Source organism: Ambystoma mexicanum, chromosome 8 (assembly GCF_040938575.1).
Source record: "Ambystoma mexicanum isolate Mex_15411 chromosome 8, UKY_AmexF1_1, whole genome shotgun sequence".
In the NCBI taxonomy this organism is placed as follows: domain Eukaryota; kingdom Metazoa; phylum Chordata; class Amphibia; order Caudata; family Ambystomatidae; genus Ambystoma; species Ambystoma mexicanum.
This window is the reverse complement of record NC_090929.1, coordinates 1,066,721,945-1,067,210,379: the sequence shown is the minus strand read 5'-3', so window position 1 is coordinate 1,067,210,379 and position 488,435 is coordinate 1,066,721,945. Positions and strand designations below refer to the sequence as shown.

Below are 488,435 nucleotides of genomic sequence, written 5' to 3'. Positions count from 1 at the left end.
AATCTATGGCGGCCAAGTTTACAGATGGAGGAAACAGGCCTTGTGTGTCAGAGACATTGGCCAAAATCGCCAACCCGCTCAACAGGGTCCCCACTCCCTTTCTGAACCCCGTTTGGAGGGGGCTGAATCTGCCAGTCTACTCTGCCCATGCCGCAAGGTCTCATAACACCAGTGTGTCAAGAATTGTGGATGAGCTGTCTATCAGTGAAATATGCCTGTAGCTCAGAGGATCGGCTCTGTCACCTTATGTAAATATGGGGACTAGGATTGCTTCTGACCAGGATCTAGGGCATGAGCCACCAGCAGCACTCTTTGTGAAGCGTCATGACAGAATATCAGCCCATAGTACTGGGTTATTTTTATAGACTCTGTTTCCAACCCCATCTGGCCCGCAAGCCAGGGAGTTCTTCAAATTGTTAATTACATGCTCAACATAAAACCTCTAAAAATTGACTGTGCAGGGTGTTGAGTTCCCCTTATCCACCTTCACGAAATCCCGGTCTTGTGCCATGGCAGGAGGGGAGAGCAGCGGCAAGCCATCTCCATCGGGAAGGGGGAAGAATCTCTCGTGGCTTGCCTGCGATGCTCATGATCGAAATAGCACTGGATTGTCAGATTGTCCCAAGTGCGCTCCTCTGGGACCTTTTGTGGCTGGTAACTCTCGTATTGCATGAGTAGAATGTCTGCTTGGTGAGCGCCCACAAGCCTCGCGAGTTTGTTTAGAATGGAAATGTACTGCGCTTTTCCCCATGTGACAATAGTCAAAGATGTGGACAAATTAGATATTTGAAGATGACACTGCCCTTAGTTCTGGGATTGGGCAAAGTATCTCCAGTGTTCGGGGTCTTTTTAATGGAATCTGCCTGTCTTTGTTGAATACAGATTTGAAGATTATGGTTGAGACATCTTCCCCTTTCCGGTCTAAGGTTGGGGCACCCCACTTGTTTGGAGATCTGCTAGTTTTCGGGTATCGCTTCTTCAGATTGTGGTCATGTCATTGTGATTTCCCGGACCTGCGTGACATTCTTCCCCCTGACCCCCGGGACCTGTCTGTTCTCCCATTTGCAGCAGCATTTATCTGCTGGATCTGACTTTTCGTTCGTATCCTTCAGCACTAAGTTCCTCCTGGGGAAGTCCGTGACTGGCAGCCTCATTAGAGGACTGGGTGTATTGTTCCCTGTTCCGTTCCTGTCTTCTAAGGGGATAGCTATAACACCGTCCCTTCGGGCTGGGGCCTGACTGTCATCAATTGGCTCAGTCCCCTCTCTCTTATTTGTGTCGGCTGCAGGGCAGATCTTGCTTGCCAATGCAGCATCCTACTTCGAAATCTTACTATCGTTCCCACATTTGCTCTGTTTAAAGATCTTAACAAAGGTTCTAAGGAATTTACGCAAACCTCCCTTCTTGAGTTTGGGGTCAGCTTTCTGTTTTTTAGTTTTTTTCCCCACCCCTTGCTCTTGGGGCATTATTGCAGACCTATTTTTCCTCCTGTCTCCCTTCTTCATGGGATCGGTGAGCATGGGCTCGACCCCCATGGTCTCTGAGGCTAGTGTTTCTGGGCTTGCTGCGCCACGTTCCTCGTACAATCCTTGGGTCCCCACCTCACTACTCCTGGATGTTGCTTCTGCTCTTTACCCAGAGGAATAAGGAGCCTGAGTTCATTCAGAGTTGCTGAATTGGCCCTTACTTCTCAGGCACCAGTGTAGTAAAGCCAACGAAGGACTGCTGTACCAGATTCAGAGCTGCCAGAGTACTGCTGTTCGGTTCAGCACCTTCTTCTTCTGCTGAAACATTCCCCTGAAATGGGAGATCAGATCTATCAATGGACCCCGGGGCTCCTGTAGCATCTCCATCTCGCTAGGCACTGTGTCTGGTAGCTGTTCGACATCCTCACTAAAGAGGGTCCTGAATATGTCTCGAGATATGCTTAGTCTTCCATTTGTGGCCTCTGTTGCGTGGATTTCATTTCATACGTAATGCACTCATTTAGTAGAGTCTTACTAGCGTAGTGCTCACCCCGAGGCAGGATCACGCTGGACATGTCGCAGTCTGAAGTGGTCTTCCCAGCCCCACCAGTCCGTAGGGTTCCTGGCTCAGGGTGGCCATGCAGGAGAGCTTGACTGTCAAGTTTTTCCTGCCTCACAGTGAAGAATTTGCTATTTTCTTCTTGCGTGATGCCGTTCTGCGATCTGCCCTGTGGGCTAGGTGCCCTCTCCGTTGCCTCCTCTGTCAGGATAGAGTCCACGCTTCTAAAATGGTATCTCTGTTTTTTCCTTTTCATTCCCGTAATGAGGCCAATGTAGCCCAGATGTCAACCGGTAATTAGAGGAAGTGCTAGGGTGGTCGTACTCCTTACCGGCAGGTATTAAGATGAGTTAATTTCTTAGGTTATGAGGGGTGTGTTGCGCAGATTGAGTGGCTCAAAGGGTTGCCCCCACAGTCACCACTTGCACAATATAATAATCAGTGTCACTGAGTTTCCTCCTTACTGTGTCTTCCTGGCTTACTCTCACCAGTCAGATTAGCCACGCTGATAGTGCACAATCTGTCACACTCTTCGCACTGTGTGCTGGCAGTGAAAGGATAGAAACCCTGTTGCTGACTCTTCTGTGTCCCTTCTGCTGCGCAGCAGTTCACTGACCACACCGTGTGAAGATTCAATCCCCTAGTAGCAGTGCGGTGCTCGAGTCACAGGAGGCACGGGAACGCGGCAACACACTCTGCCGCACTCTGCCACGTTCCACTAGGGTGCTGGTGTTTTGTAAAATATGGACAGCCTCCAGGAGTAGCAAGCAAGAAAAGACTCCTCTGCTAGCAAGACCACACATGGCAACACATTTTGCCGCACTCTGCCACGCTCTGCGAGGTTGCTGGTGTTTTGTAAAATATGGACCACTTCCAGGAATAGCAAGCAACAAAAGACTCCTCTGCCAGAAAGACCACACACAGCAATACACTCTGCCACACTCTGCCATGCTATGCTATGCTGCTTTTGTGTTGTAAAATATGGACTGCCTTCAGGAATATTGAGCAAGAAAAGACTCCTCTGCCAGCAAGACCACACACAGCAACTCATTTCACCGCACTTCGCCATGCTCCGCTAGGGTGCTGGTGTTTTGTAAAATATGGACTGCCTTCAGGAATATTGAGCAAGTAAAGACTCCTCTGCCAGCAAGACCCCCACACAGCCACACACTCTGCCACACTCTGCCACGCTCTGCTATGGTGCTGGTGTTTTGTAAAATATGGACTGCCTTCAGGAATATTGAGCAAGAAAAGACTCCTCTGCCAGCAAGACCCCCACACGGCCACACACTCTGCCACACTTCGCCTTGACTTGATTTGATCACTTCTCCACCATGGTGTATCTTTTAACATAAGGTGTTTTTTCATGCCAAAAAAAGGTAAAAGATCATTGGACTTTTCATTAAACATTAATGCATAACTCTATTTTCAAAGATATAAAATTGCAAAAGCATTGTAAGAAGGAATCACTGTGAACGAAGCATTAACTCTCAAGTCCACTTAGCGTTAGGATGGTAAGGGCCCTTCATGGCTGGCATTACCCTAGCTCACATGTAGGTGCAAAGGGTTTCATCACTTGCCGATGTGGCTGGTGGGCATGGGCAAAAGAGGAACAGCAAGCACTGAGGAAGAAAATCAGGTGCAGCATTGGCATGGTTGCACAGCACCATGCAGAGAAGAGTTTGCAGCAGTAATGCTGGCCTCGGAGCACAGGGGAAGATAGGAAGGGCAATTCGCCGGCGTTTGGTATGCATAGAGAAAGAAGGCTCGCAACAGGGTGATCAGGTTGCACTGCTGTGAATGAGGCAACAAGGACACAGACACTGGGGAGCTATGGCAGGGGACCAGAGGGTTGATTGACATGTGAGAGAGCTCCAGAGAACAGTGTGTCTAGCAAACCACAGGTAGATGAAAGTCAGGGTACTACAAGAGATAAATGTCAAGAATTCCAGGTTGCTGATTTGCTGGGTTTGGCCAAGGGTGTCCCGTCAAAATACAATAATTTCGAAACAAAAGCATCAAAAAAAAAAAAAAATTGAATGCATTTTTTTTTAATGTCATGTTTTTTTTTTGTTTCGTATAGTAACATTTGTGGTTTTTCCACCAAAAAATTGAGGTTTGGGGGGGAGTTTCGATGCTTTTGTGTCGAATCCTTTGTATTTCGACACTAGGACTGTTGAAAAAGTAACTATAAACATTGGCCAAGCATTCTACAATGTTGCACATAATAGATAGATTAAAATAGAAATACTGTGGGACTCACTTAAATAATTTCTTAGTCGGTCAGTGACTTCATTTGGGATACAGTGATAAAATAGGGGCCTTTCACAAAGAATAACTTTTTGGTGTAATTACTACAAGTGAGGTTCTCTCCTAAGTGTGGTCCCCATACTTCAGAATTGTACTCACAAAGAATCGGGTGTAACTTTCTATTGTGAGTAAACCGATGTAATGATCACTGGAGTCACAAAAGTCCACATCTCACACACATATACACATTTGGGCAACTTGCTTAAGAGCAATTTACTCTATGTCAGGCAGAAAAAAATATAAGATCTCTTTAAAAGAAAAGTTATAATATTTTTTTCCCACCAAAAAATATTTTTTATTCCGCACATCTCACACTGTGTGTACTGGTCAGAGGCAGGGACGTCATTTCACCAAAATATTAGGAGTAGCAGAAGTGACATCACACAACCCTTTACTCCTGATGACATCACAGGAATCAATGTCATTTGACCCCGACCCAAGTGACATCATGGGAAGTGATGGCAAACGACCTTCAGATTTTTCAGATGCTTCTAGCACCCGTTTTTCCAAGCTCTCATTTCAGTCAGATATAAGAACCGAGGCACAGAGGGAGGCGTGATTAGTCCACGATCACAAATTTGGGGAATGTCATTTTCCATATTTCACATAGGGTACATATGTAAAACATATATAGTGCAGTACTTGTAACAGGGTAACCGAAATCTCTAACACAGAGCACAGCTAGTGTATGAAACATCTATAGATCATTTGACACAGAAGTACTCGTTATCTATGGCATTGCTGTGTTAAACAAGCCAACAAAGCACTGACCTGGGGAGGCACGTGCTACTGTTTACCCAGGCGCAAAATGCTGCATGAGCAAGGCCTGAAAATGTAATAATTGACAAGTTTTAGTATCAACAAATTTCCTTGGTTATAAATGTATCTATAAGTCAACTACCACTGCCATAGAAGAAACCTATGAGACTGGTCTGCGTTCACAGAGGGGAGTGCACCTGATAATGTTATCCTTGCTGGAGTATAATTCATGGGAAAGGTTCTTTTGATATATCCAAGACAGCCCATTTTTATTATTTAAGGATAATACTGGGTGACAGAGGACTTAAAAATCACCCACCATTTAATTTAATATCATTGCTGTACAGATAAATATTTGGCACCACACAGTTATTTTAAATTGAAAACATCCACGAGTTGCTTCTCACCCAGGGACTCACTGGCAGACTTCAAGGCATGCAGTGCACACTACCCCGTTGTGAGACAATGGTGCAGCACAACAAGTACATTTTTTTTTAATCAAAGCTTAAATGTTTCACGTAGCGTAGAAAGAAGGGGGTGGTGCCTAGCCCACAAATATACCAGCCACCACTTGTGGCTGGTGATTTGTTTTCGTTGGAGGGTGTAAATATTTGCCACAAATATGTGATTGCGACGGAGCATAGCGAGGGAGCCCAAACTAACGAAAATGGGTTTGGGAGGGGTTCAGAGGGGATTCTTCCCCCTCCTGTGAGAACATGATTGAATAATGGGTTAAAATACTGCATTACGCAGCACACTTTCTGTGGAAATTTGAGTAAAAGGCCAACAATTGGGCTAAAAGGCCAACAAACAGAGTGTAGGGTAAATCATGAAAAAAGTATAATAGATGCAAGTTACCAAAAGTGCACAAGGCATTTCCCAATGCATTATCATATACGTCAGTATAAAAAACATTTTCATGCTGATTGCGCCCATACATTTCCATGCTGGCTCCACCAACATATGCTAGTATTCCCATATAAGACCATAGTCATGTTCACTTTAAGATTTTTTTTGTTATGGTATCATTACTGGCACTGGGCACAAAACTGCCTCTGCCAATATATCCCATTACTCTTATGTAAGAACATGCTCCTGTTGGTTTGGTCATTGAAAGTAACATGTCACAATATGAAAACCTGTCCAAACTAATTCCAATGTGAGCGAATCTAGACTATTTGAACACTTATCATGCTTGATTCATCATAGATCCTCAGTTAATAAAAGTCATGCTACAGTAAAAGATATACAGGCCGCTACACCAACATATCAGTCTAGCGAGGTAAAACTACTTATCATGCTTTTTTTTTTAAAGATGCTGAGTAATAAGTGTCATGCCACAGTCAGGAAAGGCTAGAATGACTGCACCAAAATGCCAGTCTAGCCAAATAATGACACACATTAAATCAGCTTTGCACAAAATACCAGTAAAACATGCAAATTGAATAAAGGATGTGTCAACAATGCTCTAGTGATCCCAGTCAGCCAGGGCACATGCACATACGGTTCCCCTTTCACCCACCGGACACTCACCCCTACATTCCTTCTCACATGCATTCACACTGCATTCACCACACAGGCACACACCAACCGACCCACCCACAACATTCAAACACACACTATCACATTCATATTAATTCACCCACCAGTCACTCACTCACACCTTCTCTTACACCCACTCATTACATTCTCTACACAGGCACACACCCACCCAGAACATTAAAAAACACACCATCACATTCAAACTCATTCACTTAGTAGTCACTCAATCACAACTTCTCTTAAATCCACTCATGGCATTCTCTACAGAGGCACACACCAACCCACCCAGAACATTTAAAAACACACATCACATTCATACTCAGTCACTCACTCATACACCTTTTCTTACCTGCACCTATAGCAACCTCCACACAGGCAAACACCAACCCACCGAGAATATTCAAAAACACACCATCACATTCATACTCATTCACTCACCAGTCACTCACACCTTCTCCTACATCCTATCATTGCATTCTCTACACAGGCACAACCCCACCCAGAACATTCAATAATACACCATCACATTCATATTCATTAACCCCCCCAGTCACTCATTTGTACACCTTATCTTACTTTCACTCATTGCATTCTCTACAGAGGCACACACCCATCCACTCAGAACATTCAAAAACACACCATCACATTCATGCTCATTCACCCACCAGTCACTTAATCATACACTTTGTTTTATCTCCGCTCATTGCATTCTCTACACAGGCACACACCCACCCACCCAGAAAATCCAAAAACACACCATCACATTTAAACTCATTCACCCACCAGTCACTCACTCACACATTCTCTTACACCCACTCATTACATTCTCTACACAGGCACACACCCACCCAGAACATTCAAATACACACCATCACATTCGTACTCATTCACCCACCAGTCATTCATACCTTCTCTTACATCCACTCATTGCATTCTCTACACAGGCACACACCCATCCACAACATTCAAAAACACACATCACATCACATTACTTCTCATTCACCCACTATTCACATACATACATCTGACACGCACTTCGCAAAAGCAAAATAAACATCATATATATTTTTTAAAGCCTTCTTACCTTTTTCTTGCAGCTTCGATCCGTCCTTCCAGGCCACCGTCGGCTCCTCCGTGCTGCTCACAAACAGAAACCAGGAAGCTGTGAGAGCTTCCTAGAGAGCTTCCTGGTTCCTGTGAGCGGCGAGAAAGTGGATGGAGATGGGGTTGGACCAGAACATGGAATGTGACATGTGCCACATGTCATGATCAGCTCCAACGCCAAGCCCTACTGAGTGCATCCCCAGGCCAGACTTCCACACCAGGCCAGGTGTGGTAGGGGCCCACACACCGCAGGAGCTGCGGGGGCCTGCACTACATCAGGAGGTTAATTTTTTTTATTTTTGCCAAACTGCTTGAATGAAAAGCCAAGGTGGGAGACAGGGTTAAATAATAGTAGTAGGTGTAATATCTGGGGAGTTGAAACTGGTGAGTCGAAAATAAAGTGGAGGAGTAGTAATGGGGAGGTGAAGTGAATAGAGCAGAGGAGAAAGGATGAGCCAGTGGAAAGAGGTTAGTGTAGGAGTGAAGGAGCAGAGAAAACAGGGTGCAGCAGGGAGAATGAGGAGTAGGCTGAGAGGCATTAGCAGAGGTTAAAGAGAGAGAAAAAAGGTAGGAGAAGGGGAATGAGGGAATACTGGAGTGGTAAAGCATGAGTGACAATGAGGAGGGGAGAAAGAAAGATGAAGGAGACAACTTTGTGGCGGAACAGTAAGAAGGCCACAAAGGATGTGAAAAAGCAAGTAGGCCAGAGGAAGGAGGGACAAACTGTCACAATCCAAGGTACTGGAGGTAGGTGGAAGGGGGACTGGATGTGCAGTGGCATACAATGTCCAGATGCACACTGAGCAGAAAGGCCTTAAGAGACAAAGCGATAAAGGGCCCTGGTAAATTCAGGATAAATATTCTTATGCTTCGGTCACAATTTCAAGATGGCCCACAGGTGAAACCTTTTTAGAATCATAGACAATCCTAAGAAGTTGCTTGGCAATATTCTTCAGTGGGTCTTTCCCTGTTCCCGTTCCAGTACTTTGAGAACGATTTTGCATGTTTCGTTGAATTCTTGATGTCGCTGTCTGATCCCCATTCACCCTTTCTGGGTCAAAGCCTTGCAAGGCTTCTATATATATATGTTTCCCGATTTCTTTTCCATGTTCCAATTTACCTCAGCACCACTCCCACCTTTTTATTTTGCTCCCTTCATTGATTCCTTATTCCCACCTCTGCTGCCTTCTGCCTACCATGGACTCACTCTGCTTCAATGTTCCTTTCCATGTCTTTTGCTGCACTGCCCGCATGGCACCCTCTGTTTGCTCTTATGCCACAGCATTACAGCTCCTCTGCAGGGTGTCTTCTAGTCCTGTGCAGCGGTGCCTCTAGAGTACCAGCATCCACTATCTGGCCTCTTTTACATGTGGTTTCTATCTGGAACTTCTATGTTCCTTCTGGAAAGATTCTGTATTATCCTGGCATTTCTTCCCATCACATCAGGGGTTTTTTCCTCTGGTTACATTTGGACTATGGGGGACAGGAAGGGAGGTCCTGGTTGGAGCATCTCTACTATACACCCTCTACCGGGTAAGTCCTCTAAACACCCACCTTGTACTTAAACTTTGTGTATAACTTTCTGACTGATGCTAGCAGCTAACTTGTTCTTTTGCACTTTATAGAAATCCTCGAAGAACCTACTTTTGACTTTCCCTTGGTTTGTCGCACCCTTCGCAATAGCAATGGAATACATGGGTGTGGTATTCATCCATGAACATTCGAGCCCAGTGGGAAAGAAGGGGCTTGGCATTTGAGTCTTCAAGTGCTCCTTTCAGGTTGTGACAAGAACCCAAGGAAGAATATGGAGAATAAAGTGGGGAAGATGGGAGTAGAGGAGAAAGACAGGTGGAGGGATAAATGTAATAAGGCATTGTGATAAAGAGGTCAGAGAGTGGAGAGCTATGAAGGACAGCAGAAGCATAGTGGTAACATAAAATGTGCAAAGACTTTAACTCTAACCATAGTTACCCAGTGGTTCAGGAGAGCATTGCAGAGACAGAAGGCCTGCCTAACTGCTCAGCTGAAACAGCAGATAAAGCTTGGTTTGTCCAGGAACCTACATCACTTTTTCATGTATCACTTAGAAGTACTTGTAGGAGTATAACTGGTTGCACTGGGCAGGGAAACCTCTGCACCTGGACACAGGTGTTACTTTAAGGATTGGTTCTTCAATAACCTAGGTCAGTGTACCAAAACTGGAAGAATAAGCAGAATGGGAGATTAGGAAACAGTAAAGGATTTTAGGTGTTTATGAAACATGTCAAGTGAATTCAGGGAGAGGAAGATTGTTCCACACCATGGGTCCATAAGTGAAAAGTGTCTATCGGCACTAGCAATACAGGCTATGGGGAACATGGAAGAGATGTGTGTAAAAGGAGTAGAGTGAACAAGCAGGTTGGTATTGTTGAATTTCTTAGGCCTGTGGAGTGGGGCAAGTCCATGGACACCTTTAAATATCAGACACAGGATCTTAATGGTGATACGAAGATGTTTTGTTCGCCAGTGTAAACTGATTCTGGCAGGGAATATTGGAGAGTCTTTAGCGAGTTTGAAAACAAGACAGACCGCTGCATTTTATGCAGTCTGAAGGCGATTAACTAAATATTTCAGGAATTCTGCATGAAGGGCATTCAAATAGTCAAGATTTGAGTATACCATGGCAGCGACTACTGATTAGTGATCAGCATATTGAAGGCATGGGAAAACACATTTAGGATTAAGATGTGGAAGAAAGAGCATTTGACAGATTAGTTTACTTGTTTAGATAAGGCCATTTTAGAGTCCCGATAATGACAAGATTTTTTTCCTTGTTGAGCTGGAGATAATTGGCAGCAAGGATTTGATCTGAGCGAGGAACAGCTGAAGTTGACTAAACAATTATTTAGGGTTTGGGACCTTCAAATACAATTGAATAACATCATTTTGAGATTGAAAATAAACATCAAATATTCAGATAACAGTCATTAGAGGTAGTACATAAATATTGAACAAAAAGGGGTGATGAAAAAAAACTCTGTGAAACACCACATGCGGTAGGCAAAACAAAAGGCCCAGATAGTACAGCTTGTTTCCTGCCTGAAAGAAAGCTGCAAAACCATTCTACTGCCACACCTTGAATTCCAACTAAGTTGGAAAGTGGAGACAGTAGGATGGAATTGTACCATGTCATGAATGCGGCAGACAGATCTAACAGGACCATCAAGTGCAAGTGACCTTGATCAGCATGGTGTAAGATGTCATTCCAGATGGCTGCCAAAACAGTTTCAGTCCCATGCTCGGGGTGGAAACAAGATTGAAGGGAGTCTGAGATATGGTTGCTTTCCATAAAGGTAAGTCTCAACATTCCCAATAATTATTGCCTTCCAAGGGAGACTAGAACTTGACAGATAGTTATTTAAAAATGCAGAAACAAGCAAAGGTTTTTTTTTTCTCAGAGAAGGTTTAAAATAGCCTTTTTGTCACCATATGGGAAAACCCCTGCTGAAAAGACAGATTGGTCATTTGAGTGAAACAATTAGTGTTTGAGCGCTTGCTTAAGCAACTAATTCTGGTTAGACATTGACACAAGAACAAGTGTACTTAAGTTTAGTAAGCTGAGGGAGAATATCTTCTGCAAAGACTTTGGTACAAATACATGAAAAGCTGTGTTGTGAAGTAATCAGGGTAGTCTGAGAGTCATTCAGATTTTCATGAATCTTGGCAATTTTGTTAAAGAAGAATTCATTAAATTCCCATACTAAGTCTTCAGTGAGTTCTATGATCTGACTAGTGCAGTGGGATTGGTGAACATACTCATAACGGAGAAAGGTTCAATGGTTCTGGTAATCAGCAAGTTGATAGGAGTGAGTAAAAAATAGTGTTAGCCTTCTTAATAGATTTCTTTGTATAAGAGAAGTGCTTCACATGTTTCTCTTAAGAGGTATATCTCCCTGGTTTTACACTATTGGTTTTCTTTATTCCTGCATGCATACTTAAGGATCTTATCTTAAGAAGAGTACCAAGGATTAGAAGTGTTTTTGTTGTTATTGTTGGTCGACAACAAGGGAAGAGGAAGCTTGTCAGTTAGGTTTGAAAAGAGGCTTGGCACTGATCCAAAAACATGTCAGTTGGAAAATTAGTAGAACATAGAGGGAGCGAGGAGGCAAGATAAGTGGAGCTGATCAAAATTAGATCAATGTTATTTAATATAGTACGCTGATAAAGAGGACATCTGGAGTTAGAGTGAAGAGTAGATTGTATTGTAAAGTGTCTAAAAAAGTGATCACTCCAGAAGATAGGAAATGTGCACTGAGAGAAACTTGAGGGTATTCTCACTCTTACTCCCCTTGGATCCTCTGCGCAGGTGGCCAGGGAGAGGCCATCACTCTTGAATCCTGAGCCTGGGGTGGAAAGGTAAGGCAGGATCACCAGGGTGGAGGGTCCGTGAGGATTGGGAGAGGGGAACCCTTGGGTGAGACATGGTACCCCTCTTTTTCTACTGATGACAAACCTAACCCTCCCACAACCTTTAAGGGCTATTATAAGCCAGCTTCCCTCATTTTTCCACATGAGCACATTTGACAATACTGGGATGAAGAAGAGATGACTGGGAGTTATGTACACCAACATGCAGCCACACCACTTTGGTACTGAGACAAGGATGAGGGCCTCAGAGGAGTACTGTTGTCTGGACCAGGCATGTCTTACTAATCAGTGTAACTATAGTCAGGCAATTAAGAGAAAGCACTCACACTTGCAATACTTTTACACAAGCCAGGTGTATAAAAGGGGTGTGGGCAGGAAGGTGAGGAGTGAGAGTTGACACACTGATGGGAGCCGCTGGGGTTTGAAAAATATTTAGACTATGTTAGACCCCCACTTGCGCATAGCTTTATTTAAGGTTCCGATTCTCCCAACTAAATTTGGCATGCCACACTTAAAAACGGGTGCCTGATGGAAATGAGATATGCCCAGTTTGTGGATCTGCCAGGACTATCGTGTAGCTCGATGTAAGTTTTTAGAAACCATATGCAACATGCATGGTATACGTCACATAAGTAATGCGCACCATCTTTTTAAAAGTTGCCACGATACAAAAAGTGGTTTATTTTGTAGCAAATTATCTTGACCAATCCTGGTGAATAAGGGCAAAAACTATAAAAGCCAGAAGCATGGAGTTCTGATACACAAGCACTTTGCTACCTATTAGCACTTTATGAGTCTGTTAAATTACATGTCAACATTGGAGCCATAATGAGGTGGATTGAATCGATCACCATGATTTTTTAAACACATCTATGGTTTTAATAATGATTTTTGTATTTTATCTTTTGTATTGGTTTTTAATAAACTATGTTCTTTGATCCATTGTGTTATTTCATGTTTCCTTAAAATTTGTGTTCATGCCAAATGACTGTATTGTCGAATAAAAGCCAATTGAGTTAAAATTAATTGAATTGAAATGGACTTCTAAGTGAGCCAGTGAGTTCCGCAGATACAGAAACCCGGTATTACTGTAACCGTGAGCCTCGTAAAGTGAACTCAGGGTTTGAAATTGAGTGGAGCTGGGAGCTATATACCTGCTGGTTGTTGCCTAGAAGGGTCTGGTTAGCTTGATACTAACATCTACCATGAGCTAGTTTTGGCTCCTCAGGCCGACTGATGCCAAAAAAATGTATCTATGTGAAATTAACTATGTGTTTGGGGCAATCTATAAATAAACATTAGGACACATATATACACCATTTAAGGCATAAGGGATCATAGATAATGGCAAAATGATATGTCTGCATCTTATATGCAAGATAGATATGCAGACTGCTATGTATATTCCCAATAGTAGCTGCTGGTCACCAGTTAATGCTGGAAACCCAGAAGCTACTTTTAGCTCCTACTTATCCAATCTTAATTTCGATCCCTGTTAACTGCTATTGTTAAATGAGAGCAGAGACTGGTACAATGTAGCAGAGTGTTTGTGTGCCTTTTTAACCAATATACATGTTGTTGAAGTGTTTGCGTGCCTTAGAAAGAACGCTATCAAGAGTCTTCAACCAAGGAATGAAAGTAAAACACGTAAAGCGTGTGAATTGTGAATTGAAAAAAAAGCCAATGCATATTGAATACCAAACCTAAGGGAAATTTACCATTGAAGTAAACCAGTGCAGAATATGTTGAATACTGAATTCCTGTTGCACCTCGAATGAACTCAAATCTTGAATCTGAATATAACTAAGCAACATAAGACTGCATTAAACTCTGAACTGCAATTGAATAAAACTGATACAATGAATGAACTGAGACTTTGAAGCTGAATACAATAAAGGCTGAATGAGAACCAAACAGCAAACCTTAATAAGTGAATGCAGTGTGACAAGGCTACCATTTAAAAAGAAAGGTGTGTGTGTAACATATGTTGGCAGAGCCATAGGGCAGCTAAGGAGGAACCAGGGGAGCCCAAGAGCACACCCTAAACACAGAAGCCAATAAAGCAAACCAAATTAAGGTAACTTGGTGCACAGGAGCAAGTACCAGGAATCTGTGTGAGGCACTGAAGTCTTGGGAAGGGAACTCTGAGATTTGTCAGGTCTATATGTGTTGTCTTGGGATTGGAGTCTCAAGATCCCCTTTTTTTTGGATTGCGAAAGTTGGCGAAGGGAATCCCATGGTTGGTTCTGAACTATATTGCCTTGAACTGGAGAAAGGTAAACCTCAAGACTCATGTTCATGGAAACACTGTTTCCTTTGACTTTGACATCCCTACACATTTGTTTGTTCTAGTTGTGAGGGCCAGAATAGGGTTTGGAAACAGACTATTAAGTTGAACTCTTTGACTTAGACTTTCCTTAGTTTCATGTAGATAGGGAAATCCCACCTTAGCATAGGGCAAGTTTAGCCGTCAACCATCCTGACATTTGATTGAATAAATATGTATTGTTTGAACTTTAAGTATGTTGCCTGTGTCTAGCTTCGTGATGCCTTCACAGCACATGAATACCAAATCCAGACTACCTGCAAAAATTACATCTAGGCAATGGCCTCTGACGTCAGAGCTGGAGTTGGCATACGATTTCAGTAAGTGACTGCCTGCCAGTTCCAACAGCGTGGCCGGGTCTTAAGTAGTAGGGCAATCCAGCCAGCTATTAAAGTCATAAGAAGGAGGATTTTTTGGTTTGAAGAAGGGATGCAAGATCATCCTCAAAGCCTAACAGAAAGCTGTTTGAGGAATCAGGTGGCTTATACCAAAATGTTACTTTGGTAGCCGATATCTGACAATCTTTATAAAAAGGATAGCAATTGAGATGAATCATCAAATTTCAATGATTCAAAAGCAGCTATGGATCAAATAGATTAAAAAAAATTATAGCTATGCCACTACCTCTCTGGTTTTCTCTATTGATCCACTTAATGACATATTTGACAGGAACTAGTGTATGAAGCATGTTGGAACAATCCTCAGAAAACCAGGTTTCAGTAGCAATAAACAAAGCTTGAGATATGAATTTGGTCAGCTGTGGCTAAAGCATAGCTAACTGATGATCAGGAATTTAGTAAGGCACGATTTAGTGATTTTGGTTGTTAAAGAGCTTTACAGGGCATGGGAGTTGAAGTATGAGGGCCTGCATAGTGGTCTCTATTTGTAGAGATGCTGTTAGCATGAATTTTTTAATGAGTTCTGAGAGGGATTGTTTACACCTCGATAGTTGAGAGAGAGCAGCACATCTCTGGGAACTGGTATTAGGTTGTACATTTTTATCATGGGTCACAGGGTAGGAAAGCTGGGGCCATAGGAGAGGTGGATTGAGAGAAAAAGTGGGGAAGAGGTATACTTCCCATGTTAAAAATGTCTGATGCCCAACCCTATCAAGTTGACCCATGGCGCCAGGGGTGGTGTTGCCAGGTATATCATCAAGTCCATTGGAACCAATATGGTATCCTGACAAGTCAAGAAAGACACAGCAAATTGCCAAGTGTGGGGTGATTGAAACCTCAGACTGTGAGTCAATGATTTGCCACCAGGAAGACAGACTTTATTTATGGAGTGAGGGAAGGACTGAGGACCACAGTCCCAAGAGAATCTTATTGTTGTGTTTTATATAATAAAGAACACATCATCTTGACTGTGGTTTGGAGTTGTCTGTCGACCCCTTGACTGTGACATATAACTGTGTCTGATTTGTAGCAAAATGGACAGGGGACAGTTGAGAGGGAAAGAAGGGTTGAATAAGGAAGAGAAGGGTACAGGGGTGACAGTTTCAAGCTCCTATGATAGCTTGTGGTGTAAAGCATTCCAATGGAGTGCATGATGGGTTGGCAGTGTTAAGGATCATCAAACACCAATTGCATGATTTGCAACCTGCGGTTCATTGGAAATGTTATGGCTGGGGAGATCCATTGTGTGTGGGTGGGGGCAGAGGTTTGAAGGAGCGGGCAGGCAAGTTGGCTATGAAGGGGTAGGTAGTGGAGAGTTCAGTTTGACAAAGGGGATTATAATGGAGTGACCATAACAGAAGCCATCAGGTCCCTGGCCACGTGCAAGGCGCCTGGCACGGACGGCCTGCCCTCGGAGTTCTACAAAGCATATGAGCCCTCCCTCACACCTCTGTTACATAAAGTGTACCAAGAGGCATATGAGAGGGGAGTGCTGCCCGAAAGCATGAGGGAAACATTGGTGGTCCCGATCCTTAAACCAAACAAACCGGCAGATCTGTGCGATTCCTACCGCCCGCTGGCAATGCTAAATTATGATGCGAAAATTTTAAGCGACTGTCCAGAATAATAGGGGACATAATACACATCGACCAGTGCGGCTTTATACCGGGCCAAAACACATCAATAAATCTGCGCAGGCTACAACACATCATAGCCCAAACTAATGAAGACAGGAGCTCATATGCATTAATGTCCCTAGATTCCATAAAGGCGTTTGCCTCTAACTATTGGGAGTGGCTGGTGGCCGTGCTCAAAGAATTCGGCTTCGGACCCGGGTTCATTAGATGGGTTCAGATATTGTACACCGGACCAAGAGCTAGAGTAAAGTCCGGGAAACATGTATCAGAAGCCTGGGATATACAAAGAGGGACCGGGCAGGGCTGTCCGCTATCCCCAATGTTGTACATACTTGGGCTGTAACCCATAGCGATCTATTTTAGGAAGCAGTTCTTCGATGCTGGCATAAGACTAGGAGGGGTAGACCACACCATTTCGCTTTACGCGGATGATGTCCTTATATATGTTAGAGACCCACACCTCAACGTGCCCATCATGCTGGAAGTCCTGCACAATTACTCCAGAGTATCTGGGATCCAATTCAGTAAGTCAAAATCCTGCATGTTCCCCCTGGCGGCTCTGAAACACGTAGAAATGGAGGCACTTCCGACGGTAGGGATAAAATGGCAAACCACCAAATTCAGATACCTAGGAATCCAGATAATGCATACCCCCACACTGATGCATGAACACAACACAAAGGCAGCACTTCCGACTCTACGCAGGTCCATGAACTTCTGGTCGCGACTCCCCCTGTCGATGATGGGAAAGGCTTCAACAGTTAAGATGATTGTTTTACTGCGATTTCTGTATGGGTTCCAAAACGTACACTATTATGTCAAAAAACCCTTTTTCCGACTACTGGAGTCACTAATAGAAGAGTTCATATGGGGAGAAAATAGGCACAAAATAGCACTGTCGACACTAACCCTGCCATACGCTCAGGGCGGCATTCAGCTTCCTAATTTAGAAAAATATTATCTAGCAGCCCAACTCAGCTTTATAACTAAATGGTTTTCTGACGAACCTAACGATGAAAATCCCCTACTACAGACTATGAGCCTCCCGCACCACCTGAAAGAACTGGTCTGGGTATCATCGAAGTTGCTGGGAGAAACACCTCACATAGTCACCCTGGGGAGGGACGTCTGGCGCAGAGCGAGAACACTCACTCACACGCAGAAGGCTTACTCACCAGAAGTCTCACTGATTGCAGATCTATACACAGCGGCCACTGACCTGAAACAAATCAGATCATGGGAAAGGGAAGGGGTCTATGCTTGGGGAGATCTCTACGAGGAAGGTACCTTTAAGGAGTTTGCCACGCTACAGGACAGAGAAGGCATACACCCAGGACAGTTCCTCTGGTACCAGAAGGTCCGCACCATGGCACAAAGCAAATGGGAAACATGTCCCGAAGAACCGGACACTGAACCACTACTAACGCTGCTATACAACATGGGGGAGGGATGCAGACCAATATCCCAAATATATAGGCAACTGAGCGATACACCTAACCCCCGAAGCATGGAAATGAAAAGTAAATGGGAAATAGATATAGGCAGGGAAATGACGGAGGGGGAGTGGAACAGAGCGCTTATATTCCCCAAGGAGGTGTTGAGAAACCACTGGTTCCGGCAAATACAGATGAATATACTGCATCGAACCTACCTAACCCCGAAACGGATAGCCAAATTTAGCAAGCAAATGCAGTCAAACTGCACCTGGTGCATGAAGGAGGAAGCAGACCTAATCCACATGATGTGGGAATGTCCCAAAACGAAGACACTCTGGGAAAAGGTGAAACAGACATGTGAGAAAGCAGGTATGACCAAATACAAATGGTCACCTGAGGAGTGCTTGCTAGGAACCTACCCCAGATTAGCCAAGATAAAGCACACAGTCAGACTTATGGACATAACGTACATATTAACCAAACGAACTATAGCCATGTCCTGAAAAAAAACAGCTGGACCACAATATAAAGCATGGCAAGGAGAAACTGAACAATGGCTTCTGGCTGAGACCAAGGCCTGGGAAGAAAGCGTGACCAGATCTACCGATGAGTCCAGCAGAGCCCTGGAGGCATGGAAAGAACTTACTAGGCATATGGTTCTCCCCTCCGACGACAAGCCCCCCTGAGCCAATGGCCTGGAACGAACATACCTGCAAGCAAGCAGGGAGACCCGATGAGAGCTAATAAGAGACACTACGGGCCCCTGGGAAGCATCCCCCCACACCGCACGAGTAACCCAATCGCCCTCTTCCACACACCCCTCCTCCCTGGGACGAGAGAAGCTGAAATATGTGAACATAGTAAGGAGACAGTTGTTATTGTTTGTTACAGTTAAAATTTAAATGTATTGTACTTGAACACGAATAAGGCACAACATGGAAATATGTAACCGATGTTATTGAAAATGCCAATAAACACATTTTAAAATAAAATAATGGAGTGACCAAGAACACGAGAGACAATTCAGAGGGAGATTTGACTTGGATGAGATAGAGAACCAGGGAGTATGGCTAAAAATGCATGTTTAGTGATAGATTAGGGATATAGGAATAAGAGTGCAGAGAATCAGAGATGATGAATTGAATGCTCAAGTGATCAGAGAGTGAGAGATTAAAAGTGAAATAAGAGGAGCCTAGAATCATTGAAAGGTGTTTCCTTGGAAATGGGTGGGAGAAGGCTTTGAAGGGTGGCTAGTGAGTGATCAAAGAAAGTGGAGTCCAGTTTTAGTACATGGGCCTGAGTCATGCTGGAGAGGTTACGTTCACTCATAATGACGGCAGGGACATCAGTTGGGAGAATTTCAAATAACAGATTGAGATGAGAGCAAAAGAGGTAGAGGTATCAGGTGGGCAGTTGATGATACGGAGAGTATAGATGGTGGCAGCAAGGAGTTGGGTGGAAACATGTTTGAAGGAGATGGGGTGAAGCCAGAATGTGAAATGTGGACTGATGATGTGTCCTTGCTGATCATAAGATCAAAACAATACCTTTTTTGGAGAAACAACCATAGTGAGAGAATGGAGCAAAGTTGAAGTGTAGGACTATCAAGATGCATGTGTCATGGTTTCAGAGATAGTCATCAAGGCAACATAGAGTAATAAGAAGCAAAGTGATTGGTGAGGAAGTCGTTTTTTTGCAATGGGTTTCAATATTCCAGAGGACTAGGGTGATTTCAGTAAGTAGGGCAGAGATTGAAGATCTTGATACGTTAACAGATAAAGGTAGACAATTAGGATTTTTGTGGTTGGATCAGATTGGGGGGTTTAGAGAGGAGCTGCTAGGGGGATGTTTGTCGTGAATGAAGGGACAGAGGAGAAACAATGGCAGGAGCATGATGATCCGAGGTCATTGGGAGAGAGTGGAGGAATCCTGAAAGAGCACAGAGGGTGGGGAATAGAATTGGTAGGTAGGTGGGGAAAGCAGTGGGGGTAAGGTTTGTGGTGCATGGCCTTTATGGCTCAAACTGTAACCAGGCAAGAGTAGCCCTGGGTATGCCCACTCACTAATGGGTGTGCAAAGCTAAGATAATGGAACAGTAGTGACCAGTCACACCAACATTAAAGTAAGCATCCAAGTATGACAATGATTTGCTGGGGACCAAATGCAATTCAATGCATGGTCTTAGGAAAACGAAAACAATCGGATACAGCTATGTCCTTTTTTTTCAAAGTGTGGAAAAATACCTTGTGAAAGTGAAGCAAAATTAAATTGTTCAATCAACCTTGGACAAACAATATCATCATATAATATTGAATTTACAGTATTATGTATGACCAAAGAGCAAAAGAATACATCAAATGCATCCCAAAAAGGGGTTACAAAGTGGAAAAGGGGACATTCCACTGTCCAATAACTTGGAATGATGTTCTGACTGCATTCTCAAGGGTCTTTTTAGTGAATAAAATACATTGATTGAGAAAAATATTTCAGGCAAATATTGTTCTGCAGACAAAGAAAGTGTATTACAAAAATATTTCATTGTTTAGAGTAAGGTAGGAGATGTGTTTAAGGAATCCATAATCCGATTTTGATAGAAATATAATTATGCTTGAAAAACTAAATCACAACATCCTTTTCAAGCTTCCTGAATTTAAAAAATAGGTCCTGTCGTTGTGTTTTTCTCCATGTTTTTTTTCTAGTTTCCATAACATGATGTTTCTTAGTAATGACTAATTCTTATGGATGCCACCCATTAATATGTTTGGGTATTAGGCATTTTTGTTGCATTGGAGCCGACAAGTCAAGCCAGACTTTAACCTATATTTGAAGATGTCTATAGGGTTTTCAACACCACCAATGTTCCCTTCTCTCGTAACTATGAAGGCGGTTGTATCTGATGAGTGTTCGTCTTAGGGAGTAGGAAAGTTACCTTTCCTCACAAACTGTGTCCATGGGGGACTGGGAACCAAAAGTGGCCCTGGAAATGAGGTGGCCCTATATTACACCTTCTAGCAAGCTCACCCACTTTAAGAAGGGTTTGGGGTGAAGGAGTGGTTCTTCCACTAGACATTTTGGAAACTCAATGGGTAACCACACAGGAGAGGCCCAGAGTGTGGAGGCCTACCAGTAAATCTCCAGAGTTCTCTGTAAAACAGTCCAATCCTGACTGTGTGAGAGGCATGACATTCCAAGGAAAAGGAACATGGTATGTGCAATCACGAAGAAGCAGAATGCCAGTGCTTACTTTTGCTGAAGAAGTAAACACATAATCAAGAATATTACCCTTTGGTTCAATGTGTCATGGCATGGATCAGGAGCAGGGACACTGAGTATTGTCACATATTGATGAGGTATATCATTACAAAAACTCAAGCATTCACTAAGAAAAAGTTAAACATGTTAAAATTCACTGAATGAAATGTGCGAGGGGGTGATATAGTTACAATGCAAAACATTTCGCTTTGGTTTTGAAATAGTTCTATAGTGCACCAAACAGAGTTAACTATATACGGGCGCAGAGGTTTACTTGTAAAGTTCCGAAGTATAGATTCATTGCATGCTCTGTGCGAAACAAAAAGGTCTTCAGATTCTTTCTGAAGAACCTTAAAACCACTGAAATGATCCAGTCGTGATTAGCAACTCAATCGAACCAAGCTCTCCGCCCTGCACTCATCATGGCTTCACACATGATCTCACAAATATGTGAAGCAACTGTCACGAAGTAGTCATGCAGCCCGAGTTAGGATATCATGTGTAGTTGAACATTACTGGTTGCAGCAATGGGCAGTGGCTGGCTCAATGCGGTTGGCCTTAGTGCTGGAGCAGTGGCAAGATTTGCAGATGTAATAATTCTCTTCATATGACTAAATTTGGCAACTTTCTGCAGTGACATAAACAGTGACACAGATCAGGTCATTGCGCTGGTTTTACCACTTGCACAACACCTGTTTTGCAGAAGTTGTCTTCCAGCAAAACCTCAGTTGCTGCATATTTAGAGCTCCCCCACTATGATGGCATTTTGCTGAGCTTAGCCTTGTGCAGTGACAACATTTGGACCAGTATGTGTACTGTATCTCAAAATGCACAAGTAAGGTCATTGCACCAGACCAAACACTCATACAAACTCTGTCATATGGCCATTAATAAAACCAAGCCCAAGTATGGTAAATGCACTGTGATACAACTGGCAATGCATGCCTGCCATACATGTATTCCCAAAGGCAAACATTCCACCGCCCCAGTATATTCTCAGTTTGCAGGGGCATAGTATATATAAGAATTACAATATCATTATACTTCTCTTTTATTAACCCAGTATGCTTCAGTGAGTTGACTCCAGAGTATTCGATTTCCACCTTTTCATTCCCAGTTTGACAATCCACGTCTACTCTCAGTTTTCAAATCACAGTGTATTCATAGTTTAGCATTCTCAGTTTGCTCGATCCTAGAATGTTCAGTCTGACCATACCTCTTTAGTTCCTGTTAATTCAACCCCAGTACATTCCCCTTTTGACAAACCCATTACACTCTCAGTTTAACATTCTCAATATATTCACAATCTGCTCCCCCTACCCAGCCGGGTGTAATTATTAAGGCCCACTTTGTAAACAACTTGCCCGTTCCCATGAGAACTATTGAAACAAATATGTCCTTACTGCAGAGGCCCACATAGCACTGATTGCAATGTCAACTACATTGTTATGTTATGTTATGTTATGTTATGTTATGTTATGTTATGTTAAGGGCACTTTTGTAGTGCGCTATCATGTGGCGGTATCCTGGCCTTCAGTTTGAGATGTTCCTGGCTCAGCAGTTTCTACTATGGTGCCCTGGCACAGAAGGTTGGAGATGGGCTGGAGATTCTGTTGGATCCCTCTTATACCACCTCCACGGTCGCAACAATCAGCAGGTGGCTACTCCCGGCTCAGAAACGACTCTCTAAGCATACCTATTAGTTTGACAATCTACCTATACACTATATCCAAATCCCTATATTGACAATCCCAGGTGACTACCAGTATACAAAATCTGGTACAGAGTTGGCAGTGATTAATGTCAGACATAATCTTCTCTTGCATAAGTATACACATTAGGATACCTTATCAGTTATGCTTGACCGCTTAGTGGCATTTGATACTCTAGACAACCAGATGGTTCTTGATAGAGGCCTCTTTGAAACCAGGGAATCACAGGGTACCCAATGCTGGTTTGCATCTTTTCTTTCTAATTGTAGTATTTAAATGTGGTGGAGAGATCTTAGTTAATTCATATTTTGTAACTTGCTAATTACCAGAGACAGTATCTAAGCACAAGACTAGGATTCAAATGTTTGTTACTACTACTGATAGAAGTCCAATAAAATGGCATGTCCTACAAGGATCCTCTCTTTCTCCCCTGTTATCTATTTTTATAAAAGTGAACATTTGTGGGTTTGCGATGGGATTTGTGTCGAAGTGTTGTTCCTTATACAATTCAACACCCTTTATCCAATCTGCAGCACACATTTCATAGTTACCTGTTAAGACTCTCAGGGCAATACTGGCTACATGACTTTTGGACACCACACCCTGTTCCCCGGATTTCAGCACAAGTCAATATTTGTTGGTGGGTTTGTGGCTTGGTGAAGCGTTGTTCCTTATACAATTCCATAGTGTTTCACCAATCTGCACCACATTTTTCATAGTTACCTTTTAGGAACCTGAGACTGTTACTGGCTACATGACATTTGGATACCCCACACCCTTCCCTGGATTTCAGCAAAAGTCAACATTTGTTTGTGGTTTTGTGGCAAGGCAAAGACTTGTTCCTTATACAACTCCACACTGTTTCACCAATCAAATTTTGCATAGTTGCCAATTAGGACCCTACAGACATTACTGGCTGCATGACATTTGGCCACCCCACCACTTTCCCTGGAATTCAGCACCTTCAAACATGAGACGATTGCCTGAAATCACCAAAACATCGATGTGGTCATAGAAGGACCAGTCTCGACACGGGGAACAAAATTGAGGTCCCTCTGGGACCTTGAAAACCATGTTTCAAGGCCTTAGGATTGACCGTTTCTGGGATATTTCCACTGCAACGTAAAGCAAAAAAACTGCACGATGCCGGGGTGAGGCGACAGATGGGGGAGAGAGCACAGAAGGTCCCAGTATGCAGCAGCACACCAACTCTTGCCTCCCACCAACATCTGCTCCAGGGTATGTCAGCCAGCTACACACGCCCATTCTCAGTGCAGCTTACTTCAGAGTGCCAAGCACATCAAGCGATAAGCAAATCAGAACAGCGACCTACTGGATCATTGATTTTCAACAATTGACGAGAGTGTTATCATGTCTATTTACAGAACCCGTTCAGAGAACGGGTACTTTTGCTAGTTTAACATATATCTAAAACTACTACATGGCCCCCTTATAGCAGGCCACGTAGGCAGTAACTGCATTGCTGATGAAGTACAACTTTAGACGTTCAAGATCATGATGAGACCATACTAGCGGAACTATTATCCATAAGTCCTCGATTTACTTAAACTGGCTCTTTTTAAGTAGCCCTAAAATGGTGCTAGCGGTGCTCTCCAATCCAAGCTAATGCCAGAAAGTGGGAAAACAAGCCTCGTGAAAACATTGGGCGTCGACTGTGACTCCCATTTGAGTAAGACTGCCCATGTGAACTACATCATTAGTACCATTACCAAATACTAAATCTGATTATTCAAGAAGAGCAACCCATTTCTTTTTTTTTTCTTGATGAACTGTACTTGTCATAGCAAGAGCAAAAATAGGCTCTAAAAGCAACTATTGTAATATCAGCTATATTGGCCATACGAAAATGTTATTTCAGTGCCCCATGTCCAACAAAATAAAATTTAAATAATAGTGGTTAATGCAATTCTTTCTTCTCATGCCACTATTGTCCTTCGGAAACGTACCTAGTTACTATATATGTTCATATTGGGGGTCATTCCGAGTTTAGAGGTAAGTAACGTCCCTTACCTGCACGGTGCAAATAGTGTGTCCGTGCTGGCACCAGTCCACTAATAAAGGACTACTACGACTTCGCGGGCATGAGCTTTGCGCCATGCCGGTAAGGTACCTTGCGCCATGCCGCAAAAGGCTCCCAAAAAGCCCTTACCGGCATCAAGCTAGGCGCAGATTACACTACTGACATAGTCCAATGCGCCATTAGTGGGGACCGTAAATAGCGGTGACAGTAATTAGCGGACACCACTATTTACGGTCACTGCTAAATAGCGGAACCGGAAATAGCATCATCGCACAGGAACGGGAAGGAGCGCAGCGGCCATCTTTAAAAACACAATCCATTGCCATCCTCAGCACACAGGACCCCTGGGATACTGCTGATCGACTGAAAAGTACCTCCTACAACACAAGAATGCCCAAAGCTCTGAAGAAGGGATCTGCCTGCCTCAGAAAGGAAAGATTTAATCAGGACGAGCTCCAGATGCTTGTGGACACTTTGCATGAGCATGCAGGCAGAGTCTTCAAGAGCAACATGAGGAGAGAGGCAGCAGTGCTGCGTAAAAAAGAGATCTGGGCACTTGTTGCCCAGAAGGTTAGTGCAGTGGGCAATACACCCCGCACAGTGAAAGACTGCCGAAAGCGGTGGGACGATCTGTGCCTAAGGGTGCGCAACATATTATCGGTCAATCGCACCCAGGCCATGGAAACTGGAGTAGGACCTAGTTCACCCATAAAGCTCACCCCGTGGGAGGACATATGTTCAAGCATGATCGGGTCGGAATCCATTGAAGGCGTAGGCGACATGGAGTGTGGCGCCACGACATCTGCTGATGGAGGTGAGTATCCAAAGTAAACACTGCTAAGCCAAATCTGATGAAAGTCAAAGCCAATGTCTGTCCAAAGAGTCACGCCATGGTTGGCCACACACACACTCCCTGTAAAGTAGGCCAAAGCAACTGAGACACATGCTGATGCCTGCTGCAAGGCTATATCGTACATGACACATACCACACAAAGTAGGAAATTCTACGAGGCACACAGCGTGCATGACCAAAATAGTGAGCATGTCAGACAGCACTGTTCCTGTCCAACATGAGTGATGCCGACATATGGCTGCATTTACCACCCATGTGTGAAATGACGTGCCCTTCCCAACACAAATGCCTATAACCCACAATTGTGTGGATGAGCAATTGTCCCAATGTATGTATGATGCCTATCCAAACATCACTCATGCCGTCCCTCTCTTCCATCCCCACAGGCAGTGAGCATGACAGCGAAGAGCAGGACACCACCTCTGCACAGGCCACACCCAGTAAGAGGTCCCAGGAGGACAGCAACCGTCTGTCAACCTCCAGGGGACAAGCCAGGGGGCGCCATGTCCCAGCAACCAAGCCACTGCAGGTGCACATTACACCTGAACCACCAAGGCCTGTGGAGGGCACAGCTCCACCACCCCCCCACCCACTGTTCTGCCTGGAGACACCTGTGAGACACCCCATTCGGAGGAGTCCAGTGTGGATGGGGAGGTGGCAGCCTCGGCACGCCTCACAGTGGATGACAGCCAGGAGGACATCTGGGGCACCATGGAGGATGATACAATGGATGTGGTCCATACCCCAACCCAAATTGCATCCCCACAGGTATCTACGAGCGATACCGTGAACACCAACACCCCAAAGCAGTTTGTCCATGACCACACCCAGGGACATCTCAGTCCAGTATTCAGAATTGGGGAGGATGAGCAGGCTGGGCATGCCAGCCAGATTCCCAGCACACCCACAGGTGCAGCCGCAGGGCCACAGCAGGCTGACATGCTCATTGCACTCATCCGAGAATTTGTACAGGACAACTGTCAGGCCAGAGAGGAGTGGCGTACAGAGTTGTCCGCACTGGGCTGGTCCTTTACGGACAACACCAACCGCCACTGCGAGGAGGTCTCGGCCCTCCGGCAGGTGCTAGGGTGCATCGCTGATGCCTTGGAGGCAGGTCATCCAGCCCCACAACCTCAGCAGGAGGCCACACCATGCTCCTGCAGTTCCACCCAAACCAGCCCGCTCCGCAGGTCGGTCTGTGCACTGCGCCAACGGGACATGCCACCCCCTGGCTCTGAGACTGCCGAGTGAATGTTATGGCAGCCTCATGTAGGCTTCGTGGACCCAATGGGACTTGTGTGGGGGAGTTGTGGGGGGACGGTGAGGGGGGTGAGGGTGTGTGGGGGAGTTGTGGGGGGAGGTGGAGGAGGGAGGGTATGTGGGGGAGTTATGGGGGAGGGGGAGTAGGGTGAGGGTGTGTGGGGGAGTTGTGGGGAAGGGGGAGGGGGTGAGGATATGTGGGGGAGTTGTGGGGGGAGGGGGTGAGGGTGTTGGAGGGTCTTGTCACTTACGTTCATATTGTTACATTCAATACATCGGTTGTTTGAAAAAGTAGACCTGAGTGGACATTCATCAATGTGCATGTGCCATTTATTCATATACAGTGCATAGTGTACATGTACTCCCACACCCAGTGCCCTCTGTCCAACTATCATGTCACCCTCTGCTGACATGTGTGTCAAAAATATTGTGCAATCACTGACTGGCGCACAGCACGTCCCTCCTGTGCATCGGCACAGTGATGATGTCCTGCCACATCTTCATCTTCCCCTTCATCTTCATCAGGTGGTAGCAGTTCAATGTCAGGGGCAGGGGCACGTTCCGACGGATGCACATATTGTGCAGCATTACACATGCCATGGTGATCTTGGCCACCTCTCATGCCTGTAGAGGAGTGCCCCACCCGACCGGCTGAGGCAGCGAAATCGTGCCTTCAACAGGCCAAAGGTCTGCTTGATGACCACACGTTTACGGGTATGGGAACGATTGTAGTCCTCCTCGTGCCTGTTCTGTGGGTTTCGGACAGGGCTGAGGAGCCACGGCTTCAAGGGATAGCCATTATCACCTGCATGAGAGGAAAATGAAGGTAAATGTCAGGAGAATCATGAAGGACAGCTGTACTAGTCACACATGCCTGCAGGTTATGGTTGCCCACATGCACATGTCCTTGGATGCATTGGTGCCATTTTCTGTTTCTCCATGTGTCCTGTGCCATGGTCTAATGGTGTGGGTTTCATCTTCAAGATGATTGTGTGCACTGACGTCTCGTTGCACATGCATGGTGTATGCATATAGCTGTGTTAGTGTCAAAATAGTGAGGTGTTGTGTCCTGTGAGATTTTGCAATATTGGGCAATCAGCACTGGCATTCCCATGGTGACATGCAGCACTCCTGTGATTGTGCCGGCCCTGTGCCGGACAGTGGATTCCCTAGTAGGTTCAGTATGATGCACTCCCAGGGATGCTTATCCTGGGTGGTGATATGCTGGAGACAGGACCATGGTGCATATGCACTGCATGGTGCAGGATGGCTTACGGAGGGTGAGGGTCGCCGATGGGTGGTGCATGTGTCGTGGGATGTGGGGTGGTTTCCTGTTAGTCATGTCATGATAGGTGTGGACCTTACTTCATTCACATGGGATTTGTGTGTCTTGTACGGTATGTGATGGTTTGGGGCATAATGTTTGGTGATGTGCACATCGTGCAGTCACATCAACATTGGCAACATAGTGGTGTGTGCATCTCTCCCCCCTTTCCAATGCCATGTGCCAGTCCTGTTACTTACCAAGCAGCCAGGCACGTCGTCCAGGATGTCGCGCCATGAAGCGTGGTAGCATGGAGTTCCGCAGGACCAAGGAGTCATGAGTTGATCTGGGATATTGGGCACAACAATGTGTGATGATCTTGCTGCCGTCGCATACCATCTGCACATTGATGGAGTGGTATTGCTTGCGGTTGTGGTACACCACCTCCATGGCATGCAGGACCACCAAATCCACGTGGGTGCAGTCGAGGGCACCTACACAATTTGGCATGCCTGCCAGTGCATGGAAGGCAACTTTTGTATCAAATATCTCCTGGGGCGTCCGTGGTAGGGATATGTAGTCCCCTGTGTGCTTGAGGAGGGCATCCAGCACTTGGTTCAGAATCCGGGAAAATAAGGGTGTGATATGCCATGCATGTGCCCCACTGTGTGCTGGTAGGTGCCTTGGCAAGCAAGTGGAGCACAGACACTACCTTCAGTCGAGGGGGGATGTTGGTGCGTATTTCAATGAGGCTCAATATGTCGTCGTGTATCAGGTCCACTATGATGGTGATGGTGTCCAGACGGTACAGGGTGTGGATCTGCTCAGGGGTTAGGTTAAAGGGAGTGGCTCTGATGCAAGGGATTGGGGGCTGCCGGCGTGGTAAGGGTGGCTGCACTGGTGGGGCATGCTGGGCTGTCTCACCCTCCTTCTCCTCCTGCGTCTCCTCTGTGGTGGCGGCTGTTGTTGTTGTTGTTGATGTTGTGGCAATGCAAGCAAGTCCTTCAGCTCCAGTAATGCTACTACTATTGGAATCATCTTGGTGTGGGAGGGGGTGTGGTGGGTGGGTGTGCTCCTTGTGTACTGGGCCTGACTCCATTGCCTCCACCTGTGCTGATTGTGTGCACCTGTGACAGTTGGGAACACTGCTCAGGGCTCTTTACGGCAGCTCGGAGATGCTGGTATTTACGGCAGGCCGGTAGGCACTTTTTCCGCCTTCATGAGGCCGTTATTTGCATGACCACTTCACTTGTAATCTACTCCGGTTTACGGCATGCCGCTAATGCCGGCATGGTGGGTCGTGTGCGCGTGCCCAGACCGCTATTAACGGCATCGTACTTTACGGTGCCGTTAATAGCCGTCTGGTTGGTCAGATTAGCCCGTAGCGGTAAGCGATGCCAGTAATCCTTTACTGGCATCGTTTTTCCCTTACCTCCAAACTCGGAATGAGGGCCACTGAGTTTAAACTATCTATATGAACACATTAAAGTCATTTTCAAAAGAATACAGCATATTTTCTTCGCAGATTTCCTTTTGCCAACTAAAGGGGGCTTTGGGATCTTTAAAGTAATGCCTTTTGGCCATTCCAAGGTTTGGCTTAAAAACTGCCGGCAGTAAAATGTTTTCAATTTAAGTGCTGTCCATTTGGAAGACTCTGCCCTCTATTTATTAGAGCACAAACTAGCTTTAAATTTAAACCAGATATATTTCTGACCTACTGAAGTTAATATATCTGATCTAAGTCTTCCATTTGGCACCTGACCATCCTTTTCGTGGGATTCTAAGCATTTGTACTACCTAGGTTCCTCAGCGCTATAAACATGAACATAAACGCTTGCACATACCCAGGTTACTTCCACTTGTCAAATGTAGTACACTCTCAATTTGACAACCCCAAACATTTCCAGTTTGCACAAGACCCGTATTATCAGCTTGACACTGAGTACACAGTTTTTCAAATGTGTCAAATGTTTTTATTTGTATAAGTGCCGTAAAAATAGCTTTCCACAAACACATTTACAAAAAGTCAACATCTATGAACAATACAATTCCTAGGCGCTAAGAAAAAAACTACATTACTATAGTGCATAAGGAAGAGGCTAATTTAAGCCCATTCTTTAGAGAAGTTGTCAATCAATACTTCATTTTCTTCATTGTTAAGATGCAAGAATGCAATTGTCCATTCGCAACCATGATACAACAGGTTGAAATATCTTTGCATCAGTTGATATTGTGCAAAGCTGTAGAGCCACCCTGATATTCCTAGTGCCATACTTTTTAAGTAGATGAATCAATTAGTAAGCTCTCAAATCCTTATATGAGAAGCAGAACAAGAAAAAATCGTAAAATGTCTCTGTAACACCAGGACAATTTGGACAACAACCATTGGCTGGACCCTACGATTTGCTCTGTACACAACGCAAACGCAAAACGCCTAGGGGTAATCTTATAAATAGCGACCTTGCATAATATGGGTAAATCAGGTGAAGGTAGTTCTCAAAGCCAATCTGCATTTTTAATGAAAAAAAATCTCTCGAAGGTCCTGATTGTTGGCAATCATTTGTAACGCATTAAAGGGCCTTTGCCATACACAAAGATTTGATCACATTTTTTGTCCTTCCATTGATGCTATCGGGCGTGTAGCACAGCTCAATTGGATCCGGTTTATTCAGGATATCCCAGATGTGCCTGCACCACGGCAGATATAAACCCCATCATGATCCAGCACATGGCTTCCCGATATTTAAATAAAGTCTGCGCAGACCAGATTCTAATCCAGTGTAATAATGGCCTATGGGCTAGATCACGCGTTACATCAGTCCAATCTAACTCCAGGTTCATCAATAGGATTGGCGGTATGTTTGGAGACACAGAGGTTTCCTTAAGAAGAGATTCTCTGTTAAAGATAATCTTTTGTTTTGAATGTTTGCCCACAATTCAGCACCAAACAGAGTCACCCTTTTTGCCCTTGATGTATCTACCTGCTTTGCGGGTCGTACTGCGCCATTGGCATGGACACTAGCACATTTTCCTCTAGCACTACTAGATTTCTCAAGTGTAGACGCTGATCTTTCTATTTTGCTATCAAAAATCAGGCCAAGATAGTTGTCATCTAGGACTTCCTTTAACAAAGTGTCCCCAATTACAATAAATAGTTTTGGTGCTCTCTTCCACAAAGGATGGATAGCCATAGTTTCTGTCATGGCCAGATTTATTTCCAGTCCATTTTCCTTGCAGAACTGATTGAATAATTCACACTGTTTGCAGAGACCTTATGGGGACATAGAAATAAGTACTGCGTCATCCGCAAAAAGTAATAGCAAGATTTTGTCAGCACCAAGAGATGGGGCATCAGTGGAAGTCCTTTTAAAAAATAACAAAGAGCAAGTTCATATACATGCAAAACAGGTTTGAGGCTAGGACAGACGCCTGTTGTACACCCTTCTGTATTGCGAAGAGATGTGTGAAATCGCCAGTCAGAGACCATCATACCGAGGCTTACTAGTTGCTATATTGAGGAATGATGGCTCTCACTGGTGTCAGTGGTGTGTCTGCTGTTACTAGTCTCCCTCATAATCTGCTGCGTGGTACGCCATCAAGGCTAATTTAAGATCCGCAAAACAAACCTAAAAATTGATCTTCCTCAGAGTGACATATTTTTATAAAAGTAATTGGAATCTAAAGACTTGATCAATGGTGCTCTGGCCACGCTGAATTTCTTCCTGGCTATATTCACTAGCATTCATTTCTTGGATCCAAGCTAGCAGTCATCCCAAGAGTACTCTTGCATGGATGTTGCCAAATGAATCTAGGAGGTAGATGGGCCTATAATTGTTTGCATCATTTCTCACACCCTCCTTGTATAAGGGAATTATTTCTGCCCCTGTCCATGAACCTGGGACTGTAGCAGATTCTGCTGATCCTTTGAATAGCTTTAACAAGTATAGGACTCATATAGCCATTTCACTTCTCTTTTTGTAAATGCCAACTGGAATTTTATCTGGCCCAGACACTTTAACATTCATTTGTATTTGAATAGCGCCCTGGATTTATTTTAGAGTGAACGTTAATGGAAATCAGATGTTACTTCTTGCATCATTTGATTATTATTATTGCTTATTTTATTGTTCTGTCACGCTCTTTGGTCTTCCCTGTTCATGCCTTGCTCCTCTTAAATCAATGTATCCCTCTTCTATTCACTTACTTTGTCTTCTTTCCTATCCAGATTCAATCTCTCCTTCTCTTGCCTCTCTTGGTTGGCTACCCTTCCATTCTCAACTTAAATTTCACTTTCTTTGTTTAGTTTTTAAATCTCTTTATGGGCTCGCCCCTGGCTGTTTTGCTTTTCTTCTCTCTTTCTATACTGCCTCTCGCGCTCTCCGTTCTTCCTGTCTTTTCAGGCTGAATGTTCCTCTGCCCCCTGTGCTCAATCCTGCTTTCGTTCTTTTCAACTCCTTGATCCTCTTCATTGGAACATGCTTCCCCTGTCTCTCCGTTCTATTACTTCGTACTCTCTGTTCCGTTGTTCCCTGAAAACTCACCTGCTTGATTGTCCTTGATTGCCTGTTACTGGAAGTGCCTGAATGTCAACATGCACTACTGATTCTTATGTACCGTTGTTTTCTTTTTGTGTAAAGCGCTTTGGACAATATGAAGCACAATAAAAATACAAATACAAAAATACAAATGATTATTACAAAGAAACAGGGGTCTATTTTCCTCATGCAGGGCACTAAAATGTCCAAACCCTTCATCTTCTGTAACACTAGTAGAAAGCACTGTTTCATTGCTCTATATCCACCTCGCATATTATATTTTCATGGATGCGGTTCCTGAGTGAAGGTCTATTGGTCTCAAAGAGCATATTTTTTGCCGCAGTGAGAACATCTATAATACAATATCTCCAAAGCTCAGCTCCGTGTTGTGCTGCCATGCACCCTTTCTCTTGATAACCTGATAGGGGTGCCCTAATAGAAACAGCACCCATTGTATTACCATATTAATGAATACTGCCCACTGCGTGTTTTAAGAAAACACATTTGTTCATCGGGGGTTCCAAGAGCAGAGATGGCAAATTGAATAGCGGTGTTATCTAGCAAACATGTTGATTCCACTGACTAATTATTCACAGGAATGTGCTGGAGTCACCCCAGTCCCCATTTCAATATCCTTGGCTTTGCACTTCTTTTTTCCAGCAGTCTGTAAACAGTAGCTCTCAAATCCCTTTAGCCCCATTATTATTGGGCTGTTTTTAGTCTGGGACTAACGGACCCCATCATCTACCCAGAGTAAAAGAAGGCCCCTTGCACTGCACATGTTGCAGCCATCTGCACCACCTTTTATAGCATGTTGTTCTTATCATTAAAAAGAAATGTTGAAAATCAGCATAAAATATGCACCTCATACACACCCACTTCTCAAATGGAAAAGCCGTGGTGAGGTCTACATATGGGCTGCATCTATCTTTGCCCCTGTGACCTTATGTAAGTTGAACAGCAAACTGTATTGTACTGTACGAGTCATTTATACAGTGCCTTTTACCATTATTATAGTCTCAATGTGCTGTTAGTGGGAACGCCCTTGGAGGACCAGAGTTCAGAGCTTTGGAGGTCATGGAGTAAGATTACGATGCGTGTGGGCAACCCATGCGGTCAGGCATGTGGATGGGTGCTGAGACGAGTCAGGAGATGGTGTGAGTGCTAGAGGCTTACTATGTGTTCAGCGTGCCCGAGTTTATCTTAGGTCTGCGCTGCATTCTGAAGTCAGAGGTGTTGAGGCATAGCCTGGTGTAAGTAGGCGGCAAATTATGTGAACCAAATGTTATCATAGTCCTTGCTGTATTCTGATGTGTGCGGCTAGCCGTGCCTGCGGCCAATGTCCACCGGAGTAGTGTGTTATACATACCTAGAAGAATTTGGTGGTGGTTTGTTGCTTGTGCGCCCGCTCAGGTAATTGGCTTCTTCTGTCGATTCTTGCGGATGTGTATGTTTATGATCCAACTATTTACAACATGAGGCGCACGTGTTGTAATTCCAAATGGGCAAATTGACCATCAAGTCAAGGAAGAAGACTGAATCCCCTCTCTGCAGACTGGAATATGAAGAAAGATGAGAACCCACTGTGCGCAACACTTGTGGAAGGAAGTGTGAGGCATCAGACTGCCCCCCCTGCTGCTTATTTCACACTAAGACAAGAGAAATCAGAGAAATGGGGCCTCTATTTTTACATATCCGCTGGGAGCTCCTAAAAGGGAGCAAAACGAGGGGTTTCCTTGGCTGCCAAACGTGCGTCACCTGCCAGTCCCTTTGCTGCATAATATAGAGACCATATCCACTTTGAAGAGTGTGGGGGGGAGAGAGATGGAGCAATATATAGTAAGAGAAAGGAGAGAACGAGTGACACTGTACATACACATGGACCCTTACTCCATACCTTCTTAAAAAACAGTGCTGCTCTTCACTATGACATGCTATACTATATTTTGTCATTCAATGTCAACAACTTTATGCAATGTTTTGTAATGCTTGCTATGTCAACACGTTAGTGATATGTGTGGCTTTAGCCCGCGCACTCTCACTAAACCCATGTGCCTTTACGCTACCATCCACCACACTCTCTTCATGGCACTGTACCCTTGAAATATTACAAGTCTCTAGGCACAACCTACTTGCTCGGTTTCTTTCTGGCTTTCACATAACATAGAGACCAACCTGACACATCCTACCCATGCACAACCAAGCAGGGTGCACTGACGTCTCCACACACACATTCCAGCATCAAATAACATGAGCTCTAGGGACATAACCCTGCAACACACACATCACCACAGAAATAGTAAAGAAGCAAAGCACAGTTTCTACAATCTGGTCCAATTGCCACTAAAAAACAACCTTGCTCTCAACCCATTATGCCACTAGCACTCCAACCAACCCAAATCTATTACAGGACCGTAAGTGCCAAGAGAGTATGCAAATGGCACACGTCATGCTATATAAGAGCCAATTAAAAACAAAAAGTCAACACTCTGCAAGCCGCAAAGCTATGTATTTGTTGGTGCTCTGGGAGCACGTGTTTCCTGTCGGGTGAGGTCTGAGATCTGTGTATCACATGGTTGTTAATACGGGTACTTTAAAGTTAATGTGTTGTGTGAGTATGCTATGCATCCTGCTGCTGGTGAGCTTTGTGCCTCATCGCGAGTGAATTGCTGCGGGTGTTCTCTTACTTGTCCTGTCTTATTTCTGTGAGACCTGCCTGAAGTGAGCTATTCTGCCTGTGTTTTCCATTGTTTTCATTGTCGTGTGCATAAAGCCGTAACTCTGAGGTGTGGCATAGGGCCAACAGAAACCGCGAGTCATAAATGAGGTTGAACACTTTCTTAATTAAGCATCACAGGTTGGTGGGGTCTTGTAACACATTTGGATACAAGAAAAATCACTCTATGAAGAATAATGGATGCTAAAAATAACATGCCAGGATGGTGTAAGACAAGGTGACTCAGTGACCTAAATATGGGAATGCTTAATTTTCCTGCAATTCCCTAATCTAACGTTCAGATTTTTTGATGCTGCATTTTTATAACCCACAAGATATAGGATATCCTCCTGGATCAGGGCATTTTATGTTCTCTCTCAGAATCCTTATAATGTCCTATATTGTCTGAGGTAAATCACTGCTTGGCTTTTGTCTTCATCTCCTTCTATGGGTCTGGGCTCAGCCAGTTTCTGAGAAATAGCCCTCTGTCGGCTCTTAGTGTTCTCTTCCCCTCTGGGTTTGGGCATTTGCCTGGATCTGAATTATAGCCCTCAGCCAAATATTAGTTTCTCTCCTCCTCTGCTTCCGTACTCTACTAGTGACTGAGGGAAATAACTCAGCAATCCTGTAATCATCTCTCCTCTGGCTCTGTCTTCTGCAATGTCTGAGATGTAATGAATATCAGTCTTTTGATTTTCTTTCATCCTCTCTGTCTGGCATCCATCATCTACTCAAAGAGAACCTGCAGCAAGCTATTGATCTTCTATCCTTCTTTGGGTCAGAATCTGAGATGTATCCCTCCACAGGCTCATACCTCCCTTTCTCATGTTTCTCTTTATTTTCTATCCAAGGATCTTTTTCTCTCTCAGAGGGCCTCCTTCTCTTCTCCGTTGGCCTTGAGAATGCTAACCTCACCTATGAAATTCCTGCAGGGCTATGTTCCCTTTTATAGGCTGGTTGATTTTCCTGATTGCACAATTTACTCTCTGTTGGGTCTTTCCCCCTGTTTTCTAAAACACTGCTGCCTAAATTAGTTATTCCCTATTACCAATATGGATTTGGCTGGTGTTTCCCTTTGGTATTATTTCTAGATTCCAGTTCATACTCAGGATCACTGAAAGACTCGTGCTACAGTAATTCAATTTGGGAGCTTGTTCCAACATTAGGAAATCAGGCAGAAGTGTATAGATCTATACATGCAGGACACTTGATGGTGTGTAAGGGTAGATTTGGTCGTGGGTTGGAGAATTTTGCTTCCACTTAGGAGTGTGAGAAAGAGACTGTGCAGTGTTTAATTTCTTGAGCATTTTCTGAGAACGCCATGATTGCTCCCTGAGAAGTTTGCCTTCATTGCCATGAGTGGAATCGAGCCAATAGTGCAGCAGCCTGGCTTGGTGGTCTGCAACCTTTGGGTGTCCAGATGTTTCAGACTATGGGCCTCATTTTGACCCTGGAGCTCCCGTAATGAACGGTGCCAGTACGGGACCGGCACCGTTCATTACGGGATGCCCTATTACGATGTCCCCTTGCGGGACCCGCTCAGAATGTCTGGTCAGACCAGACGTCCGTAGCGGGTCCCGAGAGGGAGCCAGGGAGCTAATAACGGGCCTGTTATTAGCTCCCTCCCCATTCCCATTGAGCCCTATGGGGGCTCAAATGTGAATGGGGATGGGTTTTTTCAATGAGGAATTACCGGGTCCTCCAAGGTTGGAATGGCCTGGTCATTCCTCATTGAAGGAACCCGTACCTGGAACCCGGTATGGAGGCAGCCATGGCTGCCTCCATACTCGTAATGAGGCCCCATGACGTGTTTCAGACCAAGCCATCATAGTCAATGCGAAAGGATCATGGGAGTTTTTGTCCAAATCATCTGGAGAGCAAAAGATTTCAGAGCTTTGCCCTAGACCCTAGTTGCTCATTATGTCGACCTCCAGATATTTTGTTGTACACGTCTCATTATCTTTTACCACTGACTGTGCTGGCTAGTAGTGATGGATATGATGTTCAAAACATCTGGAAGGCTGCGCCATGAGTTCCCATGCCATAGACATGCACCCACATCTAGATGCCAAGGGGAAAGCAACTGTGTGACAGATGACCTTTCTCTGGGAAAGGTTGATCTGGGGAACTAACGGTTATCCCTAATATTTCTTCTCTAATCCTGGCTGTGAAATAGAAGATGTTCAGTTCTAAGTCCAGACCTTAGCAATAGCAAGACCTGGAGCACATGGCGTGAATCCGGGAAATTCTCTGAGCAACTCCTCCAAGTAGCAGGTCACGTGGTTGTTGAGAATCCGTGGTTGTTGGGAATCCCTGGTCTATAAAGTCCATGGGAGTGCCAGCCAAAGGAGCATTTGTTTCCTCTATTCTCTCATAAGGTGGCAAGATAAGGAATTGCTAACGCTAATGTAGACTCATGAGACGTAACAATGCAGATAGTTCAGGTCGGTGGTAATTCATAGAAATTTAGCTTAATTAGGAGCACATATGTGGAATCATCCCCAAACTAACTGTGTTGGTATTTCCCTCCTTAACCGGAATTGCTAGAATGTAACCATCTGTACCTTCTCTTTCTATATCTCTCTAACTGTGCCCTTAGTATTTTATCCTCTTAATGGTTTCCATGTGATTGTTAATGTTGGGATGAATGTCCAACGCCCCAAACGTAAGAGAAAATACAAGCTAAGGAAGTTCCCATAAAACGAGGCAGGAACTACACAAAAGGCCAGACACACAGGCAATATGCATAACACGATTGACTGCCAATGCAATTGAGCGTCGCTCTAGCCAGCACATTTTCGGCAGAGCCGGCAATCTAACTACAGGTTGCCAACAGGACCACTGTAGTCTATATGGACACTAACATTCCACCATTATGGAGTTGACCTGTGACATCTCCATTTAAAGAACATCAAGTCACTGCCCTCTGTCAGTTTACTGGCAGGTTGTCTCCAGGCTTCATATTGGCTGAGCCAGAGTCCAGGCCTGCACCCATGAATTGCCGATGGTCAGTTTCGGTATATCCACTTAACCTTGAAATCAGTGGACTACAATAACAAGCAAATTTCCATTCATCTCCTGATGAAGACATGGACAAAACTAGTCTTTGACGTCGAAACCGGTTGAGAAATCTCAAAGGGGATGTGATCTGTTAGAATAATTGCATTTAGATCCACCCCTGCGATAGATCATATGAAATATTTATATTGCTGTGTTTTATACAAAAACAATGGGCTTCATTACGAGGTGGGCGGAATGGGTTTAACGGCGCCGGTATTGGTTCCGGTGCCGGTAAACCCATTCCGCCCTATTACGAGGTTCCCTTGCGAGACCCGCTCAGAACGTCTGGTCAGACCAGACGTCTTTTGCGGGTCCCGCAAGGGGACCAGGGAGCTAATAACGGGCCTGTTATTAACGAGCCCGTTATTAGCTCCCTCCCCATTCCCATTGAGCCCTATGGGGGCTGAGATTGGAATGGGGATGGATTCCTTCAATGAGGAATTACCGGGTCCTCCAAGGTTGGAATGGCCCGGAATTCCTCATTGAAGGAACCCAGACCTGGAACCCGGTATGGAGGCAGCCATGCCCTTATAAAGGACATGGCTGCCTCCATATTCGTAATGAGGCCCAATAAGTTTGTTCGTGGAGACAAGTTGTATGTGCCACATCTTAATGTTGTAGTTTGTTGGTATGTTTTTTAGTAATAATTGTTGATAAGTATAATTGACACTGAGTGTAGATAAAGGTTGAATGTTGCACTTTGAATGAAAACATTGGTATGTATTTTTTAGCTTTTATTAGGTAGTCCTATGCTTTCCTGCTAGGTTATATAAATATGAAGTGTTAGTAATATGATTAATTGACTTTTTGTAATTATGTATCATGCTAAATAAATGTTGATACAATGTTTGTAAAATAAATATGTCCTCTGGACAATTGTTTCAGTAGCTTATGTAGCTTATGTCATTTATTTCAGTAACCAATGACATATTAATGTGAAATTATGACAATTTAAAAGTCATGTTTGTGCCATTAAAATAAGACGTTGTAGGTTTTTCTAGCATGTTGGAGATGCAAACCCCAGGAAACTGTGAATTCTGGAGAAAAACTTACATGGTACAACTTTGAAAATGAATGAGAACATGACCAGTGATAATATGTATACATATATAAAATTGTAGAACTTTAGGTGAACTATTTTCCATGGAAATGACGAACAATTACCAGAATGACAATACAGCATAGTACCATCTTGGGATTTGGATAAGCATGTGTCTTGTAAAATGTGTAGTCGACACATTTAAGTTTCCTGATGACATTTGTAAATATGAGTGTTTTGTTCCATAACTGATTTTGGTAACCCGCGAAAAGTACAGCAAAGTACTGTTGGCTGTCTTGGCTGCACTGGACTCTCGTTTGAACATGGAGCCTTTCAATTGTAACTTTGCTCTCTCTGTGCTCAGAGCGGATCGGGTGCCTTTGCTGCCTTTTTGCACCAGAGGACGTCTTTAGCAGTGACTCCAGGCCTGCCTGGCCTCTGACAAAGGGAGAAGGAGGTGACTGTGTGCTCATTACACTACTGTGTGCTCCTTGCTGACTTTATAATACAAAGCGCTTTGCTCACAATTCCTTTTTTATTTTTTACTTAAGGTGTGTCTTGTATGGTGGACCTGCCACCCTGCCCTCTGACGCCTATCCGGCTCTTTAAAAGTCATTCAAGCTAGCGCACTTGCGCTGTGCATCCGCGAAAAGTACAGCAAAGTACTGTTGGCTGTTCACTGGTGAGGCTGGGTTGGCTGGGCTGCTCCAATTGTAATTTAAGGCTTTCAATGAAATCTTATTAGGTTGATATGAGCAAATAAGGAGTTACAGCACTCTGTACATTGAAGCTGTTGTGAATATTCAGCTTCACATTCGTTTTTTTTTTTTCTTTTTCTCCTTCTCTCTCTCTCCTTCTTGCTGTTACGTGACTTTTTGACCCTGTCACCCCCAGGCTGCCTGCTCTCAGCCACCCTTCATTAGGAGTGACACTTGTGTAAGGGCTTTCGAAAGGGCAGTCTTGGCTGTTAGAGCGGGCGAGTGGAGAGGAGTGAGGCAATCAATTAAGTGTTAATGTTAACTTGTTTGTTTACTAATTTACTGTATAAGTTGACAGTCTTGGTTGCTCAGATTGAAGTGGAAGTCGATTAAATGTTTACCCTATGCACAGGTATGCCACCTAAAGGCACTAGAAGTGATGATTTTGACACAGTAATGGTCACTCCCAAATGAGCTAACAGCATCTAGAGCGTTCCTCGTAGGAACGGATCACGCTCTAGATTGCTATCTAACATGACGGATATTCGGAAATTCTACCAAGAATGCTCGTCATTAAGTGTTACAACAAAGGTGGTCTCTAAGGATGGGCGGGAAGTTCAAAAGATAACTGATAAGGTGGAGGGAGAGGTAAACAACGCAATTGACTTATGCTCTCCCTCTGACTCCCTGATGATGGCCTTCACCCAGAAGTATCTACTGGGTGAATTTGTTGTGCCGGCAAAAACAGGGCTGGTCTCACCGCCCTTATCAAAAGAAGCAACCACTGTCCAGATACACTTACTGGTACTTGCCTGCCTTCAAGATGGTATTAAAGGGGCAGTGGGTGATCTTGTTGAGAATGAGGCGCAAGAGATTGGAAGTGGGGTTATGTGTGTAATTGAGGTTTATAGGCCTCTTGATTCGAATGAGAATAATCAGGATATGCAAGCAGGTGAAACGGATGAAGGAGAGCATATGTCACAATCCCCAGTGATGTTTCCTGATTCTCAACATGAGTCCTCAGTACTCTCATTTCTTTTACACATCCTACACCATGACAAGGTAGATCTAAAGCAATGGATATTAACGAAAGTGGAGGGCAAAACGTAACATTAGGGGCTGAAATTACATTGCAGGCTATGAATACTGCCCTTTTTACGCTGGCAAAGCTATATGAGTCTCTAGACTCCCGGCTCACTGATTAAAACATTTTATTGAAAGAATTGGTTGAATCAAGATTGGTAAATGACCATAGGGAGGTAATAAATGTGCCGCAGATACAAGGAGCCAATAAACAAAAAGAAATAATACAAACTCAAATAGAAGAGGTTGTGCGAGCGATAATGCATTCAGATAAGGAAGATCGAGCCAATGAAGTAAAGACAATAGTTACAAAACCAAAAAAGAATAAATGTAAAGAAAAAATAAATGGCTGTGCAATGCAACAAGAAAAGGGTGAAGAGATGTCTGAAATAAGTGATCAAAAGGAGCAAAATAAGACAAACATCAATGCCCCAGAGCATAAGGTGGTGACATTAGATACTCCGGTTTATAATATATTCTCTGCTCAGAATTTGCAGTTACATTCTAAAAAAGCTGACCAGAGGTCTAAACCATTAATTCAAAAGAAAGAAAAGAATCAGAAAATAACGAAGCTACAGAAAAGTAAAAATTCCAGGCAATTTATAAAATTATTAACCTTGCCAGACAAACGAGTGCAGGATAAAAGTTCTGCAATTGTGAGAAAATATGCTGCTGTAGCTAAAATAAAGGGTCAATCAACGCAACATAATCAGGTACTGATGGAAAAAAACAGCTACTTCGCAATCTGAATTAAAATATGCCCCGTTAGATAACTTGATCCTAGAAATGTGCAAAAAAGATGGGGAACAGGAGGTGGTTAAAAGAACCGCGGTTAGAACGGGGGAGGTTGAACAATCTCCAGGTGTCGGACTTCAAGAAGGGCCTAGTCAAGATAACTATCTGACATTAGAACAGCGCAGAGAAGAGATTGAAAAATCATTGCAGACATTTTTGGTACAACCGGTTGTGACCCCGAAACACATGGATGAAAATCCTCCAAAGTGGTTGAAGGAGGGCAGAAAGAATGAGCCTATGAAGGCACCATCGAGTCATGTGGATTTGAATAGGGGGGTTGATGGCAGGCATGTAGAGGCGAGGTTACCTCTCATTCCCTTTGCCCAGAACACTCCTGGCATTAACAGAACTTTTAACGGGAGGCACAGTGAAAAGAATGAGAGAATGAATGGTAGACACGATAACTGTAATGAGCTGACCCATGTAAGCTTGATAATGCAGTGCAGGGGGGGGTATGAGGTGTATGACCTAAATAGATCATCAGTTTTAAATATTCTGGGAAATGTCCAACGGCTACAAGGAGTGAAGTCATCTGATCTAGCGCAGATTGAATTCATTCATGAATATGATAGAATGGTGGTTAAGATCTGGATGACATAAAATATGGTAAAGGATGCAATCTGGCAGGAAAGAATGGAAATCTATCAGATGGGGTTTATGCTGCTAAATCTGACTGAGAATATGCAAAGAATTGAATTAACTCAATCGAAATCGTTTGGCATGCCTGATGGTAAACCTTGGAAGCAAAACCCTGTGTCAGTCTCGTACTCTACTATGCCCATCAAACAATCACGAGTTGTGACCTTTGCAGCTGATGGAGTAATACAGAGGAGGTGATAGCTAAACAACATCACAGAAAAACAACTTGTAAGGGCAGCATCGTGGAACACGAGAGGAAATGCTCATCGGTCCTCCTCTTCTTGGGTTCAGTTGGAGCAATATGATTTATTAATGCTGCAAGAGGTATGGCTGGACGCTGTGCCAGTCTAGGAAAATCACCAAATTGAATTGATACCAGCGACTAGCAAAAGTCGTGGCAGACCAAAGGGGGGTCTTATGGTGGTACTTAAGACTGGTATTGGATGGAAGTTAATGCCGTGGCAGTCCCCAAATAAGCATATTCAAGTTGTCAAAATTACTCATGGCAAGAAAAATATAGCCTGTGTGAATATCTACGGGAATCATCTGGATATTACAGATAGTACCTTTTACAAGATATGGGGGTCTGTTTAGATTTAATAGCAAGAGATGTCATGATAAATTTCACTTTTGTGGCGGGTGATTTGAATATGAATTGTTTGAAGAGTGTCAGTGGCAAACTATCGGCAACAGCTAGGCAATGGAATTTGCTGATGAGTGAAAGAGGTCTAAATATGGTGAATGGTGCAATATCTGAAGATATTCCCCCTAAGCATACTTGGCGTAGAGGCAAGTCAACGTCTCTAATCGATTATATCTTTGTAGATAACAATATGTTCAATATGTTAACTGAGCTCAAAGTTTTAGAGTGTAAACAGAGTGATCACAGCATATTGGCAATGAATTAGCAGTGGACTGTCGATGTGGTGGGCAAAGACAGGGAAATATATCACAACTCCTTATTGGTTTCTTCAAAGGGTAATCATTTTAGATGGACTCCACCTATGCTGTCAGACTTACTGAAAATTATCTCATACCCAAAAGATTTGCTGGAGCCAAACCTATTATATCAAGAGGGGAATTATAGACCGGCTTTGCATTTATTTAAAAAAAAAAGTGTTCATGGGGGGCAGAATATTCATAACTCTCGTAGACATGTGAGTGATAATGAGGTGTCCTCAAGAAAAACGCAACTCAGGAAGGAAATGCATAGTATCAAGACATAGGATCCTGTATTACGTAATGCAGCAACTTCTAAATTGAAGAACTCTTATAAAAATTGTCTGAAACAACACCGAGCCCAGTTGATTTCCCAAAATGCAAAAATCATGCTGTATTCACTGACATCTAAAAGCTCTGTTATGATTTGGGGATTGATAAAAAGTGTATATGTTCCTGTCCAATCTATTAGCCAAGTCACTGCGGTGCCAGAGGAAGTTTGGACTATTATTCATCACTATATGCGAGTAGTGTTTGGGCAAAACATCCACAAGGCCAGTCACCTAAGGGAATAGTACAACTAAAAATCTTGGAGGAAGATATATTATATTACATAAAGAAATTGAGCTCTTCAAGAGCCATTGGCCCGGATGGGCTCTCAAATTCCATGCTAAAAGACCATCCTGAAGCATAGGCTTCTATTCTGCTTGTAATATTTGACCAAGTAATATACACAAAAAAATTACCAGCCTCATGGCAGAAATCGATACTAATCCCTATTTATAAAAAAGGGGATAGATCTAACCCCAGAAATTATAGGTCAGTGGCATTATTGGATGCTTCTGGGAAGTTATTTGCTCGTTTTGTGTTGGAAGAATTTAACCAATGGACCATCAAAGCTGGAATTAACGATCCATTACAGATGGGCTTTCGTCTAGGGCTAGGAACAGCAGTTAATCTACAGGTCATTCATGCCATCAAAAAACACGAATTGCAGATGAATCAAAACTTATGCATGGCGTTCATAGGTTTTGAAACCGCCTTTGACTCTGTGTCTAGGCCTCACCTATTTGGGAAGTTAGAACTTAGGAGGTGCTCAGAACATGTGAAACATTGGATTAAGGAGTTTCACACGAATACCTCGATTCAAGTGAGAATTTCACTTGATGGCACTCTAACACGTTGCATCCTTACCTTTAGAGGTTTAAAGCAGGGGTGCCAAATGGCTTCCTCCTTGTTCAATTTCTACATAGCAGACATGGCAGAGGAATTTAAGAATGTGGTGTCGGACTCTCCACGGCTGGCTGTAGGGGTGATCCCCTGGCTGTTTTATGCGGATGATTTGGTTCTGCTGTCAAAAACAGCCAGGGGATTACAGAGGCTGTTGGATGTAGTAGGAACATTTGTCAAGCAGAATGAATTGAGTATAAATTTAGCAAAGTCAAAGACAATGGGATTGAAAAAAACCACAAAAGAAAGACCACTCATTTGTCCTTGCTTTTGCACGCTCAGCGGTTAGAAGATGTCAAGGAATATAAATATCTGGGCCTCAATGTGAATATAAATAAGGAATGTTTTCATGGAAACCTATTATCACAATTTACTGCCAGAAAGCTGTACCTACAGTGATCTATGGTGCTGAAACTAGATCTTGGAGAGATGATAGGTTCTGGTCAGTGTTAGAGGGTATCTATTGGAAAGCGCTGTTGAAACTTCCTAAATCGGTGTCAATATATTTCATTCGAAATGAGTTTGGGCTGACATCTCTTTACACAATGTATATGTGGAAACTGTGCTGCATTTATCACAAATGTCTTATCTCAACTGCAGAGAACTCAATTATGTACATCTTGTCAACATATATTCTAACTACAGAGCATCATGAAATGGAGTTGTGGAGGCGAATGGAGCGAAAAGTTTTGATTAAAACTGATGTGTCTGATAATATGTTTATTAATAATCCAGTGAAGGCAAAGACAAAAAATGTGTTATGGGATTGGTGTAACACCTATGATCAATGCATAAATAGTAAACATGGAAGTGTGTATAAGGTGGAGATAAAAAAGTTAACAACACCTGAATCATATTTAATAAAATTCCCTGGTGCAAAACATAGACATATATTCTTGAGATTTAGACTTAATATCTGGCACACAAGGGAGGTATTAGCCAAATGGAAACTAAACCCTGAAAAGCTGAGCTATTGTAGATTTTTCAAAATCACTGGAGTGAGGGAAACATTATACCATCTATTAGTTATTTGTCCCTCTCTAATTGAGAAAAGAACTGTGTTCTTTAGACCTCACTTTGAAGATTGCACTTTACTGTCGAAGGAATCACTGTGGTGGTATTTATATAATACCAGATTGACCAAAGTCAGAATTGCTATAATCAATTATCTATTGGCCTTGAAATTAACTAATGACAACAATTGATTCAATGTATGATGTTGATATCGGAGTATGATCCACAAGTAACATTGTGGTAAACCAATGCCTCGGTCTTGTTGAGGGTTTTTAACCTTGCTGCCGGATAAGGGCGTCGGCTGCTGAAGCAATGAAGAATAAATTGAATTATAAGGGAGGGGAAAGGAGGACGGAATTAATCATTCGGATTTTCTTTTCTTTTTTCCTTTTTTCTCTTTTCTCCGTTTCTTCTTGTTGGTTGTTTTATTGCACTTAGAGAGTCACATTTTTAGAAGTTATTGTTATTAAGGATTGTTGTTTTTGATGTGATTTAGGGGATGATTTTAGTAGTCGGCCTTGGCATTGGTTAAGGTTGTTCTTCCTTTTATAAGTTGTAATCTAGGTTGTCATGCTGTGAAGGCGGAATGTATTTGAACTGTAATGTTTTAATTTTGTATATTTTTTATTTTATATTGAAAAGTTGATTTATCAAATGTAACAATACATTTAAAAAAAAAATAATAACTTTGATAGAGCAAAGCACATTGTAAAAACACCCACCATAAAACTCAGTCACCTCCTTCAGTCCAATCTGCTTCCACAGAGGAGGCGACATACATAGGCTGACCTATCCGATGTTAAGAGGTGTGTCTAGCTTGAGTCAGCCCCATAGTAAAATCCTGTCATGTCATGCTCCTTATATAAAGGGAAGGCATGGGAAGCTCTGGACTCTCTTCTGACTTTTCCAGCTCCTGCACATCCAGAGATCCACACATTCCAGATTCACCCTGCAAGATTCCAGATTCCACTGCTAGGCCAGAGCTAGCTGACCCTATTCAGACAGAACCACTTATCTAGAAAAACCACACAAAAATCCCATTAATTCGGGGAGAAAGGGGGAAAAGCTATGGTACCCTTTTGGGAGTATCCTGTGACCAGACCAGCTTTTGCCCCACTACCTGTTTGCGCCGCTGATCCACCTCGCTGTCCAGTGACCAGACTATGCCCAGCCATTCCATTCTAGGAGAGCCTGCCGCTGTGTGCAGTGACCAGACCTTGCCTCGCTGTCCAGAAACCTGGTCCGCTGTCCAAGCTACTCCATTCAAGTGCTTGTTGTGAGTATTTCCCTTCCCCAGCAACCACAAACTGCATCCCTTGCTTTGTTACCATTGTTACCTTGTATTAGGTCCAATTCCATAGAGATACTATAACTGCCCTAGCAAAATCCTACAACTGTCAGAATCCTCTGTGTACTATGTTCTAAGGAAAATCTGTAGCACCATTCTTTAGTACTATTATGAATAAATTAATGAATTCCCCCCATAAAGAGGCACACGGAGTGATGGGGTTGAAACTGCAGCTTAAACCTTTTCACGGGCGGCGTCCCTCTTTTCTAGCCACTAAAATCTAGTCTCAGTAAAAAAACTTGTAATTTCCTTTCAAAACCGATTTTCCCTGTGTGACTGCTTTCATTAACAAAAAAAAAACGATTTTCCTTTCCCGTTAAGAACCTCTTATTGTCATCCCTCCAGAGTTACCCTTTCATTTATATTATACCTGTGATGTGCATTTTTCCCTGAGCATCAAAACCGCATTCCGATTTTTTGTATGTTTAACTCATTTTTCCAGCTCTTTTGTCATTTTAAACCCGTAAAAATAAGCAGATGCAATTTCTCCACGTGTGATTTGGCTGCACTGTGTTCTTCCTTCCAAAGTCGATTTTCTGAACTGTATGCCCGTTGTTAGTACATTGCCTTGTAGTTTGCTAGTGTTCTTATATCTCTGATACTGCTATACTAATTTCTACCTCATTCATTCAACTGTAAAATAAGTATTTAGCAATTCTGAGTACTATTTTGCTCAATTTTCAAAGGTTTTCAATCCGATTTTGCCTCCCATTCAGAGGGGGAATGTTGGATTTGTATTCTGTTTGTTGCTGAGTATCCTTGACTCCTTGCTACTCCTTTCTACCCACACAATATTCGATTACCAGGGGTTTGAGGAAGCGTTGCAGGGGGAAATACTAACTGTGGTGCTATCAGAAAACACCTCCCAAAAATAATCTTGCCTGTATTCACTTGTGCATGATATATCTGATGTTAGAAGATCAAACTAAGTGTGTTCTATCGTTGTACAGTGTAATTATCACAACGCTGGTGATTGCTGCCCCATATTAAATTTGTGTGATTTTCATTGAAATTTTAAAAATAAATAAATATTGTATTATTACACACCAGTCTGGTTCATGGTCCATTGTGACCCGGGGTGTTTGTAAAGGTGGGTGTGAGGTGTGAGACGGGTTGGGTGCCTTCTCAAATTGAATTCATAATCAATCAAATAAAAGTATTTTGATTTTGCGCTGCGTCCCCGGCCAGTAGCAAGAGTCCTGGTGTGGATTCTACCGTGCCTTTGAAATCCATAAAAAATCAGATGTTGCCATTTTGAGCAAACACCATGAGGAAAGAGGTAAATGCTGCACAGGGATTGTAGGAGCAGGGAATGCAGCAAGTTCCCAGGCATGAAAAAAGTGAAACATGTAACAAATAATGTGCCTACCCATTGCTTTAAAAACAAACAAGTGGAAGGCCACGGGTCAATGCGAATGAGGTAAGGAGCAGAAGGTGCACACAACCAAGTCAATCAGGGGAAACACACACTGCCCTATATAGTAACACATCTACCTAGGAGTGAGATCTCAAATACTGAGCAACATGAGCACTGCAACAAAGCAAAGGAAGAAATAGGTATTCATAATTATAGAAGAAATTAGTTTATCAAGTAATATAGTGAATACAATAAGGAGAACAATCAGCACATTGATTCCCATTTCAATTATATGTGTTCTTAAGTATTAGAACTACTCACGCTCACCCAACTATAAATACACAGTTAGAAGTGCACATGGTCCTGAAGGAAGAGGCCAAGAAGCATGCCCCAGGAGGTCATGCAGACACATCCTGTGAAAGGAAGGAGAAGGGTTGAGAAGGGCCACATGTTTCCAATGAGGCATTGCAATATTAACTCAGTTGAAGACATTAGCATAGTCACAAGGGATAGGTGTGATGAATCAACTTTCGGGGTACCAGTGGAACAGGGGTGAATATTGGTTTTAAATCATAAATCAGCCCCACACCTCTAATACACCAGAAGGGGTCCAAACAGATTGAAATAACAAGCAAATTATAAACCTCTTTGTCCAATTTAGATAACGTAAATGGAACGGCTGTGTATTATTGGTTAGTTGCAACACAGCAAAAATACTATTGTTACCCAATGATAAAAGGGACTGTCTAGTCAAGGTTGTATCAACAATATCTACTTTATTTATATAACAACAAACAGTCTAACAACAGCACAGAATACAACCCACCCTGCAAGGGAATGCAGAGAACAAACAGTTTAGAAGAAGGAAAAGGGATGCACTCTGGATAATGACAGGAGGGTAGTCAGTATGGTTAATACCCAAACCAGTTCAAGTTTATGTGGCTTCATCACAAAGGCAACAATGGGTCTTAATATGTCTCTAGGGACCTTCTGGGAAGGACCACGGGGGAAGAACTACAACATACCTTGTGCTGTAGGTGTTCTTAGTGCTAGACAGGGTTGAGTCAGTTTCAGGACACTTTGCATGCTTTTGTGACAGAGTTCGAGACTCGAGTCAGCTCCGGGTATCAGGTGGCAAGACGGTTCAGCAAGCAAAGCTGGATGAACAGCTGCAGGCGGGCCCACATGGTTGTTCTGGTCTGGAATCATTATCCCAGTGCTGATCAGTGGTTTTGAAGCACTGGTCGAGATGTTCGGATGTCTTTAAGAAACAGCGACTTGACAACAGTCAGTATTGCCGTCGGTTGTGGATCGAGGAACTTGACTGATTCAAAAATGTCCCTTTCTCATTGGGACTCCTGCCCCATCTTTCCTCCTACTCGATGGCCACCCTCCTTGGGACCCCTCCTCTCACCCTCATGTGAGCCAAAAATCCAGGGTGTCATCTTCAACTCCTCCCTCTCCTTCTCACCTCATATCGCTCACCTTGCCAAGAAGGCCCACTTTCAGCTTCACCTCCTCAGAGGCATTATTCCTTTCCTCATCTTCCACCAGAAACTCAATGTCTCTAGAGCTCTGGTTCTCTCCAGGCTGGACTACTGCAGCAGCCTCTTCCTCAATCTGCCTCTTTCCACCCTACGCCCTCTTCAACTAATCCAGAATAGGACTGCAAGACTTGTCCCATGGACAACATCTCTCCAGCCTAAAATCTCTCCACTGGCTCCCGGTGACTGCAAGGGTCAAATTTAAGACCCTCTGCATCATCCACAAGGCTTTTTGGGGCCTGAGACCTCGTTACATCCAGCTTTCTCTCCCTAAATACCTCCCTGCTAGAGTCCTTCTGTCCTCTAGACCAACTCTTTGCAGATCAGATGTTTTGCCAAGCAGAGAGTGGGGTTAGATCTTTTTCTTCAGCAGGAGCCTCCCTCTGGAATGGCCTCCCTGCCCCTCTCGTACTTCAGCCAGACCTCCTTACGTTTGGGAAGCTTCTCAAGACTTTCCTTTTCTCCACCTCCTTCCCTCTTCCCCTCCCTTGCTAATGCCCCCCTTTCTCTGTGACTGGTTTCCTGATCATTTTTGAGTATTACAGGGGCCAGGTCCCTCCTTGACCAGTCTCCACCAGCACCCGTATTATCAGCACTTGCCCTTGGGCACCCTTGCCTGACTAACCTCCTGAGTCTGGTCCACCCCATCCTCGCACTAGTTGACCCTCACCCCTGGTTTCCCCGGGTACTCACCCTCTTGGGCTCCCTTTAGCACTTGGCAAGTCCCTGGGGTTCACTTCCTTCTGCACTTCCCCCTCCCCCTTCCCTTATGCCCTCATTTCCCCCCTGACCTGCCTCCTCCGTCTGCACTTCCTGTTACTGCACTTGGATGATCGAAATGTCACAAGGCGTAGTAGGAATTTTTTTGTTGTTTTTCTCCTTTGCCCCCCACCCCCCCTGTCATGTATCACCTGGAAACACCTTTTGCTGTATAGGCGCCATACAAATGCTCATTAAATAAATAAAAACAGATGTTGGTAGATGCTCATCAAGGCACTTCTCCCAGCTTCTTCACTGGGTTTATGACGTCCTTTAAGGTGGACGGCCCTCAGCTGTGGAGTGTGCTGCAAGCAGCTGCATTAATAATTCGCATTTATGTAGCGCTACAAACCCTCAGGCATCTGAGCACTGCTTATTATAACCCACGGTGTGCGGTGCTCATTTATCGACCTCAGAAGGATGAAAGGCTGAGTTTGGCCCTGCCTGGATTTGAACCTGCGTCGGCAGGCTCTGCGAGGATGTCAAAGCGAGCACTCTACTGGCTATGCTATCTGACCGGCTGTCCTTGGTTCAAGGTTCAGAGACCTTCTGCCACTCCCTGTCCAGGGAGCTTTCTGCAGAGAATAGCAGGGCATGCTGTGTGCTGGCTGGGTATCGGTTCTGGAGCGGCTGGAGGGTTCTCTGGGTTCTGCATATCCCTCTGTTCCCCTGGAGAAGTTTAGGGGAAGGATCTTGCGTCCATCTTTGGATATCCTGGACATCCTTCACTGGCTGAAGATGTAGGTCAGATTGTACCTTCAGTACAAGTTCTTCTTACTAACTTCTTGTGAAGTGTTCAGGTGATCTGCCAAAAGAGGGGCTCAGCACTCTTTTAAATCCAAGTTGGCTACAGTGATTGGTGTAGGCTAAGCCTTCTAAAATGAACCAATTCTGAGGTCCCTACCAAAAATGTCTATATGTGTGAGGTAATAACCAGAGTGCTTTGCAACAGGAAAAGCAAAAGGGGTGAAAACAGAAAGTAGGAGTGTCCCAGAATGAATATGGCAGAATCCCTCTCTCAACATAAAGAGCTCTGGGCACACTCCCTTGTAAGTCCCACCCATAATCCTATCTGTTGTTAATCAAGGAGTCTCTCTGGTTAATGGATCTCTCTGTGGTTCTTGATTAAAGCGGCAGGTCTCCCTTGATGCTGCGGCCAGACCAGACTCTCAGGCTCCTGCAAACCACATGCTCATACCTTATGAATGGGGTCCCCCTAGTTGGGTGGCCTACTGTAAACAACAGTCCCAGACATAACAGTTCCCTGTCATAGATTCTGAGGGCTGGAGCTGGCTTCAGGTTGACACAGTTACACGTGAAAGGTTGTTGGGTTTCTTGTTTCCTTTGTTAACCCCTACAGCCAGGCCCCGTGTGGCCCTGCTTGAAGTACACTCTATTGTATGTTAATCGCTGCCGTCAGCTGCAGGGCCTAACAAAAGATTGGGGCAGATCCATGGAGCCTTTGTTAGTTAATCAAGCTGACCATGGAAGGGGGAAGGTTTGTCCTCCTTCTTACTGGAGATGCCATTGTGCATTCCTTGGTTGTTACATTCCCACTAAAGATGTATTTACTTATTTTTCGCTTGTTATGCAGGTTATGACAGGGCGTACTGTGCTGTAGGCTATGACCGTGACGGCATACACAAGTATATGCTTTTGTTGCCGTGTGGGCATAGGAAAATATGTGTGTATTTGTCCCACACATTTAACTAAAGTCGGTCTAACATCATTCTATTTATTTAAAAATGTCAAAAAGCCCAGGTACGCGCACACCCACCATGCAGATAGTCCAATCAGCGACTGTGAATTTATATGCATTTATAATGTATGAAAAGCAGTTCCACTCTTCACTATACGCACTGGCAGTTAAAGATGTAATCTTGAATGATCTGCGAATTGTGCCCGGCCGAGGCCGCATCTAATACACTTTTGTTTTCCATGCTTCTAATGCATTTTAATTGGCTCATTTGATTATTTTCAGGGTTTTGGGCCCATTTTAAACTTCTATCTCATTACTGTACCTATTCCAGTATATATTTGTACAGTGCTCTGTGGCTTCCAAGCAAGATATGCAGTATGTAGTTTTGAATACAGTTGATACACACAAATGCATACTCAAAGGAATTTCAGCCACAGGATCTTCTTGTGCGGTTGCACATATTTCATTAAACATAGTGAGACTCTAATCCATTGCTTGTATGAACCAGCATCCTGGTGCAACTCATCCTGGACAGTAGCTTTCACCACTTAACTTTATTTTAAGACTTGAATTCTTGCAAAAATAATTTTGCCAAAGAACTAACACGTGGCAGTTAGCAACAAAATACATTGATAACGTGCTGGGTCACAACAAAACCCTTTTTTTCGGTTCAGGTGAATGGGTGGTGCAAGCACGTAATTTGAAAAGTGGTAGGTTTTTAGGGACATAAGAAGATGGCTTGGAGATTAGGAGCTGGCACGTGGATGTACATAGAAGACGTTGAGTGCACTCCCACCTACTGCACATCCAAAACAAAGCCAATGGCTAGGACCATGGATTACCCCACCCATTAGCTCATACGCCCACCAGAACACCATAGGAGATCTCTTTGAAGACATGATATGAGGGCCGAGTGATAATGTGATACACAATTGAGCAATTAACCAAGAGATTGGCTGGGTCAGCAGGGGAAACAACATTTCTCAAGCAAATAAAGATCAGGTGGAATGCTTAGATAACATTTCTCAAGCACGTAAAGATCAGGTGGAATGCTTAGATAACATTTCTCAAGCACGTAAAGATCAGGTGGAATGCTTAGATAACAGTTCTCAAGCAGTGATTACATTTTTCTCTTTTACAAGCAGTTATTTTTTTCTATGAGCATTGTGTAAACCACTTTGAGAATGCTCACAAACTATTTATTTAGGTAATTAGATTGTGTGTGCCCCGTTCAATCCTGTAGGGCTAAGGTAATGCTTAACCATGGCATTTTGGAAGCACTTCGCTTGGTTAATAGTTGCTTAAAAAATTCCTTTCATTTTGACTAGGGAATTTTTGTTCTATTGCTGGGCATTCAGAAGATGAATTTGAAAGGTCGTATCAAAGCGGGTGATATTACCACCATGAGTTGAAAATGGAGGTGTGGGGTACTCCGAGGAAGGCTTACTGGGATTTTTATGGGAATCTGGGAGAAGAAGCCAGGGGCAGCTAGAACTGTAAAAAGGCAATCGTCACCACTTCACTCTCTTCACACTGCATTGCAGAAGGTTGAGGACCCTTCTAGGAGCACATGCTGTGTTTCCCAGAAGCAGAAAAAGGACGATAAGGGATGTCCAGATGTGTTCAGTGCTAGGGAGGCTGACAACCATGCAATAGGTATGCAGAGGGAGAGGTATTCATAGGGCAACCAGGGATTAGCTCTGTCAGAAAGAGTTAGGATCCTTTCTGCTTTGGACGGGGATTACATTTGTAACATGTTTTGTGAGTTTGTGCAATAGGTGTATAAGTACCAATTTGCCTCTCAGATCCCAGGATGGTCTCAGATGTCTGCTCACATTGCAGACGGTTCACCAAAGATGCTCAAGGAGTTTCTAGATCATTGTACGATCCAGTTTACTTTCCGGGTGTATCAGTTTCTCTCGATCGCTCAACGGTTGGATATATGGTTACCAACATGACTGAAAATGCCTTTGTCCGGGTGAGGCCATTGGTAACTACTGAGAATCCCGTGTTGGATAGTTATCATGCCTTCATTACTGCAATGAAAACAATGTTCGAACAACCAGAAACTGCTTACACTGCTTAGGAGAATCTGCTCGATTTCTCCCAAGGCATTCAAGGCATCAGGCCTCATTACACGTTAGGCAGTAAGGGAATAACGGTACCGGTAAGGGATTACCGGTATCGCTAAATTCCCTATCTAATAATGACCCGGACTGGCCAATATTAGCGGCACCGCTAAGAACGGTGCCACTAATAGCGGCCAGTCCGTGGGCGCGCGACCCCTCAGGTCGGAAATAGCGGCATGGCGCTAGTAGCATGCCATTACAAGGCATGCGGACATGCTAATAGCGGAATGGTATTGGACGAAGAAGCCCATACCGGCAGGGAGGAAATACCGGCATCGTGAACCACACGTTAAGAGAGCTGAGTAGTGTCCCCACCTGCCACAGGTGGCCACAACAGCACAGGTGGAGGCAATGGAGACTGGGGCAGCACAAAAGGAGCACACCACACCCCTTCCCACACCCCTTCCCACACCAAGATGGTTCCAATACTTGCAGCAGTACATGGGCTGGAGGACATGATTGCATTGCAGCACCAACAACAGGCAATACAGAGGAGACACAGGGGGAGGAGTATGGCGATACTGGCCCAGCAAGCCACACCAGTGCACCCAGTCATACCACAGAGGCAGCCAGCAATCCCCAGGATTCTAGCCATTCCACTCAACCTATCCCCTGAGCAGATACACACCCTGTGCCGCCTGGACCGGGATACCATCACCACCATGGTGGACATGAATCACAACGACATAGTGAGCCACATACACATCCGTACTGCCATCCCCCCTCTACTGAAGGTGGTAACTGTGCTCCACTACCTGGCCACAGGCACCTACCAGCATATGGTAGAGCAGATGCATGGCATTTCACAACCAGTATTCACATGCACGCTGACCCAGGTGCTCGATGCCCCCCTGAAGCACAGCAGTGAACACATATCCCTGCCACGGACAGCCCAGGAGATCTCCAACGACAAAGTTGGCATCTATTCACTGGCATGCATCCCAAGTAGCATCAGGGCAATCGACTGTACCCATGTGGAAATGGTGCCCCCACATCACAATGAGGCCGTCTACCGAAACAGAAAGCATTACCACTCCATCAATGTCCAAATGGTATGTGACTCAAAAAAGAGAACAACACATTGTCGTGACCGATACCCCTGATCAACCCATGAATCAATGGTCCTGCGGAACTCAATGATACCACGCAACATGGAGCGCCATGCTGGACAAAGTTTGTGGCTACTTGGTGAGGAGCAGGGCAGGCACATGGCAGTGTGATGTGGGGTGTGTTTGGGGGGGAGAGATGCATACTCCAACTGGTTGTGGACTGTCGTCCGTACAATAAAGGGACATACAGATGTACGCCAATGTCCACCAACGCAGCACACAATGGAGAGGACATGAAACCACATGCAAGTAGTAAACTGCACAACAAAGACATCAATCCATAACACAATACATGACACATCTATCCACATGCACACTGCACATCATACCATACCCTACATGACACAAAGCTGCTACATGCAGCCAATATGCATAATGTAAATGTGCGTTGAACAACATCACAACAGATATGCGCTCTTCAGTGCATGCAAAGGGATCAGCTGTAGCCATTGTACAGAACCACACCCATACACCACTACTGATGTGCCGCTTCACAGCATGAGGACATTGGAATCATAATGTCAGTACACTAGCAGTGTCGTACAAAGGTTGCCTGGGCCCAGGAACACCTAGGACCTATCCACACCCAGGACATTGGAAATACTGCCGGAGGCATGCATGGTGCATGTCCACTTGCAGGGACTAGCTTAACTTCTCACATTGCAGTTACACTGATCGTCTCCATGCATGCTGGGAATCGTGGATGCTAATCAGAATGCTAACAGAATTAGTGTGAAATGTCCAGGTTGCAATTGAGGTGACCAGTAACAAGGCCCCATTATTCCAACCATGCAGGTGATGCTGGCTATCCCCTGAAGAGTTGGCTCCTTACCCCTATACGGAACCCACAGAACAGGCACGAAGAGGAATAGAACCTTGCACAGAACCGTACCCGCGTCGTGATTGAGCAGGCATTTGGCCTTCTGAAGACACGGCTCCGGTGCCTAAGCTGCCGCGTGAGGCTCTCCTGTACGGCCATGACAAAGTGTCGAAGACAACCATGGCATGTGTCATGCAGCACAATATGTGTATCAGACGGAATGTGTCTATGCCCCCTGACATTGACATGCAACCACCTGATGAAGATGAAGATAATGTTGATGAGGATGAGGATGGGGGAAATGGGCCACCAGGACATGCAAGTGGCGATGACCAGGAGGGACACGATGTGCGTCAGCATCTGATTTATCAAATATTCTGAGAGATAAGGGTCAACTATTTTGGATGGAGTGTAAGAGGATTCAATTCAGCACTACAGCCAAGTTAACGCCTAGTCTAGAATACTGAATGAAAACCCTTATTGATATATCTTTAGGTCCAGTTCATGCGTTCTGGATGACTACCCTTGTATAACACCCCTCTCTTGGAATCCCCCTGACCCCACTGAGCCAAGAAGTAATTCTGTTTTGCAAGTTTAAAAGGTTTATTTGATAAATTAAAATATATATCACACTTTTTAATGAATTAATAATTGAATATCACACTTAATCTGATATGGTAAATATTAACAACGGAGAATCTGGCACTAGCACACTTCTTTAATCACTAATGAGTTGACATGAAATGGATAAGGTAGCACACTGGTAAATAGGAACAAAAGTATAATGTGGTAGAGGATGCTTTATGTAGGCTCAGGTGGATGCAATATTCAATGAATGCAGTACAGAAAATACGCAATATGATTTCAACCAAACAATGTAATCACTTTTCTCTGGCGACTCCCCTCCCCCCCTTGATGCAAGGCAAGGAAATGGAAGGAAAACACACAGTTCTCAGAAATGCAATCAACTGTAATTCAGTTCAATCCAGCAAGCTTAAACAGAAGTTTGAAAACACAGGCAAATGCTTTGATAGGTGCTAGCAATGAATGAGAAATATGCTGGAAACGCTCTTAATTCCCTTTTAGAGGTTCAGGATGAGTGGTATCTAGTTAATATTAGTCCAGGCTCACACTAGCAATGATGCAGGGATAGTTAACAGGTTAAACGAATTTCTGGCAAATGAAATCAGGCAGCAGCAGTTTTTTTACATGTGAAGAAATTGCAAATCGCGGCAAAATTCGCGGATGCGCCGAGCGCTATTACAAAGGAACCGCAAGGACTATCTCTACCGTTTTGGGGTCCTAGGAAAGCCTAGGATCTCAGGTTCCAAATGAAAGTTATTGCAAGTCTCTAGCCCAAACGGTTGCGGAGATATGAGTAATTTAGTAAAGGTCGTTTTTGGTTTTGTAAATTTTAAACGCACACTTTTTCAAAATGACAAATTTTACTAGAAATGACAGGTGACAGATAGGAGGCAGTTCTACTTAGGTTAAATAGATTGAATTAGATGAATTTAAACTAAGAGATGTGTTCTGAGTTTTGCTAAGTACTCACAAGAGATTTTGAACAGGAAAGCGACTTGGTCACGATCTTCAGTCTGGTCAGGTCTTTCCGGATTCTGCTCACAGCGCCTGGTCTCTGCTAGGCACAGCACTGCTTTCTCTCTGGTCTGGTCTCTGCTAGGCACAGCACTGCTTTCTCTCTGGTCTGGTCTCTGCTAGGCACTGCACTGCTTTCTCTCTGGTCTGGTCTCTGCTCTGGATAGATTGAAGTCTCTAGTTTGGCTTTCTGGAGTTTGATGGAGGTAAGTATGGATTTTTCCGGCAGGGCTTCCAGCGGCAGATGAAATTGAATGTCTCTATGTGTCCTGACTCTCTGCTTTTATCTGTTTCTTGAGAATGGGTGTGTATGTTGCATCACTAGACTTGCCCCTCTCATTCGTCATTGGTCAGGCTTCCATTCCTCCGCTTGATTGGCAAACTGAACTGTGAGTCAGATTGATGTCATTTTACAGCCTGCAGAAAGTCCACTCCTCCTGTCAACTTACACACAAATCTAGATTTGAAACAAATACATATTTGCAGAGGTACATATTGTTTTAAAATCATATGCACCCATCATGCATTACAGGATGTATCCCCTGTTCAAACTCTGCTCTTCCTGGGAGCTTGCATTCAGAACTGGCACATATTTCACTTTTTAACTGATTTTGCAATTTCTGACATGGACCCAACTTTACATACATGTGTGCAGGGGGTAGGGACATTAACTGATGAAGTTTCAGATTTTTAACATGCACACATTTAGAGTAATATCCACTTTTCCGCTAAAACCCCCCTGAACATACCACCGGTTCCTACCACGTCTTAAACTGTGGGCAGAAAAATCACAAGAATTATGGTATCATTTATAAAATTTTCACATGTCCGCACTATGAATTATCCCCCTTTTTATAAAACCATATCCTTGCTGCAGGGGTGTGTCTTTTCAGGTCACATGGTACAGAAACCAGTCTTTCCAGTTTCTGCCAAGCCAGCTTGCTTCTCACAGGCAGTGCTCCTCCCAGCTCCTGCCAAGAGGAAGCTACAATTTACGACTGCGGTAATAAAAACCTTTGCCTGAGTGAAGAGGGCTTTGTTCACTCTCTTGCAGAGCACAGATAATTCAATTATCAGATAGATGGCATATCCTTTGTGTGAGCAGCAAAAGGGCAGATGGCCTGGGAACACAGCTGTGACTCAAGTTTCCCTTCTGATGGGGGTAGTTGCCAGGCAGAATTCAGTTCCTTAAGCCAGGTTTCAGATAAAATGTCACTTTTTGTTCCCCAGTTCCTGCATTCAAATAAAACTAAACATTTTCACATATGCAGCTAGAAGGCTGATTCTAAGTTTAAAACTATGACATTTAAACAATTGCAACCTATGTGATACTCAAAAGTAGGTCACTCAGTCAATTTAAACATTTTAGATTTTAGTGTCTTTAAATCCAGTGCAACTTAAACTGCTGACTCCATAGCTCAGCCAGTTTTGTTATAAGCATTGTTCTGGGCTCTTCATTTCCCAGATTTTGTAGGCACACAACACTCCATTCTACCAAATGTCTGCTGGTGTCCAGTGAGTTTTTAGATGTGTTGCAATGTTTAAAATAGACAGTTTGAGCCTGCCTTCAGAGAAACACAGGGTGGTTTTAAACTGCCGGCTTTTGGATAGTGGTGAGTACTGGTACTGCACCCATTTTTGGGATTTTCTTGGATTAATGCATTCTAAACAGGAATGGTTCTTACATGGTAGTAAATCCTTGCTTAACATTGTTTTGATGGGGCTCCTTACAGTAAGATGGTTATGTGGAACCCCACAAAAAGGGTTGAATCTTTAAAGTGGTCCAATGAGTCACGATTTCAGCAACTTTTTGACATCAGTAAAAGTGGATTTTGTTAACAAAGACCTTTCTTTACCCTGGTGGGTGGCAAGTTAGGTAACCATTTTGGTGTGCGCACAACTGCGCAGCTTTCCTGGATTTCGGCGCACTTGTGGGTTTTCCGCCATCTTGAATTTCCTAAGCCCACAGCACCAAATGTTGTAGCAGGGTAGCTTAAACGTGGGTCAGGACACCCTACAAGCCCCCCCACGTGACTGCACTTTGAGTTTGGGTCGATGGGGAGTCGCGTGCCCAAGGGTTTTGACCCACGCACCGGTCTGTCCGCATAATCTTCTTCCTCTTCTGTAGATGGCACAGTTCAGCATCTTCTTCTCCATCCGGTCAGATCGATCAGTTCTCCTCGCCGGTCCTGATGGGAAGATTGGGCGGTACCCCGGGCCCGTTGTGTCTTTGCTCCCGGTCTCCGGATCGTCCTTCTTGGTCATCCTTCATGGTTTCATCTCTCCTAGGATGATAAAGGAAGAGCGGCAATATCTACTCATAGACGATTTTTTTTTTCCACCACTGTTGAGATAGTGGGGCAGCATATGCATTTCATCGTAACGAAATATTACATTCTTATTTTGAAAAAAAAAAACAGCATCACTAGAGACAGTTTCATGTAAATCACAATATTTTAGAGACTAGATGTGGTAGGTTTTATGATTGGAACTGAATTAGTCTGATACAGTACCCGCTAGGATTCCAGAGGATTCCTCCAGTTGTTGCAGAGTGTGCCTGGGATGGCAACATTTCAACTGGTTTATGTGGACCCACTTGTCTTCCCCCTCTGCCGAACCACCTTTGGGGATGCGGATCTTGTAGGCCACAGGGGAGATCTTATCGACGATCTCAAAGGGTCCTTTCCATGTAGGCAAAAATTTGCGCTGCTTGGCCTGGTTCCTTTGGAAGTTGTATAGATAGACCCGGTCTCCCACCTGATATTCCTTCCTGGAAGTTTTAAGGTCATAATGGGTCTTCATGCTATCAGTCGATCTTTCTAGATTCCGCTGAGCATAAGCAAAAGCATGTTGGAGGTGTTTCCTTAAATTCTCTACATACTCATGAGTAGTGGAGGCATTTATCAGTGTCTGCTCTTGGGTCCTGTAGAGCAAATGCTGCGGAAGCACCATCTTGCGCCCAGTCATCAACTCAAATGGTGACATTTTGGTTGCAGATGAAGGGGTAGATCTGATGGCCATTAGGACCAGAGGTAATCGGATATCCCAACTTGGCCCAGAATCTGCCACAAACTTCTTTAATATGCTCACAATTGTCCGGTTATATCTCTCTACTGCCCCAGAAGAAGCTGGTCTATAAGCAATATGCAGCTTTCTCTTGACCCCCAGTATCTCCCACATCTTTGTCATTACTTCACTGGTGAAGTGGCTACCTCTGTCTGACTCAATCCTTTGAGGTAGACCAAAACGGGAAAAGATGTGGTTAATCATCAAGGCAGCTGCCGTTTCTGCCTTGCAATTTGGGGCTGGGAGACATTCCACCCACTTGGTAAACAAGCATGTCACAGTCAACATGTACTTATTCCCCCTAGCCGAGCGAATCACAGGGCCTACAAAGTCGATTTGTAAATCTGACCATGGCAGTGTCATTCCCCTCTTTTGTAAAGGCGCCCGGTGTGTGAGGGATGATGGCTGAAATTGTGCACACACAAGGCAACCCTTCAGGTACTGGTCGAGGTCCTGCCCCATGTGTGGCCAGTATGCAACCTCTCTTAAGATTTCCAATGTTGTGTGAAACCCCCTATGACCGGCAGTGGCCGCATCATGGGCGTGACTTAACATCAGGCTTCGGAATGAGGTAGGAACCACCCACTGATCGTGGCCAGCTTTGGATTTCCTTACCAACAAACCGTCTTGGATCCGGAACATTTTGGGACATTTCATCAACACTCTTAGGTCCTCTTTCCCAATGTAATCGGTATCCGTCAGGGGAAAGTTCTCAGGGTCCTCAAGGTGCTGGTAAAATTTACCAATTATTGGATCCCCCTTCTGAGCAGTAATCAAATCAGCATCAGGGGTCTCCTTACTCCATTGTGCAATTGAGAGGTCGTTGTGAGCATTTGTCTGGGACCTAGTGATGGCAGTGACCTGGATTTCCCCCAACAGGGACTCAATCTCAATTAGATCCCCTTGGATGGCCCCGGTTTTGGCCAGCTGATCAGCTAAGTCATTTCCAGTTTTGTCTGGTCCCTCTACTTTGGAATGACCCTTGATCTTCTTCCAATAGATGGTCATCCCATTCGAGGTGACCAGATCATCAATGTTTTGGATCAACTTCCCATGTTTCAAGGGTTTGTTGTTAGCACATACCATGCCTCTGGTCTTCCAATTAACCAGGTGCTCCACGAACCCGTTCCGTACATAATCCGAATCTGTGATTATGACCAGTTCGTGGAGTTGATGCTGGACAGCAGTGAGGATGGCCTGATGCACAGCCATCAATTCTGCCACCTGACTACTTCGGGGACCAATTTTGTATCCAGCGGAGGGTTCTGGGGACTCATTCACCCATGCATTCCCTACGCCGGCCACCAGTTCTTTCTCCCCGTTGTTGTCGACATGGTAAGAGCATCCATCCACATACACAGTGGGCATTCCCTCACACTTGTCTTCTTCAAAGACTTTGTGGGGGGAATTAAGGTATGCCTCCATGTTGTCCTTTATTTTTAGACTTTCGTCCTCGAGACAGTTTTCTCTGGCACAATCATGCAAGTCAGCCAGACCTTGCGCGAGGGGACTCTTCTTGTTTTGGCCATATCTGACCTCCACAGGAAAGCCTTGCATTGACAGAATCCAGGAAGTAATTCGGGAATTACTCACATTTCCGGCCCGGATTCTGTCACTTTGGAGATATTGCAGAGGCTGGTGTGGAGTCTCCACTATGATGTGTTCCCCCTGGATAAACGGGCGGTAATTCTTCAATGCCCACACCGTTGCCAGGAGTGCCTTCTCACAATCGTTGAATTTTTCCTCCACAGAGGATAAAGTTTTGCTCGCATAGGAGATTACTCTATTGACCTTGTCATGCTTTTGATATAATACTGCCGTCAAGCACGTATTAGAGAACCCCGTCTCCAGGAAGAACTCCTTGTTTCTGACAGGGTAAGCTAGGCAAGGCGCTTGTGAGAGGCTTCTTTTGAGTTGTCTTACTGCCTCGGCTTGTTCTGGACCCCATTCCCACTTGACCCCCCCCTTCAGGAGATGAATCAGGGGTCTGGTGATCTCTGCGTAGCCCTCAATGAACTTTCTGCTGTAATTAGTCAGTCCAAGGAGGCTCCTTAGTTCCCGCAGAGTTGTGGGGTCTTTCAGTTTCTGAAGTGCTTCCACTTTCTTTTCCTGGGGACAGAGGCCCTGAGGAGTAATCTCATGCCCCAAGAAATTAACACGGGTTCTACACCACTGTGCTTTCTGAAAGGAAAGTTTTGGTCCGGCGGCCCTCAACTGTGTCAGAACATAACGGATCTCTGCTATGTGTTCCTCCACAGATGAACTTTTGATGAGGACATCATCTACATAAGCCAGGTTACCCCTCGTACCCAGGTCGGGCATGGCCTTATGTAGGAAAATATTGAACTCATTACCGGAGTTAAGGTATCCGAAGGGAGTCCGGGTCCATGTGTACTGCTGGCCCCCAAAGGTAAAAGCCAGCTTGTATTGGTCCTCCCTACTGACAGGCACGGTCCAGTATCCATTGGTCAGGTCTATTGCAGTGAATACCTGTGACCCCTGAATCTGGGCCAGCCCTTGGTCAATGTAGGGAAGAGGCCATCGGGAAGTGTGGACCCGTTTGTTGAGCTCCCTGAGGTCAGCGCAGAGTCTCCACTGGCCGTTTGGCTTCAATATTCCCAGCACCGGATTATTGAAGGTGCTGTGGACTGGACGGATTATTCCCCGGGACTCAAGGTTCTTAATTATTTCAGTAAGGGACTCCATTGATGCGAGAGGCAAGCGATATTGCTTCACAAACACTGGAGTCATGCCAGGGTCCGTGGGGATTGTTGTGGTGTGGATGTCGGTGCGACCACAGTCATATGAGTCTACCGCAAAGAGATCTTGGAAATCCAAGAAAACTTGTTTCAACTTTTGCTTTTGTTCCAGAGTCACACAGGCATCAGCTAGGTTGACTCTCTCTTCCACCATCTGCCTGAAGCCTGGAAAGACTTCTGGTTTGGCTATCTCCGCGGCCTCCTCCAGCTGGGTGGAGAAGTCCCTGGTCAGAGTGCTGATTTGGACCGGAGGCTTCAGGTGGGAAAGGCAGCCCTCATGGACCTGGAAAATCACCTCATCCCTCCTGAAGTCACAGGTCACATCTTCCTTACCATAGGGGCAGGAAGTGTACACCAGGAAGTTCCCCCCATGCCGGGTAAAAATCCTGTCTGGTGTTGCGTTGTCATCACTGTCACTGTCAAAACAGTCCTTGGGGATGGGTCCTAACAGTTCATTTACAAGATCAATGGAGAAATGTCGGTCATCAACCGCCATTCCAATAATGGTGCCTGCGGCTAGAGTAATACTCTTTAAGTCGCTGTTATCCACCTCTATTAGAATGGGGTCATGTTCTATGTTGACTAATGGAGTTGGGTTTACCCCCAACCCTTGCTGTTGGAGAGAAGCATTTAGATGTATGTAAGCATCAGGGTTTTTCAACTCTTGTCCCCTTTTAACTTTCACTTCCAGGGAGAATTGTCGGGTCCTTTCTGGGATGGTGACTTCCTCTTTAACCTGAATTTCAACTGCATAAGGTAGCAATTGAGCTGACCTAAATGCTTTTTCTGGATCATCAAAGCCCATGGGATTATCCGCTAATCGGGACCAAGCTTTGAAGTTTATTAGGTCCAAACTAATGGCAAAGCGATTGAGAATGTCACTGCCTAAGTAAAAGGCGGCAGTGACGTCTCGCACGACCCAACAATTATGGACTATGCTCTTGTTGCCAATGGAGATTTTGAGCATACACCTGCTTGGCAGGAGATGTTTGGAGTCAGGTGCTTCCAGGTCCATTTCCCATTTGTCTATCAGTTTGAAGGTGGGAATGGCTGGATCTTTTGGGAGTTGGCGGAACATGGCTTCGCTGATGAAGCTCTTACCGTTGTTCACACACACTCGAGCGAGAACAGAGTCCTTCCCATCATTTAACTGAACAGGGATGAACAACTGCTCTCCAATTTGCTGAATATCAGCCAGGCTTTGAGCTAATTTCACATCTTTCTGGACTATAGGAGTGGGGGTTTCTGATTGTGGATTAGTATAGAATTTCAGAGTGTTTCCTTCCAGCGTGGAATACCACTTTAGACTGGAAGGAAGGTTGATTTTCAGAAATAGAGAGGACCCCCCATCACCAGTCTGTTGTCCTACTGCTATTACCGTCACGTCTGGAATTTGGTTGTTCTGGAAGTGAAATTCCACTTGGTCAGATTTTTGTTCAACCATGTGGCATGTGCCGTTTAAACTAACATGGTTGACACTCTGTTTTAATTTTATGGGTCGGCTAGTCTGAGTCCAGAGGACCTTGTTTACGCAATCTATTAGGGGTGACAACCTTCTCAGGAGGTCATTCCCTAGTAAACAAGGGGTGCCCTCTGGGGTCACAACTATGACCGGGTGTTTCAACTTATGTCGCCCGATCTTAATGTCCAAGTCTGCCGTCCCCTCGACGGGAATTTCCTTCCCGTCAAAGTTCTGCAGTTGTCCAGGAAGAGAGGTGAGAGGAATTTGGTAATTCTCTCCCCTTCCTGCATTCAGTTCGTCAAAGGCCCTTCTGGACAGAAGGGTAGCTTGAGATCCAGTGTCCACCAGTGCTGAGATTGTACCCTGCCCCTGTACTTGTACCGGGGCATAATATCTTCCCTCCTTCTCCTCAAGGGGGCACAGATAATGTACATTTTTGGACAACTGGTGGGCTAATTTTCTGGTTTTGGACATCGCTAGCGAGGAGATTTGGGCAGAATTCTGTGGAGAGTCTTGGGAATCTGAAAGAAAAAATTTGCAACTGGAGATCAGAGCCATTGTGGGTTCCCCTGGCTCCGTTTCTGGGCCGCCCCCCCCTTTTTGGAGGCAGTCGCCAGGATGGGTTTGAACCAGGGGATTTTCTTGCTGTTGGTTCTGGGATGAGATGGTGGGCGGCGGTAGCTCAGTCTCCCCATCTCCCCAGTCTGGATTTGCATCCCTAGGGACCCATTTTTCTTTGGGAGGAGTTCCCCCCTCTCTGAAGGAGAAGATCCTTTTCCCAGGATCCTCTGAGGATCCCTCTCCCTCAAATTGGAAGATCTGTACCTCCTCCTCAAACTGAGTCTGTTTGGGTCTTTTGTTTCTCCTACCCCCCCTCTGCTCCTTAGGAGGCAGACTTTCAGGGGCAAGAGATTTTGTTTCCGGTTCCTGGGTTTCCAGGGGCTGTTTACAAGTGAGGAAGGAAGCTTCCTCCAAGGCTTTACACCCCCCTTCCCTTTGTGCCTCCTCCCTGGGAACCGGTGATTTATCGGGGTGCTGCCCCCGTCATTGTTCTGGAGCACCAGGTCCAGAGTTGGGTGCGTTCTGCGCCGGCATGCTGATCTGAGGGTTCTGCTGTGCCCTCAGTATATGACCCATATCCCGCGCCATGTTTTGAACCTGGCGCTCTAACTGGGAAACCCGCTCAGGCTGATACGGGGCCCTGTTTTCTCCCCTGGGCTGATCCCGGGAAGGGTAGCTGTCCCTCCTCTGGTAATACCCCGGGTTGGGAAGATTTGGGTACCCCTCCACCCTTGGCCTCCCCTCTCCCGGATTCAGTGGTCTGGGCTCAGGGAATTGAGGAAAGAAGGATGGATGATTTTGGGGTTGGAAGTCGGGTGGATATCTGGGGAAAAAGTTCTGCCCAGGGTTTGGTAAATTTCTGCCCTCCTGTGGGAAGTTTGGAGGGAAGTTCCCTGGGTTAGGTGCTTGGCTGGATCCCCCCCCTTGGGCTGGAGGAGTCCACACATAACCCAGGATGGGTCTGTTACCTTTGTAGCGAGGACTTACATAGTCAGGAGAGCGAGGGACCCCATTTGTGGGGCTGCCTCCCTGGCTCCCTGTCTGCGACTGGCCCGAGGACCTTCTGGGCCTAGCATTATTAGGTGCAGGTAGGTTTTTAGGCCCCCCCATCTCCAAATCCAAAACGGGGGTGACCTTTACCTCTGCCACCTTGGCAGCAGCAGGGGTGCTGTTGGCTTTGGGGTTTTTCTGGGCATTGCTTTTATTTTCTATGGGCTTCTGCACCTCATAGATGCGGGTAGCCTGTTCAATGACCCAGTCTAAAGATCTTTTCTCGTGAAAATCCCTCACGAGCTGGGTCATGATATATTTGGGCAAGGCATGGAAAAACGTGTTTATAAATTCACGGCTATCCGTGCGCACCCTTCTTGTGGTCTGTGCAAAAGCCCGCTTTAACTCCTGCACAAATTCTTGTGGGGCCTGATCCTCCACACATTGCAAATTGTAGGCTGCCTTGCGAGCCTCTTGAGGATTTCTGTGAACAGAAAAATGTTTCAGGATGGCCGCCTTATAGGTGGACCATCTTAAATGATTTTGGTCCTCCAGCCCAGCAAAGAAACTGGAGTATTCCGGGGAGAAGGTCCACTTTACATATTGAATGCAGCTTTGGCTGTCCTTCAAATGGAAAGTCTCCATCATTTGTTCAAACAACTCTAAGTGCCTCCAAACAGAATACTTAGCGTTCTTATGGTAAGGCGTGATGACGCTCCTGATCGCCTTAATATGCTTTAAGGGGTCCTTGAGCAAGGCCCTTTTTGCCTTATTGGCCTTTTTGGTTCGGGTAACCCTTGCCCATTCTTCGTCGGACTCAGAGGCACTGCTCCCAGAGGTTCCCGTCTGTTCTTCCAGGTTTTCCCGGATTCTGCGAGCCTGGGAATGGCTGGCAGAATGTGGGGACCTGGTCTCCTGTGTCCTGCGCAGTTCAGAGGAGTCTTCAGATTCCTCCTTGCTGTCAGGATTTGATGGGTACCCCCTCCACTGACCTAACTGGGCAGAGGTTTTCAGGATGCCCTTAATGGGCCTACTCTCCTGGGGTTCCCCATTGAACTGTACTGTACTTGGGTGCCCATACCCGGATGCCCACCCCTCCATTCCTGAGTGGTACTGGCCTATGAGCCCCATACTCTTAGCTGGATAGTAATCTGCCATCCCTGCGGCCCTGTGCTCATGTGCGCCAGGGGACATGGGGGTGGCAGAGTCCAGGGACTGAGAGGTATGAGGGCCTCTGGTACTAGGGCTCCTGAGGTTATGCTCCGGAGTTTCCATTTCCCAGCGAACCTCATCTCTATCCGCCCCTGCTCCCTGTTGCAATGCAAGAGCCTGCATTTGTGCCTTCAGTTCCTCAGTTAAGGCCTTACTCGACTCTATCAGTCTCTCCTGCATCGCTACCTGCTGTTGGAGCCTATCATTGTGTTGACAGAGGGCCTCATTTTCCCTCTGTGCTTCCTGGTTGGTCCTGGAGAACTGGGCCAGTCTTTGCTGCAGGAGGGTTACCTCCTGAGCTGTGTCCCTATTGGCCTGCTCCTTTCTTACTAGAGCATCCTCCACCCTCCTGGTGTGCTCTCGCAAGTTCTGGTTTTCTTTTTGGAGGTCACCCAGTCCCTGGTGGGCCAGGTGATTTTCTTCCATTTTCCTTTTTAAATGGCAGACTTCCTGGCCTAAGGCGTCTCTTTCCTGACTAAGAGCCTGCATTTGTGCCGCCAGGTCGTCCCTTTGCCTTTGGAAGGCACCAGCTTTCTGGCGCTCCTGATCAAACTCTGCCTGGGTATCCAGGTCTTTCAGGATCAGTTTATTGCTCTCCTCTTTCTCTCTGTCTAGTTGGATTTGCAGGGTGGCTACCTGCTCTGTGCATGCCCTGTTGAAATTGATCTGTTGCTCCAGCTTTTTCTGGCTCTGCAGTAAGGAGTCCAAACTGTCTTGGTGCTCCTTCTGCAGGGCCAGAAATCTAGTATCCTGTTCTGACTTTTCCTTTTGCAGCACATCCATATCCTCCTTTATTTTAGTAATGTACAGTCTGCTGTCATTTTCTGACTCCTGGCTCCTCTGCAGCCTCTGCTCAGAAGAGTCCAGATCAGATTGGACCTTCTGTAATGCCATCTGTTGCCTATTTGCCAGATTTTGGCTTTCAGCACATCTATCCTGCATGTCTCCCATATATAGGTACAGGTATGCTGCTATCCTGGCGATCTTATTGTGTTCCTCTTTGGCTTTAGGAGCCATATATAGTTCACTCAGGGCCACATGTAAGGGACCCTGATCTCTATATATATCTGACCCTGTTTCAGTGACCTGTTGTGTGATGGCCTGCAACCACACATCCTGGCCCTGTTCGGTCCATTCACCTCTCACAAATAGCTTATGCAAGAGGTGCTCTCTGGCTATTTTCATGTCTACTAAGGTCGTCATTCTAGAGATTGGTCTCTGTCCTGACTTACAGAAGTTAGTATTTTATTTTTGCAGAACAGAACTTTTCTTGGAGTGTCCCTTTTGAGGAATGCTTCACAGCGTAATGCAGCGTGGTGATCCGACCGGGTGTATGTATCCCGTCAGTTAGCACACTGTATTAAGCTGCACAACTGGTAAATCTAACCCAACGTCTCGGCTCGAGCCCCCACTTTGTAAGAGGATTCAATTCAGCACTACAGCCAAGTTAACGCCTAGTCTAGAATACTGAATGAAAACCCTTATTGATATATCTTTAGGTCCAGTTCATGCGTTCTGGATGACTACCCTTGTATAACACCCCTCTCTTGGAATCCCCCTGACCCCACTGAGCCAAGAAGTAATTCTGTTTTGCAAGTTTAAAAGGTTTATTTGATAAATTAAAATATATATCACACTTTTTAATGAATTAATAATTGAATATCACACTTAATCTGATATGGTAAATATTAACAACGGAGAATCTGGCACTAGCACACTTCTTTAATCACTAATGAGTTGACATGAAATGGATAAGGTAGCACACTGGTAAATAGGAACAAAAGTATAATGTGGTAGAGGATGCTTTATGTAGGCTCAGGTGGATGCAATATTCAATGAATGCAGTACAGAAAATACGCAATATGATTTCAACCAAACAATGTAATCACTTTTCTCTGGCGACTCCCCTCCCCCCCTTGATGCAAGGCAAGGAAATGGAAGGAAAACACACAGTTCTCAGAAATGCAATCAACTGTAATTCAGTTCAATCCAGCAAGCTTAAACAGAAGTTTGAAAACACAGGCAAATGCTTTGATAGGTGCTAGCAATGAATGAGAAATATGCTGGAAACGCTCTTAATTCCCTTTTAGAGGTTCAGGATGAGTGGTATCTAGTTAATATTAGTCCAGGCTCACACTAGCAATGATGCAGGGATAGTTAACAGGTTAAACGAATTTCTGGCAAATGAAATCAGGCAGCAGCAGTTTTTTTACATGTGAAGAAATTGCAAATCGCGGCAAAATTCGCGGATGCGCCGAGCGCTATTACAAAGGAACCGCAAGGACTATCTCTACCGTGTTGGGGTCCTAGGAAAGCCTAGGATCTCAGGTTCCAAATGAAAGTTATTGCAAGTCTCTAGCCCAAACGGTTGCGGAGATATGAGTAATTTAGTAAAGGTCGTTTTTGGTTTTGTAAATTTTAAACGCACACTTTTTCAAAATGACAAATTTTACTAGAAATGACAGGTGACAGATAGGAGGCAGTTCTACTTAGGTTAAATAGATTGAATTAGATTAATTTAAACTAAGAGATGTGTTCTGAGTTTTGCTAAGTACTCACAAGAGATTTTGAACAGGAAAGCGACTTGGTCACGATCTTCAGTCTGGTCAGGTCTTTCCGGATTCTGCTCACAGCGCCTGGTCTCTGCTAGGCACAGCACTGCCTTCTCTCTGGTCTGGTCTCTGCTAGGCACAGCACTGCTTTCTCTCTGGTCTGGTCTCTGCTAGGCACTGCACTGCTTTCTCTCTGGTCTGGTCTCTGCTCTGGATAGATTGAAGTCTCTAGTTTGGCTTTCTGGAGTTTGATGGAGGTAAGTATGGATTTTTCCGGCAGGGCTTCCAGCGGCAGATGAAATTGAATGTCTCTATGTGTCCTGACTCTCTGCTTTTATCTGTTTCTTGAGAATGGGTGTGTGTGTTGCATCACTAGACTTGCCCCTCTCATTCGTCATTGGTCAGGCTTCCATTCCTCCGCTTGATTGGCAAACTGAACTGTGAGTCAGATTGATGTCATTTTACAGCCTGCAGAAAGTCCACTCCTCCTGTCAACTTACACACAAATCTAGATTTGAAACAAATACATATTTGCAGAGGTACATATTGTTTTAAAATCATATGCACCCATCATGCATTACAGGATGTATCCCCTGTTCAAACTCTGCTCTTCCTGGGAGCTTGCATTCAGAACTGGCACATATTTCACTTTTTAACTGATTTTGCAATTTCTGACATGGACCCAACTTTACATACATGTGTGCAGGGGGTAGGGACATTAACTGATGAAGTTTCAGATTTTTAACATGCACACATTTAGAGTAATATCCACTTTTCCGCTAAAACCCCCCTGAACATACCACCGGTTCCTACCACGTCTTAAACTGTGGGCAGAAAAATCACAAGAATTATGGTATCATTTATAAAATTTTCACATGTCCGCACTATGAATTATCCCCCTTTTTATAAAACCATATCCTTGCTGCAGGGGTGTGTCTTTTCAGGTCACATGGTACAGAAACCAGTCTTTCCAGTTTCTGCCAAGCCAGCTTGCTTCTCACAGGCAGTGCTCCTCCCAGCTCCTGCCAAGAGGAAGCTACAATTTACGACTGCGGTAATAAAAACCTTTGCCTGAGTGAAGAGGGCTTTGTTCACTCTCTTGCAGAGCACAGATAATTCAATTATCAGATAGATGGCATATCCTTTGTGTGAGCAGCAAAAGGGCAGATGGCCTGGGAACACAGCTGTGACTCAAGTTTCCCTTCTGATGGGGGTAGTTGCCAGGCAGAATTCAGTTCCTTAAGCCAGGTTTCAGATAAAATGTCACTTTTTGTTCCCCAGTTCCTGCATTCAAATAAAACTAAACATTTTCACATATGCAGCTAGAAGGCTGATTCTAAGTTTAAAACTATGACATTTAAACAATTGCAACCTATGTGATACTCAAAAGTAGGTCACTCAGTCAATTTAAACATTTTCGATTTTAGTGTCTTTAAATCCAGTGCAACTTAAACTGCTGACTCCATAGCTCAGCCAGTTTTGTTATAAGCATTGTTCTGGGCTCTTCATTTCCCAGATTTTGTAGGCACACAACACTCCATTCTACCAAATGTCTGCTGGTGTCCAGTGAGTTTTTAGATGTGTTGCAATGTTTAAAATAGACAGTTTGAGCCTGCCTTCAGAGAAACACAGGGTGGTTTTAAACTGCAGGCTTTTGGATAGTGGTGAGTACTGGTACTGCACCCATTTTTGGGATTTTCTTGGATTAATGCATTCTAAACAGGAATGGTTCTTACATGGTAGTAAATCCTTGCTTAACATTGTTTTGATGGGGCTCCTTACAGTAAGATGGTTATGTGGAACCCCACAAAAAGGGTTGAATCTTTAAAGTGGTCCAATGAGTCACGATTTCAGCAACTTTTTGACATCAGTAAAAGTGGATTTTGTTAACAAAGACCTTTCTTTACCCTGGTGGGTGGCAAGTTAGGTAACCATTTTGGTGTGCGCACAACTGCGCAGCTTTCCTGGATTTCGGCGCACTTGTGGGTTTTCCGCCATCTTGAATTTCCTAAGCCCACAGCACCAAATGTTGTAGCAGGGTAGCTTAAACGTGGGTCAGGACACCCTACAGGAGATGGGTATTGTTGCCCTGCTGTATGTGGTGAGGCGCACAATGGACCCTGTCCCCAATAAAGTACACATACACAATGATGAAGACCAAGCCTGTGTCCCAACTTGTCAACAGTGTATTATGATTAATTTGTGAACAAAAAGTGCATGGCCCCAACTGTGCAAACACCCTTTCCCCCCTCCCCCCACAACACTCCCAAAAACACCCTTTCCACCCTCCCCCAACAACACTCCCAAAAACACCCTTTCCCCCCTCCCCCCACAACACTCCCAAAAACACCCTTTCCCCCCTCCACCCACAACACTCCCAAAAACACCCTTTCCCCCCTCCCCCCACAACACCCCCATGTGTGGCTTGTAGTGCGTAGGTGTCCTGCTGCACATGTGCCAGCTAGTTCTTGCTGGCCCTACTTCTCATGGCCTCCACCGCCATTGGGAGGTTGGGATGGCGAGCGCCTCATGGTGCGCAAGGAGCGGCGGCGGGGGCTTGTCTGACGTGAACTCGCAGAGGAGGAGGTGCCCGGTTGATCCTGTGGTGGGGGGGATATTGTCGATCCATAGCGTCCGCTATGCGTGTGAGGACCTGCCTCAGTTGGGCCATCTCCTCGCATAGCCTGTTTGTGCAGACCTCCATGCCCTCTCTTGTCTGGCTTGCATTCGACCTAACCTCCTCCCTCAGACGGGCTGCCTCATTTCCACCTGCCTCTGGCTGATGGCTGACAGGTCATGGCAACTGCGTCCAGCTCTTGGGGTGGCGGCTGCGTCCTGGTCCATGCCTCGGCCATCAGGTGAGGACACCTGAGGGCTCCAGTGCCCTTCCACGGTGTCGTTGCCAGATTGTCCATGGCTACTTGATTGCGATGGTGGCCGTAGGCTTGGCTCAATGGATTGCGGGGGACTGGGGGTTTGCCTTTGCGTTTCAAGGTGAATGGTGTCCTCAACGTCCGACAGTGGTGCAGTGGCTGCTGCCTCACCAGTGGAACTGGTGGCAGCAGAGAGCGGGCCCACCGTGCTTGTTTCCAATGACGGGGGGAACACTGCCGTGGGTGCAGCAATTGTAGCAGCCGTGGCTTCAGGCCGTGTTGAACTGGTGCTCTTGCTGTCTTTACCCCTCTGCTGGTGCTCACTCCTCCCTGTGCCCCTTGAGGTGGTGGCGGTGTCCCCTGTCTCCTGTGTCCTGGCCTTTTTCTTGGCTGGGGGAGCATGTGTCACAGTGCCCTGTTCATCACTGTCTGTCTGTGATCCTGTGGGGGACAAAAATAGGGAATATCATTGGTGATGGTTCTACGTGCCTTATGCAGAATGATTACATCATGCCGCTCTATGCTTTGGGACCTCTTTAGTTGGGAATCCGGTAATGGGGATGTCAGCAGGGTCATGCATGAATGGGTCTGTGTTGCACGTGTATTTGGTGATGCGTGCATGTGTGTGTGTTGGGGTGTGACACTCACATTGGCAGGGTTGTGTGCATGTATGTTTGTGACTGGATCCATGGGCTGTTTCTGGACTCAGATTTGGGGGGCCCCTCACCCTTCACAGTGCATTGTTTAATGTGTACACTCACCTCCATCTGATGAAGTGGGCGCACCACGCTCCATGTCTCCAATTCCCTCAATGGTTTCCATGCCAATAGTGCTGGCGCAGGTCTCCTCCCACTCCCGGAGTTTTATTGGTGAATCAGCGCCACCTCCAGTGGCCATAGCCAGGTTGCGATTCGCAGCCAGAATGCTGCAGACTCGGAGGCGTAGATCGTCCCACCGCTTTCTGCAGTCCTTGACAGTGCGGATGGTGGTGCCCACCGCACTGACTTTGTTGGCAACCTCAGCCCAGATGGCCTTCTTCTTCACGAGGGTCTCACGCCGCATGTCATTGGTGAATACAACATTGGCATTTGTGGCAAGAGTCTCGTTTAAGATGATCAGCTCCTCGCTGGTGAATTTTTCTTTGCGCTGCCGATCCGCGCCTTTCTTGATGGCCTTTGGCATCTTCAGGGTATCCGGGATGATTTGGTGTTGGAGTCGTGTGGAAACAGGTCCTGGCTGCAGAGGGTGGCAATGGATTGTGTTTTTAAAGATGGCCGCCGTGCTCTTTCCCGTTCCTGTGCGATGACGCTGTTTCCGGTTCCGCAATTTTACGGTCACCGCTAATAGCGGTGATCGCTGATAGCAGTCTCCGCTATTAGCGGTGATCGCTATTTGCATGTAGCGGGAGGTCGGAAGTGCTATCAGTGCTTTCGACAAAGCCGGTAAGGGACTTTTTGGGGTCATTTGCGGCATGGCGGTAGGGTCATTACCGGCATGGCGCTGTGCTTGTGTCCGCGTACTCGTAATGCCACGCTATTAGCGGCATCATGCAAAGCCGGACACGTTAATAGCGCCATGCCGGTAATGGCCGGATTTTACCGCATAACGTGTAATGAGGCCCATCCTATCTTATGCAACTAAGTTTCAGAAACTTGCAGATGAAACAGCATAACCCACTAAAACTCAATTCATCCTGTAAAGAAAGGGATTATCGGAGGAACTAAAAGGCAAGCTTGACTGTGTTCCTTGTCCTGCTTCTTTCTCTGAGTTGGTGACAGTAGTTCTACAACTTGATTACTTGATTACTTGATTACTTGATTACAGGAGCGGAAAACCGAATGTAGTCGACATCGACTTCCTAGACTGAACATTGAAACTACCTTGCCTCAACTACGTATTGAACCCAACCACTGAGAACTAATGCAAATTCAGGTAGCCATATTACCCCCTATGGAACATGAAAGAAAGAGACAGAGGTCCCTGAAGTTCTGTATGTATTGTGGGGGTAAGGACCATCTGGTAAAAGAGTGACCAGGAGCCGCTAGTCAGTGACCGGGAAACTCCATCTCCGGTTCCTGAATGGGGTCTTGGCTCTTGTATTGGTGGAAGGTCACACTTCATTGACACAACGTGCAGAAATAAATTACACGCTCTTGTGCTTAATGGTACACCATGTCATGCCTGATAACAAGACCTTTGTCCTTCCCGACCTAGTAGATTGCAGAGGAGCAGGTCTTTTTATGGATGTGTTGTGGGCAACATAGAATGGAGTAGCTAAGGTGTCCAAGGAAAGTGCCCAATCTGTTAAAGTGGTGGATGGTCTACCCTTAGGTTCTGAACTGGTTACAGAACAGGCCCTGACCTTTGAAATGAAGATTTGTCCAAATACTGAATGTTTAACATTTGATATCCGTACTAGACATTGTTGGGTGTCCTGACCCACGTGTGAGCTATCATGCTGCGACATTTGGTGCTGTAGGCTTAGAAAATCCAAGATGGCCAAAAAGCCCACATGTGCGCCAGAATCCAGGAGAACCACGCAGTTTGTGCGTACACCAAAATGGCTGCCTAACTTGCCACCCACCAGTGCGAGCATGATGGGCCAGGGTGCCATGAGTGGAATGGGTGCCAAAGGTAAAACAGCAGTGCCTGTTAGCTCAAAAATGCTTTAAAATTACCTTTGGTTTCTCTGAATGCCAGCTCAAAATGCCTATTTTCAAACATTGCAACACATCCAAAAATCTCACTGAACACCAGCGGACATCTGGCAGAATGAAGTATGTGTGCATACAAAATCTGGGAAGATGAAGAGCCCAAAACAATGTTCATAACAAAACTGGCTGAGCTATGCATGTCAGCAGCCTAACTGAAACTGGATTAAAACCACCAAAATCGAAATGTTTAAATTAACTGAGTGACATACTTTTGAGTGTCACATAGTTTGTAACTGTTAAAATGTCATAATTTTGAACTTAGAATCAGCATTCTAGCTGCATATGTAAAAATTGTATTGACTTAAACTGGGACCCCAAAATGACATGTAGCTAAAAACTGGCTTAAAGAGATTCCAATTCTGCCGGACATCTACCCCAGACAAGAGTGGGGGCTTGCCCAACAAATGCATTCCCAGGCCTGGCTGCATTCTGTTGCCCCTGCCAAAAGGAGGTCACACACTCTCTGATTGAATTACCAGGGGACTGCAAGAAACTAAACAAAGGGCCCAGGCAGATGGTTTATTGGGGGGATCGTAAATGGCTTCCTTTTGAACAAAGCCCTTCCTTGACTCAGGCAGATGTTATATTGGGGGCGTCGTAAAAGTGGCTTCCTCTTGGCAGAAACGGGGAGGGGCAGCCCCCTCTGAGGACAGGCTGAGCTTAAAGAAAGTGGATAGACTGGTTTCTCCACCATGTGACCTGGGAAGACACACCCCTGTTGGCCAGAATATGATTTTAAGAAAGATGTATAACTCATGGTGCGGACTTGTCAAAATTATCTAAATGATACCATAATTCTTGTGATTTTTCTGCCCACAGTTTAAGAGGTTTTAGGACCCGGTGGTATGATCTGGGGGTTTACGAGCGGAAAAGAGGTTGTTACTCTAAATGTATGCAGGTTAAAAATCTGACACTTCCTTATCTAAATGCCCACATGCCTTGCACACAATTGCATAAATTTGTAGAAAAATCCGATATGGGGAAAGCTACTAAAAAGCGCAAAAAGTTACCATTTCTTTACCCAAGCTCCTAGAAACGCCAGGGTCGGAACAGTGCCTCCCATCAGTAATGCATGATGTGTGTATGCAATGACAAACAACTGTATATCTGTGGAATATGTATTTGGGTCAAATATAGATTTATGTGCAATTTGACAGGGGAGTGTCCTTTCTGCAGGCCATAAAACAGCATCACCATGATTCACATTTCCTTTCCCCTATCAAGGAAGAGAGAAGAGCTTGACCAATGATCAGTTGAGAGAGGGGCTGGCTAAGTGATGCTGCGCACACACCCACTTTCAAAAGACATAAAAAGAGCCACTGGAAGCTAGAGAGGACATTCAAATCCAGTTGCTGCGGAGCGTTTTGCCGGACCACACAACATCCAGAGGATACCAGTTCTAGACTGACTCCAGCTACATACTCCAGAACCTAGAACTTATACTTTAGAACCTAAATCAGAGGCCTAAAACCGCAAGCTGAGTTCTCTGCAGGAGGCCTCAAATCACTGCAAGCTACTCACAGCCGGGTGAGCTGCTTGAATCCCTTGCCAAGAACTTTTGCCAGGACCAGTGCAGAGATCCAGGAGCCGTGCAGAGACCGCTGTATCCGGACAGACCAGACCAGTGCCAGACCCGACCAGACCAGACCGTGCAGAACCGCAGACCCAGAGACCAGATCGCTGTGAAGTGCCGCGAGCCTGATTGATCAGATCCGTGACGAGACCCAGTCCTTCCAAATATATTGTGAGTACAGCTAGGACGGGGCAAAACCAAATCTCTTAGTTTAAAGTAATATAATTCAATCTATTTAACCTAAGTAGAACTGCCTCCTAACTGTCACCTGTCATTTGTAAAGCTGCACCACTGTCATTTGTCAATTCTGCAGCTGCAAAGCTGTCACCTGTCATTTTGAGTTTACTTTAAATCCGAAAAAAGACCTTTACAAAATCGTTCATATCTCTGGAACCGTTTGGGCTACGAACTTTCCTCTGAAAGCTTAGAATCTAAGCTTTCCAACAAGCCTAGAACTGACTTCCTACTCCTTATACTTTTTCCGCAATCACGATTCACGCACTCGCGAATTTTACCGCGATTTGCGATTTGGTTAAAAATCCAGCCACGTGTAACCATCAGCAGTCATTTCTTTCCTTGCTAAAAATTCGTTTGCCTCTTAATCACCATCTCTGAATCATTGCTAAAGTGAGCCTGAACTCATCCCAAGTATCTCTCACTCACCCTGAACCTCCTAAAGGGAATTAAAAGCATTTTCAGCATATTTCTCACTTCATTGCCACCACATTCAAAGCACTTGGGCCTATGTTTTAAAACTCATACCGGTTTTCTCTAAGCTTGCTGGGGGGAACTGAATTTCGTATTGTATTTGATTGCATTCCTGAGAACTGTGTGCTCCTCTTTCCATCTACTTCCATGTCTTACATTGCATAGGGGAGGGGGTGAATTGCCAGAGAAAAAGTGATTATATTATCTTTTGCTAAAATCATCTCAAATAAACCTTTTAAACTTGCAAAACAGAACTACTTCTTGGCTCAGTGGGGTCAGGGGGATTCTAAGAGAGGGGTGTTATATAGGGGTAGTCATCCAGAACTCATGAACTGGACATAAAGATATATCAATAAGGGTTTCCATTCAGTATCCCAGACTAGTCATTGACTTAGCTGTAGTGTTGAATTGAATCTTCTTACAACATTTTCCTGTTATTCTGGGCATGCCTTGGCTAAAGAGGCATAACCCCTTTATTGGTTGAAGAGTCAGCCCCCTCTCCATGGGTTCAGAATTCTGTACACAGGAACGCATTCTTGCAACCGAAATACCTGGAATTAATGGCTCAGGAACAGGAGAATGCCTGATGGTTGCCCATTTACAATCCATACCACAAGAATACATGGTCTTTTCAGACTATTTTATGGAACCCAGTGTAGCAAAGTTACCACATCACAGACCAGAAGATTGCAGCATTGATCTCTTGGTTGACGCTACCATTGCATTCGGCCGCATGTATATATTTTCAGAACCGGAGAAAGAAGCCCTGAAAACATACCTGCACAAGAACTTTAAAAACTGCTTGATCACCCCTTCCAAAGCTCCAGGCGGTGAATCATTATTTTTTGTACAGAAAAAACAATACCAGTGAATTGAGGCCATATCTGGATTACAGAATTTCGAATAAAAAGTTTCATAAGGCTAAGTACCCCCCTCTGCTCATTTCTGATATCATCAAAGCAGTAAGTGAATGCACTGTATTTTCCAAGCTGGATCTCCGTGGCTCTTACCGGCCCATCAGGATCAGAGCAGGAGATGAGTGGAAGTCTTCCTTCAGGACCCCATTTGGGTTATTTGAATACTGGGTAGTGCCCTTTTGGTTGGCTAATGCCCCAGCAGTCTTCCAACGCTTCGTCGACACAATATTCTCTGAACTACTATTTTGCTGTGTTGTCATCTATTTGGAAGATAATTAGATTTTTTGAAAACACCTTCCAAGCACCAGGATCATGTGAAGGAAGTTTCACTCCCTCTTCATTTGAACCACATGAAGGCCAAGCTAGAAAAAGACCTGTTTAATGTGTCTTCCATTCACTATCTGGGATTCATACTGTCCATAGTTGGCGTTGAGATGGATCCATGCAAGATCAACGCAATCATACAATGGAAAATGCAATATCTGGTATTGGCAAATTTGTATAGGAAATTCATTCAGGATTTCTCACCACCAACAAGATCCTGATTTCATCTCGGGGTTTTCCCTATTCTAGGCGTTTCCCGGGGCAGGGCCTCTTGATACCCAAAGTAATATGGGAACCAGGTGTCCTCCTATAGGGATTGACCTTATCTCTTCACGTCAAGACGCAAAGAACAGAGACAGGCGATTTGTTCTTCTGCTACCACCACTAGTGTAGATCCAGTTTCTGACACATATATGGAGTGGACTCCTGGCTGCCACATTGCAGCAGCACCCGGGGAGATGATGAAGAATCCCTCAATCATTAGCATTCTGTGCACTGACTCACAGGTCCTGAACATTAGCGCAACCCACACAACTCACCTCTGACCCCACTGATGCCTGACTCACTTGTCTCCAATCATAGATTTGGATGACCATGGTCCATAGAGATAGCAGCATTTTAATAGTGGTTCATAAAGTGGCATCACGAAGGAATCTTCTCCTTGAATTCCAGGTATTTCGGTTGCAGGAACTTTCTCCTTCCACAAAGACTCCATTTAAATTCGCAGAAATGCCCTTAGTTTGTGCACATGTGCAAAGGGGCACACAAAAGGCATCTGGAGGGGGGCAACTAAGATGGGCCCATCCAGGTGCCTTTTGTGATTTGACCTGCTCCTGTTTTTGGTGCAAGTGATGAGATGCCTTAGCACATCTCCTCATTTGTGTCAAAACATTTTGAGAATCTGTCCCACAGTGTCTGTTGAAGTGAAACTGGTCCATACTCAAAGTGAGAGCGCAATATTTTTAATGGGTGAATGAGGGCAATAGTTCAACTCTCTGATATGTGTCTATGCTTACTGGAAAGCAATGAGGCTGTGAAGGGCTTACTCCACCATTGAACAGATATTCATATTCCATTGCAACAGCAAAGATTGGAAAGCCTGTGAAATTAACTAAGGATTGCAGCCAGGATGACCAGTCACAATCACATTTGAAACAACATGCACTGAAAAGGGACCCTAGAGACTCTCCGAATTGCAGTATATGGTGGGTGCAGTCGCTTATTGATAAGTCCCAATTTTTGCTTTGGGGCTAAAGTATAATCCGCGATTTGGGCTATTTGATGTTCGGTTTTCAGATGCAAATGTGCTTAGATTTCTGCCATGAGTTTTTGATTTTCTGAAAAAAGGGCAGTAGGGATTTCTGCCCACCATGGCACCAATATGCTGCCCTTGTTTCTCTTTTTAGGTTGTCCCACCTGAGCACTTTAAAAATCACCATAATTATTTAGCTATGTCATAAATAGTAATAAAGTAATTGATTACTTTACAGGTTATTTATTTATTCGTATTTGTAGAGCGCGCAACAGCCCGTGGGCATCGTGGCGCTTGTTACAGAGAGTGAGCAGAACTTAGTTTCATGGAAAGAAGCATTTTACACTTTTTACATTTTTCAGTACAGATTACAATTTACATTATAGGAGGCAGTAGGAGATCCGTGGAGTCAGTGTGGATAGGAGTAAGGTGGTTGGGGTAGGTGTTAGTTGAAGAGGGAGGTTTTGAGGTTTTTCCAGAAGGCTAGGAGGGAGGTTTCAGCTCTGAGGGCGGTGGGTAGCGAGTTCCAGAGTTTAGGGGCTATGTACGCGAAGCCAATCCCGCCTGCTTTGGCCCTATTGAATGTGAGGGGTGTTTAGGTTAGTAATAGACATTAAAAAAACACTTTCCTGCACAGCGGTAGGGTCTTTCACCATGTCTACTTCTAACGTTGACTGTGACCTGCAGGCATGTACAGTAGTTTAAAAGTCATTTTGGGTGCATAGGGCTCGAGCATTTAAAACATCATGCCTATGCATACAAAATGCAATAAACATCTGCAAATGCCAAAATGATTGGTTTTGCCAATGCTTATTCATAGATGGAAACCTTTTTCCAGAGGGATGGTTCTTGTCTTGTTTTTAGGGCTGCATTACTACACTCCCAGTTTAGCACCACCCCATCCTGATCCAATTTTGATAATCCGAGTAACACTTCCAGTTGGACAGCCACAGTAGTCTCCCCATAAACCTCCCAAAAACAGTGTCATATATTGAGAATGGTGCTCGCGGAAAAACCTGGTTTATGCAGCTCATCCTGAAAAGAAACAAACCACAACCCTACGACGATTGGAACAGAATGGCAGACAGTGTGATGAGGCTGCAGAGCCATGAGCCTATCACACTGAGACCTGCTTTTCTAACTACACTAACGTGGATCAGTGGCAGTGCTAAGGGAAGTATTGGGACAATTGATTCATTTTCATCTATGTTATTCATTCAGGAAAGATGTTGGGGTCTCCCATGTGTTCAGAGTATTTTTTGCCGATTTGTTTAAGATCAGTTTTGGAGTTTGATAGATTAAGCACTCCTGCTAAATGTTTTGAAAGCAACAGAGAGGAGAAAATGGTTACCCCTCAATGATATGGTTGATCACTGCAAATATTTGATGATTCACTGTGCTCACGATATAGGATTTTACTCGCAAATGTTTCACTTTATTGTGCACGTTTTTCAAGGTTTATAACATTATAACAAATTACAGCATGATAGCTGCAAACAAGCATAATAAAATGCAATTAACATTTGGTCATTTCATCAGCTACAACCTTTTCTAAAGGAACAACATAAAATGAAAGTCGATTTTATAGCTTGTGGGTGCGGCTGCCATTATGCACGCTTCCCCATGACCCCATGCAGCACATGAGCTTTCAACCATTTCACCTCATTTATATCATATGGACTATAGTAAACACTATGGAAAGACTGATGAAAAAGATTCACTTTTCTGTTCATATTCCTATCATGAGGCGGGCTGGAACGCCAGGTGCACACCCTATGTCAATAATGACCGTTGCGTAAACTATGGGTCCCGGGTTCAAGGCAAATGAGAAAACTTCCCTTCATGACAAGCCCCTGCCAGATCCCTGATTGCACTTGACATCGACCCCAGGTAGTGGAAGCACGGAGCTCCCCCTCAAATTTCACTCTATTGTCTACCCTGTGACATCTGGCTTCTTCACCCAGGCTGCTGGAGATAAACAATCAAACTAGCGTTCTGAGATCCACAGTAACAAAGTGCACCCATATAAAGAAAACAAGCACTGGCAATGACAACAGGGCAGGCTTTTGTGTAGGCATGGGAAAGGCATTTGGCAGGCAAGCCGTAGTGGTATTAACTTCCCGTTGATGGTAGCAGGTGCCTAATGGGGCGAATACCTGGGTATCTAATAGCAATGCCTAGCAATGCCGAATACGGTATCCGGTCATATTTTTGAAAACATATTTTCGACTGGCTATTATGTCGAAAACATTTTGCCGACATTTTTTTTCAAATGTTTTTTTTTATTTGATGTTTTTTTTGGGTTTCGTTAGTAAAAAAAAGTGTAAATAAAAATAATCATTTTTTTTAAAAAAAAACAATTAAATAAAAAAATCAGCAAATTTGGTGTCAAGAAAATGGCATTCGAAATTATGGGTTTCGAAAGAATCACTATAAACCGCCAAATACGTATACACAAGCCAAAACTGTTGGCTTTGTCAATGCTTAGCAAAAAACACTGGCAGTTCACATCAGTGAAAGACACACAGAGTGCTTATATAACCAGTGGCTGAAGGAACACCTGGTAAGATATTCTTATGACACCAGTAGAGAGTTTACAACTCCAATAAAGCCATTAACTCTCATAAGACTGCTTTGAAAAAACACTGGCAAGCAATTTGAGTACACAGTTTTAAGTGAGGGCTTGATTAAAGCAAGCTCAAAGAGTTCCCATGAGGAGGTGTTTTGGCCGGAGAGGGGCAGGAACTGGGTGGGAATGGCTATGGTGATTACCATGGCCATGGGCAGTCAATGGATGGGCACGTAACCAAACAACACCTACAGGCTGTGTGTCCCTCCTCATATGTCATTCCTCCCTATCTGTAGTCTAATACAATAGTTTCAGCTTATAGGTCTCGCAATGCCTTGCAAACGGCTCAGAGTTAGCCTTGTAACAGCACTCAAATAAGTTCAGTCAGTGACACACTTGTTACTCAATAGCATGGCAACTTCCTGAACTCTCCTGTCATCTTTGGAAATCTTTTTCTGGTGTGCTGTACTGCAGGCTTTGTGTTCTCCTGCTTTTGCAGTCACAGGGTTGTTGTGCACCCAGCTGGCACATCAGAATGATGACTGCAAAAGCACGAGAAGGTCCGAGCCCAACGCGTGACACAGAAAATAGAGTAGCAGCAACAACTCGAAATAAAACCTCAAAGTATTTATGAAGAACGAGGCTGCACAGGGCTATATTGTTCCTAGGGGGGAATACTGACCTTCCAATGGGGCGGAGGGGAAGTTAAAGCCATGTGTAGTAAAATGGGAATCACTATTTCATGTATGATTTTTTACGCAGCCTTACATGTTCGGTAGTGTGGAATGCGAGGGTGGTGTCCCTGATCTGGAGGAGGTTTCTGTTCCTAGGGCCTGGCTGTTTATCAAGCTATCCCTGCTGTGTTTGGTTTCAGAAATTTAGTGGCGGGCGAGTCTCTCAACACTTTATCGAGACACCAGCGTGAGGGGGAGTTCTAGAAAATAATGATACACACCCCTCTCTTTTAGTCCACAATCCTAGAGCTTTACAAGCCTGCATGCAACTATGTGTTTTTTTCACTAGCGCCTGCTCTCTAGTTACCAAGAAGAATGCCCCTTTTAAGCGCATAGTTGAACACTTTGCCTGACCTTCTGCCTCTGCAAAGAGATAATGCATCTGCACTGCAAACCTCTACTCACAAAACACGACAGGATGAACCAAGGCGCCTCACACCGGAAGCAGTACGGATGAAACGTTAACGAGGTGTAATGTGAATTATACATTCTGTCTGCTGCATTTACAAGCGCAATGCGGAAGACTGCATCTGCTGACAGAAACTATTTGGTTTTGAACTGGTTCTTAAATGTGACGCACTTCCGCGGCAGGATGTCGTCTATGTTTCAGTGACCCTTACAGTGATTTTGAAGCAATTGCAAAAATGTTGACCTATCATCGAAGCACTATAACATGTTTGTGTGGTGCTATTGTTTTCGGTATATTTTAATTTGGTATGGGTTAGAAACGGGGAATGGCTGTGCCAAAGTTTGGCTCACTATGGGCCTCATTACGACCCTGGCGGTAAGGGGTTAGCGCCAGCGTTAGCTGCGCCGACCCCTTACCGCCAATTACGAGTTCCCTTTCCGCCATGGCGGTTTTTACACCTGCTTTTAGCGGGTGTAAAAAACCATGGCGGTAAGGGAACTTGGTGTTAATTACGCCACCGTAATTTACGGTGGCGTAATTAACGCCTTCCCCACTCCCATTATGCCCTATGGGGCAAAAATGGGAATGGGGAAGGGTAAATGGGGATTGGGGATTTACCGCCCCGCCAAGGTCGGAATGGGGCGGTAAATCCCCTTACCGCCATGGCGTTAACGTAGTTAGCACCATGGCGGTAAAGTCACGGCCCTGGCGGTAACTTACCGCCAGGGTCGTAATGAGGCCCTATAATTGGCTTGCATGCTCTCGGCAATTCAAGTATATCCACTAACCTCTGACAGATGGATCACTTTGGAGCGAGATTAGAAAATGGCTTGGCAGTCGTGTTGTTAGTCATATCATCCAGATTCTAAGTGGGAATTCGATGCTTAAACCATTTGCTTAACTTGATGAAGGAGAGATAGACACATGACAGTGGTCCCGCGGCCCAAGGAGTTCAGCAGATGTGTTCATGCATGCAAGTCTCTACCTAAATCGGAAAATAAAATCAGAGGGCATGCTCCAAGCCGGCATAAATAGCATGTAGGGTCCCCTCTGTGCAATTGTTGCCATTTACTGTGCAACATGCAAGAGGGAGAGGTTAACAAGCCAGCAAAATCGCCTGTACGCCTCCCTTCTGCATTTCGCAGTGCACATTTAGTAAATGCCACCTGCCATTTACGCTTGGCAGGCAGCGTTTGCAATGGCTTCCTTCAGTTGCGTTTGTATGGCCGATTGGATAGGGGAGGGGGAAACGAATGTGACGTTCGGTGTCCCCTCCTTGGCATACAAATGAGTGAAAATGAGGTATGGCATAACATGCATGCGTATCTTTTTTACGCAGGGATTTTACACATGCATTTTACGGTACTCGAAGCACAACATCAGCTCCAATATATCGCTAGCCTCCAGACCACATCCCACAGTTTTGAAATTCAGCATTTAAAACAGTTTCCTATTAGCACTAGAAATTGAACAATAAAATCTCACTTACCACTTCTTTTTTGGATGGGGATGGTAAAGCCTCACAAGCAGAATTGAGTTCAGTTGATAGAATGAACCTTGAGGGTCTTTTTTTCTCTGACTTCAAACAATAAACAAGATGGCTTCCTGGTGCTCTCAGATGATTGCACCCGGAACACGACAGTGTGCGGTGAAGATTTTTACTTACAGTTTTAACTCTTATTAAATGTAGTTCTGTAGGAGTTACAGCTGAGCATATTCAATGGCAAGGACGCCCTTCCTTTTTGTGCCGGCCTCACCCGCCCTTTTTGGTGGCCCTGCCATGCATTCAGCTATTTCCCAACTGAACTTTGGCTCTTCCAGAGTTCAGAACACTCTGTGTTATTTTGCTGAATGCCATCTGTTGACATGAAACCCTCTCGTATTGTTGACTCTGATAAAATACCCATTGGACTAAATAGAAAACGCATTTCCTTGTGTGTAAGTGGAAAGAGGACAAGATAACCATATGATCAGGTAGGTAGTGTGCTACAGCGTCACTGCAGATACAGATGAAATCTAAACCACTCAGTGTTGTGCAATAAAGGTTAAATAGGGTTTGAGATGCAGGCAATGCGTGTTTTTCTGATTTCTACAACACTACATCAAATATCCTACTGTCTGATTTTCTCTTGATTCCAGAGGTTATATTTTTCGTTTCACACCCCTTCAATTTTAAAACTTTTACAGGAGTTCTCATTGAGCAAATGGGGCAACTCTTATATCTGTTACACATACTCTTACTTGCTGATAGGATTGTGTGGCTTCATCAAAAGAGAACACATCTGTCACTCTTCCCTAATTGCATGGAAAATAGTGTTGGCAAACTCTGCAAGCAGTGCTTTTACAAAAGTCAATTGTGGAATTTAAATGAAGATACCGTAAGCAGGGCTGGGTGAAACTTTGCCCAGCCTTGAAAAGGGCACAAACCAAATACTGTCCTCACCATTTGTGGCCCTGCTGGATTCTGTGAGTCTTGGCAACAGCCTAAACAGCTCCTGAACCATCCCACAGGTTCTTGGGCACAGATTTATGTGTGGCCGTTCAATATAAGCCTATATTTTTGTAACTAACACATATTCTTGCAACAGCACCTCAATGCCCTTGGGCTGTAGAGCGCTTTACAAATGCAAATAAAAAAATGACTCACTGAATGCACCAGCAAGATTCTGTGAACCTTGAGAATTTGGGGGCTGTGAGGAACCTAAGGGGAATCCTTGCATCTAATCCTCTTGGATCCTCTTCTAAGGTGGCCAGAGAAAGGCCATCACTATTGGATCCCGACCCTTGGGGTGGAAACTGCGAGAGAGGATCACCTTGGTGGAGGGACCTTGAGGAGTGGGAGAGAAAGTCTTTGGCTGAGACATGGTATCCCCTTTTCCTTGTAAGAATAAGCCATGCCCTCCCCCTACTTTCATAGGTTATTGCCAGTTATTTCCTCTCACTTCCACGCAGTCAACCACACCACTCTTGTACTGGGACGAGGAAGAGTCTTGAAGACTATTGCAAGGGTCAGGCATGGTCAGGAAATAGAAGTAATTGAGGTCGGGCACTTGAAATCAATGACTTGCACCTGCAACCTGTTAACAGGTCAAGGGGCATAAATGGTGGAGCAGAAAACAGGGGGAGGGGGGTATTGGGCTGGGAGAAGCCAGGCTGGGAGAATCTGGCAGGAGAGAATCTGTCAAGAAAGAATCCTGGCCAGGAGGGAGCTTCTGCGCAGTGTCCTGCCTGGAGGACAGGTTGCAGGCTGCTGTAGAGGAGAACTGTGACGCTGAGTCTTGAGAGGGTCAGGACCGCTACAGTCTCCTTTGCCTTGTGCACACAGCCAGATCTGTGGGGCACAGAAGACTGCCAAGTGCTGCAGGCCACTGGTAGCATCCGCAAATGAAGAGCGGAGCTACCGGCAACATGCATCGAGGTTTGCAGACGGCGAGATATGTACGCAGAGCCCAAGGATGCAAGAAGAGAGAGAACTTGCGGACGAGCGACCGAGTACCAGTGAGTGAAATTGAGGGAACACTCATATTGGGGTGCTCCTGGGGCTGCAGCTGGGCATATTATTGAACGGAAATCATATTATGCCTTCTTTTGATTTATATTGGCCCAAGCCTAGTTGCTCTATGAAGAAACCCGCGTTGCAAAGTTCCGATTTCTGATCGATTTCGCCGCCATTTTAGAATCATTCGCCATTTTGATTTCTGTTCGTATGTTCTCTGTTCTAAAATGGTGGACTGTGTTTTCAACTTGCAACCAAGCCTGTCAACCTTTGAGTTCTGTTAATGGTTAGACTGTCCGCAGGCCAACTGTTTAGACTAGGTAAAGAGACCTTGTACTACGAATGAACTGTTGTCTCAGTATTGTCTACGCTAACAAGCCTCATCCACGAATAACGAATACACATCGGCGACAATGATGCGTAAACGCCAAGTGTGGACACAGGCTGAACTACATTGTGTTGGGATACAGACTAAGGCTCACTGTGGGATCCAAGAATATACATCGCCATTGTAACTTGATGGAAATGCAAACTTATGTAATCCTTCTGCATATTATTGTATAAACTGTATGTGAACTAGGCACACACTCTAGACCGCAAATTATTAACATGTAGAGGGGCTGGACAATATTGCAGAAATTGTATAAAAACACAAATGTTCAGATGTCCAGCACTCTCTCTCCTCTCTTTGATGGGCTGGTACTCATTGCGGGGTGTTGAGAGCCAGATAGCTATCTGTTTTCTATGTTTCTTTGTAAACTGCACAGAATAAAAGATCTGTGAATCTTTATAGCCCGTGTTTGGTGTATTTCAATTTGTGGTACTCAGCCTCGATATTTCCTTTTGCTTTAACAATATGCTAATGCTGAATTAACTGAAATATGTAACAATTAATGATGAACTGAAAGTGTGGCGTTTTGGATATCGAGCAAGCTGTGAATTGTAAGCAACTGAACTTGAATGTGAAGCAAACATTACTTAAAACTGAATTAAAGGAAGATTTTGGTGAGCCTGCACATTAAGTGCAATATAAGTAATGAACATGTATGAAGTAAACGGTTTTGAACCACGCGAAAAAGCAGATGATGAACATTTAAAGGCAAAGGATGAATCTTTATGAATAAAGTGAAAAGCAAGTGATGAGCTCTTATGAATACTGTGAAGGCAAGGTGGTGGAAGAGAGTGAGCACCATTGAGTGAGTTGTGCCAAGGCGAAACAAAAGTGAATGTAATCCAAAACACAGGTGCAGAGAGAAAGATGGCGAGAGAGAGAGAGAGAGAGAGAGAGAGTGAGAAAAACATGTGTTGGCAAGAAACCCTAAAGAATACTGAAAGCTAACAGAGTGCCATGGGTTATCGGTTGCATGACCTGTAAAGGGTGGATTGTGCGGTCCGTCAGCTGTGCCTAGAGCAAGGATATCCTGCTCGGAGACAGCAAAGGAAAGCAAACATAAATAATCTACACTTTGGAATAGGATTGCTGAAGTGAATGTGAAAGTGTGAAAGAGAGCCATCTGTATGAACTATTGGAGAGCCTAAATGATAATAAAGTTGACCTGCAACTGGTTTTGAGAATTAAGAGACTTGAACTGATTGTGAGTTTATGAGCTGAAAGAGCTGACATCTTGGGGAAGGGGAAACCCTGAGACCTTTTTTTTAACTGTGCTGTCTTACAATGCTGGGAACAACAAGGCTGTTTGGAACTGTTTTGAACTTGGTGAAGGGGAGCGGGAAAGTAAGCCACGAGCTGGAAGAAGCACAGAACTTTATTTGGAACACTTTCTTTTGGTGTTGACATCCATACACATTGTTTAGCTTTAGTTGTGAGGGCAAGTATAGGTTTTGGACACAGACAGACTTTTAAGTTGCACTTACTGACTCAGACTATCCTTATATTCTTTGGGTAGAGAAATCCCACCATAGCATAGGGCAAGTTAGGCCTTACACCATCCTGACATTTAAGTATTATATGATATGATATGGCATTTATAACGCGCCTATACACAAATGTTTCAAGGCGCGATGAAGCAAGGGAGGGAAAACAGAGGGAAGACAGAGACAGCCATCCTACTAGGCCAGGTGACATTGAGATTGCGCAAATGCAGGGGAGGAGGGAAGGGGAAATGTTCTGGGGGAAAGGGGATGGGACAGTGCAGTATATAGGAAACAGTAAAATAAATAAAATAATAATTAATAAATAATGAATAAAAGTGCGGCCAGCTGGTGGCAAGTGCAAGGGTAAGTGCAGACATCATGTATGAAGTGCTTAAAGGGGCTGTAGGGATACAGAAACAGTTCCTGAGTGCAAGGGTTGCCAGGGGGGCAGTGCAGGTCTGCAATTGGCTGGGAAGGGACCTGGGCCCGAGATCAGAGGGTAGCCAGATAACCAGTGCAGTTTCAGATTCAGCCAGGAGATCAGCAGGGGAGAGGAGGAGAGAATGCAGAAGCAAAGAGGAAGGTCTTGAGGTGCTTCCAGAACCAGAGATGGTGCTCCTCAAGTTTCAGATGGGTGTTAGGGAGGATTCTCATAAATGTGCTAATTCCTTTCACCTTAGAGACCCCCAGCAACTTTGCTGGATTTTTGAGGATTTGATCTTCTTACCTGAAAAGAGTGTGAGCCTTTTTTCCCCACTCTTTCTTTATTTTGATGTGTGTTTTACATTTGTGTTCTTTGATTATGGAGTTTTAGATAACTCCATAGGCATCATCTTTTCATGTGTGTTACACATCACCTGTCAAAGTCTGGTGATTCCTTCCCCCCTTCCTCCACACCTATCTCCTTGGATGGACTCTCCTGGGGGTCTGCCTTTCGTCTTCTTTGTATTTCTTTCTTGACTTCTTTTCGTGCAGGTAAGGGCGAGCGCTGTCAGAGGCCACTGTCTGGATGACTGAACACCCGACGGCTGGGTACCCCGGAGCAAGCCCCAAAACAGGGAAACAGCCTCTTGGCTGAAAAAACCATGAAGAGTATTAGTTCTGGATTGGAAGCCAACGTCCTTGAAAACTCTACTGTTGAATACTCGGAGAGATGGTTAACTCTGCAGTGTTGATGACTCCAAAGTTCAGGAGGGACTGAACCGGGAAGTATCACAGCAAGAAAGTCTTACTGTAGGGTTGCGGTAAATAAGGGAGGGAAGCAGAAAGGAGGTTGGGAGAGAGATAGAGAGAAAGAGAGAGAGAGATTAGGAGACAGAGAGAGAGAGAGAGAAAGAGAGAGAGAGAGCGAGAGAGAGAGAGAGAGAGAGAGGAAGAGAGAGGAAGAGAGAAGAAGAATATGATCGAGCCAATGTTTTACTGCCGCGCGAAGGAGGAGACTGGAGCGGCGAGAGAAAGCAAGCATGGGAATATTGAAATAGGATGGGAAGGAGAGAGAGGCACAGCAAGATAGCAAAGCAGCTATAAGGAGAGAGAGTGGCGAGCGGGAGCCAAGTAAACCACCCGACACCAAGAGGAGTCAGAAAGCCCACAAGTAGGGTAAGAGAAAAAGTACATAGAATGCAGTGAAAACACTGAAGGAAGGAGCGAAGCAAGACAGAAGAAACGGGCAAAGGAAGCCCGACCGGAGAACGCCGCAAAGGGCAAAGCACCGGCCGCTGCAACCTATGGCCGTATAAAGGGGGAGGCAGCAGTGAAACCAACAACTAGACCGTTAACTTGGACATCACATTAGCGTGTCGTGGAATTCAATGGTGCTTCCAGGAATACCATAGTTTCCATGGGCGTAGTATGACAGCACCCTCAGTACAGTGACACAGGGATGTCTTTTAGACCTCCCACAGCTTTAAATACCTTCTCTGGGATACACTACTGTTTCCCAGAGAATCTAAAGTGAAATTGACTTTACTAGTCTTTCCAAATTCCTAGACCCAGCACACACCATCTTACAATGGAGTGCTGGAGGGGTCATGGAGATATATTTGAATCAACGCACCACAAATTGAGAAAAAGTCCCACAGCATTCATTCTAGAATGTATTAGACTCACACTTACGGACAACTTTTTCCTATGCGATGGGTCTTTCTATAGACAAGTACACAGAACCATTATGGGGGCAACGTTTGCCCCCGGATTTGGCCAACTTGTTTATGGACCAATATAAAATCTTATCCATATATCATGCCAACAATCCTTACAAGAACCACATAGGCCACTGGTTCCGATATATAGATGATGTTCTGATGGAAAGGGGATAGTACCACCACAGAAAGTTTTTTAATCTGGTTAAATAACCAGAATTAATATATCAAATTCACCATGACATATGATGCTAAAGAGATCCCTTTCTTAGACCTTCTGGTCTGCAAGGCAGAGACTGCCTTATTTGTACAAAACTCTATTGAAAAGCAATCAATAAAAATACGCTGCTCAAATATAACAGCTTTCATCCCTCAGCACTTAGGGATAACTTACCGATCGGTCAATTCTTGAGAATCAGAAGGAACTGTTCCAACATGACCGACTACATCGGGGAAGGAAAAGACCTTAAAGAACGTCCTAAGGCCCAAGGTTATCCAAAGAAAATTGTGCATTCAGCTTTTAAAAGGGCTCAACACGCGAGTAGAGAGAGATGTTTACATCCTGAACCAAGAAATCAAGAAGAGAAAATCACCTGCGTTACTACTTTTAGTCCTATTAGCAATAAATTAAGAAAAAACGTAAAGAAAAACTGCCATATACTAGTCACTGAAGATTTCAACCCATCTCAACCCTGTTTTGCCTTTAAACGCCAAAGAAGCTGCAGGGACATGCTAGTCCATACGTATCCCAAAAAAACAAGAAACAACTGGACAAACTACACTCTGGCATTTACCACCTATCACGGGCCACTTTAAATGTGGCCAGTATTCAGTGTGCCCCTTGGCACAAAATCTAAAATCTATTGAGCTGAATGGCAAAACCTGGGAATTATGCTCTTTCTTTAATTGGTCTTCTGCATTGGTTATTTAAGGTATAAAATGCCCATGAAATATATTGTATATGAGGAAGACCAAAAGGTGTGTGAAACAACGCATCTGCGAACATAGGTCATGTCTGAAGAATAAAGTAGATAACAAACCATTAGTATCGCATAATGAAAAGCAAAAACATAAATACAATGACATTTTTTGGTTTGTGATCCAAATCATCTCCCCCACAGCAAGAGGTGGTAATAGAGAAATGATGTTAAGCAAATGTGAACAGCGTTGGATTTACAATCTCAACACAACCAAAGAAGGGTTAAACTCTTCGGTTGAATGGAATGCCCTCTTGACCAAGAATTGGTCGGTAGTTGATACTCTCATATAGTTTCCCTGTGTTGCTCCATTTTTCAACATAAACGCTGAATTACCACTCTATAAAAGTAAGAGCACCTTCTAGTTTTTTTGAAGAAGCTTTTCTGAAGGGATTCCTGAAATAATCTTTTATATAGAAAATTTCTTTCATATAAAAGATCTCTGGCCATTTATCAACTATCATACTACCCATCTCCTTTTTCATTGATGTTCTCAATGTCTCATGGGGCTTTGTTTATATGTATTGGTGGACGTTATACCAGTGTTGCCTCTGGTGTCGCCTATAATTTGGCAGCGATTAGGCATAAGCAAAAGTTTTTGAAACTTGAACACTGTGACCTATTTTGGCAACAACAGGCCACGGCCCCTTTAAACCGAAGCACTAAACGAATAAACTTAAAGTCACATGATCGCCTACTGTCTGCCGTAAACAGACGTGCCTTACGTAGGACCGACTTAAATAGAAACTAGATCCCATCAATCTTGCGATCGCCCTTTTTGAAGGAGGAGTGTGGAGTGTGGAGATTCGCGTATACCAGAATTGAGGTAAGCATTCCCCTACCGTCGCACTCCGACGTTGTGGTTAACATGCGTACTAGACAGTTCTGTGAAATGCAGACTTCCATGTTCAATAAGGCACAGGGGACCCTGATGTATGTCAATAATTCTGTTGCGTGATGAATCCGTGTGCGAGTTAGAATGGCCCCTCTCGGGGTGAGCAAGTGGCATTTGGCTACCTCTGTGAAATAGTTGGAGTCCCCCGTGAATTACTAACGTCTTTTTAAATTATCTTCTAACTTGTACAGATCCCAATACGATATGCATTTGAGGAGCCACACAACCGGAACTAAGAACATTGTATCAATGTCTAGCGAGTGACAGACCGCTGCGTCATCCCCCAAGTGCTGAGAAGTCTAGCCTTCTGAAAACATAGAAGTAAGCTTGACTTAGCTTAAGTGGCACAAAGATGGGAGTCATTAATAGACATAGGGGTTGCAAAAGAATTATAGATATAAGAATAATCAGATAACACTGTTCCCCTCCATACAGAGTATGATAACTTAGATGCCATCCCTGGTGAACGTTTTGAAAAAGAGCTATCCTTCTTTCACAATATCGAACATGAACTAACATCGAGCCATACGTAAACCGCTGTTGTCTGATAAGTAAGTGACAATGTAGGGGCACCCTTTCAGGGTAATCTACCACAAAGAAGTCTCCCAGATAGATTCACATTTATGTGTCATCACGAAGAGACAATAACTATACATTTGCAGTAATGCTCGATGTAATATAGGAATTTCTAATATAAATATGAGTAGGCACAACTAATAAATAGATGACCTCCTCTTGTGTTGTAGGAAAGAATAACATGTCCTCACCTGTTCAAAATCATAATTTTCCTGGGGAATTCAAGTCCCATGGGCCAAATTACTCACACCGGTTGTCGAAGTAAGTAAAGGGTTGGTTATGCTTATTGGAACTGAGAAGTGACACAGAAGCATGTAAACTTTTTCTGACATTAGTTAGGCAAAGATTTCTCATATATAACAGCAGCACATTGATGTGCTAACCATTGAGAGTTAGATCAAAGATGAAGCAGATTGTATAAAGTAAGAATTAGAGAAATACATAGGAATCATCACACTTTTATGTAACTGTCATTGTTTTTATCATGTTTTGAGAACCTGTGAAACAACTCTGGGGACAGTATTAGTACCGAATTGAAGAAATCAGTCCCTCCTGAAGAAGGCCCGAAATAGTAATGTGTGTAGTGATACTAGAGATAGTGTCTAATGGAATTTGTAATGGCAGAAACATGTCGGCAATCTGAAAAGATCTCTATTTTGTTAAGAATCTTTTTTTTTAATTGAGTTATACTGACCCCTTTATGAACTATATATGTTTTTTTAACTGATACATTGAATTTTTGTGTACTGATTTTGTTTTTGATATTGTGTGGTGTAATGAATTATTAATAAATCAAAATCCTTTTTTATAGTCAATTGACTTGTATGTTTGTTTGTTTGTTTCCTGTAGTTTTTCTCTCAATGTGTGATATACTGTTGATTTAACATGTTGCCTCTGTAAAAGTATCACAAACCCTACTTTTGACTGGTAGTGAGAGGGGTAATCTTTTCTCACCTTTATAGTATACCTGTGCTGGAGGGGTTACATAGTATCCCCTGTGTGTAAATACTCATGTAGCAGTCAAATGCTACCCTTTCCTATTGAAAAGGCTGGTGGCAGTAGTTTTACAACAAACTACCATGATTTTTCCTGACTGCGAACTCTGGTAGCTAAAAATCATGGGAGCCATGTTTTTCAAGATGGCGCCTTAAGCCCTTTGTTTAAACAGGCCCCGGTCTTCTTTTTTCGCCATTTCATTTTGGAAAGGTCCTTCTAGTGTTTGTCTCTGTGCGCCAAACCAAGTTTGGTCCCTTTGTTCGTGTGCCTTTGGCAGACTTCAGAACTAAAGAACGCCTCTGGCGCATGAGTGTCTGGGGTGGTCAGGAAGTGAGGGAGGTGCCCGAAACGCCCTGTGCTTAGTCTCCTAGGAGATCCAAATGCACTCTGGCGTGATTGGCTGACTGACTGTCCGGCAAGGGCAGCCACCCTGCTGGGTGAGTGACAGCTAGACTCGAATGAAAGTGAGTAAATTGTTCAAAAGGCGAGTCTCTAGGACTGGAAAGCAGAGTCGACCACTGGAACAAAAGAACCGAAGACGAGCAGGAAGAGGACGTCTGCTGCAACTCCTGGACCGTTGGTTTTCCAGGTGAAGCCCTGCTGCAGGTTCGAAGTGACAAACTCCATTCGACAGAGAAGCTCCCTCAAGGACGGCTTCTTCCTTTGAGTTGGTGGGACAAATCAACTCATAAGACACCTGGATACCATTCTCAAGGCTTGTTAGGATTAACCGGGAGAGGGAAACCAGCGTGTGTTCTTGAATCTACAGCTACTGGAAACTGAAGGGACTCCATCTTGTTTGCTTTCTTCAACGATCTGGTGCAGTGCAGGGGTCCCCCGACGTCCTCCCTCTTGTCCCCACGACTGAGGCTCAGGAACAGCGAGACCTGCAGGACCTGCCTGGAACCACGACTTCAGCAGCATTTGTTTATTCAGGTACTGTGCCAACCTGATTGAGAGAACGCCACTCTTGTGGTGAAAGTTTGTGAAACTTTTCCAACTTGCAGGCCTAATCAGCTTGTGACCCGACATACGATTCTTTTTCGTCTAAACTACTTCTAAGAACTTTCGCAAAGACTTTACCATTTGATACCAGAACTGCTCTTTCCTATACAGAACACTGGCCCATTGACTTTGGCTTGGCCTATTGACTTGAATTGAACTCTTCTGGTGAACTGAAACTATTTGCACTGTCTAAAAAGTATATATGATCTATTTTACTTACCTTGTGCCTTTTGCTCCTTTCTGAGTAACTGAACTGCCATTTGGCTCCTATTTCAGGGAGCTCAAACTGTCTCAAAACCTTAGAATTTTGTAGTGTATTGGTTTATAATAGTAAATTGTCTTCTGCTGGTGAAATGTTTTCTAAATGATTGTGTAATACATTACTAAGTGTTTTTACCAAGAAACCTTGAGCATAAGTGTCTAATTGAAACACTGTGATTGAAAGTCCTCTGTGTAACTACTTGTACTGCTCAGATTCACTCTTGAGATAAGCCTGGCTGCTCAGCTCACTACCAAACACTGTGTGGTACAGACTTATACCAAAGGTTGATTTGGCTAACACCTGTAGTCCTAATTGTGCGAAGTGGTCCCAGAGGTTACTGCCTGCAATTCTGCCTAACAATGGGCAGGGAGGCTGTTCCAGAGGGAGGCCCCAGCAGAAGAAAGAGATCTACTATCAACTCGCTGCTTGGAGACGCGGCTAACCCTGAGGGAGTTGGAGGCAGATGAGCGAAGAGCTTGAGAAGGAAGATATTTAGGAAGAGAGAGTTGAAGGTATAGAGGCCCCAGGCCCCAGAAGGCCTTGTGGACAATGCAGATGGGGTTTGAACTTAATCCTCGCTGCCACTGGTAGCCAGTGCAGAGATTTCAGTCCTGGAGAGATACGACCCCTGGGCTTGAGGCCAAGGACAAGTCTCGCAGTCCTGTTTAGGATGAGTTGCAAAAGGCAGAGAGTAGAGGCAGGCAGATTTAGAAAGAGGCCAGCCTAGAGAGAACCTGCACTCTGGAGAGAGTGAGCTTCTGGGGGAAGGAGAGGAAAGGAAGAATACCTCGGAGGAGGTGCAGCTGGTAGTGTGACTTCTTAGAGACGTCAGAGATGTGAGGAGAGAAGGAAAGTGTGGAGTCGAAGATGACCACAAGGTTTTTAGCCACACAGGTGGGAGCTGGGAGAGGGCCAAGAGAGGCCGGCCAGAGAGTGACAGGAAAGGAGGGAGCAGGTGTGCTGATGAGGAGAATCTCAGTTTTACTGGCATTAAGGCTGAGATCATTGGTGGTACACCACTCCTGGGTGGCGGACAGACACTCAGAGATGAGAGAAGGAGAAGAGGTGGCAGAAGGGAGCCTGAAAATGAATTGTGTGTCATTCGCATAGCACTGAAAGTTGGGACAGAGAGCGGCAATGCAGTGGGCAAGAAGTGCCAGGTATTGGTTGAAAAGCCAGGGAGAGAGATTAGATCCCTGGGGAACACTACGGGTAGAGCTAGAGAAAGAGGAGAGGAAGAACCCAAGCTGGACCTGGGAGAGTTGATTGGAGAGGAAGGAGGTCAGCCAAGCCAGGGCCTGATCAGTGATACCCAGGTTATCACGGAGACGGTTGAGCTGAATGGAATGGTTGACCGTGTCAAAGGCAGAAGAGAGATCAAGTAAGATGTGGACACAGGAGGTGTTGGAATCAAGGTTGGAGAGCAGGTCTTCATGGATGTTCAGGAGAGCAGTTTCCATGCTTCTGGCAGCTCTGCAGCCAGACTGATGATCATGGAGACAACTAACAGATTCAGAGTGAAGATTGAGCTGGGAGATGGGCAGCTTTTCCAGGAGTTTGCCCAGGAAAGGAGTGATGGAGATTGGATGATAGTTAGCCAGTCAGGAAGGGTCGGCAGATGGTTTCTTAAGAAGGCGGTGCACAAGGGAGTGCTTCAGGGGGGAGGGCTAGACTCCAGTGGCGATGGAGTGGTTGCAGCAATCAGCCAGAGCAGAAGTCAGGTGTCAATGTGGTCCTTGATGGTTTTGGAGGAACAGGGCTGAACCTGTTTTGATGAGACTTTCATAGATCAGACTTGTCTAGAAACCTCGTCTGAGGAGAAAAGGGGAGAGGCAGAGAAGGAGGGAGAAGAGGTAGCCGCAGAACGGCCAGAGGAAGAGCAGGATGTAAAGGGAGAGAAAGAGAGAGAGGACAGTATGTCCTGAATTTTAGAGATGAAATGAGAGGCCAGGGCCGTGCAGAGGGCTTTGGAGGGGATAGGAGAGGTAGAGACTACAGCAGGAATGGCCAGCTCCTTGCAGATTTTAAAGAGTTTATTAGAGGCCGCAGAGACGCGGGCTTTGATGTGGGCTCTCTTCCTGGTGCAGCCAGGGAGCCGGTATTGCCTTTGGAGCAAGCCAGTTTGTCAGAGGATATACCAGAAGCATGCCATTTCCTCTCAACCACCCTGCACTTGCGTTTAAGGGTGATTAGGTCTGAGTCGTACCAAGAGTTGCACTTGGCTTTGGGCTTCAAGCGGATCCTCATGACAGGGGCAAGAACATCGAAAGTATCAGATATAGCAGAGTGAAACGTGGAAAGGGCTGTGTCAGGGTTTGAGTTAGCCAAGGGGGGGGTGAGAAAGTGACGGCAAAAGCCTCAAATGACACACGCTTAATGGGTCGGATAATTGAGAAAGTAGGTGGCAGTGCTGGAGTTAGCTTGGCCTGAGGGGTAGAGAGGGTGAGTTGGGAGGAAAGGAGAAAGTGATCGCTCCAGGAGAGAGGAGTGGTGAGAGGGATCGAAAGGGGAAGGTCTGAAGAGATCAGAACATCCACAGTGTGCCCTGCAGAGTGAGTCAGGCCAGATGGGAGAAAAGAGAGTGAGAGAGAGTCACAGAGGTCACAAAAGAGTCCAGTAGACGGACAGGAAGCATCCAGGTGGATGTTGAAGTCTCCAAGAAGGAGGAGTTGAGTGGCTGAGACCAGGAGGGAAGAGGAGAGGTCCGCCCATTCAGAGAGGAAGGAGGAGATCTGATCAGGTGGCCGATAGATGGTAGCCACAGTGAAAGGGAGTGGCAGGGAGAGAGAAAGTACCTACAGATGAGGCATTCAAAAGAGGAGTAGGCCTGCGTAGGAATGACACAGGCAAGAATCCACTTTGGGAAGATCAGGGCTACACCCCCTCCGGAACTGTTTGCTTTGGGCATCTAGAGGGTCTTGTAGCCATCAGGTAGGAGAGTGTCAAAGCTTGTGACAGAGCTGGCTATGAACCATGTCTTGGTGGGACCGAGGACATCGAGGTCAAGTTCCTCCGGGAGGCTGCAGATGTAAGACGCAGATGTAAGAGGAGTGTTTGACAGCTGAGTGAGAGTTTAGAGTGGCAATATGGAGAAGGTTGCCATCCTTAAACGAGGCGTACAAATCAGAGGGACGCCCTGCGGAGGTGTAGAAGCAGCCCGAGGAGGGACAGAAGAGATCAAGATTGCCATGGAGGAGACAGCAGGGGTAGGCAAGGAAGCCATGGAGGGGAGAGTGGGGAGGGCAGGAGATGAAGGGAAATTGATGAGGCGCTGGAAGCGTCTGTCAAAGAGCAGAAGGTCGGCTTGAGGGCCTCGGACGAAGACAGTACCATTTAAGTAAACATTAATGATGACCTTAGAGGATTGGAAGGAGGCCAAGAGGGCCTCCCACCGGGTGCCACAATTAATGGGAGAGGAAGAGATGGGAGAGAGCACAGAGAACATGTGTAGAGTCCATAGGGCTGGCGAGAGAACGACAAAGAGGATGTCTGTGAAAGTTTGCCTGGAGGAGGCACTGGTATAGGTATCAGCAAAAGGGAGGCCTTGGTTGGAGACCAGGATGTCCTTTTTAAACTTCTTCCTACCAGATTTAGTGAGGAGAGCAGGAGAGTCGATAGAGAAGCAGTTAGAAAAGATAAGAGAGACAGAGACCAACATAGAGCAGGTAGGGGGAGGTGAGAAGAGGAAGAGGGCGGGGAGAACAATAGGGAAGGATACAGAGCAGGGAACAAGCAGACGAGACAGAGTGAGATGAGACAAGTTGACAAATGGGCAAGACGACAGGCGATTAGATAATGGTAGAAAGGTTCGCTAGATGAGTGCTTTGCTATGGGGCAAGCCACAGCACGGCACTACTTTCAAAATGAAATTTTTTAAACTCAAGAAAAACTCACCTAAGTTTGAGCGTCTTGAGTGGAGAAAAAGGCCTAGGTTTCAGAGTGCAATCCCTTACCTGAATCCCAGCCGCTCTGGGGGAACTCTGTCTCCGGAACTTCTCATCCATCTGCAAGAGGGAAAAGACACTCCAGGTTAGTGTGGAAACATCTAGAGGCGCCGCATACCGCGCTTACCCACTGCATTTGTTCTTCATAACCGGCATCCACGCTGAAAACATTGCAGCACCTAAAAGACACAGAAAAATAACTCAGTTCAATACAAATACGAAAGGGGTGCATCACGCATCGCGCTCTCACTCACCTTCAGCGCTACACATCTCAGCAGCACGCCACCATCCCTGGACGCCGGCCATCATCTAAGGAAGGAAAGGAACGAAGTTAGAGAACTGTTCAAAAGACTCATTATACTTACCTGTCGGACTCTTGCCAGTGAAGTAACTAGGCAGCAATCAGCCTGCATCAATCAACGCCTCCCTGCACTGAAAGCAGGACAGAGAGCTCACTATCCAAGAAAACAAGGTGAGCTGTGGATCAAAGGGAAGGGTTGGAACCCGGGGAAGAAGGGGTTCAAGCACACAGAGACAATAGGGAGTTAAACTCTACCAATCCTGCATTTCAGGCCCAGTCTCCAGTCGAATAGCCTCCAGGGAAGGGTTCGAGGTTGTAAGAGGTCAGAACAGGCTGAGTGACGTCCCCGTGGATACCAGATGAGCGTTACAGGCATTGATCAAGGTCTGCTCTTGGGTTCTGTAGAGCAGATGCTGGGGAAGCACCATCCTTCGTCCTGTCATCAGCTCAAATGGTGACATTTTAGTTGCGGAAGAAGGGGTAGATCTAATGGCCATCAGGACAAGAGGTAATTGAATGTCCCAACTTGGCCCACAATCTGCCACAAACCTTTTAAATATCCTCTCAATTGTCTAATTGTCCTGTTGTATCTCTCAACTCCAAAGAACTAACAAAGGACTGGGTGTTTTTGTTTGGAGAGGCCTAGGACAGTGCCCAATGGAACTCGTACTGTCAACAGAAAAAGAGTCCTAGCTCCTCTCGTGACCTCACCCTTAGGGATCCAAAAAGAACTGTTCAGATACCTGACGACCTGCCCTCCTTAGTTGCAAAAAAGTACACTTACAACCATCATTGAAAAAATATATATATATTGCTATGCTTTATTACAAAATTCATTACATATTAAAAGATTTTTAAAAACAGCATATCAACCACAATAATTCTAATGTGTGGAGCAACGGAGAAACACTTAAATGTAAATGAAAAATAGAAAATGAGTCAAGAAAGAAAACAGAAACCCTAAGGTAGAACTAAAGGAGTTCTGTGTCAACGTAAAAAAGTACCTGCACCTTTAGTAGGCAAGAAAACAGAAGCCTAATTAATATAACAAATGTTACTCTTTTGAGGTTGTTATTAACACTCCAATCAAAGACATTCAATTGTATACTAAACAACACATAAAACATAAAAAATATGAAACATTAGCATCTTAGGTCCAACCACAAATCTGATGCCTAATTATGAATCTCTTAAATTGATGATGAGATCCTATTATTAATTCTGAGTATGCAGCAGCTCTTAATGCCTTGTTGAAATCATGACATCTTTCTCACAGCCAAAGAAACCAGACGTGTTTCATTCCCATAGTTCCTCAAAAGGGTTGTTGAAGGGAAATTCTTCAGGGGGGATGTACTGTAAACAACAATCGGAATTGTCATTACTGAGATAAATCACAGTGTTGACAGTGTGACTTGAAGCAAGGAAGAGGGGGCAGCTCTTTGAAGGCGGCTCTTATCACTGTGTAGTGCCAACCTCACTGCCAACTTATTAATAGTAGCAGGGGTAACAGGAGAGTCTTCGTGTGCAGAAATTCTCTTCTCTTAGGCTTGAGGCTTTGTAATATAGATGGCAGCAAGAAATTGGGAATCTCCATGTAACCGGAAACGTTTTAGAAAAGACTTGGCTTCAAATGCTATCGCAACGTTAGGCTTTCAACGCACTTCACTCTACCTTGCTATGTCGAAACTCTGCGTAGGTTCACACTGGGCGGTCTCCTCTCTAGCATCCTCCTGCACCGAAAACGTGTCTCTCAAATCCACCACTAGAGGCTAGCCGGTGGGCAATGTGTAGTTTCCTTTTGACCCCAAGTATCTCCCACATCTTTGTCATCACTTCGCTAGTGAAGTGGCTACCTCGGTCTGACTCAATCCTTTGGGGTAGTCCAAAACACGAAAAGATGTGGTTGATCATCAGAGCAGCTTCTGTTTCTGCCTTGCAATTTGGGGCCGGGAGACATTCCACCCATTTAGTGAACAAGCATGTCACGGTCAACATGTACTTGTTCCCCCTAGAGAAGCGAATCACAGGCCTGATAAAATCGACTTGTAAATCTGACCAAGGCAGTGTCATCCCCCTCTTTTGGAGGGGAGCACGGTGTGTGAGGGATGTTGGCTGAAATTGTGCACACACAAGACACCCCTTCAAGTATTGGTCGAGGTCCTGCCCCATGTGTGGCCAGTATGCAACCTCTCTCAAGATTTCTAGTGTTGCATGAAACCCCCGATGACCGGCTGTGGCCGCATCATGGGTGTGACTTAGCATCAGGCTTCGGAATGAGGTAGGGATCACCCACTGGTCATGGCCAGCTATGGATCTCCTTACCAACAAACCGTCTTGGATTCGGAACATTTTTGGACATTTCATCTACACTCTGAGGTCCTCTTTCCCTATGTAATCAGTATCCGTCAGGGGAAAGTTTTCAGGGTCCTCAATGTGTTGATAGAATTTACCAATTATTGGATCCCCTTTTTGAGCCATAATCAAATCAGCATCTGGGGTCTCCTTACTCCATTGTGCAGTTGAGAGTTCAGTGTGAGCAGTTGTCTGGGACCTAGTGATAGCAGTGACCTGGATTTCTGCAAAACAGGGACTTGATCTCAAGTAGATACCCTTGGATGGTTCCGGTTTTGGCCAGCTGATCAGCTAGGTCATTTCAGTTTTGTCTGGTCCCTCTACTTTAGAATGACCCTTGATCTTTTTCCAGTAGATGGTCATCCCATTCGAGGTGACCAGATCATCAATATTTTGGATACAACCATGTTTCAATGGTTTGTTATTAGCACATAGCATGCCTCTGGTTTTCCAGTTAACCAGGTGCTCCACGAACCCGTTCCGTACATAATCCGAATCTGTGATTATGACCAGTTTGTGGAGTTGGTGTTGGACAGCAGTGAGGATGGCTTGATGCACAGCAATCAACTCTGCCACTTGACTACTTCGGGGACCGATTTTGTACCCAGCGGAGGGTTCTGGGGCATCATTCACCCATGCATTCCTACGCCGGCCACAAGTTCCTTTTCCCCATTGTTGTCAACATGGTAGGAGCACCCATCCACATAGACAGTGGGCATTCCCTCACACTGGTCTTCTTCATAGACTTTATGTGGGGAATTAAGGTATGCCTCCATGTTGTCCTTGATTTTAAGACTTTCATCCTCGAGACAGTTTTCTCTGGCACAGTCATGCAAGTCAGCCAGACCTTGCACGAGGGGACTCTTCTTGTTTTGGCCATATCTGACCTCCACAGGAAAGCCTTGCATTGACAGAATACAGGAAGTAATTCGGGAATTACTCACATTTCCGGCCGGATTCTGTCACTTTGGAGATATGCAGAGGCTGGTGTGGAGTCTCCACTATACTGTGTTCCCCCTGGATAAACGGGTGGTAATTCTTCAATGCCCACACCATTGCCAGAAGTGCCTTCTCACAATCGTTGAATTTTTTCCTCCACAGGGGATAACGTTTTACTCACATAGGAGATTACTTTATTGACCTTGTCATGCTTTTGGTATAATACTGCAGTCAAGCATATATTTGAGAACCCTGTCTCCAAGAAGAACTCCTTGTTTTTGACAGGGTAAGCTAGGCAAGGTGCTTGTGAGAGGCTTCTTTTGAGTTGTCTTACTGCCTTGGCTTGTTCTGGACCCACTCCCACTTGACCCCCTTCAAAAGATGGATCAGGGGTCTTGTGATCTCTGCGTAATCCTCAATGAACTTTCTGCTGTAATTAGTTAGTCCAAGGAGGCTCCTTAGTTCTCGCAGAGTTGTGGGGTCATTTATTTTCTGGAGTGCTTCCACTTTCTGTTCCTGGGGACTGAGACCCTGAGGAGTAATCTCATGCCCCAAGAAATTGACACAGGTTCTGCACCACTGTGCCTTTTGAAATGAGAGTTTTGCTCCGGCAGCCCTCAACTGTGTCAGAACATAACGAATTTCCGCTATGTGTTCCTCCACAGTTGAGCTTTTGACTAAAACATCATCTACATAGGCCAGGTTACCCCTTTCACCCAGATCGGACATGGCATTGTGTAGAAAAATGTAAAATTCACTGCCAGAGTTGTTGTATCCAAAGGGAGTCCGGGTCCATGTGTACTGCTGCCCCCCGAAGGTGAAAGCCAGATTGTATTGGTCCGCCCTACTGACAGGTACAGTCCGGTACCCATTGGTCAAGTCTATTGCATTGAATACCTCTGACCCCTGGATCTGGGCTAGCCCTTGGTCAATGTAGGGAAGAGGCCATCGAGAAGTATGGACCCGCTTGTTGAACTCCCTAAGGTCAGCACGGAGTCTCCACTGGCTGTTTGGCTTCATAATCCCCAGCACCGGATTATTGAAGGTGCTGTGGACTGGAGGAATTATCCCACGGGACTCAAAGTTCTTAATTATTTCTGTAAGGGACTCGATTGATGCGAGAGGCAATCGATATTGCTTCACAAATGCTGGAGTCATGCCAGGGTCCGTGGGAATTGTTGATTTGTGGATGTTGGTGCGACCACAGTCACATGAGTCCACGGCAAAGAGACCTTGAAAATCTAAAAAAACTTGTTTCAATTTTTGCTTTTGCTCCAGAGTCTCACAGGCATCGGTTAGGTTGACTCTCTCTTCAACCATCTGCCTGAAGCCTGGAAAGACTTCCGGTTTTGCTATCTCAGCGGCCTCCTCCATCTGGGTGGAGAAGTCCCTGGTAAAAGTGCTCATTTGGACTGATGGCTTCAGATGGGGAAGGCAGCCTTCATGGACCTAGAAAATCACCTCATCCTTCCTGAAGTCACAAGTCACATCTTCCTTACCATAAGGGCAGGAAGTGTACAGCAGGAAATTCCCCCCATGCCGGGTGAAGATCATGTCTGGTGTTGTGTCATCGTCGCTATCACTGTCAAAACAGTCCTTGGAGATTGGTCCTAACAGTTCATTACCTAAATCTATGGAAAAATGTCAGTCATCAACCGCCATTCCAATAATGGTGCCTGCGGCCAGAGTGATACTTTTTATGTCGCTGTTGTCCACCTCTATTGGAATGGTGTTGTGTTCTATGTTCACTAGTGGTGTTGGGTTTGCCCCCAACTCTTGTTGTTGGAAGTGAGCATTAAGATGATTATAGGCATCGGGGTTTTTCAGTTTTTTGTCCTCTTTTAACTTTCACTTCCAATGAGAATTGTCGGATCCGTTCTGGGATGGTGACTTCCTCTCCAATCTGAATTTCAACTGCATAAGGCAGCAATTGAGCTGACCTAAATGCTTTCTCTGGGTCATCAAAGTCCATGGGATTACCCACTAATCCGGACCAGGCTTTGATGTTCATTAGGTCCAAACTAATTGCAAAGCGATTGAGAATGTCACTGTCTAAGTAAAATGCAGCAGGGACATCTCGCACGACCCAGCATACACCTGCTAGGCAGGAGATGTTTGGAATTGGGTGTTTCCAGATCCATTTCCCATTTGTCTATCATTTTAAATGTGGGAATGGCTGGATCTTTTGGGAGTTTGCGGAACATGGCTTCGCTGATGAAGCTCTTACCGTTGTTCACACACACTCGGGCGAGAACAGAGTCCTTCCCTTCATTTAACTGAATAGGGATGAACACCTGTTCCCCAATTTCCTGGATATCAGCCAGGGTTTGAGCTGATTTCTCATCTTACTTGACTATAGGAGTGGGATTTTCTGATTGTGAATTGGTAAAGAATTTCAGAGTGTTTCCTTCCAGTGTGGAATGCCACCTTAGACTGGAAGGAAGGTTGATTTTCAGAAATAGAGAGGAACCCCCCCAATACCATTTTGTTGTCCTACTTCAATTACTGTCACGTCTGGGATTTGGTTGTTCTGGAAGTGAAATTCTATTTGGTCAGGTTTTTTTTCAACCATGTGGCATGTGCCATTTAAACTAACATGGTTGACACTCTGCTTCAATTTTATTGGTCGGTTAGTCTGGGTCCAGATGACCTTGTTTACACAATCTATGAGGGGAGACAACCTACGCAGGTGTCATTCCCTAGTAAACAAGGGGTGCCCTCTGGAGTCACAACTATGAAAGGGTGCTTCACCTTGTGTTGCCCAATTTTAATGTTCAAATCTGCAGTCCCCTTGATGGGAATTTCCTTCCTGCCGAAGTTCTGAAGTTGTCCAGGAAGAGGGGTGGGAGGTATTTCTCCCCCATTCCCGAATTCAGTTGGTCAAAGGCCCTTTTTGACAGAAGGGTAGCTTGGGATCCAGTGTCCACCAGTGCCAAAATTGTACACTTCCCCTGCATTTGGACCGGGGAATAGAATCTTACCTCCCTCTCCTGAAGGGGGCAAAGATAGTGTACATTTTTGGACAACTGCTGGGTTAGTTTCTTGGTTTTGGACACTGACAGGAAGGTGATTTGGGCAGGATTCTGTTTGGAGTCTTGGGAATCTGTCATGCGAGTCAAAAGTTATTAGCAATGCAATGTGTGTGTTTCCTTTGGAACTTGATACTCTACTATAGTGCGGCGACTGCCGCATTGTAATTTAGTACCCGGTGAGGGTCAATCAGAATGTAACAGACATTCTGATTGGCCCTCGCCAGGGCTTTACCTGACCGGGAATCCCTCAGCCAGAATTCCTATCCTTTGTTCCCGGCGGGGGGCGTGGCAGCCCCTCAGTTAATGAGGCGGCTCAAAACAGGGCAATCTCTGCTCTGAGCCGCCACACGGCTGGAGGCTGCCATCGGCCCCCGCTGGGGATTCAGGTAAGCATTTTCTTATTTCCACCACCCTCCCCTGCAAACTATCCCCACCCCGCCCTCCAAACCCCTTTTAACTTCTTTTTTCTCTGTTTTTGGGAGCGAATACACTGGGAACACTTCGGTCTCCAGCGCGTCCACTCCCGATGGCCGCCATGGAAAGGGAAAATGGACTCCGATTTCCCTTTCCTGGCAGCCATTTTTTTGACTTTTTTTTTTTATTTTCTGTTCCGAAACGGCATAGCTTTTTGGAACAGAACAAATGCTATTAGTACCCCGGTTTTACAGGCCGGGGTACTAATACAAATAAGCCCCTCGCTTCGCTCGGGCCTATAACTATGGGCCCGAGGCATTACCTGACTCGGTAATGCCCCCACAGATCGGGGCTTATTGCTTAAATATATGCTCAGTGAGCAAACTTTATTAAAGGGATGTTATGTTGCTGTTTATGTTTCAAAAACCAAGCAAATTCAGCAACAAAACTCTTATTATAGGGACTTTATAGTCAAGCAATGTTTATAGTAAAAGGGCTTTTCATTAGTGTTGTTCAGTGCAGTAACATTTTGGCACACATACATTTATAAAAACCTTTGTAATCCAGTGAAAGCCATGTACAACCATACAAGTTAACCACGTATACAGAGGTAAATGTCGATAGAAGCCAAAATAATAATTCCAAAAGGTCTGTTTCTTTCACTTACTCTTCACTCTCGCTGTTCTTAGGGAAATGAGTCTGGAAGTAAAATGAGTGAGAAAGTATGTGCAGTGTTATGCCAGGTTTCACATCTGAGGCTAAAGTAACTTGCCTAAGGCTGTGATTCCTCTGTTTCTGCGCCCTAAATTGTGTTCACAGATAACAAATAGACCGGTAGCTATAGAGCTATCCCCGAAGCAGAGCTGACACGTGGGAGAGGCATAGAGAAAGGGGAAAAAGAGTGATTAACTATTCAATAATTACTCAAAACACCCAGATTATCTGTTCAAAATATTAACTACGTTGTTTTTGGTTAATTCTGAATTGGCTAGTGTGTTTTTCTGTTTGATTTGTAAAGACTTTTTCATATACTGCGTCATTCAGATGAACTATTTTTAGAATTAAATTATATTTTTGATACAAGCAGGAACCACTGCTTACAAGATTAGATATTTTGAACGGATAATCTGGGTGTTTTGATTGATTAATGAATAGTTAATCACTGTGTTTCCCTTTCACTATGCCTCTCCCACGTGTCAGCTCTGCTTGAGGGATATACTGGTCTATTTGCTATTTGTGTATACAAAATTACCAGGGACGACCGGGCATCTTTCCTTCCCTTGGAATTCCCCACTATGTTTTTGGCCTAAAGTATGTTAGCATATGTTTAATATATGGCCATTATTTAACATGTGTGCCGTACACTGAGAAAATCCACAGCTGGTGATGCAACACTGACTTTTTATGTCATGTGTTGCATCAGCGATGGCGAGGATATTTAATTAAGCTTATTTTGTATCTTAAAATGTTCTACAATGTTCTTTCTTTTAAGTTCTACACACGAAGTCAACTACAATTGTTCTTGTTTTTCTTCTTCCCCAAATGGTGGGCCCTGTGTGGTTCCTCTGTCTCAAAGGTCAGTTCCACCCTTCTCAAGTCAAGATAGAAAGGAAGCCTTAAAAGAATACATTTTATTTTCATCTAGCTTCCAATCATTTATTTTAATAAACTGCAGTGAATTAATGAATGAAGAGTTTATTCGATTAAAATTGCACCGATCAAAAAGTGTACACTTAAATAAATAACACATCACAAAGCCTACATTAAAATCAAATATAGCAGATACACTACCTATGTGTAAGCACCTTTACATTATTAATATAAAATCATATACCCCCCTAAAATCAAATGTACATTCAATTTAGACCTCCATCCTACAGGTACTTAAACAATAATTTATCCTCATCTGCAAGATCAAAATATATGCAACCAAATTTCATACAAAAATGCTAATGTTAATGTTAAAGATATTTGTACCGCACACAGTCACCACCGGTGTGGTCCCTAGGTGCTCTGGTGGATCTGAAAAGGGCAGGTGGAGGTTAGTAGAAATAAGAGTTTTCTTCATAGAGCCATGTGCAGAAGAAGCCCTACTGTGCCGTAGTGCCTGTATGATAGAGGAATCCAATGTTCAGGTTAGGGTCTGATGTAGGCATCAACAAACAGTAAACAATGCAGGCCTAAATTGCTGAAATTCTTTATATTTTAGAATCTGTATTAATATTTTTTATTTAAAACACAGCATAAGCTGTTCAGAAAAGAAGGAAGTTCCCTATTGATTTCAGATCTTTACAAGAGAAGGGGCATGTATGGCACTCAATCTTCAGTTCTAGCCACTTTCCTACCACAGTATTCAATTGAATAAGATTAAATCTTAATGTACCTGGCTCATCTGTTGGCAAATCAGGAGTCAAATCCTAAAAATTAAAGTGGGGGACTCATCAACAAACGCAATGGGATGCTACGTCGCCAAACATTAGCATATAAAGGTAACATATACACATTTCATTAAATTGGCTTTGCATAATCACCCACATTTCATAGGGCGAACGCCATTTGCCTTTCATAAAATCAACACACACACAAAGCCAAAAGAGGATATTTTCTTCTAATAGTGTTTTTGAAAATGTTAATAGGTGTGCATGTTTTAAACTCCTAGAACCCATACACATGTTTTCCCTGGTGACTTGAAGTACCAAAAAGGGGACATTTCACATTTAGTTGTTTGTCATTTAACATCAGATTATATAGTGCAATGGTGAAGTGTCCAGCCTGCAAGGTTCGATCCCCCAGGTTGGCTTTAATTCATAAATTCAATGACAACATTCAATGTTTCTCATTTTAGCTGGGGGGCTGAGTCCACTCTCTGAAAAAACATTGGTGGACTCTGTCCACCCACGCATACCCTCGCCTTGTGCCCCTTGGCAAATATGTGAGCACCATTGAAGAAATGGTTCCAACATCCCAGTGGACGAAATTAACAGATGGGCTCTGTTAGTTTCTCGAGATGAACATTGTCTCTCCTTTCCAAAAGCAGATCAGTAAATAATAGCTTTGCCTTCCCCTTGCTAGCTTGATCTAATAGCTGGAGATTCTCAAACCAGTGACGGGCATTAATTGATGCAAGAATTATTTTGCCGCGGCTAATCCAACTAGTGCAGGCATGTGGCATAATATCCGTTATTATTTCTCTAGGTAAGGTGGCATTTGGGTTTTTCTACCTTGCAAGCCACATCAAAGTAGGAGCTATAAAACATTGGTCCTGTATATAACCCATTTCTTGCTCGACCTGTACAGAAAAAGTTGGAGCACTATGTGTGAGGGTCAATAGCCTTCCGTAACATTTTATTTTCTTTTTCACAATATTTTATTAATTTCCACAAAAAACACAAGTAACAGTAGTAAAAGTAACAATGTCTCACAGTGAACAGAAAAAAAAAATTACAGAATAATAAAAACATCATAAATATTCCAGCTCCAGCGCCACAATTAACCAACCCTAGTGAAACACAATCAATAAAGTGACAGGAATACATAAAAGACAACACAAACACAAAAGACAGCACAAAGGACACTATAAATGGATAGAAGAAAAGAAGAGGAGAGAAAAAAAAAAGAAAAAGAAAGGAGGGGGAGAGGAACCCTACCAACCTCACCACGAATATTTTAGCTATCAAAGCTAACCAAACTTCACGTCAATTATAAAGAGCCAGAAACGGACCCAACATCTCCACGTAATCCTCTTCCTTATCCTTATTACGAAAATGAAACCTTATCAAATTGTGCCAAAACATGCAATTCCGTCAGCCAATCCTCGACATTCGTTTTTTTCCTCGTTTTCCAAATCCTGAGGATTAACTTAATCGCTATCATTATGGCCCGATCAATCCAGCAAGAATGTCTCCCAGCACCTCCCCCTCTATCTTTATGGGAAAGCAAAATAACATTCACTGCCGATCTCTGCAAAACAATACCAAAAATCAAGTCAATCCTATCAATAACCGCCGTACAAAATGCCTGCACTCTCGAGCAATCCCACAGTAAATGCAATAAAGTACCCCTATTAAGTACCTTCTCACCTGGGAAGCAAGACTACATAGTTAAAACAAAGCTTTGGACTATTTAACGAAGGATAGAAGCATTCGATAAATTGTTCAGGGTTCCCTGAACAAAATAGATCAAATAAATAAATAAATAAATACATTAAAAAAAATAAAGTACCCCTATCAACATTACAACACCAACACAAATCATTAGGCTGTAGCCCCAATTTAAACATCTTAACTTGCGTACAATACAACCGCCCAACCACTTTCTGTCGGATTAAATGTAAACCCATATCAGGACCCAAATTCAAAGTAACCTTCAGAATATTTCTCCAATCCATTTCGGAAATTTCACCCTGAACTTCATCCGACCAAATTTCTCGCAATCTAGACCACGCACCTCAGAGTTTCTCATCAATAGGCATGAATTGCATATAAGTACGCACTCCGTATTCTTGACCCTCCAACAATTTACTAATCTCCGGTTTCTTTCCTATAGAACCATCAGCCATTTCCATCCTACTACCTATCATAGCCACGAAAGACAAGTACCTATTCCTTTCACTTTGCCTCAATCTGAATCTATCCTGTAATTCCACAAAACACAAAACTCAACAACCTATCCCCATCCATCACATCCGCAAATTTCAGAATACCTTTATTTATCCAACTAATCCAATTCAAACATTTATTATCAATCTGCAACGCTTCATTAAACCATATAGAAGCATCAGGACTGAAACCATAACTCTGACCATTGTCTCTAAACTACGCACCATCACCTGTCTAGTCGCCACTATTGGAGTTAACTTCAATCTCCGAACTGGTAATTTACCCATACTATAAACATTCCCTAGATGAAACGGAGCACAAATTTCCCTCTCCATGCGCAACCAAACTGGTTCATTAGCATTCCATTCTCTAAAGTATTACAAGCTTTTCTTAAGCAAAAAGGCTCTGTAATATTCAATTAAATCAGGGAAACCAAACCCCCTATCCTCAACCTTTTGTACCAGCATGTATTTCGGAACCCGAGGCCTTTTCCCAGAACCCCACAAGAAAGAAGAAAAAAGTCTTTGAATATTTATCAACTGTTTTTTATATAACACCAACGGGATGGACTGGAGAACATACAAGACCTTTGGTAAAATAACCATTTTAATCACATTTATCTTTGCCCACAAATTCAATGCCAATCTTTCCCATCTCTTAATCAACAATGACATATTCGCAGTTACCAAGTCCAAATTAAATTGTAGCAATTTCTTCAAATCCCCAATAATATGAATCCCCAAATATGTAATCCCCCCTAGCGACCACTTACAATTCCATGAACGCAAACCATTACAATCACAGTGACTAGACAAAGGAAAGCCCTCAGTCTTATCCCAATTCACTTTATGTCTTGACAAATCACCCACTTCCTGAAACATGTTTTTAATTACCTCACCACACACTTCAGGATTAGACAGCATAAGGAGCATGTCATCAGCATACGATAAAACTTTAATTTCAACTTTCCCAACCACAATACCTTTAATAATCTCACATTGTCTAATATAAGTAATAAGTGGTTCTAATGCCAAATCAAACAAAAAAGGGGACAACGGACAACCCTGTTGCGTGCCTCTCAATAACTGAAATGAATCCAAAATAACTTCATTCACCAATACCCTAGCCCTAACATCCCTATGAATACACTCTACCATTGACATAAAGATCGGGCAAAAACCCATTTTCATTAAGGTGTATTCTAGAAACTTCCAATTAACCCTATCAAAGGTTTTCTTAGCATCAAAAAAAACAATGACTTCCAAAACGCTCACCAACCACATTTAACATAGTTCTAATATTGTCATAGCCGTACCGCCTTGGAATGAAACCCACCTGAGACCCATCAACCAAATCTCCCACATATAACTTCAATCGGTTTACCCAAAGTTTTGTGAAAATTTTAAGATCAACATTCAACATTGAAATAGGTCTGTAATTTCCTTCCTTATTAGGTTTTGGGATCACAACAAGCAACGCTTCTTTCATTGGTTCATACAACATTCGTGATGCTATAAATTTGTTATAAAATTCACACAAAACTGGTGCCAATTGTACTTCACATTTTTTTAAAAAATTCCGAGACTATACCATCAGGACCTGGCGATTTACCATCTTTCAATTGTGATATAGCCACACTAACTTCAGCAACCTCAATTGCAGAGTCAAGTAAAGTCTGCTTCTCCAAAGCCAGTTTAGAGAGTGACATTTTCTCAAAAAACGCTTCCAATTTATCATCCGTCGGGGCGCTGTCCTCCCTGTACAAGGATTCATAAAATTCTCGGAAATGTTCACAGATGTCCTTATTCCTATGTAAAGTAATGCCACCATCAGTTTAAATAGGAGAAACACAAGTATCAGCCACCATCCCCCTAAGTTTATGAGCCAACAATTTGCCATTCCGATCACCAGATTCCCAAAACCTCTCTTTCAAATAAAACATACTTTGACTTGCCATGTTTTGAATATGAGTCTTTAATTCCGCCTTCAATTTATGCAATTTCAGCTTATTCTTACCCGAAACATCATTAGCACTAACCCTCTGCAAAGTCTTGATCTCCGTCTCCAGATTACTAATTATTTTCTGATTATTCTTCTTTGCATGGGCAGACCTACTTATCAATTCTCCCCGTAAGACTGCCTTAAAACCATCCCAGACAGACTTAATACCAGCAGAACCTACATTTTCCTCAAAGTAATGTCCAATAAATACATCTAAACCATCAGTAACCAAGTCATCCTTCAGAGCGTTATCCTGCATTCTCCATCTCCTTGATTTAGCTCCTACATTATCCAGAATTAACTGCAGATCCAATAAAGCATGATCAGAGATACCCCTCTCAATTATATTAGCGGACACTGTCTGACTACTCAAGGTATCACTAATAAAGAAATAATCAATTCTGGAGAACGAGTCGTGAACAGGTGAATAAAATGAGAAATCTTTCTCATCGTGATGAGTACCCTCCATATATCAATAAGGTTATATTTATACACAAACGCCTTCAATTACTCACTAAACTTCTCATTGTAATATCTACATTCCGATTTCCGATCCAACCTATTATTCATTACTAAATTAAAGTCACCACCTAACACAAATGACTCACCCTCCATACCATCCAACAAAAGGCCCAATTGAGCAAGACAAGACACCGCCGGTGAGCATGGTGCATATACGTACCAATCGTCATTCTTCCCATCATGAAGTATGTCAAGCAATAGGATTCTACCTTTCTCATCTGCAACTGTCTTCTCAACTTTAACCAGTAGGCCCTTTCTAAACAAAATACTCACCCCTCTAGACCTAGAGTCATAGCAATTCGAGACAACCCTAAAGTATCTGGAATTGGTCAAGTATTTTTCATCCAAATGTGTTTCTTGAAGAAAAACCACATCAGCTCTACTTCTCCACAATTGTGCCACAACCTTGCATCTCTTCACAGCAGTACCAATTCCCTTAACATTCCATGAAACAAAAGTCAATGCAACCATAACCCCAGTTCAGGTAAATTCAATGCATATAGTATACATCAAGATCAAAGGCAAGGTTCCAAGAAAGGAAGGGATCAAGAAAGGAAAGGATAGACACAGAACAAAAGACACAAATACAGATGAACAAACATACAGCAAAAGCATTGCACAAAAAAACTAGAACGATAAATATCAGTCTCAAAATAAGTATGAATATATACAGTAAGTACAATATTCTGAACTATACCCACCAGAAGCGAAACTCCATGCCAAGTATCATAAATATGACAAAGAAATCATCCCTACAATAATAATATGAATCATGTGAACTTCTATAACCCCATTAACCATTCACGCCAACGCCAAAAAAACTATTCTAACGGAACATACAGAAAATTAAAAGGTGCTCATCAAACACGACCATACAGCTCGCCTCACAATTACCCAAAAGGAACTATGAAATACAGATAACTCTAAAATCTAACCCGATGCCCCACCTTCCCGAACATACACCATCTATGTACACCACCCCCATAACCACAATCCCAATGCCTACCCTATTCTAACCCACCTTAAAGCGTTGAAGAAAGAAAAAAAAATAATAATAATAACATGCCCTACCAGACAGATATCACCCAATGCATTACTACACATTCCAAGTACAATTAAAGGCATATCCTAGCATACAAATTACACAACCGTCACAATAGTACCCCTGTACAATACAGAACAGTAATCTGCAACCATCTGTCATCCAGTACAGACGCACGTACATCATGCATACAAGGACTGCCCTATAGGTCAAACCTAATAGACCTATTGAGTCAGACATATGATAACATGTAGCAACCGCAGACGGTAGTGTGGTCAAGTTCCAGTCGCAGTAGATAAAAGCAAAAGAAGTGCCACCAAAATCAAACGTGACCTCATGGACCAACTAGATGACGTTTGTCCCAAAGTCACCCAGCAGCGCAATGTCCTCCGACAACTCCACATTCAGTCAAAAGCAAAATCAAACATCTTTCCTCATTCTCCCGACCCCAGTACGTGCAAAGCCATAGAATGAATGAACACATGCAATGGTGGTTGATAAAGGCCAGAAAGGATGACTCTGTAGGCTGCTAGAGCCAAACTTCAACACCCTCAACAAAAAGTTAAAACTTAAAACCACCACAATTTTATATAACCTCAGTCACGACAGCTGTAGGATCAGTAATTTGTACAGAATAGGGACATGAGTACATCGAGCTGGGTGCAAACCGCTGCAACCAAACATAGGCACACAAGCAGTTATCAACACCACAGTTGTTGGAATGATATGATATGATATGATATGGCATTTGTAACGCGCCTATACACAAGTGTTTCAAGCATGAATACTAAAGATTGGCATCCCCAAAAAAAAAGCAAAAAAAAAAAACAACCAGACAGCTTCAGGCCCACACCCAGCCACCAACCCATAACAATGCCCCAATGTACTGAGTTCCAGTCAGCCTTACGGCATATTTCGTGCAGCAAATCATATCATAATCAGCACAACAATATTCAATCCACCGTCTCATGCATGGCCCAGTCGCAGAGCATTGTACAATGCGGTGCATACTTCAGATTTTCCAGGTGTGTAATAGAGGGGGGCTTTGGGTTCCCAGCAGGGGAAGTTTCTGCCCGAAAAAGAGTACCAATGTATAACAGCATCACGCCGGGACATTCAGCGGGGTGCAGTGAACTGTAGCATGCGTAAATTCGGGGGACGCAGAACACGCATTTAAGGCAATACTGAGACGTTCGAGCCCCGGAGACAGTCACGATGTCCATACAGCGTTCGGAAAAGAAGCCAAGAAGGAGGCATGAGGATCACAATCCCAGGCACAAAAGGATCCGAAGCAGCAGGCTTACCATGTTTATATTCAGAAGATAAGATGAGCAGACGGGAACTGTATACTTGTATTCCCGAATGAAGCCGCACCGAGCAATGCATCTTCTGCCTACAGCTGGTGATTGAATGCATCGCTGCACACAGCTGCCGCTCATCACTGTGTAGGCCTGCCGAAGGATCCATTGTTTGTGCCCCGCTTCAACCTTCACCGCCTCCCGATAAACAAAGGGGCGTGGCAATCAGGAAGCAAATGCGAGGAAGGAAGAATCTCCTCCATTACGTCTCATGTAACGTGAGATAAAAACAAGGTGCTTTCCTCAATATCAGCAACACGGGCATGTTAAGGGAAACAAGGTTTTCCTTCAAGAATGTAAACATTCCAAATCTGTTGCGAATAACGGCGTTCAGGCGGTGGCCATTTTCATCAATGCAAAAAGGCAATTACAATGTATTAAACAACAAAATAACAATAAAAACACGTCCAACAGAGGAACTGTAGATGACCACAGTTCAATGTGAATCTGCCCTTCCCTTTTTCTTCCTCAGTCTAGCATTAGGCTCCAAATCCGATGATGTACCTTCCATTGGGTCCAAATCCAAGTCAGTTAGAAATGCCTCAGCCAACTTGCTCTCAGTAAAAGAATGTAAACGACCCTCCACTACTATCCTCAAAATTGCAGGAAAGATCATGGGCCCTCATTACGACCCCGGCGGTAAGTAATGGACATTACGGCATGGCGCAACTAACGTGTCCGTGCTGGTCTGGAACCGTTAAAAGCGGTAAATTATGACCTCTCGGGCACGAGCATTGCGCCATGCCGGTAGTGTAATCTGCGCCATGCCGGTAATGTCCATTACTTAACGTCCCAAAAATGTCAGCTACCGGCATCGTATGCCGTGCAAGCTGCACCACCGCCACCCTATCCACCGATATTAGCGAGCACCGCAAATAGCGGTGACCGCTATTAGCGGTGATCGCTATTAGCGGTGACCGTAAAGAAGCAGATCCGGAACTTACGCCATCGCACCGGAACGGGAAAGAGCACGGCAGCCATCTTTAAAAACACAATCCATTGCAATCCTCCACAACCAGTGCACATCTGACCCCAAGACCTGGCACAAAACTTCACCCACATCCACGTATCCCCACAATGCCGAAAGTTGTAAAAAAATCGTGCGATCGGCAGCGGCAGGAGTGCTTCAGTCGGGAAGAGCTTACAATGTTGGCAGAAACGCTCCAGGAAAATGCGGACATCGTATTCTCCACTGAAATGACCAGACCGGCAATAGGACAGAAAAAGGCCATATGGGAACTAGTTGCACAACAGGTCAGTGCAGTAGGAACAACACCCCGCACCACCAAACAGTGCCGGAAAAGGTGGGACGACCTCCGGCTCCGTGTAAGGAGCATACTGTCGGCCAACCGAAACATGGGCATGGCAACTGGCGGAGGAGCAAACTCACCTGTTAAAATGGAGCTGTGGGAGGAGATATGTGCCACAACGATTGGCATCGAGACCATCATGGGGGTCGGTGGAATGGAGAGAGGAGCCCCGACATCAGATGACACAGGTAGGTGCCTCAAATTAAGCCATGCTAAATTCCCTGAAGTACACTTACATGGGAATCACAATGTTGCCCAATAGGGTTAACGCAACACATCAGCAGAAGACTGCCAACAGGCATGATTGACCTACACCCTGTACACATGCAGTATGCACACTCCACTGTAGGCACCCACATTCCTGCATGCTTAACCCACCCAAAAGGGAGACAACCTGTATGTCACTGCCTCCAAAGTGCACCATCTATGCATCAAATTCATGGCAGTCATAACAATGCTTGCTCAATATTTGCAGACCCATCAATAACACTTTCCCTCCTTTGCTCCACTACAGGCTCCCATTCGGACCCCGACGAGGACGAGACTGGCACCACACCTGCCAAGAAGGCCAGGCCAGAGGCATCAACACACCAACCCTCCACCTCTGCTGGACCCAAAAAACCCCCACAGCAGCCAAAATTGACTGCCACAACACAGACCAGGGCAGCGATGATCCCCAAGGCAAGCAGCATGGTACCACCAGCGACAGACATGCAACAACTGGTGGCCACTGAAGGGGATGTGTCTGCAGGAAGCAGTACAATTGGGGAGACTGCTGCCATTGCAGCTTGCTCTGACAGTGATGTGGGGAATGATGAGGATGCCCACCCTCATCCCCCCCACCTGTCCCCATGTAGCCTGCACACTGATAACACACAGAGGCTATCCCCTGATAACTCCTGGCCAGCCACTCCATGCCCAGTGGGAGGTGTGGAGGAGGGGAGTAGCCCAATGACCCCGCCAATTGCATCATTCAATGCCCCACAATACCAACAGTCGCTGGACCAAATATTGACAAGGCAACACCAACTGTCCTCACTCCTCATGCAGCATGTGGCCGATTGTGGAGGTGCCAGTGCTGAAATGTAAAGATGTGCCGAGACTGTGAAGGCAGCCATTCAATCCTCCAGCAAGGACATCTGTGCTGAACTTACCGCAGTGCGGCACGTGCTCTCTGAGCTAGTACAGACAGTGAGGGACATGCGTCCCAGCGAGCAGCCGAGTACCTCCTCTGCTGCCAGTTCTGCCCCAAGCAGCCCCGTCCGCAGGTCGGCAAGGAACCTGCGGAGTACAGGCAGGGGTGCCCCGGGGGCCGGCAGAGGGGGCTGCCAGTAGAGGCCACCCAGTGGATCAATTCGACAATGGGCACTGCGACACAGGGATCCACACACTTTTGCAGGGAGTTGAGGGGGAGGGGGTAGTGGGTGTGTTGGTGAGTTGAGGGGGGAGGGTGGAGGGGGGAGTGGGTGTGTTGGGGAGTTGAGGGGGGAGTGGGTGTGTTGGGGAGTTGAGGGGGGAGGGGGGAGTGGGTGTGTTGGGGAGTGGAGGGGGGAGGGGGGAGTGGGTGTGTTGGGGAGTGGAGGGGGGAGGGGGGAGTGGGTGTGTTGGGGAGTTGAGGGGGAGGGGAGTGGGTGTGTTGGGGAGTGGAGGGGGGAGGGGGGAGTGGGTGTGTTAATTGAATTCACATTTACAATATATTTTTTCTTGATCACAAATCACGTCTGGACATTGCTCATTGTGTATGTGTGATTTATTGGTGAACAGTCCACAGTGTCCATATCCCAGACACACACAGTGCCCCAATTGCCATCTCCATGTGACACCCCCCATCCGTGTGTGCTAGAAACATTGGTTGATCAGAGTCCGAAGCATTTCACGCCCCTCCTGTGCATCGCTGCCTCCCTGAGGTGCTGCCCCATCCCCACCCTTCTCATCCTCGTCGTCAGGTGGATGCAATTCTGCGTCAGGGGGCAGGGGCACATTTCGTCTGATGCACATATTGTGTAGCATGACACATGCCATGACAATCTTTGCCACCTTCTCATGGCGGTACAGGAGTGCCCCACCAGACCTGCTGAGGCAGCGAAACAGTGCCTTCAGTAGGCCGAATGCCTGCTCAATGACCACACGGGTACGTGTATGTGCACGGTTGAAGTCCTCCTCATGCCTGTTCTGTGGGTTCCGGATTGGTGTAAGGAGCCACCTCTTCAGGGGATAGCCTGCATCACCTGTATGTGGGCAACAATGTAAGTGTCAGTCATGACATCAAATCTCAAATCATGACATGCCACCATGGCATGCATTAAACTCTTACTTTGTACCACTTTTACATGCACAAATGGATTTTGTGACCAGTATATGTGTATTCCTCTCATGGACTGTTTTGCATGCCATCCACCAATGTATGCAGGGGGGTCAAGTGCCTTGTGAGTGCCCATCCACTGTGTTCGTTCATGGCGTTTGTTTTGCTGAGCTGGCAGGTGTCCTGTGATATCAACGCTCTCGTCATGGCAACATTGCTGTCAGCCTCATGATGACCCCACTGAGCACTACTAATGTTGATAGGGAATTTTTTGGGGCCGCAGTGTCTGTGTAGTGGTGTATTGATGTTTTTGTCCGTCATGTGCCTCCTTTGTGCGTAGTTATGGGGGACTGGCCTTTCAGTTGATGGTGTTTGGTGCCGTGTATTAGCTGAAGTCATTGCATGTAGGTGCATTTTGTTGAAGTCAATGTGGTCCGAATCGGTACAATGCACTTGCAGATGGTTGTGTCATGGTTGGGAAACACCTTCATTCAGGTAAAGTATGCATCAATCCCCCCCCCCTTTCAGCCAGGTAAAGTATGCATTGGTACGTCAATCACCTACCCACTTCACATTTCCATGGCCATGACATGAGACTCACCGGGTAGCCAGGATCTTGGCCCTGCATATTGCTCCATGTAGCCTGGTATTGTGGAGTTCCTCAGGACCATTGAATCATGGGTTGATCCGGGGAATCGGGCACAACAATGTGTGATGATCTTGTTGGAGTCACATACCATTTGCACGTTGATTGAGTGGAATAGTTTACGGTTGTGGTACGCTACCTCAATGGCATGTGGGACCACCAATTCCACATGGGTGCAGTCGATGGCACCAATGCAACCAGGTATGCCGGCTAGTGCACGGAAACCCACTTTGGTGTTTGCAATCTCCTGGGCAGACCATGGTAAGGAAATGTGGTTGTCTGTGTGCTTGAGAAGGGCATCGAGCACTTGGATCAGTGTACGTGAGAATAATGGTTGTGAAATGCCATGAAAGTGCCCCACTGTGTGCTGGTAGGTGCCTGTGGCCAGGAAGTGGAGCACGGACACTACCTTCAGTAGGGGGGGGGGGTGGCGGTGGGTGTTTCTATCATGCTGACGATGTTGTTGTGTATCATTCAACTATGGTGGTGATGGTGTCCCGGTCCAAATGGTACAAGGTATGGATCTGCTCAGCGGTGAGGTTGAATGGACTGGCTCGGATGCGTGGGATTGGGGGCTGCCTGCGTGGTGGCACTGGCTGTGCTGGTGGGGCTTGCTGGCCCTGCCTTGCCCTCCTTCTCCTCCTGCGTCTCCTCTGTGCTGCCTGTTGTTGTTGTTGTAGTTGTAGCATCTGCATTGCAATCAGGTCCTCCAGCCCCAACATTCCTAGTCATATTGGAATCATTGTGGATTGTGACTGGATGTGGGAAGGGGTGGGGTGTGCTCTTTTTGTACTTGGTGAGTCTGTATTGCCTCCACCTGTGCTGATTCTGTGCACCTGTGGCAGCTGGGAACACTGCACATGGCCATTTACGGTTGGTTCGCGATGGCGGAATTAGCACCATGGCGGTAAGGTACTTAACGGCCTTTGCGATGGCGTTAAGAGCATGTCCGCTTGGTTCGTGATTTGCCTACCTTTGTGCGATGCCGGTATTTACGGCGTGGAAGGTCGCGTGTGTGGGAACTTGGTGCTGTTAGCGGCACCGTTAACTACGATGCCGCTAATAGCACTTTCACGGGTCATGATCGGACCTAGCGGAAAATGAGGCCGGTATTCATTTACCGGCATCGTTTTTCGCTTACCGCCTGGGTTGTAATGAGGGCCCATGTAGTATTTCAGATTCTTTTCTCGTGCTTTGATTTTTGCTCCATTAAAAGCTTTCCTTTTATCCATTACATCCTTACTCAAGTCAGCGAACACCATTATTTTATTGCCTCCCCAGGCCAGATCCGTCAGCTCCCGAGCTTTTCTCAATACTAGTTCCTTCACAGGGAACCTCAGGAATTGAACAATAATATGCCTTGGCCTTTCTCCTAGGGCTGGTTTAGGTCCAAGAGACCGATGAGCCCTCTCTATTTCCAATGAAACAGCCGCATCTATATTCAGCAGTTTAGGCAAGTCCTTATTTAGAAAGTCAATGGCGGTACCTCTCTCTGCATTTTCTGGAAAGCCAGCAAAACAAAGATTATTCCTCCGTGAAAAATGTTCCTGTGCTGAGAGCTTCAAGGTAATCTTCTCATTAATTCTCTTATCTGGTCCATCAGCTTTAAGGTTTTCTCATCCACCACATTCAAATGGCCCTCAACAGAATCCACTCTTCTGATAACTGTGGGAACCTTTCCTTTTCTTCAGACTTCAAAAGAGCTGTCTTTAATTCTCCAATGTCCAAAGTCATTTTGCTCAGCATTTCAAAGAGTTTATCTTCTCTGCACTCTCCAATAGTATCTTTCCCTCCACCTTTCTGCCTTTTAGCATCTGGAGTAGCAGGTGTTGACATCTTCCAGGAATTATAGTATATTTTCAGGGAAAAAGTTCAGGCACAGGAGCACAGCAGTTAAGCTGCCATCCATGCAAAGCGAAGGTCAGCCGACATGTGTTTCAACCCCGAAAGGGTCTTTATCAAGGCAGATTGGTAAGGTGAAAGGGATCAATTCCATGAATTTCTCAGGCCAATGGCAGAAGTCATCCAATATGCTACCGGTCATTTAGGCTGATGACTGTTGGTTCTGTTTGTCAGTCTGGTGGGGACAATGTGTCTAGACTATGTTTCAATGTCAATAAAAACACACTTGTAAAAACTACAGCTTAAAACGCGTAAAGATCCATTTATCTCAAAGGGTCCTAATACTCTACTTGCAAGGTAACAAGGAAGTCTTGATAAACTCCATTCATATAGTGAGTGGAAATCAGTGAGGTCAAAACTTTGTTACCACCCATGGAATACTGCGATCCCTTCCCCATAATTGGGCCTTTTGGCTTCCCGCCCGTTGCCACTGCACACTTTGCGACTCCCATCTCGATACATGTTGCAAACTCTGGAAGCAACCTCCTAGTTATCGTCTTACAGTGAATAGCTGCATGAAAAAAACTTGTCTGAGGCCGTGCTCCTGGAATTACAATTTGTCTATTTATTCAATTGACCACTGAACGAAAAAAAAGCCCTACCTTCAGTGGGGGCACTGTGCTCACACTCTAGTACATCATTTTGGCAATGCTGTTATCTAGATCCTTCTCATGTATCCCATTGTGTCCTTCACAACCATTGCATATTCATTTGTCTATCATCTGGGAAGCAACTGCTGTCTCGAGTCTCATTTCAGGTCCCTGAGAACTTCCCCCCTCACAACAATTTTTTTTTAAACAATGTTTATTGATTTTTACAGCAAACCATCAAAATTTCAACAAATCCAGCAGAACTTGTCTAATACACATTAGCATCTTGTGCGTATCGTTTGAGTATCAGCTGTTTATCCCTAGCCTGACCCCCCCTCCGAGCTTACACACCTTCACGCTCTGTCTCCCTCTCCTCCGGGGGAGCCTCCCCATCTGTGTTCTCAGAGGTGTCTTGGTCGCGTAAGCAATCTTGGGTGGACCCAAACAGTGTGGCCAATAAGTGTTTCCATGCCGTTAGGGTGCTTGTTTCATCCTCCCCTCCCCTGCTTGCCGCCTCATTCCATACTGCCGTTTCAGCCTCAGTCCATTTCTGTAGATCGCGCCACCAAACCTCCACCTTCTGTCTATTACATGCTTCCCATCCCATGGCAATCCTACGCTTTGCAAGTATACATGCCAAGTCCTTAAGTTTGCTCACATGTTTCATTTGGCGCGGTCTAGGGAAACCCCCCCCACCAATCATGCCCACACTGATTCGATACTCAGCTTGACCCCTTTCCCATTTAGCCGGTGGGCTACTTCTCCCCAGAACCTCCCAATTTCCATACATGCCCAGAACATGTGTGTCATCCCAGCGTTTTCTTCTTCGCATTTGGGGCATGTCTGCCTGCCAGCATTCTCAAACCGGGCTATTCTCTGGGGGGTCATATATGCACTGTGGGTTATATATAGCTGTATTTGCTGTAGCCTTGCATTCCTCGACACTTTTTTATGATACCCTTGAGCCCGTTCCCAGACCCCATCACTCATGAGTTCTCCGGCTTCCCTTTCCCACTCTTGCCTTCATTGGGTTACTTCTCTACCCACCCTGGACATCAGCAGCTCATAGACTCGTGACACCTCATGCCCTCCCTCTGCTACATCATACATCGTTTCTATGGCCTCGTTGGGTTGGTCTTCCAACACTATTTTGGACCATGTCTCTCTGATCCACCTTATCAATCTGGTGTGCGTGATATACTGCCCTACATGTAGACCAGTTTCTGCTACCTGCTTGCCAAATTCCTTTGCTTTTCTCTCCTGCCATATGTCTCCCATTGTTGCACTTCCTACAGGCTCCCAGTGTTTGCGGATCGTATTCCTTAATTGCACATCCCCTCCAGTCAGTGCCACTAGCGTTACTTGCGATGAACGCAGGGTTGGGTTTCCCATGATCCGGCATGCCTTGCGCCATATTTCCCATCGCAATTCCAGCATCCCCGGGCACCCTTTCAGCTCAGGTTTGGGCAGCCATATCAATTCTTTCAGAAAATACAGGGCACACTCTGACCTCAATAATTTGGACTCGGGTCTTCCGTCAGCCATTTGGCCACATATTGTAATTGGCTAGCCAGATAATAAATCTCAAAATTAGGCAGTTTAATTCCACCTTTACATGTTCTGTAACTTCCACAAGACAATTCTGTTCCTAGTTCTGTGATAAATGAAGCCTCCGCATATGCTCAAGAAGTGTTTTGGTATAATATATGGTATGTTCCCAAAAAAGTGTAATAGCCTGGGCAATATGGCCATCTTCAACAGTGCCCCTCTCCACATCATGGCTAATGGAAGCTTAGTCCAGAACTTCATACTGTTTTCGATGTTTGCTACCGCTTTCATGGTATTATGCTTATATCCTGTTTCCGTCTTGTGATAAATATCTATACCCAGGTATCTGAAGGTACATGTCTCCCAAGGAATCTCTAAAACTGGCAGTTTTTCTCTAGGAGCCCCTATGTACCTCCCCAGGGGGAATATACAAGATTTCTTAGTGTTCACCGCAATGCCAGAGAGGATTCACCGCAATGCCGGAGAGTGACGCAAATCGCTCCATCACCTCCAGTATACATTGGAGATTTCCCTTGGGGTACCTCAATTATAGTAACATGTCGTCCGCGTATAGGGAAATTAGGTGTGGTCCCCCCTTTCTGTAGATACATACTTCTTCATATTGTTGTCTCAGGTATATTGCCAGGGGTTCTAATGCTAGAATGTATAACATCGGGGACCAGGGCCATCCTTGCCTAGTTCCCCTACCGAGTTGTCACCTCTCTGAGATGATTTCACCCATCTTAACTCTAGCTAGCGGTGAACTGTATAACAATTTAAGGCACCCAGGTCTCATCCCATATTCCTCCAGGGCTGCCAGTAGCCAAGGCCATTTGACAGAGTCAAAGGCCTTTGTTGCATCTAGTCATATGATCGCCATCTCACTCGACTCCCCTTCTGTATGCTCTATGACCCGGTGAAGTCGTCTAAGGTTATCAGATATACTTCTGCATGGGACATATCCTGTCTGGTCGGGGTGTATTAATTTACTTATGAGCCGTCTCATTCTATTTGCTAACACAGCGTTAGTATCTTGCTGTCCTGGTTCAGCATCGACAAGGGTCTATACTACCCACAATCCGTACTTAGCTTGTTAGGCTTGGGGATCGGGATAATGATCGCCTCTCTTAGGGATTCTGGCAACGTCCCTGTTTCAAAAGCTTCATTTAACATTGCTAGCATAGGGGGGAAGCACATCTTGCCTATACATTTTATAAAATTTGCTAGGGAGTCTGTCTGCTCCTGGGGTCTTATGGGTGGGTAGTTGCTTGACTACTGCCTCTAATTTTGCCAATGCAATTGGGGCATCTAGGTCCTCCCGCTCTTCCACACTTAGCCTTGGCAGGCCTATATCTTCTAGTGTTTCCTTAATCTCACTCCCTTCACCCCCTCCATTGTCTTCATATAAACATTTATAGAATTCAAGGAACTCCCCGTTCACACCCTCTTGGGTGTCAAGTATCCATCCGTCCCCCCCGTCACTGTTCTGATCACTGGTCTGGGGGTCTCACTTTTATATAACCATGCCAGCAATCTTCCCGGTTTATCTCCTCCCCACGTGTTGCCTCTCTATGTATTTCTCACAGTTTACATTACACAATCTCTCCCAGTGCCCTACACATTCCTGCTGTAATTGGCTTATGGTGTCTGTATCCTCGCGCAAGTTACCTCCCTTACTCAGCACCTCCTCTAGCTTCGCTTCTGTCTTCTGCAGTTCCTGTAATATACTTCCATGAAGCCCCTGGGATTTGGCTATAACTGCTCCTCTTGTCACCACCTTAAATGCCTCCCATAAAGTACTGGCCGATGCCACACTTCCAGTATTAATTTTGAAGTATTCTATAATTTCTTTCCTCAGGTCCTCCATGAACGCTGTGTCTTTCAGTGCTTCAGCTCTGAGTCGCCACCTTGGGATCTTGGCTCTTGGAGGTAGGTATTGCCATGCAAGCACCAATGGCGGGTGGTCCGAGAGGACTCTAGCTTTGTATTCTGATTGCATTATTTCCCCGGTTAACTCCTGTGAGGTAAACATAGTCTAATCGCGTGTACAAGTTTTGTCAGGCTGAGTAATGCGAGTACTGTCTATCATGTGGGTGTTGTACCCTCCACATGTCTACTAGCCGGAAGTCTCCCAACAGGGCTTTTAAGGTATTGGCAGCAGAGGTAGGTCTGTCTAATTTCCTGTCTGACCTATCCACCCTTGGGTCCAGCATACAGTTAAAGTCTTCTCTCCACATAACCGCTCCCCCCAGATACGGGCTCATTTTACTATATAGGGTCCTAAAATAGGCCACTGTGTCTTGGTTCAGGACGCATGTGTTGATGATGCATACTTCTCTGTTTTCTATCAGTCCCCGTATTGCCACCATCCTCCCATCTGTATCCACTGCGGTCGGTAGCAGCTGAAAAGGAACATGTGGTGCCACCCAAGTGATCACCCCTCTGGCATAAGCCGAATAAGTTGCACCTATGGTTGTCCCTTCCCATTTCCTCTGTATTACCTCTTGTTTCTCTTTCGTGAGATGTGTTTCCTGTATCAGAACAACATCTATTTTCTGCCATCTGAGGTACATCATGATCTTATTTGTTTTCAAATAACTATTGAGCCCCCTGACATTCCAGGTCAATATTCTAAGGTCCCCCATATTTCGGCCATATCCAACCTCTCCCTTTGTCCCAGGCGTGCATGTTTCTAGGATCTTCTCCCTGTCTTGGTAGTTCAGAATTTTGGCAATTATCAGTCTCAGGGTGTGGGTGGGGGGTCTCCTGGCGGTGGTCTCCTCATGAGGGCCCAATGCGCACTTTCCACTGCGAACCCTTGAGTGAGTGCCCCTCCTTCTATTTCAAGTAGCAGTGTTAGGGAGAATTCTCATTCTATGGCTAATTTCCCTTACCTATAGAGTCCCCCAGCAGCTTTGCTGAATTTGAAGGGTTTGTTTTTTTCTCCTGCTAAGAGTGAGACTCTTGTTCCCACGCTTAGGCAATTTGCTATGTGTGTTCTAGGCTATTTTTTGTGTTTAATGTCTATAGCGTTTATCTCACCCTCATAGGAACCATCTTTATACACATGTTTTACACAGCACCCTCCGTGCAGTTACACAGGGGTGTCCTAGTGACCCCCAAACATAGACTCCATACCCTGGGACTGACTACTATCTCCCAGGGCATGTAAAGTCCCCATTGACTTTACTAGTCAATCTTTATGAACTAAAACAGTACAACCCATCTTACTATGGAGGTACTGGCAAGGGTTAATAATGTTTCCCTTATGTTAATTTTCGAGAGGGTACCGTACAGTCCCTCTCGCAAAAGTTTCTGGCTGGTGGCAGTGGTTACTACCAAAAATATTTGACCGCAAATATTTCCCCATGGGATTTTCCCATTGCTCGAGGCTACCACATTTACTGACAGCCTCTAACATACCGCCGGTTTATTTTTATATTAACTTTACTTCGGTAGGTTTTATTTGCCAGAACTTTTATATAAATTCTTTCTCGTGTCATTCTCTAAGATCCTAACCCAGGTCGGGGATCCTTTGTTCGTCCTTTTGGCAGGCTTCTTCCAAGAAGCCCTCCTTTCGACGCCACTGAGTCTGGGGTGGACCCATTGTGTGGGAGGGGGAGTAGGTCCCCTGGACAGGGTTGCCTTCGCACCCAAGTCGTATTCTGCCCTGATAGGCTGGAGGGTCTCCCGCCAGGATGACCACTCCACTGTGTGAGTGACCGCTAGGCTGTATGAATGGGGGTCTTTTTCCATAAAAGCAGGGTCCTGAGGACTGGAAGAGCAAGACGTCGCCACTGGAACTAAGAAGCCGAAGAGGAGAGAAGCCAAAGACATCTGCAACGACTGAACCACAGGTGAAGCCCTGCTGCAGCGTCTCACCACTTTTCTCCACACGACGAGAGAAGATCTTCATCTGCAAGAGCCTTCTTCCCTTGAGCTGGTGGGGCCAACCAGTTTTCCAATCGCCTTCCAGGATCTGCCTTGGTTGAATCGCCAGTGCCCTACACTCGGAGACAGGATAGCCAGGCACCCGTCCACCACCATTGCGATTTAAAGGAGCGTACCTTTTTAATCCGTTTCGGCATCACCGCGGCTGGCTTCTTTCCTGGCCAGTGCAGTAACTCGAACCTTCTCCACGATGAGAGCCTCTCTTCCTCTGCTGGACAACACGAACTGCAGGAGCTGCTTCCACTTTTTCAGATATATTGTTCCGCCAGGCCTCCCATTTCGTGGGGTATTGCTAAAGGTGTTTGAAATCCTTTACCTACCTCCTGGGTTGGCCACACCTATCGACTAACCTTGTCTTTCACTTTCTGCAACTGCCTTTTTCGAATCGTTTAACAAAGACTTGACTGCAGCTACAAGAACATTTTGCTCATAGGCACTTTGCCCTGTACCACTGACTCTGGTCCAGGCCTATTGACTCTGGCTAAATATGTTATAACTGCCTTCTCTAGATTGCTTCTCACCTAGAAATGTGTTGTTGCACCTAACTCTTATAACCACCTTTTCCTTCCCTCTTTTTAAACTTGTGCAGTGCTATTTTCCTCGGTTTTCACCTCAGTATTATACATGCTAAAGTACTGCCTTGCCTAAACGTGTTCACAATCTTATTAGGAAGTGTTGCTAGGGTGCTTAAGAGTATATTCCTGTTTAACTTGTTCTTTCCCTCCCTTGTGAGAAATTGTTACAGTGCCATTTGTGTTTGGTTTTCTCTGTGCCATTTTGCTCAGTTTTCACTCTTCCTCAAACTTGTCTACAATTTAATCAGGGAGTTGTGTATGCTTTTCTTGACTAATTCTAACTTGCTTTAATAACTGTGATTGATGTGTTGAAATAGAAGTGCGTAAAATAAATATATATATATTCTTTTTCATACAAAGCTTTGCTCAGTGTTTCCTTGTGCCATAGTATTGTAGTCCTATTGTGTAAACCCTGAAAACTGCTCATCTCCCTCTTGAGATAAGTCTGACTGCTTAGCCACAGCTACCAACTAAATATTTGTGGCACAGACTGATACCAAAGAGGATTTATTGCATATACCTGTAGTCTTAATCTTCTGTAGTGCTCCCTAAGGGAACTGCACAGGATGCTGCCTAACACTGGTGTACACCGGTGATGATACAAGTATTGGATTTACATTTTAGAGTGTTGCTAGTACCTTGGTTCAATTAACCACAAGGCTAACAATCACAAAAAGTTTATTTTAAACAAAGTCAAAGTATGGAAGGTTACAGCCAGGAGACCCTCCTTACTAATACTGTTGACTATTTAAGGGATCTGTGTAGACAGAAAGGTCTTCCTGTCAAGGGCAAGAAATCAGAAATGATTGTTAGACTTTTAGAAAAACAAAGTCTGGATAGTGGGGCTGTAGTGCCTATTCCTCCAGCAAATGTAGCAAACAATGAGGATGATAATGTTGATGATGTTATTGTGGAAGCAGATGAGGAAGAGGAGGATAACCATGTCCCCCCCTCTGGCCCTCTGCCTGCTCAAAGGCCTCAACCTGTGGCTACTGGACCTTTGTCAGGTCCCACATTAAGTCCTGAATTTATCACTCTACAAAAAATTAGACTTCAGCTAGAATTCAAAAGAATTATTGCCCAAACTGAACAGAGACACCAAGAACTAAGGCTCAACGAATTGGAGCTCAATAATGAGCTAGAGATGAAGAAATTGTCTTTGGAAAATGCTTCTCTCCCCAAATCCTCTAGATCTTCCAGTCCAAAAAGACCCTGGATGCCTAAAGAGATTGTGGGTATGAATGAACTTAAGTTGGATGTATTAGATTGGTTAGCTACGTTTGAATACAATCATGGGATCCAGGATATCACAGGCAATCAGTTGATCCCCTGGTTATTCTTTAGGTTCCCCCCTGTTGTATCTGATGTGGTAATGGTGTTGGGGGAGGTGGATAGGATGGATTATGAATGTGTGAAGCTAGCTTTGATAGCTAGATTTGGGAAGACCCCTTCCCAGTACCTTAAGAGGTTTAGGACCCTCAAAAAGCATGATAGTACCCCTTGAGCTACTTGGGTGAATGAGTGTTTGAAGAACTTAGAGGGATGGATTAAGGGTTACAGAGTGAACACTTATGAAGGAATGAGAAATCTTGTAATGTTGTAGTCTATGATGCCTGCTCTCCTGAGCTCAGACAGCACTTGGCTGATTCAAAAGAACTAGATTCTAAGAAGCTAGCTAAGGCTGCTGACTTGTGGGTTGACAACAGGGCTACGCACAAGGATTCAGGGGTCACTCGGAAAAAGGATGAGGGAAAGCAGCCTAAGAAAGACAACAAAGAGAATTCAAATAATTCCAATTCCAAACAGGGCCCCAAACAAAATTCTAAGGGTAAGCCACAAGGGAAACCTAATCAGGCTAGTGAATCTTCTCGTCCCAGACCAGAAGGAGGTCAGAACAAGCCACCATTCATAAAGACATTTGGGAAATGTTATGTTTGTTGCTCTACTGATCATGTGAAAGGGATCCCAGGTGTAAGGGTAAGTCTTCAGGGGTCCACACTGTCTCCTTAGCCTTCGCTCCAGAGGAGGAAGTACATATGGCCAGTGGAAACTTTCAACTACTAGCTGAAGACCACATCAGAGTCTCAGCTAGTGTATCTTTAGTATCCCTAGGGTTTTGGGAACAACAGAATTTAGATGTGTATAATTCTATCCCTCCTAATACTAAAGAGTATAATAAAGACAGTGGGCCTCATTACATGGATGGCGGTATTAGCACATGGACCAAGGTGCTATTAGCACCTTGGTCCATGCCGGTAAAATACCGGCACCGCCTTGGTGTAAAGGGGAATTACCGCCCCATTCCAAGCTTGGCGGGGCGGTAATTCCCTCTTCCACCACTGCCCTTCCCCATTCCCATTTTTGCCCCATAGGGCATAATGGGATGGGGAAGGTGCTAATTACGGCACCGCAATTTTGTGGTGCCGTAATTAGCACCAAGGTCCCTTAGCCGGTTGGTTTTTAACACCTGCAAAAAGCAGGCGTTAAAGCACCAACCCGCTAAGGGACCTCGTAGTAAGGCGGTAATGGTTAACGGTCACCGTTACCATTAACGGTGACCGTTAACCATTACCGCCATCCGTGTAATGAGGCCCAGTGTCCTAGTAAATGGTCAGGAGACCCCTGCCATTAGACACACTGGGGCCAGCATAACTGTGGTGGATTAATCTTTTTTCAAGGTGGAGAATGTTGCTTAGGCTCCCAAACGCCTCACCAAGTTAGCTGGAGTGCCTGTGCAGATGCTTCCCCAATTACCAGCTCTCATCCAGTGCAATGAATGACTGTGAGGATACCTGTTAGTGTGCAATCTGAAGTGCCTGGAAGGGTTCTTTTAAGGAATTACCTTAAAGATCTTGGAGTAGTGTCAACTACTCCTAGATTGCCCAGCAAACGATTGCAGGAGATCACCAGACCTGCAAGAGAGAGGACCTTGAGGGGCTCTCCTGAGGAGATGATGGAAAAAGAAATCACTCCTACACCACTGGAGTTACTAACTGCTATTTCAAAGCAACCAGAAGCAAAGGGGAAACCTAAGACTTCTAAGAAGAAACCCACAGAAAGCAATCCATTGCTTCCAACCAGGAAATCTCCCAGGTTGTCCAAAATCACACCTGTGATTTCTCCTCCAGCTGAGGCTGAGAGTGAGGTACAACCCTGTGTGGTTGAACTAGAGCCTGAGTACTCAGACCTAGTAGAAGTCCAGGATCTTATTGGAGATTTGGACCCAGCGGACCATCCTGAGCTGCAGTCTTTACTGGCTGAAGGTGGCCCCAACAGGGCAGACTTCAGTAGGGGACAAAGAGAATGTCCATCTCTGGAAGGTCTTCGGCACCAGGCAGCTTCTCAACTTGAAGGGCAAGAACCTGGGAAGTATAGATTACACTGGGAAGATGGCCTCTTCTATAGTGAACCAACTGAGTCAATCCCTGGAGACTACTAGAGACTTGTAGTGCCCCATGAGAACAGACTGCAATTCTTTCAACTTGCCTATGAGATGCCTTTGGCTGGTCACTTGAGTTTCAAGAAGACCAAGAAAAGGCTCTCTCTCTACTTTTATTGGCCTAAAATGGGGGCTGAGGTAGATAAAAATTGCATGAGTTGCCACACCTGCCACACTTCTGGTAAGAGTGGCTCCAACACGTGGCACCTTTAGTGCCTCTCCCTGTGGTGGGAGTAGCATTTGAGAGGGTAAGGATTGACATTATTGGTCCTCTTCACCCTCCAACCTCTTCAGGCAACAGGTTTATACTTGTTGTAGTAGACCATGCTACTAGGTACCCTGAAGCAATTCCAATGAAGATTGTTACAGCTCAGACTGTGGCTAAAGCCCTCCTTGGTATTTTTACCAGGGTTGGGTTTCCTAAGGAGGAAATATCCAACAGGGGGTCAAATTCTATGTCCCGCTAAATGAAGGCCATGTGGAAAAACTGGGGAGTTACCTACAAGTTCTCAGCAGAATACCACCCTCAGACAAATGGGTTGGTAGCAAGATTTAACAGAACCATGAAGAGCATGATAGGAGCTTTAGAGGACCCCCTTAAGAGAAAGTGGGATCTTTTACTGCCATGCCTTCTCTTTGCATATAGAGAAGTCCCTCAGGATGGAGTGGGTTACAGTCCCTTTGAACTTCTCTGTGGCTATCCGGTCAGAGGTCCATTGGCCCTGATCAAGGAGGGGTTGGAGACTGCTCCGCCCCCCACGCCAGTCAGAGTCACTGACTATGTGATAGGACTCCAAAGGAGAATGTCACACATGATGGCTGAAGCACATGATAACTTGAAAGCAGGTCAGGCTCTGGTTGAGCATTGGCATGACCAGAAGGCCAACATGGTTGAGTTTGCGCAAGGCCAGCTAGTTCTTGTTATGGTACCAACAAGGCAGAGGGCCTTGCAGGACAAGTGGATAGGACCCTTCAAGATTGTGGGAAAACTTGGAGAGGTGAACTATCTGGTGGATTTAGGCAATCCTAAGGAGGCTCCTAGAGTCTTTCACACCAACCGTTTGAAGGCTTATGTCTCGAGACCAAAACTGGGAGCTTTGCTTCTAGCTTCAGCTCAAGAAGAGGAGGAGAGTGAACCTCTGCCTGACCTTCTCTGAGGCAAACCTTTAGATGAGAAAGTAGGAGTTAATCTCTCTTCAAATCTGACATCTGAACAACAGGAGGAGTGCAAAGTTTTGTTAAATCAATTGTCCCCTCTGTTTTCTCTAGCACCAGGCTTGACCCCTTGGGGCCAGCATGATATTAATACTGATGAATGTTTACCTGTCAAAATCAGGGGTTACAGAATGTCAGAACATGTAAGAACCCACATCAAAGGAGAGGTCAACAATATGCTTGATCTCGGGGTAATAGAGCCCTCTACTAGTCCATGGTCTAGCCCAGTTGTGTTAGTACCAAAGGCAGGATACAAGGAGTTGAGATTCTGTGTGAACTATAGAGCCCTAAATGCAGTCATTGTCATGACCCTTGCCCCAGGCCCTCACTGGCAAGTCAGCCTTCCAGTTAGGGCCAGGTCAAAGGCCTTAAAACCTCATCCAAGAATGGTGGTGCCAGGCTCATAACCATCATGAAGACCAACATTAGAATGGGTCTATTTACTTGGGACTATTTAACTTGGTGGGGTTCAGCCAACATGGAGGCACACACATAGCTTAGTTACAAGGAACTGAGCTATGCGGTCTATTCTTTAGGGTGTGGCAGGGCTGGGACTACTTTACCTGGACTACTTTACCTGAGACTATTTAAACCACACCCAAACAGCAGAACATGCTTTGCGTTATTCTGCTGTGGGCAGCTTAATGCTCACCGTGTCCAGTTCTTTAATGCCAGTTTACCTGAAACAAAGGACCTGCAGAGAGAGAAAGAACACTACGAAACTTACCTGGAACAGTAACCTGTCTTCAATCCATCGCCGACTTTAGTTCCACTCACCTGAAGGTACGAAATCCATCATCCGGCACCGCATGTATCCTGGAATACCATAACCTGGAAAGAGGAGAAAGAACGACAGCATTAGTAAGTGTTTACTCACGTTTCCTTCTGAATGAAGAAAGCCACACAATTCTTACCTGGGTAGTCATCTCCTGGTGAGTATCATTGCTGGAACATTATGGCGCTCGGCGAGGAACATCGCAACCTGCAAGGAGCGATAAGACACAGGTTAGCAACATAAAAGGCGAAACAGCTCCGTGCATCGCGCATTACTCACCGGACAGAATTGTGCACACCGCGCTTTCGCCTACCGGCCCATGCTCATCTTCAAACTACATGACAACTCCAAAATACCTTTCCATACCTAAAAGGAAAGAAGCAAGACATTATTATTCAAACTAAGATGAACATAAGAACTGCATATAAAGACTGTAAAGCAGCAAACCTATGGAGTCCCAGAAAGCCTGGATTCCCAAAGGGGGGGCTTGCACCAGTGAAGTAACTTGGTCGCTCCTCGCCCCCCACATCTACGTGCCCCTGCCACGAGGAGCAGGACGGAGAATCCACCTTCTACAATATTAAGGTGAGGAGTTCGCCCAAGGGGGAGGAAAGAGTTGAGGCAAAGGGAGGTTGGAAAACATAAAGACAATCTGATATTGAATCCAGCTCTCCCATATTACAGACCCATCTTTAACCAGAGGCCTTACCAAGGGACCGGGACAGGGTTTGAGACTGCAAATCATCCAACCAGGGCTGGGTGGCGTCCCCGTGGATACCAGGTGAGCGTAACAGTCACTAAGACTGATGCCCATCCTTTGCCAAGGACAGATGAGCTGGTGGATAGACTTCGTTCGGCCAAGTTCCTCAGCACATTCAATCTCACGGCAGGCTATTGGCAAATAGCCCTCACTGACCATGCCAAGGAGAAAACTGCATTCTAGACCCCAGTTGGCTTATACCAGTTTAAGGCTATGCCTTTTGTCTAAAGAAGGCAGCTGCTACATTTCAAAGGATGGTTAACCAGGTTCTGAATGGGATGGAGGAATTCTGCATGGCATACTTGGATGACATTGCAGTGTTCAGCCCAACTTGGAAAGAACATGTTGACCACCTAGGATATGTTTTGCAGGCTCTTGAACAGGCCCATCTGACCATAAAGGCAAGTAAATATCAAATTGATCAGAGTAAAGTGGTCTACCTTGGGCTTGAGGTAGGAGGTGGTGAAATAAGGCCTTTGCTCAGCAAGATTTAAGCTGTGCAAAATTGGACAACCCCTTCTACTCAAACCCAGGTGAGAGCCTTCTTAGGCCTCACCGGGTATTACAGGAATTTCATTGAGAACTGTGGGTCTATAGCTTCTTCACTGAATGTAATCTCCTCTCCAAAATTCCCTAAAAAGGTCAAATGGAATGAAGAGTGCATTCAGGCCTTTGAAAGCCTGAAGAAAGCCCTTTGTCAAGCTCCAGTTCTCAGAGCCCCTGACTACCACCAACCCTTCATTGTGCAGACAGATGCTTCCAATATAGGTATTGGTGCAGTTCTCAGTCAACTGGATGAGAAAGGTAGGGAGCACCCCCATTTGCTTCATCAGTAGGAAACTGACGGAACCTGAAACAAGGTGGGCAAGTATTGAGAGAGAATGTTTTGCCATTGTGTGGTCTTTGAAGAAGTTTAGACCATACTTGCATGGATCTACTTTCATTATTCAAACAGACCACCTGCCCTTGAGATGGTTAATGCAAATGAAAGGGGAAAACCCAAAACTACCAAGATGGTCAATCTGCCTCCAAGGGTTTGATTTTACCATTAAGCACAGGTCAGGATGTCACCACCAAAATGCTGATGGTCTCTCTAGGATGTTTATAACTGACTAGAGGTAAGAGACTCATCCAGGAATGGATTAGATCCTCCTGCCCCTTAGTCTGAGGGGGGGCGGGGGCGAGTGTTAGGGAGAATTCTCATTCTATGGCTAATTTCCCTTACCTATAGAGTCCCCCAGCAGCTTTGCTGGATTGAAGGGTTTGTTTTTTTCTCCTGCTAAGAGTGAGACTCTTTTTCCCACTCTTAGGCATATTTGATATGTGTGTTCTAGGCTATTTTCTGTGTTTAATGTCTATGGGGTTTATCTCACCCTCATAGGAACCATCTTTATACACATGTGTTACACAGCACCCTCTGTGCAGTAACACAGGGGTGTCCTAGTGACCCACAAACATAGACTCCATACCCTGGGACTGACTACTGTCTCCCAGGGCATGTAAAGTACCCACTGACTTTACCAGTCAATCTTTATGAACTAAATCAGTACAACCCATCTTACTATGGATTTACTGGCAAGGGTTAATAATTTTTCCCTTATGTTAATTTTCGAGAGGGTACCGTACAGTCCCTCTCACAAAAGTTTCTGGCTGGTGGCAGTGGTTACTGGCAAAAATGTTCGACCGCAAATATTTCCCTATGGGTTTTTGCCATTGTTCGAGGCTACAACATTTACTGACAGCCTCTAACATACCGCCAGTTTATTTTTATATTAACTTTACTCCGGTAGGTTTTATTTGCCAGAACTTTTATATAAATTCTTTCTTGTGTCTTTCTCTAAGATCCTAACCCAGGTCAGGGATCCTTTGTTCGTCTTTTTGGCGGGCTTCTGCCAAGAAGCGCTCCTTTAGGCGCCACTGAGTCTGGGGTGGACCCATTGTGTGGGAGGGGGAGAAGGCCCCGTGGACAGGGTTGCCTCCGCAACCCAAGTCGCACTCTGCCCTGATGGGCTGGAGGGTCTCTCGCCAGGATGACCACTCCACTGTGTGAGTGACAGCTAGGCTGTATGAATGGGTGTGTTTTTGCATAAAAGCAGGGTCCTGAGGACTGGAAGAGCAAGACGTTGCCACTGGAACTAAGAAGCCGAAGAGGAGAGAATCCAGACATCTGCAACGACTGAAGCACCGGTGAAGCCCTGCTGCAGTCTCATCACTTTTCTCCACACGACGAGAGAAAATCTTCATCTGCAAGAGCCTTCTTACCTTGACCTGGTGGGGCAAACCAGTTTTCCAATCACCTTTCAGGACCTGCCTTGGTCAAATCGCCAGTGCCCTGCACTCGGAGACTGGATAGCCAGGCACCCGTCCACCACGACCGCGATTTAAAGGAGTGTACCTTTTTAATCCGTTTCGGCATCACCATGGCAGGCTTCTTCCCTGGGCAGTGCAGTAACTCGAACCTTCCTCCACGACGAGAGCCTCTCTTCCTCTGCTGGACAACACAAACTGCAGGAACTGCCAGGAACCACCGCCACTGCAGAAGCCGCTTCCACTTTTTCAGGTACATTGTTCCACCAGGCCTCCCGTATCGCGGGGTATTGCTAAAGGTGTTTGAAATCCTTTACCTACCTCCTGGGTTGGCCACCCCTATCGACTAACCTTTTCTTTCACTTTCTGCAACCGCCTTTTTCGAATTGTTTAACAAAGACTTGACTGCATCTACAAGAACATTTTGCTCCTAGGCACATTGCCCTGTACCACTGACTCTGGCCCAGGCCTATTGACTCTGGCTAAATGTGTTATAACTGCCTCCTCTAGATATAAAATGGGTCTTCCTCGCTGCCCGCTAAGGGCAGTCCGATGCTGCGCCCAGCACTCACGTGCTCGTGGGAGGGATCTTGTTTCGGTGGCTGAGTGTGCAGCGCTCTGGTCTGACTTTGTGATTGTGTTATTAGTATTACGCCATTCGGCTTCCTCCGGCGGCGCTATCAACATCAGCATTCGCATCACCAGGCACTGAGAGTCTGCTTGCAGGCTTCCTGTGGAGCTGTTCCGCTTTATTGTGACACGCTGCAGGGACTCGGCACGTATCTTGGTTGAGTGTTCGCCCGGCACTGCAATGTTGCTCAACACTGTGTGGGGTCTTCTCTGCCTCCTTTCGCGCTTGGGATACACTTAATCCAGCAGAGCGAGTCCTCCGAGTGCGGGTCCTATCTTCTTTGTTCTCGCATCGCGGCCATCTTGCCAGATCATCCACGAGTATCCGTCTTCCTTCTTTCTCACATAACTTTTCTTTTCTGTCCCAGTTTCAGCTCTGGGGTCGTGCGCTATACGCTATGCATATTCGGACAGCTGTGGGTCCCTTCGGGTAGTGTCCACATCGCTCTCTTCATGTGCGCTTCATAGGATTTCATAGGATCGGCCGGAGCTACAGTTAAACCCAACCTATCACATGGCTAGCTAGCCACGCTCCCCCTCACAACAATTAACTGGAAAAATTCCTTTCCACCCTGACCTTTGGCTTGTTGGAGCTTCCTGCCCAACAGCAGAAATAAAATTCAATTAAATGACCATAGCAAAAAGATGCAGCATAGCACACTAGAATGGCAAAATATGCAGCCTTTAACAATGGCCCATTCTAACATGGCAAATCTCTTGCTCATTACAACAATTAACAACTATAGTTAATAAAGCTCCATCTTCATAATAAAAATAAATCCAAACTACAAAACCTTATCTAATAATATAGGTGTGGTGAAAGAAATGAAAATACATACTTTCCTACACGTGTGTTTTACTGTGTAGCAATCAATCTGAAAACTCTCTAAAGTGTGGTAAAGTACATCTAACATAGATACAATGTCAAACCGTAAAAATACATGACAGCTACATCAATGCCTGGGAATACCATGCTGAAAGAGTCTTCTCAACATAAAAACGTTTAGGACGTCGGACTTGCATGTTATTTACAGCAGGCTTTGCACCTTATCAAAACCAAAGACTTAGTCACATTTATTTTTCAATTCCAATGGATATAAACCCTGCAAAATTATCCAAACGCTTTTGTAAAGCTCTTGGCATATGTGTGAGGAGGACATCATTGTCAGCATAAGCCAATAAGGGCGGCCTTCTAGTCCCTACCTAGGGTATATCAGGGGCTGCCTGTTCCAAAATTCTTTGGAGCACATTTGCTTAATTAAACAAGATAGGGGCCAAAACACACACCTGCCGTAGGCCCCTGTTTGTCTGAAAAGGTGTTGTACAATGTCCTACTAAATCACATCTTACTACTTATTCTGTACAGTTGTACAGTAGAACTAAGAGCTTTAACAGTCCCTCTGGGATGCCCACATATAAAAGGATAGGCCATAGCTGACCTATGTCCACTAAATTGAAGGCCGTGGACAGGCCCATAAGAGATAAATATACTGCCTTCTTTAACAGTTGTATATTTTTCTGTTAGTAACAGCAAATTCAACATCTCCCGGCGGCGTCTCCCCTAGAATACTAGCCAAAGTCGCCCAGTCGACTATATGGTCCCATAGCATGCTCCTCATTATCTTCGAGGAGGCAGCCAAGTGTGATATTGGGGGATACAATTCACGGATAGATTTGCACTCTTTTTTTATATAGGAACAATTATTGTGCAGTTTCAGGGATTTCATCGCACAGTACCATTGCATTGAAAAGATTTCAAAATATAGTGCCCCATAAGTCTATAACAGAGCTGTATATGTCAGATGGCATACAATCTAGGCCAGGATATTTGTGTGTTTTTTTGATTTTTAATTGTCTTAATAACCTCTACCTAAGAGAATGTTATTATCTGAACTTCTGGTCAACTAGACCATTCAGAAGCTTGGCTCTGCATATTCCTGTTGCTTTTTTAAAAATATGTAACTAAAATATGACACCCACTTTGAAGCTTGTATATCATTGTCGACAAAAAAGGTGTGGTTGGGTTAGCCACCAACTCCCAAAAGCTCTTAGAGTAGTTATCCTCCACCTACTCTTGGAGTCCCTGAGATGCCTCATTCCTCCTTCCTTGTGTAGAAAACCTATTTATAAGCTTTCCCTTTTTCTAAAATAGGCTAACTGTTCTTGAGGTGAGCCCTGAGAGCATCCCAGAGCTACTTCCTTGTCTCCTTACAATTATTATCAAACCCTCCACTCACTCGTTTCACCCCTTTAAGAGAAACACGCCTAGTCAGCCTTAGTGCTATCCCTCTTGCTAGATCTTTGTTTGCTTGGCTCAGTAAATGTGGCTGCATATTTTCCTTTCCACATACTAAAATGGACAATTCTGTTCCCTTTAAGTTGTGATCATAAAAGTATTGTACGATAACCATTTCTCAGCATGTACTGCACTGGTGTGTTGTTAAAGACCCTTCTACATGCTTACATGCAGCTATTTCTTTGGATCCTACACAGTATGCCCACCACAGAAGAATATGATCGATCTAACCGCAAATCATCACCTGCATGTCCACTAAGACTAAAGTGCTGAGCATTAATTAAAAAGTGATACCTTAAGGAACTTCCCTGATTCCCTCTACATGTTTTGCATTCTGGGCAGTCAGAGTCTACCTTTCCATTTATTACCCATAATCAATACTCCAAAAGTAATAGATATGGAGGGTAATTCATAGAAATTCGCCAAATAATTGCGCACGCGGCTGGCGCACAGTGTCCCCGTGCGATACACTGCGCCAGCTGCGTGCAAAAAATCCTTTTCATCGCACATCGTATTCATGGATTTTAGCCTCCGAAAGCAGCTGTGGCGCAGAGTGGCGCAGCGACCCTGCAGCAGCGCCAGTTGCGCCCCTAAGAACGCCATCGCGCCAGGAAAAGCCTTCAAAATCCCCAAATCATCGCAAAGGGCTGCGCTAACCCTGGACCAGTTCACAGGGCTGGCAAACAGCAAACGCCAAGCGGGGAACGTGTATTTCAGTGGTTCGCGGGAAGTCCCACACGCGATTGTCCTGGGTACGTGTACATCAGGGGTGCGTGGGAAGTAACACACGCTATTCCATCAGGGCACGTGTATTCCAGGGGTGCGCGGGAAGTATCACACGCAAAAGCAGCAGGGTACGTGTATCTCAGGGGTGCGCGGGAAGTATCACACGCAAAAGCAGCAGGGTACGTGTATCTCAGGGGTGCGCGGGAAGTATCACACGCAAAAGCAGCAGGGTACGTGTATTTCAGGGGTGCGCAGGAAGTATCACACGCGATTCCATCAGGGTATGTGTATTCCAGGGGTGCGTGGGAAGTATCACACACAAAAGCAGCATGGTACGTGTATTTCAGGGGTGCGCAGGAAGTATCACACACCTCTCCATCAGGGTACGTGTATTCCAGGGGTGCGCGGGGAGCACCACATGTGAATTTCACGTGTGGGTTCTCCCAGGTGTCCCCTCTACACCTTCCACGGCCCATGCAGGTGGCCCACACCACAGGGGTCTACCCTGCACATGTCCCGCAGGCACCCCATCCACCATAGCCATGCCCCCCAGCCAACACACATGTCACCTTGCACTACTGCCCACCAACGCATGTCCCCCTGCACCCCCAGCTACCAGGGGCATCCTCCACCAGGCCCCCACTCATGTCTCCCACCACCCCACCCCCCAGCCACCAGGGGCAGCCTCCACCAGGCCCCCACCCATGTCTCCCACCACCCCCACCCCCCAGCAGTGCAGGGGCAGCCTCCACCAGGCCCCCACTCATGTCTGCCATCACCGCCACCCCCCAGCCACCAGGGGCAGCCTCCACCAGGCCCCCACTCATGTCCCCTATAACCCCCAGCGCCCAGCAGTGCAGGGGCAGCCTCCACCAGGCCCACACTCATGTCTCCCATCACCCCCACCCTCCAGCAGTGCAGGGGCATCCTCCACCAGGCCCCCACTCATGTCTGCCACCACCCCCACCCCCCAGCAGTGCAGGGGCATCCTCCACCAGGCCCCCACTCATGTCTCCCACCACCCCCCAGCCACCAGGGGCAGCCTCCACCAGGCCCCCACCCATGTCTCCCACCACCCCCACCCCCCAGCAGTGCAGGGGCAGCCTCCACCAGGCCCCCACTCATGTCTCCCACCACCCCCACCCCCCAGCCACCAGGGGCAGCCTCCACCAGGCCCCCACTCATGTCTGCCACCACCCCCACCCCCAGCAGTGCAGGGGCATCCTCCACCAGGCCCCCACTCATGTCCCCTATCACCCCCACCCCCAGCCACCAGGGGCAGCCTCCACCAGGCCCCCACTCATGTCTCCCATCACCCCCACCCCCCAGCAGTGTAGGGCAGCCTCCACCAGGCCCCCACTCATGTCCCCTATCACCCCCACCCCCCAGCAGTGCAGGGGCAACCTCCACCAGGCCCCCACTCATGTCCCCTATCACCCCCAACCCCAGCCACCAGGGGCAGCCTCCAACAGGCACCCACTCATGTCTCCCATCACCCCCACCCCCAGCCACCAGGGGCAGCCTCCACCAGGCCCCCACTCATGTCTCCCATCACCCCCACCCCCCAGCCACCAGGGGCAGCTTCCACCAGGCCCCCACTCATGTCTGTCACCAAACCCACCCCCCAGCAGTGCAGGGGCATCCTCCACCAGGCCCCCACTCATGTCCCCTATCACCCGCACCCCCCAGCCACCAGGGGCAGCCTCCACCAGGCCCCCACTCATGTCTCCCATCACCCCCACCCCAGCAGTGCAGGGGCAGCCTCCACCAGGCCCCCACTCATGTCCCCTATCACCCCCACCCCCCAGCCACCAGGGGCAGCCTCCACCAGGCCCCCACTCATGTCTCCCATCACCCCCACCCCCCAGCCACCAGGGGCAGCCTCCACCAGGCCCCGACGCATGTCTCCCATCACCCCCACCCCCCAGCCACCAGGGGCAGCCTCCACCAGGCCCCCACTCATGTCTGCCACCACCCCCACCCCCCAGCAGTGCAGGGGCATCCTCCACCAGGCCCCCACTCATGTCTCCCACCACCCCCACCCCCCAGCAGTGTAGGGGCAGCCTCCACCAGGCCCCCACTCATGTCTCCCACCATCCCCACCCCCCAGCCACCAGGGGCAGCCTCCACCAGGCCCCCACTCATGTCTCCCATCGCCCCCACCCCCCAGCCACCAGGGGCAGCCTCCACCAGGCCCCCACTCATGTCTGCCACCACCCCCACCCCCAAGCAGTGCAGGGGCATCCTCCACCAGGCCCCCACTCATGTCCCCTATCACCCCCACCACCCAGCCACCAGGGGCAGCCTCCACCAGGCCCCCACTTATGTCTCCCATCACCCCCACCCCCAGCAGTGTAGGGCAGCCTCCACCAGGCCCCCACTCATGTCCCCTATCACCCCCAACCCCAGCCACCAGGGGCAGCCTCCACCAGGCCCCCACTCATGTCTCCCATCACCCCCACCCCCAGCCACCAGGGGCAGCCTCCACCAGGCCCCCACTCATGTCTCCCATCACCCCCACCCCCCAGCCACCAGGGGCAGCTTCCACCAGGCCCCCACTCATGTCTGTCACCAAACCCACCCCCCAGCAGTGCAGGGGCATCCTCCACCAGGCCCCCACTCATGTCCCCTATCACCCGCACCCCCCAGCCACCAGGGGCAGCCTCCACCAGGCCCCCACTCATGTCTCCCATCACCCCCACCCCCAGCAGTGCAGGGGCAGCCTCCACCAGGCCCCCACTCATGTCCCCTATCACCCCCACCCCCCAGCCACCAGGGGCAGCCTCCACCAGGCCCCCACTCATGTCTCCCATCACCCCCACCCCCCAGCCACCAGGGGCAGCCTCCACCAGGCCCCGACGCATGTCTCCCATCACCCCCACCCCCCAGCCACCAGGGGCAGCCTCCACCAGGCCCCCACTCATGTCTGCCACCACCCCCACCCCCCAGCAGTGCAGGGGCATCCTCCACCAGGCCCCCACTCATGTCTCCCACCACCTCCACCCCCCAGCAGTGTAGGGGCAGCCTCCACCAGGCCCCCACTCATGTCTCCCACCATCCCCACCCCCCAGCCACCAGGGGCAGCCTCCACCAGGCCCCCACTCATGTCTCCCATCGCCCCCACCCCCCAGCCACCAGGGGCAGCCTCCACCAGGCCCCCACTCATGTCTGCCACCACCCCCACCCCCAAGCAGTGCAGGGGCATCCTCCACCAGGCCCCCACTCATGTCCCCTATCACCCCCACCCCCCAGCCACCAGGGGCAGCCTCCACCAGGCCCCCACTTATGTCTCCCATCACCCCCACCTCCAGCAGTGTAGGGCAGCCTCCACCAGGCCCCCACTCATGTCCCCTATCACCCCCACCCCCCAGCAGTGCAGGGGCAGCCTCCACCAGGCCCCCACTCATGTCCCCTATCACCCCCACCCCCCAGCCACCAGGGGCAGCCTCCACCAGGCCACCCCCACCCCCCAGCCACCAGGGGCAGCCTCCACCAGGCCCCCACTCATGTCCCCCATCACCCCCACCCCCCAGCAGTGCAGGGGCAGCATCCACCAGGCCACCACTCATGTCCCCTATCACCCCCACCCCCCAGCCACCAGGGGCAGCCTCCACCAGGCTCCCACTCATGTCTCCCATCACCCCCAACCCCCGGCCAACAGGGGCAGCCTCCACCAGGCCCCCACTCATGTCCCCTATCACCCCCACCCCCCAGCAGTGCAGGGGCAGCCTCCACCAGGCCCACACTCATGTCTCCCATCACCCCCACCCCCCAGAAGTGCAGGGGCATCCTCCACCAGGCCCCCACTCATGTCCCCTATCACCCCCACCCCCCAGCAGTGCAGGGGCAGCCTCCACCAGGCCCCCACTCATGTCTCCCATCACCCCCACCCCCCAGCAGTGCAGGGGCATCCTCCACCAGGCCCCCACTCATGTCTGCCACCCCCCCAGCCCCAGCAGTGCAGGGGAATCCTCAACCAGGCCCCCACTCATGTCTCCCACCACCCCCCAGCCACCAGGGGCAGCCTCCACCAGGCCCCCACCCATGTCTCCCACCACCCCCACCCCCCAGCAGTGCAGGGGCAGCCTCCACCAGGCCCCCACTCATGTCTCCCATCACCCCCACCCCCCAGCCACCAGGGGCAGCCTCCACCAGGCCCCCACTCATGTCTCCCACCACCCCCACCCCCAGCCACCAGGGGCATCCTCCACCGGGCCCCCACTCATGTCTCCCACCACCCCCACCCCCCAGCCACCAGGGGCAGCCTCCACCAGGCCCCCACTCAAGTCCCCTATCACCCCCACCCCCCAGCAGTGCAGGGGCAGCCTCCACCAGGCCCCCACTCATGTCTCCCTGCATCCCCACCCCCCAGCATCCAGGGGAGCCCTCCAACAGGCCCCCACTCATGTCCCCCAGCCAACATGTCATCACAATCTAGATCCCTGGCCCCTATGGTCAGCCTCCAAATGCCAAACACCCACCCGAGTATTGCATCCACCCACTTCGAAATGGCAATAACATGATAGAACCCCAATTGCAAGTTTGGAAATGAACACATGTCCCTCACATACACCCAATGGGTGTCAGTGAATTTCAAAACCCATATCATGATATGCATGAAACCAATGAGATGATACTACACATTGAAGTTTGAACCAAAAATATGTATTAAAAGAAACATAAATTGAGCAGTGCATGGGCATCCTCCACCAGGCCCCCACTCATGTCTGCCACCCCCCCACCTCCCAGCAGTGCAGGGGCATCCTCCACCAGGCCCCCACTCATGTCTCCCACCACCTCCACCCCCCAGCCACCAGGGGCATCCTCCACCGGGCCCCCACTCATGTCTCCCACCACCCCCACTCCCCAGCCACCAGGGGCAGCCTCCACCAGGCCCCCACTCAAGTCCCCTATCACCCCCACCCCCCAGCAGTGCAGGGGCAGCCTCCACCAGGCCCCCACTCATGTCTCCCTGCATCCCCACCCCCCAGCATCCAGGGGAGCCCTCCAACAGGCCCCCACTCATGTCCCCCAGCCAACATGTCATCACAATCTAGATCCCTGGCCCCTATGGTCAGCCTCCAAATGCCAAACACCCACCCGAGTATTGCATCCACCCACTTCGAAATGGCAATAACATGATAGAACCCCAATTGCAAGTTTGGAAATGAACACATGTCCCTCACATACACCCAATGGGTGTCAGTGAATCTCAAAACCCATATCATGATATGCATGAAACCAATGAGATGATACTACACATTGAAGTTTGAACCAAAAATATGTATTAAAAGAAACATAAATTGAATCAAAAATAAACAAACAGAAATGGGAATTTAAAAAAATAAAAAGCAGCATGTCCGTGAAATTATGCAAAAACACAAATCATAATCCAAAGTAAAGGTGTCCAAAGTCACAGTCCACAAAAGTAAATCCAATGGAAAATCATAATTGAAAGCCATTGCTCCATGGGTAAATAGTAAAAAAAAATGAAAATCCAACAGTCAACTAAATACATGTAAACAAGCCAGGATCCATGATCCCAACAGAAGAAATGAAACCTATCTAATAACACTACCTAATAAAAAAAAAACTATATACAAAAATGTGGCCCATTGTCCAAAAGGTCCAAAAAAAAAAGCAAAACCAAAGGAAACCTAACACTAACTACAGAACTATTTACAAGGGCAGCGAGCTAGTCCGACGGCTCACTTTTGGATGTCCCGGGCCAGGGCATCATCGAACTCCTGCTCAATGTCCCGGAGGCGGTCCTCCGCCATGGCCCCGAGGGTCCGCAGGGCCGTCGACGTGTCCACCTCCAACCCCCTGCGGATTGCCTCGAGGCACTCGGCCCGCCTCAGGGCCCTCCGCATGGAGTTCTCCGCCCTGACCATCGTGAGCCGTGCCTCTTCCGCCCGCTGCTGCTCCGCATCTATGTCGTGGCCCAACCGCTGCCACACGGAAGACACTTCCCGTCCTGGGTTCTCCTGCCCTCCGGCCGATGCCTGCCCCTCCGATGTCGAAGGACCTGAGCCATCATGGCTCCAACCACGTTGCTGCTGCTGCTGTGCCTCTGCCCGTGCACTGCCTCCTGCTGCCTGCACGTCCTCCGCTGGCTGGGGTGCAGTCGTTGATGTGGCCACCCCTGCTGGACGTCTGACTCCCGACTGTGGCAGGGATGCCTCCTCCACCAGCCTGGCCGCACCGTCAGAGGCAGCTCCACAGGGCACCCAGGTGAGTGATGGGTGAGAAGATGGCACGGAGGACGACTGGCGCATAGGGGGTTCAGTTGAGGAGGGGGTCTGAGCAAGCCCCATCAAACGGAGGAATCCGGCCTGGGTGACCTGTCCCAGTAGGCCAACGTGGTCAACGAGCTATTCAAGATGACGTGCAGTCTCCTCATGAAAAGACTGCAGGTCACCTCGCATGGCCTGTTACGCAACGCCACACCAGTCAGGACAGGCTCAACCCGGACCTGGATAGCCACGTCCGCAGGCAGAGGAAGGCCAGTTGACGTGAGCTCATCCCCTGCCTGAAAACGGGTCTGGACGTAGGCATCCCTGCTGGTGCAAGATGATGCAGGGACAGGATCAGGGACAGGATTGCACACAGGCACTTCCACTGTGGCCTGTGCTGCCTCCTGTCCCTGGTCCTGCACTGCACCACTAGCACCAGTGGAATCCCCACCTCCAGACCCCGTCTCAGTTGCTTGCACGGCCTCCTCCTCCACCAAACCCCCCACCAACCTGGATGACTCTGTGCCATCTTCCCCCGTTGGGCCCTGTGGGGTCCCAGCTGCCCCTTCTGCTGCCGAGGAGTCCAACTCCGACCTCTGCCTCTTGGACCTCCCCCCGGCAGCTGTGGCCTGGGACGCGGCACCGGACTCCTCACTCCCCGACGAGATCACAACCTGGGAGGGGAGCCGGGCCTTGCGTCTCCGGCTGGCGGTGGGATCCCCGCCGCTGTGCTCCACAGCACCTTCTCCGATCTCTTCATCAGTTTACGCTGCAGACAGGGAGAAATAAAAGACAGGCATCAGGGCACTGTACAATGGACACATACACACATGACAGTTGTACATGAGTGGCATTGGCAAACCTCAGACATGCCATCACAATCCCCAACACACATGTCATTTCAACTTGCACACATGAGCCATACCACAGCCACATCGCAACTGCCAGCACCATCCATACACATACAACAGCATGAGCAGGCAATGGTGAGCCAGACATCACATGCAACACATGGAGTGCACTACACATGCACACACACCACCACACTTGCATGCATGTGTACACCTCTGCCAAGTGTCGCAGTGTTCAGATGGGCATCCATGTCACATCTGCCAATCAGGCTTCCACATCCCGCTGTCACATGCATCCATGTTGCATCACTGTTGCACCCTTGTCAAATACACACACATGCACATGTACACAGTGCTGATACATGCAGCTGAAAACAACATACATGCGTGACATCACGAACATGCCTACTTACATACACATTCATCCAAACATGTGTGCCCACACAACTGCATTTGGCATGCAAGCCTACACACACAAGCACCATCCATGTCTCACACATGACAGCCCTCGCATGTGTTAGCCTCACGGCCCTGTACACCCCACCCATGCTCGACCCCATACAAACAGATGTGCAACCTGCACACTAATGAAACATCACCACACGCACAGCTTACAATCAGGATGCATGTACACTTACCGCTCGACTCCAGACGGGTCTGCCTCTCAGGACCTGGACGTGGAGTGCTGGGGACATGCGTTCCAGGACCCTCATCTGATCTTCCGACAAGTGGCCCCGGCGCTCCTTAGCATCCGCTGCCTTCAAGAGGCGCCGGGCCTTCTTCAGGGTCCTGGACCTGAAGTCCTCCCAGCGCTTCTTGACATGTTGGAAGTCGCGGACTGCCACCCCCTCCACGTTGATGGCAGTCACGATGTCCATCCAGATCCGAGTCCGTCCTTCCTTGTCGGCGCGGGAACTTACGAAGAGGGCATCATACTGCCCCAGGACTTGCTCCACCAGGACACCAACTTCCCTGGCACTGAAGCTGGTGCCCCTCTGCCTCTCTGGCCGGGGGTTGTCAGTGGTGCCAGATGTTGCAGTGCCCAACATGACAACTCCATAGGCAGGAGTGGGTGGGCAACTGGGTCCTGGGGCTGGGCTGTGGAGCGATGGAATCCCAGTCAGGAGTCTTCGGTTCCAGCAGGGGTGGTCACAGCAACAGCACCCCTGGCTGATGTGCAGGCAGCAAATGGCAGGGCACGTGGGCAGTAGGCAGTCAGGCAGCAGCAGATGGCAGGTGGGAGCGTGCTCAGGGCTCTGGGGGGCAGTAAATCAGCTTTCTGGGCAGTAGCGTGGTCTCTCCGTGTTCTTACGTGTGGGCAGCTTGATATGGAGTGATTTGGCACGTGAAAATCCTGCACGTCTGCGTGTAATTCGAGGAAAGGCCCTTAGCGCGTAGGCGCGTCTGCACGCATATGTGATTTCATTGGCCCAAAGGGCCCAATGCGCGCAGCTGTGGCGTCACGCGCATGGCCGTTGAGAATGGCGCGTGTAAAAATAGAGATACACATCCGAGTGTCAAAGCATGTAATTGGTGGAAATGGCCCCATCGCGTATGCGCGTCTGTGACGTGTGTATAAAAGGTAGGAGTACAACGCCATTTCCTTGTATGTGCTTTTCGTGGCGAGCGAGTGGGTGAAATCTGTACTTCCTGTCGGTTCACATGCGATTTACTTCACGGCGTTTCCAGTTCGTACTCCCTGTTACCTCTGACAGCTTTTTCTCTTTTCCTCTTTTTCCTGGGCCTGTTTCCTGAAACAGCGTTCCCTTCTACTGTTGTCCTGTCTCCTCAGACAGCGTCCAATTCTTCTTTTGGCGGGGGTTTTGCCAATGCGCACACGCGCATATTTTTCACGCTTTTGTTCCTGGCAGACGGTGAGTCGCGCACGTATTTAACATCTGTGCTTGCCCCGTGTGTCGCGTACCCCTTCAGAGGTCATTCTAGGCTACGTGTGACACGCATACGTTCGTTCTTGTGTTTCTGGGTGCCACATCGTAGTGCAGGTTTATTTTTCCACGCACGTGGTCTAGGAGGGGTTGCGTGCACCTTACTTCCCTTTTTTGGGGTGCCTGTGCGTTGCGTGACCCGTCATTTTTCCTCAGGGGTGACATACAGCCTTGCTAGAGCACTAGGGTACGATTACCATTTGGTACACAACCCCTTTGACTCCCAATTGCCCAGGACAATAGTTCACATCGACTCCCATACGCACAATAACATCAGTGCCATGGCTGGGAGGCGAACAAGCCGTAAGGGTGGCAAAGGTGGGCGAGCCCCAAGTGGTGGCCGTGGTAGATCCGGTAGGGGACGTGGCCGTGACTTGCAGGGTGCCCCTAGCCCCCCATGTGTGGAGGAGCCGTCTGGGACACCCATGCCCCCCCCCCCTCGTTGAGGTTAACGTGGCTGACACCATCCATGCTCAGCCCTTGTTGGACCAGCCCACTGTGGAACCAGACCTGGCACAGGGTGACTCCATGGCTGACTTCCAGGTCAGCAGGTCTAGGCCACGTGCGCCGGTGAACGTTGGTGTCATCAGGCCACGTGGATCAGGGGCAGCTAGGTCATCTGCTGCCCCGCGTAGGCAGGCTAGGGAGGCTGCAGGGGCAGCTGCGGCTCCATCCACCCCACCTCTCACACACCCAGCCAGGACAGTGTCGGTCCAAGTCCATCATGCTGACATTCCCCCTGACACCATCACACTTGAGCTAATGCCTGCACCAACTCCCATGCCGAGTGTGCAATCCCACACTCCTAGTACTGAGTCCACCAGGGCTCCTGCCCCTAGTGTCCAGAGCGGCGTAGGACACTCAGGATCCCCACCACCTTCCAAGCGGAAGCGGAAGAGTACTCGTCCAGTAGAGGCTAATGCCCCAGTCACAGCTACACAGTCCGGCCCGTCAAGGAAGCCCAGCTTCAATGAGGCTGAACTGAATGCACTTGTAGAGTACGTGTCCGCACATGACCGCGAAATGGTGATTGTTGCAGGATCCAAGACCACACCTGCACAACATCAGGCACACTGGCAGACCATTGCGGACATCATAAGTGCCCTTGGAATTGTGAGGCGCACAGCTACTGAATGCTACAAGCGCTGGAATGACCTGAAGCGCAGGGCAAAGAATAAGCTGGCCTCAAGTCATGCCGCAACTCTAGTGAATGGAGGTGGGTCTCCAGCAGACGACATGGAACTCACTCCACATGTGCAGGTTGCTGGGACCTACGTCACGGAGGAACAGATCCAAGACGCGGGAGAACTGGCAGATTACGAGGCATTGTCCGGTGAGTGCACATGCATGTGTGTGTCAACCATGTGCATTGTGTGTGTGGGAGGGCTTCTGTTTGGGTGCCAGGGGAGGGTGTGTGTGCCTGAGTGGTTTGGGTCACCCATGTGCCTCTTCCTATACATTCTGCTCACCAGCATTTGGGTATAGCAGCATCCCTTCTACCAGCATTAGACATCCAGCCCAACACCACGCCAGTTGTCCTTGGAGTGTCATCTTGCCACAACATTGTTGCTCATTTACCTCTGTTTATTCAGGCAGATTGTTTGTATACCACCACTTTTACTCGAGATTTCTCAGTCCTATTGCCACATGTCTGACATGGCTATGGTACAGTGGACTGGCTTTGTTTCCTGGACATGATTTGTTTAGACATGTCCCTGTGCTATAGGGCCATTTTGGAATGGCAGCTCCAGGTTAAACATTTGAACCATTTCAATGAAAAAATCAATTTCAATAGCAAACTGGACTGAATGAACAATTGGTGACCTCCTCTCCCTCTTCACTTCATGGCTAGGGTACATGCCATCTGTGTGATGGCATGTGTATTTGACCTGCCAATCACTGGCCAACGTGTGATGCCACTGCTAGGCAGCATGCATCAAATGTGTTCATCTTCCATCTTGGTGTCATCAATGTGTGCCATCTGCCGACCCTTCACACGCAGTGACGGTGCATGCATGGGAGGGTTTTAGTCATGTGGGACATGTGTCAATCAAGTACTGTTTCTGTAGCCTCTCAGCCCTAATTGTGTGCCATAGTGCTAATGCCTCTTTCCATTTGTTTTCTTTTATGTCTTTGCAGGGGATGACGCACTTGATACTGCTGGGGTTGTGGAGATGGTGCAGACCCAGGAGGGGTCTGAGGGCCGACCGACCACCAGTGAGGGAAGTGGTGTGGTGGTGGGTGAGAACCCACAACTGCTGCAGGTCGTGCTCTCAAGGGGTGTCTCTGGCTGCACCTCCCCCGAGCTGTATTCCGGTGTCGATTCGGATGATGAGACCTATGTGCCGTCGCAGGTGAGTGTTCCTGGGAGGGATTCTGTTCTGTTCGACCCACCTGCACCAGGGTTAGAACCCTCAATGGGGATGTCAGTGTTGGCAGGTACGCCTTTGGTGGTTACGGATGCAGGGTCACACTCCGCGACATCTGATCCTGTTACTGGGCTAGCAGATCAGAGGGGGAATGCAGTCCTGCAGCCTCAGGCAGTGCCGGCATAGCAAGGCGCAGTTCGCCTTGCCCCAGGCAGGTGTGGTGCCCGCCGACGTGGTGGCCGTCAGCCACCTGGCAATACCGCATGGGAGCAATCCATCTATATACGGTATGGCAACCCAACAGGCAGCATCATCAGAGATGATGGCTCAGGCCATGGATAGGGTGGCCACTTCCATTGTCCCCCCTGAAAGGCTGATGGAGCGACTACAGCAGGCAACAGACTCCATCTGCCAGTCACACAGGGAGGACATGTTGGCGTCCGACAGGGACAGGCGGGCAGCACTAGCGACTCTGCAGGAAGCCATTTCCATAGATTCCCAGGGCCACAGGGAAGCCCTGAGGGTGGAGCTCCTTCACCTCAGGATGACTCTTGTTGAGCTTGAGGCTTCAACAAACAGAAGGACAGAACAGCAGCTGGAGCGTCTCACACGTACGCTCTCAGCTGAGATGCAGGCAACTAGGGCGGAGGTCCGGGCATCCCGTGAGTTGTTGCATGGGGACCTCCGCACAATTATCCTCCAGAACGAGACCTACCACACCCGCATGCTGCAGCCATGGAGGAACAGACTAGGGCTTTCCCATAGTGCCACCACCTCCTGATGCAGCTGCAGAGGGTGAGGAGAGCGACAGCAGTGATTCTCCCACAATAGGGTAGCCGTGTAGGCCATGAGCCCATGGAGGTGTTTTTTTTCGCAAGATCCACACAGGTGGGTTTTGGTGTGCACTCTGTCCTCGGACCTCCTGGGTGGCCTCCCCCACATCCCCTGGCCCATTAATGGCCATTTTTGATTTTATTTATTTATTTATTTTTTTGGGACATTGTGTTGCCTTGTGTGGCTCCCGTGGGCATACGCTGCATTGTGGCTGGGCACATGCAGGCTTGTCATGCATTTGGTTCAGATTCTTGGGTTTTTGTGACACACACCCCTCCTGCTTCCCGTTTCCATGGACTTGCAAAGGATGTGCACAAGTGAAATTGACGTACATGGTGACATTGGACTCCCATTCGATGTGTGGGCAGTCTGTAGTCAATACTGTGTATACATTCATAATGCATATTGTTGTTGTATTGTACACTGCATGGTGTATTGATATGTGCCTCTGCATCCATCTCATCCTCCTAATTTGCAGGTCCATTTCTCATGTCTTCACAAGGCGGTCCACCTTGGAACTGGAGTCCCTGTTGTAAGCAGTGCACCTACACTCTTGCGTGGCGCTAACACTGTATACTTGGAAGTGTTTGAAGTGCTGGCATCATCAGGTAGTGAGGCTAGCAAATTTTTAAGTCTGTAATGGCATGTTTAAGGTAGGTTGGAGGTTGTGTAGGTGATTGGTATTCTTGGTAAGTATTTGGCAATGTGTGTTGTAGGTCCTGCATTACTGTAAGCATTTCATGTGTGGCCATGTTTCCATTAGGCACACTGTAGCTGGTGACACTTAGGGCATGTTGTGTGGATGAATTTGTTTGCTCTCACATTGCATGACATGCCATGGTGTGTTGTGTGGCCGTGCTGGGGAGGGGTTGGGTGACATGGCACTGTTTTCATGTAGTATTTTGGAAGTGGGTATTCATTTCTGCAGCATGGAAGTGTGTCTTTTGATGACAATGCATTGGTGGTGTTTGTGTAGGTAGGGATGCACACATTGTGACACTTCCACATGAACAATCTCAGGCTGCTATGGTTCTGACAGTTAACTGTCCCTTTGTTGGACATAATTGGCAGGTCGAGTCATCATTGCTTATCAGATGGTATGTGCCAGGGCTATGTGCACTCCAAGGGGTGTGATTTCTATGTGAAGTAATTAGCCACCAGCTGCGTACGGGCTGTCTCACCCCGTGCCCTCTCCCCTCCCATGCGCAGCAGGCGTGCATGTGGTTGGGGATATGGGGGCACCACCATGTCCACAGCCAGGCCCCGGCGTGTTGCAACATTGTGCAGGACACATGCTGCCACTATGATCCTGCACACTACTGGGGGCGCATATAACAGCTGCCCGCCAGAACGGTCAAGGGAGCGAAAGCGTGACTTGAGCACTCCGAATGTGCGCTCCACTATGCCCCGGGTTGCAATATGTGCTGTGTTGTATCTTACCTCTGGAGGCGTGATGGGGTTCCGAATTCGCGTCATCATGTGGGTGCTCAGAGGGTAGGCACTGTCCCCTGGTGAGGAGGTGATGGGTATGATTAGTGGGGTAGTGACATAACTCTGCATCTGACATGCATGCATGTGCAGTGGCATTCATACTCACCAAGCAGCCATGTATCGCCATGCCGCCCAGCTTTTAGGTCCCGGCTTAGGGTAGACATTCGGTAAATGAAGCTGTCGTGGGTGGACCCTGGATAGTTGGCATATACTGAGGTGATGATTCCCTTTGCATTACATACCACCTGCACGTTGATGGAATGCCAGTGCTTGCGGTTCCTATAGATGTGCTCAGATGCCCTGGGGGGATGTAGTGCCACATGAGTGCAGTCAATGGCACCTAGCACTTTGGGGAATTGTGCCACACCGTAGAAATCGAGGGCGGCAGCCTGCCTTTCTGCAGGTGTCCTGGGCAGGTATATGTGCCTGCGGACTGATGGGCGAGCAGTGATGACGTTCAAGACCTGGTGTAGGCAGCGTGACTGCGTGGCCTGTGACACCCCACCCACTATGGCACTTGTCCGCTGAAATGATCCTGTGGCCAGGAAGTGCAGTACATTGAGGACCTTCTCAAGGGGGCAGAGTGCTTGGGAGCACAGGGTGGGTGATGTGAGGTCATCCTCCCACTCACTGACCAGGTCCAGTATTATGTGTGGTGGAAACCTGTACCTCCCATACACATGGTCATCAGGCATCCCAAAAAGGCTGGTTCTGGGAGTGAAAATTCGGGCCCTCACTATCCTCCTCCTCCTCCTTTGGTAACCCACGGCCACTGCTGCTAGGAACAGTATATTCATCCTGGCGTCTGAGCTTGTTTGTTGTTTGCGCGCACTTTTATGCTGCGCGGGTCGACGTACGCCAGCAGGCGTACGTGTTTCAGGATTGGACCATTTCACACGTTCGCGTCGTAGGCGAACGTGTGAATCTTCCCGCCCACCCCAGGAATACACGTAACACGCTCTCCCAGGCCCATTCGCGAGTGAATATTCCCGCCCACCCCTGTAATACACATACCCCACTCTCACAGGCCCAGTCGTGTGTGGAAGTTAATGCGCACACCGAAATACACGTACCCAGGGCAATCGCGTGTGGAACTTCCCGCGCACCCCGTGGTACACGTACCCAGGCCAATCGCGTGTGGAACTTCCCGCGCACCCCAAAGTACACATACCCAGGCCAATCGCGTGCGGAACTTCCCGCACACCCCGTAGTACACGTACCCAGGCCAATTGCGTGTGGAACTTCCCGCGCACCCCGAAGTACACGTACCCAGGCCAATCGCGTGTGGAACTTCCCGCGCACCCTGGAGTACACGTACCCAGGCCAATCGCGTGTGGAACTTCCCGCGCACCCTGAAACACATGTACCCAGGCAAATCGCACTGCTGGGGTGTGGGGGTGATAGGGGACATGAGTGGGAGCCTGGTGGAGGCTGCCCCTACACTGCTGGGGGGTGGGGGTGGTGGGAGACATGGGTGGGGGCCTGGTGGAGGCTGCCCCTGGTGGCTGGGGGATGGGGGTGGTGGGAGTCATGAGTGGGGGCCTGGTGGAGGCTGCCCCTACACTGCTGGGGGGTGGGGGTGGTGGGAGACATGGGTGGGGGCCTGGTGGAGGCTGCCCCTGGTGGCTGGGGGGTGGGGGTGGTGGGAGACATGAGTGGGGGCCTGGTTTAGGGTTCCCCTGGATGCTGGGGGGTGAGGGTGGTGGGAGACATGAGTGGGGGCTTGGTGGAGGCTGCCCCTGCACTGCTGGGGGGTGGGGGTGGTGGGAGACATGGGTGGGGGCCTGGTGGAGGCTGCCCCTGGTGGCTGGGGGGCGGGGGTGATAGGGGACATGAGTGGGGGCCTGGTGGAGGCTACCCCTGGTGGCTGGGGGGTGGGTGTGGTGGGAGACATGAGTGGGGGCCTGGTGGAGGATGCCCTTGCACTGCTGGGGGTTGGGGGTGGTGGCAGACATGAGTGGGGGCCTGGTGGAGGATGCCCCTACACTGCTGGGGGGTGGGGGTGGTGGGAGACATGGGTGGGGGCCTGGTGGAGGCTGCACCTGCACTGCCGGGGGGTGGGGGTGGTGGGAGACATGAGTGGGGGCCTGGTGGAGGCTGCCCCCGGTGGCTGGGGGGTGGGGGTGGTGGGAGACATGAGTGGGGGCCTGGTGGAGTGTTCCCCTGGATGCTGGGGGGGTGGGGGTGCAGGGGGACATGAGTGGGGGCCTGGTGGAGGCTGCCCCTGCACTGCTGGGGGGTGGGGGTGATGGGAGACATGGGTGGGGGCCCGGTGGAGGCTGCCCCTGGATGCTGGGGGGTGGGGGTGGTGGGAGACAAGAAAGGGGGCCTGGTGGAGGCTGCCCCTGGTGGCTGGGGGGTGGGGGTGGTGGGAGACATGAGTGGGGGCCTGGTGGAGGCTGCCCCTGGTGGCTGGGGGGTGGGGGTGCTGGGAGACATGTGTTTGTGATCAGTAGTGCAAGGTGACATGTGGGTTGGCTGGGGGGCATGGCCATGGTGGATGGGTTGCCTGTGGGACATGAGCAGGGGTGCAGAGTAGTCCCCTGTGGTGTGGGCTGCCTGCAGGGGCCGTGGAGGGTGTAGTGGGAACACCTGGGAGGACCCACATGACCAAATCAGGTACAGCATTCCCCGGCACCACCGAAATACACGTACCCTGCTGAAATCGTGTGTGAATCTTCCCGCGCACCTCGGAATACACGTACCCAGGACAATCGCATGTGGAACTTCCCGCGCACCCGAAGTACACGTACCCAGGCCAATCGCGTGTGGTACTTCCCGTGCATCCCGAAGTACACGTACCCAGGCCAATCGCGTGTGGAACTTCCCGCGCACCCTGAAACACACGTACCCAGGCCAATCGCGTGTGGAACTTCCCGCGCACCCCGAAACACACGTACCCAGGCTAATCGCGTGTGTAACTTCCCGCGCACCCCGTAGTACACGTACCCAGTCCAGTCGCATGTGGAACTTCCCGCGCACCCAGGGACACACGCACACGCTATTTTTCACACAGCGGGTGTCCGTGTTTGTCAGTACCCCTTTGCACCTCATTTGTCCTAGAGGGCCACTGTATGGACCATTCATCATGGCTGTATATGGCTGCTTTTTGTTATCGCACATTTTGACGCACATTTTTTTCATGCGCAGGGACGCTACCGCCTGCTTTCTTGAGGCGTACTTGTTTGGCCCTGTGCGCGTCTTTGACCGTGCGCTGGTTTGCCCTATTCGATTCCATGAATACGTGTTGTAGGCGAGCGTGTGGGCGTTCCGCGCACTTGCCTCCTGTACTTCCCCCTTGACGCCCATATTTTCACGCGTTGTTCCCCATTCCGAGTGTTACGCCCCGTGTTCCACCTACTTTTGTGATGTGCGCCGCGCTATGTGCGATTTCGCAGTGGCCGTGGCGCACGCTGTTGGATGACCTGTGCGCCGGCGTGAGCGGCGCACATTTTCAGCGCACATCCAATGTTTTTCTCGCGCACAGACTTCCATGAATCGATGTGCGCTGGTTTCCCTGCGATTTTCGCACTTTTACTGCGATTCGCACGTTTTGGCACCTCTGCGCGGGAATTTTCGGCGCACATTAATTCCATGAATCGACCCCTAAATGTTAATTCCTTTGAACACTTAAATGGCTTTGTTGTCATCAAGCATTATCTTCTTCTAGATAAATATCACCCTGAGCCTATCCCATAACTATTTTGACATTGAAGTCCAATGGTACAATTGTTGTTGCTTGGGGATTCCCAGGTGAACTACGAGCCACATAATTTTCAAAGATTGTTACTGGGGGAGGGGTATCCACATCATTCGGTGCATTATACAAATTTTTCAGCACGACATCACCAGAATCCAGATAGGTGAAATACACCAAAAAGGATATCTTTCCTAGGAAGTGAAACCTTCACAGGATCCATTTTAAAATTGCTAAACCTCCTGATGGATGCCCTCTTTTGTTCATCTTACCCACCTTTTCATATAAGGTAAAGTCATCATACGAGGATTTTGCACCCAATTTTCCTGAAAGAGTAAAATATCAAATTTCAAAACAAAACCATGCCAGCTAGCAACAATTTTCTTAGCGCGTATAGCCACCACATTCCATGAGAGGATTTGCATGCCCCCCACCTCGATGCCTCCTGAGAAACGCCCACCCCACAACTGTCAATCACATCTATAACCTCAGGAGTAACGTTCTCAGTTGCTATACTCCTTTGTGTCGCCTAGGACCCATTTGGCATATCAACCCCACGCACAGAATTAGGCTCGGCCATACAATCATCAGTGCTAGTGCCTCTGTTCACACCATCCAGTTGGTTATGTGCCTTAGCAGAATTATCTCTCCCACTTTGTCCTTGTGTTGGAGCCTACAATACTTTAGTCATTTGGTAATTGCCAAAACCTTTACCATCCTCAATGATCACCTTTGGCAGCCTGTAGAAGATGGTTCAACAAAGCACAATGAATATCCAGATGTATTGAGGACTAATTTGGCCTGAATCTGAGTATGGTATTACCAAAATGTAACAGCCCAACCTCCAGACTAAGAACTCCACCTGGCCTCTGGTCATTATAAGTTACAGATCAGTGGCAGGTTTGTCAGTCCATATCTTCCAACCCCCTAAAGAGGAAAATCTATTGTTATGCACAATTGATGCAAGAATGTGGAGAATTGGGCACCCGCCTTGCATTCCACCTCTGATTAAATGACATCACCAGAGAAAATTGTTTATTTCTGTCTCTAGCTGCAGGGATTATTATGGCATCTATTTTGGTTTTGTGAGGCAAACTGTGATTTATAGCCCAACAATCCGTCAGGGAGGTAAATTGTGGTAGCTATTTCAATTCCCCACTGCTAATAGATGCAAAATCTCCTCAGCAATGGAAGACTCATGGCATGTCAGGACTGCACAGTGTCTGTCCAACGTTTTTCCTCTCTTCCCACCCAGCTCACTCACGATTAATATATGTCTGCTTGGGCCTAGTGTGAGGCCAGTTTTGTAAGGTTATATGTACATTTTACTTAGTAAAGCAATGATATTGTTTCCTTCAGACTTGTTTCAGGTGGGGGACTCCTAGACAATTTGACCAAAAGAGAGGTGGTCTGAGGTGGCAGGTCAAGTAATTGCTGGGAAGGTGTGAGCATAGAATGATCCAACATGGGTGGGTTTAAAAGCCTACACTCATCTTTCGTCCCCATCCCTCCAGGGAGTGTGGGCTTTGTCATCAAAACTACCCTTGTCTCAGTAAGCCACTCAGGGACGTACCAATGAAGGGCTGGTATCTTGCCACCTGTTACACTCAATGGAACCCCGCCAGATTTTAGGGTCCAATGAGACACAACCTCCACCATATCCTGACTTTCCAAAACAGCACAATAAGAACGCATAGATGCTACCTCGGCCGGCAGAATAGTGATTCTATGGCAAGACTGGATGAGCATTGTGCCTCAACTTCTTTTATTCACTCTTCAGCAGTTTCAACTATACAACACGAGAAAACACTGAAAAGGTGGCTTTCTGATTAGCTCTTTTCTTTTTTCTTATTTAAAACTACAAGTTCCATAGTTTCTGTAGTCTTTGTTACCATAGTCCAGCTTATGACCACATCCTGCTCCTGGACTACTCCTCTCCTTTTCCTACTCTTCAAGCAGATAAGTGCACTTTTCATCTACTCCATTAACACATGTTTAGAGCAGTGAGAATATATGTATTGGGAGTAGAACAGAAGCAGGCATAGTTTGTCAGATAGACATCTGGAACGTTCTATATTTCTGTTGTCAAGAACAATATTTAGACCTACCTGCATATGCGCAAGATAGGCAGAAGTGACACAAGCTACTTGGGCACCCGTTCCGACGAATGGCAGGAGACAGGCCGAGAGAGGCGAGCCCTGTGTTGCATTCCTGGCACGCCCGGGGGCTTGTCCTCCCTGGGAACCTGAGAACGCTGCTGCCCCTACCCTTGGGTACATGGGGCCAGAGGAGAGAGCGACACAGCAGCCCCCTCCAATAGAAAGGCAGAGCCAAAGCCGTGTCGCGCAGTCATTACAACGCAGCAAGATAAAGGAACGGAGCCCTGCACCGTTATTTAAACCAATGTAACGCATTGCAAATAAAAAATAAGGTAGCGATCGGCTCGACCGAAACCTACCACAAGGGGATACTCTCGTCTGGATAGAAAGAGCGCAGGAGTACGTGCTGGACACGTGGCGGGAGCGAAAAGCCCCACACAACGTGACAGTTCGCTACTGTCCCAGCAGCCACGCGAACACGGCCAGGATGACCGACATAGATAACAAAGAAATAATTGCTAGTAGTGCAGACAGGCACAGTAAGTAATGAGGAACGAGACCCAGGTGCGAGCCACTAGAAAAAAGAAGAAAAAAAAGAAAAAAATATATATTGCTTTTTACAAGAATAGAGGGCCTAGTACATCAGAGTACTAGACGGACATTGCCCCTACCTCAAGAGCAGAAGCCAACGCAGTGGGCGTGCACTAGACACCGCAAAGGTACAAGGCACACAGCACTAACACTATGTCTGAATTTGAATGGAGTGAGGAGGAGCAATCCTTGGACTTGGCAGTGCTGGGGAACTCGTTGGCAGACGCAGTGACTCAGGGGGTTAAACCCCTACACAAGAGGCTTTAGACACTGAGTCTATGCTGAGACAGCCCTGAGAATGCACCTCCACAGAACCCTCTAACAGAGGCGTAAAGGGGACTAACAAGACTTACAAGACGCATAAGAGGAAGGTCTCAGATACCCCCTGGGTCGACCATACAGGATACCTCACAAGGCCCCACTGGCCGCTGATGCGTTTGCAAAGCTCAGAGAAGCATTTATGCACTGATCAGCTGTGCCAGGCCTCAAGAACTCTGCCCCAGGGGATGCAAATATGGGAAGAGCCAGCAGAGGACGAGTGATCTTGCCAAGAAGGGGAATAGAAGGAAGAGTGGTTAAAGCCCTGCAAAGGCAAAAGAGCCCACAAAGAAAAACACCTGGATGAAGAGCCAGAGGATGATTCTTACATGTTCGACCCCGACAATTCAGAACCCAAGAGCCTCCGACTGGCAACCGTCCCCGAGGGTGACGAAGTACATGGCCAGCAGGTTGAGAAAAGCTCTAGATAAAGGGGTGAGGAAACGCCTCAGAGAGGAATGTCCCTGCCCAGACCTGCCAGACAAGGTGGCAGAAACACCGGATTTAGATCCAAAGATGCTGGCATTCATCTCTAAGACGACCAAAGACCCAAGGAAAGGAATTGATAGATTGTGGCGGAGCTGCCAAGAGAAGCTCCTGGATATTTCAGGACTCCTGGAAAAAATAATGGACCTGGAAATCATTTGCATAATTTTGTATTTTGTAGTTATATAATTCCTGAATTCTTGTTTGTAAAATTCATTCTTATTTTCCAAGCGTTCTCAATGAAATGCATTATCATGGTAATATCGGACACATATGATGTGGTTTTGACCGGATGGATTGCATCTTTCATTCTTCTTTTGTCATACTGATTAAACAGGGGTCTCCAAAACTGCCTTCTATGGACAGTATGTAAAAGGAAAGTGCAAACAAAATAGTCAATGTTTTCTACCCGAAATTTACAATTTTATATACAGTTACCATTGTCCTTGTATTGCTGCCGTGTCTATCCTCTTTACTGTTAAAGACACATGTCTTTTTCCTCTTTTCCAGCTAGTCTGTGGGCAGCCACATAGCACTTTTCCTTTATGCCATCTTTTATCACTTGACCAGACCCAGTGCCAGTATTAGGTGAAGAAAAATACATATTGTTAATGCTTAGATATGTGGAGAGCAGGATGGGAAAATGCACAATAAATATAAAATGCAAAAACAATAATTACATGCAAAACTTTCCTGCATGGTGCTGGTAAAACTGCTTTCATTGCAACCACTACCAATCAGCAGCCTGATAATCCATAGAAGGCACCACCAACCCCCGCCCCCGCCCCGCACAGGAAGGTCTAATTGGGACAGTTTTTACAGTCCCCTTTAGCAATTTAGCCCTCTGCTGGGCTATCATGCTGCAAGATACCACGGCCAACGGTTTGCAGTGGTCCATGGTTACCAAGTTCCCAGAATGGCTGGGGCAGGGGCTCCTAGCACGAAGCGGAGGACACACAGGGGCAGAAACTTACCAGACAAGCTAGGTTCCAACAGACGCTGAAAGGTGGTCAGGTAAGACACAAACGAGTGGGACGTGAAGAAAGACCCCTAGAAGCTCAGGAGCATCAGGCCACGCGGCTAAAGCCATCGCCCCTTCCGACGCTCAGCGCACTCTGTAGTGCATTTGCAACTAGAAACCCATTTCAAAGTGAATGATAATACACAGCTCTTTCCACTGCTGTGGTGATTAAAATCGAACTAGGAGATGTATATGTGTTGAAATGTGCTCTTTCGTCTGCTTATATTTATTTTAGTTTATTTATGTATTTATTTATAATGCACTGAAAGCCCGCAGGCATCAGTGTGCCATGAAAGAAACACAACCACATAGAGTGACATACATTTTATTTTTAAAACAGCTCACCTTCTCCACCAACAAACTAAATACAACACACTAACGGTTCATCATAATACAGCCCTTTTCAACAAAAGGTATAAAGCCCAAGAGCTAATCCACTATGAATTTCAAGTTTGATGAGCCCCTGCGCAAAAACTTGCAGTTACTAAGGTAGATTGCTAGTTTACTGGCCCCACATCCAACCAAAACACAGTCCCTGTTTTCCTGGGTACACCACTTGTCAATTTCCAACCTACGTAACATTTTCAGATATGAGCATCTCACCAACCCTGGCCCAGTTCTTTGATGGAGCTAAGCCAAAACTTTGTACCTTAATGCATCTCTCGGTTCTTTACCACCTGGCTTCTCAAAGTTGGTAATAATGAAATTCCTATCATCCAAGACAAAATCTCGTAAAGTCTTGTCCCTAAGGCCTGGCATTGAAGACTTCCTCACTGGAATATTTTTAGGTATGGATGAAATGGTACAACCTTTCACAGGTCAACCTGTGGCAGTGGGGACTAGCTTGGACTTCTGAAAATCCACTGATAGTGGAGAGTTTAGACCTTGCAACCTCTCATCTACTTCAAAGGGAGGAACGAAAATCCCAGCGATAGGATGAGAGCCAGTAACAGGACCTGCATCATTCGATGTTAACTGTATGATTAATGGAGCCCGGTCCCCTTCCCTCGATGGAGGAGCAGACTGGCCAAAGATATCTAGTTTACATAGATGTTGTGTCAAAGGAGGGATCAAAGGATCTGTTTGGCATAGTTTATCCACCTTAATCATGTGATAGTTTCCTACACAATCGTCCAAGGAGTCCATCCAAGTACAGAAATGAGCAAAGCTTTGATACAGGTTCAATTCTTGAATTATGTTGGCTTTTACCAGCACCCATTGTTATGGGGTGGTCTTCTTCTGGGAGTTTTCCGGGTCTCCTAATGCTGAAACTGCAGGAATGGCTTGGGACTCGGGATTAATCTCAAACCCCTCTGTGTCTGGGATGGATATTATGGATGGCGGAGGCACATGAGTCTCCCCTGTATATGTTGATGGGTTTACAAAATTGGTGACCTCATCTATCGTCAGGTTAACCATGTCACAAGCCAGCTCATTACTTCCATTTCTCCAAGCACTGGCATCGCCGACATCTGGGGCTAAATCCGTCCCTCTCCAAACACAGCCTTTGCCTCCTGCATAGGTCACTGCCCGAACCTCAGAAAAGCGGTCCTTTTAAGAACCATAGGAGAGGCCCTGCGAGTAACCGCTATGGTTTGCATCACACAAACCCATTCGCAACTGGGGAAGAAGCCATTGGAATAATGTTTGGGGATACATTTCCCAAGACCTGCCTTGGCAGGGTCATAGTACATATACCATTAGTCAGGAAGGCAGCGGGCTTTATCGGAATACCTTTTTTCCCTTTTTTCTTTCCCCAGGGCATACGATGTGAAAGGGAGAAAAACACTGTGAGAAGCGCTCTGTTACTCACAAAAGGACCGCCAAACAAACGTTTGACAAATATCAGGCAGCTGATTGTCGGCACACAGTCCAGATCAGGACCCCCCTCCGCCACCCACACTCAGGTCGACCTGGTCCTCGAAACCCCCGGGCCCATCACAAGTAGGGAGAAACACGCAGCCTCTACTGACACAACTCCCAGCAGACACATCCGACACCGCCGTGGTCACCAACAGATTAGAGGAAAGGACCCAACCGTTGAAGTGGAAGACGTCAAGTCGCACTGCCGCCTAGGGCGACAGCACCCTCTAATGCCAAAAGCTTAAACATATATTCATTAGAAAATCCAACACGTCTCACATTAGAGTTTTGACAAAGTTTGTTTGTATTATGTGTTGCATAATAGAGAGAGTAAGTACATAGCATACATTACTTATGCTCAATAAGCATGGTGCTAAGAGAATGGCTTATAATAAGGTAAATGGCAAAGCGTTACTCTCAGCATATATTGCCGAATAAACAGTTTTCAACATCTGTCTATTCCTTCTCGTTAGAGCTTTCCTCGCTTCTGTAGCCAAATTCTCACTCACATGATTTCCCGTTTAAAAGAATTCAATAGGCGCTACATTGCATTTGTTAAATTCTTTAGCCAAGTTCACCCAAACCAGGAGTGGGGAAAACCAGTCACACTGGCCATTGTGGAGAAGAAAAATAATTTCACATCATTATGAAAAAGACATCATAAAAACATCCGTTCATCACTGGCATGTGCAGGTGCTTCGTGCAACCCCCTGTGCTTTGTCAAGGCAGAAGTTAACATTACCCAGCGTTCTTGTCCCTGAATCTCTATCAATTATTGTAAGAACCGTTAGTACTTATTTTAAAATTATTTTAAAATTGTAAACACACACGATAATGTTAGTTGAATTCAACAGTGATTGCTAAATTAAATTGCCAACCGTTTGTGCCAATTAAACCCTGGTTATACAACAGAAATCCTGGACTGTCTATGGCCACAGGCTGAGCTCCAATGTTGACTAGCAAGCATATTTAACAGTAGCATGGCTTACGTTGCAATTAAGATCATGTTCTTGTCTCCTACCATTAAAAGCAGTTACACAAAGAAGGAACACTCCATGAAAACAGAAGCATCAGCAACTTTAATCTCATGGGGGAGGAATCTAGCAGAAAAAAATAAATGATGCGAATTTAAAATTCACAAATAGCCAACCGAATTTCTTTGCATGCCAGGTCATTCCAAAAGCCATTTGCGAAAATCTCTACACAGTCCTCCGCCCCATGCTCATTATTCGGGTTAGGCGGTGCCCACTTGGCATAGGTGATGTCTTCTCCGCTCGGGACCCTGAAAGTTCCCTCTCTCTGTAGGTCATTGATGCCAAGAAAGGCTGCTCTTCCAGTCTCAACAACAATATCCTGGATAGCCGAGTTCTCGGTTGCGTTTGTAGGTGAGGCCAGTGAAGCTCCCCCCCTTTCACAGGTCACTCTGGCGGCCTCATAGTTCATTTGACGGTGGGTGCTCACGAACAACTTGGCGCCGACGCTTCTGCCGTTCTGTAACAGGATAGCTGCAAGGCACAAGGGAGATACATATTTGTCTCTGTAGGGAAAACTATGCCAGTTGCTTATTCCTCCCACGCCACTGCTTTTCCTCGTGCCCACTTGGCGCCATAAGATCCAGGGCCTAAAGTAGTGAATAATTCACACTGCACATTAATGCAACATACTCGCCTGCCTTTAACAAGTTGACCGTGAGAACTAAGGATTCTACATGTGCAGTGAGCTCATATCCCAGTACCTAGAATACTGCAAACACTTTATGATTGGTCGAATTGCGTACCCCATTTAGTACAGCAGCTTGCATGCAATTTTGAAATCGTGTTCTTAGTGTGTGGAGATACCATAGCATCTTACGCTGCATGTTTGCTTTTTGTGTGAATTGTTGCACCTGACTGTATTTGCCCGTAGCTCTTAACATTTGGACACAACAGGACACTCTCTTAACCTCTCCCTGCTGCACCTTGCCCCTGCTGCCTCAGAGCTTACACTGCCCCTGCTGTTGTCACTTTTTTTCTCCAGCACTGAATAGCTAGGTGTCACTTGGTGACACCAGTCAAAAGTCTGCCTCTTCTGAAAACTCTTAGCATTTGTAAATTCCATTCTTCTTCCACACGTTTCTCCATCTAACACTCCACCAATCACCAAGGCCTCAACCGCACAATCCCAGTGCTGACTACTCATGCTCTAAACGATCATTGCCCTTAATGACTGAGGTACCACAGGAAGCAATCATGGCCAACTCTATAAGCACGTCAGCATAAATAGATTGGTAATGTAGCAGGAACAGGACATTCAATGTTCACATCCAGCCAATCGAGGATTAGTCACATACGATGGCACTGAGAAGATTCTAGATTTCATTCTCACAGCGGGTGTGCTCATGACTGTCCAGCACTAAACACACTATGCCAATCTGCACTCATTGCACACAATGTTCGAATCCGTGATTGGTAAAGTATATTTGTGCATTGTGGTAGCAACAGACCAGTGCATACATGTGCCACTGACCCCTTAATGACTACATACAAGCTTGATGCACCTTCCATGCTCCTACATGTGCATTGCTCCTCAGATCATGCCTGGTTGCCCCGGTGACAGTAGGCCTCAGTTCATAGCACAGATAATCTTAAAATCCTAGGGATGGCACTGGATGGGTTTGTCCTCCGGACTTCAGAGGGTTCCTATTTACCACCTTTAAATGTTGAGCAGCTGCACTAATATAGAACACAGGCACGACTGGGACTGTACCCTGGGCTTCAGGGCTGCATTTACTCGTAATTGGGGTATCAGGTAATATTATCCCCATATATATGGTCGCCGTAAATAATATCGCCGAGAAAAGGTCGTGGCGATATTATATGGGTGACCATATATATGAGGACAGGGGCACATGTTCCATGCAATAATGTCGCCACAAAAAACGGCAATTTTTCGGCAATATTTTTGCATGGCGAGATTTTTGTGGCGACATTATTACATGGAACCGTATTTGGTGCACAGGTTAGCAATCGGCAGGTAATGACATTGGGCTCAACCACTTGCTCACCCCTGACCTACTGTTCTCAAAAAGTGCACACACTGTAAATTTTGAATAGCTGTCGGAGAACGTCTTACTGTTGACACCCACAGGTTTCCCTGTAGATAAACCATTTGTGAGATTTGCGTATATTTTCATTTATGTTCATGCAACTTCCTTTTTTCGGAAAAGTGCACACACAATGAAGGTTTTTATTTCTTGTATTCAGTGGAGGCTGTGGAATTATTTTATTTGAGGGGCGTAAATATTTTCCCCAGATATGCCAGAGCGACCAAGCGCAGCGAGGGAGCCCGCACCACTCACATTTTTTTAAATAATGGGTGTAAATGGTGCATTTTAGAGCACACTTTTTAGAATAATTGGGGAAAAGCCAAACAGTTTGCAATTGGGTTTTGTAGGGTAACTCATCACAAAAATCCAATAGATGCAAGTCACCAACAGTACGCAGGAGCATTTCTCCAACCCATTTTCATGATGCCTTTTCCCACAATATGTAAAATAATTATGTGTCATTTATATAGTACTTTAATCCAAAGTGCTTTACAGAGCATTCATTTACATACAATATCACCAACCGAAATTGGTACTCATTTATTGACCTTAGAAGGATGAAAGGCTGAGTTGGCCTTGCTGCGATTTGAACCTGCGACCTGCAGATCACGCTCAGATCACAGCAGCAAGTGATCAACCCGCTGAGCTATCTTACTGGCTGTGTCAGCCAGTACTTACAATATGTGCCAGTATAAAACATTTTCACACTGGCTGTGCCCATACATTTCCATGCTGACTGCACCACTATACCCTATTATTCACATATAAGAACATACTCATGTTTGCATTGTGCATAATGCCAGTAATGATACTTTAAAAAAACATGTCCATGTTTGTTCTGCCAATATGTGGCAGGATCCCAATGTAAGAACATACTCCTTTTCCTTTACCATTACAAATGCATGCCAAATTATGAAAACATGTCAAAACTGGCTGTACTAAAATGCCAGTCGAGCTACATAATAACACTTATCATGCTTGCTTTATCAAAGATACCCAATACAAAATGTCATACTTCATTGAAATGCCAGTCTAGCTATAAAATAACACGTATGCTTGTTTTACCAAAGATGCCTAATACAAAATGTAATGACACCGTGACTGATCCTGCTCGCTTTATCTAAGCTGCCCAATACAGAATGTTGTGCCTCAGTAAGAAATGGCTAGACTGGTTGCATAAACAATGCCAGTCTTGCTTCATAATAACACTTATCGTGCTTGCTTTACTAAAGATACCTAATACAAAATGTCATACCACAATAAGAAATGACTAGACTGGCTGCATTGGAATGCCAATCTTGCTACATAATCACACTTATGCTTCTTTTACCAAAGAAGCCAATAAAAAATGTCATGCCACAGTAAGAAAAATTCCACTGATCCTGCTTTGTTTATCAAAAATGGCCAATAAAAAATGGCATGCCTCAGTAAGAAATGTCTAGACTGGTTGCATATAAAATGCCAGTTGTGCTTTGTAATAACACTTATCATGCTTGCTTTATCAAAGATGCCCAATACCATTTTTTATGCAACAGAAAGAATAATACCACTGATCATGTTTGCATTATCAAAACTGCCCAATTTAAAATGTCACACCACAATTAGAAATGGCTAGACTGGCTGCATTAAAATGCACGTCTAACTACATAATAACACTTATCATGCTTGCTTTATCAACCATGCGCAATAAAAAATGCCATGCCTGCTCCGTGGTGTGCCAGAGCCTTGCAGTCAGACATAATCACATTAATGATGAATGTGATTATTTGTGATTGTGAGGTGCTGGGGGGATCAGGGGGCAGATGCGTGTCAGGAGCTGGGGTCCCAGGGTACAGTTATGGCATTTTATATTGGACATCTATAATATGCCTATTAATAAATGGCATTCCTTCCCTCATTGCCCTCCAGCACTTCACATGCACAGATAATCAATTGTGTGTACATGCAAGGTGCTGGCGGGCTTAGGGGTCAGGCTTGACATTGCATGTGAGGCGCTAGGAATCCCAGCAAACTGGGCTGGCATTCTTTACTGGTCATGCCAAGTAAATAATGCCATGCCTGCCCCCTAGGCCCTGGTGCCTCACGCACCCACAATTAATGTGATTGTGTGTATGCGAGATGCTGGGGGGGCACTGGGGTAAGGCAGGTTTTCTTTTTACTGGACATCTATCATAGATGCCTAGTAAAAAAAATACGCCTATCCCCTGGGTCACAACATCCTTACACACAAACACAATCATTGTGGTTATGTGTGTATGACACGCACTGGAGTTCCAGGGAGCAGGATGGCATTTTTTACTGGCCATCTATCATTCACACAAGGACCCATCATGCACTCACTCATAACACAATCATACATGGATCAATACACATATTTAAATAATACATAAACATACAAAAACACACATTAACACAACAAACACACTGTCTCATTCACACAAACACTTATCAGGCACTCACTCATAACAAAAGCATGCACAATTTAAATAATAAATAAATGAACATACAAACACACACATTTAAACCACATACACACAATAAGCACTCTCTGTCTCATTCACACAAACATCCATCATGCACTCACTCATAACACCATCATAAACGCATCTATACACATATTTAAAAGGTAAATAAACATACAAACACACACATTTACACAACATACACACAGCAAACACTCTCTGTTTCATTCACACAAACATCCTTCATGCACTCACTCATAACACAAGCATACACACATCCACACACATATTTATATGAATAAATGAAAATAGAAATGCACACATGTACACAACATGCACACAGCAATCACGCTCTCATGCACACCAGCATCCATCATCATGCATTCATTCAGCTAACAACACTCACATGCACGCATCCATGCACATCATTTAAATGAAAAATACAGAATATAAACAAAATAACCTTCTGCCGTGGGTCTTTCCTCACCAGCACTCAGGCCCCTGCTAGCATGAACCGGAATCAGGAAGCTTCCTGGTTTCTGCTCATGCCTAGAGTGGCCTGAGCGTGGGGACGAGACGCCACTGTCCAGCCTGCTCTGTATGTATGTGTGAGGAGGTGCAGGAGCGCCCCCTTGCACATACAGACATTCAGTTCCCCAACCACGATTTCCAATGAGCCACGCGAGGCTGAGGAAGCAAACGCCTGCAGCATTGCATCGCTCATTGAGTTTGCATGGCTAGTGAACTTTAACTGTTAAAGGGAAACAGTGGTTCCCTTTGACAGTTAAAAGCACCCCCTCACCTGAAAAAAACAGTTGAGGGATTGCTCGTATTCCACTGGGCTGGCTCCTCCATAATGGGTGAGAGGGGGCCAAGACCTGGTGGGTCGCCCATTATTGACAAGCCGCACCTGCTTTTATTGGACTAACTCTAAATATTATGCAGGGATAGAGCAATGTATTAGCTTTCAAAGTCCCAAGGAGGTAAAACTGTTAGGAGACCAGTTAAACCCATGTAGGTCGGGAGGCGCCAGTGTGGAGACTGTAAGCGGAAACAATGTAGACTTAGAACAGTTAACCCTCAAACCGGATAAGTCACCAAATCGAGCCACATCTGTCAGTATAGGCAAAAGGTTGATTGCCGGGGATCGAACATACAGGAGGGTATCGTAAGCGTAGGGGGAGACTATGTTGGTCTGGCCGGTCGTACATAACCCCCTATGTGAATGCGATTGTCTAATCATGTCAGCAAAAGGCTCCATGGCAATAGCAAAGATGAGTGGGGAAAAGGGGCAACCCTGGCGGGTACCTCTAAATATCTGAAAAGGGGAAGAGCACCTATCTTCTGTGCGGACTTTAGCCGATGGGGAGGTGTAAAGGAGCTTTATCCAGGAGCGGAAGTTGGGGCCGAATTTACATTTCTCAAGAACACACCACAGGTATCTCCATGAGACTGAATCGAATGCCTTTTGCATGTCCAATGTAGCCGCTACTGCCTGAGTGGAAGGGTCGATTTTGCTGATTACATTGAAGAGTCTCCTCAGATTGAGGGACGTGGACCTACCGGGAACGAAGCCGGCTTGGTCCGGATGGATAATGTGGGACATGAACGGGGCTAAGTGGTTAGCAAGAAGTTTGGCAAATATTTTGATGTCACTATTAATCAGAGAGAGGGGGCGGTATGAACTGCACTGCGTAGGGTTTTTACCTGATTTAAGTAGCACTATAATCAACGCCTCCCGGAGGGACGGTGGAAGTATGCCCCTGTCACATGATTCTTCCCAGAGCGTCAGTAGGTGCGGCGCTAGTTGGGCCTTGAAACGTTTATAGAAGTCTATCGGAAGCCCATCGGGGCCAGGGGCTTTACTCGATGCCAACGACTCAATAGCCTCAACAATTTCCTCTAGGGCAAAAGGCCTCTCTAGGGAGGCGCTAGCGTCGTCTGACAAGACTGATAGAGGAAGGCTCTCTAAAAAGGAATTGATGTCAGAAAACTGGGATCTTTCTACCTCGGAGTATAGGGACGTGTAGAACGCGAAGAACTCGGAGTTAATGTCCTGAGGGGAGGTGGCGAGTGTGCCATCCGGTCTAGAGATGGCCGGGATATTGGGGGCACCAAATTCGCGGCGCAGTAGTCTAGATAGCATTCTGCCGGGCCGTTCACCCTCACCATATTTCCCCGCCGATTGAGGGGAGTCCATGAATTTAACCTCGCGCTCGGCAAGGCCACGGAACCTGTCCAGCTCAGAACCCAGCATCGCCAGAGTGGCCGGGGAGTGGTCAGCCGCGTATTGGGCTTCGTAGACGGACAGGGCTGATTTGCTGGCTGCAATATCGGCACGGATGTCTTTCAGTATGCCACTGCACTTGGATATGGCAACCCCTCTGGTGTGTGCCTTAAAGGCCTCCCAGAGCACCGCTTGTGTTGAAACAGAATTCATATTGATCTCAAAGTATTCTTCGATAGAGGACTCGAGCTCAGAGACAAACGCCTGGTCAAGGAGCGCATGGGGGCGCATCCTCCACTGTCTTGTTTTGTTGGCATCTAGTCCCCAGTTTAAAGCGATGAGTACAGGTGAGTGGTCTGATAGTGTCCTGGGAAGGATGGCTAAGCGGGTGATGCATCTGATCAGTATGTCCGTGACGAGCCATCTACCTATTCTGGAGTGTGAATCGTGCACTGAGGAGTAAAAGGTGTATGTACGGTTGTCAGGATTCATCAGGCGCCAGGCATCCACCAGTGCCAGGCGGGGAAGCAAGGTCAGGACAGAGTATGCCGCCCTAGAGAGTTGGCGGGGACGAGAACCCGATCTATCCAGGGTGACATCAAGTATCGTGTTGAAGTCACCACCCCATAGGATAGGGATTAGGGGGTAGCTCTCGAGTAGAGTGGCCAGGTGGAGGTAGAAGTCAGGGTCATCAACGTTGGGACCATATATGTTTAGGATGACTATCTCCTGACGTTGTAATATACTGGCGATGAGCACAAACCTTCCAAGTGGGTCTATGTGGGAGTGCTGACACGTAAACTTCCGGCTTTTATGTGTTAGGTTGAGGGTGCCTCGGCTCTGAGTGGAATAATTAGTGTAATACCTCTGGGGGCCCCATTGCTTGGCGAATCGCTCACAGTGCTCCGAGCGGGCGTGAGTTTCCTGGAGACATAAGATCTTCACTCTGTGGCGTTCAGTGTGGAGCTGAATCTGTCTCATATTTTTATAGTTGCCTAACCCCCTGACATTCCAGCTCATAAAGATCAGAGTCATATCAGCCATATTTGGAGGGGTGATAGTGGGATAAGCAAAAGACGGTTCCAGGGAAGTGAACGGGGTGGACCCTAGGTGTATGTGGACTCCCGCCCATATGTATGAATTGATTGGGCGCGGTGCCTGCGGCGCTTCTGGAGGCTGTCAAGACTTTTTCAAACCATAACATTCCCAACCTACCCCCACCCATATCCCTCCCCCAATCAGAGGGGCGAAACCCAAACAAAACCAAAAAACACATAAATTCTTAGGCATCAACGCCTGGGGGGCTGTTTGCGGCTGGGCTATGGCGTGCCGGACAAGGAGAGCGTAAGGAGAGTTATGCTGCGTAGTAGGACAAGCAGGGCGTTAAGGGTGGATGCGAGCAACATCGGGACCGGATCTATAAGCAGAGGGCTCATCGGAGTTTGGGGTGCGGCCGTGTGCCAGGACACGGCAGCAGCATAGTCGGGTGCGGTCTTAGCATGGGGGGGCCCGGGTATCGGGCATGATTGACAAAAGTAAGTGGGATGAACGGTGGGGTAACTCCGAGTGAGGGACCCACAGGAGATGGTCAATACAGTCTACGATGGCACAGCAGGGCGGGAAAACACTCCTACACAGATAGGTAATGGAGCAACATCAACAACATAAACAACAATGAAGTGCGATGAATAGTGGTCATCGCGGGGGAGGGAGCGCGGTGGCGGCCCCGGCCCGTGGCCTAGGTATAATAGCAATTATAGCAAAACCATAAAGCTTATGTGAACATTCTTTACATCAACCAGGAAAATGTTCATCAATAAACTTCGAGGCCTCTTCAGGGATGGTGAAAAAGTGTGTTTGGTTAGAGTGATCGATCCTCAGTTTGGCGGGGAAAAGCATGGAGTACTTGACTCCCAGGTCCCGAAGTCTCTTTTTCACCGCCAGGAAAGTCTTACGCTCCTGCTGCACAGCCACGGAGTAATCCGGGTACAAGTGTATCCTAGCCACCTCGAGATGAAGCTCACCCTTGGCCCTGGCCGCCCGGAGCAGGGCATCGCAGTCCCGGAAATTGAGGATTCTGGCTATGATGGGACGGGGTGGGGCACCTGGCCTGGGCCTCGCGGCCAAGGAGCGGTGAGCTCGCTCCACAGCAAATTGTGCCGAAAGCTTGGGGTTATCCAAAAGAGTCAAAAGTGTACGCTCTACATAGTCCTCCATTGGCTCCCTGATGTTGTCCTCCGGTATGCCAACAATGAGAAGGTTATTCCACCTGGAGCGGGATTCGAGGTCGTCATTTTTCTTTTCGACAATAGAGACTCGGCTGGTCACAGATGCGCGTAGGGAGACCAGGCTGTCCTCTGCGGTGCCAACCCTTGTCTCAATCTCAGCAACCCTACTGTCCGTTCTTTCGATATGGGCCTTTATGGATGAGATGATCCCATTCATATCATCTAACTTAGTGTGGAGCGTAGTGAAACCCTCCCGCATGTACTCCATCATTTTGTGCGCGTCATCGGAGGTTGAGGGAGTTGCAGTGGCCGGTGACTCATCCGGAGGGTCAGTTAGCGGCTTGGAGGGAGTTTTAGAAAACATGTTTAGCGAACACTGCTTCTTGCTAGACCCTGCTCCCTTGGTCATGGTGATAGGACACGTCTGGCGTCCAGGATCTGGCACAGAAACGGCGGGAGACCCTCCGAGCGCCGCCACACAGGCCGCACAGGGGGGGAGGAGGCGAGGCGTGGAGAGCAGTCAGTGAGGCCGGGGGAGACACCAGAGAACACAGAGCGAGACCGTCGGATACGAGGACCAGAGGTGTAGGCCAGCCGTGATATTACCACTGGAATGTCGGGACGGTACGTAGTTGTTGAGGCCAGGGATCAGTCCCCATGGAGCGCATCCGGAGGAGGAGGATTAGGGTATACAGCAGGGTGTTATTGGTGGGCTGCCCGCAAAGGCCTGAGTGCACTGGAAAGAACACAGAAGGTGAGTAGACAGGCGCGCAACAGCGCAATGAAAGTGAGGGCAGCCTATTGTCCGTGGAGTAGAAGTGGAGCTGAGGAGGGGCACTTCACCGTAGATAGCTCAGTGGAGGGTCCGGATCCTGAATTGCGGTTGGGGACCACAGCCAGCAGCCAGGGGGGGGGGCAGAAAGGACGACGGTCCAGGAGGGCGAAGAAGTAGTGCTGGAGCAAGGGCCCTTAGCCGTGTCAGCCCGTGCACAGCAGCGGAGGCGAGTCGCTGCCTGAATAGCGGGAAGATGAGTGGTGGTCCGCCAGGCCCACAGCAGGAGGATGGGACGCCGCAAGGACCGCCGAGGCACAGCCGCCCCCCACTCGCCCCCTGCCTCGATGTAGCACAGTGCCGCAGCCGTGGGGTGGATCGCCAGGAGGGGGAGGGCAGGCGAGGTGGAGGCCGGAGAGAACAGTAGTGGCCCAAGAGCAAGTGTCCGCCGGGGGCACCGGACCCACAGTCACTGACAATGGAGGCTGATGATGCGATGTAGCACGGCGGTGGTGGGACCTCAAAAAGCGGCAGCAGCCAGGGGGAGGTAGTCTGGCGTCTAGGGCAGATCGGCTCGCGGGCTCAGCCGCGTGCAGAGCCCAGGGTCGCAGGAGCCGGGAGATCTAAGCGGCCCCCCTCCCCGCGCACCCCCCTACCTTGACATCAATCGGGAGGAAGGCAGAGAAGCAGGGGTCCCCACGGCACGAGACAGGGGAGCCGAATAGTGCGGCGTCTCAAGCGCATCGGGAGCCCGCAGATGTAGATGGTCGCGGGCTCGGGCGGGATCCGTGGGGTCCTCCAGGAGGGTGATGAGATAATTGATGGAGCGCGGGGCGACCACGGGAGCTGGCAGTCCCGGGCCGCTAAGGAGGGCTCCGGCGCCCCTCCCCCACCACGGCCTGCAGAGCCGCACGCTCAAGTAGGAGGAAGAGCTGCAGCCGGTGGAGCCGCGGGGCATAGCGGCCAGGCTCACACAGCCCCTGGCGAAGTCGGAGGGCCGCAGCGTGGTCCCCAGAGGGTGGCGGGTGGCAGGAATCTGTGGGCCTGCAGCTGATATGTTCTGAAGGAAGGACCGCCGGTACACAGGAGGATAGCTGCAGCTACGGAGTCTTTTTTGAGGATTATATCGCTCTCCCAGCACAGAGCTCTGCGGCTAGGCAGCCATCATGCTTCGGCGCAACAGCGCCCCCCCAATTGCAACGCAGTTTTAACGAAGGAAGAAACGACAACCGAACGGCCAGCGCGGACGCTGTCAGCTTCAACAATTTTCGGCATAGATCGAAAAAGTGAGCAGCGAGCGTGTCCAATCCACAGCAAACAAAGACGCGTGCTGCGGATTTATCCACAGAACCAGTGCGAACGAAGGAGAAGCGGCACTCCAACAGCACGGTGTGGACGGTTTTACGATTCAACATTTTACCAGCGCTGGGGCTACGAGGGAAGAAAAATAGACATTTATGTCCAGGTAAGATACATTGTATTTACAGTGGACCGGAACCCCCGCGTTATAAGGCAGACGGGGCAGGATAACACAACCCAATTTTAAATTTGGCAGAGTCACAAACGAGCTTGGGAGCTCGTCTTTGCTTGACAGCCACGCAGAGCTGGCAAACACATAGCTCGGCGGGCCCAAAGACTGCAGATTTAAAATAATTTCTGTAATATTGCAGGGCGATCCCACAGCGAAACCAATTATTTAAATCCAGTAAACACCCCCAACACCGGCGCAGAAGCCCAAATCACCACAATTGCTAGCAGCCATTGAAGCGTCAGAGCACTACGGATGGGCATGGGTTAGAGAAAACATGTACGGCCTACCAAGGGAAGGAAATACCAGCCCACCCAGCCAGGAGGAGCTTCCTGCACAATTGAAAAAGAGAAAAATATCTGAAGACGCCAGAAAAGGTAGCATAAAATTGTCAAAATTATGCGCGAATATGGCAGAATTGCAGCAACTAATGGTAGAAATAAGGGGGAAACAGACGCCGCCCGCAAGGGAACCAGGGGCCTCAAACCCCCCATCACAATAGAACCTACTATAACGGTTGCCAACCCACCCGTAACACCACCTATAGCAACTCCGCCACAACAAATACAGCAGTTGCCAATAGCGACCACAGCTGCCCTAAAAGTGACCACAGGTGCCCTAAAAGCATGGACAACGCCAGGCGCAGACAGCCCAGGCGCGACATGGACACCCGGCAGCAATACAACTGACATTATATCAATCTGTAATGCGCAATTAGAACAAAAAATGAAATCTTTCCAAACAGAGATATTAAATAGATACAAAAGATGCCTGGCATGGAACATTGATACCACAATCAAAGGAGCCATATGGGCCAAAGAGTTTATAGAAATCTTTTCCCTAATAGAAGCACAGCGCAAAGGGAAAGACGCTTTTAGAGATCCTAAAAAAATAGAAGAGAAAGCCACTGCCAGGAACGCCCAGGTCGAGCAAAACTGGGACAACTGGTTACAAGCCTTTGCCATACTAGCAACAATATACGAAGAAACATTTCCCATGGATAGTAGGAAGATCTGGGCATATGTTGATAAAATAAGGGAAGTAAAAGTAACACAGAAGGGGAAGACATGGCTTGCATACAACATCAGATTTAGGAGGAGCATGTCAGAAAGACCGGCCATTGAGTGGGATGAAGTCCAGAACGATTTATACACCCTCAACGCCGAACCTCCCCAGGAAGAAGATACCATGTATTCTTCTTCCAAAAATAGCAAAAATTTGCAAGTAAGCAAATCCCATGACAATGATAAATCCAAAAAAGGGGAGCAGCCCTTTCGGAGGAACCAGCCTTGGGCGGCGAAAAATAATGCCCACAGACAGAACAAACAGCAGACTGGCAAATCCAACATCTGTAAGAGGATTCAATTCAACACTACAGCTAAGTCAATGCCTAGTCTGGGATACTGAATGGAAACCCTTATTGATATATCTTTATGTCCAGTTCATGCGTTCTGGATGACTACCCCTATATAACACCCCTCTCTTGGAATCCCCCTGACCCCACTGAGCCAAGAAGTAGTTCTGTTTTGCAAGTTAAAAGGTTTATTTGATAATTTAAACAAGAGATGTATATATCACACCTTATAATAAATTAATAATTGAATAGCACACTTAATCTGATATGATAAAGATTAACAACGGAGAATCTGGCACTAACACGCTTCTCTATAATCAATAAGGAGTTGACATGAAATGGATAAGGTAGCACACAGGTGAATAGGAACAAAAGAAGAAGGTGGTACAAAATGCTTTATAGAGTTCAAATGGATGCAAGGTTGAATGAATGAAATGCAGTATAGAAATACTCAATATGATTTCAACAAAACAATGTAATCACTTTTCTCTGGCAATCCCCTCCCCCCCTTGATGCAAGGCAAGGAAATGGAAGGAAAACACACAGTTCTCAGAAATGTAATCAAATGTGATTCAGTTCACCCCAGCAAGCTTAGACTACAGAAGTTTGAAAACACAGGCCCAAATTGCTTTGATATGTGCTGGCAATGAATTAAAAAATATGCTAAAAATGCTTTTAATTCCCTTTCAGAGGTTCAGGGTGAGTGATAACTACTCTCTATGAATTCAGGATCACCTTAACAATACTTTAGTAGTAACTAGCAGGTAAATGAAGTTTTTGGCAAGGAAAAGCAAAACTGCTGTCTTTTTACACGTGAAGAAATTTGCAAATCGCGGCAAAATTCGCGGATGCGTGTTCCGCGATTGCGGTAAAACTATAAGGGATATGAATGCGGTTCTAGGTTCGTAGGAAAGCCACGATTCTAAGCTTTCAGATAAAAGTTACTGCAAGTCTCTAGCCCAAACGGTTACAGAGTTATGACCGATTTTGTGAAGGTCGTTTTTGGCTTTGCAAATTTTAAAAGCTCAAGATGACAAGTGACAGATTTTGCAGCTAGAATGACAGGTGACAGATTTGGAGCTATCAGGCAGTTCTACTTAGGTTAAATAGATTGAGTTAGATGAATTTAAACTAAGAGATTGGTTCTACACAGTTCTGCTGGGTACTCACACTATATTCTTGAATTAAATGGGCCTCATCACGGATCTGGTCAGGGTTTTAGACTGGGCTCTGGTCTCTCTCTGGGCACAGCGTCTGGTCTCTGGAACTGCTCGCTCTCTGGTCTGGTCTCTTAGTTCTGGATAGATTGAAGTCTCTAGTTTGGCTTTCTGGAGGTTGATGAATTTGAAGTCTGGATCTCTGGATGTTGTATGGTCCGGCAGAGCGCGTTGCAGCAAATGGAATTGAAGGTCCCTATCTGTCCTGTCTGTCTGCTTTTATGTGTTTTGAGAGTGGGTGGGTATGTTGGTCATAACTAAACTTGCCCCTCTCACTTGTCATTGGTCAAATTTCCATTCCTCACTTGATTGGCGAAGCTAAGTTGTGTCAGAGTGATGTCATTTTATGGCTTGCAGATAGGACACTCCTCTGTCAGATTGCACACATTCTATATTTGATAACAAAAGACATATTTCACAGTTACACAGTTGCTTGAAATTACATATACATGGTGTGGCTGAATTTAGCCATGTCTCTGTCCAAATCTGTTGTTTCTAAGAGCTTGCATTCAGAAATGGCACATAATTGACTTTTTAACTGATTTTTCAATTTCTGACATTGACCCAACTTTACATACATGTGCGCAGGGAGTATGGACATTAACTGATGAAGTTTCAGATTTTTAACATGCATACATTTAGAGTAATATCCACTTTTCCGCTAACACCCCCCTGAACATACCACCGGTTCTAAAAACCTCTTAAACTGTGGGCAGAAAAATCACAAGAATTATGGTATCATTTATAAAATTTTCACATGTCCGCACCATGAGTTATTCATCTTTTTCTAAACAATATTCTGGCTACAAAGGGGTGTGGTTTCCCAGGTCACATGGTGGAAATACTGGTTTATCCAGTTCTGCCAAGCCAGCTTCTGTCTCCAGTTTCTCCCCCTCCCAGTTTCTGCCAAGAGTAAGCCACTTTTACGACCCCTGCAATATAAGATTTGCTTGGGTCCTGAAAGGCTCATTGTTCAAGAGGAAGCCATTTATGATCCTCTCAATAAACCCTCTGCCTGGGTGAAGGGAGTTGCATTGTTCACTCTCCTGCAGAGCACAGGTAATTCAATTATCAGATAGATGGTATATTCTTAGTGTGGCCAGCAAAAAGGCAGATAGTCCTGGGAACACAGCTGTGACTCAAGTTTCACTCCTGATGGGGGTAGTTGTCAAGCAAAATCAAGTTCCTTAAGCCAGACTTTCAACTAACTGTCATGTTTTTTGTTGCTTTTTAAATTAACCTGCAATTTTACACATGCAGCTAGAATGCTGATTCTAAGTGCAAAACTATGACATTTCAACAGTTACAAAGGCATGTGACACCAAACATAGGTCACTCATTTAATCTAAACATTTTCGATTTTAGTGTCTTTAAATCCAGTGCAACTTAAACTGCTGACTCCATAGCTCAGCCAGTTTTGTTATAAGCATTGTTCTGGGCTCTTCATTTCCCAGATTTTGTAGGCACACAAAACTCCATTCTGCCAAATGTCTGCTGGTGTTCAGTGAATATTTTGCACATATTGTAATGTTTGAAAATAGGCATTTTGAGCCTGCCTTCAGAGAAACACAGGGTGGTTTTAAAACGCCGGCTTTTGGATAGTGGTGAGTACTGGTACTGCACCCATTTTTGGGATTTAACAAATGAATTCCCCACAATTCTAAGTTGCATTTGGCAATCAGCATTGCCATTCCCAATGGTTTCAGACTACTGTGCGGGTAGTCCAATGGTGGTTTTAAAGCGCTTTGAAGCTAACTGGCGCTACTGTTTTTCCTTTGGCAACCCATTTCCCTCATGGCAACCCGGCCTTTCATTCTCGCACTGGTGGGTGGCAAGTGAGGCAACCATTATGGTGGGCGCACAAACTGCGCAGCTTTCCTGGATTTCGGCGCACACGTGGGTTTTCCGCCATCTTGAATTTTCTAAGCCCACAGCACCAAATGTTGTAGCATGATAGCTTAAACGTGGGTCAGGACACCCAACAAGCCCCCCCACGCGACTGCACTTTCAATTTGAGTCGATGGGGAGTCGCGTGCCCAAGGGTTTTGACCCACGCACCGGTCTGTCCGCATAATCTTCTTCCTCTTCTGTAGATGGCACAGTTCAGCATCTTCTTCTCCATCCGGTACTGATCGATCGGTTCTCCTCGCCAGTCCTGATGGGAGTATTGGGCGGTCCACTGGGCCCATTGGATCTTCGTTCCTGGTCTCCGGATCGCCCTCCTTGGCCCGTCTCCAGGTTTTCTTTCTCCTAGGACGACAAAGGAAGAGCGGCAATACCTACTCATAGAAGTTTTTCCACCACTGTTGAGATAGTGGGGCAGCATATGCATTTCATCATAACGAAACATTACATTCTTATTTTGAAAACAAAACAGTATAACTAAGAGACAGTTTCATGCAAATCACAATATTTTAGAGACTAGATGTGGTATGTTTTATGATTGGAACTGAATTAGTCTGAGACAGTACCCGCTAGGATTCCAGAGGATTCCTCCAGTTGTTGCAGAGTGTGCCTGGGATGGCAACATTTCAACTGGTTTATGTGGACCCACTTGTCTTCTCCCTCTGCCAAAGGACCTTTGGGGATGTGGATTTTGTAGGCCACAGGGGAGATTTTGTCTATGATCTCGAATGGTCCCTTCCATGTAGGCAAAAATTTGCGCTGCTTGGCCTGGTTCCTTTGGAAGTTGTATAGATAGACCCGGTCCCCCACCTGATATTCCTTCCTGGAAGTTTTCAGGTCATAGTGGGTCTTCATGCTATCAGCTGATCTTTCTAGATTCCGCTGAGCATAAGCAAAAGCATGTTGGAGGTGTTTCCTTAAATTCTCCACATACTCATGAGTAGTGGAGGCATTTATCAGTGTCTGCTCTTGGGTCCTGTAGAGCAAATGCTGAGGAAGCACCATCTTGCGCCCAGTCATCAACTCAAATGGTGACATTTTGGTTGCAGATGAAGGGGTAGATCTGATAGCCATTAGGACCAGAGGTAATCGGATATCCCAACTTGACCCAGAATCTGCCACAAACTTCTTTAATATGCTCACAATTGTCCGGTTATATCTCTCTACTGCCCCAGAAGAAGCTGGTCTATAAGCAATATGCAGCTTTCTCTTGACCCCCAGTATCTCCCACATCTTTGTCATTACTTCACTGGTGAAGTGGCTACCTCTGTCTGACTCAATCCTTTGAGGTAGACCAAAACGGGAAAAGATGTGGTTAATCATCAAGGCAGCTGCAGTTTCTGCCTTGCAATTTGGGGCTGGGAGACATTCCACCCACTTGGTAAACAAGCATGTCACAGTCAACATGTACTTATTCCCCCTAGCCGAGCGAATCACAGGGCCTACAAAGTCGATTTGTAAATCTGACCATGGCAGTGTCATCCCCCTCTTTTGGAGAGGCGCGCGGTGCGTGAGGGATGATGGCTGAAATTGTGCACACACAAGACACCCCTTCAAGTATTGGTCGAGGTCCTGCCCCATGTGTGGCCAGTATGCAACCTCTCTTAAGATTTCCAATGTTGTGTGAAACCCCCTATGACCGGCGGTGGCCGCATCATGGGCGTGACTTAACATCAGGCTTCGGAATGAGGTAGGAACCACCCACTGATCGTGGCCAGCTTTGGATTTCCTTACCAGCAAACCGTCTTGGATTCGGAACATTTTTGGACATTTCATCAACACTCTTAGGTCCTCTTTCCCAATGTAATCGGTATCCGTCAGGGGAAAGTTCTCAGGGTCCTCAAGGTGCTGGTAAAATTTACCAATTATTGGATCCCCCTTCTGAGCGGTAATCAAATCAGCATCAGGGGTCTCCTTGCTCCATTGTGCAATTGAAAGGTCATTGTGAGCATTTGTCTGGGACCTAGTGATAGCAGTGACCTGGATTTCCCCCAACAGGGACTCAATCTCAATCAGATCCCCTTGGATGGCCCCAGTTTTGGCCAGCTGATCAGCTAAGTCATTTCCAGTTTTGTCTGGTCCCTCTACTTTGGAATGACCCTTGATCTTTTTCCAATAGATGGTCATCTCATTCGAGGTGACCAGATCATCAATGTTTTGGATCAACTTCCCATGTTTCAAGGGTTTGTTGTTAGCACATAACATGCCTCTGGTTTTCCAATTAACCAGGTGCTCCACGAACCCGTTCCGTACATAATCCGAATCTGTGATTATGACCAGTTCGTGGAGTTGATGCTGGACAGCAGTGAGGATGGCCTGATGCACAGCCATCAATTCTGCCACCTGACTACTTCGGGGACCAATTTTGTATCCAGCGGAGGGTTCTGGGGACTCATTCACCCATGCATTCCCTACGCCAGCCACCAGTTCTTTCTCCCCGTTGTTGTCAACATGGTAAGAGCATCCATCCACATAGACAGTGGGCATTCCCTCACACTTGTCCTCTTCAAAGACTTTGTGTGGGGAATTAAGGTATGCCTCCGTGTTGTCCTTGATTTTTAGACTTTCGTCCTCGAGACAGTTTTCTCTGGCACAATCATGCAAGTCCGCCAGACCTTGCGCGAGGGGACTCTTCTTGTTTTGGCCATATCTGACCTCCACAGGAAAGCCTTGCATTGATAGAATCCAGGAAGTAATTCGGGAATTACTCACATTTCCGGCCCGGATTCTGTCACTTTGGAGATATTGCAGAGGCTGGTGTGGAGTCTCCACTATGATGTGTTCCCCCTGGATAAACGGGCGATAATTCTTCAATGCCCACACCGTTGCCAGGAGTGCCTTCTCACAATCGTTGAATTTTTCCTCCACAGAGGATAAAGTTTTGCTCGCATAGGAGATTACTTTACTGACCTTTTCATGCTTTTGGTATAATACGGCCGTCAAGCACGTATTAGAGAACCCTGTCTCCAGGAAGAACTCCTTGTTTCTGACAGGGTACGCTAGGCAAGGCGCTTGTGAGAGGCTTCTCTTGAGTTGTCTTACTGCCTCGGATTGTTCTGGACCCCATTCCCACTTGACCCCCCCTTTAGGAGATGAATCAGGGGTCTGGTGATCTCTGCGTAGCCCTCAATGAACTTTCTGCTGTAATTAGTCAGTCCAAGGAGGCTCCTTAGTTCCCGCAGAGTTGTGGGGTCTTTCAGTTTCTGAAGTGCTTCCACTTTCTTTTCCTGGGGACAGAGGCCCTGAGGAGTAATCTCATGCCCCAAGAAATTAACACGGGTTCTACACCACTGTGCTTTCTGAAAGGAAAGTTTTGCTCCGGCGGCCCTCAACTGTGTCAGAACATAACGGATCTCCACTATGTGTTCCTCCACAGATGAACTTTTGATGAGGACATCATCTACATAAGCCAGGTTACCCCTCGCACCCAGGTCGGGCATGGCCTTATGTAGGAAAATGTTGAATTCATTGCCGGAGTTGAGGTATCCGAAGGGAGTCCGGGTCCATGTATACTGCTGGCCCCCAAATGTAAAAGCCAGTTTGTATTGGTCCTCCCTACTGACAGGCACGGTCCAGTATCCATTGGTCAGGTCTATTGCAGTGAATACCTGTGACCCCTGGATCTGGGCCAGCCCTTGGTCAATGTAGGGAAGAGGCCATCGGGAAGTATGGACCCGTTTGTTGAGCTCCCTGAGGTCGGCGCAGAGTCTCCACTGGCCGTTTGGCTTCAATATTCCCAGCACCGGATTATTGAAGGTGCTGTGGACTGGACGGATTATTCCCCGGGACTCAAGGTTCTTAATTATTTCAGTAAGGGACTCCATTGATGCGAGAGGCAAGCGATATTGCTTCACAAACACTGGAGTCATGCCAGGGTCCGTGGGGATTGTTGTTGTGTGGATGTCAGTGCGACCACAGTCATATGAGTCTACCGCAAAGAGATCTTGGAAATCCAAGAAAACTTGTTTCAACTTTTGCTTTTGTTCCAGAGTCACACAGGCATCAGCTAGGTTGACTCTCTCTTCCACCATCTGCCTGAAGCCTGGAAAGACTTCTGGTTTGGCTATCTCTGCGGCCTCCTCCAGCTGGGTGGAGAAGTCCCTGGTCAGAGTGCTGATTTGGACCGGAGGCTTCAGGTGGGAAAGGCAGCCCTCATGCACCTGGAAAATCACCTCATCCCTCCTGAAGTCACAAGTCACATCTTCCTTACCATAAGGGCAGGAAGTGTACACCAGGAAGTTCCCCCCATGCCGGGTAAAAATCCTGTCTGGTGTTGTATTGTCATCACTGTCACTGTCAAAGCAGTCCTTGGGGATTGGCCCTAACAGTTCATTTCCAAGATCAATGGAGAAATGTCGGTCATCAACCGCCATTCCAATAATGGTGCCTGCGGCTAGAGTAATACTCTTTAAGTCGCTGTTATCCACCTCTATTGGAATGGTGTCATGTTCTATGTTGACTAATGGAGTTGGGTTTACCCCTAACCCTTGCTGTTGGAGAGAAGCGTTTAGATGTATGTAAGCATCAGGGTTTTTCAAATGTTGTCTTCTTTTAACTTTCACTTCCAGGGAGAATTGTCGGGTCCTTTCGGGGATGGTGACTTCCTCTTTGATCTGAATTTCAACTGCATAAGGTAGCAATTGAGCTGACCTAAATGCTTTTTCTGGATCATCAAAGCCCATGGGATTATCCGCTAATCGGGACCAAGCTTTGAAGTTTATTAGGTCCAAACTAATGGCAAAGCGATTGAGAATGTCACTGCCTAAGTAAAAGGCGGCAGGGACGTCTCGCACGACCCAACAATTGTGGACTATGCTCTTGTTGCCAATGGAGATTTTGAGCATACACCTGCTTGGCAGGAGATGTTTGGAATTAGGTGCTTCCAGGTCCATTTCCCATTTGTCTATCAGTTTGAAGGTGGGAATGGCTGGATCTTTTGGGAGTTGGCGACACATGGCTTCGCTGATGAAGCTCTTACCGTTGTTCACACACACTCGAGCGAGAACAGAGTCCTTCCCATCATTTAACTGAACAGGGATGAACAACTGCTCTCCAATTTGCTGAATATCAGCCAGGCTCTGAGCTGATTTCACATCTTTCTGGACTATAGGAGTGGGAGTTTCAGATTGTGGATTGGTATAGAATTTCAGAGTGTTTCCTTCCAGCGTGGAATACCACCTTAAACTGGAAGGAAGGTTGATTTTCAGAAATAGAGAGGACCCCCCATCACTAGTCTGTTGTCCTACTGCTATTACTGTCACGTCTGGAATCTGGTTGTTCTGGAAGTGAAATTCTACTTGGTCAGATTTTTGTTCAACCATGTGGCATGTGCCGTTTAAACTAACATGGTTGACACTCTGTTTTAATTTTATTGGTCGGCTAGTCTGGGTCCAGAGGACCTTGTTTACACAATCTATTAGGGGTGACAACCTTCTCAGGAGGTCATTCCCTAGTAAACAAGGGGTGCCCTCCGGGGTCACAACTATGACCGGGTGTTTCAACTTATGTCGCCCAATTTTAATGTCCAAGTCTGCAGTCCCCTCAACGGGAATTTCCTTCCCGTCAAAGTTCTGTAGTTGTCCCGGAAGAGAGGTGAGAGGAATTTGGTAATTCCCTCCCCTTCCTGCATTCAGTTCGTCAAAGGCCCTTCTGGACAGAAGGGTAGCTTGAGATCCCGTGTCCACCAGCGCTGAAATTGTACACTGCCCCTGTACTTGTACCGGGGCATAGTATCTTCCCTCCTTCTCCTCAAGGGGGCACAGATAATGCACATTTTTGGCAACTGGTGGGCTAACTTTCTGGTTTTGGACATCGCTAGCGAAGAGATTTGGGCAGAATTCTGTGGAGAGCCTTGGGAATCTGAAAGAAAAAGTTGGCAACTGGAGATCAGAGCCATTTTGGGTTCCCCTGGCTCCGGTTCTGGGCCGCCCCCCCCTTTTTGGAGGCAGTCACCAGGATGGGTTTGAACCAGGGGATTTTCTTGCTGTTGGTTCTGGGATGAGATAGTGGGTGGCGGTAGCTCAGTCTCCACATCTCCCCAGTCTGGATTTGCATCCCTAGGGACCCATTTTTCTTTGGGAGGAGTTCCCCCCTCTCTGAAGGAGAAGATCCTTTCCCCAGGATCCTCTGAGGATCCCTCTCCCTCAAATTGGAAGACCTGTACCTCCTCCTCAAACTGAGTCTGTTTGGGTCTTTTGTTTCTCCTACCCCCTCTCTGCTCCTTAGGAGGCAGACTTTCCGGGGCAAGAGATTTTGTTTCCGGTTCCTGGGTTTCCAGGGGCTGTTTACAAGTGAGGAAGGAAGCTTCCTCCAAGGCTTTACACCCCCTTCCCCTTGTGCCTCCTCCCTGGGAACCGGTGAGTTATCGGGGTGCTGCCCCCGTCATTGTTCTGGAGCACCAGGTCCAGAGTTGGGTGCGTTCTGCGCCGGCACGCCCATCTGAGGGTTCTGCTGAGCCCTCAGTATGTGACCCAGATCCCGCGCCATGTTTTGAACCTGGCGCTCTAACTGGGAAACCCGCTCAGGCTGATACGGGGCCCTGTTTTCTCCCCTGGGCTGATCCCGGGAAGGGTAGCTGTCCCTCCTCTGGTAATACCCCGGGTTGGGAAGATTTGGGTACCCCTCCACCCTTGGCCTCCCCTCTCCCGGACTCAGTGGTCTGGGCTCAGGGAATTGGGGAAAGAAGGATGGATGGTTTTGGGGCTGAAAGTCGGGTGGATATCTGGGGAAAAAGTTCTGCCCAGGGTTTGGTAAATTTCTGCCCTCCTGTGGGAAGTTTGGAGGGAAGTTCCCTGGGTTAGGTGCTTGGCTGGATCCCCCCCCTTGGGCTGGAGGAGTCCACACATAACCCAGGATGGGTCGATTTCCCTTGTAACGGGGACTTACATAATCAGGAGAGCGAGGGACCCCATTTGTGGGGCTGCCTCCTTGGCTCCCTGTCTGTGACTGACCCGAGGACCTCCTGGGCCTAGCATTATTAGGTGCAGGTAGGTTTTTAGGCCCCCCCATCTCCAAATCCAAAACGGGGGTGACCTTTACCTCTGCAACCTTGGCAGCAGCAGGGGTGCTGTTGGCTTTGGGGTTTTTTTGGGCATTACTTTTGCTATCTATCGGTTTCTGCACCTCATAGATCCGGGTAGCCTGTTCAATGACCCAGTCTAAAGATCTTTTCTCGTGAAAATCCCTCACGAGCTGGATCATGATATATTTGGGCAAGGCATGGAAAAACGTATTAATAAATTCCCTGCTATCCGTGCGCACCCTTCTTGTGGTCTGTGCAAAAGCCCGCTTTAACTCCTGCACAAATTCTTGTGGGGCCTGATCCTCCCCACATTGCAAATTGTAGGCTGCCTTGCGAGCCTCTTGAGGATTTCTGTGAACAGAAAAATGTTTCAAGATGGCCGCCTTATAGGTGGACCATCTTAAATGATTTTGGTCCTCCAGCCCCGCAAAGAAACTGGAGTATTCCGGGGAGAAGGTCCACTTTACATATTGAATACAGCTTTGGCTGTCCTTCAAATGGAAAGTCTCCATCATTTGTTCAAACAACTCTAAGTGCTCCCAAACAGAATACTTAGCGTTCTTATGGTAAGGCGTGATGACGCTCCTGATCGCCTTAATCTGCTTTAAGGGGTCCTTCAGCAAGGCCCTTTTTGCCTTATTGGCCTTTTTGGTTCGGGTAACGCTTGTCCATTCGTCCTCGGACTCAGAGGCACTGCTCCCAGAGGTTCCCGTCTGTTCTTCCAGGTTTTCCCGGATTCTGCGAGCCTGGGAATGGCTGGCAGAATGTGGGGGCCTGGTCTCCTGTGTCCTGCGCAGTTCAGAGGAGTCTTCAGATTCCTCCTTGCTGCCAGGATTTGATGGGTACCCCCTCCACTGACCTAACTGGGCAGAGGTTTTCAGGATGCCCTTAATGGGCCTACTCTCCTGGGGTTCCCCATTGAACTGTACTGTACTTGGGTGCCCATACCCGGATGCCCACCCCTCCATTCCTGAGTGGTACTGGCCTATGAGCCCCATACTCTTAGCTGGATAGTAATCTGCCATCCCTGTGGCCCTGTGCTCATGTGTGCCAGGGGACATGGGGGTGGTAGAGTCCAGGGACTGGGGGAGATGAAGGCCCCTGGTGTTAGGGCTCCTGCGGTTATGGTCAGGAGTCTCTCTTTCCCAGCGGACCTCATCTCTATCCGCCCCTGCTCCCTGTTGCAATGCAAGAGCCTGCATTTGTGCTTTCAGTTCCTCTGTTAAGGCCTTACTCGACTCTATCAGTTTCTCCTGCATCGCTACCTGTTGCTGGAGCCTCTCATTGTGCTGGCAGAGAGCCTCATTTTCCCTCTGTACTTCCTGGTTGGTCCTGGAGAACTGGGCCAGTCTTTGCTGCAGGAGGGTTACCTCCTGAGCTGTGTCCCTATTGGCCTGCTCCTTTCTTGCTAGACCATCCTCCACCCTCCTGGTGTGCTCTAGCAAGTTCTGGTGTTCTTTTTGGAGGTCACCCAGTCCCTGGTGGGCCAGGTGATTTTCTTCCATTTTTCTTTTTAAATGGCAGACTTCCTGGCCTAAGGTATCCCTTTCCTGACTAAGAGCCTGCATCTGTGCCGCCAGGTCGTCCCTTTGCCTTTGGAAGGCACCAGTATTCTGGCGCTCCTGATCAAACTCTGCCTGGGTATCCAGGTCTTTCAGAATTAGTTTGTTGCTCTCTGCCTTCACTCTATCTAGGTGGCCTTGCAGGGTGACTACCTGCTCAGCACATACCCTGTTGAAGTCCAGTTGTTGCTCCAGCTTTTTCTGGTTTTGCAGTAGGGAGTCCAAACCTTCTTGGTATTCCTTCTGCAAGGCCAGAAATCTGGTATCCTGTTCTACCTTTTCCTGTTGCAGCACATCCATATCCTTCTTTATTTTAATGATGTGCTGCCTACTATCATCTTCTGACTCCTGGCTCCTCTGCAGCCTCTGCTCAGAAGAGACCAGGTCAGATTGGACCTTCTCTAACGCCATCTGTTGCCTATTTGCCAGATTTTGGCTTTCAGCACATCTATCCTGCATGTCTCCCATATATAGGTACAGGTATGCCGCTATCCTAACAATCTTGTCGTGTTCATCTTTGGCCTTAGGAGCCATATATAGTTCACTCAGGGCCACATGTAATGGACCCTGATCTCTCCATAAGTCTGACCCTGTTTCAGTGACCTGTCGCGTGATGGCCTGCAACCAGGCATCCTGGCCCTGTTCGGTCCATTCACCTCTCACAAATAGCTTATGCAAGAGGTGCTCTCTGGCTATTTTCATATCTACCAAGGTCGTCATTCTAGAGATTGGTCTCTGTCCTGACTTACAGAAGTTAGTATTTTATTTTTGCAGAACAGAACTTTTCTTGGAGTGTCCCTTTTGAGGAATGCTTTACAGCGTAACACAGCGTGGTGATCAGACCGGATATGTGTATCTGGTCAGCTGGCACACTGTATTAATCTGCACAAGTGGTATTCTAACCCAGAATCCCGGACGAGCCCCCACTTTGTAAGAGGATTCAATTCAACACTACAGCTAAGTCAATGCCTAGTCTGGGATACTGAATGGAAACCCTTATTGATATATCTTTATGTCCAGTTCATGCGTTCTGGATGACTACCCCTATATAACACCCCTCTCTTGGAATCCCCCTGACCCCACTGAGCCAAGAAGTAGTTCTGTTTTGCAAGTTAAAAGGTTTATTTGATAATTTAAACAAGAGATGTATATATCACACCTTATAATAAATTAATAATTGAATAGCACACTTAGGGCCTCATTACGACCCTGGCGGTAAGGGGTTAACGCCAGCGTTAGCTGCGCCGACCCCTTACCGCCAATTACGAGGTCCCCTAGCGCCATGCTGCTTTTAACACCTGCTTTTAGCAGGTGTTAAAATCCATGGCGCTAAGGGACCATGGAGTTAATTACGCCACCGTAATTTACGGTGGCGTAATTAACGCCTTCCCCACTCCCATTATGCCCTATGGGGCAAAAATGGGAATGGGGAAGGGTAAATGGGGATTGGGGACTTACCGCCCCGCCAAGGTCGGAATGGGGCGGTAAGTCCGCCAACCACCATGGCGTAAACGTAGTTTACGCCATGGTGGTAAAGTCACGGCCCAGGCGGTAACTTACCGCCTGGGTCGTAATGAGGCCCTTAATCTGATATGATAAAGATTAACAACGGAGAATCTGGCACTAACACGCTTCTCTATAATCAATAAGGAGTTGACATGAAATGGATAAGGTAGCACACAGGTGAATAGGAACAAAAGAAGAAGGTGGTACAAAATGCTTTATAGAGTTTAAATGGATGCAAGGTTGAATGAATGAAATGCAGTATAGAAATACTCAATATGATTTCAACAAAACAATGTAATCACTTTTCTCTGGCAATCCCCTCCCCCCCTTGATGCAAGGCAAGGAAATGGAAGGAAAACACACAGTTCTCAGAAATGCAATCAAATGTGATTCAGTTCACCCCAGCAAGCTTAGACTACAGAAGTTTGAAAACACAGGCCCAAATTGCTTTGATATGTGCTGGCAATGAATTAAAAAATATGCTAAAAATGCTTTTAATTCCCTTTCAGAGGTTCAGGGTGAGTGATATCTACTCTCTATGAATTCAGGATCACCTTAACAATGCTTTAGTAGTAACTAGCAGGTAAACGAAGTTTTTGGCAAGGAAAAGCAAAACTGCTGTCTTTTTACACGTGAAGAAATTTGCAAATCGCGGCAAAATTCGCGGATGCGTGTTCCGCGATTGCGGTAAAACTATAAGGGGTAGGAATGCGGTTCTAGGTTCGTATGAAAGCCACGATTCTAAGCTTTCAGATAAAAGTTACTGCAAGTCTCTAGCCCAAACGGTTACAGAGTTATGACCGATTTTGTGAAGGTCGTTTTTGGCTTTGCAAATTTTAAAAGCTCAAGATGACAAGTGACAGATTTTGCAGCTAGAATGACAGGTGACAGATTTGGAGCTATCAGGCAGTTCTACTTAGGTTAAATAGATTGAGTTAGATGAATTTAAACTAAGAGATTGGTTCTACACAGTTCTGCTGGGTACTCACACTATATTCTTGAATTAAATGGGCCTCATCACGGATCTGGTCAGGGTTTTAGACTGGGCTCTGGTCTCTCTCTGGGCACAGCGTCTGGTCTCTGGAACTGCTCGCTCTCTGGTCTGGTCTCTTAGTTCTGGATAGATTGAAGTCTCTAGTTTGGCTTTCTGGAGGTTGATGAATTTGAAGTCTGGATCTCTGGATGTTGTATGGTCCGGCAGAGCGCGTTGCAGCAAATGGAATTGAAGGTCCCTATCTGTCCTGTCTGTCTGCTTTTATGTGTTTTGAGAGTGGGTGGGTATGTTGGTCATAACTAAACTTGCCCCTCTCACTTGTCATTGGTCAAATTTCCATTCCTCACTTGATTGGTGAAGCTAAGTTGTGTCAGAGTGATGTCATTTTATGGCTTGCAGATAGGACACTCCTCTGTCAGATTGCACACATTCTATATTTGATAACAAAAGACATATTTCACAGTTACACAGTTGCTTGAAATTACATATACATGGTGTGGCTGAATTTAGCCATGTCTCTGTCCAAATCTGTTGTTTCTAAGAGCTTGCATTCAGAAATGGCACATAATTGACTTTTTAACTGATTTTTCAATTTCTGACATTGACCCAACTTTACATACATGTGCGCAGGGAGTATGGACATTAACTGATGAAGTTTCAGATTTTTAACATGCATACATTTAGAGTAATATCCACTTTTCCGCTAACACCCCCCTGAACATACCACCGGTTCTAAAAACCTCTTAAACTGTGGGCAGAAAAATCACAAGAATTATTGTATCATTTATAAAATTTTCACATGTCCGCACCATGAGTTATTCATCTTTTTCTAAACAATATTCTGGCTACAAAGGGGTGTGGTTTCCCAGGTCACATGGTGGAAATACTGGTTTATCCAGTTCTGCCAAGCCAGCTTCTGTCTCCAGTTTCTCCCCCTCCCAGTTTCTGCCAAGAGTAAGCCACTTTTACGACCCCTGCAATATAAGATTTGCTTGGGTCCTGAAAGGCTCATTGTTCAAGAGGAAGCCATTTATGATCCTCTCAATAAACCCTCTGCCTGGGTGAAGGGAGTTGCATTGTTCACTCTCCTGCAGAGCACAGGTAATTCAATTATCAGATAGATGGTATATTCTTAGTGTGGCCAGCAAAAAGGCAGATAGTCCTGGGAACACAGCTGTGACTCAAGTTTCACTCCTGATGGGGGTAGTTGTCAAGCAAAATCAAGTTCCTTAAGCCAGACTTTCAACTAACTGTCATGTTTTTTGTTGCTTTTTAAATTAACTTGCAATTTTACACATGCAGCTAGAATGCTGATTCTAAGTGCAAAACTATGACATTTCAACAGTTACAAAGGCATGTGACACCAAACATAGGTCACTCATTTAATCTAAACATTTTCGATTTTAGTGTCTTTAAATCCAGTGCAACTTAAACTGCTGACTCCATAGCTCAGCCAGTTTTGTTATAAGCATTGTTCTGGGCTCTTCATTTCCCAGATTTTGTAGGCACACAAAACTCCATTCTGCCAAATGTCTGCTGGTGTTCAGTGAATATTTTGCACATATTGTAATGTTTGAAAATAGGCATTTTGAGCCTGCCTTCAGAGAAACACAGGGTGGTTTTAAAACGCCGGCTTTTGGATAGTGGTGAGTACTGGTACTGCACCCATTTTTGGGATTTAACAAATGAATTCCCCACAATTCTAAGTTGCATTTGGCAATCAGCATTGCCATTCCCAATGGTTTCAGACTACTGTGCGGGTAGTCCAATGGTGGTTTTAAAGCGCTTTGAAGCTAACTGGCGCTACTGTTTTTCCTTTGGCAACCCATTTCCCTCATGGCAACCCGGCCTTTCATTCTCGCACTGGTGGGTGGCAAGTGAGGCAACCATTTTGGTGGGCGCACAAACTGCGCAGCTTTCCTGGATTTCGGCGCACATGTGGGTTTTCCGCCATCTTGAATTTTCTAAGCCCACAGCACCAAATGTTGTAGCATGATAGCTTAAACGTGGGTCAGGACACCCAACACATCCCATGCAGAAATTTTGGGAAAAACCAGTGTACATGGGGCAAAGAATGCTGGTACAAACACGCCTGCACAAACTGCAATGGCGACCATGCAACAAGCAACTGCACCAGACTCCCAGCCAAAAAAGAAGGATAGCCCAATTTTAGAACCAGGACGAACGCCCATCAACCCGGGCAATTTTAGGGACGCCCTAAACAGCTACCCAGACACAGAAACCAGCAGGATAATATCGCAGGGGTTCACCAAATGGTTTTTTTATCCCATTTAAGGGCTCTGGGTCACAATACATCCCGATTAACCTAAAGTCAGCCAGGGATAACCCCCAGTTAGTAGAAACCAAAATCAAGAAAGAACTGCAACTGGGCAGGGTAGCAGGTCCTTGGGATGCCATGCCTCTAAAGGACTATTTAATATCTCCACTAGGCCTGGTTCCCAAAAAAGAACCCGGAAAAAGGAGACTAATCCATCACCTACCCTACCCCAAAGGCCAGTCTTTAAACGATGGCATCCCACACACAGAATCCGCTGTAACTTACACGCATTTCCAAGAAGCGGTAAGGCTCATACAAGAGTGCGGCAGAAATGCCTTGATGGCGAAGCTGGACATCGAATCTGCTTTCAGACTTCTGCCAGTCCACCCAGAGTCATAGAAGTGGCTAGGTTTCACTTTTAACAACAAATTCTACGTAGATAGATGCCTTCCCATGGGGTGCGCAGTATCCTGTGCACTATTTGAGCAATTCAGTTCCTTTTTTCAATGGGCTTTCCTAAAGCAGAGACCAGGAACAAAAATAGTACATTACCTAGACGATTTCATGGTCATAGGGCCACCAAAATCCGAGGAATGCGGCCAGGCTTTAGCAAACCTGGAGCACATGGCCGCACAGTGGGGAATTCCCCTAGCGAGGGAAAAAAACCACCAAACCAGACACAAACATAATCTTCCTGGGCATCGAAATAGACTTAGCAAAGGGGCTCTGCAGAATCCCAAAAACAAAAATAACAGAACTCCGGGCTAAAATACAAAACCTGATAATGAGAGATAAGGGGACGGTTAAGGAAATACAATCCTTAGCAGGCAGCCTCAATTTCACATCCAAAATATTACCTCAAGGGAGGATATTTTCCAGAAGCCTGGAGTTCAAAATCAAATCACTCACCAAACCACACTTGCATATCCGGCTAGGCAGAGAAATGAAACAAGACCTGGAAACATGGGGAAAATTCCTCAGAGATTTCAACCGGTCTTTACTTTGGCGAACGCCTTTAAACACCCGGTCTCACAGGGTCCTATACACCGACGCAGCTGGGAGCAAGAGGTTCGGAGCCATACTAGACTCCGAATGGGTGGCAGGACACTGGCCCAATTCATGGCAAACAGCAGGGTGGACAAGAAACATCACCTTACTAGAAATATTCCCCATCTGGCTAACATTACACATCTGGGGCAGGCGACTAGCAAATACAGAACTTTTGATTTGGTGCAACAACATGGCTGTAGTGGGCTCCATAAACAGGAGGGCTACGAAATGCCCTTTAGTACTAAAAGTATTACGAGAGTGTTAATATACAAATGCAGCAGTCGAAAACGGGTGCAAAAAGAACCATCAATATTTGTTGCATCGACGAGGCAACAAACTGCCCGGTGTGCATCACCAACCTCTATTACACACAACGACCTAAAGTGGGGGGGAGTTTTTTAATCCACAAGGATGCATCGGCCCTAAGCCGTTACCAATTTAAAGGAGTGCTGATGAAAGCAATCAGCAGAGCATGGTGGGATCCCAAACATTTCGGCACTCATTCCTTCAGGATAGGTGCCGCCACCGCTTCATGGCAAGGAGGTTTAGCACCGCAACTACTTAAAAACATAGGGGGATGGAAGTCAGACTGTTATAAAAGATATATCAGACCGCAACCGATATAGCCATCCGCCCGTATAATACCGTCTTCCTTTTCCCTCCCTCCCACCACCACAGACACAACAGGCGAATTGAGGACCACACTCCGATCAGCATGATAAGTTGGCCACTCATTTATTTTCAGGACAGGCAGATGGGCAGAAGAAACTAAGGATGGGCCACCTTTCAGAAACATCATTACGTCATGGTGGGGATACAGAGGCCTACGTTGGGCGGATGTCAACGAAACATTAGCGGAACTGGTGGCATACAGGGACCCACCAGAATTCCTGATCATACATCTAGGGGGCAACGACCTAGTCAAGACAGCTAGACGCACCCTATGCAAATAAATGTGCTCCTCCCTAGCAGGCATTGCGCACAACTGGAGGGGTACCAAAATATATTTCTCAGCCATCTTACCAAGAAAGAAATGGCTAGGGGCCAACTGCTACAAATCTATAGACATATCCAGAAGAAAACTGAACAGGACCATAGAGAGATTCTGTATGACCAGGGGACTGGGTTTCATAAAACACCCAGCCATTACACTAACAACCCAGACCTTTTCCTCGACGACGGCACCCATCTGTCCAGCCAGGGCATGGAGCATTTGTACCGGGAAATTAATACAACTCTTGCTCACAGGGGCTGTCACTAGGGCATACTCTTGGGGGAACACGGCCAGCCGGGAACCTGCCTGTGTGTGGCGGCACGGGTCCGAGGGGGTAACCTCAGGACCCGGTGCCCAAAAGTATGATACCATCATGATATGTGATATTGTTATTGTCATAACCCATATCTGTACAATAAAATCCTACGGCCTTTTATTGCCAACACTTGTAACAAGTTGTGAGTCTATCATTACGGGTGAGGGTTCGAGGTTCGGCCATTACTAATGCATGCATATGGGTTCAGCAGTTATGTCTTCATTGGATTGTTCAGAGGCAAATGACTGGAAAGGAACACCCAAGTAGTCAGTTATTTCTCAAGCAAAAAAAAAAAAAAGACAGAATTTACAGTTTGAACACAATTCGGTGAAGGAATGCCTGCATAGAATGAAGACACTCTGGGAAGTAAGCCTTCCTTGCCTAAACAACAAAATAAACTGCTGCATGGTGCAAATAACACCATTTTCCACTGAAACAAGTCCACATTTCCATGGGCCAGATTGTCAAAAGAGTTTCACAAGTGACAGGAGCACAGAGAATGTGCTTGTTTCATTTGAGCTACTTTCAGAAATGCTCAGGCCGCCTTATTCACAAACGTGACCTGAGCAGGCCAGGAGCGAATGGGCAGTGGCACAAAGATATGCCACCCCCCTTGCATTCAATTCTGTCGGGAGATAGGTCCCGACAGTAATGGATGACAGATTCCCGGCAACCATATTGGTTTTCAGGGTTGGATGTGAAGGCCCATCTCAGTGAAATGCTCAGAAAAGAAAGCATTTACATCTCTGTTTGGGAATTGAAATGCAAGTGTGACAGTCCCAGTCTTAACCTTGGCTGTCAAACTTAAAAGGAAAATCATGACAGAGTCAGAAATAGCCCTGTCATGATTTGTGTCCTCCTCTGTGCCTGTCCTGAAAGGCACAGGGCGGTGACCCTCTTTTCTGCAAATTTAACAGCACATCCTGTTTGTGAATTCGGAAGGCGCTTTGAAATGCCCAGGAACTCCCCATTATTTGCCAAATTTGCAGAGGAGGGAGAAGGACATCTGAAGGAGTGCATTTAAGCTGCACTTCTTCAGATGCCTTTACTGAATTGTGTTGCTAATTTTTTCATCTCAAGTGAGGCGAAGCTCCAGCGATTCTCCTCACTTTTGAGAATCTGGCCCTATCCTTTTCATTCCAATATGTTCTCAAAGTTAGGCACAGACACTCCTACACTGGGCCCTAGCATTTCCCTAAAATGACTATCTTCTTAAAGTAACATACTGAAGTGAACATATTAAAAGCACACAATTGGAAAGCAGGGCATGGTTCGTCTTTTGCTCAAACAGAGCCTAAATGCGATTTTTCTTAGCCTCTGTCTAGTATCTGCACCATTTATTGATTACAGTGCAACTGCTAAGGGTCACCGGCTGATATACAATGTGACACTCCAAAATATGCTCTGAAGGTTAAACTGATTAAGTCTCCAAAGTTACCTTAGTATTTCCCATTCTTCACAAATAGTTCCTGGCTTGTTCACAGTGTGGCGAGTAAGAAATGCATTTCGCATCTTTGAAAGGTACACTTTTCTTTGTTATACAATGTGCCTCATTCTCGATAATAGGTGTATACCATTCAAGCTTGGGCAAAATTCTGCTGCTGATGTACTGTCGTCACCCATTCGAGTGACTCAACAGTACTGTCCAACAGCTGCTGGTGGGAGGTAATACTGGAGTGTTGTTTCGTGGCTTTGATGATGTGATTGACTTTGTAGTCCTGGGCTCAATGTTGGCCATAGTGTATTGTATAACGTATATCTATAATAATACAGTTGTCATTTGGGTCAAGCATCTTCAGGTGCTTGAGCTCCTGGATTCTTCTGTGTGTTGTGAATGAAGTTATCTTTTAAAACCATCACTGAAAGATCCTTCACTGTATGCCCATCCTGTGTGAAGTGTCAACCTACTGCGGTTTGCGTTGTGTGGTTTGAGATGGTGTATCTGTGCAGGGTTATCCTTTCACAAAGCTAGTGGCAGGTCTCATCTACATGATGTCCTTGTGGGCCTTTCCTGAATTGGATGAGGTACACAACATTGGAAGATCTGCAGTTGTTTGTCTCTTGTATCTGTATGGCTTGATTTTGAGGGGTTGTTATGGCAGATGTGGTGCAGACGGGTTGGCACATTTGGCATTCATGGGGGCGATCTAGCTGTTCTTTGTCAAGTGCTAGATAATTCCTCATCAGAGACCATGCCAGGTTTCTCAGCTGCTTGTATGCAATTCGAGCAGCCTCCTTGAAAATGTATCTCGGCTCCTCACCCCTTCTACGTATTAGTTTTTGTTCCTTAACAATCCCATTCAATCGTGTAAGTGCTGAATGACAGGTGATGGCCAAGGGTATTCGTTCTGTATTTCAGCTGTCTCTGTATTGTAGCCGATTGTCTCTTGGTATTTTCAATGCACAATCAAATTTCCTGTGAATTTGCTTGGCTGAGTGACCCTTTTTCAAGAAGGCATACGGAGCGTGTTGATTGTCCCATGTCTTTCTGTTGGAGCATATGTGCTGGTACCGGATATCCTAAATATAGGAAATAAACCTTTTCTGTGGCTTTGATGGAAACATGCTCAGTGTAAGTATTTGCTCCTGTCCCTGGGTTACTTCTGTACAGCTGTTTGCAGATGGTCTTTCAGGACACCTAATGGGTGATGACACAGAACATTGACAAAAGAGACAACATAGATTTTGGGTGTTTAAGTGCAAATGCTAGGCACCCATTATTGAGCATGAGGCACACTGAGGTGACAATGGACATTGCAACATTCAAAAATGGGTGAGGCATTTTGTATATGCCACATTGCATGCAAACATGGAAGCCACTCTTTTTCTTTTGTTTCTTAGAGAATTAACTCACTAGTTAGTGTTTCTTCTACAATCATTTCACTCTGCACTATCTGAAGAAGCGGTCTATGAGACTGTGAAAGCTTGTGCATTTTTACATCTGCATATTATTTACAGAAAAGATATTAAAACCTGAATGTTGTGTGATTTTTTAAAGTGGACTAATACTGTGGCAAACCTTTTCTTTGCACAAGTGCAGAACATTATTGATGTGAAATGGCCACTTTGTATTAAGAGCTTTTCAACTTGACTGCCGGTGAGTGTACTTCCACACCTGCAGTGCTCCAGTAGCCCGTCCGGGCCCTCTCAGAAACTTTTCCAGGCCCCCCTAACCCCCGTCAGACTTCCTTTCCCACCCCGCACCCTCTTCCTGGTCCCACTCCCTCCCGCCTCCCGACCCGCCCATCTCGCTCTGATTGGCCACTCGGACCGTGTTGTGTTGGCCTAACGGCCCGCTGCAAAAGGGCGCCCATCTTTTCAACTTGACTGCCGGTGAGTGTACTTCCACACATGCAGTGCTCCAGTAGCCCGTCCGGGCCCTCTCGGAAACTTTTCCAGGCCCCTCTATCCCCCGTGTGCCTTCCTTTCCCTCCCCGCACCCTCTTCCTGGTCCCGCTCCCTCCCGCCTCCCGACCCGCCCATCCCGCTCTGATTGGTCGCTTGGACCATGATGTGTTGGCCTAACGGCCCCCTGCAAAAGTGCGCCCATTTTTTCAACTTGACTGCCGGTGAGTGCACTTCCACACCTGCAGTGCTCCAGTAGCCCGTCCGGGCCCTCTCGGAAACTTTTCCAGGCCCCCCTATCCTCCGTTAGACTTCCTTTCCCACCCCGCACCCTCTTCCTGGTCCCGCTCCCTCCCGCCTCCTGACCCGCCCATCCCGCTCTGATTGGTCGCTCGGACCGTGTTGTGTTGGCCTAACGGCCCGCTGCAAAAGTGCACCCATCTTTTCAACTTGACTGCCGGTGAGTGTACTTCCACACCTGCAGTGCTCCAGTAGCCCGTCCGGGCCCTCTCGGAAACTTTTCCAGGCTCTTCTATCCCCCGTGTGCCTTCCTTTCCCTCCCCGCACCCTCTTCCTGGTCCCGCTCCCTCCCGCCTCCCGACCCGCCCATCCCGCTCTGATTGGTCGCTTGGACCGTGTTGTGTTGGCCTAATGGCCCGCTGCAAAAGTGCGCCCATCTTTTCAACTTGACTGCCAGTGAGTGTACTTCCACACCTGCAGTGCTCCAGTAGCCCGTCCGGGCCCTCTCGGAAAATTTTCCAGGCCCCTCTATCCCCCGTGTGCCTTCCTTTCCCTCCCCGCATGCTCTACCTGGTCCCGCTCCCTCCCGCCTCCCAACCCGCCCATCCCGCTCTGATTGGTCGCTCGGACCGTGTTGTGTTGGCCTAACGGGCCGCTGCAAAAGTGCGCCCATCTTTTCAACTTGACTGCCGGGCCGGTGAGTGTACTTCCACACATGCAGTGGTCCTGTAGCCCGTCCGGGCCCTCTCGGAAACTTTTCCAGGCCCCTCTATCCCCCGTGTGCCTTCCTTTCCCTCCCTGCACCCTCTTCCTGGTCCCACTCCCTCCCGCCCCCCGACCCGCCCATCCCACTCTGATTGGTTCAGCCGAGACGATTCCCCTCCATTCACAGTTCTCCTAGGGCAGCCCTCTGCCCGGCAGCCCATTAGCTAAGGACCCGAGGCAAAGGACGACTCCTTCAGGGACGACTCCAGATCGTATCTGCAGGTATCCGCAGGAGAAGCAAGAAGCCAACAACAAGTAAGTGTGGCAAGGGCGGGGCCAGAGGCAACTACTTCAGGCCATACTACCCTACCACTCATCTAACAAAGCATCACCACCGTAAATTCATTATATTTGCATTCAGAAACTCTGTCCTTTGCATGTAAAAGTTGCATTTAGAAGTTGTGCCCAATAGCCTATGTGTGCATTTAGAAGCTGTGCCCAATAGCCTCTCTGAGAAAAGTTGCATTTAGAGGTGTGCCCAATAGCCTCTCTGAGAAAAGTTGCATTTAGAAGTGTGCCCAATAGCCTATGTGAGAAAAGTTGCATTTAGAAGTGTGCCCATTAGCCTATGTGTGCGTTTAGAAGTCGTGCCCAATAGCCTCTGTGAGAAAGGTTGCATTTAGAAGTGTGCCTAAAAGCCTATGTGAGAAAAGATGCATTTAGAAGTGTGCCCAATAGCCTCTCTGAGAAAAGTTGTACTTAGAAGTGTACCCAATAGCCTCTCTGAGAAAAGTTGCATTTAGAAGTGTACCCAATAGCCTATGTTAGTATTTAGAAGTTGTGCCCAATAGCCTCTCTGAGAAAAGTTGCATTTAGAAGTTGTGCCCAATAGCCTCTGTGAGAAAAGTTGCATTTAGAAGTGTGCCCAATAGCCTCTCTGAGAAAAGTTGCATTTTGAAGTGTACCCAATAGCCTATGTGTGTATTTAGAAGTTGTGCCCAATAGCCTCTCTGAGAAAAGTTGCATTTAGAAGTTGTGCCCAATAGCCTCTCTGAGAAAAGTTGCATTTAGTAGTGTACCCAATTGCATTTAGAAGTTGACCGAATAGCCTCTCTGAGAAAGTTGAATTTAGAAGTGTGCCCAATAGCCTCTCTGAGAAAAGTTGCTTTTAGAAGTGTACCCAATAGCCTATATGTTCAGTTAGAAGCTAGGCCCAATAGCCTCTCTGAGAAAAGTTGAATCTAGAAGTGTTCCCAATAGCCTATGTGTGTATTTAGAAGTTGTTCCCAATGGCCTCTCTGAGAAAAGTTGCATTTAGAAGTTGTTCCCAATAGCCTCTCTGAGAAAGTTGAATTTAGAAGTGTGCCCAATAGCCTCTCTGAGAAAAGTTGCATTTAGAAGTGTGCCCAAAAGCCTATGTGAGAAAAGATGCATTTAGAAGTGTGCCCAGTAGCCTCTCTGAGAAAAGTTGCACTTAGAAGTGTACCCAATAGCCTCTCTGAGAAAAGGTGCATTTAGAAGTGTACCCAATAGCCTATGTGAGAAAAGTTTCATTTAGAAGTGTGCCCAATAGCCTATGTGAGAAAAGTTGCATTTAGAAGTGGGCCCATTAGCCTATGTGTGCATTTAGAAGTCGTGCCCAATAGCCTCTGTGAGAAAAGTTGCATTTAGAAGTGTGCCCAAAAGCCTATGTGAGAAAAGATGCATTTAGAAGTGTGCCCAATAGCCTCTCTGAGAAAAGTTGCACTTAGAATTGTACCCAATAGCCTATCTGAGAAAAGTTGCATTTAGAAGTGTACCCAATAGCCTATATGTTTAGTTAGAAGCTAGGCCCAATAGCCTCTCTGAGAAAAGTTGAATCTAGAAGTGTTCCCAATAGCCTATGTGTGTATTTAGAAGTTGTTCCCAATGGCCTCTCTGAGAAAAGTTGCATTTAGAAGTTGTTCCCAATAGCCTCTCTGAGAAAGTTGAATTTAGAAGTGTGCCCAATAGCCTCTCTGAGAAAAGTTGCATTTAGAAGTGTGCCCAAAAGCCTATGTGAGAAAAGATGCATTTAGAAGTGTGCCCAATAGCCTCTCTGAGAAAAGTTGCACTTAGAAGTGTACCCAATAGCCTCTCTGAGAAAAGGTGCATTTAGAAGTGTACCCAATAGCCTATGTGAGAAAAGTTTCATTTAGAAGTGTGCCCAATAGCCTATGTGAGAAAAGTTGCATTTAGAAGTGGGCCCATTAGCCTATGTGTGCATTTAGAAGTCGTGCCCAATAGCCTCTGTGAGAAAAGTTGCATTTAGAAGTGTGCCCAAAAGCCTATGTGAGAAAAGATGCATTTAGAAGTGTGCCCAATATCCTCTCTGAGAAAAGTTGCACTTAGAAGTGTACCCAATAGCCTCTCTGAGAAAAGTTGCATTTAGAAGTGTACCCAATAGCCTATGTTAGTATTTAGAAGTTGTGCCCAATAGCCTCTTTGAGAAAAGTTGCATTTAGAAGTCGTGCCCAATAGCCTCTCTGAGAAAAGTTGCATTTAGAAGTGTACCCAATAGCCTATGTGTGTATTTAGAAGTTGTGCCCAATAGCCTCTTTGAGAAAAGTTGCATTTAGAAGTTGTGCCCAATAGCCTCTCTGAGAAAAGTTGCATTTAGTAGTGTAGCCAATTGCTTTAGAAGTTGTTCCGAATAGCCTCTCTGAGAAAAGTTGCTTTTAGAAGTGTGCCCAATAGCCTATATGTGTAGTTAGAAGCTAGGCCCAATAGCCTCTCTGAGAAAAGTTGAATCTAGAAGTGTTCCCAATAGCCTATGTGTGTATTTAGAAGTTGTTCCCAATGGCCTCTCTGAGAAAAGTTGCATTTAGAAGTTTTTCCCAATAGCCTCTCTGAGAAAGTTGAATTTAGAAGTGTGCCCAATAGCCTATGTGAGAAAAGTTGCATTTAGAAGTGTACCCAATAGCCTATGTGTGTATTTAGAAGTTGTGCCCAATAGCCTCTCTGAGATAAGTTGCATTTAGAAGTCGTGCCCAATAGCCTCTGTGAGAAGAGTTGCATTTAGAAGTGTGCCCAATAGCCTCTCTGAGAAAAGTTGCATTTAGAAGTGCACCTAATAGCCTATGTGTGTATTTAGAAGTTGTGCCCAATAGCCTCTGTGAGAAAATTTGCATTTAGAAGTGTGCCCAATAGCTTCTCTGAGAAATGTTGCCTTTAGAAGTGTGCCCAATAGCCTATGTGTGTATTTAGAAGCTGTGCCCAATAGCCTCTCTGAGAAAAGTTGCATTTAGAAGTTGTGCCCAATAGCCTCTCTAAGAAAAGTTGCATTTAGAAGTGTACCCAATTGCATTTAGAAGTTGTGCCCAATAGCCTCTCTGAGAAAGTTGAATTTAGAAGTGTGCCCAATAGCCTCTCTGAGAAAAGTTGCATTTAGAAGTGTACCCAATTGCATTTAGAAGTTGTGCCCAATAGCCTCTCTGAGAAAGCTGGTTTTAGAAGTGTTCCCAATAGCCTATGTGTGTATTTAGAAGTTGTGCCCGAATAGCCTCTCTGAGGAAAGTTGAATTTAGAAGTTGTGCCCAATAGCCTCTCTGAGAAATGTTTGATTTAGAAGTTGTGCCCAATTGCATCTCTGAGAAAAACTGCACTTAAGGATGTACCCAATAGCCTCTCTCAGAAAAGTTCCATTTAGAAGTTGTCCCCAATAGCCTCTCTGAGAAAAGTTGCATTTGAAGTTGTCCCCAATAGCCTCTCTGAGAAAAGTTGCATTTAGAAGTGTACCCAATAGCCTATGTGTGTATTTAGAAGTTGTGCCCAATAGCCTCTCTGAGAAAAGTTGCATTTAGAAGTTGTCCCCAATAGCCTCTCTGAGAAAAGTTGCATTTGAAGTTGTCCCCAATAGCCTCTCTGAGAAAAGTTGCATTTAGAAGTGTACCCAATAGCCTATGTGTGTATTTAGAAGTTGTGCCCAATAGCCTCTCTGAGAAAAGTTGCATTTGAAGTTGTCCCCAATAGCCTCTCTGAGAAAAGTTGCATTTAGAAGTGTACCCAATAGCCTATGTGTGTATTTAGAAGTTGTGCCCAATAGCCTCTCTGAGAAAAGTTGCATTTAGAAGTTGTGCCCAATAGCCTCTCTGAGAACGATGAATTTAGAAGTGTGCCCAATAGCCTCTCTGAGAAAAGTTGCTTTTAGAAGTGTACCCAATAGCCTATATGTGTAGTTAGAAGCTAGGCCCAATAGCCTCTCTGAGAAAAGTTGAATCTAGAAGTGTTCCCAATAGCCTATGTGTGTATTTAGAAGTTGTGCCCGAATAGCCACTCTGAGGAAAGTTGAATTTAGAAGTGTTCCCAATAGCATATGTGTGTATTTAGAAGTTTTGCCCAATAGCCTCTCTGAGAAAAGTTGCATTTAGAAGTTGTGCCCAATCGCCTCTGTGAGAAAAGTTTCATTTAGAAGTCGTGCCCAATAGCCTCCGTGAGAAAAGTTGCATTTAGAAGTGTGCCCAATAGCCTCTCTGAGAAAAGTTGCATTTAGAAGTCTACCCAATAGTGTCTCTGAGAAAAGTTGCATTTAGAAGTGTACCCAATAGCCTATGTGAGTATTTAGAAGTTGTGCCCAATCGCCTCTGTGAGAAAAGTTTCATTTAGAAGTGTGCCCAATAGCCTATGTGAGAAAAGTGCATTTAGAAGTGTTCCCAATAGCCTATGTGTGTATTTAGAAGTTGTGCCCAATAGCCTCTCTGAGAAAAGTTGCATTTAGAAGTTGTTCCCAATAGCCTCTCTGAGAAAGTTGAATTTAGAAGTGTGCCCAATAGCCTCTCTGAGAAAAGTTGCTTTTAGAAGTGTACCCAATAGCCTATATGTGTAGTTAGAAGCTAGGCCCAATAGCCTCTCTCAGAAAAGTTGAATCTAGAAGTGTTCCCAATAGCTTATGTGTGTATTTAGAAGTTGTGCCCGAATAGCCTCTCTGAGGAAAGCTGAATTTAGAATTGTTCCCAATAGCCTATGTGTGTATTTAGAAGTTGTGCCCAATAGCCTCTCTTTGAAAAGTTGCATTTAGAAGTTGTGCCCAATAGCCTCTGTGAGAAAAGTTGCATTTAGAAGTGTGCCCAATAGCCTATGTGAGAAAAGTTGCATTTAGAAGTGTACCCAATAGCCCATGTGTGTATTTAGAAGTTGTTCCGAATAGCCTCTCTGAGAAAAGTTGCATTTAGAAGTCGTGCCCAATAGCCTCTCTGAGAAAAGTTGCATTTAGAAGTTGTGCCCAATAGCCTCTCTTTGAAAAGTTGCATTTAGAAGTTGTGCCCAATAGCCTCTCTGAGAAAAGTTGCATTTAGAAGTGTACCCAATAGCCTATGTGTGTATTTAGAAGTTGTGCCCAATAGCCTCTCTGAGAAAAGTTGCATTTAGAAGTCGTGCCCAATAGCCTCTCTGAGAAAAGTTGCATTTAGAAGTCGTGCCCAATAGCCTCTCTGAGAAAGGTTGCATTTAGAAGTGTACCCAATAGCCTATGTGTGTATTTAGAAGTTGTGCCCAATAGCCTCTCTGAGAAAAGTTGCATTTAGAAGTGGGCCCAATAGCCTATGTGAGAAAAGTTGCATTTAGAAGTGTGCCCAATAGCCTCTCTGAGAAAAGTTGCATTTAGAAGTGCACCGAATAGCCTATGTGTGTATTTAGAAGTTGTGCCCAATAGCCTCTGTGAGAAAAGTTGCATTTAGAAGTGTGCCCAATAGCCTATGTGTGTATTTAGAAGCTGTGCCCAATAGCCTCTCTGAGAAAAGTTGCATTTAGAAGTTGTGCCCAATAGCCTCTTTGTGAAAAGTTGCATTTAGTAGTGTACCCAATTGCATTTAGAAGTTGACCAAATAGCCTCTCTGAGAAAGTTGAATTTAGAAGTGTGCCCAATAGCCTCTCTGAGAAAAGTTGCTTTTAGAAGTCTACCCAATAGCCTATATGTGTAGTTAGAAGCTATGCCCAATAGCCTCTCTGAGAAAAGTTGAATCTAGAAGTGTGCCCAATAGCCTATGTGTGTATTTAGAAGCTGTGCCCAATAGCCTCTCTGAGAAAAGTTGCATTTAGGAGTTGTGCCCAATAGCCTCTTTGTGAAAAGTTGCATTTAGTAGTGTAGCCAATTGCATTTAGAAGTTGTTCCGAATAGCCTCTCTGAGAAAGTTGAATTTAGAAGTGTGCCCAATAGCCTGTCTGAGAAAAGTTGCTTTTAGAAGTGTGCCCAATAGCCTATATGTGTAGTTAGAAGCTAGGCCCAATAGCCTCTCTGAGAAAAGTTGAATCTAGAAGTGTTCCCAATAGCCTATGTGTGTATTTAGAAGTTGTTCCCAATGGCCTCTCTGAGAAAAGTTGCATTTAGAAGTTTTTCCCAATAGCCTCTCTGAGAAAGTTGAATTTAGAAGTGTGCCCAATAGCCTCTCTGAGAAAAGTTGCTTTTAAAAGTGTACCCAATAGCCTATATGTATAGTTAGAAGCTAGGCCCAATAGCCTCTCTGAGAAAAGTTGAATCTAGAAGTGTGCCCAATAGCCTATGTGAGAAAAGTTGCATTTAGAAGTGTACCCAATAGCCTATGTGTGTATTTAGAAGTTGTGCCCAATAGCCTCTCTGAGAAAAGTTGCATTTAGAAGTCGTGCCCAATAGCCTCTGTGAGACGAGTTGCATTTAGAAGTATGCCCAATAGCCTCTCTGAGAAAAGTTGCATTTAGAAGTGCACCCAATAGCCTATGTGTGTATTTAGAAGTTGTGCCCAATAGCCTCTGTGAGAAAATTTGCATTAAGAAGTGTGCCCAATAGCTTCTCTGAGAAATGTTGCCTTTAGAAGTGTGCCCAATAGCCTATGTGTGTATTTATAAGCTGTGCCCAATAGCCTCTCTGAGAAAAGTTGCATTTAGAAGTTGTGCCCAATAGCCTCTCTGAGAAAAGTTGCATTTAGAAGTGTACCCAATTGCATTTAGAAGTTGTGCCCAATAGCCTCTCTGAGAAAGTTGAATTTAGAAGTGTGCCCAATAGCCTCTCTGAGAAAAGTTGCATTTAGAAGTGTACCCAATTGCATTTAGAAGTTGTGCCCAATAGCCTCTCTGAGAAAGCTGGTTTTAGAAGTGTTCCCAATAGCCTATGTGTGTATTTAGAAGTTGTGCCCGAATAGCCTTTCTGAGGAAAGTTGAATTTAGAAGTTGTGCCCAATAGCCTCTCTGAGAAATGTTTGATTTAGAAGTTGTGCCCAATTGCATCTCTGAGAAAAACTGCACTTAAGGATGTACCCAATAGCCTCTCTGAGAAAAGTTCCATTTAGAAGTTGGCCCCAATAGCCTCTCTGAGAAAAGTTGCATTTGAAGTTGTCGCCAATAGCCTCTCTGAGAAAAGTTGAATTTAGAAGTGTACCCAATAGCCTATGTGTGTATTTAGAAGTTGTGCCCAATAGCCTCTCTGAGAAAAGTTGCATTTAGAAGTTGTGCCCAATAGCCTCTTTGTGAAAAGTTGCATTTAGTAGTGTAGCCAATTGCATTTAGAAGTTGTTCCGAATAGCCTCTCTGAGAAAGTTGAATTTAGAAGTGTGCCCAATAGCCTGTCTGAGAAAAGTTGCTTTTAGAAGTGTGCCCAATAGCCTATATGTGTAGTTAGAAGCTAGGCCCAATAGCCTCTCTGAGAAAAGTTGAATCTAGAAGTGTTCCCAATAGCCTATGTGTGTATTTAGAAGTTGTTCCCAATGGCCTCTCTGAGAAAAGTTGCATTTAGAAGTTTTTCCCAATAGCCTCTCTGAGAAAGTTGAATTTAGAAGTGTGCCCAATAGCCTCTCTGAGAAAAGTTGCTTTTAAAAGTGTACCCAATAGCCTATATGTATAGTTAGAAGCTAGGCCCAATAGCCTCTCTGAGAAAAGTTGAATCTAGAAGTGTGCCCAATAGCCTATGTGAGAAAAGTTGCATTTAGAAGTGTACCCAATAGCCTATGTGTGTATTTAGAAGTTGTGCCCAATAGCCTCTCTGAGAAAAGTTGCATTTAGAAGTCGTGCCCAATAGCCTCTGTGAGACGAGTTGCATTTAGAAGTGTGCCCAATAGCCTCTCTGAGAAAAGTTGCATTTAGAGGTGCACCCAATAGCCTATGTGTGTATTTAGAAGTTATGCCCAATAGCCTCTGTGAGAAAATTTGCATTAAGAAGTGTGCCCAATAGCTTCTCTGAGAAATGTTGCCTTTAGAAGTGTGCCCAATAGCCTATGTGTGTATTTATAAGCTGTGCCCAATAGCCTCTCTGAGAAAAGTTGCATTTAGAAGTTGTGCCCATTAGCCTCTCTGAGAAAAGTTGCATTTAGAAGTGTACCCAATTGCATTTAGAAGTTGTGCCCAATAGCCTCTCTGAGAAAGTTGAATTTAGAAGTGTGCCCAATAGCCTCTCTGAGAAAAGTTGCATTTAGAAGTGTACCCAATTGCATCTAGAAGTGTGCCCAATAGCCTATGTGAGAAAAGTTGCATTTAGAAGTGTACCCAATAGCCTATGTGTGTATTTAGAAGTTGTGCCCGAATAGCCTTTCTGAGGAAAGTTGAATTTAGAAGTTGTGCCCAATAGCCTCTCTGAGAAATGTTTGATTTAGAAGTTGTGCCCAATTGCATCTCTGAGAAAAACTGCACTTAAGGATGTACCCAATAGCCTCTCTGAGAAAAGTTCCATTTAGAAGTTGGCCCCAATAGCCTCTCTGAGAAAAGTTGCATTTGAAGTTGTCGCCAATAGCCTCTCTGAGAAAAGTTGCATTTAGAAGTGTACCCAATAGCCTATGTGTGTATTTAGAAGTTGTGCCCAATAGCCTCTCTGAGAAAAGTTGCATTTAGAAGTTGTGCCCAATAGCCTCTCTGAGAAAAGTTGCATTTAGAAGTGTACCCAATTGCATTTAGAAGCTGTGCCCAATAGCCTCTCTGAGAAAGATGAATTTAGAAGTGTGCCCAATAGCCTCTCTGAGAAAAGTTGCTTTTAGAAGTGTACCCAATAGCCTATAAGTGTAGTTAGAAGCTGGGCCCAATAGCCTCTCTGAGAAAAGTTGAATCTAGAAGTGTTCCCAATAGCATATGTGTGTATTTAGAAGTTGTGCCCAATAGCCTCTCTGAGAAAAGTTGCATTTAGAAGTTGTGCCCAATCGCCTCTGTGAGAAAAGTTTCATTTAGAAGTCGTGCCCAATAGCCTCCGTGAGAAAAGTTGCATTTAGAAGTGTGCCCATTAGCCTCTCTGAGAAAAGTTGCATTTAGAAGTGTACCCAATAGACTCTCTTAGAAAAGTTGCATTTAGAAGTGTACCCAATAGCCTATGTGAGTATTTAGAAGTTGTGCCCAATCGCCTCTGTGAGAAAAGTTTCATTTAGAAGTGTGCCCTATAGCCTATGTGAGAAAAGTTGCATTTAGAAGTGTTCCCAATAGCCTATGTGTGTATTTAGAAGTTGTGCCCAATAGCCTCTTTGAGAAAAGTTGCATTTAGAAGTTGTTCCCAATAGCCTCTCTGAGAAAGTTGAATTTAGAAGTGTGCCCAATAGCCTCTCTGAGAAAAGTTGCTTTTAGAAGTGTACCCAATAGCCTATATGTGTAGTTAGAAGCTAGGCCCAATAGCCTCTCTCAGAAAAGTTGAATCTAGAAGTGTTCCCAATAGCTTATGTGTGTATTTAGAAGTTGTGCCCGAATAGCCTCTCTGAGGAAAGCTGAATTTAGAAGTGTTCCCAATAGCCTATGTGTGTATTTAGAAGTTGTGCCCAATAGCCTCTCTTTGAAAAGTTGCATTTAGAAGTTGTGCCCAATAGCCTCTGTGAGAAAAGTTGCATTTAGAAGTGTACCCAATAGTTTATGTGTGTATTTAGAAGTTGTTCCCAATAGCCTCTCTGAGAAAAGTTGCATTTAGAAGTTGTGCCCAATAGCCTCTCTTTGAAAAGTTGCATTTAGAAGTTGTGCCCAATAGCCTCTCTGAGAAAAGTTGCATTTAGAAGTGTACCCAATAGCCTATGTGTGTATTAAGAAGTTGTGCCCAATAGCCTCTCTGAGAAAAGTTGGATTTAGAAGTCGTGCCCAATAGCCTCTGTGAGAAGAGTTGCATTTAGAAGTGTGCCCAATAGCCTATGTGAGAAAAGTTGCATTTAGAAGTGTGCCCAATAGCCTCTCTGAGAAAAGTTGCATTTAGAGGTGCACCCAATAGCCTATGTGTGTATTTAGAAGCTGTGCCCAATAGCCTCTCTGAGAAAAGTTGCATTTAGAAGTTGTGCCCAATAGCCTCTTTGTGAAAAGTTGCATTTAGAAGTGTACCCAATTGCATTTAGAAGTTGTGCCCAATAGCCTCTCTGAGAAAGTTGAATTTAGAAGTGTGCCCAATAGCCTCTGTGAGTAAAGTTGCATTTAGAAGTGTGCCCAATAGCCTATGTGTGTATTTAGAAGCTGTGCCCAATAGCCTCTCTGAGAAAAGTTGCATTTAGAAGTTGTGCCCAATAGCCTCTTTGTGAAAAGTTGCATTTAGAAGTGTACCCAATTGCATTTAGAAGTTGTGCCCAATAGCCTCTCTGAGAAAGTTGAATTTAGAAGTGTGCCCAATAGCCTCTCTGAGAAAAGTTGCATTTAGAAGTGTACCCAATTGCATTTAGAAGTTGTGCCCAATAGCCTCTCTGAGAAAGCTGCTTTTAGAAGTGTTCCCAATAGCCTATGTGTGTATTTAGAAGTTGTGCCCAATAGCCTCTCTTTGAAAAGTTGCATTTAGAAGTTGTGCCCAAAAGCCTCTGTGAGAAAAGTCGCATTTAGAAGTGTGCCCAATATGCTATGTGAAAAAAGTTGCATTTAGAAGTGTGCCCAATAGCCTCTCTGAGAAAAGTTGCATTTAGAAGTGTACCCAATAGCCTATGTGTGTATTTAGAAGTCGTGCCCAATAGCCTATGTGAGAAAAGTTGCATTTAGAAGTGCATCCTATAGCCTATGTGTGTATTTAGAAGTTGTGCCCAATAGCCTCTGTGAGAAAAGTTGCATTTAGAAGTGTGCCCAATAGCTTCTCTGAGAAAAGTTGCATTTAGAAGTGTTCCCAATAGCCTATGTGTGTATTTAGAAGTTGTGCCCAATAGCCTCTCTTTGAAAAATTGCATTTAGAAGTGTGCCCAATAGCCTCTCTGAGAAAAGTTGCATTTTGAAGTGTACCCAATAGCCTATGTGTGTATTTAGAAGTTGTGCCCAATAGCCTCTTTGAGAAAAGTTGCATTTAGAAGTTGTGCCCAATAGCCTCTCTGAGAAAAGTTGCATTTAGTAGTGTAGCCAATTGCATTTTGAAGTTGTTCCGAATAGCCTCTCTGAGAAAGTTGAATTTAGAAGTGTGCCCAATAGCCTCTCTGAGAAAAGTTGCTTTTAGAAGTGTGCCCAATAGCCTATATGTGTAGTTAGAAGCTAGGCCCAATAGCCTCTCTGAGAAAAGTTGAATCTAGAAGTTTTCCCAATAGCCTATGTGTGTATTTAGAAGTTGTTCCCAATGGCCTCTCTGAGAAAAGTTGCATTTAGAAGTTTTTCCCAATAGCCTCTCTGAGAAAGTTGAATTTAGAAGTGTGCCCAATAGCCTCTCTGAGAAAAGTTGCTTTTAGAAGTGTGCCCAATAGCCTATATGTATAGTTAGAAGCTAGGCCCAATAGCCTCTCTGAGAAAAGTTGAATCTAGAAGTGTGCCCAATAGCCTATGTGAGAAAAGTTGCATTTAGAAGTGTACCCAATAGCCTATGTGTGTATTTAGAAGTTGTGCCCAATAGCCTCTCTGAGAAAAGTTGCATTTAGAAGTCGTACCCAATAGCCTCTGTGAGAAGAGTTGCATTTAGAAGTGTGCCCAATAGCCTCTCTGAGAAAAGTTGCATTTAGAAGTGCACCCAATAGCCTATGTGTGTATTTAGAAGTTGTGCCTAATAGCCTCTGTGAGAAAATTTGCATTTAGAAGTGTGCCCAATAGCTTCTCTGAGAAATGTTGCCTTTAGAAGTGTGCCCAATAGCCTATGTGTGTATTTAGAAGCTGTGCCCAATAGCCTCTCTGAGAAAAGTTGCATTTAGAAGTTGTGCCCAATAGCCTCTCTGAGAAAAGTTGCATTTAGAAGTGTACCCAATTGCATTTAGAAGTTGTGCCCAATAGCCTCTCTGAGAAAGTTGAATTTAGAAGTGTGCCCAATAGCCTCTCTGAGAAAAGTTGCATTTAGAAGTGTACCCAATTGCATTTAGAAGTTGTGCCCAATAGCCTCTCTGAGAAAGCTGGTTTTAGAAGTGTTCCCAATAGCCTATGTGTGTATTTAGAAGTTGTGCCCGAATAGCCTCTCTGAGGAAAGTTGAATTTAGAAGTTGTGCCCAATAGCCTCTCTGAGAAAAACTGCACTTAAGGATGTACCCAATAGCCTCTCTGAGAAAGGTTCCATTTAGAAGTTGGCCCCAATAGCCTCTCTGAGAAAAGTTGCATTTGAAGTTGTCCCCAATAGCCTCTCTGAGAAAAGTTGCATTTAGAAGTGTACCCAATAGCCTATGTGTGTATTTAGAAGTTGTGCCCAAAAGCCTCTCTGAGAAAAGTTGCATTTAGAAGTTGTGCCCAATAGCCTCTCTGAGAAAAGTTACATTTAGAAGTGTACCCAATTGCATTTAGAAGCTGTGCCCAATAGCCTCTCTGAGAAAGATGAATTTAGAAGTGAGCCCAATAGCCTCTCTGAGAAAAGTTGCTTTTAGAAGTGTACCCAATAGCCTATATGTGTAGTTAGAAGCTAGGCCCAATAGCCTCTCTGAGAAAAGTTGAATCTAGAAGTGTTCCCAATAGCCTATGTGTGTATTTAGAAGTTGTGCCCGAATAGCCACTCTGAGGAAAGTTGAATTTAGAAGTGTTCCCAATAGCATATGTGTGTATTTAGAAGTTGTGCCCAATAGCCTCTCTGAGAAAAGTTGCATTTAGAAGTTGTGCCCAATCGCCTCTGTGAGAAAAGTTTCATTTAGAAGTGTGCCCAATAGCCTATGTGAGAAAAGTTGCATTTAGAAGTCTGCCCAATAGCCTATGTGTTCATTTAGAAGTCGTGCCCAATAGCCTCCGTGAGAAAAGTTGCATTTAGAAGTGTGCCCAATAGCCTCTCTGAGAAAAGTTGCATTTAGAAGTGTGCCCAATAGCCTCTCTGAGAAAAGTTGCATTTTGAAGTGTACCCAATAGCCTATGTGTGTATTTAGAAGTTGTGCCCAATAGCCTCTTTGAGAAAAGTTGCATTTAGAAGTTGTGCCCAATAGCCTCTCTGAGAAAAGTTGCATTTAGTAGTGTAGCCAATTGCATTTAGAAGTTGTTCCGAATAGCCTCTCTGAGAAAGTTGAATTTAGAAGTGTGCCCAATAGCCTCTCTGAGAAAAGTTGCTTTTAGAAGTGTGCCCAATAGCCTATATGTGTAGTTAGAAGCTAGGCCCAATAGCCTCTCTGAGAAAAGTTGAATCTAGAAGTGTTCCCAATAGCCTATGTGTGTATTTAGAAGTTGTTCCCAATGGCCTCTCTGAGAAAGCTGAATTTAGAAGTTTGCCCAATACCCTCTCTGAGAAAAGTTGCTTTTAAAAGTGTACTCAATAGCCTATATGTATAGTTAGAAGCTAGGCCCAATAGCCTCTCTGAGAAAAGTTGAATCTAGAAGTGTACCCAATAGCCTATGTGTGTATTTAGAAGTTGTGCCCAATAGCCTCTCTGAGAAAAGTTGCATTTAGAAGTCGTACCCAATAGCCTCTGTGAGAAGAGTTGCATTTAGAAGTGTGCCCAATAGCCTCTCTGAGAAAAGTTGCATTTAGAATTGCACCCAATAGCCTATGTGTGTATTTAGAAGCTGTGCCCAATAGCCTCTGTGAGAAAATTTGCATTTAGAAGTGTGCCCAATAGCTTCTCTGAGAAATGTTGCCTTTAGAAGTGTGCCCAATAGCCTATGTGTGTATTTAGAAGCTGTGCCCAATAGCCTCTTTGAGAAAAGTTGCATTTAGAAGTTGTGCCCAATAGCCTCTCTGAGAAAAGTTGCATTTAGAAGTGTACCCAATTGCATTTAGAAGTTGTGCCCAATAGCCTCTCTGAGAAAGTTGAATTTAGAAGTGTGCCCAATAGCCTCTCTGAGAAAAGTTGCATTTAGAAGTGTACCCAATTGCATTTAGAAGTTGTGCCCAATAGCCTCTCTGAGAAAGCTGGTTTTAGAAGTGTTCCCAGTAGCCTATGTGTGTATTTAGAAGTTGTGCCCGAATAGCCTCTCTGAGGAAAGTTGAATTTAGAAGTTGTGCCCAATAGCCTCTCTGAGAAATGTTTGATTTAGAGGTTGTGCCCAATTGCATCTCTGTTAAAAACTGCATTTAAGGATGTACCCAATAGCCTCTCTGAGAAAAGTTCCATTTAGAAGTTGGCCCCAATAGCCTCTCTGAGAAAAGTTGCATTTGAAGTTGTCCCCAATAGCCTCTCTGAGAAAAGTTGCATTTAGAAGTGTACCCAATAGCCTATGGCCCTCATTACGACCCTTGCGGAAAGCGACTGACCGGAGCGCCACAGCGTAAATAGCGTTTCCGCCATTGCACGAAGGAGCAAAGTGCGGCCCATTCCGACCCATCGGGCACGAGCACCACGCCACGGCGGAAGTGCAAAGTCCGCGATGGCGGAAATGACCCCAAAACGGCCCACACCGCCGCCGTACGGCGCCCTAGGTGCAATACCGCCACCCCTCTTAGCGGTCACCGCAGTGTGCGCCTACCGGAAAGTACGGTGACCGGAAATATACGGAAACGGAAGTTAAAACATGGGGCCGGAACGGGAAACATCCCGGCGTACACCTATAAAACCACTAAAACCACACAACCACCAAAATCACTACCCTGAAACACACCCCAACCCGTCACCCACCCTAGCGAAACCAAGACAAATGGGAAAAGTAGCGAAGAAAGCGTGCGACCGCAAGCGGCAGGTCCACTTCTCCCGCGAGGAACTCACCGTGCTAACAGAGACCCTCCAGGAGAATGCTGCCGTCGTCTTCTCCACGCAAATGACCAGAACGGCACTTGCAAACAAGAAGACCATATGGGCTCTGGTGGCACAGCGGGTAAGTGCGGTGGGGACCGCACCCCGCACCCCACAGCAATGCCGCAAGCGATGGGACGACCTGCGGATACGCGTACGCAGCATACTCTCTGCCAACCGCAACATTGCCACAGCCACCGGGGGAGGTCCTGAATCACCCATCAAGTTGACCCCCTGGGAAGAAATCTGTGCCTCCACCATCGGAATGGAGAGCATAGAGGGAGTCGGAGGGATGGAGAAAGGAGTGCAGACATCCGAAGATTCAGGTAGGTGTACCAGATAAAACAATGCCAAATCCACACAGTCCATCCATGTGAAGTACCATGCGTCCACATAGTGCAACAGAAACACATGTCCAGGAGAACGGCCACACACATCGGCCTGATAGCGCACGTTAAAACCCACAATAAATACATAAATAATTAAAAACCCCTAATACACGCACTACACGTGCAGCAGGCACACCCTAACTGCAGGCTGCCAAACAACTGCACCCTCACTCCACACACAAATCAAAGCACCTCCAAGGACCCGACCCAAATCACCCTCAGGTACCACCCCAGAGCATGTGATACAATGCCATTCCAATTCCCACAGACCCATCATTAACCCTCGCCCTCCTTTACTCCACCACAGGGTCCGATCCAAACGACGAGCTACAGGACACCCCTACCAGCACACCTGCAAAGAGGGCCAAGACCAACGGCCAGAGACCCTCCACCTCAGCTGCACGCATCAAGACACGGCAGCAGCACAAATCAGGTGGCAGCACAGAGGAGGGAACATCAACAGGCACCCCAGCAGCCAGCATGCCCACAACACCACCACCACAGGTCCCCCCAATGGATGCCACAGAAGGCACTGCCTCTGGTGGCAGCAGCACCATAGGTGACACCCCATTGATGGCAGCATGCTCCGACACAGAAGACGGGGATGTCGAAGTCAGATCCATCCATGACCTGTCCCAATCCCCCTGTCTGTCCCATCCCGTACAACATGAGGATACCACGCAGGGGCACCCACAAGACAACGACTGGCCATCCCCCACAAGCCCTGTGGCAAGGCAACATGAGGACAACAGCCCCTCTGTGACACCCCCGCAAATGGGCATGGCCCAGCAGAGGCAACAGTCCCTCGACAAGTTAATCGTGCAACAGCAGCAAATGGCCACGCTCCTCAAGGACCATGCCGATGAATGTGGGGGCACTAAGGCAGACATAGAAACATCAACTGAGACACTTAGGGCAGAAATGGAGAGAGGCACAGAGACGCTAAGGGCACAAATGGAGGGTAGCACCGAGAGCCTGAGAGTCCAAATGGAGAGAAGCACCGAGAGCCTGAGGGGGGAACTGCATGCGACGTCCAAAGACGTATGTGCCGAACTTGCCGCAGTGCGCCGTGTGCTCACTGAGCTCTCGCAAACCCTTAGGGACATGCATGGACGTGAGCAGGCAGACACATCATCCGTTGCAAGTTCCGTCCAGGGCAGCCCCCAACGTAGATCTGGAAGGAACCTGCGCTCCACAGGCAGGGGTGCCCCTGATACCCGCAGAGGGGGCTTGCAATAGCGACAGCCCACTGACAATGAGCATCTTTGGACACTGGGGTTCGGGGGGGAGGTAGGAGGGTGGAGGGGGTGTGTTGGGCTCACTTGGGTGGCGGGTCGATAGGGTGTTCAACATGACATCACATATGCCATATAAAGTGCACGATCAACCAATGAGATGTGTGGACATTGATTTTTGTGTACTAGGCCATCATAGGCGTACAGTCCATATTGTGCATGTCCCAGACACGCACAGTGCCACGAGTCCCGTGTCCATGTATCAGCCACCAGGCGTGAGTGCTAGAAGCATACATCAATGAGATGCTGACGAATGTCACGGGCCTCCGGTGCCTCGCAGACTCCATGAGGTGCTGCCACATCCCCACCCTCATCATGACCATCATCAGGTGCTTGCAGTTCTGCGTCAGGGGGCATGGGCACATTTCTACGTACGCACATGTTGTGGAGCATGACACATGCCATCACCATCTTTGCAACCTTCTCATGGCGGTACAGGAGTGCCCCGCCCGACCTGCTGAGGCAGCGGAAACGAGTCTTCAGTAGGCCGAATGCCTGTTCAATGACTACACGGGTACGTGAGTGGGCATGGTTGTAGTCCTCCTCATGCTGGTCCCGTGGGTTCCGGACTGGTGTGAGGAGCCATCTCTTCAGTGGATATCCAGCATCACCTGTATGTGGACGAGAAACCTATGATGTGGAATGCCATTGCTACGTACGCACACCCCCCCCCTTCCTGCCAGGTCATTGCCAAATCACATTCCCCACATGATCATGCATGTAATGAGACTCACCGAGTAGCCAGGATCTGTTCCCTGCGTGTCGCTCCATGTAGCGTGGTATTGTAGAGTTCCTCAAGACCATAGAATCATGGGTAGATCCAGGGAATCGGGCACAACAATGTGTAATGATCCTGTTGGAGTCACACACCATTTGTACATTCAGGGAATGAAATTGTTTTCTGTTGCGGTACTGGGCCTCCATTGCATGTGGGACGACCAATTCCACATGGGTGCAGTCGATGGCACCAATGCAACCCGGTATGCCGGCAAGTGCATGGAATCCCACTTTTGTGTTGGTAATTTCCTGCTCCGAGCGTGGTAGAGAGATGTAGTCGTCTGCGTGCTGCAGGAGGGCATCGAGCACTTGCAATAGTGTCCGTGAGAACAGTGGCTGAGAAATGCCATGCAACTGTCCGACTGTGTGCTGGTAGGTGCCTGTGGCCAGGAAGTGGAGTACAGACACCACCTTCAGTAGGGGTGGGATGGCGGTTGGGCTATCTATCATGCTGACAAGGTCAGCCTGTGTCATGTCCACAATGGCGGCTATGGTGTCCCGGTCCAGACGGTAGAGGGTGTGGATCTGCTCATCAGTGAGGTTGAACGGATGTGCTCGGAGGCGTGGGATTGCGGGCTGCCTGCGTGGTGGTAGTGGCTGTGCTGGCGGCCCTTGCTGGCCCTGCCTTGCCCTCCTCCTCCTCCTGCGTCTCCTTCGTGCGGCCGGTTGCAGTTGGTGTTCGTCTTCTTCTTGGAGTTGGAGTAGTTGCAGTGCTATCATGTCCCCCAGGGCCAACATCGCGAGTCCTGCCGGTAGCATTTCGGTGTGGTTGTGGGAGGAGACTGGCTGTGCAATTTATGTGTTTTCAGGCTGTATGGCCTCCACCTGTGGTGATTAATTCCACCTGTGCAAGCTGCTCTCCCCTTTGGCCGAGCACGTCCCGCGCACAACGCTGCAAATCTGGGAATGGCATCTTGCTATTGCAATCATGTATTTGTACCCGATGGCCGTGTAACATTGGTTGACATGTTCATTCTGCTGTGGTCCCATTGTTGCACATACTATCTGTGCAGTCGCGAACAGACTTGTGAAGGGTCAGTGGAACGTAGTACTCGAGTAACGGTGGGCCCTCATGCATCACTTTACCGAGTTGCAATGACGGGCGGGGCGTCCCATTTGTGGGTGAAGGCAGTTGACATTTTCACACACAGCCGCACTCGATGGAATAATTAGTGATTTCAAACGGCCAGAGATGCCTTTTCGGCGTGATGTTGCAAATGTGAAATTCCAAGGGCGGCGCTTTCGGTTTCCAGCTAGCGGCGAGGAGATGCCCACAGGTCTGACTGCAAATATAACGTTCTGTTGTTCAATGTCCTTGAGACAGGGCCCATGGCGAGGGAGCAATGATTGATATGAATAGTTTGGGATGCGCAATTGCTACGTGGGCGATGAGGCCGGCCGTTCCCAGATACATGTTACTTCACAACACCGGAATTACGGGCTGGGGCACTGTGGATTTTGCAGGCTGCATAACGCACAGACTCAATGGATGTTTCTAATGTTATGTGAGTAATTATTCAGGCGTTTTGATTCCGGGATGAGGGAATGATGAATGGATGCATGGGCAGGTGATTTGATACAGAGTTTGCCATGTACAGGGCTTCTTGGGATCTATCCGCCTCCCCTACGCTATGTGATGCAGGGCTGCCATGGTGGGACCATCGTCTATCTGGCCTTGTTGAGCCCTCCCTGTCTCGACACGCCCTCAGACACTTGTGTCCATGCACATTAACATTCCCATCTGATGGATTCTGTTTTGACAGACGCATGCACAGGTACACTCGTTTGTGATGGTGTTTGCACCTCGATATAGATGGTTAGGAGTCGCAAGTGGTTTTGGGGTGGTGATGATCCTTTGGAGTGGGCTAGCATGCATATGGCTGTGGATTTCGTGTGATCATTGAAGTGAGTTGTTGGAATGTAGTTCTGATGGCCATTCTGTTCTTTTTCTTTTCTTTTGGTTGACAGGTATCTCCTCCCCTTTTGCCACTGCCATCTGTATGCCACTCCTGCAGATGGGTTTTACTCCCGACACCTGCTGCTTCGTGTTAATCAGTGGAGCAGCATTACGATCTTATGGGACGATCGCCAATGGCCCACATGCCCTTACGCTGTACTGGTGGCTCGGAGCAACATTTCGGCCTTTCGGCTGGACTAGTGCCTCCCCATTGGGACGGCCCTGCGGTTCTGTGCGCTTCCATGTTGCCTTTTCGTACGTGAATGTGGCTCTGTGTACCATGAGGGAACAGGACGACACACAAGTAGTGGCTGGTCATTTCTTGCGGATGCAGCCCACAATGGTGATTGGTGTTTAGGAGTTCATGGCCTGATGGCTGTATGGGCTTGGTGACTTTGATGTGCATTAAATTTCTATTCTGATTTGGCCCGTGTAGCGTTTTTCTTTGCAAGTGATGTGGCATATGCCTATTTGGGGGGCGATGTATTGTGAGGAGATCTGCATTGGGTTCCAGCTTCGGAGTTTAGTTGCGTGGTACTGTACTGGGCGCGTTTGCCTACTAAGCCCGTGAGGTCAGGGATGGGGGCTGCCAATATGACAGTTTGAATGTTGTCATGCTCAGGGGCGGGGGATTGGGTTTTGTGTAACAGATGCCGGTCAGCCAGGTGGACTGGTGGAATGATGTGATTCTCGGAATATGGCTGGTCACAGGTGCCTGTGTTTGCGTGCGTTTCTTGGTGGGGGACTGTGGTCATGTCCATTGGGATGGCTTCTGTGTTTGTGCCATCTGTGCCCTGCAGCTCCCATTGGCCCCTCTTGTGTTTCTTTTGTTCGTTGCCATGCATGGGTGACTTGTACATTTCAATGGTTGCATTGTGGCTTCATTGCACCTACGGGGAGTTGTACTTTGTGGGCAGGGAGCGGTGTACAGGCACTCAGTGGGGCCGTTTACGGTTGATTCGCGATGCCGTACTTCTCACCATGGCGGAATGGTACATTACGCCATGCCTGATGGCGTTAGGTACATGTCCGCTAGGGTCGGAATTGGCGTACCGTTGCGCCATGGTGGTGTTTGCGGTTTCGCATGGCGCGCGCGCGCGTGCTTGGTGCAGTTAGCGTTGGCGTTCACTACGGTGTCGCTAATGGCTTCGTACTTTGCGGTGACGGGTCATAGTCGCACCGAGCGCTATTCGATGGCGGTATTGCATTTCCGCCATCGTTTTCCGATTTCCGCAAGGGTCGTAATGAGGGCCTATGTGTGTATTTAGAAGTTGTGCCCAATAGCCTCTCTGAGAAAAGTTGCATTTAGAAGTTGTGCCCAATAGCCTCTCTGAGAAAAGTTGCATTTAGAAGTGTACCCAATTGCATTTAGAAGCTGTGCCCAATAGCCTCTTTGAGAAAAGTTGCATTTAGAAGTTGTGCCCAATAGCCTCTTTGTGAAAAGTTGCATTTAGAAGTGTACCCAATTGCATTTAGAAGTTGTGCCCAATAGCCTCTCTGAGAAAGTTGAATTTAGAAGTGTGCCCAATAGCCTCTCTGAGAAAAGTTGCATTTAGAAGTGTACCCAATTGCATTTAGAAGTTGTGCCCAATAGCCTCTCTGAGAAAGCTGCTTTTAGAAGTGTTCCCAATAGCCTATGTGTGTATTTAGAAGTTGTGTCCAATAGCCTCTCTTTGAAAAGTTGCATTTAGAAGTTGTGCCCAACAGCCTCTGTGAGAAAAGTTGCATTTAGAAGTGTGTCCAATAGCCTATGTGAGAAAAGTTGCATTTAGAAGTGCACCCAATAGCCTATGTGTGTATTTAGAAGCTGTGCCCAATAGCCTCTGTGAGAAAATTTGCATTTAGAAGTGTGCCCAATAGCTTCTCTGAGAAATGTTGCCTTTAGAAGTGTGCCCAATAGCCTATGTGTGTATTTAGAAGCTGTGCCCAATAGCCTCTTTGAGAAAAGTTGCATTTAGAAGTTGTGCCCAATATCCTCTCTGAGAAAAGTTGCATTTAGAAGTGTACCCAATTGCATTTAGAAGTTGTGCCCAATAGCCTCTCTGAGAAAGTTGAATTTAGAAGTGTGCCCAATAGCCTCTCTGAGAAAAGTTGCATTTAGAAGTGTACCCAATTGCATTTAGAAGTTGTGCCCAGTAGCCTCTCTGAGAAAGCTGGTTTTAGAAGTGTTCCCAGTAGCCTATGTGTGTATTTAGAAGTTGTGCCCGAATAGCCTCTCTGTGGAAAGTTGAATTTAGAAGTTGTGCCCAATAGCCTCTCTGAGAAATGTTTGATTTAGAAGTTGTGCCCAATTGCATCTCTGAGAAAAACTGCACTTAAGGATGTACCCAATAGCCTCTCTGAGAAAAGTTCCATTTAGAAGTTGTCCCCAATAGCCTCTCTGAGAAAAGTTGCATTTGAAGTTGTCCCCAATAGCCTCTCTGAGAAAAGTTGCATTTAGAAGTGTACCCAATAGCCTATGTGTGTATTTAGAAGTTGTGCCCAATAGCCTCTCTGAGAAAAGTTGCATTTAGAAGTTGTGCCCAATAGCCTCTCTGAGAAAAGTTGCATTTAGAAGTGTACCCAATTGCATTTAGAAGCTGTGCCCAATAGCCTCTCTGAGAAAAGTTGCATTTAGAAGTTGTGCCCAATAGCCTCTTTGTGAAAAGTTGCATTTAGAAGTGTACCCAATTGCATTTAGAAGTTGTGCCCAATAGCCTCTCTGAGAAAGTTGAATTTAGAAGTGTGCCCAATAGCCTCTCTGAGAAAAGTTGCATTTAGAAGTGTACCCAATTGCATTTAGAAGTTGTGCCCAATAGCCTCTCTGAGAAAGCTGCTTTTAGAAGTGTTCCCAATAGCCTATGTGTGTATTTAGAAGTTGTGCCCAATAGCCTCTCTTTGAAAAGTTGCATTTAGAAGTTGTGCCCAATAGCCTCTGTGAGAAAAGTTGCATTTAGAAGTGTGTCCAATAGCCTATGTGAGAAAAGTTGCATTTAGAAGTGTACCCAATAGCCTATGTGTGTATTTAGAAGTTGTTCCCAATAGCCTCTCTGAGAAAAGTTGCATTTAGAAGTCGTGCCCAATAGCCTCTCTGAGAAAAGTTGCATTTAGAAGTTGTGCCCAATGGCCTCTCTTTGAAAAGTTGCATTTAGAAGTTGTGCCCAATAGCCTCTCTGAGAAAAGTTGCATTTAGAAGTGTACCCAATAGCCTATGTGTGTATTTAGAAGTTGTGCCCAATAGCCTCTCTGAGAAAAGTTGCATTTAGAAGTCGTGCCCAATAGCCTCTGTGAGAAGAGTTGCATTTAGAAGTGTGCCCAATAGCCTATGTGAGAAAAGTTGCATTTAGAAGTGTGCCCAATAGCCTCGCTGAGAAAAGTTGCATTTAGAAGTGCACCCAATAGCCTATGTGTGTATTTAGAAGTTGTGCCCAATAGCCTCTGTGAGAAAAGTTGCATTTAGAAGTGTGCCCAATAGCCTATGTGTGTATTTAGAAGCTGTGCCCAATAGCCTCTCTGAGAAAAGTTGCATTTAGAAGTTGTGCCCAATAGCCTCTTTGTGAAAAGTTGCATTTAGAAGTGTACCCAATTGCATTTAGAAGTTGTGCCCAATAGCCTCTCTGAGAAAGTTGAATTTAGAAGTGTGCCCAATAGCCTCTCTGAGAAAAGTTGCATTTAGAAGTGTGCCCAATATGCTATGTGAAAAAAGTTGCATTTAGAAGTGTGCCCAATAGCCTCTCTGAGAAAAGTTGCATTTAGAAGTGCACCCTATAGTCTATGTGTGTATTTAGAAGTTGTGCCCAATAGCCTCTGTGAGAAAAATTGCATTTAGAAGTGTGCCCAATAGCTTCTCTGAGAAAAGTTGCATTTGAAGTTGTCCCCAATAGCCTCTCTGAGAAAAGTTGCATTTAGAAGTGTTCCCAATAGCCTATGTGTGTATTTAGAAGTTGTGCCCAATAGCCTCTCTTTGAAAAGTTGCATTTAGAAGTTGTGCCCAATAGCCTCTGTGAGAAAAGTTGCATTTAGAAGTGTGCCCAATATGCTATGTGAAAAAAGTTGCATTTAGAAGTGTGCCCAATAGCCTCTCTAAGAAAAGTTGCATTTAGAAGTGTACCCAATAGCCTATGTGTGTATTTAGAAGTCGTGCCCAATAGCCTATGTGAGAAAAGTTGCATTTAGAAGTGTGCCCAATAGCCTCTCTGAGAAAAGTTGCATTTAGAAGTGCACCCTATAGCCTATTTGTGTATTTAGAAGTTGTGCCCAATAGCCTCTGTGAGAAAAGTTGCATTTAGAAGTGTGCCCAATAGCTTCTCTGAGAAAAGTTGCATTTAGAAGTGTGCCCAATAGCCTATGTGTGTATTTAGAAGCTGTGCCCAATAGCCTCTCTGAGAAAAGTTGCATTTAGAAGTTGTGCCCAATAGCATCTCTGAAAAGTTGCATTTAGAAGTGTACCCAATTGCATTTAGAAGTTGTGCCCAATAGCCTCTCTGAAGAAGGTTGAATTTAGAAGTGTGCCCAATAGCCTCTCTGAGAAAAGTTGCATTTAGAAGTGTACCCAATAGCCTATGTGTGTATTTAGAAGTTGTGCCCAATAGCCTCTCTGAGAAAAGTTGCTTTTAGAAGTGTAGCCAATAGCCTATGTGTGTATTTAGAAGTTGTGCCCAATAGCCTCTCTGAGAAAAGTTGCATTTAGAAGTCGTGCCCAATAGCCTCTCTGAGAAGAGTTGCATTTAGAAGTGTGCCCAATAGCCTATGTGAGAAAAGTTGCATTTAGAAGTGTGCCCAATAGCCTCTCTGAGAAAAGTTGCATTTAGAAGTGCACCCAATAGCCTATGTGTGTATTTAGAAGTTGTGCCCAATAGCCTCTGTGAGAAAAGTTGCATTTAGAAGTGTGACCAATAGCCTATGTGTGTATTAAGAAGCTGTGCCCAATAGCCTCTCTGAGAAAAGTTGCATTTAGAAGTTGTGCCCAATAGCCTCTTTGTGAAAAGTTGCATTTAGAAGTGTACCCAATTGCATTTAGAAGTTGTGCCCAATAGCCTCTCTGAGAAAGTTGAATTTAGAAGTGTGCCGAATAGCCTCTCTGAGAAAAGTTGCATTTAGAAGTGTACCCAATTGCATTTAGAAGTTGTGCCCAATAGCCTCTCTGAGAAAGCTGCTTTTAGAAGTGTTCCCAATAGCCTATGTGTGTATTTAGAAGTTGTGCCCGAATAGCCTCTCTGAGAAATGTTTCATTTAGAAGTTGTGCCCAATTGCATCTCTGAGAAAAACTGCATTTAAAGATGTACCCAATAGCGTCTCTGAGAAAAGTTGCATTTGAAGTTGTCCCCAATAGCCTCTCTGAGAAAAGTTGCATTTAGAAGTGTCTCCAATAGCCTATGTGTGTATTTAGAAGTTGTGCCCAATAGCCTCTCTTTGAAAAGTTGCATTAAGAAGTTGTGCCCAATAGCCTCTGTGAGAAAAGCTGCATTTAGAAGTGTGCCCAATATGCTATGTGAAAGAAGTTGCATTTAGAAGTGTGCCCAATAGCCTCTCTCAGAAAAGTTGCATTTAGAAGTGTACCCAATAGCCTATGTGTGTATTTAGAAGTCGTGCCCAATAGCCTATGTGAGAAAAGTTGCATTTAGAAGTGTGCGAAATAGCCTCTATGAGAAAAGTTGCATTTAGAAGTTCACCCAATAGCCTATGTGTGTATTTAGAAGTTGTGCCCAATATCCTCTGTGAGAAAAGTTGCATTTAGAAGTGTGCCCAATAGCTTCTCTGAGAAAAGTTGCATTTAGAAGTGTGCCCAATAGCCTATGTGTGTATTTAGAAGCTGTGCCCAATAGCCTCTCTGAGAAAAGTTGCATTTAGAAGTTGTGCCCAATAGCATCTCTGAAAAGTTGCATTTAGAAATGTACCCAATTGCATTTAGAAGTTGTGTCCAATAGCCTCTCTGAGAAAGTTGAATTTAGAAGTGTGCCCAATAGCCTCTCTGAGAAAAGTTGCATTTAGAAGTGTACCCAATTGCATTTGAAGTTGTCCCCAATAGCCTCTCTGAGAAAAGTTGCATTTTGAAGTGTACCCAATAGCCTATGTGTGTATGTAGAAGTTGTGCCCAATAGCCTCTCTGAGAAAAGTTGCATTTAGAAGTTGTGCCCAATAGCCTCTCTGAGAAAACTTGCATTTAGTAGTGTACCCAATTGCCTTTAGAAGTTGTTCCGAATAGCCTCTCTGAGAAAGTTGATTTTAGAAGTGTGCCCAATAGCCTCTCTGAGAAAAGTTGCTTTTAGAAGTGTACCCAATAGCCTATATGTGTAGTTAGAAGATAGGCCCAATAGCCTCTCTGAGAAAAGTTGAATCTAGAAGTGTTCCCAATAGCCTATCTGTGTATTTAGAAGTTGTGCCCAATAGCCTCTCTGAGAAAAGTTGCATTTAGAAGTTGTTCCCAATAGCCTCTCTGAGAAAGTTGAATTTAGAAGTTGTGCCCAATAGCCTCTCTGAGAAAAGTTACTTTTAGCAGTGTACCCAATAGCCTATATGTGTAGTTAGAAGGTAGGCCCAATAGCCTCTCTGAGAAAAGTTGAATCTAGAAGTGTTCCCAATAGCCTATGTGTGTATTTAGAAGTTGTGCCCGAATAGCCTCTCTGAGGAAAGTTGAATTTAGAAATGTTCCCAATAGCCTATGTGTGTATTTAGAAGTTGTGCCCAATAGCCTCGCTGAGAAAAGTTGCATTTAGAAATTGTGCCCAATAGCCTCTGTGAGGAAGGTTGCATTTAGAAGTGTGCCCAATAGCCTATGTGAGAAAATTTGCATTTAGAAGTGTACCCAATAGCCTACGTGTGTATTTAGAAGTTGTGCCCTATAGCCTCTCTGAGATAAGTTGCATTTAGAAGTCGTGCCCAATAGCCTCTGTGAGAAGAGTTGCATTTAGAAGTGTGCCCAATAGCCTATGTGAGAAAAGTTCATTTAGAAGTGTGCCCAATAGCCTCTGTTAGAAAATTTGCATTTAGAAGTGTGCCCAATAGCTTCTCTGAGAAAAGTTGCATTTAGAAGTTGTGCCCAATAGCCTCTCTGAGAAAAGTTGCATTTAGAAGTGTACCCAATTGCATTTAGAAGTTGTGCACAATAGCCTCTCTGAGAAAGTTGAATTTAGAAGTGTGCCCAATAGCCTCTCTGAGAAAAGTTGCTTTTAGAAGTGTACCCAATTGCATTTAGAAGTTGTGCCCAATAGCCTCTCTGAGAAAGTTGCTTTTAGAAGTGTTCCCAATAGACTATGTGTGTATTTAGAAGTTCTGCCCGAATAGCCTCTCTGAGGAAAGTTGAATTTAGAAGTTGTGCCCAATAGCTTCTCTGAGAAATGTTTCACTTAGAATTTGTGCCCAATTGCCTCTCTGAGAAAAACTGCATTTAAAGATGTACCCAATAGCCTCTCTGAGAAAAGTTCCATTTACAAGTTGTGCCCAATAGCCTCTCTGAGAAAAGTTGCATTTGAAGTTGTCCCCAATAGCCTCTCTGAGAAAAGTTGCATTTAGAAGTTGTGCCCAATAGCCTCTCTGAGAAAAGTTGCATTTAGAAGTGTACCCAATTGCATTTAGAAGTTGTGCCCAATAGCCTCTCTGAGAAAGATGAATTTAGAATTGTGCCCAATAGCCTCTCTGAGAAAAGTTGCATTTAGAAGTGTACCCAATTGCATTTAGAAGTTGTGCCCAATAGCCTCTCTGAGAAAGATGAATTTAGAAGTGTGCCCAATAGCCTCTCTGAGAAAAGTTGCTTTTAGAAGTGTACCCAATAGCCTGTGTGTGTAGTTAGAAGCTAGGCCCAATAGCTTCTCTGAGAAAAGTTGAATCTAGAAGTGTTCCCAATAGCCTATGTGTGTATTTAGAAGTTGTGCCCGAATAGCCTCTCTGAGGAAAGTTGAATTTAGAAGTGTTCCCAATAGCCTATGTGTGTATTTAGAAGTTGTGCCCAATAGCCTCTCTGAGAAAAGTTGCATTTAGAAGTTGTGCCCAATCGCCTCTCTGAGAAATGTTTCATTTAGAAGTTGTCCCCAATAGCCTCTCTGAGAAAAACTGCATTTAGAAGTGTACCCAATAGCCTCTCCGAGAAAATTTCCATTTAGAAGTTGTGCCCAGTAGCCTCTCTGTGAAAAGTTGCATTTAGAAGTGTACCCAATAGCCTAAGTGTGTATTTAGAAGTTGTGCACTATAGCCTCTCTGAGAAAGTTGCATTTAGAAGTGTACCCAATAGCCTATGTGTGTATTTAGAAGTTAGGCCCAATAGCCTCTCTGAGAAAATTGCACTTAGAAGTGTGCCCAATATCCTAATAGTCTAATATCATCTGTATAATGTAGAATCTAGTCTAAAATCCCTTAAAAGTGTACCTCATAGCGTGGTCCCACTGAATTTAAAACTACAATCAGAAAGCCCTCCTAAACTCCACCTAAAAGTCCAACCAAAACCATACCTGGAGCATTGCTGCATTCAACTTCTCCTTAAATAGCTTACCCATATTCCAGCTTATTAGAAGAATGCCAACCTACTAGAAGAAACTCTACCAACTGCGTAACTGTGCTGTAGCTACAACTAAATAGACTGCCTAACTAGCATAGCCTAGGGTCTAGCTACACCTCAAGACGGCCTAATATCTATAAACTAGTACAACCCTGAAATCAGGACTACTCACAGCCAGTGATATTGCCAAACATATAAAGTCCAATAAACTTCAGTTTCAATTGAGACCACTCCTAACAGCTCGTACTAAGCATGAGTGCACCCACTCCAACAGAGTCTGTCGGAAATGACTACTGTGGACATCCCTCACTTCCCGGTGTGCCTTCTGCCCCATACCCCCCTTCCCAATCACCCCACCCTCCTTTGCACTCCCTACCATTCCACTCTCCAAACACCAAGCCAGAGGGGCACGATGGTGAGCCAACCACCCTAAGACCACTCCTCCCCCGAACCCCACAACCAGCCAGCCCACGTTATCCTCGCCCTCACTATCTTAGCGGGCACACCTTGCCCTGCAAGCATCCACCGCCCACCTTGCCCACAAACCCCCACCACCTTCCCCCGAACACACCATTTCCCGTTCCTAAAAACTGCATGCCTAGCACTAGCAAGAACCGAAGCAGCATCCCTCTCCCCCTCTAACCCCCCTTCCCTCTCTCACACTCCAATCGCAACAAGGAAACTAAAGAGGAATCGTACCTGGTCCCCCCCAATCTCTCAGCACTCCTCGCCTCCCCTGTCCCGACCCACCTCCACTTTCCCCCAATCACCTCCGTCCCCCGTAGCTTCGCCTTTCCTGAAACCCCTCTCCCTCGACTTCTCATCAACTGTAATGGAAACTCCTAACCGCCCACACCCCACCTTCAAATCCCCTGAGCCAAACCCGATCATCCAAACACACGCAGCCACCCAATCCCGCCCGAAGCCCGCCATTCCTTCTGCCCGCCCACTCTTCCCACCAATCATCAACCACCCCCTCCCTCTCCAGCTTCCTCCCTCCCTCCCTCTCCAGCTTCCTCTCCCTCCGCCTCCACATCCTTCCCAGCCCTGAGACCAACCTCGCCTGCCGATGTGAACTGCATCCTATTTAATGCCCGATCCGTAGCAAAAAACAGAGTCTCCATCTTTGACCTCCTCACCTCTGACAATCCAGACCTGGCTTTCATCACCGAAACTTGCTTCTCTGACGATTTCGCACCAATTGCCAGTGAAGCCTTCCCCCCGACTACTCCCCACTGAACCGTCCCTCTAGAGAAGGGGGAGTCACATTCGTCTACAAGTCTTTCTTCCATGCCTCAATCATCGACAACCAACCATCCATTCCTTCCTGCGAATCACTCCTCGTTAAACTATCCCTCTCCCCGTCACTCTCGCACAGCTTCCTAACAATCTACAGGCCCCCAGGCTACGATAGACAATTCGCAAACAACCTCTGCGACTCAATCGCCACCTTTCAACTAAACCACCCCAACCTCACCCTTCTTGGAGACTTCAACATTTGGCTCGACATCCCCACCAACCCTATGACACACTCTCTGGTTGACGGTTTAGACGCAATTAACCTCCAACCCCACATAAATGGCCCGACTCACTATAAAGGCACACTCTTGATGCTATCTTTAGCTCCAACACCCGGATTCATTTAAAACCCCCCACCCCCATCATCTGGTCCGATCACTTCATTCTCCCTTCCGCCATTCACTCACCCGACCCCATTCCTGCACTCGAATCTGAACCACCAAATCTACGCAAATGCTGGAAAAAACTAATAATCGTCCCGGACCTAGCCGACGCACTCCTCCAATCTCCACCACCTACCTGCCAGCTGACTAAACAACTAACCCCTGATGCCTTTGACTCATGGCTCAACGCATCTCTGATGCCGCTCACACCCCTTTGTAAACCATCATCCCGCCGTGGCCTTTTCCCCAGGTGGTTCACTCCTGAGTTGAAGACCACTAAACAACTATATAAATACCTAGAACGCAAATGGCAGAAAGACAAAACCAAGGAGAACAGGGCCATCTTGGCCCGACACCTCTATCAGTACAAGGCCGAAATCCACAAAGCAAAAGAAAGCCCACTACAACTCCCGAATCGTAAACTGCAAAAACCCAAGCAAGGAACTCCACAAAATCATCTCTGAGTTCACCAAACGGGCTTGCACCACGACCGTCCCGACCCCCTTACAATCACTATGTGACTCACTCTCCCTCTACTTTTACACCACGGCTCTCGAAAGAACAAACACTCTAGCCACTAAACTAGCTCTCTCACATCCACCAGGCAATACTCCCCCCTTAGCAGCCAACCCCCCACCTGCGACCACTACGCAACCAACATTCGAATCCTTTAGTCCAATATCACTAGAGCAATTTCTCAAACTTCTATCTGCCCGCAAACCATCTGGCTCCCCGCTGGACCCTTGCTCGGCCACCACCCTCAAAGAAATTTTCGCTTCCACCTGCGCAGGTGAACACGCAAGATCCATCATAAATGCCTCCCTTTCCTATGGTATCTTTCCGGACGCATTCAAAACGGTTCATGTCAAACCACTAATTAAAAAACCTTCTCTGGACCCTCTCCAGCCCAAAAACTACTGCCCCATCTCAAACACCAGATTCCTTGCAAAACTCATTGATCGAACCGCCTACTCCCAACTAAATGCTTTTGTCGAAGCCAACAATCTCCTAGACCCTGCACAATCAGGTTTTAGAGCCCGTCACGGAACCGAAACCACCCTAACCTCAATCTGGGATGACCTTAAAATTACGGCAGACTCCGCGGGATGCGCGGCACTAATCCTACTTGACCTATCCGCCGCCTTTGACACAATAAATCACTCAATCCTCCTAGACCACCTCCACTCCCTAGGAATTCGTGGAACCGCTTTCAAATGGATAGCTTTGTTCCTCAAAGATAGGTACCAAATAACGATACTCTCCACCTATACCTTCCAAGCCCAACCAGTCGACACGGGAGTCCCACAAGGAGCATGCCTATCTGCACTCCTGTTCAATCTCTACTTGATCACCCTCCTTCCAATAGTTCGTTCACACAACATCCTGTGTTACAACTACGCCGGCGACACTCAACTAATTCTAAAACTAATGAACTCAAATCTCAACTCCCGACCTGACCTGGCCTCCTGCCTCCTCGACATAGAACTCTGGATGACCCAAAGGCACCTCTTGCTAAACCCCTCCAAAACTGAAATCATGGTACGTGGCAACTCCGAGCTTCTTCCACAACCACTACCCTGGCCACCCGCTATGGGCAGCTCACCAACCCCCTGCAAATCAGTGAAAAATCTTGGATACATCCTGGACTCTGACCTAACACTCTCGCGCCAAGTCAACAATGTCTCAAAATCCTGCCACTACCACCTTAAAACCCTTAGGCACATCTATCCATACCTCTCCTTTCCTAACAGACTCTCCGCGGTCCAATCAATCATTATGTCAAGACTGGACTATGCAATCCCCTATACCTCGGACTCCACGCGTACCAACTGAATAAACTCCAAAGGGCACAAAACGCGGGAGGCAAATTGCTGCTTGCGCTCGGCCCAAGAGACCACATCTCCCCAGCCCTTAAGATGCTGCACTGGCTTCCAGTAGCCCAAAGGGTGATTTTCAAAACCTTATGCATCTCCCATCGAGCACTGCATAAAACCGGACCTCAATATCTTCAAAACAAACTAAAACCCTATCACCCCCCACGCACCCTAAAATCAAGCTCAGCGGCCTCCTAGTCATACCTAAAACAAACTCAGTCAGATTAGCCGGATCATCATTCTCAGCCTTGGCCCCCACCCTATGGAACTCACTCCCACCCCACATCCGCCAAACTGAGGATTTAACATCCTTCCGCAAACTGCTGAAAACCTGGCTCTTCCCCTAAAACCAACCGGTAACCAAACTAAACCAAACAGACAAACAGCATCGCAATGACACCAACCCATCAAACTACCTGAGGCAAAAAATGGACAGCTGATAACCCCGAATATAAACTAGAAAGACAAATAGAATTAAACGAGTAAAGTAGATCAAAACAGTTAAGTGGATAATAAGAATAAATCATATGGAAACAGTAAGGAGATGTAAACTGCTGAAAATGCACATAATGCATGAGGAGGGAACGAAGTGAATAGCATCGACAAAATAGTTAGAATGGATGATGCGTTTGAACAAATGAATGCACTGAATGAAAGAATGCATGAGTGGAAGAACAGATGACTCTATAGATTGAATAAGTGTTTAAATCAAATGAGTAAGTACATCAGATAAGTGTATAGAATGGACGAACATGTTAAGCAGCCGAGTGTGTAGAGTGGTGGAGTGTAAACAGTTGAATGCACTAAGTGGAAGAATGCATGAGTGGAGGAACAGATGACTACATAGATGGAATGAGTGTGTAAATCGAGTGAGTATGTAGATCAGATGAAGGTATAGAATGGATAAACATGATAAGCGGATGAGCATGTAGAGTGGTTGGTTATGTAGATCAGGCGAGCGCGCATGGCGGACGAGGGCATAAATACAGAGAAGCGAATGTAGAACTGATGATTGCACAAAACGTATGAGCGTGTAGAGTGGGGGAGCGTGTAGAGTGGGGGAGCGTGTAGAGTGGGGGGTGTGTAGAGTGGGGAGCATGTAGAGTGGGAGAGCGTGTAGAGTGGGGGAGCGTAGAGTGTGGGAGCGTGTATAGTGGTGGAGCGTGTAGAGTGTATGAGGTTAGAGAGCGGTGAGGTTAGAGAGCGGATGAGAACAAATGAATTTATTGAACAGGATTACTGCGTACTAACAAATGAATCTAAGGGGCTGATGAGTGCATACTAATGGTGAATGCGAGGAAACCATGAGTGCATAGAGCGGATGAGTGTGCGGAGCTGGTGAGTGCAGAGAGCTGGTGATTGTCGGGAGTGGGTGAATGCGGGGAGTGGGTGACTGCGCACGGTGGGTGAATGCGAAGTACAGGCGCAGACAGGGTGCATGCGAAGAGCAGACAGGAGTGCATGCGTGGGACACTCAGGAGCGTGCGGGGCGGAATGGAATGCATGAGTGCGTCGAGCAGACCGGAGTGTGTAGCACTGACGGGGACACATAGAATGAATAAAAGTCCATAGAACGGACTGGAGCGCATAGAACTGCGTGACGTACATAGTATGGTCTGGAATGCAGAGAACGTATGCAAGAGCATGTAACTCATCATATCACACCCCACGCTTACTCTCTTCTTTACACCACCACTCAACAGAACACAGAGATACTATGACACCATTCGGTATAACTGTTCTCATACCAACACCTCCCGCTCACTCCCCATCACTCTAAGTAAACACTGCTGGTTACACCCCCCCAGCCAGGGGTTCTCCTCAGGCCTAACGCAGCCACAGTCGGTCTGGATAAATCCTGCCAGAACGAACACATACCCCTGAGCTCAACCACCACACCTACCGCTAAGAAGCAGCTATTTAACGAATACCGCACCAGCTGCACACATACCCGGTGCGCACACGCGCCTTTGACTCTCCCTACTCTCTCTACTGACCCAAACTTCGGTTCCCAAGGGCGTTCAACCTACCAGTGCCTTCAGACCATACCAATGGTATATAAGGCGCTATATAAGTGCAAAATAACATAACATAACATAAGAGCGAGAACACTTGGCACATTTAGCATTTTACGTTCACAATCTCAGTAACACGTCATACATTCAGGTATGGGATATTTTGCACCTTTTTTCTGCTTGTTGGAGGCAGCTGTTAGGATTTTCAGCTGTGTATTCAGAACATCGATTTTCTGTTTAAACTCTTCAACTTCTATAAATAGAAAGATGTGATAAAATGAGATTATGAGAAAGATAAAGAAGAAGAGAGAGAAAGTAAGACACAGAGAGAACAAGAGAGAGGGGGGGAGAACATTCCCAGTTAAATAATGTTATGGGCAAAACTCCTTCTAAAACGTAGCAGAATTGACAGGACTTGCAAACATGAGGCTACAGTCATATAGGTTTATTCAAAAAAAGCTTTATACAGAAATTAGAGACAAAAATATAATCTTAAAATATGTAAACCATCCCATTAAAACAGTTAATTAAAGCACATATATTTAATTTGTCCCAGCAAATAATATTTCATTAAGTTGCCCCTGTGGCCTGAACATACAAAGACACTCTGCGAGCCAAGCTCTACAAAGATGTTGCAAATTGCCATAGCACACAGCTAGGTGGGCCTTAGACATCATCAGGTCCAGCAGTTCTCTTGATCGAACGAGTCCCTATCTTGTGAAACATGAGCTTCAATTAGAAAGTTCTCAATTTGCAGTATAAGGTGTCAACAAAGAAAATGTGAATAACATACACCACTTTGATAAGGTGATACAGGCACAGTGATATTGGGGTTACATGCCTATAAAACATGTTTACCCCTCAGGTTCAATCCAAAGGTGCCAGAACATTTCTATTGTTTTAGTCATTTAAAAAAGGCTATTTCTATGTTCTCGCTCATGGAGACAGAAGGTACTGTCTCACCAAAGCCAACACATTACATCTACCCAGATGCTTTGTGGGTTTAAACTGGCTGGCTGCCCGAGGACGGGATGTTGATTCCTATATGCATGATTGTATGATTTCCAACCATTGATTATCTTTTAATTTCCAATCAGGGATTGTACTATTTTTTTTTTGATGTAAGTGTCCTGAACAACAACATAGTATTACCCTTCAGAAATGAGTGGGATTCAGTGGAGCAAATATGTACTGTGCTAATTTTGAACTAGATGGATTATCTTTTGGGTATGCACTTTCACTTGGTCATTTTCTGTATTTTTCACTTTGCACTTTTTTTTTATAAGAAAAGTACTATTTCTACTGTCAAAGGAGGAATGCAATTAACCAAACCTTCGAGGATTCCCATTGTGTTTTGTTCTGGACTACACAAATCAGATATTTCTTTAGCCTTATCTTTTTTTTAAAATTATTTTGTTTAGTTGAAAATACAACATGTATGTGTTAGCTGTTATCAATAATAGATGCAACTTTCTCAGGGGCTTTATCCAACAAAACACCATCGTCCTGCCTCCCCAAATTACAACTTCTTATAGTATTTGATGACTAAAAAGAAGCATCCCAAATGCCCATAACCACCAAATTAAATTAACCTGGAAACATAGCAAGCGCAGCTGTACTTAATGAGGCTACTTATGGAATGCTACTTTACAGGCAAGAAAGAAGTGGCCTGAATGGTAATGCTAAACACCAAATATCCTTAACCTTTCTTACTCACTCTGGGGATTCTAGTCAAAGACAATTTAATATGCTTTGTACACATTTGTAAATATGACAGGATAATTAAGAATTCTGACTCCACTCACACTGGTGTGTCTTTGATGACAAATTGGTCTGGGACACTCCTTAACATACAATGAAAGGAAACACATCATTTTCCAGTTTATGCTAGTGTCTCTCCGAGAGAAAAATACATTCCTCTAGATCAAATAGTTGATTCAATATTACTATATGTCCTTGAAATGGGCTTGATCAATCTCTGAATGTGTAGGGACTGGCCTAGATGATCTGACCCACAACACACATTCTTGCCCATGGTTTGCTTCTGCCGATGAGGTATGCTTTCGGGGGCGGAGGCTGCAGGATAATCACTGCCGGGCCTTGCAACATCAGAGCATCCCACAGATTGCAATCTGACTGCGCCACTAAATTAAGGTCTGTGTTCCCTTCACCCTTCATCGAAATGAGCCCTTAAATGTTATTTATATGTCACAGTTGAATGTTTTGAAGCCCTGTCCACATAGGATAATTGGTTATATTTGCGGTCAGCCGGAAGGCTATAGTCTGGAACACATTACATTATTTTAGGATTACTAGGATTATCAAACCAGATTCATCTATAACTTCACCATATTTTATCAATAGGTTTATATTTTGTTCTGTTTATTATACAAGGATTGACATTTTTCAGGTAATTTGACTTTTGTTTAATAATGTTGTCTCTGAGTTATCCTCAACTTTTTCTAGCTTCCCTCACCATTGGTTGTGATAGGTTCTTACTGATCACCGTATGCATACATCTGATACCCAATCTGAATTATTGATTGAGACAAATTAGTGTTTGATGCATTAACAAAATAAATATCATTCTTCAAATCTTACCCATCAAATCTTGTCTGTATCTTATCTACAGCACTAGACACTATCATTCTTCATAGGCAATATTCAACCTCTAGCTGCAGAATTGTCCTGGATCAAGAATACCCAGGAATCTTACATGAAGGTTTCTTCAGATGAAAAGTTCCAGAAACGACACATATCAAGATATGGCACTGTGCTTACCTACACCTAGACCGCCGCCCATTTCTCCTTTCTGGCCTTTCATACCAGGGACTCCTCGTGCGCCAGTGTAACCTTGAGGTCCACGTTCGCCCGGTAATCCTCTCGATCCAGGACCTCCTAGCAGTTTATCATCAAATGCAGAGAAAACAGAAATATGTTATTTTTCCACCCAGAAATAAACACAGGCACATACTGCTAGTTTTAAATTCAAGAGGCTCTACCAAATACCTCTGGCATTTCAAATACCTATGGATGGACATGTGTGGGTGCTTTGGATCTCAGAACTTTGACACAAACATACACCCCACCAGAAGCAAATTTCCTGGTGACTCACAATCCCATAACACTCTATCATTGTAAGTCACATCATACCAAGGTGTTCCTTATCCAAAATTTTAATCTTGAAGTGAGAGTTCCCAAATTGTCCATACAAAATGAACAATGTTTTCCTAGGGCTTGACATTCTATCTTTTGCGTTGAAATGCTCAAAACGTTGACACCTAGGTGTTTGTGTTGCCATATGTTGACCTGTGTTTTGTTTTTTACTATCCGATTTTTTACTTATTATGTTTTTGTTTGTTAAATGAGCTGCCCCTTACTCTCCTTCTACCTCCTTAAAACCTGTTCCAACGCCCATATGCCAGCTATTGTGAGTTTCAATTGCTATGCTTCATTTTGGGGTCTTTAGATAGCACGTCCCTTAAATGTGGAAGTAGGCAGGGCCTACAATGATTTATTTTGGGAAATAATGACAAGTATACTCACTCTTAGAATCTATGGGGTTAAGATACGATTGAAAGGGGTGGTGTCTTTTCAACCTAAAGGAGATCCTGGACACAAGGCCCATAGCTTACCTTGGTCTGTAAGACGTGATCATCTACTACGGCACATACTTCAGCAATGGCTAAGGGCATTTTATTTAGCCTGGTTTTTAATGCTCATAATTCAGGAAGACTTTTGCATTCTAGTACCTTTGATTATATGGCAGGCATGTAGATCCTTCCACTTTATCAAAACTCAGGACATCTCTAATAGCAGTCTGATAAAGACTAGCATGTTCGTTATCCACAGGCATGCCCTGACCAGACAGGCTTAACTCAAACTTGTCTCTGTTTGGCTTGATGTCCACCTCTGCTGGAAATGGGGCCTAAGGAATATGTATCACAAAGCCCAGAAGCTCTTTTAAAAGATACTTTCAGTTCTTTCGAGATGGGGAGCTGGATTTACCTCCTTGCTCAACCAAAAGCACCTAGATATTTCCTCCTCGTGCTTCTGAAACAATATTACTATTTCCTGTAAATGCTCTCCCCCTGCATGCTCCATTTTGCTTTCAGTAGATACTGTCCTCTTACTATGATAAATGTCTTAGTGCTGACATTTTGAATTTTCTTGACCATTCTGGCAGTCTCTTTTTATTTTCTACTTTATTTTCCCACAGGTGTGTGTGTGGGGCGGGAGGTATCTTGTGCATATTTTCTTCCTGAATTAACGACAGCGTACTACTAATACATTTTTGAAACATGAGGAATGTGATTCTATTGTTTGAGAGTCGCCAACTTTGCCGCTGGCAACATTTCCTTAATCTTGTACTGTGAATCTGTCACTTTTTCAAAGTATAGTGCACATTTTGCAAATGTGTTCTGTACGTTCCCAATCAACTCTCAACACAACTGGACTCCAATGTGGAAAACCATCATAACCAATCTCAGTTTCTCTGTGTCAAACTAATGTCACCTAATTTATTACATGTACGCGCTAGCGTCCATGTAGTTATGGTTAAGTTGGTGTTTCCATGGGAAGAGCATTTTTGGGTGGCTTATAACTTTGCTCCCTCTGGACGAATCCTCACCAAACTTTGCAAAAAAAGTATATTGCCCACTCTGGATATTTTTGCAAAGTTTGGAGAGGTTTGGTCCAGGGGGGGCAAAGTTATAGGGCGGGTCCCAAAACTTTAGTTTTTTCCCATAGACATAATGGGAAAAAACTTTGCGCACGCCTACAGCCCAAACCGCTGGACGAATTTACCCCAAATTTGCGGCAGGGGCTTGGTCCCGAAAGCGTACTTTTGCAAATTTGGTGTAAATCCGTCCAGTCGTTTTTTTTTAAATGACCAAAATGTAAGGCAAAAAAATGTGTGATATCTCCGTTCGCTCTGCGGACGGACTTCCCGGTTCGCTCCGCGGACAGTGCCCTGATTGGCCGAGCGGCTTGCGTGATGTCCACGGACAAGCGACGTGTTCGCTGATTGGACGGCGTGGTGCATGAAGCGCGTCAGATTTTCTGTGGCGCCCGCCATCTTGCATTCGCGGACGACCGCGGACAGCGTGGTGAAACTTGGATTAAAAATTGTATTTAGTAGAGTGTGTTGGTGTGTAAGAGTGTTTGGGGAGGGTGCGGGAGTATGAGATAGGTTCAATGTTCTGTTTTTTTTATGTGCTAGACACTTTTGTTGTGTTCGATTTTTCTGCGAACAACACGGCTGTTCTGAAATGTTCGTAAATAAACAGAATGGATTCGGTGTCAAGTTGAAAGTGTTCTAAGAAGACTCGTGGGGTCCTGGAATGCTCGCAGGGGGTGTCCTGAAGACGTTTGTCTGTATTGTTCGTTGTCAAGCTGAAAGTGTTATAAGAACACTCGCTGTGTCCTGAAATGTTCGTACATAAAGAAAATGGGGGTGTTCTGAGGACGTTGTCCGTATTGTTCGCTGGCAAGTTGAATGTGTTCTAAGAACACTCGCGGTGTCCTGCAATGTTCGAAAATAAACAAAATGGGGGTGTTCTGAGGACGTTCTCCGCATTGTGTGCCTGGTTAGCTGTATCCAATGAGGGAATGGCACAGAGAATGAAGTGGAAATAGTAGAAGGGCTGTCTAAGAGTTATGCGGTCTGCGGATATGGCGTGCTACATCTGGGGTTTTCCAGCAAATCCAGCATGGAAAGAAGACTGTAGGGATCAGCCAATCAGATGTTGAGGTTGTGGATTTGTGTTCAAAGAGACTGTGTGTAGTGAAGATGGCAGAAGTGGAGAAAGTCAGGGTGTTGGTGCTTGGAGATATGTTTGTGCATGGTTTACAACAGTATGCTCAATGCAGGCATGTTGCAAAGAATTTTGATGTTAAAGGAGTGGAGGTGGTGTGGAGCACTGTGCCTGATTGCAATGTACAGGGAATTGTACACGTTTGTGAAGATATGGGCAGGATCAACAGTCCCCATGTGGTAGTTTTGCGCTATGGTGCTTTCCATTTGGGCTATGTCAGTGCATCTACTTTGTTGGCAGATTTGGAACACTTGGTTCAAGCAGTAATGAACATCCTTCCAAATGCCAAAGTAATTTTTTCTGGATTAGTACCTAGGGCAATATGGGACAATAGTTCAGTTTTTTTTGCTCAGCAAAACAATGCTAGGTGTGTAATCAACCGAGGCATGTGTGCCTTCATGCTTAGAGCTAGTACGTTCTTCTGTAATAATGAGAATATTGATTCCAGTAATGCTATTTATTTTAAAGAAGATGGCATTTCCTTATCTTTTATGGGAAATGCCATTCTGTTTTGGAATGTAAGGGTTGCTTTGGAGAAGGTTATGTGAAGATTTTAGGAGTAAAGTAAGAAAAATAAAAAAATAAAAATACAAAATAACAGGTGTCTGTCAAGCATCTGCAAAAAACCCCCCAAAAAACGGCTCTTTTCAAAGCCAACCTCAAAGGGGAAATGGGGCACACTATTTAAATTTACATTCACCACGCTCAGATTTTCGATATGTCTGCGGACATGGCGGTAGTCCGCGGACATCGAAATCACTAGCTAGGGGTTAAGTATGTTCTATGTTACATGTATATAAAGTCATGGATATTATGGTTAGGTTGCGCTACTAAAAACCTATGAAATTCAGTGAAAAAACTTTGTTAAAAGGGACGTTATGGTTAAGTTGCGCTACTAAAAACCTATCAAATTCAGTAAAAAAACGTTGTTAAAGGGACGTTATGGTTCAAAGTAAAACCAAAAAACCCCTGAAATTCGGCAGTTATGGTAAGATAAGCAACCATAACTCGCGCCACCGTGCACTGCTAACACTAACACCCAGGACATCAAAGATGACATCACAAATGTCATTGATGACATCACTGATGACATCACATGGCTGGCTCTCCCTTTTTTTCCTTTACTGACATATCTAAGCCACATAGTTTTCTTCAGTAACAGTCAGGAAGTAAACATTGAAAAGGTACTATATTTGTAGACTTAGGGTCAAGTCATATCATATGAAACATATATATAGCGGAAGACACAGGCTTGAAAGAGAGCAATCCTTTCTGTGCATGAAGATAATCATTAGAGTTATCAGCACTTTCTCATAGTTTTATTTTTATTACTATACCTTGCCTGTATATGCTCATATTTGTATACATTGTACTCACACTCCTTTCCTTAGGGTTCACTGACATCATTTGATACACATACATACAGTAAGTAGCAGCTTTGAAACAGAGCAATCATTTCTCTGCATAAAGATAATCAGTTAAGTTATGAACTCTTTCTGCTACTACTTCTGCTTTTTTGCTTACTTCTCTGTCCCTGTATATACTCATATTTGTATGTGTTGTTGTCTCTTTGTGTTTTGTCTGTAATAATGTAATTATGTATTAAGTGGGTTTTATTAGCTACTTATTACATGTTTCACAGTACCCAAACCTCTAATAAGAAAGCAGTTATCATTTCATTATTCTACATGGCAAGATTATGAATATTGCACCTTCATCATGTATACTGCACACACTGCCTAAGTTTCTGCATGAGTTGCTTAGTATACTGGATAGAACTTCATAATAGAATGCTATTTATATCAATGCATTGCTTAATGCACTAATTAGCTCATGATATTTATTCAAATGATCCTTGACACTTTTTGGTCAACATTATAAGAATCCCTCCTACAGAGTTTTCATGAAAAGTAAATGCACATGTGATGTCATCAGTGATGTCATCAATGACATTTGTGATGTCATCTTTGATGTCCTGGGTGTTAGTGTTAACAGTGCACGGTGGCGCGAGTTATGGTTGCTTATCTTACCATAACTGCCGAATTTCAGGGGTTTTTCGGTTTTACTTTGAACCATAACGTCCCTTTAACAACGTTTTTTTACTGAATTTGATAGGTTTTTAGTAGCGCAACTTAACCATAACGTCCCTTTTAACAAAGTTTTTTCACTGATATATATATATATATATATATATATATATATATATATATATATATATATATATATATATATATGTTAAAAAATAGAGGTACCGGTATCACCATTGATTATATAGGAAAGATCCTGGTAACCCAAGCACTGTGCTGAATGACACTTGTCTTATATTGATGTAGAATTACACTGTACGGTCCTGCATGTACCCTGGATTGCCTAAGAATGAAAGCATGTGTCATAGCAGTACAATTCCCAGTATGCAGTGGCAAGAAATCCTAATGCCCTTGTGACAAGTGAGTTTTAATTTATACACCTCAAAGTCCGGATCCACTTAAAACTGGATACTTTTCCCAAGACAATGCCAGAGATTGGATTTAACCAGGCTTGTCATTGGTTCTGTGTAGCCCAATCATATGGCTCCCCAATGGGTGTTTATTCTTCCAGAATAGATCATAAACTGATTCCAGTCCACTTGCACAGATCCTTCCCTTGGCAACAAATTGCTAAAATTGCCTTTGTTTCCAGTCGAAATTGTATTTTTGAGGCACTCAAAACTTTAAATGGACAGATGCAGTTTGGAAGGCTCACCGGGTTTGTTCATAGGTGTCAAGTTGGTTCATGGCATTGGTAACCTTTGGTTTGGATCAACGAGTGACAAGATGCTCCAGAAGTTTGAACCGAGGTCAGACCGTTCAAAGTTGTGATCCTGATGGCCCATTGGAATGTTCAAAGATGTCGTTGTTAAAAGCAGTGAGATGATTATTCAAGTTGAACAGGTTATATGCTCTGCTTGGTGCTATTTGGCAGTGAGACGGGTCAACAAGTTCAAAACAGTGGTGGTTCAAAGTTCGAGTGAGTGCCAAAAGCAACACCCACCTGGGTCCCCGTACCAAAGCAGTTCAATAGGTTTGATGCAAAGAAAACAGGGATTCCTTGCTGTTTTGGCTCTCAGAAGGCTGTAAGAAATAATGGAGGGGGCCCAGATGCCTTTGGGCCAGGCACGCTATCCAAATAAAGAAATACAAATTAAGGCAAGGTGAGTCCTTCTCAATGTCTGCTCTCCCAGCCTAGAGAGGTTTACTAACAGAGTGGTATTCATTGATCCTCAGCAAGTGCCACATCCAATGTGCCCTGGGACTGGGCAGGGGACAGAGCATGCCTGTGCCTCGCGGCACTCCTTCTTCGCCTCAATGGCTGAGGGCTTTGGAAAGATCAACTCTCCGAGTGGATTTGGAGAAAATCAAGCCTGCATTATGGGGGCCAATCCTTTTCCCTGTGACAATTGTCCTTTGACATCTGAAGACATATCCAGAGTGCCTTATTCACCAGGAAGTGGAGGGGGCAGAACGCAGAGAAAGGTCCACAGAAATGTAAGCTGGAGGAACCCTTCCTCCGATGCACCTATTTTCCCTGGCTCTATTAAGTCGGCCCCTTTCATAGTCCTCAGCTTCAAATACTCTCTGGTATGCAGCCCTCTAGTGTGAGGCAGGCCTTTGTTATGGGCTTGGCTGCTTGAAGAAAGGCTCCCAACTAGTCTCTACCTGGTAGACCTCAGGACTGGCAAGATGGGCATTACCTCCTTATGCAGAGAGTCAAAAGAGGCATGCATCCCACCCTTTGTCCCATTCACTGGAAAGCAAACAGGCAGGTACCTGAAAACTACATAGCTTTCCCCAATCGTATACTGCAATTAAAATCTGTCTTTCATAATTGTGTGAATTCCCCATCACAATACCAAAAGAGGTGTGGCTTCTATTTTCGGATTATCCTGCCACAATGTGCGTAGTTCATCATAATTGTATTAAATTTGGAACTGATAAATATAAAGGTGTACATGTAAATGTTGTACTATGGTGGCTTGGCTGTGACTGACAGATGTGAAACTGTGCATCTGTGACCTCTGAACCTTCTCTGTGACATCAGAGAGCAGAGGCAGCAGGAAACAGCTGTACACTACACGTTTGGCAAGGAGTTGAATGAAGGGGGGTCTGGTTAGCAGATCACCCTTTCTCAGATAGTGTACCTGCATAATTTTATTATTAATACACATCAAAAACAGCTAGGGCATTAACCTCCTTGCCAGATGGCAATCATTTTGCATTAGCTAATTAGCTACCACTGACACAATTCTGGGATGGCTAATGGCTTGTGAGTGTCCAATGGGAGCTACACATGGCAAACATACATAAGTGCCAAATAGGGGAAGTAAAACATGCATGTTACACAAAGGATTGCAAAGTTCACAACCCCTCCAAAAAACTCAACAACAAAAAGAATATATCACTGGCCAGAATATTGTATGTGACCGAGCCCATAGCGATAGTCTGAAACTATTTACTTATCACCAAATATCCTTAACTTTTCTTATTCACTCTGGTGTTGCTAGTCAAAGACCATTTACTTTGCTTTGTAAGCATATGTATATATCAAGAATTCTGACTTCACTACAATATTAACTGTATCATTGAAAACTCCATCCACACTGGCATGTCATTGATCGTAAATAGGTCTGGGACACTCCTTAACATACGATGAAAGGACACACACCCTTATTCAGGGTATGCAAGCATATCTCCAAGAGACACATGTTCCTCTAGATCAAATACCTGAATACAGATTACTACATAGACTTGAAATGGGCTAGATTTTACTCTGAGTATGTAGGGGACAGGCCTAGATGATCTGACCCACAACACACATTCTTGCACATGGCTTGGTTCTGCAGATGAGGTATGCTTTAGGCGGTGGGGCCTGCAGTATAATCACTGCGAGGTCTTGCAAAGGTATCCAGTGATTCTATCGAATACAAAACATCGAATGCAAAAGCATTTAAAAAATGAATTTTACTTTTAAAGGTAAAGGTTTTATTTTTTATTATGATGGGTTTTAAGGGGTAAAAAATGGGGTAGGGGGACACCCAATTAAAAAAAAATGAAAAAGAAAATGCATTTTTGCGATGCATTTTTTTCGATGCTTTTGCATTCAATGCTATCACTATAAACCTCTTGCAACATCAGAGCATTTTACAGATTGCAAGTTGTCTGCACCACTAAATTAAGGGTTGTGAAAGCCTTACATAGGCAAAACAGTCATATTTGTGGTCATCTGGAAGGCTATAGTATGGAACACATTGTATTATTTAAGGATTACTTGCACTAATAAATCGGTTTTATCTATGATTTCACCACATCTTATCAATAGATTTAAATGTGGTCCTGTTTATTAAAAAAAGATTGACATTTTTGTGTTTGATAACATTTTCCTGGAGTTATCTTCAACTTTTTCTGGCATCCCTCACAATTGATTGTGATAGGTTCTTACTGGTCACTTTATAATTTTGTCCTGACATCACCTTCCCTATGACCATATACATATATCTGATATGTAACCCGAATTCTTGATTGAGACAAATTATTGTTTAATGTGATGACAAAATAGCTACCATCATTCTACAAAGCTTACCCATCAATGCTTTGTTTGTTTGTTTGTTTGTTTTATTCACTTTTTATGCGCGCCAGACCCAGGGGTAACAGGGCGCAGTGGCAAGGAAATACGAAGCTTACAGGTTACATCATGGCAAAATGTACATTAAAATTACATTGGGTTAGACAGATCAGGCATACAGTAATTACAGCAAGTATACAGGTTCAAGGGGGTCAAGATGCTCGTAGGAAGTAGGAGCCCCCGGTCAGCAAAGGTCAGTCGAGGTGAGGAGTTGAGTAACTTTTTTCCTGAAGCAACGGTAGGGCATGTCTGCTCTCAGGTCTTGTGGTAGAGAATTCCAAGTTTTAGCCGCCTTTACTGGGAAACTGTTTCCTCCTGCATCATGTCTACAGGACAAGACACAATCATTCTGTATAGGCAATATTCAACCCACTAGCTGCAGAATCGTTCTGGATCAGGAATTGTACATTAAGGCTCTTCAGATGTAAAGCTACATAAAATACCAATTTCAAGATATGATGCTGTGCTTACCTTTCAGGCCTTCTGTCATTTCTCCCTTCTGGCCTTTCAAGCCACGCGATCCCGGTACACCTGTGTACCCTGTGGGACCTGGCAGTCCCGGGAATCCTAGCAGTTTATCATCAAATGCAGAGAAAACAGAAACAAAATATTTTTCCTCCCAGAAAAAGCACAGGTACACATTGGTAGTTTGACATTCAAGGTTATCTACCGAATACTGTTGACCTCTTAAAAAACTATGGTTGTAAGTGTATGGGGGCTGTGATCTCAGAACTATGACACAGACATACTCCCCACATATGAACATTTTCAGGTGGAAAACAGAACGGGAAGACTCACTCACAAACCCATACCACACTACTATTGTATATCACAGCATTCCCAGGTGTTCCATATCCCACATTTGAATCTTGAATTGAGAATTCGAAAATTGCGCATGAAAATGTTGTTTTTCCTATGGGTTGAGTTTCTATCTTTTGCATTGAAATGCTCAAAAAGTTGACTCCTCTTTGTAGGCATTGCCATATGTTGACATGTGGGTTTTCTGTACCATGTTTTTCTTTTCTTATTCTGATCTCCATAATTCTCTCTTTCTTTCTTCTTGGGATTTGCGATTGAGCCCTTGCCTGGATTGAATCCTACCATGCACCTCATCAATTCCCTGTCTCATCGAGCAACAACACCTCTCAACTCACTCCTCTAACTGTTGGTGTTTTCCTAAAGTCTGCGTCTTGGATCTGCTCCTCTTTAACTTCTACACCTCTGCTCTTGGGGAACTAATCTCCTCCTTTGGGTTCTCATACCAACTGTTTGCAGACGGCACCCAAATCTTCTTCTCTTTTCCTGAACTCTACTCTGATCTCTCTGTCAACTTTTCCAACTGTCTCTCTGCCATAAAATATTGCACGGCTTCACACTCTCTGATGTTAAACTCTATCAAAACAGAGGTGCTCTTCTTCCCTGCCAAAAACTCTCTCTCAACTCTTTCTCTGCCTATCCAGTCCCCACCTGACACTCTTCCCCACTCTTCTTCAGCTAGAAATCTCTGCATCATCCATGACCCTTCTCACTGCTTCTCTACTTTCATCTCCAAAACTAGAACAGTAGCTCATCTCAAACTCCTAAAGTCAGGCACCTCCTTCCTTTCGACACCGCCAAACATCTCTTTACCAAGCTTGTCTACTCTAAACTGGACTACTGTACCAGCATCCCCTTTGGTTCCACCAACTATGATTTCTGTCCTCTCGACAAAATCATTAACTTCACTACAAGGACTCTCTTTGAGCTCCTTCACTTCACACCTACTTCCTCGTACCATCACCAGGCTGGATGGCTGATTATGCAACACAAGACCAGATTTAAATTTCTTTTCCTGGTTCACAAATCTATCCACGGTAAGGCACCCCTACATCTTTCTCTATCCAACTCTACAAGCCTTCTCACAATCAACGCTCTGCTTCCTCAACTGCCCATGTGGCTCTTCACACTCCCTGTGTTTCCTCTTGATTCCATGCCTTCTCACTTCTTGTTCCACATGCATGGAATTCTCTTCCCCAGATATCTGTGAAACAGTCCACACTGATTTGTTCAAAACCAAACTAAACCTACCTCCTCACCTTTGTGTTTCCCTCCTAAACTACCTCTCCTTTGTCTTCTAGCTAACATTTTCCCTTGCCTCTAACCTGCCTCTGTCCCTCACTTCCTCTGCCTCCTCTCTAGCACTTCACCCATCATGTTCACATCCAGAGCACAGCTGGCCATAACACCTATCTACACTTAAAAAGGTCCAGTGTTCCTTGTACTTAATCTATGTATGTCCACATATGTATTGTCCCCAGTGACTGTTCCATTCACTCCCCTCAACAGCCTGGTCAGAATGTCCCTCAAACACACCCCATTGTAAGAAGCTCACTTCTTCCCATCAAATCTGATTTCTATCTATTGTATGTTCTTTTGTGATCAAAAGAACATTGTCCCACCTGTATATATAAATACATACAATTAAATATATAAATACATCATAGCTACTTTGGTCAGTAAAACATGATTATCTACTAGAACATATACTTTAACAATCGCTAAGGGCATTTTTGGGCCTGGTCATTAATGCTCATAATTCAGGAAGACCTATGCACTCTAGTACATTAGACTATATGGCAACCATATAGATCCTTCAGCTTGATCAAAATTCAGGACATCATTAATAGAAGTCTGATAAAGACTAACATGTTCGTTTATCCACAGTCCACAGGCACACTCCAAACAGACAAGCTTAACTTCAACTTGGCCGTGTTTGGATTGATGTCCATCTCTGCTCTCAATGGGGCCAAAGGAATAAATTCCACAATGTCCACAAGCCTTTTCAAAAAGATACTTGCAAACTTCAGCAGCACACACTGCTCATTCCACAGCTTTAAACATTTCTCTGACCACCAGGAGTCAGAATTGACAATTAAAGCAGAGAACGCCATTGGAAGCTTGCCGCGGGGCAGCCTTGGCTCTTCTGCCTGCCAAACATAGGAGCCAGTGCTGACAATCTCACTTCAACGGTGTCAAACATTGGTGATTATCTCACTCCAATGGCGTCAACACATATACCTTTTTCATAGGGTCTCTCTTTGAGAAAAAGCACTGGCTAGACCCAGAGGGTTGCCAGAAATTCGACCTGTAGTTTTTCCAACATTTATTTCAGCTTGTCGTCTGGCAGGAACACTGTCTGCTCACTTGTCTCTCCTTAGTTGCGTAACATCATAATTGACCTGATTGCTCAACCAATTGCACCTAGATATTTCCTCCTCATGCTTCTGACACTTTGTTACAATTTCCTGTAAATACTCTGTCTCTGCAAGTTCCTCTTGCTTTCTGCAGCTAATTTCCTCTTCAACATGCACGAATTGGGCCATCGAGGGTCTCACACCTGAGTATTCCCTTGTTTAAACATGGTCACGCATATAGATCTCAGGTGAATACATGTATAGTTTTTTGTATTTTGTCCAATATACTGATTCTGTTTATCTTGCCCTACGACCTGAATCTTAAACAAAATCTTAAAACTGCTTTTCAGATGAAATCTTGACGAATTTGATTCCATTTCTCTGGACAGCAGGGTTCAAAATGTTTTGGCCAAACATGAAAGAGTTGCCAAAAACTACTGTGTTATACTCTGGAGGCACAGTTGCACAAAATACTGAGATTACTATGTGTATTCTCCTGTTGCACTATAAACAAGTCTCAGAGGTTTTTTTGGACTTGATTCAAAGTGTAGAGTCTATCTTCATCCTCTATTTTTAAAACAAGAGGATCACTATCCGACCTTCCATTGAGTTGCTATTTCGTCACTCGTTTGTCATGTTGAAGAAAACGCTTACCGCTTTCAGTGGTGTTAGCAAATTAGAACCACTTTCATCAGGGTTAGAGATCGAGCACTGAGTGGTGTGCCATCTTGGAGGTTGCTTAAAGAATGTTAATTGGTTACACACAACAGGCCATTTGTACCCTTCGGCCATACAGGCCGATCTAGCCACAAATGGACGAGAGCTTTTTCTTAAATCTCAAAGTTTGCGAGCAGACAGACAAACTAATAACTCTACGTTCGTCATAGCTATGCGCCTAGCAATGTTGTCCCGTGGCAAGAGGCAGAAAACAGAATGCTACCGCATTGCACATAAGTTAACATTCATTCTACGCTTCCTTTACAAAATTTTGATATTGGCATCAGTTATTCTTTGTCATTTCATCTTTTAATATTGGCATCAGTATATCTTGCTGCTCCGGCGACCATTTTCGAGGATTATATATTTTCACGTATGCAAACCCAATGTAGCTTTAATTAAAACACTCAATCAGGAGTAACTCTCTAATATGGGACCTAAACGTGGACGCATTGTGCAGTCCGTCTTCCATGTGGTTTTTGCACGCCCGATGCATAGTGTATCGGACTAGCCGTTACAAGACACCTATGTACAAAGAAACGAGACCGAGCCGGCTCCCACTACGAGCCCACAAACCTGCATGGCTTGATGTTGCCGGAGCTGCCAAACGGAATTGTGAGGTAAGGAGCACATTAAAACCACTAGTTTCAGACTTCAGCAACAGCGGTGCCGCTCTAGAAGCACACGTACCACTTGTGAATGTTTTCGGCAATACATTCCAGAGATCTAAGGACTACGTGATGTTCCTTCTTTGGTCTTTAAACAAACCAAAACTCCTCTTCCCCCCCCTCTCCCTCCCTGGTTAAGATATGTCATGGATCAACCCTTTCGAGATTACCTTTTTATGCAAGCACTAACTCGTGAAATAATTTATAAATTACTAGAAAGCACTTTTTGCCCTTTATCTGTGAATTTGACATTCTGATAAAACGGTTCTCATTCCAGGTTCCTTGGCATGAACCAACCAGAGTGCCCACCCGGAAGCAAGTTGTTAGCTTTCCTTTCCACTTGGACTTTATTCCTTGGGGATAATTACATAAGGGTAAGACATCTGAGACAGACCTTCTGTTTTCCTATCCTGTAGAGACCAGAAGAGTCTAAACACTGACACAGAAATCTCACTCAACCATACATGTGTCTTTTCTCTTCCTTGTCACCCCTTGCCCCGCTTCCTTCCATCTACAGGTGGGGTCTCCTGTAACCAATTAACACGCTTTAAGCAATGTGCAAGACGGCACACCACTCAGTGCTCGATCTCTAGCCTTGATGGAAAGTGGTTCTAATTTGCTAACACCACTGAAACTGGTAGACTTTTTCTTTGACCTAACAAATGAGTGATGGAGTAGCAACTCGGTGGAAGGTCAGATAGTGATCCTCTTGTATTAAAAATAGAGGATAGATTCTACACTTTGAATCAAGTCCAAAAGAAAACCTCTGAGACGTGTTCATAGTGCAACAGGAGAATACACAGAGCAATCTCGCTAATTTCCTCTTACCATGACCTTTAGGGCTGACATTTTTAATGCTTTAGACCATGCTGGCAGTCTCTATTTATGTTCTACTTTATATTCCCAGCTCTGAGCTGGATGTGAATGCATCCAGTTAAGGCCAACCTTGAGATTGTGCCAGCCATTAAATGCAGCGGTAATAGCATTACCGTTGCATTTAAGGGCTGAGGCCCGACTTGTGATGAGACATAAGCATCTGTTTTCAGGGTTGTTCAACTCCAGGCATAGATGGCCGGAATCCAGATGGATTTTTCAGAATAACCCTCATAAGTATTCAGGAAAACAAATGTGCATACATTTAGAACCATTGTATGCAAATGTATCTCATGAATATCAATGAGAGGTACCCTGAAAATCCAACATATTTCCAGCCCTCAAGGCCTAGAGTTGGACAGTCCTGGTTTACATATACTTCCGTTTTCTCCCTGGGTTTAAGTTCTGCATGAGCCCTAGTTCCCTGAGTTCTCCATGTTCTATAATGCCCGCATCTCCAGTCGACTTGCACAGCTTGCTTCCATAACCTAGATCCATCCCCTGGCAATGCATTTTGTTTCCAGTTGCAATTGTATTTATTAGGTGCTCAAATTGCAAGCACTTAAGCAGACAATTGAAACATTGAAATATAAACAATGGGCCTCATTACGAGGTAGGCAGTAGCCATGGTGCTCTTAGCACCATGGCTACCCCCTTACCGCATTCCGGGTTCTCGAAATAGGGACTTACCGGGTCATTCCAACCTTGGAGGATCCGGTAAATCCCCATTCTGAGAAGCATTCCCCATTCCCATTCAAGCCCCCATAGGGCTCAATGGGAATAGGGACGGCCCGTTATTAGCTCCCTGGTCCCTTAGCGGCTCCCGCTAAGGGTGCCTGCTAAAACCAGGCGCCCATAGCGGGACATGCTAAAGGACCTCGGAATAGGGCGGTAAGGGCTTACCGGCACCATTCTCCTTACTGGTGCCCGTTAACCCTTACCGCCCACCTCGTAATGAGGCCCAGTAACTGTAAATAAATAGTATTCCTGCTACAATCACTACCCCAGTGCCCAGCAATACCCCATGGGTTCTCAGCAGTCAGGAGCAAAGAAAAAGTCTAACTATCTTCAGACAGGTAGACTTTAGCTTGGTATTTAAAACACTGTGTGATATCTCATGGCGGAGTCCTGAGGTTGGGAATTCCAAACCCAACTCCCAAACGTGTATCCACTTCTCCCCAGTTTTGTGAATGCACTTTCAATGGTACTGACCTTCTTTAAAATGAGCATTGAAGTGTTCTGGTTGGGAACTAAGTAAGTGCCCAATCCCAAATGTAATTTAGTCCAATAACTGTACAGGCTTTACACAAAATAACCACATATTTGAACTTAATCTATGGCCCTATATAAAGCCACACCAATTGCCCTCTATATTGGGAAACATGCCTACATATGTTTATCCTCGAATAGGCATAATGGCTCGATCTGAAACACTTGGAGTTTATTCAGACTTCTCTTCGGCAACCCCTAAGTAGACATTGTTGTAATAGCCAAGCCTCAAGTAGAGCAGACCCTGGATTAGAGTGGCCGATGGACTGGGCTGAGTAGAGGGCATACGTGGTAATGGTCACTCTTCATAACAGCATTAATTTGCACTTCAAAAGGAGTAGAGATGTCAAAGAGGAACCTAAGGTGTGAACAATGCCTAGTGGATGATCAGAGAGTCTCAAGCAGATTAAGCGAAGAATGCTTGATGTGTCACCAAGCCTAAATAACAGGACTTCTGACTTCTCTATATTGAGGCAAAGCCAGTTGCCCCCATTCGTCTCAGGATTCAGAGCAGGCAGTCAAATACTTGTATTATCCCTCTGAAAAGACTGGAGAGGGTTGTCTGTACTTCTGCTCTATACATGGCAGAGGAGAGGCACAGAGGACCCCAGCCATGATTCTCTATTATTGGTAGGTGGTCGAGCAATCAAGGCCTAACTTCTCAGGAGGTGATGCAGGTTGGTTCTTAAGTACAGTGTAGTCTCCAGGCACCCACAAAGAAATGTCCGCACACTGTATCGGTTAAAACACAGTCTTTAAATAATTAATATTGAAGGTTATGTACACTATCGCAATAACTCACTTTGTGCTCAGACAATCAACAATGCTAAATATATACAGTTCTACAGTGGTACCACAAATATTATCAGATCTCATTTAAGTGCATCAACTATACTGTCAAAATGTCACACAGATCAATAAAGAGGAAACCAGCTGTAGAGAGAGGAAGGAAAGCAAGACGGTTGAACAATTGGCAGAATACTGGTCGCTACCATTAAACACAACTCTGTGTGGAGATCCCCCCACCTGGGCAACCTGTAAAGCAAAGATGTATCACAAGCCCAGTCCATATATTGTTCTATGAGTCTTATTTCCCTCTACAATAGTTCAACAGCCCCAATGTACCTGGAATTGTAGCCTTCGTCGACGGGAAATCGATGACCCTTCTTGAGTGCCCTCCCTTTAAGGCAGGAGTCACGGGTCATCGAACGTCCGACGGTGAACAGGGTGAACTACGGCGGTGAAGTGGTAGCTTTGTTCCTAGCGTTGCTCATTGACGACGGGGCGTGGGCATCCTGCAAGGAAGAGGCATGCGGGGCACCTCGTGATGATAGTTCTGGACTGCAAAGAGATGATGAAGAACTGTGGCCCAGCAAGGGCGTCGAGTCATCGGCATCTCTGTGGTCTTTAAGTGGCAGGAAATCCACCAGCGGATGCTCCTAGGCGCATCGACGGTCGGGCCTTCTCCAGCAGGATAAAGCAGGCGGCAATGCAGACCAGAGCGTCCTTGGCTCAAATTAAGTTCTTAGGCAAACGGGAGCACGGCGGCTCCAGTCGGCGGCGGCAGTTGTCGACAGTAGCGGACAACAGTCCAGGCGCTTCTCTTTGGGATTCCGCGGCAGGCCCCGGTCGGCAGCCTGTTGTAGGTCTGTCTACCAGTGAGCTTTGGCAAAGATCAGCTGGTGCACGATGGTTCCTCATAGCTCGGGAAGAGGGCGCCTTATCAGGTCCTCTCTGGGTCAGTTCTTGGAGACACAGCAGCTTTCAGATTGTGAAGGAGAACAACAGCAATTCTTCTCTTCCAGCACGGCTTCAAGGTAAAGCTTCAGTTTGAACTCCAGTTTCTCTTCAGCTTCTGAACACGAATTCTAGCAGTTAGAGACCCCAGATATACTAGTTTATCTCCCATTCATTCTGCTGGGTCACACTCAGGCAACCAATTGGTCAGAAGGGAATTCATGCAGGCAGGCAGCCAATCAGGTGCATAGTGCATTCAGGCCATTCACTCCTCTCCAGACACTCACTACACTTTATGTGTATTGGGACAAGTACCCAGCCATTCAACACTCCACACTGCATTCATACCAGTTTCGGGCAGGGCTGTCTCAGTCATTGTGTCAACCACCAGATACTAGACACCCACAACACAGAATGCATATTCGTCACACACTCCATTCACCCAGGTCCCACCCACAGTGGGTACCCACAACAAACAGTCATTGGGAAGGCTCCAGCCAGTCTGGCCTGGACTTCACAACAACACCATATATGGAACTTCCACCCAACAGCCGGTCAGGGGGAAGGGACAAAGTCAGGGCTTCCCAGGACTTTGGGAAAACAATGTAACAGGCAATAGAAAGCAAAAGGCCACGGGGGCCATCTTGTTTCCTATCAGGAATCAACTGATCCCAATGGCAGGGCCTGGGCATCCCAAAATGGAGGATACTCAGAGCACCTGTCAAATTCAGCATGGAGCTGCCACCAGCCCATACCCTGCTTTGTGGGCCACCCACAGGTGCCCATAAACATACACTAGGGGCACAGTGTTGTACCCCCACCCATGGGTGCCATAAGTGTAGCCCATGGGTCTGTTCACCAAACCAAAAAAGAGAGCTGCACCGCCAGGAGTCCCACATGAACTCCTGTGCAGAAAACACGACAGAACACACGATAAAACGGCAGTAAAGGACAAAGATACGGAGGCCCTGTCCCTCCGATGCATTTCCAGGATCACAGTTGCCCCCCCCAGACTGAGGTTAGGGTGCCTAATCTCCCACGAGATAGACACCCTCATCCAGACGGTCAACATACCTTCTGGAAAGGCCATCTGCATTATCGTGACTCTTCCCTCGTCTGTGCTCTATGGTGAAGTCTAGCCCCTGCAGACTAATGGACCACCTGAGCAGTTTCGGGTTTTCACCCTTCATCTGCATAAGCCACTTCAGGGACTTATGATCTGTTTGGACCTTGAAGGTAGACCCTGTAAGGTAGGGCCTAAAGTGCCTAAGGCTCCAAACTATGCTAAAACATTCCTTTTCAACAGTAGCCCACCTAAGTTCTCTACCCTTGCGTGTCTATTGATGAATATGATAGGATGTTCCCTCCCTTTGTCATCTAACTGGGACAAAACAGCTCCAATTCTGGTGTCGCAGGCTTCCGTCTGGATGATAAAGGGTCGGCTGTAGTCAGGCGCACACAACACAGGTGCCCTACACAGACTTTCTTTCAAGCCATCAAAGGCCCTCTGACAGTCTTCAGTCCAATTAACCTTCCTAGGTTGTTTGGGTGAAGTCAGAGCTGTCAGGGGTGCAGCTGTGGTTCCATAGTCTGCCATGAAATTGTGATAGTACCCAGTGAGGCCCAAAAAGGCTCTCATCTGGGTTTGAGCACTAGGAGTCTCCCAGTCACGTACATCCTGTACCTTACTGGGGAGAGGTTGGATTTGACAGCCTCCTACCTCATGACCAAGATACGTGACTTTCCCCTGAGCTATCTGGCACTTGGTGGCCTTGATAGTGAGGTTAGCCCTTTTCAAGGCCTGCAACACCTTATCCAGGTGTGTCAAATGCTCTTCCCAGGTGGAACTGTAGACGGCAATGTCGTTTAGGTAGGTCACACAAAAAGCCTCCAGCCCACTGAGCCATTAGCCTAATGTAAGGTCAAAGGTGCTCACAAATTTGGCAGCACCCATGGTGTTCACAAGCTCATCAGCCTTGGGAAATGGGTGCGCGTCAGTTTTGGTGATGGCATTGACTCCTCTGCAGTCCACACAGAACCTCCAATCCTTGGTATCTGCCTGGGAACTTGCCTTGGGGACAAGGACCACTGGACTGGACCAGGGACTGGTTGAGGGCCCAATAACACCCAGATCCAACATCTTGGCGACCTAAGCCTGGATGTGGTTCTTAACGACATCTGACATACGGTAGCACCTGCTTTTGACAGGCACACTGTCACCAGTGTCAATTTCCTGCCTACACCACGGTGTAAGGCCTGGTGTCAGTGAAAACAGAGAGGCATACTGCCAGAGCAAAGCCCTGCATGCCTTCTGCTGCTCTGTCGTCAGATCAGGAGAGAGATGTACTCCCTCCACTGAGCCATACTGAGGGTTGGTATGCAGCAAATCAGGAAGGAGCCCGCTCTCATCCTCTTCTTGCTCTGAAGCTAGCAAGAGACATGAGACTTTGGCTCGCCTGTGGAAAGGCTTGAGCCTGTTAACATGGAATACCTGAGGGGCTACCCCCGAGGCTCCCATGTCAACCAGATAATTGACCTCGCCCATCTTGGAGATTATCCTGAAGGGTCCAGTCCATTTATCTGCCAAAGCCCGAGGCTTGGTAGGCTCCATCACGAGGACCTCCTGTCCCGGAGTCCAATCCACTTGCGATGCTTTAAGGTCATGCCAGTACTTATTCATTCCTGGCTGGCCTTGAGATTCGCTGTTGCCATTACCCATCATCTGTGTCATCCTCCATCTGAGGACTAACACTTAGTCCCCCACTTGCTTGGCGGGACCTGGAGGGGTGGCCTCCAAACCTTCTCTGATTAAGGCAAGGGGCCCCCTCACGGGATGTCCAAAGAGTAACTCAAAGGGGCTGAAACCAACACCCTCTTGAGGTAACTAGCTGTAAGCAAACAGCAGGCATGGCAGGAGAAGGTCCTACTTCTTCCTTAGGGGCTCTTCCAAAGCACCTAGCATGCCCTTGAGAGTTTTGTTAAATCTTCCAACCAGACCGTTGGTCTGGGTTGGTATGAGGTGGAGAATTTATAGGTTACCCCACACTCTTTCCATATGGTTTATATGTAACTAGACATGAAGTTGGATCCTCTATCAGAAACAACCTCCATAGGGAATCCAACATGGGTGAAAATGCCCAGGAGAGCCCTGGCAACCATCTTGGCAGTAACAGTCCAAAGGGGTATAGCCTCAGGGTACCTGGTGGCATGATCAACCAAGACCAGGATGAACCGATGTCCACCTGAAGTGGGAGGGTCAAGGGGACTGACAATGTTGATGCCCACCCTCTCAAATGGTGTGAAAACCACTGGCAATGGCTGCAGTGGGGCAATTACACTGCTTCCAGTCTTGCCAGACAACTGACAAGTTGGGCAGGTCCTGTAGTGGGACTCCACATCCACTCCCGTCCGAGGCCAGTAGAAATGGGCAGAGCGCTTCTGCTTAGTCTTCGTGATACCAAGATGACCAGCGAAGGGCACCTCATGCACCAACTGCAGCAGGAAGGGCCTGTAAACCTGGGGTACCACCAACCTCTTGAGGGCACCAGGTTCAGGCTTAGTGGGTTCACTAACAAGGAGCTCACCCTCCCAATAAATCCAGAATTTCCTAGGCACTTCTCCTTGTGCCTGGGACAGGGCCTGTTTCCTCAGGCCCTCGAGAGAGAGTGGCACTCTTTCTGTCCCTTACAGAAATCCGCCTGGGAGGGTCCCCCTTCAGCTAACAAGCATTGAAGTTTGGGATGATCCTCTGGTTTGGGAGCCTCTCCCTCAGGAAAGTCGTCTGGCTCTTCTCCCACAGGAGTTGAGACGGGATTCACCACTGGACCCAGCCCATCCGGAGCATGGATCCCAATGGGTGCTGTTGTAACAGCAGGAAGAGCAGGGGCTCCCTCCACAGAGGTGGCCTTCTTACTTTTCCGTTTCCTTCTTGTCTTGGGTTTCCCCGTCGGCAAGGATACCAGGCTCACAGCCGGACCCTGTGTGACCTGCGATCGGGTGACTGCCACAGCAGCCATGGGTAGACCATCCGTGATCATCCCCAGCTCGACCAAATCGTTTCCCAAGAAAATGTTCGCAGGCACTTTGTCCTGAACCAGGACCGGAAGCTTTGCTGTCTTGTCTTCAATCGTAATGTTGACTAAGGCTACAGGCGATAATTTGTGAGGCCTACCAGATAACCTGGTGGTTCTCAGAGGAGCACCTACATAGTCCTCTGGCTTGTGCAGGGTCCTGTCCACCACTGTCATGCTTGCCCCAGTGTCTCTCAAACCAGTAGAAGGCTGGCCATTCAAGAGGACACTTCTGAAAAACCTACGAGTGTTCTGTGGGATAGTCGCCAGTACTTCTGCATACTGGTCCAAGGCCCCAAGGGACACTAAGGAAATCTCTACGGGAGCCCCGAAGGTGATCCCAGTAGAGGAGGGGAGGACAGTGGCCTCCACCTCAGGTACGGAGTAGGGGTAGGTCAGGCTGACAGCCTGGACTCCAAGTGCCTTACCCTTACACTTGGGTCACCCCTTTGGTGGTCCAGAGCCCCACAATCCCAACAAGTGCCAGGAGTGCGGGGTATGGTACTGGAGCCACTGGGACCCTGCTTTGCAGCAGATGGACCACTACTCTTACTCCCACCCACAACAGACTTATCCCCACTAGGTTTTTGGGTCTTCAGAAAGGAAGGTTTTGTTTTACCCGACTGTGACTGCTTTTGGGACTCCTCAGCTTTCTGAGAAGCCCCCTTTTCTTTGTCCTTGTCCTTCCCACTGGAGTCCTTAGGGGACACCCGATGAGAGATCCACTTGTCAGCCAACCTAGCCAGCTTAAAGGGGTCCAACATGTTCTGGTCAGCAACATACTGACACAGCTCTGGTGAACAGGCTTCCAAAAAATGCTCAAAAAACAAAAGGTGGGACAATTCAACAAACGTTTTCACTTGGTAAACATCAATCCACCCCATCATGTTCATGTGCGCAGCACTCACCCAGTCAATCCAAGACACATTCTCTTGTTTCTTGAATTCCCTGAACCTTTAAAGGTATTGGGTAGGTGTCTTGCCAAACTTGGTAATTAAAGCAGACTTCATGCACTCATACTACCCCTTTCTTCCACACTCAGTTTCAGAATACAGTAATATCCAGTTTGAGGCACTCTGCTTAACAAACACTTAGCCCAATCTCTCTTATCAACATCATGAATTGCACAAGCCATTTCAAACGCTTCAATCCATTGGAGGATATCAGAACCCTCCGCATACACACCAACCGAATCCATCAAAAACTTGGTTGCTGGGGACCTGACACTCTCAACTGGTTTACCTGAAGTCTCCACTTGAGCTTTCTCTAACTGGATTCGCTGACATTCAGTTCCTTGTCTTTGAGTTCAAGATCCCTATTTTTTGAGTTCCACTTGCTGTGGCAACTCCTCTTTCTTAGGCTCAGCATCTATTTCCAACTTGTGATATTCAAAGGCCAATTTCATCCTTAACAACTCAAGCTCCAAGGAATTGCTGGGGTTTGGAACAGAGGCAGCAGGAATGGTGGTATTCCCAGAAACAGATTTGCGACAACCCTCGGGTTAGAGTCCTCATTGGTTGCATCCCCCCTTCAAGAGCTTCACAATCAGTCTGGTAGTCCACCAGGGCAGCTATCCGCTCAGCCCAAGACGTATCCACGAAGTCTAACTCCCTGGCTTCACAAGTACTCTGGAGAGCCTCTAAGCTCATCCAAGTTAATTTACCATTCACAAAATATTCAATTGTTTGTAATGCAGTTATCTTGTACACAACTAAAACTCAATTTAATAAAGTGCAGATATTTTGTAAGTGGCACGGTTAACACTGATTCTTAAAACCATAAGCATCCCACCGCTGCCACCAGTGTAAAGACTGGAGGGCGGTGTCTGTACTTCTGCTCTCTATATGGCAGAGGAGAGGCACAGAGGACCCCAGCCAAGATTCTCTATTATTGGTAAATGGTCGAGCAATCAAGACCTAGCTTCTCAGGAGGTGATGCAGGCTGGTTCTTAAGTACAGTGTAGTCCTCTAGCACCCACAAAGGAATGTCCGCACACTGTATCGATTAAAACACAGTCTTTATATTATTAATATTCAATGTTATGTACACTATCACAATAACTCACTTTGTGCTCAGACAATCAACAATGGTAAATATATACAGTTTTACAGTGGTACCACAAACATTATCAGATCTCATTAAAGTGCATCAACTATACTGTCAAAATGTCACACAGATAAATAAAGAGGAAACCAGCAGTAGAGCGAGGAAGGAAAGCAAGACGGTTGAACAATTGGCAGAATACTGGTCGCTACCGTTAAACACAGCTCTGTGTGGAGATCCCCCCACCTGGGCGACCTGTAAAGTAAAGATGTATCACAAGCCCAGTCCATATATTGTTCTATGAGTCTTATTTCCCTCTACAATAGTTCTACAGCCCCAATCTACCTGGAATTGTAGCGTTCGTCAACGGGAAATCGACGACCCTTCTTGAGTGCCCTCCCTTTAAGGCAGGAGTCACGGGTCGTCGAACGTCCGACGGAGAACAGGGTGAACTACGGCGGTGAAGTGGCAGCTTCGTTCCTAGCAGTGCTTGTTGACGATGGGGCATGAGCATCCTGCAAGGAAGAGGCGTGCCGGGCACCTCAGTGATGATAGTTCTGGACCACAAAGATATGATGAAGAACTGTGGCCCAGCAAGGGCGTCAAGTCGTCAGCGTCTCGGTGGTCTTTCAGTGGTGGGAAACCCACCAGCGGGTGCTCCTCAGCGCATCGACGGTCGGGCCTTCTCCAGCGGGATAAAGCGGGCGGTGATGCAGACGAGAGCGTCCTTGGCTCAAATTAAGTTCTTAGGCAAACGGGAGCACACAGCTCCAGTCGGTGATGGCGGTCATCGACAGTAGCGGACAACAGTCCGGGTGCTTCTCTTTGGGATTCCGCGGCAGTACCTGTCTCCGGTCGGCAGCCTGTCATAGGTCTGTCTACCAGGGAGCTTTGGCAAAGATCAGCTGGTGCACGATGGTCCCTCATAGCTCGTGAAGAGGGCGCCTTACCAGGTCCTCTCTGGGTCTGTTCTTGGAGACACAGCAGCTTTCAGATTGTGAAGGAGAACAAAAGCAATTCTTCTCTTCCAGCAGGGCTTCAAGGTTAAGCTTCAGTTTCAACTCCAGTTTCTCTTCAGCTTCTGAACACAAATTCTAGCAGTGAGAGGCCCCAGATATACTAGTTAATCTCCCATTCATTCTGCTGGGTCACTCTCAGGCAACCAATCGGTTGGAAGGGCATTCATGCAGGCAGTCAGCCAATCAGGTGCATAGTGCATTCAGGCCATTCACTCCTCTCCAGACACTCACAACAAGTTATGTGTATTGGGACAAGTAACCAGCCATTCAACACTCCACACTGCATTCATACCAGTTTTGGGCAGGTCTGTCTCAGTCATTGTGTCAACCACCAGATACTAGACACCCACAACACAGAATGTGTATTCGTCACACTATCCATTCACCCAGGTCCCACCCACAGGGTGTACCCACAACATACAGTCATTGGGAAGGCTCCAGCCAGTCTGGCCTGGAATTCACAACAACACCATATATGGAACTTCCACCCAACAGCCAGTCAGGGGGAAGGGATAGAGTCAGGGCTTCCCAGGAATTTGGGAAAACAAGGTAACAGACAATAGAAAGCAAGAGGCCACGGGGGCCATTTTGTTTCCTATCAGGAATCAACTGATCTCAATGGCAGGGCCCGGGTATCCCAAAATGGAGGATACTCAGAGCACCTGTCAAATTCAGCATGGAGCTGCCACCAGCCTATACCCTGCTCTGTGGGCCACCCACAGGTGCCCAAAAACATACACTAGGGGAACAGGGTTGTACCCCCACCCATGGGTGCCATAAGGGTATCCCATGGGTCTGTTCACCAAACCAAAAGAGAGAGCTGCACCGCCAGGAGTCCCACATGAACTCCTGCGCGGAAAACACGACATACACACGATAAAAAGCAGTAAAGCACAAGGATACGGAGGCCATGTCCCTCCGATGCATTTACAGCATCACACCCTCACAGTTGGGACAAAATTTACTTGCAACTTGTTGTCATCATCATACATGTAAAACCCATGCCAAACACCAATCTTCTACATAAGTCTCCTAGTTTTAGTCGTTTGTTACACATTTCCTAGTTTCTAGTCTCTCGTTAATACATACATGGTCCACATCCTTGTTAAATTGAAACTTAGTTAGATGTGTGGACCGTCTTGTATGCATCATTGGTTCTTAGTGCCACAGTGGTAAGTGTCCTATCTGTTCACCCCTGTGTATTCCTACAGATATTGGCTGCTATGCTATCCGGGGCAAACTCTGCCCCATTATTTTTCTTATCTCACTTCTAGTCCATAGGGCATTTCATGTAAAACATATGTTTATTCCTGATAACATAGAAAACATCCACTGTAAGTTCTGGTTGGACCAATATAGGTTTGCTCATTCATGTCTCCCCTCTTTGAGCACAAGGATATAGTCACAGAAGACACATGTGTTGCCCCTCTTCTTTGGGTTTGCAGGGAGAGCATCAGTTAGGGTATCCCGCAAATAGGCACTAAGCATCCCTTTATTTCCATCAGTAGTCTCGGGCGAAGCCAGCGTGCACTCACTTTGGGATTCCATATTGTTCGATTAGTACATTGCCCCATCTCCACCTCGTCTTATTTGCCTTGTCCCTACTTCCTTCTTGTTCTCTCACCCTCTGTATTTGCTTTGCTTTCCCCTTCATATCAGGTCCATAGTTCCCAAACACAGCCAAGTATATCCCTTCTGAAGTCTATCATATGATTATATGTGAAACAACATTATTTTCAATATTCTCATATTTATACAATAAATGCCATTCTTCTCCTGACAATGTTTGCTAGAATGGTTTTATATCTTGATCAGTGTTTTCTCATCAACATACAGATCTTAGCTGTAAATTATTGTGAAAATATGAGAAAGAAAACTGTTTTTGCAGATGCAGGTAAATCCTTCACTTCAAGGTCATGGGTTGGTAAAATGGTGGTAATTCTGTTATCGCCTAACTTATAATGGGCCCAAAAATCTGGGTACCTTATAAGCTATAATGGCAAATAGTATGCAGTAGCATAGATCCTTGTACCGGGGAGAACCGGCAGGATAGCTCAGTGGCAACACGTTTATCTTGGAAGCAAAACAACGTAGAGCAACACATATTTAAATTATGGTCCCGTGCTTAGAGACTGGTCTCAGATATTAAGCGTGTTATCAAATATTATTTAATTAATTACCAGCTCTGTCTGCTGCATAAGGCTATTTGCTACAGGAGTGTTTAAATGGCTTTGCACAAAAAGACCCAAAAAAGACTAATTGCACAAGTAGTGTGTATTCAGCCTGGTTGAAAAGACCGAATCCCAAAATACCGAACAAGGCGAGCAGGAGTTGAGGGGGTGTCCCCCACTCCTCTAGTTTGTTATTAAAGCCTTTGGGGGTCACAGAGGCATCCCCTGCTAACATCACATGCGTGACATAGGACCAAAAAAAGATCGAGTTACACAATATGAACAGGTAGTGTTCACAATTTTGTAATTCGACCTCTTGATACTCCATTTTTTTATGTACATCCGTTTAAATGTCTGTTCTATTTAAATTGGTTGCTATTAGATATAAACTAAGCACTAAAGTATGATACCTACAATAAATATCATGTAAATTATTTTTATATCAATGATCTAACTCTCTTCCCCTTTTTTGGACATACTGACATACTGACTAGGATGACCGCGATCACATCCTGATACAGCCCTTCCAAAGCTCCACTCTTCTATCTCTGATACTCTTGATGTACTTGCCCCTGTCATGAGGATCCACTTGAAGCCCAAAGCCAAGTGCAACTCCTGGTACAACTCAGACCTCGTCACCCTTAAACGCAAGTGTAGGGTGGCTGAGAGGAAATGGCTGGCTTCCTGTGCATCCGCTGACAAACTGGCCTGCCGCCTGCTCCAAAGGCAATACCAACTCTCTGTCCTCACCAAGAAGCTCACATCCAAGCATGCGTCTCTGCGGCATCTAACAACTCGCCAGACTCTTTAAAATATGCAAGGAGCTGGCCAATCCTGCTCTGGTCCCCTCCCAGGCCCTCTGCACTTCCCTGGCTTCTCATTTCATCTCCAAAACCCATGACATCCTGTCCACCCTCTCCACCTCTCCTCCCTCTACTTTCTCCTCTACCTCCGGTCTCCCTGGAGCCACCTCCCCTTCTCTCTTCTCTGTCTTTCCTCTGTTCACCCCTGACAAGTTTGCTAGACAAGTCCGATCTATGAAAGTCTAGCCAAAACAGGTTCTTCCAAAACCATCAAGGACCACATTGACACCCTCGCTCCAGCCTTTGCCGACTTCTGCAACCACTCCTTCACCACTGGAACATTCCCCTCCCCCCTAAAGCACTCAAGAAACCCTCAGCCGACCCCTCCTGTGCGGCTAGCTATCGCCTGATCTCCATTACTCCTTTCCTGGGAAAACTCTTGGAAAAGCTGGCTATCTCCCAGCTTAATCTTCACATAAAATCTGTCAGTTGTCTCCATGACCATCAGTCTGGCTTTAGAGCAGCCAGAAGCACGGGAACTGCTCTCCTGAACATCTGAGAAGCCCTGTTCTCTAACCTTGGTGCTAATCTACCCTCTGTCCTCATCTTACTTGATCTCTCTGCTTTCGACACGGTCAACCATGCCATCCTGCTCAACTGGCCCGGTGATAACCTGGGTATCACTGATCAGGCCCTGGCCAGGCTGACCTCTTTCCTCATGGATCGACCCTCCCAGGTCCAACTTGGGTCCTTTCTCTACTCTATCTGACTCTCTACCTGTAGTGTTCCGCAGGGGTCTAACCTTTCTCCCTGGCTGTTCAACCAATACCTAGCAACTATCAACACTGCATTGCTGCTCTCTGCTCCAATTTTCAGTGCTATGCAGATGAGACTCAGCTTGCTTTCAGGCTCCCCTCTACCGCCTCTTCTCCCTCTTTCATCCCTGATATTCTGTCCGCAATCCAGGAGTGGTGTGCCGCCAATGGTCTCTGCCTCAATGCCAGTAAGATGGAGATCCTCCTCATCTGCACATCTGCACCTTCCTTTCCTCTCACTCTCTGGCCGGCCACTCTTGGCCCTTTTCCGGCTCCCACCTGTGAGGCTAAGAACCTAGTGGTCATCTTCGACTCCTCTCTCTCCTTCTCTCCTCACATCTCTGACATCTCTAAGAAGTCAAACTACCAGCTGCACCTCCTCAGAGGTATTCTTCCTTTCCTCACCTTACCCAATAAGCTCACTGTCTCCAGAGTTCTGGTTCTCTCTAGGCTGGACTACTGCAACATTCTCTCTATAAATCTGCCTGCCTCTACTCTCTGTCCTCTACAACTCATCCTGAACAGGACTGCAAGACTTGTCCTTGACTTCAAGCCCAGGGATCTTATTTTGTTTGCCCTGAAATCTTTCCATTGGCACCCAGTGACTGCAAGGATCAAGTTGTCTGCATTGTCCACAAGGTCTTCTTTGGCCTTGGACCACAATACCTCCAACTTTCTCTTCGGAAATATCTTCCTGCTCGAGCTCTTCGCTCCTCCACCTCCAACTCGTTGAGGGTCAGTCGCTTCTCCAAGCAACGAGTTGGAGGCAGATCTCTTTCTTCAGCTGGCACCTCCCTCTGGGACACCTCCCTGACTCTCTGAAACTTGAGCAGAACCATCTCTGGTTCCAGAAGCACCTCAAGACCTTCCTCTCCCCTGCTGATTACCTGTCTGATACCACAATGGTCACCTGCTTACCCTCTGAATTCGGGCCCAGGTCCCTGTCCTCCCAATTGCACCCCTGCACTGCCTCCTGGCAACCCTTGCACTTTGGTCTGTATGTGAAACCCTACAGTCCCCTTACCTGCACTTATTAGACCCCTGCTGTCTGCATTTTATCCCTTGCACTTGCCACTTGCCGGCCGCATTACTTGTTGTTTTTATCCCATGTGCAGCACTTGCCCATTCTCCCCTCTCACCTGGCACTTTCCCCTCCCCTCACCCATGCACTTGCGCACTCTCAATGTCACTAGGCCTATTAAGATCGTTGTCTTTGTCCTCCCTCTGTTTCCCCTCCCTTGCCTCGTTGCGCCTTGAAACACTTGTGTATAGACGCATTATAAATGCCATATCATATCATACCGTTGTCTTCTAAAAGAAGAATTTATTTTCGGATCCATGAAATATAATCAGGGTTCATGTGTATTTTAACTTTGACCTCTACTGTTTCTGCATTTGAAACATAGCAAACGTATTACCCTCTAGTAGATGCTGATAATTGTAAGCACCCTAATTTCATAAGACATGAAAAGTTGCATCAAACATTCATATTTTTACTGAGAAAAATTGACTAATGTCAGGAATTCATGCATCCGCTTCATCTACTGTACCTGGGTCTCCCTTTTCTCCTTTTGGTCCTTCTTTGCCATCTCTGCCGTCTTTGCCGGGCAGCCCGTCATTGACTTTGCAAACACAAGCATTCACTGAGGAGGCGTTTTGGTTGATGCTGTCCGTCATCGCCAGAGAAACTCCAATCATGAAGATATTGATAAAATGAAGAAGAATCATGATTGTTTTTACCTTGTCAGACCTGCAAAGAGTCACACATCTGTCGATCAGGATTATATTTACTGAAAGGGAGACCTTTGGACCTAAACGTGCATGATGCAGCAGAAACAGGCACATGCCTATTAATCCCAAAAACCCAGCTCTCAAATGGGATACTGATATTACAATGCCGTGTAATAAAATGTAAAAGTGGTATTATGTATCATGAAAAAATAACTAATTATTGCTGAGAAATCTTTCTTTGACTTCAGATTGTCTTTAATTGAAATTTGCCTTAAGGCTAATTCTTTTACATGTTTACTGTCCGGGGCAAGTGTCACTTGCTGCAATTGAGCTTCTTTTAAAACTTCACCACTACTTCACAATACTTGCTTCAATGATAAGATCTTTGTCCGCTATGTTACAGGTAGCCCGACGGGGACAGACAGAATGTTAGGGTTCAGTAATAGAAGAGGGTTTATTCTGATTACCAAAACATAACCAAATGATAATATAATGTATTTGTCAGAAACCATAAAAAGAAATATTCTGGCAAAATGTCTCTACTCCCTCGTTATTGATTACCGTCACTTTCAGTTTGGTGTGTTCATTTGCATGATTCCCCAACCCTTGTCTGTTAAGTAGGATCATCAGCCTTCGCTGGCCAGTCCTATGGATCATCAGCCTTCCCTGGCCAGTCCTCTCCAGGCTTGGACAAGTCTCCAGGCTTGGACAAGTCGACAGGTCTCCACCAGCGCAATGCATTGGCTGAGTCTTCCTAGAACTGCCCCAGTCTCCCAGGCTCTTTAGGCCAGCCTGATATGCTCTTCATTGTCTGTCCTCCTTCCTGCTCTACAGTCCATAACACAGAGAAACGTCATTACTGATTTCCACCAGCGTAACATCAATGGCTCCTTGTGAGATATCACTGTCTCTTATTTCCTCCCATCTCCTCTAATGTCTGCTCTAGACCACCAGGAAGACTTGAAACCTCTCTCATTGCTCTCCCTAGAAGCAGAATTTGGTCTCCTACCCTCCCAACATCTCAGGATTAGTAGTGCTATCTCCCCATCTAGCTCGTTCCACTCTGACACAGATGCCAAGGCCTTACACATCTTTCCTCTTCCTGGACATTGGGTGTCATGATGGTATTTCTCCTACAATCTGCCCACACAAACTCTCTCTCTGTATAGTGTCAGGTTTCCCCCAATGACCTCACATCACTCTCTTTTCCTTGACACTTCACCTTCTCCACACCCCAATAACTATTTGCCTCTCTTTTTGACATCTCTTTCTTTCTCCAGCCTCCTCCCAAATCTCTCTCTGTTTCTGATGGTCCACCTTCTCTACTACCAAACATATCTCATCCCCCTGATGACAAATCTCTCTTCTTTCAACCACTTCCAGAATCTCCTTTCAACTCTCTCCTCCTGCTCTCCTCCCAATAATCTAAATGATCAATAATCCTCTCTCTTGCCACCCTCCACCAAACTCCTTCCTTCAACTCTCCACCCTACATTTTGTAGTTGAGTTTCTTCTCCCATTTGTTGGTGATTAATAATATTGAAGACACTTGTTTTGTGATTGGGAAAAGGAGCTGTTTGTCATGTGTCTTGAAAGTAGGCTTATCTGAGGCTATATGAAGAGCTGCCATCACCTTGGCTTCTAGAAGGCCCACAGAAAGGTCTGGATTCTCCCCCCGTTCCCCAAAAGCCCCAGCACTTGAAACCGGAGTTAGAAAGTCCTTTCATAAGCATGAGCCGTGATCTTTTGCCTAAAACATTCCTTTGTTGTGGAAATTTGCACGTTCGTAGTCCTTAAAAACGGAGAGAATATTTTCTTAAACATTTCCTTCCTCCGTGGATCCATGCAAATCACTTCTTCATTGTTTGACTGCAGGACTTCTGCAGGCTTTACAGGTGAGCCACAGTGTGAAATGATTCCTTTGGGATCCAGGCTAAATGAAACAAATGGATTTCCTTGGTTGTGGGGGACATTGACATTTTGTAAAGTAGATCCTTTATAAGAGAGGCTTCCTTCACTATGTTGCATGCTTAGGTCTAGCTAGGCTGCTTGAATGACTCTCTAAAGGTGTTCTCCTTGTGGGAAGGAGTCTCTCTAGGGTTTTTGGGCATTTTCATCTCCATGTGGCATCTACTGGATGGGGTATAAGTGGTGGTGGGAGTGCCCCTGTGACTACCCCCCTTGTGGTCCTTCATTTTAGCATAAGCATTGGGGTAGAAAGGCCTATGTAATTATCCCCTTGGTTGTCCTGCATAAGGATTTGGATGTCAGGGGGTGATTCTTTCTGTGACTGCTCCAGTCTTAGGATGGGGACCCCGTGAGGTTGGTCTGAAATCTCCTGTATAGCTTCTCCGGGCCAACATATACTTGCACGGGGCGGGACACTGCTCCATTGGCCACCCCATTGTGGCATTCGAAAAGTAATGCCAGGGACTTCATCACAGATAACTATGTTTAAATTTAGTGATGGGAAGTATTTGTTTAGCATAATATGGTTTAGTTTGCAGTATGGACTTTGTATTAGAGACTACGTTTATTTACATTGAGTGTTAGTACCTTAGCACTAGCATTCCCGACATTTGGAGAACAGCCATTTTCTAGGCTCTTGCCATAACTATGTTTAAAAAACAAAAAAAGAAAAATCTACATATTTCCTCTTCTTCAAAATAATATGTTTTTCACTGTTAATTCTGATTAGAATTTCTGTGCATACATATTCTGTTGATACAGAATGCATATAGTGCATATAGAATGCGAAATGTTAACTGTGGCTTTTGTGATTCCTGGAATTCCACATAGAGTATGTGTCCAATCCATTAATTATATGATTGTTTGCTCTTTACAGAGTTGTTCCTACTGCATATAGTTCCACCTGCATGATGGCTGCAAACATTTGTGTACTCAGAACCTACTCGAAAGTGTATATATATATATATATATATATATATATATATATATATATATATATATATATATATATATATATATATATATACATACATACATATTGCACGGCCCGCGGTAGCGGGCGGTAGTTATGGTTAAATTGCTCAACTCACAGTAAGACCACCTTTTGGGAGGCTTATAACTTCGCTCCCCCTGGACGTATGCTCATTAAACTTTGTAAAACAAGTATATATGACCCGCTCTGAATTTATTTGGCAAGTTTGGTGAGGTTTCGTCTAGGGGGGCAAAGTTATAGGCGGGGTCCCACATTTGTTGTTCTCCATAGTCTGAATGGACATAAATTTTGCGTATGCGTACAGCCCAAACCGTTGGATGGATTTTCATCAAATTTGCGGCAGGAGCTGCGGTTTGGTCCCGAAAGCGTGCTTTTGTAAATTTGGTGATAATCCATCCAGTACGTTTTTTTAAAAACAGGTAAAGTGCACGTCTCAAAAAATTAGTAATATCTGCCGCCACTCTGCGGTCTCATTTCCCTTTTCGCTCCGTGGTGAAAAGTTTGATTGGCCTGGAGTGTGGCGTGATGTCAGCGGACATTGGATGTGCCCAGAGGTTGGCTGGAGGGAAGCGTGATGTGCATCATGATTTTGGGTAATGGCGCCATGTTGTATCTAAGAATAGTGCTGCGCAGAAAGGGGCTGGTGGTGGGAAGAGGGGATGGAAAGGGTGGGGGGGTGAAAAGTGGTTCATCTCATATATTTATTTAGGTGGAAGACAGTGGTGTACGAGCGGTATTCACGAGTACTGCAGCAATTGGCGGGTAGCTCCTGATGCAAGTACCTTCTGTGGTGACTGCAGGAAGCCTTCGTTACTGCACCATAGGCCCTGAGGCGAGCACTTTCTGTGGTGACTGCTGCAGACTCAATTGGGGATGGGGAGTGGATTGCCCATGACATGAGCATATTTATATATTATGCTGTTGTGTGTGGTAAGCCCCTAGCACCTTGGATGCCTGGCCACAGGCATTGCACCGAAAAGTATGCCCAATGGTTGCAAGTAGGTTTCACATTGTTGCCTTGTGTGTGTGCTTTGTGAGCAGTGTACACATTGTTGGTTGCATGTGTGTGTTGATTGTTAGCACGTCCTACAGTTTTGGGTGCATGGCTGGAGGTGATGGAGTCAACAGTCCTGGAGTGTGTCCACTGGGTGAAGTCTTGGAATACAACATAGAAGTACATAGGGTTCAAGTGCAATCTTTATGTGTTTGGGTTGTGGCCATTGCCCGAGTACTGTACTGTATTATGATGTATTCATTGGCTGTGAGTAGTTAATAGAGTGTTGGGTGCAGGGGAAATGTTCTGAAGATTTTGTGGTTAGCTTGGAAGTAGTACAATACTATGTGAACGGAAGTGGGTAGAGGTGGCGGAGGCTGCGTTATGTTTGTGGAGTCTTCTAACTGGCTAGATGTTTGCATGCATGGCTGTATTATGTTACTGGGTTGGGTAAGGGCGCCTCACATGCATAGCTGCATTACATTGCGGTGGGTGCGGCCAAGGCCTAGTCTCTTGGGTGCATGGCCGAAGGCTGTAGGCCATGCACGCAAGATGCTAGGCCTTGGCTACACCCACAGCAACATAATGCAGCCATGCATACGAAAACTGTGATACTGGTATATGGATGTGACAAATATGTTTACGGAGTGAATTTTCTTTTTGCTTCAATCCTTTGGTTAACTTGTTATAACCATACGTTGCTGCATCATACACACTTTTTCCTCTGCATCTCTCCTAGGGTGGTCACCTTTACAAAATGATTGTGGATGACATTTCAGGCTTGGTATAGCATCACAAGTGAGTTGACTAGCGAACACTTGCATTTGGTGTAGTTCATTGCACTTGTTGCACATTAGTAAGCGACTTGACACCATTTGCGTTTGCTGTGGTTTTCCCCTGACCAGACCCTTTGCTTAGGGATTGCAGTAAGATATTGCAACATGAAAGGATTTCCTTAGAATCACACATTTAAAATGTGGACAATGTATGTAGCTACCCAGAAATCGTTGAAGATGTACTTCACATACGTATATAAGAAATGTTTTGTTTATCGAAATGCTTTCGAAAAAACATATCCCATTACAGCAAAAGGAGCATTTCACAATGACCTACCGTTGCACTACATAATTGGTCATAGAAATATATTCAGCTACATGTGTATGCTGTTATTCGTTTCTCCCCATCCACCACGGAAGGTACATTAGTACTACACACACTACAGAGCGACACAAAAATAACTCTCCACTCTGACAATTACAGTCTTACTTGAAAGAAAACCTGCTGCACTGCTCCTTGTAATCACTGTGAATTGACATTTCTTAAGGGACAATAGTCCTTGCTAATATCCCCCACTGGCCCCTATTGATGTTTATCTGCTGCCATTGCAGTGCTCTGTTTACACAGAGCAACATCTTGAAATGCTGCACATCCTCGAAGAGCTGCATGACACACATCTAGGGAGAGATTGCCTACCGCCTTTCTGCCCTGGAGTCCAATTAGCACACAGAAGTGTGCGCTCAGGGCACAAAAAGCTTTCATCCGGCTGGGGGTGAAGGCAAATTAGGCATGTTTAGAGTTCCGAACTGAATGCCAGCAAATTACCAGACAAAACCATCAATGTGGGTACGTCCCGCAAAATACGGGATTGTTGTCCATCTTATTTTTACCTTTGCTTTGTGTACTCTTTGAGATGCACAAAGAACGCAGTCGGCATTGCCATTTTGTGCTAATGTTATGTGTGCATAGCTTCCACTACATTTAAGTGACAGCGCGGCTCTACATCTCAACTCTCACCCCATAGGTGACATTACTTGCTGACAGTAGCTCTGCAAACCGTGTACTACTGCCATTTTCATAATGTTCGTGCCCATCGTAGTCCAACGTGCCATGTCAGGACCTAGGTCCGGAAAACAGGAAAATAAACACAAGCTAAAACAGACATGCTGCCACAGAGGGTACCCTAACTGTAGTTGGTCAGAGTATATTTGACTAATTTATGCACAACACTGTACACTGTCACCAGTGGTTTTATTTTTCATTGAATGTCCACAAGAAAGTTTAAGCTGAATGAAACGCATACTTCTTTCATTTTGCAGGTAACTTCCAGCGCAGAATGCTGTGTGCTTTTGTGTACTTCTTTTGATGTCTGCCAAAATAGCAAAAAGATTAATCTATGGTGCTTGGTGGTTCGTGTAGAAGAACCCACTTTCTTTTTAAGTTAGGAAATGTGACAGTTGTTGTCTCTGTGATGTCTTATAATATAAACGTTTGCATGTTGCTTCTTATTTAAGTTAGGAAAGGTGACAGTTGTTTTCTCTGTGATGTCTTATATCATAAACGTTTGCATGTTGCTTCTTACTGCCAGAAACACAAATGGACATACAGGGCCACAGCGGCTGTCCATGATAACGATGAACAAAAACAAACTGCTTATGGTAATCTTCTAATGATTGTTCTACAATCTGTCTGTTGGCAGGTGGAAGAAGTGACACGGGCAGTAAGGTATCAGGTATCTGCGAACGAAAAGGTATAACAATACATTTAATTAGCCGTTATCAGTGGCAGCGTAAAGGACAAGGGCTCTGAGGGAAGGATGCCACAAAAGCCCCTAGATGGCCGGGTCACGGACCTTAGGGTGAGCAAATGTGTGTTATTGAGTAACGTTGGATGTTCACCCACTGGCTTGCTGTCTGTTTTGAACGTGCCACTCTCCTTCCACGGTACACAAATGCGATTCGTCTTTCTAACATGGCCAACAGACCCTCCTTTCATGTGTTTGGTGTTTATAATAGATGTCAGTGCTAGTATCCTCCTAGGGGACCGCTCCAATTGCAGGACAATGCAGGAGCTGTTTTTCCAAAACATTGAACAGTATTGGTTTCTATTGTATGCAGTATAGTGACCGGATCTGGTTGTGTCGCCTGAGGGGTACATTATGGCTACTGTTGTGAATGTTTTCTTGCCAAGTGATATCTGTCCATATGTGAAGGTAGTAAGCTTGCTGTTATTTTTGGTTCCATCTGCATTGTATCTTAAAAGCTTTAATATTATGTATTGACTATGTGATTGTTTATGTGAGGTAGAACAATTATCGGAATTGCCAGAGCCACACAACAGGGTATGGTTTGCACTGTGTACCAGTTGCTGAAATGGAATGGATTCACAGTTAGGTATTGATACATAGCTAATTCGCTTGTTAGGGACTTCCTCCTGAATGACATAATTGCAGAGAGTGCATGTATGTTTCCACATGTAGGAAGTCTGAAAGATTTCATTCATGGGTATGTTTTTTCTTTCCACTACTTGCCTTAAGTACATTAGAAATTCCTGTGGATCTTCTTGTCTGTTTAATGTGAATTTCACCATTCCAGCACCGTAGTCCAATTCCTGCCTTATTCCTGAGACACTGTAACTGGTTTCAGGACTGTTTGCTGCATTTCTATGAAGGACTACCATTTGTAAACACATCTGGTCTGAGTTGTTTAAATAAATGTTTCCGACAATTGCTGGCATTTGCAATAGAACATTGATAGCTAAATTTGCAGAGCAATTTACACCACTTGTATTGGAAAATTTGAATGAACCAGCCAGATTTGTGTCTGAGCACTTTGATGGAAGTGCACGCCATTTCTTCGAAGAGGAAGTTCTCTTTTTGTGTGCAGTTGGGTGTGCATTGTTCATTTCAGTCCATTCTTTTGTGTTTTTGTCAGTTGATGGAGTATGAGTTGATTTCAATTTCTTTGAATATACTGTTGGGAGATCATTTGAACATCATGGGAGAACTGATTGCATTACTTTTCTTTTAAAACCTTTACGTTTTTGAGGATCATGGTACATTTTGAGACGGGCTGTTTAGAGTGTACGTGTCATGCCGCCGGCGTCTAGTCTCCAGTGGGGGCTATGGAGCGCCTGGTCTTGGCGGCGCCATTAAGTCGTCCATTGTTTTCCTGTCCATTTCCGGGTTCTCCCCGCTCTAGTCTTTCTCTGTCTCCCTGGTTTCGCTATTTAAGCACCGCCCACTTCCGGGTTCGGCGCGTTGCAACTTTGTTTCTTTTCCTTGTTGCTTGCTCCGTGTGCTTTTTCCTCCGTGCTTACCTTGCTGACCCTTGGGCCTCCAGTCGGCGTCTCTTCGCCGTTCTTTCTCTCTTTTTCTCACCCGCGGCTCTCCTTCGCTGTTCTGGTTCTCCTGTCTTTCTTTCCTTTTCTCTCTAAGCCGCTTGCCCTCTCCGGCTGGCACCAAGGTTCGCTTCTGTTACTTCATTTGTTTCCCTCGTCCACCTCTCCTTAAAACTTCTAAGGACTTACTTCGCCTCCAGACCCCTGTCCAGGATCCTTACTTCAGACGTCCTCCTTCTGACATCAGATCTGCAGGTTTTCATCGCTTCACTCTCCGGACCTGTTGGACTGTTATCTTGTTCACCGAGGGTTTTTTTAAGCATCCGCTTTTTTCCCTCGTCTATTCGGTCCCTGCGGGAAGGAAGCCTCTTGCTTCCCTGCTTGGCAGGGAATCGGGGTGGCTTCCCACCGCGGACGGCCCTACCTCTTCTCAAGAAAAAGAAGATCGGAAAGAAGGCTAACCGCCGCAAAACTTCTTCAGAGGATTCAGGTGAGGAGGAAGGGGAGGAGGTAGTGGATATAACTGATACGCCTTCTAAGGCTGCGGAGGTTGACAGTTTGCAACGCCAACAGTTAAGAACCATGACCTCTCCCGAGCAGGTGCAAGAACTGCTAACAGCTGTGCATAATCTCACTCAAGAATTACAGGTAGTAAAGACGGAAAACACTACCCTCAGACAAAGGTTGGACCGCTTCGAGCAGTCCCGCAGTGACCTTCCTCCTATGCCTTTATCCTGCGGCAAATACGACGGATCACCCAACAAATTTAAGGAATTCATGGAGGCTTGCGTGATTTATTTCACATTTAGACCTCAGTCTTAAGCTACAGACCAAGCCCGCATAGGGTTCCTCATCTCTAATTTGACCGGAAATGCCCTGTCATGGGCAGCCCCTTTGGTAACCAGTGCCAGTCCTCTCCTTCAGGATTATGCTGGGTTCACTGCCCAGTTCAAACTGGCGTTTGAACAACAAGAGACTACATTAGTAGCCAGTGAACAGCTACTAGATATCCGTCAAGGAAGCATGGACCTTTTGTCCTATATCTCCTGCTTTAAAAGGGTGGCCGCTGATGCGGGTTGGCAAGAGAATGCTCAGTACACTATTTTTCGTCGAGGTCTGAGAGAAGACCTTAAGGATGAACTTGCTAGGGTTAGCCGCCCTTCCACACTCTCGGAGCTCTGGGCTACTGTCCTCCAGCTCGATTTTCGGTTATCCGAAAGACGGTTTGAGCGGCGGAGACAACGTTGGTTCCCCACTTCTGCTAACCCAGCTCCATCCTGCTCCGTTCCCTCGGGTTCAGCTAAAGATGAGCCCATGCAGATTGGAACCATCAGGGGACCTCTTACCCCCGAAGAATGGAAGCGCCGCAGAGACCTCAGTCTATGCATGTACTGCGGTTCCAACACCCATGTCTTAAGGGACTGTCCAGACGTACCTCCCCGCAGGTCGGGAAACGCCATACCTCGGAACTAGTGGGGACCAGTTACCGAGGGGGCTATTCCGGTCCCTACGTCTCTCTGTCTATCACACCTACCATTAACCCCTCCGAAGATAATCACCTCATGGTTATTGCAGTCCAGTTGAACCACTTACATTCGAAGTCCTAGCGCTATTGGACTGCGGGGCAGCTGGATGCTTTATGGATGTTGTCTGGGCTGACAAGACTGGCATCAGTCGTCTGGAGAAGGAGGAAGACCAAAAGGTTGAGGGCGTTGATGGTACACCCCTAAGCTCCGGTCTCATCACTCATGCTACCTCTCCCATGATTATGAAGGTTCTCAATCATACTGAGACCATCCAATTCGACTTGATCCGAGCAGCTCATTTTCCCATCATCCTGGGGGTTTCCTGGCTCCGGAAGCATAACCCTACTATTGATTGGACCAATAACCAACTGTCTTTTTCTTCTAGTTTTTGTAAGAAGTTCTGCTCGATACAACCCTTGGCTGCAACGATCCACACTCTTCTGGATCCTCCTACCCTGACGGATGTTCTATCCGTGAACAATATTCCTAAGGAGTGTCTTCGTTATCAGGAAGTTTTTCATGGTGAAGGTCCTCAAGAACTGCCTCCACATCGGCCTGAGGATTGCCATAGCACCCTGGTGCCCAATGCGGTGGTACCGTTTGGCCGTATGTTTTCTCTTTCCCTCAAGGAGAAGTGAGTTCTCAAGGACTACCTGGACTCCAATTTACAACACGGTCTCATCCAACATTCCCACTCTCCTGCAGGGGCATCTCTGTTTTTTGTTCCGAAAAAGGTTTGGATGAATTAAGACCGTGCATCGACTACCGGGGCCTCAATCAAGTGACAGTAAGAGACCGTTACCCCATGCCTCTCATAAAGGATATTCTAGAGGCGGTGCAGGGAGCACAGATCTTTTCAAAGATCGACCTTCGAAGAGCCTACCATCTTCTGCGCATTCATCCGGGGGACGAATGGAAAACTGCGTTCCGGACTCCGTTCGGTCATTACGAGTACTGTGTAATGCCGTTCGGCTTGGTCAATGCGCCGTCTATCTTCCAGCGCTTTATGGACAGAACATTCTCTGATCTTCTTTTTCATTGTGTCATAATCTACCTCGATGATATCCTGATACACTCAAAGACCGCAAAGATCCATAGTACTCATCTCATCCAAGTTCTTAAAAGGCTACAGGACCACCACCTCAAGGCCAATGTAGAGAAGTGTGTCTTTGGAGTTCCTCAGGTAACCTACCTTGGTTTTATCCTTTCCGCGGAAGGCATTCGCATGGTCCCAGCTAAGACCGAAGCTATTTTGCATTGGCCTACTCCGGAATCAGTGAAGGATATCCAAAGGTTCCTTGGTCTTGCGAATTTTTATCGCAAATTCATTCAGGGATTCTCGGAGACGGTTCTCCCCATTACCAGGCTACTTAAGAAGACTTCCAATCCTTTTTCCTGGACTCAAGAAGCTGATCTAGCCTTCTTACTGTTAAAGGAGAAGTTTTGCTCTGCCCCCATCCTCCGGCAACCGGACCAAGGATTAAGATTCATTGTGGAGACCGATGTCTCGTCAGCTGCTTTGGGTGCAGTTCTCTTACAGGAGCATGCTGGACTCGAATACCCAATAGCCTATCTTTCCAAGACCTTGAATGTCAGTCAATCACATTACTCCGTCATTGAGAAGGAGCTACTGGCCATGAAGACTGCTTGTGAAGAATGGCGACATCTTCTGCAGGGGGGTATTCACCCATTCGAGATAAGAACGGATCACAAAAACCTCAAGGTCCTGCAGAATATGGAGTGCGTCAATTCACGCCAGGCCCGGTGGTCCCATTTTTTCTCTCAATACGACTTTCTCCTGACCTATCTACCAGGATCTAAGAATATCCTAGCAGATGCCCTTTCTCGAAGGCCATGTTCCGGTGGCACAACCAGAGAACTTCCCAGTTTGCTTCTCACGGACGTAAAATTCATATATACTGTAGATGCCTTCTTGGAGAGGGTACGTAAAGGCACACAGTCTGAGGGTCTTCCCCTTACCGTTCTCCACTCAGATGACATCACCATCCAGAATGGCCTGGGATTCAAGCAACAACGTCTCTACCTGCCCGATTCCCAGACTCGACGCACCGCACTAAGATGGTGCCACGACGATCTTGTGGCCGGTCACAGGGGGGCGAAGAATACCCTGGAACTTCTTTGACAGAGTTTTTGGTGGCCAGAAATGTCTAAAGAGGTGGATTTGTATGTTCGCTCCTGCCCTATATGCTGTAGATCTAAGCATTCTACCCAGTGACCCATTGGTTACCTACAGCAGAGTGAGGTACCAAAGAGACCCTGGAGTATTATCCCGACGGACTTCATCGTGGAACTGCCTGCTTCAGAGGGATGTTCCTGTATTATGGTCACGGTTGACTGTTTCTCTAAAATGGCCCATTTTACACCCTTGGCTGGGTTACCCACGGCAGCGGAGATGGCAACCGTGTTTGCCAGAGAGATCTTCCGCCTACATGGCAGTCCCAGTAAAATTATCTCGGGCAGGGGTTCACAATATACGTCACGCTTCTGGAGGGAACTTTGTAAGAGGCTGGGCATTGACCGTGCCTTATCGTCAGGTTTCCATCCCCAAACCAATGGACAGACAAAAAGGACAAATGCCACTCTTGAGCAATATCTACGTTGCTTCACCAACAACCAGCAGGACAATTGGGTTCGCCTTCTCCCGACTGCAGAGTTTGCCTACAATAATTCTGTTCACAGTGCCACTGATCTTAGTCCTTTCTACTGCTCTTATGGGTATCATCCCAGTTTTACTCCTTCTTTCTCTCTTGCTCCTTCTACTGTTCCTTCTGTGGACTCTCTTCTCCTCACTTTGCAAGAGGCCCATAAGACTGCCATCGATAGTCTACGGGCTAGTAGCTGGCGCTATTGTACTCGGAGTAACCCCAAGCGCTTGCCCTCCCCCGCTTGGCAGAAGGGGACTAAGGTATGGTTATCCACCAAATACCTCCCGCTTTGGCTTCACCCCTCTAAGTTGTCTCCCAGATTCCTGGCACCCTTTTCCATACTGCGCAGGATCAACCCTGTTGCCTATCGGCTTTCTTTGCCCAAACACATGCACCGCTTGCACCCTGTTTTTCATTCCTCTCTTTTGAGGGAGTTTAGGCCAGATCCCTATCAACGCTCCATTCCGGCTGTACCACCCCCGGTTGCTTTGCCCCCGGAGGAGTATGAGGTGGCCTCCGTTTTGGACTCCAGCTTGCGGGGTGGTCGCCTGGAATAGCTCATCCATTGGAAGGGGTACCCTCATTCTGAGGACTCCTGGGAACCTGTCTCCCATGTCCATGCCCCGTCTTTGGTTCAGAGGTTTCATCGTCTCTTTCCGGGCAAGCCGGGGGGTTCTCCATTGGAAGGGGGCATACTGTCATGCCGCCGGCGTCTAGTTGCCGGTGGGGGCTATGGAACGCCTGGCGTTGGTGGCGCCATTAGGTCGTCCATTGTTTTGCTGTCCATTTCCGGGTTCTCCCCGCTCTAGTCTTTCTCTGTCTCCCTGGTTTTGCTATTTAAGCACCGCCCACTTCCAGGTTCGGCGCGTTGCAACTTTGTTTCTTTTCCTTGTTGCTTGCTCCGTGTGCTTTTTCCTCCGTGCTTACCTTGCTGACCCTTGGGCCTCCAGTCGGCGTCTCTTCGCCGTTCTTTCTCTCTTTTTCTCACCCCCGGCTCTCCTTCGCCGTTCTGGTTCTCCTGTCTTTCTTTCCTTTTCTCTCTAAGCCGCTTGCCCTCTCCGGCTGGCACCAAGGTTCGCTTCTGTTCCTTCATTTGTTTCCCTCGTCCACCTCTCCTGGAAACTTCTAAGGACTTACTTTGCCTCCAGACCCCTGTCCAGGATCCTCACTTCAGACGTCCTCCTTATGACATCGGATCTGCAGGTTTTCATCGCTTCACTCTCCGGACCTGTTGGACTGTTATCTTGTTCACCGAGGGTTTTTCTTAAGCATCCGCTTTTTTCCCTCGTCTATTCGGTCCCTGCGGGAAGGAAGCCTCTTGCTTACCTGCTTGGCAGGGAATCAGGGTGGCTTCCCACCGCGGACGGCCCTACCTCTTCTCAAAGAAAAAGAAGATCGGAAAGAAGGCTAACCGCCGTGAAACTTCTTCAGAGGATTCAGGTGAGGAGGAAGGGGAGGAGGTAGTGGATATAACTGATACGCCTTCTAAGGCTGCGGAGGTTGACAGTATGTAGTATATTGTACTCTACGATGCAAGGAATGTCTGCCCTGACTGCCCTTGCTTCAAAATTGACTAGATACAGTCCTTCCAATGTACGTAGACATGACAGTGCTATGTAATTCATGCCTTCTTTGAAGATGTGCTACCAATATTAATTAATGCTTGCTTTGAGGTTAGACCTTACGTTTTATGAATAGTGACTGCGTATGCTAGCAGTAGAGAAAACTGTTCTCTGTGTACATATATGTCTTTGGAAAGAAGGAATCAGGCTACTGTGCGTCCTATCTGTTTAACTTCTGATACTTTATCAAAGTGGATGTTGACAAACTGAATGCTGTTGTCATGTGGGTATGTGTGGAAACCAACACCTGTATCAAGTGCTCCATTAACTAAACCTTGCTCTACATCAAGGTTACGTTTAAGCATTACTCTACAGTTTAAACACAATGTTAACATTTTCTCCAAACCAGCTGTGGTAGACAAAGAGTTCTCTAAGGTATTTAGTTGTGCTTTGGCTTGTTGACACATAGGTATTGTCATATCGTGTACGTCCAGTTTGTCTGTGGAGTAAATTTGAGCCAGCGGTTGCATTTCCTTTTTCAGCATAGTTTCATTGAATGCTGTACAGCATGCTAGAGTTGGCATTAAGACCATACAGTTGAAATGTTTGTTCTATTTGTTCTATGACATCAGTAGCAGATGTGTTATGGCCGTACAGGTCATGGATGCATTTGGTATTTCAGGTACACTGCGCTTCCTTAGATAGTACACCAACCCAAATGTTTTTCAAAATGTTGCCGTAGGTGAGGTCTGCAGACTGACGCATGCTTTCAGTTACTTCTCTGTATTGGACATGTTGCCAGAGCTTTGCATTCACTATGCTTCCAGGAGTGTTACGGCACAGTTTGTGTCCTAAGTTTTAAAGATGGGTTCACCATTATTATTATTTATTTAATGTGTTTCACTTTACAAGTAAACTTTTCACACTACATGAATATTAAAGACCTTCAATTATACATTTCATCAGAATAATATAAAATATAAGATACCAAATTTAAAATAACATAAATTTGCAATATTTAAACACTAGATCATCTAATCAATCACACAAATTAATCAATAGCCAGTGATCAATAGGAATTATATACACATACAATATTCTCAAAGTATATATTCACAGTTCCCCAAGTTTAACAAACTCTTTTCTATTCTATGATTTTGAAAATGGTGACCTGTTTCTGATTCTATATGGTAATTCCCACAATCCTCTCTATTTGTTGCCAGACATTATACATTGAAATATACACTTTCATATTCCTTTTATTAATGCACTGTTGCCAAAATGCCAGGTCTTTTATCATATCAGGGTTATATACATATCTACCATACGATTTAAGATACAACTCAGTCAAATCAGGGCATTCAAATAATAAATGCTTAGCAGTCTCAGTGATGTCTCTGTTTTTACATATACAACACCATTGATCGATCAATGGTATTTGACATACAGTCCCCGTAACTGACAATACCGGCAGATGATCCAATCTCAGAAGCAATATAAAGCGTCTCAGTCTTGGAGACGGAGATAGGTTCAGATACAACTGCGGCTTATTAAAAGTATATAGCAAATGTGACCCAGATTTATACTTTTGCAAACTATTCAGATGAGAATAGTTCTCAAGCCATTCCCATAGCTCAACACGCCTCACAAGGGCACATTCCCCATTAACTGGTGTTAATTGAATGATATCTACAAAATCATTAACATGTTTTCCTCCAAAGAGGTCTTCCTAGTCTGTTTTGAGGACCTCTTGAAATCTGAGGTGAATCAAAGCTAACATTACGTTGTGGACAATGCTCATCTCATCTATTAGGAGTAGTTTCTGAGTTCCATATCATATTCTGTTGACAGTTCGTAGTTGTCTAATTTATTTTGCTGTTCCACTGGAAGGTGTAGCAATCGGTGTAAAGTGACATCACCTATGTTGTAGGCAGCTAAACCTTTGGGGGAAGCTACAACAGCTGAAAGCTTGTTGTTTGTTAATTGTTGGAGGAATTTACTGATGGTTTTTATTAAGAATGTTTTGCCTGAACCAGCTTGATCACTTACATATAGCAGTACAGGTTTGTAGTGTTTACATGTACAAGTTTTAGTTTTGTGCTTTATACCATGTTCAATTTCTTTACTTACTTCTAGGAAAATGGTACCCTGTTCATTGTTTAGTTGTGATTTTAGCACAGCAAAATCTTCTGCAGATTGCTCATACTGATACATGGTGTTATCTACTTCCTTCATTGCTTATTCTGCCTCATTTGCTATGCGTGGCTTCCTGTGACAGAAGGTTCACTGCTGTCAGGAGTGTCTACATTTAGTTGTGCTTGAAGTTCTTCTTGTTACTTTTCATTGTCCAATATGGTTTTGTACCGCGTAATCTTTATATCTATTATGCTACTTTCACTTGCTTTGAAAGTTTATTCATAGGAGGCATGGGTGTCTAATACATCTTCTTTACTCCGTGGTGTAAAAAGTTGCAGTAGGGCCATGTAGTACAGTTCTTTGGGTTGCAGAGTTTTTAATGACAGCTTCATATGATTAATCAGGTTTGCGTTTGGTAAATTTGACCAGGCTGCCTTCACAAATTTCGACTCTGTATGTACCTTTTTCGTCATCTGGTTTAATGTTATTTTTGTATGGGAAGTTTTGGGCTGTGTGGTATAGGCACATGGTTTCTAAAGCAGTACTCCTTTTTGGGTAGTATATGTCCAATAAGTTGTTCTTCAAAATGTCCTGGCTCTTGGGATCGTTTTTGGCTATTGTTTCTATGTGTTTGTACAATTTCAGACCTCTTCTTCTGGATGCAGCAGGACCAAGGCTTAGCCACACTGTTTTTCAGATTTCCCATACAAGGTGGTGCCAGTTAAATGGTCTGCAGCTTCGTAGCAGCTACATTGTCTATGGGACAGCATTTTTATGCCAAAGCTGTACAATTTATGTGAAAAGTGTTTTGTCTGATGATATGTCAACCCACAGGTGTTTGAGCTCTGTTTTCTCTGCTTTGGTTAAGTAGGCTGTTACATATCATGCAAGTGCAGTGGAATTTTCTGCAATCTACTGCACATCTACATTTGCATTCCATAGGAGGGGAATGATTGCAATGTAATCATTGATGTACTTTGTTCTTAGGAGATTTCCCTTTCACACTGTGTCTAACTGAAGACATGAAGCTGTTTACTGGTCTCGGGAAACCAAAGCGGCATTTGGTGTAATATTTGCCTTTGTTTTTATATTTCCGCCGACAATACTTGCCACACTTGTGTCTTTGAAACTGCAAAATGTGTACATGTAAGTCACTATGTGTACTTTCTAAAGGGATTTCGCAAGTGACATATTTTGAATGAACTGCAAAACAGTTGCATTACTGTCCTGACCACAGTTAGGAGCATTTGCAATCCACAAAATCATGTGGCTGTGTGCATGCTGCTCATCTGGCTTGATATTCTTTTCTTCAAAAGAAGTGTTTCACCTCTCTGAGGGGAGGAAGTTCTTTACTGCAAATGAAGTGCAGCATGACAATGAAGCGCTGATGGAAGTACTTTGATACATTTACAGGATCAAGAGAGCACAGTTCTCCTGGTGTTTTAATGTCTATACCTGTTTTGTTTTAGGTTTGCTATGCATAGAAAAGCGTTCAATTCTTCCCATGCATACTCTGCACAACTTAAAGTGACAAATTATATGGGTGGGCTAAGGTTGCGTAGCATACGCTGTACATTTGCGTGCCGTTGAAACCAGTATTCTTTTGTACCACACATGTTTGCTAAGAGATTTGTAATACTTGACTGTAAAACTTCATCTTTGTCTTGCATCTTTTGAAGAAGCTGTATAGTGCACATGTTTTGAAAATGGGAACCTGTTTTCAATGTGTGTGCAACTCCATAACATAGCGTTGCTAGTTTACTTTGAAAGAGGAGGTGGAATATGTATCCCATGTTTTGTCTAAATCTAGGCTCTTCAGAATATATTCGTAAAGAGCGGTATTCTGATGCTGTTATTTGTGTGCATCTTACATCGTATCTTCCAACTTTTCCAGTCGGGAAGAGTACACTTTCCAGTCATGCTTCTACACTTTTTTCCCATACACTGATTGGCGATCCTTTGCGTTGCCGTATTTGATATGTTTCTAGTGCATCGTCTACAGTGTCTTTGGAGTACAGTGGGTAAATTGTATAGTGAGCTAAAATATTGGAGGCTGCAGTAGGATCTAGAAGTTCAAATTGGCCAGTTGTAGAGGAATCCTGAATTATGTTGGTGGATTCTCTCAGGTTCTCTTAAATGTTTATTTTTTTGTAGTATTCATTGTTCTCTTTAAGATATTGGAAGGCTTGCCTAACTTTGTTTATGCCCACTAGTTACTGACAATTTCTTTTGTCTTTTGTAGGTACACCATTTACCAGGATAATCAAAGATTGTTCTATTGCCCTTTGCACTCGTAGATGTCTACATTTTCTTTCAGATCCAATGGTAAATAAACTACTTTCCCTCAAATGCCTCTTAGTAATTTGGTGGGAGGCAATTTTGCAGTTTTTGGTTGAAGTTGCATTATTGCTTGAAATGGGTGTACTGTTTGGATTGCAATGCTTTCATACAAATTAAGCTGTTAGAGTGTGTTTGGCATTGGGAATATTTACAAATTATTCCTGATAGCCTGTGAAGGCATTTGGTTATTGTCAAGTTTTGCAGTGCACTATGTGCTCAGTTTTGGGGTGTTAGTAATTTCTTATTTGTTTTCTGCTACAAGGTGGAGAGCTATTTGAAACCATTGGGATTTGTCACTGTCTTCTATTTTCTGCATTACATCTATAGTTTTCATGCTCTGTGTAGTGAGGATGGCAGAGATGGGGAGAGTCAAAGTGTTGATCGTGGGTGATTCATTTGTGGATGATTTGCAGAGGTATGCACAGGGAAGAGGCATTGCTGGCAATTTTGATTTTGAAAGAGAAGAGGCTTTGTGGTGCAGTGTGCCTGTGCGAAGTTTCCGCATTGTAGTTGCACTTTGCAGACATGTGGCAACTTTCACTACTGTTGATGTTGTAGTGGTGCACTATGGAGCCCTGCATTTCGGGTATATCAGTTGTCGACGTATGCTCTATGGACTGAAGAACTTGGTAAAAGCACTGATGCACATTTTTCCCACTGCCAAGGTGGTTTTCTCATGCATACCACCTGGAAGAGTATGGAACAATCCTGATGTACTTTGTGCCCAGCCAGAGGTCAGAAGGTGTCTTGTAAATAGAGCCCTGTATCAATTTTTGCACACTACTGGGATGTTCTCCTGTGACAATGACATCCTTAATTGTCGTAATGTGCACTTTTTAGTGCAGATGGCATTTCTTTGTGCACCATTGGAAATGCTATTTTGTTTTACAATCTGAAGGATGCTTTGAAGAGGTTCATGTAAGAATGTAAGGAGGAGAAGAAAAGAGAAACCCCCCAAAAAAAGAAAAGAAAAGGTGTTTGTTTACAAGCACCTACAAAATAAAAGGCTCTTTTCAGACCCTGGTTGAAATTTGTTCCCCCACCCCTGTACAAAGCACGATATGTCTGCGGACACTGAGGTAGTTCGAGGATTGCGCGTGCCACATTCAGACCTTTTGAGGATGGCAGGCCTGGACATGGGACTGTCGAGGCTAGGGGATTGGTCAATAAAGTTTCTGGGTATGGTGTGCAGGGAGAGACTATTGCAGAATGTCTGTTTGCTGAGAGGAGTGCAGGTGCCTATTGTTATGGCTGTGTCGTTCAGGAGGCAGAGTGTATGGATTTTGGGGGAATCCTGCATACATTGATTGGAAGTGCATGCAGAACACTGTGGAGTGGCTGCATATCTTGGATTCTATCATATGGATGCCCACTGATATGGAGTACGTGGAAAGAAGTGGCTGAATTTGGTTCCTCTTTGTGCCACTTTGATGATGCTCCGTCATCAAGACATTGTTATTATTCAGTGTGGTGGAAACCATTTAGGACATGCTACCGGAATTCCTCTGCAGTTTGTGATGAAGGAGGCACTTGGGCAAGTCATGGACATGTTTCCAAACTCATGAGTACTTTTTTCTCACATTGCGCACAGACAGATGTGGCTGTGTTCTTCTTCATTTGGTCTGCAAATGGAGAAAGCGAGGCACAATGTCAATAAGGTTGTTTGCACCTTTTTGACAGATGTTGGCATGTCCTCCTTCCACACTGAAAATATTACGTTTCATCATATGATAATTCTTTTGTATAGATGGCGTCCAACTTCAGATGCTGGCAATCAGCTTTTTCTGCGAAATATCCAAAATAAATTGTGTTGGCCATTTGAACCCTTCTAAAAATAAACAAACACCACAAAAAACTATTTTCTGAGCTATCACTTTCTCCTGCAAATGAGTGCAATGTTTTTGATGGAGCCACCCCTTGCATTATTTACTGCGCTGTCTGTGGAGCATATAGGCTGTGTGGCGTCCTGCATCCTTTTATTGGCAATTCTATTTTTGAACTCTGAAACCTGGTTCTGAAATCAGCCTTTTTAACTTATTTTTGAATTTTGGTTGTTTTATATTTTTCTTGTTCTTGTAACACAAGACACAGAAGGAAAGGAAGGGAAGGGAGGTTAGGGAAAGGCCACCAACCACAGGGATAAGATAGGGCAATTGGAGAGAGGAAGATGTTGGGTGGCCCTTACTTAGGTAGGGGGCAGTCTTTCTCATGCTCCTGGACCAAAGCCTCGAAAGTACTTTGAAGTTGCTCCCCCATGCAGAGTACTACGTCGCACTACATGCACAATACAATGACATTTGAGAGGAAAGGGTCTGCTGCGGTGCATATGGCCTGCAAGGCTGGTTTAGGGATCCAGGCTGTCTACTTTGTTATTTACAGAGTTTCCTTCATTTCCTGTGACTGTATGCTGTTGTGGAAAAGGTACTGCTTCTGCTTTCCTTTCATTTCCAGTATGTCCTGTTAAAGCATAACATTTCTGTTAGGTGTATATGAAGCAAAACATATTAACTGATTTACTTTTCAGACTGTAGTGCATACCAATGGGGTTACTATTATTACTCGTTTTGTCATGAGGGAAATTCACATCCAACCATTCCAGGGTGCTTGCCATTGCTGCGTGAAAAAAAAATCATGGTTTTCCAATATTGTCTACTGGGCAAACTGTGCAATTATAGGAGCAACTTAGTGTACTTACCACGTTTTAGTGACGTTCTGCTCTCACTACTTCGCAGTCCTTACTCTGCTAGTTCCTTGTTTGTTCCTATATAAAGCACCAGTGTGGTAATATTGTTGGACGCCAACATTATTTTGCTTGTTACAGCATTCCATTATGGCGCATACCCTATGCCTTGGCTCTGTTTGTTTCACAAGTATAGAGTTTGCAGACCTATTCAATTTTTCCTTGCAATGCGCGTTCATGTTGCTCTTTGTATATGTTTCTTGTCTTTGCTGAATGGTACCACTATGCAAGAGAACCCCTGCCTTTTCCAGCAGTTTGGATGCTACCCGATATCTGCAAACAGATGCACAGTCTGCGGTTACTGTGCCCATTGGCATGCAGCCATCAATATGGTATGCTGTATGGTACATCTATACACACTAAGGGTATCCTGGTAAAAACCTATGAAATTCAGTGAAAAAACGTTGTTAAAGGAACGTTATGGTTAAGTTGTGCTACTAAAAACCTATCAAATTCAGTGAAAAAATGTTGTTAAAGGGACGTTATGGTTCAGTTTCCCTAAGAAAAACCTAACAATTTCAGTGCAAAAATGTTGTTAAAGGGACATTACAGTTGTTTTGCACTAACAAGTAAAACCGAAATCCCCAGAAATTCGCAAGTTATGGTAAGCTAAGAAACCATAACTCGCGCCACCACTGTGCACTGATAAGACTAAGGCCCTCATTACGACCCTGGCGGAGTGGGTTTACGCCAGCGGAAATCATGGCGGACCCTTCCGCCATACTACGAGTTCCCGTAGCGCCATGGAGCCTTTTTCCGCCTGCTTTTTCCGGGCGGAGAAATCCATGGCGCTACGGGACCTTGATGTTAATTACGCCACCGTAATTTACGGTGGCGTAATTAACACCTTCCCCACTCCCATTATACCCTATGGGGCAAAAATGGGAATGGGGAAGGGCAAAATGGGGATTGGGGATTTACCGCCCCGCCAAGGTCGGAATGGGGCGGTAAATCCGCCAACCCCCATGGCGGTGTTGGCAGCTTTGCGCCATGGTCCATGGTGCAAATTGCACCATGGATCTCCGCCAGGGTCGTAATGAGGGCCTAAGACTGCTAAGACTAACACCCAGGACATCAAAGATGACATCACAAATGTCATTGATGACATCACTGATTACATCACATGTGCATTTACTTTTCATGAAAAGCCTCCACCAGGGATTGTCATTATAATGTTGGCAGAAAACTATTAGAGTTCATTGGGAGAACTATCATGAGATATATAGTTCATTAGGCAATTCATTGCTATAAACACCATTGCGTTCTTTCCAGTACATCAACCTAGCCATGTAAAAACATAGGCATTGCCTGCAGCATGCACAATAGATGTGCAATATTCAAAATCTTGCCATGTTGGATAGTAAAATGATGAATGCTTTCGTTTCAGAGTTTTGCGTACTGTGAAACATGAAATAAGTAGCTAACAGGATCTCCTGTCACCCTCAGCAAACTGGACAAACAATACAACACATTTATAATTAACCATTGCCTACAAATCTAAACTTAACACAGTCAGACCTTTTCTTTCTGAACAAAACTGTCTTACCATTGCAAGAGCAATAATTGGATCTAGGTTGGACTATTGCAGGGCCCTCTTTCTGGGGACGTCCATTAAAAACGTTACAAAACTCCAGATGGTCCAGAATAATGCCCTTAGGACAGCCACTGGCATTTCCAAAAGGGAACACATATCTGAAACCAGGAAGCAGGTTCACTGGCTCCCAATTAAAAGAGGATAGTCTTCAAAGCTCTCACCATAACACATAAATGTGTCCACAACCAGGCACCTCTGTACATGGCTCAAAGTATCGTTAAGCCTGCTCCTACTAGACCCACAAGAATGGCCTACTCTAATGGATATCTGTTCCTAAAACAAGGAGAGTGCGTGCAGGAGGATCCAGCTTCCCAGTTTTGGCAACAACACATTGGAATGCATTTCCCCCCAGGTCAGAAATGTTGAATGACACTTAGCCTTCAGGAAGCTAATTGAAACCTTGCTGTTCACCTAACCACTTTTGTCCTATGATTACTGCATTCTCCAGTCTCACTATTTCTGTACCTCTCACTGGAACGGTATCATACTGACTGTAACCAAGAGCCAAGTACCTCGTTCTATCCAAGACAATCTCGTGTAACTAAGACAATCTCACGCAACTGTGCCTCGATGCCCTTGGGCTGCTAGTGTGCTTTACAAATACAAATAAATAAATAAATAAACAATGCCTCACTTACTACATAATTGTACTACTACACACAAAACATAAATAGTCCGGAACACATACAAATACTAGCATATATAGCAAATGTAAAGTAAGCAAAACAACAGCAGCATTACCAGAAAGTGTCCATAACCTACTGGATTATCTTCATGCACAGAAATGATTGCTGTGTTTCAGTCTTGCTTCTTCCCCATGTATATTTATCATATGACGTGACTAACCCTAAGGAAAGTAGTGTAAGAACATATGAGAAGGGTAAGGTCTACAAATATAGTACCTTTTGCATTTTTAGTTCCTGACTGTCAGTGAACAAATCCACTTGGCCTAGATATGTTAGTGAACAAAAACAATGGGTGCCAGACATGTGATGTCATGTTTGATGTCCTGGGTGTTAGTCTTAGCAGTGCATAGTGGTGGCGTGAGTTATGGTTGCTTAGCCTACCATAATTAGTGAATGTCTGGGGGTTTTGGTTTTACTTGTAACCATAATATGGCTCGGTTGCTGTTAGTGCAAAGTAACTGTAACGTCCCTTTAACAAAGTTCTTGCACTGAATTTGTTAGTTTTTTCTTAGGGCAACTGAACCTTAACGTCCCTTTAACAACATCTTTTCACTGAATTTGATAGGTTTTTAGTAGCGCAACTTAACCATAATGTTCCTTTAACAATGTTTTTTCAGTGAATATATATATACATATACACACAATCAAGAACTAAGAGACTGTGAAGAGGCCCTGTGCACCTTTCCGCCCCTGTCTTTCTTTTTCTTCATACACACATTCTTGAACAGTGGCATTGTTGTCAAACAATTGCCTGAACATCACTGCTCTTCTATCCATAGTGCCCCTTCCATAAAGTGCAGATTTTCTGTGCTTCTTTTAATGGGGTGGAGTTTCAAGTGTTTTCTAATTAATACATTTTATTTTTTTAGATTCTAAGTTTTCATTTGTGAAGAACCTTCCTTGGGCATTCTTTTATTTTGGAACCATTGCACTTAAGTTGTTTGGGTTGCTAGTATAATAATATCACCACCCCACTGAAAATATAGCCTGCATTAGGTAAAGTAGGTATACCTTTCAGGATGTGCCTTTTTCACCTTTGTGACTGTGTAGAGGAAGAGTCAAAAGCCCCTACCAAAGGAGTACGCTCCCTTCAGCCTTCAGCTGCCCATAATTTAGAGTTTACGCAGTTTAGTAAAACAGAGCATTTTATTAAGGTTATCTGTCTATACAGAAAAGATACAGCAATTGCATACTGTTTATATTTGTAATGGATTCGGAGGCACTATGTTATGGAGTGCCGTAATGTTTCTCTGTATTACACTGTAACACATGACTAGAAATGAAACCCTACACTGTTGGCATCATAACAGTATAAGTACCTATTGACTCTATTGTTATAAATAATTCTGCTTGCATGCCGGTAACTCTATTTCCTTATTGATGTTTCAAGGAGTAAAAAGGCCTACGCATTTCCAGGTTTCAATTGTGTCCACTACCACACATGACCAACAAGCATGCGCGTACCTACGCACTGATTACGACCGCGCCCACCACGTACACTATCCCCAGACGCATGCGCAGTGCCTGCGAGCACTACGGCCTCGTTTTAACTACTGACATGCGCAGTCAGTCAAGCACAACCGACGACAGTGACACAGCTCTTTTCCCGACTGGGACACTGGTAAGTCTCACGGCACAGCTCTCCCCCCTCGTATTGCGTGCACCAACCTTCGCAATAACTGAGGGTTTCGCCTAATTTCCACTCCTACAATTCACCCTTGTTGTCCAGATCCCTGGATTACTCGCGCCCCACACTGATAATTAAACAGTCTGCACATTATCGGTCTCCTAGCATAATTAAAACAACACTAAATAACGGACTTGCAATTATTGCGTTTTTTGTATCAATCCAACGCTTGCCTCACCTTAACTCTCTCTTAATTTTGGAGAATCAGTCATGAGTGTTCTTCACCTCAGACACCTAGTCTTGGCCGCCCACTGTACACAAGCTCGATGAAACCATTCGCACAGTCACGGCCCTTGCATAGATTAACTCTTACCAGTCATTTTTGACTCCCTTTTGACTTAGATCGGGGCCTCTGACATCTGCAGATCGACCCCCGCAGCCGCATTTCCAGCAGCTGCTATTTACTCAGACCACAGCCATGGCGCTAATCAACATTCATATGGTAGGTCCCTTGCCTTGCTTTTTTTCTCACCATTAGTGTACATAATCTAGACTCACCGTTTTTAACATAGCCTCTTTTACTATAGGATGACGCCCCACTCATTCACCCAGTCTGAAATCGACCTCCAAGTCCTGAACACAGTTCGGTATCCTCTGTGCAGCGCTGCTCCAATTCTATCAGCCACTGCCTCATTTCATCTATTTACCGAACCAGAAACACATACTCAAGTGTCGACAAAGTTAATGTGTTGTGAAAGTAAACAACACAGAAAATAGACTGTCACTATTGTATACTAATCCACTATAATGCAGATCTATTGTATGCATATATGCCACATAATGGCACAAAAAAACTCAAAAATGTATTCCTGTTAAATAAATTTATATTGTATTGTTCCTCTACGGTGATTTTTTGTTCTGAGCTAGTAATAATCTAGCTCTTCCTGCAAGGCTTCAGTGACCTCCTATCAAGCTATTGGCTCGGGAAGCCTTTGACTCAACCCCCTCGTATCTCTGTACTTCTCTACCCTCTTGAGTCAGGCCCCCTAAAAAAGAGGGTCCGCCCATTCTTTTTTTTTTTTCTTTCCTTTTCTTTAGTTGGGGAAGGATACATACCTGGGACCTCTTTGGAGGCTATTTAAGCCACGCCCAGACAGCAGCTCATGCTTCGCGTTGTTCTGCTTCCTGCAGCTTAACGCTCACCGTGTCTGCTCCTGAACTACAGCCACGCCCGTCTTGAACCTGGAAGACCTGCAAGGAAGGAAGAGAAGAGAAAGGTGAAAACCAAGGATTATTTCAAGCTTCTTACCTGCATCCGGAATCTTCTCGCCAGCATCCCTGAAGGAAGACTTCAATTTAAAAGCATCGCGTTGCTCGCTGCAGCGCCACGCTTCACTCACCTGTCCTGTCCTCGAGACATCTCCGGCTCCATCGCGGCTGTCAGCATCGGACGCCACATCTCTGCACCTAGGGGAGAGAGGAAGAAACAAAAGGTGAGCAGAAGGACACACAGAAGGAAAGCCTGATTAACAGCCATAATACTTACCGGCTTTTCTTCCACATTTCGGGTCGGCGCCGCCCCGTTGGCAGGTACTGTACCCCGGCGCCTATGGGGAAAGGACTAGAGACATTTCAGAGGAATGATAAGGACATCTAGCGGGATCGCCCTCATTACTACTCACCTCGGCAGGTTAACCCCTCGATGCATCGCCTTCATTCTGCACCTGAAATAAAGGACAGATCACAGGTGAGAAAGACAGCATAAAGGGGGCCTCACTTGAACTTTGAACTTTCATACTTACGGCACATCGCTCAGGAAAGTCAAGTGGATTTTGCCAGCACCATTCTAAAACCAGTGAAGTAACTGGACGAACGCGCGCCCCTGCACCAGAAGCAGGATGGAGAGTTCAACCTTCCAAACCATAAGGTGAGCTTAAACCGGGTTTGGAGGAATAGAGAGGAACGGGGGGGAAGGGGGGAGCTAGCACACCATTCTGCAGACTGTTAATCCCCTTTCTCATCTGCAGAAGGATATTCCTATGGGCCAAGGAAGCACGATTTGGAGGTCCTGTCCAATCGGTGTTCCGGGTCCTGCGCATCACGCTAGAAGAGGCCGCAGTAATCCAGACTAGATCAGCGCCCCCGTGGGAACCAGGTGGGCGTTACAGATAATGAAATCGTATTCTACGAAGAACAATGCCCAACAGAGTTGTAGAGATGATTGAGCCTTTGTGTTGCGTAAATACTGCAGGTTTCGGTGGTCTGTGAAAACTGTGACGGTATGCCGGGCCCCTAACAGATGGTGTCTCCATTCTTTTAAAGCATTCTTTATTGCTAGTAATTCCTTATCTGTAATGCTGTAGTTTAATTCTGCGGTTGAACATTTCTTTACCAAAAGGCCACTGGATGGAGCTGTACGGTTTTAGGAACTTTCTAGGATAATACAGCTCCCATGCACTGGAGGCATCCGTTTCTATAATAAATGGTAGCTCAGGTTGTGGGTGTCTCAAAATGGGAGTGGTGGTAAATGTTTCTTTTAAAGTTTGAAAAGCCTCTTCAGCTTCATTGGTCCAGAGCGTGTCTTGTGTTTTCGCAATAACGAAGTTATTGGATGGACTAGTTGGGAAAATCCTGCTACGAAGCGTCAGTAGAAGTTTGCAAATCCCCAAAAACTTTGGATTCCTTTTATTGACGTAGGGGGAGGCCAATTCAGGATGGGGAACAACCTTTCGGTTGTCCATTTGAATTCCCATTGGTGACAGGGTGAATCCCAGAAACTCCACTGATGTTGCATGAAAGGAACATTTCTCAAGCTTGACAAATAGTTTGTGTTGCCGTAAATTCATAAGCACTGCTCTTACATGGGTGATGTGTTCTTGAACCGAGCTTGAATAAATTAGGATATCATCAAGGTACACTACGGTACAGACATTGAGTAATTCACATAAAGCATCATTCATGAAGTTCTGGAAAGCTGCTGGGGTATTGCAGAGGCCAAAGGGCATGACTTGGTATTCATATGAACCATAATTTGTGAGAAAGGCAGTTTTCCATCCGTCGCCTTCCTTTGTTCTCACTAAGTGGTAGATACCTCGAAGATCTAGTTTAGAGAAAATGTTGGCATCCTTAACTTGATCCATTAGCACAGGAATAAGTGGAAGGTGGCACCGGTTCTTTAATGTGATCTGGTTTAGGGCATGATAGTCTATGCAAGTACGAAGGTCCCATTCCTTCTTGGGTACGAAGAACAAAGGAGACCGATCCGGGGCCTTAGAGGGCCGAATGTGAAACCGTTAGCATGGTAGTTTTCCAACTAGGTCTTCAAATGAATATTTTCTTGTTCAGTTATAGTGTAAATTCTGCTGCATGGGGTCTTCAAATCAGGTATCAAATCAATTTGACAATCATTAGGCCGACGAGGGGGTAGCACGTTAGCCTGTTCTTCTTCAAATACTTCTTGGAAATTCCTGTACTACAGATGGAAGTGTTCCTATTAATCCTAAGGTGGATTCTTCTCTTGAAATCACTTGAACTTCCTTTTCAAAGGTTCCGTCTTGGACATAGCAGGAATGTCTGCAATCCTCAGTAAATACTAAGGTCTTGGCACGCCAATCAATCTGTAGGTTGTGTTTCTCTAACCATGGCATCCCTAGAATCATTTTAAATTGTGGAGCACTAATTAGGTAAACCAAGATCTTTTCTCAATGTCCCTCCTAGTAAAGCAAAGTGCAAACTTCAGTACACTTCGTCACTGGTCCGGATATCAGTTGAGTCCCATTTACTGCAGTGAGATTTTCTACCACAGCCTTTTGGTGCATACCAATATCCATCTTGCCTGCTAGCTCGTAATCCATGTGGTTCCTTATCGCACCACTGTCCAGATATGCTTCTAGAGCATGTCTGGGAAGGTTGAAGGTCACTGCTTAAGATAACTGGAACAACAAAATGAGAGATCTAAATTTCCTTCTTCAGGCTCAACAAGTCGACCTCTACAATTGCCGGGCGTTGGAGTTTTCCGTCTGCTTGTTTTTTTTGATATTTCTATCTGCCTCATCTACTGCTCCCACTGGTTTCCATGGTGGTTTCACTGGACAATTTTGCAAGTGGTGATCTGCTCATCCACAATAGAGGCATAGATTCTGTTGTCTTCTTATGTCTCTTTCTTCCTTAGAAATGGGACCCTGAACACCTCCTAACTGCATTGGTTCATAGTGACCTTCAGTCGATGGATGAGTTTGACAATCTGTTGAACGAACATAGAAAGACCTAGTTTCCGATCCGGCCCTATCAGAGCGCCGGTTCTGCAGTCGGTGATCTAACTGTATAGTTAAGTCTATAAATTCAGCACAACCTGTAGGAGGATTCACTACTTGCGCTAATATGTCTTTGAGTTCCCCTCGTAATCCTCGATAAAAGAGGGTGGTCATCTTCTCCTCAGGCCAACAAGTCTCTGCTACTAATCAATTAAAGGAAGCTATGTAAGCCAACAATTCCTGGTTACCTTGATATAGAGAGAGCAGCTCATTATCCAAAGCCTGCCCCTAGGCAGGATGGGAAAAGAGTTTTTCTAATTACTGCTGAAATCCTGAGAAATTCCTCAACAAGGTGTAATCTCAATAGATAAAGGGAATATACCAGTAAGAAGCATGCCCCCCCCGATATGATAACACAAATGCCACCTTGGCTTGATCTGAAGGGAAAACCCTGGGTTTACACAGGAAGTGTAAATTACATTGGTTCATAAAAACTGCAAAGCGCTATGGATCTTGCGTAAACCTCTCGGGGGCTGCTAATGGAATATTCCCAGGCAAAACTACCTGTAAATGTGGACTGGGAGCGGAAATGGGACCCTGTGAAACCCCACTAGGCAGTGGTGCTTGTCCAGCTTGGGATTGCATTAATTGGCCACCCAATTCATCAGTGCGTTCTCTGTTAACCGCCAACTCTATTCTGAGAGTATTGGTTTCAGACCTATCTGCATGGGCTTCTGCTCTTAATTCTCCTAAAATCTGAGATAAATTATCAATTCCTGTGTCCTCTGGCTGCGAAAAACTATGAAATTCCTTAGGGTGAGGAAACTTTTAATAACGTAACTTCAACTATGCGGAATAACTGCAGTCTTCAGGAAAAAGCACGGAACAAACTGTGCTTAGAGAAACTTGCAATACTTCAGGTATGCTACCTTATTTAACTTTCTTTTTTATTTTTCTATTCAGTTCTTTGGTTAATTAAATACCTCTGTTTTATCTGCAGAATTTCAGTAAGCTGAGGAAAATCCGTTCGGATGATGCCGAGGCGTTGGAAAAAACTTCTGATTGAAGATGCTGCGGTTTCGGAGGAAACTGCGGTTGGAGATGCTGTGGCTGTGAGAGGAACTTCTGACAGGAGCTGCTGCAGTAATAAACGACCACTGCTGACTGCAGATACTGCTTCGAAGAAAACTATGGTTCGGTACGTTATTTCTATAAACTATGAGATTCTAATGTCTTTTTTGTAAAACTAATGTTAAATAATTCTCTCCTTTGACAGGTTCTGTGAGGAGAAAGCGAAGGTAGCGTTACCTGCGGTCAGCGGAGAAGACGCAAAGTGAGAGCTTCAGCTGAGGCGGGGCTTAAGTAGCTCCCTCGGCAATATCAATGCACCCCCGCTATCAGATATGAATTGGATCTTGCGGGAGCCATGTTTGCAGTATAAAACCAATGTTAACACTATGAGAGTCTATGAAAACTGATGCTGGGAGTGGTTCAAATGCCATGTGTGCCAGGCTAACACACACTTGAGACCCACTGACTGAGGTAATGTTCCTGGCTTATCTGGGATACCTAAATGTACACTATGCTCATTGGCTGGGATCATGACAAAGACGAGGAGTGTCATAGATTAAGCCTTACCATTTTACATCCAGGGACATCTAGAAGAAGTTATTTCAAAATCCAAGTGGATATACCTAGGCTGCGAGCGAACATGGTTCACTAAGGGAAATAATTCCACTCCGATCTGAGTAGCTTTAGGGGCAAGAATAAGCAGCAAGGGCGCTGAGAAGAGATATATATTGGGGCCGGCCAGTCTGTCTGTTTGTATATTGTATGTGTTAAGGAAATGATGAAATGTCAAAGAGCGACAAATAATAGATTGTGGTAAAAGACTGAGGGTAGATTATCTATTTATTTAGTTGTTAAGGGTATCGATTGAATAGGAAGATTGAAGTAAACTGAGACATAGAGGTTTGGAGCGGCAACAATTGGTGCACGCTCTTATTATATTGTTTTTTGAAAAGTATTTTTCTGTGTAAAATAATGGTAAGTATTGACAGTCTATTGTGACTTGTCATGATGGAGGATGTTACTCTGCTCATGCACCTCTGCAAACAGCTGCCAGAACAGGCACCCAAGCTTAAGCAGTATAGTGCAGTATGGGTTAAGGGCAGGGCAGATAGACCTAAGATCATTGTTAAAATCAGTTTTGCAACACATGACCACATACTTGCATGCTGTGTACACAGGAAAGACATTTTAAAGAAGGTTAGCTAGACTAGAGCTTTGGAAAATGTACCAGGAGGAATGAGACGACCCGCCTCCTGTTGGACTGGATGCTTAACCAGTGTAAAGAGGCGGGTGTTGAGCCTTCTGATCCCCCTACTGTGCCTGAAGTAAATGGCGATAGTGCAAAAGATGAAGGATTGTATCCATTAAGAAAGCTTAAGGTAGCGACAGGATACAGTAATCCAATACATGAGCTGCCTGCGTATGGCAGTGACGAGAGTCCAGAGAGAACTCTAGAAAAAGATGTGATCTCTAAAGTCCCACAGGACAAAGAGAAAAGTGAACGCCCAAGTATGACCCTAGATATAGACTGAGAAATTAAGAGATCGAAAGGAGAAAAAGATAAAGCTGATGACATAGTGCTCATACAGAATGAATGGATGGATGGTCAGATATTGCTCAAACTTGAAGGGAAGAGCATTGAGGAAGTATGGCAAGGGGAAGATCAAGACGAGCAAGATAAAAAAAAGACAAGGAACGAGAGAAACAATTGAAAGAAGATGAGTAAAAAAGAAAGAGTAGACATGGACGGGAACAAATGTATCAGAAGGAACAGTTAAGGAAGGAAGAGAACAAAGAAAAATTACAATAGGCGGAGAGCAATCACAGAACAAGGCTGGAAAAGAAGAGAGAAGAAGAGGAAGAGCAGAAATTAAGAGATAAAAGAATGCAAAGACGCATAGATGAAGAGTTGCATAGGGCAAATGAGAGAAGGGAAGCAAAAAGACAGGAAGAGGAAAGGATTAGGGAGGAAGCAAAGAAACAAAGAGAATGTTATGAAGAAATGGAATGAAAGAGAAGGCATAGGGCATGCAACATTGATTGATTGAGAAAGAGCTAATGGAATCTAGTAGAGTAGTATTATGGGAGGACATAGAGGAGTTCTTCCCATTGCAAGAACCGATGCCAGGACCCTCTAGAATAAATCTAGAGGGGAACTTTGAGATAGGAAGCATCAGAGACGGAATTGAGAAGGCTTATCAGGAGATGAGGAGAAAAAGTGAATCGAGAAATAAAAGGAAAGACGATCGATCTGAAAGTGCCCAGTCACGAGGCAAGGAGGGAGGCCTGTTTAGCCTTGAGCATAGAGCCCTCTCTATGGACAGACTGAATCTAAACAAAGACGAGAAGGATGACAGTCATACTAGTTGGGGACAAGATATGTCAGACGAAGACATGGAAACCTTCCGTGGGGAGGAGGGTGCTGGTGCATGCGGTCCCGAGGGGTGTTTTCAGATTGATAAATTGAGCTGATCAGATTTGGACTTGCCTAAAGAAAGGACACCAGAGCCTATGTCATGGCCAAAGTGACCTAAAAGGCAACCTCTTAGTGAGAGGGGGGACTCGCCACCCTATGTGAGCAGGCTGAGGTCCTTACCAGGAAGAAGGCGATCAGGAACCGTTGTCCCTACTATGAATAGGCAGACGATGGGAGGCGATTGCGATTTTGGGATTTCACAATTTCCCTTGTTAGAAAATGGAGGGGTTAGATCACAGTATAACCCTTGGCCCCAGATGGATAAGGATAATTTAAAGTGTATGCTCCCGAGTTTGACTTTGGGTGCTGGAAAATGGATCTATGAATTAGAGAAAATGACAGGAGGAAACAAGTTAGCGATAGGGGCCATCAAGGGTCTTCTAGCAGCTATCCTTTGGGAAAGGGCTGATGACATTTGGACGAGATCAGGATACTCAAGTGTCACAGCACAAAACACGTCACATGATGGGGCACCATTTAATAATTGCAGAGCGGCAGGCTGGAAAGTGCTTAGAGTAGAATATCCTGATACATCAGATATGGGGGCAATTATGGCATGTAAGATGCAAGAAGGCGAGGATCCACTTGCTTAAATTCAAAATTTTCAGGAACAGTGGTCTTTGGAAACTTGAGAGACTTGGAGGAAATTGATACCTCTATTCTATCATATTTTGTGTCAGGGATTGCCATATCAGGTACAGAGACAGCTTAAGAAGCTGGTGGGTATGGAAGCAAAGTCATGGGCAGAAATACAGTTGACCATTGCGCACCATTGCTGTTCGTTGCAAGAGAAAAATTGAAAGAGAGAAGATGCTAGGAAGCTTGAGAAAGCCAAACTAGTACAGAAAAAGCTGTCAAAATATGCTATAGAAGGGGTGATGATGACTAGCAGAGAAAGGCTAAGAGCACAACAGACAGCAGGTATGCCCCAGGTGAATAACCAACAGCAGTTCGATCAAGGAGGGAACAGATTTATGCCGAGAGGCAGAGGAGGCTTTCAGAATACCCAAGGTGGTTTTCAGAATTTGCAAAATGAAAATAAAGGCAGGCAGGGAAGGCAAATTAGAAGACCCCCTCCTGTATGTTGGACATATGGAATGACAGGTCATATAGGTGAAAATGTGGGAGCCAAGGGTATGTGCAGAATGGGCAATTCTCTAGAGGGGGACAGCTTATCCTCCAGCATATAGCCTACACAGTAGGGACGGGTTCGCCCAAGATCAGACAGTGTATCAAGCACAAGCACCACAAACACAACAGTCTTTGCAACCACATCAAGCACCATTGAATCTGCTGCAAGGGCAGTCACAGCACGAATCCATGCAGAAACAGCAGAGTGCAAACCCAGGACAGTTGTTGACTCCTTGAGGGTGCAAATCCTTTTACAGGTACGGCAATAATTATGTATCCACAATAGGACAGCTCACAGGGTGACTCGATGTGTTCAGTACTATCAGTGATGCCAAATCCTCAAGAGGAACCAGGGGTTGACGTTACCATAGGAGGCCAATCCTTTTTTTTTTAGTAGACCCAGGCGTAACTCGCTTATGTATACGAGAGGGAACATTTTCGTTATCAGGAAATGCCATGAATGCTCCAGGGTTCTCTGGAGCTACAAGTAGAGTTTCTTTTACTGAGAAATTGCCAGTCTCTATAGGAGTGTCTGATATGTCTGTTCCGTTGTTGTATTCAAGGCAGTCACCAGTTAATATACTGAGCTGAGATTTAATGACAAAGCTTAATATGATTATTTCCCTCACTGATGAAGGCATAGTGTGTTCAACGCCAAGAATACATCATTTAAATGTGGGCGTATTTATCATGGCATTTACTGGGCAAATAGCCATGCGAGGAACACCGTTAGAGCCCAGAGTGTTTCACTATGAGGTAAGGATTTCATTAACGTGGTTACACGATTTAGTGGGCAAGATTATGAGAATACCTGATGAATTTCTATTCTGGCCAAAGATACCTGTGGATGAAGAGGGGGGACAGGTTGTTCCCTTGGAATTACTGGCAGCCATAGTACGATCGTAGTTGGCCATGCTCAAAGGTTGGGATAAAAGCAGGCCATGGAGAACAGTGATTGCTATTGGAGAACGAAATAGATTGAATGACGTCACTGACAAGGTTATGTTTAGAGACGACACGTCAGATGACGAAGTAGTGTTCGAGATGAGCATTACATATTGCATCAGAACATAAAGACGAGAGGTTCCACAGAAGATGTTGATAGTGCGGCAGCGTCCCACATTGTTTTTATGAGGATATGGAGATAGTACAAATCTCTTTGTGGACTACGGGCCCTTATGACATAGGCCTGTTAAAAGGGTTGGGTGAAGTTAAAATTAAGTTGAAACCAGGAGAAATTTTACCTTGAGCAAGGCAGTATCCCATGTCTCGAGAGGCAGACAAGGGTATTTTCAAGACTATTTCGTCTATGATGGAACAAGGTATCTTAGTGACATCAGAGTCACCATGTAATACTGCAGTCTATCCTATCAAGAAATCAAAAGGTGGGTCATGGCATTTTATTCACGATATTAGACCGATTAACAAGATTGTAGGGTCAGGATTTCCTCTAGTTCTGAATCCTGGAACGATTTTGTGCAGCATTCCCCCAGAAGTGCGATATTTTACGATGATTGACTTGAAAAATGCATTTTTCTCAATCCCGTTGCATAAAGATTCCCAAGATCTTACGTTGTTTACATTCTGTCAGACTAAGCTGAAAAGTACACGTTTGCCCCAGGGGTACTGTGAGTCTCCATTGATTTTCAATAGGGTCCTGCAGATGAACCCAAGCAGTTTTGATTTGCCAAGTGTTGTGTTGCAATATGTAGATGATATTTTTGTCTATAGCACAACAGAAGAAGAGTGCAGACGAGACTCGATTCAGCTAATGATTATTTTAGCAGACAAAGAATATAAGATGGACAAAGAGAAATTGCAGTACTGCCAAGAAGAGGTGTTGTACATAGGACATTTAATCTTGCATTCCGGAAATAAATTATGTTAGAGGATGAGTATTTGATTATAGTTCATAAACAAGACTTTTGTTGCAGGTCCTGAAAAAGGCACAGATGAATAAGGAAAAAATTGAATGGACTGAGGAAATGGAGGAAGGGTTTGATGAACTAAAAAAGGGAATTTGCACAGATCCAGTTATAGGAATTCACAATTATTCTGAGGAGTTCTTTTTATTCTTGCACACAAATGGGACAGTCATGAAGGCACTACTCACACAGAGAACTACATTGGTGTACAAACCCTTAGCATATTACAGTGGGATTCTGGACCACGTTTTGAGGGGTCACTTCCCTTGTGAATAATTGTTGGCAGCAGCCGCGTTCTCTACCGAGAAATCTGCAACCATAGTGATGGGGTGTTCCATGACGTTATTCATTGAAACTGCTTTGTTTGCTGTTTTGGAGAAACCTAAGGGTACACTGACATCTCAAAGAGCCTCTGTTTATGAGGTGGTTATATTGAATCCATCGATCAAAATAGTCTGGTGTAAAATGGTGAATCCTGCCACGTTAGCAGCCAAACCACTGGCAATGGATGAACAAGTGCATGATTGCTCAAACTATGAAAAGTTTTATGACGAGATCCCAGGGGTAAAGCAGAATGCACTAGCAGCTAGGGAGGTTCTCTTTATTGATGGTTCTTCGAAGATCGATGAAACAGATGGAGAAAGGCGTTCACGCTCAGCTGTTGTAAGACACTGGGCCTCATTACGAGGTGGGCGGGATGGGTTTAACAGCGCCGTTAATGGTGCCGGTGCCGGTAAACCCATTCTGCCCTATTACGAGGTTCCCTTGCAGGACCCGCTCAGAACGTTTGGTCAGACCAGACGTTCTTTGTGGGTCCCGCAAGGGGACCAGGGAGCTAATAATGGGCCCGTTACTAACGGCCCGTTATTAGCTCCCTCTCCATTCCCATTGAGCCCTATGGGGGCTGAAATGGGAATGGGCATGGGTTCCTTCAATGAGGAATTACCGGGTCCTCCAAGGTTGGAATGGCCCGGTAATTCCTCATTGAAGGAACCCGGACCTGGAACACGTTATGGAGGCAGCCATGCCCTTATTAAGGGCATGGCTACCTTCATACTCGTAATGAGGCCCACAGAGCCAATGGGGAATTTGAAGTGGTAGCAAGTGCAAGACTACTGTCTCATTTTTCAGCACCGGCTGCAGAATTGGTGGTGCATATTGACACTCCTGATGCGAAAGAGAAAATGGTTTTAATAATGGTTGTGAATGAAAGCTTTAATAATTTGTCACAACCACAGTTAATGGAAGTTCAATGTGGAGCTCTACAGGAAGAGAACGACCTGTGGACGCAGAGGGGGTGTTCTTTATCCCCTTTCAAAGCACATTTACAACAATTCAGCACTGGTAAACCACTGATGCCTGCAGCCTTATTAAGGGTGGCATTAGAACAGCTACACTACCCTGTGCATGTCACTAGGGAGAGCCTCGCAGCAACCACTGCGGAGGACTGGTTCGTACCCAACCTGTTTGAACACATTGCTTTTTATGTATTAAATTGCACCGTATGTCAAAAGTTTACTGCTGGGCACGCGCTGTGAACAGTCAGAGGAGAAATTCCTTGACCAAATGGTCATTTTCACCATTTACATATCGATTATGTTGCTATGCTGCAGATTTGTAATGGGTATAGGCATACGATAGTGGTAGTGTGCCCGTTCTTGAGATGGATCGAAGCTGGTCCATGCACACATCCTGACGCCACTTGCACTGCAAAGTTCTCAGTTTGAGAAGTATTTCCTAGATGGGGAGTATGTGAGGTATTGAGATCAGATAATGGCCCCCATTTTGTGAATGAGGTATTTGAGCAAATTAGCTTTTTGCTTAGCATTAAACACAAGTTTTCTTCTGCTTATCATCTGCAAGCAAACGGCATATTTGAAAGACTCAACGGTCTGCTCAAAGACAGAATAGCTAAGTTTAAACTGACACTGAAAAAGAGGTGGCTGCATTGCCTGCCCCTTGCATTATATGCATTGAGAAATCAGCCCGGCTCTGACCACCACCTCACACCCCATGAATTAGTTACAGGGAGGCAAATGAGAACACCTCTAACTCCTCCATAGAGGACTAGGAGTGTTGCTCAGACAACTGCAGAATTATTAGGAGATGAACTACCTGATTACTTAACATGTATTACTACTAGTATCTGTCATTTCAGATATAGTCAAGCGGACGGGGTGTTGGTCTCAGATCAAGTCAACCTGGCATGAAGGATTATGTATTCCTAAATTGTTTACTGGAGATAAGTTTCTAATAAGGAATTTAACAAGAAAATGGCACGAGCCCCGATTTAGCGTCCCTTTCATTGTGGAGGATATTACTCCGTCAGCAGTCAAAGTTCAAGGGAGACCAGCTTGGATACACCTAGGAGACCTGAAAGTCTACACGGGAGAGGCTAACGTACCCCCAACCCATTCTGAAGCAACTCAAGGAGAAGTTCAGCACCTGCAGACTTGATCGATGACAAGGAAGAAGGACACAAAGAATGTCCAGTAGACAGACACAAGTGTATATTTGGACTGTGGCTCCCCTGAAACACTCTTTGTATCTGCTAGCAAGGAGTGTGGAAATTACTGCTTTTGAGCCACAGGAGTTTGTTGATATTGGACTGTGGAGTGTTGGAGTAAATGAAAAATGCTTCATTTAGACTTTCTTTTCGATGACTGGAAGAGGGAGCAGTTCCCTGACTCGTTTCTCACTGAGTTTCTCTTTGAAGGTGCCCATGGTGCTATCAGATGTTGACATACATAGACTACTTCTTGCTGTCTTCATATTTATACTCAGAGCTTACCCTGTTCTTGTTGGGCGTAGCACTGACGTGCGTACTTTTATCCAAGATCCTAAAAATGGCCCGACGATTAGAAGGTTATTAGCATCAATTATAGAGCAGATCAGACTATTACCTGAACATCTTCCCGGATGCACAGATGGTCCTATCTAACGACAATGCCCACAAACGACTTGTCTTTATCTTTTAGCATTGCTTCAAGTACACCCTTATCTTGTTTGGTGAAACACTAACCCGTATGTGTTTATGCGAGTCATGATCTATTACCATCTGTTTCAAGTACACCCTTATCTTGTTTGGTGAAAAACACTAACACTTATGTGTTTATGTGTAATCAGCAATCAGCTGATTACTTGTTGAGATCATAGGGCAAATTCGACAACTATCGGCGCATCTAACGAGATTGCCTGAATAAAACAAGTTTTTCCTTCCTTAAAAGCAATTACAGGCAATCATGTGGTCTATAGAGCATATTGCAGTCCCATAAAGTGAGCAGAGTCAACGACGTGTGGAGAGACATTGATGGTGGAGCCTAATGTATTGGTGCATAGTTCATGCATGTTCAGCACCCATAATCGTTTTTCTGTTTCTATTGATCCACACTGTGTACTTTAATGGTTCCAGAAAGGAAGGAGTTATGTTAACCCTTCCCACTCCAGTTACTTTGGCAGAACTAGACAATGAAAGAAGGCCAATGCCTTATGTCATTGTCCCTACTTCAGTAGCTCATGTGGAGGTACCTATGTCTGTGACAAGTGACCCTAGGCTTCCCTTTGGAGGGAAGTCCATTTTTGATTTACTCAATGATCATTAAGTAAAGAATAATTTGCCAAAGAAGAGGCCTAAGAGAAGTACAAGGGAGGATGAATATGAATTAAATGATTATCTAGACAGTACAGCACATTTGGGGAACGGCATGTGGTATCAGTGCATGAAAGAGGTGGGAAAATGGACTTCTGAGGAGGATTGCTATGTATGTGCACTCCTGCCTTATGCTATGGGAAAGTCTGAGATATTCATAGCTATTGAAATAGATGTTCAAACAGCTCATTAATTGACTCACCTTGCACTCTGTCATATAAGAGGTCAGTTCCAGGGTTGTACAGCATCCTTGGTATGGGTGACAGAATGGACATCCCTAGATCAAGATGATTATGTTCAAGATGGGAAAACAAGAGAAAGAGCACACACCAGAAATCATGTGATAAGATATGAACAGCCTGGCATGAAGGGAGCTGGAATCAGATGGGAGAAAAACAGGAAACTCAACTGTCAAGGGAAGACTGATGAAGAAGTTGGAAGCTGCAAGGAAAGAGGCCAGATGCGACCTGGGAAACAGAACTTTCTCCAGATGGCTGGGAAGAAGGCATAGTCATATGCAGAGCTATGGCAGTAACTGTTCATCAGAAGCCAGTTATTGAACAAGTGGAACATGGATGCAAACCTCTCTGGCCAATAATTGCAAAGCTTCTAACATGGGTTGAAGACAAAGTAGGCACATTGCAGTTAGTGCCTTTGCCTAGTGCAGAGCTATGTTTCATAAACAAAGGTACGAGAAAAGTTGGAGAGAATCAACAGTGCAGACACATCTTTGATGTACCAGGAATGAAGGACGGGACAGTAGTGATAATGGATCACCATTGGGCCTGTGGATCCAGAGCTTAAATAAATCTGCCCAGAGATTGGGGAGGACTAGGTTTAATAATGATTGTTCATGTTCCAGCATTGGTGATTCCAAAGAGTGATCTGAACATTGGCGAGTTCCCAAAAGCAGATGCTTACCTGAGGAAAAAGAGATCTGCTGAGCTCTTGAATCGAATGAAGAGAGAAAACTATTTCTCATCCAAATCAAGGGATTCTATGCTATCAAGGAGGAGCTGAGAGCCATACGACTGATGACTCTTCAGAACAGATATGTCCTGGATATGATTACAGCTATGGATGGAGGTGTTTGTGCCAAAATCGGAAAACCATGTTGCATATTCATATGTTGTCACGATGATGAAAATGGCACCTTGACAGAGCCCATAACGATGCTGACAAACCTATACGTCAAAATGGAAGAAGAAGTGGAAGACATTGCTGATGACAGTTGGTTCGCATCAATCTTCTCATGGGTTCAACAATGGATGGCAAACATTTTCATGTTCCTTGGAGCCCTGTTGGTGATGATCATGTTTGGGTTCTGTGTGATCAGGATAATAATCACACAATGCAAGAATACTGCGAAGAAAGCAGTAGGAATCAAGATTGTAATTGATGTCGAATCAGGATTCGAATCTAAAGAGCTGACAGATGAAGAAATCAGTGACTACATGAAGGCCGGCATTCATGCACCACAGGGAAAGAAGTTCCCGTATCTGAAGAACCACAAGAATTATGTGGGAAGATGGATTTACTGTAGTCCCAATGGGCAATGCAGTCGAATGATCTGGAGTGTTCATGAGCATTTATAATCAGCAGGATACCTGAAAGGAGTTATAAAGATATGGGTTCCAAAGAAGCACTTCTTCAGACAAGGATGTTTTGATGTGGAGATTGGTGAGAGAGTCGTCGATGAATCGCCCAGAGGGAGGAGTGTAGAGCAAGAGTCAAAAGCCCCTACCAAAAGCTCCACCTCCATGTTGCCTATATGTTGGGAACCGGAAATTGCGTCATGCGCAGTACCAGTGAGGATGCTTATACCACGAAGAATTCCTGAAACAAGGTATCCATTGATAAAACCCTATATGCATTCACGAAGATATTCTGGTCTTCTGGGCAAGGTCCTGGAAGAAGTGTGAAAATGGATGGATAAAGAGAACTGGTGATGTCATGAAAAACAGCACTGACGCACCCAGAAAAGTTACGCAAGATGAAAGAACATAGACATTCTATAAGATCTGAAGTGGAGGTGTCCACGATGAGCAACATTTCGGGCTCGAAATGAAGATGCTCATGCAAAGAAACACTGAAGAAAATGCAAAGTCATTTTATAATCGTACGATTGCAGTAACGCAAGTAGACAACGTTATCTTGAGGCTGGCTACATAGTGAATAGATTGCGGGGATGTGCCAATGTATATACATAGGAATGTATACAACCTGGAAGTTCCATGAGGCACTTTAGCAAGACTTGAACCCTGTGAAAAGAAAGAGTTTCAGTGTGGCACAGTTGGAAAACAGCTAACAGCGAAGGAGAATTCAAGAAAGGCTTTGCTGGCCCAGCACCAAGGGCTGAAGCCACTGTGAACCTGCTTGTCTGTCAAGTAGTTACCTGAACGTGAGAAAGAAACAAACTTCTGTTTGAGGTGGAATGAAAAAACAATGAAGGCATCAAGAGTTCATCATTTAATAGTATTTTATGCAGCAAAAGACTCGAAAACGTGGTCTCCAGTCACATGGTCAGATTGAAAATAGACTTTAGGTCGAGCTACACCGAAACTAGAAGATACAACCATGCCACACTCCCTTTTGTTCTCAGGCACAAAGAGCCTCTGCAGGGCCAAGTTAAAAGCCTTCATTGAATGCCAGACTGCAAGAGTGATGATAGATGTCAGACTAATTGGGTGGGAAGCTATGGTGAAGACCAGCCCACAGGCACCTGGGGTACCAGCCTGCGTGCTGCTAGTGTGTGGAATATTCCAGAAGAGTACAAGCGTGCCAACCAATTGTAGAGGGCCACGTAACAGAGATCCCTATAGTTTGAGTAACCAATGGATCGTCTTGTATTTTGTGAGGATGAACATGACTTGCACTAGAGAAGGGCTTAGTTGTCCACCTGATGTTAGAGACCCATTCACTACCCTTGTTAGTATGGAATGTATACTTAGATGTTCCCTGTAAGTGTGACATCACTGATGATGAATTTTGACTATAAGAGCTGTTTTAGATAATTGCAAACAAAACAGTACTATGTTTTGCCAACTTCCTGAGTCAGTCTGCATCCCCATTCATCTCTAAGTATTGCTACCTCGTCTTAAAGGACCCAGGTCTATGGGTTCAACTGTGAACATTGCTGGTTCAAGAGTAGCATGGGACTGAGTAGGCGGGTTAGCCACTACTCATCCATGTACTGCTGCAGTGCAGTAGTGATTTTGTCTTCTGCTGAAACCAGAGCAATAGGAAACCATGGAACACAATGCTGTAGTATGCTCTCGAGTTCTTATGCGCTGTGTGTAATGTGATGCGTCACATCATGCATTGTGCCTCCTACTCCCCCTTGCTGAACTTGGAACACAGCATGCCGGTTACACTTGCCTTAAGCAGCAGTCATGCCAGAAAACATTCCCACTGGACAGGTCTGAACATCACTACTGGGTCCCTTATATCAGCTCCTGTCAACACAGGATCTAGCTGCCACCCACAGCTTTCGAACAAAATCAGCAGGAGCAACAATGCTGATGTCCCTCTCCTACAACACTGGCTGCATCAACCACGGGGCACAGCCAACTCTCACTGACTATGGGTCTGGCGCCATCGCCAGGTCTGGCACAACATCCAACAGAGCACTGCTAAACCTGCTGTGCCATCTTTGCTGCTGTGGCACATCATGTTCCCTGGCAGATCCACACTGGGCTGTCTAGCAAGCTCACTCTGTGCCAACCTGCTCTGGTTGGGGTAATGCCCCTTTTCTTACTTACCTTGTGCGGCTTGCCTATTTCTTGGTTTGTTCCGGAGCACCTTGACTCTCTATGGTCTAGCCAGCAACTGGTTATTGCTCCAGATATATAAAGATATTGGCTGTGGTGTGATTCAGCTGCTGGTTTCCTCACGTAAGTCACAGCGAGGCCAGTGACTGGACTTCAACACTCTTTTCAGTGAAGGGCAGAGTGTTTTTTTTTTTTGCTGGCAGTTAGAAATATATTTTTCCAGATAGCATTTAGCTGGTAATGCAGGTTCTTAATCCTTACCCCCTGCTGGGTAGCACGTGCTTGACTGACATTGCTCTCAGTAACATGAAATAACTAATGTGCCAAAATCAACAGAAACACCCATTTGCCTAGCCCCTCCTAGGGGAGGAAGGATAACTCAGGGGCAACGTGTTTGTTTTGGAAGCAAGACAACGTAGTGCAACACAGGTTCGAAACCAAATCCCGTGCTTAGAAACCACTTGTTGGTATTAAGCGCATGGTGAAAGAATAATTATGATTATATGCTTTTTCCTCTTCAAGTTTCCTCCAGTTTGGCATTCTATACTGATTTGCACACGTTGAGATCATGCTTATTTTTCTTCACACATGGTACTGCAGTGTGTTTTAATGCAACTGCCATTTTGTAGGGACTGAAGTCCTTCATGAGGTGCATTTTTCTGAACAACGGTACGTTTGAAATAATCAATGCTTGTTAAATAAAGAGCATTCTTATGGTCCATAAGGAGTGAATTTTCTCTCAATGTGTTTACTCAGCAAGTTTGCTCTGTTTGGATTTGTATTGAGTAAAATGAGCTGTATTCATAGTATTTATTGCTGGTGTTTCACAGATGACTCCTGTTACTATTAAGACCTAAACAAATAGTCAATAAGCCATTTGCGAAGTAACAAAATACTCCATTATTGTCTGCGTTTCGAAATGTTCTAATGCTCCATTCTATCTGCTTCATGGACTCTCAAAATAATACAACCATTAAAGAATTTGCAACTGCCATCGTAGGTGAACTGAAAAGACCCAAAATGGATTCTCCTCCACCACTCGGCTCCCCACCCAACACAGAAATGGATACAACTACGTGTGCATAGGTCTTTCATGCAAACTACAAATATCAAGTAAGGAGCTGTAAAATAAAGATTAGCTTCCTATGAGTCCATGATGAATGAAATGGCAAACTTGATCAGTAATGTAGAGGTTGTGACCAAGAAGGTTGTGACTTTTAAGGTTGGTGTTTTGAAGGAGACTATTGTTAATCGACTAAATCTCACCAAAGATCTTGAAAATCACAATAGACCTCAAATACTGTGCTTCAATGGAATGCATGCAGTGGTTTATGGAGACAGTGTCTTTCTCTTTTCTTGATACCACACTCCCTAAGCACTTAGTACTTGGGAATAAAAACAGCTTTCTCCACATTACCAAATCTACCCATAAACTTTGGAGTCCATCTTCTCCCCTTTGATCATCAATCTTTACATTGAAACACTCAGAACCCTCCTCACACCACACAACATCCACATCCAAAAATAAGCAGATGAAATGCAGCTCTACCTCCACGCCTCCTCCATTGAAGACATAAACACACTTGAATCCACCATCACATTGAACCAGTCATGGGCTCTCATTACAACCACGGCGCTAAACCATGGCGCTATTAGCACCATGGTTGGTGCCGGTGTTGTAACGAGTCCGCCATGGTGGAATGGGGAAATACCGCCCCATTCCAAGGTTGGCGGGGCGGTATTTCCCCATTCCACCATGGCCCTTCCCCATTCCTATTTTCGCCCCATAGGGCTCAATGGGACTGGGGAAGGCACTAAGTACGGTACCGCAAATTGCGGTACCATAATTAGCACCGAGGTCCCTTTGCGGCACCCTACTTTAACGGCAGGTAAAACCAGCCGTTAAGGTTGGGTCCCGCAAAGGGACCTCATAATCAGGCGTTAAGGGTTTAACGGCGCCGACACCTTTTACGGCGCCTTTAAACCCTTAACGCTAGGGTCGTAATGACCCCCATCGATGTCCAGTGCTTACCTGAAACTCAAACCCTTCAAGACTAAATTCCTACTGCTGACCAGTAAAACTGAACACACTGACTTCCAGAACTAGCCCTCTTTATGAGCCTCGAGGGCTACTCACCCCAGCTGGCCACTTGCACAAAGTTCTTCGGGATCGACATTGACATGCACCTCTTCTTCAAAGTGCACATAGCAAGGAAGACACAGACAGTTTAGTACCAACTTTCTCTCCTGCAGATAATTAAGACCTTAATCCCAGAAAACAACTTCAGATCTACTGTTCAAGCCTTGGTCCTCTCCCTCCTGGATGGTGGCAATGCCCTATTGGAAAGATCATTTAGTGACGACCTTGGGACTCCTGAGATGTGTCCTGCATGCTGCTGCATGATTCATCAAAGAACTCTGCAAATTCAATCAAACCATTCTCAACGATGATTGAACTGCAATGGCTCTCACTGTAAGCCTGCATCATCGTAAAATCCTGCTGCATCATCTATAAGGCTGTCGCCCTGAAGGCCTCAAGCTACATCACTGAGAAAGCCTGCACCTCGGGAGTCCTATGATCCACCAAAAGTGAACATATGTACCCACATGAACTCTGCCGGGGCAGGAAAGAAAGAAGCAGAACAACAGAGGCCCAGTCCCCAAAAAGTTCAATTTCACCACTGAATTTTATTATCATCAAATGGGTGCTTAAGATCCAAAAAGTGTTCACCAATGGTTATGTCCTCTATTTATCTTTGAATGCGTTGTCCATGGAGATTCGAGTGCTTGTGTAGTTACCTGCCTATTTCCCCTACATACTAACGCCCCTCTTGTTCATTTCACACACATAATCTTATTCACAATATTGCTGGATGCACATGTGACAGTTACTGGAATATTGTAATGCTGCCCCATGTAGGGTATTTTCATTGTAAATGAACTTTAAAAATGTGGTCAGGAAAGACATCTTTTGTTTTTGTGTTACATGGTTCCATTTTCTGTTTGACGTTAACATAACATGCTTCTTATCCCTGTTTCTTTGAGTTTGGCTGGCTGCTAGTCTCTGATTCCAGTTCCAGTTTTCGATTCAGGATTCTGACTCTTTATTGTGGGCCTCATCACGACTTTGGCGGTAACCCTTAAATCCGGCGGTAGTGCTATTACCGCCGTATTTAAGGGTCCGCCAAATCAGGACTTTGGCGGATTTCGCCCCAGCTCTGAGCTGCGAGGAAATCCGCCGAAAATTCGCGCTATTACCGCCGGCAGGAAATCCGCCAGTGGTAAGAGCGCGATTTTTGCCCATTGAGCCCAATTGCCCGAATGGGCTCAATGGGGAATGGGGATTTACTTTACCGCCGAACTCGTGATCCGGCGCTATTAGCGCTGGGGAGTTCGGCGGTAGGGCTAATACCGCCGCCGGTAATACCGCCAGCGTTACCGCCCAAGTCGTGATGAGGCCCTGTGTGTGACAACCGTTGATACCCGATTTTGGGCAATTGTTTTTTTTAGGAGATTTCTGTGGTAAATCTTTGTTGCCTTGAAGATCTGGCTGTCAATAATTCTGAAATTGTATCCATGGTATTCAAAGCCTTTCATTCAATTTCACATGATATCCTTTTATATATTAATTATGCCTGTGTTACCAAGTCACTCAATTCTTAGGTTATTGATTCAACTGTTGAGATCATGATAGTGTCTGATTGTAGCCAACCATTACATATTTTGGGTTTCTTTAGAAAGAAATTCCACCAATGGAACGAGGTTTAATAATGTTCTTTTGTGTGATCATTAATTTTGACATTCATTGAGAGGTTTCACAAGTTCTTTTTTTATCAATAAGCTTAAAGATAACCCCACAATTAATAATTGAAATTCCGTTAAATGCCCTTATTGGGGGAGCTTCACATTTACATTTAGTAATGCTGATTAAAAAGGAAGCCATTGAAGATTTTAACGCTCAGAAGATATAATAAAGAATATGTTTCTTATTTATATGACAAGATGTCTAACCTTCCTTTGAGTATAACAACATTACATCTGACTATGCTTGTTGTAGTCTCTTAAACACAAAGCAGAATTATGTTCAAATTCTAATAAAGCTAGCAAAGTTGTATCCTCTTATTTGAAAGTTAAAGAAGAACTGACCTGAACCAATTACATAAACAAATAAATCTGATTCTTTGGTGTCCTCCAATACCGCTATCCTGTGTATAGCTTTGCATGAAGAGTTCTATACATCAGAACACATTCTCATATTCTGAATTTCAACACTTTTTCATAAGCTCCATAGTGACACTTATAAATATGTGACCTTGGTTCATCGGAGTTACTTATTCTCATAAATTTAGTTTCTAAAGCTACTAAGGGAGTTTAAAGGGAAGGGCAGCTGGCCCATATGGGTTGTCACAAAATATGCATGCTTATTTTTCTGGAGATTTATTCCATTTATTTGTATCTTTTTTTATGGAAGTTGGATGGTTACATAATTTGATTTCAATTCTCATGTAATGGGCTACAGGGACGACCAACGGTGGGTTTATTGTCAATGTTTAAGTCAGATTGTGGTATCTTAGGGTTCACGTAACACAATATTCACCCAGGCGCTATGGCTGTGTAATATAATGTAACTATGTTGAGAGCTCCCACTCAGTTTTGATTGATTAACATTATTTATGTTATGTTATTTATTTATTTCATTTATAAAGCGGCACATACAAGCCGGAGGCATTGAGGCGCTGGAGGCATATGAGAATTTGTCTACTTGATAGTTTTTTGGACTGGTTAACTTCTTTCATTGTGCATTGGAAAGGGACACAGCTGAAGGGTCACTTGCAAATTCTTGGTGATTTTATTTCTTCCTGTCCTTTAAATGAAACACATGACAATATTCCATCATATTTACCCAGGGATGGACCTATCTTGCATAAAGAGAATACTGGTTTAAAGTGGTCATCTGGGTTAAATGCCCTTGCTTTATTAAAATTGAATTGTGCTGTAGAAGGGGACATTTCAGGCTGTACTACTTGGCATAGAGGGACCTTGCATTCGGTACTGGACTACATATTTGTAGATTAATTTCTTTTTAGTAAATGTAAGCAATTAAATATTGTGGAAACCCTCGTTGAGTGACCACTGTCAGATTCAATGAATAATTGACCTGCAAATAAGTACCAACTCAGCTAATTGTCCATGTAACTTAGTGTCAAACTCAGCAGGAAACAGAATTTCGTGGAACGAAAAGGCAGTTAATCGAGTTAATGGAAAAATTGCCAACATTCCAGGTGACACTGATTATAGAGGGAAATTGAAAACTTTTACAATAACCAACTTTGCGAACTTTATCTCTGACACACACTTTGAGTCTCTGTACTTTGAGTCTCTGTACTCTGTACTTTGGAAACATTGAAAATTCAGTAATTAGAGGGGCCCCAAACAGGATTTTGTTCAACATTGATGGTTTTACTCTTGATACAAGTGACATTTTTTATATCATCCTCAAAGCTAGTGATTCAAGAGCCCTGGACCCCAAACACTTGTCGAATAAACTACCTGGGCAGTAATACTACAAATTCTGTTTGTGGACATCATACAGCAAAGAAGACTTCCAATTTCTTGCTAAACCTGCTACATCATTGTAATATTTAAGAGGATATTTACGATCCGACCCAAAAAATGATTGCCCTGTTATGCTTTTAGATGCTGATACAAAGATCTTTTCAGCCCTAATCTTTCAACATTTGGAAGCATGGGCGAAAGAATCAGGAAGACTAATAAAGCACAAAAGGGAAATTGCTGTCAAGAATTAGTTTGGAAGAAGAAGTACGAGGTAATTTATTTGGCAGAAATAGATTTATCGTCAGGTTTGATCTTGTGAGTTGAAGCCGTCTTTAAGAGAAATTAAGAAACTGGGGAATCCCAGGCAGTGGGGGTTTGTTAAATCTAATCATGTGTTTAAATGAAAATACTAATGTACAGGTGTAATTAAATAAGGAGGGGGTTCTCTCTCTCTGAAAATCTATGCAAGAAATGGTTTAAGGCAGGGGTGCATTTTGGCCCACTGCCTTTTTAATCTCTACCCATCTGACGTTGGAAAGGGTATAGAGCACGCTGCTTTTATTTCACCTGAATTGGGAAACCTTAGATTAACTTGGCTCGCCTACGTAGACAATTTTATTTTGACGGATTGCACAGAAATTGCATTGGAAAGGGTGCTTACGGATTTCTCAGAAAATGCAGAAGTTAATTCCTTAAGAATCAACTCTAATAAAAACAAAAATGATGACGTTGACAGCCAACAAATAAAAAACAATAGACACATTTTTGTGAACAGGTTTCCCGTGGAAAAAGTCATAATTCTGGTGCAATTGGGATTCCCCATCACGAGTAAACCCGATACAAAATATATCACATTATACTTTTCAGCATTTGGAAGAAAACCTAATTTCCCAAATGAAGCATATAAAGAACAGATAGTGTAAATTTACATAGATCACGCTGCTTCATTTTCATGTAGGCAAGGTTATTTTCAAGTGAATTTTCAAGCTAATTTACTGTGTGGCCAGGGTTTTAGATGTATTTTGTAAATTGGAGAGCCTAATATGGTGCAAATATTGGACATACCGAATGCTGGTCCTTCTGCAGCTATTAGATATGACTTGGGAATAAATTTGCAAAGAGCGTTGGGTTAATGGAACATTTTATTATTCTATGGCAAACGTTTAAGTCTACCTCCCCAATCTCTATATGAGGACTTGAAAGATGGGATTCAATAGCAATCAGAAGCAGTCTTAAATGACTATGTTGTGAGAATTGAGAATTGATTCAATGAAATTAAAATGACTAAGGGTAATCTAAAAGAGGCAACTAGAAAGTAAAAGAAGGGGCAGTATCTGAGAGATTGGTGTGATACTCTGGCACATTTCACAATTTTTTTATCTTAAAAAATATAACACATGAATATAAGCTCATTGCTTCTTTGGCAACTCATTTTACTATGTTTCCCTCTCTTGGGGCTAGGCGTGACTTCACGCGGTTCAGGTGGAACCTGTATCTGGCAAATGAGGTTCAATTGATATGTAAAGAGATTAACATGAACAATTCTAAATGTAGATTGTTTAGGAAAGAGAGGGAACTAGAAGCCTTTAAGCATGTATTATTGATGTCATGCTCAAAACTTAAAACAGCTCAGCAATTATACTTACAAAAATGTATACTCCATGGGGAAGCCGTGGATTGTGAAATAATCTGGGCGAATTCCTTTAGAGGTTTTCCCACTTCAAAGCACTTGCTATTGTTGTTTTTTTAAATAATTTGCAATGGGAAGAGGAAACAGTTGACGGTGAATAGTATACACATTTTACAAATCTAGTTTTTAACTTTTTATAATATTGCAGGAATTATTTTTAACTTGGACAATGCACCGGTCAGCAAATGTATTTATCTGTGTTGACTTGTAAAGAATGTATTGGGATTTCTGAATGTTTGCTCTTTTAATGCTTATTTTCTCCTAATTTCTATATTATTACATGAATTGTTAAGGTTGAACAAGCTATAACCAATAAACAAAACAAAAAAATAATAAAATGCTCTGTCATGTCTCTGAAATGTTGATTTTTTCATTTTTAAATCGGGTGAATCCAATACATTTCTGAACACATACTCCCTATGCTCTTAATTAACTTAGAGTGTAAATTGTGGAAAAATATTATTCTATTTCTTAGATCCTTTCTTGCCTTCCTTAATTAAGGTAAATTAAACATGACATATCAAAGATCACACCCCTTCATGTAACTCCAGGCTTTTTGTTGGTGTGGTTTCTTTAGTTAACAAACTTCCTGATAGCTATTCAGTGATTTCATTAAACAACACCCTTGAATCATCTGTATTTTGACATTTTATGAAATACACTTATTTGACATGGTTGTTTTCTACACTTTTTTTTTAACCTTTCTTTATTGGCATGGTGAGAGAACAGACAATCAACACAATGTACAGTATAAAAAGGGTATCAGATACATAAATGGTAATGCAATACATGGGAAATGCCAGCAAAAGACAGATACACAATAGTTCAAATTTATGTGGCTCAACAATGGGTTAGTTTACTTCACCAGGAGAGGGGGAGGATAGTAGTTCTAAGTCATCCTTGTTATTCAGATAGGTGCAAAATTCCGTCCATACATTCTTGGGTCGAGAAGTCAGCGGGAGGGTATTGATATAGTCCTCCTCACAAGCTTGAGTCCAGGTGAGGGCCCCCAACCACATCTCAAACGAAGGGGGGGATCGGCGCTTCCAACATTGTAATATGCATTTTTTGGCTACTATGGTGCAACATTCAGAAACCTAGACACCTTCCTCAATTCAGGGTTATCCCACAGGCCGAACAGTATAGCTAGGGGTTCTGGAGGGATGTGGGACGCTGTAATTTCCGAGAGAGCGTCAATTATGGCTTTCCAGTGTGGGCCCAGCGCATCACAGGACCAGAACATATGAGTGTGATCTGCAGCAGGAGACTTACATTTAGGGCAGATGCGAGCCTGGGTGTGTGCAAACCTATCCAGTCTGTGCGGTGTGTAGTGTAATCTATTCAGGAGTTTGTATTGTATACACCTATGTCCGGCATTCAGAGAGGTGGTTCGGGTGTGTATGCACATTTTTTCCCACACTGCGTCAGTGATGGGGAGGCCCAGCTCCTCACTCCACGTATCACGTTCCTTGAGTGGCACATCCTTAGGGCCAGCCATCAGCAATTTGTACAGCAAGGACACTATCCCTCTAGCTCCAGCCGAGTTGGATATGTAGTGAATCTCAGGCAAGTCTGGGGGCTCCTCAGGGTATGAGGGCCACCTATAGTATTGTAGTAGTTCCAACGAAGTACCCAGGTGTCCGGGGCGCCACGTCTGCGGAGTGATAAACTTCCCATCGGGGGAAAAGTAGGCCAGGGCCCGGTAGCCCAAGTCATGCCAGTTTTTCATTAAGAGTTTATCATGTGTAGCGCTGAGGCCTGGGAACTGCCAGATGGGCAGCCATTTGCAGTATGGGTGGTGGCCGGGTTGTGTCTGCAGTATATATTTCCAGGCCCTGATAGTGGCCGCTACAGGGTCGGCCGGAGCGGCGGCATGAAATGTATGATGGAGTATGAGAGAGAGGGTGTTGACACCCTCGCTCGCTAGTTTCTTGAGCTTCACATGCTGGGGGGGGGTCGGAGAACGCGTACCAGTATGTGGTGTGTTGGGCCTGCGCGGCTGTCCAGTATTTAGCAAAGTCGGGGCGGTGAATCCCCCATTTCCATAGGGAAGAGTCATGTGCTGCCATTTCATATGAACCGCGCCCGAGTGCCATCAAAATTGGGCACATGCAGCGTGCAGGTTCCTGAAATATCGCTTTCCAGGCCAGATTGGCACATTAGTGAATACGTAGAGTAATTTAGGGACCATTATCATTTTGATTAGAGATAGTCTACCCGACAGGGAGAGTGGGAGACTGCGCCATTTCAACATTTGAGCCTCAGCAAGCTGCGCCACAGCCACGTAGTTGTCAGCCAATAGTGAAGCTTTAGTGAGGGACACCAGCACTCCAAGGTATCTGATGCCCCTCGGTGACCATCGGAGGGGGAATTCGCAGGGCCGTTGTGTAGTGGACGGGGTGAGCGGGAAGATTTCAGACTTGGTGTAGTTTATGGTGAAGCCCGAGAAAGTGCCAATTTTGGTTATGTCTCTCAATATCGGGTCCAGGTGGGCAGCCGGGTCTCTAATATATAGAAGCACGTCGTCGGCATATAGTGAAATGATCTTGGGAGTATCACGAAGATGTATACCTTTGCGCGTGTGTTTGTCCCTAACGTTGTCAGTCATGGGTTCTATAGCGAGCGCAAAGTATCGGGGAGAACGGGCAGCCCTGGCGGGTACCTCTATGGAGAGCGAAATGGGCCGAGGCCGTGGAGTTGACTAGGACTCTGGCTGCGGGGCTTGTGTAGAGAAGTTTGATGTACGATCTCATGCGTGGACCAATTTCCATTTTGTGGAGCACCGCCCACATATATTGCCATGACACCATTGTCAAACGCCTTCTGGGCATCAAGAGTGACCGCCACGGCTTGTGCGTTGGGGTCAATTCTAGACAAAACATTGAACAGGCGACGGATATTGAGGGCGGTGGATCTGCCGGGTACAAAGCCACTCTGGTTGGGATGAACTAAGTGAGGCATAATGGGGAGAAACCTATTGGCAATAATCTTGGCAAATATTTTCGTGTCAGTGTTAATCAGGGAAAGGGGTCTATAGGAGCCACATTCATCCAATGGTTTACCCGGCTTGGGTAGCACAGTTATAAGCGCCTTGCGCATGGATTGGGGTAGGATGTTTAACTCTAAGGATTCGTTCCACACCTCCAGGAGTCTGGGTGCCAGAATGGCTACATGTTCCCGATAAAACTCCGAGGTTTGGCCGTCCGAGCCTGGTGCTTTGCCCCTAGGGCAGTTTGAGATGACCGTGGTTATCTCATCGAGGGTGATAGGAGCTTCAAGTAGGTCGCTAGTCGCACGGGAGAGGAGGCTCATGGGGATTTGATCTAGCAGGGTGTCAGTGTCTTGCAGACTATGTTCTTGCTGGGGGCCATACAGGGTCGGGTAGAACGCGGTAAATGTCCCAAGGATATCTTGGTGGGACCAGCACAGGGTGCCTCCTGTGTCTTTGACACAGTCAATGTGGTTCCTGCCCCCCTCAGTGCGGACCAGTCTGGACAGTGTCCTATCCGGCCTATCCCCCTCACCATACTTCCTGGCCGCTACGGGACTGGGGAAGTACCGAATTTCTCTAAGAGCATGAGACTCAAATGTTTCCAATTCCGCTCTGATCTGTGCCAGTATTGTCAGGGAAGGGGCGGAGGCATACACCCTTTCAAGCTCTTTTAACTTCGTTTCCGACTGCTGCAAGCTATTCTTTATGGCTTTGAGGACCCCAGCCTCCCTAGAGATACACATCCCCCTAATGAAGACCTTGAATGCCTCCCAGCGTACTCAGTCAGAGGTGTCATGCCTGTTATTGCACTAAAAGAAGGTATTGATGTCAGCTAGGATATCAGCTTTGAAGACTATGTCTTGGAGGGCCTCCGGCTTAAATCTCCAGGAGGAACGAGGGGGCTGGTTGTGTCCCAGTATTATACCAAGTGTTACCGGTGAATGGTCCGATAAGGTGCGCGGTAATATCTTGGTCTCTGTGACCCTGCCCACCATGCAACTCGATATGAGAAAAAGATCGATCCTGGAGAGGCTATCGTGTACCGATGAGTAGAATGTGTACTCTCTAGCCTGTAGGTTGAGAGCTCTCTATACATCCTTGAGACCAAGTGTGTCTATGTGGTCATGTAACCTATGGGCCGCGCGTGATGGGGCTCTGCGGGCTGTCCCGGATCTATCCAGGTCTTTATCTAGGATCAGATTCATGTCCCCGCCCCATATGATGGGAATACCAATATATTTCAGAAGCGTAGAGGTGATTGCATGAAATAAATCAGGGGCGTCAAAGTTAGGGGCATATGTGTTCACTAGAAGGCATTCCATATTAGCGAGTGAGAAATGAAGGATCACGTATCTGCCCTCGGGGTCAATGTGGCTGGTACGCAGGGAAAACTGGACTGACTTGTGGATTAAAGTTAGGACCCCCCTGGACTGGGTGGAGTACTTCGTATAGGATCTATTGTTGTCCCACGTGGGGGCGAGGCATGTTGCTAGGCGCCCAAGGGCATGGGTTTCTTGGAGAAAGAAGATTTTGGCGCCATGCCGCTGGGCGTAGGCAGTTATCCTGCAGGCCTTAGTGAAATTACTCAGACCACGGATATTCCATGTCATAATGTTCAGAGCCATAGTGTCACATTATGGAACATCCGAGTGGTAGTATTCACTGGCTTTCCACCTTTTGCATTTGCCATGTGCGTGGTTATGTTGAGTCGAAGTCATGTATCTCTCAGCCATGTTTTTAACTGTTAACCCAGCCCCAACTTCGCCACCTCCCACCCTCACTGCCCAACCCCAACATGCAGTGCAGACCTCCCACCCCAGAACACACAAGTCACCCTTCGGGCCTGCTCCAACTGGGTAATAAAGGTCAGAGGACCAGATCCAACGTGAATAGGGCCACAACCCAGCCCAACAGGGGCCAGTCATTAAAAGGAACAAAATGAAATTGAAAGCAAACATTGCAACTGCAACGGGGAGCGCTGGTGCCGTGCGGCCGGCATCTTGAACTTGGTGCGGGGCAGCATATGCTGTCCCGAATGTGTTGCTGCGGTAAACGGGTATCACAGACAGCCTCTGAGACCAGGGAGTGCCCTCTGGTTGGTTGACATCGCAGGAAAGAGTAGGACACAGGGATAGCTCCGAGAACCAAGTGGGGTCAGAGGCAAAGTAAACAGCTTAGGAGCTAGCCTGTGGCCCGCATACATATGATAAGAGGCCGCAGTTGCTGAGTGGACACGGTGAGGTTGCCATCAACACATCATAAGGCAAGGATCAGTGGACACTTTATAACATCGTGGGCTGTGCCGCCAATGGCGTGTGGTCGCCTTGCAGCACCCGGGAAGAGGTATATGTAGCTCAATGAACTTCACCGCTTCGTTTGGGACAGTGAAGAAAAAGATCTTGCCATCGTGAGTGATCTTCAGTCGTGCCAGGAACAAGATGGCGTAGGGGACGTTGCGCTCCCTGAGCAGCTTCTTGACGCCTAAGAATTGGCGCCTCTCCTGCTGCACTGCCAGCGAGAAGTCCGGGAAGATTCTGATGGTGTGGGCCTCCAATCGCAGGTCTCCCTTTTCCTGCGACAGGCGGAGGATGAGATCTCTGTCGCGGTAGTTGAGTATCTTGGCGATAAGGTGTCTGGGAATATCGCCGGGTCTGGGGCGCGGTGATATGGCCCGGTGAGCCCGCTCAACTGTGAAATATGGTGAGAGGGCAGCGTTATCCAGCAGGTCTTTAAGTAGTTTCTCCACTGCGTCTTCCATCTGCCCCTTGAGGGCATTCTCGGGGACCCCGATGATGCGCAGGTTGTTCCTACGAGAGCGGGATTCCAAATCGTCACATTTCGCCTTGACACTTTTCATGTCACGCGTCAGGGAGGCCACAGTGTCTTGGAGCGCGTGAATGCTATCTTCGTTCACCGAGATTCTATTTTCGGCCTGCCTAGTCTGCTCGAGTTTTTAGCGAGGCAACCTTAGCATTGATGTCGTCCAGTTTTTCATGGAAGGAGGCAAAGTTTTTAGCCCTAGACTCCATTAGTAGGGTGAGGTCAGGTGATCCCGCACCAAGTGGTCGGGTCAAGTCTGGCTCATCCTGATGCGATGACGTGCGGGCTGGCTCATCTCGAGGGACCGTTTTAGCGTACTTGTCCATTGTGCCCCCTTGGGCACCTGCCTTTGGTCTGCTAGGCATTGTTGCTGTAGTGGACCCGGTTGCAGAGAGGGCCCGCTTATGAGTAGGATGAAGAAATGGGGAAGGCAGGGACCGACGGGACCGACAGGACCAACCATAGTGTCTTTTGTGCCGGCAGGTGCCACAAGGCGGCTGGGGGGCCACCGCAGATAGCAGAGAGTTACTGGCGGAGCAGCAAAGCTGTGATGGCCGGTGTACGCGGCTTCCACATGTGTTCAGGTTGCACGGGGGCCCAGCAGGATCTGTCTCAGGGGGGCCCATGCGGAGGCGGTGATACTGCCAGCGGGAAAGTGGGGTCGTTGGCACCCTCAGGCGGGAGAAGTCCAGGCGTAGCGCATGCTCATAGGAAGGATGCGTGGAAATGAAGCAATCACAGGGCACGGCCTGGTTTAGGGATGTCAATTCGATGCCCCAATATCAGCGGCCCGCTCAGGCCCGGTTATGATGGAGTGTGCAATGCAGGGCATGCCGCAGCAGCTGGGGGGGCAGTTGAATAGTGCGTTGGGTAGGCGGGAAGGCCGCTAACAGTACAGTAACCATGCGGGGGGTCCGAGACGCAAGGGCCCCTCACTGTCGCTCGCAAGGGCTAGGCACCAAGGGCCACAGGTGGGATACTGTCAGGTGCAGCAGGGGGATCTCAGATCCATTCAGGAGTCCTCAGGGACCGGTCGATGTAAAGGGAACGGTCACGGCCCGGAGAGAGGCTCGGGCGCAGGTGGGACACTTCCTTATGGCAGTTCTGGCCCAGCAGGGGCCCGCAAAGTCGCCCACAGCGGGCAGAGGCTCCGCCGCCCACGCACTCCAGCCCCCGCTCACCTGGTCCACCGCGGCCCCGGGGTGAATAAATCCTCTGTGTTGTCGGCACCGGGGGAGGTCGCGAAGATCGCCAACACAGCAGGAAGCAGTCGCAGTGCCGCCTGCCAACAGGGGGGCCCGGCCGGCGACTTGCCGCGAGTCGCAACGTCCGCAGTGGGCCTCTCCAGCGGCCGCAGCAACACCTCAGAGCGGCGGGAAACAGGGGGCCGCCGCTGCCCCAGGGCCGAGCGGGGAATCTGGGAGTCAGGCAAGCCAGGCGGAAGGGCCGGATGTTAGGCGACCGCCGGGGGCCGAGTGGAATGCGAGGCCCAACTCCAACAAAGGTGCCAACCGGGTCCCGGAAGGACAGATCGAGTCCAAAATTGCACAAAATCTCCAGTGCAGTGGCGAAAACAGCACGGCCAGCCGATGGTCCTTCACAATGTCGGGGACCACATATGTGAGCAGATGAACGCTGAGGCCGCACAGAGCTGAAAAGCTAGGCAGCCATCTTGGGCTGCTCCACAGCGCCACTGTTTCCTACAATTTAATCATTATTCTAACCCCAAGCCTAATACAATTTTTCATGCTGAATGTTCCCAATATTTCCCATTACGCAGAGGGACTTGACAAAGCTTTATCTTCCTTAATATTTATTTTGACACTAATGAGACTCAATACTTATCTAATTGGTATCAAATAGAGAGTAGAGATCAAATTAGCTGAATTCTTCAGTATAAACTCAATAAAATAAAACTGAATAATGCCAATGAGTATACTAAGCTCAAAAACGGATACATATTTTTAAGGTATGAAACTGTCTCTTAATTGTATTAAATGTCTTGATGTTGCCATATCTTTTCAACAAGTGAACCAATTAGCTGTAATCCCCATAACTTTACTTGAAAAGTAAAATGAGAAAGCTATGTTTAGGGTCTCTTACTTGGTGGCGTCACCTGCAAGCCATTAAAATGATGTTGTCGCCAGTTGTTAACTATCTTAGCATGCTTTCACTTCCCTTACTAATATCTTTTCATTAATATTAATGGTTCTATTTTATACATGGCCAGGTGAAGATCAATGGGAAACAGACTTATCTTTAAATGTAAATAAATGTTCAACCATTGTGGAAATTGGTCTGGAAAATAACAATAACACGCTTTAAATCTCCTCGCCGCTTGCTCTCAAAATTGTATCTTATCAAATGTAATCATGATATGTATGATATACCTTCTCTAAAACTTTTACATGTATTTACTGTTGTTGGATTACAAACTATTGTAGCTTCCACATAATTTTGGTTTGCATTTTGTGAAACAATATTTGCAATATAGACAAAGTATTACATTGCTGTGCTAAATCTTCTGAAAAGTTATTGAAGCATGAAAGTGAATGATCTCTATTCATTAGCTATCCATCATGTGATCATCCCATCACTCATGACAAATCAGTTTTAAGTGTATGATTTCTAAATGTTGAAGTGTCCAAGCCTCCTTGGGGTGGATTTGTTCCTTTATCCTTACCATTCATGATTATTTATCTCGTAATACTTTATACATAGTATGTGTTGTCATTTAAACTTAACTAATCAGTAATGCTTAATTTTTGTGCCATTCATTGCAGTATAATTTTTCTCCACTTCTCCTGTAATATTCTTGTTTTATTTGTTGTGTCTATAATTTGTGTGTTTTGCACCGTGTTTATTTCTGCATATCTTACATGCACCTAATAACCTATACCAATTCCCTGGTACACTTTGGATTTATTTTAGCCTCCCTTCCTTAAATAGTCTCTAATTTTCATCTCATATTTATTACATAATTTACATCATCTGTCATGATATACTTCACATCCAAACATTTAGTGCAGTAGTTGATTGGCCATTTTTACTGTTTAGAATTGTTACGTCTTTTTCTCAATTTATATTACAAATTGATTGCATATTAGTCACATGATGTTGTTTCATAAAAGTATTGATTATGTGTATCATGTATATATACTATGTTTTAGTATTTACTATTTTGTACATAGTATTTATTATTTGAAATTAAGAAATTCAATAACAGCCTTAATTTTCAAATTATCACTAGGCGTTATGCATTGATAAATAAAACAAAGGTCATGAGGGCACAAGCTCTTATATGACCCTGTTACTATTGTACAACACAAAATATTCCCTGCTCTATCTAGTGATAGAACCTCAGAACAGATCACTAATACAGATTCCCATCTTGGTTAGACCAAATCCTAAACAGCTCAACTCTCAATGCATGCATTGCTGTGCCCCTGCCACAGCAAGCCACTTACACAGAGGGTCCCTGTTGTCCCAAGTGAAGAAGGTACTTCCCATATTCCTGCCTCGTACAGCACACCTGAGATTACATCATCATTATATGCTTGCAGTCGTTTGCTGATAACAAATTCATCAAACAACTTTGTTAGATAAATATTTAATTATTTGTACATGGTTTAAAATAAACCTTTACAAACAATCACATGTTTAATCACTTCTAAAACATCTCAATTAAAATCTATCATTTTACAATACATTTCAACACATTTCTATATAAACATTAAAATTCATACCTACTTTATTATATTAAATATATGAAAAAGTCAGCGGTTATGGCATGTGTTGGAAGGAAACGTTCAGCACCAATGAAACCCATGCTATGCGTTGGGGAAACAATCCCTAGAGTTAAGGTGTTCGACTATCTAGGGATTAGTTTCTCAGAGGCCCTAAATGGAAGGGCTCATGTGGCAAAGCAATCGGCAAAGATGAGCCAACAGATAGGTGGGCTTTTTAGATTTGCGTCAAGAAGCAGAGCTCAGCCTCTTGACGTGATTCTGAAAATTTATGGTGCACAAACTTTGGCAACTACTCTGTATGGCGCAGCCATTTGGGGTTTCCAAAACGCGGCTGAAATCCAAGGCAAAGAAAATAATTTTTTTAAAAACCTGTTGGGGTTACCGACCAGCGCCCCCGGATTAGCTATTCATAGAGAATTGGGGGCAGAGTTCTGGGAGGATCAGTGGGCGATGGCACCATTACTCTTTTGGATTCGGCTGTGGGCTAACGAACACGCAACGCTGTGCCATTTTATCTTACGCACTGTGTTGGGCAGATCAGGATGGAAAAAAATCCCATGGTTAGCCTATGTTTCTGCTAAATTGGGGGAAGTTAACCTAAGTGCCCTGTTCCCGCCTGAATTTTTAATTACTAAGCCAGAGGGGGCAGCATACAAGGTTAAACTGGGAGAAATTGTAGCTAGGAGGAAAATTCTCCTGGGATATACCCAGAAATTTGACTCTTTTCACTCCAGTATTAGCAATCTCTCCGGAATCCAACCATATTTGATTAGGAGCACTTTTAAAACAGAAAGGTGGTTGATCACGAGGGCCCGCTTTGATTGCCTCCGGCTACAGGGAAATACATGCAATTGGAAAAGTTTTCCTAGTGATGCCGGCTGTCCAGTCTGTGGTCACAAGCGCGAGGACCTTTCGCACCTGTTGTTCTTTTGTATAGGATATGCGGGTATCCGCAGAATGACCTTGGTCCCTGCTCTTAAGAAAACGGAGATTCGTTTACATAAGGCTGCACTTGAGTTTCTTCTGAGTGCTGAGTCAGTTTTTACATCCTGGGCCCTGTTGACTTTCTTAAAAAGAGCGATGTATTTTAGAATGAATCTATTGAATCTGCAAGGCGGGGGCAGTTAGTGCCACCAATTTTAATAATGAATTATGTTTGGGGAAAAGTGGTTGAGTCCTGTTTTATGCTTGATTATAATGTATAATTTTAAAATATGCCCTCCTGACTGGCAAGCAAGTGCAAGTTATTTTTATCACTGTTGATCGTGTCTCGTAATTTTTGGCATCTATTTTTATCTGTCTTTTATATAATTGGCGCTTTTGTATTGTTGGAATTGTGTAACCTATATTTTTTCTTTTGTCGTTTAATGGAAATTTTTATATTTCCGAATAAACTTGTTTGATTGATTGATTATATTAAATATATGATATACGCTATCATTTGTTATACAAATTACAGAGCTTTAAAAATGTCACTATTGCAGTTTTAGTGCCACAGAGTTCCCATTCAACATATTCCCCCACACATTCTCGGTGTCAACATATGCTAGAGTGTAAACACATTTTTCAAAATATGTAACACGCCAGGGTAGTAACAAAGGACATATTAAAAGCAAGTTGTGTACATGTTCTTTCATCTGTAGGTTTTGGCAAAATCTACAAAACTCCATTGCTGGAGGAAAGTTGTTCCTAATACATATATTCACATTAGTCAAAAGCACGTTTAGCACAAAACACATTTTAAAAATGTATTTTATTGTGCATGTGTAATGGCGCATTATACAACAGATTTGTGTTTCAAAGCGCCACAAGGCTAAATGGGAAGGTAATGGGAAATAATAACAATGGCAAAGACAGTAATATACAGTCCTGGTCCTATTAGGCCTTGCAGCATTCGGACGTGCAAGTGCATTGAGGAGAAGTGTGGGGGATGGGGATGGAAGGAGGAGCAGAAGAGTGGACAAGTGCTGGAGGAGTGCCCAGGTGGGACGTGCTAAGGGGAGCCAAGGAGGAGAACCTCAGGCTAAGTGGTAGTACAGGCAACTCTCAAGGGTGGCATGTGGAGCCACCAAGCAGGGTTTCCTCAGGGCAGTGTGGCGGGAGGGAATGGTGGTGGTAATGACATGGAGGAACGGCCTGGGATCCTGTGAGATTCATGAGGATCAGGCCCCTCGTTGGAGCGGCAGTGGGGTGATTAGCAGGGAAGGGAAAGTGGGAAAAGGGTAGCGAAGGAGAGCAGAGTTTTGAGCAGTTTCCGGAACTTAAGGAGGTCTGACTCAAGTCATAGAGGGAAGGGGGGGCTGTTCCAAAGGGAGGCACCAGCCAAGGAGATAGACCTGCCCCCCCCCCACTCTCTGCTTGGAGAAGTGTTTGACAGTCAGAGAGTTGGAATTAGAGGAGCATTGGGCTCGAGCAGTGGTGATTTAGGGAGGGAATGTTGGAGATAGTGTGGTCCCCGGCCCCAGAAGGCCTTGTGGATGATGCAGAATGTCTAACATTGTATTCTTGCAGCCATCGGGAGACAGTGTAGAGAATTTAGGGCTGGAGACATTTGGTTCCTGCAATTGAGGCCAAGGATAAGTCTTGCAGCCCTATTAAGGATTAGCTACAGGGTGCGAAGGGAGGAAAGAGGGAGATTGAGAAAAAGGATGTTTCAGTAGTTCAGCCTGGAGAGGACCAGAGCTCTGGAGACATTGAGATTCTGGAGAAGGTGAGAAAAGGAAAAATGCATCTGATGAGGTGGAGCTGGAAGTGGGACTACTTGGTAAGGTCCATGATGTGATGTGTGAAGGAGAGAGTGGTGTTGAAGATGATCCCAAGGATTTTGGCCTCACAATATGGTCATAGTAGAGGGCCCAAAGAGGGTGGCCAGAGGGTAGGAGGAAAAGAGTGCACAAGTGTCCTAATGAGGAGGATCTCCTTCTTACTGGCATTGAGACAGAGATCATTCACTGAGATGGATGGGCTCAAAACTCCTCTGCTTTCCTTGTTTTGACCTCTCCTCCTGTGACGTACTATTCCTGATAGGATTTCACAGTACGTTGATGGCAGAGGAACATTTCTTAATCATAGCAATGGGCTTGCAGGAGGAGGGGTCAAAATAAGGAAATTATAGTTTTGAGGCCTTGTGTATAGTTTTGTCTTTGGAAATTAAACTTAAATATAGTTGATATGTTTAAATCTTCATAAGGCATGCATGCCCAGTCTAAGGTCATTATCCGCTAGGGTGAAGGGTTGTCTATCGCAAGGCTTTATTACATGAATGTCTATTTCCGCAGGTAAGGCAACATTACGTAAGAACTTTCTTGATGATTTCATCATCTGTTTTTGGTTCTTTTTATTAGACTGTTTATCCATCCTTTTCGCTGGTTAGGGCCAAGTACTCCACATTTCCAGGTCAATTTTCTTTGATTTCTCAGTTGTTCTGGGGCGTTGCTTACACATTAAGATATTTTCTTTTTTTTAAAACATTATTTATTATTTGCTTGACAAGGTAACACGGGCAATCCTTCCCATCTTCCTCTAAAGGAGGCACCACTACAGGCACAGAATCACCCCTCTGACCCGAGTCCAAGTGCAAGTCCATTCTTCCCTGATTTTCCTGTAAAGTCTTCTTTGCTGCTTTTTCTAAGGTAATCATGGGCAAGGAAAAATTACTAAGATAGCCAGATTGCTCTCTGAGTTCCCCACACATGGTTTCACATAGTTTTTCTAATGAAGAAGTAACTGGATGGAAATCAGCCCATGAAAGTGGGCCATTAAGTGTATGCTCTTCTGCTTGGAAAGTTTCCGCCCCACTCTCTTGTTCACTCTGAATATATTCAGAAACCTTCAACAAGGAGTTATCAACCTCCAAAAACCAAAAACATTGGAGGAGTATTTAAAAGGGAAGGATTCAGAGCTTATTGGGTCTCTCCTATCATCTTGGTTCCCACTATCTGATTTTCAGTAGTCTGCTGCAAAGTACCTAAATCACACCCGGGGGAGACCGGTACATTAGTGCTTTTGGATCGAACGATCATGGGAGAGTGGTTGTGCACCCCCACCCCCTTTTTCCCTTCCCTACTCTCATTTCCGTCCAGGGCTTGAGTAGTTTCTTCCACTGGGGACGGGGGAGAGGTAAGACCATGGCCAGGCTGAGACTGTCTCTTCTTTTTGCAAATACCAATGTGGAAGCAGTCATACTGTGAGATGAACCTGACATATCTTTTTTCCTTTTTTCCTTTTTTCCTAATGTTATACATCATGCCTCCAGAAACCATACTATTTAGAATTGCACTCTCTGGGCACCAGTTTTCCACTTTTTTCAATCAGGCAGTGCACGCTCGGACACCTGTCTCTGGCTGCTAATGAACCCCACGAGCACGTCAGACAGCCCTGACGTTTCCCACACCGATTGCTGTGGACCAAGAAAAGGCATGTCTTCACTTATGCCAACACCTCACAGCCTTGTGGGTAGACACAGGCGAAAATTAAAACTGTCAGAAATCCCAAATTAGGCAGGTACTCTGAAGCTCTGTGGCACTTGCAGAGTTAAAAGTCACTCAATTCCTCAAGGAAGAAGCAGACGCATGTCAAGTCTGTTCCTAAACAAAGACTCAAAGTAATATTTCTTAAGTCTCCAAAAGCTGCATCGTATCTAAATAAATAAGAATGAGGTACCTGTAAAGTCAGCACTCACGTTTCAGCTCAAGCCTCTTAGCCCCAACTCTCACACTGCCTTCGGACTGCAGTCACTTATTATCAGCCGCTTCACGGCCGCATTTGCGGGATAACGCTGGTTTTGAAAGGCAGGGGGAGGAACCACAGCACAGCCCAAGTCAACTCAGCACAGGTAACACACTGCAAAATCACCAGACTGCCGACTGCAGCCACTTATCAATCACTTCATTAGATGAAACAGCCTACTCCTTCCAGCTCACCGGTACCCTTGTTGCAGGCCTTAGCATTATTTGCTCCTTTATCCAGTTTGAGGTTTCCACACTTCCCGTAAGTTATTTCTTGCTTTTGCTCTAGGCAGAACTGCTCAAGTCTCTTAAGCTGCCACATTTGTAAAATGTCCTTTCCTGATATCAAAATAGCATCATCTGCTAAAATTAGGATAAGGATTGCTTTTCCCCATAGAACCAGGGAATCAGGTGCCTGCCCCTTAACCATATTAATTCCCTCATTATGCAAATAAGCAACTGGGCGGTATTTATTTCTTGGTGGGTTTAGCACTTGTGAAGGTATCCAGAAGTAGACACAGACAAATGAGCTCAAATTTGCTATTTACACTTTTATTAAATGAAAAGGGGATTTGGAAAAAGGCCTAACTTGCCCTATGCTAAGGTGGAATTTCCCTACCCAACAAAACTAAGGATAGTCTATGTCAGGATGTCCAAAGGTAAATTTCTGTCTGTGTCCAAACCTATACTTGCCCTCACATCTATTTGTATACAATGTGTAGGGATGACAGCTTCAAAAATCATACGTGTTCAAATAACAGTTCCAAGCTTCTTCCAGCTCTTGGGTTGAAAGGATTTCCTTTCCACACAATTCAAGATAGTTCACAAAGCACCAAGGAGTTTCCCTTCCCCAAGGCTTCAAGTCTTTCAACAATTCCACAATTCCAGTTCACACTAGGTTTTCTTTAGATTCACCCACAAGCTCTCTGGCAGGTATTTCAAGTGGCTTTTCCATATGTGGGTGTCCCGGTCTAGGCGCAGTTGTTGGACCATGTAGTCCACCCATTACAGGTCATGTCATGCACCAACATACCTAACTTGCTTCTCCTTCACCTGCACGTTGCCACTGTTTCAGCTTTACATTGTAATTAGGTTCAGGCTCATTTCACATCCTCTTGATGCTTTCATTTTTTTAAACATTTTAATTGGTTATTTATGATATGATATGATATGGCATTTATAACGCGCCTATACACACGTGTGTAACATACTTAATACCCAGAAGTTTCTAAGTACGGACCCGGGGATCGAACCTCTGCTGCTCCGCTTTGTCTTGCTTCCAAGGTGAGCATGTTGCTCCTGAGCTATCTTCCTGAGACCATTTATCAATACTTGTTTGCCACTATTCACATGCTGCACTTTACCATACTCTTATAGCTCTTGCCAACGCTTGCTCTTTCAAAACACACAGTTTTCTTATATTGATATGTTTCCACAAAACTACTTTCATTCAGATCAGTATTCAGAATGCTTACTTGCATTCAGATGAGTATTCAAAGAGTGCTTGTTTCAATTTGAAATTTCATTTGCATTTACTTTGCTTCAGCGTATTGGGATCTGGCTCTCCCAATTTAACTTAGTTTCTCTCCTTGCCAGGTTAAGGCTTCTCCACTTTCTTCTATTTCTTTATACAGGCTGCCTCCAATATGCCTAGACGTCCCTTTTCTACTTCACGGAACTCACTGGCCTCTTCTGGCACCTTTGTTTTCTCTTGAGGTGGACCGTAGCAATGGCTGCGGTGAAGCCTGTTTGCTTTTGCTTCCTTCGGCTTCCTCTGGCTTTCGCAGTCTCCACTACTCCCGGCGTCTCGAGATAAGCCAGAGCTTCCCCTTTGCTCTCTGCGTCCCCGCAGCCTGCTGATTTCTTGCTGCGGCTGTTGTCGGTGAGCCTCCTTGCTCCACCACACTGGCACTCGCTCTTCCATCTAAACACCTTCCCAGGGAGGTTTGGTCCTTTTCACATCCAGAGCCATAGCTGACACCATCCCCCTTCTTCCTGCCTTGCAGGTATTTAAACATTCCGCCAGGCTGATTGGCTCTCTGACTACTGGACTGCACATTTTTGGTCCTAGAGTCTGTTGTCACTTTGTGTTGCCTCTTCCTCCGACCAGTACCAAAGTGGTGTGTGTAAGAGTGAATGTCAATGGCTAAATAGCGGTCTGACCTACAGTAGCCCACAAAGGTCTGGGGGATTGAGGGGACATTTTGAGAGTGAAAAGGGGAATACAATGTCTCATCTAAGGGTACCTCATTTTCCCAAGTCACCTCTACCCAGGTAGTCCTCCCTCGCATATCCACCCTCAGGGTCAAGATCCGGTAACAACAGCCTTTCCCTGGCCACCTGGGGGGAGGATATATTGGGGAAAGAAGTGAGGACACCCTCAGATTCCTCACATATCCCACCACTTAAAAACCCTTCTGGTGTCTGCTAAGCAGTGATGCGTATCAGTGATTGAAGAACACAAGTACACACACAGAAGAAGCCAAAGGTACACAACTGGGGATTGCACTTCCAGCTCCCCTCTTGATTTGAAACACTTTCCCAAATATGGAAATAAAAGTATTTTTTTGGCATTGAGGGTGCATACTACACAGTCATAATTAAAAGGACAGCATGACCAGTGCTGCACATCCTACTGCACCAAGTGAGAAGCAGAGAGAGAGAGAGAGAGAGAGAGAGAGAGAAAGAGAGAGAGAGAGCGAGAGAGAGAGAGAGAGATAACTAGAGAGAAACATGGCTCAAGTTGCAGTCCCACATATACTTGACAATTATCTGTGGGATTTTCCTGTAGTTATGAGGAGGGGCGGCGCCTCTGAACGGTTAAACTGTATCCATCATGCTTTTTTTTATCTGCCTCAAAAGTAAGCATTGTTTAATGCCAGCATATATTTTCATTGTGCCATGACACCAATGGACGTTTATGAAATCCGCCTGAGTTTTACACCTGGTAGGAGCAGGAGTATATGCCTTGCCCAATCATTAATTTTGGGAGGAATTTACATTTTTACACACACGTAGTGGACAAGTGAGGTGTAAAGGATATTTTGCCTGCATGTTACACTATACCTTTACACTACATTGTGGAAAAGTTGAAAATGGCTTTGAGGGGTCATTTTGCACTTCAGTGCAAATGGAAGTGGTTCCATCCATCTAATATAGGATTCAAAATAAAATGACCACCACATAGTCTCTTGTATTCGATATTTGCCTCAATTGTTGCATTAAAAGGGAAGCAAGTAATTGAACGTGTTCTATGAAATGGCTGCAAGATTTCCCTAAAAGATTTTAGCGCAGGCAGCCTGGCTATCTCTCTGCACTTGCCATCATTCGCCCTTTCTCCCATCCTTGTCTCATGGATGTGCTCAGAACTAAACAAGCATACAAGAGTAATTTTGTCAGTCCTGGCACTGTCATTATTGCTTATTAAGCATACCCCATTAATTTTGCTTGAAAGCCTCTTTGATGCTAATCAATCCACTTGGACTTCAGTTCTGCTCGTAAGACGTGGAACAATGTGCAATGCATTCTTAAGTGATGTTTCATGAATGGGTGTGAGAGGGCTGCTTAGAGTTTACAGGCACGTTGCTGGGAAGCATGTTTCAGAAGTGGAGCGGCTCATGTCTCATCACATTATGAATCTATTTTATTCTCCTTAAAAGCTGTTGCTGATCCTTGATGGCTATGCATCCTTTTTGTAGTAATGTGTGTAGTAATGTTTGACACGTGTATTCTTGTGCTGACTCAAATGTATTATTAAAAACAACCACTTTTTCAAACACCCCCCTGTGACTGTACAGAAAAGGTGGGGCAGATTTGACAAAACTAATATTCAGGACTTTCTTCAGGAGGACACTCTTCTGTTGGCCATCCAACCAACTTGGCTGTCTACCCATCCGCAAATGCTTTACTAGTGTGCCCAACCCACACCCATGCCTGCATCACAGTTCCACTACTTTCGGACGTCTTCCTCTGCATCCATGTGCATCTAACTATGTCTGCACTGGCCGTGCACAAGGCAGTATGGATAGGGTCTTCAAAGGCCATGATGCATCAAGGCGCGTTCCGCCCAGGTGGTATGTTTCAGTAGAGGGACCAAAGTGTGGATTATGCTTTAGTGGTTGCTGGTTATGTGCGGGTGTCCTACAGAAGTAGTCTGCCTATGTAATGTAAGGTATATGGGTGAGACTGCTGCCTTCTTGATGGCTTCTTGGGGCTAGCACCAGCAGTATGAAAAAAACTATTTTCTTCTGTGCATATTAGAAGCTCCTGTTCTCTGTGTGCTGGTAAGATTCTAAATGAATTGGGTTGGAACACATAGGGTGTGTGTTAGAAGAGGAGAACCTAGGTATCTTAATCCCCCTGGTTTGCTGTGCTGCTTTCACATGTGTCAACCTTTCGAAATGGGTTGACCGTTGGAAATTGTGCAAAGAGGACTATAGTGTGGTGGGTTGGTGGACGAGGGGCAGTTTTCTGGATGTTGGTTCAGAGACAGGTCGGCTGACAAAGTGATGGCCTCTGCGCCTACTAAGCATTATGTGTTCAGCTTGAAAGTGGGCATAAGCTTAAGAGTAGAACCCTACATGAGTGAGGCTTCTTGTGAATAGCATAAACTCAAACTCAATTATTTTTAGGGACTCACATTCATGGTATCTGCGGCCCAGTGAGATTGCAGGATTTGCTCATGATTACACACTGCAAAGCTGTGATTTGAGGCTATCTGCAATTCGGCACTTCACCATAAATCTTCGTTGGTCTAGTTGATCAAATATTCTGCTTGATTGAGTTGATATGAACATTATGCAAATCACATAATACAACAATCTCGTCAAATAAATCACTATAGAAACACATTGTGAAAAAGGTGTCAGATTTTAGCAGTTTTTCCCCCATTCCTGCAGTGACTTAAAGATGTAGAGTGAAAGAAAAATGCATGCTAAGGATATTTGCTCACAGGCATTGTTTCATCCACCATGGAGCTTTTTATGCACTACTCTAGTTCAAGTCACCCAACGTTCACACTTCTTAAGGGACATCCCACTAACACTAATAACGTAAAAATGCCCAATCACTGCTGTGTCAGCAGCCATCTAAGCACCCACTTCAAATGCTCTTCTGATAAGAAGAAGACACACTGTTTACTTCTTTGTACTTGAAATGCAAAGTGAAACAAACAGGAATTGTGCCCTCCAGGATTTGACTGGGAAGTCCGAGGTCTGTGACTCCAAATCACCCGTGACCCGGACAGCAATCCGCTATGCCTACCCTAAGAAACAAACTATCAATCAGCATCAAACCTCCTTCTTTTGTCTCATGAGTTCATCTCCTTTGAGCTTCTTTCTCATCTTGCTCAAGTCCTGATTGATTCTCCTTCTCATAGCCCTCCTGGTCTTTCTTCATTACCTCCTCTCCCTGTTTTTCCTGTTTGGGCCTCATCATGAGTTGGGCGGTATTGCGGCGGTAATACCACCCCACTGTAATTGCGTTAGCACCACCCAGTCCGGCGTTATTAGCGCCAGATCATAGAGTGTGTGTTAAAAGTAAATACCCATTCCCCATTGAGTCCATTGAACCCAAAGGGGCATTTTTTCGGCACAAATACTGCACGCTAATACAGCCAGCGGTAATTGTGACAAAAACAGGGAGCTAAATGTAATTTTCACTTCCAGCAAAAAGCTGGTGGTAAAACAGGCAATTTAGCGCCCAACTCGGGATTGGGCCAGCCCTTAACTGTGGCGGTAATGGCGTTACTGCCGCATTTTAGGGCTACCGCCCAACTCGTGGTGAGGCCCTTTGTATCACCATCACTTCCCTAACCCCTTCTTTACACTTATCTTGTTTTGTTTTCAACCTCTATTTTTCACCTCTGTATCTTAAAAGAACTGCACATTATTTCATTTCATTTCTCTCCCTCATTCTATCTTTACTGCCTGCCGTTTCATTTTATCTTCCTTTAAATCTTCCCCTCTTTCTGTTGTTCTTTTACTTGATTTACTTTGACCGTCTTTTTCTTCAAATTCCTGCTTTTATTTGCTTTATTCCACTTTTCCCTTTCTGCTTTCTGTTGTATGGAAATTTGCTTTCCTTTCTTACTCGTTTCCAATCATTGCCATTTTCTAACCCTCTTTTTTCTTCCTTTCCTTTTCTTTGTTTGTCTTTCTTTGGAATCCCACTTTCCCCTTATTTGGGTTTTTTGTCTCCATTCCTTTCTACACATCTCCTCTTTCTGCCTTCTCACAATGGTTATTTGTCTACTCTTTACTTCTTTTCTCTTATTCTTTTCTTATTGTTTTTATTTCCCATTGTCTTTCCAATTCTCTTCCCCACCATGTTTCGCTCCTCTTTGGACCGCAACCCTCTATTCTGACATGACAGTGGGCCTCATTACGAGTTTGGAGGCAGCCATGGCGCTGTCCGGGTTCTGTGAATGAGGAATTACAGGGTCATTCCAACCTTGGAGGACCCGGTAATTCCTCATTCACAAAACCAATCCCTATTCCCATTTGGGCCCCCATAGGGCTTAATGGGAGTGGGGAGGGAGCTAATAACGGGCCTGTTAATAACGGGCCCGTTATTAGCTCCTTGGTCCCCTTGCGGGACCCTCTAAGGACGTCTGCGTTCTGTGCAGGTCCTGCAAGGGAACCTCGTAATAGGGCGGAATGGGTTTGCCAGCACCGGCAACATTACCGGTGCCGGTAAACCCATTCCACCAACCTCTTTTCGCGCGGTGGGACTCTAATCAAAGTTTGAGGTTTTTAGCTGTGCATTGAGGTGGTCATTTGTAGTTTCGGCTGTTTTTATCCTGAAGGCCAAAACTAATGCACTGAAGCTAGGGGGCGATCACATCCTACACAGAAGGTTGAGCAAACTTTCCCAAGCTGTAACATCGGCTTTGCCCTGCGAGTGCTTTTTCTAACCAGTGTGCTAAGAGTTAATGGCGTAATTGCAGCTGTTAATGCACTACTAATTTACTAAAATTGTCTTAACCTCTCTGCCTTCCCCATTGTTTGAGAGAGGTTAAACCCTTGCTGCAACATTGTCCATTCTCAACCAGCACCCAGTGCCGTTGCCTGTTTCACCTCGCCCTAGAGACAGCCTGCTCCTCTGTGGCAGAACCTAGCTGGCCCTGGCATTAAAAGGTTCCAAGGCGAGGTTGGAAATGGGAGCCAGATGCTGACAGTCAATGATAAACTGACTTTTTTTCCCCCATAAGTGTTAGGTCTGCAAGGCTGAGAAAGCAGAGCACTCTTTGCTAAAAAAGAAAGAGGGGATTGCACGCCTCCTGCCATGGCCCAACGACCCCCTCTTAGCTCCTGTGTTATTGACACACTTGATATTGGTTTCCTTTGTGCAAGGGGATGACTCATTGTTCTTGCTACCTACTTTCTTTGGTACAACTGCCAAGAAGGTGGGTGAACTGCCAGCAACCACATTGCTTAAGAGAATTTGAACTGGCACTTTTATTTTGCAATGTTTGCTTCTCTGCTTCTGGGTGTGGGGGACCATTGTCCTATACGGCCTTCCTTTATGGAGTATTGCAGCCTCTCTCTCCATTTGGCATCCATGGAATGAGGAGCTACCGCAGGCGCCTGAGACTCATCCTGTTAGGACAGAGACACTGTTTCTACTCCTTGCATCACCACCATGCTCAATGCCTTGCACATGCATGCAGCAGAAGAAAGCAATAGCTGACGTCATTGCAGTCACTCCGCCTCCACTATGCAATTCATCTGATTGTTCCTCGACAAAACTGCACCAATGCCACAGCCATTAGAAGGGACCTGCGCGTGGGCAGTGTTTGTGTATTTGTGCGCTTGCGCTGCATGTTGCAGTGCATGGAATATATATTAGTGGAAATGTCCATGCAAAGCCTTATCACAGGCCCTACAGTGAAGCTAAGACCGTGGAAATGCTACTTCACATAAACACCATGTTTAAAATATATTAACTAAGATTAAAATGGAGCAAGTTCATTTTGCACCGTGTTTGCTGTTTGCAAAAGATTCGCAATTTAGCAAACAGGTATTGTTTATGGGTCATATTACAAAATGCTTTACACTAGACAGAAAACTACACTATTATTTACCACTATTTTTGCAGCTCAGTTAATAAGGAAGCAGATATTGTATCACTCGTATCCGGGTGGCAGGTGCTTTTTTTAAATGGAGGGGTTTTACGATTTCCCGATAATCATCTTAAGTGACTGATAATATTAAGAGAGCACAAACCAACCAAGTGAGTGTTCTTAGTGGTTCTCCCACTGCGTATTTGTTTGAAATAATAGGTTAAAATGGAGCAATTTAAAGTAGAGTTTCTGGGCAAATTGAGTAAAGGGCATTCTATTTGCAACCGGTTCTATAGGGCAGCATATGTCCAAATCCAATAGATGTCAATAGCTGACAGAAGCATTTTCCAATAAATATACATGGGATGTCTGTACCCACAATATATTCCAACAGGGTCACCGCAAGAACACACTCATGTTGGCAGTGCCCAATATTGGCAACATTGCTACTTTAAGAAGACATTTCCATTCATGCTGGCTCTGTCAATGTATTACAGGTTTGCCAATGAAAGGTCACAAGGTTAGCTTTGCCCAATAATACTAGTAGTGCCAGCACTTCCACTTCAAGTGCACATTCATGTTGGAATTTCCTAATAATGTCAATTATGCCAATATTATGATTCTAAGAAGAGATGTTCATGTTGACTGTGCCACTATGGGACAGTACTGCAAACGTAAGGACATGCCTGTGCAAATGTTTCCTAAAAATGGCAATATTGTAACTATAAATCAACATTTCAGGTTGGTTGTGCCATTGCATGTCAGTACTGCCACTGTAAGTATGCACTCATGTTGGCTTTGCCCGAACTGTCAATATTGCCACTCTAATAAGACATGTTCATTCTGGCCGCGCCATTGCATTCCAGTACACTCTCTGAAAGTACACACTTGTGTTGGCTTTACCCACTAATGTTAATACTGTCACTGTATGTAGACATGTGTCACTGTAAGAGCACATGCTGTTGGCAAACCACTTACAGTACCAGCACCATTCCATCTTGACCTGGGGGTCATCTTCGACTCTACTCTCTCCTTCTTTTCTCACATCTCGGACATATCCACTGCCAGCTGCACCTCCTCAAATGTATTCTTTTCTCACTTTCCCCCAGAGGCTCACTGTCTCCAGAGCCCTAGTTCTTCCAGGCAGAACTACTGCAACCGTCTCTTTCTCAGTCTTCTTACTTCCACTATCTGACCTGTGCAACTTATCCAGTACAGAACTGAAAGACTTATCCTTGGCCTCAAGCCCAGGGGCCGCATCTCGCTGGTGCTGAAATCCCTCCACTGGCTCCCTGTGGCTGCAAGGGTCAAGTTCAAGTCCCTCTGCATAGTCCACAAGGCTTTCTGGGGCAGAGGACCTTACTATCTACAATGCTCTCTTCCCAGATCCTCTCCTTCTAGAGCCCTCCACTCGGCCTCCTCCAACTCTCTGCGGGTGAGACAATTCTCCAAACAGAGATTTGGGGGTAGATCTTTATCCTCTAGAGGGGTCTCCCTCTGGAACAGCCTCCCTACCGCTCTCCGTTTTATGCCTCCTTAAGTTCCGGAAACTCCTCAAGACCTACGGCTTCTCTTCTTCCTTCTCTCTCCCTCTCCCCTGCTAACCCCCTTTCTCCTCGCTTCTTTCCCTCCTTCGTTCTCTTCCACAAACCTGCTCAGTTAGTTGACTGGTCGCCTAGTGCACTTCCAGAGCCTCACATGTCCCAGCCCTGCCCAGCCAGTCCTGCACTTGCCCCCGGGCTGCTGCACCCTGTGCACTACTGGAGGGGCATCCACTCTGCACTTAACCCAGGCCCCTGCTGGACTGGGCGTTACTTGTCCCCCTTCCCTCCCTCGCACTTCCTGTTAGGTGCACTTGCACGTCCTTGCCCTTGACTGTTCTAGGCCTTGAAAGTCTGTCCTGTCCTCCCTCTGTCTCCCCTCCCTAGCTTGGGTGTGCTTGTAATGCACATTCATAGGCGCATTTAGAGGACCCACTACCAAGCAACCTGAAACATCGCCAGGCCACAACTGTAGTTTATGTCTCTGTTTGCTCCTACCCTCTCCCCCTTCTCCCTCACTTCTTGTCCAGCACTACACTAGTACATATGCCTCTGGCCTAACACACTGGCTATTTTTGTAAATCATTCAGAATCTTCAAGGCCTAAGAATGATGACTGTACTCCCTTGTTCCCTTCCCGCCTTGAAGCGCTTTGAAGCACTTCACTTGTGTATAAGCGCTCTACAAGTAAACAATTACGATTGCAATTCCCCATGCATTATCCCCTGCTTGTTCCGGCAGCAGCCATTCCTCCCACCTACTCATAAATAAGCTGAATGAATAAACAGGCATTCATACATGCATGCACGCACACCCACATGTGCTCACATTCACAGACATGCACACTGACAGTCAAACAGGTGTGCTCACTTTCACTTAACACGCACCTGCAGTTTTTGTCCAAACTTGTCTCATTTTGGTGTATGATCCCCTGCCTCAGGTTCTTCAGCTCTTCTCTTTTCAAACCCAGATAGAAAGAGGGAGCAGAAACCGTGGAGGGACATTGATTGACACTCCCCCCGCATGAGTCCCTTTCCATCGCGGTCCAGAGAAAGACATGAGAAGCGCTTCCAGTGGACGCCCTCCAGAGCTTTTAATGGGCTCTGCGCCCTTCCTCCAAGCACTGGCTGCAGGGACAGAAGCCCAGTAGCCTCCGCTCAGGGCAGCGCCCGTAAATCAGGAGTGACAGGAATGAGTGACACCTATGCTTTGCACTATGCCCACTATGCAGCACTGGCCACCACTGACACTTATTCAAATTTGGCATATTTGAAAAACGGATCAAAATAGTTTGGTCCATTCGATAGCTAAACAGGACATTTTTAGTCTGCATCACAGCTTAATACAACGGTTGTATTCCCATTTAGATAATGCCAAAATATGCACTAGTCCACATTTTGAAAGATGGGGAATATGCTATTATAAGTTAGGCAGCAATACACAGTTTTATAAGCTAATTGGTACTTACGCAGAAAAAGCAAGCATGCGGAGTTACGCAGTCCAGTTATACAGCATCGTTCACGCGACAATGCCCCAATTCTACAAACGTGCACATTTTATAGTACGCTCATCTCGCTGCCCGATGAGATATGCACGGCCTCCAAACATCAAGCCTAAGCAAAACGTGAATAGCGCCTCTTCTTCCAGTAAATGATGCGAACGGACCTTAATTCTGCCAATCAAGAAAGTCTACAGTTTTGCACAAAATGCACATTTGGGAATGCAGGAAATGTTTTGCTGCCTCTGTTCTATAGAGGAAACCATTTATCAGTGACCCAAGATAAAATGGAGGGAAAGATTTTGCTGAGAAAGGAGCTTGAAAATGCAGTCTGTGCAGTGATACTCTATTTATCCGTCTACACATGTAAATACAAAATGGAAAAACACGCAGGGCAGGTCACAAAGTGTGACTGATTGTGCAGCCACACCAATTGCTTTGCCGTATATACAGAACCCTATTCTTGGTGATCACTTATAATAGAGCTGTTTAGGAAACAAAAACTGCAATGCCACATCCGCTACGGATTCATGACTGAAATAAAGGTAAGTAGTTAAAATGTGGCAGGCACTAGAACCAGCTGCGCACTGTCAAAATATTCAAGGAATGTAGGTACGTAAGTAGATGCACGGGTGGTCGTGTAAGAACATAACCTCAGCCCAAAGAGTCCTAAGTAACAGTACATTACATATAAACAAAGTCACACTGCACAGAACAAGCGGAACATAGGCTAATGCACGTTTTTGGTCCACAGAAAGTACAGCCTTTAATACTTTAATGTGCTGAGCACAGCAAACACGTGTTTCAACCTCACGGTTCTTATCTAGGTTGTTTTTCAAAAAAGTTGATGCATTAATTCAACATATACAATTATATACTCATTGCCAGTAAAAGAACATCAAGTTGCATCAGCAAAGCATACAGGGCACAGGGACCAAGACTAATCTGTAAATATAGGACTGTTCATTATGGACTTAATACTGATAATGAGTTATCTGCCTTTTTATGAATGGCTATTGTGAGGGCCCCTGCGAGTGCCTCTGCTTACCTGCTACCTGCTCTGCTCTACACTACGCCCACTCTCAACTTTTTCACAATGTTGGACTATTACTTCCAGAAACACCTTGGATCCTATCTGGTATTGGACTAAACAGTCTGCACTCCTATATACCATTTATATACTAATATATATTAGTATTCTACCATATATATTGATTTATTTTCTTTGTAAATGTAGGCTCTGCCTCCTTACACTGTGACCTCTACATAAGGAGACGGCTGCGCGCACCCGCGCGTGCGCACCCACGTGAGTGCCCCTGCGAGTGCCTCTGCTTACCTGCTACCTGCTCTACACTGCACTACGCCCACTCTCAATTTTTTCACAACGTTAGACTATTACTTCCAGAAAAACCTTGAATCCCATCTGGTATCGGACTAAACAGTCTGCACTCCTATATACCATTTATATACTAATATATATTAGTATTCTACCATATATATTGTTTAATTTTCTTTCTAAATCTAGGCTCCACCTCCTTACACTGTGACCTCTTCATAAGGAGACGGGCGCACCCCTGTGAGTGCTGACTGCTGCACCAGCGGCAGTAGTTCAGCACTCGCTTGTATATATCTTTCACATGGTTTCCTGTGTTACTTTTCATTTTTCATGACGCAACATCGTCTGACAGGCTATGATTTTGTTTAACTCCAGTCGCTAGTTGCCATCATGACATACCGACTTACAACAGGCATGCCTCGTGTAGTATTGAATCCCAAGTCTAATCAGCAACGAATCGACAAAACACCAAGTCGAAATAAAACGCTGGCGACTATCGATTCACTCCCTGGTCCTGTGCGAGTTGGTATACAATTTCCAAGTGTAAATTAACTGTTCAGGACATTTTTACTTTGGCAAGTAAGAGGATGTGGAATGTGTAAGTCAGTAATAACTTCTTTTTATATGCAACCTTTTATCAGAACATGGGGCGGGGGATGGGGGGGAGGGGCTCAGGGGCTGTGTGCTGCTTGGGCCCCTGATTCAAGCAGTTTACTTTTACTCTACAGACAGATCTAAGCAGCAAGGGCTTTAGGCCTCTGATGCCACTTGCCAGCTTGTGGGGCCTATGCACAGAAGAAAACAGTCCAAGAATCTACTTCGTTACTTTCATCATGCCTGCATCCCTCCAACAATTGACATATCCGTGTATTCCTATTTTTCAGACGTGCAGTTTAAAAATCCCATAATACTTTAAAGAAGATTTGCAACCAAAAGAAAGGGGGGGGAAGCAAAACATGTGAATAAAAACGTTATTAAGAAACAAAGATAGATTCTGAATAAGAGGCAGGTAAACTTGAATTGCAAGCAATTGAGATGTTTGCAATTATGATAGAACGAAATATAGTAGTGGTGGAAATAGAAAATTCAATACAAAAAAATTAATAAAGGATTTTTGATCTAGGTTCTTATGAGGACTTTGCAACACACTAATGAACACCCTTAGGCTCTATTCTTCTGTGTCTCCGCGGTGGCTTACACTAGTTTAAGAATGTTCAGTGTGAGTCTTTAATGTCTGAAGACTATTACGTCCTAACTTGAACCCAGGCGATAAGGAGGGTAGACAATGGACTGCAGATCAGTGGGTTTGTGCACCGTTTGCAAATGTTTGACTGACCTTGAACAGTCGCAGGTTCGAATCCTGATGGGAGCTGTTCCAGCACAAGATATGATTTCTTCCAGTCTTCAAAAGCATTGAGTCATGTTGGATGTTCATGATCATTTTTGGGTTCTCATGATATATCGTGGTAAAGAAAAGATCTGGTGGGATCAGGTCGAAGCAATAACCCTTTTCATGGTTGTTTTATCACAGTTGCCCAGAAAAATATACCATGACACAGTAAGAATCTACTAGACTGGCAGCACCCAAATGCCAGTCTAGTCAGGTAATTACACTTAGTAGGACTGCTTTATCAGAGATGCCCAGTAAAAAAAAGTAAAGCCAAACTAAGAAATGACTAGACTGGCAGCACCCAAATGCCTCTCTAGCCACAAATACCACATTTCATGCCTGCTTAGCCTGGAGTTGGATTACCATTATGTGTTATCACACAATTCCCAGCCCCCACATATCCCCTCTCCCTCCAACCCCCTTCCCCAATCCCCAAAATCAGCACTTCAGTCCACAACTACCTCCACGTCTCTCTTCCTTGTCCCAGTGTTTACGTATGAGGCACCTTTTCTCCTAGGTAAGTACTAGGACAAGGACGAGTCTGTATAGGAGTAATGAAGATTACAGGTAACTAAACAAGGCATTACCTCCATGTCCTGCTACCTCAAAGTGCCTCGCACACATGTACTGGGATGAGGAAGAACGGGCCTACGAGTAATGAAGATTAACCAATATGTAATCGTGGCATTAAACACAAGCAGTGGCACAACACCATTGATCTGACAGGGCTTCAGTCCTCTCCATCACCCCCTGAAATTTTGGGCTATGTTTACTCGACATAGCTGACTTACAAACCGTTGCCGGGCAGAACAGGATACATATGATAAACGGCACCTGGGTTTTCACCATTTGCAAAGGCCCAGCAATTACTAACATAAAGCATTTCACTGTTAGTTATTTGGCAGTTGAAATTGTGATGTGGGTTTAGTACCTACATGCCTGCGGAGTGTTTAGAAGGGTACAGAGGGGACAGGAGACCGCTCATTCTCACAGCAGTCCATAATTGGGTGCTTTCAGACTTAAAAGAGGGAGTTAACTTCTTGTAACGTTGAAGCCGCACTAGAATAGTCTCATTAGTATGTGTAAAGAAGTAAGATGCCCCCACACAAATATGTTTGCTGCCAGTGAAGTTAGTGCCTCACCCAACATTTGAAGGGTTAGCACCCCCCCCAAATGTAGGTTTTGTTGAGCCTGTGAACAAAAGCACACACACCATTCACCATGCACATACATGCATACACATGCACCCCCTGCCACCCATACATTTAAGTGTGTACCCTTTCACCATATGGGCACACCCAGTCATCACCCATACATTGAAGTGTATATCCTTTCAGCATACAGGCACACACCCAGGAAGCCCCCATACATTTAAGTGTGCACCCTTTCACCAAACACTCACACATGCACCCCCTGCCACCCATACATTTAAGTGTGTACCCTTTCACCATATGGGCACACCCAGTCATCACCCATACATTTAAGTGTACATCCTTTCAGCATACAGGCACATACCCAGGAAGCCCCCATACATTTAAGTGTGCACCCTTTCACCAAACACTCACAAAGGCATACCTGGCCTGCATCATGCACTCACTCATTAATACACATTACATTATATACATATATATACATACACTTATATGCATGCACACACACATTAAAAGAAAATACATGCTCTTACCTTTAATCTTAGTGCATGGAACAAGACCTTCAGCTCCCTGCAGCAGCCAGGAATGCTTGTTCCTGTCATCTGCAGAGTATTCGGAGGCCTCTGTGTCATGGCTGGTTTCTTTTTTAAGCCACTCTGACTTCATAAAGAAATCATTTTCGTTAAAGGTCCGAACCGAAATAATTTCTTTATGAACGCAGAGTGACTTCAAACAGAAACAATTTCTTTTTGAATTCATTTGTATTTGTATTTTGTTTATTTGTAAAGCGCAAACCACGCCCACGGGCAACCGGGTGCATAGGGCTCCCTCCACCCCATGGCATGACTGCCTCCAGCCTGTAGACTTCCATGTCATGGAGTGGGGGAGCCCTCGGACTTCATAAAGAAATAGTATTTTTTTCTAGTCACTCTGCCTTCATAAAGAAATTATTTCTGTTACGCTGTAACAGTGATAATTTCTTTATGATGGCAGAGTGACTTCAAAAAGAAACTATCTTTCTTTTTAGTCTGAGGGGGTCCCCTCCCAGGACATTTGTGGGTCCCCTTGCACTGCATGGACTATTCGGGGCCCCGCTACGCCAGTGCACCAAAGAGTATGTGCCACTTTCATTGTAGCTAGGGTATGCTCTAGTCTGTCACAGAAACGGGATGTGTCTACCATAGGAAGCGTTGAGGGTGCAGTGACATGAAAACTTCAGCACTGTATTTTCGTTTGTTGTACCTCAAGAAAAGCACTCTATTAGGGAGTCGAAAGTAAGGGACCCACCGTAGGTCTCGAGACCTTGCTCCATTACCAGGTGAGTCTGTTCCCGACACCACAGCGTGATGCTTACCTGTCGAGAGAACAGCAATAGTCCCAGTGCTCTGGGCTCTAACTTGAAACAGATTATGGAAATAATGCTTGTCTGTGACTCTGTTGCCACCAACAGAGAGCCTACCCCTGGCCTACATACAAGCCATATTTATAAAGAATTGTATTAGAGGCCCACATTTAAATTTGGCGGAGTGGGGTTCACAGTGTCACCCATGATTTGCATGTTTTTCCACTTATTTTCTAAGTGAGTTGGATTTGTGACACACTCGGCGGTCTTGCCAGAGGGGAATCCCAAGTGTTGTAATCCTACTCCACTGCTTACGAATGGGTTCTGTGTTGAGAGAATTTATGGGCAAGGATATCTGCACAGTGGGCCATAATGTGGTGGGTTGCTTGGTGATGAGCAAAGTTTAGTGGGTGTTGTTTCAGAGATGTGAGGCATTGCCAGACTTAAACAAGGGCGGCCTGGGTATCCAAGGGGGGAGGGGAGGGGGTTACAGTCCACGCGGAGGGGGGTGAGGGGGAGTTCCTGGGGTTGTTCACACCTTTTCACACAATAGTTGATTTGTTGATGTTTTTCAACAGCTGTCAGCCCATATGCTGGGAGCTCCTTTGGCATATTCTCACCCTTTGATCATCCGACTGGAGGGAGCACAATTAAATTCAATGAAGAAACAATGTGCCAACAGCTGTCTGCACCCTAATAATATGGGAGCAGCAATTTGCACACGTGGTCTGTTTTTTCTTTTCAATTGTTGAAGTTCATCTCCTCTATTGATATGCTCACGTCTTTGAATGTACACTTCACTTGGTAGAATACAAGAGATCCCTTTCTACTGTTTTAATTCAAGAGCCTGCTCTTCAACGAATGCACCCCCTAATCCGAGTCCCACATACCCTCTCCTCCTTTCCTAACCTGAGACTGTGTGATCTGTCCCCCCTCCCTATATTTTCCCCTGGTTGCTTGTTGTAGATCCGTTGCTGCCTAATTGCCTGCCCTCTCCTTCCCCCATTGTTAGCTTTCCGTTCCCTTGGATCTCTTTGTCCCTCCCCCTATGAGTTGTGAAGCTCTCAGTTGCTAACCTAAGCCAGGTCTGTGCTTAATATATAGCCTAAAATGAATTACTATAATATGAATCATAACATTAAGAATACCAATAATAATAACAATAGTAATGCACCTATTTTACTGAACTGGCTTTTGAAGAAGTGCATTCCCTCCAGTGCTCATTTCTCTTCTGAAAGCAAACCATACTTGTCCAAAATGCTTCAACGTCCTATATTTTGTCAGTTTCACTTATGAGCCTTGGTTCTTTCAGAAAAAGGTCAAGCACATGATAGATTACATTTCTTGGTGGGTGGGTTGACTCCCTAGGGGTGGGGCTCAGAAAGAGAATGCCCAATAAACATTTGGGTGGGAAGGTTAGTAAGTTTGCTGGAATGGACAATTCATATTTGTTATTTTCCTTTCTTTTTGACAATTCATATGTGTGCCAAATTGCTGATGACATGTAGTCCATAACGTGTATAATGTTTAACCTGGTGATCTGGATTAACACAATTGTGTAATTCTGGGGATAAAACCACCCATCGTTGTGATGTCTCTCATGCACGCACTGCATCTCCACTTGGTACTCTTAGAAACCTTCCAACAGGAAAGGTGCTCCCTCCCACAGAATAGTGCCAGTCACACACAGAGCTGTCCTCCCGTACATTGCAGGGCACGGCAGGGAGGGTTATTCTCTGGTCAACCCATGTTTCACTCATCTGATAGTTCTTGTTTTCTTTCACAGATAGGAGCAGGAACATACTAAATTATGTAATTCCCACCACCTTGTCTCTGAGATGCCTGGCCCCATGTCTTACATTGTTTACCCCCTCCCCTGCCTTTACACTGAGGTGGGCCTCCATCTTGGTGCATAAAGTTCACAATGATCCCAGAATGTTCCTGGCACTATTGAAGATAGAGACATAACGCCTCGTCTCATGGTGCCCGTGGCAACTGCTGGCACTACCGGTAACACCACAGGAGGAGCCGAAAAAGCCATCCAGGCTGCCACCACCATAACACTAGGAGGAAAGGAGAAGGCACCAGTAGAAACACTGGGTGTTGAGAAATGAGCACTGCTGTCAAGACATTTGAACCAACATGTCACCCTGTGGAGGGTTTTCCCCTCCTTCTTCCCTATTTGCCCTCTTTCTTTCCAATAATTCCTAAATCACCTTCTTCAAACTGTAACATTATTTCTCTTCCTTTATCTTACCCATCTTCCCACTTTCCCTACCAACAGGTATCTTATCCATTTGCTAGGCTTCCACCATACATGTGTTAACCATGCCTTCTCACTCCTTGTCGGACCCTACCTATTAACCCACTTACCCATAACCCCCTCTTTCCTTAACCAGAGTTATGCCTCTGTACCACTTCTTCATCTCTGACCAGCTGTTGCCATCTGCCCTTTCCAGTTTACACTTCCTTGCTCTCTTTTCCACCATGGTCCCCAAACTCTTTTCGAACTGCATGGGCTACTTACTCCAGCCCAGTCTTCTCGTTCAATCCTTGGTTTGTTATCCTTCCTATCTTCTCAGGTCTTCCTCATTATCAATGCAGGCTGCCCCTTTGCTGTAAGAGGAACCATCTTTATTCACTCTCACACTTCCCCAGATGACCATCCCAAAGCTCCTAGCTTTCTTTCCCAGTCCCCTTCACTCACTGCCTCCATTTCATCCCTGCTCTTCTCCTGCTCAGCCAGATTTTGCTCCAACTGTGAAGTAGCCTCCCTGTCCTGTGTAGATTCCAACCTGAGCTCCCCCACCTCATGTACAAACCACCTAGGGTGAGTCCCACCACCGGGGGTCAGGAGTATTTCTGTGGGAAACATTTTTCTGTGGCTGAACCATGCAGATCAGTAAAATACAAGAGTGGAACAGATCTTCCCAGCGTCTTCCTACCCTCCCTTTGTAATAATGAAATGTCCTAGTGGTTTACTGGCCCACTCTGCCACTTCTTCTCGTCCCCTGGTGAGCCTCTGAACATACAGATAAAATCACTGGTGTTCTGGTGGCATGTATCTAAATGTCTTCCAGTGGCTTGAGGGGCTCCTTAACCTACAGGGTAAACCACTGGAGGTCTAAAAGGCCTCCTAAGCAAACTTCACCCATTAGTGGACTAGTAGCTCCTCAATCTGTAGGCTGATTCACTAGCGGTCTTGTGGGCTTTAAGTTTAAAAACAATCCTGATTATTTAGTGAGAGTGCTTGCATCCTCCCTCCCCATACCTATTCTTTAGAGTGGCCTCATAGGCTATCCAATGAGCAGGGTGGCATGCAGGCAAAATATCACATAATGTGATCCTCCCTGCATGCCCGGTCTTGCCCTGCTCTTCTCCCCCATACCAACTGCCTTACACACCCCTCCACCAGCCAGAATCAAAAGGAAACACACATTGGCAAAGTCAACAGTTTGGGCCTTTGTGTAAGTATGGGATAGACATTTTTTAGGCATTGGTATAATGGTACTACACGGCCACCAGATCACAACAGCTAGAAAACAGTGGATTACCTGGGCATTTGATGGCAGTACCTGGCAAATTCTATGAAGACCTCAAGCCAAAACTGTTGCCTGTTTTTAACAGGACTTCAGTGCATGAAGAGATATTATGGCAGTCAATGGATGGGCAAATACCTAAACAACACCTACAAGCTGTGTGTCCCTCCTACAAATGCAATAGTTTCGGCTTTGGTGCTTAAGCGCCACCTGACAGCCCAAACTAAAACAAAGTTCCCTTGCCAGACACCCTCCCAGGTCGGCCTCCTTCCCCATCACAGAAACCCCCTGATGGCCGAATGACCTGCTTTGGGGTCTACATACATCTAACAATAAGTCACTGCATTTATGCAACAGCTTGTCCTTTTGTAGGTCTGTTGCCGCAGGGATGCAATGACTACTCATTTCATCGCCACCATGCTAGATGTCTTGAGCATGCACACAGCGGACATGTTCATTGTCGGACATCACGGCAGCCTATGTGCCCTCTCTAATTCATCTGATTGTGTCTTGTTTTATCTGGGGCAACAAAACCGACACAACCCAGTAAATCACACCAATGCAAAGGGCATAAAAATGTAAAACTGCATAAAGTGCAAATGGACATGCTATGTGGGTGCGTGCTTGAACCGCTTATTTTGTGCTCCTTAAAATCCAGCCTACGCACAGACATGCATGCTGCAATGTTGAGGGTCAGGTGAAATTCCAGGCAAGGCTAATGAGGTCTTAGTATGCCCCCTTTGAGCAGCTACCAAAAGAGTTAGCTTTAAGATCGATGTGGACATTGTACTTCAGGAAGATGGACCATGCTTAAGAGTCAGCACATTACATGTCCCAACAGGATCAAAATAAAACAAGTCCATTTTGCTCAAATGTTCTGCTTGCATAACGGTGTATGGAAAAAAATGTTGCTGTTGAATATTTGTCACTGCTTTTCCTGAATATGTATTTAGGGAAGCGGAAACCCTGTATCAATGGCCCAGGATAAAATAGTGACAAAGCTTTTGCAGAGAAAGCAGTTTGGAAAAAAGTGCAGGATATTTGCTGAAGATATTGTCTAAAAATACAAATGGAAAAATAGCAATTTACTTGATCACAGGACATGTTACAAAACATGACGCTAGGTTTGTAGGGATCCCACATTACTTCCTTCATAGAATATACTGCCAGCAGTCCTGCAGATGGGCACATTTATTGGGGGAACTCATGCCCCCTCCCATTCGTGCGGTGGTAGGGGGGCTTGGGAAGTTGGGGGGATTGTCAGTGGTGTGGGCGGGACTGAGGGCACAGCTAAGTGTCGAATGATGTACGTACCGTGAATATAAAAACAAAGTGCATTTTGGGAATATATGAATGACCACCAATTTATCAAACGTGTCTGTGTTAGTAATTGAAACGTCCATCCCTTCTGAGCATGCAATGCCTACTTGGTATGGTACTTATTTCCTCTGTCAGTATTGTCACCCTGACAGTAAAATGTGTGCAAAGCATGAGGCCTCTCTCCAGCTTTGGATAGGTTCAGTGTTTAAGTTTGGGCAGCCCGTGAGAACGTGCGCTCCTCAACTGCACGAGACACGGCATACGGGAGACTCAGGGCAGTCAGGGGCAGAGAGCATGGAACGGTGCTCCTGTTATGGCCCCATTCCTCCCCTGATAACCATCAATGTCTCAAAGGGTGCATGACCCGTCCCTTAACCACGGAGGCACCCCCAACGGGCTGCATGGTGCCAAAAGGTCAGCGTACTTTTTTGACAAAATGTAAAAACTCGAGTTATGAAAAGTGGCATCAACATGCTATAGGTCTAAAGATTGTCCTCCCGAATGAGGGTCCTAGCTGAGAGGTGGTTAGGAAGCCAAAATGGTGTCAGTGGAATCAGAGTTTTGTGACTCCTGTCCTGGCTTTACCTCCAAATTATAATGTGATCCTGGACAGATCGTCCTGCCCCAATATATAGTACGTGTGCTTTCTTCTGCAAAAACGTCACATTAGGGAACTGTACATGGGGTTACACATATACCAAAACATTTAGGTTAAGGAAGGAGTTAAGGGAAAACAGGTGGCAAGGGGCCATCTATTATCCCGCAGAGTCCGGTACCCCCCATTTCCCATCTAATGCTTAACACCTCTCAAACTCTACCATCTGCAGTGTGATTTGGTGCAGCAGAGCCTCACTTCTCAACTTAACCGTCGTCTCCATCTCACTCTTCCAAAAAACGCACATCATCTATGTTTGCAACTATCACTGCCCTGAAGAAATTAAGCCCGTGAGACCAGTCTAATTGGGCCAGCCTTTCATGAGGATGCAGGAGTACCAACTCGGGCGTCATGCGTAGGTTGCCGCCAGTGCCAAACTCATTCACCCCAACACCTCCATCCAAAACTGAGGACGTTTTGGCCAGTTCCACAGAGTAGGTCGTAGTGACCCCACACAGCCTGACAGTTTTAGCAGAAGCCACTCATGGTAGGGTCTAAGTGATGCAGCCTGCCATGGTTCCACTAAATCGAATGCCCTCCTCCCCCTCCACCCCCATGACCAGAAGAAAATAGCAACTTACACTGCTGGCCCATATTTACTTCGATCACTGCCAGGGCAATTTATCATTCTTATGATGCTGCCTTCATCGCCACCTTTTAGGGCAGTTGGCACACACTTGTATCGAAATGATGAAAACCTCATTGACAATGTAAGGTCCTTAATTATTTCTGTCAGTTCCATTTATAACCAGGTAAATTCCGTCTTGCTGAAGCAGCAGACAGAACACTCCCACACTCTCCAGCCAGGGGATCATGTTATGTTGAACATGCATCAGTGAAATTCAGCATTGATCCCATGCTGACGTGGGCCCTTCAAGATCATCCTATCAAACAACTCTGCAATTAAGGTGAAGAATTGGCCTGCTTGGATGCATGGCACTCACTATAAAAAGGTTTCCCCCTGCTTTATAGATATAAAAGTATGTCTGCGCTAAGTTGGAGCTTCCTTTGGTTCCTTTGTCTGTTTCTTATTCTTAATGCAATATGTTTCTTTTGGACTAAGAAATGGGTCCAAATGCTGACAGGTGATAGCAACTTCAGAAATTGACAGTTGGCAATGGTATAGCAATGGTATAGCAGGAGCTATATAGTGAGCTAGCAGGGTGGCAACCGTGGGTTTTGGGGCCATTAGGAGTGTGGGGTAGGTTTATAATTGGGATTCCTTCTGAAGCCAGCTGAGTTTGTACCAGATCCATTACCCTTGTCAGGCCCTCATACATTTGATGCCGGATGGCAAGTATGTTTGGGTCCTAGTAGAAGATCACAAATCTAGGAGCTGCACACATAGTCCTAAGGATCTGAGAGGTACATAAATGCATTAACTTATACAGATACTGTCAGACCAACTGAAGTTTATCCTGAGCCCTCTCATGTCTCTGATCACTATTGTTTTTAGGTTTACACTGCAGGAGAGGGAAAGAGCAGATATTGAAGACCATCACATGGTGTTGATATGACTTGCCTTTAGCAGGTGTGTTGTGAATGTACTGACAGGGCTGCAGCTAGTCTACACTATTTGGGTGCTGCCATACAGCTGCAGTAACTGAAGGGGAAGTTCCTCAGGAGGAGAAGCAAAAAGGATATGCATCGTCTTGCTAATTAATAGGGTAGCAACAACGTTGAACAATGATACCTTTTTTGTATTTTTGCAAGGAACTTGGGGTTGGTTACCCTAAGTGACCTGGTGGAACCCAGACGTGAACCCCTTGTTCACTGTGCTCAGAGCGGCACAGCTCCACCTCACTGATGAGGCCCAACAGGGCTGAAACACGTGTCTGGGGTTGCTGTTGGTACTCTTATTCAAAGGAGGTTTGCCTGGCATTTCGGTGCTGTACTGCCCTTGTGGGTCGGACGAAGATTGATATGCAAATGAATATTCTTCATTTGTGAAAAATCCAGTGAACAAAAAGCGATGGCTGCGCACTCTCAAAGTGGGAATGAAACCACAGAAGAGGTTATCATTGCATATTCTTTCTAGAGAGGGGCACCTGATACCTTTTTTTGTAATGTTGAACAATGTTGAACCCTTTGTCAACAGCAACAAATACCAGCTCTGGATATCAGGGTCTCAGGCACTGTGGCACGACTGCCTCTACGTTCTCCTAGATATCACCACCCCAGTGGCCTTTATCATTAATGTGTGTATTTATAAGGTGTCATGGTACTGAACATTGTGCAACAGCATAAGCCATGGATTATTTCAGGATCAGAACCCTTCTTTCCTGTGAAAGTCACAGGGTGCTGTGGTCCTTATTCAGTTAGTCCTCTGTACAATGATCTACATGTTTATGTTGAAGTGAACTTTATGGCCCTCAGCTGATCCAGTGCCTTCCTCAGTGTTAAAACTCAAAAACACATGTGCATGCAAATAAATGGTTACCGAGACGTCTCAGTGATAATCAACTTTTATCTTAAACCAAAGGAAACTGGGTTTATCTAAGTAAGAATAAAACAAGAGGTCCAAAAAAACATTGTTGCTAAGCAATTGAGAGCAAGCACACCCTCATCTGACCAGCGATATTTTGGGTCCCTGAGCAAAGGCCTACATTAGATTATCTGGTAATGTGGGGATCACTGCTATGCCTGCATGCACCATGAACTGCTGGGGAAGTATGTTGAGTCTTAGCATCCGATTGAAAGGTAAAGGAGCGATATTTGCTGGGGTCCCAATATAGACCGGGCCTGGTATGTGATTGGTTGCTGGTATTGGAAGGGCTGTGATTGGTCATGAGTGCATCCCAATCCTGTGCATGGTACTTCAATATGTGGGACTGCATTGATGTGTCACTGACATTAGGCTCATCCGTCCTACAGTAAACATCTCTCTTGCGTAGAAAGATGTGTGGTGTGTTGTGCAGTATGAAGGAAGACATTATACACTTTCCATTGGTGTAGTGGGCTATGACTTGTCCTGCTACGCTTATCTGGCTGTAAAGGCGTTGGTGGTGGTGGCATTAGGGATGTGGCTGCCACACATGGACAGTGTGGACTTTCAGAGTTGCCAGAATGTATTTGAAAGACACTGTACAAAGGCAGAGGAGTAATGTTGTCTTTCCCTCCCACCTCTGTAACTGTGGCAGTGTCTTCTTCCTCCATCCTCTCCTCCTCTGCCGTGTCAGTGGCTTCTAGGATCATGTGCTGTAGCCTGGACTCTGAAGGCACAAAACCAATATAATGCTCAGGGGGTGCTCGACAGCTCGCAACTAAGATGGTTGCTGCTTACTGAGCTCTGAGCGTGTAGACCGAGAGGAGGAGGCCCAGGTCTGCTTTGGCCCAGAAGTTTGAATCCTGGACAACGGGGAGTGTGGCTGACTTTAGCGTGAGTCTGGTGGTCGAGGCTGTAGTGTCCCCAGTGCCTCCTTGCCAAGATATCGCCTGGCAATCTGGGAGTCGTGTAGTGCAGTGAGGAGAGGCGGCCCTGAGCCGACAACACTGCACAGAGTGGCAGCTGTAGCCGGACCAGAGTTGGGCCAGGCCTGCTGTAGTATGGCAAGCTCTAACTGTTGGCAGCGGTAGAGCGGGTGAGGAGAGGACTCCCAGTGGAGCATAAGGGTACTGGTCCATGGACCCCAGAGGTTGCTGGCACAGGTGCCCCTCCCTTTCACCATCGGTGGCTGCCGTGAGGTGTGGAGCAGCCGCTCTGGAAATGATGAGGGCGGCGAGACACCAATTAATTTCCACTCTGGAGATCACATCGATGTTGCGGCTCTGCTGAGGCTTGCAACGCTGCCGGTGACGGGAGCGTGATCCGAATCTGCTGGTGTGGCCCCCAGGCTGGAGCTGCATTGACGGGAGCAGAGCGGGCAATTCAACCATTGGCAGCAGAAGCAAGCCTTGCTTTAACACTGGAGCTCTCAAGCCAGAAGAGAAGTACTGGGAGCTGGTAGGAGGACCAGTGGATTGATTGCTATTACATTGATGGTGAGTAGAGAGGACTGGGACAAGCGGGACAGGCACGGCTGATCTGGAGGGGGGCCGGCCTGAAAACCATTGCAAGGGTGGACGGGCTAGGGCTGCTTGGGGCTAGTGCGGCAGGATGTTCCTGCTGACCTGTGGGGAGTGACCCCTGCAAATTCATGTTGGGAATGCTGGAGCACTGCAGTTTTCGGGTCACGCTGCTGTTGGGAGACACTCTGGTCTGTACTCCTCTCTGAGGAAATCTGCTCTTGGAGACATAGGCTGGGATACAGTGGACTCTGCACTGTCCTTCATGCAAAAGCTACTGTTTGTTGGAGTGGGCTGTCAGAGCGAGAGTGGACTGGCACTTCGCCTCCTATTGGAGCAAGTAGACAGCACACCTTGCATACAGTTCTGGGCAGTGGGGGTCAGCTTTACTACTATTGTCAAGTGTGGTGGCGGCTGCGGAGTGAGGGGTGCTGACTGTTGGTGCTTCAGGCCTCGTGGCCCCAGTGAATCCTCACCTCATCATCCCCCATTGCGGAGAGTGCAGCTGATCGGGCAGTGCAGAGAAGACAAGCATCAGCAGAGAGAAGTGAGCGAGCAGCTAGTTGATGGCTAAAGGAAAAAAGAAGCAGGGTCAGCTGCAGTTTACACAAAAGGAAGGTTTAGCTGTGTGTAAATGCACTACGGCCTCGTCACAGTCTAATGGGTCGGGGGAGCCAGTGTTGGCTGGTTCGGCTGCAGCTGCGCCTGGATGGTCTGTGAGTCAGGGCTCAGACCTGAACTTAATACTGGCAGAAATGAAAAGCGGCTTTGCATCGGTGAACACTAAGTTGGATAGTATGGATTACAAGATGGACAGTATGCAAGAGAGGATTGAAAAGGAGAGCAGTCGCCTTCGCGTGGCCGAGCACAGAATTGCCGTGCTGGAAAATACAAGTAGCAAGGTGACCCAAAATATTCGAGGACTTCAGCTGGAGATTAAAGAAATCTGGGACAAGAATGAAGACCTCGAAGCGAGATTGCCCCCAAATAATATAAGAGTAGTTGGGATTCCGGAGGTGGAACCATTGGAAAATATGGAGCAGTTCATGGAATACTTTATTAAGGAGGTCCTGAGTGACCCTTTGCTCTCCTCCCAATTCTTGATTGAACGGGCTCACTGCGCGTCCGTGCAGAAGCCCAGACCGGGTCACAGTCACGCCTGGTCTTTGAGGGACTACTGACCTATTGTGATTGTGATTCTATTCTGTGCAGGGCACGAGAGCTTGGGGCCTTTTAATATAAGGAATCCAGAGTGTCACTCTACCAGGATTTGACCCCATCCGTGCAGTGGGCTTGACTCTTGTTCCTGACAGTGAAGCACTTGTTGAGGGAAAAGGGGATTTATTATGCTATGATGTACACCTCCAAATTGCATGTTATTCATGATAACGAGACCGATTTTTTTCACTGATCTTGCTGAAGTTATAAACTTTGTGGATCCCTGCCTAGGGGCTGAGGGGGCTGCGGCCTAGGAGGGAGAAAATGTGCAATGGTGCAATTTCCTGGTGATGTTTGGCTACAGGTGTGATGTCGATAGAACAGTTCTATGGGTGACTGAATCTTCAGACAGTTTATTGAAATGTGGTATTTGGGAAGGCACTCAAGTTGTCATTACTCTTGTTTTGTTATGTAACAAATTGGTCATGTTGCTGTTTTTCCTAATATGCATGAGCCTCCCCCTCTATGGAGGTAGCCCTCGACGGTGGGACCGACAAAGTCACGGTTTCCGGTGTTCCCAGGTAGGCGTCCTGGTGGGGAGAATTGGGGAGGTTTGGGGGGTGTTGTGGGAGGGGGCATCACTGCTGGTTGTGGTTGGGCAATAGGGGAGTGGGAAGAGGGCCTGGGCCATGTTGAGGTGTGGAGAGGGAATGCAGGGTTGAGAGGGTGGTGTCGGAGGGAGTGGGTTTATGCTGGAGGATATTACAATCTAGGGGTTATGTTAAAAAATGGTCTTGTTGCTCTGAAAATTGTGTGCAGTATACAGATTTACTGCTGGGCTATGTTTTGTTGGGGTGCTGGACGGGTCTAAGGTTCACGATATCTGGTGATGGCTAGGGTACCGCCACGTGAGTGCTGCACCGTTCTCAGCTGGAACATAAGGGGGCTTAACAACCATTCTAAAATGTGCAAGATTGTAGCTTACGAGGAAGGTCATGTTTCTTCAGGAAACACACTTGAAAGGGAAGACTAATGAGGGGCTGACAGGGTCCTGAGGAGGTGCACGCGTTTACATTTCTTACTCCACGTATGCTTATTATTGTCCATAAAACATTGGGGTTTAGGCCGCTGCAACAATAATGCAACCCTGATGGGAGTTTTGTGATAGTGTCGGGGACTCTAGCTCGGAACCTTGGTCAATCTGTATGGCCCGAATGTGGATGATCAGGGTTTCTATGACTCCCTCTGGGCGAAGTGCTAAACATACTCGCATACTTTAGTAATTGTAGCTGGGGACTTCAATACAATTCTGTATGCTGAGTGGGATAGATCCATGGTCAGCTCGAGGCCACTGTCCTTGGCCACTAGAGCAATAGAGGGGGGAGTAGCAGACGTCGGGCTGGTGGATTTGTGGAGAATGTTGCATCCAGATGAGAGGGATTATTATGTTTACTCCTCTGCGCATGACATGAGGTCCCGCATTGATTATATTCTGGTAGGGCCTAGCCTAGATCGTAGTACGGACAGCTGTGTTATGCTCCTGAGAACATTGTCAGACCATTCTCGGATTCTGTGGCAGTTTCAGGTCAAAAATCGGACAGTGGTTAGGCCCCAGTGGTGATTCAGAAACCAAGTGCTGCTGGACGTTGTGTATCAGAGTGAAGTGCAAGAGATTATAACATCCTTTTCTGCTTTGAATGTGGGATCAGTTGCCTCAGCAGTGATCCTCTGAGAGTCGCTCAAGGTGTACTTGAAACGAAGCTGCATTTCGATTGAAAGAGGATTGGCGCATAGGTGTGGAGATGAGGGGAGTCATGGCCGGTACTAAGCTGGGCTGGTGAGTGGGTCGAGAGGTCAAATGGACATCCCGGCAATTAGGTGAGCGGATGGCACAATGGTTTCACATACCAATTTAATTCTTGCAGAGTTCCGGGACTTCTACGAGAACTTGTATGCGGCTAGAGGCAGGGTGGTGCCGGGTATATTGCAGTTGTTTCTGGGGGAGGTTGCGCTGGGGGAGCTAGATGTGCAGGCTAAAACAGTCATGGGCGCTCCCATTACAGTAGAGGACATTCTGAAAATGATCAAAGATATCCCGACCGCTAAGGCCCAGGTTCGGACAGGATCACCACAGAATTCTTCATATGGCCCCAATGTTACTGAGTATTTGCTCCAGGTTTAGGAGGAGGGCCTAGAGCTGAGGGATCTTACCTCCTACGACGCATGAGGGAATCATTTCTTTGATACTAAAGCCCGATAAAGACCAATTGGACTGTGCCCCCTACAGGCTGATATCTCTCATCAATATGAATATGAACAGTTTATCCAAAGTTTTTGTTGATAGACTGCTCCCCTTTCTCTTCTCCACTGTGCATTCAGATCAGGCTGGTTATATCCAGGGTTGATCCACAGCTCTTAATCTGCGGAGACTATTTGCGGTGCTGACCCAGATAGAGCCCTCGGTGCAGGCGATCAGGGCACTTTAAGACATGGATAAAGTGTTTGACTCTGTCGTTTGGGATTATCTGTTTGCGGTCCTAGAGAACGTTGGGATTCTGAAGTACTACCTGCAGTGTGTTAAGATCTTGTACTTGAGAGTGACTGTGAGGATTGGGCTTTTTGGCAAGTGCTCTGCGGCATTTGAATTGGGGCAAGGGATGTGGCAGGGGTTCCTGTTGTCCCCACTTTTATTAGCAATCGCAATGGAGCCACTGGCGGCACGCCTGCGGATGGCTCTTAGGCCTCAGGGGCTCACCTTGAAAGGGGCTCGAGAGCTCATTTCACTCTATGGGGACAACATCATCCTTTATCTCAAGGACCCAAGTAGTAGCTTGCAGCCACTTCCCCAAGAGATTGAGGCATTTGGCACAATATCAGGTCTTTGGGTCAATTGGTCCAGGTCGATTCTGTTTCCTCTGAATGCAGCCATATGGAGCTGAAGGGTACCGTTGGACACAAGCTGCGATAAAGTATCTGGGTATACAAGTCAGCAGAAGTCACTCCCAATAGCTTAAAGATATTTATGGGTCTTATCTGGAGACGCTCCAGAGCAAAATTGACCGGTGTGTTTCACTTCCCATTTCCCTTATGGGTAAAATTGCAATAATAAAAATGGTCATACTGCCCAAATTGATATATATATATTTCTTAACGTCCAGATGTGGCCTGTTGCAAATTCTTTGCAGAACTAAGGTTACTTATGATCAAATTGGTGTGGAGCCCGAAGTCGCCCAGAATCAAGTGGAAAGTGCTTACCAGGACATGGGAGCAAGAGGGTCTAAATGTACCCAATCTGGAGTTGTGTTACCTTGCTGCAAAGGTGTTGTTCATGATGTACTGGATGCCAGGGTAATTGTACATTTAATTGTAATTGTTTATTTGTAAAGCGCTTATATACAAGTGAAGTGCTTCAAAACGCTTCAAGGTGGGAAGGGAACAAGGGAAAACAGTAGTCATTCTTAGGCCTTGAAGTTTCCAAATGATCTAACAAAATTAAATAGTATACTAGGCCAGAGGCATTTCTACTAGTACACGTGCATGACAGGAGGGAAGGAGGGGTGGGAGGGGGAGAAGGGAAGATCAAACAATCAGTAAGCTGTCGTGCTAGGCCTAATGACTTGCAAGATAGTACAAGTGAATGACAAGGAGTGTGGAAAGAAAGAGGCGGGAGTAGGGGGAAAAGGGCATACAGAACAATATACTACTGTTCTAGGCCTGGCGACATTCATATTGAAGGATGATAGGTCATCGTCAATAATGCGCCTATGCACAAGTGTTTCAGGCGCAGCCTGGCTAGGGAGGGAAGACAAAGGGAGGACAGACAAAACAATCTTGCTAGGCCTAGTGCATTCAAGGTCGTGCAAGTGCGCAGACAGGAAGTGCGAGGGAGGGGGAGGGGGAACAAGTGTGCCAAGTCCATCAAGGGCCTGGGTTAAGTGCAGAAGAGGGTGCCTCTCACATGGAATGTGCTCCAAGTGCAGAAGTGTGAGGCAGAGTGCAGAGGCCCGAGGCAAGTGTAGGATGGGCGGGGGAGCCTGGGATCTGTGTGGCTCTGGAGGTGCACCAGGCGACCAGTCAGCAAAACTGAGCAGAGTTGAGGAGGAAAGCAGGAGAGGGGACAAAGGGGGGTAGCAGAGGAGAGGGAGAGAGAAAGAGGACGAGAAGAGGAAGTTCTGAGGCATTTCCAGAACTTGAGGAGATCCAGCTCAAGACAGAGAGAGGCAGGGAGGCTGTTCCAGAAGGAGGCACCTGCAGAGCATAAGGTTTTACCCCCACATCTCTGTTTGGAGAAATGGCTCACCTGCAGAGAGTTGGAAGAGACTGAGCGGAGGGCTCTAGGAGGGGAGTATTTAGGGAGAGTATTCAGGGTCCCATTTCATTCCGAGAGAGAAGAGGTTGGCGTACCCGTACTAGTTACAGAGTACCCTGATTTCTAAGCAGATTAATGATTGGTGCCCATTTGACTCTGCGGCATGTACATTACATGCATGGCAAAGTCTGTGCCAGAGAATTCAAGTGGCCCTCCCATATACCCTTGAAGTTGTGGTGTGGGATATTGAATGCTTGGCTCCAACATTCAATGGTAGGATTAAGAGGGAATGGTCTCATGCCGGGGTAAATAATGTGTAATGTAATGGACAGTTTGTGTCCCGGGGGCAAGTTAGTGCTAAACTAGGAAGCGCATTTGGGTTGACATTTCTGTGTTTTAGGATTCACAAGGCATTTCGGGCCTGGTCACCAACCTTTCCCAATGATCCACAGGTCTTTCCCCCTTTTGAAGTACCTTGCCAATGAGGCAAATGCACAGAGGGTAGTCTCAGCAACCTACCAGATGCCACTAAGCTCAGCTCCAAAGGAGGCATTAGCATGTAGGGCACAATAGGAGGCAGATATTGGCCTAGACTTGGGGGAGAAGAGGTGGCTGTATATGTGCCTATACTCTAGGAAAGTAGCGATTAGCCCCAGGTTTAAACTCCTTTAATTTAAAAATGTTCATCAAGCCTATATGTCACCTGAGGTCCAGAGGAAATTTGATCGATCAAATGACGGTCAGTGTCGTAGATGTAAAAGTGATAATACTAGATTCATTCATGTCCTGTGGGACTGCCTTCCCTGATTACGTTTTGGCAGCAGGTAGCAGAAATGACAAGGTGTATCATAGGCCTAGAAGTCCCTCAGGACATCCTTTGCTGAATGCTTTGGATGGCATCCTGGGGTCTCTAAGGGAAGGTGGAAACTATTGTCCATATGTATGCTTCTGGCGAAGCGCTGCATTTTACTGCATTGGTCAAGTCCTGTGACTCCAGCGGCGGCAAAGTGACTGACAGACCCGGCGTGGTGTTGCGATATTGAGCAGGAGTTTTTCGGCCTGCAGTCTGGTAGATCTAGGCCTGGTGATATATGGGACACCGTCCATGATTTTTTGCAGTCTGGGAAAGCTGGGAGCAATGCTGGAGTGGGTGGAGATTGGTCGTCTGAGGAAAATTGCTCTAGGGTGTATATATACTGTCTTTGCTGGAACGCGAGAGTAGGGTAAGGTAGTAGGGGAGTTTCAGTGTACCTGGCTCACAGGACTCCGTGGGTGGGGGGAAGCTGCCGCTTTATCTCTTGCTGGCGGTAAATTCATGGTGTTTCCTTGCAGGTTTTAAGTAGATTGGCGATCTGCCAATTATTGTTGTTTGTAGTCATCTTGTGCAAGGCATGTGCAACCCACTGTAGACACATCTCCCATATCCGTATTTATTTTGTTTATCCTCTGCGAGATGTAATTCAGTTACTGATACTGTATGTTACGTGAACCTGGTAATGCATAAAGTGTTAGAAAACACGAATGTAATGCTCATGTTCATCATTATTGTTCTAAACCTCTTCAGTTTATTTGTGCAATGGATACCAAGAACATGCCACCTCCTGCTCCTCCACAGGGTTTGCTCCTCCTCTCAGCCAGCTCATCAGTATATCCAGTCTCCACTTCTTTCCCATCTCGCCCAGAAAGCAGTGGACCGATCTTTCCACCCCTCCATCGAAAATACCAGAGCTTGTATTATGTCACCTTGAACACTGGAGTGATATGGGTAGGGGGCTGCTGCCTGTAGGTGCGGAAGTTGCCTTCAATTTGCCACACACAATTCTGGCATCCTTGGTGTACATACCAGCTGCTATGGGTGCTGTAAAATGCCTTTTAAACAAATGCATACAATGTGGTAACTGAGATTCTCTCCTCAGGGTGTGAGCCACAAAATATTGTTGCAGCCACTGAATGTAATATTTTGATCCCACCCAGGATTTTCTCTTCAATAGTTTTCTCTCCAAAGTTGTCACAAAAAGATGGCATAATCAGTGCCAGCAGTGATTCTCCCATTTAATAATACTTTGCACTACTCTGCTCATTAAACTGCTAATATTTGGAAATGTGGGCACCCTGCTTTGCAAAGGAGTGCAATTGCTAGCACCTACGGGAATCAGGTGAACACATTAGCAGTGCTCACATGCTGCGCTGCCTCCTGGGCGAGGCTTCAAAGTCCCACGTAGTGAGCGATGAAAACCATGTCTCTGTTCAAACCTCTGTTCGAGCAGCCTCCCAAACTTAGTATTATATTTTCTTCTTAACTAAAATAATTTCATTTGTATAAAACTGGCTTGGAAAGTAAACAAATCACATTACCAAACATGACAATTTTTAAAAACTAAACATTATAGAAGGGGGTTACTCAAAATGGGAATGATTCTAGCTTCATTCCCTCCATCATCAAGGGAAGTTTATACCGTTTTCTGTGTCAAACGAAAATATGCTTGCCCAAGGCCTACAACATCTGATCCACTCTCTTCTGTCTAGCACCCCTTCCACACAAATGGCCTACATAAGAAAAAATATCAGCTAATGGCCAGTGGAAGAAGTGGGCAGGAGCAGTTGGGAGCGCTGTTCCTCTACTTCTTTTAAAATTAAGATTTACTGTTCCTATACTTTTATTTTAAAAAGAAACCATTCAGGAAAGGAAGTGTAGGAAGAAGTTGAAGCTTGCAATGCAGTGCACTGAACGTTCTCTTAAACAGTAGGTGCATTTGTTTTGGGATTATGTTGCGCATGGGACAGACCTTGGCAATGGGGTTTTTCGGGTGTGGGGGCAGGCCAGCAGGGAACATAGTTCCACTATTTCTTTTGATACACTTCGTCCACTGGTAATGGGCTAATCGATGCCACCAGCATGCGAAAAGGCAAACATCACAGAAGACAGCACAGTAATGTACGAGATATTACATGATTTGATCAGGATCACTGTATCGTTTGCTGGCAAAGGCAGCATACAAGCATGAACGCTTTGGTTCGACAGTCTTCAATTTGGATACTTAGTCACCACTTGGTCCAAATGTTTAAGCTCATCATTGAATGTGATTGCCTAGGTTTTACAACACCCCATCTGAACAAACCAATTTCTAGACCTTCATCATACAGATGACATGTTAGTTTTTATAGAAACTCCTATCTGGTGCAGGTACATTGCTGATTATAGCACCTGTTGTGTTGCAAAACCAAGTACATATGCAGGTAGGTTTATAAACTTCAAACATAGGAAAGGCTCAGCCAGCCTTGCTGGAATGTGCTATTCTAATCTTGCATATGAACACATATCTCTGCAATGAGTGCTTAACACACTGAGCTAACTTCTGAACCATTGTGGCACTCAATTTTTCAACATGCATTTCAACTTTGGCTATTGCACATGATCAGCATAGTTCCCTCAGAAAGGAAAGAATGCTACAGGAGATGTACCATAAGGAAAACAGATATGCACACCACAGTGTACACAGAAAGCATTTTATAATTAATTGATCAAAGCAGAATGTACTTGTCAAAACAGAGAGGCAATAGATTTGGAGCCTCTGCAGCATGCCATAAAATATCCTGAAGTTTGCTGTTTAAATCTGGTCAACAATGGAATCTTACTTCTTTAGATCAGGTAGCCTTGTGGGGCCCCCTCCAAGGTGGGGGCCCTGGGCAAGTGCCCCTTTTGCCCTCCCATAAAAACGTCTCTGATCTGACAGTGAGGCTGTCACAAAAAAGTCAGTCAAGCTCTTTAGATGCCACTGAGTTGAAGATACAGAAAAAAACTATTTTACAAAAATGAAAGCAAAATGCACTCCACACCAGAAAAACAAGTCACACGAGGAAACATGCTTTTGGTGAAAAACAAAAAAATGGTAACCCTTATGTATTTGCCAAACTAATTGTTGCCCAGGATTACTCTGTAAAATAGATTATTTATTCAAGCTTCACGGAATACACGGAATACACGGAATACAAAAAATGCACCAAACTAACATGCTGAAGAAACAACAAGCGAATTAGAAACAACCATAAACGACAGTGTAGCTCGGTGCTCCGATACCACGCAAAGAACAAAACATGAATATAAAATATAAAAGCAGTAATTTCACCTGCCATCATTTTTGCAAAATGTATTACTGCAATCTTTTTGTTGATGTTAGCATAATCACAAAAAATGCAGCCTGCACTCCTGGTATATTGTGGATGATGGGCACAGTAGATATTACTTTTTTAAATTCTAACTCTGCAGCCTCAAACCACCAAACAAAGTGGTTGATGCATCGTAATCCGTACGATGCTGTCTACTTTTACAAACCATTGACTATTACTGGCCTCATCAGGGCCTTGGCGCTATCCGGTGGTAATTTTGCTGGGATACCGCCAATGCAAATAGCGTTACTGCTACTCAGTCTGGCGCTATTAGTAGTGGTAAGACAGTAATTCCCCAATTTTTCGGAGAGTCCATAGGACTCTATGGGTGTTTTCGCCACTATTACCACCAGCGGTAATGGCCCCGGCAGTGATAACACCAAAAATGGGAAGAAAGCTGGAGATTTACCTCCAGTTCAGAGCTGCAGGTAAATCTTCAGCTTTCCGCCCAAATTCAGGATTGGGTGGAGCCGTAATGCAGCAGTAATAGCATTACCGCTGACTTTTCTGCTGCTAAAATATGCATGTTTGGAGGTTTTCATTTGGATGGCAATCTTATGCTCGGTTGATGTCCTCCAGAGATAAGATGATTTGAGGATGGTCACATAGTTCTTAATTAACTTAATGTTGCCTAGAACATATCATTGACATTTGTTAGTACTGTCAATGAACAAGTTCTCTTGAATGAACTTTTGAAAATGAGTCATTTTGCGGAGGCTCTGTCTTGGTTGCCCAGTTACTGAGCTGGTATGGCTGGAATCTATAATGTGATTGCCCCCCATGAACTTTCTAACAAAACCCTATAACAAAAAGGTACATTTCTTTAATATCAGAGCAATTACTTTTGACATACTCTTCCCTAGGGAAAAGATTCCAAATCAAAAAAATATTTAAAATTCACAAATGACCAATCGTCGTTCCCCACATGACTTGTCATTCCATTTGCCAAGACTCAACATTTCCACACAGTCCTCAATCCCTTTGTCATTATTCGGCTCTTTTGGCGACCAATTGGCATATGCAATATTGTTTCCATTGGGGTATTTGAAGGTGCCTTCTGTTTGTATGTCATTTATCCCAAGCCAGGCAGACTTCCCTGTCATAACCACAATTTCCTGGATGGCAGTATTCTCTGCTGCCGTCTTTGGTGTGGCCAGGAGACCACCAGCTTTCACACATTCCGATCTTGCTGTATCATAATTTCCTTCACGATAATTGGTCACAAGCAGTTTCTCACCCACAGTCCTGGAGTTGTGAAGAAGAGAAGCTGAAATACAGACACAAAAAACCACATCATTGCTCTAGTATTGACTGATTGGTTTTCAATAAAAGTAGAGTCTTAAAGAGGAGGAATACTGATGTTCTTGAAAGGGCTAATTATAGCATGCACATAATGGCCCTCATTACAAGTCAGGTGGTGGACCATGGTGCTATTAGCACCATGGTCCATGCCGGATTCCGCCATGGTGGATGGCGGAATTACCGCCCCATTCCAAGGTGAGTGGGACGGTAATTCCCCATTCACCATTTGCCCTTCCCCATTCCCATTTTTGCCCCATAGGGCATAATGGGGATGGGGAAGGCGCTAATTACGGCACCGTAAATTACGGTGCCGTAATTAGCACCAAGGTCGCTTAGCGCCTTGGACTTTAACGCTTGCAAAAAGCAGGCGTTAAAGTGTGAATCAGGCATTAAGGGTTAACGGCGCCGATGGCGCCGTTAAACCCTTAACGCCTGACTTGTAATGAGGGCCAATAGATATTTGAGACATTTTAAATAGTGACTAGGACAATATTCCACCATTTGCACTTCTGAAGAATCCTCAAATCCTGCTCAAGGAAGTCCCTTCCCCTTCAGTGATCCAAATACATATCATTTAATGTCCTTCCAAAACAAGAACCAGATGTTCCAAAAAGGGCTGATTCATCAAAAAGTTCCTCCTAAGTCACCACTAGGAGGAAGCCCCAGGGGGCATCACATTTGATCTGAAAATACCAAATCACACCCCTTTTTTAAGGGACAGGACAATGTAATGTGAATAGTTAGCAGAAGCCCAGGAATTTTGATTATGATATTCTGAGGTGCAGTTATTCTGATCCACTTGTAATTCTTACACGAATTATGAGAGGCATGTTCTCCTGGCCCTTGAATCTCTTCATTAAGGTGGCACATGAACTCCTATTGGTATGTTTTTGACACATTCTTTGTAGTTTCCATTATTCCATCTGCAAATATTGTATTCTGTCTGAATCTTTTGATAGCTGCATCAATCAGGATGAGCAATATTTGTTTTTCTGTAAAACAGATGTTTTTTTTCGAGTGGCATAAAACTGACTAGGTTAGGTACTTTGGATAATCTTGAAGTCTTGGACTGGCTGATAAGTACTCTTTATAATAACATATATCTTTTTTTTAGCCTGTGTTTGGAAAAAGTGTTGTAAAATGCACCTTTTACAAAGATTTGTAACAAACTGCAGTGGATTGGAAGGAGAAATTCCTTTACAAACTCTCATGGGAGATGTAAGTTCACTAACTCTGCATGCTCACAAAGTTGCTTATTTAATTAGTCAGTTGTGCACATGGAAACTAAGGGGCTCACTAGAGCCAGCCAATTCTGTATATAGAGAAAAATAATTAGAGGGAACATTGATCACAGAGTGAAAATGGCACTTTTCTTGATTTGGCATTAGTCCTTGCACTGGCTTTGTTTAGAAGGAACCCTTCTCAAAAAATTGAAGTTACACAGAACAGTCACAAAGCCATAGGTTGATATGAAAGTTTTTCTCTATTGACCACGATCAGTTTCCTTCCCGCTTTTAAATGAAGCACCAGGTGAGAGCTGTTTTGGAATGTCAAGGCTACCTGACGTGTTGTGTCACATGTGAAGTGAATTGACATCCTTAGTTTGGCTCACTATTATCCTCAGCTAGCAAATTCAAGATTGATTTGCATGTAGTTGACACGTGCAATGTTGGAGATGGGAGAAGAAGAATGGCAGGGAATGCGGTATAGAGGAATTCTCAGAGGCTAAGACTTGTTGGCTGAAATGTTTCCACCCATCAATTTCTCAAGATCAGTGAGTGGGGGATGGATGTGCTCAGACATAGCTCAGTCTTTGCTTTGCTTAGGGACTCAAGCTGCATTTACTTGAGAAGTCCCATTGAGGGAATAGTATGTCCAGGCTGCTTGTTTCCAGTGCAGATATGGCATAGCCAAGCTGTTTGAGATGTACTGTTCTCTTTGGAGACAGAGGCAAAACTGTTTGTTTGATGGTATTTGTTTGGATTTTGCATTTTATTGAAGATACGGGCAGAGTGTTTCACCCAAAAACACTTCACAATATTAATAATACAGATCAAAGCATTCCCATAATGAGGTACTTTACATCGGTGGCATTAAAAGTGTTTTTGGTAAGGGGCGGGGCCAGTTGAGAGACAGTACATTGGTGCTTTGAATTGCAATGATACAAACCACAAGATTCATTTGTTTAGCGAAAATGTACAGATATGTGCACTAATTACTAGGATATGTAGTGGAAGCCAGCGGTAATGAAAGGGGTGTTATGATGCTGGATGGTGTCAGGGTTGCGGCATCCAGGATAAGAGGTGTTTGTGTAAAACTAATGTTAATCCAGGGACAGTTGCAATGTTTTTCATTTCTGTGGGCGAGAAATTCCAGGAGAAGGCTGCTCTGGTTGATGTTGGTAAGGTTCAGTATTTTATCGAGCATTGCAAAGGAGTAGGCTAGAGATGTGCTCAATTCAACTGTGAATAAGGGAAACATGATTGTAGTGGAGTGACAGATAAGGTTTAGTCAGAATTCCAGATGTTTAGGAGGGTCAACATTGAGGAGGATTTCTTTGATAAACACAAAGCAAGCCAGTTGAATGCAAGAATGTTTTATGAATTCGTCAGAAAGGGTGTGGAGGAGGGAGGGTTGGTTGTCACTACCAAAGCTGCGAATAGGTCAAGGTGGGATAGGAATAGAAGGCTGTAATGAGTAGTTGACATAAGTGAATACGTTGGAGATGAGGCTGAACCCGGTTCTGTAAAGTGTCTACTTGGAATCCACATTTGGTGGGGTTGCATGAGTCAGCTGAGTGCAGGTACTCAGTGATTCTATTGAATACAACATGTTCCACATTTCCAGAGTATTGGGGAGGGGGATATCAGTTCAGTAGTAGGTGAAGTTGCTGGGGGTCAGAAAATGGTTTCCTGAGGTTAGGAAAGACAGTTGCCACTTTTAAAGGGAAGATGCTAGTTGTGAGGGAGATCTTGAGCATTGGGGAGAGGTAGGAATGGGTAATGTTGCATGATCCTTGATTGCCTTTGGTGAAAAAGTGATCAAAGTGCATTGTCTGTCCTCAGGATGGTAGCTACCTCAATGGGTGAGGTAAGGTAGGAGAGGACCCGTGCAGATGGTGTAGGAGAGGATGAAGAAAAGCAAGCCATAGGAATTGGCAGGGATAGGATGGCGAGTTTAGTAACTTGGATGTAATGGATGAGTTCACAGAATAACTCAAGAAGATGGCAAAGTACTGTTTTATAAAAAATGATCTAAAACAGGGGGTTACAACGGGCATCAACGGACATTCGCTTGATTTCTCTCAGCAATCTTTTCACAAAAACAAGATTATATACAAAAAATACATCAGAGGTGACGTCATACTACATGGCAAATAATGATAAACCTACTAGGAGTTGTGATAGGCTTGAGGGAAACATCTAAGTATACATTACATAGGACCTAGGATTCTGATTCGTTACTCACTGTCAGGTGGACAATATATGCCTACCTCTAAAACATGTCATCTTCAAAACCATTAAGTACACGGTTTTCAATTGGTCTTCAAACTATAAGGTCCTTCATTATAAGGCCCTCTACAAATTGTTGGCACACTTGTGCCATGTCTGGAACATTCAGTTCACTTAGCAGCACGTAAGCCCAGACCCAGGTGCAAGGAGGTGGGCTTGGCTCTATCTCCCCACCCAATAAGAACACTATCTCTCTTTACCCAAGCCTTCTGCCATGAAGATTGTCTTTGAACTTGGCCTTGCAAAGTATCTTTGTCGCTGGGAATGCATGGGAGTGCGGGCACTCACTATCGTTGTTCTAGAACTCCAAGTTCAACTCTATTTTCATCCTTGGTTCACATGACAGGAGACCATGATTTGGTCCATTGTGGAGGTTTTAAATGTCTTAAATGAATAAAATGTGGCACCTTAACAAGAGATGATTCATCCTTCACACGTTCACTCCTTTCAAGAGTAGATAGTTGACCTTGGCTGCTTCAGTTTTGACTCCAGGCCAGGCAGCCTTGTCATCCAGCTCCACGATTTCAGCTTATTCTTGCTCCCTTGCTTCTTCATGGGTCCTGGCTTCCTAAAATGTACGATACTGATGTCCCGTTTCTATGCAATGGTGGCTCCGCCTGCATTCTATTCACTACATTTAGCCAGCTTCTATGATGACTTAGTCTACCTTGTGTTTCAGCATCTGTACAATTATTGAACGGCTTGATTCTCTGCAGAACTTCGTACACGTGTAATCTTCTTTTCGCATTTAAAAGTTCATTGAATTCTTTACTTCATCATTAGTTTCTATAAGATCCATACATCCTCTTCAACCAGTATCTCGCGATGTCACACATGTCTCTTGTGACGTCACTAGCTTCTCTTTGCTCTTTTTCATATTCCCTCCCTCAGATTGTCATCTCTTCAGGGATACATTCGATAAGGTTGTCTTAATGGGTGTCTTCTTGGAAATATACACCGTAATATTGGCACAACATATAGGAGCTATGGGGCGGGATTTCCTGCAGAGGCATGCAGCTGCTTCTACATTGGCAATCAGTTTGATCCTGATTTTGGATTTGTTGCAAGGGAATTAAAGGGGTGAAGTAATTGTCAAAAAGGTAGGAGGCAAATGAGCAAGGACACAAAGGGGTCTTCAATGTGGCCTGGAGATTAAATGAGAACTTTCAGAGATGGAAGCATAGCGATAAGAGGAGGTTTGATTACTAGTAGAATTTGCCAGTGTCTACGGCTTTGGTGATTTCAGATTCATACTCTTTATGGGAAACAAGGTTCGCAGACAAGCAGGGTGCATGTCATCTACAGAAATGAGACTGCATGTTTGTTTACGGCTCTAAGATTTTTAGGGTGAGCCAGGGTTGAGGGCACAGGCAATGTGATGTGTGGGATAATGTGCATCAGAAGGACGAACCTGGGCAGTGTGGAAGTCAAGGACCAGACTGATATGCAGATTGATATTTCTTTTTTGTGAAGGGTGCAATTAGCTAAAATGTGGTTGTAGAGCCTCCTGAGTGGAATGCACCCCAAATAACAGCATATTTGAACCATGTTTGTTCTTAGTAGATGGGCTCCCACATTCGCCTAAATAAGTCAAGAATGGCTTCTTCAATAGACAGGCTTTGGGTGGAACGATTTCAAGGAGAAGGGACCTGACTTCAGCTACATAAGGAGTGAGCAAATTGGGTTTTTCTTTGTGTTTAGTGATTGTAATCTAGCAGAATGGAGGCTGGAGGTGAGACAGCAATGGTAAAGCAGAGAGGGATCAGGGTTTTGTGGAATTGGGGGTGAGGGCAGTACAATTGGGATAACGAAGCTGCCATGGTTATTCATGGGTAGGTTGTGAAGGGCAACCAGGGATGGTCATAGAAGGTAGAGTCCAGTTGATGTGGTGCGAACTGGAGATGCTAGGGAGGCAAAGGCTCCTACTAGCACAATACATGCCTTAGCGGGTAAGGAGTCAAGAAGGAGATCAAGACCAGGAATGTAAGGGTTGAGAGGCAAATGCGATGGTAAATGATGAAAATAATGAGCAGATGTGGAGCTCGGAGTTCAACCATATTTTGCATATGCATGAGGGAAGAAAGTAGAATAGGGGAAGGTGGGCAAGTATTACTGATAATGAGGTTGACTCCACCACCACCTTTCGCCATTCAAGGGGAACGATGGAGGGAAGCATAATCAATGTGAAGAGCTGCAAGCATTGGAGTGTCATGGGGGGGATCCTGGTTTCAGTATTGGCTATTACTGACAGTGGGTGCTGATGGAAGTCAAAGTAGGAATACTTAATATAGAGAGACAAGATATTCAAGAGCCTGCGTGTAAGACCCAATGGACTGGAAACCTTAAGTCAACACCTGTTAAGGACACAAGTGATGTGGCTCAAAGCAACTTTGACAGGAATTAGTGCTGCAGATCAACTATGGAGCTCAATTGAGGAATTTTGGGAAGGACTGCTGGGGGACCAAAATGAAAAAGAAATTATGGGATGGAATTCTAGTCCGCAGAATGTCCAGTGCATAAAGAGCATAGGCTCAAACATGTATATCCATAACCTATTGGATTCCCAGCTGTGGAAATAATACTGATAGGTTTGCAAACCACGATGCTATGGAGAAAGGGAATAGTGTGATGCCACACATTGAATCACTGAAGTGGTTCGACTGAACAATGTTTGCATGGCTGGCATTAAATTAAATTAACATAGGACAGCTGTAGTAATGAGGCCACATCACACCAATGGCCTGAATCACGGAAGTGGTTTATAATGGCACAATCCCATTGGAAAATGCTCTGTGAATCAGGCTCGAATTGTGAAGGGTGCCCTGCTGGCCCTGATTGGGGACACGAGTGAGTTTCGCACTAGGAGTTTGTGAGCATAAGGGGTCTGGAAAGCCAGCTGTGTTTGTGGACATAGCGACCTGGTGCCTCCCCGGAGTGCCTAATTTACACGAGGCGAGCCAGGTGCAACTGGGAAAGAAATGCATCCTAAGCATAATTCGTATCACATACCTTGCTATAGTGTCCATGCTCCTCATTTAGGCAGCAGCAACCGTGGACCAATGAGGCATGAGGGGAGTACAATTTGCTCTCCCTAGAAGTAGCCTTTTTCATAGGCCCATGGGGAGTCCACTGATGTCATTGCAAATATGTCTGGTCCTGTAACATCTAGGCGAAGCCCTGCAGGGAATTCCTAATGTAGTGGTTCAGTACCCTAGATCACAGGGTACCTCCGGAAGGCCAGGGTTGGAGTACTAACGACTGAACCAGTTATGGGCAAGACTTCGGCTCTGCCAGTGTGTTGTGGAGAAGCTTGGTGTACACAGCAACAAGTGTGCACCGAGACTCTCCTGGAGTTCACACATCTTACTGAAGCAGGATCGGGCTCAGTCTAGGTTAGAAGGCATATGTAATATGGACTTTATTGTATTGAAAAGTTCATGTAATTGTCAAAAACCCTTTGAAGAGGTTCTGGGTTTCGAATCATCCCACTCTGCCTTATTACTGTATCACAATGTTTAAGGTGCGCATGGGTGTAATTATAGGGGGGACAGAGGGCTTTGTCCCTCCCAACTTCTGTGGCATGCTTGTTTGTCCCCCCCAACTTTTAGAGTGAGGGCAGGGGGACTGCAATCATCAATTATGTAAATGGACAATGCAAGCCGGACTGGAGTGCCCAACAAGGCTTGCACTGTCTCATTACATAATGCTGAGATGCCTGGCAGCCGCGCTGCAACACATTCAAGGCCGGGATGCCCTGCATGGCTCAGTCCCTCACCCTGGCTGGCCTGACTCAAAGTCAGCAGCCAGGGTGCTGAACTGGGTGTTGCAGGGACTGGCGCCTGTGCTGCCATGCTAGCAGCAGCACTTGCAGGGGCCACAGTGCAGAGTATCGCTTTCCGGCTTTGTGTGCGACACACAGACAGGAACTAGGAAGCTCATTCAGCTTGCTGATTTCTGTCTGGAGGTGTGAGAGTGCAAAGAGGTTAGGTCGGTGTAACATGAGACGTGGCCCGGGCGGCATTTGAAGGTACTTTTTTTTTTTCATAATCATTTTTAATTGTGTTTGTGTATGTGTATGTTTGTTCGAGGCTGGGATGCGGGCTGACCCTATTGAGGGCGCATGTCACATTTGGACAATGTGAACACAGCTCACAGTACACAGGTATGAAGACACACTAACAATAACAAATGATGCAGTCTATGTGGCAAGCCACAGCTCCAAAAATTAGTCTTGCCACTTTTCAGATGCTACTAAAGCGCCACCATCCTAATTTCAAAATGAAGTTGGCAGAAGGTACGCATTCCCCAAGTAGAGTGGAAAGAGTCAAGCTGAGAAAACCTGTGACCGAAAACTGTCGCAAATTCTGTTAAATAAATTGGAGTGCTATACACCTTCCAAACATGGTGAACTTTTGTTATCAGTTTTTGCTCTAGGTGCGCAGAAGGAACAGTATGGGATTTTGTGTTAAGAGCACACTTTTAGGAGCCCTGTATAACTTTTCCCCCTGCCGCCAAAAATAATCTTCACCAAACTGGCAAAAAAGTATTTTGAGTTTTGCAGACCCTTTTTCAGGACGGTTTGGTGCAGATTAGTAAACGGGTGTCATGGTTCAGGTTACAGGCCTCCAAAAATTGCTTCACTTACCAAACTAAGCAGGGGAGTATCCCGCATGGTAAGAGTGGGAGGTGTGGGGGGGGGTGAGCAATGAAATGCAGTCTGTGGAATTCCATATGGTCTCGTTGGCGCCCCCAAATCGCCCACACCTGCCCCAATCTACCTTTTTGGTAACATTATGGGAAGATGGCATTTTAACAAACAACAACAATAAAACTGCAGGATCATTCCAGATGCAGGAAACTCATCTATTAGAGCTCTGTCCAAGCCCTCTGAGGCAAAATACATGCAGATTTCCTAATTATTATATGGATTGCACCAACAGAGGTGACTTCACAGAAAAGAACATTGCAAGGCACATCATCAGTCCTTGATACTTGGAGGAACCAGGGAAGTACTTTAGAATAAGTTGCCATAAATAAGCCAAGTGACAAATAACTTTGCGCTGCAAAATACCGAAATTGCACTTTTGTTATATGTGGAGCAACACTATAGTCATCAGGCTTTTCCATTATAATACCATGATACATTAACATAAGCTTTGAAGTGAATCAGAGTCACTTGCAGAGCTGCAGATAAGGCATAAAGGGATTAAATGATTTGCTCAGGATCACACACTTGGTTAAATGGTGAAACTGCGATATGGACAATGTAAGCGACCGCGCACATCTTTCCAGGTTTAGTTGATATAGGTATTTACTAAGGTTTTGCTTTGCATTTCATGTGCTTGCATAATTATTTACAGCAATGCCTTGGAAGCAAACCACATTACATCATAACAAGCCTTTCACAGCAAACTAACCATGCACTATAAACATTGTCATAGAAATATGTTTAACCATGGGAGTATGGCATTAGTTTTATTCTCCCCATTTTGCATGCAAAGTCACAATCGCATCATGTAGATTAATGTAGCCTAACAAATCCCCCTTGGGTTTTAAAGCCATAGTCATTATTTCATAAAGCATGTAACATTATGCTCCTTCTCACTTCTGATCACTCCCTTCCATTCCCATTTCTAAAGGGACAAAAGTCCCTGCTAATAGTAAAACCCCTCCCTCCCATCAGTGCCTAATTGCTCACATTGTAATGCTCATTTGATACAGAGCAACATGAGGACTTTCTGCTGCCCAGAGCTTCTAGGGACATTGTCCTGGCAGCTTGACACATCTACCATTCGGAACAGGTAATGAACGTGCTGAGCAGGAACTACTCAGTACACATTGTCCTGCCAGCGGGACACCTTTGCCATTGGGCGCCCTCTTTGATGTGCCAAACGGGAGAGGTGTCCCAATGACTAATGTCCCGTTCTGGCTCTTAAAAGAGTCGTGGGGGGGCAGCTTGCCAACCTTGCCTCTCCCCCTTAGTACTCCACTGCTTGGAGACATTCGAACACAGGAAAACATACCTTAATTTTAATCAGTCCGAAGCTTGTAGAAAAATCTATCAGCACATACACATATAAGGTGCTGTGCAGAACCCAAGTTTGGAGATATATGACATTTAAAAATTGATACCAAGTATACTTGGTCTCCCACTGCACTGGATTAACTGACGGCTTCTGCCTTTGAATGAATGGAAAAAAGGAATTGCGGACATTCCAATGAATCTGTTCCTTTCGGCCATAGCTTTATAGTTCAGCTAGGTCAAGTCAACTTAGCCCAAAATTTCAAGGGGTGATAAAGCCTGGTCTGCTCAATGGACATTGTGCCACTGTTTCCATGTGTTATTGTATCTGTACATATAAAAGTTGTGTGCACACAGTGTATGTCAGTGGAGGTGCTGGGTGCATTTGTGTGTGAGTGAGAGTGTATGCAAGCATATGTGTGTTGACTTTTGTGTCTGAATGAATGATAAATAATGCATTGTTTGTATGTTCTATTGGAATTAAGTTTGTGAATGTTATGTTGTGTCAGTGGGTGTATGGCCCAATTGAATTTTAAAGATAGGCCACCAGTCTTATGAAAGCTATAACAGAGTGTCAGCAATGGAAGCTTGTGGTGTAGTATTTAGTGTTATCCCTCAGGGATTTAGGTTGTTTGACCGAGGTACAAAATCACGGCGAAATTGACTGTAGTCATTTTCGCCGCAAATACGTTTTTACCTCAGTACAAAAATACAGTACTCCCATTAGGCCCCCCCTACTTACCTTTTCTCCATCCGCCGTCTCTCCTGTACCCTGCAGCGTCAAATCCATCCATCTAACGCGGGACGGATCTGATGCTGCAGGGTCCCTTTTTCTTATTTTTTTTTGTTGAGTCCCCTGCCACCAGTGCTGAGAAAGCAGGGGGCACCCATGCAACCGCTGAAGTCAAAAATACCGAACATGGGGAGCGGGGACACCCTTCTTGTTCGGTATGTTCGGCTTCGAACTAATGGTGGTGACCGAATCAGTCAAATCTGCCATTCAACCAAATTTGATCAAACAATTTGGCCGAAACGATCCCTAAGAGCCACCACTCGCCCTAACTCCACCCCACCCCACCCCGTCCCCCCCAACATTTTCAGCAAAGTTACTCCACTGAATGTGTTGCATGAGAAGTGTATGTAGACTAGGGTCAATGGCAAGGAGAAGCATTCACAATAAGCGATTCATGAGTTGATTTCAGTTTCCAGCTAAATGTGAACAAAATCAGGAAGACGTGTGTAAATGGTCGTGAGAGCCTTGACATGAATGTGGGCCTTTTTAGGGAGCCAATCGAAAGCTTTAAAAATAGAAATTAACTTGTTCCAAGGGTTTTGATCTTTCTGCTAGCCATTTTGCAAGGTTCTGGAGATGCTGAAGCAAAACATTTTTTAGTAGTAATTAATTTACCAAAACAACTCTGTTGGCTCACTTATGAGATAATATGAACTGCCCTGAAATATTATCCGTAGGACTCTGTCCCATGTCAAAGTCATCGAAAGCTCCCTTTCTGAGTGGCAAACATAGGCCACCCTAGCAGTCTCAGGAGACCATGTAGCCAAACAGGGCCATACATACATATCTTCTTTCCTGTGGTGAGGGAGGTGCCTTGGATATTGTATGCAAGAGAATTCCAGGGGTTGTATATGGGGGCCAACGATTGGACTCCATTGGCAAACATAGGGTTCCCAATCACATCAATGCGACGCAAGTTCACAGGGTTTGATGACCATGCTTTACCTTTCCTCTGTTTGTCCGATGTAGCCTGCAGCGTCTTCAGCTGAGCGCCCAAAGTACTGAGCTGCCGCTTCAGAAGGTCAAGTTCTAAAGAAAGAAAGATGTGTTGAAATGCTTGCATATTTTTCGGAGGTTAATTAGAAAGTTAGCCCATAATTTACCTAGAGCCAGTAGGATATGCAAACTTAAGTATTAAGTCAATGTATGAAATTACTTTAAACTGTGCCTTGTGTCCCGAAGTTGAAAATGAGCACTATGTTCTATGACAGACACTCAGGGTAGGGTCCCTGCAATCTACTGGTCCCCAGATGTTTTGGACCATGTTTCTATGGTCCCTCACCCTTGACAATGCTATATAGCGCGGATGGGAATTGTAGTCGAAAACATCTGGAGAGTCCGTGGTTGCAGACCCATGCACATATACTTATCATCAAATCCCCTAGTCGTGGCTTTTAAAGTTATGGACCTCTATTAAAAAAGATTGTGTTCAAGCCTTAGAAAAATGCTTTCCCACTGTGCCATTCCACTATCAACTGCATAGCGTGAACATTACAAATAAGCAGAATGCCTCTCAAGATTTATAATCGTGATATAGTGGTGCATCGGCTCGCAGCACACCACTATGCCCAAAGAAGCCCGATACTCCATAACATGACAGTAAGATGAATTATGGGCCAATGAACAGGAGACCATATAATCTTCACCATGATAGCCTGCCACTAGCCATAGATCAAGACATTCTAGCCATTCAAAATATCGACTCAATCCCTGAAAATCTGTATAGAATCTCTTTCCAAACCCCTATAAAAAATGCAATGCATGTACCTTTGTGTAACCTGAGATCCACCTGCAATCAAAATGACACACCAAAACTTTAAAGGAAATAATAGTAGGACGAGTGTGTAAGCTGTTAAAAAAAACGGATGCATGACCAATCTAGCTGAAATACATGTAGTAGCTATAGAAAATCCATGAGACAGGGCAATTATGCACATGAAGCGCTCACAAGTATTTTATAACCTGCCAAAGCCCCACTGAGGTAAGACAATAAAAGACACAATGTGACTAAAATAATGATATAAAAGAGTTGATGCAAAACACAGATGAGACAATCTCGCAGTGCTGCACACTGACGAGTCACACATTCAGCTACAAATACAAAAAAGCAAAACCTAACAAGTGTGCATCGTATTCTTACATGTCAGCCAATGACAGTATGCACACATCAGTAATTCGCAAAAATGTAAGTATTGATAATAAAAGTCAGTTTCACAAGGCTTTCCAAGAGTTATTATAATGTCTACATCATTGAACACATCCACAACAGGTGCTCAGCATCTCAAAGATCCACTAAAATGCTGAGAATTGTGAATGGCTAGGTGTAGGCTGAGGCCATAGACATCTTCTAAGATTTGCCAAGGACAATTGTCGAAAGACAATACAGTCATTCAGAAGTAGGTTGTTAGGACGATTGCTGTCAGACACCAAACACAAATACAGTCTATCCCAGGAGAAGACAGCAGCAGGTCTGAGGCATGTATTCTCTCATATTATACTTTCCCTAAGAGGAAAGTAATTCCCATGTTCTACACCCCTCCCTTGCTTGTTATCACTAGTTCCTGCTATCATATTTTATTGGACACCATTTTTCTTCAAAACAAAAAGGCCACCTTAGCTCCTCACATGATTCGTGTCACAGGTTAACAGTAATAGCAGTTCTATACTTTTGTGAATCCTGTTCATGCTGTACATGTATAGTGATAGTAATTGGAATGGATGAGCAGAAAAGTAATTTCAACTAGCTACAAATAAGCACAGCATTAACAAATGAGCTACGTTGGAACCTTTGTAAAGCTTTTCTGGTGTTCTCATTCTTCAAAACATGACCGCTGTTGCCAATCTACTTCACCTAAAAAGCTAATATTACTATGGTCTTATAAAAAAAAAAACAATATTTTTGTCTTTCTTCCCTCAACAAACACAACAGTGTAGAGGAGCAGCGGCATTCCTCTGCAGGAAATCCTGCCCCCTACCTCCTATATGTTGGAAGTCTGAGACTGTGCCATGTTTGACACCAGCAGTTGTGCCAATACCGCAGCGAAACTTTGAAAAAAGGTATCCACTGAGGAAACCCTATCAAATGTATCTCCGAAGAGACGAAAATCAGAGGGAGGAAATCAATGAAGGAATATGAAAAGAAGCAAAAGAGAGAAGCTAGTGATGTCACAAGAGACAAGCGTGACACCGTGAGAATACTGGTTGAAGAGAATGCATAGACCTTCCAGAATCTGATGATGAAGTTAAGAAACAATTAAACTTTCGTGTGCGGAGAGAAGATTTCATGTGTGCATGCAAAGTTCTACTGAAAAGCAACCGTCATAAAAGCTAGCTATATTTAGTGACTAAACTGCTGGAGAAGCCACCATTGTATAGAAACTGGACATCAGTGTCATGAATTTTAGTAAGCCACGACCCACGGAGAGGAAAGGCCGAGAATTGTGTTGCAGAAAGAATAAACTGAAATTGTGGAAGTGCCGGGTGAGGTTGTCTGGCCTGGCATCACAACTGAAGCAGCCAAGGTCAGTTATCTATTCTTGAAAGCAGTGAACGTACAAAGGATGAATCATCCCTTATTAAGGGGCAAAGAAAGAACACCAAGAGTGCAGAGTTTTATTTGTTTAAGACATTTGAATGCTGCAGAATAGACCAAATCATGGTCTCCTGTCACATGAGCCAATGATAGAAATAGAGTTGAGCTTGGCGTCCTAGAACAATGATAGTGAGTGCCTGTACTCACATATATTCCCACAGACAAGGATACTTTGCAAGGCCAAGTTCAAAGACAATCTTCAAGGCAGAAGGCATGGGTGATGAGAGATGTTGGGCTAATTGGGTGGGGAGGTAAAGTCAAGTCCACCTCTTAGCACATGGATCTGAGGTTACGTGCTGCTAAGTGAACCGAATGTTCCAGACATGGCACGAGTGTGCCAACCAATTGTAGAGGGCCGTATTATGAAGGGCCTTATAGTTTAAGAATCAATGATAAACCGTGTACTTAATAGTGTTGGGGATAACATGTTTTAGTGGTAGGCATACGTTTTCCATCTGACAGTAGGGCAGCCAATCACAATCCTAGTCCTTATAGAAAGTAAACTTAGATGTTCCCCTTGAACCAGTCATAATCGTGTGTAGATTTTTCTTATTTGCCACGTAGGATGACGTCACCTCTGATGTACTTTTAGTATAAAGGCAATGTTAAATGAGAAAATTGATGAGCGATGAGCGAACGTCCATAGATGTCCGCTGTAAGCTCCCTGTTTTAGATAATTGTTAATAAAACAGCAACATATGCCATCTTCCTTAGTTGGTTGCATTATTTGGACTTGTGCAGCAAGAATGGATGGGAGGACAGATATTACTTAAAATAGATGGGAAGAGTATTGAGGAAAGTAGGCAAAGAGAAGACAAGGATGAACAAGAAGGATAAAGAATGAGAGAAGACAAGCAGAAAAGGAAGAGCAGAGAGCGACGAGAGCAAATATATCAGGTGGAACAAGAAAGGAAAGAAGAACAGGCAGAAGAACAAAGAAAGTATGACAATAGACAGAGAGTGATAAAAGAGAGGGATGGACAGAAAAGGAAGAAAGAAGAGGAGGAAATGCAAAGACTAAGGGATAAAAGATTACAGAGACAGAGGGAAGAGGAGGAATGAAGAGAATGCATAAGGAGAGTGGAAGAGCAAAGGCAAGAGGAAGAAAGAATTAGAAGGGATGCGAGAAAGCGAATAGAAGTAGAGGAAGAAATGGAATGAAAAAGGAAACAACAAGGTCTTGATACTAGTCTCACTCATAAGGAACCAGTATTGCCAAGCCCAGAAACACGATGGGTCAGAATAGAAGAGTTTCTTCCGATAAAGGAAGCAATGCAAGCAATGTCTAGAGTTGCGTTATACAAAGAAAGATTTGATGCGGAAAGCATTGGAGAAAGGTTGGACAAGGTCTATCAACAGTTAAGGTGAAATAGCGAGTATGAGACTTGAGGGAATGATGATAGATCCCCAATGCCTCAATCACAAAGAGAGGAGGGAAGCCTGTTCAGTGATGAACGTCAAGCACTGTCTTTAAGTAGACTGAATCTGGATATGGGTTAAGGGGATGATTGTCAAACTAGCAAGGGGCAAGACATGTCAGACGACGAAAGAGTGTCCCCTCTCGAGGGGAGGAAGCTTGTGCGCCCCTGAAGGAAGCCTGCAAACGGATAAAGAAGTAAGATGGTCTGATCTGGAACAACCTAAGGATAGGATGTCAGATCCCATAGCATATCCTGTGCACCCTAGAGGACGATCGTATAGTGAAAATGGAGAATCGCCACCATTTGTGAGCAGGTTAAGGTTGTTACTCACAAGGAGACATACAGGTACGATTGTCCCTGCCAGGGATAGACTGATAGTAGGATCGGACTCTGGGGTAGGGTTCATGCAGTTTCCCTTATTGGAAAAAAGGGGAGCAAGACCACAGTACATCCCATGGCCACAGAAAGACAAGGATATTTTAAGGTGTAAGCTCCCGAGTTTGACTGATGACATATGGAGAACAGCAGGATATTCAAGTGTGACAGCACAGAACACAGCTCATGATGGAGAGCCGTTTAACACTTGCAGAGCAGATTTTGGAGGACACTCAGGGTACAGTATCCTGACACATCAGATATGGGTGCAATTATGACACATAAGATGAAGGAAGCTAAAGACCCTATTGCTTACATTCAGGATATTTCGGAGAAATCGCAACTTGAAACTTGCGAGCCCTTGGAAAAGTTAGTGGCATTATTTTACCACATTTTATGTTACGGGTAACCTGAGCCAGTACAAAGACAGATGAAGAAACAAGTGGGGATGGAAGCAAAGCCCTGGGCTGAGGTACAGCTGACAATAGTACACCATTGTCGGTTATTACAAGAGAAAAATAAGAAGAAAGATGAGAATAGGAAAATTGAGAAAGCTAAATTAGTTCAGAAATGATTGTCAACATTTTCAATAGAATAGGTGGTATTGACAAGCAGAGAAGGATTGGGAATGCAGGAAGCAATGGGTACATCGCAGGCGAGTAATCTGCACCCGATGGATCAAGGTGGATATGGTTTTGTGCCACAAGGCAGAGGTATAGGCTGTAGAGGAAGTGGAAGACGATGTCAAAATAATTAAGGTGGGTTTCAAGATACGCAGAATGGGAACCAGAGTACTCAAGGAGGTCTTGTTGGACAGGAACCCCCAGTACGTAGGACTTGTGGGATGACAGGGCACATTGCACACGTATGTTGGAGCCAAGGATATGTACAAAATGGCCAATTTTCAAGAGGGGGACTACCATACAGCACACAGACAAAAGAAGGGTTCACCAAAGATCACACATTGTATCAGACACAAGCTCCGCGAGTGCAGCAGGTGCAACAGCAAGAACAAGTGCAAATGAATCCACCGCAAGGGCAGCCACAACAAACCCCTATGCAGACACAGCAGTATGCAAACACAGGACAAGTACTGACACCAAGAAAAGGAGGTGTCAGTGTGGTAGGAGGGAATTCCTTCACAGGGGCAGGGATTGAGCCTGTACCCACAATAGGATAGCCCACAGGGTGACGTGATGTGTTGATTACTATCTGTGACACCAGACCCCCACTAGGAACCAAGGGTTGATGTGAGGATAGGAGGCACATCCTTTTCTTTTCTTGTAGACACAGGAGCAACTCGTTCATGTATACAAGAGGGAAAATATCCAATGTCGGGAATTGCCATGAATGCTGAAGGGTACTCTAGAGCTACGAGTCAAGCTCATTTTACTAATGAATTAGATGTCTCTGTAGGAGAGTGCGACATGTCTGTTCCTTTGTTATATTCAAGACAGACACTGGCCAACATTTTGGGAAGAGATTTAATGACAAAACTAAAGATGACAATGTCATTTACTGATCAAGGAGTAGTGTGTTCCCTCCATGAATACATTTTTTAAACGTGGGAAAATGTATACTGGGGTTCACAGGGCAAGTGCCTCTGTGAGGCGTTGCAGTAGATCCATAGATTTTTCTATATGGAGTGAGTATTCTATTGACATGGCTACCTGGCTTAGTAGGGAAAATTGTGAGGATATCTTGAGAGTTTTTATTTAGACCATGAATACCTATGGACAAAGAGGGAGGACAAACTATCCCTATAGAATTAGATGCAGCCATAGTACGAAGAGAAATTGCGAGGCGTGAAGGAGTAGATGATGAGGGTAGACCATGGAGAACAGTAATAGCTTTCGTGGAAGGGTATAGATTGACTGACATAACTGATGATGATATGTTCAGGGAAGACCAAACAGATGATGAAGTGGTATTCTTTATGAGCATTACATACTGGATAAGGATAGAAAAAAGGGAAGTCCCACAGCGAATGGCGATAATGCAGCAACATCCAGCATTTTTTCAGGAAGACTTGAAAAAGGTGCCCAGTTGTCCTTTGGACCACAGGCTCTTATGAAGTAGAGTTATTGAAGGGAATAGGCAAAGTTAAAATAAAGCTTAAGCCAGGAGTGATTTAACCTCAAGCAAAGCAGTTCCCCATGTCTCAAGAAGCTAATGAGGGAACATTCCAGACCATTTCAGCACTGCTGAAACAACAGATTCTAGTGCCATCGGAATTATTGCGTAATACTGCGGTGTACCTGATCAAAAAATCTAAAGGAGGGTTGTGGAGATTTATATAAGATATGAGACCGATTAACCTGATTGTAGATGCAGGATTTCCGTCAGTCCGTAATCCGGTGACCATACTGTGTAATATCCCGGTGGAAGCTTGATACTCCATGGTGATCGATTTGAAAAATGCATTTTTCTCGATCCCGTCGCTCAAGGACTCGCAAGACTTGACGTCATTTATGGTCCGCCAAACCCGACTGAAACATACTCATTTGCTCCAAGGGTACTGTGAGTCCTCATCGATCTTTAATAGAGTCTTACAAATGGATTTAGGAAATATTGATCTTCAGAGTGCAGTGATACAATACGTAGATGACATTTTAATTTGTAGAACCACAGAAGATGAGTGCATACAAGATTCTGTTCAGTTGATGATTATTCTAGCAGACAAGGGATGTAAGGTTGACAAGGAGAAGATACAATACTGTTAAGCAGAGGTGTTGTACAGAGGTGAATTGATTTTGCATGAAGGAAAGAAAGTGACACCTGAAAGAGCGGAGTCGATTATGAAAACATCAAAACCAAACACAGTGAGACCGATGCAACTGTTTTTTGGATTATGCAACTATGTCAGAGCCTGGCAGTTTGATTATAGTACGTAAACAAGACCACTTCTGCAAGCTTTAAAGAAAGCACAGGTGGAAAAAGGAAAAATAGAATGGACTGGAGAAATGGAGGAAGGGTTTGAGGAGCTGAATAAAGCAATTTGTACAGCCCCTGTTTTAGGAATTCCCAATTATGCTGAGGAACTATATATATATTTTTAATACACAAATGGGATAGTCATGACAGTAGTGTGTATGCAGAAAACTACATTGGGTTATAAATCTTTAGCATATTACACTGGGATTTTAGATCCAGTTATGAGAGGACACTTCCCTTGCGAACAATCATTGGCTACTGCCGTGTTCACGATTGAAAAATCTACAAGTATTGTCATGGGTTGCACTACGACCCTCTTTGTGGAGCATGCTCTGTTTGCCATTTTAGAGAAACTCAAATGCACATTGACATCCAAAGAGCTTCAGCTTATGAGGTAATGATTTCTAACCCAACAATTAAAATTGTAAAATGTAAAATAGTGAAACCTGACACGTTTATATCTAAGCCAATAAAAGAAGGTGATCTTGTGCATGACAGTGCAAATTATGTTGAACTGTATGATGATATACCCCACGTGAAGGAAAATGCTTTAGCAGGAGAAGAAAATTCTCTTTATTCCCGGTTCTTCTAAAATTGATCAGACTAGTGGGGAAATGCATTCAGGCACTGCAGTAGTGAGACATAGATTAAATGGAACATTTGAAGTCATGGCAAGTACAAGTCTACCGTCTCACTTTTCTGTGCAAGCGGCAGAATTTGTAGCATTCATTGTCATGCTGAAGAAACACGAAGGACAGGAAGTGACGGTGTACAGTGACTCTGCCTACGTGATGTCAACCGTATATGCAGGGTTAGCACGTTGGAAGAGGAGGGGCTACCTCTGTGTGGAACGGCACTCCAGTGCAGCATGCATCCTTATTGTAAAGGCTTATTAAGACATTACAACTCCCAGTGGTCACAGCAGTCAATAAAAGTGCAGCGCACACTAAGCAAACAGACTTTATCTCTTGCGGGAACAAAGTCGCAGAGGAAGAAGCCAAAAGGGTTGCATATTCCCCAGATATTTGGGGTTTTGATACTGAGAATATTAAACAAAAAGTAGTCACAACCATGTTAGTGCAAGAAGGGCTTAATACATTATTCATAACCCAACTAATAGAGATTCAAGCGAGTGCACCGCAGGAAGAGCAGGAATTGTGGAAACAAAGGGGGTATTCTTTATCTCCTACAGAAGCATTATGGTGACAAGACAACATTGGAAAGCCGGTGATGCCAGTAGCATTATTGAAGGTTGCACTTGAACAGCTGCATTACCCTGTGCATGTAACTAGGGAGAGTCTTGCTGCTACGAGTGCGGAAGACAGTTTATTCTGAATTTGTTGCACTATTTATGTTAAATGGCATTGTGTGTCAAATGTTTACTGCTGGGCATACACTGAGGACAGAGGGGTAATACCACAACCGAATGGTCCATTTCAACATTTACATATCGACTGTGTCGATATGCTGTAGGTATGTAATGATATAGGTATCTATTAGTGGTGGTAAATCCCTTCTCTAGGTGGATCGAGGCAGGTCTGTGTACACACCCTGATGCCACCTGCGCAGCAAAGTTCTTGGTGCGCAAAGTCTTCCTGAGATGGTGTGTGAGGTGCTGAGTCTGACAATGGCCCACATTGTGTTAACAAGCTATTTGAACAGATAGAGCTTTTATTGAGTATAAAACACACATTTCCTTCTGCCTATCATCCGCAAGTGAACGGGATATGTGAGAGACTTAAAGAAAGGGTTGCCAAGATTAAATTGACTATGAAGAAGGGATGGTTATATTGCCTACCTCTAGCCTTATATGCCCTTCGGAATCATCCAGGATCCGACCATCACCTCACCCTTCATGAACTAGTGACAGGGCAGTGTATGAAAATGTCCCTTACTATTGCTAGATATTTTTCCAAATAAAACCAGCCAATCTGATGGATTCTCACATACACATATGTATCTCCAGACATTATATGGGGTTGTTAAGGACAGGACGGTAATAGTGGAAAACAAGTGAAAAAAGAAAACAATAGGATGTACAAAATGGCAGGAGAGAAAGAAAGGAGAGTGGGTGAAGGAGGAAGAAAGAAGAAAGACATGAGCTGTGGAACCAACATACAGAAAATGATAATTTAAAGGGAGCTGAAGAAAAAATACAATTTTAACTTTTGTCAAACAACCAAGGGGACTCATATACACTCTACCGGTGGTGCTGGGGTTCGGAAATACCTTGTTATGGACTAAGGGGCAGGATGCAGGGTTTACAACAATCTTTTTTAATTTTTATTTCTAGTAATTATTAGTTTGTGCATAATCTAATAAACACAGGGCTTAAACAGCACTACTAAGCAATCAGTGGCCATAAAACAATATTTAACATTCCATTGGTGCTCACAAAAGAAACAAGTCACTGGTTGAAATATCAGCGTGAATCTTTCCTAAAATTAAGCACATTTTGAGAGACAAAATTATGTATATTCTTGACAAAAAACGTACTGGAAATAGGAAACCATTCAATTGTAAAAACAGTTTAAACAGGCTACTTTTTTAAATTTGACATTGTTAATTTCTAATTATCCCTTTCAGTATATAAGGTAGTCATGAAAATAATTCTACTCTTGTCACACTGAGCAAAGCATATTATCAAACCTAGAAAAACCCTTTAATTATTGTTTGATACAAGGTTAGCATTCCTAGATGGACAGTCTGGTACAATCTTAATGTATTCTTTTGAAATACCCATATGAGGCAGGAGAAGGGTACAGAGAGAATCAATGAGGGTTCATTGCATTTTTGGAACATAATAGTAACCACAGATATTCATATTTGACAAATATGCCCGTGATGAAAGGGTTGCATGATCGAACCACTGAGTTCATGATGGGGCACACCCGGTTTGGTGCATGTTTAATTTCTCACACTACTCAGCCTAATATTAAAGTGTTTGTAACAGTAAGCTATATAAATATATATATATATATATATATATATATATATATATATATATATATATATATATATATATATAAACATTTGAAAAGATTGAGGATGTGGCTGTAAGGATAAAATGGCTTTGATATCTGTCAAACCATTGGGGTCCTAAGGCCCACTTGAGCCAGAATGTCAGAAGGGATTCAGAAGCCGATGCAAGGACAGCCATAATGAATTATATATTTATAGGGTTCTCTCACTTACAAATATTCTTTCATGGGCAATAGTCCCCCCACTTAAACCTTTCCAAGGGTATACTGCTTCCAAATACAACAATCTCTGAGGAAATACTCCTTTAAAAATATAATCAGCCAATGGGGATTTCCTGAATTAAAAGACAGCAATTATTACCTTAGCAAAATTCAACCATCCTCAGACACTGTTCTATTGAACATAATTATCAGGGAGGCAAGCCTGCTTTGGGGGTGTTAACACAACAAAATCAAGAAACCCCCTGGGACTGCCTTCACTAAATAATGCATTGGAATCCTCTTCCACAAGAAAATGGAGCACGGGCCAGGGACATACCCTGCCAAACCACAACCAGGGCTATGAGCCTCCCTCCACTGACCTATACCCACCCTGGGGATATTTCATACATATTGTCTCAACAAATCATGAGCCTTCTACTTACCAGAACCCCCACTTTCTCCTTTCTGTCCCTTTTGCCCTAGTTGTCCAGCATTTCCTTTTGGACCTGGTGAGCCATTACCGCCTTTTGGGCCAGGTGTTCCTGCAGTACCTGCTGCTCCCATTGAGCCTTTAGGACCCACAGATCCCACTGGCCCTGGAGGCCCTGCTGTGCCCTTTGGACCTGCTGCTCCCGTTGATCCTATTGAGCCTTTGGGGCCTGCTGAACCTGTTGGTCCTGGAGGTCCTGCTGAACCTTTTGCTCCTGCTGGACCTGCTGGCCCTGCAGGCCCTGCTGCACCCTTAGGACCTGTTATTCCTGCAGCTCCCTTTTGGCCTGCTGGTCCTGGGAGACCTGTTGAGCCTTTTGGGCCTGCTGGCCCTGCTGATCCTGCTGAGCCCTTTGCTCCTGCTGGACCTGCTTGCCCTGTTGCTCCTTTTGGCCCAGTGGAACCTGGTGATCCAGTTGATCCTTTCACACCTGCAGCTCCTGTTGCTCCTGCTGGTCCTGTTTGGCCAATTGATCCTTTTGGGCCCATGGGTCCTATTGGTCCTGCTGGCCCAGCTGAGCCTTTAACCCCATCTGGCCCCATTGGCCCTGTTGGTCCTGCTGTCCCTGTTGGGCCTGGTGACCCAATTGATCCTTTTGGCCCAATCAATCCCTGCTCTCCTTTTGATCCTGCTGGTCCTGTTGAACCATTTAGTCCTATTGGTCCTGCCTTTCCTGGTGGTCCCTGTAGTCCTCTTAGTCCTTGTAATCCTGTCAATAAAATAAGCAAAGACAAAAGATCAATGTATTTTCTATTATCACTCTTAAAATGTAGACTCCAATAATAACAACTAGACATTCGCTTTAGGAAGCAAACAACCCCTCTCCTCATGAGTTAAATGCTTTAATATGTATTTGTGCCAATACATTTGCATGTGGATTCAAGAATATTTATGTATTTATTTGTTTATTTTTGATATTTATATAGCGCAGAAAGCCCAGAGGCATCTAGCCGTTTTAACATAAGAATATGGTTACAGTACGTGCTTGAAGAAAACAAGTTACAATAGTTACAGACCAGGCATACATTGGACCATGATAGTGCAGAAAATACCTACTTGGAAGAGCTTGCCTCTTGTTGCGGGGAACTACATCAGGAGTACATATGAGGGACATAATTGGTACTTTTAATACATAATTGGGAAAGCTCACCTCTTGTTACGGGGAACTACTTCAGGAGTACATATGAGGGACGTAATAGGTACATTTAATACATACTTGGGAAAGCTCACCTCTGTTGCGGGGAGCTACATCTGGAGTACGTATGAGGGACATAATAGGTACATTTCACACAGATGCAAAAGTCTAGCAATGGGCAAATAACAATATAAAGGGTTAATTGGCAAAGAAATTCATTTATGCATGCAAAGTTTGACAGGAACAAATTGAGGCCATAACTACGCATAAGCTTCTTATACAAGGTGAGTTTCAAAGAATCCCATATTCGCCAGGCATGATTTGCACCTGTCACACTTAAAACATGCAAACTGAACTACTTTACGAAAAGAGCAAATTAGCAGGAACAATCTCTGGAAGATAAATGTAAAAAGTAGGGGTAGACAAAGCACCTTGAAAAGGATTCACGCCTATTGAAACAATGGGGTGCACTCGGATTCAATAGATTTAACCCATTTTGGTCCTGAGGTTCAAAATGGTTTGAAACATTTGACTCAGTACTGGAGCCTTTTGTATAGATACAAAAATGTGATGGTTCAACTCTGCTCGAATAACAGCTCTTTGGTAATAATGAATTCTAGGATACTGGACCACTTTCTGAGAATTTAGTATTATTTGTATACAAGAGACATAAAAAATGAAAAAAGTGAAGAGGGAGAGCTCTTTTAATTTTGTTCATTTTAAAAATGCACAGATAGTCTTATCCTAACCTGCACATTTCTTGGGGGGGGATGAACGGCAGTGCATATGATGCGCTGGTCAGCCCTCTTGCATACATTAGTGTCAGGAGCGTACTTGTGACACTAATGCATAACAGGCTCCCAACACCATTGTAGGTACCCGGGAACATAGTTCACAATGACTACTGGATAGAAATGCAGGAGGGTCACCATCCACTTGCCCCTGTTACAAATAGGCAGAGGGGAACGTGACTAGTTTATGTACATTTCAAACAGCATTCCTTTTGTGGATTTGCCATGCACTTTGAAATGTGCAGAAATATCAGCTTGATTGCGCAAATGCGCAAAGGGGTGTACAAGGGCTTCTGAATGTCCGCATCTCGATGTGGACATTCAGATGCCCTTTGAGAACAGGGCACACTTTTGGGGAGGAGGGGCGAAAGTGATGAGAGGTATAGAGGTTTGTTAAAATCGAAATGGAGTTGAAATGTTATTAAACCCAATGTGAGCCATAGTACCCTACGGCTCGCACAGACATGCGCCAATTCGAGGTGAATGGAGAAATTACTGACTTGGCTTAATTTGACTCGTGAGCAATCTCTATGGAGGCTCGAATAGCTCGAGCAGATTCAAACCTTTTCTTCAAAAAGGTTCAAACTCACATTCTAGTGGTGCAATTTAAGGCTCACCCATCCCCAGCAAAAAGTGTTAAAAAGAGAAACAAACATGTGTATACATCTTTACCAGAAACGAAAGGAATACATGAAAAGAAATCAGCACATTTTTTTAAAAAACGAATTCATATTTGTTCATGCCAATTTGCCAGGTTTCCAAATCCGACATAAATCATGTTGGTACAGAAACAAATTGCTTTCGGAGCAACTAACGTTTTAAGTTTCTTGTGAATTAAGATATTCCATTTACTTGTGTAGGAGTGTCCTTCATTTGACCTACCCTGCCATTGACACTCCAACAGATGCACACATTTTAAAGCGGGGGTTTAGGGAGGCCCACCCACAACTATGGGGCAGGTCCACATTTTTTACACAGAATCTAATTGCAATTGCCATTGTTTACTGTTTTGTGAATCGAGCGCAATGTTCAATAAAGTGATTTTCAGCCACAAAAATCTTGGTGACTCTGGGCCCATTTGGATTAATTGGCACACAATATGGCCAGATGGAAACATGGGACTTTAATCTAAGAAGCGTGACAGCGAGTGCACCCATGGTGCCCCGGATGTTTTGTCACTTGATCTAGTTTGTTGCAATATATGACATAAAATACCCCCTAATGTAAGTTAAAAACATATTGCAATCACCAAGGAGTTAAATGAACAAATAGAGTCCCTTTGGAAGGTCACAGAACTCTGAGGTGACTTGCACTATCCTTTTCACGTACAGTAGGGGGTACTTTATTCCTCAAAAGTACATGGCCCACACTTTCTTTAGCTATAATACCTGACCTTTTGTTTGATGTAATGTAAGAGAGCTTGCATTTGCTGACCATGTAATCAATGTGGAATCTGTTCGGATGTAATAAAGCTAGTGTGCAGTTCCTAATGTGTTGCAGGCACATATTTTAAGCAGTTTAACAAAATTCATCGAAAAAATGTTTTCATTTGGTGCTTTAAATTAATTAATATCATTTATATTATTTCTCAGATGTGTTAAATACCAGAAGAGCACACATGAAACAAGCTATCAATCAACAGTTCATTGTCAATTAATGGCTAAAACTACTTTACAAACAAAGATTTTAAAAGCTTGTTACCTCTATACTTTAGCACTGTAGTGACAGCTGGACTTATTTGCTATCTGCTGGTTCAAGCAGCAGGCATTGTGACATAACAACTGAAGCAAAATAACTAATTACAGAACAGTAGTGATGTAATTTTAGATATCACAACTAGCCTGTAATTTAAAAAAAATGAGTACCCGGCGAGGCTGGGATGGTGGAGGAGGTTAAGAACAAAGTCTTTACCACACAGCAAAGACCCCGCTCCGACCCTCCTCAGAGTGGGAGACCACCATCTTCCCTTGACGGGACTAGAGTAAGTGTGCTACCCCATGTCTCTTTCCCCTTCCCTACCCCCAAACCCCTTTTCCACATATTCAATCCTCACCCACCTTGGCCCCATCCAACGTACCTTGCACTGTTTTGTCCCTCGCCGGTCCCATGAACACTAGTATTCCCGGCACGTCCCTATCATAGTTTAGTTTAGTTTAGTTTATTGTTTACTTGGTAGGCACTTATACAATAAGGAAATACTGTTTTAAAGCACCCACAGGGCAAGGGAGGACAAACTTACTATGCTTTGTTGTTAAAGTATATTTCACATAAAACCGCTTGATATTGAACATTGGCCTAAGCGCATTCGCATCATACTGTAAATCGCATTTCAATGAACCTGAAACAGACTGAGTATGCTGCCATTTTAGAATCATCCACCATTTTGATTAACTCCTATTTCTGCCTCATGTTAAACTTTGTGTTTTCGGCTCCAGCAGAGGAATATGAACTTTGTACTGTGTCAACGAAGATAAACATGTTGAAGCTGCTAAGGTGGAATTGTTCGTCCTGCACTAAGACACCTTGGAGCTAAAATAGAGCCATATTTAAACAGTAATCTAGAGACCATATGTATCAATAGTGTCTTCTCCCTTCAAACAGCAAAACAGAATGTTGAATAGCTGAATATGTGCTTTTGCAGAATTCTGTGTTTTCGCTCCTTGAAACTAAGCTGACTTTAAACTTAAGAACAAGCGGTAGACAAATATGAGTAAATGAAACAAAGACTGTTACCGTTGTGCTTTATGTGAAAACAAATGTGTCTAGTGTTTGAGGAAAACATTGAACAATGTATAGTTGTTTGAATCTGTATTAGTTATGTGAACTGGCTATGAACAGTAGTGAATGGGTAACTCGAAAATGGGCTGGGCGATGTGTCCGGGATTGTGAGAGAAATGTATAAATGTGCATGCTTTGTAATGTCCAGCACTCTCTCATCTCATGGTATCCACTACCACATATTTCAAGGTGTTGAGAGGCCAGACAGCTGTTCTGCAAAATAAGAGTGTACTTGTCCCATTCTACTCGTGCTTGGCATATTTCTATTAAGTGGTATTAAGCCTTGATATTTCTTTAATATTTCATTGTGATTATTCAGAATGTGCACATGCAGCAAGCAAGGCAGGGGGGTAAGTGCTGGGGGTCCAAGCTCATGGGTGAGCCACAGATGAAGTGCTAGGAATGATGTGTGCTGCACGGCCCAAAGCCGCGAGGGGTATAAGTGCGAGCCTCCAGTGCAGAGGGTAAAGTGCAAGTGCAGAGGAAAGACAGGAGCTGGTTCCAATGGGTGTGGAAGGTCTGAGCCCCGAGGATGCATAAGGGCCCAGGACACCAATCATAGAAACTCTGGGTTTAGCAGGGGAGAGAAGAAGGGAAAGAGGAAGTAAAGAGGAGAGTCTTAAGGAACTTATGAAATTCAAGCAGATCCTGCTCGAGTCACAGATGGGGGGTCTGTTCTATAGGAGGGAGCCATCTGAGGAAAGTGAGTGACCACCTGCCCTCTGTTTAGCAAAACACTTTACACACAGAGAGTTGGAGCCAGAGGAGCATAGTGGTCTAGAGGGAAAGTATTTAGTAAGATAGTGTTGAAGATAGTGTGCTCCCTGGGCCCAGACCGCCTTGTGGATGCAGAGCCATTTGAATTCAATACGTGCAGCAACCAGGAGCCAGCAAAGACTTTTTAGTGCAGGAGAGATGCGGTCCCTTGGCTTGAGGCTAAGGATAAGTATTGCTGCCCTATTCTGGATTAGCTGGAGGGGTCGCAGAGTGAAAGATGGTAGGTTCAAGAAGAGGCTTTTGCAATAGTCAAGCCTAGAGATAACCAGGGCTTGGGTCACATTAAGTCCCTGGGGGAAATTGAGAAAAGGGAGAATTCCTTTGAGAAGGAAAAGCTGAAAGTGGGACTTCTTGGCAATGTCCTTAGTGTGAGGGAGGAAGGAGAGAGAGGAGTTGTACATGACTCCAAGGTTTCTTCTTCAGAAGAGGGTGCATGGGGAGAGCCAAAGGAGGAAGGCCAGAGTGAAGGGCAATCCATGGCTGTCATGGAAAGGGAGAAGGGACTCCATGTAGTTCCCTTTACCCCAATCCATGGTGGCCATCTTGATTTGTAGCTTTATCTCAAGCTGATAAATGGCACACATGCAGTTTCTCAACTTGAGATAAACACACTTTTAGTACCCTGGTATAGCAATATAACCCTTTCAGGAGGGCAATACCAACTAGATAATGCCAGGGGCTAACGTTAAAGCCCTCGCTTAACTCTGAATTGTAGCATATGCCCCATGGCATTACCAGACTAGCAATGCCCCCCCTGCTCGAGTTATATTGCTTAAACAGCGCCTTGCCTGTGTATAGGCACTTAAAAAATAAACAATACCATTACCAATACCATTAAATATTTCTAGATTTTTAGACTGATGTCGCAGGCTGCAATGTGCTATAATCTTTCTTAAAACAAGTTTTGATAGCATATAGTGAAATTGTGTGCATCTTTGGGAGGATAACACAATACAGGCATACAAAGCCAGAATAGCTTTCTGATCCAATGGTACCAACCTAAAATATTGTTTTAGAAAGGTAATGAAATTACATTAAAACAAATCTGGGCAGTTTTAATACCAACTCTCTCTTCCTAAATATCTTCCCTCTCAAGCTCTTCACTCATCCGCCTCCAACTCCCTCAGGGTCAGTCACTTCTCAAAGCAACGAGTTGGTGGAAGATCTCTTTTTTTGGCTGGGGCCTCCCTCTAGAACAGCCTCCCCGCCACCCTGCCTCATTGAAACTTGAGGAGAACCATCTCCAGTTCTGGAAGCACCTCAAGACCTTTCTCTTTGCTTCTGCTTTCTCTCCTCCACTCCCCTGCTGAACTCCTGAATGATACTGCACTGGTTACCTGGCTACCCTCTGATATCGGGACCAGGTCCCCTGCCCCGCCAGCTGCACACCTGCACACCTGCAATGCCTCCCGAGCAACCCCTGCACTGGCGGCTGTTTCTGTATCCCTACAGTCCCTCAGCTCTTGACACTTGATGTCTGCACTTACCCCTGCATTTGCCACTAGCTGGCCACACTTTCACCAATTGTTTATTTATTTTATTTATTCTTACTGTTGATCCTATGCATTGCATTGCCTCCGCCCCTTCCCCCGCACGTTCCCTTTCACCCCTCCCCTGTACTTGCGCGATCTCAATGTTACCTGGGCTAGAAAGATTGTTGTCTTTGCTTTCCCTTTGTTCCCCCTCCCTTGCCTCGTCACGCCTTGTAACACTTGTGTATAGGCACGTTATAAATGCAATATCATATCATATCATGGTTAAGCCACGCCACGCCGTCTTTTGAGTTAACATTCATGATAATTAATTTAGGAAAACCGTAACCAAAATGATAGGATTTATAATAATTTGAGAAAGATACATTGATTTATCAGAAGATATGAATGGGATTATTTTAAAACAATCCTAAATTGCACTGAAGTGGCCGTGTTTGCTTTCATTTGCACTAAATTTCAAAAGATCCCTCCCATGCTAATTTGGTAATTTCCAAAACAGAGTGGAAATGCAAAGAGTAAAACAAAATCAACATGACCTTTACTCTTCATATTTCTAATCCGTTTTGGAAAATGTGTAAATGCTGCCTGCAGATTAGCTTTAGCAGGTGACATTTACAATGGATTCCTCTGAAATAATCCGACTTTTATCACGTGGTAAAGGGACACGGATCGCGTAGGAATCCATTGGGAGAACACCAAGGTGCTAATTGAAGGTAGAGTGCCAGTGCACAACGGCAATGTCTATCCAGTTCCTTGCCTTAACTCCTCCTACAAATAGCATAGAAATCAATCACATGAGAAATGCACAGCGCAAAGAGCTTGCATCTTCACTTTACACTTTGCCTTTATGCTCTGGGGGTTTAGAAAGTTACCCCCATAATCTTCCTTTTTGCACACTGTTTATGATAATGAATGAATGCATCATGGGTGGTATTATAGAAACTATACGCTGACCCAAATGCAATTAGCACTATGCCAAAATATGCTGCAGTGTAAAGAACATATTGTTTTAATACATGTTTGCACCAAGCCGACGTTTGCATTAGTCTTACGGCCTCATCACGAGTTGGGTGGTATCCCGGCAGTATTCCCACTGGGATACTGCCTGGGCTGATAGCGTTACCGCCACCCGGTCCGATGCTATTAGCGCCGGATCAAGGGTTGGACGGTGATGGGTATTCCCCATTCCCCATTGGGTCCAATGGGGCCTTTTCAGCGCAATTAGCGTCTGCTAATAGCGCAGCGCCAATTGCGCCATAAAATGTGCATTACATTGGCGCATTTAACCCTGATGTAGTGTTTGTGACTCGTGATTGGCAGGACCCTTAAATGCGGCGGTAATAGCGTTACCGCTGCATTTAAGGGCTACCACCCAACTCCCTTAGACTTTTGCCCTGGTGTAAAATGCATTGAAAGAATACGTTCTTTTGCACTAGGGCAATTTCTGTCCTAGTGCTAACTGTACTTTCACCTGTGCGATGTTTCTTTGAATCGCAATAGACCAACACATAACGACTATATAACCTGGGCGATTTACCTATTTTTAAGTTCAATTGCCAATATTTTGTAAGGGTGTGGGTGCAGCGGATGGGTTGGGAATCATAGAGGTGAAAGGATTCAAGAGTGGGGTTTTAAATCCCTGACAATATGTTTAGGCAATCCAAAGACATTTCTAGCCTGGTTTGTTTGTCACATTATGCACTCATAGCAAGTCATCTTGGCAATAGGCAAAGGTTATCTACCATCAGAATGATCGTCAAACTTAACATCAATGCTAGGATGTTCACTTCAAATTGGAAAAATCAGGCAATGTGGATATTTGTGCAATCAAACTGTGCTGTGTTGGAGAATGTCTTGCCAAGGGTACTATTTAATTCAGATCCAATAACAGACCAGTTTGATTTGATCTGTCGGCATGAGCATGGGGTATTCAAACTATTGCCTTTGGGATGATTACATCCCCAGCATAGGTCTGTCATACCTAAGCCTCCTCTATATAGTGTACTGAGACTCCAATGCCAGTGATCTACGATCTCTAACCAGATAAAGGTGAGTCTTACCTTGGAACTCCAATCTTCATTAACAGACCATTAATATGACAAGGTAGAGGCAATTCTCCAGGAAGAGCCAATTGGGTGCCGAAACATCCTGGTGGTGCTTTATGAAAGGCTAAAATACACAGTTCTGTTTGTGAAAACCAATGACTCCCAGAATTGTGATCATCTGCATATAAACGCACCCTATTAAGTCTGGGTCTATAAACCCTCTGTACAAAGGATTATACATTTTCATCTACTGTTATGCTGAAAGTTAAAGTTTTGTTACTACTGTAACAGCCTCTATCTTAATCTGCCTGCCTCCACTCTCCGCCCTCTGCAACTCATCCAGAACAGGACTGCGAGACTTGTCCTTGGCCTCAAGACCAGGGACCTTATCTCTCCAGGACTGAAATCTCTACACTGGCTCCCAGTAGCTGCGAGGATTAAGTTCAAAACCCTCTGCATTGTCCACAAGGCCTTCTGGGGCCTGGGGCCTAAATACCTTCAACTCTCTCTTCCTAAATATCTTTCTTCCCGAGCCCTTCGCTCATCCGTCTCCAACTCCCTCAGGGTCAGCTGCTTCTCGAAGCAACGAGCTGGGGGTAGATCTCTCTCCGCGGCAGGGCCTCCCTCTGGAACAGCCTTCCTGCCTCCCTGAAACTTGAGGAGAACCATCTCCGGTTCCGGAAGCACCTCAAAAGCTTCCTCTTTGCTTCTGCTTTCTCTCTCCCTCTCCCGTGCTAAATTCTTCACTGTAACTGCACTGAATCTCCAACTGGGCCACTCTCTCCGACCTCAGTCCTTGGCCCAACCACTCTCCACTTGCACTGCCTCTCTGGCAACCCCTGCACTGCGGGACTGTCTCTGTATCCCTACAGCCCCCCCTCACCAGCACTTGTCTGCACTTACCTTGCACTTGCCACCAGCTGGCCCCATTATTTATTTTTTATTCTACTTACCCTGTACTGCACTTCCCCCCTCCCTTTCCCCTTGCACTTTTCCCTCCCCCCTACCCCTGCACTTGCGCGATCTAAATGACACCTGGCCTAGTAGGATCGTTGTCTGTCTTCCCCTTATTCCCCCTCCCTGCCTCGTCGCGCCTTGAAACACTTGTGTATAGGCGCGTTACAAATGCCATATCATATCAGAAAGAAAGAAAGAAAGAAAGAAAGAAAGAAAGAAAGAAAGAAAGAAAGAAAGAAAGAAAGAAAGAAAGAAAGAAAGAAAGAAAAAATGAAATACACAATAGTTACAAGATATTTGCAGCAAAGACGAAGAAATCGTTCCTCATACCTGGGTCTCCTTTCTCCCCTTTGGGTCCTTCCTTGCCATCTCTCCCATCTCTTCCTGGGAGGCCATTGTTTCCAGCTGCACCACATGTAATCACTGGGCAAGTGTTGGTGGCCTGTGAGTCCTTCTTTAGATCAACACTAGCTGCTATCACCAGAGTCGCTCCCACAACGAAGATAGTGATGACATGATGAAGGATCATGATTGCACAAACCGGTCAAACCTGCAAACAATCACACATGATATGATATGGCATTAATAATAATGAGTATGGCGTAAACACGCAAGAAAATGCAGATTTTTAGGCGGAATTACCGTGTGGTAATACTGCCGGTGGTAATTGCACCAAAATGTCCCCATTGGGTCCAATGAACACAATGGGGGAATGGGGAATAATTTTTACCGCCCAACCCGTGATTCGGCGGTATTGCCGCCGGATGGGAGGGCGGTAACGCAAAGTAAGTTGAGCGGTATCCGAGTCATAGCCACTCTTTGGTCATTAAAAACGTACATATGTTTTTATCAGTTTCACTTTGCTGAAAATTCTTCTGAACAATCAGCAACAGTATATGTAACCAAGCTCTGCATGGCGACACACACACACACACACATTTAGAAACATTTTGGCTTTTTGAATAACTATACTCAACCATGAGTGAGATTTCTTTTTGTTGAGCACACTGTGAACACAATCGATTCTAGGGACTTCCAATTTGGTAGCTCAGGCACAGTGATACTAAATAATTTGCTGAGAATCACACATGTGGTTAAAGGTTGAAGCCGAAAGGTAGGCCCAGTCTGCATTTAGGCAACAGACCACATATCTTCTGACTCCTAACTGGTACAAATAAGTACTAATGGGAATCTTAACAAATGTTCTCTAGGTTTTATAGCTGTATTATGGAGACTTAAATTCACAAATGAAAGAAAATGCATAATGAAGTATCTGCTTGTAGAATTCGTTTTTCGCAGCAGGAAGCTAGTTATGCACCCCTGTAGTTTCTAATCACATGATATTCAAAATCCTTAAGGGGCATCTCCTTAACAATAGTGACTACCCATTAGCCGCTCACATCTGAACCTGCAGGCATCAACCACTAAGCACTCCCTATTTCGAATGATCTGCCGACAACCCAGACATCTTAAAATACTCGAAATACTCTATGACATCCCGTTTTCTTTGTTTGTTTTTTAAATGCAAAACACTAAAAACCTGACAAATGGGAACAGGGCTTATAAATAAGTCTCTGAACGCTGGATGGGAACAGCTGATCCTGCACCTTCAACGTGCCTGCTTCCCGGGTAGCTGCCCACTCTAGCTGTCCCAAGAAACAACCAGCGGGGTCCATTTGGTACGCCTTGTACAGAGGGAGAAAGCTGTAAAGTGATTAGATCACTGTACAGGTACTGTTGTTCATCCTGCACTTTGGTTTGGAGTTGCTGAGGGATACACAAACATTCTTATGTACTGTGAAACCTCTTTTTAGGTTGATTGTGGCACTTCCTTAAAGCTGCAGTGCACCATGGCAGATCAGTCTCCCATACAAAGAGTTGCTAGATCTGGAGAAACCTCACAGCAATGAGTTATCAGGTGTTTGTCTGGTGTTGCACAGGCTAGTGAATAGCAGTGAGTTCTAAAACAACATGGATTTGACACCATTTACTCTGAACACAAGAGCTCTGCAGAAACAAACAGACTTGATAGAGAACTGTGCCTTTACCCTTTCAGCTGTGCTACCGTATGCGTTGTTAGTCTCTAACTTTTTTTTTGGTTTGGCATCAATAAGTGCCATATAAATGGTAATAGCACCTGTTAGAAACAGCCTCAATGGGGCAATGGCCTAAAGAGTAGTCTATATCATCTGACTACTCCAGTGCTTCAACATAGTGCTGCATAGAATACTGGTAAGATGTAGCCCCCAAGCCCTAACAAAATAAATCGGAGACTGTCCACTAAATGAACTTCAACTAGGATAAACTGGTTAGACAAGTCATCCGTTGCAGATTCCAATCCCAGTAACATAGCATTGCATGTTAAGGTACATGCTTCATGGATCACTATACAACCTGCATGTTGCATGTTGAAAGACTAGTATAATAGCTGGCTAATGTGTTGGCTTCAGAGATGCTCACAATCACCTGGATGCCCCGACTGATTGCACACCGAGCCCTCAGAAAGCCTAAACTAGCCCTGCATGTAATTAGCACTTCGAAAGAAATTACCCTAATGCCAGACTATCAGTAAAACAAAACCACTTTTGAAACATGTAAGACATAGCTATGGTTGCTTCATGTGGTATTTATCCTTACCGTAGGGTTATTGTTGTGAGGAATTCAACCAGCCACAATTTTTAAATGAAATTGAATGATGGTAGATCAACCTCTGTAAAATATGTGATGCTAATACGCACACATTTAACTAGGTTCACAGCATGACATATACATAGACCTGTGTACTCTGGGTCATATTAACTTGGGATATGACAGGAAGAGTACACAATGGATCTCCAGAAAGGGGAGGACCAAACCTTCCTGCTGCCATAGCCACCCTGATTAACTAACAAAGGCTTGACCGAGGGTACTTCAAACAGCCCACATGGAGCCTGTCTGCAGAGGCTACCAAAGGAGACAGGAAACGCCAACAACCTTTCCTATGCAACTGTGTCAACCTGAAGCCACTCCTGCCCTCAGTATCAATTGACAGTGAACTGTTATGCCTGGGTCTGCGTGTTTACAGTAGTCCTGCCCCCATTCATCAGTCATAAGGAACGAGAAAACGAGAATGTGGTTTGCAGGAGCCAGAGAGCCTGGTCTCACAGGGAGAAGAGCTGCTTTAATCAGGAACCACAGAGAGTGCCATTAACCAGAGAGGCCCTTTGATGTAAAACAGACACGAAGATGGGTGAGACTTAATATTACATTTTTGTTTGCATACAGGAGATCATTGGTGGGGTCCCAGGATTGGCTCATTAAGGTAGGCTTAACCTACACCAATCCCTGTGGTCCATTTGGCTTTAAAAGAGGGCCAAAATCATCTTTTGGAAGATCATCTGAATACATTGCAAGAAGTAGCAAGAATAACTCATCATTGGACCTTGGCTGAAGGTACAGTCTGCCTTACAGCTTTTGTCAGTGAAGGAAGGCCAGGATGTCCAAAGAGGGAAGCAAGATTCCTTCCCTAAACTTCACCCAGGGAACAGAGGGAGATACCGAATCCAGAGGACCCTCCAGCCACTTCAGAACTGCTACCCATCCAAGACACAGCGTGCCCTGCTAGTCTCTGCAGCAAGCTTCCTAGGTAGGAAGTGCCAGAAGGCCTCTGAGCCCCAAACCAAGGACAAAGCAGCTGCCTGCAACAGACTCCTCAGATTTGGGCAGTCAGCCTTCAAGGATGGCACACACCCATTGAAGAACCTGGGAGAAGTGCCTCGGTGATCATCTACTGATGACCACCTTAAAGGACATTTCCAAGCAAGTTGAGTTCCTTGAGCTGCAGCCGACTACAACGGTGACCAGTGTCAAGCTGCAGTCACTTAAAGACATCTGAGACATCGCGACCAGTGCTTCAGAACCACTGATCAGCACTGAGACAACTATTTGTGACCCTGAGTAGCATGTAGGCCAGCCTGCAGCCGTCATACAGCTTTGCTCGCCGATCTGTCTTTCCACCTGATGCCCACAGCTGACTCTCATCTTGAACTCTGTCACAGAAGCCTACAAAGCACGCTGAAACTAGCTCGACCCAGTCAAGCATCAAGAACCCCTACGGCACAAGATACATTGTGGTTCTGCCCCCTTGGTTCTTACCAGAAGGCCTCTAGAGACATATAAAGACCCATTGGTCCCATTGTGCTTAAGCCAAATAACTTTAAACTGTTGTGGTTTCTAACCATACCGATTACACTCCTGTCTGTATCCAGAGTGCATTCCTTTTCCTTCTTTGAAACTGTCTGTCCTCTACATTCCTTCGTAGTGTTGCTAGAACTGTCCTGTTAAAAAAAGTTGATATTTGTATACAACCTTGACTGGACAGTCCCTTTCATCATTGGGTAATAATTGTAATTTTGCTGCGTTGCAACTAATCAACGATCCTCAACCTTTCTAAAATAAGTCTGCCATTCTGTCCACGTTACCAAAATTGGACAAGGAGGTTTATAATTTGCTTGTGTTTCCAATCTGTTCGGATCCCTTCTGGTGTATTAGAGGTCTGGGGCAGATTGATAGTTTAGAAACCGATATTCACCCCTGAACCACTGGTACCCCAGAAGTTGATTTGTCACAATTGTACTCCTCCTTACCCCCCTGCAACCTCCAGGCTAGATCAAGCAATGTGCCTTTTAAGAGAGTGAAAGTGGTAATGTTCAGTTTCTTTCTTTCCTCTGTTTAGTCTAGAAACAAGTATTGTCTTGACAATAAAAATAATGAGGACGCGAGGACATCGTTTCCAGGGGAGATTCTGAAAATGCAACAAAAGGCCAGTGTCCCAACAAATTGGAGTAAGCTCCACCTGATATGTGATTTATTTTGCACTATCCCTGACATCTTTTCAAGGTCAGTGACCTTTTCGAAAATGGTCGTATTTCCAAACAGGTCGTGCCTCTTTCTGAAAAGTGTGTACCCTGTTCTTTGACTGCTGTGGTCCTTCAAGCAGCTTTTCAGATGGGGTTAGGGGCATCTAAAATTAAATAAAGCATTTGTGTGATTTGGCTGGGTCCGTTGCGATAAGGCTGTAGTTTCTATGCCTGTTCTTTCACTGCTCTTGGCACAATGATATGCTGGTCATTGTGGGAGGATGCTGAGCTGTGGAGACTCTTCACGTTACAAGCTGTTTGTTGTCCTATGTTGGACAACCACAAACTAGGAGGTGGCGTTGCGCACAGTGATGGTGTCCCCATGTAAAATGTGATGATGGACACTCACATTCCACTCCAACAGGCATGCACACTGTGCTTGGGGTGTGTCAAAGACCCCAAATAACCACGGGCAGGGGCTCCAGCACCCCTGATGCTTGCGAGCCAAGATCACAATTGTAAATTGATCATCTTCTAAAAAATAAAAAATAAAACAGAGTAAGCTAATAAACTTTCACAGTAATCTGTCAAATGGATACTGGACTGTCCATTTTGGCAATCATACTGCCGAACCTAATAATAACAATACACCTACATAGTGAACGTGCTTCTGTGTTTTTTAATTTGGGAATGAAAATCAAAGTGGATGATTTTGCAAAGAATGGTGCCTTTGCAGATGCCTGATCGTTAACACATGGACTCTGGTGAAGCTGGAGCATTGCAATTTCTTCCCACGCCTGTCCTGGTGCTGCATAGTTTACACGTGAACGGGAGGGTGTTGGCCAATGGTACAACCAGTAGTTGCGTTACTGGCTGAGACCTCGGGTCCCGGCTCTGTGTGGAATGATTCAAGTACGTCGGTCAAGCCGGAAAGAGAACAGAGCATGCCCGCGCCATTGGCACACATCCTGAGGGGAGAGGCTGATGAGGGGACGCAATGCAGTAATGGGGGCACGCCCCTGAACACTTCCTTACCTGTTTTTATGCTTGAAGAAAGATAAGTGTTTACTGTACTCCGCTTGAGGCTCCTCTATTGCTGGGGTCACTGCTGAGAATCCCTGTGCCCCCCTGCCGCAACACTGTTTACTTCTGTACTCTAATACTTAACACGCGTACATTTGAGATTAAACCAGACTCATCAGCAGCTGAGCCAATCTGGGATCTTTAATGTTCTTCGTTATGGGACGAGTTCCACAAACTTTCCAACTAGAAGGCTAGGTGCTGTGTGTTATGATTAGCTCTGCCTGTAAGAGAGTGGAATGTTGAGATGGAAGAAAGCGCAGAATGTTTACCCATGAGTGAGTGTTCCAGGGTGGTCAGTTGAAAGATGTAAGCCCTGAGAGAGGATGCCGGGGGTGTCCTATTTTCCCCATGACTTATCTGACTTAAAGAACTGTAACTAATAAGCCCAAACTAAGTAAAGAACTTACAGTTGACAAGAAGTTGTCGGAGTCATTTGTAACCGGACCCAGAACCTAACACTGTGTAGGTTTGGGACTGGAGGCCAGTGATGGCGGATGGACGGGTTGAAATGCACAGAGAATAATGCTCAATCACGTCATGCCCCTAGACCCCTTGTAATGCAGGAAATACTTCTGTTTCCGTTCACACATGACCAACTTCTGAAATAAATGGTAATGTGCCATTTTTTGGGGAGGTGTCAATCATAAAGAAAGAAACAATATCCAAGTAATAATTACCAAAATGCATTCCGAGAAAGCCTACAGTCGCAGATTAGAACCCAAAGACCCCACTTTCAAGTACTTCTAAAGTTCTCCTGTGTACCCTTGGAGACCTGTCATCTATTTCATTTTCCATGTCTTACCCTGTAGAATTGATTCTCCATTTTATGGCTTTTTACCCCTTTTTCCATAATAATTGTTTTTGAAAATGACACAAATCAATGGCTTCTTTTATTCATGTTATATGGGGTAGAACCCCTCCATCCCTCCTACATTCATTGATGAACCCTCACTACGCTTGCACAAGTTAATCTGGATAAATAGCAATGCTCCTCTCTCACGTATTGACCCTTATCACGGAGGCTTACCTGGGATCCTGAGCTTGGTCAGGTCTTGGGTTCTTGGCATCATGAGTGAAGATGGTTAGTGCACACATAGGGATGACCCTGCCAGTCGCCACCTTGCCAGCATTACACTGAACAATGGGCAAGGAATCGCCACCTTGCCAGCATTACACTGAACAATGGGCAAGGAATCGCCACCTTGCCAGCATTACACTGAACAATGGGCAGGGCAAGGCGTGAGCCAGTAGGGAAACCCAGTGTCCAGGGAAAAAGCCAAAGGCTGAAAACACCAATCCAAAAAGGAGGTAGATATGGCTGTAGATCCAGGAAATTCAGGTCAAAGAATGCTTAGAAGGATTCAAATGTCCATTCATAGACAGTTAACAATGAAGGAGGAGGACTCAGAGGGACATGAGAGGAACATAGGAAATTAAAGGGAAACAAACACACTTACAAGAGACAGGGAACGGTTCACAGGAGCAAGGCAGCGTCTTCCCGTCAGCAGCTGAGCATCACCTGAGGGTTGCGACGCAATGCGAATGCATCTGAAGTAAGCTGATCGGTGCGTGCAGGGCGCCATCTTGGAAAAGATTGGACCACCACAACACGGTACCTGAGGGACGTGGTGGCACCGGCGCAGGATCTCCTTAGTTTCCATCGTTGCCACAGCCACCATTCTGCCGCTGACACACTCCACTGAAATTATTCGCTGGTTGGTTCTGACCTTGAATCATTTAAAATGCTGGTGCCCCACGAGAAGCCACCGGCCTCCCCAGCCACAAAAGCTGAATCCACCACTGGGCTGTGACAGTGTGACATCAATGACTGATAACAAATGGCCTGTACTCGAAAATGATACCAAAGCACAAGTTGAAAATTGAAGCAGCCTCCTGACCCTTTGTTCTGCACTGCAAAGCATGCACAGTATTTCGAAACCTAACAGCCAGCGACACACAGGCTCTCTCTCAGTGGGGCAGGGCCTTATTCCTCTTTCTGCCTCCCCAGACTCCTACCTTCTCAGTAGCATACAGGCTCACCTCCAGCCGCACACAACCTCACCCTGTTTCATTCAGTCAACTTCGCCCCCATCGGAGGGTCTCCTCATGTAAGGTTTCGAGCAAATCCATTAAAAAAAAATCTGTTAATATGAAAGGGGTTGGAGCAAACAGCTGGTGCCCCACTCCATATCACACGACGCTTTTTTAAAGAAACAATTACCTGGTTTGTCTTGCCAATTTTTGCATCTGCCTGATAGTGAACAGAGCAAACAGTGTTTGCCTCAAATTTAGCCTAGTCCATAAAACGTAAACTATTGCACCAGGGCCAAAAATAATCAACAAATAGCTTGTTCACCTTGTCTGCTCTTTGGATAATAGGTTTGTCTAAGTTTGAGGGGAAACCAGCTTTCTCCATTCCTCATAACCTCTGCGGCAAAGAGTGCAGCATCTGTTTCCTCCAGGTTTGCCATTCTCATTAGAAAGAAGAAAAAAAACGTTGCCCTGGCTAGCAAAACACGTATTACATTTGCACATGCTCTTGCGCACAAGCAAGTGGAGCAATATGCAAATGTGCACTCTGCCCAATTCAATGGGATTCTGCATTTGCCCATCTCCAGTAAGCACATGCTGGTGTCTGCATTTGTGAAGAGTTGCACACCTGCGAAATGATGGTCAATCAGAGAGGCTGGCCTCTTATGGGTGAGTCCAACTTTTATTTACTTATGGCATATACTCACACATGTGAGCAAATCAATGTTTTACTATTGCACTTCATTGAAACCAATGTCGGGTAATGCCAAGGAGTGTCATTTGCTTCTGTTTTGCGCGTGACTTGAACTTGGGACAGCATTGGCAAATACGACTGCTGTTCCCAATGCCCCCCACCACTTCTGCTAAGGCTAAAAACGTCCTAACTGCAGGGATTCTGCGTGAGGGCCCTTTAAGAAATGTTGCACTGCATTGCAATCCCGGCATGATGTAGCTGCGGCCTGTTGGTGTCCCCCCACCACGCCCCCCCCCTTCGCTCCAGCCCTACATCTATACGTATTGTTGAAAACAATTAATATCTAAGCACCAGGGGTCTCATTAGCGGCCATTTTCCTGCAGCGAACATTTTGCACGTGCGCAATCAGCATTTGCGTGGGTGTACTGAATTGGTGTAGTTCAAATGACACTACACAGCATCTGCACTAGGCTAATGCAATTCTGCGTTCCCATGCAATTTTTGCGCGTGAAAAAAAACAAACTAGAACTGCTGCAAAGTGTAAATAGTGAGGGTTCAGGCGCATGTGGGCCACTGCTTCTGAAATGCTTAGGAGCTGATCTCAGCAGTGTCGCCTGCCCACCCGCATCGTCACCACTGTGAGTTGACCTCTGTGAATAGGGTGACCTGCACATTCTGGAGTCTTGCACAACTTTAAACAGATTTGAACAGATTTGGAGAATTGACCCCTTTATGAGACTCGGATTTTGGTGAACAACCGATTTACTACGCACCTTATTAGGCAAAGTGCAATTTGTGAAACATTGATTTGCTAATTTTTTTGGCACCAGTGAAAACGTATTGGCACCGTCTCTCTCTCTCTCTCTCCCTCTCTCGTTATCTCTCTCTGTCTCCCGCCACCTCCCCTTTTCTCACTGTGTTACATCTCTCGCGTGACGTCCAGACAGATCTCTGTCTCTACAGCACTTTCACCGCATCTCCATGTCAGTCAGGACATCATGTAACTATATCATTATTATATTAACAACTTTACACGGTCATACACATAAAAACGAAGAACTAGTAAAGAGCAGGATTAACAAACAACAGTAAAGAGTAACTCACGTGGAAAGTACAGATTCCTATTTACAATAAAATAGGATGCTTTAAGCCATTGACAGCTCTACAGAAAGTAGCATAGCTGGGATTACGTGGCCCACTTACAGTTTCCTTTGCTTAAGTTGGCTGGCAGTAGGCTTGAATCACCCAGCACATGGCCCTCTGCCCAATGCCCTGTTTATGTGCTGGGCTGCTCGCGCTATCAGTGGTCGGTGCCGCCTGCTGATTGCGTGATAGGCTCTCTCCTCTCTCGGAATTCCCGGCATTGCTGGTTTTCTTCGCAAGTAGGGTCACGTCTTGAGAAAGACCCGCACGTGGCTTTTGCGCTGTAAGGAAGAGCAGGAAGTGGGCCTCTTCCTCCCAATGTTGTAAGAGCAGGAGTATTACAAAATCACCAAATAGTGATAGATGTCAAACTTTTTTCTTGGCAGGGTAGCGGTACTGTTTACCTATGTTATTTCACCAAGGAATATCCATATGTATTTTTTTAGGAGCAAATTGTTAAACATTAGATGGATGTTCCTGCTATTCTTGTTTAATTGTTTCTTAACTTGCACTGACCTTTAACAGGCAGATAATGAGACAATAGGTCTGTAGATGCAGGCCCATCTGTCCTACGCATTAACTTTCCAACCTGTGACTCCAACATGGTCTCTGGAGGTTGTTGGTCTCAGCACAGAGAGGAAAGATGGAAAAGTAGCCCCTTTGCAGCACTTGCTTTTTGGCATTGCATGCAAACCTCATTGCTGGTGTGCTCTGTTGTGTTGGGAGTCCTCTGTACACTAACTCCACTGATCTTGTGAAAGAGGGCCCCTTACATGTCTGCACAATCATTGCCATCAGTTTGAGATATTGTACATTTGACATTGCATATCAGAGCTCTGCAAGTGCATGACAATATGTGGTGGCCATTTTGGTCTGGTCTGGTGCTTCTTGTGGATGCTGGCGTCTGATGTTGTTTTGCTTCTGTGGTGGAGCATGGGGGTGCATTTTGGATAAACTGAAGGTAATTAAAACTGTCTAATTTTACAATTAAAATATCAATTTAGTTTAGACAACCCAGTCACACCCTAAAGCCCCACTGAGAAGATCAGATCCGGTGAGAAAAATGTATACAGAATAGAAAAAAATATACCATACATGTTGAAAGAAGTTGAACATTGTTAAGAATTATCACGAATAACACTATTCTGTAAAGCGTATTGACAATTATTAAGTAATGCCATCAATCGCTATAGATTAGGTGCATGACCAAAAATGCCATTTCAAGGATATACAGTTCCCTCCTTTAACATAGTTAGCACGGAAATCCTAAATTACTGTCAGATGAAAATTAGTCATGCCATTTTTTAAATCTGCTGTCCTCCACCAATGGATGCTCTCTTAATCATGATCCCTCATGGCCAAATCCGACACACTCATTCAATTATGAATTGTGGTGCCATACATCAGCACATATAAGGGTCACCACAGGAGATATAAGTGGTGCGGCTAACATGTCAGTGCTTTTTCCTAGCATAAAGTGCCCACACGTGACAAATGCAAAAGTGCCTATAAACCCCGAATAGTGTTTCCCATCAACAAATATATTAATGACAATTTTCATTGGTGTAAGTTAGCTTTTGTTAATCCAGGAATCCAGGTTTGCCAGTGCATATCGACGTATTTAGAGCAACAAACAGGAAATGTATGTGTGTTTCCTCTACAGGCCACAATTGGGGAAACCTAACATATAGCCATTATTTCCCCTACCAAAGCCCTACATTATAAACAATGGTCAATGATTAAAGGGAAATATCATGAAAAGCTGAGACCTGGTCAGCAACATGCATTTTGCATTATATTAGCTCTTTCGTTAAGGCTCAACACTGTCAAAGCACATGCCTACTCCTTGCTACCGAGATAGTTACATACAAACTCTGAAAACTTTATGAGTACAGACTTTATAAAAACTCTGCATGAAGGCATTCAGAATGTTTAAAAAATAAACTACTAAGTATAGAACAAGCACCCCTTCTTCCAGGGGTACGGGGATAGCTGGGTTGCAATACTCTGCTTTGCTTACTGGATGTCTTACTCAGGGACGTCATTTCACCAAAATGCCAGGGGTAGCGGAAGTGACATCACATGACCCTTGACCCCTGATGACATCACATGAAGTGATGTCATTTGACCCCACCCCGAAGTGATATCATGGGAAGCGATGGAACACAACCTTTCACCCGTTGACAAAACAGGAAGTGACATCACATAGCATTGTAGACTACAAAAAATATGGTTATGATATCACTATAATGTGATGTACATTTCATACAAGAATGGATTGCCATATGTATCATTAAGATCAGTGTGTATAGACCTATATTACCAAATTACTGTGAATGCAAGCAGACGTCCATGACCAAATGATAATGATGTGTTATTATATAGCATTTACGCTTAAGCGCTTTATATAGAAAAAATATACACCCAATATCACCCAACCTCTGGTGCTACTCAAATAAATTACCACATGACCAAATCCCAGCTGGAGTAATCTCTGTATGTTCATTCCCGTCTCTGCTGTCCGTTTTCCTGTCTGTCTGTCTGTCTGTCTATCGTGTTCTTATCTCTGCGCCCCGAGGCTCGCGAGCTACCGGCGCATTACAAATATTACATAAATAAATAAATAAATAAACTATCGACCTCCGAAGGATGAAAGGCTGAGTTGAGGCATTTAAAAACAGACTAAATCAGTGGCTCCCCCCCTGAAGTGTGCCTGAAATAAACCTTTCATGAGTCCAGAAATTATTGTATAGAATTCCAGAAAGACACATTATTTGGTATTCCTATTCTTTCTTATTTAGGGTTAGTGCTGAAAGTGTTAGACTTGTGGCACTCCTGTTCTTATCTTTCTTCTTTTCTTCCTGAACAAAAAAGCCAGTCACTCCAAAAGTAAAGAGCCCCATGGTGCTGGCCACAGCCCAGGAGCTTGCATTACCAAAAAAAAATATTTTTCGTTTCTTTTTTATTAGAGGTCACAAGGGAGACCACAGAGGTCGCAAGGGAGACCACAGAGGTTGCAGTTGCGACCTCTGGCGACCCCTAAATGACGTCCCTGGTCTTACTACTGGTCAACAAACATGTTGGGATAGTCACCAACAATAAAAGTGCAACCTCCTGCCACCTACTGAAAGAAAAGAAAGACTTAAGACTTATTTTAACACAAGGTCTCACATATGGAACTCGCTCACACCAGGTGCAGACACCCATTGAAATGGGCAGAGTGCATGTTCATAATGTGCCCAGAAGATTCCTCCAGCTTCAAGGACCATTTGAAACAGAAATTAGCAGAACAATACCTTAGACCGTAACCATTTCTTTTCACGCTGGCTCTAATTGTTGATTAGGATTCCTATGATGTTTATGGCATTTATTCCGTTCTTGTACACTTCGGGTTTCAAGAGTATAAACTTGGCTGCACATGTGAAAGCAATTTCTGTATACACTGATATTTATATCTTCCTTTTGCAAAATCCCCTCCCGTTGATCCGCTTCTCATCTTTATCTGGTCATTCCTGAAGTGAGTCAAATTACATGCTGCCATTTTATGAATCTGAAGAGGGAGACATGAATGTAGCCCTCGTTGCACCGATCCCACCCTCATTTCAATGACAGAGTACTGAAAAGTGTGCATCGTTCCTCCAAGGAGGGAAGTATAATTGACCTTTTCAGACCGTTACTTTTGTGAACCTTGCAAAGTTAGAAAGCTAAGAATGGGAATAAAGCTGCCATATGGGTGCCCATTGAAAGGTCTCTGTTAGGTATTCAACTGGAAACTGTTGAAAGGGGAATTTTGAGATTGAAGTGGTCCTGCAATGGGTCAAGCTAAATCCTGTGCACATTTGAAAGTCTTTGGTAGTTTAATGCAAACTGCAATTGGTCCCAGCCTGGCTGAGGAAGACTAATTGTGTAAAAGGAAGGATCTGAACGCGGCTGAGGGGGATCTGGGGTGAACTGTGAGTCACCTGAGAAAGAATATTCTCTGAACGTTGTAAAAAGGGAGATCTGTACCCGGAAAAGGGGGATCCAAAATAACGACCGTGATATAAAATAAAGGGATATGAGCCCGGCTGAGGGAGATCCAGGGTGAGTCACCCAAATTGAATACTTATAAGAGGAAAGGAATTTTGTGTTTACTTTTTGTACATCAGGCCCCTTTGAATCAGAGACTTTTGAGAAGTAAAGAGAAGAAAAGGCCCTGATGCTGGTAATGGTACTGTATCCTCATGCCGAAGAAGCCAGAGTGTGTTTTTTGCTCGAGTGAACTGCCTTGTCCCATGCTGAAAATGTGGGGAAGGTAGGCCAACGGCCTGAACATTCCTGACATATCATTTTGTGAACACTTCTTTCTTTTCATGAACACTACCCCACACTATGTATATTTAGCAGTAAGGATTGGCAATAGTTTTTTTTTTGTATTGGCCCTTTTTTTAATAAGACTCCAATAGGACTGCATTAGTATTATTTGATGGTCGTAGCTTGCTCCCATCTGTAGATTTAGGTTTAGATAGGCGTTTATCACACCCTTGGTGAAGTTCAATAAACAGCCTTGAACTGTGGTCAATTGTGTCTGTCTTACTGTTGATACCATGCTTTCCTTACATGTGGTGTCAGGAGTGGGAAGTGACTCAATTGAAACAATTTGGGGAACCCTAGACTTCCAGAAGCTTAGTCATAGAGCCTCCAACCCCTCTATTGCCACAAATAATCAATAGGCTTTGATATCTGTAGCTGTAGAGAAGCTACTATCCCTCCTGGGAAAAGAGGAATGTTTCCCACAGAAGTCGTTTTGATACCGCCTCCTGGGTGTTATATAAGATTGGCCCCAAAATCTGGCCTGGCTTTTTAGTTTGGTATAGAAGCTATTGCAGGGCTCATCGATCCCGACTTATGGGGAGACATAAAGGTTCTCTTTCAGAACCATAGTGAAATCCAATTTGAAGTACATCGTGGTGACACAATTGCCGAAGAGATTCTTGAAAAGGTTCTATTTCCACGTTTTAAAGAAAGTGAACCAGAAAAAACAGAGAGAAGTACCTTAGACTTTGGAGCAGCTGATGAACCATCTACCACTGAAGAGAAAAAGGGAGAAGAGCCTACCATCCATCCCGATATAGCCTTCGCCCAGCGAAATTACCTAGCTCTCACTGAGGCTTTTTTACAAGCAGTTCCCGAAGGATAGGGTGTAGAGAAGCGAAGTCCATTTTTCTTCTTGAAGCATGGATTGCTATATAGAAAAGAAACATCCACAGAAATCTAAAGTAAAACCCAGTTAGTAATCCCCAAACCCACCAGAAGATTGTACTAGAGATTGTGCATTCCCATCTGACCGGGGGACACATAGGACAATCCAAAAGCTAGGCACACATAAGTGGGAAGTTTTACTGGCCAGGTATTCATGCTGATATAAAAACCTTTATTCAAACGTGCGAAATAAGTCAGAAAACCAGTGCTCACATCACATTGCCTGCCCGTCTTTATTTATTTATTTATTTATTTATTTATTTATTTATATAGCACGCAAAACCCTGAGGTATCTTAGCGCTTAAACCTAAGAGATTGGTTGCAGTGCTTCGGGTTACAGAAATGGAAGCATAAGAGGTGAATTACAACATTGTGGAATCGTTCAATGGTAATACATCATACGCAAAGTGCAAAAGAGAACTACATGGTGATTGATCCATTGATCCTGACCCCATGTTGCAGGGTGGCAGCAGCACACAGATGCGAAAGTCAAATCAGTGGGCAAATACGTGGGATCTCATTTCAAGTCTGGCAGTAGCCATGCCGGTAAAACCGGCAGGCTGCTGCCGGATTTGCAAGAATTTCCGGTGCCTGGCTTGCCGGATTAACTGGGGCATCACAGCCCCGGCGGTCCAGAAAGTTAGGCGCCAGAAAAGGTAAATCCCCATTCCCAGCTGAGTGAACTAGAACTCAATGGGAATGGGGAGCATGGAAGCACCAGCCCCGTGTGCAACAGTGCCAGTGCTTCCATCTAAGTCTGCGAGCAGGTGCCGTCCCGCCCGCCAGGTAGGACCTGATGGGCGGGATGGCATCCTCTCGCATATTCGGAGTGTGCCGGTCCGCCAACTACGGTGCCGGTAGGCTTACCGGTACTGTTGTTACCGAACCGGCAGGCTCGTAATGAGGCCCATGGTGCCTACCCCATGTTGCAGGGCGGCAGCAGCACACAGATGCAAAAGTCAAATCAGTGGGCAAATACATAGTGCCTACCCCATGTTGCAGGGCGGCAGCAGCACACAGATGTGAAAGTCAAACAGTGGGCAAATACATGGTGCCTACCCCATGTTGCAGGGCAGCAACAGCACACAGATGCAAAGGTCCAACAATGGGCAAATACATGGTGCCTACCCCATGTTGCAGGGTGGCAGCAGCATACAGATGCAAAAGTCAATCAAAGGTCAAATACTTGGTGCCTACCCATGGTGCAGGGCGGCAGCAGCACACAGCTGCGAAGGTCCATTAATGGGCAAATACTTGGTGCCTAACCCATGTTGCAGGGAGGCATACAGATGCAAAAGTAAAATCAGTGGGCAAATACATGGTGCCAATCCCATGTGTCAGGCCGGCAGCAGCACACAGATGCAAGAGTCCAGCAATGGGCAAATGCATGGTGCCTACTCCAAGTTGCAGAGCAGCAGCAGCACACAGGTGCGAAAGTCAAACAATCGGTAAATACAGAGTCCCTACCCCATGTTGCAGGGCAGCAGCAGCACACAGATGCGAAAGTTCAGCAATGGGCAAATACATGGTGCCTACCCCATGTTGCATGGCGGCAGCAGCACACAGATGCAAAAGTCAAATCAGTGGGCAAATACATAGTGACTACCCATGTTTATTGGCAGCAGAAACACACAGATGCGTAAGTCAGACAATGGGCAAATACATGATGCCTACCCCATGTTGCAGGGTGGAAACAGCACACAGATGTGAAAGTCAAATCAATGGGCAAATACATGGAGTCTACCCCATTTTACAGGGAAGCAGCAGCATGCAAATGCAAACATTAATTAGGGGGTATTATCGGGCTTGGAAGTGTGGGATGGGGAGGTAGTGGGGGCACACACAGCATCACGGGCGACCAGGGGGGCACACACAGCATCACGGGTGACCGGGTGGTGGGGGCATACACAGCATCACAGGTAACATGGGGGTAAAGGCACACACAGCATCACGGGCGACCAGGGGGGAGAGTGGGGGCACACACAGCATCACGGGTGACCGGGGGGGAGGTGGAGGCACACACAGCATCACGGGTGACCAGGGGGATGGGGGGACGGTGGCACACACAGCATCATGGGTGACTGGGGGTGAGGGCACACACAGCATCATAGGTGACCAGAGGGTGTGGGGGCACACACAGCATCATGGGCAACCAGGGGGGTTGGGAAGCATATGTGATGCTGTCAGGGAGCAGACAGGGGCCTTCATAGTGGGCCTTAGAAGATTGGGCTGGCTCCCGCCTCCCGGTTGCAACAATTGGCTGATAAATCCAAGGGCAACCAATGGGAGGGGGAGCTGGGCCAGGCAGTGGAAAAGGCACAACAAGATCCTGATGCGGCCATCTTGCAAAGGCTGGGGGCACTATGGAAGTGCTGCATCAAATGCAAAAACAGGTGAAATTGCACTGAATAGCAGTTTGCGGCATAGATGCAGTAATCAAGATGTGCTCGAGAGCATTTGGATTTTAAACAGAGCGAAAATCCAAATTGCAAATAGAACGTTGCACCAGTGTGCAATTGATTTCAGCTACTAACAGGCTTATCCTGTAACAGCTGATAGCGATACCGTTGATGAGGATTCATCCGCAGTCATGATGCGGAGCGCGGCCCGTCGATTGATGAAGAAGAGATGAGGAATCCTTTACCAATCATAGAAGTCCCTTTTTCAAGAATTGGGATGGACATCATTGCACCTTTAGAAACATCTAGAATGGGTAACAAATATGTCCTTGTGATTGGTGACTACACAACCAGATTCCCTGAGGCATTCCCTATTTGGAACAACAACACCCACCAAATTCTAAAGCACCTCCAACTGTATTTTTCCAAGGTTGGCTTTCCTAAAGAGATCCTGATGGATCAAGGATCAAATTTTATGAGCAAGCTCATGGGTGAAGTCAAAGAGCTGCTCCATATCACCACCTTATGAACTTCAGTGTATCATTGCCTAACAGATGGTTTGGTGGAGGGATTCAATAAAACACTCAAAAATATCATAAGAATGTTGGTAGATAAGGACGGGAAGGACTGGGACCGTATGATTGCCTGGCCACTATTTGCTGTAAGAAAACTCCCTCAGGCATCTACTGAATTCTCTCCTTTGAACTACTTTATGGTAGAGAACCTACCTAGAGATGTCCTGGACATGCTCAGGGCGACCTGTGAAGAATGAGAAGAGGCACCCATTCCCCTTTCGCAAACTGCTACCAGATTGCGAGAGCATATGAGATTTGTTCTTAATCTAGTATATACTCATATGGAATAGGCCCAAATCCAACCTATGACAAAAAGGTGAACCTAAGATTAATTTCCGTAGGACAAAAAGTATTGGTCCTCTTGCCTACCTCAGAAAACAAGCGTGTTGCTTAGTGGCCAGGGTCATATAAAATAGTGGAATGAACAAGAATCGGTACTTATAAGGTAGCACAACCTGACAGAAAACAGAAGGTCCTTCTATATAACGCAAATCTCTTAAAAGAGTGGAAGGAAAACCTGTCTGCCACCACTGCCACAATACTATCTTGTTTGGTGCCTGAAGAGATAGAACACCTTGAATGAATTCCTCAAGAGCTATCTAATCAACAACAAGAACATGTATTTAATTATATTGTTTCCAGGTGTATTTTCAGAGAAACCAGGAAGAGTGAAAGGCACCTACCACTACATTAGAACACCCAAGGGAAAAGTAGTTCATCTGATACCATATAGACTCCCGGAAACCCGGAAACAGATAGTAGTTGAGGAAGTGAATACAATGTTAAGAGCAAATATTATCGAACCCTCTTCAAGCCCATGGTCCTCCCCTATAGTATTGGACACCAAACTGACCATTCCAGGAGGTTTTGCATATATTTCCTCCAAGTTAATGACATTTCCGACTTCAATGCCTATCCCATGGCACGCATCGATGCCTATCCCATGGCATTTCCGATAAACTCAGAAATGCCACTTTTCTATTAGCCCTAGACTTAACAAAAGGGTACTGGAAGGTCCCTTTTCTACGCCCCTATGACTGTTCCAGTTCAAAGTCTTCCCTTTTGGCTTGCACGTGGCTGCAGCCACTTTCCAACGACTTTTGGACACAATATTACATCCCTACTCTGATTTCTGTGGAGCTTATATTGATGATAACATAATTTTATAGTAAAATTTGGGAAGACCATCTTTTCCATCTCTTCACTATTATGAGAGCCCTTAGAGAAGCTGGCCTAACTATCAATCCATGCAAATGCAGATGGCCCAATCAGCCGTGAAATACCTAGGCTTTGTATGTGGGTAACCTCAACTTGAGAAAGTGAAGGCCGTCCTAGACACCCCTACACCTAAAACTAAAAGAGATCTCAGCGCATTCCTAGGGTTAATCGGATATTACTGTAGGTTTATCCCCAACTTCTTGGACAGGACAGCTAGGCTGACAGACAAATTAAAGAACGCTGAACCCCAGTAAATTCATTGGACTGACGAGGATAATATATGTTACAATAACCTAAAATAAACCCTGTGCCAGAACTCGATCCTAAAGATAGTAGATTTCTCAAAGAAATTTGTATTCCAAACAGACGCCTCCCTTAGAGGCTAGGAACAGTCTTGTCACAAATTTGCATTGGATTTGAACATCCCATCTTATTTACAAGTGGTAAACGTTTCCCATGTGAAATTCTCAAAGGAATTTGTATTCCAAACAGATGCCTCCCTTACAGGCTAGGAACGATCTTGTTGCAAATTTGCATTGGATTTGAACATCCCATCTTATTTATAAGTCGTAAACGTGTCCCATGTGAAAGAAATTGCTCTGTGCTGGAACTGGAGGCCCTTGCCATCAAGTGGTCCATTATCCACCTCAGATACTACTTCCTAGGAAGAAAGTTCACAATCGCCACAGACCATTCTCCACAAGTTTGGATTGGCCAGCGAAAACATTCTAACCCTCGATTCATGTGATTGTTCTTAGACCTGCAACCCTACTGTTTCACCGAAAAGGCAAAGACCAAAGGAACGTGGATTTTCTCTCTTGGTTGCCCGTTGAAACAGATGCGGCTACATCGCATAGGGGAACGGTATGTGAGAAACCTGAAGGTGTCTCTCCCGCTTGCCCCCGGGGATCTGTAATCCAGGTGGCCAGGACACGGCTATTGCTTTTGGATCCAGTTCTGGGGGGATGAACAAGTGCGGAAAGATCACCTGGATGAGGGGTCTTCAGGGAGTGGAAGATGGACAACGGATGATGAGAGGCAGTGTCCCCTTCCCTGTAACACCTGTTCCCCATCCTGCCAGCTAGGATACCTAGGAGCTCAACCCCGCCCGCCTCCACTTTCCTGACATGAACACTTTCTCACACACAGCTCACCATGAGCGAAAACGGATTAACAACAGAGCCGTATACCTGACATGTCCCAATACAATGGTCTGGCAACGTCAGGCAATTACTGATCATTACACACACATGACTTCCATCACACTTCCCCACACGGATAAAAGGCAGAGCATGAAAGCACACTCTGAGCAAGGCAAAGCACACAAGGGAACAGCAGTTCCAAGATGGCAGTTTAATACGAGGAGAAGGACGGCGAGACCAGAGAGGGTTGCAAGGAGGGAAGTGCCCTTGACCTTTTCAGACTATTAATTTCGTGAACCTTGGGAAGTAAGACACCTAAGACCAGGAACTAAAGCTGAACAAACCTGCATTGTATGTCTGAGGTACCCGGGCCTCTCTCGCATCGATAACCAAGGTGGGGAGGAGCGTTTGCCGCTGTGGTACTGTCCTTGGCTCCTAGATCAAGCAGCACCAGTAAAGACAGCACAGCCTGTGAGTCGGAGAGACTGATACCAAAACAGCCTGCGTTAGAACCAAGGTTATAAGCAGCAACATTGTATGAATAAATCTAAAGAGAACAGTGTGTGAAACATATGTGACAAGCGACGTAAAAATAATTGAAAACCAGAGGAGTGATTGAACTTTGGGAGGCCAAGCAAGATACCATTGACAGCGTGGTCCGGCGCCATGTAGGTGCCCATTTGAAGGTCTCTGTTATGTATCCAACTGTTTGGCAACTGTTGAAAGGGACATTTTGAGATCAAAGTGGTCCTGCAACGGGTCAAGCTAAATCCTGTGCAAATTCGAAAGTCTTTGAAAGTTTAATGTGAACTGCAATTGGATCTGAGCCCGGCTGAGGGGGATCCAGTGTGAACCATGAGTCACCTGAGAAAGAATATCTTCTGAACGTTGTTAAAAGGGGGATCTTAGCCCGGAAGCGAGGGATCCACAAAAACGACTGTGATATAAAATAAAGGGATCTGACCCCGGCTTTAAGGGATCCAGGGTGAGTCACACAAATGGAATACTTATAAGAGGAAAGGAACTTTGTGTTTTGTTTTTGTACATCAGGCCCTCTGAATCAAGAGACTTTTGAGAAGTAAAGAGTCATGCACCATAGAAGAGAAGGCCCAGATGCTGGTAATGGAACTGTATCCTCATGCCGAAGAAGCCAGAGTGTGTGCTTTGCTCGAGTGAACTATCTTGTCCTGTGCTGAACACCTGGGGAATGTAGGCCAATGGCTGAACATCCTGACATATCAGTTTGTGAACACTTCTTTCTTTTTCATGAACACTAAGCCGTAAGGATTGGGTATAGTTTTATTTTTAGTATAGGCCCTTTTATTTTGACTCCACTCCACTAGGATTGCATTCGTATTATTTGATGGTCGTAGCTTGCACCATCTGTAGATTTAGGATTAGATAAGCATTTATTACACCCTTGTTGAAGTTCAGTAAAAACTCTTGAACTGTGGTCACTTGTCTCTGTCTTACTGTTGATATCATGCCTTCCTTAGAGTGGGTTTTCTGAACCTCATATATCTTGGTGGCTTGCTCTATTAACTAATCCAGTGCCCTGCACTCATGAACATCGTGAACTAGTTGGATAATTATATATTTGGGAAGAGCTTGGAAAAATGTGGCCATGCTATACGCAGGAAGACTAGCTCAGGGGCAATGACTTTGTCTTGGAAGCAAGACAATGCAGCACAACAGAGGTTTGAATACTGATCCTGTGCTTAGAAACCACTCACTGGTATTAAGCGCATAATAAAAAAACAATTATATTTCACCTGCCTGGATGTCTGCACCTATGCAGATTTTAATTCTTGTGCAAACTCCTTAGGTGCCTGATCTTCCCCACATGTAAGTTATACACAGCCTTGTGTGTGTGCCTCATTTATGGGTTCCTATAAGTGGAGAAGTGCATTAAAATGGCTGCCTTTTAGGTGGACCATGTGTATTGATCCTGGTCTTTCAGTCCTGCAAAGAAACTATTGTGCTCCAAGGAAAATGTCCACTTCACTAACTTCATATAATTTACATCATTTCTAATTTCAAATGATGATATAATTTGTTCTTAGAGTTCCAAATGTTCCCACACCGAATACTTTGCATTCTTGTGGCATGGGGTCATGACGCTTTTTATGGCCTTAATCTGCCTGATTGTGTCTTTAACATTCACCTTCAGACTCAGTTCTGCTATTTGTACTCCAGTCCCTGTCTCCTATGTGCTCCCTATCTCTATGAAATTGGGAATACCTCGCAGAATCATAGGATCTGGACTCCTCCTTTCGCCTGTGCCGCCATGAACTCTCAGGATCACTTTCCCTGTTGTCAACTTTTGGCGCAGGGTAGAACATGGTGTCTTCTTTAGATAGTTGCCAAGGGGTACTATCCCTCCTTCCAGGTAGTCTGGGGGAATCCACGGATTGACCTGAATATGTTGAGGTTTTTAGAATGTCCTTCCTAGGCTGAAGCTGCTGCTTTTCTCTTTCAGTGAAGCAGGCATAGTGGTCTACTTGCAAGATAATGTTCAGCAAATCTAACTCGCTTTGATTTTCTCATCATATGAGCTTTCAGGACACCGAATCACTCACAGCACTATTTGTGGTCTCCCATGACACACTGGTCCGGCCACATTCTCTTCGGTTTGGTAAAGGAGAATATTAATCAATGTCAGATAAGGAATAGTTTTTCCGATCAGGTTGGATTGGAATAGGCGGGTCCAACTGCCTCATGTTTCCCTGTTCTCTATAAGTGGCATGCAAGAGGTCAGTTCCAGTCTGTACCTGGGAGTTTGTAGGTAACTGGCATGAGGTCCTTGATGTGAGGCCTATCTCACCTTGGTCATAGGGCCCTGTCCCATACTTTGGTTGGTCAGAGTGTGTCAATGCCTGTTTATATTTTTGGATTTCATTATTTAATTTCTCACTTGTATTTCTCTCCACCAGAATTTCCTGCTTAAGTTCAGAGAGTTGAACTTTTATCTCTGACCCAGAGATTTGACTGGCTTCAAGCACCCTGCTCTGAGTCACCAATTGATCCGTCACTAGCTGAACTTCTTCCTGAAGGATTTCATGTTCCCTTTGAGAGTCATGTGTTATGTGCACCTGTTCACTCTGCTTTTCTTTTAAACTGACACATTCTCTCTATTGAGCATCTCTACTATGATCTACCTGTAATAGGTCAGTTTCTGCTTGTCTCAAATGCTCCAAAAAATGTATATTTTCTTCCTTGATTCTAGTCAATTCCTGAGAACCTGGTTGACCCTTTTCTACATCCATTTTCAACTGATTCACTTTTGAAATAGGAAACTGTTTTCTTGGTTTAAGATGTATTTTTTTTTAATTAGTTGCATTTTCTGTTGTTTCAGAATATTTAACTCTTGGTGCATCTTATCAAAGTCGTTTTGGGAGTCAACCCTTTTACAATCAACTAACTGTTTTCTTGTTTAAGTTCCTTTATGGGCTGTTTACAGGCCATAATTTCATCCAGCAACATTCTATTGTGAATAGTCTGATCATTGAATTGGTGTTGACATAGGCGTATGGTTTCTGCACTCTCTTTATATGTATCTTGTAGTGCAGCAAATTCCATGTCTCACTCTGCACTGGCTTCTAGGTAGGCTTTTACCTCATTTTGAAGTTGCGCAATGATGTTTTCTTGTTTAATTCAAGAATTTGTCTCTGTTGAGATTTATCTTCTTGCTGTGTGAGTGCTTTCTGGGCGTGTAATAGACAAACATCTTCATTTTGCAATCTCTCTTTGATTAATTATATATAAAATATAACTGAGCCATGAGTTGAGCCATTTTAGTCTTCTCCTAATGCGCATTTTGAGTCCTTAAAACTGCTCTAGAGCTTCCTGTAATATCCCACCTTCAAGCCAAATGTCAGTGCCTACTGATGTAACATCTTGTACCATCTAGCCTGTCAGCACCCAGTCTACTGGTCATCCCAGTCTCCCTGAATGAACAACTTGACGAGGAGATGTTGTCTGGCATGTTTCATTTCATTGGCACTCATTTTAAAAGTGCCTTTTTTCAACATTATAAACTCTCTCTACACAGGAACAACAACTTTGCACTTTATTCCTGCTAGATTTCAACAATAAATGCCAAATTGAATCAGTTTACTTTTTCTTTACTCTTCACATTCTTATTAATCTGTACACATTTCTGTCTTACCTAGGGGTCAAGCCAGCAGTGATACTTTAACAAAGCATGAACAACCTGCCTGACATCACTGACGTTGAACTAAAATGAGTGGCCTGCTTACAAATACACTTGTCATGAATCCAAAACAAAAAGCTAGATCCTAGCCATGAGCCCCTATTTATGTTGGAGATATTTACGTGAACACAGTCAGTGCAGGGAATTCTTTCCCTCCCCAATGAAAAGCGACACACCAATATTGCTTTTGTGTTCAATCTAGCCCTGTCTGTGATTCATGTAGAGCCATGTAGATCCCTCACCCTTTAGCAATAGGTAAGCCAAGAACTAGGCCGGACTATAAAAAAAATATATATTTATTTTTTAATCAGGACAATTCACATTTACACAACATCATATGATATGCCACTTTCCCTGTGGCACAAAACAAAGCTTCAAGACCAAGAACTCACTTTTTGGGAATAGACATTAACAAAGGATCAAAGATTACACTACATGGCTGTTTTAACTTTTGGATCTCATGTAAATAAAACACTTGTCAAATAAACAGTTCAATCTTTCTAACACACACAAATATCCCTTTGTGTGAACAATGATGCAGCACCTTAAAACATGACAAGACCATAAGCTTGGCACAATACTTTACATAAAGATATGCAACACTTTTCAATTTGCAAAAACAATTTCACACATGCAGTGCTTTATTTTTCTATTCTCCTGCACACTAGGCAATGCTAGCAGTTTTGGAACACAAAATACTTTTAAAGCAAAACATTATTTTTGTATATATATAGCACCCTTCTTCCTTCACCTCAATTCCATGAAGAATCTCTCTTTTACTAGGAGTAACTTTTCCACTCTGAGTAGAGAGTATGCTTTTCAGTCAGGGACTTCACTTTATTTAATTTTGGTTAAACACTTTTCTGCCCCAGCAAAAAAAAAATAAAAAAAATAAAACAGACCTTCAGTATACATTTTGCACCTCTTTGCAATAATGCAGGATCTGACGAATGATAAAAAGTCAGGAATTGTGTTTTGTCTATTCCACCCCTACCCTTTAGGGAATTTTGGGGTTGGCAATGAGAAATAAGAGTACCCAATTACTTTAACAGACTATATTTGTATTCACACTGGAAGCAATGTTGTTGATTTTGAATTTCAACAAAATCACCCCGTGTTATTGGCTATAGGGGAGTTAATTCAATTATTATTTAGTAAAAATCCTAAGGATCTAATTAGTCTGCCCACCCAATCAATAAGGGAACATATAAATCAAACAGATCCCCACAAGATTTGGTATGGTTGGACAGTATACTTACAAAGAATCTCTCTGGGTCTTGTGGTCAGGGAAAGGTCAGGTGGCCTCTCGAGGTTAAGTCATAGATACCTCCAGCATCAATCCCCTTTGATTTGTTCCTCCTGGTATGGGTCCCAGCCAGCATTTAGTCTTTCTCTGGTTTCTTCAAGAAATTATTAAAATTAGGATGTGCCAGCTTATTGGCTCTTGATTTACACTGGACCTCTATTGTGACTGCTAACGCAATTATTGATTGCTGAAGGTACAAGGCAGTATCCTAGTGAATTTATGTGTCCACCCATCTGGGTTAGCATGTTTAAACATTTCAGTGTTGCACTTAATAAACTACAGTGTGGTGAATTTCTCTAATTCCAGACTTAATTAAATGTGTCCTGTGATGGCACAAGGTTGCAGTTTCGAATAACAGTTTGTTGTGAATTACTCAACAATGATAAAAGTCAGTGTCACAAAACTGTACATACAGTTAAATAATTCACTAAGCTACTATATCCCAAAATCTCTGCTTCGTGACATTTTCTTGGAAGTAATAATCACATTTCAGGTTGCAATTCTTGTTCCCTGATTATAACGAGAGTTGAATCAACAGATACACCTTTTTGTAAGGATCACAATGAGATTTGTCCCATTTCTGTAGGTGTCACGGTGCCAAACATAATGGACAAAGTATTATCCTGCATACACTCCTATCTAACAATTATTGACATGCATGATATTTCTTCAATTATCTGGCATATTTGTGTTCCTAAAATCTGTGTCCAGGTCTGGCCTTTGTTGACCTTGACCCAAGCCTCCCATAAAGTAATTTACATTCGTTGTCCTGGGCTAATGGAACATCTGTTCACTGATCTTTGAGAGCAGAGAGGCAACTCCACCTTCTGTCATCATGTGGTGGTCTCTGTAACATGTCACTTGACAGTCAAGTACTGAACTAAAACAGGAATCAAATTTTAATCCCTATATTTGTAAGGTTTGACTTCCATTAACTGGATCTTATGTTTATGTAAGAGGGTAACCCTTTAGTCCAGCACAAACCCCGTCCTTAGTGTTGGTTTGTCTTGGCTCTGTGAGCTTCAAACATATTTCTTTTCAGATAACGATAGGGGTGGGGATGTGCAGTGGCTGGATCTTCGAATCTGATGCGATAATGTCATTTTGGACTACCACAGATTTTCTTCATGCATAGAAAACTGGTGTTTCACGAACGTTGCAGTTCCTTTTGTACATGTGCCCTACTTTACCATTTGGCCTCAAATCATATGTGGATTTCTCCTGCACCATTTCATCCATGTTCATCTTTACATCCTGACATATATGCACATTACTTTGACAATGGAGCTTAGTTTTTCATCTGTTCATTGTCCTAGGCTGAAAAATACACACCTTTCCATGGTAACTGTTTCTGCTTTTGCAAATTTACACTTTAGGTGTCAGTCACATTTAAAGGAAAGTAGGCCTCTTGTTTTGAGCCATATAATTTCAGCACAGGGACCCTTTAATAACTTTTTTCTTCTTCTGGCAACCATGTTGGGGTATGTGGCAGTGTTGAAATGTACGTGCTGGCTTTTTCTCTTCCAGCCCATAGTGAGTGTTCAATGTTCAATGTTCTGCGCTTAAAGGCCTCAGTCAGCCAAATGCAGTTTTCTTTTGTCTTGGGGCTGAAATGACCCCGCATTGCATCACAAATGGAGCGAATCTCAATTTTTCACCCATATATTTTTCTTCTGTGGTGAAATGAAGTATTTGTGCTTCCTTTCACTACAAGAAAACTTAATTACCTTAAGGAGACCACCCATAATTTGTCTTATTATTAAGTATGTTTAATTATTGAACAAGGTTCAAATGTGTGCATTCTTGCACTGGCTACGCCAACATAAAGATGCTTGATGCCATGATTGATGTAATGTTAACATCCACCTCTTGGATGTAGGTACAAATTGTGTTTTTTAGGAGAGGTTTCTTGTGTAATACAATTGTACTTACCACACTGCTGGTATTATTTCAGTAACATCCCTGGCAGTATAAACATTCACATCTGTATTGTGGCTGATGATAAAACAGGCAGTGCTTGTATAATACCACCTGTTTTTCCATTACAGCTAAATTTGTAATGAGGGCCGCCCAGTAAGAATTTGACGGAACAAGCATCCATACGTTCTCAAGAATTCTGACTCTGTGGTTGTTCTATGCCATGCCAATTATTTTGACATTATTGTTGACCCCCTAGCACAGGATATAACATAAGCTATTACTGATAATGCAAGTGATTGAACAGTGGGAAAATGTAATGGAAACAAATCATATTAACCTTCTCGAAGACAAAGAACAACAGTTAAAACAATTGAAACATCTTTCAATTCCAATGCCTATGGTATCCTAATAGGTTTTCCTATTTTATGCAATGCCTTTTAGTGTTCCAAGCTATTCCTTGGAAAGCTACAGCATCTGCCTGCAAACATTGTCTGTTTTGACATGTTGATATAGCAGAATCTTTGAATTATGATGATTTTGTCTATAGCCCAAAACCTGATCTATTCCTATTACTAACCTGTGCATCTATATTCACCATCTCTTCTAAACTTAAATCCCACACATTTTACCCGCAAATATTATCCTGATGTGCCAAGTATGTGATGACTTTCCTTTTTGAGATGCAAGCATCTGTGGATAACGGCTGCCCCATAGAATTCCTCACTAAGGGTAAGAACTTCCATCCGTCTATTACATCTCAAACAGAGGCCCCAAACCCTTGAGACAGTGCTTTTCATATCTTGGAGCATACATAACGTTTGCATTTAGTTTTATATATCTAAACTCAACACCATATGGTGGCATCCCTCATGCATCCCTCATGCTTTTATTTAGATAATCTCTTCTCCTGGCTTGATCTAAGTGTGGCATCACTCTAATGATGCAGATAGTTACTTACTGAAGAAGTTTAGAAGTTGTTCAGTTACATTTCGACCCTGTATCCAGAGGACAAACTTGGTGATACCCCAGAAGGCATTATGCTGAGATGTAGTTCTGCACCTGACAGCATGATTTCATTATCCAGTCTATTCTTGTTTTATAGTGTATCATCACTGACCCAGACAGTGCTTGGGAGCAGCGTTTTCCCCACTTATCAATAGGAAGAAGTCAGTTTGATATTTGGACAGTTTAACTCAATGAATCCAGGTGAATGTTTACTCCATAAATAAGGGAGCCTACACATTGCATATACCTTTTCTAATAATGAGACTAGGTAGACTAGACTAATAAGTTAATGAACTCTACTTTTGATTTGTAAATATGAAATTGAAGAATCCAGACCTATGATCTAATTAATTTCTTTCTCCTGAAGAAGGGTTTTGCACCTGAAACGCATAGAGCTCTGTAAAAAATTATTAGAATACACAATTCCCTTGTTAATTTCATTTTGATTAAAATGATCATACTTTTTAAATACATGATTTAATGTGAAGAATTTTGGAGTTTGTATGTACATTGTCACCTAACAATTGACTGATAGCAGTACAGTGGTGTTCAGGTGGCGTGAGGGTCCTTACCTTTAGGATTCTTTCTTCCTTTTCATATATTTGTCATCCTTGTGCCAGGGCTGTTTGTTTTCCCCCTGCACCCTGAATGAACACAATAGACACAATACACCCCTAAAGAGATGTACTACTCTGACACTGAGGTGCATCTGTAGAGAACAAGTAATTATTTTGATTTTGTTTCTGTATCCCCTTCTCACGAACGGAGTAGCAAACCCTTACTCTATAGGTGCACCCGATTATTAAGATATTAGGACTATGTCCTTCTCGACAATCAACCTGTTGACAGATAAACATGCGACCACACTCGCCTTCGACGAACAGGAGGCAACCAGAATATTGGGTCTTATTGAAGACATAGAATCAAGCAATCCAGTTACGACTAATACAGATTGTATTATCTTTCAATTGGAGAATCTTATACACAGAGAAATTTCAGAAAAGCTACATGCGTCCACACTGGCCCAGTACTATAGTGCTCAGAGGATTTCTGAGAGGATTAAGAGTTTATCTGCACCCTACATTATGTAAGGATAGCCCAGACTTTGTTAAAGAATAGGAGCAGATATTGTACAAGTGCTCCCTTGATTTTATTCTGCTATCCATTGAGGAGCTTGCAAAGTCAGTTTCTACACTAGACTCAGAGATTAACGATTTCACTCAACAATTATCACATTTTAGGGAAGTACTTGAGATGACCCTCGTGGTTATTTATTCATCTCTTGACACCTACAAAAAAAGACATTGAACAGAGAAAGATCCAAAAATTCAGATGTGATTCATTGGATTATAGCAAAACAAAAGAGGTGATGGCTGGAAGGTTTAGAATGAATCTTAACCTCTGGCATTGCTCTGGGCAACCCTCCAGACCATCGTTCTTTGCCTGCCAAGCCATTACAGAAGGGGAAAGACCATATGCAAATCAGACTTGGCCCCACCCCAAGAGGGGCAGTCCAGCCCAAACTGCTAGGTCACATCCCTTCTGCACAAGACCACAAGCATCCCCAGACATGTTTCAGCCTTGTTGGGCATTATCAGTGAGGAGTAGCTTCGGTCTCTAGGCCCAGCAGGCACGGGACCCACGTCTGGGCATACCCGTCCCACTCGGGTGACATAAGCAAAACAAAAGAGGTGATGACTGGAAGGTTTAGAATGAATCTTAACCTCTGGCATTGCTCTGGGCGACCCTCCAGACCATCGTTCTTTGACTGCCAAGCCATTACAGAAGGGGAAAGACCATATGCAAATCAGAATTGGCCCCACCCCAAGAGGGGCAGTCCAGCCCGAACTGCTAGGTCACATCCCTTCTGCACGAGACCACAAGCATCCCCAGACATGTTTCAGCCTTGTTGGGCATCATCAGTGAGGAGTAGCTTGGGTCTCTAGGCCCAGCAGGCACGGGACCCACGTCTGGGCATACCCGTCCCACTCGGGGTGACATTAGCAAAACAAAAGAGGTGATGGCTGGAAGGTTTAGAATGAATCTTAACCTCTGGCATTGCTCTGGGCAAAACCTCCAGACCATCGTTCTTCGCCTGCCAAGCCATTACAGAAGGGGAAAGACCATATGCAAATCAGACTTGGCCCCACCCCAAGAGGGGCAGTCCAGCCCGAACTGCTAGGTCAAATCCCTTCTGCACGAGACCACAAGCATCCCCAGACATGTTTCAGCCTTGTTGGGCATTATAAGACCCAGTTCTATTTACACGCATCTGTCATGTCTATGGGGTCAGCCATGGCCCCACTATATGCTAATATATTCATGGACCACTTGGAATTTTCACATGTACTACAACAAGAATGCTGGTCATCTAAACTTATGATATGGAAGAGGTATGTAGATGATATCTTCGCAATGTGGAAGGGAAATATAGGTGAACTGTTCTTAACATTTTTTTTAAATAAAATACACCCACACATTCAATTTACAATGGAAATTGACAACCCCAAACTGCACTTTCTTGATGCCATTAACAGCACTCTACACTATCTAAGTCACCATTCAAGACACTTAAAATATCATTTACCCTACATAGACTGAGAAGAATAATTTCGTATGAGACTACCTTTGAATTTGAACGTGATAAAATGACGGAAAGATACTATCAAAGGGGCTATCCCCAGGAAATAGTAAGGACAGCAAGACTAATAGCTCAGCAACGGAAATGCAATATCCTTTTAGTCCCTAAACACAGGAATCTAGAAACAACATTTCTGTACTCGATGAAATATTCAATCCAAAGCCATCATGTGATGAGATTACTGAAAATAAATTGGAGACTACTTCAATTTGATCCCTAGAAGAGCAAACCTTTCCCAAAGTCCCCCATGATTGCCTACAAGAGGGGCAGAAATGCCTGCGACCTGTTTGTCAAAGCAGATAAATCATCCAAATCTAAACAACTAGTCTTACACAAATGAAAGAATGTTACATTTGCATGACTGAGTTGCAATAATTGCACCAACATTATGAAGGGCTCCTATGTAAGACACCCCCGATCAGGTTCAAAGATTAAGCTCAGGGATTTTGCAGCTTGTGACACCAGCTGCATTATTTATGGACTAACTGTTCTTGTGGAATCTTGTACATGGGACAGATCACCAGATGTGCCAAAGAGATGTGGAACAAACACAAAAGCAATATCCACATTCACAGCAACAAGCCACCAGTTGCCAGGCATTTCACTGATCAGAGACATGAAGTAGCCCAATTATGGCTTGTGATACTGCAAGTGGAGACTAGACCACACAGAGTTCGGGACCGGAATAAGCCCAAATAGAATTAATTTGGATTGATAAATTGGACTCCCTAGATCCAAATGGGATGAATGTGGAATTCTATTTGCCAGCACTCCAATAGACACATCCAACTGACACTATTTCTTTGATATGTTATTGCTTTGGATTATGATTTAAACCATATGGTTTTAACTAATATTTGACATATCCGGAGAGCTTTCATATAGTCTGTGAATCCTCAGATTGTTAAACCTTGAAGAACAATGTTATGTACCTTGTACATGTATAAATACCCCTATCTGAGATTAGGGACGGGTCCTGTGAAGTTTGCACAACTGTGAATTTGTGGAAGCCACACCACATCTGTAAATATACTAGACCACCATGAAATATACTGTCTCTCATTGCTATTCCAGCAGAGTGTCAACATATTAACGTAATATACATGAAACCATATTTGTGATACACCTACACTGAATCTTGCATGACTCGCTTGATAGCATATTCTGACCCACAGCACTTTAACTTACTTGAAAACGTTGTACCGATGGTAACTCTTCTGCAGACTACCCCAATATAGAACTATTAGTTACCCAATTGACACTGACATACTCCCAATTTTCCTTATGCCACCACATTACGATTGAATTACACCAGCACTCATAATTGAATTGGGCTTATGAGTTTGTAGAGTAGGAGCCAAGTATCCCCACTCCAACTGCCCCGCCTACATTACCTAATAAGTATGAACCAAAGTATGTGATGTATACTGAACAGGTAAACCAGCAAAGAGAAGAGCGTTGACTCTGTGCAGTACCCATAAGAATACCTATACCTAAGAGGATCTGGTAGGTAAAGTACCCATTGAGGAAACCATACTTGCATCCAAGACAATATGATGGGCATTTGAACGAAATTTCTGAAGAAGAAGAGAAACTAAATGGCAAAGATGAATGGTGACATCATACAAAGTTGAATCAACACCCATATAGAAAGATAAACAGACCAGAGAGGCAGACTTTATAAAGTACAAGAAGGTACCAAGGATAAGTGACATCTTGGGCTCAAGATGAAGAGTCTTATGCCACAGACCTGATGAAGATACTTAGTTAGTTTAAACATGTACATATGCAATGAAACACAAGCAGCAAAGCAATCATGAAGCTAGCCACATGCTTTTAAATAGATTAGATTGCGGCAATCACCAATATATATATATATATATATATATATACCTCTATAGATACATATGGACCAGTAAAGGATGAATGTTTCCACTACGTATATTAGCAGTACTGAATGAAGAAAGAAGGCCTCATTTTAGTGTTGCAGTTGAGAAAAGCAATTGAATTAAACAGAATAAAAGTTCAGCTAAGGAGTTCACTGAGCCAAGGAAGCCAAGGTCTTATCAAACTGGAATTGACTGACTTGGATACAATTAACATGAAAGAACAAAAGCTCCTGTTCAGAGAGGTCAAGCATAAACAAAGACATCAGAGGACTATTGAAAATAAAATACACGAAAAGGCTCAATTTCATGGTGTCTAGTCATGTGATAGAAGGAAGTTGGACGAACGAGATGATCACACCTACGCATGGAGGCTGGCTAGTGCCCATATGCCTTAAACATTGTCAGGGAACAGAACAAACTCAAGGCCAACTTCAAAGCAATAATTGACACTGGACCATTGAGGTGATGATGGATGATATTTTAATTGGTGGGAAGCTGGTGCTAAAATGAGCTCACCCACACCTGGTTGTTCAGTCTGCATGCTGCTAACGTTGATGGAAAAGTATTGACGGGGGTTAGAAGCCAACCAATTGTAGGGGCCACGTAGTTGGGGGTCCTATAGTGTGTGCAGCCAATGGGACGTCGTACATTTAGTGTTGCTCATAGTGGCCATTTTTAGGGGAGGGCTTAGTTGCCCCACCTGATGTTAACTATCCAATTATTTCTCTCCATTACTCTATACAGATATGGAACATATGCTTAGTTATTCACTTAGAACCAATCCCACCTCCCGATAGGTTTTTGTAGTTTGCCACATAGGATGACATTGGTAATGACGCAGGTCAAAATGTCGTTGATGACCAGTTATGGGTATAAGAACCCCATTTTTTATGAAGTAAGCAGAGTCAGAGTATTGAGCAATTGCTGATGTTAATTGTACTCCCTGTTTTAGAAACTTGACATTTAAACAGACAAACTTTGCCAAACTATTTGTGTCGTCTTGATTATTGATGTATGAATAGAATCTGCTTCCCCATCCTTCTCCAGGGTATTGCTACTGATATTAAAGAGCTGGATGGAGCCTCCAGTTCACTTGGTAGCAAAGATAAGATGGTTAGATAAAATATCCATCAGCTGTCGACATAAGTAACTTTTGAGTCTCGGCAATATCGCACGACCTTTGCCATCGGCTGACAGGACGTGAAGCTCCCCATAGATAGTGGTTAGCATAGACAACTCCTTGCAAGGGACGGTTTGATGGGACCCCTATTTTAAGATAGAAACCCTTCCCTCATCTCCCAGATCGAAAAGTGTCTCAAAGATGCGGTAACGAAGGCGGTGATCCCTAGGGTCCGAAGAGGAAAAATATGCGAACCGTGAGTGAATAGACCAAAGAGTGTGGCAAAGGGATGCATGCAGAGTAAATAATGGAGAGTAACGGAGGAATGCGGGATAAAATATAACGTAAGAGTAAGAGTGTAATATATATATGTATATGGGAAACAAGATATTGACTTGAGTGCGGCCGAGCAATATATAAAGAGGAATAGTCGTGAGTAAGGCCACGATAGGAGAATACGCCCTGTTCCTAGACTTTAAAGAGTGCTACCAGAGTCCCTTATCTAGAGTCCCATAAAGTGGATGATGTAGGAGAGGGGATCGATTAAAGACGATCCAGAAAGAGATAGGTCTAAGTTCCAATCGGAGCAATTTTAGAGGGCAAGACAAGTCTTTAGAGGAAGATTGTGAACTGTGCATGTGGCCAGTCAAGTTTGTCTGTTTGTTTTATGTGATTGAAAGGTGTGATGACGTCAGAGTTGAAAGAAAAAAAATGTAATGTAATAGAGAAGCATGAAGTTGGGACACGAAAATTGATTGTTTTATAATTGAATTTTGATGGTTGTTTTTTAGCAAGATTAAAGTTAAAAATTGTATTGTGACAGGATTGGAGCTTGTGACGATTGGTGCTCGCTCATAAGTGTATTTTGATTAAGACGTAATTTGGAAACTATAATCCAAGCATAAGCGAGTGGTAGCAAAGAGAAAAGTGAAGGCTAGAAATGGAAGAAGTTACTCCATTAGTGCATCCCTGCAAACAGCTAATGAAGCACGCGCTTAAACTTATACAATATAGTGCAGAATGGATTAAAGGAAACATAAACAAAATTTTGATGCCATGGCCACAAGGCAGATATTTATCAAAAGCAGTTCTGCCGCATATGGCGACATATTTGCACGCCACATACACAGGGAAAAAGTTAGCAAGGCACCTAGCGAGTCTAGAACTTTGGAAAATGTATGAACGCGGCAAGGAGGAGGTGCCTCCTTTAGATTGGATACTCAATGTATGCCAACAGGGGGTGAAGAGCCTTCTGCTCCGCCCGCCCCGCCTGAAATAAAAGACGAAACTAAGAATCATGAAGGGTTATACCCATTAAGGGAACTTAAAGCAGCGTCGGGATGTAGCAATCCGTCATATGAGTCACCTACGCAAAGTAGTGACGAGGGCCCATAGAAAGATACCGAGAAAGATATAACCTCCAAAGTCCTGAGGGACAAGGAGAGACGCAACAAGCAGAGAAGTGATCGAGCAAGTACATCTCTAGATATAAGGAGAGAGATAAAGAGATGGAAAGGAGACAAGGATAAAACTGATGAGATGGCGGTCTTACAGGACAAGTGGAAGGGAGGTCAGATTTTACTTAAACTTGATGGCAAATGTATCAAAGATGTAAGACAAAGAGGAGATCAAGATGAACTAGAGAGAAAAGAAAAAGAAAGGGAGGAACGATTGAAAGATGAAGGAGCGAAAAGAAAAGATAGCCAAAAACGAGAACAGTTATATCAAGATGAGCAGGCTAAAAATCAAGAAGCAGAAGAGCAAAGAAAACTTGACAATAGACAAAGAACAACCGATGAACAGGAAATGTTAGGAAAAAAAAGAAAAAAAGAATAGAAGGGATGAACAGGAAAGAATAAGAAAGAAAAGAATACAGAGACGAAGGGATGAGGAGATATGAAGGGCATATGAATGAAGGGATATAAAAAGAAAGAGGAAGACAGAGTAAGAAAGGAAGCAAGAAAGCGCAGAGAAGTCGATGACGACATGGAACATACAATAAGTGGAAAGGGAAGTAAGAAATCCGAATCCACAGGTAGCATGGGAAGACATAGAGGAATTGTTTCCTGAATCCAAATCGTTACCAGGGACGTCTAGAGTAAATCTAGAAGACGAGTTTGACTCCTGGAGTATTGGGGAAATGATCAAAAAAGTATACCACGAAATGTAAGCCCAGAAAGGGCAAAAATGATCACCTCGAAAGCACTCAGTTGTATGACACGGAGGAAACCTCCTGTAGTACAAGACACAAGTAGCTGTCTCTAGACAGACAAATATTAAATAGAGATGATGATGAGAGAAGCCCCACGAGTTGGACGCAATAAGTATCAGACGAAGAAAGGGAAACCTTCCAGAGGGAAAAGAGAAGTCATGTATGTGATCCAGAGGGATATTCGCCTTTGAATAGAGGAGTAAGATGGTCAGATTTAAAAATACCTATCTCTAAGGCATATCAGGTAATATTATCCCCACCAAAAATATCGCCGTACATATGGTTGTCGGGAACGGCCATAGTCGATATTTTTGGTGGGGATAATTTATGGGGTAAATGGGTGGGTGGATTGCGGGGGTGTCCCCCACTCCCTTTAAAAATGTATGGGGATTGCGGGGGTGTCCCCCGCAGGTTCCATGGGGTAATATCACCACAAAAATATAGCAACATTTTTGTATGGCGATATTTTTGCGGGATATTATCACATGGAACCGTCTATGGTAGCAGAGCCACTGACACAGTCAGACCGACATAAGGGGCAACCCCGCGGTCAGAATGGGGAGTCCCCGCCTTATGTAAGCAGGTTCAGATCATTGCCAGGTAGACAGCGATGTGGGAATATTACCGCCGCGGTAGATAGACAAATGATGAGAGGTGAGAATGAGTTAGGAGCGTCACAATTTCCTTTGCTAGAAAAGGGAGGAGACAGGCTGCAGTATATACCATGGCCCCAAATAGACACAGATAATCTAAAATGCAAACTCCAGAGTTTAAATTCCGGCGCTGGAAAATGGATACATGAGTTAAAAAAAATGATGGGAGGGAATACATTAGCTATAGGAGATATTAAAGGTCTTATAATCGCCATACTTGCTGAGAGAGCTGATGACGTATGGACACGGGCAGGTTACCCTAGTGTGACTACAGTCAACACCACACATGATGGAGCACCATTTAATAATTGTAGAGCAGCAATTTGGAAAGCGCGATGAGTACTATATCTGGAAACATGCGATATGAGATCTGGAATGACAAGAAAAATGAAATAGGGAGAGGATCCGTTGCTTTACATTCAGAGTTTTCAAGACGCCTGGGCACTTGAAACTTGCGAGGCTTGGGGAAATCTATACCTGTGTTTTATCATATATTATGCCAAGGGCTGCCAGAGCAGGTACAGAAGCAGCTCAAGAAGTGATTGGGTTTAGAAGGTAAACCGTGGTCGAAAATCCAGTTGACCATTGCACATTATTGCAGACTCCTGCAGGAAAAGAATCGCAAAAAAGACGATACGCGAAAAAGTGAGGGAGCAAAGTTAGTTCAGAAAAAACTTTCCAAGTACACCATTGAAGGAGCAATGTTAACTAGTGTAGGTGGATCAAATTTGCAGCAGGCAGTGAACATGCCACAGATAAATAACCAAAGACAGTTTGATCAGACAAATAGTGGATATGCTCCACAGGAAGGGGATATTGAGGAAGAGGTTGGCAAGGTAATTAAGGGAATTGGCAGAACAATCAGGGAGGTTGTCAGAATATGCAAAACAGTAATCAAAATATGCAATATGGGCAGATGGGGAGACCACCGCCTATATGTTGGACATGTGGCATGACAGGGCAAATGGCTCGAATGTGTAGAAGCCAAGGGATGGTGCAATCACAGCAAATGGCAGGTAATCAACTGCAAGGACAATCACAACAATCTCCTATGCAACTTCAGCAGAACACAAACACAGAGCCGCCTATGACCTGTAGATTAGGAGGTGTCACTATCGATGAAGGAAATCCATTCACAGGTGATGGAATGAGACTGTACCCGCAATAGGACAGCTCAATGGGAGACCTGATGTGTTCAATCCTATCTGTAATGCTAAATCCTCATGAGGAACCAAGGATAGAAGTAAATATGGGTGGCAAAGCTCTTTCGTTCTTAGTGGATATGGGTGCAACGCGCTTGTGTATACGTGAGGGCACATTTTTAATGTCTGGCAATATGATGAATACAGTTGAGTTCCTTTCACAGAAGACTTACCAGTCTCCATAGGAGAATGCGACATGAAGGTGCCACTGCTTTATTCGAGGCAAACACCTGCCAACATATTAGGACGAGATTTGATGACAAAATTGAATGACTATTTCGTTTACAGACAAAGGCATAATATGCTCAACACTAGGAATGCATTATGTGTGTGAAATGATCATGGCATTCGCAGGGCAAATAGTGCCTAGAGCAATACCGCGTGAACCCGAGGTGTTCCATTATGGGATACACATTCTGTTAACATGACTACCAGGTCTAGTAGGTAGAACCATGAGGATACCAGATGAATTTCTATTTAGGTCTCATGCCCATGGATGAAGAGGAACAGCAAATTCTTCCCTTAGACATAGAGGCAGCTATAGTCCAAGGAAATATGGCTTTACTTGATGCAACTAATGATAAGGGTAGACGATGGAGCACAATAATTGCCATTGAAGAGGGCTGCAGAGTGACAGATGTCACTGATGAAGAGTTGTTTGGAGATTATTTATCTGATGATTTTGTGATATTTGCAATGTGCATTACTTAGTGGCTAAAGGCAATCAAGAGAGAAGTTCAGCAGAGAAAGATGATAGCAAAGAAGCGTCCTGAATATTTTGATGAAGATATGGCAAAAGTGGCAGTTTCATTATGGACCACTAGCCCCCGTGACGTAGGCTTACTGAAAGGGGTTGGGGAAGTGAAGATTAAATTGAAACCGGGAGCAATTTTACCTCAAGCACGAGAATATCCCATTTTCGAGAGGCAGATGAAGGCATTTTCAAGACAATTTCCACCATCATGGAGCAAGGTATCTTACTGACGTCAGAGTCACCATGTAATACGTCAGTATATCCTATCAAAAAATCTAAGGGGTGGTCTTGGAGACTTATAAAAGATTTAAGACCAATAAACCAAATTGTAGAGGCTGAGTTCCCTCTATTCCCCAACCTGTCTACAATTCTATGCAATGTACCTGTTGATGCATGATATATTGCGTGATTCACTTGAAAAATGCATTTTTCTCGAACCCATTGCACAAAGACTCCCAAGATTTGACATTGTTTACGTTTAGACAAGTGCGATTAAAAAGCACAAGGCTGCCCCAGGGGTACTGTTCGTCCCCATCAATTTTCAACAGAGTCCTCCAGATGGACTTGAGCAATATTGCTTTAGAAAACATTGTGCTGCAATACGTAGATGACATTTTAGTTTGCAGCACCATAGAGAAAGAGTGCAGACTCGATTCTGTTCAGCTGATGATTATACTTGCTGACAAAGGATATAAGGTTGACATAGAAAAGTTACAAAATTGTCATCAAGAAGCATTGTACATAGGCCTATTCATTTCACATCAGGGAAAGAAGCTCACCCCTGAAAGAGCTGAGGCAATTTTAAAAACAGCCAAGGCACACACACACGATAAAACAGATGCAGAGTTTTCTGGGACTATGTAATTATGTCAGAGTATGGGTCTTGGACTACCGTTCATGTACACAGCCTCATTTACAGGTCTTGAAGAAAGCACAGGCAACACGAGAAAAAATCTTGTGGACTGAGGCAATGGAAGAAGGGTTTGATGAATTGAAAAAAGCAATATGCACAGCCCCATTTCTAGGGATCCCTAATTATGCACATTAATTATTTTCTATTCTCCCATACAGATGGTACCTTTATGACAGCAGTACTCACACAGAGAACCACATTGGTGTACAAGCCCCTTGCATATTACAGTGGAATTTTGGACCCAGTGATGAGAGGTCACTTGCCATGCGATCAAAGTTTGGCAGCCGCCGCGTTCACCACAGAAAAGGCTATAAGCATAGTGATGGGATGTCCTATGATGTTATTTGTTGTACATGCACTATTTGTTATTTTCAAAAAACTGAAAGGCTCTTTGACCCCTCAAAGTGCTTCTGCCTATGAGGTAGTCATATCAAATCCAGCAATTAAAATAGTTCAATGTAAAATAGTGAACCCAGCTATGTTTATAGCTGAGCCAATCACAGAAGGAGAGCCCATACACGATTGCACAAACTATGAAGAGTTCTTTGATGAGCTCCCTAGAGTAAAGGAGAATGCACTCGCAGGGGGAGACACTGTTTTCATTGACGTGTCTTCAAGAATCGATCAAAATGATGGACAAAGATATACAGGTGCTGCTGTAGTGAAGCATCTGGCAAATGGAGAATTTCGAGTGCTGGTGAGTACTAGATTGCCATCTTATTATTCAGCACAAGGTGCAGAATTATTGGCTTTGATACACGCGATTGAGAATCACACAGACCAGAAAGTAACAGTGTACAGCGACTCTGCCTTTGTGATGTCAACGGTGCACTCAGGATTAGCATGTTGGAAAAGGAGGGTCAATATCCAAGCGGACGAAACGCCAGTGCGGCACACAGCCCTATTGGACAGACTCATGAAGGCACTACAAATCCCAGTGGGCATAGCAGTCGTTAAATGCACAGCTCAAATGAAAGGGACAGATTTTATCTTGTGCAGAAATCAAGCAGCAGACACTGAAGCCAAGCGCATAGCAAATACAGATACAGGGATGATGAATATTAAAACCATTGATGTGAATGAAAGGATGGATGTGATGATGATTGTGGGTGAGGGATATAATCATATGCCTAAAACACAGATAGTGGAGCTCCAAGGGGAGGCATCACAAGAGGAACATAATTTGTGGAAGTGAAGAAGGTGTTTTTTAAACCCCTCTGAAGCATTGTGGTGACAAGGCAGCACTGGTAAATCAGTGATGCCTAAGCCATATTAAGGGTAGCTCTAGAACAGTTACACTACCCAGCGCACACAACTAGGGAGAATCTTGATGTAACTATTGCTGAGGATTGGTTTGTACCGAACCTGATGGAGCATGTTGCATTTTCTGTGGTAAATTGTATGTTTATCAACAATTGATGGCCAGGCACACACTTTGCATAGCGAGGGGAGTCATCCAAGTCCCAATGGCCGTTTTCAGCACTTGCATATCGACTATGTTGACATGGTACAAGTATGCAATGGACACAGGTATTTACTTGTTGTAGTGTGTCCTTTTTCTATATAGATAGAGGCAGGTCCAAGCACATACCCAGACTCCACCTGTGCAGCCAAATTTTTAGTGCAAGAAGTGTTTCCTAGTGGGTCCTGTGCAAGGTAAGGAGATGGATAATGGACCTAATTTTGTTAATAAAGTTTTCGAGCAGATCAGCTCATTGCTTGGTATAAAGCACAAGTTTTCTTCGGCTTCTCATCCACAAGGAAATGGGATCTGTGAACAGCTCAGTGGCCTGTTAAAAGAAAGAATAGCCAAGTTGAAGCTTACTCTGAAAAGAAAGGGTGGTGGCATTGCCCACCACTGGCATTATATGCATTGAGGAACCAACCTGGTTCTGGCCACCATCTTATGCCTCATGAAATAGTGATGGGAAGGTGAATGCGAACACCCCTAACACCCTTAATGCCTCCATCCTGATTTAGAAGTGATGCTCATCCAACGTCAGAAGTTTTAGGATTGCAAAACTATTTGAACTGTATGACTTCCAGTTTTTCAGTAATATCAGGGCAGTAGTAGAGATGAGGGTGTAGGGAAGTACAGAACACAGAAGGAGATGCTTCAGCAATCCAACCTTCGGAATTTCAACTTCCCACACAATACCCTGGAGATGCGGTCCTAGATCGTAACCACACAAGGAAAAAGTGGGATGAGCCCAGGTTCAACAGTCCTTTTGTCGTTGAGTACATAATGCCATCTGCTGTCAAATTGCAGGGTAAGAGCACTTGGATCTTCTTGGGAGATATGAAAATCTACTCTGGAGAAACCCCTCTGCCTACACCCCTCCGCAAAGAAGCTGCAAGCTTCGGGGAAGAACCGTAGTACGTGCAGGCAAGATCGATAACGAAGAAGAAGGACGCATAACCTGACAAGTGGAAAGAACTCTTTAGCTGGACTGTGGCTGATTTTGGACACTCCCTTTTGAGCTATAAACAATAGGGTAAAAGGACTCATTTGAAACGCTCTCTGCTTCTTAGTTGCAGAGTAAGGGAAGATCTGCATTCTTAAACCCACAGTAGCTATTGGCATTGGACTAGGCATACTTAAAGCCTTGATAAGAAAAGTATGCCAGACTTTGATCGTGGATATACAAATTGGAAGAGGATACAGTATCCTGATTCTTTATACACAGAGTTCTTGTTTGGTTCTACTCATGGTGTTACCCAGTGATGACCTTTCTAGGCATGTGCTTACTTATTTCGAGTTGGTGTTACGCTCTAATCCTACGCTTGTGGGAAAATACTTGCATTCCTGATTTCCTCCAAATTCCTGACAAAGAAAAAATAATAAGAAGATTGCTCACAGTTATTATAGAACAATTCTTGAAGTTGCCTGAGTACAATGAAGAAAGAAAACACAAATGCCCTTATCAAACTATGCAGCACATAGACTGGTCAGTGTGATGTTCTTTCGGCTAATAAAAGAGTTTCCACATCTTGTTGGGAGGCACACTGATGTGCACACATTCCTTACAGATCCAAGAAACACTGCAAACTTTAATATGATCTTGGAAAGTATTATTATCCAAGTAAGCATCTATTCGGAAAGAAATCGCAGAGTGGTGTAGAAACTTTCCTCTGAGGGACAGATCGAGAAGTGAATAAAAGGCAAAACGTTTTATTCATGCTGCCAGGGAAGCAACATGTCATCTGGACTGAAGCAGATTCGAGGCATCGATTGGGAGTGGATATATTAAGCAGAACTCAAAGGTCATTTTTCTTGACAATAAAGGAACATTTGCATCCCGACTGGTGAAAAAACTGGTTCCAGACAGAAAGACAAAGTCATTTCTAGCATCTAGAAAGCAGATAGTTGGACGAGGATGAATTCTGAATGAAGACAACAGCTTCCAGAAAGCAATCTAAAAATGCAGAGACATTAAAGTTTGTTTTTCCTTCCATAGCATCAAATGATCGAGATGGGGAACGTCAATAGCACCATTGTGTTGCCCCATGAGAGCAGACGCACACATTGTCCAAGAAGTAGATGCTGCAAGCTCACGTACCACTGTATTATCTACACATGCATTATATTCATATTCATATCGCTTTGGCAACTGCATTTTATATAGGAGCGTATGGGGCAAAGACTCCTGTATATGTTTCTGAGCAAAAGGAAAAGGTGAGCGTGGCAACTACAAGGCAGCCTAGACCCTACATAGTTATTCCTGTCCCAAGAAAAGATGGGAAGATACCTAAGCTTGAAATTAATGTTGTTAGTAATCAATAACATACAGCACTTGTTTCAGAAACTGCTTTTAAACACCGGAGATAGGGTCCGAGGATCAGGCAAAATAGGGGGTTGATAAAGGTTGGGCCTACACAGATAATGCATGTAGACACACCTGATCCAGTGACAAGAGGCCCACGCAAAAGTCCCACTGAAGGGGATCGTGCAGAGATTATAGCAGAAGATTTATGGCCGATTTTAGCTGTTGCTAGAAAAAGACAGATGGATAAAGACAGACTTGCTGAACTTTCTTCTATGCAGGGAAACAAAGTTTGTTTGCTGAACTTTGTTCCTGCAAACAAACAAAACAGAAGAAGCTATATTGTAACATTTAGAGACGTAGTTATAGAAAACTACACGAAGAATTTGAGAATCAAAAGAAGCACCCAAGAAGATCATTATGAACTGAATAATTATCTGGACAGCACATTTGGGAAACAACATATGGTACCAACACATGAAAGAAGATGGAAGAAGGGTGTCAGATGAGGAATGCTTCGTATGTGCTCTTCTACCATACAGCATGTGAAAGTCAAAGATCTTCATAGCTATTGAAATAGATGTCCTAACTGCACACTGCATAGTGTACGTAGCTTTTTGTAGTACAAGAGGTCAATTAATGGGTTGAACAGCCTCTCTCAAATCGGCAACTGAATGGACAGATCCAAATGAAGATGACTGTGTTCAAGATATAAAGAAAAGAAACAATGCCAAGACAAATAATATTGTGATCATATACGAGAAACCTGGAGTAAAAGGAACTGGAATAATAAGAGAATTAAATAAAAAGCGGAAAGTTCCAGGACAATCTACAGAAGCCATCCGTAGATGGAAAAACAAAAGGCCAGATGTAGATTTGGGTGACTGTCTTATCACCAGATTGCTAGGAAGAAGGAGTAGTATTCTGCGGAGGCTGGGTAATAATGGGTCACTACTAACTAACAATCGAGAATGCACAAATGTTGTGTAAACCATTATGGCCTAAACTTGCTAAACTACTGACATGGGTCGAAGACAGAGGAGGACCCCTGCAGATAGTACCAATGGAAAGTTCTAAATTATGCTTCAGGAACAATGGTTCAAGAACAATGGGGGAGAATCAGAACTGTTGACAAATCTTTGATGCACCAAGAATGAATATTGGAACAGCAGTAATCATGGATCATTATTGGGCTTGTGGATCCAACGCCTACATCAGACTGCCTAAAGATTGGGGAGGAATATGCAGATTGATGAATGTCCATGTTCATGTGTTGGTGATTCCTAAAAGTGACCTGAACATTGATAGTTTTCGGAAAGCAGATGCTCATCTAAGGAAGAAGAGATCTGTGGAGCTGATAAGTCGAATGAAGAGAGATAACTACTTTTCAGCCAAATCAATAGAAGCTTTTGACTCTACTCCATATGAACATAGACTGTTCTTCAGTGTTCACGTTGATCTTCATGCCAAGGATCCAGGTTGGAGCAAATACAAAGTGGCTCCAGATCACCAGATGGGAATTGCTGCAGATGATTAATACTACCATAAAGGGATTCAATGAAATTAGAGAAGAACTGAGAGCTGTAAGATTGATGACCCTTGAGAACAGATACGTCCTGGACATGATCACAGCTATGGATGGAGGTGTTTGTGCCAAAATCGGAGAATCATGTTGTACATTATACCTTCTCATGATGATGAGAATTGAACCTTGACAGAGGTCATAGACATGCTGACGAAGCTTCATGGTCAGATGATAGAAGAGGTTGAAGACATTCCTGATGACAGATGGTTTGGATCACTCTTCTCGTGAGTTCCATAATGGATGACAGATATGTTCAAATTTCTTGGAGCTTTGGTATTATTAGTGATGCTTGGATTCTGTGTGATCAAGATAATAATCTCACAATGCAAGAAGACAACAAAGAAAGCCATATGGGTGAATATTATGATTGATGTTGAACCAGGATGGAAGCCTAAAGATCTGACTGATGAAGAAATCAGAGACTTTATGAAGGCCAGTATCCATGCACCTGAGGGAACAAAGTTCCTGTATCCAAAGGACCATAAGAAATATGTGCCAAGATGGACCTATTGCAGTCCAAGTGGACAGTGCATGCTCATGACATGGAACAAGGATGAGCATGTGAAAACAGCCGGATGCTTGAAGGGAGTCATAAAAATGTGGATCCCTAAGAAGCATTTCTTCAGACCAGGATGTCTAGATGTAGAAAATGATGTGAGAGTGAAGGATAAATCGCCCAGAGGGTGGAGTGTAGAGGAGGAGCCAAGTACCTCCACTCCAACGGCGACACCTACATTACCTGAAAAGTATGAACCGAAGTATGTGACATATACTGAACAGGTAAACCAGCAATGAGAAGAGCGTGGACTCTGCGCAGTACCCATAAGAATACCTAAACCTAAGAGAATATGGGAGGTAAAGTACCCACTGCGGAAACCATACTTGCATCCAAGACAATATGATGGCCCTTTCAACGAAATTTCTGAAGAAGCAGAGAAACTAAATGGCAAAGATGAATGGTGACGTCATACAAACTTGAATCGACACCCATATAGAAAGATAATTAGACCAGAGAGGCAGACGATTTATAAAGTACAAGAAGATGCCAAGGATAAGTGACATCTTGGGATCAAGATGAAGAGATTTATGACACAGACCTAAACGTGTATAGATTAAATGAAACGCAAGCAGCAAAGCAATCATAAAGCTAGCCATATGCTTTTAAATAGATTAGACCGCGGAAACCGCCAACATATACATGTATACCTCTAGAGATACACATGGACAACTAAAGGATGAATGTTTCCACTAGATATATAAGCAGTACTGAACGAAGCAAGAAGGCATCACTTTAGTGTTGCAGTTGAGAAAAGCAATTGAATTAAAAAGAATAAAAGTTCAGCTAAGGGGTTCACTGTACTAAGAAAGCCAAGGTCTTCTCAAACTGGAATTGGCTTACATTGGATACAATTAACGTGAAGGAACAGAGGCTCCTGTTCAGAGAGGTCAAGCAAAAACAAAGATGTCAGAGGACTATTGAAAGTAAAATAAAATACACAAAAACGCTCAATTTCATAGTGTTAAGTCATGTGATAGAAGGAAGTTGGACGAGCGAGATGATCACACCTACGCACAGAGGCCGGCTAGTGCCCATACTCCTTAAAAATCCTCAGAGAACAATACAAACTCAAGGCCAACTTCAAAGCACTAATTGACACTGGACCATTGAGGTGATGATGAATGATATTTTAATTGGTGGGAAGCTGGTGCTAAAATGAGCTCACCCGCACCTGCTTGTTCAGTCTGCGTGCTGCTAACATAGATGGAAAAGTACTGATGGGGGTTAGAAGCCAACCAATTTTAGGGGATCATGTCGTTGGGGGTCCTATAGTGTGTGTAGCCAATGGGATGTTGTACATTTAGTGTTGTTCATAGTGGCCATTTTTAGGGGAGGGCTTAGTTGCCTCACCTGATGTTAACTATCCAATTATTTCTCTCCATTACTCTATACAGATATGGAACCTATGCTTAGTTATTCACTTAGAACCAATCCCACATCTCGATAGGTTTTTGTAGTTTGCCACGTAGGATGACGTTGGTAATGACGCAGGACAAAACATTGTTGATGACCAGTTATGGGTATAAGAACCCAATTTTTTATGAAGTAAGCAGAGTCAGAGTATCAAGTGATTGCCGATGTTCATTATACTCTCTGTTTTAGACTTGACATTAAAACAGATGAACTTTGCCAAACTATTTGTGTCGTCTTGATTATTGATGTATGAATAAAATCTACATCCCCATTCATCTCCAGGTTATGCTACTCATCTTAAAGTGCTGGACAGAGCCTCCAGTTCAAGTTGTTTCTAGTTATTAAGGGAGCATCACTAAATGGGAATTCACGATTCGTTCCACCACAATATTTACACATCCACTTTAAATCCACCAATATGAGAATTGATTATAAATGCTCGGGACTGGTAAACAAAGCACGCCATCGTGCTTGTCAACATTTTTATGTGACATCATCAAACACGCATGCAATGATGTCACCATACATGGCATGCACTATTTAGGGCGGCCATTCTTTAAATGCTGGCTCCTGCACTGTGAGGAACCAGCGTATGTACATGGGTCACCATTTTTCACAAATCCACGGTAGAGAGTAACTGTGATGTTCCCAGATGATTTTGTCTATAGCCCACAGGCTGATCTATCCCTATTAGTAACCTGTGCATATATATTCACCATCTCTACCAAATTTAAATCCCTCACATTTTACCCTGATAGATTGTCATGATGGGTCAAGTATGTGGTGACATCCCTTTTTGAGATGCCAGCATCATGCAGTGGATAACGGCTGCTGGATAGAATTCCTCTTTAAGGGTACAAGCTTCCATCTGTCTATTACATCTCAAACGCAGACTCCAAACCATTGAGAAAGTGATTTTCTCATCTTGGTGCAGACATAATGTTTGCATTTAGTTGCACATATGTAAATTCAAAACCATATGGTGACATCCCTCATTCTGTTATTTAAATCATGTCTTCTCCTGGCTTGATCTAAGTGAGGCATCACTTTTAGGATGGAGATATTTACTTACTGAAGATGTTTGGAAGTGGTTCAGTTGCCATTCTACCCTGGATCCAAAGGTAAGACTTGGTGATACCCCAAAAGGCATAATACTGAGATTTAGATCTATACCCGACAGCATGCTCTCATTACCCACACTTTTCTTGTTTTATAGTGTATCATTACTGACCCCACAGTGCTTGGCAGCAGCTTTTTGCCCCTATATCAATAAGAAGAAGTCCATTTGATGTTTGTACAGTTTAACTCAACAAATCCAGGTAAATGTTTACTCCATGAATATGGGAGCCTACACATTACGTATACCTTGTCTAATATTCAGACTGTGTACACTAGTCCAATAAACTAATGGACTCTACTTTTGATTTGTAGATATGAAATTGAAGATTATGGCCTAATTAATTTCTTGTACCTGAGGAAGGGTTTTGTACCCGAAAAAGGTACAGCTTTGTAATTTTTTTTATTGGAATACAAAATGTCCTTGTTAATTTTGTTTTGATTAAAATTATCATGCTTTTAAATACATGATTTCATGTGAAGAGTTTTGGAGTTTGTATGCACATTGTCACCTAACAATTGACTGATGTCAGTAGAGTGGTGTGCAGGGGGCATGAGGGTCCTTACTTTTAGAACTCCTTCTTTGTTTTCACATATTAGTCAGCCTTGTGCCAGGGCTGTTTGTCCCCCCCAAACTCCTGCACCCTAAAAAAAACACTGGTGTGCATCTCTATAGAACAAGTAATTATGTTGATACTTTTCTTTAATCCATCATGTGACTACAACACAGGATTCCCCATGTCAAATAATTCCTTTCTCAGTTAACTAGTGAATTTAGTGGTATCCAGTGATAACATTGCAGGAAATAATAAAGAATGAATTTACAAAGATGACAAAATATTGCAAGAAATAACAGAGTGGTTAAAAAAATACCTCAAAGCATAAATAATATTGCAATAAAGAAAAGAAAATGTAATGATAGGGGTGTGATTTAGTTGTAAATAAAAACAGATTTAGGTTAAAATTAGAATAAAGGGAAGGGAGACAAGGAGAGTTAGGAGTAGGAGAGGTTCGCAGGGTCTCCCACAGAAAATAGGTATTTTTACAATGTGCACCGTGAAAGGCATTTCAATATGTTTTCATACAATATTTATTACACTTTGTAATTGTACGTCAGTGTAACTTATGCAAGAAAATCACAGTGAACCAAATTTAGTGAGTAATGTATAGTTCCCACTGACAATTGAGCCCCTGTGATTGGGTTCCAAGATGGTTAACCATTTAGACATCTCTAGATTATATTTCTTGATTGACTTTGAAAAGAATAAGGGAGAATGATAACTCACTGGCAGCCTTTCGATTATTGTATTTGAACAAAGAGGTAATAAGCTGGCCGAAACAAATAAGTGTCCTATCCATGAATAGCCACCTCCACTGGACCATGCATAGGTAGTTGAACCATTATCCCCTATCTCCTATCTCAGGAAGTAAAAGACCAAGACTCCATATTTTCTAAAATTCACAGCAAAATATGCCCCTTATTTTGGGTAGGGAGTTTGATTTCTTGTTCAATGGTTTAGAGTTATTAAGAACCTCCACTGCACATGTCAAGTTAAAATCACCTCCATTTAGGATGTTAGACCCATTACCATCTCCCAACCAGGTCTCTAAAACCTTTCCCAGTGCACAATGAAACTCACTGAGTTGACATTTTGAAGGGTTCCAGTACAAGTTTATTATTAAAAGTTCTTCTTTAGTTTCAAAAACATCTAGTCCCAGTGCCATAATTCCCGGCACTGAGTTGTTGATTATGTAGGCATGAACATCAATTTTAAGGTCTATAGCAATTGTTATGCCTCCAAAGTGTCTCCCCAGGATTCATTTTACAGCAGTCTGGAAGAACACCTGAAACCCATTCAACGACAACATAGAGGAGAGTGTAGTGTCTTGTAGCATATTCATGTCCTAAACCTATATGGATGGCCCAAAATTAGCCAATTCAGCAAGATGTTTTATTCCACAATAATTGCAAGACAAAAAACGCATTTGACTGTGATTAAGACTGGGTAATTACTTCTAATAGCCAAGCCCAATCTGTCATTTTGTTGTTGATTTGTGGGTGACCACCCATTGAGTTCAGAATAATAATAATAACAATAATAATTGTTGGACTTATTCTTTTTAGATTTCTTGGTCTTTAGATTGTTGTCTCCTGATTTAAGTGCATGGACCTTTGACATTTTCTAGAAGATTTCTTCTTGTTACCCTTTATATTCAGAAGATGTTTTGTTTTATTTTTCTGTAAATCTTAGAGGCCTCGATTCCTTATTTGATGATGTTGATTGTTCAAGTTCATCAAGTAAGTTTCCAATGTAACTTCCATGGTGAATCGGACTGTTGGTATATGTCCCCTCAGCATGGGAAGAAACTAAATCAGGAGATGCATTCAATCTAGATTTAACCGAGATAGTTTGTGGATTCATGTGGCTCAGACCTTTACTGAGGCTTTTGTCTTCCGTGATTTCCAGAACCAGAGCCCTCGTGGGTGGTGTACAAGTACATCCTAAAATGTTATGGACGTTATCTTTGCAAAGTCTCTCAATTATTTTATTTGAAATCCCATTGTTGTGTGTACGTGTCTTTGACCTTGTCATATAGTCGTACGATAGATTCAAGAACTAGATGAAGTGCAGCTACTGAAGGGGGGGTTTAAGAATGATGACATTGAAAAGAGAATCCATTCTGGAATTTGGATATGTATTTGCAGGTGTAGCAAATCCTACATGGGAATTAGTTTCAGAGTTAATAGAACCATCCCCAGGAGCCGTAGAGATGTTTGTTTGTCGATGTTCCATGGAATTGTCACAGGTTTCAGAGGCCAGTGGATTATCACACATCTTGTTGCACATACAAATAAATGATTTATCCAGGACCGTAGAGTCAGATAAATCATACTTCTTGATTATTGTCACAATAAGCGGAAGGTCCATTTTGATGTCCATAGTCAATAATAGTCACATGTTTAGATTTGTGATAGTCACCCGGATGACCTCCGTAAAGAGCAGCATTAGAAATAAACCCCCCAGATTTGTCCTCAGACAATGCAACATCTTTGGAAATCATAGGAGCTCGGGATTCCAATGGGTGATCATGTACCATATTTAAAGCGGATATATACTATGTAAGTTGTATTTAGAGACAGTTGTGGTTAACATAAGAATGGGCCCGGGAATGGGTTGGACCAATAAAGAACTAAAAGGTCTACCAAAAACAACAAGAGCTTAGCAGAAGAATTGGATCTCCCAGCGCAGTGTACAATATACAAATAATTGTACGCACAAAGACCTTTGTTAACTGGCCTCACTTTGCCCACCTGCAAACCACTTAAAGCATCACTTGCTACGACACACACTGCACTGGTAGTTGTGTTTTTTTTAATGGAGCTGTGTTCTTCCTAGGTGTAAAGCTCTGCCTTTGGTAAAAGGAAAAAATGTGATGCTGGTAGCAGATATTCCACTTTACTGAACGTGAGGTGGAGAACCAGGCTTTACCAGCTATTCCACCACACCACACCTGAGTCAATGCCTCAGAGCTGCCAACTTTCAACTGCTTAACTACACCTTTTAAAAGGACACTTGCATTGGTGTATTTTAGTGGCAATGCATAACCACCCTTATTAGTCAAAGCCAGTTGCAAAGTGACACAAGTAATGAGCCACCGGTGTGCTGGCAACATAAAAAACAATTTCCTGGATTGCTTACAGCTCAGGCACTAAAGCACTCACAATCCGACATATGACTTCCCACACGGATCGCTGTCGCTATTTCTATCACCTTGCCCCCACTAATGAGGAGTCCCTTGCCTAATTACCATCTTACTGCCTCAGCACAGAAAGCAAGTTGTCCCAGTTACTGTCAAGGGGGAACACAGTTAGCTCTTATGGCTTTCAGCCAACAGCCACCGGTCACCGGACTCCACCCGAGCTCCACCTGACCTCACCTAGCAGGCCCTCTCTTCAGCGCTTCACTGATACCTCCATTAACAGCACTCACTGAGTACAGATAACATGCTGGGCAGATCAATGGTTGCAGAATTGCAGAAATCAGAATTAAAGCACTTTTATTTGAAGATGAAAATGTGTACATGGCGCGGCACATATTTGGGTGTGAATGACCCTGGAAGTGAAGAGTGCTTCAAGTATTATACAAATATCATGATTATGTAAACATACATTCTGAAAATGGGATATAAAATGAGAAATGCTTAAAAATAAATGCTGACTCCCCATTGGGTAGCGTAGGAGGCAGACTGGGATATATTTTAAGAAGGATGCCAAAGCACAAAATGGTGTCTAAAGACAGGTGTGGAAGTCCTGACGCATACTGATAAGGAATGGTCTTTTGGCAGCATCTCGCAGTTAAATAATTACGTCTGGGAGATTAATCTTGGAACTTGGCAGGAAGAGCAGACATGATTGATGATAAAGTCAGATAAAGGCAAGAAATTTACTAATTTGTACTGACCAGCTGCATTACTTGGCACCAAATAAATGAGCTTCTTTGTTTTCCACAGTATGAGACATTAACTAAACTTGGCAAGGCCTTGAGAAGCAGATAAGAGATTGACAGTGATGTGATTAAAATTGCTTTTGGCAGGAGTTGAAGAATGTATAATTGTGTTCAGCTGGGTTTAAAATAGCCTATCCGTCTATGTGCCAGATAGCAAGTGTTTACCAACTATGAACTAATGTGGGCTTGGTGAGCAACAGATAAGCCGCCCCATCAAAAGACAGCAAGGGTTTTTCTCTGGCTAAAAGGGCCTATCAGATGTATCTTCTGAAGGTAGTCATTTGCATGAGGGTGTTGCATCATTCAAAAAGGCCTATAGAAGACAGGTTGAAAGCAACATGGTTTTGTGTGCTTTTCTAGAAGTTTCTTGTAAACTCTGATAAAGACTGCTGTGAGAACCACCCGGGTGCCATTCTTTTGTTCCTGGCCCTTGCCTCAAAATGAATTCACAGATGCCAGAAGCTTATGAGATGCGAAGAAGTCCCCCTGTTCACTTGGCAACCACGAACAGGGACCCTGAAGTCTTTCACAAGATTCAAGGACAAGGACGCAGGCTTCATGTTGATGCGTTGACAGAGATGGGGAGAGGCCTGGGGGAAATGGCAAGGTGAGTGACAAATCCTCAGTATGCTCTCATTTTATTAGGGAAGGTCTACCCATGAATGTCAGCATGATACCCCTTGCATCTGTGAATTATGATATTTATTGTAGGGGACAGAGGCAAAAGACAAATAAAACATGTTTATGCATATATTAAGGGTTTGTGGTCATTTAAAAAGTAACAGGAGATTTCTTGTGTGTAATGAGAGAGAGAAAGAGCCAGAGATTCCTAACCCAAGGGGTTTTAGAAGAAATGGTTATACACTTCAGTTGAAGTAAACTAGGCAACGTGCAGGACAGGTCCGTATTAGATAACAATTTAAACTTTTTAATCAGAGTATTAATAGGGGTGGAGATTAAGAGTGATCACTAAGGATTAATGTAGAGTTGACTAGTCTGTCTGTCTGTTTCTGTGTCTATGTTAAATTAAGGTGTCGAAGAGCGACAATGAGTTGTTAAAAAGTTGAGACAAAGTTAAGAAGTTATATTGTCTATCTAGGGAAGTGGTTGGTGCTGATCAAAAGAATAGACAGACTATTGAAATTAGAGGTTTTAGCCACCCATCGATGGGGTGCCCTTATATTTGTTGTCTGAGATGTTTTGGAGAAGAAATCTGGAAAGAAATAATATGCAATCAAATTGTGACGTTACTTTGCACCTTTATAACAAGCGAGAGGAATTAGGTAAAGGGTTACATTTTATATACACACAAAGATAAGACTCGTAATAAGCAAAAAAGTGTTCAACGATAGAAAACCGCCAAGCAGAATATAGAAACGAACGAAGGAACAGATAAACATGTGTAGGAGATTCTATGGGCATTTCTCATGGCTAGGAAAACAAATGTGTAGTTGGGAGAGGGTCTTTATATTGAGTTATGGGCCAAAATCTGACCATAATTTCCCTTTCTGTGTTAACAAGTGAAGATCATTTTGTACATGACATATTTAAAAAATGCAACAAGACAGAGATATAGCCACTTTATACCATGCACAGCCGATAAAGAGTTATGCAGCTGGCATGTAGAAATTTGATTTATGTTTCAAAAACCTTGCTGCTGAAATTAGCTGAAGCTCTTTTTCAATGCTAAAGATAAGATCTGACAGAGTCAAGACATTATTAATAAGTTTAGAAAAAACAGAGCTGTTCGCAGTTGAAAACATAAGATAGCCGTGTGAATCAAAACAGCTGCTGTCTAAGTTTTACACACAGAAAGAGCATTATGCTGTTTTGTGTTAGCAGAAATGGCAAAATGCATGTATATGTATTAAACTATTAAAATAGAAAAATTATTGAAAATGTAAGAAAATGTGATTAAAATTAGTAGGGCCGGAGCTGATACATGCGTGATTGTGCAAAGAATACATTTAGTGATTCATTTGTGTAGTTTTTAAATGTTCATATTTTTTTAAATAAGCCTGTAAGTTAGCCAGCGCTGACCATGTCCCTTGTGCAGAATTAGTTTTGAACCAGAACGCAATAAATTAATTTTCATTTTGTTAAGGATTCGGTTGATATACATATATGTGATATTTGTGTTTTTGAGTAAGGACACTCAGTTGTGGGTCGAAATGACAAACACTAGTTGAAGAAATTGACAATTAAGTAGGTTTTGAGTGACAGCATTTTTTCATGGCATTTGTGCATGTTCATTGAAGCCAGATGCTGCACAAGCACTGGATTGAAATAATACATTGTGGGATAATCAAACCCCTGTTTTTTTTAGGTTAAGCAAATATATATTTTGAAAAATTGTTGATTTTGCCAAGGAAACCATATGTGAATATATTGTTTAACATTAGAAGCTCCTCCCAGTTATTGCACATGTGTGAACTAGGGTGGTCCCATTGGGTCACTGGTTGGAAGTCACACAAGTCACCTCCCATTGTAAGGTTATTTTTGTGGTTGGTGCTGGATACTTTCTCTGTTGGCCACACATTGGATCGCCCCTGATTTCTTGATTTCACGTTAGGTAAGGTGGCTTGTTGGTGATGGATGGGACATTTGGAAAGAGGATGGGTCCTGGGGCATGTATGGGCCTGTTATATATGTGTTGAAGAGAGGAAAAATGATTCACCAAGAGGTTTCAGTGTGCTACAAAAAGAAAGACGGATTGCAACTGAAAACACAGGCGAGTGCTGTGGATGGTTAGAACAGTGAGAATATTGGTATTCAAGGACAGAGAGAGGAGACATGAGATATGCACCATGTGCTCGCAAACGCACCAAGACTAAGGTTACACACAATATAGATGAAAAGCATGATATATTTAACAGTTATATTGAAAAGTCATTAGGTCAAAAGAGTATTTTCTATAGAGCACATGCGTTGATTAATATGATTTTCAAGAGGAGTGCATTATTTAGATGTTCATAAAATTTTGTTTAAATGAAATGTATTTATGAATAAGTACAAGCAGGCTGAGCACGGACAAAGAAAAACAAGGAAGGGTTGACACAATCATTAAGCACAATATGAATTATTATTATGCATGATGAATTGATTTAGGTCAGAGTCCATGTCATGGTATGCTTATAAGGAGAAGGGGAGTGACACACACACACAGACAGACAGACAGACACACACACACATGCAGACACACATGCATGCACACACGTACACATGCAGACACACATATTCACCCCCACATGCACACACACATGCACAAACACATGCACACCCACATGCACAGGCATATACACACATACATACATGATCTTTTGGACGTACAGGCAATCAATGGACTACAGGCTCAATGCACATAAAAACACACGTAGGTAGTCAGAGAAGGAATTCAATACTCCAGTGAGAACACACACACATATAGGATGCTTTTGCTTTAGATTAAGAATACCAAGTAGGGACATTATGTCTTACTGAAGGGAAATATAAGAGTAGCTGGATTTCTGGAGACTATACATGGAAGAGAAGATAGGGGTACCTTGAATTTACTGATTTAAGGAGAGATAAGAGGTATGGATACTAGGGTTGGCCAAAGATCAGACATTGTATCAGATGCAAGTGCAGAGAGTGCAGCCGGTAAAGCAACTAGATCAAGTGCAAATGAATTCACAACAGGGGTGCAACAAGCCCCCATACAGACTTAGGAATATGCAAACACAGGACAGGTATTGACAACCAGACTAGGACGTGCCACTGTGGTAGGAGGAATTCCTTTCACAGGAACAGGGGTATGCATGCACCCACAATGGGACAGCTCACCAGATTACTTGACATGTTCAGAATTATGAGTGACACCAGACCGCCAAGAGGAGCCAAGGGTTAATGTGACTGTAGGAGGCAAAACCTTTGCTTTGTTAGTAGACACTGGGGCTACATGTTCATGTGCACAGGAGGAAAAGTATCCAATCGTGGGAATTGCCATACCTGATGAAGGGTTCTTTGGAGCTACAAGTTGAGTTCCTTTTTACTGATGAATTACCAATCTCTATAGGAGGGTGTGATATGACTGTTCCTTTTGTTATATTTGTGACAGGCACCCATTAATATTTTGGAAGAGATTTAATGACAAAACTTAGCATGATGATTTCATTCACTGACCAAGGGAAAGTGTGTTCCCCTCCAGGAATACACTATTTAAACTAGGGCAGGTTTATACTGGCATTCACAGGGCAAAGGGCTCTGTGAGGTGTTCCAGTGGAGTCAGAGGTTTTTCTATTATGAGGTGAGTATTCTGTTAACATGTCTACCTGGCTTATTGGGGTGGACCGTGAGGATCCCTGATGAGTTTTCTTTCAGACCATAGATACCTATGGACAAAGAGGGGGACAGATAATCCCTCACGAGTTGGAAGCAGCCATAGTACGAAGGGAAATGGCAATACTTAAAGGAAAGGATGATGAGGGTAGACCATGGAAGACAGTGATAGCTCTCAAAGAAGGATGCAAGTTGACTGACATTACTGACAATGATATGCTTAGAGAAGACTGAACAAATGATGAAGTTGTGTTTTTTAGGAGCATCACATACTGAAAGAGAAAAAGGAAATCTCACAGCGTATGGCAATAATGCAGCAGCATTCAGCATAATTTCAAGAAGACTTGGAGAGAGTGTCAAGTGTCCTGTGAACCACAGGTCCTTAAGATGTAGGTCCATTGAAAGGTTTAGGGGAACAAAATAAAAGTTCACCCATGTAAGGGATTACGATATGTAAAATATGAGAGTTTGTGTTATGACTAGACTAATTAATGTAAGATAATAATAAATAGTTAAATGTAAAAAACGATGAAGAAGCTCTAAACCAAAAGATTGATGACAACCCAGGGCGGTGAAATAAAAAAATACAAAATAAATGAATGAACTAACAGATATTATTTTTTTAATTATTTTTATTTGTTTTAGTTGTTACATAACTTTTTCAAATTTTGATAATGATACATGACATTTGCAGTTACATAGTTGAACATTTCCAATTTTACAATACAAGAACAATTAGACATGATGGTCAGTAAGAGGGCAACGGTGGATTTAGAAAAACAATATGGCGATACAGGTTGATCTTTGGTTCAGTAGCCAATCCTTTTTAAGACTGAGGTTCTGAGAGTATGAACTGCCAATAAAAATGTATGCCAAAAGATGGCTAATGCATTTAAGACAGGCAACAGATAGTAAAGTAGCAATAAGACACAAGTTGATAGAAGGTGCAAATAAAGGAACTAAGAATAACATTGTGAGACAAGGGTAATGGAGGAAGGTGTGGATAAGATATCAATATTTTCCAACAATGAGCACAATGGATGGTGCTAGTTACAATTGATTAGTGTAGTGGAGTTTGATGAAAATAAAATCTGATAAATGTCAGGCCAAAAAGGTATGGATGGCCAAGATTGATCTAACAATAGGAGAGCACTTTTAGTAGAACTGCACAACAAAACATACAAGAGTAAGTATCAAGAACATTATTTTTCTTTATATGAAGATGTTGATTCATGCTCTGTAGATGAACATGTTGTCATTTTTGGAGAATGGGAATAATTTCTATATGGCCTTAGTGTAGTATAGCAATATAATGGGAAGGAACATTATATTATGACAAAAGTAAGTACTAGTGGGCAAGTAGAGAATGAAAAGGTAAGTACCAGTTGACACAGTAAGTATGTGAGCAGACCTTATTGATCATTATTAGAAGTAAGAAGACCCAGGTGAGTATAGAAAAAAGGCAGTTAGGGATACAGTTCTCATAAATAGATAGCATTTTCCCAAGAAAGGTGCAAACAGGTGTGAGCACAGAGTAGCATATATATGCGAAAATGGCCATATTTAATGATGAGAATGTAGAATACTTTGGATAGAAAGTGGAGTAACCTTTTTGTAATTCTAGTAATGAGGAAATGCCAAATATGAACATTTAGCAAATGCATGCAATATTAAGGATAGGTAAAACAATGTATGCCTATATGTCACACTCACATGCACTTAATAGAATCAGTGCTTGGTTTCCAATAACATGGGTAGGCAGGATTAGTGTAGGGGGGCAATGAAAATGTTTAATTATGTCTCCTCAGCAGAATAAATACAGCAAAGAAAGAAGAGAACGCGGACCCACGCCATCAGGAGGAGGAATTAAAAAGCACAGAGAAAATGTTCAGAATAGCAGAAAAGACTAACACAGTCCTGTCTCTATATATATGGAAAATAAAAAAATAAAAAAGTCCACCAAAGGGTTTTCTTTTTCACAAAAAAGCAAGCCTACATTTAAGTGGGCTGAGAATGTCAAGAGATGACCTCAGCAAACATCCTGATTGAAAAGAAGGAACAAAGGCCTACGCTAGGGAAGTAACTGATCACTTTGGCAGCTTGAACATGACTTTGCCTCTATTTCGATTTCTACATGAGCAAAAACCCCTACCAGCTTTGTCTTCTTCTTTTTCAGCTATGCACCACGAAGAAATAAAGGGAGTGACTGAAGAAAACACATACTTTTTTCAAAAAAATATTTTGAATTTGTTATGTTGTTTGTTTTGTTTTTTATTATTTTTATCATAAAGAAGGATATAATGAATAATGGCATCCACAGAGCACATGTTTCCTTTGTTAATAAGCACACTATACAATTTTTAGGAAAAAGCCCATGAAAAAATAGGGGAATACCAGGAAAAGGCAAATGTGTATATGCTTTATGGTCTCATGTTATAACCACACCCCGTTATCAGCCAGTATGTATGAAGCATAGGTGGCACAAAGATATGCCACAAAAGGGAGAAAGGAGCAGCCATTCTATTGAATTAGAAAAATAAAAATTCACTAGCTATTGTTTTTAGGCGGTAGGAGTTAGAGGAACCAGTACTGACTATAAAAATGCACTTATTTTTTAAAGAAATTAATTCAGTTTTTACATTACAGATGGACGGGAGATACCTAAACACAGGTGATTGACGGCAACCGATCCTGCGAGCAGGGAGAAAATCACGTTGTGAAAAGGGTTTTGAGGGACCCAGCCAGATGCCCAGTTGCAACCACATTTGAAAAAGTTTTTCATAAAGATTCCCCCAACCTTATGTTCCCCAGAAACAATCGAATGCCCTCCCCCCCGGCTATTCTATGTGAATAAGGAAGAGTGAGGGTTTGAGTCCCCTGTCGTCACAAAAATAGTTAAACCTGAAAGAACTGACCTATGAATTAAGGGGTCCTTGAACTTGCTGCAGAGCAGCCCAAAGGACAAATGAAACAAATGGTTTAAGAATAAAGAATGTCCTTGGACGCAGAATATGGAAAATAAGATGAGTCAGTGGAAGATGTGTCGATGGAAGACAAGGACGAAATTCAAATGTATATGGGGAAAGGGCAGGAAACAAAGAAGTGTCGTGGGGTGGGAAGAAGGAAAAAGTGGATATTAACAGTGAAAAAGACAGAATAGGACCTGAGATAGGACCTGAGTGGCCAAAAGATGCAACTGAAGCTAAGAGTAAAGAGTGATCAACCATGTTGAAAACAACCAAAAAGATCTAGAAGAATAAGAAAGGATGAGTGTATAGAGTATCGCGCCGAGAGGAGGGAGTTCAACACCAAAAGGAGGGCAGTTTCTATGGAATGAAAAGGACAGAAACAAGACTGAACTTTTGGGAAAATAGAAGAGTCGGAAACAAAGGTGGAGATCTGAGAATAGACAAGCCTTTCTAGAAGTTTAGAGAGATAGGGCAATAAAGAGATAGGGCGGCAATTTGAAACAAATGATCAGCAGTGAGTTTCTTCAGAATTTGAATAATAGAAGTGTACTTAAATGATGTGGGAAGAGTAGAGGTAGAGAGATAGATATTGAAGAAGGAGACAAGATAAGGTACAAGAAAAGGGTAGACCTTTGGATTAACAAAGAAGGAATAGCATTGTAGGGGAGGCAGTGGGATGAGATTTAGCAAGTAAGAGAAACACATCAGAATTAGAAACAGGAGTAAAGTGAGTGATGGTGGTGAAGAGGGAAAATCCGAATGTCCTTTCTCTTTCAACGGGGCCCCCAACCGGAAGAAGCACCCCTGACAGAATAACCACTGATCGTATGAAGTTGCACCAATCCCCACCGCTGCCAGCATGAGCATGCACCACGAACGGTCCCCAGCCACCCGACCATATAACCCTGCGATGGTATGGACTCTATTCACACCAAGCGACGACAGTCAAGACCGAGCTGGAGATGGTTATATGGACCGAATCGACTGAATTTCCTGCAAACCATGCTGCAGGTCGTTAGAGACACCAGGATGACCTAGCTGCATTAGCCAGGAAACACACGTGCAACCTACACATTCGGGACACTCACACACCAGTTCACAAGAAGAACATGCACGTACAGATCTATGAGTTAGAGGACGGTGACATATAAATTATGTCTGCATGCATGTTTATTATTTTGCCACTTAGATTTGCTACAGCACTGCAGAAATGCAAGATGAAAGAAGAGCGTATGTATATGCTTGTAGATGCTACACGCTATTAACCCTGTGGATGGACAGGAGCATTCAAGGGACCTGACCGACCATGACATGCCTTAAACCTATAGATAATTACGCCAAATGCATAATCGTTGCCAAAGTAGGCCTTAGGAAAATCCAGGAAGCCAGAATCGTCTCACAGACATACCAAGCTGCAGGATGCTGTGCAAGCAGAATAGCCCTGGCAGGGGCTACAGCCGCCAAGAACATGATGTTGCAAGTGACATTCCTCACCCACCGCGCCACGGTGAGACCGGCTACAGGAGAGAATATTCCAAGCCAAAATACAAATTAAATCGACGTAATTCTGCCTCACCGATGGTCTCCTCACACGTTGCTTGGCCGAACTGACATGATGCCAAGGCCTGGAAACTGGGAAGACATGGCTGTCTCACAGCGGGGACCTTGCTTGCAACAAATTGTAACAATCAACCTACAGCAATCACTGGGAATGGACCGCTCTCATGGCATTAGCAGAAGCACCCCATTGTTACACACTGTCACATAGTCACACCTTATCGATAGACACTGTACGTAGGTAGGTGTCTTGCGGGCTGGGAACAACGGTAGTCCCAGGCTTGGGGGCCCGCGGCCCGACCAATGAGGACACTGGCAGTAGGAGCTGGCGGCGGGAATCCCCAGCCAATCATCTGGCTCTCTAATCTAACACTTTTCAGGTAGCAATTTTTATGGATTATCCAAGTATAGCACCTGACACAGTGTCCACCAGTAACAACATGCACTATATGTTCCTATACTGGACCTACCACTCAGGGAGCCAACCCGGAGTGCTGTTAGGTTTAGGAAGGATTTTTGTAAGTGACGCTGATTGTGATGTCAGATGTGTACAAAAGTGGTATGCAAGCCCAAAATCGTCAAGATGTGCCTAGACTGGATTTTGCTCCATGTGTGTGATCCCTGCTTGTTTGCTATAATAAACAGCAATAACCCTTTGCTCCTTGTGTGGAATTGTACTTCTTTGGGACATTGGAAGGAGTTAGGGCCTTCCAAGAGTTGAAGGTCCGTGGACCCTAGGTATGGCTCTGCCGACCCCAGAATTTACCCTAACAAGTTGGAGGCCCCAGCAAGATCGTTTGTGACGTCAGCTCGGGGTTTGTACGCTTTTACCAAATCTAAAGATTCACATGTACAAAAAACCCAAAAAATGCTATCACCAAAGGTTTGCACACCAAAAGTTTGAACCTTTGGTGGTAGCATTGTAGGTAAGTATATAATAAAAAGACTGTGGGGGGTGTGGGGGTATACTTTAGAGTATAGTGAGCGGGGTGTTGCGGGGGACACGCCCGCAGCTCCCAAAAAATAAAGAAAAGAAAAGGACCCTGCAGCGCTGGTTCCCGATCACGGAAGTGAAAGGGAATTGCCGCTGCAGGGACTCACCGTGAAGAAAAAGTAGGGTTGGTTTATGTTGGGGGTGTGCGTGGGAGTGTGTTGGGGGTGTGGGTGGGGTGTGTGTCATGGGTGTGTTGTGGGTGTGGGTGGGGGTGTGAGTATGTAGTTTTTTTTTCCATTAAGTTTTTATTGAACATTTTCAAAATACAGAAAACCATACACTAATGTTAAGCACACTTCCAACAACCAAATAATCCGGTTGAAGGGGCCCCGGAGGGACCCTCGAATGTGGTAACAAGGCAAAGTCACCACACATTAATAGATACACCAAACACGAGGTTCCGTTCCCAAAATCTAGGGTTTATTGCAATTCAAAATAGTCCCAATTGGCCAAGTAGTCTCACGCCCCGTGACGTGTGTCTAAACAGACCTCAGGGGACGCAAGCCCGCAAACGACGTACATCAGTTACATATATACAAAAGGAGCACCTTACAATCAGCAATGACACAGTATGACACATTTGATACCGCTCCCAATTCATTTCCCTTTGAATTAGAGGTGATGATTGACCAGCGTGACAAATATGACACCTTAGACCACCATATTTAGTAACAGGTTGCATTCTCCAGTTGTACAGACATCATTCTTTGTTTGCGAGAACACAGCGTTTCTGTTTCTCATAGGCAAGCTGTGCGTAGGAGACTGGCGCATACCAGGCCTCCCAATCTCTAAGTTTCGATTCTCGCTCTGGAGGTCATCCCGCTCTCCGGGGCCTCACTGGGCTCAGAAAGGGGGGCCATAAAGAAGAACATAACTCAACTCTTTAAATGCTAGTTTCATACATTGGTATTCTTTCAAGAGACTTGCTGGCATTTACGTACTGATTAAATGCCTTGCTCCCTATCTTCAAGGATATATGAGGGAGGGAATCAGGCATTTCTGTCTGGCTCTCCAGTGTAATGTTTCAACATGTTTTTGTAGCCTTGGACCATTGAAGCGAAATAATATCTACAGCAAAGCAGTTTTACATGAGGCAAAGAGGCAACGTTAAAGAGAACAGAGAGAAAACAAAATGGCGATTCTAGTCATTTTAAAATGGCCGCACGTAATAACTAATAATAACTAATGAGCATGTATTCTTGACACTTTAAATGAGGCGATTGGTCTTCGGCCAACCAATTATCCTATATCTCCTTCCATTCAAGAGGTGTCCAATTTTCCTCGACTGAAACGGTGTAAACCCCTCCTACCCCTTCCACCCCCTTGCCTAATTGTTACCGCGTACTGAATGGGACCGTTGCAACTGTAAAAGACGGGAGCATAGATTAGAAAACATGTTTCAAACATTTGCTGAACCAAGAGGGTTCAAAGTTAACAACAAACTCAGTGGGTGACCCAAAACGTAGGCCCAAAAGCAACAAGAGAAGGAATCGGGCTAGTTAAAATAAAACCTTCACAGTCTCAATGTCTCACAGCCTTCATGCACCAGGATTGGAGTCCAATCCTGCAGAAAGGTTACCATTTTGTCGGGAGCAAGAGCACAACAGTTTCTCATAGGTAAATATCACCGACAATTTAGACAGCCAGTCTGATCTGGATGGGGTTAGCTTACTTTTCCAATTCTGCGCCAGAGCTAACCTCCCTGCTCTCAACATTCCCTTTATTGCCTGCGGGAGGCCACCCAAGTCTTCTTCAGAGACCGTAACCCCAAACAAAATCTCCAGGGGGCCTTTGGCCACAATGATATCCATAATGTCCTTGATCCAGCTAAGAAGCTCCGAGCAATAGAACTGAGCACACGGACACTCCCACCACAAATGTAACCATGTAACCCGAAAGCCACTTTCCCTAGGGCACAGGGGGGAGTGACCCTGATACATCTTGGACAGCCTAGCCGGGGGAAGATGCAATGCATGAAGGATCTTAAAGTTATGTTCCAAGACGGCGGTATACAAAGAGCCCGAGAAGAGAACATCAAATATTTTAAACCAGGTGGAGTCCTCTATCACAAACCCAAGTTTCTCATCCCAGAAATGCTTGAACCCCTGTCTACCTTGAAGCTGGGCCGTTATCAAGGCCCCATAAATTCTGGCGAGCGACCCACTGTGAGAACGAGACTCAATGATCACCCTCACAAAGGAGGAGAGAGGACGTGCTAGGTCCTTAACCCAGTAAGGGGAGGTGAGAATACCTTTAATACGAAGATACTCACAAATTGGCATCAGGCTATCCCCCATTGCCTCTACCAGAGATTCTTAGTCTATGAAGGAATTCTGTTGAAATAATTGGACGGCCCTTTCCAGGCCCATATCCGACCACTTCTGAGTGTTTCTTAGACCCCTATTACCTAGCTCACGGGGAGGACCCCAAATAGAAGAAGGAGGGGAAGGCCAAGAAGAAAGAGCAAGATTCTCCCCAGAGGGTCTCCAAAGATCCCATAGTACTGCCAGCATAGGATGAGTTCTCAACCGGCTCAGGAGCACACCACCAGAGGCCCACAACCAGTCTCTGAATTTCCGAGGGTGCGTGTCAGTGTCTTCAATATACGTCCAATAAGTGTGCAGATCTTCTCTCATGTGTTCCAGCAAAGCTGGGCCGCCTTATAATACATGTGAAAGTTTGGGAACCCAAACCCCCCCAAAAGGACCTCGGCAGAGTCAAGGAATCATGCCTAATCCTCGGTTTCTTACCACTCCATATGAAGCGATGAATCACGAGATGGAGAGACCTAAAAAATGACTCTGGGATCCTTATGGGAAGGGAGGAGAAGAGGTAAAGAAGACAGGGGAGAATATTCATTTTAACGGACACCATTCGTCCAAACCATGAAAGGGTCAAGGGCGCCCACCTAGTAAGGTCCGACTTCATTTTGGAGAGAATTGGGGAGAAGTTCGATTCAAATAGGGAGCCCAGGTCTCTCGGGAGGTGGATCCCAAGATAAAGGATGTCTGAAAGCACTACCTTGATACCCTCCACCATAGTCCCCCCCTCGCTGTCCCGGGAGACCCGCTCCACCGGCATTAAACAGGATTTAGACAGATTGATCTTCAAGCCCGAAAAGACTCCAGAGGCTCGAATCGGGGAGAGAAGATTCGGGAGGGAGGCATTCAGATTGGTTAAGTACGCTAGTATATCATCCATGAAGAGGGAGAGTTTAAAATCAAGCTCCCCCACCCTAATCCCCGTAATCCCCGGATGCTGCCGGATCGCTATAGCAAGGGGCTCCATTGCGAGAGCATATAAAAGGGGGGAAATGGGACAACCCTCTCTGGTCCCTCTGGCGAGGAAGATCTGATTGGAGATAGTACTATTCACCAACACCCTAGCTGAAGGCCCATTATACAAGACAGCAATCCAACAACAAAACCTAGCACCCAGCCCCATTCTCTGCAACACCCTGCCCATGTACGACCACTCGACACGGTCAAAAGCCTTCTCCGAGTCGATAGCAAGCAAGTAGGTATCCAGACCACTACTCATGCATGAGGTCCAGGCTTTTCCTGATATTGTCAGAGCCTTGCCTACCTGGAATAAAGCCCACCTGGTCTCCATGGACTAAGGTGGGGAGGTGCTGAGCCAATCTGTTAGTGAGAAGTTTCGCCAGGATTTTCACGTCGGTATTGAGTAACGAAATGGGACGATAAGAGTGACATAGAGTAGGGTCTTTCCCCTCCTTGGGTATAAGCACTATGAGGGCTGAAAGCATAGACTGAGGGAGGGCACCAGAGTGGAGTTGAATAATTTGGCCAAAAACAGGGCAAGAGTGGCCCCAAAAAACTTTTAGAAGGAGATAGTGAACCCATCATCACCCGGAGTGGTACCCCCCTTCATCGAACTTATCGTATCTACAATTTCCTGAGGGCTGATAGGATTTTCCAGTGGACCCGCCTGCTCTGGAGAAAGGCGAGGAATTGGCAAGGCATCTAAGAAAGCGTTGGCATCAGAGCCCTCTCCAATACATTCTGAGGCATAGAGGCATTCATAATAAAGGCGGAAGAGCTCTGCTATACCTGAATCATCCGTACATTTACCTCCACCCAGGGTACGCAAAGCGTGGACTCTCTTACTATTCCTGAGTTCCCTGAGTCTCCAAGCAAGGATTATATCTGCTTTCTCCCCCTTCTCCATATATCTTTGCTTTAGAAAAGCTAGCTTTCTCGCGGTTTGTCCCACCAGGAGGGCCACTAGTCGGGCTTTGAGCCGTTGGAGTTCCGACTATTTGCCTGGGCACATTTGGGATTTAAGCTTGCCCCCTGGCTGGATAGTCTTGATTTTCTCTCTAAGGATTTTCTCCTCCCTAGCCCTCTCCCGCTTCCTTCTCGCTCCCATGCCAATGAGCACCCCTCTAATAGTGGCCTTAAATGCGTCCCAGACACCAGTCTCCCCCACCTCGCCATTGTCATTTAAAGCAATGTAGTCCTTAATCGCACTCAAAAGTTCCTGAAACAGAACTTTATCCTGCAGCAATAGGTCATTACAAGACCACCTCAAGCTCTGGGGACGAGCAGGGAGCATTCCTATCTGGACTTGCACCAAGTCATGGTCCGACCATGGGACCAATTCCACCCCAAAGTTGGAAACCCTCTCACTCAATGAGCTATCCACTAAGATGTAATCAATACGGGAGAAGGAAGCGTGTGGCCTATAGAAGAAGGTAAAGAGGGGCTTGCATCCCTTCCAAGAGTAGAGTCCGAAATGCCCAGGGCCGAGTTCGTGCTACGAAAAGAAGCTGAAACCTCCCTTTGCCCGTTGGAGACCGGGCATGGGCGGTCCGTTTTATATCAACCGCTGGGTCGAGTACCATATTAAAATCCGCTCCCACCAAGAGAAACCCCTCCGTGAATTCCATGATTTTGGACTTGGTCTCTTCCCAGAATTTGTCTTGGGCCTCATTCGGGGTATACACGGACACCAACGTCACCTTTCTACCCTTGACTTCCCCCTTAAACAGCCCTCTGGGTCCTTTCACTGAGCTTGTGGAACAAGGTGAGCCTTCGGAGAAACCACTATCACCACCCCCCTCTTCTTAGCCTGACACGAAGCGTGAAAGACCTCCTGCACACAGTTGGCTCTAAGGGACAATTCCCTTCCCCTCACCCAATGAGTTTCCTGGAGGAATAATACATGGAGCTTCAACCTCTTAAACTCCCTAACCACCAAGGATCTCTTATAGGGTGAGTTCAAACCTCGAACATTCAATGAACCCAGGGTCATCACTTGATCGGAGTCAGCCATCAGGGGGACATTTATCTCTGCCTATTTTCCCCTGGGGACACTCATAAGGCGAATTCCCCAGGCCACTCCCAGCATCCCGAATTCAGAAAGAACTGGTAGGTCCCTATTCTGTAAAACCATAAAACTCAAATACAAACACAAAGTTTGACTGACCCCCAACAACCCCCTTTTGATGCTGGAAATGCATCGAAGGGACAGGGCCTCCGTATCACTGTCATTTACTGCTTTGTATCGTGTGTTCTGTCGTGCTTTCCGTGCAGGAGTTCATGTGGGACTCCTGGCAGTGCAGCTCTCTCTCTTGGTTTGGTGAACAGACCCATGGGATAGCCTTATGGCACCCATGGGTAGGGGTGCAACCCTGTGCCCCTAGTGTATGTTTTTGGACACCTGTGTGTGACCCACAGAGCAGGGTACGGGCTGGTGGCAGCTACGTGCTGAATTGACTGGTGCCCTGAGCGTCCTCCATTTTGGGATGCCCAGGCCCTGTCATTGGAATCGGTAGATTTCTGATGGAGACAAAATGGCCCCCATGGCCTCTTGCCTTCCATCGCCTGTTACCTTGATCTTCCTGAAGTCCCGGGAAGCCCTGACTCTGTCCCTTCCCCCTGACTGGCTGTTTGGTGGAAGTTCAATATATAGTAGTGTGGGGGAAGTGCTGACCAGACTGTATGGAGCCTTCCCTATGACTGTATGTTGTGGGTATGCCTGTGGGTGGGACCTGGGTGAATGGAGTGTGTGACGAATACGCATTCTATGTTGCAGGTGTTTAGTATTTGGTGTTTGACACAATGACTGAGACGGCCCTGCCCGAAACCGGTATGAATGCAGTGTGGAGTGTTGAATGGCTCAGTACTTGTTTCAATACACATAACTTGTTGTGAGTGTCTGGAGAGAAGTGAATGGCCTGAATGCACCGTGTGCCTGACTGGCTGCCTGCCTGCCTGAATGCCCTCAGCCGTGATTGGATGCTTGAGTGTGACCCAGCGGAATGATTGGGAGATCAACAGTATATCTGGGGACCTCTCATTGCTAGGAATCGTGTTCAGAAGCTGAAGTCCACTACGCCGAGTAACTGGAGTAACTGAAGCTTGACCTTGAAGCCCTGCTGGAGGAGAAGAATTGCTGTTGCTCTCCTTCACAATCTGAAAGCTGCTGTGCCTCCAAGGACTGACCAAGAGAGGACCTGGTAAGGCACCCTCGTCCCGAGCTACCAGGGACTATCGTGCACCAGCAGATCTTTGCCAAAGCTCTCTGGTAAACAGACCTTCGACAGGATGCCGACCTGAGAAGGGGACCGCCGCGGAATCACAAGGAGAAGCGCCCGGACTGTTGTCCGCCACTGTCGCCGACCGCCGTCGCCGACTGAAGCCGCCGTGCTCCCGTTTTGCCTAAGAACTTTATTGATCCAAGGACGCTCTCATCCGCATCGTCGCCTCTGTATCCTTCTGGAGAAGGCCTGACCATCGACGCGCTGAGGAGCATCCACCGGTGGTTTTCCTGCCACCCAAAGACCACAGAGATGCTGACGGCTCAACACCCTTGCTGGGCCACAGTTCTTCAAACTCTTTGTGATCCAGAACTATCGACACTGAGGTGCCCCGCACACCTCTTCCTTGCAGGACATTTACACTTCCCTGTCAACGAGCACCGCTAGGAACGACGCAGCCAGTTCACCGTCGTAGCTCGACCTGTTCTCCATCAGACGTTCGACGACCTGTGACTCCTGCCTTAAAGGGAGGGCACTCAAGAAGGGCCGTCGATTCCCCGACAAGGAACGCTACAACGCCAGGTACTTTGGCATTGCAGAACTATTGGGTAGTCTAGTGTGAACAATATATGGACTTGGCTTGTATCTTTATCCTACAGGTTGCCCAGGTGGGGGGATCTCCACACAGAGCTGTGTTTAACGGTAGTGACCAGTATTCTGCCAATTGTTCAACCATCTTGCTTTCCTTCCTCTCTCTACTGCTGGTTTCCTCTTTATTGTTCTATGTGACATTTCAACCGTATAGTTGAGGCACCTTAATGAGATATAATAATCGTTGTGGTACCACTTTAGAACTGTATATATTTGCCATTGTTGATTTTCCAAGCACACAGTGCGTTATCGTGATATTGTATATACCTTTGAATATGAATTATATAAAGACTGTGTTTTAACCAATACAGTGTGCAGACATTACTTTGTGGTGCTTGGGGACTACACTTTACTTAAGAACCAGCCTGCATCACCTCCTGAGAAGCTAGGCTACCACAATAGAGATTCTTGGCTGGGGTCCTCTGTGCCTCTCCTCTACCATATAGAGAGCGGAAGTACAGACACCCCCCTCCGGCGTCTTTACACCCTTCCCCCCCAGCGTGCCTGGAAAACCTGAGACATCATGATTGTCACCAGATCCAGGCCACCAGCGTCAGCCTCCGAAAAGCAAAAACACATGACAAATCTGACCCATTATGACCCCCCCATGCTCCAGAGCAACACACCAAGGGACACACCCCAGTCCCCCCCCATGGATATCCAGGAACAGCAACAAAACAACTAAACCAAGCAAAACCCTCCCTACGAACAAATGGACCCAGGACAGGTATGCAGGCTCGAATAATCCTTATAAAGCCACATCCCCTCTACGCCACAACCAAAAGCATGCAGAAACATTGAAGAATTCAGTCCTTGGATATGCTCAGTGAGGTTGGGGACACTTTTCTATATTTCCTATGACCTCGCACTCGCCGCCTCTCCGATGGCCCACTTGGGGCACGTGACTGGGACAAATCCACGCTCTCACCCCCCTGGGCAGAACCCTGCTTGATATCTCCCAGGATCTCACCAGAAACCCTCTGAATGTCATCTTCAGTGACCAAGGAGTATTTATATCCATAAAACTCAAATGAGAGAGAAAAGGGATGACCCCATCTGTATTGCACTCCCTTGGACAGAAGCCATCTAGTTAGTGGAGCACACAGGTGGTGGCGGGCAAGGGTAAAGGCCGAAAGGTCCTGATAAATCACCACCTTAGAATCCTCCTAAGTGATGGGCCCTTTTTTCCTTGCCAGGTCAATAATCTTGGTCTTCTCTGAGAAATAGTGAAATTTTACTAGGATGGACCTGGGCCCTCTGCTAGGGTTACCCGCTCTATGAGCTCTGTCAATCATCGGTTCGTCAATGTTGCCCTCGTCAAACAATTTGTGAATAACTGAATTGATGATCCTAAGAATATCTGCCTGAGATTCCCCCTCTCGTTCCGGAATCCCGAGGAACCTCAGGTTGCTCCGACGTTCCCTATTTTCCAAATCATCCAGCTTTAGGGTGCATTTCTCCTCTCTCTGCTCCAGCTCCGAGAGGAGCATGTCGATCTGGGTTTCCAAAAGGTCCACCGAGGACTGATTTGCCTCCAGAGCCTGAACCCGCTCATCCACAGCATCCACTTTTTTATCCAAAGAGTCCAATCTTCTGCCTATGTCCACTCGGAAGTCGCAAATTTCCTCCAATAAGGCAGCCATGTTCCTGTTAACCTCCTGGGAATCTAGGGTCTCGGTTTGCACCTTGGCTGACATCTCGGGAGAGGCCTGGACCAGAGGAGGAGTGTAACAATACTTTTGGAGGGACCAGGCCCAGCTCATCCGGGGAAGCTCCAAGCGTTGCCCGAAGGGCAGCCAGGAAGATACCTCAGGAGATGGAGCCTACTCCAGAATGAGACGAGGACCAGCATAAACTCCTAACTGATTAAAGGTGACTACAAAGACCTCCTCTGGACCAACAATTTGACACCTGGGCCAGCGGGCCTCTCCAAAAGGCCCCCGGGACAGACCCAAAGGCGAGGCGACTGGGGGGCACTCGATGGAGACTTCACAAACTGGAGACCCTCAACCCCCAAAAGACCCCGGCTGCAGGTTGGGAGGGGTGATCCTTCCGACCCTCAGGACCGTCCATCCAGCAGGCAACACCACAGAATAAAGGGGGGATGAGGGGAGGATGGGGAGAACAGCAGGTAGGCGAATGGCGCAGGGGCCCCCCCTAAACTTTCATCACCCGTGCAGTGTCAGCAGCAAACTCCAAGGGGGGACACCAAGACCTCTCGGGCCAGCGGGGAGCGACACACTCACCTCCCAAGATAACAGCGGCACAAGCGGGGCCTACCCCGTAGAGGAGGCGTGACAAAGATAGGTCCGCTCCGCCACCTTTAGATGAACGTGGGCTAAGGCAGGAACAAGCCAGAGCACAACTGCTCACACCCACCCCGACCTGCTCCGCAGCCTGCAACTTCCACACAGAAGGCAAACACAGGGTGTCTGGTGCCCCTCCTCCTGCAGGCAGGTGCTCAGGGCTCGCTCAATCCTCCTGCCGGGGTGGGGCAGCACCAACCACTCAGGATCCACGCTGGGACACTCGAACTCTGCACCCCAGGTCGGGCCCCTCACCCACAGGCCGGCCCAGCAGACAGCGCGGAGCGCGGGCGGAGGAAACAAGAGGCCAGCAGACAGCTGCACCCACCCACTCCAGCAGATCCCACGGCCCGCACCACCTCCCCACTAGGTCAGTACAAAGTGGGGGGCTGCGGCCAGCTGGCCCACTTCACAGCACCCCCACCCCACAATGTCCGATGCTCCTCCTCCTCCTGCAAGCGGGCACTCAGGGCTCGCTCAGTCCTCCTACTGGGGGGAGGCGGCCCCCACTGCTTCAGGTCCTCACTGGGAAGCACCGACTCCGCTTTCCGAGTCAGGCCCCTCACCCGCAGGGTCCGCTCCAGCAGAAGTGGGGAGCGCGGGCGGCGGTAACCACAGGACGGAGGACAGCTGCGCCTACCTGCTCCTGGTGGGTCCCGCGGCTCTCGACACCTCCTCCCAAGCTCAACACGGGGCAGGGGGTTCGGACCAACACCCGGCACTCCAGCCCCACAGTGTCCAAAGATCCTTCTCTCCAGGCAGCAGTGTTGCTCAGTCCTCCTACAACAGGGGAAGGGCAGGCCCCAAATGCTCAGGTCCCACGCAGAACCGCCCTGTCTCCACATTCCGCAGGCCGAGGAGTGAAGGCCTCAGGGCGGACTAGAAGGTGGGAGCTTTCCTGCTCCAACTATCACATAACCCGATCTAGGGTTCTGCTGCACCGAATCCGGCCGTAAAAATGCTCCAACGAAGCACACCACCGTCTGGGGGTTGTCCCAGGGTCTGGACCTCACTCCTGGGGGTATTGGGGGGCTCAGGTCCCTAAATACACAGCCCTCGGAGGAGACTATCATGGAAGGGTCAGACCATCTCAGCGCCCCCTGGTGGCTCCATGTAGGAGTTTTTAACATGTGTTTGCATGGGAAATGTGTGAACCTTTTGTGGTTCGTACATTTCACATGAAAAATGTCCGGCCGCGGGAAAATCAGCTGCTGTGGGATCACGTAGATCTTCAGCTCGGCAAGGTTCTGCCCCCTCTGCTGTCGGACCTCGGAAGGCTGCAGGACCCTTGGGAATTGCGACACAACCGGATTGTGCAACTGGAGATTGGCCGTCGGGAGCCGATGTCAAAAATCATCCCGCCCGTGGTTGGAAAGTGTCCAGACGTGCTCCAGAGGAGGCGAGACAAGACGAATGGGAGGGGAGCCAGCAGCTGAGCGGCACCTGCAGATGTGTAACTAATGTAAGTGTGGTCCACACAACTAGCAACAACCTATTGTGCGGGTGAGTAGTGGATGTGTAAATACTGTGGAGTGTGGTATAACCTTGTCATAACGTTCGGTACCAGGGCAGTGGTTGGCACGTGTATTATTGTAGGGAACGGAGCAGAGGTAGTCCCTTCTTGTGTTAGTGAACATTTCGGGGGGGGGGCAGCAGGTCCCCATGTGGAGAAGAATTGTTGCGCCAACAGGTCTGGACAGTGAACACATGTGTAGGGGCGTGGTCTTCCTATGAATTGATGTTGTAGCTCTGTGAACAGATGTGGTTTTCCTATGAATTGAGCATTATAGTTCGATGAGTAGATGTCAGATTCCCGTAAGATGTAGCTGAAGCTATCTTAGATTGCGGAAGGTAGATGGCTGGTTAAATTTCCATGATAAAAAACACATCACACCTCAGGTCACGCGATGGGTGCAGTTCAATTACAAGACGAGTTGATTGATGACGTATACTCCACTCCAGCCAGGGGAGGTGGGAAGACAGCTGTGGGGATTGTGGATTTTTACATGCACAATTAAAATGGCAGGATTATTGTGTGTAATACGTGCACAAATTGTTTGGTTGTGCAGCATTAGATTGGTGACGTCACCTATAGGTCATTGCATAGGACACTGTGTTATCAGCGAGCGTGGGGCTCGCGGCTCGGCGCTGAAACTACCAGACAGATGAACAGGCGGCCGTGCGTGGAGAGCGCTGGCGTGTGATCAAAGGGGCGTGCCAGGTGGCATCCATCCTAGTGAAGGCGGGGTGGTACAAGAATATGCCGCACAAGGTGTGAGGCCACAGGGGGCTGTAGGCATCGAAGGGGCGTGTTGGGTGCGGCAGCCCCAGTGAAGACGGGAGGTACAAGAGTACGCTGCGTAAGGTGTGAGGCCACTGGGGGGGCTCGGATGGCGAATGGATGTGCCAAGCAGTGGCAGCCCTAGTGAAGGCAGAGTGGCACAAGAATCAGCTGGGGGGCAAAAGAGAACGCAACTAACTTTACAAACGTTGATCTTGAAAGTGTAACAGTGAGTTACCCACTACCACTCAAACTAACATTCTCAGACGGATTTTGTAGTGAGGAAGAGGAAGACAGTAATGATGAGATAAGGAATGGCTTAACAAACTTTACATTACACAAACAGGCATGGGAATGTCATGGGAATGCAGGACACACGATGAAAAGAGTGGAGGACAGCAAACTGGCAAAACTACTTTGGACATGGCAGCAGCAGTAGCCCTGCATACACCTTACATGAATAGGCTCCGAGAACTCCCCGAACGCAGTCGAGATGGGGCAGCTGTAACACACAACAAGGGACACACCTGTAAGTGGGGAAGGCATACAGGAACACGGGGCGCCACACGCGGTTCACATAATATAGATGTTAAAGACATTGGGGCAGACATAGAAGATGAGATAGGGCCTATCCAGATACGACAGTATAGACGGTCACCTGAAGAAAGGGCTGAATATTCAGAGATGCCACTATTGGAGAGAGGGGGGACGAGGCCACAATATGTACACTGGAAACACACGGACAAGGAAAACATAAGGTACAGGTTACCATCTTTAAGTGGAGGAGCAGGAAAATGGATATACGAAATGGAAAAATTGACAGCGGGACACAGGTTGGCAGTGGGAGATTTAAAGGGGTTGCTAGTATCCATATTGGGTGACACAGCAGATGATATCTGGAAGAGGGCGGGGTTCCCGGGGAAGACCACAAAAAACACAACACATGATGACTCTCCATTTGCAAATTGCAGGCATGCGGTATGGCAGGCACTGAGGACGCAATACCCTGACACATCAGACACAGGGCTAATTACATCACGCAAGATGCGTGATGATGAGGATCCAGTTAGCTAAATTCAAGAGATTCAGGAGCTTTGGCGCCTTGAAACTCGAGAGCTGTGGGACAAAATTAGCTATCTTCTATCACATCTTAATACAAGAGTTAGCAGAGCCAGTGCAAAGACAACTGAAGAAATTGGTGGGGATGGAAGCAAAGGCATGATCATAAATACAACTCACAATAGTGCACCATTGTAGACTATGGCAGGGGAAGATGAAACAAAAGGTGGAGGATAGAAAAGCAAACTAAGCTAAATTGGTGCTGAAGAAATTATCAAAATGCGCTCTAGAAGGGGCAGTAATAACCAGCCCGGCACCACAAACTCAGACAGCAGTGTCCCAAGCCCAACCTCAACTACAGCAGCAACTGCCACAATATAACACAGCCCAGCAATACCAACAACCTATGGGGGGGTGCATGTGCATGTGTGGTTACCCAACAAACTTTAGAAGAAGGGGAGGGTTTACTATGGGGCGGGGCTTTGGGCCACAAGCACACCCTCCCAGGCGTGGGTTCTGGGGATATCCACAGCAGGGATTGCAAGGCCAAGGGGAGGGAGGAGGAGGATTATGCTGGCAGGCACGAGAACCACCCAAATGCTGGACGTGCAGGCAGTTAGGTCACATTTCTTGCACATGCAGATACAGAGTCATAAAACAAGGGTGGGGTGAGCAAGGGCAAGAAAACTACCAGGGAGGCCGGAACGGGTATTACCCACAGGCAGGGCAGAAGCCGATAATACAACAGCAAAGGATACCCCAACCACAGGCGCAACACCAAGCAGTGGCTGGGACATCACAACAACAACCACAACAAACACAATAACAACCATCACAACACATACAAACAGCACAGCAACTGACGCAATTATAGGATGACTTACCGCAACCAATGGACACAATGGCGGTGGTTCCAGTAATGAAAATGGGAGGGGTTACAATAATGGGACACAACCCGTACACTGGGAACGGGCATCTCTATACCCACAATAGGACAGCCCACAGACTTCCTTGCTGTGTCCCATCCTATCGGTAACACCTAACCCTGCAGAGGAACCTCGCATAAATGTGGCGATAGGTGACAAAACTTTTTCCTTTCTTGTCGACACTGGGGTCACTAGGTCATGCGTTCAGGAGGGGAAATGCACATTGTCAGGTGATGCCTGGGGACACTAGGTCATGCGTACGGGAGGAAAAATGCACATTGTCAGGCGATGCCATGAAAACTCAAGGATTTTCTGGGGCTTGAGAAGTGTTTCCATTTACTGGTAACATCTCCTTATCTATAGGGGATCACGACTTATCACTACCCTTACTACTCTAAGCACACGCCTGTAAACATCTTGGGATGCGACATAATGAGTAGACTGAACATGACTATCTCCTTCACAGACAAAGGTATAGTGTGTTCCACACCAGGCATACACATGCCCACAGCAAGGCAAATACTTCAGGCTTACTGTGGCAAAAGCGTATAGTGGGGGTAGCCAGTAGACCCCAAAGTATTTCAGTACGGGAAAGACATGGCGTTGGCATGGCTACCCGGGATCGCAGGGAAGGTGTGGAGAAGGTCAGGTGAATACCTCTTTAGGCCAGTGACGCCAACAGATGAGAAGGAGGGAACGTTTGTACCAATAGACATAGAAGGAATAGTGGCAAGGGAGGATTGGATTGCAGTACCTGCTCTAGACGACAACGGAAAGTCATGAAGGGCAGTAATAACACTATCAGAAGGGTGTCAAATGACTCAAGTATCAGATGAGGAACTTTTCTGACAAGAAAGAGGAGAGAGTGAGATGATGCTAGGGATGAGTGTGTACTTTTGGATATGATTAGCATACAGAGAAGTGGGCCAGAAAATGGCAATGGCATTGGAAGCACCCCTCCCTGCACCACCCCCCTTTTGCAAGGAAGACTTAGCAAAGGTACCCAATACACTATGGACAACAAGTCCCTATGACAAAGGGTGCATCAAAAGCATAGGAGGAGTGAAAATAAAACTGAAAAAAGGAGCAATCCTGCCCAGAGTTAGACAATACCTACTGTCGAAGGAAGCAGATGAGGGCATTTATGAGAGAATAAGTGCCCTCATAGAAGGAGGCATTCTGGTCCCATCAGAATCCCCCTGAAACACTGCCGTGTACCCCGTCTGCAAGGCAAATGCAGGTTCATGGCATTTCATACAAGATTTGAGACCCCTCAACGACATTGTGGAAGCAGAATACCCAGTAGCGGCTAACCTGGCCACAATACTCTTCGGCATTCCAGTTTAGGCTACATGGTTCACTGTGATTGACCTGAAAAATGCATTTTTCTCGATACCACCTCATCCAGATTCACAAGATCTAACAAGCTTCATGTACCGCAACACCAAGTGGAAACACACCTGATTGCCCCAAGGGTATTGCGAGTCACCATCCATTTTTAACAGGGTGATCCAAATGGATCTAGGCAATATTGAGACAGAGAGTAGGATCTTGCAATATGTGGATGATATCCTCATCTGCAGCACCACAGAAGCAGAGTGCCAGAAGGACTCGATTAAAATGGTCACTGTATTAGCAGAAAAAGGACACAAAGTAGACAAGGCAAAGCTACAATAAAGCTAGGAGGACGTACTGTACATAGGCCAACTAATATCTCAAAAGGGCAGGCACATAGCACCACAGAGGGCACAGGCAATACTCGACACACCCCAACCAAAGACAGTACGAGAATTACAACAGTTCCTCAGTCTATGCAACTATTGTAGAACATGGGTATTCGACTACAGCACATACACAGGTCCCCTGCTTACAGCCCTCAAGGAAGCACAAAGGGGAGGGAAGAAGCTCAGGAAGACACAGGAAATGACGGACGCATTCAATCAACAACAGGAAGCAATATCAACAGCCCCAGTCCTGGGTACCCCGACTATAAAAAAGAAAATCTTTACATTCTCACACTCTGATGGAATGGTAATGAAGACAGTGCTCACACAAAAGACAAGCCTGAGCCACAAACCAATTGCATAGTACAGCGGGCAACTAGACCCAGTAATCACAGGGCACTTCCCTTGCGAACAACACTTGGCTGCTGCAGCTTTCGCCGTTAAAAAGCATCATCAATAACTATGGGATGTTCCACAACACTTTATGTGGATCATGCTCTCTCCGCGATACTGCACGAACCAAAAAGCACGCTGACAACACAGAGAGCACCAGGATTTGAAATGATCCTCTCATGAACCGAACTAAAAATTGTGAGGGGTAAAAATGTCAACCCAGCACACTTCCTGGCAGAAGAATTTGAAGAAGAATATGTCCATGATTGCACAAAAGCCATTGAATACTACACAGATACACGCAGGGTAGAGGAAGATGCGCTTGAGAGGGGAGAGGTGCTATATATTGACAGGTCTTCAACAATTGATCAAGATGATGGGGTGAGAAGAACAGGGGCGGCAGTGGTAAGATTAAGAGACAGTAAAATGTGTTAAATTACCCTCCAATATTCGGCGCAAACAGCAGAACTAGTGGCCTTGATATTAGCCCTCAGAGAAAGTAAAGGGAAAAGGGTCAGTATCTATTCGGATAGTGCCTACATAAGCTTAACAGTACATTCTGGCCTAGCAAAATGGTTAAGAAGGGGTTTCAGAAGAGCAGAGGGCACACCAGTACAACACGCTCTCCTATTAGGGGAACTAATAGAGGTTATAACATACCCGGCAGAACTCACATTAGTGAAGTGCCAAGCACATAATAATGGGGAAGACCCAATATCAAAAGGGAATGAAGCAGCAGACTTTTACCCAAAACACGCCTCCTATTTTACTGAAGTGTAGGACCTCAAAGAAAAACAAAAAGAGAGGGGAGGGGCAGGATAGATGTTAATGAAAGGAGGTTATAACCACCAACCACAGACCCAGGTAATGGAATTGCAGGCAGCAGCACCAATGACGGAAAAGGAACTCTTGGTAAAAAGGGGGTGCTCAATGTCCCCCACAGATGCCCTGTGGAGACAGAACAACACTGGGAAACTAGTCATGCCCCTTGCACTATTGCAAATAGCATTAACTCCACTATACCATCCTACACATACAGGAAAAGAGGTGATCACAGTACATATTGGAGAATCACGGTTCTGCCCTGAGTTAAAAGCCTATGTATCCAACCTCATCAGCAATTGCCTGACCTGCCAGCAATTTACTGCTGGCCACACTCTAAAGGTGGTCAAAGGAACAATGCTCCAGCCCGAATGTCCCTTCAGCTCCACATCGACTACGTTGATATGATCAATGTGTGTCAAGGCTACCGCTACATGATTGTGGTGGTCTGCCCATTCTCCAGGTGGATAGAGGCAGGGTCATGCTCTCATGCTGACATGTTGAGTGCAGCCACATTTCTGACCAGAGAGGTATTCCCATTGTGGGGAGTCTGTGAGGTCATGCGGTCTGACAACGGCCCTCACTTGGCAAATGAATTATTCCAGCATATCACCACATTGTTAGGGATAAATCATAAGTTATCATGTGCATATCACCCACAGGTCAATGTTTTCCATGAACACCACAATGGACTTCTTAAAGAGAGTATAGCCAAAACATAGCAAAGTACCAAGAAAAACTGGGTTTACAAACCTGGGTCAGATCACCACCTCACACGCCACGAGGTGGTGACCGCATGCCAAATGCAGCTCCCGTTAACTCCACCCACAAGGTCTCTCAGGAATTGCGAGCGGGTGGCTGAAATATTTGGCACAGAAATGCATGAATATGTCAATTCACTTGTTTGTAGTGACTCTTTTAACTCTCAACAGATTTGACGGGCACAGGGGAGGTCGGAGAACAACAGCCAAGAAACAGATGAACACAAGAACCCACAACAGATCTGCCTGTTAAGAAGGGAGACATGGTCCTTCTTAAAAATTATTTGAGAAAGTGGAGCACGCCCAGATTCACTGGTCCGCATACAGTAGAGGCAGTCGCGGATAGGGCAGTAAAATGTGAAAATAAAACTGTTTGGTATCACCTCCATGACGTCAAGCCCTACAAAGCATCGGATTTGCCCCAACATGCCATCGACAGGAGCAACACTACAGCAACGACAGACACACAAGACAGCAATTGTATTCCATTACCAATAACTTCAAGTTAAGAGTAAAATGACAAGCAAACTACTTCTGGGGCAAATCGGATTCTGTCCTCGAAGAAGTACCACCATCACATCGGTTGTTTAGCAGGACTGCCATGTTCTTCTCTGCAATATTGCATCCCGGGTTCCAAACGTATAGAAATGCAAAATGGCTCCAGATAACAAGATCGGAGCTATTTGATGACAATAAACTCAACAGTGAACGGATTCAACACAATAAAAGAAGAGCTCCGAGCTAAACGATTGGTGGCCTTATAAAACAGGTATGTCTTGGACCTCCTCACAGCAATGGAAGGAGGAGTCTGCGCAAATATTGGAAGTTCCTGTTGCACGTTCACACCGGCAAACGATGAAGACAACGGGTCATTATCAGAAGCAGTATAACAATTAGCGAAAATGCACGCTAACGTGGAAGAAGAATCCCAAGGCACAAAGAAGGATGGAAGATGGTTTTCATACCTTTGGTCCTGGATTCCGTCCTGTCTATCGGATGGTCTAAAAATACTAGCAGCTCACCAGGAAACTATATATTATTTAGTGGATAGCGCATGAGCTTTTGAAGACAGGATACATTCTTCTTTTTTCCTTATTGAACTCATACAGCAGCAGCATCCACAGTCCAAGATACTCACATAATAATGACCCAATATGTTAAGACATTTTTCACACAGAGAAGAAGAGGCTGAACTCTTATTTTCCAGACTAAACCCGAAGGAAGGCACTGTGGCAGGAGCAACCACACAATCATTAGGTAAAATCTTTCAACAACAGGAGCAACTACTTAAACAAGAAATATCAGGGTGGTGGGAGATCAAAACTTTAGAGAAATATCTACAAGTAGATTTCATACGAAGTGCATTACATATATATTTTCCCATTTTTTGAAAATGATGAAATTGAAGGATTACAAGATTGGGTAGATATGCTAACTATCACATCTAAAGAAATGATACACAGGCTAATTAACAATGCCAAGCGACAACATGACAAACTTATAAAGGACATTCCCACAATGAAGGAAGAAATAGAACAACTTAACATTCTGGAAAAAACCTTCAAAAATTATGAAATACTGGATGAGATCATTGACAACTATGAAAAACAAATAAAAATCAAGAAGCAAAGCCAATTTCTGCGAGACGAACTAGACTACAAATACAAAAGGGTCTACACTTTCAACAAATGCCTCCACCATCAGGCCAGAAAACCATTAAAAATGCCTATAGTGGTTGAACCTATCTCCACAACACCACTCACTTCAGACACAGATATTTCAGTGACAATGATTTAGCAGAACGTCCCCACCAAGAGAAGAACAACAATTAAAAACAGCAGTGACCCTATCTACTGACACAATCTTTGCCCCATATGTAAAAGCGTATTTTAGTCTTGAAGGGAATGTGTTGATTGGTACAATTGGTACAATACAAAGACTTCATCACACATGGTCATTGGGGTGTGCCCCAGGTACTCTGTCTTTGTTAGCCTTCAAAATGTGACTAAAGAGAAAAGTTCATGACTTTTGGCGTGAACAAAATATTGTAAACTTGGCATCAAAATGTTTTAGTGGAGGGTACTTGGACAAGTATTTAAATCGAGATATGCCTCCTAAATATACCTTAGCCTATCTAAGTACAGGTACCTTTCGATCCTATTTAATGATGAAATTTAACACCACAGAAGCTCTAGAGGCAAAAGGTCAGAGCATGGGAATTCTACACACCTTAAGAAACTGTTGTCTTTGTGGAGACAATGTTGTTGAGTCACTCTATCACCTTATTAATGTGTTGTGATAGTTTAAATAAATTGAGAACTGTGTGTTTTAAATCCTACAATAATGGAACAGTGATGTCAGATATATCTGAACAGTGGATGATTTTTATGAGAGGAAATTAAATTAATTTGATATATTTTATTGTTGTATTTTATTTGTAGATTGTGGCAATTTTAAAATGTGTTGAATGATATATGTTGGAAATGTAAATGCTTTTAGGCTTTTGTATTAATGTTGTCTGTCTATGTGTTATACAAAGCCTTTTGGCTAGATGTATGTCTAACAATGAATAAATAAATATATTAACAACAGCACCTCCGTCACAACCAATTTCACCAAAGGGAAAATCATCATCTTTTTTAGTAGTTAGGCCAATGTGACTTTACCAATTGGAACCTTGCAAGCTTATCAGTGCAGCAATTATAACCTAAATTTGAAAAACAGACACTGCTACACTTAGCAGCATATCTACTTTTGGACTATTTCAAGCTTCACCAATGCACACAAACCATAATGTCAAGGTGACCATAGCAAATGGAATTCTGAAAGCTTATCAGTAAAGCAACTGCCACTTATGTAGATATTCTTCTTTGACCACAGCATCCTAATTGGAATATTGAAAGTTTAGCAGTGAAGCAACAGCAATGTATGTTTATTTGTCCTTTGTTTCACAAACATTTTTTTTTTCTTTTAGCAATTTATGTCTAACCAATAAATAGACACACTGAAACTCCATATTGGCTACATTAAGACTCCTTAAAGGTATAAGAGCAACTTAGGGCTTGCAATCCTTTTTCAGTCATTTATAGTCCAGACCAGTCACAGGACATATCCCTAGTTAGCAGCTCACCAGGAAACTATATATTATTTGGTGGATAGCGCCAGAGCTGTTGAAGACTGGATACATTCTTCTTTTTTCCAGATGACTATATGAACCGAATCGACTGAATCTCCCGCAAACCATGCTGCAGGTCGTTAGAGACACCATGACGACCTAGCTGCGTTACACAGCAAGCACACATGCAACCTGCACATTCGGGACACTCACACACCAGTTCACCCGAAGAACATGCATGTACAGTTCTATTAGTTAGAGGATAGTGACATATAAATATTGTCGACATGCATGTTTATTATTTGGCCACTTAGGTTCGCTACAGCACTGCAGAAACACAAGATGACAGAAGAGCTTGTGTATATGCTTGCAGATGCTACACACTATTAACCTTATGGATGGAGAGCAGCATTCAAGGGACCTGACCAACCATGACATGCCTTAAACCTATGGATAATTACGCCGAATGGATAATCGGAGCCTAAATCCAGGAAGCAGAATCATCTCACAGACATCCCAAGCCACAAGATGCTGTGCAAGCAGAATACCCCTGGCAGGGCCATGGTGAGACTGGCTACAGGAGAGAATATTCCAAGCCAAAATTAAATACAAATTAAATCGAAGTAATTCGGCCTCAGCGATGGTCTCCTCACAAGTGACTTGCCGAACTGACACAATGCCAAGGCCTGGAAGCTGGGAAGGCACAGCTGTCTCACGGCGGGGACCGAGCTTGCAGCAAATTGTAACAATCCACCTACAGCATGCGCTGGGAATGGCCCGCTCTCATGGCATTAGCAGAAGCACCCCATTGTTACACACTGTCACATAGTTAAACCTTCTCGATACACGCTGTACGTAAGTAGGTTTCTTGTGGGCTGGGAACAACTGTAGTCCCAGGCTTGGGGGCCCGCAGCCTGACCAATGAGGACACTGGGGGCTAGAGGCTGGCGGCGGGAGACCCGAGCCAATCATCGGGCTCCCTATTGTAACACTTTTCAGGTAGCAATTTTTAGGGGTGATCCAAGTATACCACCTGACACAGTGTCCACCAGTAACAACACGCACTATATGTTCCTATACTGGACCTACCACTCAGGGAGCCAACCCTGAGTGGCATTAGGTTCAGGGAAGGATTTTGGTAAGTGACGCTGATTGTGACATCAGGAGTGTACAAAAGTGGCCTGCGAGCCCAAAATCGCTGAGATGTGCCTGGACTGGATTTTGCTCCATGCGTGTGATCCCTGCTTGTTTGCTATAATAAACAGCAGTAACCATTTGCACCTTGTGTGGACCTTGACTTCTTTGGGACAATGGAAGGAGTTAGGGCCTTCTGAGAGCTGGAGTTCTGCAGACTCTAGGTACGGCTCTGCCGACCCCAGGATTTACCCTAACAGTGGCATGAAGAATAAGAGCAGGAGTAGTGAGGGACCATTGGGGTGGATTAGATGCTTCAATGTCATGATGGAGAGAAAGAACATTTGAATAAACGAAGTGAGCAAAGTTAGAAGCAGAGCGAGTAGAATTTGTAGAGTGATCCATAGTAGGAGAGAGAAGATGTGCAAGAGTTTGAAAAAGATGACTAGGGTGAGTAGACTGAGTTTATCGTAGATCTGTAAAATAAAGACATTTAGCAGAACATAGACAAGTATGATAAAGCATATGGTAAGAGAAATAGGAGGAATGAGCAGGTGTGGATTTGGTCTTGAGTCAACGC

At 45.0% G+C, this 488,435-nt stretch overlaps 2 protein-coding genes across 3 annotated transcripts; both read right to left on the bottom strand.

Annotated features, from left to right (window-relative positions):
• Positions 1–166,893: 166,893 nt before the first annotated feature.
• LOC138473731 (pulmonary surfactant-associated protein D-like) lies at positions 166,894–345,336 on the bottom strand. The gene is made up of 6 exons (XM_069612197.1): positions 345,207–345,336; positions 269,198–269,397; positions 248,761–248,856; positions 239,597–239,713; positions 236,985–237,068; positions 166,894–168,118 (listed from the first exon to the last, which is right to left on the bottom strand). The coding sequence occupies exons 1-6, from the start codon at positions 345,221–345,223 to the stop codon at positions 167,742–167,744; spliced, it is 891 nt and encodes a 296-aa protein (XP_069468298.1). The 5' UTR covers positions 345,224–345,336; the 3' UTR covers positions 166,894–167,741.
• A 24,035-nt stretch (positions 345,337–369,371) lies between these two features.
• On the bottom strand, positions 369,372–413,204 carry LOC138472726 (pulmonary surfactant-associated protein D-like). Of its 2 annotated transcripts, none has more exons than XM_069611045.1 (5): positions 413,057–413,204; positions 403,538–403,757; positions 393,185–393,940; positions 382,183–382,266; positions 369,372–370,875 (listed from the first exon to the last, which is right to left on the bottom strand). In XM_069611045.1, exons 2-5 carry the CDS (start codon positions 403,734–403,736, stop codon positions 370,499–370,501), a joined length of 1,416 nt encoding a protein of 471 aa, XP_069467146.1. In that variant the 5' UTR covers positions 403,737–403,757; positions 413,057–413,204; the 3' UTR covers positions 369,372–370,498. The 2 variants fall into 2 exon arrangements, with proteins under 2 accessions (XP_069467146.1, XP_069467147.1); XM_069611046.1 differs by lacking the exon at positions 413,057–413,204 and adding an exon at positions 410,586–411,029.
• Between the last annotated feature and the right edge of the window lie 75,231 nt (positions 413,205–488,435).

Coding starts and splice junctions, on each gene's coding strand:
- LOC138473731 (XM_069612197.1), bottom strand. Junction 248,857..269,197: donor AGGAGAAAAGGGAGACCCAG/GTACAGTAGATG, acceptor ATAAACTGCTAG/GATTCCCGGGACTGCCAGGT. Junction 237,069..239,596: donor GGGCGGCGGTCTAGGTGTAG/GTAAGCACAGTG, acceptor TTCTATTTATAG/AAGTTGAAGAGTTTAAACAG.
- LOC138472726 (XM_069611045.1), bottom strand. CDS start 403,736: ATGATCCTTCATCATGTCATCACTATCTTCGTTGTGGGAGCGACTCTG. Junction 393,941..403,537: donor AGGGGAGAAAGGAGACCCAG/GTATGAGGAACG, acceptor TTTTATTGACAG/GATTACAAGGACTAAGAGGA. Junction 382,267..393,184: donor AGGAGAAAGTGGGGGTTCTG/GTAAGTAGAAGG, acceptor TTCTTTCTTTAG/AACTTGACCTTCTGAAGCGG.